This window comes from Crinia signifera, chromosome 4, assembly GCF_055691185.1.
Source record: "Crinia signifera chromosome 4, ASM5569118v1, whole genome shotgun sequence".
NCBI lineage: Eukaryota > Metazoa > Chordata > Amphibia > Anura > Myobatrachidae > Crinia > Crinia signifera.
The window spans coordinates 248975792-249515098 of NC_139220.1; the positions used below are offsets into that span (position 1 = coordinate 248975792).

General features: G+C 43.7%; 3 protein-coding genes across 4 annotated transcripts; all 3 read left to right on the forward strand.

The window, feature by feature from the left end:
- Positions 1–78196: 78196 nt before the first annotated feature.
- LOC146073054 (uncharacterized) lies at positions 78197–100228 on the forward strand. The gene is made up of 12 exons (XM_083180230.1): positions 78197–78751; positions 85766–85856; positions 86183–86212; positions 86319–86340; positions 86464–86482; positions 88032–88064; positions 89289–89321; positions 90886–90927; positions 97465–97512; positions 98212–98244; positions 99882–99914; positions 100135–100228. The coding sequence occupies exons 2-12, from the start codon at positions 85854–85856 to the stop codon at positions 100226–100228; spliced, it is 390 nt and encodes a 129-aa protein (XP_083036356.1). The 5' UTR covers positions 78197–78751; positions 85766–85853.
- A 120124-nt stretch (positions 100229–220352) lies between these two features.
- SLCO3A1 (solute carrier organic anion transporter family member 3A1) lies at positions 220353–486901 on the forward strand. Of its 2 annotated transcripts, none has more exons than XM_083184233.1 (10): positions 220353–220491; positions 263593–264058; positions 395390–395488; positions 397683–397946; positions 425397–425561; positions 426931–427129; positions 435922–436060; positions 440074–440249; positions 476296–476360; positions 486052–486901. In XM_083184233.1, the coding sequence occupies exons 2-10, from the start codon at positions 263758–263760 to the stop codon at positions 486429–486431; spliced, it is 1788 nt and encodes a 595-aa protein (XP_083040359.1). In that variant the 5' UTR covers positions 220353–220491; positions 263593–263757; the 3' UTR covers positions 486432–486901. The 2 variants fall into 2 exon arrangements, with proteins under 2 accessions (XP_083040359.1, XP_083040358.1); XM_083184232.1 differs by lacking the exon at positions 220353–220491 and adding an exon at positions 223072–223584.
- On the forward strand, positions 466148–473109 carry LOC146072174 (uncharacterized). The gene is made up of 3 exons (XM_083179505.1): positions 466148–466936; positions 469496–470195; positions 473022–473109. The coding sequence occupies exons 1-3, from the start codon at positions 466183–466185 to the stop codon at positions 473107–473109; spliced, it is 1542 nt and encodes a 513-aa protein (XP_083035631.1). The 5' UTR covers positions 466148–466182.
- Positions 486902–539307: the final 52406 nt, after the last annotated feature.

Sequence of the window (539307 nt, forward strand, 5' to 3'; positions counted from 1 at the left end):
ATTTTTTACAAAATCGCATGCGATTTGATCACATGCGTTTTTTAACAGAAAAGCATCCAAATGCATTTTAATTAGTATCAAACATGTTCAATGGCCCCCAAATGTCATTTTTGAGGCTGTACCACCCCCACTATCAACGCGAACCCGAAGCGTGGCGAGCGCAGCGGTACGCGTCCTACGACCTTTTCATACCCCCACTATCCACGTCGGCGTGGAGTTGAGAATAGCAGCGAGCCCCGAGAGGGGACGCGGACACCTGTAAAGCCCGCGAGGGGACGCGTATACCTGTGAAGGTATCCGTGTCCGCTCGCCACGCTTCGGGCTTGGTGGCTCGCTGCGCTCGCCACACTTTCTATTCTCAACTCCACGCTGATGTGGATAGTGGGGGTATGAAAAGGTCGTAGGACGCGTACCGCCGCCCCTTGCGGGCTCGCAGCGCTTCGGGTTCGCGTTGATAGTGGGGGTGGAACAGCCTCAAAAATGACATTTGGGGGCCATTGAACATGTTTCATACTAATTTCAATGCATTTGGATGGTTTTCTGTTAAAAATCGCATGCAATGCGATTTTTTTCTATGCGATGCACATCGTGGGAGCCGTGATAATCCACAAGTACCTCCCTTTCTTCCTCAGTAGTTTTTATTATAGTACCCTTGTGTTTTCCAGACCCAAGTGCGTGATTTAAAATTGTAAGCATTAAACTGTAGTTGCCAGGTATTTAACCATTCATCAAGTCTACCTAGATCATCAATTATTTATTTTACCCACTCCTGGTATTTCTACCCTCTCTTTGAGTCATATGCAAAAGGCATACTTCGGTACTAAAAAAGATATTAATGAGCCAGTACAAGTACATACAGTATTCCTGTGGTGCTCCACTGGTAACAGTTCCCTTCACATAGAATGCAATTTATCTACTACAACTCTCATTCTCCTACCCTGCAACCAGGCTCTTATTCATTCAACAAGCAGCTAATTGGCTGGTGCTTTATCGCCCTCCACTTTATCTCTCTGCAGTGTTTAGTACAGTACTGATTGTGTAATGTTTAGTATTTCTGCATAATTGTGTTGGTTCAATTCCCACCATGGCCCTAACTGTATGTAGTTGATATATACTCCCTGTAATTGCATGGGTTTCCTCCTACATTTAAAAAATATACTGGTATCCTCCCACACTCACAAAAATGTAACCCTAGTGTGTATATGTGTGAACATGGGCAGAAAAGATGGGCCAAGTGTTTTTAATCTGCTGTCAAATTCTATGCTTTTGTAGACCCCTCACAGTTTTAAATGGAAACTTTATTCAAATGAAATATGGGGCCCATGCTACAGACTGACATGCATCACTTTTGTGTAAATCAAACAATAAAAACCTCATTGGGGTAAATTTACTAAGGTAGATGTTGCGCATAACAACCAACCAGATTCTATAATCTTCTAGAAGATGCTTAATAAATATGTAGAATCTGATTGTTTTTTATAGGCAACATCCCATCTTTAATAGAACTCCCATCTTATTTATTTATTTATTTATTAACAGTTTCTTATATAGCGCATACATATTCCGCAGCGCTTTACAGAGTATAGTTGAACATTCACATCAGTCCCTGCCCCAGTGGAGCTTACAATCTATATTCCCTACCACATGCACACACACAGACATTATAGGGTTAATTTTGTTGGGAGCCAATTAACCTGCCAGTATATTTTTGGATTGTGGGAGGAAACCGGAGTACCCAGAGGAAACGCACGTAAGTACGGGGAGAATATACAAACTCTGAACAGTTGGGGCCATGGTGGGTATTGAACCCATGACCTCAGTGCTGTGAGGCAGAAATGTTAACCATTACACCATCCGTACTGCCCATCTTAGTAAATTTACCCCCTCGAGCTGCTCTGTGACTATGCGCACCAGTAGAGGGTGCTGTCATCAACTAGCATATGTACTCAGTGCTTTAAATACCTGGAAGTGGCAAAATTGTCATGTACTGTAAAAGGACCTCAGATTAGCCTCATCTTAATAACTATTCAAGGAACTGCCTGGGGTTCATACGAGTTATTAATGAAAATGATTTGTTGCAGGAAAAATGAGCATTCTAATTGCAGTCTAGTCCATTTTTCTCATTGTGGAGCTCAGCCATCTCCATGATACAGCCATTGAAGCAGCTTATTTGCCAGTTTATACTACAAGTGTTCTGGTTTCAAAGTGAAACTTTCCAGCTGAAGAAAATGTGACATTTCCATTGTGCATTGCGGGAAAGACAGCTTATTTCATGCCTCAACAGAGTGAAGAAGCACATAGATTTTTCTATTAAATTCTTAAGATCGCAGAACAGCTGATTAGTTTTACCTGTAATCCCCTTGGAAATAAATAGTTGGACTTCTTTAAAGCTGCATTGAGTCAATATAAAGCCACAGTTACTGTAGGGACATGAATAGATCACAATATTTTTGTTTAATTGCTTTTTATTCATCACGTAGTTTGAAAGGCATCTAATAATAGATTGTAAAATACTTCTTTCTCCTGTCCACATTTGGGGGCTAATTCAGGTTGGATCACATAAGCAATCCAACCCGTATTATTTCTGATGGTGTTGTTCTGCACTTGCATAGGATGAACCCATTCTGTGATTACAGTGCAGAACAGCAAATGCCTCTGCCTGATTGACAGAAGCGTATGGGTGATCAGCATTTTCAGAAACTGAGACAATTTGCCCATTTTCCTGGAGGCGCCGTTTCTTTGGCCTTACAGGCCAGCTTGTGGCTGCAAGGCAGAGTAAGGTTAGACCTGCTGTACTCAGGCTGCAGGAGGAAGAGGTGGAGCCCAGCCTATGGGCCAGTCCAACCCTCTGAACATTGGATCGCATAAGCAATTCCTGCAGAATTGTACTGCAGAAATTGCAGTACTGTATACAGTAAATGTACAGTGCCTATAGAAAATCATCATACCCTAACAGAACTGTATACAGTAAATGCACAGTATACTACTGTATAAAGTAGTCCTGTATACAGTAGATGTACAGTCGCTAGTTCTGTATACAGTAGATGTACAGTGCTGTTCATTGTAGTACTGTATACAGTAAAATACAGTATCTTTAGAAAATCATCATACCCTCCTTGAATCCTTAACTTAAGCAATGACCTTCCAGATCACCCAGCAGTCTAAACTGGCAATATATTGACATCACTTGTAGTGCAGTCTCTCAAAAATTGATGGCACAGCAGGTAGGATATTGAGCAGGGATGCTACCAAGAGGTCAGTGGCAACTTTAAATTACCTATAAGTCTATGGTGGAGATCGGTTGGTCTGGGAAATCTCACAATTTAGACAAAGCCAGCCTGTATTGAAGGGTAAAAGTATGTAACAGAGCACTAAATTAAATTAATAAAACAAACAAAATGGCATGAAATACTGATAAAAATAAACAAGCAAAGATGAATGTAACAGCTCTTTTTTGAATGAGTGTGGTAGCCGGGTGTTGCAAAGGGTGCACGTTAAACTTTCCCTTACTAGTATGGCGCCTCTGGGTCCTCAGTAGTCTACTGCTGGGCAAATCAGTCTCAGAGGATTGCTGTAACATAGAAACATAGATAAGAACCACTTGGCCCATCTAGTCTGCCCCTGTAGTGCCTCTGAGTTCTTTGGGTTCAGCTAGCGGGCGGTCAGCGGAAACTTCCGGTAATCAGTACTCAGTTACTCCGTACTTCTGGCTCTTCGCACTGTCTCTCCAACGTGTTTCATACCATAGCACTTAGTCATGAATAAGGCTGTTAGTTGGATTGCTCCTTTTTATTTTAAAAGTTTAAGTTCTCACCTGTTGAGCACTGCTTTGGATGGACTTCCATAGGTCCATCAATTCTTCTGCTGCAATTAACATCTTATATGACTTATACATTTGATGATTATTATTAATACTCCTTAGCGCCTGATTTTGGGTGTGGTATATGGTCCCAACAGTCTGGATCACGACAGTCATTAGCCCAACATCAGGATCCCGACTGCCCAGACTCAGACAGTGGGGTGAGTGCAACAAAGCCCCTTTGCATTTGCCACGCTGCGGGCACGGTGGAACGCCACGCTCGCCACCTATTCTATTCTCGCTCTATGGGGGTCGTGGACCCCCACGAGGGAGAATAGCTGGTGGCCGTCAGGACCCCGAGTGTCGGGGTTTTGACTGTCGGGATCCCGATGTCGGGGTAATGACTGTCAGGATCCCAACTGTTGGGAAACTGTCCGGCACCCCTGATTTTTTGGTTCATTTTAAGTTTGCTTTTTATTATAAAAACTTAAAAAAAACTTTATTTAGATTTCAGTTAAAAAAGGAACTTCTGTACCGGATATAGTCATATAATTTGGCAGCAACCATCTGCTTTTTTCTTTATCTTGTATTGAAAGCTGGCAAGAAAGACGCCTCTCCTGAAAAAGTGCAAAGCTTAAGGGGGAATTCAATTGGGTGTGAGGTTTTCTCACGTCCCATAAAATTCTGGTAGAAGGCTCCATGACTACTGGAAGATTCAGTTCTCCGATCTGCTGCCTCTGGGGTGATAACACTCACAATGGGGGGTTACACATACATACATACTCACAAACACCCACTTTTACACTAACAACTGCTGCAGGAGCCCATATCCTGAAGCTGGAGAAGACACGGAGGGTCAGATTTATTAAGCTTGGAGAAGAGATAAACTGGAGATAAAGCGGAGAAAAGGTAAAAGGAGATAAAGCACCAGCCAATCGGCTGTGTGTGAAAAACAGTCTGGAGTTGATTGGCTGGTGCTTTATCTCCTTTTACCTTTTCTCCGCTTTATCTCTTCTCCAAGCTTCATAAATCTGCCCCTGAGTGAGCAAGACTAATTAAGGTTAAATAGAAATTTAAATTGCCTAATTAGTGTTCATGGGGTGCCACAAGGATGCTACAGCATGTCTCAATGGGCCTTATTTTGGTTCATTCTTTCTGACAAAATCCTTCTTAGATGGACAAAACCATGTGCACTGCAGGGGGGGGCAGATGTAACATGTGCAGAGAGAATTAGATTTGGGTGAGTAATTTTGTTTCTGTGCAGGGTAAATACTGACTGCTTTATTTTTACACTGCAATATAGATCTCACTTTGAAGTAAAACCCCACCCAAATCTAATTCTCTCTGCACAAGTTACATCTGCCCCACCTGCAGTGCACATGGTTTTGTCCATCTAAGAAGGATTTTGTCAGAAAGAATGAACCAAAATAAGGCCCAATAATTTTTCCTTGCTCAGGGGGTGCAAGAATTAAAAGATGGTGCTTTATATAGAAATCACTGCATCTCATTTCTCTTCTCTAGCTGTATAGTAAAACTCCACAGCCATGGGAAAAAAACAGGTGCAAGGTGTTTATGGGCCCTATGAACTAGGGATGTGCACCGGCCACTTTTCGGGTTTTGGGTTCTGATTACCTTGAGGTTTTGGGTTCTAATGGGTTTTGGCAAAACATCTCCTAAGTGTTTTGTGTTTGGATTTTTTGGGTTCTGATTTTTTGATAAAAAAGCATAAAAACTGCTAAAATCGCAGATTTTTGGTTTTTATTTTTTTGCTCCTACGCTATATTAACATCAATAACATTCATTTCCACTCATTTCCAGTCTTTTCTGAACAGCTCACACCTTACAAAATTGTTTTTAGGGCAAAAGGTTGCACCGAGGTAGCTGGATAACTATGATAAGCCACATAAGTGTGCAGCACAAACACTAGACTGATATGGCACACTTAGCATCCCCTCTAGGCTGATCCTGCACACCTAGAATTACCCCTGGACTGATATGGCACAGGTAGCATCACCCCTGGACTGATACGCACATTTAGCATCACCCCTGGACTGATATGGCACGCTTAGCATCCCCCCTAGTCTGATACAGCACACCTAGCATCACCCCTGGACTGATATGGCACGCTTAGCATCACCCCTGGACTGATACAGCACACCTAGCATCACCCCTGGACTGATATGGCATGCTTAGCATCACCCCTGGACTAATACAGCACACTTGGCTCACCCCATGAATTATTTGGCAAACTTGGATCACCCCTGGACTGATATGGCACACTTAGCATCACCCCTGGACTAATACAGCACACTTGGCAGCACCCCATGAATTATACGGCAGACTTGGCTTACCCCAGGAATTATACGGCACAGATGGTGGCACCCCTGACCTGAAACAGCACACATGGAATTATACGGCACAGATGGCGGCACCCCTGGACTGATACGGCACACATGGTGGCAGGCATGGAATTATACGGCAGACAAATTCCTGCAGTAAAAATAAAAATTTGTATTCTTTTAATTATAAAAAAAGAGCAGCACACCTTACTTAGCAACACCCCATGAATTATACAGCACTCTTGGCTCACCCCTGAACTACAGCGCATTTAAGAGCCCTTGCAGGGAAAAAAAATAAAAAATTACACACACACACACACACACCTTATTTTTATTAAAAAAAAGGGCAGCTCCCCTGGACTGATATGGGACACATGGGGCACCCCTGGAATTATACGGCACACATGCGGGCACCCCTGGACTGATACAGCACACATGTGAGCACCCCTGGACAAATACAGCACACATGCGGGCACCCCTAGATGGATACAGTACACATGCGGGCACCCCTAGATGGATACAGTACAAATGCGGGCACCCTGGACTGATGCAGCACACATGCGGGCACCCTGGACTGATGCAGCACACATGCGGGCACCCTGGACTGATGCAGCACACATGCGGGCACCCTGGACTTATACTGTGCACTGGCAGCAGTCATTTTAAAAAATATATATTTTTTGCTTAATTAAAATAATGTAGCCCCCTCTGTAGCACTAGCAGCAGCCCCCTATGCATAAATCATCCCCCCCCAACATTTCATCCCCCCAGAATGTTTCCCCAGCAGACACCACGGACACTTCCGTGCTGTCTGAAATCACCAGCCTGTTTGAAAATGGCGCCGACCGCCGGGAACTATATATTCCCAGGTCTCGCGAGAATCCGACAGCGGGAAGATGACGTCCGGCCTCGTTTTGAACTCAGAAAAATGGCGGCAACCATCAAACTCCCTGGATCCGGCCTCGGATCAGGTAAGTTCGTGGGGGTTCGGATCTCTAGGATCCGAACCCGCTCATCTCTACTATGAACCACACATTAAGCTTACATTAAGCTGCTATATGAAGCAGAATAGGTTCAGGAAGAGTTAAAATGTGCTAGGTATATAATCAACATGTATCAACAGAGAAATCCTATAACGCTGCTCACCACAGCAGTTATAGCTGATATATCTGTGGGCCCCATTAGCTGCTGTGACTTGGTGGATACCTGGTTCAATAAGATTTTTTTACTGTCCTCGTGTCACATGTTCCATACCGATAACTGAGTATCAGCCACCTAAAAGATAAGGTAAGTGTGTGTAGGGGCACTTGCTGAGCTGGTGAGACAACAGGAAGGCTGGCTGGTGGGAGAACAAGGGGGATAATTGGTTAGACAACAGGGTGTCTGGATGCAAAAAGTGGCTGAAAAGTCAGGGACTTGCTTGAGACAGGGAAGAGTGCAGGCTGGGGAGACGTAGGACCATATGTACTAAGCTAGAAAAGTGATAAAACAGAGAATAACAATGCAACAGCCAATCAGCTTGTAGCTGCCATGTCACAGGCTGGGTTTGAAAAATGACAGGAAGGAGCGGATTGGTTGGTAGTTTATCACTTTTCATTTTATCACTTTTCAAGGCTTATTACATAGCACCCATAGACTGGCTGCAGAGAAAGAAGTATGCTTGCAGGGGAGAGAGGGACTGACTAGAGGGGATATGTTCAGCATACCGGTGTTCAAATGCTGGCAGTCGGAATAACGACATGGGAATCCTGGCACTGTTCAGAAGACCCGTGCCACAAATTTCAGCACCAATCACAGTGCTGATGCCTGATTCCCACTGAAGGGGGTGGTTACTGTTAGCCTGTGGCGGCGTGGGTTCGGTTAAGGTTGCACGGACAGAGGGTTAGGAATAGGGGAGTAGAAAGGGAGGGTTCTGCACTTCTACTAATGGTGTGTACACACGGTCACAGATATAGATATCGATGGCAGGGAGCAAGGGACGGTGTGGGGGGAGTGTTCCATCTATTTGCCCTCTGGGCACCTAGTATAAACTTTTGCCACTGCAAGGTCAAGAAGACTTTATTGAAGAGGGATCCCCATGTGATGTAATATCTTATTAGCTAAAATGGCTAATGTAATCAAAAGATGATGTTAGTTAATATGTGGCAAACTCACACATTTATGGGGATTGCATTTAGAATAAATCAGGGAGATAATTAATGCTAAAATCCTATGAAAACTGCAATTGTAGGAGGATTAACCATAAAAATAAGTTTAATAGCTAAGCCTCTAAGCATCATAGATCAAAGCATGTCTCTACCTCACTGTAAAACAAGTCATCGTGAAGATACTTGCAAAGTTGAAATACAGTACAAGGATATATATTTATTACATGCACATTTTAGTTGTGGATGTAAGGATTTGGTAGCTATTGGAAACCCATTTGAAATGCAATGGAACTAAAAAGTCAGCAGTATGTGAAAATGTTTTATGAAAGCTTTAGTAAAGGATAGATCTTTGTGAAACGCTTTAAAACACTTATTTGGGATTAAGAAAATAGGTAAATTAAGATAATTAAATTGAATGCGTAAATAAATATCAGCAATAAAGCTGGGCATCATAAAACTGTTTTATTATTTAAAAATGATCAGTTATTTTATTAATGATGCACCACAAGGGTTCCGTAGTGCTGATCAGAGGGGTTATAACTGACAATATGTTAAATGAAAACCTACTAGTACTAACAAGTTAACAGGTTCGCATAGACACATTGGGGTCTATGTAATAAGCGCTGAGGAGAGATAAAGTGAATGGAGATAAAGTGCTAGTCAATCAGCTCCTTATAGTCATTTTTCAAACATAGCTTGCAACAAAGATAAGAGCTGATGGATCAGTACTTTATCACTGTCCCCTCTATCTCTCTCCAATTGTTAGTATATAGACCCTATAATTACAGTATTCAATTAGCATAATTATGTAGTGAAAACAAAGGGGAGAGGGTCCTGCTCACAAAAGTTTACAATATAAAGGGGATACAGTTGGACACTATAGAAAAGAAAAGAGGTAGAGTGCAGGCTCAGTGTGGACCCCTCCTCTCCAGTGGTGCAGATGCCAAAAGCCCCTCCTGTGTCATTTCCCTGGTGATTTTATTTTGGAGCTGTACAGCCTGTGCCAGGCCAATGGAGCTGTAAGTATAATTAAATGTGACCCTTCTCCTTGGGCCATGGGGCTTGTTTGCTCTGCAGACCCTGCATCCATTACATATAACGACTACGGACATAGGTGGAAAGTGGGAAACTGCAATAACATATTGAATATTAAGAGCACGTTTGAAGGCTATGGATGGTGAAAGACTAAAAGAGTATTGGAGAGCATTCCAGTGGATGGGCGCGGCCAGGGAAAATCATGAATGCAAGATTGGGAAGTGAAAATCAGTGAGGAGATGAGGCAGTAGTCATTAGCAGAGCAAAGAGGATGCGAGGGAGAAAAACTTTGCAGTGCAATCCAGACTTTGGGTCAACATGCATTAAGATGACAGTCAGTAGGTCGACCACTATTGGTCGACATGGGCAGTAGATCCACACTGCCCATTATAAGGCATATTTATTTATAAAGTACCGCTACAAGTGATGCCTTATAAATCAAACACAATAATAATAATAATATGACTGCTTATGTTCTCAACTATGCCTGCATTTACGGATTTAATATTGATTGTAACTAAAATGTTTTTATATAAAAATACTTGAAGTATCTTGATTTAAAGAAAAAACGTACAGGTTTTCCCCTGTCCCCCTCGGTACAGTTTACCACTGCCGCTGTTGCTGGGGTCCTACCTGCACCTGCAGCAATTAAAATGTCCCTCCCAAAATGAAGACATTATTATGAAATCTAGAGTATTTGGCAGCCATTATCACTGCTGGAAGGTGCAACGGAACCCCATTGGCATTGGTGGACTGAGGCGGAACAGAGGCAGAAGGAGCTCCCACAGATCCCCAGCACCCACAAACAATCCAGCACCTCCAAGCCCACGCAGGGTCTGTGGGGGCTATTGTTACACCACTGATATAACCAGAACTACAGTATACTGTAGCAGGGTTGGTTAGTTCTCAGCACTACAAGGGAAATGGTCATAGATGTAAAGTAATAGATACATTCTATCAAAACATGTGGTCATAATCTTGAGGAGGATAAGTAGATTGGCCAATCCCAGGGTATTTTTTTCAATCACGGGATTTAAAAATGCTCAATCCTGGAATTCTTGAGATACCCGAGTCTGAGCATCCCCCTCCCCAAACTGCCCGCCATGCAGTTTTACATACCTAGGGCTGGACGGTGGTGGTAGGCAGCAACTGGATCTGGAGTAGTGCAGTGACCAGGAGAGGTGCAGAGTCGGGAGGAGAGGTGTAGCAGTGGAGTGCACAGTGTGGTGTGATGTCAGAGACAAAGAATTACGCAGCTGGGGGCAGAAGCAACCAGGCAGCATCTGAACGGGTGCTCAACACTGTTCAGCAATGGATTTGCACATACACAGGCTAATCCTGGAACTGGGAGCTCCAATTCTGGAAATTCAAATCCTGGTGGTTTTGGGCCCAAATCCCAGTATCCCACCAATCCTGGAATTAGCCACTCGAGTATAAAGGGTCAACAATGTCTAGGTCAACAGTTAATAGGTTGACACCAAAATGTCGACATGTGCAATATTCTTAAAAAAAGGAAAAAAGGTTTACACAAGCAAAACATTGACATGGGAAGTGGTTGGCACTTATAAAAATCAACATGAGTTTTCCAGGTGTTTTTGTTTGAAGATTTTACTAGGTGTACTCCACGCATGCCATGCTTCCGGCTTTGCCATTCCCTATCCATTTTATTGGTAAAGAATAAAAAAAGCCCCCCATAAAATTACAATAAAACTTAAGTCGACCTTTTCCTGTGTTGACCATTGTCATGTCGACCTTTTGTCTATGTGCATGTCAACCTAGATCCCTGTTGACCTATCGCGGGCCAACCTGATATGTGGGTCGATGTGGAGAGGATTATGAGGTAGAGATGGTCCTTATTAAGGGCCTTATTCTAGTTCACTCTTTTTTACAAATTCCTTCTTAGATGGACAAAACCATGTGCACTGCAGGGGGGCAGATGTAAAATGTGCAGAGAGAATTAGATTTGGGTGGGGTTTTGCTTCAAAGTGAGATCTATATTGCAGTGTAAAAATAAAACAGCCAGTATTTACCCTGCACAGAAACAAAATAACTCACCCAAATCTAATTATCTCTGCACATTTTACATCTGCCCCCCTGCAGTGCACATGGTTTTGTCCATCTAAGAAGGATTCTGTAACAAAGAGTGAACTAGAATAAGGCCCTATGTTCTCAGCTGTGTTCAGCTAGGCAGACCAGTTCCTCCTATCTAAAAACCATGAGAAGCCATTGAAGCACGATGGAAGAGGTTCACAGGGGTAGAACCCCATTAATAAAGTTCTGTGTGAGTCCCTTTCATAAAGAATTTATATAAATACCTGGAGTAGCCCTATAAATGTCACCAACTTGTATGATTAGTGTATATATGTTTATCCTTCACTGCAGGATCTATATACATGTCTGCAGGTTTAATTACTGAAGAGCTATTAAATCAGAACACTGGGCACAGAAGCGCAGGTTGTCTGATGCTATGCAATGCATCAATTTCATCTGTGCCTTTGTCCCAGGCAGAAATGTGTCTGCCTTTGTTTTATTGTGTCTGCAAATGAACAATTTCAGCTTTTCTGCTAAGCTATTCCCTAGAGACATCAAAATACATAGAAAATAAAATGCTTACTCCTTGGCAGAAATGGCACTGTACACTAGGCAGCCAGGAAGATATGATACACAAAAAGGTTCCCGAGGAATAACAGTATACATCTTGACCGGCATTGTTAATGAACTTCAATAGGGCCTGAGCGATAAATCAATTATGAACCATAAACACAATTACACAGGGTAATTGTCATGAAGCAGAGTCAATGAATCATTGATGGGGATTACAAATGGTAAACAACAATTTATATTGACATGAGGGGGGAAAATGCTGCTGCCTTTAATAGCGATGAGCGGTCGAGGTTAATCTGACACATACAAGTTCTACATATTAGAGTTGAGCATTAGATTGATAGGGGATTGCCTGAGCTCGTCATACAGTATTTAGTAGATACACAAAATGTAATGTTTTCATATGAATTGTAATAATGTAAATATAAATCAAAGTATGGTTCAAGCATGCAGATTAATCAAGATACTCTATAAGCTGCAAATAAGATACTCCATTCATCATCATCATCAATGTAAGGTCATTGGAACTGCAATTCCAGAAGCTCCAAAGAGCGTTACAATTGGATTTTTGTTAAGGTACATTAGTACGTTATTATAGTTAAAAAAAAAAAAAAAAATCATGTAAATAGACAGGTCTTAAAGTGGTTCTGGATAGGTAGTGGTTACCAAGTTCACCTTTCTGTGTCTCCTGAGCAGCCAGGGACGTGCAGTCAGGGGAGGAAGGGGAGGCAGAGCCTCCCCTGTCATAAATGATAAAAAAATGACAAAGATATTTAAAACACATATAGTATGCAATAAATATCTTATTGGTATTTTTTTTTTTATAATTTACATGGTGAGACACTGTGTGGGAGAGGCTGGGAGGCAGTGGATACTTTGCCTCCCGCTGACAAGTGGAAACTGTCAGCAGCGGGGGGCAGGGCTTACAGCGGGCACAAAAGGAGGCTGAAAAGCCCATTGAAAAACAATGGGGAAGCGGCACCTATACATTTGCCTCATTGACAGGAACGTGCCTTTAGCCCACATTAGAGCACGCCCCTGTCACTGAGACAAATGTGATAGGACAGCAGATCAGGCTGTCACGCACTGACAGCCTGTATCCATTGTCTAAGCCTGCCCTATCCAGGGGCATAGGCGAATCTAGGGGGTGGTCCGGGGGTGCACCGGACCACCCATTAGACCGCCACACACAATTTAAAGCAATGACAGCCGGGCAGAGAGAGCTGTGTTCTGCCCGGCTGTATATGTTGACGAGGTGCGCTGTGCACCTATCTCCCAGAGCGGCAATAGCAGGGGGTCGCGTGGATCAGGCGCATCAGCTGCAGCTTCCAATAACAAATATGCAGCAGCTTGGTGCATCGGCTCTTCATGTTCCTTGGCTCGCCTGGCCAATGCCTCCGTGCGGGTGACGTAATGACGCTGACGCCACGAGCGCTTCTGAAGTGAGGAGAAGAGCAGGCATGGGGTTGGGCAGAGATCAGGCTACTACTGGCAAGCCGCGACTCAGCAGAGGGGAGAACATGGAGCCGGGAGCCGCAGCAGCAAGCCGCAGCAGCAAGCATGAAGGCACTGGCAGCCGCAGCGTGGCAAAGGGGAGAGGCGGGAGCCGCAGCAGCACGGACCCTAGGTGCATTGTGACACTGAATAGTAAAGGCAGTGCGGTCAGTATTATGGATGATTACTGCATCCTACTTGGGGGGAAATCAGTGCCTGCAATCATGTGATATGTGTCCTCCTGTAGGACTGCAACCTTCAAATCCCAGGTTGATGCAGCCTACATTTTAATTTGAAGTGTTTTTTAAGTCAGAGCAGGGTGGGCAGTAAATTACCTTGTAGACCAGACGCCACGGTGCGGGTTCTGTGACTGCATGTATGTGCACGTAACTCCCCCTAAGCAACAAGCATGTAGGTACATAGCACTAATGTCATATAATGTGTAGTGGTCATTACGGCATCTGCCATAATGTGTAGTGGGCATTACAGTATGTGGGCGTTATGGCGTGTGGCATAATATATAATGGTCATAATGGTGTGTGGTATAATGTGTAATGGGCATTACAGTTTGTGGCATAATGTGTAAGATCATTATGGTGTTTGGCATAATGTGGTCATGCCCCTATTGTCATGTAGCCACTCATCTAGTTTAATATGACCACGTGCCACATGCCATGCCCGCTTTTGACTCGCGCACCGTATTTCCTCTAAGAGATCATTTCTACTTGTGCTACAGGGTACAGCATTCCTTTTGAAGCTATAACCATGTTTTTTTAGGCCATACACCCTTTTCTAGAACCTGCTTGCACAATGCAACTCCCCTTTATTAATTATGGTGTCCCCTGTCATTTTTTCCTGGATCCGCCCCTGCACAGGCAGCAAGGGGACATGGGATGGGATTTGGCCACACCACCACATACCTGGCCCTGACGACAAAGGAGAAGTGGGCAGTAACCAAGGTACAGTCCAATCCCACTTGGCAACGAGCAAGAAGCCCCTGGCATCAAGTAAGAACTCCCTAGCAATGAGCATGTAGGTAAGTAGCACTTATGTGTCAAATTTGTAATGGGCATCATGATTTATGTGTAATAGGTATAACAGAGTTTGCTAAAATGTGCATTATGGTGTGGTATAATGTGTAATACCACGCCTCTTTTTGTGATGCCATGCCTCCTTTAATGACACCATGCCCCCTTTTCGACGCGCAGCTTCACCGCGCAATGGGTCGTCCGTCCTAGGTGGTTGAGTCTGGGACCACCCATTACCATATTTCTAGATTCGCCTATGTCCAGGGGTGTAATGAGGGTGGCTCCGGTGGAGTGCAAGCTCTCGGAGCCAGGGTGGCTAAAGGACGCTCAGCCAGTGACCCCTCCACCACTGTGGCGCCTGAAAAATCCTCCACCGCTGTGCTGCCTGAAAAATCCTCCACCGATGCGCACCGCTAGTACTCATCCTGTGTGCCGGTGTCAGTACAGAGCTAATACTGTCAGTCTTGCTGAATCCAAGCCCTTTTCCACACTCGGTGCCAGGGTGCCTCGGCAGCTACAGTATAGTTGGGACTCGGCAGTTGGGGCTCCAGTCACCAATGCAACCCAATCAGCAGGCAGCGTGGTCTGGGGTTTTCCTCATTCATGCACTCACGGGCAACACCAACACTCACTGTGCTCTCTTGCAGTGTGGGTCTGCTGCCCTTTTGCTGCAAGCTGCAGACTTGTGACACAGAAGTAAGTAACTAGTATTTGTATAATAATTAAGCATCTTAGCGTGCATTCTGCAGTGAGAATATTATTTTATTGCATGAAAGCTTATTACACTGTCTATTTACTGTATATAACATTCACTTCTATTTTGTGTTTAATGATTCTTCAATTTAAAAAAATCCTTATGTCGTTAGAGTAAACCTAAGCAGCACACTCCCCCCTCCAGCCAGGACACAGCCCCACCCTCCTAGGTGGTACTGGCACTGGCTGTAATGGGCAGTAGCGGCAAGCATCGGAGGTGGCGATGGTAGCGGGCATTGGTGGTGGTAGCAAGTATCGGCGGCGGTAGTAGCAGGCGGCGACAGCGCTAGAGGCTTTCTGCGGTGGCAGTAGCGGAACTCTTTCCCATTTACAGAGCCTCACCAGTGACGGACCTCACTGCACGTCACTGTGAGCAGCAACACCAAGAGGGTAGGCAGAGTACAAAACTAATTACCTGGGCTTCCCCCTTGGGGACATGGGGTCCGCAACCCCCCCTTTTAACTATACCTATACTTAAGGCCTATCTTCACAGTGATATCTTCTGGAAGATGGAGTCTGCACATTGGAAGAAAAGTCTCTGACAATGTACCAGAATCCAGTGGCGAGCTGCACCCAGGAGTCACTTGCCAAGGGGTGACACCATAGTGCCGAGACCTGCTCAGTGGCAGGAGCTGGATGCTGTACTGCAGGTGTGGCCAACCGGTCAGAGGTAAAGAGCCGTAAAATATCGGTAGTCAAGCTAAAGAGCCATCATGCGCACGCCGAAGGTGCATGCACCAAAAAAAGGGGCGTAGTCTATTTTGACCCCATGGGTGGGTGTGATACAAATATGCCTCCAATAGTGCAGTGCCATATATTTATATGCCCACAATAGTGCCAGATACACATATGCCCCCCACACAGTGCCGGGTATGCCCCCACGGTGCCAAAAAGCTGGTATGCCCCCACAGTGCCAAAAAGCTGGTATGCCCCCACAGTGCCACAATCTGCTATGCCCCCACAGTGCCACAATCTGCTATGCCCCCACAGTGCCACAATCTGCTATGCCCCCACAGTGCAAATTTCCCAGCAGCAGCACTCACCGTTGTTGCTGCTGCTGCTGGGCGGGGAGAGGACAGTCTGGCGTCCCCCTGCAGTCCTGTCATGTCACCGATGGGAGTAGAGCACAGCACACTGCGCGTCTCCTTCCCCCTCACTTCCTTGTGACTGGGCCATCCACCAATCAAAGCTCGCTGGCCGGCTCCTGATTGGCTGCTGGCCCGCAAGCTCTGATTGGCGGACGGCCCAGTCACAAGGATGCACAGTAAGGGGTAGGAGAGATGCGCGATGCGCACTCTCCTCCACTCAGAAGGAGAAGGGATTCAGGGAACCGGCAGCAGGGGGGACTGGGACGGACGGTGGGCGGCAGGCAGCAGTGGGAGCAGGAGCCACACTTTACAAGGGGGAGAGCCGCATGAGGCTCAAGAGCCACGGGTTGGCCACCACTGCTGTACTGTATTCGCAGCTTTATGAGCCAACCTTAATTAGGACCTATATTCCTTTATGTTACCAAGTAGAATATTTCATATACATATTTATTTGTCTTGGGTTAACTACGTTTATAATAAGTTACTTGTAATTTATATGGCACAGGAAAATATAAAATGAAGTTGATACAGAGCTAGGGGGTATGTCCACAATCACCACTACACAATAAAGGCACATGGGCACATTCTTTCTCTCTTTTCTTAGTATTGCAGCCCCGCAAACAGATCAACAAATACTTGCGGCCAAAAAATGCCCTACTAACAAGGCATTACTTTGTTGTGTGCAGAATCAAACCACCCCCCTCCTTTATAGTTCCGCCTTTGAAACCGTAAGGTTTTTTGTCTATGGAATAACAATAAAAACTATTAACTGCCATTCCTTTCCTGTGAATTTCTGCAAAGGGAACAATTGGAACAGAGTTTGTCTCTATCACTTATTCACAATAAATGTCCAAGACTGAATTGCTGATTGAGGGGAATACATATATTGTACATATACTTTTAGGGTTTTACAGGTCATCTACCTACTGTTTATCAGGGCAGGATTCACAATAAGGCAACTTTCCTTGTCTGAGCGAAGGATGTAGTCCTACCAATACAATGATGTGGGACAACAGTCTCCCAACATTAACTTAGCTTTCCCTGTCTCTGCCTGAACTGTCTGACATCACTGAGCACTTGTTAAAGTTGAAGGTGTTTATATACTAGTGACAGGTTTTAGGTTTTGCTGAGGCAGAATTTGTAGCTTAAATGTAATTGCTGTGGTTCCCACTCCTGTAACTGTTTATAGTGCTAAAATACACTTGTCTCTCTTAATTGAGGATCCCTCACTGACAAACTCCTGGAGCACCACCTGCTTGGATTAAAGGCACCTCAACACTATCTCTTGGATGCAGTCTCTATAACTGAAAATCACTGTAATCCAGGGCTGGCTTTTCCATTAGTTGTTGGCATCTAGGAGGGGGGGTGGGGGGCACCACCAAGTTTCTCAAAATTATGGATGCCTATTAGGACATGCTTGTTGTACTTAACCCTTTGAGCAAAATATCCACTAGAAATGCCATCGTCAGTCATAGCGACTGTTCTTTTTTTGGGCGCAATGTTTAACAAAACTTTTATATTTTGCACATCACACACAGCATTGTTGGCACTTAACCCTTGGTTTGTGGTAGCCATGGAAGTTTAAGACGCCACCTTCACATTTTCCCCCTTAGGGGGGTATTCGATCCCGGGTCCCAAATGTTGGTATGTCCTGACAGTCGGAACCCTTTCCCATTTTTGTCGGCAGGCGGGATTCAATGTCCCGCCTGCCGATCAGCAAAAAGAGGGCGTGGCCGTGTAAATTGTCATGGATTGTCGTGATACAGCCATGATCTTGACAATCCATGGCCATTCTCTGCAAAACGGGCCAGACAGCTTTGAAAGTCGGGCCCGTTCTGTCGATCTGCCTCTTCAATGCTATTGGGAAAGACAGTATTGAATAGGCGCCCGCCAGGATTGAATACCCCCCTATATTGACTGGATAATGGGTGGGGTGGGGGTGAAGTAGGTTGAAGATTTGCCTAGAGTGCCAGTAAGCCTTACACCTGCGTTGCTGAAATCCAAAGTAATTTTTTGAAACTTACAGTATAATGTTCCTTATGAAATATCTGCAGCCACAGATTAGCCTTAGCATCTACAGTCTGAAACATGCATGTAAAATGAACAATTTAAGCATAATTTGATGTGTCAGCCAGATCAAAATGATGTACTAGCTCCACATCAGCCTGCTGAGATAAATGCTGCATTGTCTAACGTTTTGCTTCTTTCAGTCCCAAAGGCGATTTTAACAGCTCTAACACTGTGTTTATTGTCTAAGTGGGTTTGTAAACAGTTCCCGATGTAATATGCAGACTTTCCTTATCATCTTCTGCTTTGAATTACCAGTGTGACCTATACACAGATCTGCATGTTAGATATCATGTCTCTGCCCCTAAGTTGTAAATATCTTTATACTCTATTAAACAGACTAGGTAGACAACAGTAGACAATTTACTTTTCGCCTGTCCATACAATAAAATTACTGTATATTATATGTCACCAAGTACTTGACATACAGGGGCTGATTCAGAGCAAGGTAGACTCTTAAGATCTCTCATAAGGGCTAAGCAGGAAGTTTCTGTCTCCCACCATGTACACAGTATCACTCAGTAATGACAAGATAGCCCTTACACATGCTTTGCATTGTTGCTGTGGGTGGCTGTGTACCATAGCATTATACAGGTTGAGTATCCCATATCCAAAATGCTCGGGACCAGGAGAATTTTGGATAACGGATTATTCCGTATTTCGGAATATTTTAATATTTCAATTATGTATTTTGAAGTATCTTGCATGTATGCTGTATAAACACATAAAATACACACAAATATATTTTATTACCACACAAAATACACACAAATATATTTTATTTGTTCAAAAAACAAGGTTTCAAGACATGAAACAAAATTTGTGTACTATCTCAGATATTGAATTTGAATGCCAAGCAATCATTTTCTTGCACATATATAGTGCCAGTTACATATCATGTCACCAGTAGTGCTGTTACAAATGTCCCCAGTGAGTTTTTAGCAAAAAAAAATATTTTTTTTCACTTTCTGGAATGTATGGTTTTCGGAATAATTCGGATAACGGATACTCGGATACGGGATACTCAACCTGTATTGTGCAGCCTCCCACAGCCTTTCTTTACCCCATTTTCACTGTCTTCAGAAAGAGTGCGGGTATGGATGCTCCCACTCCTGGCACCGCTGCCCCCTCTATACAACCTGCACAGCTAACTAATAGCTAATAACCCCCCCCCCCCCCCCTTCACTTGTTGTTCTGTAGTGCCAGAGGGAGTATGTGTACACACAGAGCCGGCAATAGGTTTTTCAGTACCTTAGGCAAAACTTCGACCCCCCTACCTTAGGTCAATTCTCACTTTCCAACCCCCCTAGTGAAAGTGTTGAGGTGTAATCTTAGAAGTTCCACAGCTGCCACCTGCATCAAGTACAACAAGAATATTTTCCTTACAGACATCCCTAGATCTGGGCGTCCCAGGCAGTTGCCTAAAGCTGTGTAATGGTAGAGCTGGCCCTGGGTATGCACAATATGCTTTACTGCACCTTATAGTCTGCGATGGGTTCGCAATGCAGGCTATAAGGTGCAGCATAAAGTTATATATGCACACAGCTGTATCACGGTGGCCATTATGGAGTAGTGCATGAAGCCTCCGTAGAGAACAGGAAAACAAGTCTACACAGTAGCACACTCCACTTCCAACAAGTATCACAAACCCATTTACAAACAGTTGCCTATTTGCCTTTTGGTAATTGGAGCGGTCAGTGGAACTATTTGAGAGATTTAACCTCATTATCATCAGTTTTAATTTATATCTATTTGACATGAATACTGTATACCAGTGGTTCCCAAACTGTGTGCCGTGGCTCCCTGGGGTGCCTCAGGACACTTGCAGGGGTGCCTCAGGTTGGTGGTCCAGGAACAATTACAATTATTTATGGTCATTGTAAGAGGCAATGCCAGTGCTGGTGGCTGCCAATCATAAAATATGTATATAAACAGAAGCAAATATTGTCCATCGCCATGTAACGGACCACATAAGGATGACATTTAAACACAAGTTACTTCATTTAATATTTGTTTCAGAATTTTTCTAAAATAAATATTTGGCCTAGGGGTGCCCTGCCAAAATTTTGAAGCTCTAGAGTGCCGTGATTCAAAAAAGTTTGGGAACCCCTGCTGTATACAGTTTTGCATCTTTGTTCCATCGCTCGTGCCTGGGTTTTAATGCTGTTCAAAACAAGCAGGGGAAGCATATAGCTGCTATTGTGGTTTTATATATATATATATATATATATATATATATATATATATATATATATATATATATATATATATACACAGTTAGTACTACTGATATAGATATGTGTAGATTTATGGGACTATAATCAGCTGAAATGATTCAGTTTTTTTTTTTTGCAAATGATGATTGCTGTGCAGGTCTATGTGTAACAAGTAATGGGTTAAGAGAAGACTTATTAGCTTGCATACTTTATTTTTAGTCAAGGCCCATTCTAATGGGAGCTCAGAACATTCCATGGCTGTCTCTGTCTAGCAGCAAGTTCTTATCACAGATTTTGCTGAGAACAGGCCCCATGTGTAACTAGCCAAGAATTAGATCTCAGACTGTCTGAGATTAGAGGGAGCTCAAGTTTGAGATGAGAAGGAATTTTAGTTTTTAACTCATTATAAACCTATGGCAGTTTTAATTTGATTCCTTCAAAACACCAATACATTACACTACTCAATTATAAGGTTACTTTAATTGTTTTCCCAAATTTTTGATTTTGATTAGGTTTACGGTTTTGTGATATTTTCCGAGCCTTGAGTGACACGGGTGAAATATAATAGGATGAGAGATTCGGAAAGTGAGAGATTTGGTAAGAAATCTCCAGTTTTTTTACAGCAGCAATCATGTACACTTCAAAATCAATCTGGTTTTGCAGTATCTCTCACTTTACGAATCTCTCATCCTGGGTAAAATGTAATAGGATGAGAGATTCAGAAAGTGAGAGATTTGGGAAGAAATCTCCAGGTTTTTTTAAAGCGGCAATCATTTACACTGCAAAACCAGTTTGATTTTGAAGTTTACATGATTGCCGCTTTAAAAAAAACTGGAGGTTTCTTCCCAAAATCTCTCACTTTCTGATTCTCTCATCCTATCACATTTCACCCCCTATTAAATTTCCTCCATGTTCACCCACATTCATGCAATACAAGTCACTGATGCCAACGGGGTGCTTGATCTTGTGACCTAAGAAACAAAAGGAAGGGGTGGTGACTAAAACTTGTGCGCAAGGCAGCCTGGGCACACTTCTAAAAAATGTAACACCTTACATACAATACCATAAACCAAATAAATAGATTGTTCCTAGGCCGTGGCATAAGCACAGTGATCAGATGACAGACTGGATCAGATTACAAGCTGCCGCCCTCCCCGTATCACTGATTCCTGGATAGTTAATTACTAATTTATTTATTTATTTTTTGCTTCTTAAGCTCTGTACACACGGGAGGGTTTCAGCCAAAATTGCCGGGGATATGGTCGCTGAGTAACCATAGCCCCGCCGTATAGGATGATGGTTACGAGGAGCACAGTCCCGAGACCAGCCCTACAGTGGCTTCCCCCGGCAAAGTGTCTAATTGTCTAAAACAGGACATTTGGCCGCTGAGCAATTTTTTGCTGAGCGACTAATTGGTCCATGTGTACGGAGTGCAACTCTTTTTCACACAGTGATGAACCTGTGATCCATCAGCTACCCATGGTTGATCTCAGGTGCCAGACTCGAGCACTGACTTAATTTCCAGCATTATTATCACAGGGCTCCCACTGATATATTTTAACATTTTGTTTGGTTGGCAAATTTGGGTAGATTGCATTTATCATTACAAATATGGGAAGGGAGATCTCATTGGTAAAAACCATTATCCTCCAATTGCAATTTATTACATTTAGCCGTTACAAAAATAATGTGAAATATGTGTGAAACCAGTGGCGGCTCCTGCTATAGGGCTGCAGCCCCTCCATTTGAAATCAGACTATGTAAATCTCTTCTGCTTCCCCCACCCCCACAGAGACACTGACAGCCAGCACCAGAGCGTGCACCCCTTCATCCATTCACAGGGGGCGCATTCGTGCGCGGGGGGGCGCACTACCTTCGCAGCTCTGGTGCTGGCTGTCTGTGTCTCTTCCCTCACCAGGCTCCATGTGTCTTGTGTCTCTCTTTTTACCAGGCTCCATGTGTAAACTCTTCTCCTGTGGGGAGGAGTTCAGAATGTAGTAGCTTCCTATTGGAAGCTGCTACTGCTCATCATACATAGGACTGGAACCCCTATCTATCTAGGTGCAGGGTGCGGCACCCCAAAAACTATCATAAGCTAGGAAGCCCAGTGTGGCACGCCAGTGAGATACTATAGTGTTAATAAATATTAGTGATAGGAAGCCGAAGCTATATATATAGAGAGAGATCAAATAAAAAAATGAAATGTAATTAAAATGAGAGAGCTAGTGCTAGTGAGGGAAAAGTGTTAATAGAATGTAAGGGTGTGCAGCACTGAAGCCACCCAGCCCAACCAGTCCAGGGGCACCGCACCCCACACCACCGTTACCCTAAATTGGGTCTACGATTAACCAGCAAGGAGCCACATGATAATGGCTCCTTACTTGATATATCTGAACTAAGAGCTACCTACCTTGGAACAACCCCAGACTACTCCATGTGGCATATCAGGACCTGCATCTCCTCCTAATGCAAGCTCCTCACTGCCTCTCATAATACACATACAGATACTGGTAGATGCTCAAATTAGTTCAGTAATACCATTTAGGTGCATGCAAGGGAGGGGTTAATACTGAGTAAGTAAAGCAAGACCTTGGTTCCCCCAGCTCACTGAGTGGTATTAGTAACCAATCTTGAACACTACATGATAATAGTATTCAGAGATATTGGTTACATATACCTGCGCAGGTGTATGACATGCCCCCAAGCCGCGTCAAGGCTTCTCTGTATATTGGGGGTCCCTAGCGCTATATCTAGGTGCTTGATGTGGCTTGGAGGCATATCATACACCTGCGCAGGTATATGTAACCAATATCTCTGAATACTATCATCATGTAGTGTTCAAGATTGGTTACTAATACCATTCAGTGTGCTGGGGGGAAAATGTCTTGCTAATAACATGCTAATATATTATGACCGTTTGCAATGAGCAGTACCCAGAAAATTGCAGCCCTCCTTAAGTCTAAAGGCAGGAGCTGCCACTGGTGAAAACCCCTTTCCACATTATTTGACTCAAAATAATATTAATAAATACATTATGTGTAGTCATAGGTGTGTGCAGCCCATTTATTAAGGGGGTGCACTATTGGAGGGGCGTGTCCATCACCGCCTACTGGGCGTGTCCATCATCGACTATTATTACTCATAATGCAACACACTGCAATTCCCATTAGCCATAATGCCACACACAATAATGCCCATCACACATGCCACACACAGTAATGCCCATTCCACATAGGGGCAATAGGGACAGTGTGCGCCAAAGGCGCACACCAAAATTTTATACCGTAATGCATAATACACATAACACAGCCATTACATAGTATATCACATTCCATAATGCCCATTATATGTTATGACAAACACCTTAATTCTCATTACACGTTGTGCCTCACACTGTGATGCCCATTGCATGTTACGCCGTACAACATGATGCACCTTACACGCTATACCTCACACCGTGATGGCCATTACACATTACGCCTCAGATTATGCCATGTGGGGGAAGGGGTGTGAAATGTTAATTGCCAAGAGTCACATGCTCCTTACCATGGGTTTCATGCTCCCTAGGAAGGGGGTGGTTAAATCCTTGTTGACAGAGGAAGTTTCATGCTCATTGCTGCATGCCAGCGCTCCCGGAATCCACACTTCCAGGTAGCGCTGGGCGCTATTCTTGTCAGATACCCACCAGAGCCGCAGCCACCTTCCCTTTTAAACCGCTGGCCAAATCCTGCACGCCGCACACTGAAGCTACTTTACTTGTCAGCGGCAGGCAGCATCTGGCCAGCGGTTCAAAAGGAAAGGAGGCTGCGGCAGGTGGTGTTTCAGGTAAAGCAGCCCGTGCCCTCCCTTCTCTTCAGAGTGGCAGGGCCCAGGACACTTGCACACCTAGTACCCAAGAGCAAATGTAGGATTCTTGGGAGGGGGTTTCTGTTCATACATACACACACACACACACACATTTTAATACTGAAATAACATCATAACATGTTTCCAACAAAGCATACTACTCTTCCGGAAGGCAGGAACCAGGAATAGTACCCAATTTTTATGAGCCTCCCATCCATTCTGGCACTGTTAGCAAGTATGACAGTATACATACACACACACACACACACACAGTATACATACACTCAGCCAACACGCGCACACACATAGTATACACATACAGAGCCCCCCCTCCACACACGCATAGTATACCTATACACATACACAGCTTTGGTTATGTGATACTTATCTTGCCTGAAAGTTCTGCAGAGTGCCGCTCCCCCCTCTCCCTCTGGGACATCATTGTCTATTTCATGCCCATGTGCATGTGAGCGGTCACCGAGGCATTGTTTGGTGTTTGATTGGAGTGCTGGGTCAGTGTGGCTATTTATATATGTACGATCACACAATATACAATATATACACAGACCCTCTATGCATATACACACACGCACACACCACACAGTATACATACAGGCACAGCATGCACACACAATGTACTGTAGTATACACAGAGCCCCCCCCCCTCCCCACACACACCCACATACACAGCCCCACTATGCACACACACAGTATACATACAAAAAGCTGATGCACACACATACACCTTTTTGACAAAACAATAAAAAGCAGCCAGCATCATTAAAAAACAATATAATCACAATGTTTTCTACCTACCCCCTCCCCCTCTAAAACAAAGTCGTATGCTGTTAATAAAACATACAAACCCCCTGTTCCAGAACCTCCCGATAAGCAGCATACCTGGTCCACTAGTACATTTCAAACACCAGGAAGTCCTCCTCAGTCCTCACCCGGCCACTCGGCCAGCACTTCTCAGTAATGCCTGAGAGGAGCTGCTGAGCACTTCAGCTCCCCCTACAGGCAGCCAGGGTCCTCACTCACTATATAGTCTGTACTGTAGCCTGCTGCAGCTCTGACACGTCTATCACTGCAGCCGGCCCTGCTTCACTCCCGGAAAAAAAAAAAAAAGAGCTATTCAACTGCGGTCGGCCCTGGCTGCAATCGTGCGGGGGTGCCTGTCATTAGGAGGTGCCTGTGCACCCCTGGCACCCCCTGTGCACACGCCTATGTGTGTAGTATGATAAGTATCTAGTTCCAAATATAACAGTTATGTCAGTGGTGGCGGCTGTGCTTGGCCAAAGGGAGCACCACTGAAATTGCTCTATTCTGCACCATCTAGTTGTGGCTGATGCACAAAACTCTTGAATTCCCCCTATTGAGGTGAGAAGCAGCATCAGCCTTTTATTATTTTGGATGCTTGGTGATAGGTAGAAGTTTCCCTTCATGCTTCAAGTAACTGCGAAGGTTCTGGTAAAGGCACTGTACAAGGCCATGCGTACTCATGCAGTTCTGCACTCGTCACACCCCTTCCCTACTGAGTGAGGTTTAGGAGACTCTTACAATCAATTACCTCCTTTGAAAAGTTGTCTTGTGTCTTGTCTTTATTCTATTCAGTTCCGTTATCTGTATGTAGTGTCTTTGGCAACCCACCAAATGAATGGCTTACTTAAAGAAGATACTGTACCTGTTGAGTTTGTCAGACTCAGACTTGCTGTAAAGCAGGTAGACTACTATGATCATTAATTATAAAATATTTTTAATGATAAAATATTTTTGTTACTGGAGTCTTAGCCATAATCAATTAATTCTTGTCCATGTGTGTCAAGCCTAAACACTGTTCGACTCTGCTAGTGCTACAGTTTAGAAAAACATCCTCGTCATTTTCTTCTTCAAGCAACAAGTGATTTTATAATCTGACTGCACCAATCTGTTTAATACTGTTTTGGAATAGGAATTCCAAAACAAAAGGGTTACAGATGTCTCATTCAGTGCTGGGGCTCGCCAGACCACTGGGGGAATCAGTGTGTTGACATTCTCAGCTCCTCCCCTGGACGAGGAGTTAGCCCCGGCCACTAGCCAATCAGGAGCCAGGATTGGCTGGTGGGCGGGACTAACTACCAGTTTGGAGGAGGAGCCGAGAATGTCAACAAACACATTCTCGCTGCTGTCCCCGCTGGTGTGTACCGGCTACCAGCTAAATGTTTTATTTTTTGCTCCCACTGTGCCACCAACGATTGTTTATGGGGTGTGTGTGTGTGTGTGTGTGTGTGTGTGTGTGCTGGTTCATTCAATGTATGTCATGTCAGCAAATGCCCCTAGGTTAAGTGTATATATAGGAGCTCTGGAAACATACATTATTTATGTGGTGGATAGGAAATTATTGTCTATAGCATATAACATTATTTTTGTGATGAAGTGCAGTTTTTTATGTCACATCTCTGTGACAGAAGTGACAGATATGAAATCTCCCATGCTGAATCTCCTGTTATGAATCTCTGGCACAGATCTCTGCGTATGTAGGGCCCTTTAGTTAGCAAGAGATATTTAATCTCTTGGAGTATACACACAGAGAGATCTGTGCCTACTTTCTAAGCAATCTAGTCAGATTGCTTAGAAAATAGCACAAATTTGCTCCGTGTGTATGTCCCTTAAGAGGGGCATGTCCTGACTCGCATGTAAATAGTAGTGTGAAAAGCTGTCCAGTATTTGTTGCCTACATTCAAAAGCAGCTGCTATTAAGACCGCATGGAAAAAAAACCATAAATGTATTTGCACACCTTGCACTGTAACATCCAGGGTCGAATCAGGAACTAAAAGTGCACCTGGACATATTTGTAGAACATGGGCAGCAACAGAGGTGTAGTGTGCCATATATCCATGGTGACAGCTGCAATGCAGGCTGCAGCAATACAAAATACATAGAATAGTAGTCTATAAGTGTAATGAGGCTGTCTTTTAAGTAGGGGGCAGTTCTACATGTCAACAATCAAACCAGGTCTCAAAGACACATTGGCCCACTAGGAAGATTACCAATGACCCCTATGGCCAATCTGCCCTTTGTAACACAACTTGTTCAAATGCAAAGATACTCTTTTAATTTTTGGTTTACTCAGAACTCAGAACCAGCTCCATAGTTTCTGGCATACCTCTGATGAGTGTAGGGCAAATGGTAGAGGAGGAATTTCTCTTTTCTGTCAGAGGTCATCTATGCTACAGTACATTAGCTATAGTAACGCTTTCCGTGTTACAGTACTTTGGTCAAGGTGAGATACAGTAGGAAGCTTTTATTGTTAGTCATTTGATTTACACCCGCATTGTGTTAATCAGTCATAATACCTTAAGTTTTATTATTACTTTTTATGGCACTTTTGACTTTCTGTTGAGCATTTTTCTTCTTCGGCTGAATAGTTGTACTTTAGTTCAAACTTCAGGTGACCAGATTACTTGAAAATACAAAAATGATGTGTGTTATGTAGCTGACTACAATAATGTTCTCTGTATATTTTATTCATAATTATAATAATTGTATTTCTATAGCACTTTCTCCTGCATGCTTTCATCCATAAGATGAATTTCTAATGTGATATTACCCTCTGGATTAAGTGTTGTCACGAACATTTAATAGCTGTCTGGGAGACCACTAAGCATAACTCCCAACATCTTGTTCTGTAAAATCGGGACTCCCGTGTGGCCCCCGATAAGGTGCCATGGCCTAGGTAAAAGGGGGCATGCTTTTGCGTAAATGTCTGTGATTTTACTGCTTTGGAGGCATGGCCAGGGCGCTGAGTTGCTGCCCATGCCCCAAGTCCCTCTGTCTTCCTCCTTCTAGCCACCATCTTCACTGTAAAAAACATCCATGACCTGTAGATGTGGCTTGTCAGAAACAGAGCTATACTGAACTATTTTTGCTTCTGACTCCTGCGTTCAGCATTTATTTAAGAACAATGTAAGTCAAACAGGGGGCATGCCCAGCACTTTCCAGGCTTTCGGGCTGCCCCCAGGCTCACACCTACTGGTGTATCTACAATGGGTGCAAGGTGTGCGGTATACATGAGCCCCTGGGTCCAGGGGGCCCACACCTTGCACACATTTAATTATACTCACCTCTTTACTCTTTGCTATACTACAGCTGCACGACTGTAGAAATCAAGGGAAAAATACCGCCATGGCTCATGCACAAGAGAGGTATCCCCGGAACGTGACATGGGCGCCATGTTCCCGGAGACCTGCACATTGACAACATTCTGCTGTGCAAAGCACTGGCATTTATCTAAATATTAGATCTGGATGGTCAGAGGAACCTGAACAGGGGACATAGATGGTGAGTGCTTAGCAGAGTACAAAAAACAGTTCCTAGCGTAGTGTGCAAGAATCATTACGTTAATTAACAAAATATTTTGTTTAAAAAATGTGTTTGATATAAAGGTGTACACGGAAAAGAACTCCAGCACTTGAGAGAAGTTATCATGGCTTAATATCTTTTGTAAAACAGCTATTCCAGTTTAACCCAATACATCATACGTAGACTAAACATTGTAACTTTTTCCTCTGTATACCCTTCATTCTCCTATTGTACTAAAAGACATGTGAAATAATACAGTTAAACCAGAAATGAGGAAGGAGGAGTCTGGAGGCCTGAGCTCAAGGTACACAATGACCCTTATTCAGTATGACTCGCAAGTCTGCAAATTTCGCAGGCTTGCGAGTCCACCATTTGCTGCCCGTCGCACACATAGACGCCTCCCCCGTCCCCACATGGCGCTATTACCCACAAGCATACGAATGGATGATTGGCATACTCATCTATTCGCAGCCATGCGTGCGGGCACCAAATCATTTGATGATCGCGGAACATCAAATGCTTTTTTAAGTGCTCACAAATGTAAGACACCTCTTTGGTGTCTTACAGCTGTGAGTGCCTGTACGGGAAGCGGGCAGGCAGCTGACATCCGCTGATGTCAGATGCCCGCCCCCGTACCCGTGTCAATGGGGAATTACCATGAGAGCGCACCAGCGTTTTCATGGGAACGCCCATGAAATGCTGGGCGTTCCCATGGGCGACTCCCCTGGCATGCAAACCCACACCCCCTGCCCAGACTTATGTGTGCGAGCGCCAGCGAGTAATCTATTTGCCGTGGGTGCTCGCACACAGTGGCTGCATATGCGCATAACTGACTATGCACATGCGCAGTCTCAAAACATCGCTCCCCTGCGAATGAGCGAATGAATCTGAATAAGGGCCAATGTACGTATAGTGTACTTGATTGATTAGTTAGTACAATGGATAACACCTGAGGGAAAAAAATGCAAACAAAATGTATATTGTGTAATGAACTAAAAATATGGCCACAATGCCACATTCCTATGAGTCCATTCTTGAAATGAAAAAAGTGGTGGTGCTGCTGCAATACCAGAATTGTCTGCTTCGTGGTCTGGATAGCATGTTTTCTGGATTTTATTTATCATGTATTACACTGTGTTACATAGATACCATGGAGGAATTTAAATGTAATGTAGATGTTAGAATTAGTCTCCAAGGCAGCTCTCACATCCATTACTTATTAATATGTGCTGGACTTCCCAATAACATAACATAGCCGGTTGCCCTACAAAGTGCCCTGTATTGTTATCCAGACTGGTCACCTTCTCAAACTGCAACTGCAGTGCCATAACTACCATGGGTGCAGGGGGTGCGGCTGCTATGGGGCCCGAGAGGTTAGTGGGGCCCGCTGCTCCCCTGCCCCAAGTCACGCTTCTCCTGTGGAACACTAGCTGAAGCGGTGCTGACCGCGCTGCTGCGATGTCTCTGGGAGAAGCATGTACATCCCAGCACTGGCTGACAACACCGCAGCAGCGGATTGGTGGAGGACTGGACGGGAATGATCTGGCTTTTGCCCTATTGCCGATTTGCTAATCGTGTGCATCGGCGCAGACGGCTGCGCTCCGCTCCACTCCTGTCTTCTTGTGCTCAGAACATGCTGTCCAGCACCAACCTAATGTTGTTCTGTGCAGGCGGGGAAAAATGTTCAGGCTTGCTCGTGCAGGTGAGTGGAACCATTGGTATCTGACTTCTTATGCTCTGTGGATGGATATTTATGCTGACTTTCTAGTGCATGTGCTGGGCATGAGACAGCGGGTACTCGACTTGTGTGCAGGGGGAAGAAGGTTTAGAAATACTATGTACTGAGATAAGGGGTGTATTATGTTTGTTATCTATGCTGTGCCCTCCATATTATGTGTGTGTGTCTGTATGTGTACATATATGTGTGTGTGTGTGTGTGTGTGTGTGGTTTTCTTATTAAATGTCCTCCTATATTTTTCTGAATCTATACTGTACCCGCCTATGTACAAACCTAACCCATCCACACTCCCCGCCACCTCAACCCTCCACCTCACAGCATGGATGTTCCTACACTCTCTAGATCATCACTTTGTCCATTTCATCACTTTGTCCAGAGCACGCAGGTTGCTATTTAGATCACATGTTTTCCTGGAGGGCACCAGGGCTAGTATATTGAAGGATACAGTGAGTGACGTCTATTTGGAAATATATATACTACTGACACCTCACTTGGTAGTCCACTTCCCTCTTAGTCACCCTTTGGGGGGAGGGGGGGCCTTTTTCGAATTTTGCTATGGGGCCCACAGAGGTCTAGTTACGCCTCTGTGCAGCTGATTGGGTCTTTTGACCTTTTCATGCATAGAGGCCACTACAGTGGACAGCTGTTTATAAGTCCTTATCTCCTATAGAAACTCACTTCTGACATCACTAGTGAAGGGCATCCTCTTCTTCGGACCTCTACCAAACCAAGATGGTATAACACCTAGTGGCAGCATTTGATTCTGACCAAAGCAAAAAGGTAAAAATGAAATGGCTTGAAACTTACCAGTTTTTTATACAGCTTTACAATTAGAAATGGGGATAAAACAGACTGAATAGTTACAGGCAGTGAAATCAATTCAGGGTTTTTGATCAAATATCTCTACTTAAATATAGAAAGCAGGCAAAAAAAAAAAATTCAAGGAAAGTAATGTGATTAAAACAGTAAAATGTGAAAAAATTTAACTTTGTAGCTAATAAGCAAACTCAGATGTATATAAATATATTTTTAGTATCAATACTGAGGACATTTTTATTCTGTATTAATATATCCATAAATAAGCATAAAAATAAATTATTTTCAATGTTGAGGATTTAGTTTTTCTTGAGGGAAAAAAAGCAGTCTCAACCTCATAAGAACAAGGAGTGTATATGTATCAGCAGCAAAGGAAGTCACTGTTACTTTAAGAGGCCCAGCCTTGCTCAGTAAATGAATCGCTCATTGGCCCTTATTCTGATTGACTCAGATGGCTGCGTGTTCGGTCGGAGGGCCAATGTATTGTGTTTGCGCATGTGCAGAGGCGTATCTGCGCATGTGCGAACGTCCCGCATGTCCGAATACGGTGTGAATTCCGTACAGAAAACGATTGGTCGGAACATTCTGAGCAGGGGGTGGAGAGGGGCGTGAAAGGCTGTTTTGGCTCATTACCATATGCGTACGCCCTGAGTTTCATGAAAACGCTGGGTGTGGTAATCCGGCCATGATGCACGTATGGGGGGACGAGAGCTGACATAGCCGGATGCCAGCTGTCCTCCCATATCCCTGCTTTCGCACAGAGAAATGTCCGAGTGGTCTGGAGCACTCAGAGCTGTCTGACTGCTCGGTCCATCATTCGATGGTCGGCGACCATCGGAGGATGGGGGAGGTTCCCACAGATGTGGGAGTTGTTCACATGAAACAGCCACTTGCGGTCCGTTCACTTGGCGTCTTACCGCATTCGGACGGTGTGAGCGATCCGTAAGGTAGGCGGGGCTAAGAACACTCGGTTGCTGTCCGAAAATACGCATCCGTCCGAGTCAACTAGAATAAGGCCCATTGTGATAATTATATAATATATAAATTTATTAAAAAAGATTTCATAAAAAACATATGATGATTGAAGTGCACTTCAAGTATAGCTAATTAAAAGACAAACAGTACTAACAACATAAAACATATAGGCCCTTATTCAGATCTGTGCGGCCGGAGCCGCACACGGTGCTCCGGCCGCACAAACCAATCCCCGCCCACGATACGGATCGCCACGGCCGTCCGTACACGGACGGCTGGCGATCCGCAAGAAAATGGTGGGGCGTACGCCTCCACCATGGTGGGAGCTGCCCCCTGCATTCGATGGTCGGCGACCATCGAAGGCAGGGCCGCACGCCCCACCAGGTCCCGCAAGCTGAGACCACACGGACAATCGTCCGTGTGATAGCTTGTATGGGGGCTGAGAGCTGACATCCGGCGACGTCAGCTTCCCGCCCCCATCACTGGATGGAATGCAATCTAGTTCAAAACACTGGGCAGCATTATTCTACTTTGTCTCATTATTTCTTCCTGTCTTGAGAGCCTCTTTCCAGAATCATTTTTTGGTTTCTGCTGTGCACAAACTACTTTCTTCTGTGCTCTAATAAAAAATAAAAAAAAGAATTCATACCAGAACCTGTATTTATGTTAGACACCAGACCACCCTCCAGCATCTTTGTTAATGTTCCATGCATTCCTGACTCCACAATGACTAGCTTATGGAAAATGAGAATTCTAAAGCTAAACATTTCCTCAGCTGCTCTGTATAATATCTAGTATTCAAATGATAAATGTTACTTCAACGCTGATTGGTTGTCACAAACAACATTTTCACTGGCTCACTTAACCACTGCATCATACAGCCTGATAAACATCTGATTGGCTGGTGCTTTATAATGCTCAACTTTATCACTTTTTAATGCTTCGTGCATTTGGCATGTATTGTCCAAATCGAAGGCTTTTTAAATATATCTCTCTAATAAAATCTGCTTTTTGGGGGAGAGATTCAGCTTCCCTCGGAAGGGGCCAAGTTCAGCCCTGTTCCAATGTGGGGGGGGGGGGGTCTGTGCATGTGCATATATGCACACGTGGCGTTTCAGGGCCCGCTAGGCAGAAAATGACCGCTGCTTAGCGAGCCTTGCTGAATCAGGCTATTTGTCCTGTCAGACTCCTCATCATTACTAAATATATATTAAATATCCCATTTGTTATTCTGTTTTGATATTATTTTTTTTACCACTTATACCATATAGATCCATTTTTACTGAAGATATATATTATCACAAAGTTGATTTATGATAGCTGATTTGAAGCCAGACATTTTCTTTCAGATTTTAATATACAGTAGGCCTCAAATTCAAGGAAACCTATTTCAATCTAAATGCTGACTACACAAGATTTTACAGTAGATGATACAGCAAATCATTTAGTAGAATCCCAGATAATACCCCAAATCAATATGCTATATTGGACTCCCTAGTGCGTTATTATCGAGAGAGAAATACAAATGGGGAGATTTATAAAATCGTGGAGAGAGGTAAAATACCAACCATAATTGCCTACTTTTGAAAACTAGTATCAGGGAGATTCCAGGTGTTCTTTAAGGGAAAAGGGGATATGGGGATAGACCCCTGTAGTCTCACCAATTTTTATTTTTGGAAGTGACGTCACTCAAGAATGTGATATGTCAAGGTCTGCTTTAAGGGAAAAGGGGATATGGGGATAGACCAGTGCACAGGTGTGAATTAGGACAGTAAGGTTGATTATGTTCAAGTCCACAATACAGTAGGTACAGACACAAGTAAAAAAGCTTGTTACAATTTAAAGATGTGGAGGTGCTCCCTAGAGAGTAAACATAGGGTATTTGGAAAAAAGAGGGGAAAGACTCTCTTTTTGTCGGGACACTCTTTATACAGTAATTTGTACAATGATAAGAAAAAGTTTTTGGATAATTTGTTTAAGGGGGACTCAGTAGGTTCCTCAATTATACATGATCTGTATTGAACTAGTAGTACATTTTTGACATGTTCAGGGAATTCACCCTGATGTGAGTAATGTTTTGGCTAAAATTAACTCTTTATTATTATTTCTTTAAAATAAGCACTAGACATGGACACACAAACAAATAACATAAAAAAGATACATGTACCCCACAAGTTACAAATATTCGTGGGATAAGCTCCCTTTGATAGACATTCAGGGGATACGCTCCTTCTGACACATGTGAGTCTAATGATCACATTACCTTAAAGCAATCAGAAAAGTAGGTTGTATATATTGAGGACCTAAGAGGGGAAATGCTGTAGCTGAAATGTCTCTTGCTAAAGGCTGCACCGGTTACACCAATGGGCTACAATATCTGCCGTGCAGCTTTAAGACATTAAGTGCATAGTTGTTTGTAGTAATAGCAATGTTGCAGTCTCCCAAATTTAAGGTCAAGTTTATGTATCCATTTTAGCTGCATACAGTGATGTCCCTGGAGGCAGTGACAGATAACATATAGGTATTTAATCTACTTTTCCAATCTACTCAAGATTGATCAGATTTCCAGGTCAGAAAGAACAAATACAATATCAGTGTCTTTAAGTGTAGTAATTTTCACAGTCAGTAATTTTTATGAAGCTTAGCGAAAATATGAGTAGTTCTTATAAAAGTAAGTGCTATTGCCTCAAAGGCAAGAATATTTTTTGGGGTCTCCTCCCACAATTATAAAGAGAAAGAGAAGGGGGTAAAAGAGAGAGAGGATAGAAGCAGTAAACCAAACAAGTCTCCTAGGTGACAATTCACCGACTATATATACCTATAGTGTGGCAATGAACACGATTTTTCACAGCTAGGTCTCCCTAACTGTTACTGGTCATATTCCGCCATACCAGCTACCACTTGGTATTTTCAGTGGGCTTTTGAAGGTATTGTGGGAAGTCAACCTAAATTCCCTGTTTGTCCCCTTGAGGTGGCTGCTGCCCAGGTCTATATACCTGTGACAAAAGGAAAGGTGTGCCAGCGCTGGCTGTGATCAAATATACTAATACACGGTTCTCAAAAAGTATACAATTTATTAATACCAATAAACAAAATTATAATAAAAACAATTAATATTGGTTAAAATTACTACAATGAGTCGCTCTAGAACCAAAAAAAGTCCATAGTGCACATTTAGAAAAGTTATCCCAGGGGATATTTAGGATAGATTTAGATAGCTGTTAAGCTAGTATGATATTAAGATGAGTGTAGCTGTATATTACCATTCCAGATCTGTCTGGTCGATTGATTGCCAGATTCTGTGACTTTTGTGTCCTTAGGTTGTCCTATAATTTCAAGGACTCAGGATGTCCCAAAATAACGAATGTCCTCTGTAGTGGTTGCTGGATAATTAGGGAGCAGGCTATGTCCCATATATTCTTAGGTCCAGAGTAATTTTTGGAGGCTCATCGATGGGAGAGTGGACTTGTCACTTGGTGGATGGAAGGTAAAAGTTGTAACAGCATAAACTCAAGGCTCAACGCGTTTCCCCGGAATCTCCGGCTTCATCAGGAGCAGATATGTTTGTTTGTGGGTTCAGGCATGGTTTTTATACCTGGTGGTTAATTACCTAGGTGAATTCACCTGTGCGCTCATTGTATCTAAAAACATTCTATTTCATGAGAACCGTGTATAAATCATAATAATATTTTAGTTTATTCTATATAGGAGGCAATCCTACACAATAAATTACATTTTGATCAAAATAAATATGAAAAATAAATAAAGCATATGAATGAACTTGTTAACGTGGGTCACATGACCCGGAAGTGATTCTCCACCATTGGGGAAAATTATCCAGATATGAATTAACGTATCTACATTAAATTTGAGATAGCGGTTACCCAAGCCACACGCTCGTGACACCGGGTGCGCCCCACCGCTGATGGCCGATTGCCGGTATCGGCATTACCAGCGGCGGTACACAGCCCGTGTACTGCGTGTGTCTAACGCGTTGCCGGGCAACGGACGCAGTATGTAGTGTCACGTGACTCACGCCGTGCCCGGCAGCTGAGTGTACGCTCCCTGTATGATCCACCCGCCGGGGAATGACGTATATACGTCTCCATGTCACGTATCACGTGACAGGCCCCAGCTGGAAATGGACAACACAGGGAGACGCTCACTGCGTTGTCATAGCAACGCCCGAATGTCGAGTCTCCCTATCAGGAGACTAGATCCTGGCACCACAACAGTTATATGTTACATAACAAAGAAGGAAAAGCATAATATATAAGGTATTACATAAGTAATTACATAAATAAGCAGTTTAAACCAGAAAAATATTTCTGCAATAAATTGTCTCAAAAAAGAGAGAAAAAAAGAGAGAAAAACGGAGACCATTGGTTTCTTTATTACTTAATTTTGGGTAATAATTTCAAATAATATTCAATAGATACACATGGATTATAATAGTCACAATGGTTCTATTAAGATATCTGAACATTGGTATTAAGGAGGTATTTTATGTAGGAAAAAAGGGGGGAAGGATAGAGGAGATAAATCATATAGAATGTATATATATATATATATGTACAATTATATTGGACACGGGAAAAAGAATTATAATTATAGGACTGTATTGAGTTCAATTGTCTCATTTAATCCATCCGGATGTAATGAGTTAAATTTCAAGGTCCAATAAATTTCTCTTTTACACAATAAATTAAATCTGTCTCCACCTCGTGAAGTACACAGAATATGTTCCAAACCCACTATAGATAAACATGCTGGATTACAGTTGTGCGAAGTTTTATAATGTCTAGAAACGCTATGTTTCTCAAAACCTTTTAGGATATTTCGCCTATGTTCCATAAATCTAGTTCTCAAACATCTTGTTGTTCTCCCGATGTAGGGGAGGTTGCAACCGCATTTTAGGAGATAAATTATATATGAAGATTCGCAGTTCATGAAGGTTTTTGGTATATGGGGTACTTGTTCTAAAGGTGTTGTTGTAGGATTTTGTTTTTGGATGTGTTTGCACATCGTGCATTTATTTTTCCCACATTTAAAAAAGCCTTTTGGCTTCTCTGGAAGCCAGGCAAGATGATCATTGGGTTTCTTTTGTTCTTTTTGTATAGTGTCTTTTTTAGGTGGCTAGGTGCTAGAATAGTTTTGAGGGTCTTATTCTTTTTATATACAATCCTAGGTTTTTCTGGAATGATGTTTTTAAGAATTTTATCCTGATGTAAAACTCTATAGTTACGAGTCACTATGTTTTTTATTTCATTTGAACAGTTATTAAATTTACTGATAAATGTAAGATCTAGATCGATCTCTGAATTATTATTATTTTTTTTTTTTTTATCTTTTATGGTTTTCTGTTTAAGTAAAATTTCTCTATCCATTTTAAGTGTCTCCTGTAAGGCTTCTTCCAATAGAGGGCCGGATATTCTCTCTCCAAAAAGGACTCAGACATAGTCTTTGCTTGTGTCAAAAATTGTTCAGTTTCTGTGCAATTACGCCTAAGGCGCATAAATTGGTCCTTAGGGATATTTGTCTTCCAGGGCATATGATGTGCACTTTTAAAATGAACATAGGAATTTGTGTTTACCGGTTTGACATAATTTGATGATATAATTTTATTACCTTTAACTTCGAGAGTCACGTCCAAAAAATTGACAAAGGACTTACTATAAGTGTGAGTGAAGGTTAAATTATATTGATTACAGTTGAGTGAGTGAACAAATTGAGTGGCAGAAGAAGAATCCCCATCCCAAATTATAATAAGATCATCAATGTAACGGCCATAGTAGACCAGGCTCTGCGCCCAGTCGCTCCCCCACACATGGGTCTCCTCCACCTCACCCATGTATAGGTTCGCATAACTGGGCGCGAACCTGGTCCCCATGGCCGTCCCCATCACCTGTAAAAAGAATTCACCATGAAAAATGAAATAGTTGTGTGAAAGGATAAAAGAAATACTATTAAGGATGAAATCCCTATGTTCCGACTCCAGGTCATCATACATATTTAATTTTCTCCGTATCACCTCACTCCAACTGATGTCTTGGATTTTGATGAGTAAATCTCGGGTGTCTTTGATGTATGACCTAAGAGTCGGAACATAGGGTTGTAAAAAGAAATCAACGTAATGTGAAAGATTAGCAGTGATAGAACTAATACCAGATACTATAGGACGCCCGGGAGGTGAAGAAAGGGATTTGTGTATTTTCGGTAAAAAGTAAAAGGTGGGTGTGATTGGATATATGGGTAGAAGAAATTTGTACTCTTCCTTGGACGTGACTCCCGAAGAAAGGGCCTGTTCAAGCAATAATTTCAGTTCGTCCAAAAAACCATGAGTAGGGTCCTTCTTGAGTAGAGAGTAAAATTTAGTATCGTACAATTGTCTATAAGATTCTTCCAAGTAATATTGTTTATTCATAATGACAACCCCCCCCCCCCCCCCCTTGTCTGCCTCTTTAATAATTAATTGTTTATCTTGTTGTAAATTTTTTAGGGCATTTTTTTCTTTTTTCTTTAGATTCGAAATTTTAAATGGTTTGGCGTTTTCTTTGAGGCATAGTGTCTTAAAATCTTCTAGAGTGATTTTATAGAAGGACTCTATGCTAGAGCTCTTCGCACTAATCGGAAAAAATTCCGATTTATTTTTAAATTTTGGAGGGTTTGATCTTTGAAGATCAAAGATTTGTTGTATAGTGGGTTCTATGTGGTTCTGTTCCCACAATTCTTCTAATAACAATAAAGGCATTTCATCTGTCTTCTCTAAGATGATTGGAATTGAATCATCCCTCGTAATGTTCAGCGTTTTTTGTGCAAAGTAACGTTTTCTGCACAAGGTGCGTATAAACCTATTCAATTCCACAAATAAATCAAAAATATTGGGTGGACTGGTGGGACTAAATTTAAGCCCTTTGACAAGTTTAGGGGTTCAATGATTTCCTGCAGTGGGGTCACCCCCTCTGTGTATTAAAAAGGCTGAAGTTTTGTCAGCTTCCGTCAGCACAAAATTATGTTGTGGGGCTTCTAGGTATTGCGGGTGAGCGAACCTCAAATGGCCTAGGGGTCCGGGAGGGATTGGAGGGGATGTCTATCAAAGGGAGCTTATCCCACGAATATTTGTAACTTGTGGGGTACATGTATCTTTTTTATGTTATTTGTTTGTGTGTCCATGTCTAGTGCTTATTTTAAAGAAATAATAATAAAGAGTTAATTTTAGCCAAAACATTACTCACATCAGGGTGAATTCCCTGAACATGTCAAAAATTTAATACTAATTCAATACAGATCATGTATAATTGAGGAACCTACTGAGTCCCCCTTAAACAAATTATCCAAAAACTTTTTCTTATCATTGTACAAATTACTGTATAAAGAGTGCCCCGACAAAAAGAGAGTCTTTCCCCTCTTTTTTCCAGATTCCAGGTGTTAGCAGAATGCACCACACCCTGTGTTATGCTCCTCACAAAGGGTGTCTAGCTCCACCCATTTACTGACAGGGGTATATTTAATGGTTTCTGCCAGCTGTGACAGCGAGCAGTACTGACTGCTCACTGAAACAGCTCGCCGGTCAGTATTCAACTGACCCCCTGCACACGCCATTTCCCCCTCGCTAGGTTTTTGCAGCAACAGGGAAACGACGTGTGCGGCCTCTAAAACAGCAAGGCTCTTGGCTAAGTGCAGCGGGCTCCCTGCATTAGCCGAGAGCCTCGCTGTTTGGGGGAACCCTCATTGTCCTCTGACAGCGAGGGTTCCACCAGACCATAAAATAGGGTGAGCGGCCGGCGCATGGGTTAAATGGCGATCCCGTTTAGCGATGCCCGCCGTTTAACCCCCTTGCCGGCCGCATCATATACAGGCCTCAGAGTCGTATCCTGCGTATTAGGTGAATAGCAGGTGAAAACTATAGTGCTAAAAGCAGCAAAAAAAGAAAGTATACTAGGTTAATAATATACAGATAGAGCAGCTCTCAATGGAGCTGCTCCTGGCTATAGAATCACCATTCGCCACTGTGTGCCATCCAACAGAAGGGGGCATGCACGCACAAGACACTTACATGCCTGATGCTCCCCCGTCTCTCCCCATGTTACACCTAGTAAAAAAAACACCCCCTTCCGGCATACAGATGGCGGGGATGCAGGTGATGGCGACGCCATCGCCATCACCTGCAAAGATGAATCCCGATACATCTGTAGTTTTCAAAAGCAGGCAAGTATGGGCAAAAGTCGGGAGTAAGCAAGCCTGATGCCAACCAAACTGCTTCTGTTCTTTTTACAGCACAGTCTGGAGCTGATTGGTTGATACTTTACTTCACATTACTTTATCTATCGCCACACTTTGATAAATCTCCCCCCTGAATACTTTTTTTACACCTGTTACCAAATAATATTAGAACAAAATATGTAGAGGAAAAAGTCCTCTTTGGTTTTGTTAGTTTTGTTACTTTCAGTGGCAAACGCAGGATTTTTAGTGGGGGGTTTCCAAATGTAATCCAAAATTTCCAGGTGGAGTAAGTACGGGAGTCTGGGGGAGCGATAAGAGCCCCGAAAATTGGTCTTTTTATACAGTGCATACTGTATGGAATACAGTATTGATATTTAACAGTACAGATGGTCTATAGTATAGGCTCTTTCAAACATTGAAAAAAGATAAGTGGTATAAATAAATACACAAACATAATAGAACCAGTCCTGCACTTTCTAAGCTCACAATCTCCCACCTCATGGTAAGGCTCCTGTCTTTTCCTCCTGGCAGCTACTCTCTGGTCCATTGTGATGTTTGAGGGCTCAGATCCACATATACATTAAATGTGGTAGAAGAAGCTGGTACACTAGGTATGTGCAGCAGCTCTACTCTGTCCTTTACACTGCATGATGTGGTGGCAGCTCAGTTGGTCATATTATATACCAGCTATTGTTGTCACAATATAAGGCACCTGCCAAGAGGAGGGGGTTTGCCTATGACTTTACATGTTCTGGGGTTTCCGCTAAAGTGCTTTATTTAAGAAACAAGATGGCAGCATTTGTTTATGGCGGATTCAGCGGGAGGGAGGCATCAATGCCACACTGCTAGACTGCTACTTGTCAGTGCTCCTGGCAGCAGCTGCAGTCTATATTTCACAGCCAGTGCCGGCGATGAGTAGGGACAGAAGATAAATAGAGAGGGTGACAGGTGGGATCTCAATCCTGGGTCTGACCCGGGTCAGGCGCTTTAACATTAAACTGCCCATTGTAGATAGGGTGACCCGGGATTAACCCTTCTTATATCTCAGGTCAAATTGCTGGCTTGGTAGACCCAGGTTATTAAGTGTAGTGCTGTCACACCACACCTCGGCCTGGGTCGACGCGTCAACAAAGCATTATTTTCCCAGGTTATTTTGGCAATGTTAGAGGGGTTTATCTTGTCCCATCATCCTCTACCTGGGAAGAGGAGCTTGGATGTGACTGCTGAGGATAGTGGATGAAGACGGAGGAAGAATTAGCCAGCATGAGCTAGGAAGTGGGGGTAGCAGTAAAATATTACTAATAAATAAATCCTTTAGACGCTGCTTTCTCTAGTCTACACACAGTGATTCCTCCCAAAAGTACTACTTACATTTAGAAAAAAATAATTATAATGGAATTCTCATTAAAACTCTCACTGGTGCTCCTAAGCATATTTGTCAGAAATGTGATTTAGGCATAAAGAAACAGATAAATTGTCTATTTATTACAAATGGTTTTTTTTAACACATATCAACAAGGTTACATTTTCTGCCTGTGAAAGCATTTAGCATTACCATCATTTTTCAGCTTCTCAACAAATTCTCATTATTTTGCTTATTATCTGTACTTTAAATGTCATTTTTACAACCAAAATGTTACTGGGAAACAATAAACAGATTTACAAAGAGATGTAACACAGGCACTTTGTAAATTAATTTGTGTGTTAACTTTTTCACTGCAATAATTTCCATACACTCATTATATCCCGCATTGATTATTGCAATAGTCTCCTACTGTAACTGGTCTTCCCAAGAACAGACTCTCGCCACTGCAATCCATTTAAATGCTGCTGCTGCTAGGCTGATCTTTCTTGCAAGACGCTCATTGTCTGCTGATCTGCTCTACCAGTCCCTCCATTGGTTGCCTGTACATAGGTGCCGATTTATGTTTTTGCTGGTGGGGGCTCAAGCCAAAAATATAGTGGCTTCATGGGGAAGGGGTGTGGCCACAAAATAATACCAATTTATATTACGGAGCACAGTTGTCTTCAATATTCAAATTGCGGCAACAGAGTTCCACATCCATAAATGCCCCTACAGTGCAGGTACATAAATGCCCCCACAGTGCAGGTACTCTGCAGACTGAATACACTCTTCCCGGTATACTGTTTCCCAGGTGGCGGGTCCGGCAATGTGGGTGCTGTAGCTGCAAATTAGCAAGTTAATATGGCGCCCCAGCAGCGGGACCCGTGGGTGCTCAACAATTTCTGTGGGTGCTCGGGCCCTTGAGCACCCACAGAATCGGCACCTATGTGCCTGTATCTTACTGTATTCAATATAAAACACTTCTACTCGCATATACAGCTATTAACCATACTGCACCAGCTTATATCTCTTTACTTATCACAAAATATCTCCCATCTCGACCACTCCGCTCTCCATAAGATCTGCGTCTCTCTTCTGCACGGATCACTAGCTCCCATTCACCATTACAGGATTTGGTACTCTTTACCTAGAACGGCGCCCACGATTGAAATCGCGGGCATCGCGGGTAAAATCGCGGTAATCGCGGCATCGCGGGTAAATCGCGGGTAAATCGCGGGTACATCAAAATCGGGTACCCACGATTACCGCGATTTTCCCATAGAGAACAATGTTAAAAAGCCTGATTGACCGCGATTTTAGCGTTAAATGCCTCAATGCCCGCGATTTTCCCATAGGAATCAATGTTAAATGGGCTACAGAGCCCAAATAGCCTCAATTAACCCTTAAATGTCCCCCCAATTTTTGTACGCCACCCCACGATCCACGCCAACCCGAAGCGTGGCGAGCGCAGCGAGCCCGCGAGGGGCGGCGGTACGCGTCCTACGACCTTTTCATGCCCTACTATCCACGTCGGCGTGGAGTTGAGAATAGAATAGTGTGGCGAGCGCAGCGAGCCACCGAGCCCGAAGCGTGGCGAGCGCAGCGAGCCCCGCGAGGGGACGCGGATACCTTCACAGTTATACGCGTCCCCTCGCGGGCTTCACAGGTGTCCGCGTGGCCACGGACACCTGTGAAGCCCGCGAGGGGACGCGCTTACCTGTGAAGGTATCCGCGTCCCCTCGCGGGGCTCGCTGCGCTCGCCACGCTTCGGGCTCGGTGGCTCGCTGCGCTCGCCACACTATTCTATTCTCACACCACGCCGACGTGGATAGTAGGGCATGAAAAGGTCGGAGGACGCGTACCGCCGCCCCTCGCGGGCTCGCTGCGCTCGCCACGCTTCGGGTTGGCGTTGATCGTGGGGTGGCGTTAAAAATTTGGGGGGACATTTAAGGGTTAATGGGCTCTGTAGCCCATTTAACATTGATTCCTATGGCCAAATCGGGTGGATTGAGGCATTTAACACTAAAATCGGGTCCATCGCGGCTTTTAACATTGCTTCCTATGGGAAATCGGGAGCATCGCGTCGCGGGCATCGCGGGTACGTTTATGGCCGGCCGCGACGCGACCGACGCGATTTTTCAGGTTTAACATGGTTTTCAATGGGAAAATCGCGGGCATCGCGTCGGTCGCGTCGCGGGCAGGCATAAATGTACCCGCGATGCCCGCGACGGGCGCCGTTCTAGGTAAAGAGTACCCAGGATTTTAATCGGGCTGCTCCCATCCTATGGAATGTCCTTCCACAAACAATAAGACTCTCCACTAGCCTCCAAACATTCAAGCAAGCCTATCATATTTAAGTACCACACGCATAACCCTCTGAGGCACTTATGTATTATATAGCTTCCCTTCTGGACTTGTAACTTGGTGGGACTGCTATGCTATTACTGGTGCCTGTCCTTGTGTTTCCCTCCTATATCCCTAAAGATTGTAAGCTTGCAGCAGGGCTTCCCTATCTCCAAGTCTGTCTGTTGTTACCCAGTTTGTTTTATCACTGTCTACTATTGTAAAGCGCAACGGAATCTGCTGCACTATATAAGAAACTGTAAATAAATAAAAAATGAATTGCCGTAGAACCTTCTTTCTACAATTCCAGATATACTGTAGTGCCTAATTCAGACCTGATTTCAGGGCAAATTTGTTTTCAAAATGGGCAAAACCATGTGCAATGTGCGGCTCATATAATATGTGCAGAGAGAGTTAGGTTTGCGTGTGTTTAAATTTAAACTGAAATGCAAATTGCATTGTAAAAATAAAGCAGACAGTATTTACCCTGCACAGAAACAAAATAACCCACCCAAATGTAATTCTCTCTGCACGTTTGAGAACAAATTTGTCTTGCGATCAGGTATGAATTAGGCCCATAGTCTCTGTAGGCATACTTGAAATTGCAATAAAGATTAAAATGATAATAAAAAGTTTTAATGACTGAAAACTTTCAAATGTTGACATATTTAAAATAAATAAATAAATGTAATCTACATAGAACTGAGAGTCGATATTTCCACCTGGCGGATATTTCGGCTTTCAGTATTCAGTTCCAGCCAAAAAAGTCAGGGACTCATCTATGCTGATTCGAAACTGCACTGTGGAATACAGATCCTGGATTGTCAAATCCATGGGCAATTCCGACCATCGGCGGCTGTTTTTGCCAATGTACGGACATCCTGACTGTCGGAGTTAACATGGAAGAGGTCAATTGTAAATTTAACCTATTTTTGTCAAAAACGAGAGATTGAATATTTGAGTAAATGGATATAGAGTCAAATTAGCTTTTACGGATATAAAATAATTTTTTTTTACCAGTGCAATAAGTAGCTTGATGATAATATATAGCCTAAGAAACTATCGTTCCTATTATTGACAATTTGTTCCCATTTTCTCTGGTGCTGCAGATTACTGGATGCTGCAGAATGATTATCTGAGCTCTCTTATTTTCTACAAAAATATATATTTTTTTAATACCTAATTATTTGATTATAGAATATTGAACTATTCCTGTACTAAAAAGAAGAAAAAAAGACATGCAGATGTGTCTGCATATATCTTGCTCCACTTGGCCTAATTCAGAAGTGGTTGTAGTTTCTATCACGGCTATTTCCTTGCTGTATGCAGGGGAAGGTGTCTATTACAAGCAAACCTCTCCTGCTGCAGTAGTGATCCGAGCTACTATGAATCAACAAAGGATAACTCAGACATCATCGTGTGGGTCAATTAAGGACAATATTCCATGTGATGTTAGATGCCCGAGTGAGTTACCAGGTCTCGTGCAACTCTACTAGTGCCAGATGTCTTTTATGTGTCTTTATCAGGGCTGATGTTTGGGAAGCAAAGCTTATGCCATCATTTATGCTTTCAGTATTCATCGGACACTGATATCCAATTGAAATAGGCCTGCTGACCTCTTTTCTCATAGGGCAATCATCCTTCCTTTTCTTTTCTCTTTTCCAATAGTGCTAGTGCACTAGTGGTCTGCTGTGTCTCTCCCTCCCGTTGTCTCAAAGCGACTGTTATCTGACTACTACGTGTGTGACTCACTATGGCCCAAAGTGCCTTTAACCACTGGAGCCCTAGGGTGCAGGTAGCTGTGCTTCAGCATAAAATGTATGTAAGGCCCCTAGTCAGCCTAATGGATAATATGCCCTAGGTCTTAATAACCAAAAATTCGATATGATGCACCAGGAGACAGTTGATTAATTTGATACCTATGTGGCACTTATATAGGTGTGTGTGTGTGTTTGACTGAGTCTGTATGCGGAGCACAGTGGAACTTGGCATGGAAGAATGTTGCAGTAGGTGTATCAGAGTACAATACATTGTACACAGATAAAAAGACTCACACACACACATACACAAAATGGCAACACAAGCATGCATAGGACCTGGAACGCCAAGTGTTGGTTGGTTGGATTTCCCACTAGGCAACTAAGGCATTAGCCTACGGCTACCTAGGGGCTCATAGATGGGCCATAGTAAACCTGGCCATTATACAAGGTGTCCGCATCCCCAGAGATGCCTTGTGGATCCAGTGTGCATTGTGTCATGAGATAACATGGCACCGCAGACCCGCCCTCACTGCCTGCGCCAACATCACAGGCAGCGAGGGACTGCTGGAACCATGCCAGCCCCGGCAGACCATTGGCAGAGCAGGGAGGCACTGCACCAGAGACAGGCAGACGGCAGCCCTCTTTGCTCTCTCCCCTAACAACCTACCCGGGCCGGGGACCCCGAAAAGCACCTTCATCTCTCCAGCACATTTTCACTCATAAAAATGAATATTAAACAGTAGCCATCATTGGAAAGTGGAGGGCCCGGGCCCCACACTGTAGGGGGGGTTTAGAGGGGCATTGTCACAAATCTGCATATTCAAGTTACCTGACTTGTGATTGTGCTCTGACCTAAACTCTCAGCATGTTCACTTCTCTTTTGCCATACCAATACCCTGAGCTTAGCCACAGCACCGCTTCCCAGCCGAGGCACAGACTCCACCCACTGTCCACAGGAAAGGCTACCTAGGTAGCATTAGCTGGCTCTGCCAGAGGTGTATCGTCAAGAGCAGCCACTTAAAAGTGGGGGAGTCAGTCTTACAGAAAAGGTAAATGTAAACAAAGATGAAGTGGTGCTTGGGAAATTCTCAATACAAATATTTATTTAACACACTTGACAATTAATAATATTGATGATAATATAAATTATAACAATAATAATATTAAAAACAGGTGTAAGACAAAAATAATATTGGTAACTGAAAGATGCAGTGGACCTGGACCACTGGTTGTAGAAGATGGTAAGTCCTGTTTCTATTTTGGCACCTTTGGAGAATATTATGGTACCAAATAATGGTGTAGTTAGTTTTCAAAAGTTAACTTCAGAGAGATAATAATTACCACACTACCGCTGGAGGCTTGTAATCAGCATAGGATGGCATGTGCATCAGGTGTCCTCACTAGGAGCAAGATGCACTAAGCTTCAAAAGTGATAACATCGAGAGTGATAAACAACCAACCAATCAGCTCCTGACTGGCATTTTTTAAACAGTCTGTGACATGGCAGGTAGGAGCTGATTGGCTGGATGTTTATCACTCTCCATTTTATCACTTTTAAAGCTTAATGCATCTGGCCCAGAATCTGATTGGTTGCTACGGCCAAAATCCCATCTTCATAAATTTACACCAATTACTGTACCTTGATCAGCCGCTCGGCCAGGTGTCTGCCCAGCCAGTGAACTTGGCATACGTAATACAGGCACTTTCTATTACATGTAAAAATACGAATAGTAGCAAGTTGGGCATACCCAGAAATGTTATATTATTATCAGTGGTGGGCTTCATCCGGTTTGCACTGGTTCTGCAGAACCGATACCTAATGTGCAATCGCTTCTGCAAAACCCTTTGCTAGCACCGTCCGCTTCTTGTAATTTAGACAGCTGCCAGGCGCACACAATGTAAATCTGTGACAGCCTGGCAGAAAGCTGTGCTGTCCGGCTGTATGCACAAAGCAGGTCCGCAGCTAATTTGAAAGTACCCGCTGGAGTCCAAGCCAATGGGAGCTCGCAGTCCAGCAACCAATCAGGAGTGGCAGTGGTGGTTCCTGATTGGTTGCCAGGTCACAAGTTTCTATTGGCTTGCGGTCCAGCGGGAGAGTTCAAAATAGCGGTGGACCTGCTTTCAGTATACAGCCGGGCAGCCCAGCGCTCTCTGCACGGCTGTCACTGCTTTATATTGTGTGCAGCTGGCGGTGGTGTTACTTACAAACTTTGGCAACATTTCACTCCCCTTTGGCAAGGAGCAATTCACTCCCCCTTGGCAACCAGCATGTATTCCCCCTTGGCAATGAGCATGAAGCCCCATTGGCTTCCAGCATGAAGCCACTGGCATTGAGTATGGAGCTCCTGGCATTGAGCAAAACCCCCCTAGCAACCAGGGCAGCCGAGAGGAATGCTGGGCCCCGGTAAAATTGTGGGGGTGTGGTCTGTTTGGGAGGTGTGGCCACCTCCTGCACTTAGGCCCCACCCCCAAAATGTTTAGAGGGGGTGAAGGAAAGCTATAAACTCAGCAGCAGCAGCAGCACACACCTACAGCATGTGCTGTGCTGACAGCAGGCTCAGCATGAGCTTTCACACTGTCAGTGAGACACACATGCTGAGCCTGCTGTCAGCACAGCACATGCTGTGTGTGTGCTGCTGCTGATGCCGGGAGGGAGGGGGAAGGGGGGGAGTGTCAGACCAGGGCCTTATGGCGTGCGACTTTATGTGCTATGGGCATTAGGACATAGAAACTGTTGTTAATTTATTTGAATTCCACCACTGATTATTCTGCATTATATGCGTGCACATACAGTATAAAAATTATATTTTATACTACAGTTTGAAAACCTATTTTTACATTTTTATTTTATTTTTTTTTGAATAATTCCCAGTGAAGACATTAGCATTATCTTCTCATCCAAGAGTGACAAACTACAGTAATTACAATCCCATTATTATTAATTCAGTATGACCTAATAATGTCACAGCCTCTGTGTGCCACATTAATCATTGCAGGGTTACAAGGGGCGTACTAGAAAGTGGTAAGCTTTCCACTGATAAACGAAAACAAACCACATTGTTACTGTATATGCCAGTGGTCCTTACACAATCATATCTAATACAGTACACTTTATATGTGTGGATCAAGCTACAGAGTTTGAGATAAGTACAGTAGATAGTAAAATCATCAATGAATTTAAAGAACATTTTATTGCAGATAATATGAGTACAGTACATTTATGTGCTATGGTAAGTGGTTACTTTAAATGACAGTTAAACTACAATAAAGAGTGAAAATATGTTGCAGGAAACTGCTGATATAGCATTTGTTATATTTTGGAGTGACATTTTTATAATACTTTATTTGGATATAAATATATATATCAAATACAATATCCCTAGAGTTTGCGCTAGATTCAAGAGGTCGCTATTAACACAAAGTCCCCTACTAGAGAGACCAACCAATCCAATGCCACAAACAATAGTGTTAAAAAGCGCCCGAATGGTAAATGTCTTTCCCTTATTTATACAACCATGATCAACCAAGACTTTATCAGAAATAAAACACTTATTAAAACAATAACATTAAAACAAACTTATTGTTGGATTTAGAACGGTAGTATTTTCTTGAAAATATGTATAATAGAAAGTACCCAACGCATTTCGTCTCTTTATGAGACTTCATCAGGGGTGTAGTACTTTTTTTATGAATCTACAAGAGTAGAACATGATTAAATCAAATTCAAAATCATATATCTAGGAAGACATTTGCAATAATTGATTTAACACATAACTATAAGAAATTAATAAATAATGAAACAAAAAGGATGAAACAAAAAAGGGGGAACAGATGGATCAGGGATAAAGCAATACCACATTCTATTGACAATAGATGATTTAACTACCTTTTATAAGTTGATCAGTAATTTATGGATGATTTCTTAAGTACTATACCTTTAAAGACTCTGTAGGAATGTAACATGGGGCGGATATTCAATGTAATCTCAATCACAGTTGTCCAAAAAATATGAAATGTAACTGTAAATAGAAATATATCTTTATGAAACCATAAATATATGAATCCAAAATTGTTTTTAAATAAAACTTTTTTAATGGAATTTTTTTGAAAGATACCTGTAGACAGAGCCGGATTAACAATGGGGCTGATGGAGCTACAGCTCCAGGCCCATTCTCCAAATAGGCCCATTCTGTAGCTGAGGACCAGAGCTTTCCAACGAGCCCAGACCCGTGTCGGTAGCCCCTCGGGAACCGGAGATACCGACAGGCAAACCTGGAACGTTTTCCCCATAGGATAACATGGGACCCGCTAATTCCGACCTCCACCCGGTTCCAACGGCTGCCAGTTCCCCCTCCGGCATCACAGAAGCTTGAGGTTGATCTCAGTCGAACCCAAATTGCTGGGCCTTCAATCTGATACCTGGTCCATATGGGTTCAATGGTTCTAGAGATATTGCGGGTAAACCAATTTTTTTTTCATTTCTGAAATGTAATTTCATGGCTGTTCATGTTGTTTGACCGATTTCTCTGGAACCAAATGGCCCAGTTTCACGGGACCAACATCATTTGAAGCCTACATGTAAATGGGTCAGTTGGTTCCGAAGATGTAGCTGGTTGTTTAAAGGGGGGCGGGGGTTGTTTTCTCTCCCCCCACACAAAAAAATGCTGGGACTAGGCTGGTGTAAAACGGTCCAGTCCGGGAATGTCCCTGCATGATCTTGGGGCCATATTCCCGGGTAAATCCCTGCATTTTCTGGTGTGAAAGGGGTATTATTTCAAATAGCCGGGACATGCAGTGCCCAGCTGTCAATGGCTGTCATTTCTGCCTGGCGGCGGCTATCCCCCAGTTCTCGCAAGCATGTATTCCCCCTTGGCAATGAGCATGTAATCCCACATGGCAATGAGCATGGAACCCCTGGCAATAAGCATGGAACCCCTGGCAATGAACATGTTGGTTGGCAACACTTAAGTAGCATCATTTTTCATAGGCATTATGGTGTTTGGCATAATACGTAATGGAGAATATGGTGCTTGGCTTAACATGTAATGGGCATTATGGTGTAAATTTTTAATGCGCGCCTTCAGCGCGCAATGCCCCTATTTATGAAGCATATTGTGCATTATTGCTCAATCTGTTTGGTATAATAATGTGTATTTTGGCTCAATCCATGTGGCAAAATGTGTATTTTGCCTTAATCTGTGTGGCATAACGTGAATTTTGACTCAATCTGTGTGCCATAGTGTGAATTTTGGCTCAGTCAGTGTGAATTTTGGCTCATTCCATGTGGCACAATGTGTAAGAGGTAAGTACAGTATAAGGGGTTTACTATTGTGTTGCATGATTTGTATAAGTGGTATATGGTGTGGTAAATTTAGGTAGCCACATAAAAGGTGCTGAAATGTTGTCTACCAAGTTTCGGCTTTCAGTATTTTTTTTATGACTGGAATGCCGCCTTACCCTGCAAGTATCTTAGGACATCACCATCCTGCGGGTGCACCTTTGGAGGGCACCCGCCAATATATCTCCCTGCATTTTTCTTATGCCAGCCCCCTGCCTTTTCCAGGCATATATAATTAGTTGGAAGTATTTACACAAATACAGACACACCCATGAGCAGACCACCCAAACAGAACACTGGTCACGCCACCCCACATTATAAGGTGCTGGCCACAACCCCTATTATTGTGCATAATAGGCCATTGATAATTTTCAGCTCCAGGCCCATTTAGACCTTAATTTGGCTCTGCCTGTAGATCTTTTAGCATTAACTTGTAATCCACTAATAATAAATCAGTTAATCTTCTTGTATTGGTTGAAGGTGAGAACCTAAAGGAGGTTTAGATACCTTAGAAATCCCCCCAAAAAATGTATTATTTATTTGAAAATTCTCTTGTTAAAAATGATGGTATTATATTAACTCAAAAGTATACCTAAACGTACCATTTTAGATGAATAATGATTTTAACATTTTATTTGGAGGTGGTGTACCGCTAAAAAAAATACGTCCAAACCACATAAACGGGGAAACTTTTTAATGTAATTTTATCCTGTGGGTGAATGGATATTTTTAATATGTGCTATTTTAACGGTATACATCTTTAATAAAGTTAATAGAACTATGATTCCTCACATACCTCCAAAAAGTGAAGTCCATTTAACCTTTATGTAGCTTAAATCAGGGCAAAGGAGTCTCCTAATAAACAATATATAATATTAGGATAGAGGCCATTCTTTAGAAATACCCATTTGGGAGATGTGTGCTCTCCAGTGTCCAGATAGCAAGTGAACTACTAGAGCTCGTCCTGGCCGGCACTCCACGCATTACCAATTGTTTACCTGCCATCCCAGGTATAAGCATAACACATGTAATTTTGTTGTAGATGGCAGCACTCGAGAACTATAGCATACTATAGTTATAATAATAGTATGCTGTTGTTTTTGAAAAAAGTCTAAACGACTGAAACGTCGGACAACTGAGACCCACAGTCTGGTGTATTTTTTTCACTAAAGTCATCTACAACACATATATATATATATATATATATATATATATATATATATATATATATATATATAGAGAGAGAAAAGATAATCCGGCACTCCACTAAGGAAGTAAAAAGGCAGCTTGCTCCGGTGCCTTCCCAGAACCATGCAGGTCCAACACAGGTAAATCAGGCAACAGGCGTCACTCGGAGTCTTGAAGTAAATAAAGTGCTTTATTGCATATCAGGTAACCTGATATGCAATAAAGCACTTTATTTACTTCAAGACTCCGAGTGACGCCTGTTGCCTGATTTACCTATATATATATATATATATATATATATATATATATATATATATATATATATATATATATATATATATAAGAAAACTGTGTGACCACTGGGGCACAAATATGGCAGCACTCCGATTTAGGGATGAAAAAATCACTTCTAGTTTATTAGGCTTCAGGCCATCAGCATAGCAGGTAAAAACAGCATTAAAGAATAGTGGGACACTCAGTAATCACCCATCCATATTCCGACTGTATGTAGCTGTATGGCAGTTGTGGCAGTCAACGAATCCGTTTCGGCAACCTGTGCCTTCCTCCGGACTGACTCGGTATATATATATTATGAGAGAGAGATTTTTGAAATTCCGCACTCCCGGCCAACATTGGGAAATATATGAGGTGCTCCTTTAAGGCGACACAGTATGTCCCAAATATAGAGCAGGGTGGGATATGTTTAATCCAATAAGGGCACTCACCAAAGTCTCATCATGAAAGATTTATTCTTGGTACATTACCAGTCAGGATATCCTGACTCTTGTGCTATGAAGACATCTACTGCTGACCTGTCTTGAGAAAGGCCACATGGTGGCCGAAACGCGACCTACACTTTTTTGACTGGTACGGTACCAAGAAGAAATCTTTCATGATGAGACTTTGGTGAGTGCCCTTATTGGATTAACCATATCCTACCCTGCTCTATATATATATATATATGTGTAATGATGAGCGTCACTCCAGGGGACTTGATATGGAAATACTTTTTATCTCAAAAACTCAATCAGGATACATGTAAAGCAGGTCGACGTTTCAATACATAAATGTATTTTTCTCAAGACAACATGCTCCTATAAACTGAACAACCACTGCTGTGGTACAACAGATATATATATACATTTACTTACCGGACATGCTTTGTCCGTCCTGCGGCTGAGTGCAGACGTCTGCACTCAGCCGCAGGACAGACAAAGCATGTCCGGTAAGTATACCTTACTTATATTGTATACTTCTTATAAGTATAGAGGGCTGACGAAGTCTTGGATGACGAAACGCGTAAGGGGTGTGGCCTAGCATGGATGTGGACGTTGCTGAACGTTGCTGAAGGAGCAAGCACAGCTCCGACACCTACGAGGTTATATTTTATGCTGATGTACATTGCGGTTGTGTTAACCGCCTTTTAGGGTACGTGACCCATTGCTTTTAATGCTGGAAGAAAATCCTTGAAATAAATATTGTTTACTTTGATAATGCACTATGGAGCGCCCCTGTCTCTTTTTCTATATATATAAATATATATATATATATATATATATATATATATATATATATATATATACTGTACACACATATGATTAATTATTATTATTACTATTATTAGCAATCATTGTTAAGAAAAAATAAATAAATATAGCAAATGTATTCTACCTGTCCAAATCCTGATCACCTTTGTCATGCCCACTTCTAGTAACAACAGCCCCTTTTGTGTCTTTTGCTTCCAAACATTGGGACTGTCAGAGATTGTGTATTTAAATAATATTTGTCAGGTATGTTTGTGGAGAATATGTTTAGATTCCAGGTAGACACATTTCAGTCATTGTATGATAAGGATTAGGAAAATATTTTATATTAACCCCTTCAGTGGCAATCCCGAGAATTTTCCGGGCTGTGCCTCAATGCCCAGTCTGGCAAACCCGGAAAATTCTCGGGATTGCCACTGTTTAGAGCCAGCTCCCTCCCCTCCACCATACATCCTCCACCCTCCAACCCAGCTGTTCTATTACTGCCTACGCAGGGCCGGGCAGTGACTGATTGACAGTTCAGCGGCGCTGCCCGGACCCGGGGAGACAGTGGTGGGGGGGGGTTTTAGGGCGCGCTCCCCATTAAAAACTCATCCAGTGGGTAGCGCTCCCTGAAAAAAAAAACTCTGAAGGGGTTAATAATAGACAAAACAGTTTCAAAGCCAATACAAATATCTGTCTGACAAACTATCCATACCCAGTACAGGATATCCACTGAGACTGCAGGAAGACATCGGCATTATCATACGCAGGAGTTTCTCTGTAATACTACAGGCAGTTATCCATATGGCGCACAAACGACCTGGAACATATTTGTACCAGTAATGAACACTTTGTAGTACAGATATTGTCATATGAGTCATTATTGTAAGTAAGTACGTTTTATTTATATAACGCATTTTCTCCAGCAGTATAAACTAACAAGATTGAAACATAATTTAGCCCTTTATAGAGCAACAAAGTTAAACACAAAACACAATTGTACAATACTAAAATAAATTCACATAAGCATCTCTTTGAGAACGCAGGCGTGTGTACAGTCTTACCATCTGTAACCTTGCAATATCAGTCGTGCAAGTTTGACTTTTGCAACAGGACAGATCACAAACTACATTTAACTCTTTAAATCTGAGTTTGGAGGAAACCTTTGATCTGTAGCTGCAAGCTTGCAAATTCTAGTAATGGTGACTTAAATCCTCCATAATTTGCAAACATTACATTTCCTAAGTAACACTGTTGTTTAATAATCCTCAATTCGGCTACCATGCAATTCAAGCAACCATTCCTAAACCTTTATTCATTTTTAATCCCGCAGCTGTTGCCATGGAAATGATCTGATAAGATATAGCCCTTTAGGCAGATGGGCCTATGGAGGATCTTGGCCTATATAAATCAGTGAATATTTTTAGTATTTTCTGAAAAGATAGAAATATCTTTCAACTAATGAATAAACTGAACTGAACTCTATGAATATATAAAGATTTTTTTTTTACAAAATAATTTGCAATATCTGCTCCTAAGTATTAAAATCCTTGAAATGATCAGAAATGTAAGAGTAAAATTTGATGTTAAATTTAATGGGTATGGGTCATAGGCATACCTGCCGACTTTTGCAAAGTCCTCTCTGGGAGAAGCCCGGAGAGGAGTGAAAGGGGGGAGAAAAGAGCCTTCGTTTTGGGGGCAGGGCGAGGCGGACGTCACCAAGCCCCACCCCCATGAGACAGCCGCATCAATTTTCGGGTTCTTGGATGGGAGGAGGGGCTAAAATGCTGCAAAATTACACGAATCTCGTCATTTTAGCCCGCCCCCTCCCCTTGGACCCGCAAAATTCGTAGTTTTATACCACGGGGAAGGGGGGAGCAGGGCCTGTGGGGAAAATGCGGGAGACTTGCCCCCCTTCCCGGGGGGACGGAAGGGGGACCCGATTAGCGGGACCCTCCTGGTCATTCCGAGAGGGTAGGCAAGTATGGTCATAGGGCCGACAGTAGGAAGGTTGACAGCCAATCGGTCAACCACTATTGGTCGGCAGGCCATAAATTGTCACATGAAAAAGGTTGACATGCCTTAGGTTTTATAATCTAACTCTACATCCATTTGGATAGTAAACTATGAAAATCCACCAATTTTGGGGGAAAATTGGGAAAAACACTTTTCATCTCGACCTTTCCCGTGTCGATATATTGCACCTGTCGACCTTTTAACCATGTCGACCTAAGGTATGCGCACCTTTTTTATGTGTCGACCTATTGACTGTTGACCTTTTATCGTTGACCGCTTCCCAAATTTGACAGAACCAACCAGACAAAATGATTTTAACTTTTTGTAACTACAATGAAATTGTTTCACTGTTTGACATAGCAGGCTATCATTACTGCTTCACAGTAAGGAGGACAATTCCTGACCAAGGCACTATCTGTGTGGATGTTAAAAGGAATATATATTGCCACTCAAGAATCTGTCTGTCTGTCACACACACCATGGTCCAAGTGAAAGTGATTAAATAGCAATAGCTAAGTGACACGCTTTGTGTTATCTAAGCTTTATATAATATATCCAATTGTGTTATAGATTTGTAACTGAGGTAACTGAGGATGTCATCCTTTGGAGACACACTGTGAGACGCTGGAGACATGCTGGGAGACGATGACCACAAGCAGGCATCCCAGCAGCTGCTCTACAACGCTGACTGGGCACAGGCAGCCATCACAGCAGCTTTCCTCCAGCTGGCCACAAGCAGGGATCACAGCAGCTTCCCTCCAACGCTGACCACAACCAGGCATCGCCGCAGCTGCTCTCCAATAATGGAGATTTGGTTCATGAATTGATCAATGCATTTAAGCCTGCAGCCCCCTTCACGGGACCCCACTTTTCTGCAGGTCCTAACGCTAGCGCTGAAAATGGCTACAATACACATAGCTATCACATCAGTGTTTGATTCCAGGCATGCTATCTGGTCTGAAGCTCACAGCACACTTTGCTTTTATAGGTGAGCAGCTACCAACACACCTGTCACTAATCATCTAGGAAAATGGATAACATAAGCTATGGAATCTTAGTTAAAGCAGATGATTAGTGACAGGTGTGTTGGTAGCTGCTCACCTATAAAAGCAAAGTGTGCTGTGAGCTATGTGTATTGTAGCCATTTTCAGCGATAGCGTTAGGACCTGCAGAAAAGTGGGGTTCCATGAAGGGGGCTGCAGGCTTAAATGCATTGATCAATTCATGAACCAAATCTCCACTATTTATTATCAGTTAATTTAGTGTGTGCAGAGCCCCTACAATGTGTGTGTATATGTATGTGTGTATATGTATGTGTGTAATGACGTCAGCACATCTGCGGCGTACATTTGCTCCGTCCCCGTGAATTTGAGGATCTCATTGGGCACATCAACACACTTGATTGCACCATTAAATTCACCTTTGAAATAAGTCCTGTTACAGTACACTATCTAGATGTCATTTTGACACTAGATGGTGGTATGATTCGTACAGGCTTATTTAAAAAGCCTACAGATCGGAACACATTGCTCCATTGTTCCAGTCAGCATCCCATCAGCACTGTGAGAGGTCTCCCCTACTCACAATTCCTCCGGGCTAGACGCATTTGCGAAAACCCGGGGGAGGCGGAAGAGGAGATGGACCTCATGCTTAAGAAATTTCTGGTCAGGGGCTACAATTACAGTGATTTGCTTAAAGCCAAGACCAGAGCATCAACCACTCCCCGTAGTGTTACACTGGCCCCTAAAGCCAACAAGTCCCAATCAAGAGACTCGAAGATTCAGTTTGTTCAAAAATTTTCCAACATCAGTATTGATATAGTCAAAACAGCACGAGATCTCTGGCCCCTGGTGCAAAGGGACACAGGTCTCAAGACATTTAAAAACAGTTCATTGTTACCCAGCTTTCAAAGACAGCGGAATTTAAAGGATTGGCTGGTGAGGAACGATATTACAGGGTTTGACAAAGAGTGCAAAACCAATTTCTTGACCGAGAAATCAGGATGCTACAGGTGTGTAGGTTGTACCACCTGTGGCTACCTGGAGACATGTAATTTATTTCTGCATCCCCATTCAGGGGTCAAAATTCCCATTCGTCAGGTCCTTTCTTGTGCCAGTACCCATGTTGTTTATATCATCAGATGTCCTTGTGGTCTCCTCTGGTCTCCTTGTGGTCTCCTTTAAAGAACGCATGGGTACACATAGATCTACGATCAGGCAATCCCTTGAGGGAAAACCTGCGACTAATGAACAACCTGTCCCCAAACATTTTAGGGAATTGGGGCACAATTTGTCAACCCTTAGGTATAAGATCATTGACCAAATTCCTGCCAGCCAAAGAGGGGGAGACCGTGGTAAACTCCTCCTGCAATGTGAGACACGCTGGATCCACCGTTTGAATACGGTGTTTCCAGCGGGTCTTAACGAATACTGCAGCTTCCACTGCTTTTTGTAACATTTTTTATACTTTTTTGCATAGGTCGACATTTGTTTGATTGGGCCTTTTTTGATCACCGGGAGGCTCTTAGGTTCATTGACCCCTGCCCGGTCCCCTTCCTATTTGGACTTAATTCATGTTGCTTAATATAGGAGCTTTATGCTTCAATTTTCATATGGATTCAGAATGCCGATTGTTTTATTACTTATGTGTCAGCGCTGCTGTTGTTAATCATGGCGCTCTCATGTTCTGTGTGTTTTTATTGCTGTTCTCAAACACGTATTTTGTTGACAGGTTGCCGGGCAACCACCCGCCCAGCCTGGGGATGGAGCCAATGTGCGCCGCAGATGTGCTGACGTCATTGGGGATGGACCCGGAACTGGACAGGCGGCGTGCGCGGCAGCTGGGAGCACGGTGGAGGTAACGTGATTTAAACACTGCTTGTACATTGTATTCTTGTAAGCCTGACAAAAAGCAAGTAAATGCTTGAAACGTTGCATCACTACTGTTAGACCCTTGTGTTCAGTTTTTTTCCGTGGATTACAAAGCCCTACAAGTGCCTGCATCACTTCTGCTCTCTATACTACCTGGGAGACCAGAGCTCCAGTGCACCAAGGCCCTACCACCCACCTACTCAATTGAGTGCCAGTCCTCTCTCCCAATATGTGTGTGTGTGTGTATGTATGTGTGTGTGTGTGTGTGTATATATGTGTGTATATATATATGTGTGTGTGTGTGTGTATGTGTATATATATATATATATATATATAATCCAAAGTGCTTAATAAAAAGCGAGGGCACTCACTATAGCAGCAAAAAGTCAGCCAATTTTAATAGTCACACATAGTCGTCGACGTTTCGACCCGCATGGGGCCTTTGTCAAGACACAAAGTAGATCCAAAGGTACACCAGAGAAGGCAAAGTAACACTGACACATAATGCCAAGCTCACCTATATACACCCCCAGCCAAATTACATAGCACAGCTGTGTGAGGCAGCCTCTGATAGGTCAGCATTGCTGACACGCATAATGAGTACTGAAAAAAGCATAGGAATAGCGTGAACCACGTATATAAATCACATTATAAAACGGAAGGCACAATAAAGCATGCAGATAGGGCTCAATAGAATAATAAACACTTACTGTACAAGCAAACACACGCTGTCTAGCGTGGTGTATTCAAACCCGGAAGTCCGGGTGGTGACACGCACCCGATACCGGAAGTGCGTGTTGCGTCTCACAGTATTATGTGAATGGAACGCATACAATACCGTGGCTCAACAGGGGCCGGAGATTGCAGGGGCTGTACCCGGAGTACGGGATGACAGCACACACGTGATCACGGAAGTGCGCATTGCGTTCCAGTGCCTAAGCACAATGGAACGCAATCACAAAAAAAGATATGTAGACAAAATTTGTAAAACAAGCTGTGCAGAGCTAAGTGGCAGGGGGCTGTATAGCATGAGGCATATTAGGATAAAATACATATAAAGCACAGACAAACATTGAACATGTATATAGACAACGATGGTGGCACAGTATATCAGAAATCCTGTGTCACACAGATTAACCAGTGGCTATAGAGTGAAAAAAAATGTTTTTGAAAAAATATTGGGAAAAATATTCATAAAGATGTCAGTAGGGTTGTGACAGTCCGATGGTGAGAGGGCAGTCCAGAGAAAAAGACAAGGTATTATCCTAGTTTCAATGAAGAAAGATGTTAAGATGATTATATTCATTCAAACCTTTGGGGTCGATAGTGTTCAAGCGAGAGATCCATCTTGCCTCAAGTTTCTTAAGTTTCAACTCATGATTGCCACCCCTAGGGTCCTTGGGGACATGATCAATCAACATACAGCGTAGTGTTGAGATCTGATGCCCTATTTGCAAAAAGTGTCTGGCCACCGGTTTATCGGAACTGCCTGCGGCATAGGCAGCCCTGATTGAAGTACGGTGGTTGGCCATACGTTCACGAAAACATCTGGTAGTAAGACCGGTGTAGTATAAACCACACGGACACATCAAAATGTAAATGACAAAGTCCATCGTGCACAAAAGCTTCTTCCTTATTTTAATTTTCTCACCACTGTGCGGGTTTTTTTTTTTTTTTTTTTCACTCTATAGCCACTGGTTAATCTGTGTGACACAGGATTTCTGATATACTGTGCCACCATCGTTGTCTATATACATGTTCAATGTTTGTCTGTGCTTTATATGTTTTTTATCTTAATATGCCTCATGCTATACAGCCCCCTGCCACTTAGCTCTGCACAGCTTGTTTTACAAATTTTGTCTACATATCTTTTTTTGTGCTTGCGTTCCATTGTGCTTAGGCACTGGAACGCAATGCGCACTTCCGTGATCACGTGTGTGCTGTCATCCCGTACTCGGGGTACAGCCCCTGCAATCTTCGGCCCCTGTTGAGCCACGGTATTGTCTGCGTTCCATTCACATAATATTGTGAGACGCAACACGCACTTCCGGTATCGGGTGCGTGTCACCACCCGGACTTCCGGGTTTGAATACACCACGCTAGACAGCGTGTGTTTGCTTGTACAGTAAGTGTTTATTATTCTATTGAGCCCTATCTGCATGCTTTATTGTGCCTTCCATTTTATAATGTGATTTATATACGTGGTTCACGCTATTCCTATGCTTTTTTCAGTACTCATTATGCGTGTCAGCAATGCTGACCTATCAGAGGCTGCCTCACACAGCTGTGCTATGTAATTTGGCTGGGGGTGTATATAGGTGAGCTTGGCATTATGTGTCAGTGTTACTTTGCCTTCTCTGGTGTACCTTTGGATCTACTTTGTGTCTTGACAGAGGCCCCATGCGGGTCAAAACGTCGACTACTATGTGTGACTATTAAAATTGGCTGACTTTTGCTGCTATGGTGAGTGCCCTCGCTTTTTATTAAGCACTTTGGATTATAATTGGCTATCCGGACTGGATGACCTTTGCTGTGCACCCCGTATATGGTCCTGACTTTTGGATGTGAGTGCGGAGCCCCCTGGCTATATATATATATATATATATATATATATTATTGAAAAAGGTTTTATCTCTAGGCTAATTTTACTGTTACAGTATACTGGCAAGTTAGGACTCATACCTTAATAATGATTACATTAAAATGGGGGGGCGGCCAAAAATGTTGGGCCTAGGGGCGGCCTGACCCTAAATTCGCCCCTGCTGCTGGGCTCAATAGGCTTCCGGAACTTGGTGGTCTGTTTCATGAGAGCAGGGGACAGTAGTTCCAAAATATAGAAAAATGTAGCACGGGACATTCTGAAAAGTGCCATCCATTGCTTATCCTGGAAACTGAAAACTGTCTGCATGAAAGCCTCCCCATGTGTGCGATCTCTCATCCACATTCTTCTGGCTGATGCAGCTCTCATGTACATGGTTTTTGAAACACTGGCTGATAACAGCGCTCTCCTCCGCCTCAAATAATGGCGACGAGCACTCTCCCTCTCCGCAAAGAATTGGGACCTAATAGGTAGCAGAGTGTTCTAAGCTTCATCAAGCTGTCCATGGCAGAATAGTACAGCAAAATACTGCAAAATGTCTGCAACTCCAGCACAGACACAGCTACTCCATCAGACTCCATTGCTGCAATGCTGTAAGAAGTCCCCACCCACCACCACGCCTCCCCTTTGTCCCCTTTGTCTGTCCCCTTTGTGACTTCAATCTGATTTGGACTGGAAAAAGGCAATTTTTTGGTGACATTCATAGGTATTTACAAAGCTAACCCGGGTTTAGTGTAAATGGCTCAGTCACAGGTATAACACAGGTCTATGTGCAGTGGAAATTTTTTTTTTACCCGTGTTCAAAACCTATGTTCAACACGGGATTCAGATGGAAAAGGGGTATCAGAGATGAGCAGATCACAGGAGCCTTGACCTAGTACAGCACTTCTACCCTCCAGCCACTGCCAATCATGCCCCTATAATCATCACTCTCCTTGTAGTGGTAAGACAAAAATAGGGAATTAAAGTGATGTCATGGGTGCCAAAGATGATGCTGCAGAAGGTGAGAATGTGCTATGCATCTCTCTGTCCCCTCCCTACCGCCCTGTATCTCTCTGTCCCCTCCCTACCGCCCTACATCTCTGTCCCCTCCCTACCACACTCCATCTCTCTGTCCCCTCCCTACCGCCCTGTATCTCTCTCTGTCCCCTCCCTACCACCCTGCATCTCTCTGCCCCTCCCTACCACCCTGCATCTCTTTGTCCCCTTCCTACCGTCCTGTGTCTCTCGGTCAGTTAAGTTTGCATGCATTCGGCTTGTAGGATGCATGCAAGAGACCATCCTGCTATAAAGTACTTAACCGTTTTTTTTTGCTGTCTGTATGCAGGTTGACTGACATGAAGCTGGCGTGTGGGGGTAATAACGGTTTTCTGGGAGTGTCAGGGAAAACGCAGGCATGTTTATCATGTGACATCAGCTCCAGCCCCAATCAGACTGTTTCTATCACACCCAGTGAGTAAGCCCTGGGCAACGCACAGATTGAACACACTGGAAAAATCAAAAGATGGTGAGTGAGTTGCTAATTTATTTGCAGCTATACGGGCAGCAGGATATATAGTATGCTGTCCTTTTGAATACAATATATTGCACGCGATCCAGCGAAGCCTTGCTGCATATTGCTGCTGTAGTCACTCCGCCTCACAGGCATCCGGTGCGATGCACATGGAACCGTGCATGGCATCTTCTGTCAAATACATGCAATTTGGATGCTTTTATCCAATTTATCACGGCAATCGCATAAAAAAGTGTCCAAATTGTATTCACATATCGCCTAGTCTATGGGCATCTTTAGTACATTGATCCCAAAGTCACATACAGTCTCCAAGTAGTGAAATAAGATGTACCATAGTTGTCTACCGTCCCGCATTCTGCAGTAAACTCCCTGACATAGTCAGCAATCTCCCTGCTGAAAGTTGGTGCCAGAACAAGAAATGAATTATTCATATCCAGAATCAAGTGTGTAACATTGGTCTTTTGTAATCATTAGCAACTGTAACAAATATAAATATACATTTGGGTTTCAGACATTGCAAATATTTACATTGAAACCAATGAGAAAGCTAATGACTAGTATTTAATACTTGTCACTTATCAGGTTCTGGGGATCAGAAGACCGGCATGGCCGCCAGTTGGGTTTCCGGTGCTGGTAGTTTTGTCTCCGACATCCTGATTGCTGTCATGACGACTGCATCCCATGTTTAAATCATTTATAATATGGAGGCTCTGCACACTTTCCACCCGCATCAGGTCCCAATTCACACAAGGGAAAAGTTGGGAGGAATATAACAGGAAAGAAACTTAGTTGAAGGTCTGTTGTAGTGATACCAGCCATGATCAAAGTTTTGCAATAGTTTGAGAATTTTTTTCGGGTTCTCAGTTGGTATCCAGAAAGTTACGCAGCTTACTGTACATACTTGTTTAAAAACATTGCAGACACAACCACAAGCCTTTGTACCTCATGAGCTTGCATACATTTCACAGGAGCTTGCCTTCAACACAAGGACGGTTTGATGCATGAGATCTAAGGACTGAATATGTTTGTGTAGATTTTTTAGTTCTTTTCCCTAGTTTTAGAGTCTCTCTATGTCTTCAAGCCTGGCTTTTTTCTTTGTGGATGCTGGCCTCTGGCAACTGCCTTACAGGCTGTTCAAAGAAGCACTAAGTACGTATACTAAGCATTAAGTAAAAGACCTGTATGATCTGCTCAAAAGTAAACAAATGTGACACATTTTAATTACCGTACTAATAAAGCGATAGATATAAAATTAATTGTAAAAAAACATTCACAGAAATAAATATTTTGTAAAAAATAAGCAAAATTATAGCTTTTGATTGGGTAAAAAAGGGGGAGACACCTCTAATGTTCCTCTCTGTGGAGATCCTGTTTCTAGAGGTGGAACTGTACTTGTACCAAATGATTTGCGGCAGTTTTTACTTGTACCACTCATGATTTGTGGGAGAGATAGTCCTGCGCTGAATTGCAGTGATGGTAATGAACCCTTTGAAGTGGGGCCGACAGCTCTTTATCCTGTTTAGGGCACAATGCTCCTTGATGAAGGATGTACAGTCCTGGTTCAGGATTTCTTGATTTGTATTCACAGAAATTTGCAGAGTCGGAGATGTCAATAACTGACACATTTCGCTAGGAGGGTTCCCAACTTTTTCAAAGGTTCGTCAGTTTATTCTTCACTCCTCCCACTATCTGGATCAATGTTTGGTCTTAAGAGGTCTTCAAATATGGAACTTCTTGTCCTTCATGCAGGGCCGTACCTTTGTTTGGTTAGGGTTGTAGCAATGGCCTCGTTGTGGTCTGGGTAGGCCCAAAAGGTGTTTCAGGCTGGTTTAGCTGCCTTTAGAGATACAATTGTTTGTAAACCGATATATTCTATGCAGATGCGGTAAATTCCAGAAGCGATGTCTCCTTCTGGAGATGTGCTCTTGTGAACAGCTCTGCACGAATGGGTCAATGTGATTCTGAACTGGGGCTAAATTTGATTCAGACCCCTTTTGTGTATGTTTGTAATTCAGGAAAACTGAACAGCACATCTCTAGTCTTTATAGACTCAGGTCCTAATGTTATCAGCTGCAGCTCTGGTCCAAATACATTCCACTTGCGGCTAGGGCAGTGGTTCCCAAACTGTGCGCCTAGGCTCCCTGGGGTGCCTTGGAGCTCTTGCAGGGGTGCCTCAGGTTGGTGGTCCAGAACCAATTCAAGTTATTTATGGCCAATGAAATAGGCAAAATCAGTGCTTGTGGCTTCCAATTAAGAATATGTAGGTAAACAGAAGTGAATCATGTTTCTCACCACATAAGTGGACCTAAGGAAAACATTTAAATCACAACTAATTTAATATTTTTCCTGAAATTGGTAACTAACTTTTGGCCTAGGGGTGCCGTGAAAATTATTCTGATACTTTAGGGTGCCATGATTCAAAATGTTTGGGAACCACTGGGCTAGGGTGTGTAACCGCTTTACCTATGCAGCCCTCTCCTACCTGCCCTGCCAGTGACTGATGGCTTATAGTATGTCACTGGATAATGGGACTTAAGTATGGGGCAGAGCTTAAACCAAGCTTTGCCAGGTACTAGACATCCACTGTCAGAGATATGCCCGTGATAGTCATGCCAATAAAATGGACCACCTTCATGCTTTTGCATTGCCACCTCCCATCACCTCCCAGGAATTCCCAATACTTTTTTGAACATTTTTGTTTACTCAAATCATAACTACCGCTTTGCTGCTATGGAAACTGAATGCATGTGTAGCGCCCCTTAGACACAGGTGCAGAAGAAAATCAACACTCCAATGACATCGCATGTGTATGCAACCCTTACTGTGAAATCGTGTAGAGCGGTTGGTGTGGGGAAATAGGTCTCCAGATTCACTTTGCAGAAGAAATTTTTGCCCATTCCCGCCAACATTGCGGGTTGAAGACTTGAGGTGAGGCGCTGTGCAGTCATGAGAAAGAGATTAGTAAAACATAAATAAAATTCAGTTTACACCCCACCTTTGGAAATCCTTTTCCAGATGAAGTTATAAGTATACGTGTCTTGGCCCTTATTCTGGTTCACTCGCAAAGGCAAATTCCTTTTCAAATGGACAAAACCATGTGCACTGCAGGGGGGCATATGTAACTTGGGCAGAGAGAGTTAGATTTGGGTGAGTTATTTTGTTTCTGTGCAGGGTAAATACTGACTGCTTTATTTTGACACTGCAATATAGATCTCACTATGTAAAACTCCACCCAAATCTAATTCTCTCTGCACATGTTACACCTGCCCCCCCCCCCCCCCCCCCTGCAGTGCACATGGTTTTGTCCATTTGAGAAGGTATTTGCCTTTGCAAATGAACCAGAATAAGAGCCCTTGTGTATTCAGGATTTTTCTTAACATTTGATGTTCCAATATCCAAGCCCTTGCTGCAGGAGAGGTTTATGTATATTGCAAAGTTTGTGTCATCTATATAACTACTGTATTTCTAATAGACTACTATATATTCTGAGAGGGCAGGGTCTTTTTACTGCCTTCCACAAATTTGAGCTTCAAAAGGAATTTAATTTACAAATTAGTAGTAGCCCATGAGCTTGTAATGCCTCAGCCATTGTTATTTTGTGTGATACAGCTACATCTGAAAAACAAATTGGTGCTTTAACCTCTTTTGTTGCAGAATTACATAAAAAAAGCACGGAGCCCATCTCATTAAACTGAACATAATATATCATTTCTGAAGACAATAGGTAGTTGTGTCTCGCCAGTAATGGTGCTGTCAGTTCTGAAACATTTTAAAGCAGATCAGAAAAAAACACATTAGCTTTGGATTATAGTGATTTTTTTTTTCATTTGCAACTGTATAAGCCACCGTTTAGTGTTAAAGTAAGATTTTGTTTGTTAATAGTAGCGACTGACTTCTGAAGGCCCAGAAAACATCCAAGTGATTAAGGAGTGAAAACAGTGCCAAAGAATATTTTTATCCATCAACTTTTTATTCATTCAAAGTAATAGTCATTTGGAATAGTATTAGTTTGTTTCCGGACATGTTTTTTACATTATATCTAAAACACACTAAATACATTTATGAGAGATTTAAAAGGAGAACTCGGTATTCAACTATAGTTTTGCTTTCATGTTCTAAATGGACCATGAAAATGATTGATTTGATGTATCGTTTATTACAGTGCCTGTTTTGGTACGTCATATGATATATTCATAGATGACATTATCTTAAGATGAATGACTGTTTAAAAGAACATTTGATTCTTATAAATCATCATTGCTGCTTGTCAGCATAAATTCCACTTATCATTTGAAATGAGTCTTGGCATTGACACCTGACTTTGTTAATCATTATTGTCACTTGTCAAAATCAGCCCATTTTAGCTATTTTTTATGGTTTGCTCAGACTATACAGAATGCATTTTCTTTTTTTACTAACATTTATTTATGTAATACAAGCAGTAGTTCACAGTTGGGATGAGTGCGTTCGGACATCCGAGATCTGAGCACCACCAAACTTCTCGTTCCAGCCAAACTCGGATCCCGGAACATGGCAAAACGCCATCATCCCGATGTCGGATTCTCCAGTCCTGGAGAGGGTAGTGAGAGGACATGTCTCAGTAGTGTCTGTGGGAAGTGCATCAGTCCAGCCTAGTGGTGCAGTCCTGCTGTATCAGTCTGGGGGTGACCTGCTCTGCTGTATCCAGGCTAGTCCAGTCCAATGGTGCTGTCCTGTGCTGTATATTCAGTCACCAGTCCAAATAATTTTTACAGGGGCTGCCCTGTGTGGTTTAGGGATACGCTCTCCTGTGCTTCATATAACTCCAAATCAAAAGGGGTTATTTCTATTTATTTATTCATAATCCAGACCATTTTTACAGGGGCTGCCCTGTGTGGTGTAGGGGTACGCTCTCCTGTGCTGCATACAATAACTCCAAATAAAAAGGGGTTATTATTAATCCAAATACAATTTACAGGCGCTGTGTCAATTAAATAAAGGGCTCTGCCCTGTGTGTTCGCTCCATTTAATAAAAGGTTCTCCCATGAGCTGTAAAGGGGTCCTGTAGCAGATATTAAATTACAATGAACTGTGAAGACGCACACTGGACAATAATTTGGGCATTGTGGGAAAGGGGTGCTGCTGTACTGGGGTGCTGTTGCAGATATTAAATTGCAATGAAGGCACACTGGGGTAAAATAAAGCCAGTCTGTGCAAAATGAAGTATAGGAAGGCAGAAGTCTCCTGAGTACAACTTTTTATGATGAGCAAAAGTACAAATTACATTGACACTTGCCAACTTAGTAATGAAAATCACCATGTAAAGAGGTGTCCTCAAACAAATAACCGCAATACGCCATGCACCGATAGATGCCTGGTGGAAGTGGATCGGCAGTTCCCGGCAGCTTTGCTATTGTTGGCCTATGCATACAGTATGCAAAAGCTTTTTTTGCTGATTCAAATCATATGCAGCATTCCTATGTTCTGTGTGCGACTGTGGCTTTTTCTGCTTACAAAATGCTACGTTACAATGTTTTTCAGGAAAGTACTGTGATGTAGCATTGCATATGCAGATATAGCTGCAGTCAGGGGCTGGCTGGCAACTTCTAGCCTGGGGGGCAAGACCAGAGCACTGGCCCTGTATAATAACAACAACAACAACAGGACCCCACAGACTGCTCCTCTACTATAAGAAACCAGGACACCACAGGCTGCTCTCCGGCATAAAAAGAATAGGACACCACAGGCTGCTCCCCCTGCATAATAACAGTAGGACACTAAAGGCTGCTCTCCCTGCATAATAAGAGAACACCACTGGCTGTTCCCCCTGCATAATAAGAGAACACCACTGGCTGTTCCCACTGCATAATAACTGGAAACCACCGGCTGCTCCCCCCGCGTAATAACTGGACACCACAGGCTGCTCCCCCTGCGTAATAACTGGACACCACAGGCTGCTCCCCCTGCGTAATAACTGGACACCACGGGCTGCTCCCCCTGCATAATAACAGTAGGACACTAAAGGCTGCTCTCCCTGCATAATAAGAGAACACCACTGGCTGTTCCCCCTGCATAATAAGAGAACACCACTGGCTGTTCCCACTGCATAATAACTGGAAACCACCGGCTGCTCCCCAGCGTAATAACTGGACACCACAGGCTGCTCCCCCTGCGTAATAACTGGACACCACAGGCTGCTCCCCCTGCATAATAACAGGACACCAACGGCTGCTCCCCCTGCATAATAAGAGAACACCACTGGCTGTTCATCCTGCGTAATAACTGGAAACCACAGGCTGCTCCGCCTGCGTAATAACTGGACACCACAGGCTGCTCCCCCTGCGTAATAACTGGACACCACAGGCTGCTCCCCCTGCGTAATAACGACACCACAGGCTGCTCCCCCTTCATTATTACAGGACACCACAGGCTACTACCTCACAGGACACCACAGGCTACTACCCCTTCATAATAACAGGACACCACAGGATATTACCCCTGCATAATAACTGGACATCACAGGCTGCTGCCCCTGCATTATAACTGGACACCATAGGCTACTCCTCCTTCATAATAAAAGGACACCACATGCTACTCCCCCTGCATAATCATGACACCACAGGCTGCTGCGCCTGCATTATAACTGGACACCACAGGCTACTCCCCCTTCATAATAAAAGGACACCACAGGCTACTCCCCCTGCATAATAACGACACCACAGGCTGCTCCCCCTGCGTAATAACTGGACACCACAGGCTACTCCCCCTTCATAATAACAGGTGAGGAGTCAGGACATCACAGGCTTCTCCTCAGTCCTGTTCTCCCGGCCTGTACAGATGCTATTAACCTGAGTCTGGGCGCTGCACCACCGCCGGGCGGACACAGAGGCTCTGTTCAGGGGGAAGGTGGACGGCTGGACGGCGGCCGCATAGGCCGGCCGCCGGAAGTAGGGTGCCGCGTTATGCACTGCTGGCATCTCGTCCCGCCCACAGCCCGTCCTCTAGTGGCCTCCTGCACTGTCTGTGATATGTCCTCAGTGCAGGAGGCCGGCGGCCATGTTCTTAAAGCCGCGGACGGTGCTGCAGGGCTGAACAGAGGATGTAGCAATCCTCGGTGGACTACCAGGCGGCTGGCCCCTCAGTACTAATTGATGAAGCGGCCCGGGGGGCATATGGCATCCTGCCCCCCGGCCCAGCCCGCCACTGGCTGCAGTAACAGACAGTCACAGAACATAGGTATGCCAAATATCATTGTAATCAGCAAAGGCTGCTTGTGCTTCCTAGATGCATATGAAGATGCGCACAGCACGGTGTGACTAAAGGACTGTTTAACATGACTGCAGCAGGGATGTTTGATGACACATCTGTATGTGGCTGGTGTAGTAGCACATACTAGATAAAAGCATTTGTCCTTTGGTCCTAACCAATCTTTTCAGTTGTCTTGCAGGATTAGATGTTACAATGCTCCATGCTCAGACTTCTTCTGGAGGATTCAAAATGGCAGGAAATTTCAGAGATCTGTAAGTAATCTGTAAGTGATCTGTGCATTGTGGGACAATGGGCCCAGTTCACACCTGCTCGCTAGGCTCTATGTGTTCGGAGCCTAGCAAGCATGTTAACACCTCCCAGCTGAACGCAGGCCCTCCCCCCTGCTATCCAAGCACCTATTCAGGCTGCAAACGGATGTACATAGGTACATACCCGTTCGCTAGCACCCGCACAGAGGAGAAAACATTCTATGGTTACTTACCATTGAATGATTTCTCCTCATGTCTCTGGTGCTCACAGCTGCTGCATGACACAGGAGTCACTCAGCGGCTGCTGGGTTCTTAGTGAGATCAGGGCTGGCGCCGATGTTATCGGCGCATGCATTAGTGACTATGTGCATGTGCAGTTGCCCACCATCGGCCAGGGTGCGAATTCAGTCCTGCTGCAAGCACTTCTTTATCAGCTCCAATGTGCCCATCACCTATGCTAGCATTCTAAATTGTCACATGATGAAGTTGACAGGATTTTTGCAGCATTAGCTTCTCACAGAGAGGCAATTTTAAAAGTTGGTAAGTATCTGCCTGCCCTGCATTGCAGCATGGTTTTGCTCAGAAGCAAAGTTCCTTGCTCTTTGTTTCACCTCAGAATCACACTATGGGCCTTATTCAGGTTCAGATGGTGGTAATGCGCATGCCCTCGCAGGCAGGGGTGGACCCTAATTGGAGCGGTCATGGTGATTCCTGTGGATTGTGATCACAGCACAGGGCGGACCATCTCATGCTGTGCGGGTTTGCCCTGCGTTAGGTGGGCCCCAGCATGAAATAGCAGGCAATTGCAGTTTTGTGATTATAGCAATATTGCAACTGATGCTGAATAATACCCGAGCGTATGGTCACCAACCACACAGTACTGACAAGCATCCTGGGGCCAATCACATTATTATATCTTTGAGTCAGACATGATGAGATATTTTATGACCAGTTTGGCCAATCACACATCCGGTAGGAATGTGCCAAAAGGAATGGATCACTATGTGCATTGTTCTACTGCAGCTTATCCCTATTAACAAACATTCTCTTTGTAGTGGTGAATACGCTCTCGCAGAATACACAGAAGATAAAACTGTCACTATCAAATTATCAAAAGAGAAGCTTTGAAGAGAAAAGAGACTGATGGTGAATCGGACCCAGGACATCTATTAGCTCATTAATCCTGTGAAATATTCTTACACAATGAACCATTCCAGTAACATCTTCTCCAAAACGATACCTGGACAAGATTTGTGATTGGGCAGAAGATACAATTATCTATAAAAGCTATAATGTCTTTGCTCTTGATGAAGAGATTTTCTCTGTGCTGACAAAGAAACTTACAAACAGTTGAGAGGACTTTGCATCATTTATATTTTGTCACTTTTAAAGTGGAACTAAAACCTCTTATTTGTTTACTGGATATTTCCATATTTTACAGAAAATCCACGTCTCATCACCAGCATTGGATAAAAACTAAAACTGCCGTAATGTCAGAGCAACCAACATGACAAAGATTTGCTACACAGTTGAGTTTCCCTTATCCATATTCTAAAATCCTAAGTATTCAGAAAACCACATTTATAACCTATGACGGATGATGGGGATGTGGGCATGGCTTGGCAGCCATTCTGAGTGGCAGCAGACAATGGGCACTCCTCCACCCAACTCGATAAACAAGTGCCACTCATGGAACCATCCCACTGAACCTACTGGACTATACAGCAGTCTATCACCACCTGTGATCCCCTGGCTGAGCTGCCACCTACTTTGTCTTCCAAAAACCCCAAAAATCCTAATTGGTCCAAACATTTCAGTTATCGGAGGCTCAACTAGTAAAGGTAAACAGCTGTGGTAGTCAATTTAAGTTATTTAAATAGTTTGTCCACCCTCACTCTGCTTTATTGTACTCGCTTTTATTGTAATGGCTTGCACATGCGCTCCCCACACTGTGCAGTCGGGATTCCGACGTCTGACTAATGACTGTCTGAATCCCGACTGTCGGGCTAATATACCACACCCGGGGTTATTTACTTGCGCTTTGGTAAATTTTAATGTTATTGCGTCGATAAATCACATAAAAAGTGTCCAAAACATTAGAGATGGATAGCAGGTCTAATGCAGTGTTTATACATGTGAATGACAACAGTAATGTATGGAGAATGTATGAATGGGAGCGGCAGTGCATGTATGTATGAATGGGAGCAGCAGTGCATGTATGTATGAATGGGAGCAGCAGTGCATGTATGTATGAATGGGAACTGCAGGGCATGTACGAATGGGAGTGGCAGTGCATGTATGTATGTATGTATGTATGTATGTATGTATGTATGAAAGCAGCAGTGCCTTTATGTATGAATGGGAGCAGCAGTGCACGTATGTATGAATGGCAGTGGATGCGCATGTATGTATAAATGGGACCAGCAGTGCATGTATGTATGTATGAGAGCGGCAGTGCATGTATGTATAAATGGAAGCAGCAGTGCCTGTATGTATGAATGGGAGCGGCAGTGCATGTATGTATGAACGGGAGAGTCCGTGCATGTGTGTATGAATGGGAGTAGAAGTGCATGTATGTATATATGAGAGTGGCAGTGCATGTCTGTATGAATGGTAGAGGCAGTCCATGTATGTATGTATGAATGAGAGCAGCAATACATGTATGTATTGTACTCAAATCAGAAAAATACATAATATGTGAAATTTGTGGGATGGCCATGCCCCTCACATAGATGACCACACAGCTAGAGTTCCCTGGAGGGCCCTTAATGCTCTGTCCGACACTGGAATGGGTACATGCCAGCAGCTCACAGAGCGCTGGGCATGCCCCACAGTGATGAAAACCGGAGTGACTCACACTCACAGAATTAACATGAAGCCACACCCCTTTCTGTTGAGGACGCACACCCTTGTTGAGAGAACAACATGCGAGAGTCCCGCATCTCATTGCCTAAATGTTAGGAAGTATGCCATATAGCACCACAGAGTATTTCAGCAGGCAGCGTACAGTAACTACAGACTGCCCTACATACATGTCTCACGTGCCTCGTGTAACTCATTCCAATTAGTGTAATTATGTGTGAGATTTCAGTCTAGGAGGTTTGCCCCCTCCCCCCTACCATGGCTGCTGACACCTATAGTATTTATTTTATTCATTTTATATTTAAACGTCTACATTTAGGGGGTGATTCAGGTTGGTTTGCCGGGTCGACCTGGGTCACTGTGCGGTGTGAAAGGGCCTTTTGAAAAATACCAGGTCTAGCAACTCGGCAATCCGACCTGGGTTCAAAGAAGTGTTTTCACCTGGGTCGGACCTGGATTACTGGGCAGTGTGAACGGGAAACTCGGGTCAAGTGAATCGGCTCCCGTTCACTTCTATGAAGGAGGCAACAGCATTACTTTAGTGCTGCCTCCTCCCCCAACTGATGCACCGCTGCACTGCCCTGCCCCCGTACGACACCAGCGACCTGGGAATAAGCCAGGTCGCTGTGAACCAAATGCCCGGTCGCTCCCAGGACGTGTCCAAATCATTGTGTGCGACCCAGCATTTGCGATGTGAAAGCGGTATTACCAATAGATAGGCAGTTTTATAATAAAACTAATTTTCTTATAAATAGATCAACTAAAAGCTTTCAATACTAAGCATAACCAAAGCAATGACAAGTGAATGAGCTATTTCATTAACGCTCCTGAAGACTTAACACTGCTGGCCTGGCGGCATCAGAGAAACACAACAATACATGTCCAGTGGAGAATACACATTGTATAACTGTCCCCTGAGCCCCTGCAGCAGGTGGCGGTTGGCAGTGATGTCAGGAAGGAAGGCCACTATTCAATTAGCCCAGATGATTTTTCTTATAACTGGGGTAAATTACCACAGCAAACTGAATACTGGCCTAAGGGTCTCATTTATCAATGGTGAAACTTGTTGTGTATGATAACAGGTGCTCCAGCCAATCAGCTCCCAACTGCCATGCATTTGAAAAATAACAGTTGGTAGCTGACTGGCTGGCTCACTTCTCAATACGAGTTGCCAGGAGAAGGTAGGTTTTACTTGTGGCTCTAGTCCTACCCTTTATGATTTACTGTTATCTTCACATGTTATTCTCATTTTGGCCTATAGCTTCCCTACTTCCTCTTCCTAAAGACATTATCCTATTTCACAGCTATAACACACCCTCCAACATTTGCAGAAAAGAAATCGGTACACATTCAGCAAGGGGGTGTGGCCATAAACAAGGGGGCGTGTACATGGGGAAAAGGGGGTGTAACCACGCCCCCTTTCCGAATGTGTACTGTGCACCAACTACTGCATATCATGCAGCTCATGTCACATGGTGGCTTGGTGGGCTGCTGGCATATTAAATAAGTATGTTTAATATACTTATTTAATAAATAAGTATATTAAATACACTTATTTAATATGCCAGCAGCCCACCAAGCCACCATGTGACATGAGCTGCAGCCTGCAGCAGGTGCACATATGTCACACTACTGGTTAAGTGAGGAGATAATACATTTTATTATTCAAACTGCAGCTTGAGCCACCTACTTGCTGCATAAGACTCTTATGTGAAAGTGAACATCCCCCGTCACACGCGCCTGCCGCCGGGGCTAGCCACTGCGCTCCCTCTCAGCCCTCAGGCAGCGCAGATTCGCATACACAGTTACAGTCTGCGCATGTGGAGAGAGACTGAGGGCTGAGTCAATGTCCTTGGAGTGCACAGAGTGCGCGGTGCCGGCCCGTGACGTCATGAAGCACGGGGCCGGTCCGCACTGCACTCTTGGGAACGGGGGAGGGGGGAGAGGGGACAGCTGGCGCAGCTCAGACGGAGTTAGGAGGATTTTGAGATTGAGCACAGTAGGTAATAACTGATGACTGCGGGGAAAATCGGTACATTCGGTACCATTTGAATTTGCCGGTACAGACTGTTAAAAAACGGTACTGTACCGGCAAATTCGGTACAGTTGGAGGGTATGCTATAATTCTTTATTAATGTCAGCAAAACTATAGGTAAATTACCAGTTGGGTATTTGCCCCACATAGGGAGACCATGATATGATGGCTTGTTAGAGGAAACCGATGTATTATCTTCATTTCACTGACAAAATATCCTTGCACTCTTACAGTATGTATTATTTTATATAACTAACTATTTCACTGGTTTATGTCTAGCATTATGAATATCAGAGATTGGAAATCGTGACTGATATCTTATTTGTGTCTTGGAAATAGTAATTTTTTAGAAAAGTCAAATCTGATGCTGTATTTATGTCCTATTTGTAAATATCCCAGTTATATTATAGGAGATTGGCATCAGGTGGAGGGAGGGAGGGAGAGAGCGAGAGAGAGAGAGAGACACTACCAGCCAGCCAGCGCCTAACTGCCATTTTCCAAATGTAGCATGTGATGTGGCAGTTAGGTGTTGATTTGACTGCTACTTTATCTTTCAGTGTATCACTCTCCAAGGCTTAGTACATCTCCCCTAATTACTAAAGATAGATTTTCATGTTATTGAAATCAATGAAGGTTGATGTTGATCTACAGTATGCTGGATTCCCTGGGCTAAAACACACATTTACTTATAGATGATTTTTTATATATATTCATTTGTCAAATGTTAGAAAATGTTTATAGTAGCCTTGGAAACCCAACAAATATTCATATCAATGAAAATTGATGTAAATGTCTAAGATAAAATTACCCTGGCCAACCTGTGACTCCCCAGCTATTGGAGCAAGCTCTGCCACAGTTTTCAAACTAATAGCAAAAATGTGCCAGGTCATGCTGGTACATTTACTTCATACTTGTCTACTTTTCAAAACTAATTTCAGGGAGATTATAGTTGGTAATAGAATTTTGCACAGCGCCCCATTGAGGGGGCGTTTCATGCTCCACCCAACGGGCGTGTCTAGTTCCAAATATGGGCCCTTATTCTGATCGGTGCGGCCCGATCAGAATATGCGGCCGCAACCGTGCAGGCGAATCCCCGCCTTCCATACGGATCGCCACCTGCCGTCCGTACGCGGATATGTGGCGATCCGCATGAAATTGGACGGGGATACGCCTCCTCCGTCTTGGGAGCTGCCCCTGCATTCGATGGTCGCCGAACATCGAATGCAGGGCCGCACGCTCCACCAGGTCCCGCAACACAAGACCACACGGACACTTGTCCGTGTGAAATCATGTATGGGGGCGGGCAGCTGACATCCGGCGATGTCAGATGCCCGCCCCGTACCCACGCGTCACGGCCTCATTACCATGCATACGCCCCGCGTTTGCATGGGAACGCCCATGAAACGGGGGCCGTATGCATAGGGTAATGAGGCTAAGTAGCCCCTCACGCCCCTCTACGCCCCCTGTGCGGCGTATAAAGAATCCATGCGGCGAAATCGCCTGCACATGCGCAGAGTGACCTCTGCACATGCGCAGACGATAAACATCGGCGGCCCGTACGCAAGCGGGAATATCCGCACCGATCAGAATAAGGGCCCTGGTGAGATTGTGAAAAAAGATTGTGAACGTGTCACCTAGCAGCATGGGTGTGTACTGCTACATCTGAGAGGAATCTTATAAAATGACTTGTAAAATGACTTAGATCCAATGTAGATGAGCCCCAAAGCAGTTAGTAAGAGCTACTACATTATACTTGCTTAAGTGCTGGGAAATTACGATAATGATTCAATGTAAGTGTACAGTATCTGTCCCTCATTCCTTTTTTCCCCAAAAATGTAACAGTGTAATGTGGGCTAGGTGAAATGAGGGAGATTGCTAGACTAATGAGGGAGAGAGGGAGATTGCTGCTATTTCAGAGAGTCTCCTGCAGAATGCAGGAGGGTAGGCAACTATGATTTACTTGGAGAACCACAGGTGCTCTAGGCCTATCCTGCAGCATTAGCAGAAATTAATGTCCTTAATCTATATACCTGGAAATCGCATAAAATGGTAAGTATCTGCCTGCCCTGCATTGCAGCATGGTTTTGCTCAGAAGCAAAGTTCCTTGCTCTTTGTTTCACCTCAGAATCACACTATGGGCCTTATTCAGGTTCAGATGGTGGTAATGCGCATGCCCTCGCAGGCAGGGGTGGACCCTAATTGGAGCGGTCATGGTGATTCCTGTGGATTGTGATCACAGCACAGGGCGGACCATCTCATGCTGTGCGGGTTTGCCCTGCGTTAGGTGGGCCCCAGCATGAAATAGCAGGCAATTGCAGTTTTGTGATTATAGCAATATTGCAACTGATGCTGAATAATACCCGAGCGTATGGTCACCAACCACACAGTACTGACAAGCATCCTGGGGCCAATCACATTATTATATCTTTGAGTCAGACATGATGAGATATTTTATGACCAGTTTGGCCAATCACACATCCGGTAGGAATGTGCCAAAAGGAATGGATCACTATGTGCATTGTTCTACTGCAGCTTATCCCTATTAACAAACATTCTCTTTGTAGTGGTGAATACGCTCTCGCAGAATACACAGAAGATAAAACTGTCACTATCAAATTATCAAAAGAGAAGCTTTGAAGAGAAAAGAGACTGATGGTGAATCGGACCCAGGACATCTATTAGCTCATTAATCCTGTGAAATATTCTTACACAATGAACCATTCCAGTAACATCTTCTCCAAAACGATACCTGGACAAGATTTGTGATTGGGCAGAAGATACAATTATCTATAAAAGCTATAATGTCTTTGCTCTTGATGAAGAGATTTTCTCTGTGCTGACAAAGAAACTTACAAACAGTTGAGAGGACTTTGCATCATTTATATTTTGTCACTTTTAAAGTGGAACTAAAACCTCTTATTTGTTTACTGGATATTTCCATATTTTACAGAAAATCCACGTCTCATCACCAGCATTGGATAAAAACTAAAACTGCCGTAATGTCAGAGCAACCAACATGACAAAGATTTGCTACACAGTTGAGTTTCCCTTATCCATATTCTAAAATCCTAAGTATTCAGAAAACCACATTTATAACCTATGACGGATGATGGGGATGTGGGCATGGCTTGGCAGCCATTCTGAGTGGCAGCAGACAATGGGCACTCCTCCACCCAACTCGATAAACAAGTGCCACTCATGGAACCATCCCACTGAACCTACTGGACTATACAGCAGTCTATCACCACCTGTGATCCCCTGGCTGAGCTGCCACCTACTTTGTCTTCCAAAAACCCCAAAAATCCTAATTGGTCCAAACATTTCAGTTATCGGAGGCTCAACTAGTAAAGGTAAACAGCTGTGGTAGTCAATTTAAGTTATTTAAATAGTTTGTCCACCCTCACTCTGCTTTATTGTACTCGCTTTTATTGTAATGGCTTGCACATGCGCTCCCCACACTGTGCAGTCGGGATTCCGACGTCTGACTAATGACTGTCTGAATCCCGACTGTCGGGCTAATATACCACACCCGGGGTTATTTACTTGCGCTTTGGTAAATTTTAATGTTATTGCGTCGATAAATCACATAAAAAGTGTCCAAAACATTAGAGATGGATAGCAGGTCTAATGCAGTGTTTATACATGTGAATGACAACAGTAATGTATGGAGAATGTATGAATGGGAGCGGCAGTGCATGTATGTATGAATGGGAGCAGCAGTGCATGTATGTATGAATGGGAGCAGCAGTGCATGTATGTATGAATGGGAACTGCAGGGCATGTACGAATGGGAGTGGCAGTGCATGTATGTATGTATGTATGTATGTATGTATGTATGTATGAAAGCAGCAGTGCCTTTATGTATGAATGGGAGCAGCAGTGCACGTATGTATGAATGGCAGTGGATGCGCATGTATGTATAAATGGGACCAGCAGTGCATGTATGTATGTATGAGAGCGGCAGTGCATGTATGTATAAATGGAAGCAGCAGTGCCTGTATGTATGAATGGGAGCGGCAGTGCATGTATGTATGAACGGGAGAGTCCGTGCATGTGTGTATGAATGGGAGTAGAAGTGCATGTATGTATATATGAGAGTGGCAGTGCATGTCTGTATGAATGGTAGAGGCAGTCCATGTATGTATGTATGAATGAGAGCAGCAATACATGTATGTATTGTACTCAAATCAGAAAAATACATAATATGTGAAATTTGTGGGATGGCCATGCCCCTCACATAGATGACCACACAGCTAGAGTTCCCTGGAGGGCCCTTAATGCTCTGTCCGACACTGGAATGGGTACATGCCAGCAGCTCACAGAGCGCTGGGCATGCCCCACAGTGATGAAAACCGGAGTGACTCACACTCACAGAATTAACATGAAGCCACACCCCTTTCTGTTGAGGACGCACACCCTTGTTGAGAGAACAACATGCGAGAGTCCCGCATCTCATTGCCTAAATGTTAGGAAGTATGCCATATAGCACCACAGAGTATTTCAGCAGGCAGCGTACAGTAACTACAGACTGCCCTACATACATGTCTCACGTGCCTCGTGTAACTCATTCCAATTAGTGTAATTATGTGTGAGATTTCAGTCTAGGAGGTTTGCCCCCTCCCCCCTACCATGGCTGCTGACACCTATAGTATTTATTTTATTCATTTTATATTTAAACGTCTACATTTAGGGGGTGATTCAGGTTGGTTTGCCGGGTCGACCTGGGTCACTGTGCGGTGTGAAAGGGCCTTTTGAAAAATACCAGGTCTAGCAACTCGGCAATCCGACCTGGGTTCAAAGAAGTGTTTTCACCTGGGTCGGACCTGGATTACTGGGCAGTGTGAACGGGAAACTCGGGTCAAGTGAATCGGCTCCCGTTCACTTCTATGAAGGAGGCAACAGCATTACTTTAGTGCTGCCTCCTCCCCCAACTGATGCACCGCTGCACTGCCCTGCCCCCGTACGACACCAGCGACCTGGGAATAAGCCAGGTCGCTGTGAACCAAATGCCCGGTCGCTCCCAGGACGTGTCCAAATCATTGTGTGCGACCCAGCATTTGCGATGTGAAAGCGGTATTACCAATAGATAGGCAGTTTTATAATAAAACTAATTTTCTTATAAATAGATCAACTAAAAGCTTTCAATACTAAGCATAACCAAAGCAATGACAAGTGAATGAGCTATTTCATTAACGCTCCTGAAGACTTAACACTGCTGGCCTGGCGGCATCAGAGAAACACAACAATACATGTCCAGTGGAGAATACACATTGTATAACTGTCCCCTGAGCCCCTGCAGCAGGTGGCGGTTGGCAGTGATGTCAGGAAGGAAGGCCACTATTCAATTAGCCCAGATGATTTTTCTTATAACTGGGGTAAATTACCACAGCAAACTGAATACTGGCCTAAGGGTCTCATTTATCAATGGTGAAACTTGTTGTGTATGATAACAGGTGCTCCAGCCAATCAGCTCCCAACTGCCATGCATTTGAAAAATAACAGTTGGTAGCTGACTGGCTGGCTCACTTCTCAATACGAGTTGCCAGGAGAAGGTAGGTTTTACTTGTGGCTCTAGTCCTACCCTTTATGATTTACTGTTATCTTCACATGTTATTCTCATTTTGGCCTATAGCTTCCCTACTTCCTCTTCCTAAAGACATTATCCTATTTCACAGCTATAACACACCCTCCAACATTTGCAGAAAAGAAATCGGTACACATTCAGCAAGGGGGTGTGGCCATAAACAAGGGGGCGTGTACATGGGGAAAAGGGGGTGTAACCACGCCCCCTTTCCGAATGTGTACTGTGCACCAACTACTGCATATCATGCAGCTCATGTCACATGGTGGCTTGGTGGGCTGCTGGCATATTAAATAAGTATGTTTAATATACTTATTTAATAAATAAGTATATTAAATACACTTATTTAATATGCCAGCAGCCCACCAAGCCACCATGTGACATGAGCTGCAGCCTGCAGCAGGTGCACATATGTCACACTACTGGTTAAGTGAGGAGATAATACATTTTATTATTCAAACTGCAGCTTGAGCCACCTACTTGCTGCATAAGACTCTTATGTGAAAGTGAACATCCCCCGTCACACGCGCCTGCCGCCGGGGCTAGCCACTGCGCTCCCTCTCAGCCCTCAGGCAGCGCAGATTCGCATACACAGTTACAGTCTGCGCATGTGGAGAGAGACTGAGGGCTGAGTCAATGTCCTTGGAGTGCACAGAGTGCGCGGTGCCGGCCCGTGACGTCATGAAGCACGGGGCCGGTCCGCACTGCACTCTTGGGAACGGGGGAGGGGGGAGAGGGGACAGCTGGCGCAGCTCAGACGGAGTTAGGAGGATTTTGAGATTGAGCACAGTAGGTAATAACTGATGACTGCGGGGAAAATCGGTACATTCGGTACCATTTGAATTTGCCGGTACAGACTGTTAAAAAACGGTACTGTACCGGCAAATTCGGTACAGTTGGAGGGTATGCTATAATTCTTTATTAATGTCAGCAAAACTATAGGTAAATTACCAGTTGGGTATTTGCCCCACATAGGGAGACCATGATATGATGGCTTGTTAGAGGAAACCGATGTATTATCTTCATTTCACTGACAAAATATCCTTGCACTCTTACAGTATGTATTATTTTATATAACTAACTATTTCACTGGTTTATGTCTAGCATTATGAATATCAGAGATTGGAAATCGTGACTGATATCTTATTTGTGTCTTGGAAATAGTAATTTTTTAGAAAAGTCAAATCTGATGCTGTATTTATGTCCTATTTGTAAATATCCCAGTTATATTATAGGAGATTGGCATCAGGTGGAGGGAGGGAGGGAGAGAGCGAGAGAGAGAGAGAGACACTACCAGCCAGCCAGCGCCTAACTGCCATTTTCCAAATGTAGCATGTGATGTGGCAGTTAGGTGTTGATTTGACTGCTACTTTATCTTTCAGTGTATCACTCTCCAAGGCTTAGTACATCTCCCCTAATTACTAAAGATAGATTTTCATGTTATTGAAATCAATGAAGGTTGATGTTGATCTACAGTATGCTGGATTCCCTGGGCTAAAACACACATTTACTTATAGATGATTTTTTATATATATTCATTTGTCAAATGTTAGAAAATGTTTATAGTAGCCTTGGAAACCCAACAAATATTCATATCAATGAAAATTGATGTAAATGTCTAAGATAAAATTACCCTGGCCAACCTGTGACTCCCCAGCTATTGGAGCAAGCTCTGCCACAGTTTTCAAACTAATAGCAAAAATGTGCCAGGTCATGCTGGTACATTTACTTCATACTTGTCTACTTTTCAAAACTAATTTCAGGGAGATTATAGTTGGTAATAGAATTTTGCACAGCGCCCCATTGAGGGGGCGTTTCATGCTCCACCCAACGGGCGTGTCTAGTTCCAAATATGGGCCCTTATTCTGATCGGTGCGGCCCGATCAGAATATGCGGCCGCAACCGTGCAGGCGAATCCCCGCCTTCCATACGGATCGCCACCTGCCGTCCGTACGCGGATATGTGGCGATCCGCATGAAATTGGACGGGGATACGCCTCCTCCGTCTTGGGAGCTGCCCCTGCATTCGATGGTCGCCGAACATCGAATGCAGGGCCGCACGCTCCACCAGGTCCCGCAACACAAGACCACACGGACACTTGTCCGTGTGAAATCATGTATGGGGGCGGGCAGCTGACATCCGGCGATGTCAGATGCCCGCCCCGTACCCACGCGTCACGGCCTCATTACCATGCATACGCCCCGCGTTTGCATGGGAACGCCCATGAAACGGGGGCCGTATGCATAGGGTAATGAGGCTAAGTAGCCCCTCACGCCCCTCTACGCCCCCTGTGCGGCGTATAAAGAATCCATGCGGCGAAATCGCCTGCACATGCGCAGAGTGACCTCTGCACATGCGCAGACGATAAACATCGGCGGCCCGTACGCAAGCGGGAATATCCGCACCGATCAGAATAAGGGCCCTGGTGAGATTGTGAAAAAAGATTGTGAACGTGTCACCTAGCAGCATGGGTGTGTACTGCTACATCTGAGAGGAATCTTATAAAATGACTTGTAAAATGACTTAGATCCAATGTAGATGAGCCCCAAAGCAGTTAGTAAGAGCTACTACATTATACTTGCTTAAGTGCTGGGAAATTACGATAATGATTCAATGTAAGTGTACAGTATCTGTCCCTCATTCCTTTTTTCCCCAAAAATGTAACAGTGTAATGTGGGCTAGGTGAAATGAGGGAGATTGCTAGACTAATGAGGGAGAGAGGGAGATTGCTGCTATTTCAGAGAGTCTCCTGCAGAATGCAGGAGGGTAGGCAACTATGATTTACTTGGAGAACCACAGGTGCTCTAGGCCTATCCTGCAGCATTAGCAGAAATTAATGTCCTTAATCTATATACCTGGAAATCGCATAAAATGCATGTGTGTATGTATGTATGTATCTATGGATGCATGTATGTATGTATGTGTATATGTATGTGCCAGCATCACTCTGGAATGGCTAACGCAAATTACACCAAACTTGGTACACATACAGTATGACTTACAATCTGTGAACAAAGACTGTGGGGTAACACACCCCTACTACCCCTAGGGATGGGACAGCAGCACAGAGTATTCCAGCAGACAGCATACCTAAGGAATGCCTACAGCAATTTACACCAAATTTGGTATACATATGACTTACAATCTGGGAACAAACAATGTGGGGGTAAGACACTCCTAGCACCCCTAGGGGTGGAATGGCAGCACAGAGTATTTCAGCAAACATCATAACTCTGGACTGGCTGGAGCAATTTACACCAAACTTGGTACACATATCAATTACAGTCTGGGAACAAACTATGTGGAGGTAACACACCCCTAAGGGTTGGGACAGCAGCACAAAGTATTTCAGCAGACATCATAACTCTGGAATACCTGGATTAATTTACACCAAACTTGGTATACATATGATTTACAATCTGGGAACAAAAAATGTGGGGGTAGTACACCCCTAGCAGTGGGACAGTAGCACTGAGTATTTCAGCAGACAGCATAACTCCAGACTGGCTGGAGCAATTTACACCAAACTTGGTACACATATGACTTACAATTTGGCAACAAACACTGAGTGGGTGAGACACCCCTAGCACTGCTAAGGGTGATGCAGCAGCACAGAGGATCTCAGCAGACAGCATAAATATGGAATGCCTGCAGCAATTGACACCAAACCTGGTACACATATCAATTACAATCTGTGAACACAGACTGTGGGATAACACACCCCTAGTAGGGGTGGGACAGCAGCACAGAGTGTTTAGCAGACAGCATAACTCTGGAATGGCTGAGGCAATTTGCACCAAACTTGGTATACATATGACATACAATCTGGGAAGAAACAATATAGGGGTATCACACCCCTAGCACCCCTAAGGGTTGGAACAACAGCACAGAGTATTTCAGTAGACAGCATAACTTTGGAATAGCTGGAGCAATTTACACCAAACTTGGTATACATATGACATACAATCTGGGAACAAAAAAATGTTGGGGTAACACACCCCTAGCGGCGGGACAGCAGCACAGAGTATTTCAGTAGACAGCATAACTCTAGACTGTCTGGAGCAATGTACAGCAAACTTGGTACACATACGACTTACAATTTGGAAACAAACACTGAGGGGTTAAGACACCCCTAGCACTCCTAGGGGTGATGCAGCAGTACAGAGTATTTCAGCAGACAGCATAACTGTCCCATGTCACTGTATTTTCCATTAATACATTAATGGGTGTAGTATGGCGTCCCGACATTCGGGATACTGACTCACAGTTTTCTGAAATTGGAATCCCAACCGACAATAGTCCATCATGGGAGCTAGTGCAATGAAGCCACTTGCAGGCTCTGTGGCTCAATGCGCTCACCAATGGTACTATTTTCCATCTATTTGGGTCATGGACCCCCAAGAGAGAGAATAGCCCCTGTCAGTCGAGATCCTGACTGAAGGGCATGTAAACAGTTGGGATTCCGATGTCGGTGTACAGACCGTTAGGATCACAACTGTCAGCCTTCATCCGGCTCCCACATTCACACACTCATATCAGGCCAAAGCAAAATAGTACATGTATAGGAACCATCCATATGCGCAGCATTTTCTCCATAGGATTTTATCTACGTAGGTCTTGTACATAGGTGTATCTTGCTCATACCCACTGACAGAGATTAGCTATCTATGGGTGAAACACTGGAGCAGAACCCAAAGAGACTGTTCTTTATCTTTCAATAAACAGTAATGATTGCTTAGTTTTAGTCTAATAAACTGTTCAACTGTTTTCTTCCAACCTGTAGGAGTTTTGGAGAGTTTTTAAAGTCTTTAGAGTATTACAGATTAAAACATAAAAGACAGCGACACTATTGGCCTGAGTCTGCACCAGAAATGGTGAGTGATATTTCTTACATCAAACATTTATTTGAAGTCACCCCCCCCATCTTCAGGGACGCACACACTGTGTGGTAATCCCCAAATTAATGCCATAGATATTGGGGGGGGGGGGGGGGGGTGCTATACAGAGCCACTATGTATGTTAATATACATGCTTACTGTTTGTCACCTGGACCAATAAATAACCGGTCTCTTGGCAATGTGCGTCTCTCCTTACCCCAAGAGTACAGTGATGAGACTCAACACAAAATGCAGGGCGCACATATATGTTACATGATGTGTGCTTTCTGTATTTCTTACCATTTTATATTTTCGGTTTCTAGGAAATGTCTCAAGGCCAGACCAAAGGACCAGTAAGTTATTTACCAATATAATACAGTATGTAGGAATAATGAAATATTACATATTTGAAGGTGTAAATGTATTCTCTACTTACACATTCCTCATTTACCTTTACAGCCCGGGCTGACGCTCAGTAAAGGTAAGTCCTGAGCTGTAATGCTGATCTTGCCTTTGGTTACACCGGATAACATTGCTAATCACTTTTATTTTATCCAAATGGTTTAAAAAAATATTCTGAAGGTTTTTTTGTGTTTTTTTTCAGAGCCCTGGGCAGAAATCAGGTAGTTATATTATTTTACATTTTATACAATCCATGTCTGATAAAACCACATTAATATTAGACAGTTATACACTAGGCCAGTGGTTCCAAAACTTTGCGCCGTGGCACCCTGGGGACACTTGCAGGGGTGCCTTGGTTTGGTGGTACAGGACCAATTAATATTCTTTATATTTAATATAATAGGCAATATCAGTTCTGGTGGCTACCAATTATAAAATATGTAGAGAAACAGAAGTGAATCTAATCCCTCACAACATAATTGAATTTAAGTACAGTATTACATATAAACACAGTTTACTTAATTTAATATTTTACATATATATTTCTTAATAAGAATGTTTTGGCCTGGGGGTGCCGTGGAAACAATTCTGATACTCAAGGGTGCCGTGACTGAAAAATGTTTGGGAACGACTGCACTAGGCGTTTTTCTGGTATATTATTAGAAAAACCTTCATCATTTGTGATCATTTTACCTGAATAAACATTGAAAGCTCAGTGACAACTAAATGATGGACCTTATTATAGACTGTCTGATGCCCTCACCGACATATTGCACAGTAGTTAGCATTTCTGGGTCCTTGGGTATAATTCCAGCCTGGGCACAATCTTTGTGGTGCTTGTATGATGTCATTGTCCTCCTGCGAGACTCCACCAGGTTCTCTTATTTCCACCTGCAGTAGAAAAGACATATTGGTAGGATAATTAGATGCAGAAGACAGTGACCCAAGTTTCTATGAGAATATAGACTGTAAAGTCTGCCATGAAGCCACTGCTTCATAAATATACAGTACACCATACTTGCCGACTTTGTAAAACTCCTCTCCGTGAGAAGCCCGGAGAGGAGTGAAAGGAATGGCAGGGCAGGGCAAGGCTGCCGTCACCAAGCCCCGCTCCTTTGACCGGCAGCAGCATTTTGCGGGTCTGTGGACGGGTGGAGGGGCATTTTAGCCCCGCCCCTCCCCAAGGACCGGTGAAATTCTGAGTTTATTACCACGGGGAAGGGGGGGGGGGGCTCCTGTGAAAATACGGGAGACTTGCCCACCTTCCCGGGGGGCCAGGAGGGGGGCCAGGAGGGGGACCCGATTTGCGTGACCCTCCCGGCCATTCCGGGAGGGTAGGCAAGTATGATATACACCCTGGTGTGTTGGGTATGGGTCATTAGTTCAACAGTGTCTTGGTGGACAGTAAAAAGGTTGACACATCAAAAAGGTTGACATTCATTTGGTCAACATGGTCAGAAGGTCGTCACTAGCAAAACGGATGACATGGCAAAAGGCCAACAAGGAGTAAAGGTCGACATGGAAAAATGTTAACAAGTTATAAGTGTACCGCGTCCCGCGCTCGGCACACTATTCTATTCTCCCACTGGGATGGTAAAGTATGAACTAGGAAGTTCAAGGGAAAGCATGTCTGATGTATGCTTCAGACAAGTGTATGGGGCCTTTTGCAGTACAATATGCAGCAAGCTGTGTACAGTAAGTAACTTAAAGCAAACTGAATGTAGAAAAACGCTTTCATTTTTTTCTGTTTAACCTTTTATTTCCTAACAGTGATGGGAATTGTGATGCCATAGTCAAATACCAGTAAGTACTGTACATACATTCTTTTTTTACTTTTTTTTGGTAACAGATCAGTCACATATGGTTATGTAGCTCTACTTGTGCACCATTAATCAGTGATAATCAGGTATTCAATCCTGGATTCCCAATGTGTCGGAATGTTCTGACAGTAGGATTCCTGCCACATTTTCGGACACATTATCAGCAGTTGGAATTCATTGTTCCGCCAGTCGAGCGTCGAAAAGGGGGCAGGTCTGCAAAAACAGACATTAATTGTCAAGATCTCAACATGAACTCGACAATCCACGTCCATTTTTGGCAAAAATGGACCTGACTGGTTTTAACGTTGGATCTGTTATGTCAAGCTGGGTCTTCAATGCTGTCTGGAAATGACAGCATTGAATAGGCGCCCGCCACCATTTCCCCTGTTGGAAATAGTGGCGGGGATTGAATACTCCCCAATAGTATGCCCCTTATAGATTGATACAAATACACACCTATTGTACAGTATGTGCCAACACCTTAAGTTATATACATGGAAAAGTGAGGACCAGGTGCAACGTTTATCCCTGTGGGAAGTTTACCCAGGTTGCCCAGTGTGCCATGCACATTGAGGTACATGGCTCCATATACCAACCGGGGGCAGGGGTGCCAATTTACTTTTTGTTCGGCGGGTGCTCCCACAGACCCCCACCTGGATACACCCACTGCTCGCCATTGTGGGTCCTGGCAGCGGCAGCGCCGCAGCGGGGTCCCAGCAGCGGATATGCCGTCAGCGGGGGGGGGGGGGGGGTCCCTGCAAAAAATGGGAACTAGCAGCAGTATTAAAACCGCTACTAGTTCCCATCCGCCGCAGGGACCCCCCGCTGCTGACAGCATATCCGCTGTTGGGACCACGCTTCCGTGGCCCGTGGGTGCTCCTCACTTTCCGTGGGTGCTCGGGCCCCGGAGCACCCACGGTTTCGGCGCCTATGCCCGGGGGGGGGGGGGAGGGGGGGCTGGGCTGGTGGTGTACACCCTAAATCTGCATCTGTCCTGATCACAGGTTTGGCTTGTATGACAGAGCAGCAAAAATACCCAGCTCTGTCATGTGATATGTATGGGAACTACAGAATTAATGCAGGAAAACCAAGCAATGTGTGTTGTAAAAGATGCAGAAATGCATGTACAGTAAGTAACGTCTTAAGGCAAACAGAAAGTTGAAAACCCTTTTAATACTTTATTTTTAACATTTAATATTTCTAACAGTCTTGACAACTTTCTGCAAATGAGCAGTTTCCAGTAAGTACATACCGTCTTTACCACTTTTTGATTCTGTAGCTGCATTCACTAATGGACTATGTATATATCGAATTCATAGCATTAGACATTGGGTGATGTAATAAGCCTTGGAGAGTAATCAACTGTAGAAAGAGATAAAGCAGGGTTGCCTACTTTTAAAGTCTCCTCACACAGGGTGTGTTAAAGTTTATCTCTCCACTTTAGCACTCTCTTCATGGCTTAGTACATCTGCACCGGTACTTGTGGACTCTCACGGCTCCCATCGCATGACATATGTAGTGGCATTCGATGGTATGCGATTTTTGCCGTTTTTATGCATTTTTAAAAACGCATGCAATCGCATCGCATGCGATTTGATCGTATGCGATTTTTAACAGAAATGCATCCAAATGCATTGAAATTTGTATCAAACATGTTCAATGGCCCCCAAATGTCATTTTTCAGGCTGTACCACCCCCACTATCAACGCGAACCCGAAGCGTGGCGAGCACAGCGAGCCCGCGAGGGGTGGTGGTACGCGTCCTACGACCTTTTCATACCCCCACTATCCATGTTGGCGTTGAGCTGAGAATAGAAAGTGTCCGAAGCGTGGCGAGCGCAGCGAGCCCCGCGAGGGGACGCGGACACCTGTGAAGCCCGCGAGGGGACGCATATACCTGTGAAGGTATCCGTGTCCCTTCGCGGGACTCGCTGCGCTCGCCACGCTTCGGGCTCGGTGGCTCGCTGCGCTCGCCACACTTTTTATTCTCAACTCCACGCCGACGTGGATAGTGGGGGTATGAAAAGGTCGTAGGACACGTACCGCCGCCCCTCGCCGGCTCGCTGGGCTCGCCACGCTTCGGGTTTGCATTGATAGTGGGGGTGGTACAGCCTGAAAAATGACATTTGGGGGCCATTGAACATGTTTGATACAAATTTCAATGCATTTGGATGCATTTCTGTTAAAAATCGCGATCGCATGCGATTTTTTGCTATACGATGCACATCGTGGGTGCCATGATTGTCCACAAGTACCTCTGCACCATAGTCCTATGGCTGCATTGCCAGCTCTTCTAACATAGACAGTAGCCATGTGTTGCACAAGATTGTCACAGTGCAGCACCTGGGTCCTTTTCATTGAGGAGGAGCCAATATTTTGGTGTCACTCCGCACCCCACTTGTGATGCCCCTACCTTGAGTATAAGTCATGCTTTCTCCCAGGTTATTATAATATATAGTTGTAGGTTAATGTGATAAACATATTATACTGGAAGTTCCACTGTGGCAGGACAAGAAATTCATTAGGAAATATCCTATGTAAACTTCTATATATATAACGTTGCCATTATTTAACTATAGGTTATTAATAATAATTCAGAAATTAGTCATTTGCAGACAATTAAAATACATTATAACTAACCTTGAAGCTGTCACTTATTGTTCGGCATGTAATACATTCTTAGCAAACAAAACTGAACCTCATGAGGTTCAGAAAATATTTGGATGAATGCTATACATCTATATTGTAGGCATAATGTGCTTTTGTTTCTCATATTCTGTGTTTCTTTTATTCTATGTGTAATAGGACTGAAAACAAAGAGGAAGAAGAGAAGCAGATACCCTCGGCGTATGTATAATCATTATAAAGTGCTATAGAATCCATTAATAACTTGTGCTGTCACAGTAACCAATATACCTCTATTCAGCGCCCTATCTGTATTTCTTTATTTATTTATTTGCAGTTTCTTATATAGCGCAGCAGATTCCGTTGCACTTTACAATTGTACCATTCCCTTACAGGCCACCCCAAAAGTTCCCAATAAATTTAATAAATATTATCAATATATCTATATACCTCCCAACTTTAGGTGGTGTTAAATAGTGAATTGAAGCGCCGGAGACCTGCTGTGTCTGAAAAAGGGACAGGGGCTGGAGTAGAGGGGCAAAAATTGGGTGGAAGGGGAAGGGACGCACTGAGAGACCCCTGCTATCATTTTTGGGGCATGCACAGCACTTACTAAGCAGCTAGGTAGCCCCAGCACACCTCCCCACCTGCCTCTGCCGCCTACCCCAACTGCTGCAGAGGATCTGCCTGCTGGTCTGGGTAGGAGCTGGGGGTGCCGGGGGTTGTCAGCAGGTAGGGAGACTTGCACACTATTTGGGAGCCTTTCTGCTATTCCAGGAGAGTAGGCAAGTATGATTATTGGGGAGGGCACAAGATGCCCCTGGAGACCATAAGAGGACTTGAGGAGTGTATCCCTCAATGGGTCAGCGTACAGTTTACTCATATCTACCAATATGGCCAAATTCTCTGGAGCTGGACTTCCTTCTTAATTTGAAGACTGTTGTCATCTGTGTTGAATTAGTTAATAGATAAGAAAGGTATTTCAGCACAGCTGACAGCCATCTAAGATGGATGTCCAGGAAATGGAGCATTTTGTGCAGTCATCTTGGCGAAAAAAGGAGGCAGGTCTGGCAGGCATGATGCAATAGGGGGTGGAACTCGATGGTAGAGGTGGAGCAGAGAGTATGGCACTTGTGATTGTGTCATTGTGGCCACCTCTCTGCTGCATAAAAATTACCACCCCCCCGCCTTTAAACATTTAAATAAATGTATGTATATCGAGGAAGTTAACAGGCAACTGTATGACGGAATCACATACAAAAAACTTAGAACTGATCCGTCCACTTCTGTGTTCAAGAAATTCAAATCACTAATTGACAAATATTCTGATTTGAATACCATAGACAAAGATATCTCAGAATTTTTGGTAGTAGAAGATTTTTCAGTGCCCGTTATATATCTTTTGCCTAAAGTGCATAAAGATTCAACTAACCCCCCTGGACGGCCTATTATAGCGGGAACCAATTCAATCACGTCCAATCTCTCTTTTTTTATTGACCACCATCTCCAGCCATTAGTGTGCAATAATAGGTCGCATCTTAAAGATACGAAGGATGTTTTAAACAAAATTAAAGATGTTACATGGGATGACTCTCTGTTTTTAGTAACAGCGGATGTTACATCTTTATATACTATTATTAAACACGAAGATGGGTTAAGTGCAATAAAACAGACATTGGAAAACACTACGATGGAAGCCAATCTGCAAAATTTCATATGGGAAGGAATTCTTTTTATTTTAAATAATAACTATTTTAACTTCGATGGTTCCTTTTTCCTCCAACAGGTGGGTACCGCCATGGGGACCAGGTTCGCACCCAGTTATGCGAACATCTTCATGGCCAGATGGGAGGATACTATGGTATGGTCTGGCCATGAGTGGGGTGCGAACCTGGTCCAATGGTGGCGCTACATTGATGATATTTTATTTATTTGGCGTGGGGAGGAATCCCTTCTTAATGATTTTTGTGGTTTTTTAAATATTAATTTATTAAATATAAAACTCACTTTTGCTATCAGCAAATCCAATATAAATTTTTTGGATTTAAATATCTATGTCGAGAATAATACATTACAAACGTCGGTATATACCAAACCATCCGACTCAAACACCTATATCGACAGCAAAAGTAACCACTTGAGCCGATGGCTTACAAATGTCCCCAAAGGGCAGTTTATTAGGATGAAGCGTAACTGCTCCAAACCTGAAGAATACAAAAAAAGTGTTCAAACCCTCAAATCTAAATTCTTACATAAAGGGTATAAACCAGTTACATTAAATAAAGCCATTGAAGAAGTTGAGGCCATTCCAAGAGAAGACCTCCTTACGACTAAAGTAAAAGAGATTAAAGAGACCGGTGCCAATCTGGCTTTTATCTCAAACTATAGTAGCCACCACCGTCAGGTAGAAAGGATTTTTAATCAAAATTGGAACCTGCTTTTACGTGACCCCATTTTATCTGATATTTTACCTAGGAAACCCAAATTTGTTTACAAGAGAGCCCCAAGCATTAAAGATAAACTAGTTTCGAGTGCTTTTATAGAGAAACCGTTAGGTGGCATTATTAGGAACAAAGGGTTCCATAGGTGTGGGGATTGTGCAATGTGCAAATCTTGCACCAGCACTCCCAAAAAAACAGTTGAACTTATGCTCAATAATCAACAGTTCAAACTAAATCACTTTATGACCTGTAACTCGAAATTCGCCATTTATGTCATTATGTGCTCGTGTAACCGACTATATGTGGGAAAGACCACCAGGACCTTGAAGATCCGGTGGTCCGAACACATTAGGAATATAAAAAAGGGTAATCCGGATCACCCATTCTCACTGCACTTTAAGGAATCCCACCAATGTTCCCCAAACCATATTAAAGGATTTTGGGGCCTTGAACTTGTCAAGGATAATTGGCGACATAAGAACAAGGAACAGAATTTGGCCAAAAAAGAAATGAGGTGGATTTACGATTTAAACTCCTTGTCCCCTCATGGCCTCAATTCAGATTTCGAATTAAAATGGTTTTTATAATAATTTTTAACTTTTTTAATTATAACATCCTTTTAATTACCCCTTTTTATATATTCACTGTATTTTCTATATATCAACTGTATTTTTATATATTTGTTGTATATTCGTTATTGTAATACAATCTGTTTACATTGTAAAAGCCATATTTTACTCTATGCACATGTCACTTTAAATTATATTGCTGCATATGCAGCGTTAAATCAGGCCCCCTATGGACACATGTCACTTTAAATTCTATCGCTGTATATACAGCGCTGAATTAGGCCCCCTAAAGACGTAGTGCAATGGCCAGCTTCTAGATAGCTGACCAATGACGCTGTAGTCTATTATCAGTACGGCGCCGGACCGCGACATGCGGAAGTGACGTCTGCGGTCCAGCACTTTGAAGCGGTGCGTTCCACAGCGTCAGGAGACGGACGCTGTGATTACCCCGCTCCCGGAAATGATGTATACGCCGGAAGCCGCAATGCGTTCCACACGTTGTCTGTGTGCGTTCCATTGCGCCCGGAGATTTCACCGTAAGCCGTATTTCGTCCAGGTGAATACCCTCTAAATTCCCCAGCTTAAACAGCGGGCCACTATGCAGTATACGTTACATTCAGGCTCAATAATAAGGAGCCAATATACTCTAGTTTTGATCTATGTTTTTCTAATACAACTTCCGCTCGCTTAACGCTTCCGGCGGAAGTAAGTCTAATTGATTGCGATGTGCATAAGTATAAATATGGCCTCCTGATCACTCCTCTCCATGCCTTGAGAAAGACAGGTTCCCTGTCGAAACGCGTTGGCAGGAGAGGAGCGCACTTGCTGTGATACCACTGGGATTTTTTGTGCTTGCAGACGGTGTTAGACTGGGGTATAAGGCCAATACCCCAGCCTCAAGGTACCGTGTTCTGTTTCCATCTAGCATATCCCAGTATATTTTTATCTGTTCCAAATAAATTGTATCTACCTATAAAAGCGGGCTCTCTGTTTTTTCTATACCCGCATATGGAGTTGTGATATTCCCTGAGAGGACCACACTTTCCTTAAAAGATACCTAGATGTGCCTGTATTTATACTTTGTCGTGTGAGTACGGTACGCATCCCCCTATCCTTGATGTTGCACGCGTGGTGAACCTGTAAAGGAAAAGATACCTTTATGAGCACCCCTCTACTTTTCTAATAGTGAGTTGGGGTACGCATGTAGTTACCCACGGTGTGGAACCCATTTCATATTCCTAATACTTGACGACATCATTGCTGATACTTGCCTTCATTTTTTCATATATATATCTCCTGATCCTGAGAGACACACTACACTATCTATACCCGCATATGGAGTTGTGATATTTCCTGAGAGGACTACACTTTCCTCAAAAGATACCTAGATGTGCCTGTATTTATACTTTGTCGTGTGAGTACGGTACGCATCCCCCTATCTTTGATGTTGCACGCGTGGTGAACCTGTAAAGGAAAAGATACCTTTATGAGCACCCCTCTACTTTTCCAATAGTGAGTTGGGGTACGCATGTAGTTACCCACGGTGTGGAACCTATTTCATACTCCTAATACTTGACGACATCATTGCTGATACTTGCCTTCATTTTTTTTATATATATATCTCCTGATCCTGAGAGACACACCGGAGATTTGTGTATACTACCCTCCATCGCTCATTGGTCCATTTCTCCAGACAAGCTTCCTTACATTCTGGGTTGAGTGGTGACCCAGTTCTGTGGATCCGGCTGAAGGAGGGCTTTGCGCCTTGGGACTTATTTTTGTTTGTTTTTATAAAGTACCAAATAAAGCACATCATGTAACGCTAATAACTTATGCACCATGTATGTATGTATGTATGTATGTATGTATGTATGTATGTATGTATGTATGGGGTTATTCAGACCAGATCGCTAAGCTGCTTTTTTTCTCAAATGGACAAAACCATGTTGCACTGCAATTGGGGCAGATGTAACATGTGCAGAGAGAGTTAGATTTCAGGGAGTTATTTTGTTTCTGTGCAGGATAAATATTAGCTGCATTATTTTTACACTGCAATTTAGATTAAAGTTTCATCCCTGCCCACCTAAAATCTAACTCTTGCTACATGCTACATATTCCCCACCTGCATTGCAACACGGTTTTGTCCATTTGAGAAAAAGCAGCTTTGCAATCAGGTTGCTGTTACACTCCCTCATTTCCTGTTACATCTCTCACTGTGCAGCACTCACTGGTGGCAGCTTGGTGGCAGCTAGCTGAACCTGTGTGCTGCAGGTGAGCTCAGGTCCTGATATCTTACCCTTTCCCTCAGTGCAGAGCCCACGGGTGTCAGCTTGGTGGCAGCTAGCTTAACCCGTGTACTGCAAGCGAGGGGTACGGGTTTAGGATATTTTCCTATGGTCTTCTTCATCTCTGACCTAGGATTCTATAGGCCTCCCTCTGTAGTACCCTGTTGGGACTGGGGTTGCCTATAGCAACAAGTACATTCATGTGTTGAAGCATTACACCAAGCTCCACTATAGGTATCTCTCCTGTTACCAGAGAGATACTTATTCTCTGATACTGGGAGATGCTCTATCCATTGGGCTCTCATACTCCCAGCCCCTACCTGTGCCTGTGAGTTCCCCCAGTATCCTCTCTGTGTATTGTGTGTATGCTCCCAGTCTGTTTTAGTGTTAGTACTTGTTCACTACTGATGTTTGCACTGTTCCTATGTCTCTGTGAGTCTGCCTAGCACTGGCCCTGTGTCTCCATCCGTGGTTCTCTCCACGGTATCTAGTTTGTGCACTCCCAGGTGCATTCATACTGCCAAGTGGCATTTCAAGTGCATCCCCCAAAGAAACTTTTGGGGGTTGTGGCTGCTGGCGAGAATGGAGGGATCACAGCATATAGTGGAGATATCACAATTGTCTTTCCTAAATAAATTTATTGCATATGCCAAGTTCTAACATGATACACATGGAAAGGTTAGGACAGGGAATGGCTAGAAACATTTATCCCAGGGAAGAAGTGGCCCAGAGTGTCACCAGTCATGGAGGTGAAGTGTCTAGTAATAGACTGCACTCCAGCCCTTTCACTCTCTATTGTGCATAGAAATTCATTCTGTAGCAACTTTGGGGCATCCAGTTAAAAGAAGAAAGCAAATTGCATTTCCTAACTATCCCAGTAGTAGGAAAGGTCCTGGCGGTGAGGGACTGTCATCCAATATCTTATAGCAGCCGGACAATAAATCTAAAAGTATCTCTGTATGCAAGGCCTTCATAACTCCTGCCCACTCCTGTGATGGGCTACCTGTGATCACATGGGAAGGCTACCCTCAGCAGTACAGTGATAATTCATGTCCTTCAAAATTCAATTCCTGTCCATCTCTTAGGTTAAAACACTTAACAGCATGACCAAGTAATGGCCTTCAGTCCAGCACAGGTCATTGCTACCCCCTGCCTGTCCTGAACATATGCCAACTCCTATAATGTCTTCTCCAAGAAAATCCCAGAGAAGAGATGCAGATGGCAGCTGATGTGGGGGTCTACGCCGACCCCTCCTGAAACACACTCCATTCCTGACATTATAAGTAACAGAACAGCAGCACATTGCTGGGGCCCTGGGTTTTATTCCAACTGAACTATCTACCAGAAATGATCTGTGTGGAGTTTGAATGAAAATATTAGTAAATAACTATATTATACAGCTATAATAAAGGGATAATGTGATCTTAATTCTGACATTGTGTTTTTTTTTTTTATGTGTAATAGCATTGGAAGCTCAGACGATGAACCTGGTGGCGAGCCCGTCTACACCGAGTATGTATATTATTGTAAAGTGCTTTACTATGGTATAATAGATGGTACTGTAGGAGTCATTAATCATTATACATCCATCCTATCACCTCACAGTCTGTACTATTATCACATTCCCTTGCAGCTCACACCAAAATCTCTGAGAAGATTGAATTACATTGCCTCTGTCTATCTACAGAGACCCCATGAGGAACCATGTAGTGTGTGTGTGTGTGTGCTATGTAGCGATTTGAGAACACAATAACTTATACGCACACAGAGACAATACTATAGTCACCAACATTACAATGTTTGTATATTTGTCCCTGACAGTGTCCCTGTTTTATACAACACTGTATATAAAGATATATGTGTACATAAGCACATAAGATACGCTCTAGTTGTTAATTTTATGCCCCATAGGATTGTCTTACTTTAATTTTCCATGGTAGTGTCTAGTTCCTTTTATGCAGTAAGGTAGTGCCCCTAATCCATATTAGCCCACTCTGTGGTGCCACCATTTCCATTATTCCATATTGTGGTGCCACCAGTTCAAAGCTTTGCCGGATGATACAAAGATTTGACTCAACAATATAGAATAAATGCAGAAAACAAAGTAATATATGAAGTTATGGATGCAGACAGCTCTGCAAGTGACCTAAAGACAACTGAAGGTGTAAAACCCCTTTCATTTTTTTTCTTTTTAACATTTTTTTTTAACAGCATGGAGATATTCATAGAAATGTACAGCTACCAGTAAGTACATACCATATGTTTTTACTTCTTTTTTATAACAGATCAGTCTCATATGATCCTGTAGCACTATGCACTTATGTTCCAGGTATATAGGGGTTGTAATGGCACTCATAGGTCTTGTGGTAACCCCTGATAGGCCCCATTGCTGCTATTATCCCCTATGCCGCTTCGGCCGGAATCCAATTAGTGGACATTTTTATTGGCTAAAAATGGAGATGCGATTTGGCAAAACACATGGGATCGGGGTAAAGTCCATGACCCATATGATACCGCAGGTCCCGGCGGCTGCCTATCAGGGATTCTGCTACACGCACCTCAGGCACACAAAGCATAATAACTAATAACATCTATATCAGGATTAAGCAACGTCAACATTGGGGCTAATAGATCTCCTTATAGAATGATAGATACTAGCTAATTAGATAAACTGACTTGTAGGGTGATTAACATGGAAAATCAGGACCATGGATAGATGCTAGATGGCAACTTTGATCTCATTGGCCCAGTAAGCCCCCAGAAGCTGTGTGGCCCAGTTATGGAGGTGCTGTGCCTAGTACTTGAGTACACTCCAGACCCTTTTATCTCCATCTTCCCTGAAAATGCAGCATGTACCAGTGTTTGGGGTATCCATTACAGAAAGGAACGAAGCAGGCTGCATCTCCCAACTATCGCTGTAGCCAGGAAAGGTCCTGGCTGGGAGTGAATGCTGTACAATATCTGAAAGCAGCGGAATACTATATAGAAAATAACAATGGAATGTACCTCAGTATACAGAGCAGACACAGTGGACCACCCCTGCAATACGCTACCCAGAGATCACTTGTGATGACTGCTGCCTCAGCAGTACTGATTGCTGCAGCACCGTGTCAGATCATGTCCTTCCAAAATCAGTTCTTGTCTGTCTCTGAGGTAAAAACACAAGACCCCAAGACCAAGTAATAGACCCTCAGTCAAGGGCAGGTTATGGCTACCCCAAGTCACTGTATGTCCTAAACTCATACTAACCAAACTTTTACCATGTATAATTATAAAATGATCCGTGGCGTAACTATGGTCCTGCAGACCTCACCATGGCTTGGAGGAGCCAGCGCCGGGGGGGGCGCCGCTGCCATGATGTGAGATGGGTGCAGTCTGCGTAGCAGCAGGCACATCGATGGGGCTAGAGGGGCCGTGCTGGTGCCTATCTGCAGCATTGCGCTCTGGCTGCTCCAGTGGCTGCTCCCTCCCCGTCCTCACTCCTCACATCGCTGATTGACAGCTGAGCCCCCGTCGGTGGCCTGTAGCAGTACAGGGCACCCGAGTGACGGCTCAGTTGTCCAATAAGGCAGCCTGTGCCTCATTCACTGGCTGGGCACGCAGACTGTGTAGGAGGAGGGACACCTGACAGGCAGCGCAGTGCGTGTGGAGTGACTGGCAGAGAGGATCTCCAGTGCTACTGCTGGCTCCAAACAAGTAAGGCAGCCATCAGCCCGGCACTCACAGTCTTATATTCTGCCCGGGGTGCCTTCTGAGGATACACCGGAATTTTTTTTGGCTTGGGTTAGCAAAATTTATAGTTGTGCCACTGAAAATGATCTATATTGCTGCCATAATATGAATTTGATTCTCGTGCTCTGTTTTTGTTTTTTTATATATAGCCTCAGAGAGGATGGATATGAAGAGAGAATTGCGTATGTATCATTGCAATATACTATTGATAACAGCTTGTACTGTAGGTCTTTTCTCACAGTAATCATTATATCTCCATTCAGCACACTAACATGCATTCTGACACACTATCTAACATGTGTTCTTCTGACACGCTATCTTGTATGAGAATAACATAAACCTATTATACATCTAGGTATAATATGACTGACACTCACAATCTGTGTCTCTTATGTGTTATAGCTACGGGAGTGAGGATGAAGGCGATGTACGCAAGCCCGTCTGCATGGAGTATGTGTATTACACTAATGTGCTTTATTGTACAATCCAGTCTTAGGGCCTGATTTAACAGTGGACAGATTTGCAAAACCGCAACACAAGCAGCTTTGCAAATCCTCCCACTGAAAATGCAAAAGCAGCAGGGGGTGTCCGACATCTCCTTGCTGCAATGGTTTTGGCAATGGCACAGCCTTGCCACTCCCCAAAAATGGGGTGAGATGTCCCCATTTCCAGAAAAGCCCCCACATGCCTTTGCCTGCCTGTCCACTATGTTCTCGATAATCTGGAAACTGTGTGGACATTTGCAATGCAAACCATGCTGAACCAGACCCTTAGTTACCAAATCTCTAAAAGTAGCAGAAAAGAACTACAGTAGGAATAATGATATATAGTTATATTGTAGGTATAATGAGTCGACATGGTGAAAAACCCCATGTCGACCTTGTGAATGTCGACATAGACAATGTCGAACTAATGACCTTGTCGAACTAATGACCTGTCGAACTAATGACCTTTCGACCTAGAATCATGTCGACCTTTTCCCATGTCGACCTAGAGTCATGTCGACCTTTTAGCATGTCGACCTAATCGATTCGACCTAATGACTTTCTTTTTTTTTTCAAAGTATTTTTATTGGATTTTGAATTTTTCCATAGTACAATAACATAAAATATATAAAATAACATAAAATATATAAAATGTGTATCAAACAAATATGACACATCTCAGTTATTACAAGGTAGTACAAAGTATTTCAAACCTTATTTGAACTTGTCAACAAGATGTGCAATCAACACATAAATGCGTAGATAAGCATACAAAAAAAAAAAAACATACATACATCAATAGGGAAACATATAACGGCCAGTATTGCTGCAGTGAGGCACCCTTTCGGGACTCAGGGGGGGCGTGGTTTCACGTTTCTGTCTGCCAGCCTGCTGGCATACGCAACACTACAACCTTTTCCTTGGTCAGGTTATCTATGTCATCTTGACTTTAAGAGGTGACCAGGAGTTCTGATGTTTTATAAGTGTTCCAGTATTTATTTTGTAGGTCGAGTTATCGCGATGGTATGTCTTCACAGGTAGGTCTTCTACGTCTGGTGTAAGTATGGGAAGGTTTGAGGTATTTCTAGGGGGGGGGAGGGAGAGGGGTGGGGAGGGGGAGGGGGTGGGGAACTGAAAGCATTTGGTTTAAGTATCTGCATATATATGTATCAATCGTCTGAGAGTTGGCTGTGGGATAGTAGTGTGTGAGTCCTCTATGTCTAGATCTTCTGGGGGAGGAAGGGGGGGAGGTTTATGCTATCTGTAAATTCTTGCTGGTTATTTCAAGTGTGAGAGTAAGTCAAGGGATTCTAGAATTTTGTTCTGGGTGGCAATTGGGCTGATTTTGATGTAAGGTTTCCATTTTTTTAGGAAACTTTTTGTTAAGGATTGAGTGGCGTGGATATTGTTGTATCTATCATAAGTCATGTAACTGTTCAGCATCTCCTCCAAATCAGAGAGATTTGGTTTGCGTTGTGTAATCCATGACTTCAGTATAGTTTTCTTTGCCACCGTGAACAAAACTGTTAGGAAAGGTATTATATAAGTTTGATTGTCAGAGAGGCGCCACTCATCAAAGTTTAAAAAGAGTATTGGTGTGGGTAAAAGTTTTAGTTTTAGTGAGAAGTGTTTTTCTATGTAATGCAGTATTTTATACCAAAACTTCTTAATGTGTCCACAGGTCCAGAAGTTATGGAACAAAGTACCGGAGTGATAGCCACATTTCAGGCATCTTCCAGTTTCAGAGGGGTCAAAGTAGCTTCTTTGCTTCTGCGAAATAAAGGCTCTGTGAATTATTTTGTAATGTGTTTCTTGTAAGGCCGAAGCCTGGAGGATCTTCATTGTGGATTCGTAATATTTATATATATCAGTGGCCTGGATCAGGGGGATATCCTTCTCCCATGCTATCTTTGTTTTTTCTTGTGTTGTTAATAAAAGTTTTTCTTGTAATGCTTTGTATATGAGTTTTGATTTAAAGGAACCAGCTTGGAGTTTGCAGATCCATGAAGTTAATGTAGAGTGGGAAGAGGATATTATATTATGGGTAGAGAGGGATTGCACAAAGTGCTGGATTTGTATTATTGGGAATAGGGCATTAGAAGGGAGGCCATATTTATCTCTAAGGGTAGAGAAGGGTAGAGTTTTCCCTCCCGGATCAAACACTTGGGAGATTAGTTTTAGGCCTTTCCCTTCAAGTCTATTGAAGGCTGGATTGTTTACTCCGGGGGGGAAAAGAGGGTTTCCACAGATTGGCATCCATTCCGTATTTTGGGGGTCAATTCCTATTTCTCTGCATGTCTGGTGCCAGGCCTTATGGATGTCTTGGAACATTGGGTTTTTGTATATTTGTAAGGGAATTTTATTTTTTGGTGCATGAATGAGAGCTTTGGGTGAATAAGGGAAGAAAGCAGCCTTGTCCAGTTCATATAAGGAAAAGAAGTTAGAGTCCTGTAACCACCCTAGTGCCACGCGGGCTAAAAGGGAGCAGGAGTAAGCATTTATATCTGGTAGGCCAAGACCTCCTTCCGCCTTTAAAAGGCTGAGTTTGGCCCAAGCTATTTTTGGTTTCTTTCCATTCCATATAAACTTGGAGCAGGCTCGGTTTAAAATCTTGATATCTGTAGGTGCTATTTTTAAGGGTAGCATTTGCATGGGGTACATTATTCTGGGGAATATAACCGTTTTCACCACCTTGATCCTTCCCAAAAGGGAGAGGGGTAAAGAGGCCCAGTCTGTGAGGGTTTTCAGTATTTTTGGTATGATACAGGAGTAGTTTTTTTTGTATAAGTCTGTGAGTTTATTCGGAATCTGAATGCCCAAATATTTTATATGGGATTTTTGGATTTTAATGGAGTTTAGAATGTCATCTGGTGTGAATATGGGTGGGGGGCCTTTTAAAGGTAATAATTCGGATTTATCTATATTCACTTTATAGCCCGAGAAACTGCCAAACTTCTGTAGTATTTGGAAGATTTTCGGTATTGCATGCTGTGGGTGAGATAAGAATAAGAGCATGTCATCAGCAAATAATGAAACTCTAAGATCTATGCCGCGGATCTGGATTCCCTGGAATTCTGGGGATTCCCTTAGGTGGATGGCTAATGGCTCCAAGGCCAGGGCGAACAGCAGGGGCGATAGAGGGCAGCCCTGCCTCGTACCTCTCAGGATGGGGAATGGGTCTGATAACAAGCTATTACAAATGATTCGCGAGGATGCTCCCTCATATATCGTTGATAGGAAGTGGGTGAATGCTTCTGGAAAGGCAAATTTTCGAAGTGTATTATGCAAGTGCTCCCAGTGTACCATGTCGAAGGCTTTTTCGGCGTCGAGTGATAGTATTGCTTTTGGATCCTCCGACATAGCACACTGGGTAGCATAAATTGTCGAGAGGACTCTTCTAATGTTTATTGTGGAACTTCTTCCCATGACAAAGCCTGTCTGATCTATATGTACTATTTTGGGTAGAATTAATTTGAGACGTTCTGCCATTATTTTCATGAGTAGTTTATAGTCGATATTTAATAAAGAAATTGGTCTATAGGAACTGGGCAGAGCTAAATCTCTACCTGGCTTCGGGATCACTCTGAGAATAGCTGAATTAAAGTGGTTGGGCATCTCATTTGTCGTTAGAATTTTATTAAAGGCTTTGGTGAGAATTGGGACTAATTTAGGGGCTAGCAATTTGTAATAGTCTGGGGTAAGGCCATCTGGGCCAGGAGCTTTACCTGGTTTTAGATCTGAGAGGGCTTTTACGACTTCTTGTGGTGTGATGTCTTGAGTAAGAAGGTGTGAATCTTCCTCTGTTATTTGGGGGGTTGTGATGGTTTCCCAGAATTCTTGGGAGTTTGTGGATTCTGATTCAGGTGCAGAATATAGATTAGTGTAAAAATCACAAAGGACCTGAGCTGTCTGGGGGTTAGTTGTGGTGTAGGATTTGTCTGCTTTGCGAAGGGGGCGTATTGTTGCCGGGGGTCTCTGGCCTTGTAGGAGTGAGGAAAGTAGTTTGCTGGATTTATTTCCGAATCTATGGAATCTAGCTCGTTTAGCGAAGGAGTAAATAGATTCAGATTTTTCAATTGAGGCCTCAAAGGTCCTCTTTGCATTTATGTAAGTTTCTCTATTTGAGGGGGAGGGGGAGACCCTGTAACTCCGAAAGGCGTCTGTAAGCGCTAGTTGAGCTTGTAATTGCTCCCGCTTTGCTTTCTTTTTTATGAAAGCCATGTGGGAGATAATTTCTCCTCTGATTGTGGGTTTGGACGCCTGCCAGAACAACAGGGGATCCGTCTCCTCTGTCTCTCTGTTTTCTTTGGCATAGTTGTCCCACGCATTTGTTACTGCGTCTCTCAGGTGTACTGATGACGCTAAGGCAGGTGGGCATCTCCATATTGTTGTAGGGGTTTGACTATTGTTGAAGTGAATTTTAATGTGCACCACTGCGTGGTCCGAGAGAAGGATTGGGGCCATTTCTGCATATTCCACCTTGGGGAACAAGAAGTGAGAGAGCAGGATGTAATCTATCCTGGACATTCTATTGGTGGCTGCTGCTAGGCAGGAGAAGTTTTGTTCTGTGGGGTGTGAAACCCTCCAGGCGTCTATCAGTTGTAGGCGTTCACACAGTTTTGGGATGCCAAATTTGGGGAGTTTACGTGATGGGGTGTGATGTGCTTGCTTATCTAAGGCGTTAGAGGAGACAAGATTTAAGTCCCCACATAGTACCATTGGGAGGTGGTGAAAGGGGGATGATACCGAAATTATTTGTCTGAAAAAGGGGTTGGAATATTGATTGGGGGCATACACATTAAAACATACAAATTCCTGCTGCTCATATTTCAGGTGGCATAGTACAAAGCGGCCTTGTGGGTCTGCGACAGTTTTCAAAATTTCTAGATCTATGTTTTGCTTTGCTATGATCACCACACCTCTTGACTTCGAGTTATGAGAGGATGAGGCTAACACCTTCCACTTTAACATGTTTAATTTGACAACTTCTTGTGGTACCAAATGCGATTCTTGAATACAGACCAAGTCTAATTGTAGCTTATTTAAGTACACCAGTATTCTCTTCCTTTTCACTGGGGAGTTGATTCCTCCCACATTCCAGCTACCAATTTTAAGTGCCATACTTGGCGATCACTAGGTACATATTAGCGAAGGTTATTACATTCAGATTTGGGTTGCATCTGGGATGCACGAGATAAAATGCTTTCTTTCCCTGTGGGATTTGGGTGGGAGGTTGGGACAAACTGGGGGGTAGGGGGGGGGAGAAAATAAAATCAAAACTTAGTAGCCATAGTGGCCTGCTTCCTTTAACAATTGGGGGAGATGAGCCCATCTCTCCCTACGTCTGCGTTTTATAGGCTCCTATGCCTACCAGCTCACTTCTGTTAAGTAACTATGTAAAACTGTAAACAGGTTATAACATTTGTAACATTTGTCTGCTTAGCAATACACCCCAAAAAAGCTGATCCGGCTGTGGAGGATCTCAACTGCTTCCTTCTTCTGGAACGAGGGCCGGACAGTTCAATAAACTTGAGTGGGTGTGGGAGGCAGAAAACAATACCCGGCAGTATCTATGTGGACCGCCAGGGTTAACTGTGTTCAGGTGCCTTCTCTTGGTAAGTATGGTGGGGGGGGGGGTTAGTCACAGTCCGACATCTGGGGGTGCCCGTGGTCTCGGGTGTGTTCTTCTCTCAGAAAAAGCTCTGCATCACGTGCCGACATAAAGTCCTTATAATCAGTGCCATCGTAAATCCTTAGTCTCGCAGGATACATTAGGACAAATTTCCTTTCAAGTTTAATGAGACGTGAACAGATGGGAGAAAATTCCTTTCTCTGTTTCATTAATTCTGCTGTGTAGTCCTGGAATATAAGGATGCGGTTGCCCTCCCAGGTAAGATCTCTGTGCCTGCGTGACATTGTCCAAATAAGCTCTTTGTGGAGAAAATTAAGCGTCTTGAAGATGACTGCTCTGGGTCTGGCACCCTCCTGTGGGCGCAGTGGGCCCAGCCTGTGTGCGCGCTCCACCACCATGTCTGAGCACCTATCTTGAATGTGAAGCATTTCTGGCAGTTTATTTTTAATAAACTGGAAAAGGTCATCTCCCTTTAGTGTCTCTGGTAAGCCAATTATGCGTAAGTTCTGTCTCCTGGATCTATTTTCCAGGTCCTGCACTTTATTGTACAGATACATCAAGTCTGAGGAGTGCTGCTTCAACATGGGCTTTATTTCTGCTATGTCTTGAAAGCATTCCCCCATTCTGTGCTCAACCTCCGCAGCTCTTTGGTGCAGCTGTGCTAGTTGTGAGTTTATCTTATCGGTCTGGGCGTCTAGCAGGGGGGCCATTGCTGCCCTTATCGCTCCCACCATCTCCCCGTATGTGACTGGGTCGTCTGTGTGCGGGGTTACCTTTTTGCTTGCGCCTGGGGAGGCTGGCTGGGTATTCATTGTGCGGCTGATAGCTGAAGTAGGTGAGGGCGGCTTGGCTCTGGGAGGCAGAGGGGCTGCTTTCAATTCCTCCGTCCGCGTGTGATCTGCTGCGGTCGCCATCTTGGGGGTGGCAGAGGCTGGTGTTTTGGCTCTGGCTGTACGGGATCGGGAGCCTGGCATGTCCTCCAGGATTCTCTCCATGCGGGGCCGGGGGTCTCCGGACGCAGGTAGTGAGGCGATTGCAGGGTGTTTGGAGGCTTAAAAGCCTAGTAAAGGTGCTTGTGAGCCGGTCAGCAGCGGAGCACTTCTCACATGCGGCTGTTCATGCCGCTGCCGGAACCGGAAGTCCGACCTAATGACTTTCTACCATAATGCAATAGACCAAATGATCCTAACCCGCCCTGAGTATGTATATCATTACAGCCCTGAGTATGTATATCATTACAGCCCTGAGTATGTATATCTTTACAGCCCTGAGTATGTATATCATTACAAAGTGCTATAGGACGCTAGTTACAGTATTCATCAGTCATCCTATCCCCAGGCAGTCTGTACTCTATCTATCTATCTATCTATCTATCTATCTATCTATCTATCTATCTATCTAAAGGTGGACATACACACGCAGATTTATCTTCAGATCTGGCTTATTGGAACAAAAACCTGGTTATGGATGAGAGCGAATGACAGTTGACCATTTGCTTGGAAATGCTGGAAAACTGACAAACTGTCACTCATCCATAACCATGTTTTTGTTCCAACCAGCCAGATCTGAAGATAAATCTTACTAGTGTATGGGCCCCTTTAGATGCACTCAAAGATGCACTTTGTCAGACATCAGTCACACCAACAAACATTGTACCAGTCCTATGGAGGCACAGAATGTCAGTCTCATTGTGGCCCTAGAAATAAGTGCAACTTCGGAAACATTACTACTACCATATCTGGCTAGCCACCACCCTGTTTCCTACCAAGAATACCCACATCTAGCAAGTCACACCCACATCTGGCTAGCCACCCCGTGTTACCTACCAAAAATGTCCACATCTGGCTAGCCACCCCCCTGATACCTACCAGGAATGCTCTCATCTGGCTACCCACCCACTGTTACCTCCAAGACGCGCCCACATCTGGCTAGCCACCCCCCTTTTACCTTGCAGGATCGCTCACTGCAATTCCCTCTTGTGTACTCCAAAAGTTCAAAACATTTAGGGCACACAAACATATAGCAGGATCTCACTACTGCCTGCAGGTCATAGGCTATTGCATTTTCCCCTACTGTATATGTCTTGAACACAGGATAATCTGGAGGATGGTATTACAATTCCCATAGTGGTAGGTTACATAGAGATGTACTGTACCAATGAAACCCTGCATAAAGAGTTTATGCTCTGATTCTGAGTTAAGAGCAAAGCAAACACCATCACAGGTAACTCTGGGCCTATATCAGGGAGTGGCACAATTCTGAAATCTTCACAAATGGCCAATGGTTTTTATGCTTTGCATGCATCAAAGTCACACTGCACATGTCTTGCTATGGATTAGGATGCAGAGTGATTGGCAGACAGTGGGCATTTTGGGCACATAATGGGTAGTGGCAAATAAAACACTGGCATGATGTCATTGTTTCAGGGGGAATGTTGGAGCAGTAACTGCCCTTTGGATGCCATGTCACTGGCCCTGATGCCTTGTGCTCTAATATACTGCCACAATTTAAATATACATTAATAATAATTACCGAGAAATAAATCAGGAAGCCAAGCACTCTGCAGCTAGCTAGCATACATTTCCTGCCAACCTGAATGTCTTATGTCTCACTCATCAGGTGATAATGGTATAGGTATAATGTGGGTTTTATTCTCACATTCTGTCTGTTTAATTACTGTATATATAATAGGATCATCACTGAGGAGCAGGAGACAACTGAAGTAGTCATCTCCGAGTACGTAGATCATTGTAAAATGTTATATTAAGGAATAATATGTTGTACTCTAGGACATTTGTCACAGTAATTATAAGAGAGACAGAGTTGAGGAGGGAAGGGGAGGAATATACATGACAGAGAGTGACCGGATACATACATGACAGAGAGACTTGGGAGACGGATGATAGATAAAAGATACACACAAGGTAAAGAGAAAAGGGGTGAACGACACAGGGAGGCAGAGATGAGAGAAGTTGGAGAAAGATGGAAGAAAATTCCCTGCAACAACAGGCACGATAGGTAGCACCTTGGCTTGTAGTAGGTCCAACAAGTCCAAAATACATATAAAAAGTGTGTGTAGATATAAATATATGCTGAACAGATAGAATGCATCTCAGTATGCTGAGACCGTAAACAGGGGTGCCGAGAGAGGGGGGGAGCAGGTACAATTTATCCGGGCCCGGGCCTGTCAGGGGGGCCCTGGTCTGGACACACAGGGTTTTTTTTATTTGGTGGCAAGTACCCCCAACATGACCCATTCCATAGGTACAAAATGTTCTGTTCCTGGACTTCCCTGCCAGTGGTAGTTACAGAGGTTGGACTCCAGCACAGTCCAAAATTCAAAGAGGGGCAGTCACATCAACTGCCAGTGAGTCCAGGACAGTGATGCTTGGGGTGGCAGTATATATGACCCCCCCTTTTTGAATATTGGACTGTGCTGCAGGCTCACATCTGTAACTGCCACTGGCAGGGAAGTCTAGGAACAGAGTATTTTGTAACTAATGGAATGGGCCATGTTGGAAGGTATGTGTAAATCCTTTGCAAAGAGTATCTAACCCCTGGCAGAGCATGTTAACCCCTGGCAGAGCATGTAAATCAGGGCAGACAGGTTAATCCCTGGCAGATAATGCTAACCCCTGGCAGAGCATGTTAACCCCTTAATATGCAATGAGCATTACGGTGTGTGGCATAACGTGTAATGAGCATTATGGCATGTGGTATAATATGTAATGGGTGTGTGACATGTGTAATAGGCATTACAGTATAAATTGTTGTACATGTATCCACCTTGGAAGCAGTGGCGTAACAACAGGTCCGTAGAGTGTGCGGGAGCTCCGTCCGTGGGGGCCCCAGGAAGTTGTTGTACCGGGGCCCAGGATTTCTCTTGGCGGCCCTGACCGTAAAGCTTGCAGAGACAGCAGCCCACCCCTGTGAGGATCTACCCTGTGATCACATGGGACAAATACTTCCTCAGCAGTACTAATTCCCTCTGTGCAATGACAATTCATATACAGTACTTCCATAATCCGTTCTAGTTTATGTCCATAGTCCAATCTAAAGGTGCATACACACTGGGCGATTTGTGGCACCACTGATATCGTTAACTACTGTATACCGGCAGTGCTCCTGGGCAAATGATATAGCGCAACCCACTGAATAATAACACCCCGCATGAGTGCAGATCTTTCGTCATTCATATCATACATAATATGTTAAAAAATATTGCTGAGAAGGGCCAACATGAGCTGTATCATTTAAAATAAATAACCCAGTGTGCATGCACCCTTACATTCCCAATACCAATTCATGACCATCATTCTAGCACACACAGGTTCTCAAACTTGGTCCTCAGGGCCCCACACAGTGCATGATTTGCAGGTCTCCTCACAGAATTACTAGTGAAATAGTTATCGCCACTCCGTTTTTTGGATGCGCACCTTAGGTGTGCTCAGGTTCCCCGGTCCTTGATCACATAAATTGGACGGTATGTTCTAGTTCAGTTCACGGCTGCTCTGAACCGGAAAAGCCAAGAGAAGAATTGCAGGTGGCAGCTGATGCCAGGCCTGGCTATGTGCATAACTAGAAGTAGGGGTGTCGGCAAATGATGGCAATACCATAAACATTTTCTAGGAGCCATCTGTCAATGATGTAACATCTGCAGTCTAATGGCTGTATCTGAGTGACAATGCTGTTGTTCTATAGAATAAATGTTCATATTGGTGCAGAACCAAAACCATGCCACCCTGGTTTATAGCACGTGTTTTGTTTGTTGGTTTATGCAGGAAAAAGCCCCCAAAAACCTTTTTGCAATGGATTCAGTCCAAACTCTGCCGCAGTTCAAGGACGTAAGTAACTATACAGTACCTTACACTCCACTTATTGCTAAAATATGCATATGTCCATATTCCCAATACTGGTCACCAGTGGCTGATCTGGTATGAGGGGGAAGGGGGTAGGGGGTATCATCCAGGCCTGTCTCAGTAAATAGTTTCAACCTATTTTACCCCCTTTATTCCTTCTACTCCTACAGAGACATCAGGTAAACCTCTCCTTCTACCCATCACCCACTGCATCTCCTGTCACCCTCTTCTTGTTACCCAGTACCTCTGCCCATGATTCTCCACATTACACACTGCGGCCTTGCATCACCCACTTTTTACCGTTACCCATCCCTGGTGTCACCCCCTGCCTCTAATTGGCACCCTCTCCATCAGCCTCTGCATCTCCCACTATCCCCTCCCTGTCACCCACTGGATCACCATCTGCATCTCCCATGTGTCACCATATCCCCATACCCTCTCTCTCATGTCACCTCTGCCTTGCCAAAGTATCACCGTCTCCTCCTCACACGAATATATCATTCCATTTGAGGCCATGACCCTTGTGGCAAGATTACACCATAGTTTTGATGGCATCCCCACAGTTCTGGGAGCAGGAACATCTTCTGTGTGCTTAATATACACCCACACATATTCTCTTATCATGGTGTTGTCCATCACCCCCCCCCCCCCCCCCCCCCGTCATTTTTTTATGGATCTGCCCCTGCTGGTCATAATATACATCTTTATGCTATTTTAATCACCATTTAAACTAATTATTACAAAGTTGCATTGAGATGGCTAAAAGGCATTGCCTAGGTCAAATGTCAATAGGTCAACACCATATGGTCGACATGGACAAAATGTCAATATGAGTAAAAGGTTGACATGGCAATGATTAACAAATGAAAAGAGCGACTTGGTTTTTGACCTTCTTCCTACTTTTCCATCCACGCAGACTTTATTTGGTACGGCTAAGTCTACCGAGTGCAACGGATGCGGTACACTAATTGAGGGTCCACTTGCTCAGGTGTTGACATTGATATAAAAAAACGTATGTCGACCTTTTCACGTGTCAACCTTTTATGTGTTGACATTTTGCTTATGCCGACCTTTCTCCAGTGTTGACGTAATGCATGTTGACCTTTTGGTGTTGAGCTCATATACCACACTCACAAAACTGAACGTCACCAAGTAACAAAACATAACTAAGGATATTGTTATACTGCTACAGTATTTGTAGGTAGAACATGATTCAGATTTTCACATTCTGTTTTCTTACTCTATGTGTAACAGGGCACCTGAACATAAAGTAGTCAAGGCCGAGTAAGTATATCATTATAGAGTACTGTATTATTATATAATAGCTTGTACTGTAGGACTGTAGATTACAGGCATTGTGAGACTGGGGCGGGGCCACGGTGGTGCAGAGAGGTGACGGTTGGCCTATTCCAGGGGCCATTACTGGAGAGTAGGCAAATACTATGTACAGTAATAGTATGTTACACTGTAACGTACACACAGAGCATCCTTCCTTCTGTGTGTTCTATAGAAATTACATTTATATCGGTGCAGAACCAAAAGCTTGCCACATTTACCAACATAAGTTTTTTTTTTTTTTCAGGAAAAAGGCCAAAAAAAGCTTTAGCAAATGGATTCGCTCCTTGTGTGGCAGAAGATAGAAAAAGGAATTACACCTTACATTCCAGGTACAATAATAACCAATGCTTTTCTGTGGTTAAGTACAGTATTTTGCTAACATACCAATTTACCTGTAATTTGGGGTATGGGTCATTGGGTCGACCCACCAAAGGTCAACATGCATGGGGTCGACCGTTCAAGATCAACATGGCTTAAGTCGACACTTCAAATAAGTCAACATGCTCAATGTCGACATGGATCGAAGATTGACACAAGCATTAGGTTCAGAGTGTCTAGGTCGAAAGTCAAAAGGTCGACATGGGCTTTTAATTTTTTTTGTCCCGAATGTCAACATGGACACCGTATTGGTGCACCGCGTGCGCTCGGCACACTATTCTATTCTCCCTCCACTACCTAGTGGATGGTAGGGCAGGAAATACCACCTTTCGGCGGACGTCGGCTCAAAGAAAGTGAAAAACCCATGTTGACCTTTTGACTGTCGACATAGACACTGACGACCTAATGCTTGTGTTGACTTTCCATCCATGTCGACCTATTTGAGGTGTTGACCTTAAGTCGACAACCTAATGCATTTCGACCTATAAAGAAAAGATAAAGAAAGGAAAGCCGATGAGCTGTAAGCACATATGTAAGACCACCATCTTGATTTATTTTTATCTTTTTGTCATTTCAGATGCAAACCAAAGACAAAGGAACACCTGTTGGGGTTATGTAACACCGTGGTTTTGCGCCCCACTCCCCTTTTCCCCCTACCTCCAAGAACAAAAAAAATCTACATTTTGATCAACTTTTTATTTTTTTATTAAAACTTTTGATTCTCTTATAAATTGTCCTTTAGTGTTTCTTCACTAAATAATCCCTGACTGGCTATGTCTCCGCTCCTCATCACAGATAATGCAGGATGTACTAAGACGAAAAATGTACTAATACCCGGCCACCGCGTCATCACAGGGCAGGGTTTTGCCACCTTTGGGTGGCAATACCCTATAGAAGCCTATAGGCTTCTATCGCTTCCCACCATCCACCACAGACTTCTACCCCCCTCCCCTTCCTCCATGCTGCTCCTCCTCCCCCAGCTGCATGTTACAGCCGGGGATGTCCTTCCGGCTGCAGAAGGGAGGAAGAGACGTCTGGTACCACCTCAGAGCCCAGGAGGTGACGGAGACCCCATCACAGGTATTGCGGGGGCCTCCATCACTGCACCAGGATGCTAGCCGCATGTGTTAGTACCAGGGCCGGTGCAAGGCACCGGAGCGCCCCAGGCGAGTCGGGGTGGGGGCGCCCCGGTGCCGGGGGGAGGGGGTGGTGTGGTACCTGTTGAAAAAACTTGCGTCCCTGCAGTGCTGCTGGACCGGTCAGGGGTGTCCATGCCGCAGGGGTACCTGCGGCGCCGTCATGTGTATAAAGCTGGCTGCAGCCGGTGGGGTCCCTGTAGTGAATAGCAAATAACTAGCGCTTCCCGCGCGCATAGCGCTAGTTATTTTTTATTCACTACAGGGACCCCGCCGGCCGCAGCCAGCTTTATACACATGACGCCGCCGCAGGTACCCCTGCGGCATGGACACCCCTGACCGGTCCAGCAGCACTGCAGGGACGCCGGGGCACAAGTTTTTTCCACAGTTCGCTGGGGGTGAGGGGCGAACTGCCGCCCTCCAGGTGCCGGCGCCCTAGGCAAATGCCTAGAGCTGCCTAGTGGTGGCGCCGGCCCTGGTTAGTACATATGCGCTAGCATCACGGCGAGGGCGTGGCGAGGGACGGCGATGTATGTTAATACATCCTGCCTATAGTGAGAAAGGTCAGTGACAGGTAGGAGTGGTGTGAAGTGGAAATATATAGAGTACTGTATCTACAGTATATAAATAAAGCATTATCAGTAACACAAAAACTTACTATTAATAAACAAAGAGGTAAAAGGGTGCATATTGCAAACATTACAATCTACAGTATAGAAAATACAAACTTGAAAATGTTAATTTAGTACTGCAGTTTGAATATCCAATAAAATGTAAGGGAAAAAAAGGAATCCAGTTACACAGCAATATGGTATAGAACTGCATTTGTTCTTCACCTACACCATCCCCAAATTCCTATAAAGCACTATGGGAAAGATGTATCAAGCTTCAAAAAGATAAATGGTTAGTGATAAACATCCAACCAATCAGCTCCTACCTGTCACGTGAGCTGATTGGTTGATTTTTTATCACCAGTAATCAGTTATGAAGAGCTCTGGTATAGTTTTTCACGAGCATACAAACATATATTAGAGACAAGGGGCAGATGTATGAACCAGCGTTAAGTGCAAAAATGCACTTAACGCTGGTTAACTGGGGGGCTTACGATTTCCCTGCAATCCCCCCCAGGGATTAACGGCCGGGCGATGTATTAACAGCCTTCAAGGCGTTAATTCACCCCGGCCGCTTCGCCAGCTCAGGGCTAGCTTTGTCCTATCCCCCACTGTGGGGACAACGCTAGCCCTGCATCTGGCTTGGGCTGCGCCGGAGATCTCGCGGTTTTAGCGAGATCTCGCGCATGCCCAGAAAGCCGGCCAGGTGGGGGGACTGCAAGTGCGCATGTGCAGAGCGGCGAAGGAGCCGATAAGGAGAGCCGTTCACGCTGGGGATAACGGCTCTCCTTATCTGCTTAATACATCTGCCTATAACATTTGCCAGCTTCTTCACGTTATGCTGGAGAAGCGGGACTCGTTATTCGCCAAACGTTATAGGCAGATTAATACATCTGCCCCACGATGCCTAAACACGTCTAATGGTGCATAGTACAAACGGTCGATTAGGCTTGCTGTTCAATCTCGGATTTAAAATCGAGCGGCAAGCCCACCGACATGCATGCAATTTGGACAATATAGTGCAGATCTGCACTATATAGTCATTGCAGCCATGTCTATCTGGTTTTGATTTGTGCTGCCACGGGAGCGCACATCGGAATCGCAAGGTAAAAAACCTGTGCGATCTGCATGCAATCCCGATTTGATTTTGACTATATAGTCAAAATCTCATGCTGATTGTATCCATGTGTACACACCATTACATGTTTCCTGCTTCCAAAACATAAACTTTAAAGAACTAAGCGTTCACTTGCTGCCTAATATATCGCAATAGCATACTTACCAAATGTCCTGCTTTGGGGGACAGTCCTGTTTTTCCGGCACTGTCCTGCAGTCCTATCCATTGCCATTGTTATCCAGCGGTAAGGAGGGAACTCGGGGGTGGAGGGGACACATCCCAATGCTCTGAATAACATAACAATTGGTGAATAAATGCAGTGCACATTCATCGGTACTTGTGTAGTTTCACGGCGCTAGCATTCACTCACCCACTCTGCGGGCTCGGTGGCTCGCTACGCTCGCCACGCTATCTAAAATCAACTCCATGCCAACATGGATAGTGGGGGTATGAACTATCCATGTTGGCATGGAGTTAAGTTAGTTTATTTTAGATAGTTTGCCGAGCGTACAAACCGGAAGTAGCTGGCGCCGTGAAACTACACAAGTACCCATTCATCTAAACCACAGGTTCTCAGGACCCCACACAGGGCATGTTTTGCAGGTCTCAGAATCAAGTGAAATAATTAGCTCCACCTGTTCTTTAAAAATGTGTCAGTCGGTAATGAGTGCGCCTGTCAGGTGACCTGGAAAACGTGAACATTGTGGGGTCCAGAGGAGAACCATTGATCTAAACAGTACACAGAGAGTCTGTTAACACCCCCAGGGTGAAGAAATTGGGTGGTAGAATATGCCCTCTTCCTTGCTAGGCCACTCCTACTTTTCTGGAGGGTTGCAGAATACAAGGCTACAGATGTTTGGAAATATGTCCAATTGTCAAGCGCCGTTATAACAAGATATTTACATGTTTATCTGTTTTTGAATACCTTGTTACAATGGCACAAACTTGGTTTTAATGTTATGGCTGATCTATGTATATATTACATTAATGCATTAATTAGTCTTACACAGGAATAAATACGGGCATCATTAATGGGTCAGTTTCTTATCCCTACAGAAATGTCACTTTATTTATTTTAGGTGTTAATAAATTACTATTTTAAGCATTTATAATTACTTTATTTGAAATTCATTTTGTGCAAATACCAGCTTTAATGCAACACAGAGGGGAAGAGGAAATCACCCTACTGTGCAGGTGTACTGGCGGCAAGTAGGTGAAGATCATATCACAGATTTGGTTATAAAATGGAGCTTCATGATGCTCAAAAAAGTGGGCATGATGACCTTATGGATTACACCAAATCTGCAATGATGAAAACTGTGGCTTCAATTTGATCCTACTGCTCAAACATCAGTCCCAGGGCGTGCAACCAGTTCTGCTGCCAAAACATATTGCCAAGGTGGCACCTGAGCTCATCTCAGAGGATAATTTGGGGAATATTTACTAAGAAGCTCAATTACGTCCGATCCCGTGTACGAAGGGGTGCGACCGTGATCGGCCGTGTCATGTCTGAGGGGTGACTTTGTACTGAGGCTGGAGTGAAACGAAAGCTGGGTTCTTTAATTAGTTTGGACTTCTTATACAATGCTAACCAATGAAAGCAATGTAGAAGGGCTGAAGGCGTGATCGTTAAAGTCAATGGAGGACTGGAACCAGGAGGAGTCTGGTGAGTAATATACAGAACACAATGCTGGAGATATGAACTGTTCCTGACCAATGTTGACCATCGATAGTGGAGTAGAGACACTGCACGTAAGTATATGGCTCAAGTAGATACCACTAACACAGTCACTAAGAGGTCCACCGATGATGACTGCAATGATGGTGGTAATATCAATGTTGACACTCTGAGCAGGTGGCTGGTACATTGGGTGGTACTGGGTACACAAGCAGGTAGCAATGGAACTAAGCAGTGAAGGCAGAATGAGCGATGGTGTACGATGGTAAGAAGGAACTGATGGTGAAGCAGAGACTCTGGATAGAACCAAGGTCTGGACACTGGAGGGAGTCAGGCTGCAGCAAGGTGGTAAGCTGCAGATGCTACGGAAAGCAGGAAACACTCAGAGGTAACAAGTGACATCATTGTACTGAATGTTTGCTTGGCCCAGATTCAGCATACTTATAGGCAGAGGGTGCAGCAGATTGGTTGTAGCAGAGTGATGCCAGAATATCCAGTCCAGGATTGGCTGAGGAGCTCCTGTGAATTAAACCAATATGGCCACCCCCATGTTGGAGACTGAAATGATGTTTGCTGTGCACGTGGAAAGGCCTGATGCCTGTAACAGAGAAAAGGCCCAGTGCTGAGAGTTTTTGAACAACAAGGCCGCAGACTGTGTTCAGTGGTGCCCACTGAGATGGTATCGTGGTAGACACTGACCGGCGTCAGCCGGACACTGAAACACCACAGCGCAGATCTGGATGACAGTCTATGAGTAAGCCTGGAGAAACACCTGGAATGTAAGAGTTTCTCAGACCTTGAATCGTCTGAAAATTTGAATGGAGAATACAACAGTTTTACTAAGCTGCCGTATTCTCCTATTTGTATTTTGTAATGGTGCAGCAATTTGTATTTGACTGTTATATATGTACAGCCATCAGCATCGCACAGATCAGCCAGAATTTGGCTGAGAGTAAATGAACAAAAGCTAACTTACCATTGTCTTTTACATTGAATGGGTAAAAATATGTGTATTCGTACCCATTTGATCTTAGTAAATTCCTTTCTTTGAGTTGCACCAGGACCAACTTGGTGTTCTGAAGACATGTAAGGTTTTATGGGGCCTACACACAATGGGGCTTATTCTAGTTCACTCTTAGAGGCAAATTTCTTTTTAGCTGGACAAAACCATGTGCACTGCAGGTGGGGCAGATGTAACATGTGCAGAGAGAATTAGATTTGGGTGGGGTTTTTCTTCAAAGTGAGATCTATATTGCAGTGTAAAAATAATGCAGTCAGTATTTTCCCTGCACAGAAACAAAATAACTCACCCAAATCAAATTCTATCTGCACATGTTACATCGGATCTGCCCCACCTGCAGTCCCCCAGGGTTGCCCAGCTAAGAAGGAATTTGCCTCTAAGAGTGAACTAGAATAAGGCCCATAGGGGGAGATTCTCTAAACAAGAAATGCGGTAAAAACCCTGTTATCGGGGTTTTTACCGCATTTTGGGATGCTGTAAGCATCCCCCGCCAGGTTAACGCGGCGGGGGGCATCGCCAGAAAAATCTGGCGATGCCCCATAGAAGCCAATGGGCTTCTACCGCATCCCTCTGCCGCCCCGCGCCAACCCCCCGCCGCCCCGCATCGCCCCCTCACCTGTGTCCGGGCAGCACAGCGCTGTGCTGCCCGGACCTGTGACCTCCTCCCTGCACTGATTCTCTTCCGGGTGCAAGGAGGAGGAGAGCCCGGCGCAGCAGCAGCAGCGCCGGGTGTGTGAGGGAGGGGGGAGCCGCCCGGACCTGCTGGGACCTGGCGACTCTCACCGCAAAAGGACAGCTCTTAACGCAAGAGCTGTCCTTTGCCTTAATTATCGCATATGTTACAACATACAGTATGCGATAATTAAGTATGCGATGGGCGGCGAAGGTGAGTGGAGATTCTTAGAGAATCTCCCCCCCAGTGAGTGTGCAGACCAATCTAAGCGACGCTAGATCGCCATGTAGGATAATTTTCTAAGCAGTCTGGTCAGATCGCTTAGAAAATGGCTATATGTGTAGGCCCCATAACTCCAAGGCGAGATGTACAGAGGCTTAGGGGGATATTCAATCGCCGTCGAGCATCTCCCGTGGGGGAGATGCTCGACGGGCCCTATTCAATGCTGTCTTCCCCGACAGCATTGAACAGGGTTTCCTGGCAGAATGAGCCCGACATCTCTAGCTGTCGGGCTCCTTCTGCCGAGAACAGCCGGGAAGTGACGAGCAGCCGGCTGCATCTCGTCACTTCCCGGCCGCAACTCGCGGCCACGCCCCCTTCTCGTCCCGCTACAGGCGGGACATTGAATCCCGCCTGCATGTTCTCGGTCGAGCTGACCGAGAACGGGACTGGGTCACGGCAGGCGAGCAAGCTCGTCTGCCGTGACCCGAAGATTGAATACCCCCCTTAGAGAGTGATGAAGTGGAGAGAGATACAATTCCAACCAATAAGCTCCTAAATTCAATGGGGCAAATGTATTAAGTCTGTCAAAGAGATAAATTGGAGATAAAGTGGAAATAAAGTGGAAGAAGATAATGTACCAGCCAATCAAGTCCTGACTGTCATATTTCAAACACAGCTGATTGGTTGCTGAGTTATCTCCACTTTTCCTCCAGTTTATCTCTTTGCCAAGCTTAATACAACTGCCCCAATGTTACGTGCTGAGTATGAAAAATGACAGGAGTGTACTTTATCATTCTCCACTGAATCTCTCTTCAAAGCTTAGTACATCTGCCCCTAAATCAAGTTACTCCTGTTTGTGGATCTTTGCTCTCTGCTTTGCATGTAGCATCAGAAAACAAAACTAAGAAAAAAAAGGAATGAAGAAAAGAAAATATGGGAGGGGAGTAGAAAATTGGGAGGAGGGGGCTTCCACTTACTACATGTCCCAATTAATCCCACCACAGCCAATGTTACAGTAGCAAACAGGGGCAGGGCACGTGCAAGCCACCGGAGCGCCCCAGGCAAGTCGGGGTGGGGGCGCCCCGGTGTCTGCCGCCCGGGTACCTGTCCTGCGGAGCTGTAAAGCTGGTGGCAGCGGGGGGTCCCTGCAGTCTATAAGAAATAACGAGCGCTATCTGCCGGGCTATGCGGAAGCGCTTCTGTTTTGGAAACACTGGCCGCACGGCGCACGCTGATTGGCGGAATCTCAGCCAATCAGCGTGCGGCCACTGTTTCCAAAACAGAAGCGCTTCCGCATAGCCTGGCGGATAGCGCTCGTTATTTCTTATTGACTGCAGGGACCCCCCGCTGCCATCGCCGCCAGCTTTTATGCACATATACGCCACAGGACAGGTACCCGGGCGGCAAAGGGGGCGAAATACCGCCCTCCAGTGGCCGGCGCCCTAGGCAAATGCCTAGATTTGCCTAGTGGTGGCGCCGGCCCTGAACAGGGGTGATTCCCGCAGCTACCTGGGAGTGTAGCATTGTGTCTGCTATCCTTCATTGTACAATAAGACCTGGAAGAAATAATAAAACAAATGTTCATTATTTTAAGTTGGTTGGATAAGATTGCACCTTAAGCAGTTGGTTGTCACTGATCTCTTACTAAACCTTTTATCTGTGTACAACATTTTCTTTCTTACGTTTAAAATGTAATTATTCATCTAGTCCTACTGGACTTTCAATGTTAAATGCCTGTAATTGCATTTATATCTGCATTGCCTCAGCTAGAGAGCCTTTGTACAGTTCACTTCATGCACAGTATATTAGAGTTCTCTGTACAGTACATGGCTACTGATTTTTCATTTGAGATGATTTCGTAATTAAGTTTGAGCTTTACATAAAATGTACCCCATTGTCAAGGGCGCGCCGGGTCAGGGGGCAGGGTGCCATGTGCCCCTTGGGCTGCTCTACAGGTACTGTTGCGGGCCACCTGTTTTTTTTTTTTTTACCTCCTCCACCAGTAGCTTTCAAACCATGGCTTTCAAACCATGGCAGCGGCTACAGGAACATGGCCGCCGGCCTCCTGCATGAGGACATGTCCAGCCTCCAGGGATACATGGAGGAGAGCTCGGCCACCTGTTAGCCCATGGCCATTGAGAACTGACATGTTTTATTATTTTAATAATTATTTATATAAAAATAAAGTATTTATGATATAATCAACTCCAGGCCTAATATTTTTCTTATTAATACAATGTACATCTTTTTTAATGAAAACCTGAATTTAACAATGCGCTGTTACTTATGGGCCAGTGCTCTGGACTTTCCCCCCCAGGCTAAAATTTGCCAGCCAGCCCCTGCCCATTGTACATGTAAGTTTTGGGGGATATTTAAATAGCTGTGGTTAGGGCAGATAAGCACTGGTACCTAGTCAACCTATCAATTATTTATTATGCGGTACCTCAGGCTCATGAAATGTAATCCCCGATAAGCAGTTGTAACACATGGGATGCAGATACTTATTAAGGATCCAATGTGTTATAGCAGGAAAACAGGATATTTTTCTTCTGGGGGGAAAAAAGGGATTTTAATTGGATAGCCTGATAATGACCATCAGTATAAAATCACTCTACCAGCCTTTTATTTGGGGAGAGAAAATGATTGGGGCTAATTGAATACCCCTGTTTGAAAGACAACTAATCACTACCCACTGTGATTCTGCTGTTTCACTTTGTGTTTGCAAAAATGGTCAACGTTTAGCAGTTCTCTCATGTTTTCCTTACATTGATCGCTACAAAACTTTATTTAAAAAAAATATATACAGTAGGTAGTATTTTAATGTTGAATCTGTCTAAGACAAATTATAATGAAGTTAATTAGCAACAAAGTTTGCAAATATGAAATACTTCAATCATGCCTTGAGCTCAGAACTTTTCCCAATGGCATCGTAATTGCTAAAAAATTCATTACTAGATTTTGTGTTGCTCATAAATGTATGTCTTTTCTTCCCTTTTTTGCTGAAAGTGTTCACAAATCAATATTCATGAATCTGATAGATCTGACATGCTGCATCAGGCAGGACTAGGTCACATGACCAAACTTAAAGAAGAAAAAGTAAGAGAAATGTTTTCAATCTACTGAGCACGCCACACTTTTGCAGCCCAAAATTAAGCGTAAAATGAAAGCTGCAAAACTTCATCCTTACGCTTGTATTCCAGTTTGCAAATATCTTGGGATAAATACAAGTTAAAATTAGCAGTAAATATGTGGCAACATTAACAGATTATCTATGTGCATCTTCATGTACAAGTAGTTGGAGTAAAGAAACAACTTGATGATGATGATGATTATTGCAATATTAAAAATGATACAAACAGATGAATAAAAAAAATGTGTCAAATATGTCACCAACATTAATTATTTAGCTGGTGTAGTTATTATTAAAATGAACATGGAATCCCCGACAAAAGTAGCTAGTAGCGCGGCACTTGTGATGAATTGTACCAGGTGTTAGATGTCTGCTGATGTCACACTGTAGCATTTTAAGTCTCTTCCTATAGTTAAACTCCTCCCTAGCAGCCATAAATGATCAAAGTATTAGGAGTCACACATCTGACTACAGTATTCCTGATTAGAGATGCAATTATAAAACCAGCAGTCAGTATGCCATCTGATCGAATCCAGGAGCCGGAATCCTGACTGCCATCAAAACACATTGGCATGGATGCCTTACCACAGCATAGTTACATTCAGGATCCCGGCTGGTCATGTCTCATCTCTCTACTGTTTCTGAATTCAGCATATGACCCCTTCCTCTCTCTGACCACCACCAACTCTCCATCAGCATTATCCTTTCAACCACTCTATTAGTTTATTTCTAAAAGTACTCATACTACTGTAGGTAGAATCTTGACAACATGAGTTCTCAGTCTCTCCTCATTACTATTTTCATCTATACAGACCAAGCTGATTCCTTCTATAACCATTCCCCCACTACTTCTATTGACTCTGATGCCCCAGCTTTAATGTTAAACAGCCCTATCCTGAACTTTGGCTGATGTGGCATCTACAATAGTACTGTCACTTTGTTAAATTTCTCTGAAGGAAGTCTACTGTATTTCTCATGCCAAATTCCTCCATTTAAAATTGTTCTGCTTTCTCAATTCCTGACCAATACCACTTCAAAGCCCTCAGCTAATCCCTTCATGCCATTCCCTCCTCCATCAGCGCACTTGGTTTTGTCATCATGTCACTTTAAAAATAGAGTCCACCTGCTATGATATCTCAGACCCTCACTCCCCATCTTCCCCTGGGACTGCAGGGACTTCCTTCATACAAGTCTCCATATCAAGTGTGTGCCCTCCTCACCTGCAGAACCTCCTACTACACTGACCTCATTATCTATGACCTTTTTCTTACTTTCCCCATGAATCATGCCCCCACATTGCCTGGCTGGTCAACTTATCTCTCTCTTCTGACATCTTCTCATCATCCATTAAACATGCTCGTCTGCCCCATTATTAAGGAACCCGCTTTTGACCTTTTATCCCTCACTCTCTACTTTCCCACTTTTTTTTCCTCCTTTGCCTCCTTTTCTTATCCCTCTACACATATTTTCTTGGCAAGCTTATCAATATCTTTGAGCTTCAATATCACATCAATGCCAATGATACCCAAATGCACCTCTCTTTCCCAGACATATATCTCTCTCTCTCCCCTCCTAAGTTTCCTCTGAAGTTTCCCAATTTTCCTGGAACTCAAAATTTAATAAGCTGAACTTTCCATCAGGTCAAGACTATTTTACCTCCACTATCTCCCCCATTCCCCAAGTCCAATGTCTAAATGTCACATATGATTCTCCCCTCCCTCCCTCTCATCTGTATGACCTCATGAAGACTGAGCTTGAGCAAGTCATTGCATAGTCATGTGTCGTTTAGGGCTGCTCAAGCTGCGTGTGCCCTGCATTCTTTTGCAAGTGACTTTTTAAAGTAATTTTCTGGTAAAGTGCTACACAGATTTTCATGCTGCAGTGCCTATTCCAGTGTAGGAGACAGCAGTGCAGCTAAACAACAGTTGATGTGCATTCCAGGATCTTGGTGGATGCCGAGCATGCCCTTGATGAGATGAAAAGGCAGGCAGAGAGCATTTTTTTGCCGCACTGGTTGTCTGTGACCTCAGTGATGACTACCTTCCCAGAAGCTACAGATTTTACGGATAGTCTTCCACAGCTCCAGAAAGGTAAGTGGTTCTCCCACATCCCATACGCTTTTTACCATTTTATTCCCTTAATTGAGGGTAGCATTGCCAGGAAGCCCACTCCCACCACTTGGACAGGTGCCCCTGGTAAGTGCCATAGTAGCCAAGGGGTAGACACACCCCTACATGCCATTTAGCCACACCCCCTACCCATGAACCCTCACATTTTTGGGGCAGGGCCTATTACATGACAGAGGTCCTCACCTCATAAAGTGGCCTGTCATCATGTAAGGGTCATGGCAATTACTTTTTAAACATATCTAAGCCACCATCCAACCTTTTCCTTTTCAAATACATGGGTAATACTACATGAACATACAGTAACAACCTTAGGTCCACTCAGTTTCCCATTTACAGGTAGAACATCATGATGTGCTGAATACAGTACTTACCTATTAAGTTTGGTGATAACAAAAAGTCAATGTAATGTTCTCTGATCACTACAGAAAATTCTACATTTGGCTAAGTGTAATAGCCTCCACGTTCAAGAGGTGCAGGACACAACACATTTGTGAGTTAATGTATCTAAAGTAATATGCAGGAGTCTCAGCCGCAAGTCAAACCAGCAGCGACTAGAGACTGCTACAGTGCCCGGCTGTCCCCGCACTGAAAATCTACAGCGGCGGCGGCAGCAGCAAGATTCATCCCTGGTGGCGCTGACAGAAGCCTGTTTACCATCTTAGCTGTAGGTAGGGAAAGCATAGAGTATTGCAGTACCCAAATCCTCCATTAAGGAGCTGTATACATTTCTAAACTTTTCCTTCGACAGGTGTCACGTTAAATAAACCTTTAATTTATCATTTTTATTTTCAATATATATATTTTTTTACTTTTAATTTTTACTTTTATATTACATTTATTTTTCATTTGTATTTATTATTATTATTATTTTTTCTCATTTTTATTCCATCACAGGTACCCTCACTTCTTGCTTTTCTATACTTTACTGTATATCATCTAATATTTCCATTTCAGCGCTCAAAATAAACTTGCACTGTAAATTACGTCATTATTTAATTGCCTAAAGCTGTGTACACACGGTGCAATATCGCTGGCAATATGGTCGCTGAGTGATTTGTTTGTGCTGCAGCGATAAATCGCCGGGTGCACGCTCCTGTGTTCAGTAACCTAATGGTCGCTGCGATCAGCTGTTTCCCTCTGCGTCTCCCCGGCAGAGTCTCCTTTTCATCATAGACCATCTCTAGTCGCTGAAAACTGGACACTGAGCAATATATTGCACCGTGTGTACACAGCTTAACACTAACAGGATTACTCCTCTTTCTCCTCCTTTGCAGACATTTTTATTCATGCTTGTAGGAGTATAGCAGCCCATACACGCTGCGTTGCCGGGCTGTGCGTTCTGTGCTTTGAGGTGCGCGGTCCCGCGGGACCTCACCGCACAGTACAAAAAGTATGTGCTTGCACATACTTTTTGTACTTAGTTTTCATCACATTGCATCGCATTGCATGCACAACGTGTGCACAGGCAATGCAATGCAATGTGATCCCTGCTATTGAAGCCCACAACGCACGCCCGCATTGGGACGTGTATGGGCTGCTTTACTACTCACATCAACGTCTCTACTAATAAATATTAATATTGAGACCACAACCCTGAGTATTATTTTTACCTTTTTAGAAATTGAGTGTAACTTTATCATTGTCTTCATTTAATCAATGTTGTGGTGACCTTCAAAATTATAGGCTAAATAATGAAAAGGTTTCACACAAGACCTTCATGCTCCAATATTTTATTTCTTTAGGGTATATGATATTAGGTCTAACTAAATACTGGCCACATTAAACTAGCAATGTTACTGCTGATTCATCCATTATTACTAACTCTGTTGTCGGCTCTCTGCTGAATTCTATTATCCAATGTCATTACTGAAAGCAATTAGTGAATGCTGTATAATTCGGTTATTCATCAGCTAATTGCATACGCTAGAATACCAGTATTGTCTTATCACATTGTTTAGACTTCATGCTGCAGCTTAGTCAGAGTTACTTACAGATCTTTTCATTTTTTTCATCCAACACCTCCCTCTTTGACCCTATCCTCTTCTGCCTCCATAGGTCCCTCTGTCTTATTGCCCGTCAACAGGCATTTTTTACCTCTGCATTCAAGCATGACCTTGTCCCCCCCTTCTTGTTGCCAGAGTCATAATAAAACTGTATTGGCCCTTCTAGGAAGTGATAGGAAAGAAAAGTGGTAAGGTGGTTAAATGGAAAATTTGATCCTGGAGATGTGACCCAAACTTTTAAAGGTTGATGTCAAGATGAAGGGTTTGTACAGATATTTTGGAACTAATTCAAATGGATTCAAATTGTTTATTCCCTGTGATGAAACATGGATCTTCTAGTATGATCCTGAGACTTAAGCCAGTCCATGCACTTCATCATCTACTTGGTCACTATGGCCCTTATTCAGATCTGATCGAGTACAAGTTTGTTCTCAAAATGGGCAAAACCATGTGCACTGCAGGTGGGGCAGATGTAACATGTGTAGAGAGAGTTAGATTTGTGTTAGTTATAATGTTTCTGTGCAGGGTAAATACTGGCTGCATTATTTTTATACTGCTATTTAGATTTCAGTTTCAACACACCCCACCCAAATGTAACTCTCTCTGCACATGTTACATCTGCCTTACCTGCAGTGCACATGGTTTTGCCCATTTTAAGAACAAATTTGGGTACTAATGTAGTATCTGGGCGTCCGATTTTGTGATTGTATGCCTTACCTTAAGGCATACAATCAGATGCGATGCGATGCGATTCGATTTTGCATAGGATTCAATGTTAAGAAGGTCCTGTTCATTTCCCCACTATCCAAGTGGGCATAGAGTTGATTTTATATAGCGTGGCGAGCGCAGCGAGCCACCGATCCCGAAGCATGGCGAGCGGACGCATATTTCTTAAAAAGTATTCTGTGTCCCCTCGCGGGGCTCGCTACGCTCGCCACGCTTCGGGTGCGGTGGCTCGCTACGCTCGCCACAGGTTTATATCCAACTCCATGCCCACTTGGATAGTGGGGAAAGGAAAAGGACCCCTTTTTCTCATTGAATTCTATGTTAAAATGGACTCAGACCATTTTAACATTGAATCCTATGGAAAAATCTTGACCATCGCATCGCATACGATTTGGTTGCATGCGATGCGATGCGATGCGATTTCTAAATCGGACGCCCAGATACTACATAAGTACCCAAATTTGTACTGGGAACAGAATCTGAATAATGGCCTATGTCCCTCTACGATTTCAACCTTATTCAGGCTGCCTGTCACAGTCCGGCTTGCGAGGCCAAGGAAACTGCGCAGTCCTTGGCCTGGCCATACCACGCAGGGCCGGCATTGAGTGTCCAGTGGTGGTGGGGGGCACTTAGAAGTCCCCCATGCCTGGCGCTGCAGAGCACATTGTCTCGTCAGAGAGGCAGTGGCGTAGGTTTGTCCCATTCACCTTGGAGACAAGATAAATGTTGGTGCCCCATCCTATAGATATATAGACAGAACAGTGGGCCAGTCCTTACGGAAATATTAATAATTTGGCTAGCTGGCTTTGGTGCAAAAGCTCCTAAGAGCTACTGCTGTGTCCTTAGTATGTCTGTTCACTCCCAGCCAGGCAGCTGAACTGATTAACCACGTCACCCTTCGTATGTGAATTGGTGATGCCAGCTCCTCAGTTACCACAAGGTTAGCCTGCGAGAGTGGAGGTTAGGGGGTAGGTTAGGGTAAGGCTGCCAGGGGAAATGTTAGAGTATAGGCTAGGGCAGTGGCAGTGGCACCCTGGGGTGCCTCAGGCCACTTACAGGGTTGACTTATTTTGTTGATCCAGGACCAATTAAAATTATTTATGATCATTTTGATAGATAAAACCAATGCATGTTGTTGTCAATCATACAATATGTGGACAAACTGAAGTGAAATCTGTGTGTTAACACAACCTAAAGGTGACATACAAAACTCAATTTTCCTAATTGATTTTTTTATGCATTTTTCAAAAAAGAAACTCTTGACCCAGGGGCACTGTGAAAAAAATCCTGATACTCTAGGGCGCTGTAATTTAAAAATATTTGGCTCCCCTGGGTAAGGTGAGGGTAAGGCTGAGGGAGGGAAGGTTATGGGAGAGGTTAAGGTAAGGTAGCAGTAGGGAAACTTACTGGAGAGGTTATGCTAAGGCTGTGGGAGGAGAGGATATTGGGATGTAAAGCAGCCGCCATTCATTAAAAATTATTTTTTATTATTATAGCTTATTGCCCACCCCTGGGTTAGGGTAAGGCTGCATGAGTGGAGAGATTAGGGTAAATCTGCATCTCACTGACCTGTGTGAGCTTTAGGAAGTGATGAGGCTGGTAGCTGTTAACATTGTGGGTTCTCCTGTGCCTGCAGGTTTGCTGACTGCTAATGGCTGCAGGGGAATTCGCAAAGGCTGGGAAGTCTGAAGTCCCATCTCCTGCTGCTGCTTCTGCTGATCATCTCTTGAGGTCAGCTGAGCATGTGATGGGCTCTCCTCCAATCAGAACTCAGTACATGCTCCTCTGACCCCACTGCAGTGCCTACTGGTATTTTTTACCCAGTAGTGCACTGCAGATCACTGTGTGCTACCCTGACATCCCCAAGCCAAGGCTGCAGCAGCAGAGGTAATCGATAGAAGGGTCTAAGGTGGCCAATCCCGGGATCGGGATCAGTGGGATTTTGGGATTTGGCCCCAAAATGTCTGGATTTCAATACCGGGATTGGATAATCCAATCCCGGGATTTTGGGATTACACTGCACATGTACAGTAAGTAAGTTAATGTGGGGGACAGGGGCGTTTTTCTTTTAGGGATGCCAATCCTGGGAATCCCCCTAAAGAAACTGCTCCAGCACATGCACAGTTAATCACGGTAGCACTGTTCCAGAGCTGTCTATGCATGTGCAGTAATCTGAAATTATCCTCAGAATATTGGAGATGCGGTTAAAATATTGTAAATCAGGATCCTGACAGTCAGAAGATTGACTGCTGGATCCCAATGGCCAGAATCCCAACACATCCCAGAAGTAATTACAGGTGTTAAGGTTAGGCACTAGGGGGCGGTAGGGTTAGACAGCTGGAAGGGGAGGTTTTGGTAAGGCAGGGTATGTAGTGTGGGCCCCTTACACTGAAATCCCTGCACCCATTACAGAAATGCCACTGTATAAAGTGCAAAAGAAGATTTTGCTACCTATTGCTGTTCTACTTAGATTTGTGGAGGACAGTGTCATTAGCATTCCTTGTCACTTCCAACTGTGCTCCAGTTCCATTTTTAGAAACATATTGTCAAGCTGTTGTTTTTGGGACATGTGACATAAGTGTCTGGGCATGCAGGCCTCTGAATTTCCACATACACAACAATGCAGGGGCCAAAACCAAAATCAGCTCAACTATTTCTGACATTCTTGTTATTATAATGATGAAATAACATTTTTATGTAAATAATCTGGTTGTTAGCAAAATAGATCAAGTTACCAATTGCATTTGTCTTTTATATGGTTCTGTGAATGCCTCCTCTTTGTTTCTGTTGTAAAATCCATCTTTTTTTCAGAGAACTCTTTGATTGTGTGTGTGTAAGATACATACATAACACATATCTAGGTAAGTGCCTGGGTGCCTTCCTTTCTCCCCATGCAACCTTCATTTTTGCTACAACCCATGTATATTTATTTATTTATTTATTTATTTATTTATTTATTTACAGTTTCTTATATAGCGCAGCATATTCCGTTGCGCTTTACAATTGGCGGACCCCATGCCGTCTTGCATGGGGTGCCAGACGAGTTCCCGACAGTCGGGATCCCGACAGTCGTTTACCCGACGTCAGGATCCCGACTGTCAAAATGCAGTCAAAAATCCACGACCCCCATAGAGGGAGAATAGAATAGGTGGCTCGCGTAGCGAGCCACCGTGCCCGCAGCGTGGCGAGAGCAGTGAGCCAACCAGGGGCATTTTTGCACTCGCCATGCTGTCTGACTCTGGGCAGTAATTATCCCGACGTCGGTATAATGACTGTTGGCATCCCGACCGTCGGAGTCCCATACCACACCCCTTGCATGTGATACCTCGCCAACTGTCTGCTTCCCATTGGCTAGGATTGCATACAATACATTGTATCGTATGCAATACCATTCACTGCCCCAGTATACAATTTACCCTTGTAGCAGCCATGACGATCTCTGGATAAGATGCGCATGGGGCCGCGCATCTGATCGGAGATAAAGTACACTTTTGATACTACTTATCGGCCTGATGGGTCAAAATCATGTAAAAAAGGGGCTATATCATACTAGTGTATAGGGGCCTTAAGTCTCTGTCCTCTATTACCCAAATTATGCCCCTCTTTTTTTGTGTTTACCCATATTTCTCCCCTGGGCAGAGCTGTCCTTTGTGATAATAGTGCTTCCAAGTTTATGACCCAGAAGTTCTATCTGCACATGCATCAAATGAAACGCGCATCATAGAAGATACTGGGAGGGGTCCTATTTGATCCCCCTCAGTGAACTAATACTTGTCTACCCTCCCAGAATGGCCGGGAGGCTCCCGAAAATCGGGTCCACCTCCCAGCCCCCCAGGAAGGTGGGCTATTTCCCAAATCAACAATGCACCCCCCCCCCCCCCCCCCCTTCCCCGTTGCAGCAATAACCAGAATTTGCGGGTCCGCAGTGAGGCTAAAATGATGACAATTTCATAATTTAAGCCCCTCCCCCAATTTGCCGTGTTTGACCGGCATGGAGGGAGGGGCTTGGTAATGTCAGCCTCATCCTGCCCCCCTGACATGCAGTATCTGGTCTCCTCTCCAGGCTTCTCCCAGAGAGGAAAAAAAAAGTAGGAAAGTATGTAGCTACTATTAGTCAACAACATCTTCTTTTACCTAACATGTCGAAGTTTGGTGCATATAAAAAATGCTGCCAACTGCATTTTTAGCTGGATGCATCATGCCCCATGTGTGTCACAGTTGCCAACTTCGTGGCTGCACCCTCCGGGCTGGAGCAGCTGGGTCAGCCATATGGGGCACATGTTGCTGCCAAGTGAGAAGTGCAGGAGGCACCACCCAATCTATCACTCAAGGGCTGCTGGATTTTAAGCAAAATCAGGGCAGGCACTAACATCTTCGCCCGCCCCAAGCATGCAAAATAATTCTCTCAGCCACTCTTCACTCTTCTGCTTTGAAAAAGTCAGGGATCCACCACGGGACACCCCACGTCTGTCAATCAGGTTGTGAGTGCCTGGCCAAGGGAGAAATTGTCCAAAGGTGCTCGCAGTCGCGTCCTGCACATGCACATATTGGCAAAGGCACAGTGGCCAGACCATCGGCCAACCTCCGCATGCAGACCTGTCCGAACAGGTCTGCATTGGCCTCTATGTGCTGTAATATAATTGGCATGGCTCAGATTGTTATTTTTGCATAGATATAATTTATTAGAATGGATTGCTGCCCACAGAGATAGCTTTACTTTACTTTGGTCCCTGGATATAATAGTACTGGCATGCTTATTAACACATCACACAGGTTTTCTCTAACAATTGGTTAATAAAGCTAAAACGTAACAAATCATTCTGTTCTGTAAAGGAGTTTAGAATAGTTTGAACATGGATATTTTTGTTTTATGCGGTGTGTGCATTTGCTGGTGAGGTAATTGTATTTGCAAAGCCAGGAATTAAACACTTTACTTATAACTGACTTGGATGCTTCCCCGTTCTGCAGACTCATGTTGGCAATCTCCACTGCTTCCATAAATCACTTTCACAGCACACCAGTTGCTTCCTTATCCCTGCAATGCTTTATTTAAAGACAGCTATCACGTGTTTCCAAAATACAATTGATTATGTCTTTAAAAAAAAAAAATCTAAGGATGCAGGCAGTACTGTAGATCAAATAGTATATAGAGTATAATTTTATAAATACAGCTCCTACCATTATACAGTAATGGAATCATCAATGCTCAAGGTGAATAAAGGTCCATACACACTGGGCGATTTTGCCCAGCGTGTATGGACAGCGGTTGATTGCTATCATCAGTGCATACACACTGATCAGCTTTCCCCGATGTGGCACTGTCAGCGGGGGGCGGATGGCTTTGCATAGTGCAGCAATGCAATGCCGTCCACAAAGCCGCTCATGTGCTGGTAATACAAGCAGATAAGCGGCTTTCCCAGCAATGATGCGGGAGTTGGCATCACCGCTCATGGCTCGGCCATACACAATGGGCAGCATTGAGCTGAAAGCCGCTCAAAACACCAAGTTTTAGTGGCTTTCAGCTCAAAATCGTCCAGTGTATATGGGCCTTAAGAAAAGGAAAAAGCTTTCATTAGATTTGCCCAAATCCAAAATGGTCGCGGGAGGGCTGCTGCGCATGTGTGACAGTGCACAGCACCTCACATGGGCCTTTGCGGAGCTCGTGAGTGACAGCCCTATGAGAGAATATGAATATGTGGCACTATGGGGGGCATATCAGTATGTGGCACTATGGGGGAGCATTATGCATGTGGCATGTGTGTGGCACTACGGGGGCATAGGTGTATGTGGCACTATGGGGGCATATATATATATATATATATATATATATATATATATATGGCACTTTGGGGGTTTCTTTATACATGTGGCACTATGGGGAGAATTATGTGTTTGGCTCTATGGGGGGCATTATGCATGTGGCACTATGTGGAGCATTATGCGTGTGGCACTATGGGGACATTTTGTGTATAAATGGCACTACTGGGGACCCAGCAGCAGCAGTGAACTCGATCGGGATCCCATGAGCCTTGGCATACAAATATGGCATTGAGTTTGGGGCTACACACTTACTCTTCCCGTCCATTTTGTTCTGGATCCACCTCTGTAGTGGGGCAAGATGGGCTGCCTGGGAAACAGCAAGACGGAGGCCTATGTAGGTGTGTGAGATAGGTGTCAGTTCAGCCCAGGAGGGTGCTAATGCTGCATGAAAAGTATCCCAGGAACCAGAGGTCCCCACTGGAGGTATCTAGAGCCGGAGTGTGGAAAGGTAAATCGGACCGATGCATCTCCTTTAAAAAGCAGGCTCCTTTCAAACACAGGAATGCCAGGTTAGTAGCTACTACACCCCCCCCCATAGAGCCTAACATAATCCATATAAACACACCCATAGCCTAACCCTATCCATACACACCCACCCACACCTCTGTAGCCTTACCCTATCTATACACACCCACACACCTGTAGCCTAACCATATCCATTCCCCCCACCAACACACCTGTAGCCTAACCATATCCATTCCTCCCACCAACACACCTGTAGCCTTACTCTATCAATACACTCACCCAGCCACAGCCTAACCCTGTCCATGCACACCCACACACCCGCATACTAACCCGATCCATACACACACACACACCGTCACGTAGCCTAACCCTATCCATTCAAAGCCGCCTAACTTAAATTTTTCATACACCCTGGTCTGCAGCATAACTATGGTGTGGAAATCTCATGAGGGGTGTGGTCAGCCAGGAGGGGGGTTATATATGAGGTGTGAGAATCCCCTCCCCCTTGGCTGACCATATCCCCTCACGAGATCCCACCCTAATTAGGGCTGCTTTGAGAAATTTCCAGGGCTGGTTTAAAATCCCAATCCGCCCCTGGTAGGGACCACCGCTGGACTAATTCCATAGAGATAACACTTACTGCAGCACCAAAGTCCAGGAGGGAAGACATTTCTCTGAAGCTCTGATTGGCAAATATAGAAACTTTAAGAATACAGTCTGTACTTTGAGGAGAGGATTGAATTACTCCTAGCCGATCCTCTCCCTGATTGGCTAGGACACAGAGTTTCCCGAAAGCTTGGAACAAGTGTTCAATGAGTGTGAGGGGGCTGCACAACACAGACGTCTTTTGCGTTCTTCAGGAGATAGAGGGGGTTGATTAATTTGCATGGGTTCATCTGTATTAGGCGATACCTCATGAGAATGAACAACAACAGGTGACTTGGGTTGTGCAGACCTTCCTCTCTTTGTGCTCTTTCCAAAACAAGACTAAACCATCTAATGCAGGTGGTAGTCCTTGGTAACAATTTAATCTTTAATGCAATCAGACAAACCATTTCACAGAGCGGCATAGAACGCTTAATTGTTCCAGGACAGTTCAGATCAAATACTGTCCTATGTATCGGGATCCCTGTTGTAGCCGGAGTATGACAAAAGAAGCTGAACTCACCCTGGCTCATCAAAGATGCACTGGAAGGTGGCCACAAATTCTTTGTATGTAGATAGTAGCGGATCCAGTCTTTCCCACAAGCGAGATGCACACTCCAAGACTGACCCAAAAAGTATTGAGATATTAAATGCTACATTAGTATGATCATTGGGAAAGTTATTGGCTTGTAATTTAGAGTAGATCTCGCATTGGTTTTAGAAAAACCATGACAGCTCTTAGGGAATCCATCAAATTTTGCTGGGGTAGGAAGAAGAAGTTGAAATGGAGAGCTGGATATGGGTAGAGAAGCTCTTGCAGCTTGTGATGCCTCAGGGCCATGTAGGGTGGTTTGGATACCATCCGGCCAGGTAGACAGGTACTGTAGAAAGTGGATAACCTGGCCCTGTGCAGCCTCTTGATGGTCAAGTTGGGCTGCTAGCTGTTGAACCAGACTGGAATCTTTGGCCTGATTCATGCGGTCAGTGCAAACCGTCTGAGGCTTGGACTTGCTCTGAAGCATAGAGGAAGCTGTGGGGTTTGATAAACTGTGCCCACATATGTAGGTGGGCCTCATGGAGTGAGGTGGTATATTGAGCCCAAAGGCGCGGCTGAGAAGACAGAGTCCAGAAGAGGTAAATAAAATAGAATGTAGTTTATTGAAGTTAAGTACAGAATCTGTGAATCGGTAAACACTGAAGTAATACTGAGACCGGAATGAGTTCTTGGAATTGGCTGGAGATTAAATATAATAGAGACTCCAATAGGTAGGGACTGATGGCTGCTGGTTGTTAGGGTTGTCTGATGGTGCCCGTCGATGATAAAATGGAATGAAGATGAAAGGTAAAATACACTGCAGGTACTGTAAGTAACATTGCTCAGATCAGATACCAATAACACAGGCATTTGAGGAAGGTTCACCAATGATGGTTTCCGATGTTGGTTCACCAATGGTGATGGATATCGACAATTGGAGACTTGAGATGGTGTGGTACTGTGGAGATGGTACGGGAGAGATGAGCAGGTAGGCAGATTAAGTAAGCAGTGAATGCAGAAAGGTAATGGGGTTTGATGGTGTCGATGGTATAAGGACAAGTGGAGAGAACCCAGGGAGGTATTAGTAGCAATGCTGTGAATTGCCTGGAAGCAAAGGATACCAGTGGCGACCACTGGAGGGAGTCAGGCTGTGCAGCAGGATGGACACTTGCACAATGCTGTAGAAAGCAGGATATCATCAGGAGCAGTACTTGAGATACAGCTACTCTGGAGACATCATTGCACTGACAGATTGGGACTAGATTCCATAGCTAATAGGATGTGTCCCAGTGATGTCAGAGTAAGCTAACAGGATTGGCTGAGGGAAGTCATGTTACCTGATCCAAGTGCTGGAGGCATGGCTGCAGCCGGCAAACGTGGTTCACCTGCATACCACACACTGTACCACAGAGCAAGTTTAGGGAGAAACTTGAATTATAATGGCCACTGAAGATATCTTTTATGATTTTTTTTTGTCCAGGGAACTCCAGGACATTACTAATGACAGGGCCAGATTAACAATGGGGCAGATGGAGCTGCATCTCCAAGCCTCCAATTAAAAATAATCCCCACATCATGGCAGACACCAGCTGGCCAGGAGGGCCCTTCTGGGCAATATCTTTTAAAAAGTAATCTAGTGTGTTTGGGGCTTAACACTGCTTATTGCTAAATAGACCCCCAGGAGTTTTTATTATTATTATTATTATTATTATTATTAGTAGTAGTAGTAGTAGTAGTAGTAGTAGTAGTATTTAGTTTGCTTTGTAATATTTTTTTTTAGAGATGTGCAGACTCGGATTCCAGAGATCCGAGCCCCCACGAATGTCATCATTCTGAGCCCGGTTCCGAGCAGCGCTCAGAGATTCCCGCCTGACTCGGGTCCGTCCGCGTGGTCAGAACGTCATTTCGCGAGGCTTTAAATCGCGGCTGCTGCGCCCGCAATCTTCACTCCAGTCTAGTGGTGGGTTGGGAGAGGGTGTGTTTGTGCTGCTGCTGGGGCTTAAACTTGAGCTTGAGTTTGACCTTGAACGCAATATTTTTTATTCGCTGGGGCTGTCTCTCAGTGCTGCTGTGTAGTCTAACTGTGTACTTGTAGTACTACTGTCTCCTCTGTGCGGTCTACCTCTGGTGTGCTGTGCTGTAATTATTTTCTTTGCTGGGGCTGTCTCCCTCAGTGCTGCTGTGTACTCTGTTCTCCTCTCTGCTTAGGGTGGGCTCTCCCTAGCAAGGAGGACAGTCTAACTGTGTACCTGTAGTACTACTGTCTCCTCTGTGCTGGGGCCTACCTCTGGTGCTGTGCTGTAATATATATTATATGAATAATTAATTATATTATATATAGTCCACTGGTGCTGCCTGCACTGAATCTGCCAGTATTATTTAGTTACTCAGTCCACTGTTGCCACTGGCAGTGCTACTGTCTACCTAGTGTACCTACCTAGTACATACTAGGCTGCTACAGGTATATCTAATTCAGGGTTGCCGACCCTCCCGGAATTTCCGGGAGTCTCCCGAAATTTGGGTCCCCCTTCCGGGCCCCCGGAAGGGTGGGCAACCTTTCCGGATTCAGGGGAGACCCCCGCTTTCCCCCCCGGATCGCGGCATTAGAATGCCGCAATCCTCGGGTCTCAGAGGAGGGGGCGGAGCTGGTTGAATTGCTTATAGATTTGCGAGTGGATGAGCATTATTGATTCATTTGCAATTCTCTCACAATTTTGCATAGGGCAGTTACTCTTTCTGTCTGTGTGGTGACTTTCTCCTTGCAGTCCACTGCAGATTCTAACATTAGCAATCAACTCTGAATCAGGCACTATATGCAGGGCCACAAATAGGCGGGTGCCTCTGGAAGGACCCGGGCAGACCATTTTTCTCACCGCAACCCTGCTGCCGCCATCCTGAGTTAAAGAAGCCTGCGCTCCGGGACATCCGGGCTGCAGCTCAGTGGAAGAGGAGAGCCGGGCTACCGTAAGTCAAGTGAGATGGGGGGGCCCAGCCTGGAAATTAGTCCTGGGCCCCAAAATTCCTGATGGCAGCCCTGCCTTTATGTGTATGTTGACAGTGGGCACCTCAGTTCTTGCACATTTGGTTGTACACCAGGAAAGGGCTCGCATTGTCATAGAATAAAGATGAAGGCATGAGTAATTCCTACTCAGAACCAGCCCCTTTGTGTCTGACAATTGATTTAAATGTAGGAGTGTGAAATATGATTGCAGTAGTAAATCTAAGGGCCCATACACACTGGGTGACTTTGAGCTGAAAGCAGCTCAGTTTACTCGTTTGAGCTGCTTTCAGCTCGAAGGCCACTCATTGTGTATGGGCAGCAGTGATCGCTGATGAGCGCTCCCGCATCATCTCTGGCCCAGCTGCTCAGCTGCTGGTATTACCAGCAGTTGAGCAATGGAGTGGACGACTTTTAAAGCGTCATGCTATAGAAACCCGTCCACCTCCGTGAAAGTCGACAAAACGGGTGAAAAAGTCTCCATGTGCTGTATAGGCACTGAGCGTTTTCAGCCTAGTGATTTTCCTCATCATTGTTCTCCATACACGCTGGGCAAAAACACCCAGTGTGTATAGACCTTAACTTTCATACGGTAATGTCAGAAGTAAAAAGAAGCCTTATTAAATAATAAGTAGTGTGCTGTAAGCTGTAATCAGTGGAGAGATGTTAATTACATTACTTAGGACTTGTGTATCTGAAGCCGACAGTAAGAATTATTATAGTGTTTAAGTATATAATAAGAAGCAATCTCAGCTTTTACTTTCACACTGCAGGATCTATTTACAAAATTGGAACCTGACAAAAGACAGAGCACTGTGAGCTACTGTGCCGCATCAGCAGTTTCCAGGCAGATTTTACTGCCTCATTATTCTCTGCTCACAATGGTTTATACCCGGGCATATATACTGTGTGTCCTCTGGGTATTTTTATATATATATATCATCTGTTGACTATCAGGCCAAAATTTATATTCATAGATCTATCGTTCAAACTATTCCATCTCCACCTGCTAAGCTTCTATACTTTTTATGCTTAAATATAAGCTACTTCCCTGTACTGTTGGCCACCATGGTCATGTCTAGAGGTGCCCCTGATGTCTGCTGCAATCTCCCTGGATTGGCAACCGGTGCCCAGAACAGGAAACTGTGGGGGTTGCAGGCAGGGCCATCTTAATGGCATTGTGGACCCTAGGCAAAGCAATGCACTAGGGCCCCTACTTAAGTTAAAAAATCATAACTCCCCAAGGCGTCTCTTCAGCCATTCAGCAATGCTTACAGTCACTAACTGTGTGGCTGCAGCCCGGTAGAGAAAGTTTCCCAGCAGCTCTGATTTTATGTAATTCACAGCCAAAGGAGCCGGGGAGCAATCTCTACTAGCCTCACAAGAAACTCTGTAGGCACCAGCAAACACTTACTCCAAGGCCCCTAGAATTGTGGGGCCCTAGGGCAGCTGCCCAGTAAGCCCATGAGTTAAGATGTACCTGGCTGCAGGGAGAGGGGAAGTTGGTGGTGCTGGTGGGCTGCCTATTCTGGCAGTCACAGGCATCACAATTTTAATGGCAAAACGGAGAATCTTCTCTGGGGAAACTGACATGGCTGCAGCTTGAATTTTCATGCTCATTCCCAACTATAGGGTCACCTGATCACTGAGTCAGAGGTTTACAACAGAAGATGCGATTATGGGGTGGGATATAATTTGAAAAAAACTGGACCTTATTGTGACCACATGTATTGCTGTGAAATTTGCAGCATGTGGACTAAACGCCTCCCGTAGAGCCAGCCGCCCTTCCTTGCACCCACGATCCCCCCGCACAGCTGCAAATTGATGACTTGCATAATCATCCATTCGCAGCCTTGGGTGCAGGTGAGAAATCATTCGATGGTCGGCGACCTCTATGGTGTCTCTTATCTGTGAGTGCCCTGTGTGGGAAGCAGGCGGGCAGCTAACATCTAGTGACAATCCCCCCCCCCCTTCCCCGCACCTGCGTCACTGGGCGATTACCATGGGAACACCCAGCATTTTCATGGGAATGCCCATGAAATGCTGGGGTTCCCATGGGCTTTGCCCCCCCGCTACCGAGCCATGTCCCTTTTCTGCACTGCTAGCTGCGTGCGGGGCGGCAAACATGTAGTTCGCTGTGCCCGCTCACACCCTGCATCTGTACCGAAGAAATTAGAATAACCCCCGGTATGTTGATGTTGAAGGTGTTCCAAATCTGCAAACTGCATCATGTGACTGCAATAGCCATACTATGTACTCGTCACTTACCAAATTGTTACTATCAACCATTGGAGTGCCAACAGCGCTGTGAGAAATACACACATTTGTTATATGACTTCAAATAAAAAAAGGGTAAAAAAAGATTATGTTTCCTATAAAAGGTAGACATTACAGGACATTATAATGAATAAAAAGGTTTGCTTGCCAATTTTCACACCAATTTTGTCAAATTCACTTGGCACTCAAAGGGTTAATAACTAACTAATGCAATTAGTATACACCCCCTAAAATAATTAAAAAAGAGAGCTTTTCTCATTCTGTATTCTCCTATTCATGTCACATCCTTCAATCACTGTATCTAGAAACATAGAATTTGATGGCAGATAAGAACCACTAATCTGCCCCATTTTTAACCATATTGTTACCTCAAACCCTATTTGATCCTTATTCTCATATCTACCCCATGCATGCTTTAAGTGCTTTACCATCTCAGCCTCTACCACCTATAACGGGAGACTTTTCCACTTTTCCACTACCCTTGCTCTGAAGTAATTCTTCCAGAACATTCCCCTGAACCTACATCCCTCAGTGCAATTACTTTACAATTCTTTTTACTTTCTAGTCTCATATAAATGTACAAATCCTCCTTCATACAAACTACTGGTGTATAAGTAAAGGTGGGTTGTGTCCTAAAAGAGAATGTAAAGCAGCTAACCAGAAAAAGTTCAGTTTTGACATCCATGAGAATATCTTGTTGATGATACATACAGATGGCTAGTGTTTGGGATGCCGGCTTTCAGAATACATACTGGTTGAGAGAATCAAGATAGGAGTCAAGTATACTTACCCTCCCCCTACCACCCTGGCCCTAACCCTGCCTCCCTGAAACCTACCCCCCCCCCCCCAGATTAACCCGAACCCATCCTGCTAGTACCTAACCCTATGCCTCATACCCCACCACCTAAACTTAACTCCCCCACACCGCAGCCTAAACCTCCTTCTAAGTGCCTAACCCTCCTTCTAAGTGCATAACCCTTACCCCCCTTATAAGTGTCTAATCCTAACTCTGCCTCCCCACAGCCTAAGCCTAACCTTCCCCTCACCAGCCTATACTTAAATTCCCCCCCTCCCAGAGCCTAATCCAAAACCCCCCTTCTGGCACATTTATGTTCGTCATCCCAGAATTTGGAATTCTGGTACTGGCATCCTCACTGAAACTTGGATTCCAGTGCCAGTCTCCTGGCTATTGGGGCTGCCAGCATTGGTATTATAAATGTCGGAACAACCGCGTCCAATCTTGTTGTTAGGCTACAAATACTATACTGTAGTGTAAGTGTTTTCCTATCTACTCCAGCTATTTCTGGGGAGCGATACTTATAGAAGCGCACCTTTGATATACAGGCAAATTGTTAAAACATTCTGAACTCATAGTCGTTCCAGGTGAACATTTTTTCTAAGCCAGCTGAGTTTTCATTCCACCTGATATAAAACAGACACAAGATTTATAGCAGCGTTTAAGATTATGCTGTGTGTTTCATATTAAACACTTATTCATTGACTTGGCTGAAAGCTTTCCTGCTTTCAAATCTATTGAATAAGACTGTTCCAGTACTTTTTGATTCAGGACCTGTAACTAATTTATTTCACAATACACCGGCGTTTCAGCTATAACCTTGCAGTTAGAGAGTTCCTCAAATAGATTTTATGAATTCTCTCGGCATGACATGTAAGAATCATTGGTTTGATGTGTAAAGGAAATCTGTAACAGGCCATCTGCGGGGACATGAGACAGATTTATTTCACTTCCTGAGATTTATACCTTGATTTCTTATATCTAGTGACTCCTAAATGGTCAATAACCCCTTCTCGGGGCTACCACTTAATTCTATTGATGTGACTTTTTAATTATATTAAATTAGTTATGTGGCTGCCTCCTACATTAAAAATAAACAATGAAATAACTGCATACTTTTTTTTTTTTAGCAATGCGTTTAGATGTATTGAAGATTTAAAATCTAAGTTTTAAATGTAAATACTTGTGCGATGATTCCGTCTTTGGAGCCTATTCATTAATTAGCTCTACCAGTAAAATATGCAGAAAATAAATAGTTGTAGCCCTTAAAAATGCAAAATAGAAAGCAGGGACTATAATCAGAGATATCTCTCGGTCCACCAGTGTCTCCTCTTCTGTGGGCTGCAGGTGACCATCTTTGTGATATGTTTCAATAAGGCATACTTGACTACCCTTGTGGAATAGCCTGGAGACTCCGCAAAAATCCAGGGGTGTTCCTACCCCTCCACATCCATTCACAGCCATGCAAATATGTCCAAAACAGACCAGAGAGAAGACACTACAGGGCACTTTAGTAGGTAAGACGAAATGGCCCTACATTAGGCTCTTCCCCCCAACATAGGGAAACTCCTGCAATTTGCAGGTCCACAGTGAGGGGGATTAGCAAAATGATTCAATTAAGTCATTTAAGCCTCTTTCCCACTGCTACCATGACTGCTGGTGAGTAACATACAATCGTGCAGGAGAGCCACCAACTCTTACGGGGCTGTGGGAGACTAACCCAAAAATCGTGAACCACCTGCAGGGCAGGCAAGTATGCTGTACACTCTGGCATCAGAGGTTCCCTTGGCAATCTCCAAATACGCCCATCTGATCTGAAAATTTAAAATTATGATTCATTACTGCATAACATTCGCTGCCATTGTTCCCCGGTCCCCGTATTGCACTCTTTACACCATTGTAAGCGCTGGGCTGTATTCTTGTTTGTGATTAGAGGTTTATGAGCAGCTGCTCGCCACTAATATCCAAGTGCATTGGCCTCCCTACAATGTGTTCTTGTAAAAAAAAACCTGAAACATTAGTGGCCATTTTGAACTCGTGTTCAATGGTATGCATGGAATGACCCTTGTTGTTTCACAGCTCCCTGGTTAACACTTTGGTCTTTGGGCTGCAGTTTTGGGGGTCTTCAAGGGCGAGATGCAATGGCTATTTTTCTTTGATGATAAAAAACAGAGTGGGGGATCCCCTAAGATAGTCACCTTTTTACACTCGGTTAGCAAAGGATCTAATCGGTAGCCCACTATCCGTTTTATACCTTCACATACATAATGTCTGCAGCAGGAGCATACCATTTCACTTGCTTCCCTTTTGTCTACATACAGTAGTGTATGTTTTTATACCTTTGTGCTACATGCATTGAATAGTAATTTATATTTCAGTAGAAACTTTTATTTAACAGCTATAACATGACTAACCTAGTTATTTTGCATTTTGTTGAGTCAGCTGCATTGCAGACACTTATCTCTGTCACTATTAGAGCTTCTCTACAGTATTGAGCCAAGGTTAAATAAAGAGAATGACTAAAATAAAAGACCATACAATATTTCTCAGTGACTGACATATATTATATAACAGGTATTGTACCTGACAGTCTGCTGGCTTTTACTCCCAAAATATAACCACACAGATTTCTATAGCTAATTAGCACATGCTATTTTTGAACACAATAGATAACAAGTTGGGCTATATCAGTGTAAGCAAAAATAGGCAATAGTCTTGGTACAGTATCTGTAAATATTTATAGTAGTAATAATAAGTGGTTAAAGTGGGAATTTTTAAGTGGGGTAAGGAAAATGTAACAGGATTTAATGTTTACTTTAGGATGCACAGCTGCGCATGCTGAAGGCACATGAGCACCAGAAAACGGGAAAGTGGCCCTTTAAAAGTACCCCTTATACACAGAAAACACTGTCATCCCAGTTATGTCAATCATTGCCGTCTTGTGCAGCTAGTGTACAGGCATTTGGCAGATAGCCCCCACACACAGCACAGATATATCTTTAGATGTATTGGCCATCTGATGTGATATATCTGTAAACAACGTCGTTTGTAGACCATCCAGCCATATATAGGCATTTCCAGAGGCGGATTGGCCCACCGGGAAACCGGGCCATTTCCCGATGGGCCGGTCCAGATTCCCCTCTGGCAGGGCCGCCGACTGTGTTTCCGGGGCTGACGTCTTCCTAGATGCAAGCCTGGTCACAAACGGCAGCATAGCCCAAAACAAATATGGCCGCCGTATATATGCATATATTATATGCACATATGTGGTGGCCATATTTGTTTTGGGCTATGCTGCACTTTACAGTATGCCGTGACCAGGCTGCGGCCGCTGGTCGCTCTCGGATGACGTCACCACCGAGCGGACCGAAGCGTGGCGGTGCGGCGAACGAAGTAAGTAGTGTGTGTGTGTGTGTCCCGGGTTGTAGCATCAGCACCTGCCACCCCCCCAGGCTGTAGTGTCAGCAAACCCCCCCCCCCCCCCCCCCCACGGTCCCGGGCTGGATTTCGCTCCCAATCCGCCCCATGGCATTTCAATTGAACAGCTGATATATCGGCCAGTGTGTACTCAGCATTAGTCTTATCTAGAACTGTAGTGGTTTTTATTTGTTTGTTGTGTGCAATCTGTAAGCACTGAGGATGAGTGTAGGGAGCAATAAGAGTAAGTGTAGGGAAGAGTGAGGAAGGTTGTAAGGAGCACTGAGTGAGAGTTGGTGTATAGCACAGTAATGGACGGTAGGAGTAGAGAGTAATGAGTATGTGTGGAGAGGATGAGTGTAGGGAGCAGTTAGATAGGGTGGGAGATGAAATCAGTCATTGTGGATTGTGTCCTACACATCAGCCACATAAGATTTTGTCAGACAGGCACATCAGATCTTGTCAGATAAATTGACTCAAATTGGATCAAATCTCACAAAATCTGTCACAACGGGTTGTTGTGGATCCACGGATGGCGGTGGCTCTGATTTAGATGGGTGAGGCGGAGAAAGGATCGCCGGCTTGATATACTGTCTTCGCATGTGCGAAGTCCCCTAGGAGTTTGAAGGAAACTCCCAATCAGAGGCGCGGAGTCTAACTGAGTGGCGGTCTTCACCAGGGATCCCCGCAAGGGAATTTGGGCTTCGCTGCGTCCACCCAGCAGGTCGCGGCCCTCTAATGGAAGCCTCCTAGGGGAGCTGGAGCGCTGGCTGGAGCCGGATGGTATGGGCACTTGTAAGACGAGGACAGTAGGTACAGGAGCTGGGCACTGGGTACCCACGGCTGCGACGGAACTGCAGACGGAAGTTAGGCGGGACTTGAACACAAGGAATATAACGGAACTCAGGAAAGCACTTCTTGGCAATATAACGGAACTCAGGAAAGCACTTCTTGGCAATATAACGGAACTCAGGAAAGCACTTCTTGGCAATATAACGGAACTCAGGAAAGCACTTCTTGGCAATATAACGGAACTCAGGAAAGCACACTCTTGGTGGTTAATCTCTGAAGGTACAGGCTTTACTGGAGCACAGCAAGCTACTAGCAGACTGGAGTCACGGAGGGTCAGCTGAACACTGACCTAAGTCAGCAGAGGCATCAGCACAGAATTCCCCCTGGCCATGATGTCACAGGGCCCAACCTCCAACAGAGGTTATATCAAGCCCCGCCTTTGCAGCCCGAGGTGCCACATCCAAGATGGCGGCGCCCATCCCGGGAGCCGGCCACGGGGATCGCCGGACCCCCGGGGAGACAGCTGCCAACCCAGGAGCGACGCCGACAGCGGGGACACCAAGAGCCTGCGGGGGGACCCGGCAGCAGAGCCATGAGGACAGCGCCCGTCTCGGTGAGTATGAGACGCGGCGCAATGCTCTGCAGCCGCGGCAGACCCTGACAAAATCTCACAAGTGTAAGGGGCCCTTAAAATATGAGCTCACCGAAGGCAGGATGGAATGCAACTCAAAGGCAGGAGCACACACAGAGCTGGGATACTACAGAGAAAGTAAGTACTGTGCCTCTCTCTCTCTCTCTCTCTCTCTCTCTCTCTCTCGGTTTCTAACTATTAATCTAATTGCATGCTCCCGCTATCCATTAACAATTATGTGGGAGCTGCGACTGAGTATGACATATATTAAACGCCGCTATATGCAGCAACAACATATCAGTACATACAAAAACACACATATGGAAACCCTGGTTGGTGAGACAGCGTGACAGTGTCCAAATAGCGTGACTATCCTGCTGCAATTGGTACAGTTGGGAGGTACTGTATGGTACGTGAGATCCAATGGAGACAACAGTAAAAGGACTTATTTCTTTATGTCTTTTTTTTTGCTTGATGAACCTCTGCTCTCTCACACAATCTGTTCCAATTAACTGCTGTCTTTTCTAAGATCACTACTGAGAGCCTTCTCCATTTCCAAAGACAAATCTCACACTGTCAAATTCCATTCTCACATTCTCTGTCTCGTCACCTCCTGTCTAATGGCTCTTTCAAAACCCGAGTATTTCTCCCATGGTTTTCTGTAAACCTTGCCCTATATTAAAAGTTAATGTACAGTACCAGATAAATTCTCATTGTATTAAAAAGGAGATCATTTAAAGCACTGGGTCCATTAAATAGTAACTCTGCTGCCAGGATTTAGTAAGCCTCTGGGTGGGTATTCTGCGGATAATTCTAAAAAAATGGTATAAATATTTTTGACATGCAACAAGTAACATGCCTTTGCCTTTATTGTGGGAAATGTCCTGCGCTGCTGGGACCAGAATGACTGTTCACATTTCGCAATTCATTCACTGATAGATTTAGCCAGAAATAAAATTACCTCAATCTTCATAAACAAATTATATTTTTCTTTTAGGAAATCTAATGCTCGCTGGAACATAAATATCTTCTAATTTGACTGCAAAAATGGTTATGAAAAAAAATGTTTATGTTTTTTAATTCTTATTTTTCTCTTTCGTCCTATCCTGGTGACACGGCTAACCTTGGGATGTAGGAGGGTTCGCAGGAGCCAAGGCACCTATGCTGAAGTCTTTGGACACAGGCTCCTCCCTTCTGCATCCCATGATGTTTCAGTTCGTTTTAGATCCCCACAGGAGTGGGTGCTATGCTGATCGGCTGCTCCAGCAGCCGGTGTTTTTTGGACTATTTTTAACCAGTTAGTTAGGAATTTTTATTATTTTATTAACTTAGTGGTAGTACAGGTTTTCCAGTGTGCAGCTTCTATCAGAAGCGCGGCACACTGAGAGCGCGCCAGAGACTGACAGAAGCGCGTCCTGTCAGCTCTCTGGGTGCAGGGGAACGCTGTCTGCGCCCACTGCACATCGCTTAACCCTTTCTTTACAAGGGTTTGCCTGGGCCTGGGGGTGTCCTGAACCGGCTCCTTGCATAGAAGGGGATTGTGGGGATGGACAATGCCTGGCGCCATCTTGGAAGGCTTCCAGACTGAAATCCCACTAGGGAGGTGACGTCTGGTACAGGCTGTCCAGCGCAGCTGGATGACGCCAAATGATCCCAAAGAGAAGGGGAAGCATTGGAGGTAAGGAGAAACACTTGTGGGAGCGGCTAAAGGGGGAAAAGGCACCAATCTGGCTTCCTTACCCCGCTGAAGCAGAGACTTGGTCTCTTCCCACTCTGTGTATGGCGCCATTTCTCTCCTGGCTGCGGAACTGAAACAGGTTTTTTTGCTGCAGTATTACACAGTGGCAGTTTCTCCTGGAAGGCTCTTCCCCCGCTGACACTGAAGTCGCTGACAGCAGACAGTTAAGTACATGGTATATGTCTCTGTACTTTGCCTGACATTTTGCACCGTGTTTTATTATGACTGACGGTGGTGATATTGCTGCTGTGGGGGAGGAGGTGCAGGGCATTGTTACTGACTGCAAATTTTGCGGGGTAAAATTAACAAATGAACAGATAGATCAAGGGGATTTGTGCCCAGCTTGTGACTGAGTGGGCTTCTGCATTGCGGAGGTCTATGAACGCCCTGGATGAGGCTTTGAATAGACAGAAGGATAACTTTTTTTTTTTTTGTAAAACTTTTTTATTGAGACATTGCAAGAAGGATAACTTACTGAAGTCTCCTGATCATGTCCCCTCTTATCAATCTTCTATGGGCCCCATTTACTCCTCACAGGGGCACCCAGTGTTATGCAGATCATGCAGGATACTGCACAGGGAGTTCAAAAGATGAATTCCCTTATGGAGCAATTTACAAAGGATAGTCCTTCCTCCAAACGGCCTTCAGCTACCCCTCCTCTATTAAACATAGATTCTGATGATGATGGTGTCTGTGAAGAGGATTCAAGTTGGGAGCAGAGGGAAGAAGCTGATGCTTCTGTCCCAGGTATTGAGGATTTAATCCTTGCTGTTAGACAAGCATTAGATTTGTCTGATGAGGACAAAGTACAGGCACATTGTGTTTTTAAAAGAATCCGCAGGGATTCTGTGACATTCCCTTCGGATGAAGGTCTGGTTTCCATGTTAGGGGAAGCTTGGAAAGCTCCAGATAAAAGAGTGACTATGTCAAAGAGGTTTGCAAACATGTTTCCCATGCCAGAAGAGCATGTTAAGTTGTGGGAGAAAGTCCCTTTAGTGGATGCTCCTGTAGCAAGATTATCTAAGGCCACAGCCTTGCCGGTGCAGGGTGGTGCAGCCTTTAAGGATCCTGTCGACAAGAAGGTTGAAGGATGCCTAAAAGCAGTGTTTGAAGGAGTGGGTTATACACTCCATCCCATTATTGCTTCAGCATGGGAACCCAAAGCTATGACTAAGTGGGCTGAGACTTTGGTAGATCAGCTACAGCCTTATTCAGAGGCCTTTGCCTTAGCTGAGAAACTCATATGTGCAGCAGAATACATTACTGAGGCTGGGGAAGAAGGCGCAAAGATGGCGTCTAAGGTGTCCACAACATCTGTGTCTGCGAGAAGAGCCCTCTGGCTTAAGGCTTGTGAAGTTGACAGCGAGTCAAAGAAATACCTAGAGTCTCTGGCTTTTAAAGAGGAGTTACTTTTTGGTTCCGAATTGGAATCCATAATAAAACAAGCCACCAGGGGTAAAAGTATATTTTTTCCTACCACCGCAAAAGCTTCAAGTTCACAGTTTTGAGTGTTTAAACCCTCCTTTTGTTCCTCCTTTCGGGGAGGTTCCTCCAGTAAAGTACAAGCGGTAAGAGGTAGATTCCTAGCAAATAGAGGAAAATCCTCCAAATCCAGGTTTGGAGTTTTCAGCAAGAAGCAAGTGTCAAAAGGTGAGGATAAGTCCTCTGCATGACGGGATACAGACTCCTAGTTCTGGCCTAAACAAAGTGAGGGGTCTCCACCTATGGTTTCGGGACCAATGGAACATTCCAACTTCGGACCCTTGGGTGAATTCCATTGTTTCAAAGGGTTACCAGATAAATCTCAGGGACACTCCCCCACAGAGATTTCTTCCCACTCCGCTACCAAAAGAAGCCAGTCCTCGTTCTACTCTTCTGAGAGCAGCATTGGCTCTCAAGGAAAAGGGAGTGGTGGTCCCGGTTCCTCAGGAGGAGCGAAGGAAAGGATTTTATTCAATCCTCTTCTTGGTCCCCAAACCAGATGGTTCTGTCAGGCCGATTCTAAATTTAAAGTCTTTAAATCAACATCTTTGGGTGGATCATTTCCGTATGGAGTCCCTGAGATCAGTGCTTTGCAGCATAGAGCCAGGGGAATTTCTGGCATCAGTGGATATTCAGGATGCATACCTGCATATCCCCATATGCAAGGAACATCAGTCCCTACTTCGCTTTGCGATAGGGGAAACTCATCTGCAGTTCCAGGCCCTACACTTTGGGCTGGCTACGGCTCCACAAAAGTGATGGCTGTCATGGCAGCGACCCTCAGGATAAAAGGTGTAATAATTATACCCTACTTGGACGATCTGCTTTTCAAAGCATAATCAGCAGAGAGACTTCAAGAACATTTGACTGTGGCGACACAGTTCTTAAAGAAAATGGGATGGATGTGGAGGCGGATTTCCTCAGCAGAGAGGACCTGCTGGAGGGGGAGTGGTCATTACATCAAGAAGTATTCCAGGAGATTGTGAGTCCCTGGGGGCTCCCAGATGTGGACCTAATGGCGTCAGGTTCCGAGGTTTCGTTCTCGGACCAGAGACCCAACTGCTTGGGCAATTGATGCCATGACGATTCCGTGGCACTTTGTTAGGATCCGTAGAGTCCCCGCCAACCCTAACTCCGTTGCCTCCGGATAGAATTGACGGACACGTGCAAGGGCTAAGACTTCACCTATAATAGCCGCGTTCGACAGAGCCCGTTAGTCAGGCTCCGCCTCCGATGCCACCAGGTCTTACTTGTGACAACGCGCCCGTCAAGGCCAACGGAGGACAAGGGGAACTACTAACTACAACCACAGACGAGGACTCACTAGACTAGGAGATGATAGAACTTGCCACTTAAAGGCACTGGGAGTAACAATACTCCAGAGATGGTATTGAAGCAATAAACGATATGTGGAAGTAACAATACTCAAATGATGGTATAAGAACAATAACAGATGTACAGGAGTAACAATACTCAAAAGATGGTACTTAACACTAAATGGCATACAGGAGTAACAATACTCAAGGATGGTATGAAAATAATACTAGAATGAACAGGAACAAATGAGATGAGGATAACCCCCACTTATCTGAGAGAGGTAGATACGGAACGGGAAGGGTTAATCCTCAGCAGCAACGCAGGAACAGATACTGGAATGCTGGAAGCAGGACAGGAGCCAAGACCACCAGGAACCAGGGAACCGGGAGCACTCTGACCAAGCAAGGAAGAGTTTAAATAGGGCGCCAAAAAGGCATCCCCCGCAGCTGCTGCAAATCAGCTGCAGACTGTCCCCGCCTTCCCGCGGCCGCCTGGCGTCCCCCGCCGCCTAGGCAACCGTTGCGGCAGGGGAGGAAGGAGTTATGAGAACACCGCTGAGTGCGCGTCAACGTCCGGCGGAAGTGCGGGGCTGATGACGCGGCGGCGTCCCGGCTGCCTAGCAACAGCCGGGGCGCTTGGAGTCAGAAGTGCCGGAGCAGCACTACTTGCACCCGCATCCGGCGGAAGCACAGAGGGAATGACGCGACGGCGTCCTGGCCACCTAGCAACAGCCGGGGCGCGTCGCCCACGGATTACCGGAGCCGCGCAACCAAAGCTGCTCCTAACACACTTTCACCTGGTTTACATATTTCCCCCGTTTCCTATGATTCCACGGGTGCTGAGAAGAGTGAGGTCTCAATAAAGTGCAAGCAATTCTGATTGCACCAGATTGGCCCAAGAGGTCGTGGTACTCCGACAATCTGAGATTGTCAGCGGAGTCGTGGCCTCTTCCTCTTCTACAGGATCTTCTAAGTCAAGGACCATTTCTGCTCAGGACCTAGCCTGACTTATGAAGCCTCTTCTTTGAAGAAAAAAGGATTTTCAGATGACGTTATACAGACTATGCTCAGAGCTCGTAAACCGCTGTCTGCTGCAAATTATCATCAAGTCTGGAAAATTTACATCATGTGGTGTGAACGCCAGAAGGTTCACACCTCTAGATTTAAGGTGTCTAGACTACTAGACTTGGTACTTGTTTCCTAGCACGGCCACAATCGCGGCCATCGGGGGTAATTTTTAGGGGCCTGCGACGCGACCGACGCGATGCCCCCGATTTTTCCATTGAAATGCATTGAAAACAGTGAAAATCGGGTCGGTCGCGTCGTGTGCGGCTAAAAATGCTTAAATGGTCCACACGCGATGGCCGCGATTTACCCATAGGGAACAATGTTAAATGGGTAACTTTACCCGCGATGACCGCGATTTCCCATAGGAAACAATGTTAAATGGGTCAATTTACCCAAATCATCATAGGGAAGAATGGTAAATGGGCCAGAAACCCCCCCAAAAAACCCTGACCAGTGAAATGTCCCCCCAAAAGTAGTTTACGCCACCCCGCGATCAACGTGAACCCGAAGCGTGGCGAGCGGCGGCGGTACGCGTCCTCCGACCTTTTCATACCCCACTATCCACGTCGGCGTGGAGTTGAGAATAGAATAGTGTGGCGAGCGCAGCGAGCCACCGCGCCCGAAGCGTGGCGAGCGCAGCGCGCCCCGCGAGGGGACGCGGATAGATTCACAGGTAAACGCGTCCCTTCGCGGCCTTCACAGGTGTCCGCGTCGCCATGGACACCTGGGAAGCCCGCGAGGAGACGCGTATAACTGTGAAGGTATCTGCGTCCCCTCGCGGGGCTCGCTGCGCTCGCCACGCTTCGAGCTCGGTGGCTCGCTGCGCTCGCCACACTATTCTATTCTCAACTCCACGCCGACGTGGATAGTGGGGGTATGAAAAGGTCGGAGGATGCGTACCGCCGACCCTCGCGGGCTCGCTGCGCTCGCCACGCTTCGGGTTCACGTTGATCGCGGGGTGGCGTATAGTACTTTTGGGGGGACATTTTAATGTTATGGGGTGTTTTTGGGACATTTACCATTGTTCCCTATGATAATTTGGGTAAATTGATCCATTTCACATTGTTTCCTATGGGAAATCGTGGTCATCGTGGGTAAATTGAGGCATTTAACATTGTTCTCTATGGGGAAATCGCGGGCATCGCGTCTGGCCCATCGCACCCGATTTTTTAGTGCATGCGATGCCCGCGATGGCCCCGATTTTACCCCCAATGACCGCGATCATGATCGTTGTGGCCGTGCTAGGAAACAAGTACCCTAGACTTCCTCCAGGACGGTTTCTCAAAGGGTTTAGAATTACAGTCTTTAAAAAGTACAACTTTCTGCTCTGTCTATTTTCTTTCAGAAAAGGATAGCCTTTTTACCGGAGGTTCAAACCTTTTTGCAGGGTGTAACCAGGTTAAAACATGCCATATAGGCAGCCAGTGGTGCCTTGGGATTTATCGTTAGTTCTGTCTGTGTTACAGAATCCTCCTTTTGAACCGTTAAGGCTTGGAAGTTGGCTTTTTTGTTAGCCATTGCATCAGCTAGATGTGTTTCGGAGTTAGTAGCATTGTCCTGTAAGTCTCCGCATTTAATTTTTCATGAAGATAGGGCTGTGCTTCGAACAGTGCCCAAGTTTTTACCAAAAGTGGTTTCTTCCTTTCATTTAAACCAGGAGATTGTACTCCCGGAATTTTCCCTTCCAGAAGGGGCCAAAAATAGGGACAAATTAAGGAAGTTGTACATAGTTCGTGCTTTGTGAATTTACGTGGAAAAGGTAAAGGATATCCGCAGAACGGATCTGCTGTTGGTATTGTACGATGTACATAAAAGAGGGTGCCCTGCTTCTAAGCACACTATTGTCAGGTGGTTAAGGTCAGTGATTGCCTTTGCTTACACCAATGTAGGTAAATCTGTTCCTTCTCAGATAAATGCACATACCACCAGGTCAGTGGCTTCCTCCTGGGCTGTGCGTCATGGGGCTACAGCGGAGCAGTTGTGCAGGGCTGCCATTTGGTCCTCTGTTCATACCTTTACCAAATTATACAGGTTCCATGAGTTCGCGTCGGAGGACGCTTCATTTGGACAGGAAGTGATGAGAACTCTGAGTCTGAGCGTACTCTCCCAAAGGACCGGCTCGTGAACATCCCAAGGTCAGCCATGTCACAGGATAGGACGAAAGAGAAAAGGGGATTTTTGTAAGAACTTACCGTTCGAACCCCTTTCTCTGAGTCCATCCTGGTGACACGGCAATCCCTCCCTTACGCTCAGTAAGTCATACCGTTCATGTGTTGTCATGTTATGTTAATATGATGTGCATATAATATGTCGGCATTGTAATGAGTAGAGATGTGCGGCGGCCACTTTTTCGGGTTTTGGTTTTGGTTTTGGATCTGGATCTCCCTTCGTGTTTTGGATCTGGATTGGTTTTGGCAAAACCACCCTTGTGGGTTTTGGTTTTGGTTTTGGATCTGGATTTTTATGAAAAAATGCTAAAAATGGCTAAAATAACAGAATTTGGGCCTGTTTTTGCCCCTAAAGTATTATTAACCTCAATAACATTAGTTTCCACTCATTTCTAGTCAATTTTGATCACTTCACAGCTTACAAAATTGTTTTCATTTACTGTAGTTGGGCCAAAAGGGTATACCGAGGTAGCTGGATAACTAAGCTAAGCGATAGCAGTCGGCATCACATACATGTGGACCTTACACTTCCAACCTGGCAGAGCGGCACTGCAGGGGCAGACAGGGTGGCAGTTTAATAAACTATCCCAAAAAAAGAAAAATGCTCCAAACAGCAAATACAAAGAGGTAACGGCCTTGTCATGACTTGTGGTAGCAGCTTCAGCACTCCCACTATTTCCTCCTCCATCATCCTCCAAAAATGTGTTTTTATTTTATTTATTACTTTTATTTCTTTTTCTTACTTTACACTGGACACAGCCTGTCACACTGGACACAGCCCCTTGGACACTGGACACTGCCCCTGGACACAGCCCCTGGACACTGCCCCTGGACACTGGACACAGCCTGTCACCCTGGACACAGCCCCTGGACAATGGACACAGCCTTTGGACACAGCTCCTGTACACTGGACACAGCCGTCACACTGGACACAGCCCCTGGACAATGGACACAGCCGTCACACTGGACACAGCCTCTGGACACCGCCCCTGGACACAGCTCCTGTACACTGGACAATGGATATATGTCACGCTGGACACTGGACATATGCTGTCACACAATGGTTAGATGTCACACTGGTCACTGGATATATGTCGTCACACTGGACACAGGATATATGTTATCACACTGGACACTGGATATATGTCGTCACACTGGACACTGGATATATGTCGTCACACTGGACACTGGATATATGTCGTCACACTGGACAATGGATATATGTCACGCTGGACGCAGGATATATGCCGGCACACATTACATGTCACACTGGACACAGGATATATGTTGTGACTTGTGACACTGGACACAGGATATATTGTCGTCACACTGGCCACTGGATATATGTCGTCACACTGGACACAGGATATATGTAATCACACTGGACACAGGATATATGTCGTCACACTGGACACAGGATATATGTCGTCACACTGGACACAGGATATATGTCGTCACACTGGACACTGGATATATGTTGTCACACTGGACACTGGATATATGTCGTCACACTGGACAATGGATATATGTCACGCTGGACACAGGATATATGCCGGCACACATTACATGTCACACTGGACACAGGATATATGTTGTGACTTGTGACACTGGACACAGGATATATTGTCGTCACACTGGACACTGGATAGATGTCGTCACACTGTACACAGGATATATGTTGTCACACTGGACACAGGATATGTCGTCACACAGGACAGGACACAGGATATATGTCGTGAGTGACTCGTGACACTGGACAATGGATAAGATATAGGCCGTCACACTGGACACAGCCCCTTGTATTACTGCAGCCCCTGTACTACTCAGCAGCACTGCAGCCCCTGCGTGTGAGCACTGCAGCACTGAGTTAGTTAGTTAAATCACAAAAAACACAGGGTTCAGGGCTAAATAAATCACAACACAGGGCTTAGGGCTAAATAAATCACAACAGGGCACGGGCCACAGGACAGCCCCTGGACAGTGGACACTGCAGCCCCTGCGTGTGAGCACTGCAGCACCTAGTTCGTTAAATCACACTACAGGGCTCAGGCCTATAAACAGTCACTGACTCTCAATACAAGTCTACAACACAGGGCAGTGAGGGCACAGGGCAGGTCACGGAGCACAGCACAGGGCAGTGAGGGCACAGGGCAGGTCACGGAGCACAGCACAGCACGGAGCACATGGCACGGAGCACAGCACAGGGCAGTGAGGGCACAGGGCAGGTCACGGAGCACGGAGCACATGGCACGGAGCACAGCACAGGGCAGTGAGGGCACAGGGCAGGTCATGGAGCACAGCACAGAGCACATGGCACAGAGCACAGCACGGAGCACACGGAGCTTCCCAACCACCCTCTTCCCTCTCCAAGATTGGAGTGAAGATGGCAGGGCGCGCGTGCGTCTTTTATAAGATCCCGCTCCCGCGAGAATCCGACAGCGCGATGATGACGTTCGGCCTCGTCATTAGTCCGGAATTCAGGCGGGAACTCCTGAGCCGGCTTGGATCTGACCCGGATCCCCGATATTCGGATCTGTCGTATCTCGGGGATCCGGACCCGCTCATCTCTAGTAATGAGTTATGTATCCTAGTGTGCTTTAGAAAATGAACTGAAGCATCATGGGATGCAGAAGGGAGGAGCCTGTGTCCAAAGACTTCAGCATAGGTGCCTTGGCTCCTGCGGACCCTCCTACATCCCAAGGTTAGCCGTGTCACCAGGATGGAATCAGAGAAAGGGGTTCAAACGGTAAGTTCTTACAAAAATCCCCTTTTTTACTCTATTGCGATGTTCTGTAAAAAGTTACCAGATTATGGACAGGACCACAATGTTTTTGTATTTGTTAAATACAGCTTTTACATGAAGACTGTATAGTCACTTGCCTACTTAAAGGTTGTTCCCCCCCGGAGGGAGCAGAAATATAGCACAAGATGTGGCCTGGAGGAGGCGGTCTGGGGGCATCAATGCATTCACGCCATAATGTCCTGCCTCCCACTTTACAAAACCCATATTATTGGCACCAGTGGTGGCTCTAACCATGTTGGAGGAGGGGGGCTGCCATAATGCGGGCCGCCCCCCTGTGCATTCACTCTTTTTTTTGTTGTAAGCTAAGTAGCCTACCAGTATATTTTTGGCTTGTGGGAGGAAACCGGAGTAAACCCACGCAAACACAGGGATAATATGCAAACTCCGCACAGTTAGGGCCAGTTAGGGAATTGAACCCATGACCTCAGGGCTGTGAGGCAGTAATGCTAACCATTACACCATCCGTGCTGCCCCAATTTTAACTCTGGGCAGTGGCTAACTACTAGCAGTCATCTGGGAATTTGCAGTGAGCAATCAGGCCTGAATCAGACCCTATGTCTCTTGTAAATTAAATAGTTAATGAAGACCCAACAGGAGGCGAGAGACAGAATGTAATTCCACAGCTCAGCGTGTTTCATCTGTAGCTGCTTCTGCAGACTTTTTCAAGGAACAATGCTGTCACTGAAATAATTCTACAACTAAAGAAACTCCAGTCACTTGCTAAATGTAGACTTGCTTCTTCAAAGCAGATGTCTGACCTGTGTATTCAGCAGTTTAGATTTTAGACCAAAGCTAACAGAGACAGTAAGTATAAGTGAGCAGCAAGATCAGGCCAATCTCCGGGAATAATTCTGGAGTCGTAAAAGACTTACAGTATGTTCTATTTAATAAACTTTGAATGAGCTGATTCTGTATATTTCATATTATATAACTATTCCACAAGGAAGGGAGGGAAAGAAACCTGTACTGATGCCCTGGGTACAATCTAAATAGAATAATACAATGTAACCTTCATTGTTTATTTGATTTAAACCAATATTGGTGATGATCTACTACTAATGCTGCTACTCCTACTGCTACCACTACTACTACTACTACTGCTGCTGCTACTACTGCTACTACTACTACTACTACTACTACTGCTACTACTACTACGGCTACTGCTCCTACTACTACTGCTTCTGCTGCTGCTGCTACTACTATTACTACGGCTGCTGCTAATACTACTGCTGCTACTACTGCTGCTACCACTGCTGCTGCTACTACTACTACTACTACTACTACTACTACTGTTGCTACTACCATTACTGCTGCTACTACTGCTGCTGCTACTACTACTAGTACTACTAGTACTGCCACTACTACTACTGCTGCTACTACTATTAGTACTGCTACTACTGCTGCTAGTACTGCTACTACTACTGCTGCTGCTACTACTACTAGTAGTACGGCTGCTACTACTAGTACTGCTGCTACTACTAATAGTACTGCTACTACTACTACTGCTGCTACTACTACTACTACTGCTGCTACTACTAGTACTACTGCTGCTACTACTACTACTGCTACTAATACTACTGCTACTACTGCTGCTACTACTACTAATACTGCTGCTGCTACTACTACTACTGCTGCTACTACTACTAGTATTGCTCTGCCTCCTGAACAATGATCCCCTAGTCCCTACTACTGCTACTACTGCTGCTACTACTATTAGTACTGCTGCTATTACTGCTGCTGCTACTACTACTAGTACTGCTGCTACTACTACTAGTACTGCTACTACTAATAGTACTGCTGCTGCTACTACTACTACTACTGCTGCTACTACTAGTACTACTGCTACTACTGCTGCTACTACTAATACTACTGCTACTACTGCTGCTACTACTACTAATACTACTACTAGTACTACTACTGCTGCTACTACTACTAATACTACTACTAGTACTACTACTGCTGCTGCTGCTACTACTACTAATACTACTACTAGTACTACTACTACTGCTACTAATACTACTAGTATTGCTCTGCCTCCTGAACAATGATCCCCTAGTCCCCAGTATCATTTGGTAGGTGGGATTCTCTAGTTTTTAATTCCATTAAAAGCTAAGAAATCTAGTCCCAGGAACTGGAGATATCTGCAGTCAAGCAAGCTGTCCTCCCACCAGAAAATTATGAGTAATAAGCCCACTCCACTATACACCCCTCCTTTGCATATTAAACATCCTCTACCACCAAGGAAGTTCTGTATCAGGGCCCCTTCATTCAGCCCAATGCCCCCTTCTCCCACCTCCTCTCCCACCATCTGTGCAGTAAAGGGGTAATTAGTGGAAATTACTGATCCAGGCCCTACATGCTGAGCGGTTGATATAATACCCCCTACCACCCGCAGGACATCAAAGCTTCCCCCACACCAACCGCTGGAGGATCGGTAGGGGCCCCAATACATTGCTATGCCCAGGGTGTCTACACTGCTGTTATGTATGTATATATATATATATATATATATATATATATATATAAAATCCTGCATTTGCCACTGACAAAGTATCCTTTTACTCTTGTTACAGATATATTACATATGCAGAAAGCTTATTGAGAAGCTGTTACTGAGTTTTTCCCCCATCGTCTGTACCATCAAGGATACAAATAGGAGAATACACTCTTCCCAACTGAATTATTAATCATTTTGCACAAATTAACCCACTAGTTCACATGCAGGTCTGTAACAATTTAAATAGCTAGTATCATGCGGCATTAATCATATAATGATAATCCTCAGTACCACTTACTAATGTCAAGGCAGTGTTTTGCACAGATTAAGGAGCTATTTCACATGCAGATCTCATGTAGTTTAGATAGGTCATGTCATGTGGCATTAATCATATAATGACGATCCTCAATACCATTTACTAATGCGCGGACAGTTTGATAGCTGTCTCAATTGCAAATAAATACATCGATTATCGATCATAATATCAGGGCAAGCTGATCTCAGCTTTATAGTCACTTCAATTACAGTATATAGAAATCATGGGCTTTATAAAAGGAATATATTTCAATATTAATCCTCTAATTACATATTTTGTTATCAATATTATATTTAAAGCAGTGCTTGTGCCCAGTGCTGCTTGTGGTAGAAATACGGTTTCTCAAGGAGCATGACTGTATCACCAATCACTAATGGTGTAAGGGCTGATGCTCTTAGCTGGAGCTAGGGTGGCCAAACCCGGGACTGGTAGGATCCCGGGATTTGGCCCCAAAATGTCTGGGATTTCAATCCCGGGATTGGAGTATCCAATCCCGGGATTTTCGGGCTTAGACCACCCATGCACAGTGTAATGCCAGGCAGTGTCTGAGCACCCGCTCAGACGCTGCCCAGCTGTACGTGACCCCAGATGCGGCCTGCGGAATGTGACCTCTGACTATGACACTGCACAGGCCGCACTGTCACATCCCCGCTCCTGGCCGCACCTCCTGCCGTGCTGATGCTGCTGGCACCTGGAGGCACCGGACCCCAGCACCGCTGTTGTCTGCTCTGCTCCCGGCCACCCATGTAAATAAATCTATGGGGCTGCTGGGATGCCAATCCCGGGATCCTGGGATTGATCATTTTTCATTCCCTGATCCGGGATTGAAAAAATGCCCCGGGATTGACATCCCTAGCTTGAGCCCTCAGTGAACTAGCAGGACTCAGCCAGTGGATCAGGTTACTATCTCTTGCCACCACTTCTTTAAAGAAAGTTTAATCTCTAACAATTACTTATGCCCAAACACATACTGTAACCCTTTTCAAGATCTGAAAACTTTTATAGGAAGAAACCAAAGGTTTACCATTTGCCATATGCATCTATTTGAGCGAAATCTCTCCGCCTTGGTCTCACGTAAGGCCTGGCGGCATCGGGGGTTGAAGCCGGCACAACCAGCTCATTCAAACGCGGCTGTTAGAGGTGAAGCTTAGCACTGTAAGTGCCCACCGACCTCGGGGAGAGGCAATAGAATTTAGGGGTCAGGGTTGATGGTACCCTCCAGAGTCCTAAAGATATTACACAAAATCTGTAAAACAGCAAATAGCACAAGAAGAATAAACATACAAAGAGAAAACTCAACGTAGTATATACCTTATCTGACCATAGGTCAATATAATAGTGTCAAATGATGTGAGCACAATGAGGGTTTTCTGGTTGATTAGTACGAATACACATTCACACATATCTGAGCGAACGAATTGCACATGCACACGGGGAGTGAAGCTACGCCTACATTGGCAACGGTGGCATGTGTTCAGAATGACACAAAAAGGGGAGTGGCGTGCCAATGCACGTACGCTACCGGGCTCATACACTTCTTTGGCCGAGGGCTGGTAGTCTGAGCGAGCGAGCGGACGGACAGACGTCTGAACGTACGTACGGCCGGCCGAACAGGTTCTGCAGTGTTTTACACGCAATAGTACAAATTCGCTCGGAAGTAACTTCCAACCCATTAAGCAATTACCCTGAAATTATGTACTTTATTGGTATTCATTGAATAATTCAATTTCCTAATTTCAATATAAATTAACCCTTATTACATGTTAATTGTTTGTGTTGTGAATGTGTCACTTCTCACAATAACGGCCAATGTCTGTTTTTGTTTAAACTTTTTAAAGGTGTAATAAATGTTATTTAGTTAGTTATGTTTGTAGGTTTAAATGTTTAAATGTGTTGACCTCATGTTCTAAACTTATGCATTACTACACTTAATATAGTTTTATCACACTGTGTCCCATTAAAATTTTGACTGTAATTGTGCCAGTGGAAACAAGTATGTAAAATTGACCAGGAAATGTGGGGTTAAGGTGTGTGGCTTGTAGTTGCTTGTTCAATGGGAGCAAATTGAGCATTGCATGGGTTAGTATTGCATACAGATCAAAGTATTTTCGCTATGGTTAGTGCGGATTGTCTGAGCAAATGCGGACCAGCAGAGCTGGCTGGGCTGGGAGGAGTAATATCTGGTTTTTTTTTTGCAGAATGTTTGTGAGGTCTAGCACCCAAAACGCTCTCAGTCGAGCAAGGCCACTGCCCAGCACTTTTGGACACCACCCATGTATACGCCCCAGTTGCCGCCCAGTTTTGCCCACTTTTGTAACCGCGCCCTTCAATGCGCTAACATAACGCCCCTTCTGGTGGACCGTGCTCGGAGGGGAATTTGTGTTCGCTGTGTCCCGTGCGAGCGCATTGAGGCCCAGAAGTAATGACCCGAATTTATATTTCCTGTACTTTGTATATGTAAAATAATTGTATTCTATTGAGCAAGGTGTGTTCAGTGTGTGCCCTGGTTCTGTGAAATGTATCAAAATGGCTAACATGCTGTATGTGATCTGTTTGCAGGGCTGAAGAAGGGATACTGGGCGGGATGTATTAAAATACATCGCCGCCCTTCGCGCCCCCCCCCCACCGCAATGCCGCCGCATATGTACTAACATCGCGATGCGGTGACGGAGGCCCCCCGCAATACCCGTACTGTGGTCTGCGGGGGGTCTCCGTCACCTCCCAGCCAGCTTCTGCTGCTTTCACGCCGGGGACAGCTAAGAAGGCTGTCCCCGGCGCTTCCTCCTCCCCCTGCAGCCGGAAGGACGTCCGGCTGCGTTGATAGGGGGAGGAAGGGCTTACCTTCCGGGGTCCAGGAGGACCTGCAAGAAGGTAAGCCCAAGGGAGGGGGAGAGGGGGGGTCAGCGAGGCGGCGGGGTTGTGGCGACGCGGCGGGCAGCGAAAAGAAGCCCATAGGCTTCTATAGGGTATCGCCACCCAAAGGTGGCGGTACCCTTCAATGCGGTATCATTTTTGATACATTGGAAAATGTGGTAAAACCGGGGTTTTACTGCATTTTCCATTTGATACATCTCGCCCACTTTATGTGCCTTTTTGAGGGGTATATTTATTAAGCTTGGTGAAATGATAAAGTGTCTGGTTTTTATTACCGGCCAATCAGCTCCTACCTGTCATTTTTCAAACTAAGCCTGTAACTTAACAGTTAGGAGCTGATTGGCCGGTGACAAAGTACCAGCCACATTATCACTTTACCGAGCTTAATAACCCCCCCCCCCCCCTTTGAGAGCGCCATGCCGACTGTGCAGGTCGATGGAGGCTCCCGCACAGAAGCCCTGCAAATGCGCATATGAGAATATGCGCATGCACATCGGCTTACCATCGGTCCCCCATGTGGGCATCAGGGGAACGATGGAACCAGAATCAGGCCCATGATGTATCGCATGCGACCCCGTTCCCTGTCGTCGTGAGGGGGTTCCAAGTCAAAGGTCAGACCTGCTGGCAGGTCACATGTCCAGATCCCATCCGATGTGCACAGGATCGCGCATAAGATCGGATGTCATACACATACTATTTGGGTCAAATCGGCCCAAATCGGGGGGCCTTTATTATAACAGATAGTAAATATTACAATAATTCTTTAGTTACTGGATTTGAAGGTGCAATTTGCCAAAAAGCAATAAAATGTCATGGAAATGGAAAAATAAATTGTATTAACAAGTGAACCCTTTTAAATCTAACTTTAAACTATCCAATTAATTTAGAGCTAACCATTCAGAGCTAATCAAAGTAGTAGTATTAAAAATAGGAGTGTCGACTTATTTAAGCCCATTGTACAGCTTGGGAGTTTATACTGATCAGTTATTTCTTGCAGGTCCTGGTTTGCTTCTTCCAATTGATTTTTCATCTGCCGCAATCTAGCTTGAACTTGATGCTTGGCCTGAAGGTAACAAGCGTTTATAATCATAGATGACATGACGGAAATGAATGCACTAACATATGCCTGTTTCCAGGCCTTTTTATAAACAAAGTATAGCATGCAGCAAGGCTGAATATAGCACAAAATAACCAGTTGAGACAGACAGATCCGGATTTTATATCTATATATATAAAGAGAAAGAGAGAGAGGAAGAGGGGGGTGGGGGTGGCAGAGTGAGTACCATCCACGGCAGTGGGATGTCATCAAATTGAGAATTGTATATAGCAAATATAACATATATTTCAGCTACTGTCTTTCAGAATTCAGAGTAATAATAGCATAAATGATCTACAGTAGCTTAACTACTGTGTAACTGCCTAGCATATACTGACTCATTCATGAAGCCGAAGCTGTTGATTAGAAACAGCAAAAAAAAAATGTCCTACAAGCACTTCATCTACCAAGTAAGTAGCAGTTAGATCCTGTATTATGCACAGGAATCAATTATATTCCAATGAAAGACAGAGCCTGAGGGAAATTAAAGTGAATCTGAGGCTGTGTGAAGAACAAAAAATCTTTGAGTACCTCACGCCCAAATTTGGGTTTGTGTGGGTATGACCAGTCCCAATACCCAAGGTAATTATTTAAAAAAAAAAAGGTTGCAGAGTTTGCAGCACTGAAAATCTTGTGACGCAAATAATAATAAAAAAAGGATACTCACCCCTACAGTGGTTTCCGGTGATCTATTCAGCTTACAGTGGTCTCCCCTCCATCTTGCTCTGGGGAGGGGCTGTTGGGAGACCTGAGGGTGTTGGGAAACCCCTGGGGTGCTAGCAGATGTTGTACTCCCAGCTGATACCTCCAGAGGTGGGGGAATACACTATACAGGTGGGGGTCACACACACACACTCACTCACTCGTGCACACTTAGGGGGTTATTCTGGTTCATACGTTATTAACGTACGCCGGCGGATCTGTTTTTTTTTTATCTGCGCATGCGTACCTTCCGCAATGCGCAAGCGCGGCGACTTCACAACGCTCACGGACGGGTCTTTCCGTGCGAAAAAACCTGTCCGCAAGAGTACGGTCATTGTGGGCGGCATAGGGGCATGTTGAGGGGAGCGGCCAAAATAATGAGGGAAACTGGGCGTAAACATGGGCGTACACGGGAGTGTGCACAAAAAATGTACGGTGCTACTACCGCTCGATCTGTGAAAGCACCGTGCATTTCGGACACAAAACAGGCGGCCGCCACCGACACCTCCAGACCACCCCTACAGATACCGCATGAGAGTGGACGCCTGGGTCTGCTAATTAACACTGATTACTGGTCAAACACATACACCTGAATGTAATAAGCAATGCTGCAGTCTATTAATTCCAAACCATTATTTCACTACCTGCAAGCCACACACAGCCCTCAAACACATTGGAAGCTTATCTTTCTATACTTCTCTACATGTAAAGGTTTGTTTCATTTTAGCTAAGATTAATTTTAAGACCTGCTTATATATGCCAAGGTAGTTATTTTGTAACCATTTACACACATTCAGTAAGTGTTTTCATATACTTTAAACAGCAGCACACTCAATCTACACAAGACGACATGTGTCAACCTTTTCACTCTTATACAAACATAGTTTTTTAAATTATGATAAAAATACATAAACCACATCTAACAGCTACAAGGATGTTTCAGCAATGTTTTAAGGCCATGGCCACTATTTAGTTAAAATGTATTTTTATTAGGGTGTTCATTAAGGTAGACAATTGAGGTAATAGAAAACAATAATTGATGAACAATTAGAATAATTCATTTAATTGGTTTAATCATAGTTGAAAGGCTAGATTAGCAGGGCCATATATGTGAAGGGTATTCCAGCGTGCACGGACGTACGCTTACTCTCACGATCTGTGACATACACTGAGTTTTCCATTGAAAACAGGCGAGACCCGTCCGTGCAAGGTGGCGAACGCTCAGATAGCCGTAAGATGTTGGTGAGAAAACGGACAAGACCCGTCCGTATACGGTGGCGTACGCTCTGTTGTACGCAAGTTGTCGGTGTCTAAGAGGAGATCCGTCTGTGTACGGTGGCGTACGCTCAAGTGTACGCCACTCCCCTTTGTCTGTGTTTGTGACCGTCCGTATGCGGATGTTTTGTGGGTGGACTTTCGCTCAACGTCCGCGTACGGTAAACGTACGGTGATACGGAATGTACGAACGTTTGGCCAGTCGAACCAGAATAAGGTCCTCACACACTCACTAACAATCATACATACTTGCAAACATTCACACAAACACACACTCACATAGTCACTGCTTCCTCCCCTTGTCCGCCCCTTCCCTCACTGTATGAATGCCTTGGTATCTACCAACCATCCTGATTTTGGCAGGATAGCACCAATTCAGGGGACTGTCAGGGGTACAATCACATAGTCAGATAATTTGCACTGATCTAGAGAATATTTGGATATTTTGTATAAAGATATCTAAAAATTGATTGTTTGTTTATTTGTGTGTGTTTTGTACCAATGGTATGCCATAGCCACACTTCCCAATTTATCATTGCCAATGTTGGTACACTTTGGCATGAATCACTATACTTCAATGTAATAGCTAATGGGGGTTTGTCTACAGCTCATAGTTAAAGGTTATAGATTTCATATCATGATCTGTGGAAGATTGATTTTGAAATTGACCCTATCTACAATGAAGCTAACATTTTGTTGGCAAATAGTGAGATAACAGCATTTTCAGCAAAATTGTTGTGTAACTCTCAAATGGTTGCCTCCAGTGAGAGTGGACAACATGCACATTGTATCATACATTCACTACCACTCTGGGAGATGGAAGAACATTAAAACATAGAGAATATAAAAACATTTACCTCTTTAACCCTTTGAGTGCTAACATCTCTGTAAGAGATGCGTAACATATCCACAAAAAATGACAGTGTCGCTCCCATTTGTTATACAAATTCAAATAAAAAAATGTTGTATAACAAAAAAAACATTATATTTCCTATATAAGGTAAACATCACATGTCATTATGATGAATACAAAAGTTTGCTTTGCAACTTTTACACCTATTTTATTTTTGACAAACTCACTTGGCACCAAAAGGGCTAATGGATGGAATAATGTCAAAATCTTTCAGTAGAGGGCTTTTAAAAGTGCAGTAAACTCATCTCCTATAAAAAATTGAATATGGATTACCCAGGTAGCTAAGAGGTTGAGTGTGATTATATACATGCAGCGGGGAGTGGCGACATTGGGGAGTGGCTTTGGCCTGAAGTTAGCTCTGTGAGTAAAGTGTGTGTTTGCTATTAAGGAGGAATGACGGTGGCACTTTTGGATGCCTAGTTACATCTCCCTTGCACATCCGACATCCCCTTTCAGTGCCATTGTGTAAGAGATGGGCTCCAATTCAATACCAACAACACCTGCTAGTACTGTTAGGGTTTGTAATCCAACAACAACTAGATAGGAAAGGTTGTAAAAATGTATAATCACCTTATATAATCAGTGTTTGATGTTGTATCCATATGAATCTTATTAATGGCTGAAATTGGATGGCATAAGTTCAAAGCAAAAATATAATTTCTCTTCTGTACCGGTAAATCTTTACTACTGTGTAATCACTGAACACATTTTGAAAAACAGAACATGAGGTGAGCTGGAAGATATTATTGAAAGGACTATTCTAATTTTGTGCATGTTTATTTTTAGACCATGTGAAGTCATCCATCTTTACGGCTGAGGGTGCACAGAACATGAAATCATTATGCCTGGAAGTAATGGTTCCTTTATGAGCAATTTTCTTGGACAATGTAATGAGCTAACATGAAATTCACCAGGTATTGTACAGAGGTTCTGGATTCTAAAGCAAATGCAAATAACCATTTCATTGCTATTCTTCTTTATATAACACTCATAGGCCCATTTATTCTTCACTTAGTTTTTTTGGGCCTGATTCAGTACAGTGGTCTTTCGCTACATAGCAAGGGGCTTAACACCACCCACCATCCGACATAATGCCGCCCACCATTCGGCTTAACACCACCCGCCATCCGGCTTAACGCCGCCCAGCCGAACACCCGCCACAAATCCCCTTGGAACCATGCGAGGGAATGTACCCGAACACATCCCCTCGCATCATTCAATGGTCACCGACCATCATTTCTCTCCCCATTGGAAATAAAAGTCACTGACTTTTATTAGCTCTCCGCTGAAGACGGGGTGGCGGCTGGCGTCCTGTGATGTCAGCCGCCCAACCCGAGCAGGGAACACCACGCCAGCAGTCCCAGGGAAATGCCCAGGATTGCTCATGCACAGACCCCCCACCATCGGAACGGGGATGAGTTCTGCCCCGTTCCATCCAACCAGAATCATCCCCTTTGTCCTGCTATATTAGCATGACGGTGGTGATACTGGCACCAGAGATAGTTATCCAAATAGGACTAGGATTGTTAGAGACAGCATTAATATTTATAATCCTTCACATTGAGTCACAAATGTATTTATTTATTTATGAATTCTGATCATACTTATGGAAGAATATTAATAATGATGTAGGCATAATTTGTTTTCTATGAATAATAAACTTACTCATTTTTGTATTGTTAATTGGATTATTTCCCTATTATATGCCATACCTTCAGCTCTCAAAATATAATTGCTTTTCATAAACTTTGCTAATAAAAACGTTCCATTCAAAGTGTGTTATTATTTAGGTTCCTATTAAGGTTGGGTCAGTCTCTCCTTTCTCTTGACCAGGGACAGTGAAGATGACACAGGCATAGAGCACAAGAGCATTTTGGGACATGAGAAGGCCCATGTGCCTATGTTTGAGCCCCCAACAAAATAAGATAACTGTACAGAAATGATATGGCTCAGGCATAAAATATGATAAAGGCAACATTCCATGCATTCATCATAATTCTGGTGAAATCACAGGTGGCCGTTGGGCAAGGTGGGCGGTGTCAGATTCCCCCTTATTCAGGGGACCATGTGCACTGCATGTCATGCACCCATTATACAAAAGCCACTCACAGAGCAGCTATAACTAAACAAACCTCCGATGAGGGAACCCAGATAAACCTGATCTTGCAACATGTGAGCTGATACTAATTCTTATGGCCACACACGTAGCGATTTCAGGACATTTTCATTAGCGATCTCACAAGGGGCCAGATGCACTAAGCTTCAAAAGTGATAAAATGGAGAGTGACTAACAATTAACCAATCAGCTCCTGCTTGACATTTTTTAAACACAGTCTGTGGCAGGTAGGAGGTGATTGGCTGGCTGTTTATCACTCCCCATTTTATCTCTTTTGAAGCTTAATGCATCTGGCCCTATATCACTTAGAAAATGCCCCTACGTAGCTCCGTGTGTAGGCGTCATAGCGATATCGATGCGCGGCCCTAAGTGTCACACCGGAGAACACTCAACCATCACTGTGCAGCGTTGTGTGCTGAGCGATCTTATTGAGTGATCTGAGCGATCTACATTGCTCAGATCGCTCAGCAACCTTGTCCCGTGTGTATGCCCCTTAAGGCCTAGATGTCAGAGGCAAAATTGAACTCCTAGGTGGACCAACTGGATCCCTTATCTTACAGATGCCTGTTCATGTGGCTGGTAGTCTAATAGTGGTCACCTTTCAACATAAGCCCCATACACACTAGACGATATAGTAAAATATATCGCTCAGAATCTGAGAAATAAAAATTAAATTTGAACATAAATTTCCAATATAATTTTCCTGTAAGAAGAGAACCCCAACATACAGACTTTCTTTTTTTATTATTTGTATACTTAACCCACAGGTTGTTCAGAATGACTGGAAAAGAGATGTGTGTTAGCATTTTGGGTAGCATGTGTCCAGGGGACAATAGGAAGGAATATCCAGTGGGATGAAGATGTAGCAACAGGCTGCAGGGCCACAGGTCCCAGGCCCCTGTAACACTCTATCACAATTGCACAGGCTCTGAGACGTATATTGCCATTCTTGAGAATATAAGACATAGACTATCAAATTAAAACTAAATTTATATAAAATGCTTAGTTACAGAAATGATATTAAGAAAAATGGTTACAGTCAGCTTAACTAGACATACTTGTTTTGCATTATCAAAACAAAAAGGAAAGAAATTAAACGCGGAATCTCTCAAATGCCAAAACCATGTGCACTGCAGGTGGGGCAGATGTAACATGTGCAGAGAGTTCGATTTGAGTGTTAGTTTGTTTCTGTGCAGGGTAAATACCGCTTTATTTTTACACTATATTATAGATATCAGCAGTGCTATTTTTAAGCAGGAACTCAGTTCCTATACCTCTAATTAAATATGACATCAGGTCACCCGGCAGGTGCACAGATGCATTCATTACTCATTGACACATTTAAAAAGATCCACAGGTGGAGCTAATTATTTCACTTGTGATTCTGTGTGGAGACCTGCAAAACATGCACTGTGTGGGGTCCTGAGGCCCGAGTTTGAGAAACCTGTGTACTAGTAGATTATCTTTACAATGTGGCTAGTTGGAAAGAAAATCTGGATATTTCTGGGAACAAATTACAATCGCCGTTTACTTCCAAACGCTGGAAAATGGACAAAAGCAGTGATCTGCATAAAGGTCCATACACACTAGAAGATATTGCCATCAATATCGTTCAGAAAGGGGCTTCTGAATGATATTGATGGCAATATCTTCAAGTTTTTTGCCTAATATCGTTAATGTGAGCCCCCGCTCATTGTTAACGATATTGACATCTTCTGGACAGACATGCAGGTCAGCCTGCCAATATTGCTCATGCTGTTTGCACCCATCGTTCAGTGCGGATGGGTGACAAACAACATGAATGATATTCACCTGCTGCCTGGACCCTCCCACTCCCTGCTCCAGCCAAGTTACCATGCCTACCACTGCTCCAGTGCGCTGGACCCGGGGCTTGAAAATCTCGCCCGGCTGCCCTGGCCCCTGTGAAGAAATCAGCATCGGTAGGGGGTGGAGCTCCACAGCAGAGAGCGGCGAGGCTACACATCAGGGGGAGGGGCTAAATAGGACAAAGAGGCAGAACTGCACACGGCTGATTTAAGGAAGGAGAGGATGAGCTGCCATAATGAGATAAATGTATATGTAAGAGAATAATGTCAACAACTGTTAACTTGTGTGGGCGTTACGTGTACGCAGTGCTATTGCTGTAGGCAACTGGTGTGGGTATTACGTGTAAGCAGCACTACAACTGTCAGTAACTGGTGAGGGCTTTATGAGTACTTAGCACTGAAACTGCAGCAGAGCCGGGCTGAGGGAGAACTTCAACGGTGGCTGGGGACACCTGTAGCTGCGCCGGAAAGAACAAATTCAGTGGCGGACGGGAAGAGCACAACTGCAGCGGCGGTCGGTGTGGTAGAGACCTCTAGAGGCATCGTAAAGAGGGACATCCATGGAGGTACCTGGTGCTTGGAGATGGAGACTCAGAGAGGCACTGATGGGGGGAAGAAAGACAGTCACAGGAGAGCTGTGCATCGGTGAACTGGAGGCTACTGATGCTAGTAAAAAGAGACCTGCCTCCTCTCCCTAGCCTTTCCTCTTCCCCTTATGCACCATCACCTCACCCCCATCATATTACACAATCTCACCTCCCCCCTCTTATGCGCCGTCACCTACTCCCCTCTCATCAGTCGCCATCACCCACCCTATCGCCACTCCCCCTCTAACTACCGTCACCTCACCCCCATCACCACACTCCCCCTGTCATTACACCCACTTTCGCCCCCAGTCACCACACCCACTCTCACCTGACGTCACCTCACACCCTCACTTTTAGCCAATATCTTTCATATATTTCATAAAATCTTTCAGTTGTTTTTGCACAATATCTTTCATAATCAGCTCAAGGGAAATTGTTCACCAATATCTTTCGTCTTTCATATCTTTTAGTGTGTATGGGTCGTAAAATTGATTTAACCAATTTGTATGTATGACCAATTTGTGCCATGTTTAGTAGCAAATGGTCAATTGTAATTTGTTCTAAAAAATGTCCAGATTTTCATTCTAACCAGCCAGATTGGAAAGAAAATTCTAGTGTGTATGGGCCTTTAGTGTTGAAAAAGCATCCTCACATCATCTACAGCATGTGCAGACAAGGGTTTTTGTATATCCAACCTGTCCATATAATTGCATTTTCCTGCTAACTGGGTACTATAATTGAATATACATGTTAATTAAACTACAACAGGCCCCGCTGATTTCTTGAGTGTGAACAAGCTAATGAAAAATCTTCCACATGCTCTATGAACTTTTGATATTTGTAGTGGGTGCTAAAGTTCACAGTATTACAACAAAAGGCATGCCCTCAATGACCTCACATTTACATAACAGTTCAAATACACAGTTAGCATCTGAGCAATAGATGAATTATTATTAATTGAATACACTTTCATCTCTACAATGACTTTACATGCCTATAATCTCTATCTTCTATGAGTGTCTGGAGATTAACAATTTGAGTGCCAAGGGAATTGATCAAAATAGGTGTAAAAATTACCAAGAAAACCGATTTTTAAACCCTTTGAGTGCCAACGTTGCTGCGAGCGTTCCTCGAATGCTCACAGCAATGCCAGTGCCGCTCACAGCAACTGTACTTTTTTTTTAGTGCAATATTTAACTAAACTTCAATGAATTGACTTGGCTGTATTTGTATTTATTCATACTAAAAGAGCAGTCTCTGTGAGCGACGCTGGCATTTTTTAACATATATTTTGAACACTCGAAGGGTTAACAGCCTGAGGTTTTTCATTGTAATGTGGACCTAAGGGTTTTAATTGTTTAATTTTTACAAGAAAAAAAAAATGTTATATTTTTGCTTATATTTGCGCATCACATTTTCTCTTGTGGACATATTACCTCTGGTCCATGCTGCAATAATACATCTCCTCCTTAGTGACAATAGCACAAAACTGAAATATGAATGATTATGATTTACAAAAAATTAATGCAAATAGTTTTATATTGACTCTTCTGAATATAAATATCGAAAGTGTCACAATTACATTTAAATACTTTAAATTGTCATAACTTGGTCCAGTTTATTTTATCTGGGAGATATTTATCTTTCCTTAGCACTGAGATCCTGAATGGTCTCAGCTAATTAATTTATGTAAGCGGCTTATTTTCTTTAATCTAATTAATTTAGTCCAGGTGAATTCAGAGCAGGAGTTTCTGCTAACAGGAACAACATGCTCATTGTGTAATCCTGGCTGCGCATAATACCAACTTTCTTCCAACCACCCAACTAGTTGGTTAGTTGGACTGAAAATCTGGTACTGGATGGGGACAAATGCCAATAAGCAATTTGCTCACAAACTCAGGACAATGGACAAAAACATTCAGTGAAATTGTTTAAATCAAATAGGTCCAACTACAGTACATTGTCTGAGTGACAGTTGTCCATTTTCCGATTAGGGATACAAATGACTTAGGGGGTTATTCTAGTTCATTCTTTCAGACAAAATCCTTCTTAGATGGACAAAACCATGTGCACTGCGGGTGGGGCAGATGTAACTTGTGCAGAGAGAATTAGATTTGGGTGGGGTTTTTCTTCAAAGTGAGATCTATATTGCAGTGTAAAACCATGCAGTCAGTATTTTCCCTGCACAGAAACAAAAAAACTCACCCAAATCTAATTCTCTCTGCACATGTTACATCTGCCCCCCTGCAGTGCACATGGTTTTGTCCATCTAAGAAGGATTTTGTCAGAAAGAATGAACTAGAATAAACCCCTTAATTACAAATAACATTTGCTCCTATCATGTACCAGGTTTTTATTCCATCCAACCAACTAGTTGGATGGTTGGAGGAAAGGAACGCTTGCTTCAGTTTGAGATGGAACATGGAGTTGCATATTGCTGTATTGATTTAAAAATCTGTGGCCACCAATACAACCAGGTCATCTTGGAATGAATAAAACTAAAAAATGTTTTTATTAATTCCAAGATGACATACTAAGGGTGAGTGTTGAAAAACCTTTAAACCTTATTTAAACCTTATTTTTGTAATGGTGTAGTAATTATATGGACATGAGATTTGAACAAAAAAACATCCATCCGGCAATGTTTTAGCTCTTCTTATGATTAATTTATCCTGAATATACTTTGCCTGATGAGAAATAGCTACTGCAATTTTTTTTTTTTGCCAAGGGCATACAGTATGGATGCCAGAATTTTCTGTCCAGGAATATTAGGCTATGTTTCTCAAACTGGAGGAACAAAGCATTAGCCTTTGCATTTTTAAACCAGACATACATAAGTGACTAATACATTGAAATAAGTGACAAACAAGACCAGCATTGCTTGCCTAGCATTCAGGTACTGATGGATGTATCAAGTAGTGAAAGAAGTGTGGGTCAATGGGCAAGTTACCAATAGCAAGCAATCAGCTTCTACCTATCATTTTATAGAATGTATTTGATAAATGCTCAAAGCCAATTGGTTACAATGGGCAGCTTCTACACTCACCTACCTCTCTACTGTTTTCACTGCTTGATACATCAACTAACAAGCTCTTAGCAAACCTTAAGTATTCAAATTTTCTGTAATCTGTATAACCAGTTACTAGGGTACTTGAGCCTATAAACAAATGCCTTGACTCATTTTGCAATAAAATGATGGCAAGGGGTGCATGTAAAATGTGTATGATGTCAGATGTTTCTTAGGCATCCACTTCTAAAATAAAAGGATCATTAGCAATAGTCCAGTTTAGAAAACCTTCCTTAGTAGATCAAATGCTCTTTGTATTTGGAAATCACAGACAAAATGTACAATTTTCTTTTTAAGATTTGTTAGTGTTTGTTAAAGTTTGGAGTCATTTCCTAAAAAACTTATATAGGCAAAACCTGTAAAACATATGGCTTTAACAACCCTTGGTATAGACCACTCTTGAAATGTTGCTATCTTACCTGTATTCATCAATGCCCCTTTGGTGATACCCCATTACCCATGGGATTGATTTTATTAACCTTGAATATATACACTACACCAAGTTTGGATACAACCTATGTGTATGTAGACATCTTTTTAAATATATATTTTTTCTGTATATGCCTGGTCAGACTTTTTCAAAATTGGTACTGTTTATTCTTGTATAGGTCCAGATATGATGGGAGATGGATCCATCAATGGTCTCAAGAGGAACAGTGGCACTCTTGTCATCTTGTTAACTGTGGATATTGAAAATCATTGAACCAGAAATTGGCCAATGAAATTACCCGCAGAACCGTTCAGTAAAAGTTTCAGTGCAAAAATTAGATTTTTTGCAAGAGAGTGGAAGCAGTAGGGGGAAATCTACTAAGATTGGAGTTCTATTTTGCATGGAATGTTGCTATGGGCAACCAATCAGATACTATCTATTATCTTGCCCATAGCAACATCCCATGTGAAATAGAAATCCCACCCTAGTCAATTTCCCCCATAGAGTGAAATAACACTCTGTGGTGACTTATATTGCTTCACTTAGATCCAAATTATGTAGGATATACTGCATACTACTTCTGAAGTTAGGATATTGGTTTATGGTGTTGGGAGCTTCTGGTTTGCCAGATGGGGGATTTACATGGTGCTCCAGAGGCCAAGTATTGTTTTTCAAAAAAAATATTTTTTGTTTTGTACTCCACCACTCATTTAAATGAGAATCTATAGCAATGCAGCTATCCAAATGGGATGCAAAATACTGTATAGCGCTAATTTTGAATACATCATTATCTTCCTGGTTTCCTTGAAAGAAAATGTGTGGTGTTCACATAATGCTTGGATATGCCAGTGTACATAACAGTTTCTTGTTTTTGTTACCCGTCTGTACCATGGAAGTATCTGATCCTTATGTAGTGCAGTTAAGTCTGGTTCAGTGTTCTCTACATATCTGTTGCAATCATCAGGGCCGCTGGGAAAAAAAAGGACGTGGCCAATGGGAGGGGATGTGGCCACACCTCTGTAAAAAAAAAAATTGCAGCAGTGTGTGCTGAGTGGGGTAGAGATGCTGTGCTGCGGCAGCCTCTGCTCTCTACTCCCACTGTCTGGTTTCTGCAGCGGGGGAGGGGGACGAGGGACCCAGGCCTCACCAACAGACCCAGGTAAAAAACCCACCCCCCCTTTTGGCAATCACTGCGTATACATGCTGGCATTTAAACATACAGAATGAGAACAAAATATGCCTCACTCATACTCTCCCAAGCACTGAGTCAATGTTTTATATAACCTTTCTTTAAACAACCCACATATATACATTTGTTAGAGATATTCACATTGCAGTCAAATCTCATCACAGCAAACACACCCTTATATTCTACATCATGGCGAACAATGATATGAGAGACAGACATACCATTAAATATTGAAATTATAATTCATTTTATTCAATGCCATCATTTGGCTTAGACTGAAAAAAAAACATATCAATTCTTTAAACTCACATTATCACCAAGAGCAATGTGCTTCTATATGTTCCCTAAGCATGACAACAGCCGCTTAACTGCTGATTTCATCAGACATCCCATACAAATTTGACTTAAATTGCATGCATTTAACATAATCACAAATCTCTAATAATTCTAGTGTGTACGATATAAATCCCACCACTACTAGCATGTTTTAACTGTTCACCATAAATGTGCTTGGTGTTTATCAGCATTTAAATAATAATCCCAGAAATTAATGAAATTTGAGTATCCTGTCAGAAAGAGTTAATCCTTAGGGTCACTGGTAGATTAAATTGGAATCTACTGTATCGTCTTCATTATCACAGGAGTGATAAAGATCACAGGTATTTCACTGCATCACTGGTAGTCTCTATGATTTCTGGAGCATAAAGATTTTGTGTCTGCCCATAGGTGAACCAGTATTGCACTGACCAGCTTGTTGTGATTATGTTAGAGGACGCAACATGATTTTTAAAATATATATTTTGGTACTTATGTAGTAACTGGGCTGCCGATTTTGAAATCGGGTCCATCGCATCGCATCGCACCCGACCAAATCGCATGCGATGCGATGCGATGCGATGCGATGCGATGGACCCGATTTTTCCATAGGATTCAATGTTAAAATGGACTGAGTCCATTTTAACATGGAATTCAATGGGAAAAAGGGGTCCTTTTCATACCCCTACTATCCAAGTGGGCATGGAGTTGGATATAAACCTGTGGCGAGCGTAGCGAGCCACCGAGCCCGAAGCGTGGCGAGCGTAGCGAGCCCCGCGAGGGGACACAGAATACCGTCCCCTCGCGGGGCTCGCTTCGCTCGCCACGCTTCGGGCTCGGTGGCTCGCTACGCTCGCCACAGGTTTATATCCAACTCCATGCCCACTTGGATAGTAGGGGTATGAAAAGGACCCCTTTTTCCCATTGAATTCCATGTTAAAATGGACTCAGTCCATTTTAACATTGAATCCTATGGAAAAATCGGGTCATCGCATCGCATCGTATGCGATGCGATATCGCATCGCATCGCATCTGATTGTATGCCTTAACTTAAGGCATACAATCAAAAAATCGGCAGCCCAGATACTACATAAGTACCTATATTTTTATTGAAAACATACAAGAAAAGCATAGAAATAGTACATCATGTAATACGTAACACCAATGAGAAGATAAAAAACAATATACTAATACATCAATAACAAAACAGATGCCCAAAAAAAACCTCCAGACTTATATACAAAACATCCCAAAATATAATTCTAAATACAGACGATGACAATGCCATATGTTATAAATTAAAGTATATATAACATTATGAAGACTAGTTATAGTTATACTAGTTATAGACTAGTTGAAAAAACATCCATCAATGTGAAATGCGTTGGTTGAAGTGCAAGCCCCAGGAGTAAAAAATACCCCTTCCAACAGACACAGCTGCCGGAGATTCCCAGAGCACGGCAACCACAAGGCGCTGGCGGGGGGGGGACATCACTGAAGTCTGCTCAGGACAAACGCCGGAGACGCTGAACGCATAAGTTTGAACATAGGGAAAGTATTGGGAATAGACTCCAAGCAAAACACAAAGTTCCACCACTGGTGCGCTTCACTCAAAAGGTGCCAGTAAAGAGCTGTAAACAAACCCAAATTATTATATTATATATTTTATTATTTACTTTATTCTTTCCTCTCTTCATTCACTTTGCATTTATTTTCTAATGTATTTTGACCCCCTTTAATCCCTTAACGCTGTGTCATCCTTTGCTTAGCAAAGAATCTTCTTGATATTTTACAAAAAAAAAAAACCAGCAACTTCTCTCAGGGCAGTCATTGTTCTACCTTCTTAATTATAAAGACTAGTTATAGATGATATAAATGCTAATTTAAAAAAAAAAGGGGGGGGGGGGGTCCCCGCTAAGAAGTTCTAGGCTACACCAGGTAACTGATTTTACAGTATTCCATACAATATCCCTGGTTGTTGTGGAGAGACTGATCAAATAGGGAAGCCAGATGCGTTTGGCTCTGTATTCTGTATCTAGCAGGCATTCTACCCAGTCCATCTAATATAAATATGCTAAACGGGTAACATGAGTGTGATCGATATGGAGTCAGAGTATGGAGTCATCCATTGTGATTAAGTTGTTTTTTTGGAAGCAGCGGCTATACAAGCAATTAATAATTTGACACCTTTAAGGATTGGCGAAACCTAAGTAGATGAATCATAAGTATTCCATAATGCCTATAGTTACATAGTAAATAAGGCTGAATAAGGACTTGGGTCCATCGAGTTCAACCTAGGATTTAATAGCTTATCCCTTGTGAAAGACAAAATTTGATTCATTTTAAAGACAGAATATGATTCTTATTTGTACTCTTGGATGTTTTTAACCAAGATCCCAGATTGTTTTTAATTAGCTTGGAGTCCTACACTCAAGACTGCACACTCCAGCTTGGCAATATAATACTATAAATATATGCTGAGTGTTAGTCTCAAGACTGTGTTTGGGGCGTGGGGCTCTTTGGGCTGCTGTTGCTGGGCTGCCCCAGGGCATCATATCGTACACTTTCCATCACCCCCTTAGTTTGTTTAGTATATTTGTAGCACCCTTTACATTTATTATTACCTCTTCCTTAGGTAAGTCTTATCACACATAATTTCCCTTATCCCTTTTACTATCACTTTAATTTCACACCAATGTGATGCCATGGGGTGGTTCTGCTGGGCTGGCCTGGGGGGTCCTGTGCCCTGGACCTGTCTCAGAGTAGTGTTAGGTACTTGTCCTATTGAGATAACATGGAAGCGGTGGACAAGCCCATAATAATGGCCATCATTATGCTAAGAACCTCAGAAATGCAATATAGCAATGATATTAAAAGGTCTAGCATTTATATTTAGTGTGCACCTGCAAACTCCTCCTCCTGCTTGCTGCACTACAGGTCTCAGCTGGTAGCACCTCATATGTCCAAGGTGTGCAGTTTAGGGCTATGTTTTTTAACCAATAAATGTTTGTTCAACCTTATTTTAAATGTATTTATTGTGCCTGCCGACACTAATTCTCCCGGAAGAAAGTTCCACAGTTTGACTGCTCTGACTGTAAATATTTTTTTTCTTTTGAGGGAACAAAATCTTCTTTCTTCTAATCTAAACCCGTGTCCTAGATTCCTTTCTTGCAGTAAAAAGGGTGCAGGACAGTTCCTTACTGTATATTGGCCCTTGATATATTTGTACATGTTGAGCATGTCCCCCCTTAAACATTTCTTCTCTAGTCTAAATAGTCCCAAAGTGCTCAATCTCTCCTCGTAGTTTAAATTCTCCATTCCCCTGATAAGCTTTGTTGCTCTTCTTTGGGTTTTTCCAATTTTATGGTGTCCTTTTATAGTTTGGGGCCCAGAATTGTACTGCATATTCAAGGTGAGGTCTAACCAGTGCCTTGTACAGTGGCATAATTACTTTTGAGTCCCTAGTTTCCATGCCCCTTTTGATACATGCTAGAATTCTGTTGACCTTATTTGTTGCTATATTACATTGAGCACTACACCCCAGTTTGTTATCAATTTGGAATCCTAGATCCTTTTCAAGAATTGAAATGCCCAATGCCTCCCCGCTAAGGTTATAACTAGCACACTGGTTTTGTCTCCCGAGGTGCATAACCTTGCATTTATTTACATTGAACCTCATCATCCACTTTTTAGCCCACTCATTTACTGTAGATTGTTAAGATCATTTTGAACTGCAATGACATCTTCTGTCGATTTAATAACTCTACTCAATTTTGTGTCATCAGCAAAGATAGATACAATGCTGAGTAACCCCATCCCAATATCGTTAATATATATATTGAATAAGATGGGCCCTAGTACCGAACCCTGTGGCACCCCACTTAGTACTGATGTCATATTTGATACGGCACTATTCAATGAGAATAGTACAGGCATTAATATCCCCCCCCGGGAAGGCACCGACGGCAGCTGTTCACTCAAGGAGAGTGCCGGGCTGACATTGACTCTATATATATATATTTATATATTTATATATATATATATATATATATATATATATATATATATATATATATATAGCTTGGGTGGAGGACCGGCACTCCCAGCTTAATTAGATAGCTTGCACAGGTGCCTTCACAGCTTTACCAAGGTCAAGCAGGATACAGGAGAACGATGGTGCGGCACTCAGGTCTTACAGCAAATAAACGACAGTACAGTGTCTGGTGGTCAACGTTTCAGTGCTCTTTTATTGGCACTATCGTCAGGATAAAAAACAGGTAAGTGAGAAAACAATTTATAGCATTACAGGTGATCAAGAGGCGGGGGGAGTAACCGACGGTCACCAATCACAAGGGATTTCACGTCGGCTAACCACACCTACCAAGGCTGTACATTCTTCACACAAATAAAGTTTTGATACAAACTTACAAAAAAAGAAAAAAATACAAAAGTACATTTAAAGTGACAGGATACATATGCATGATAAAGATCACAGTATAACAGGCAAAAATAGTAAACATGTAACTTAGTTACAAAAGCACATAATTAATTTAAAAAGCAGCAAGTGACAAATACTCATTCAACCCTTTGGGTGCAATTACACCCAAACGGTGAATCCATTCGGCTTCTCTTCTAAGTAACATTCTGTTGCGATCACCGCCGCGGACAGGTCTGTCGACCTGATCTATCATGCGATATCGCAGGCTGGTGAGAGGATGTTTTAATTCGAAAAAATGCCGGGCTATCGGCTGGTCACTGATTCCACTTTTCAGTGCGGCTTTTATGGAGGACCTGTGGCCCGCCATTCTATCCTTAAATTTGCACTGTGTCTTACCTATATAGGCAAGCCCACAGGGACAAATTATCTGGTACACAACGAAAGAACTGTTACATGTTAAGTGTTGCCGTATACAAATCTTTTTCCCTGATTGTGGATGGTTAAAGCTGTCACCTGCCAGCATGTATTGACAGGTAACACAGGTGCATTTAAAGCACCCTGGTCGTTTGACCAAAAAATGACTGTCAGATTTCTGCTGAGAAATGTCTGACTTAACCAATAAATCACGTAGATTGGCACCTCTTGCATAGCAAGGCATAAGGGTGGTGTTAGTAAATGGCAGCTGTTTATCTGTTTGAATAATGGGCCATTGGTTTTTGACCGTTTGTTGCACTGCTTTAGACATGATATTAAATTTATTGACCCATGGTAATCTTACATGTTCATTAGCTGTATCCTTGGATTTTTTATTTAGTAAAGTATTGCGATCCATGCTCAGGACCCTTTCTTTAGTTTTTAAGAGAAAAGTACGCTCATATCCTCTCGCAATAAATCGCTCAATCTGGTCGTCCAATTGTTTATTGGCGACTTGTTGATCAGAATTGATCCTGAAAATACGGATCATCTGGGAATATGGCAATCCCATTTTTAATGGGATAGGGTGACAGCTATTAATGTGCAGGCCGGTGTTCCGGTCTGTGGGTTTATAAAATACAGAAGTTGCAAATTCAGAGTTATTTTTAGAAATGACGACATCAAGGAAGTCGATTTGATACAAATCCATACGTATGGTAAATTTTACCGGGCATTCAGTGATGTTATGTTTATTGACAATGTCACTAAATTCACTCTGGGTACCAGTCCATGTCAGGAAGACATCATCGATGTATCGAACATACGATGATATCTTCCTGGCAATCTCTGAATTGGCAAAGAATACCTGATCTTCAATAAAAAACATGTAAATATTTGCTAGCGCCGGGGCTACCGATGAGCCCATAGAGCAGCCCGTGCACTGCAAATAGAATAAACCATTAAACATGAAGAAATTTTTAGTTAAGATAAACTCAAGCAACTCAATGAAAAAGTCGACATATGCAGCAGAAAACAAATCACTTTCATTTAGAAATCTTTTAACGGCTTCACACCCATCTTTATGGGGGATGACAGTGTATAAACTGACCACGTCCGCACATATCAATACAGTCTCAGTAGTCAAATTAGAGAATACCTTGAGGCGATTCAAAAGGGCAGTAGTGTCCAATAGAAAGTTCTTATGTTGTTGTACCAGCGGCTGAAGAATGGAATCGAGGTAAATCGACGTGGGCTGCAATAGGGATCCTCTAGAAGATGTAATATATGGCATATATATAATGGCATGTGAGATACTAATGTCTCCCCGTCTCGGCGAACAACGCACTGAGATGGGTTGCTCTGGCACGATGGGGAACTGGATAGGCATGGCTCTTTCTGTACATAATTGTTTGATTTTTATAGATATACATTGATTTATTGTATTTGTATTAATTTCTCTATATTTTTATTGTTATGATTTAATTGATAAATCTTTGTATCTATTTATAATTGGAAAACTCAATAAAATTTCTTTAAAAAACAAACCCAAACTGACCAAGTTGATATGCAGCCAAATCGATGGATCTATATCTACACTGACAAAGCTATCGATGATTTTTTTAATTTGTTATTTACTACAGTAAGATTCATTTAGATTAGTACGTACAGTACTGCAGATGGGAGACCAAATTACAGTACCTGGTGCTCAGAGTTTGTACTTTACTGTTTCAGCCTTCCCACACTCATCACTTTCCACTTGAGGCCTGATAAGTCAGCAGTTTCTTTAAATGTGGTGATACTGAGGGTACAATATGTGGAATTTTTAATGTAAAAAAGAAGCATTAGTTTCTCATACTCATCTGGGAATATGGCAATCCCATTTTTAATGGGATAGGGTGACAGCTATTAATGTGCAGGCCGGTGTTCCGGTCTGTGGGTTTATAAAATACAGAAGTTGCAAATTCAGAGTTATTTTTAGAAATGACGACATCAAGGAAGTCGATTTGATACAAATCCATGCGTATGGTAAATTTTACCGGGCATTCAGTGATGTTATGTTTATTGACAATGTCACTAAATTCACTCTGGGTACCAGTCCATGTCAGGAAGACATCATCGATGTATCGAACATACGATGATATCTTCCTGGCAATCTCTGAATTGGCAAAGAATACCTGATCTTCAATAAAAAACATGTAAATATTTGCTAGCGCCGGGGCTACCGATGAGCCCATAGAGCAGCCCGTGCACTGCAAATAGAATAAACCATTAAACATGAAGAAATTTTTAGTTAAGATAAACTCAAGCAACTCAATGAAAAAGTCGACATATGCAGCAGAAAACAAATCACTTTCATTTAGAAATCTTTTAACGGCTTCACACCCATCTTTATGGGGGATGACAGTGTATAAACTGACCATGTCCGCACATATCAATACAGTCTCAGTAGTCAAATTAGAGAATACCTTGAGGCGATTCAAAAGGGCAGTAGTGTCCAATAGAAAGTTCTTATGTTGTTGTACCAGCGGCTGAAGAATGGAATCGAGGTAAATCGACGTGGGCTGCAATAGGGATCCTCTAGAAGATGTAATATATGGCATATATATAATGGCATGTGAGATACTAATGTCTCCCCGTCTCGGCGAACAACGCACTGAGCTGGGTTGCTCTGGCACGATGGGGAACTGGATAGGCATGGCTCTTTCTGTACATAATTGTTTGATTTTTATAGATATACATTGATTTATTGTATTTGTATTAATTTCTCTATATTTTTATTGTTATGATTTAATTGATAAATCTTTGTATCTATTTATAATTGGAAAACTCAATAAAATTTCTTTAAAAAACAAACCCAAACTGACCAAGTTGATATGCAGCCAAATCGATGGATCTATATCTACACAGACAAAGCTATCGATGATTTTTTTAATTTGTTATTTACTACAGTAAGATTCATTTAGATTAGTACGTACAGTACTGCAGATGGGAGACCAAATTACAGTACCTGGTGCTCAGAGTTTGTACTTTACTGTTTCAGCCTTCCCACACTCATCACTTTCCACTTGAGGCCTGATAAGTCAGCAGTTTCTTTAAATGTGGTGATACTGAGGGTACAATATGTGGAATTTTTAATGTAAAAAAGAAGCATTAGTTTCTCATACTCAGAAAAAAAACTGTTCAACTCGTCAACTTTACTGTATAAGTTAGCTTAATTTGGTAAAATGAAATATTCCTTTTCAAATTTTAAATGCTAAAATTTCTTTCGGTTGATAGTGGAATCTCAGCAGTTTTGTCTGCTTTGTGTTGCCAGCATCATTATTAATAGCAGATGTGCAGCTTTACTCTTACTGACTGATCATATTTGCTGGGTATGAATTTTACTCTCTGTGTAAAAGGCGCTATTATTTTAACTCCTTTCTTTCTTATAAACAGTACACTTCCCCAGCACCTGTATAACTGTGTCCTCAACATTGGTACTGATTCATTGATTTTTTTCCAACGTATGAGTGCAGGGGAGATTTACAGTGGCTATAAAAAGCATTACCCCCTTGTCCATTTAACATTTTATTTCTTACATCTCTGTCTTGGAATTCCAGAACAGGCCCAACACAAAATAAAATGTGAAAAAAAAAAAAACCTTTCAAATCGTGTGGCGCTTAGTAATATATGGGATAAAATGTAATGTCATACAAGAAAAAAGCTTTTACCTAATTACAAATAGAGACAGTCAAGTCAATAAAGCATTACATTAGTATTTCATGCTCTTTTTTTTTACTTGGTAGTAACATACTTGTAATTAGTATGTGGGAAATGATTCAGAACACTGCCCAGTCTCTACTGACCAGTGGCGTAACTATATCCCTGCAGCCCCCGCGGTGGGGGGCGCTTAGAAGGTGAGGGCACCGGTGGGGGCTGTGGGGCTATTGTTACCTACTGCGTCTGCCCGGGACCTGCCGCCGGCACATCAGTCTGCGGTCCTGGCTCTCCCGGCTCCCCCATACAGCAGACCGTTTTTAAGGATGCTAGAGGAGGCTGCTGCAAGAGCAAGAGGCATACAGCTCAGTGGGGCAGATGTACTAACCCCTCCCCCTCCTTAGCGCCTCTTAAATAACGGGTCCCGCTTCTCCTGCATAACGAGGAGAAGCGGGCACCCGTTATGAGGAGATGTATTCACCCCCCCAGCTGATAAGGAGAGCCGTTATGTTCAGCGTTTATGACTCTCCTTATCGGCTCCCCAGTGCACCGCGCATGCGCACTCTCCCTCTCTCCCCCGTCCGGCTCTAATGGGCATGTGCGAGATCTCACTAAAACCACTAGATCTCACTAAAACCACGAGATCTCCAGCGCAGCCCAAGCCAGGAGCAGGGCTAGCGTTGATCCCCCCCACTGGGGGATAGGACAACGCTAGCCCTGAGCTGGTGAATTGGCTGGGGTGAATTAACACCTGGGTGGCTGTTAATACATCGCCCCAGCCGCTCAACACTGGGGGGGGGGGTTTGCAGGGAACAGCCCCGCCGAGCGTAATTCAGCGGGCTGTCACTAGCGCACATTAGGTGCGCTAGTAATACATTAGGGAAATCTTAACACCCCCCGTTAACCAGCGTTAAGTGCATTTCTACACAAACTGATTCATACATCTGCCCCAATATATCTATTCAGAAATGAAGGGGTTATGGCATATTGAAAACAATATTTTAAAGGACTTGGGGCATATGTACTAAGCCTTAGATAAAGTGGAGAGAGAGAGAGATAAACTACCCACTAATCAACTCTTGTCATTTTTCAAACACATCTGTAGTATGGCAGTTAGAAGCTAGTTTGCTTGTACTGTATCTCTCTCCATTTTATCACTCTTTCTCATGATCTCAGCTCATTAATGATCAGGCTTTGTACCTGTTTTATTATTATTTTTTATTTAATAATAAAACGAGAAGGTCATGTTAAAGGAATAGTAACAAATACAGATTAGATTTGTTGTAAGTATTTCCTGCTTAGCCAACTATTTCAGATTGCTGTCACTTGAGGGAATTAACGTCATAGTCAAATCTCGTAAGTGTTAATAGACCTGGAAACTAAACAGATTATTGAATTTATCAGCCCCAGGACCCAGTGCTTCAATAATGTAAATTAATGTTTAGTGTTTGTTTAACATGTTTTTAATATGCATGTTTAATGATTACAGATGTTTGCATTAGAGCAATGTAATTTCTTTCTGCATCTCATTCCTGATAACTAGAAAGAATATATATTAATGCACTTTCAGGTCTTTTAAAATAACAACTTATATATTAATAAAGTAATGCAACATATTTTTCTTTCTTTCTTTCTTTCTTTCTTTCTTTCTTCCCTAAAATGATCCATGAACAGTGTAGGTATGCAGGAATGGTATTGGGATCACGACACTTGGGATGCAGATACTCAGAAGAACGTCAATGGCATCCTCATGGTCAGGATCCCAACACCTTTTAGGTACTCATCCTAACCAGGGGCACAACAGTACTATGGTGGACGGTAACTAAACTGCTTATTTATCTATTCAGTTATTACAAACATTGGTTCTTGTGTATTATAGCGGCACCCATCGCATCGCATACCATAAGGCATACGATGGTATGCGATGCGACGCTATATCGCGCGATATTGTACAATGTCATACAATTTTAAAATTGGATGACATTGTGTATGGCATACAATGCCATACAATGCGATGCGATTAAAAATTGTATAAGCACCCTAATGGCTGCTTACAATGTGAAATGCACCCCCACGCCACCCCCCCACTATAAATGTGAACCGTCCTCCGACCTTTTCATACCCCCACTATCCACGTCAGCGTGGAGTTGACAATAGAAAGTGTGGCGAGCGCAGCGAGCCACCGAGCCCGAAGCGCGGTGAGCGGACGCGGATACCTTCACAGGTATCCGCGTCCCCTCGCGGGGCTCGCTGCGCTCACCACGCTTCAGGCTTGGTGGCTCGCTGCGCTCGCCACACTTTCTATTCTCAACTCCACACCGACGTGGATAGTGGGGGTATGAAAAGGTCGGAGGACGCGTACCGCCGCCCCTCGTGGGTTTTCTGTGCTCGCCACGCTTCGGGTTCACGTTTATAGTGGGGGGGTGGCGTGGGGGTGCATTTAACATTGTAAGCACCCATTTGGGTGCTTATACAATGTTTCATTGCATAGGGGGCAAAAATCGCGTCGCATCGCATGCCATCGGGTGCATGGCATGCGATGCGATCAAAACATTGCGCGATGTACATCGGGGGCGTCGCTATAATACACAAGTACCCATCTGATCCTGCAGCCTAACCATCACCTCCCCTCCTACAGCTTAATCCTAACCATTCCCAGCACACTTGCACACTTAGGATCATAATGGTGCCCGACAGAGTTTTGGCGGCGGTAGTGTAAACATACAGTAGTCAAGATCCTTGTACAGGTCTTCTGACCAGTGCCTGTATTCCAAAATTAGTATTCTGACTGCCATCATCCCAACCGCTGGTAGGTTCCCAATATACATCCAGCCCAATGGGAAACACATGAAAATGCCACTTGCCAATTTGGTAGGAGTATACAGAACTTTTTGAACCACAATTTTTCACCCTCCACAGCTCCCAACAAATTTGCCATATTTGGATATTTTTTATTTGGGTTTTAAGGTGGCCACACACACACGCAGATTTATCTTCCGATCTGACTGGTTGGAACAAAAACATGGTTATGGATGAGAACAAATGACAGTTGACCATTTCCTTGGAAATGCTGGAAAACTCACTTACTCATAACCATGTTTTTGTTCCAACCAGCCAGATCTGAAGATAAATCTTACTAGTGTATGGGCACCTTTAGATGAGTTTCTCATGCACCCCCCACAACACTTCCAACCCCATTTATCTGTCTGTGACTGCTTGCTTTTGTGGTTTGATTGCTGTGGTTGTTTGCTTCGTTCTGTCATGTGCCTGATGAAACACTCTCTCAGGCAAGATGTCCACTATCTCCACATTGCCATCAGAGGAGTACCAAACTACCAAGCCTGTGAGTAAGTATAATGGACATTTGATAAAGTAAGTCATATTGAGGCAGATTTATTAAGCCTTAACAAGAGATAAATACAAGGGTGATAAAGAGAGATAAACATCCAGTCAATCAGCTCCTTACTGACTTTTTTTCAAACACAGACTGTAACATGGCAGTTAGGATGTGATTGGCTGGACGTTTATCTCTCCTTATCACCCTTGCATTTATCTCTTGTTAAGGCTTAATACATCTGCCCCAGTGTCACTAAGCAGCTGGCCATTTTGATGTATGGTTGTTTAGCATTACAGCCTCACAGCACCGCATTCATGGGTTTGATTCCCACCATGGATCTCACTGTGTGGAGTTTGTATATTATCCTCGCACCTGTGTTGGTTTCTACTGGGTACTTCGGCTTCCTCCCACAACACCCAACATACACTATACAGGTAGGTTAATTGGTATGGCTGGAAAAATGAACCCCAGTTTGTAAGTGTATGCATGTACATGGAGAGAATGGATGGGCCAAGTTATTCTTATCTGCTGTCAAATTCTATGATTCTGTGATTAAATAAAAGTTTGAACAATTTTAATGCAATTTACATTATCAGTGTTGTTATTTTAGATAAGTTTAGAATCATATTTGCAACGAACTGTTTTAATATGTATAGGTCTCAGTCTTACATCTGCTGATAGGGAGTTTATGAATAATACATAAATCTCCTAGTCTAAATTTCTTTGATATTGTGCATGCAACATTATTAGTTGATAGTATCACAGTATGCTACATTGTGTAATCTACTGTATATGGAGCATATTTTAAGCATTTGCTTCTACCAAGTTTCAGTGCCACTTCTGTATGTAAGTGTATGCAACCCTTTATGAACCTGAAACAATTTGTGCATAGGACCAGCTCTGTGATACTCCTTTCACAGAGCAATGCCGGGTCCAAGGTGCAGTGTGAAGAACAACGTAATGGCTAGATAGGCATGGAGAGGGTTAAACATGAGAGCGGGGTGGAACCTAGATGACATGTGACATGGAGAGCCAATAGGGCAAGGTTATGGCAGAGTTAGCTCTGTAGATAATCCCTGAGAGAGGAGGAGTCTCCCTCTTCTCCTCAGAGAAATTCCCCACCCTCCCTTCCCGTGATTTGTTATTTTGACAGGGTAGTGGGAGTCTTTAATAGCGTTAGCTGATAGGCGGGAAAGAACGGCAAGTTTAGAGTTTAATGAGTTATTGAGTTATGTCTATTGCGTAATTGGTGTTGTTCGGTGCGCTTGCCCCTCATTGGCTTAGGCCTCCGCTACATTACCCGACCGGGGATAGCGATCCCACCCGGCTGGGTGGGCAGTTGATGCAGGGGTGGAGCGGATACCGCTTTCTGTTGTTAGGCCAAAGTACGCAGACTAGTTTGGGGTGGAGATTAGCCGTAGCCGTTTCTTTCTGGGCCACCATTTAAATAATTTAAATAATTTAAATAATTTAAATAAATTAGGAAAAACTTAAACAAAATTTCAACAACCAAAATTAGCTTAAGAATCTATTTTAAATAAATCAGCTAACAAGATTCTGCCAAACCTAAGTCTCCGTGTCTTTATTTCTGATATAGAGTATAAGATTAAGTTGTGCAAGTAACATGCTTTTGGGTCACACATCCGCTCTTACAATGTTTAAGAGGTAGAAGCTAACAAAATTGTGCCTCCTTAAGTAGAGCAGTACATTAAAAATACTTGCAATCGCATCACAGCAATGCTGTGGGGCATCGCAGATCTGCAAGGCTCATATTTCTAGGGTTGCCCTCTGCCTGCGCAGCCTAGCTGCAAAGGCAGGTGCTGTGCCGCCATATTTTGTCTCACATATTTTGTCTTGCTGCATCGCCACCCCATCGCTGTAACCCGCCATCATTTCAATCACACGAGTCCCAGTTTAGGAAATATTCCTTATGATTCCTTGTTATTATTATTTTACTTCGTTGTACAGTACATTATCCATTCATGAACAAAGACCTGAAAAGAATTTGTTACGGTCAATGCTGTGCAATACAAAATTCAATCACTTTCATTCAATATGACCTTTTTTCAAACCACTACGATAGTTAAATTATATTTAAAAGTAAATATATTGATTAGAAGGTCCAAGATATATAAGCTGATCCATTTAATCACTCTCCAAGGATTAGTACATCCAGGGCTGGATTAAAGGGGAGGGCAAAGAGGGGTAATTTCCCCTGGCCCTCCTCTAGTTAGGGGCCCCCTGTGGTTGGCATGTATTTAAAATGTATTTATTTTTTTAGCTGTTGTGCATGGGAGTGGGGTAATGCTGCAGCTTCACCTATCTTCCAATGTGACAATGATTAATGGTGCTGAGCATCAGATGCCAAGGTACACTGACTGCGCAAGTGTGCAGTGCATTACTGGGAGTTGACTAAGTCCCATGACACTTTGCACAAGAGGGCAGAGACTGAAAGGCTTGTGCTGAGCTCTGATCGAAGGAGCTAATTACATGCTTACCCATTGACCAAGTTTATAATGCCTTTACTCTGTGTTTTGACAGTGTAATATTCTCCCATGCAGTTTGCAGCCAGTAATGACAAGTGCAAGGGGGTACCCCTGTCTAAAGTGCCCCGGGCCCCCCGAAGGCTTAATCTGGCACTAAGTACATCTCCCCCAGTCTTTGTGTTAACACACTATATATCGCTAATAAACACCTTAGCACATATTGTGATGTTAGTGTATTAGAATGCTTAATATTTGTAGACACTCCCTTACTAATATGTGTAATCCTGAATCTTCGGTGATGGTCCCTAGGACCAGGGGAATGCTGGGAAGTGGATGCTCCTGAGGCAGTGTGTCTGGAGTTGGATGGAATAAAACAGCACAGCAGTGAACTCACATGTCTCTGTGTCCTTATGACTGAAGTAACAAAAATATGAACAAAACACATATTACTGTCTGCATAATGTATGATATCCACTATACTGTACAAGAACAGTTAAAAAAACAGAGCAAATAAAAATATAAGCTTTTCTCTAAAATGTATGTGTACTTTATATTGTGTATTTTCTTTTTCTAGAGGAGACGTACATAGCCCAAGAAGGTCATTCAGAGACAGGTACTTTAAGATATCCTATTTCTTCTGCGCAATAAATTGAACATGTCTAGTGTCAAGCATGTGGAGCAAACATGACCTCACATGAATATAATTCTTCAGAGAGAGGAAAAACTACAGTACTTGTACCAGCTCGTAAGTAAATCACTGAGGGTGCTTACAGATCTTGGGATAAGTGCAGCTCAATAAAATGTGTTCCCATGCAGCTGCATGAAATAAAGTTAAAGTGTATTAAGATGATATTTATTTATTTATTTATTTATTTATTTACAGTTTCTTAAGGTGCCCACAGACGCTACAATTGTACTGTGCTATGCGTTTTTGACTGTACAATGGTTCTATACAATTTTTCTTCCAGCCTGCTATGAGATGTGCACTTGGATGCATGTGATGAACCCATGTTTGTAATGTTAAATTTCAGATGTAGTCTAAAAAGTACGTGCAGCACATACTTTTTTAGACATACAATATCGGGCTTATCGCATCGCACAAGCCCATAAACACCATCCAATAATTGTACATAAGATGCAATTTGTGCTTAAAAAGTACAAAACGCATTCGATAATTGATGCGTCTGTGGGCACCTTTATATAGCGCAGCAGATTCCTTCGCACTTTACAATAGTAGACAGTGATAAAACAAACTGGGTAACAACATATATATATATATATATATATATATATAATTTATTATTTGTTTATTTACAGTTTCTTATACTGTACAATTGTAAACAGAGATAAAACAAACTGGGTAACAACAGACAGACTTGGAGGTAAGAGGGCCCTGCTGCAAGCTTGCAATCTATAGGATATGTATCTATCCATATGCAGTCGGAATTGGAGGCATTAGCATACAGGCGCTCTCAGCATAGCAGACTTTGAAAACGCCGAAATGGTCCCTAGTCTAACCCACACAGCCCCCGGCCTATCACTTGGATAGGTATTCCACCAAGAGCAAGGTGACTCTGCCCTGGAAATCCTTATATCAGGATATCCCAGGTGTTGCGGATTACACACCTGGAATTCTGCTGCTGCTACCAAAACTTGGTCTGGATCCTCCACATTACTTTCATGTAGGGGAATGCTTAGTCTGCCACATTCCTCCCCCTTTAGCTTCAACCACCTTGGTGAAGCTACACAATATTTAGGTGAGCTCTCAGCCTCGCCCACACCTGTGCTTTCCCAGACACTCCCAGGCTGAAACAGCCGGGATCCACGTCCACTCCATGTAAATCACATTGCAATTGGCTTGCAAATAGAAATATTTGCTGAAACCGGTCACGAACAGGCTTTGCGTATGTGCAATATGGCCAATGCGCATGCACAGTACAGCGCCTCAATTTGGACCTGGCTAATCAAGTCCGAATCGGGCCCATAATTTGCAATTAAATATATGTATGCTATTACATCTAAAGAAACATTTTAATGCTATTAAAATCACGGAAATAAATATGGGAATGAATCCCATTAAATCAAATAATTTCTTAATTACTTTTGCAGTCAGGAGCATGTGTGGCATATTTTGGACTCTGTTTACATGCACAACAGCAAGTGAAAGGATTGGGGTCAATGAAGTGTCTTCTACTGACCCCAGACTCCCGCTGTTCCTGAAAGTGCAAGGGTTGGTTTATGCGCGGTGTCACTAGAGTTTTACTAATGCCAGTTGGTAACCAGCCTATGCATATCTTGGCATATTTCTAATTCATATTCAGTAAAATGAATTCTACTTGACCTTCTTCTTAATTGTCAAAGCAAAATACAACTGTGACATTTTTAATAAATCAAGCAGTAAATTAAGAGTGACAATAGGATAATGATAATTCAGAAATAGATATATTTAAGGGTTTTATTAAAACAAAACATATTTTTACAGTGTGCCTTATTCCCTTATATAATTAGGTGCCATGGATGAGGAAACAGAGCAAATAATGGTAATTAATCAATTTACAGCTGGGTAAACAGAGATTATTGGAGGCAAACTAGCTAATTGCTCACCTTCCAGCTGAATGAGCATAAAGGACTGGCTGCACAGTACTCGCCTAAGGTCACAGAGATGCCATAGGGATCTCGAAGGTTTGAGCCTGAAGGATTTTCATTTACAATACATTGTCATAAGCTACCATGTTGTATTTAATAAGTCATAAGAGCAGGCCCAATCACATTGGAGGGGGGAACGACTAAGAACACAGCTGTACTGTGCCCTGAGGTACTAAGGGGCCTGGTAGGATCCACAGAAAATCCTAGCTATCGCTGCCAGACAGTGGCCAGTGTATTAAAGCTTTATTTGTTTATTGTAACACATGCAATCTAAAGGTGCCCATACACTACACGATTTGGGCCCGATTTCACCCATATAGTGTAGTGTATGACATCTAATCTGATCTGATGCACGGTCACGTGCGCTTCGGATTGAAGTCTGAGGTCGAAAGATCTGCACATAACATAAAGCTAAGGACCTACAATTTATTGCATCCAATGCAGCAGGCAAGGAGCAGGGTCTGTGGAGCGGGGCCCGTGTGCGGCAGCAGGGGACTAGAGTGTGGGGTCCAGGGTAGCGGCAGGCAGCGATCTGTGGGAGAATTGAAAAAAATACCATTGAAAAAATTGGGCGGCCACTGATTGACTGACAGAGCTCTCTCAGCCAATCAGCAGTCACCCGAAAAGGAGGCTGCTGATTGGCTGACAGAACTCTCACAGCCAATCAGCAGCCGTCCAGTCTTTTGAATAGATTTTTTTTCAATTCTTCTGCCTGCAGCTCCCCAGGTTACATGTAATAAATTGCATCTGATTTATCACGTGCAAAAAATGGCATATCAAGCGTCAAATCTTATCGAGCTCTCCCAGGGAGCTGTTGGGGAAGCTCAGGAGTGGCTTGTGCTTAAAACAAGTCGGCCTAATGTATGGAGGCCTTAAGGCAGGGAACCGTGAGTGTGATGTTGGAACATAATGACATTAGGTGATTTTTATACCCCTGTAACCAGGGGAAAGATTGTGCGTGCGTATGGATCATAGTCGGCATGCGTGAGGCCGAACAGCGGAAAAAAAAAATCATTGATTACTCTAGGGTTCCAAAGGACTGGAGAATAGCAGAAGTAGTACCAATATTCATAAAAGGAAAAAGGGACAACCCAGCTAACTACAGACCTGTGAGTTTAACATCCATACTGGGGAAAATATTTGAGGGATTTTTAAGGGATGGTATCCAAAAATATTCAGATCTTCATAACTTAATTAGTATTAACCAACATGGGTTTGTGAAAAATCGATCATGACAAACAAATTTGCTAGGCTTCTATGAGGATGTCAGCAAAAACCTTGATAATGCAAATGCAGTAGATGTGGTCTTCTTGGATTTTCGCTAAGGCTTTGATACAGTGCCACATAAGAAGTTGATAAATAAAATGGAGGAACTTGGACTAGGGGTAACAATTTGTAGATGGGTAGGGAGCTGGCTGTGTAATAGAGAACAGAGAGTGGTTGTAAATGGCGCAGTATCAAATGACACCAGTTCTAAGCGGAATGCCACAGGGGTCGGTACTGGGGCCCATTTTGTTTAACATATATATTAATGATATTGGAGTGGGAATACTCAGCAATGTTTCCATCTTTGCAGATGACACAAAACTGAGCAGAGTAATTAGATCATCAGAGGATGTCTCTGCGCTTCAAAACAATCTCAATAAATTAGATGAGTGGGCAAAAAAGTGGAAACTGAGGTTCAATGTGGACAAATGCAAGGTTATGCATCTTGGGAGACATAACCAATGTGCTAGTTATAACCTAAGCGGGGAGGCATTGGGTAACTCCGAAACTGAAAAGGACCTAGGGGTCATAATTTATAGCAAACTGGGTGCAGTGCTCAATGTCACATAGCAACTAATAAGGCCAACCGGATACTGCCATGTATGAAAAGGGGTATGTAAACTAGGGACTCAAAAGTAATTATGCCACTGTACAAAGCATTGGTTAGACAGCATCTGGAATATGGAGTACAATTCTGGGCCCCTCACTATAAAAAGGACATAATAGAACTGGAAAGAATCCAAAGAAGAGCAACAAAACTAATAAAAGGAATGGAGAATTAAGCTATGAGGACAGGTTGAGAACAAATTGGGATTGTTTGCACTAGAGAAGAGACGCTTAACATGCTATGCTTAACATGTACAAATATATCAGGGGCCAATATAAGGAACTGTCAGAAGCCCTATTTACTGTAAGGAAGGACTCCAGGACACGTGAGCATGAGTTTAGTTTGGAGGAAAGAAGATTTCGCTCCATTAGAAGGAACCTTTTTTTTACGGTCAGGGCAGCAAAATTGTGGAACTCTCTTCTGGGTGAGGTGGTGTCGGTAGACAAAATAAATATGTTTAAAATAAGATTGGACAAACATCTATTGGTAAAAAAACATCCAGGGGTACTAACAATAATCATAATCTGTCTTTAAGGACATCAGAAAGCACTAAGTATAACTATGGGATAAGATAACAGATTATACTCACTAAAACCGAGGTTGAACTAGATGGACGCAAGTCTGTATTCAGCCTTAACTTCTATGTAACTATGTAACTCTAATCACAATCCCTTTACAACTTGACTGACAGGAAGCCAGTGTTTGTGGGTTGTAACCATTTTCAGGGCGTGTTAGGAAAACCGCAGGCATGCCCAGGTGTTTTCAGGGAGGGCGTGTGACGATCAGCGACTCAATCTATCTCGCAGAGTTGTGTATGGATTTGTAGCTGGCCTCTGATCAGCAATATGTTCGCAAGTCATTCGCAGACTTGCACAAACTGTGTTTTGATGGGGGGTTGTGGTGGTGGAGTGGCAGGTCCGGTGGTGTGGTGGGGGTTGTGGTGGCATGTGTGGGTGAGGTTTGGGTGCGAGGTTGATTGTGAGTGGTGTGGAAGTGGCGGGTGCGGGGATAGGGTGGTTGTTCTAATTGCAGGTGAGGGGGTGTCCCCTGTGGGTGGTGTGGGTGCACCAGTTGAGGGGCAGTTTTGGGGGTTCTGTGGGTGCGGGACCAATGGTGGTGTGGTGGTGGAGGTATGAGTGTGTGGGTACTGGGGGGGTTATGGGGGGGTGTCGTGGGTGGGTGCATTAGTACCGTGGGTGGGGGAGTAGTGGGTACTGTGTTGCCACAGGTGGGGATAGTGTGTCTGGTGGTGCTGTGGGTGTGGAAGGGGCGGGTGTGCTGCGGGTAGTGGAGTTGTAATTGCGAACCACCACCCACCACCACTATTTGGAGCCCTGCCTGCTGTCATATATGTAGTGGTGCTCTCCCTCCCCACAGCTCAACCTTACCCACTGCCTGACCCTAACCCGAGTACCCCATTGCCTAACCCTAGACCTCCCACCTTGTATGTAGCCTAACATACCCCCCTCTACTAAGTGCCTAACCTCAACCCTCCTGCCTCACATCCTAACCCTAACCTTCCCCCTCCCTCCCCCGCAGCCTTACCCTACATCCCTTCTAGTGCATAAACCTAATCCACCCCCCTTCCCAGCCTATAACTAACCCACATTTAGCATCCATGCAATCTGGATTTCAGTGCCTGCATCATCATTATTGTGAGGATTCCAGTATTGGACTCATGGCAGTAGTAGGGATGCCAGAATCGGTATTATGAATGCTGACATACTGATCCCTAGGATGCTGAACACAGTGGTGGAATTTGTGGGGGGTAAACCCAGGTACAAAAAATGTATTTGGGCTTGCCTCATCCACCCCAAACCCAAGTTCATAATATGAAACATGGCTGTGGGTGAAAGGAAGAGGTTGACAGGGGCAGCAGTGACAGTGTGTGACAGGAGGAGGTTGATGGTGGCAGCAGTGGGCCTCAGGGGCCCTGGTGCACTGCACCTGCTGCACCAATTGTAGTTCCGCCTCTGGCTGAACGCATCCCACTGTGCAGTATAATGTGAATTTGTACTGTTTTGTGACTATGGGCCTTATTCTAGTTCACTCTTTCTGACAAAATCCTTCTTATGGTCCCCATACATGATCTGTTTATCGGATCCGTTTTGTACTTATATAGCACGCATCGCATGCCTTGTGCATGCATTGTGCATGCAATGCGATGCGATGCAATGCGATGCAAAGCAAGTACAAAAAGTATGTGCAGCACATACTTTTCGTACTGTACGATGAGATGCTGCGGGAGCGCGCAACTCAAAGTACAAAACGGACCCGCCGCGAACGGACCGTGTATGGGCACCTATAGATGGACAAAACCATGTGCACTGCAGGTGGGGCAGATGTAACTTGTGCAGCGAGATTTATATTTGGGTGGGGTTTAACTTCAAAGTGAGATCTATATTGTAGTGTAAAAATAAAGCAGCCAGTATTTACCCTGCACAGAAACAAAATAACTCACCCAAATCTAATTCTCTCTGCACATTTTACAGCTGCCCCCCCCCCCCCCCCTGCAGTGCACATGGTTTTGTCCATCTAAGAAGGATTTTGTCAGAAAGAGTGAACTAGAATAAGGCCCTATGCCCCTTCTCTAATTTGCTTTGAATTCAGGGAGGGGCCAATTCTCTATCTGGCACAGTTGTTATGGCACTGATCTCTTTAAGTATTTACTGCTCTGGGGTCATCCTGACTTCTCCTCTGTACTCACTATCTCTTAAAGAGAAAGGCATCACTGTGATATTTTTGACTCAGGTGCAACCTTTATTCCTTTTAGCAGCTAAGATAAAAGTATGAAATTCCCCATTCACAAGTTTTTCTTTCTTTGCAGGCCAGGTATTATGCATACAGTAAATTGTCTCTGAATACATAGGGGGAAATTTACTAAAGGAAATTTGTAAAAAAATAGGTGTATTTGTATCCAGAAATACACTTATTTTTGACATTTACTATCCCGAAAATACGGCAATTCGTATTCGTATTGATAGCACATCAATATGAATACGAATTGCCGTATTTTCGGTATAGTAAATGTCAAAAATAAGTGTATTTCTGGATACAAATACACCTATTTTTTTACAAATTTCCTTTAGTAAATTTCCCCCATAATGTTTACCTCTGTGCTCTTTGTTTACACTATCTACTTTAAATCAATTTAAGTTACCCTTTATTTATGTATTAGAGATATACAGCTTTCTTCTGCATAAAGACTGGGGGAGATGTACTAAGCCGTGGAGAGTGATAAAGTGGAGAAAGATAAGTGCCAGCCAGTCTAGCGATAGCGTTGACCCATCTGAATGACCCTCATGATGCTTTTGTCAGGCCATCATTGATATGGCAGAAATCCTCTATGAGCCAAGTCAAAGATGCGTGGTTGCTGAGCAAATATGATTGATCTTTTGGTTTATGAGCTGTACCTGTAAATTATATATGTTAATGTAATTCTGTGGTTTAACTTCCATGGAATATACAGTAGGATATGTCTCCTGACTCCCATATTGCGACCCAACACAAATGCAGAGGGCTCATACAATAACACACAGCCATGAGGCAGGCCATTGAATTTACATTTTGTCTCTTGGAGACCCATTTAGGTGCTTTGAACAGTCTCCCTCATGTATGCACCAGATGCAAGACATTGAGAAGCATCATATTGTCCATGGGACAGGGAGTCTAGGTAGAATGTATTGGAGACATACAATATGTATTCACATTAATCACCTAGAACACGTAGCGGTAATGGTTCTGTCTGTCTGTCATATTTGTTTTAGATTTATGACCATGTTACTATATGTAAAAGTTGATGAATACCTTACTTAAAACAAGATGATTGATTATTTGTATTCTGGCATCGTGCATAAATCTGTAGTGCAGGGGTTGGGCAATAAGTGGCCCTCCAGCTGCTATAGAACTACACATTCCAGCATGCCCAGACACATACTAGGATGTGCAACAACAGCTAGAGGGTTACTTATTGCCCACCCCTGCTATAGTACAGATGTAGCCATGTTGGGGCGCCATGACATGGGTGCGACTTGATACACTGGGTTGCGACTAGCCCCCAGCCTATGCTTTCTTATGACGGTGCTATGCTTTCCATGGACACATTTGCTGTGCCAATTTTGCCGCAATTATGATGCTCGGCAGAACAGCTGAGTGTGGCTATATCTGTATATATTTTTTAAATGAGAAAATGAAAGATTTTTTTTTCCGTTCACAATTATTTTCTGAAAATCCTACATACAAATGACATTTGTGTCCTCTCCCTCTCTCCTCTATCTCTCTCACTCCTCTCTTCCCTCTCTCCTCTCTCTCTCTCCCCCTCTCCTCTCTCTTTCTCCTCCTCTCCCCCCTCTCTCTCTTCTCTCTCCTCTCTCACCTCTCTCCCCCTTTCTTTCTCTCTCCTCTCCCCTCCTCTCCACTCTCTCTCTCTCTCTCCTCTCCTCTCTCCTCTCTCTCTCTCTCTCTCAGTTGCCGACTCACTAATGCTTTTTCTTCTTCCTATTTGTTTCATGCTAGAAATACCCAACTAAAATGTGTAAATATATTTACGGGAACAACATCATTTTTGATTCATTTATACTGTCAAATAGCACCCAGTATGTATTTCATATGGTATGTGACGCATACATCCATCCTTGTAGAATTAATAAAGGCTGTATGTTGGACTATTTTTTTTTTCAACTAAATATATGATGGTGTTGCATACATCCATTAAATTGGTTTGCCAAAGCCACAACCCTGCTGTGCTACATCTAATATATATTACTTGTTTATTGATTCTTTTTTCTCTCTCTCTCAGGCATGTTCAGTGGAAGCAAACAGATCTGGCCTGTAAGAAAGATTGGAAATCCCCAAACTTTCATTTGTATTTTTTTATTTAAACATTGTGTATTTAAACAATATTTTGTCTTTTAGTCTATATAATTTTATTTTGTGTGTATCCACATACTAATGTGAGCAAATATAGTAATATTGTGGCCCCCAAACAGTAGTAATCATAACTTATTGCTTCCCGGATCCTGTGATTTATTCCAGTGGCGTAGCTAGAACTTTTTCTCCATCCTGCCCAAAAAATTTCCAGCGCCCCGTCCACCCCCCAAGAAGGGGCGAGGGCGATGGACTACGGGCGCCACTGGCTGAGCTGACAGGTGACCCAGGCAGCAGTGAGCTGGTCCCGTTCCGTGCATGTCTAATGAGCAGAGATCCAGCGCAGTGCATATTTATTGAGCGGGTCCCCGCACCGTGCATATTTACATATGAAAGGGACCAGCTTAAAGTTTGTCTGTCGCAATATGTCCTTCCCAGTAAGTGTTTTATTGACACAATGGGGATACGGTCCTAAAGAATCCTTTAGGACCGTAGTGGCGTAGCTACATATGTGGCAGACCCCCCTGGCGACACTCCCCCAAGCCGTCGCTGGGTCTGCCTTGCGCTAGCTAATATATCCAGCCCAAGTGGACAGGGAGCCATTATTGGACCAGCACAGCCATCTTGAAATTCAAAAATGGCACAATAACTGAGCCAATGTCAGCTCTAGGCACAATTTTTGAATAGCGCAGGTCAACCAATAAAGACACCCTCCATAAAAGTCCCACTAGCTTTCAAAGATAATCTGAACAATGGAAAGCAGAAGCTGGGACAACTGCCAGAAGGTACTCACACCCTCACTTCTTTGCTTATGTTACTGCTATAGACAAGGTCCCGCACCACCCACCCCTCCACCAATATACTGTAGTCAGGGTTCCCACATACCAACAACTCCACTGTATCCCATACACAGGACCCAAGACTCCCATCTCACTGCCACCACTGCTAATTCAAATTTACACCAGCTCCCAACCCCACCTCCATTGTTCTACAAAACAGTGGGGAGCCTTCTCTACCAAAATACCATAAAAAACGAGTCTCTATCTTCTGAGAAGCCCAACCCGCAATCTAGTTTAGTCCTATTGGAGAAATGGTTGTCCCAACAGCCAATCCTCCCCATACATTAGACAAATATCCCTCGATAAATAATGATTATCTTTTAAACAAAATAAAAAATCTGATTTGGTGATCCGATTGACCTTTTGATCAGGATAGCCAGTAGTGGGAGCCCATACATCAATGCTTTATTGTGACATCATCTCCAGAAACGAGATTTGACAAAATGTATTTGCCATAGAGTAATAATGTATATATTTCTATATTAACCTATATGCCCTCCATGGTACTGCACACTTAGGACTCCTTTGTGAATTCAAATCAATAGACAGAGCCATACTGTAATTGATAGCAACGTTTTGGGGGGTTTATTCTCCTGTCCTCAGGTTAAACAAAAATTGTTTGATTTGAATTCATAAAAGGAGTCCTAATTGTGCGTTACCTATGGAATGCCCTTCCACGCACAATAAGACTCTCCACTAGCCTCCAAACTTTCAAGCGTTCCCTGAAAACTCACCTCTTCAGGCAAGCCTATCATATTTAAGTTCTACACGCATAACCCTCTGAGGCACTTATGTATTATATAGCTTTCCTTCTGGACTTGTAACTTGGTAGGAATGCTATACTATTACTGGTGCCTGTCCTTGTGTTTCCCTCCTATATCCCTATAGATTGTAAGCTTGCTGCAGGGCCCTCCTACCTCCAAATCTGTCTGTTGTTACCCAGTTTGTTTTATCACTGTCTACTATTGTAAAGCGCAACGGAATCTGCTGCGCTATATAAGAAACTGTAAATAAATAAATAATAAATAAATGGAGAGCATATAGGTTAATATATAAATATACACATTATTACTCAATGGTAAAGGGACCCATACATATTGATATATTTTGTCAATTCTCCTTTCTGGAGCGCTTGTATGAAAAATATATACCAGCTACTGGGCAAATGCAATTGGAGGGTGGGTGCTGGCCGATTGCAATATATAATAACCTATGGCTATAAATATTATAAATACTGATGTTTGTTTCTATACATAATTACACCAATTTAATGGACCATGTGATTGTTTTTCTTGTTTAAACACAATACAGTAACGCTAGTTCCCATATAGCCACTAGATTATTATGTGACCTTTGGAAGGGACAGAAGGTAGTGCAGTGAGTGTGATAAAATATTGACTTTAAAGACGTAACCATGGATTACTGTAATAACATAAGTACAGAATTTACTTCAAATACATTTTCAACTTTATCTTAGAAAATATTATTTTAGAAAAATAAATAAGAAAAAGTAATTCAACAAAATTTTTTAAATGCAGGATGTTAGAAATATTTACAAAGCTCTGGCTCTCCAGGACATAGGCCACCCCGTCAAGTTCTCCAGCCAGTTGGTTTATGCCAGTAGCAGACAGTGTTGCTGTAAGGTAATCAGAGAATGAACCTTAGCTACTAATAAAAAAAAAAAAAATGAAATTGGCCTAACAGCAACAATATAAATACTTGTTGGAGGGCCAATTTCTTCCTCTAAGAAAAGGTCTTGTGGTCAGATGTCAAGTTGTTCAGAAGTGGAATAATGGCTGATGTGGCAATGGTAGCAAGAAACAAGAGACTTCATGGGGGAGTGAAATAATCAGGTGTGGGTGGGCTGGAGAGGTGAAAATGCGGGATTAGCTGCTTGGGCTAGGGAGGATAATAGGAGAAAGGGAACTGGACAGAGTAGGTCAAAGATTTTGGAAAGGGATTTACAATTGAATGGGGCAGGAGATGATGTGTGGGGAAGCGGCCAGTCCCAACTCTTAAACTGCTGATTCATATTTTCCCTCTGCAGATTGGGACTTCTCTCAGTTGGTTCTTGGCCCACCTCTACCTCCTGTCCAGGAACCTGACTCCTGTGAACACGTTGCTGTGTTACAGTAAAAATATGTTGTAAAGATGGGAGTTCTATTGAAGAAGAGATGTTGCCCATAGCAACCAATCAGATTCTACGTCTTAAGGTGCCCATACACGGTACAATTATTGTATACAATATCCCATCTCATCGCATCTCGGTTTTGCGATGAGATGATATCTAGTACAAAAAGTAAGTGGAGCACATACATTTTGTACTAGATCTCATCTCATCGCAAAACTGAGATGCGATGAGATGCGATATTGTATACAATAATTGTAACATGTATGGGCACCTTTATTATTTAGCACCTTTTAAAAGATAATAGATAAAATGCGATTGGTTGCTACAGTTAGGGCAACATCTCATCGGCAATAGATCTCCCATCTTAGTACATTTTCCCCTTGGTTTGTACAAGTAAACAAGTTTAGAACTTTGTTTATTGCCAATTCCTTAACATACACTAATATACACTGTAGATTAGAACATTATGTGAGCCAAAAAAAAAAACAACAACGAACTAAAATAAACATTTGAAGTGAACCTTTATTTAATGTATACATATTTACTGATAAATGGCACAGCCTGACCCAAATGATCACCCATTGTCAGGATGAGAAGTTTATTATGGGACCAATTCAAACCTGATCTCAGGAAAAATATGTTCTCAAAATGGGCAAAACCATGTGTACCGCAGGTGTGGCAAATGTAACACGTGCAAAGAGAGTTAGATTTGGGTGAGTTGTTTTGTTTCTGTGCAGGCTGAATACTGGCTGCTTTATTTTTACACTGCAATTTTAGTGTGAACACACCTCATCCAAATCTAACTCTCTCTCTGCACATGGTACATCAGCCCCACCTGCACATGGTTTTGCCTATTTTGAAAACAAATTTACCCTGTGATTAGGTTGCACGCAGCCGAAGGGGAGAGAAATCATTCAATGGTCGCCGACTATTGAATGATTTCTCTCCCTTTTGGAAACGAAAGTCAATCAAATAAAATCAAATAAAAGTCTGAACTGACTTTTATTCCATCTGTGTCCGCCAAAGATGGGGCGGGTGCGGAAGTCATGTGGCATCGGGCCGCCCGCGTTCTCAGGGGAAAATCCAGCATTTCCGGGGATGCCCATCAAACGCTGGGTGTTCCCCTGATGCCACCCCATCAGGTTCACACATGGGGGCTGCACATGCGCATAATCACGCATGCGCAGTCCCCAAAATATCGGAATGGGGCCAAATTCCCTTCATTGCGAATGAAACTGAATTAATCCCAAAAAGTGTATAAACATATGACCCACTGTTCCATTATTTATTATCAACTCATAAATGCACATAAATGCTTCAGAAAAGCAGGTACCCATGGTAGAATGTTGCTGACTACTGTGTATGTTAGAACAATCACCTGCACAAGTCATTAAGTGTTTTGACTGACTGCTAATTAAGTCATTTTTATTTCAAATTGATTGATAGTGTGCTAACATTACCGACATCACAGTTGTTGGGAATAGAATACCACCAATATATGTTTATGATTGTGTGATCACACCTACTGTACATGCAAATTAGAATTAGGCCCTCAGCCTTTTCTAATGGACTGGGGGTCTAATTCAGCAAGAATCACAAAAAAGCCTCTGCCCAGAAATAAAGAATAACCTCCCTTTGCAAAATTGTGAATTCATTACACATAGCAATGCATTTGCATTTGAAATATCAAACAGTTTTTCTATCTGAGTTAAGGTGGCCATACATCTACAGATCGATTGTCAGATTGGGCTGGTTGGAACAAAAACCTGGTAATATCTGAATGACAGTTTTTGGCAGTTTTCCAGCATTTCAAAGCAAATGTCAACTGTCATTTGCTCTCATCCATTACCAGGATTTTGTACCAGCCAGCCAGATCTGACAATCGATCTGTAGATGTATGGGTATTACAAACACACCCAGAAAACGCCATGATTTTGCCCCTTTCAGCAAATAAATATTTCATGTGAAACATAACATTTAATTTTTACATTACCATTCATATTAACCCCTTCCCGACATTTGACGTACATTTACGTCATGGCCGGGAGGTACTTCCCGACACATGGCATAAATGTACGTCATGAGTTTAAACTGTCACTGCGTCTCGAGACGCAGTGACAGAGGGACGATGTCTGCTGTCCCTGACAGCAGACATGTCCCTGCATGCCCAGGGGGGGCTGCGATGCCGCCCCCCCGTCGGCGATCGCTGTGATTGGCTGTTCAGTGTGTACAGCCATTCACAGCGTTTTCCTGTGTTACCAGCGTATCGGACGCTCGGTAACACAGGTGTCAATCACCGCCGGGCGTCAGGGGGCATGAGGGGGTCATCGGTGACGATGACACCTCACCCCACCCTCACCCCACCTGCCCCCAAGGCTGTGATTGGTCCGTGGGACCCACGGACCAATCACAGCCAAGGCGCGACATTTAAACTGACGGTGACTGCGCTGCAGACGCCATTCCGGTCTGGAATAGCGTGCAGAACGGTCACCGTGCCTGCCTGCCGTGAATACCGACCTGATCCTTGCTAATACTTACCTGATCCTTGCAAATACCTTACCTGATCACCTTATCACTGCTTGTAGCGTGCTGGACGCTTCCTGGATCTGACTTCCTGAGACTTCCTGCTGCTGCTGCAGTGTGATAGAGAGATAGAGAGATAGAGAGAGAGATAGAGAGAGATAGAGAGAGATAGAGAGATAGTGACAGAGAGAGCTATATTTTGTGTCTGCTACCCCCCCTTTTTGGGGGTGCAGGGGTTTTCTATATATAAATAACTGTCAGTGCTGCTGCTGCAGTGTCATACAGTGATAGATAGTGATAGATAGTGATAGATAGTGAGAGGTAGAGAGATAGAGAGATTTGTGTCTGCTACCCCCCCTTTTTGGGGGTGCAGGGGTTTTATTTTATATATATAACTGTCAGTGCTGCTGCTGCAGTGTCATAGAGTGATAGATAGTGATAGATAGTGAGAGATAGAGAGATAGAGAGAGATAGTGACAGAGAGTGATATAGAGTGTATATTTTGTGTCTGCTACCCCCCCTTTTTGGGGGTGCAGTTTTTTTTTATACATATAACTGTCAGTGCTGCTGCTGCAGTGTCCTAGAGTGATAGATAGTGAGAGATAGTGAGAGATAGAGAGATAGAGAGAGATAGTGACAGAGAGTGATAGAGAGTGTATATTTTGTGTCTGCTACCCCCCCTTTTGTGCTGATCAGTATATCTGTGCTGATCAGCAACTTTTTGGGGGCGCAGAGGTTTTTTTTTTATATATATACCTGTCAGTTGCTGCCAGTTGCACTGTCAGTTGCACCAAAGGTTGTGCACCTGCTGTCCCTCACTGGTAATCAGTGTCGCATCACTGATCACCTTTTTTTTTTTTTGTGAGTGCTGTGGGGTCTTTTTTTAATTTTTTTTTTACACACACTGATTTTGTGGGTGTCCTGTGGCCACTGTGCGCCGATCAGTGACGTACATCACTGATCAGCTTTTTCGGCACAGGGTTGATCTATTATTTTTTTTTTTTTATCAGATTCCTGTTGCCTTTGAGCGCTGTTCAGTGACAGACGTTACTGACCAACATCTGTGCTCAATTTTTGGCGCAGGACCTTTTTTTTTTTTTTTTAACCCCTTCAATTTTTTATTTTTAACCCCTTCATTTTTTTTTTTTTTTATTGGTATAAAGTATTTTTTTTTTCTGCACTACATACACACTACATACCCCCCGGGTTGAAATAAAGTTTGTACCCCCCCCTGCACTATACACGTGTTGAAACATTTCACTACCAGTAACACAAAAATAAAAATGGCATCCCAAATGTCCTCCCAAATGTCCTCCCAAATGTCCTCCCAAATGTCCTCCCAGTCATCCAGGAGAATGTATTCAGTGGAGGAGGCATATGCCATGCTTGCCTCTGACTCTGACACAGCCAGTGATGCAAGCGGGGAATTTGAAGGATTCGTCTTAAGCTCCTCTTCCTCCTCTGGTGATGAGGGACCCCCTCAAAGACGCCCCCGTAGATCAGCTGAGATTCCCCCCCCAATAATTGATCTAGTATGGACCCCACCACCAGACAATTTTGAGCCCCAGGTTCCTGAGTTTTTGGCCATGCCAGGAATCCAATTTGATTCCACAGGTCTCAGAGAAATTGACTTTTTCAAATTATTTTTCTCTGATGATTTTATAAATTTAATGGTGGACCAAACTAATTTATATGCCCAGCAGTTTATTGCTCAAAACCCCACGTCATCATTTGCTAGGTGGACCCCTGTAGATGCAGTAGAGATGATGACGTTTTGGGGTCTGGTGTTTCATATGGGCATAGTAAAAAAGCCAGAAATTAGGCAATATTGGAGTACAGATGTTCTGTACAGTACTCCATTTTACCGTATGGCCATGCCCCGGACTCGATTTGAGACAATTCTTAAATTTATACATTACACCGATAATGCACAGTGCCCACCCAGAGATGATCCCACCTTTGACCGGCTATTCAAAGTCAGGCCGGTCATTGATCATTTCAGTGCCAAATTTGAAGAGGTGTACATCCCTGAAAAATTTATTTGTATCGACGAGTCCCTTATACATTTTAAAGGAAGGGTTAAATTCCGCCAGTACCTTCCCAGTAAGAGGGCAAGGTATGGCATAAAAATGTATAAACTGTGTGAAAGCACCTCAGGGTACACCCACAGGTTTAGGGTTTATGAAGGGAAGGATTCAAGAATTCAACCACCAGAATGCCCCCCCTCCCTCGTAGGTGTTAGTGGGAAAATTGTCTGGGATTTAGTGCACCCCTTCCTGGATAAAGGTTATCACCTCTATGTGGATAACTTTTACACTAGCATCCCCCTGTTTAAGGCCCTTGGTTCAAGAGGTACAGCAGCTTGCGGTACTGTGCGCAAGAACCAAAGAGGCCTCCCAAAAACGCACATTGCCCAAGTAATGAGAAGGGGTGAAAGCAGGGGAATATGCAACGAAAATATGTTGTTGGTCAAATATAAGGACAAGAGGGATGTCCTTATACTGACAACAATTCACGGAGACAGTACCACCTCCGTCCCTGTACGAGGTACCAGTACCCACACCTCAAAACCTAATTGTATCCTGGATTACAATAGGTACATGGGCGGAGTGGATCTTTCAGATCAGGTACTGAAGCCGTACAGTGCCCTGCGGAAAACAAAAATCTGGTACAAGAAGGTGGCCGTGTATATCATCCAGATGGCACTGTATAACGCTTACGTGCTATTCCGTTCTACCGGCCAGAGGGGGACATTTATGCACTTTCAAGAGGAAGTCATAAAGGGCCTAATATTTGGGAACCAGCAGGCAGAGGGCCCCAGTACTTCTAGTACTGGCCCCCGTATTGTACCAGGGCAGCATTTTCCTGATGAAATCCCCTCCACTGGAAAAAAGGGCAGGACACAAAAAAGGTGCAAAGTTTGCTATAAAAAGGGAATAAGAAAGCAAACTATTTTCCAGTGTGACACTTGCCCCGACAAACCCGGCCTATGTATAAAGGAGTGTTTTAAAATATACCACACATCTATGGAATATTAGGTTCATAATTTCACCGTGCTTCGGGGGTCTTGCTAATGCCACATAGCACCCACCATTCATTCCACCAGAATCTGAGCCGCAAAATCCTAAAATCACTCCTTCCCTTCTGAGTCCTGCCATGCACCCAACTGGTATTTTTTGGTCACATGTGAGGCATTGCCGTACTCGGGAGAAATTGGGGCACAGATTTTGGGGTGCTTTGTCTCCTTCATTCCTTGTGAAAATGAAAAATTTTGAGCCAGAACTGCATTTTTGTGTAAAAAAATGTAATTTTTCATGTTCACTGCCCAGTTTTATCAAAATTGGTGAAACCCCTGGGGGTTTGAAATGTACACTATACCCCTAGATGAATTCCCTGAGGGGTGTAGTTTGCAAAATGGGGTCACTTGTGGGGGGGTTCCACTGTATTGGTGCTTTGGGGGTCTTGCTAATGCGACATAGCACCCACCATCATTCCACCAGAATTTGTGCTGCAAAATCCAAATATCACTCCTTCCCTTCTGAGTCCTGCCACTTTTTGGTCACACATGAGGCATTGCCGTACTCGGGAGAAATTGGGGCACAGATTTTGGGGTGCTTTGTCTCCTTCATTCCTTCTGAAAATGAAAAATTTTGAGCCAGAACTGCATTTTTGTGTAAAAAAATGTAATTTTTCATTTTCACTGCCCACTTGTATCAAAATTGGTGAAACCCCTGGGGGTTTGAAATGTACACTATACCCCTAGATGAATTCCCTGAGGGGTGTAGTTTGCAAAATGGGGTGACTTGTGGGGGGGTTCCACTGTATTGGTGCAACATAGCACCCACCATTCATTCCACCAGAATCTGTGCTGCAAAATCCAAAAATCACTCCTTCCCTTCTGAGTCCTGCCATGCACCCAACTGGTATTTTTTGGTCACATGTGAGGCATTGCCGTACTCGGGAGAAATTGGGGCACAGATTTTGGGGTGCTTTTTCTCCTTCATACCTTCTGAAAATGAAAAATTTTGAGCCAGAACTGCATTTTTGTGTAAAAAATGTAATTTTTCATTTTCACTGCCCACTTGTATCAAAATTGGTGAAACCCCTGGGGGTTTTAAATGTACACTATACCCCTAGATGAATTCCCTGAGGGGTGTAGTTTGCAAAATGGGGTCACTTGTGGGGGGGTTCCACTGTATTGGTGCTTGGGGGGTCTTGCTAATGCGACATAGCACCCACCAAAATTCCACCAGAATCTGAGCTGCAAAATCCAAAAATCACTCCTTCCCTTTTGAGTCCTGCCATGCACCCAACTGGTATTTTTTGGTCACATGTGAGGCATTGCCGTACTCGGGAGAAATTGGGGCACAGATTTTGGGGTGCTTTTTCTCCTTCATACCTTCTGAAAATGAAAAATTTTGAGCCAGAACTGCATTTTTGTGTAAAAAATGTAATTTTTCATGTTCACTGCCCACTTGTATCAAAATTGGTGAAACCCCTGGGGGTTTGAAATGTACACTATACCCCTAGATGAATTCCCTGAGGGGTGTAGTTTGCAAAATGGGGTCACTTGTGGGGGGGTTCCACTGTATTGGTGCTTGGGGGGTCTTGCTAATGCGACATAGCACCCACCAAAATTCCACCAGAATCTGAGCTGCAAAATCCAAAAATCACTCCTTCCCTTCTGAGTCCTGCCATGCACCCAAATGGTATTTTTTGGTCACATGTGAGGCATTGCCGTACTCGGGAGAAATTGGGGCACAGATTTTGGGGTGCTTTGTCTCCTTCATACCTTCTGAAAATGAAAAATTTTGAGCCAGAACTGCATTTTTGTGTAAAAAAATGTAATTTTTCATTTTCACTGCCCACTTGTATCAAAATTGGTGAAACCCCTGGGGGTTTGAAATGTACACTATACCCCTAGATGAATTCCCTGAGGGGTGTACTTTGCAAAATGGGGTGACTTGTGGGGGGGTTCCACTGTATTGGTGCAACATAGCACCCACCATTCATTCCACCAAAATCTGTGCTGCAAAATCCAAAAATCACTCCTTCCGTTCTGAGTCCTGCCATGCACCCAACTGGTATTTTTTGGTCACATGTGAGGCATTTCCGTACTCGGGAGAAATTGGGGCACAGATTTTGGGGTGCTTTTTCTCCTTCATACCTTCTGAAAATGAAAAATTTTGAGCCAGAACTGCATTTTTGTGTAAAAAAATGTAATTTTTCATTTTCACTGCCCACTTGTATCAAAATTGGTGAAACCCCTGGGGGTTTGAAATGTACACTATACCCCTAGATGAATTCCCTGAGGGGTGTAGTTTTCAAAATGGGGTGACTTGTGGGGGGGTTCCACTGTATTGGTGCTTGGGGGGTCTTGCTAATGCGACATAGCACCCACCAAAATTCCACCAGAATCTGAGCTGCAAAATCCAAAAATCACTCCTTCCGTTCTGAGTCCTGCCATGCACCCAACTGGTATTTTTTGGTCACATGTGAGGCATTGCCGTACTCGGGAGAAATTGGGGCACAGATTTTGGGGTGCTTTTTCTCCTTCATACCTTCTGAAAATGAAAAATTTCGAGCCAGAACTGCATTTTTGTGTAAAAAATGTAATTTTTCATTTTCACTGCCCACTTGTATCAAAATTGGTGAAACCCCTGGGGGTTTGAAATGTACACTATACCCCTAGATGAATTCCCTGAGGGGTGTAGTTTTCAAAATGGGGTGACTTGTGGGGGGGTTCCACTGTATTGGTGCTTGGGGGGTCTTGCTAATGCGACATAGCACCCACCAAAATTCCACCAGAATCTGAGCCGCAAAATCCAAAAATCACTCCTTCCGTTCTGAGTCCTGCCATGCACCCAACTGGTATTTTTTGGTCACATGTGAGGCATTTCCGTACTCGGGAGAAATTGGGGCACATATTTTGGGGTGCTTTTTCTCCTTCATACCTTCTGAAAATGAAAAATTTTGAGCTAGAACTGCATTTTTGTGTAAAAAAATGTAATTTTTCATTTTCACTGCCCAGTTGTATCAAAATTGGTGAAACCCCTGGGGGTTTGAAATGTACACTATACCCCTAGATGAATTCCCTGAGGGGTGTACTTTGCAAAATGGGGTGACTTGTGGGGGGGTTCCACTGTATTGGTGCAACATAGCACCCACCATTCATTCCACCAGAATCTGTGCTGCAAAATCCAAAAATCACTCCTTCCCTTCTGAGTCCTGCCATGCACCCAACTGGTATTTTTTGGTCACATGTGAGGCATTGCCGTACTCGGGAGAAATTGGGGCACAGATTTTGGGGTGCTTTTTCTCCTTCATACCTTCTGAAAATGAAAAATTTTGAGCCAGAACTGCATTTTTGTGTAAAAAAATGTAATTTTTCATTTTCACTGCCCACTTGTATCAAAATTGGTGAAACCCCTGGGGGTTTGAAATGTACACTATACCCCTAGATGAATTCCCTGAGGGGTGTACTTTGCAAAATGGGGTCACTTGTGGGGGGGTTCCACTGTATTGGTGCTTTGGGGGTCTTGCTAATGCGACATAGCACCCACCAAAATTCCACCAGAATCTGAGCTGCAAAATCCAAAAATCACTCCTTCCCTTCTGAGTCCTGCCATGCACCCAACTGGTATTTTTTGGTCACATGTGAGGCATTGCCGTACTCGGGAGAAATTGGGGCACAGATTTTGGGGTGCTTTGTCTCCTTCATACCTTCTGAAAATGACAAATTTGGAGCCAGAACTGTATTTTTGTGTAAAAAAAATAATTTTTCATTTTCACTGCCCAGTTGTACCACAATTGGTGAAACCCCTGGGGGTTTGAAATGTACACTATACCCCTAGATGAATTCCCTGAGGGGTGTAGTTTGCAAAATGGGGTCACTTGTGGGGGGGTTCCTAACTTTTAGCATCTTATGGTGCCTAGAAACCTACATGGTGCCTAAAAAATAATCTCATAAAAAGGAGGCTCCAAAATCAAGTAGGTGCTCCTTCTATTATGAAGCCTGTGGTTTGGTCACCGTGCACACTAGGGCCACATATAGGATATTTATGAAAACAAAAGAATTGGGGGAATCAATTTTCAGTCACATTTCTCTAGTAAAATGTACTGTGTTCCTTAGAAAAATGTATTAAAATTGCAAATCTGCAAAAAAAAAGAAATTTTGAAATTTCACCTACACTTTGTTTTAATTCCTGTGAAACACCTAAAGGGTTAACAAACTTCCAAAATGCTGTTTTGAATACTGTGAGGGGTGCAGTTTTTGAAATGGCATCATTTATGGGGGTGTCTCACATACAAGTCCCTCAAAGTCACATCAGAACTGAACTGGTCCCTAAAAAAATCAGTGTTTGAAATTTTCTTGAAAATTTGAGAATTTGCTATTCATATTGTAAGCCTCCTAGTGTCCCAAAAAATTAAAAGGAAGTTGAAATAATGATGTCAACATAAAGTAGACATATGGTCTATGTTAGTTATTCACTATTTTGAGTGGTAAGATTATTTGTCTCACAAGCAGAAAATTTAACATTTTGCAAATCGCTAAATTTTCCATTTTTTCACGATATTTTGGTATTTTTCACAAAAAAACACAGACTGTATCGACCCAAATTTACCACTAATTTGAAGTACAATGTGTCACGAAAAAACAATCTCAAAATCACTGGGATAAGTAAAAGCAAAAAAAAGTTATCCCCACTTAAGTGAGACATGTCAGATTTGAAAAAAAGGGCTCTGTCAGGAACGCAAAAACTGGCTCTGTCAGGAAGGGGTTAATACAATACTATCTGATACTGTGGGGCAGATTTATAAAGCTCGGTGAAGGGATAAAGTGTTTGTTTTTTATCACCGGCCAATCAGCTCCTAACTGTGAAGTTACATGCTTGGTTTGAAAAATGACAGGTAGGAGCTGATTGGCTGGTGATAAAAACCAAACAGTTTATCACTTCACCGAGCTTAATAAATCTATCCCTGTATGCCAACTTCAAAAGCACAAAGGTTTGCTGGGTGGAACATTTTACCCCTATTCTCTCCCTTAGTCAATAGATTTATATATTCTTTATTTTTTAGAAATAGAGATGTTGTCCATAGCAACCAATCAGATTCTACTTACTTATCTAACAACTTCTAGAACATAATAGTTCTTAAAAAACCCTTCTAATAACCTACACTTTAGTTTATATACTCTTAAAGGCCCATACACACTGGGCGACTTTGAGCTGAAAGTCGCTCAAAACAGCATGCTTGAGCGGCTTTCAGCTTAAAGCCGCCCAGTGTGTATGACCTGGCCATGAGCGAAGAGTGGTGGCTTTTAGGACGGCTTTGCATAGTGCTGCGCCGGGCAGGGGGAAAGCCGCGCAGTGTATGCACTAAGCGGCTTTCCCCCCAGCTATGACAGCGATCATCGCTGTCCATACACGCTGGGCATAGTTGCCCAGTGTGTATGGACCTTAAGTCGACAGCACTTTTTCTTGTACTATTCTAATGTGCTATGTAAGGTGCCGCAGATCCTTTGTAGCACCATATAAATATAGGATATTATTAGAAGACAGAAAAAGGGTGGGAGGCACTACACATCACATTTAGGATGCGAAACATCCCACTACTTATCAGGTATGTACCCATGTTACTAACGCCAATATGAACAAAGAAAATCACATAGGATAGATCTCCAGATAAGTGCAGTCCTTTGTGGTTTATGACCCTACAGTCCTTTTTCCATGTGCCAGAGGACATTGGAGTCTATGTACTAAGCCTTTGGAGAGGGATAAAGTGTAGATAGGTAAACTACAAAACATCCGGCCTCTGTCATTTTGCAAACACAGCCTGAAACATGGCAGTTAGGATCTAACTGGTAATTTATCTCTTTCCACTTTTTCACTCTCTAAAGGTGCCCCCACATGGATAGATTTTATGAACAAACCAATCTCTTACACAATTTTCCGCGAAATCCAGAACACTCCTGGCCAAACAATATCATGCACACACACAAAAAGATTAAGTATACGATCAGAGGGAAAAGGCCCCATTACACTAACTAGATTTGGGCCAAGACGGAACAGGCCGAGAAATCGTCCCAAATCGAGTCAGTGTGATGTCCCTACAGGTCGGATGCGTGATCCTCCGACCTCGGACCTCCCTCCTGGTGGTGGTCTGTTGCGGGGAACAGGGGTCGCATGCGATCCGTCACAAGTTAAAGGACAACTTGTGATGGATCACATTTGACCCTGCCGCCGGTGAAGGTCCCGGGCCGTTCGCGGGTGATATGCTGGGCATATACTGCTGTGAGAAATCGCAGTGCTTGCCCAGCTTTAGATGGGTCATTTAAGGACTGCAAATCATATAACACATCATTGCCATATAATACCATTACCTACACAGGGAACGATGCCTGCCAATTCATGCGACAGGTCATTCATCTTTTCTCATGTTAAAGATATTAGCGAGCTAGATGAATGACCAGCGGGTACGTGCATTGGATCACATGTGGAAAGTTTTTAAACAATTGTTTTTTTCCAATCAGCCATATTATTTAAGAAATCTTACCATGTGTGGGCAGCTTAAGACTTATGCTAGGTACACACCAGGAAGACAAGGGTCCGATCCCATCAATCTAGATCCAATTCCGACCAATTGGATGTAGATTGTGTGGTGATTGGGCCCTTTTCTGTCCTGGTGTGGACCGATACCGATCCGATGAGCGGTCTCGCGGGTCGGTCGTTCGTTATTCAGATCCTACCTGCAGCAGGTAGGATCTGGAAACGACCATACTCCCGGGTGCGGGTCGCCATCGATCGGACCCGCTCATGGTGCACATCGTGAGCGGGTTGTGCCCCCCGCGTCATCGTGAGCGGGTCGTCCTGGTGTGTACCCCGCTTGAGTTCTGTACACCTACCCCACCGTGAAAGATCCAATTGGATCTTTCTCAGTGTATATTGAGAAGAAAAGCCCAAGGCTACGAAGTCCAAACAGCTTGGTATATATGGAGGTGTTGGCAAAATGTTGAAAATTGCCGTTTTTGGAGTTTTGGCCACATTTCGCTTTCGGGACACCCACTTAAAGCATTAAATAATTCATACTTGTCAACACACACAACCTGGAAATCCCCAGTGTCGGCCAAAGTGCACACGTGCTTAAATGCACATGCGTGTCCTAGTCACGGGTGCACTCAGCGCACCAAGCTTAGCCTAAAAAAGACACTTGGCAGTATAGGTGAGCTTGGATACGGGTGTGGTATAACACACCGACAGTCCGGATTCCAACAGTGATTAGCCCGACGTCAGAATTCCGACTGCCCAGACTCAGACAGACGCAATGAAGCCCCTTGTGGCACAGTGGCTTGCTACGCTTGACACCTATTCCATTCTCCCTCTATGGGGGTCATGGACCCTCTTGAGGGAGAATAGCCACTGCCTGTCTGTCGGGGTTTTAGCAGTCGGTATTCCCACGTCAGTGTAATGACTGTTGGAATCCCGACTGCCGGTCAGTCATCTGACACCCCATGGATACATCTGTGTAAGAACCTTTTAGCTGCACAGTGAAGTGTATTTTAGGCTTTGCAACATAATAACCATCGCTGTGTTGCCAATTAAACTATTAAACAATGAAATAGACACTTGTGAACACAGAAGAGATTCAGGATATAGTTTTACCATGAATATCTAACACAGTGGACAAGGACTAGTAGTCATTGTTTGCATAAGGGTGAGAATTTGATTAAAATATATAAGATAATTTTGGCTATCAGCAATGACGATATCTGGCATACAGTAATCCAAAAATATACTCATAGATAAATTGGCTCCTGACAAAAAAAATACTAGAGTCTAAGTTCATGGGCAGCAGGGGTTAAAGCGAGGGGGGACGCAGTAGAACTGAGTTCCACCACCTCTAATAGTGAGGTGGAACATTTTAACCTCCACATTGGCCCTGCACAGTAATTCTCACAGAAAAGCATTCTAGTTTACAGGGGGATGCCAAAAAACCTACCACTGGCCCTGTCTCTGTATAATGGGGGAGGGGAGGGGGTATTATTAGGTGGCATAGAGAAATGAGTTCCCCCACCTCTGCATGACCACTTTATGCCCTGATGGGCAGACTAGATGGACTAAGTGGTTCTTATCTGCCATCACAATCTATGAGGGTGATTCAGCTTGGCTCGGCCACGCGTGAATTCGGGCCTGGCCAAGTGCGTATGGGTATCAGCGAAAATACACATGTGAGGGCTGCTGTGCGAATGCCTTTGGCGACTATCTCAGCCAAGGCTTTAGAGGGGGGTGCAGTGGGCAGACAGGGGGATAGTGCATGGGGCGCCCATGTGAACGCAGGCATGGCAAAGCCTGCACAGGGCGGGCGGCTGCACCAGCCCCCTGTTCAGCCATTTCCGGCTCAGATAGAAGTCAGATCAGACTTTGATGGTTGGTGAACACATACATTTGCATGCAAACGTGGCTATTTGCTTGGCGAAGGGGGGTGGACGTTTGCTCGCCCGGCGTTTAACTGCTTGGTATGCTGCTTATCGAGCCATGCTGATCACCCCCTATGTTTCTATGAGGAGTGTCCAGTCACAAGGTGAGTGTATGTGGATCTGTCTCAGCACCGGTAGCAACACGGCAATACGAACCAGGATAAAAGAAGGGTTCTTAACAGTTTGTTGCCATGTTTCTGTGCAGTGTGAACGGGTAAATCGGGTCGAGTGACCAGTTTGCTGTTCACACTATGGAGGAGGCAGCGCTTGAAGCTTTGCCAGCTCTCTCCCCCCCCCCCCCCCCCCACGATGAAGCTCCATGATATCAGTGAACTGGTAATATTGCCGGATCGCTGATGCGATCTGATCAGACCGCAAATTCTGGGTCGCACCGGGAATGAACCGTTTCAAAGTCCCGGTTTATTTGTGGTCTGAAAGCAGTATTAGGGATCACATAAATTAGCAATATTTTATGACTGCATACACCATCCATACACAAATGCCCTCTGGCAGCAATGTAATTTAGTTACCTAATGCCACTGCAGGATAGGTTGGGGATACCCCCGATGGAAAGTAGACACTCCCTTTAGGCCAGGTATGTCCAAACTACGGCCCTCCAGCTGTTGTGAAACTACACATCCCAGCATGCTTTGCCAGAATCTTAGCAATTCCTAATAGCAAAACTGTGGCAAGGCATGATGGGACTTGTAGTTTCACAACAGCTGGAAGGCCATAGTTTGGACATGCCTGCTTTAGGCAGAGCCCGACATGACCTCTCAGCGACGTTCCATGCAAACTCTCATACTATCCAGAATCTCCCTGAAACTCATTTCCAAAAGTAGGCAAGTATGACATCATTGGTGTAGAGTCCTGCAATGTAATTGTTTATAGGAAAAGAAAAAGTGCTTTAAAAAAAACCAACACATTTTATTAGTAAGAAACTCTGCTTTTGTACTGAAAATTAGATGAAAATAATCTCTGCGAAATGTCATAGGCAAAATAATAATAATGATGTCGACATGTTGATATGTACATTATGTCGACAGTCACCATGTCAACATTTAGTAAGACACTGTTGAAGGTTAACTATGGCATTATGTATGTTAACACCAGGGGCGGATTGGCCATTATAATTACCGGGAACTTTCCCGGGAGGCCGATGCTCCTGAGGCCGAATTTAAAGTTGCAGGCAGCAGGGGCAGCACTGAGCAGTTCCCTGAGGCTGGCCCCGCCCACCACACTGTGTGCTGCGTGCATCCAGCCCTGCTCTTCCTGGTCCAGCAGCAGCTCCTCTACGTGCTCTATGCTGCCTCCCCTACCAGAAGCATGCACAGACACTACAAAACGGATCATTGGGTGAGTGCATATTGGGTGTAATATTGATGCAGGGGCTGCGTGTAATGTACTGGGTGTAATTTGGTTGGGGGGGGGGGGGGGGGAGGGAGGCTGTGTATAATGTCCTGTGTGTAATTTGGTTTAGGGGGGCCTGTGTATAATGTTCTGTGTGTAACTTGGGGGAGGGGGGCTGTGTATAATGTCCTGTGTGTAACTTAGGGAGGGGGGCCTGTGTATAATGTCCTGTGTGTAATTTTGTTTAGGGGGGCCTGTGTATAATGTCTTGTGTGTAATTTGGTTGAGGGGGGCCTGTGTATAATGTCCTGTGTGTAATTTGGTTGAGGGGGGCCTGTGTATAATGTCCTGTGTGTAATTTGGTTGAGGGGGGCCTGTGTATAATGTCCTGTGTGTAATTTGGTTGAGGGGGGCCTGTGTATAATGTCCTGTGTGTAATTTGGTTGAGGGGGACTGTGTATAATGTCCTGTGTGTAATTTGGTTTAGGGGGGCCTGTGTATAATGTCCTGTGTGTAATTTGGTTGAGGGGGGGGGGGGGGGGCTGTGTATAATGTCCTGTGTGTAATTTGGTTTAGGGGGGCCTGTGTATAATGTCCTGTGTGTACTTTGGTTAAGGGGGGCTGTGTATAATGTCCTGTGTGTAATTTGGTTTAGGGGGGCCTGTGTATAATGTCCTGTGTGTACTTTGGTTAAGGGGGGCTGTGTATAATGTCCTGTGTGTAATTTGGTTGAGGGGGGCAGGGTGTATGCATGAGAGCGGCAGGGTGTATGTATGTATGTATGCATGAGAGCGGCAGGGTGTCTGTATGTATGTATGTATGAGAGCGGCAGGGTATATGTATGAGAGCGGCAGGGTGTATGTATGTACAGTTGGGGCAAGTCCCATCTTGGCAGGGGATGGCGATGGCGACGCCAGCCGCCATACCCCGCCAGCGCCATCTGCATAGCGAGAAGGGGACGCGCGCGCATGAGAGGCGCCCCTTCAGAGGGCGCTTCCAGCCGCTCCCTGCCCGCACCCCCCCCCTAACCCTGCCCCGTCGCCCCGCCGACGGAGATTGAGACGCGCGTGAGACGCACGCGCGTCTCAGTCAGATGGTGAGGCAGGCCGCTGGCGGATTCGCCAGCAAGAAAGAGGCCTGCCCCATCTGTAAGTATGTATGTATGAGAGCAGCAGGCTGTATGTATGAGAGCAGCAGGCTGTATATATGTAGAGTGAAGGTGTATGTATGTATGTATGTATGTTTGAGAGCGGCAGGGTGTATGTATGTATGAGAGCGGAAGGGTGGATGTATGTATGAGAGCGGAAGGGTGGATGTATGTATGAGAGCGGCAGGGTGTATCTATGTATGTATGAGAGTGGCAGGGTGTATGTGTATGTATGAGAGCGGCAGGGTGTATGTATGAGAGCGGCAGGGTATATGTATGAGAGCGGCAGGGTGTATGTATGTATGAGAGTGGCAGGGTGTATGTATGTATGAGAGCGGCAGGGTATATGTATGAGAGCGGCAGGGTGTATGTATGTATGAGAGCGGCAGGGTGTATGTATGTATGAGAGTGGCAGGGTGTATGTATGTATGAGAGTGGCAGGGTGTATGTATGTATGAGAGCGGCAGGGTGTATGTATGAGAGCGGCAGGGTATATGTATGAGAGCGGCAGGGTGTATGTATGTATGAGAGTGGCAGGGTGTATGTGTATGTATGAGAGCGGCAGGGTGTATGTATGAGAGCGGCAGGGTATATGTATGAGAGCGGCAGGGTGTATGTATGTATGAGAGTGGCAGGGTGTATGTATGTATGAGAGCGGCAGGGTATATGTATGAGAGCGGCAGGGTGTATGTATGTATGAGAGCGGCAGGGTGTATGTATGTATGAGAGTGGCAGGGTGTATGTATGTATGAGAGTGGCAGGGTGTATGTATGTATGAGAGCGGCAGGGTGTATGTATGTATGAGAGCGGCAGGGTGTATTTATGTATGTATGAGAGCGGCAGGGACAGGATGTATGTATGAGAGTGGCATGGTGTATGTATGTATTTATTACAGTGAAGGTGTATGTATGTATGAGAGTGGCAGGGTGTATGAATGTATGTATGAGAGCGGCAGGGTGTATGTATGTATGAGAGCTGCAGGGTGTATGTGTGTATGTATGAGAGCGGCAGGGTGTATGTATGTATGAGAGCGTCAGGGTGTATGTATGTATGTATGAGAGCGGCAGGGTGTATGTATGTATGAGAGCGGCAGGGTGTATGTATGTATGTATGAGAGTGGCAGGGTGTATGTATGTATGTATGTATGAGAGCGGCAGGGTGTATGTATGTATGAGAGCTGCAGGGTGTATGTGTGTATGTATGAGAGCGGCAGGGTGTATGTATGTATGTATGTATGTATGAGAGTGGCAGGGTGTATGTATGTATGAGAGCGGCAGGGTGTATGTATGTATGAGAGCGGCAGGGTGTGTGTGTATGTATGTATGTATGTATGTATGAGAGTGGCAGGCACCTAGGGTTACCACCCGTCCGGGATTACTCCGGACAGTCCGGTAATTCAGGCTAGTTACTTCCCATGCACTGGAGGGACCCCGCCGGCGACTTCCCATACCCTGTAGGGACCCACTGTGTGCCTGGGCTGCCGGACCCCAGGGTGATGCGACCGAGCCAGCCCAGACCGTACCTGTCTCTCCCGCGGCCCGCGCTAACCCCCGGTGCCGCCTCTTATCCGCAGACTCTCCTCCCATCACCCGGACAGCCCTGCCCCCTGACTAACTTTTCACCCACTATGACCCATTGACCACTATCTGTTTTTCACCCTCTCCATCACCCTCTATGCTCTCTACGGCAGAAATGCGGTAAAATACCCATTTTCAGGGATTTTACCCTATTTTTAAATGTAATAAAGCCCTACCAGCAGTAGCCTAATGTAGCGGTAATACCAACTATACATGGCATTACCCTGTAGAGGCACATCGGCTTCTTTCCGCAACACTGGGAGCATTGGTAAAGGGACTCCCGGATCACAGACCCGGAAGTCCAGGCAACAGAGTGCATCACAAAGGGCATCTTTTTGGGAGAGCGGTCCTTTGCATTACAAATCGCATATGTTAGTGTCTATGCGAAAAGTATTGGCACAATGGATGGTGGCATGTACCGCAAGTGGTTGGTACATCCTGCTCCCTGTCTCCCTCTGCCTTCTGTCACACTTTTACCTGTCCTTAGGTCTCCTCTATTGTATCACCTCACCAGTTTCTTTCTCCAGTGACTCCTGCTGCCTGTATGCTGACAAGTGTGTGTCCAGACTGCCGCTTGATGTTATGGGCGTGTAGAAGAAGCATTGAGGTACCTGTAACATTACCACCAGCTCTACAACACTCAGGGACACTGGTCATCACAGGAGCAGGTGAGCAGAACATAGTGACTGGGGAATATGTCCACCTCTCTCTCCCATATCTCTTCCCCACTCACTGACCCTGGTAAGAAAATGTATGAATGTTTCTGGATGCACCCACCTCATAGCAGTTACCCACTGCCTCCTTTGTCACCCTCTGATTCCTCTTTCCACCAATATCTCCCGGTCACCTCTGTCTGCCCTGACACCCACCAGTGACCTGGGAACATGCCCCCCTTTCTCTCCCCATGTCTGCCTCGCTCTCTGCCCCTGGTCTCTCTCTCTCTATTTATCTCTGTGTCCCTGGTCTCTCTCTCTTTCTCTGCCTCTCTGCACCTGGTCTCTCTCTCTCTCTCTGCCCCTGGTCTCTCTCGCTTTCTCTGCCTCTCTGTCCCTGATCTCTTTCTTTCTCTGCCTCTCTGCCCCTGGTCTCTCTCGCTTTCTCTGCCTCTCTGTCCCTGATCTCTCTCTTTCTCTGCCTCTCTGTCCCTGGTCTCTTTCTCTGCCTCTCTGCCCCTGGTCTCTCTCTCTCTCTCTCTCTCTCTCTCTCTCTTTCTCTGCCTCTCTGCCCCTGGTCTATCTCTCTCTCTGCCCCTGGCCTCTTTCTCTGCCTCTCTGCCCCTGGCCTCTCTCTCTTTTTCTGCCTCTCTGCCCCTGGTCTCTCTCTCTCTCTCTTTCTCTGCCTCTCTGCCACTGGTCTCTCTCTGCCCCTGGTCTCTCTCTCTTTCTCTGCCTCTCTGCCCCTGGTCTCTTTCTCTGCCTCTCTGCACCTGGTCTCTCTCTCTCTGCCCCTGGTCTCTCTCTCTGCCTCTCTGCCACTGGTCTCTCTCTCTCTCTCTCTGCCCCTGGTCCTTTCTCTGCCTCTCTGCCCCTGGTCTCTTTCTCTCTGCTCCTGGTCTCTCTTTTTCTCTGCCTCTCTGCCCCTGGTCTCTTTCTCTCTGCTCCTGGTCTCTCTTTTTCTCTGCCTCTCTGCACCTGGTCTCTCTCTCTCTGCCCCTGGTCTCTCTCTCTGCCACTGGTCTCTCTCTCTCTCTCTGCCCCTGGTCCTTTCTCTGCCTCTCTGCCCCTGGTCTCTCTCTGCCCCTGGTCTCTTTTTCTGCCTCTCTGCCCCTGGTCTCTCTCTCTCTTTCTCTGCCTCTCTGCCACTGGTCTCTCTCTCTCTGCCCCTGGTCTCTCTCTCTTTCTCTGCCTCTCTGCCCCTGGTCTCTCTCTCTTTCTCTGCCTCTCTGCCCCTGGTCTCTCTCTCTCTGCCCCTGGTCTCTCTCTCTGCCTCTCTGCCACTGGTCTCTCTCTCTCTCTCTGCCCCTGGTCTCTTTCTCTGCCTCTCTGCCCCTGGTCTCTCTCTGCCCCTGGTCTCTTTCTCTGCCTCTCTGCCCCTGGTCTCTCTCTCTTTCTCTGCCTCTCTGCCCCTGGTATATATAGTATAAAGCACATTCCCAGCAGCAGGCCCAGAAGTGTCCCAAATTTATAGTTTGCAGGGAGGCGCAAAAACACCCTAGCACCGGCCCTGCTCGGGGTGATGCTGCAGGGGGAGGTGATGATGATGATGTGCAGGGGGGGTGATGATGGTGCAGAGGGGGTCATATACATATATATATACAAATATACCTGCTATCTCCCTGTCACCCCAGGTTCCCCTGTTCTCCGCTATCTCCCTGTCACCATAGCCTCTCCAGTCACCCCAGCTTCCCCAGGCAGTCATCTGCTATCTGAGTCACCCCAGCTTCCCCAGTCACCCGCTATCTCAGTCACCCCAGCTTCCCCAGTCACCCGCTATCTGCGTCACCCCAGCTTCCCCAGTGACCCACTATCTGCGTCACCCCAGCTTCCCCAGTCACCTGCTATTTCCGTCACCCCAGCTTCCCCAGTGACCCACTATCTGCGTCTTCCTCAGTCACCCTCTATATCCTGGTCATTATTTAATTACTGCTCACGGCATATGGTATACTATGTAATGGGTGTGTGACGTGTAATCGGCATTACAATGAATTTTTTTGGCGCGCGCCTTCGGCGCGCACTGTCCTTGTTCACCCTCCTTTAGAAAAAAATTGAGTCCTGGCATCATAACGAGTATTGGTCACTGTGGTGTATGGTGTAACATGTAATGGGCATCACGGTGTGTGGCTTAAAGTGTAATGGGCATTACGGTGTGTCATGTAACTGGCATTGCAGTGTGCAACATCAAGAAGGGAATTGAAGCAAAGGTTAAAATAAATGATAGGGCGGGTCAAGGGGAGGGGTTTGGGCAGGTCAAGGAAAGGGGCTGGGTGGGCCTAGGGGCGTGTCCGGGAATCTCTCAACACTACAGGAACCAGGTGTATGTATGCATGAGAGCGGCCATTATTGATTTGTTGCCGCCCACATGAGGCCACTTCCAGAAATTTTCCAGGGCCACTTTTAGTCCCCAATCCGCCCCTGGTTAACACAGTGAACGTCCACATGCTGACTGAACCATCAGAGAGTGTATGAGCTCAGGGGTAAAGGTGCTTGCTATATAGAATGTCAATTTTAACATTTCAAACCATCACATCCACTAGAGGTCAGCTGTGAGTGCAATCAGTTAATAATAGGAGCAAGCAAGTGTGGCCTGCAGCCATTTGCCTGGGAATAGTGTGGATATGTTATCTGGAAGCTGAAAGATAGCTCTCCCCCTATCCGTGCCAGCTGCCGGCCCCTTCCCTGGATTTTTTGCTTGTAAGGAAGGGAAAGCTGCGGAAGAAGCAGGCACTGGGGTTGGCTCTTTCTAAGCTCTTGTGATTGCAAAGAGGGAGGAGGATCAGCAGCAGCAGCAGCAACAGCAGCAGCAGCAGCAGCAGCAGCAGCTCTAGACCATTTAAACCAAGGAGACACCAAAGGGTTGTGCTGCCTATTCTAAGACATTCTGACACAAGCAAATACAAATAATAAAGAAGAAGAGGTCACACCAGCAGGAAAATGCAGTGCAAAAAAAACAGGAGCTCTGGAGGAAGGAGTGGGGATGTCCAGGGGGACGAGGCACAGAGGAAAAAGAAGAAAAAGAAGACATCCTGCTTCTTAAACATCAAGATCTTCCTAGTGTCTGAGTGTGCCCTGATGCTGGCACAAGGCACTGTAGGAGCTTACCTGGTGAGTCCCATCTAAGTAGTGGTGCATTCAGAGAACCTGATGCATACAAGCCAGGTCAGGTCAGTGCATTGTGTGTGAGCATGGCTACAAGACACTCTGTATACTTAATACTCTGTCTTCAGGTTTCCAAGTGCTGCATAGAGAGAGGGTGACTTTCCTCTGTAGGCGGGCAAGGGGCAAGCAGCTTTTTAACTATTACTCTGTGTTAAACAGAGACGCATAATGTTGGGTTGGCTGCCAGCATCCACTGCAATAGGCAAGGGGAGTTACATTCAGTTTATATAGTACCTGCAGAGATGGCTATGCAGTGACTAAAACCTTGGAACACATTGACATGTCCTCATTGCTTGTCATTAACTGCTTGTCAAGCCTCAATGGGCATTTACTTATATATCGCCCGCATATTCCAGTGTGCCTTACAGTTAGGAAGGACTGTAATATCCTATTCATTATACAATGTATACAGGTTCATTTTATTTCTGCTGCAGTAGGTTTAATGCATATTGCTAGTATATCATGCATTTACATGCTATTTTTAGGTAAAGATGGTCATTGCAGTGTATTACATTCGTGTTCAATCCAGATATAGTCTTTTTTTTTTTTTTTTGCTTGTGGTGTGTGCAGGCTAGTACATTAGAGGGCATGGTGCAGTGGGGGAGAGCTGTCACTCAGCGGTCCACATAAAGTTGTCTGGTGCATACAAGTGCTCTATTCTAAGTTACTGCACACTTCTTCTACAGAGCAGATGATGCTGCTGCATTGGCAGCTGCTGCTGTAATTGAGGTGCACTGGTTCTCAGTTTTCCAGAGCTGATGTCTTGAAAGTACATATATATACTGTACAGCAATGTGTTCAGTGTGAGACATGAGACTGCATGTGTTCACTACTGTAGATTAACCACCAAAAGTGCTACAATGTATCACTTTGTGGTAAGCGGTCATCCATCTATCTATCTATCTATCTATCTATCTATCTATCTATCTATCTATCTATCTATCAATCTCGTTTATCTGTCCCTCTATTTATTCCCATGGTTTTATCTATATTACCGCACACTGCGCTTGACATCACATTATTCACCTGTGCGCCTCAGAGAGGGAGCCCTTGGTCATTGCAATAATTAACTTTTTTTCTCTTATGCTTTTTGGTATAATGTATAACCCATTTTATAACTTCCAGTCATACATTGTTATCCAGTATAGAAATAACCACACCTGAAAGTAAGAACTGAGCTGATTCATGTATGATCTGTGTTAAGCCTGACTATGGTATAAAAATCCCTCAATGACTATCTCTCCTTTATTTACCTACAAAGCCTCTGTCACTGTCACAGGCTGTATGGCTCACACTGATAAATGCTACTTCTTCTTTCATGAGGTTCTGCTTATCCTGTAACCCTTGTGGGAACCACAACAGGCATCACAACCACACTCACCTTAGTAAACGTTCTATAGTGAAAAGCACAATTTACTGTACTGGAAATGTATTTCCTCTTTATAATGTAAGTCTAACTTTAGATTCCAATTGTTCCAATCACTCTTTATCAGACACTATTAATGGCCGTTTATCTACAGTATATCCATATATGAGTGCGCAGTATCTACAGGGTTTAATTCTTAAATTGCTTGTGAAACATTTTTTGGGGTATGGGGGGGGGGGGGGGGGGGTGATAATTTCTTCTTTTTAGTTCTACAGCTACGCAATATCCTATGAAACTACATTATTTAGGTGCGATCCACTTGTGCAAACCATGCATTAAATATTATCAAGGAATAACAATGTTTTTTTTCCCCACAAAGATGAGGGTACTATGGATTTTAAAGAAGAGCTGTCTATAGTAAATGATAGACTACATAAACGTAAGAAGCACTATGGATTTGCACTAATGTCAGAGCAATTGGGCAAAGTACAGTATTGTGCACAATCAAGTTTGCAAGACTTTCACCTGATTCCTGTCTGCCACAGGCACCCTGATAGGTATCGCAGTAGCTGTAGGATATTCAAGGTGTTGAGTCCATTTTCCTTCCTGGCCTCTCACCTGAATGAATATTTGTAACCATCTTTTTTATGACTCTGTAGGAATAGGCTGAGAAGTGCAGCGGAGTATACTCTGTATATAATCCGAACCCAATCACTTGTCCTAGAGTAGTATCCATGAAAATCCGTGAATTTGTAATGTAGACTGCGTAACCATGAAGTACGCTGTAAAAAAAGTTGTTACAGTTACACTTCTTTATGTATAAATAATGAATGAAAACTTGTAAATATTTAATGCGCAAGTTCTTTCATTTCTATATATGTGTCTATTCATACTGTATATGATCTATATGATGGCTATCGGATGTCAGCCAGCATGACATTCTCTGTTGTATATGTGTCTGACAATGGATGAGAACACTGGGCAATTCTTCCTTAGTTTGGTTAGGGCACATGACTGTGTTACGGGCCACTAACCAGGAAGAGCCAATACAGAGGAACTAAATGCAGTCATTTGCTTGTATGCAGAGTTGTACTCTTATCTACATCGGGAAGCGATCTTTTGGTCTACAGCATGATGGTCGACAGTCATTAGGTCGACACCATTATGTCGACATGGGAAAAGGTCGACATGAGTCTATGTCGACATGGGAAAACGTCGACCCTCACTCAGTTATGCCTACTTGATCACATCCTAATATAGCCCTGTTACACCCCCAGGGGCAAACGCAGGCTTTTTAAAGGGGGTTTCCTGATGGGATGTGGCCAGGATGCCAGTTTTCATTATACCGATGCCGACATCCCCACTACCGTCAGAGATTAGAATGGCCATGCTGAAATACTGGCAGTCCTCATTCGGAGCATAGGTATGCTGGGGCGAGTTAGGGTCAGGCCAGGGGTCAGGTTTAGCCACTAATGGGGGATAGTTAGGCTGCACAGCAGCATGGGTTAGGCACAAACAATGTGGAGTTAGGGTTAGGCTGCTGAGGGAGGTGCGCTAGGTTTAGGTGGCAAGTTACAGGGGTTAGTTTTAAGCGCTAGCGGGCATAGGCACTGATTGCGTGGGTGCTCCCGGGCCTGAGCACCCACGGACGGTTTATTTATTTATTAACAGTTTCTTATATAGCGCACACATATTCCGCAGCGCTGTACAGAGAATATTTGAACATTCACATCAGTCCCTGTCCCAGTGGAGCTTACAATCTATATTCCCTACCACATGTACACGCACACACATTCTAGGGTTAATTTGTTGGGAGCCAAATAGCCTACCCGTATATTTTTGGATTGTGGGAGGAAACCAGAGTACCCGAGTATTGGAAGAATATACAAACGCCACACAGTTAGGGCCATGGTGGGAATCGGACCCATGACATCAGTGCTGTGAGGCAGTAATGCTGCCCAGTTCCAGCGGGTACCAAGGGGCCCATGAATATGCCCCAGAAAATCCATCCCTAGCCCTCACACAAAGAGGCCGCATTCCCAGAGGTGCATTGCAGGTGTGACGCGCCATGATGTCGCGCTACTCTGACCCGCCCTCACTCAGAGAACAGCCTGTCCAGACATGGCAGGCAGGGTTGGACAGCCATCCAGCCCCAGCAGCCCATTGGCCATGCACACAGCTGGGATGGACCACCAGCACGGCAGCAAAGACAGATAGGTGGCGGCTCTCTTTCCCCTAACAACCATCTCGGGACCCCGGCTGCACCCCGCCCCCTGGTAGTGGGGAGAGTTAGAGTCTGGCTGTGATGTGGGGGAGGAAGTGTTAGGCTTCTTCAGGGGCAAAGGGAAGGGTTAACTTACTTGCTGAGTCAGGATTTTCCATATTGGGTTGACATGATCGGTCTTTTGATCTCTGTCATCCTCACTGCTGGGATATCGTATGTATTGTATCCCTTCCAGATATGAGCTATATTTTATTTATGTGTGTGAGTGGCGACCTATGTACACATAATCAATATATATATATATATATATATATATATATATAATTGTTTTTATTACAGGAAAGAGGACATATTGACAGGAGTGACATGGTGTAGTCCTTGCGAATACATAAAGACATTCATGTTTTTTTGGGGGAGCTGGAATTCCCCCTGCCAGTCTATGTGGGGACAGAGCTCTGGCCATGCCCCCCAACAGTGACGGAAGTGGGGTGTGGCCTCATCGCAGCATAGACTTCACAAGTGTATGGATTGTGCATGCATGTGCAAGGCCATCCTGCAATAAAATCCTGCTCATGTTTTGATTGCTGGCCATACACAAGTTGAATGACAGAAAGCCGGTGTTTGGAAGTTGTAACTGGAAGTTTTCTGGGAGTGTTCTAAAAAAAGGCTGGGTTGCCCATGCATTTGAGGAAAAGTTGTGTGACATCAGCTCTGGCTCTGATCCGTCTGCTTCTATCGCACCCACCAAGTAAGTCTTGGGCTACGCACAGACTGCACACAGTGGAAAGTTAATTTGATGGTGAGCATCTTGCAAATGTTTGTGCATTTAATCGCAGATCCAGCTAATTTTCGCAAGCCATGCTTAGCAATTTCCAGGCTTGCATGGGGCAGGATTTCACACAGACTGGGCAGCAGTCGCAAGCAGATCACAGTGTACTGCTAAATCCGGCCACATCAATCAGGTCTAAGTAACCCCCAATGTAATATGTGGTGTACTCTTCATTGAAAGGCCATCTCAGTTGTTCTGTTATTAAGATAATCTGTAATTTGATGCTCTGATGTCCAGTAGCCATTCAGAACCACAGGCCTTAAGGCGTCCATACATTACGAAGGACAAGTCAGACCTAATTTCCCCTGAGCTCCCTCGGCAGCTGCCCGGGAGAGCTCACTACAATTTGAAACTTGATGTGCCATTTTTTACATGGGATAAATTGCATGCGATTTATCCCATGTAAAATTCCTGGGGAGCTGCACGGGCAAAAGAAAAAAAAATAGATTCAAAAGATAGGCCAACCACTGATTGGCTGAGAGCGCTCTGCCCGCCCCGCCGTGACCCTGCTACCCACAGCCACCGGGCATTTCGTGCTGCACACCCCCTTCACATAGGTGTGTGCTTCATCGCTGGCACACACCTACGGATCGGACCAACACATCGCGGGTACTTAAAAGCACCCGCAATGTGCAGCTGATGGGTCCCATCCAACAGATTGAACCTGCAGCAGTTTCAATCTCTAGGGCCCGACCCAATGTGCACGGGACCGATTTGGGCTGATTTCTCAGCCTGATCCGTTGGAATCTGGTGAAATCAGCCGAAATCGGATAAGTGTATGGGCACCTTTATACTTAGACACAAGTTTTTGTCTGTTGGTTCCCTCTTTGGACAAATGCCTTCAAATAAGTCACCACTGCAGCAGTTTTGCTAACAATCATTCCACCTGTAAAGAATGTCAGATTGCATTGTTTACCCATTATTTCATGAGTGATACAGTTCATTAGTTTTGGCATAGCTTCACCTCCTATATTCATACATAGATCTAGACATACAATGTCAGCATTATCTGCGGAATAACTACTTTGCATAAAATCACTTGGTGGTCATAATAATTTGCCCACTCAGTGTATATGTGTACTGTCTGTATTGACAATAGTTGTTTATGTGATGGAAACACTACCATTATTCTTGCTAAAGGAATTTTTTTTGCTGTAGACACCTGGCAAATCTTTTTGCTGAAGGTGACCCTTTGATAGATCTGTGTCCCTGTGTCCCACTTTTGCTATGTCTTTCATCTAGAACTTTCTGTAAACAACAAAATCATCAGTATGTTTGCAGCTAATTAGAACACAACGCGAAAAAAAAAAAAAAAGACAAAACATTAACTTTGTTTTGCCACGGTGTCTATATTTCAGTTGGCTATAAAATATGAGGGCTCCTTTTTTCCCTTACACTTTTAGTGTACACATTACACTTGATAAAAATTAAGCTCTAGGGGTAACTTTACTAATAGTCCTTTACATCGCACCTCGGACCCGGGTTAGTGCCGGATTTGTGACGTATGGACTTAGGTCAAGGTGCTGTGTGAAAGCACCACAGTTTATAACCCAGGATGACCAAACCAGCAATTTAACCCAAGTTATAGGATGGATTAAACTCTGGTCACCCTCTGTATAATAGGTGACCCAGATTTATAGCATCACTTGCAAAAGCAAATTCTCTCTCTAATGGACAAAACCATGTGCACTGCAGGTGGGGCAGATGTAACACATGCAGAGAGAGTTAGATTTGGATGGGGTTTGTACTTCAAACTGATCTCTATATTGCAGTGTTAAAATAAAGCAGCCAGTATATACCCTGTACAGAAACAAAATAACTCACCCAAATCTAATTCTCTCCACCTGCCCCACCTGCAGTGCACATGGTTTTGTCCATTAGATAGAGAGAATTTGCTTTTGCAAGTGACCCAGAATCAGGCCCTTAAAGTAAAAGTACCGGACGCGGGTGGAACCCGGAATTGCGATCCCAGGTCCGACCCAGCTTTATGATGTGAAAGGGTTTAAATGTCTGTTTTTCAGGGGTTCTGAAACCCCTACATATCACTAGGTAAGTGAAGCATCCATATTTACTATTTAGAGGTTTTTATGGGTTCTGTTATCCACAAAGTGCATCTGTTATACAGTATGTCAGTTTTTGGGGGTTATATCATCAGATAGCCTTCAAAAAACAAAGTAAAACTGACACATCTATCTGGTCCATCACAAGGAGGGGAATAACCATGGACTTATAATTTAGGCAGTTATTAAATATTGCAAAGCTGTTAATATATTAGCGTAAAAAATAATTGTTTCATGTTATTTAGAGAGCAATATTATTTATTACATATTTTATAGGGGAAATAAGAAGTAATTATTAATAGGTGTTTAAATCTGTATTTTAATTTCAGAAGTAGCATGTATTATTTTATGGCTATATAAATGGTACCTACATATAAAATAAATAATGCTTTCTCCATCATTAAAATCATTTTAAACACCAATTTATAAATAACTTGTCCTTTTGTATCTTTTTAAAATAAGTAATAAATAATATTGCTCTCTTAATTAAATAAAAAAAAAAAATCCACGAAAATATATAAATAAAAAATAGTATTTCCCAACCACTTCATTTATATGGGCAGGTTTGCCGGAATTTTTTTGACGTCTAATAAATACAGGGTTTCTATATTGTAGTGTTAAAAAACATCAATGATAATGTGGATGATAAATGCTGATGTTCTGTTCTACTTTAAAGTGTGGGTTTCTGTCGTTTCCCATTGGTTTAGGCTTAAGTAAATCCTCTGGTTGTAAAACTGCGTGAAAGCCAAAAAGCAAGGGGTATTCCATCTTGTCCGGGGTTTTTTGGCTAGCCAAAAAATCCGGACATCCCTTTTCTATGGTGCCATTTTAGTTAGAAAACAGCCGCATTTTCAAATAAAACATGTGGATCAGTAACCAATTCACCGAACCACATGTTTTCTGACCGTGACAATTTTTTCAATAGTTAGATTGAATAGGTTAAATGTAAATTAGACCAAAAATCGTCGAAAAAGTGCTGATTTTTTTACAACTGTCTGAAAAATTAGCATGGATTGAATACCCCTTTAGTAAATGTGTATGGCTCGTAAAAGAGGCTCTTCTTTTCTTATTGTTTACTTTTAATCTTAACCAAACAACTGGTGTAATTGAAGATTAAAAGAGTCACACAAGTGTCTTTGCGCAGTAGCTTTAATCGCTTCTGTGATTTTTAAAACGCTGACAACAGGAATTTGGCAAGTTCCCAAAGCTCAAAATAAAAATGCCCGGCAATTGAAAAACATTATTTTTGAAAAAACCATGCCACAAAGTATTTTATGCTTTTAGTATTTGCTCCAAATTCAAAAGCACCGCACTGTTCAAACGGAAATACAGGTACTATTCAATAATATTATGGATGCTTCTGAAGATGGAAAAGGGCTAGTGTGAAATGTGCCTGTCGAACCACCTTAATGTCCAATGTTGTTTTTCAGCTAAAGACTTGCAATTCAATATTGCCAAAATTACGGTAGATTTAAATTGCAAATATTCTTGCTCCCCTCAATGGGGTATATTCAATGCCAAAAGGTGAGCTATGATGGCGAGCAGTGCCGATAGCTCATCATCATATTTCGCCGGGTCAGTATTCGCTGTTTCCATCTCGCCTGTTCCCCGAGGCAAGGTGGAAACAGCGAGTGTGGCTGCAAAAACAATGAGGTTCACCAGAAAATTCATCCAGCTCGCTGCATTTGTGGCGAACCTCGCCAATTAGGGGAAACGGATTCCCCGGAACTTAGAATACAGTGAGCGACGGCGAGGAGGCCTGGGGCTTTTCCTCGCCATACAAACCCCCTTGTCACCGCTCAACAAGAGCATTGACTATACCCCTATACCCCTATGTGCTGCAGTTGAATGTCTGTGATGTAAGTTGGAACAGGAAATGTTCCCAACTCTAGGATCTTGCGGCCTTCACTTTAAATTTAAAATATTATACAGATAGGTATTAAAAGCAAGCCTTTCTTAACACACATACATAAAACCTTCTAAATGGCCTTTAATGCATATTTTAATATCAAATTGCGGTACTTGTGTATTTTGGCGGCGCCCCCGATGTCCGTCGTACGACGAACAGATCGCATTGCATGCCATGCACCCGATGGCATACGATGCGATGCGACACGATTTTGACCCCCTATACGACCAAAAATCGTATAAGCACCCTAAAGGGTGCTTTTCAGCACCCAAATGGGTGCTTACAATGTTAAATGCACCCCCACGCCACTCCCCCACTATAAGCGTGAACCCAAAGCGTGGCGAGCGCAGCGAGCCCGCGAGGGGCGGCGGTACGCGTCCTACGACCTTTTCATACCCCCACTATCCACGTCGGCGTGGAGTTGAGAATAGAATAGTGTGGCGAGCGCATCGAGCCACCGAGCCCGAAGCGTGGCGAGCGGACGCGGATACCTTCACAGGTAAACGCGTCCCTTCGCGGGCTTCACAGGTATCCGCGTCCCCTCGCGGGGCTCGCTGCGCTCGCCACGCTTCGGGCTCGGTGGCTCGCTGCGCTCGCCACACTATTCTGTTCTCAACTCCACGCCGACGTGGATAGTGGGGGTATGAAAAGGTCGTAGGACGCGTACCGCCGCCCCTCGCGGGCTCGCTGCGCTCGCCACGCTTCGGGTTCACGTTCACAGTGGGGGGGGGGGGGGGGGTGGCGTGGGGGTGCATTTAACATTGTAAGCACCCATTTGGGTGCTTAACATTGTATAAGCACCCATTAGGATGCTTATACAATGTTTAATCGCATCGCATCGTATGGCATTGTATGCCATGTACAATGGCATACAATTTCACAATTGTATGCCATCGTGCACTATCGTACGATATCGCGTCGCATCGCATACCATCGTATGCGTTATGGTATGCGATGCGATGGGCGCCGCCAATTACACAAGTACCCAAATTGCATTCTGATTAATATTAGTGTGATGGGGGACATACAATTAAGTGCCGTTTTTTTCACTAGCCGAAAAAACAGCACAAATTTGCCACCATGATATTCAAATGGCCGTTTTTGAGTACCTTTTCACTTTCTTTGGGGGGAGGGCAGCTAATTGGCATGGGCAAAAACAAACCCAAAATCGTTCAATAACACCCGAAAATTTGACTAAATGTGGTTGAAAACCCGTGGATTGGTGGTTCTTTTGCCGATGCACGTGGTTTTTGGCCCTTGACAGATTTTTCAACCAGTCAAAAAATCAGAATGAGCATTGAAAAGGGTGACTCTAATTCACTCTAAAAATGCCTTAAAATTGTAGATTTCGGTAAAAAAAACTCTGGCAATTATCGAATACCCTCTACATTCATTACACCTATCATGCATAGCTCATGCTCAAACTTTCGCTGACACCAAGCACATTAGGTGTAATATGCACAAGCATGCTATAGCAATAAGACAAAAGAGGAGAGGGTAATAAAACAGAATGTGAAAGGGTGGATGGGTGCAGGGCCGGATTATAATGGAGGCACAAGGGGTCAGTGCCCCTGGGCCCCCCACTAGCTAGGGGCCCCCTGTGGTTGGAATGTATTTTTCAAAAAAAAAAAAATTTTTTTTTTTTAGCTAAAGGTTTTGTGCATGGGAGTGGGGTAGTGCTGAAGCTTTACCTATCTGCCAATGTGACAATGAATAATGGTGCTGAGCATCGGGAGCCAAGGCACACTGATTACACAAGTGTGCAGTGCATTACTGGGAGTTAACTAAGTCCCATGACACTTTAAACCAGAGGGCAGAGGCTGAGAGGTTTGTGCTGAGCTCTAATTGGTGGAGCTCATTACATGCCCATGGAGAACAACAGCAGCAGCTTAGTTATGGGAGGGTTTTTAATCAAATGCAGCACTAGGACTGTGAGGTCTCCTACAGAGTTAGGTGCAGAGGGACAAACACAGGCTTTTCATATGGTATGTATTTATGTGTATGTGTGTGTGTGTGTGTGTGTGTGTGTGTGTCTGTAATATATATATATATATATATATATATATATAAATCCGGATGTTCGGCACTCTGGATGATAAAGCAGCTTGCCGGGGTGCCTTCCTAATACTTGATAAGTATCGGGTACCTTCTGGGTTTTTTAGGACCAGTAAGGAAAAGCGGCACTCCACGGGCTTAGAGTAAATAGGCTTTTAATCCATAAGGTGAATACTGCACATCAAGTCGACTTGATGTACAGTATTCACCTTATGGATTAAAAGCCTATTTAATCTAAGCCCGTGGAGTGCCGCTTTTCCTTACTGGTCCTAAAAAACCCAGAAGGTACCCGATACTTATATATATATATATATATATATATATATATATATATATATATATATACTGTATATATGCAGTTACCCATTGACCAAGTTTATACTGCCTTTACTCTGTGTTTTGACAGTGTAAATTCTCCCATGCAGTGTGCGGCCAGTAATGACAAGTGCAAGGGGGCCCCCCTGGCTAAAGTACCCCGGGCCCCCCGAAGGCTTAATCTGGCACTGAACGGGTGGCTGAGCAACAGAGCAGCCAAGGCTTCCATATTTACTAGTATAGTATGCAGACTTAAAGAACAGGCTAAGAACACGCTATTAAAACTGATATTATTTTTCAGCTTTACATTGTAAAAAAAAACTAAAACCCTTGCTACAACGGCATTAACTGGGAAGGGATACTGTGGCTCCCTTTCCCAGAAACTTTTGCTGTAAGTACAGTATCTCATGGGCTGAATTGGTAACCACTAATTAAAGCTACCAGGCCTTTGCATCAATGTCTTAAATATCAGTCCCCATATAAACTTATGGGAGTTATTGCTATTGTGATTAGAAATGGGATACAGGGTTTCTTCTTCGGAACACTATCATCTCTATATATGTCTAGTGTCTGTGTGACTCAGAAACACTGCCATCTGTTGGTAGTAAGTGAAACTACATCTACTACCCTTCGAAGCATTCGCTTCGAGCAAGCTTACTAGTTTTTTAATATGTGGGCATTGTCCATGTATTGCATCACTGAATGCAAATATTATTTTGTTTGAAAAGCTTCATAACAAATAAAAACATTGCTTTTAAATATCCCCTGTTGTGCTCATCCAGAATAACATGAAACAACAGGCGGAGGATCGGTGGACTACACACTTGCCGGTAGTTGGAGTGCACAGTGGTATGCTGCTAACCATATCCATAGTATTGACAATTAGAAACATTTATTACCTACAGAATCACCTGCAATTACCCAGAGGAACATAGGTCCCAGGATTAGGGTCCTATGGGTATAGGGATCCCTAAAGATATCCTAACACCGCATTTGGCAGGTCACCAATGTTGTGACGCTGCTCTGACCTTCTTGTCAAGATACAAGGTCATCTGAATAAAACAATAAATATTTATTTTATTCTCAACAACACATTTTGTTATACTCATTTACTGCTGACACACACACACAGACAAAAATAACCCTATGCAGCGCTGTACTACAACCACTGTAATATTTAACAAAAAGGCACCACACATCCAATCCCAGATGAGCGCAGTTATCTATATTTATTTATTACCAGTAATTTATATAGCGCACTCATATTCCGTAGCGCTTTACAGAGAATATTTGAACATTTAAATCAGTCCCTGCCCCAGTGGAGCTTACAATGGATTCAGTATGAAATCCCGGTAGTCGGGATCCCGGCGTTCAAAATCCCGACGCCGGAATCCCGACCGCCTAAATCCCGACAAGGGGGGGACGTGAATCGCCCCCCCTTGCGGGCTCGCTGCGCTCGCCACGCAGCAGGCCCGGTGCCTCGCTACGCTCGGCATGCTAATTTATTCTCCCTCCAGGGGTGTCGTGGACACCCACGGGGGGAGAAAGTGTCGGGATTCCGGCGTCGGTATTCTGAACGCCGGGATCCCGACCGCCGGGATTTTAACTGCATCCCCTTACAATCTATGGGCCAGATGTATTAAGCCTTAACAAAAGATAAATGCAAAGGTGATAAAGAGAGATAAACGTCCAGCCAATCAGCTACTTACTGACTTTTTTCAAACACAGCCTGTAACATGGCAGTTAGCAGGTGATTGGCTGGACGTTTATCTCTCTTTATCACCCTTGCATTTATCTCTTGTTAAGGCTTAATACATCTGCCCCTTTATTCCCTACCACATCTACACGCACACACCGACATTCTAGGGTTAATTTTTTTGGGAGCCAATTAACCTACCAGTATATTTTTGGATTGTGGGAGGAAACCGGAGTACCCGGAGGAAACCTATGCCAGACACTATCCAAACTCCTCACAGTTAGGGCCATGGTCGGAACCCATGACCTCAGTGCTGTGAGTAATGCTAACCATTCCACCATCCCTATATCAGGTGCCTTCTGGGTGCAGTTGGTATAATTTTGTCAGACAATAGTGGTAGTTAATGCTACAACCATTTCTGTCTTCTGACATTTCCCATCATTCCTGGGTCCACATATACCTGGAGGGGGAAGATAATAGTGTGGCCGTGCCCGAAGCGCGGTGAGCAATCCAGCTGCAATCAGATGAAACAACCTACGGAAATTATAGATAAAATAAAAAATGCTGTGAGGGCAATTACATCTCCCCCCCCCCCCCCCATACATCACATCATTGTAAAAGGATAGAAGTGCATCTAGACACAACCGTGGTGAATCTGAAATGGGTGCACATACAACAGGGTCCCCTGCACCCAAAATATTATGCCGAAGGTTCCTACTAACTTTTTTCAGTGATGCCAGCTTTTATATGATGTAGCTAATAGAAGTCTAGCCCCTCGTCTATACTTTGTGGGGGCGAATCCCTAACAAAATATGTTACAGAAGGTGGCACCATGGACAAAATGTGGTGATTGGGGGGGTTGGGTGCTGTACAGATGCCTCTGCAGGCATTAACATGCCTCTGAGAACACTGATTATGTTATATTTGCCAAATATGACTGTTTACATTCCATCCACAATAAATGTGTAATGTCCAATTGTCCGAAATAGTGTTGTGCTGACTTATTGTAGCAGCCAATGACTGATCATGCTGCTTCCTTCTACAGTCACAGAAGAAAAATGGCCTTTTTTGTGTGCTGGTGCTATAATGATGACAGATTTGAGCACACCACACATCTTGCATTTTCTAACACATTTGCTTTAAAAGCAATATCCAGTAAGGCGACATGCAGAACAAATTCTTGCTATTAACATGCTGTGCAACAGCGGATCACGTGCTCTTCTATGCTGAGTTATATGCCTTATGGGGGTTTGATTATATAAGATGCAGAAGCTCTCTCATTTCTGTAATATAAGAACTACAAGCACCCAATAAATTGCTGCATATATTACCTTTTAGTCTGTACCTGCAGCATGAAATGATTGTAGTCAACCTGCCATATTCTATGTCTATGTGAAGATAGCTGGTGGAGGGTTATCCCTACCTTGTGCGGAATATGTACATTAGGAAGAGGATGACATGAAGTAATAACCCTCCACCTGCCCTACTTGCAAAAAGAGGAGGGAAAAGTCTGTCTCGGTGTTGCCTGTAACACTGTTGGCTGCTGTGCTTTGTCAGGGACAGACTGCAAGTGAGGTAGCATGAGGTGACAGACTTCTAGTACATCACTGACACAGATGAACTGCAGATTATGGCAGCAGTGGGAGAGTTGTTTTTTTTTCTTTACATGAATATGCTGTTTACTTGTATTCTGCACAGACTTTTGTGTCATAAGCTCTCTGTAACATACAGCACAGTGCAAAAGTTTTAGGCAGGTGTGGGAAAAATGCTGCAAAGAAAGAATGCAAAACCATCAGAGAGGCATCTGATTGGCTCAAAATGTATTCTGCAGCAGAACAACAACCTTAAACATACAGCCAATGTCATTAAGTACAGTCTTCAGCATAAAGAATATCTCAGCATCATCTGTGAACCTAGAAGAATAGATGCTCTTTTAAAGGCAAAGTGTGGTCACACCAACTATTAATTTGACTTTTGTGTTCATTCACTCTGTATTGTGTAACTTCATAAAATAATATTAAAACTTCTAGTGTTGAAAGCATTGTTGCTTTACACACCTGTCTAAACCTTTTGCACATCACTGTATACAGTATCAAAGTATTGTCCCTAAAATTGTCCCAGTATTAATTGTGACAAATTAATCTTGCAAAAGGGGTGTGGTATTGCTACATTGTCATCACAATGCTTCTGATGCCATAGGCTGCCAACACCTTGCCTCTTCTCCACACCACAAAAATACCTTTGTAATGGCACCTGTATCAGTATAATTAGTTTCTCCACTATCCACGAATCAATCCATGTAACTAAATTGGACTGCACAGCCTTTCAGACACTTTGGGAGTTATTACCATCCACATTCTCAGATACAGTATATGCGATAATTGGCTACATTGCACGGATACATCAATTGCCGTACGAAGTGCAGGTGGGTAGCAAATTGTTGGGCCTCTAACAGATTGAAGATTGTCCTCTAACCACAGACCTCATGAATGACTCCCTAAGAGCATGTACAAGGATCAGTAACTTGTCCATGATCAATGAATGGGATATTTTTTGTAAATTTTTTGTAAATTCTGCGTGACCCAGTATTGATGAAATATTAACTTCTTTGAGGTCACTGTGCCCAATTATAGATGCCGATGTATATGTGAAATAATGTTTTAGTTTTCTCAAGGATTGAAGAGGTCTGTTTAAATGGTGAGATAAAGGGGCACAACTGGCAATCTCTTGTTGGACTGGAAGAATTAAGGTGGCGATACACTACTGCAATTTATTGCAGCAGTTTATGGCCATCCAACCCCCCGAGCAGGGCCATACATCACAGGATCTTTCACATGTGATGTATTGCGTGCAACCCCGTTCCCCACCACAGGAGGGGGGCCAAGTTGGAGGTCAGACTGGCAGCTAGTCTGGCCTCCGGCTCATGTCCACTGTGCAGGTGAGGGGTTTGATTTATCGGGGCCGGGTGACATCAGCTCAAATCAGACTGTTGTATGGGCACCTTTTAGTTTACATCTGTCTGATCACGAGAAAATTGGGGGTCCTTTCTCAAAGGAAGGGTGCTTATTGATTGGATGCTGTGCAAAGAGCTGCCAACACACAGGGAAGGTCAGTTCCCAAACCATTGATGGCAACAGAAGAAAAACAATTGTGTGGCGCTTACAAATTATTTGTAAATTAAAAATTAATCAATGGGGTATTAAAATATTAAAATATTTATTAATTCATATTTATCTGATTCATAGAGAAAAAAATAAAAAATTGATAGCATAAGATGCATATAAAATATTTGAAAATAAATGAACACTTGATATATACACTGTATGGACAAGGACAGTCATATACTTATGGTAAATTCCCATTTGTTCCTATATGGCTCCCTTGAGGTGGAAGATGATAATGCCCAATAATATCCTCTTAGAGCTGGTCCTCTTGGAATAGGAGGGGGGTGTCCATGAATCTGACTGGGTTATGAGGCCATGTAGAGAAGCTTATCTCCAGTTATTTGAAAGAAGTGGCACAGTCTCAAATTGTAGACCCAAAAATGTTGGTTTCAAAGGTTTGAAAAAGTTGTCATAGGACAATGAAACGCATCAGGTTACACCCATTTTCTGGACATTGGACTACATTGGAAAGGACTTCCCGTATTGAACCAGCTCCCTCACTGCTTTTGCCATCCAACAAAGAGCCCCTAAAAAACTTGGAATACAAATAATTGGGAAACCACCACCTGCTTATTTTTGGGTGTACCATTTGAGACTGTGCTACTACTTTCAAAAAACTGGAGATAAGCTTCTCTACATGGCCTCATAACTTCTTTTCCAAGAGGACCAGCTATAAGTGGATATTATTTTGAATTACCATCTTCCACCTCAAGGGAGCCATATAGGAACAAATGGGAATTCACCATAAGTATACGATGGTCCTTGTCCATATAATGTATATATCAAGTGTTAATTTATTTTTAAGGGTGCAAACCCTTCAATAACTGACCAAGTCCCTTAAGTGTATATTCTGGACTATCAGAGAAATATCATTCTGAACTGGTGACTTTTCTGAGGAAAATACAAATGGCAAATACTGTAAGTGGTATATATTTTGAATGCCAATTTTTATTGATTCAGAATAGATTTTGGCTCATTTATAGAGATGCTGAAATAGACCAGGGTAGACCTCTTTGACAGATTAATGTCATCAGCATGCCACTGTCCCATTCTGAATGTACAGTATCTGCAGCATAATGTCCACATATATTATACAGTGGACTGATGATGAATGTGAGCCATCACTGCTTTCCTTTAAATGTGAGAAAATGTAGGATGCTATAAACAAGAGAAAGGGTAAGTTGCTATTGAACTACAGGACTCTGAAACAGGCGGTTTCTACTGTAGAAATGCAAAACACACCTGTGTTTAGAATAAATGGAGAGCAAATGGAAAGCATCCTTTAGGTCTGTTTTCTAGAATAAACCATTTCTGGACAAAAGAAAAGTGATTATACTAGCCCTTATGTTTTTAGTCCTTTTTAGTCCTTCTTTTTTGAATGTGTGTATTCAGTTCCTTCACGTTTGGCAATGGTCTAAATTATCTGATTTTTATGGTACATGAATTACTTGTCGGAGCTTTTGGAGGATAAGTCTAGCTATACTAGCTGTCCCTGTTGCCTCCTCCTCCCCCCTGCTGCTTTGCTAGATGGAAGAGGGGTTTATGTTCTGGGGTCCAGGAGGACCCGCAGGAAGGTAATCTGGAGGGAGGGGGAGAGGGGGGGTCGGCGAGGCGGCAGGGTTGCGGCGGTGGCGAAAAGAAGCCCATAGGCTTCTATAGGGTATCGCCACCCAAAGGTAGCGATACCCTACTATGCGGTAACGGGGTGGCAGGGTATTAGTACATATGAAAATGTGGTAAAACAGGGGTGTTACTGCATTTTCCCCTTAGTACTGTATGTCTGCAACTGCAGCCACTTTCTGTGAGACACTTTCCCGCTCTTCTTACTGCACTGGTGAAGAATCTGCCAGAGGAGCGAGCCCCAGCAGAAGGGGCGGATTGCCCATAGACCTTAAAACAGCCATGTCCAAACTGTGGCCCTCCAGCTGTTATAAAACTACACATCCCAGCATGCCTTGACATAGTTTTAGCATTCCCTAATAGCAAAACTGTGGCAAGGCATGATGGGATTTGTAGTTTCCCAACAGCTGGAGGGCCATAGTTTGAACATGCCTGCCTTAAAGGGAAGATTCCCAGGAGACCGATGCACCTGTGAGGCCACTTATCAGCTTGTCATATATTATTATGACCTGGCCCTGCCCAGAGTAGTGTCCCCAACCCCGTCCTGTGTCCCAGATACACAACATTTGACAGTTCACAGAGCAGAGTTCCTACACTAATTCATCTAATTCCCCCATCTGTATCCATTGTGACATCTGTAAAAGGGACAGGAGTGGGTCCTATCTGGGGGTGTAACAATTTCTGGGGCGTTTATGGCCTCCACTGGGGGAGGGGTGGGGATAGTTGTGATATTTAGCAGATTATTGTATTAAGTTGTTTGTCTGCATGATGGGGGTTTTGGTGTTTTTGTTAATTTTTACGGGGAAAATTGGGGTATTATGTGAAATGTGGAGCTTTGTGGTTTGTTATAGTATCTTGGCAGTCTAGCACATTAAAAGCAACAGCTTCCACACAGGTGTAGTGATGTATTAATCACACATATTTTGGTGTTGGCTCAGCCTACATTTGATTTGGTGCTGTCTAAGTGAGGCCACTGCTAAAAAAAATTCCAGGGTCACTTTTTGTTCCCAATCCACCCTGCCCAGCAGACAGATGATTATCAGCTCAAAGCAAGTTCCACTGTAGGTGGGAGACTTGCTCACCACCAACTGTTTTTACACTAGGTTGCAAGCCTCCTGTCAAGTAACTCTGGTTGTAGAGTAGAAATGGGGGAGAGTGGAAGATATTAGTGGAGGTGCTCAGCATTGGCGCTTCAAGAGAGGCCCATGTGCAGGCTTCGAAAGGGCCCCCTCCACTCTGAAGGTGCATGCGCAGGTCTCTAGGAACATGGTATCAGCTCCGCGCTTATGAGGACACCTTAATTGTGAATGTGCAAGCTACTGGAAATTGTCTATGGCAGCCATTTTCCCAGTGATTTTTGCTGCTCTAACAGACAGACAAAGAGTTGAGTATTATTAAATGGATGCATGGTTTGCTGTGTGTGGGCCCCCTGGACCAAGGTACCCGTTTGTACTGCATACTGTACCTTGCACCCATTATAGATATGTCAGTGGTGCCATGGAGAAATTAATGGAGAGCAATGAATTGGGTGGGAGGGTGGGTAGGTAAGAGAAAAGGAATATCTATCATTTACTGGATGGGGCATAACTTGAATTGTGAGAGACTTGAAGTAACTTTAGAACATGAAGTAATTAGGCATAAGTACATTGGCATATACACGTAGGCACCAGGGTTTGCCAAGGCGCACAGAGCATAAAATGCCATCTGTGCATTCAAGTAACAGTACAGATGCCATGACATTCATATGGGATAGTGTCATTTAATGAGTCAATCAGTAACTCACAAGTACTGTAAAGGTGCCCACACACTAGAACGATTTTTGGGCCGATTGGCCGATTTTCGCTAAATCGGCCGATATATCGGCCGATATTTACAGATAATCGGTCTAAAATCGGTCAAAAATCGGCCGATGCTCGCTCCCGTGGATCTTTTGCTAAATCTTCTGATCTTACGTGCTGCACAAAAGATCAGAAGATTTAACAAAAGATCCATAGGAACGCACACGGGATCTTAAGAAAAATCTTTGGTAAAGATGTGCGCTTGCCTGAAATCTTTTGTCCAGATCGGACAAAAGATTTGAAGGCTAATTTATGCGCACATCTTATGATCGCAGATCTTTCTAGTGTGTGGGCACCTTTAGTCTTCACCTAACAATCTCCTGTTAGTTACCTTCTGTCTACTCCCTCTGCCCAGGCTTGGCTCCACCACCAGAAAGCTGTGGTTCATTTTAACCCCATGCTGGTGACCTTGCCAATGCAGGAGCTGCATCTAATGGGCCACACCTGACTGCATCTAATTTGCTGCATTTAATAACCCCCTGTGGAACAATTGGCTTTGGAGGAGCCATAATCAGTAATGTGCAGGAGAATAAATGTGCAAGAGAATGGCTGCTCACACTGACCAATGTCCCCCCATAATTGGATATTGTGATGTGTCATCACTCTGACTGTTGACATTCATAATGTTGATATTTTGAACGCATCAGCAGTTTATCAGTGTCGACGTTCTGAACTTGTACTTTCCCTAGAAGTGCCCCTTTTGACCACTGTACTGAGCTCCCCAGAAAGTGCAAATATTCTCTTCCACAACTCAATTTGCATGTGCAAACCGCAAGTAATAGTACTGTATTCCCCAGCAGATCTAAGGTCACCAAACAGCCAAGTACAGTTGTTTCCAAACTTGTACCCTAGATTATCCATTCTTTTCCCCCTTTGCGCCCTAGGCAAAATGGTTTCTAATTGATAATTGCAGAACATAATATTACATTTAGTAATATTTGTTTAAGATGTCAACCTTACCTTAAGTTACTGTAGGTGGTGGGGACAGAATTCACTTTTATTTGACCACATACTGTATTTTATGATAGGAATCACAAGCACTGGTTTGGCCTATTACATTGATCGTCAATAATTTTATTTGGTCCTGGACCACCAACCCAGGACAACCAGCCTTGCGGCACCAAAGGGTGCCATGGTGCACAGTTTGGGAACCAATGGCCACATACTCAACGAGTAGTGTGGTTTATTGGGCAGTACAATGTTTGTACCCACAATTACATACACTCAGGATCAGAATGGAGCGAAACATACCACCTGGTGATGTATGCGGGCAGCAGTGTATATACAAACAGATGCTGTAAAGTCACATGAAAACAATAAAAAATGGGTAAAAATACAAGTATTATGCACACTAAATACTAATACAAATATAACTACCAAGCAAAAGCATTATTACACCAGATAGTTGGATAAATGGTGTAGAATGCTGCATGTGGGATAAAAAAGGCAACCTTATGTTTTATTGTATTCCTAAATACAGTACATTGGATCTGGGCCAGTGAAAACAAATGTACAGTGTAATAAGGAACCCACGTATCCATCTGAACAAAGCAAACTAGAAGCAGACTTTAATACTGAAATTCTGGTATGCAAAGGTGTAATAGCTTTCTGCCAATGTAGTGTATGTGTACTAGGAATTATTGCTGGATGAATAACAGGAGGGAGGGATAACAGGATCAGACATAGGAGGAGGAAACTGATAAAAGATTACACACAACGGTTACATTTTGTCAGGAGCCAATTAGCCTACCAGTGTATTTTTGGAGTGTAGAAGGAAACCCAACAAGCATGGGGAGAACATACAACAGTTATGGCGAAAATTGATGTGAGGCAGTAATGCTAAATATTACACCACTCGTAATGATTGGTTGTTATGTGGAACATCATCGCTTTCATTTTAGAGACTGTGCCTCATACATGTTGGGGTTGGATGTACTATTTACCAGTAACCAACATCAGTAATGTCCAGATCTTAAAATTGCATAAATGCTTTATGCAGATAGATGACATAGTTCTAAATGAGGAATAACTAAGTATAGATAGCTGAGGGGATAGTGTTCTTCAGATCAGCTGGGTGCTCCACATATTCTTTATCTAGGGCACCCAGAGACAGATTATTTTGTAATATTTTGGTTTCTACAATAGTAAACTTAGTACATGGAGAATTTCCATCTCCTCTGGGACCGCAATGTTTGAGTCAGGTTTTCTCATGGTATGGATTATTAAGGACTTTTTCTGTATAAAGGATACAGAACTTGGGGGACGAATCTGGTTCACTCGATGTGAACTAAAATGGGCCCCTGTCTCCTGTTTTTCCTACATTGATGCTTTATTGCTATACAAGAATGTTGTTATTCGTATGATCTGGCTAATACATTTGTATATTTATTCTGCTTAACTGCGGTTTTTAGAAGTCGGTTTTCTGTAAATATATTGTATATTTGGATATAGTTATTAGTATAGCTGCAATATATATTATAACTGATATCTGGTTTTTCGCAGTGTTAGTCTGTAGGGAGAAAGAGTTACGGTGGTGTGTGTGTGTGTGTGTGTGTGTGTGTGGGGGGGTGTCGCAGGTACTGTAAGTATACTTAACGGACTCCTGTTGAGATTCCTTCCTTCAAGTTGCCGGCATCAGTGGTCTGTATGTATTCCATATAAAATGAATACATAATTCATACAACTTTTGCTTTCACAAATATATTGGTTTTATTCGTACTGGTCACTTGGCCTTTACGTCTAAGAAATATCAGTCACATAGGTAAAGGCCCATACACACTGGGCAACTTTGAGCTGAAAGCCGCTCAAAACAACATGTTTGAGCAGCTTTCAGCTCAAAGCCACCCAGTGTGTATGGCCCGGCGGTGAGCGCTACTGCGCGCTCCCACATCATCGCCAGAAAAGCCATTCATCTGCTGGTATTACCAGCAGATGATCAGCTTTGAGGACAGCTTTGCATAGGTCTGAGCTATGCAAAGCTGTCCTCTCCCACTGACGGCATTGGGCAGGGGGAAAGCTGCTCAGTGTATATGCACTGAGCGGCTTTCCCCGCAGCGATGATATCGTGTGTATGGACCTTAAATCTAGCCCAATAGAACCACTTTTTGCAGTGTCTGGTGTCTTCATCTCAAGAGCTGTTTAGACAAATGGCTCTCAGTAACTGTTTTTCTTGATTTCAGGTGACAAGACAGCAGGAGTAACTAATGGAAAACAGAGTGCTCTTATGAGGGTACAATTGTTATTATTGGTGCAGAGCAACGTGAGGATATATTACAAAGTGTCATATAAAAATCATTACATTTCTTCTTAAGGTCAGCTTCATTTAGAAGTTGTGATATAGAACAGATGTTTCATTCCACTTTGCTGTATGGTCTCATTACAAAGTGCTTCATCTATTTGCAATGGCATTGCCAGCAAGATCCCTGGAGGTCTTTAGAATCCTATGACATTAAATCCAATCTCTTTGTTAGCTTAATAAAGATCAAACAAACAGAAAACCACAATCAACGTGGCCGAGAAGGTCATATAACAAGTTATTTTCTTTTCTATAACTTTATTTAAAATGTTTGCATTTAGTTAGTGGTAATTATGGATATGATATGGTTCCGGTGCTAATTCAGAGACCACTTTATTCTCTGATGCAGTTACAGTAGTGAGAGAAAAAGGCATCAGAAGGCCTCTGTAGTAGAATATGGTTTGGGGGCCCCCGGTGCTGACAGCATCTGATCATTGAACACAAGTGAGGAATAATAGGCTTCTGTATCGCAACTAAAGCAATAAAGCACAAATCAGTGGCTAACATGAGAAACCTGAACTGTGGGGGTAATTCAGTCCTGCTCGCTAGGCTGTGTATATTTGCTGCTTAGCGATCAGGTAAACTCGGCCTTGCCGATCGCACACCCACCCCACTACCGTATCACCGATTGAAAAACTTACTGAAAGCTTCGCTCCAGGGGTTTGCACATGAGCAACTATCCAGACCCCCACCATCGGGGGCGGGGCCGAATTCGGACCTGTGAGAACAATTAAATTCTTTGGGGTGGTGGGGGATTCAAGTGTTTTGCATGTCAATAATATATTTACAATAATAATCAGCTGACAAAGAATAAATGACTGTGTATTTATTCTCCATAGACCCCTGTACCAGATACATGTTTCATCTGCCCCACCTGCAGTGCACATGATTTTGCCCATTTTAAGAACAAATTTGATCTGAATAAGGGCCTACTGTATGTACATTTGTCCATATGTCATTCATAGAGAATTACTGCTACATGCTTATGAATAATTTAGCAGCTCCTAGCTTGAATAAGAAAGGGCAGTACAACTGTTACATGTGTTGTTTTGTATTGTACAAATACACCTATTACACAGGCGGTATCATACAAGTACTATACACCTGTTTTATCGCAAGGCTACATAGTTCATTAATTGTATCACACTCAAGCACTTTGCTAAAGGAGAATTTAACATTTCTCAAGCTCCACAGGAAAATCTATAATCAGGAATTCACCAGTAACATTTATAAGTATAATGTGTCCTCCAAATGATGATGGATGATGATACAGGACTCAAGCTCCAGTTACCACTTGTGGTAATGCGCTCCAAAGCATGGAGTAAATCCCTGACACCTGCTGGTGTGTGGTAGCCCAGAGCTCCAGGTGGAATCTTCCTTGGTGGATCTATTACCTGCAAGGGCAGCTGATGGTGATATCTGGCTGCTAGCAATAGGTGAGAAATGCAGGGGGTTGGGTATGATATGTCAACAGTCCTAATGTAGACATTTGTTATGCAGACATGACAAGATGTCGATATTGACATCATCATGTCGGCAGCTGTTCAGATTTTATCACTGTTTGTGGAACATCGAGGACTCGTGCTCCCGACGGCTGCAGCAGATCCAGCGGTTGGACTGGCCCACAGGGGTACAGGGGAAACCCCCGGGGGCCCTACCTCCTCTTGGAGCAATTGGCATATTTTTACAGTGCAATGCCATTATTAATCTGGTACATTATTATGCATAAACTATAAGTATTTACTATATATTCATTGATATTGCACTCTCTAATGATTAGTCTAACCTCTTTGGCAGCTGGTCACACTCCTTTGGAGATTAGCAACACCCCTAAACAAGGGCCACTAACACTGCTTTCCATGGTGGGCCCTTCATGTCTCAGTCTGACACTGTCCAGCGTTGTCTTCCAGGTTGCAGCAGGCATGTGACCAGGGGAGACTCCAGTGTTGGGACTGTAGCACAGTTCAATATTCAAATAGGGGAGCCACACCAAATAGGGGAGCCAATCCCCATTTGAATTTTTCACTGTGCTGCAGTCCCTCCTCTGGAGCCGCCACTGTATGTGACCATTACTTCTGGGTCAGAGCAATGCTCCCTGGCCTTCTCATATTATTACTCTATACAACTCTCTCTAGTGACTAACTGTAACCCCCTTCACGCATAGTCTAACACGAACCTCCTTCCTCTGTGTACCCCTAATGTTGACAATCGACACCTTGTCCGTTAACCGTTTCGCAATGTTGCGATCATAACTGTTAACATTGTGGTGCTGACATTGAAAGATCAGATCCCGTAAAATGAAGCAAATTGGGTGTCAGCGGTGCTGACTGTTTAGCGGCGCCGGAGCAGAGTGCGGGTGCCCGGCTGGTCAGGGCATGCACAGCACTTCCACCCGGCGGTGCTAAGTCCTGCCATGTCACTTCCGCCCGGCCGGTGGGCGTCATGGCCCGGCCGGGCAATGTCACAACCGGCCCACTGCGTTTCCCTGCAGCCGCTCAGCGGTTGCCTGGCAAACAGGGGATGCCGGGGATCGCACGCTCGGCCACCTGAGTGTAATAATTAATTACAGTGCGCTGGTCTCACAGCGGGGGCTGATTGGCCAGAGTATCCCTTTTAAGGGATCTGTCCCAGCTCAGCCCCGCCGGTGATATTGCTTCTTGCAGTGAGTCCTGGCCTCGCTGCTGTCCTGGTCCTGTCCTGGTCAGCGTTCCAGTCATTCCCTGCCTGCACTTCTCCATCTTGTGCTGCTGGGTGTCGTGGTGTTGTCGCTGTGTCCGTTCAGGTCACGTAAGTGCTCCAATGGATCCTGGTTCTTTTTCTTTATTTACTGTATTTACTTTGGTCCGGCTCTCCCAGGTGCGGAGAGGCCCACGATTGTGGGTTTACTCCTGTTTTGGGGTACTGTAGGTTATTGTGTACTCAGTAGTTACTTTGGTGTGTTTTCGGTTGGTAGCACCCCGGGTCATCTGTATCTGGTATCTGTGACTGGGTCACACTCCATGTCCTTGGCCTGGTGCCATCAGGCAGGGTGTTCATCCCAGATAGCGCCGGCTAGCTAGATCTCCTCTTAGCACTACCTCTGATGATCGTGGTAGTTTTGTCACCACTTAAGACCTGGTTGCATCGGGGTTGGAGCTGGCCTAACTCGCTCCTTCGAACGCGACAACTAAAGGAGAAGCCTAGCTACCTGCAGACTACGGTCATCTGCCCGAGGAGTTCAACAGAGCCAGTGTAGGGTGCGGCCTGGCCGTCCTAAACAGCTGAGGGCCCTGCCCACCATCACACGCACGTACCTGATTACGTTACAATGGGGTAGTACTCCTTTCAAGAGGACATATCCAAATGTGGAAATATCCTTTAAATGGAAGGTATGGCCATTTTTTTTAACATGAAATATGTATATGCATTATGTACTGTATATTAGTGGATTTAGGGATGGGATTTGTGATGTCACAGCGGATTCGGTAACGGTCAAAATCCCAACATGGTCAAAATACTGACAATTAAAATTCCGAAAAAGTCAAAATCCCGACAAGGTCAAAATACCAACATTTAAAATCCAGACAAGGTCAAAATACCAACATTTAAAATCCTGACAAGGTCAAAATACCGACATAGAATGTAGACAGGTGAAAAAGTCAACATGACTTTCGGTCGCGAGGTCGACATGGGGTTTTGTTTTTTTACCCGAATGTCGACACAGTCGACATGGACACAGTTGGAAGTCAACCACAGCCCCTCACATCGCTCTCTTTGCTCGCAATGCTTCGGGCACGGTGCCTCGCTGCGCTCGGCACACTTTTTTATTCTCCCACCATGCCCTAGTGGATGGTAGGGCATGAAATACCGCCTGTCGGCACATGTCGGGTAAAAAAACCCAAGTCGACCTTGCGACCTGTCGACCGAAAGTCATGTAGACTTTTTCACCTGTGTACATTCTATATTTCGGTATTTTGACCATGTCGGTATTTTGACCTTGTCGGGATTTTGACCTCGTTGGGATTTTAAATGTCGGGATCTTGACCTTGTCGGGATTTTGATCTTGTCGGGATTTTGACTGTCGGTCAATAGTTGTCGATATTTTGACCATCGGGATTTTCACCGTCGGGATTTTGACTGCATCCCATCACAGCAGCACAAATGACTACACTCTTAAGAATAACTGCATTGGAACATTAGGTTAACACTCTACAGAAATATTATTGGGATTTGGTTTATCTTTAGATAAAAGTTTGATATCTCTTTAAATAATAGTTTGATATTGAAGTACTGGGTTGGGCTGACTCAAAGTGATGCCCCCCTCACTTCCTGGGGGCCCACCTCCCCTTCTAGGGATCAAGTTCTAGTCTGCACACTTAAATTATACATTATATGCTACCTTATACTGCACAGGACTATGGTTATTGCCGTTATTAATCTGGTACACTATCATGTATGCACTAGCAGTATATACTGTATTTTTTACTCTAATGGTTAGCTAAAACTGGCAGCTAGCCAGTAGATACCCCCTCTAGGGACTGGTCACACCCCTAAACATTTCCTGGTGGGCCCTTCATACCCCATTCTGACACTGTATGTAGGTATGTGATATTGGAATGAAGCACATCTCTGCCCGTATCCTAACCAAACCTGTGCTTAACCATTTCTCTAGTGCCAAACCACCCCTCCCATAGCCTAAACCCTCACTACAGTGCCTAATTCCACCCTCACCTCCCATAGCCTAACCCTCCCCATAGTGCCTAACCCTTATACTGCCCTCCAGTAGCCTAGCCAGCGCTTTTTGCTGCTGCTGCCTAAACCTGGGTACACACTAGATGACGCCAGTATCGCCTATGATTTCCCTTGAACTCCCAAAAAATGATATACTGTAGGGCCTGATTCAGAGTTGATCACTAATTAGAGAATTTGCAACTGGAGTGATTAATGATAGACTGCACATGCATACCGATCGCATTGTGCACGCGTGAGAGTAATTAGTGAAGGAAAATATGTATTGATCATAAACGCAATGTGGCTGGAGCTTGACTGACAGGAAGCCGGCATTTGGGGTTGGACACCTGCCATTTTCTCTGGGTGTGTTGGAAAAAAGTGGGCGTGCATAAGAAGTGTCTGTGACATCAGCACTGGCCATGGTGAGCCTGTCTCAATCACAGATTAGTGGAAGGGTCTGAACTACTTCAATTTGTACAGACTACAAAACCTTTCAATGGTTTGGGACTAGTGTATGGATTTGTGAGTTGATGTCTCTTAGGGTTCCACTTGCAAATCTACACAGGGTGGGTTTCTGGCTGTCTGGGCGGCGGCAATCATCCGCAACTTTGCAGTTTAACGATCAGGTCCGATAGTTTGTGCACAATGAGCGATTTCACAAATGATTCCATTAGTGGCTACGTCCAGTATAGCTGTCTTTGACTATATCCACAGACATAGCTGCAATACAAATGACAGAGGTCATCGCTAACGACCTGTAAGAGTGTGATTCGTTAACAAAAATGCCCTTATGACTTGTTTTTATCATCTAAAAAATAGTCTAGTGCAGTGGTTCCCAAACTGTGTGCCTAGGCACCCTGGGGTGCCCCAGGACACTTGCAGGGGTGCCTTGGGTTGGTGGACCAAGATCAATTCATATTATTTATGGTCAATGTACCAGGCAAAACCAGTGCTTGTGGCTGCCAATCATAATATATGTGCACAAACAGAAGCAAATCCTGTCCCTCACCAGATAACTGTGACATATACACACAATGCACTTAATTTAAATTTTTTTCTGAATTTCTCGATAAGAAGCATTTGGCCTAGGGGTGCCTTGAAAATATTTTGATGCTCTAGGGTGCCGTGATTCCAAAAAGTTTGGGAACCACTGGTCTAGTGTGTATCCACCTTAACCCTCTGGTCCCTGCTGTATGTTGACATTATGGGCCGTATTCAATGAGGGGGTTAAACGGCGTGGATCACCAAAAACAAGCAACTCTCGCCGTTTAACCCCCACGCCAGCTGCTCATGATATTCTACGTTCCGTGGGGAATCCTCGCTGTCAGATGAAGGCGAGGATTCCCCCAAACAGCGAGGCTCGCGACTAATGCAGGGACCCCACTGCATTTAGTTGCGAGCCTCACTGTTTTAACGGCCGCACACAGCGTTTCCAAGTCGCTGCAAAAACCTAGCGACGTGGAAATGGCGTGTGCAGGAGGATCAGTTGAATACCTTTGAGAAAGCTTGTTTTGAGCGAAACGCGTTAGTGGACACCAACCCTAGAAGCAGAAGCGGACTACTGGCTCCAGCAATCATTTGCCATTTCCAACTGCCCGAACCAGCCTGAAAGGACCGGATACTTTCCTACACCTGTTCCATCAGCACCAAGTGGCAAGCCCCACTCCTTGCATAAAGGACTTTCCATTCTAAAGGGACTTTGGACGTATAAAGGGAAATTTGCATTCCATCAGGATCCATTCTTCCCCTAATGCTATTCTTTTTAACACAATATATCATTTTATCATAAAATTGTGAAGTCAATCCAACTAGTATATTAGTTTTTATTCTACCAGCGCTGCAAAATTTGGTTTTCTTTTTCAGTTGAATACTGACCCTGCTAGCTGTGACAACGAGCAGTCAGCACTGCTTACTGTCACAGCTCGCAAAAAACATTGAATGCACCCCTATGACTGCATCCCCACCATGCAGTGCTACTGTACTGTAGATGGTTTTATACAAAATTGAATTTCTGCCTTCATTTCCTTTGAATAAAGACTGAATGCTTCTCATTGTTGGTAGTGTGGCCTGCGCAGACAGATGCGATCATGCTTGAGAACAGACAGATGCCCAGTTTTGTTCTGCACTTTCCATAGCAAATTCCCCTTAAGTGTTCTGTTTACCACTGTAAAGGGTTAGCTTCTCTGTAGTTCACACATAATTCAATATGTCAACCAATATATTCTGTTATCTGTTTCCTGTAAAGAACATTGAATTAGATATAAATTATGTGGACTTTGAACTTGACTCATTTGTGAACACAATGCTCCCATTCAGATAATATCAGCAAAGGGTTTGTGCACCTAAAGAGGAAGCACTCTCCTTCTGTGCATCTTTTGTACACTGGTCATAATATTTACTATGTAATTACCTATGCTGCTGATGTCATCGTCATAGTTACAGTGGGCAAGTGTCCATCCATAGAACACGAGGGAAATATATTAGTGTAGGCCACTGTATACCTATAATGAACTATTTCACTTGACAATAATGGCCAGTATTCAATGCCTCAGATTCGCCGGTTTTTTTCAGTGAATCTGGCAATTCGCTGGGTTAACGGCGAATTTTCTGTTAGAAAAAACAATTCGCCATATTCAATGGAGGCAATTCGCCACAAATGAACAGCGAATGTCTGCCGATTCGCCGTAAATGATTCTCCACAATTCGCCAGTGATTTTCAATGGGGTTTTTAGTGGAATTCGCCGACAGTGTATTCAATGCTCAAATGGAGAACTGCTTTCTCCATTGATTTTCGCCATGATTCTCCGTTTAGCATTCGTCATCTTTTTTAGGTGAACTGTGATGTGTACTTGTAAAATTATTGTTTTTTTTTTTTAATGTCATTAAAAAAACAGGTTTTAATTTTTTTTGAAGGTTCTTACTTTTTTCCCCGCTTTACAAGCACCTCTATTTTATTTAGATTTTTTTTCCCTCACCGAACTGACAGCCAGCTGAGCTGCGCCGGGGGGGAGGGGGGTTCGGGGAGGTATGCGGGTGCCGTCACATTGGAAGGCAACATATGGGGACGTGTAATGCAGACGGGAGCCTAGCTCCTGCAGCCCCAGCGTGGTGATAGAAGATGTCAGCGCCGGGGCTGTTGGAGCCGGAGGCAGAGTTTATTGATTTATTATAGTACAATGCACACAGAGCCCTACACACACAGCAATAGTACACAAGCTAGTATCAGTACCATCGCACCCTGTGCTGCTGCGGCTCCCGTCTCCTCCTTCCTGCGCTACGGCTGCCTGCCTGACTGCCTCGATCCCCACACTGCACCCGCCGGCTCTTCCCCACCACATCCAAAGCACAAGCGGGCAGCGTCAGCTTCAGGTAGTCCTTGCTGCCGGCTTCTGCTACGCCTGGCCCCAGGTCAGGGGGTCTTTTGCATAAAAGAAAAACTGTTCTTAACTACAGGGGGCAGGGGGCACATGCCTTGGAAAAGAGAGGAGGAGATGTTTTTCAAGCTGCTGTTCTGTCATACAGATACACTGGCAGCGCAGCCAGCAGCAATCACGGACATGCAGCAGGCTCTGAATTCCGTGGTTGCTGCTGGCTGTGCTGCATCTGTCAGTGTATCTGTATGACAGCACAGCAGCACTGGCAGCTGGAAAAGCATCTCCTCTCTTTCCACTGCCAGCGCCACCCCCGCTCACTCTTCCCCTCTGCCATCCGCGGGCGGCATCCAGAGGGTGGACCGGCAGACAGGGAGTGTGGTACCGGGCGCCCTGCTAATCTCTGGTGCCCGGAGCTACGCCACTGGCCGGAGGACTTCTACTGCTGCTGAAGCCATCCTCCGGCTGTGTGGGGGATCCAGACGGCATCATCGCGCTCCCCCGCCTGGACTCCCCAGTGTAGCTGCAGCATGGGAGAGAGCCGGGACACTGCCTGTGTGATGAGTAGGGAGACGGCTCCAGCAGCAGCAGCAGACCTCCGGCTTCGGCAGACCCTGCGCGGTGATTGCAGATGTCAGTTCCAGCGCTGCTGGAGCCGGAGGTCTGCTACTGCTGCTGGCCCGTTCCTGTCCTCGTGCACCCCCGCCGGGTCTCCAGCTTCATCCCCAGAGTGCTGACCCGTCCCCGTCCTCGGCTCCCAGCAGCATCGGCATGCACCCCCGCCGGGAATCCAGCTCCAAGTGTAGCCGCAGCAGCAGAGTGCTGACTGCAATTCGCCATAGGGGTTTATTTTCGCCGTCAGGGGCAGCGAGCCCCTGACGCATTGAATAGTGTGGGCTGGGAGCTGACGTCGAATAGTGGGGTGACAGTGAATGGCGGCGAGCGCACAGCGAATCCAAAACAGGATTCGCTGCCGTGCGCTCGCCAGAGCATTGAATACCCCCCAATAAAGTAAACAAAAGACGATGACTATCGTTCTCATTTTTATAACCATAGCTATTTACATTGTCATCTTTACTGTTTTTTATTTTTTATGGGGGGGGGGGGGGGGGCACTGCTTGGTACACAGTGGACTATATTTAATTAAAAAAATACACTTGGAATATTGAAAGGGTTCCTAAAAGAATCTGGGAATCAGCCAACCCCAGGTCTGTAGAATTATTTATGCCATAGCGGTTTCAGTGTTATGTTGTCACAATAAATGAACCTTCACTTAAAACCTGCTAATTTGTGACATACTGATGAATCAGCGATGTGACTACGGGGAAACCAGTGAGATGGATCAATCAATAGATCCTTAACTGCAATAATGATACCGGATCTGACATGCAGTTGTTGCTGCTTGCGGGTTGCTTTAGTTTCATCAAATCATGTGAAACATCCTAGTCCAGGCCTCCATAAGATATACACCCATCCATCTTCCACCATTACTGCAATATGACTCTCCTTCTATTGGAGATACAGTATAGTGAATCATGTACAGTTGGACAGATTCCCATTATTTGAGGTGCCAAATGCACATTTGCACATCGGGCGTGCACAGCATATATAGGAGAGGTGTAAACAAAATACAGTGTGTTATGCTATTGGCATACAGTAGTGTGACATAGTATGTAGCAGCGGAATAGCTGCATGTACAGGACAGTTCTTCAGTCTTACCAATATTCAATTGTTTTTCTCACTAACCCGGCTGAGCAATTCAATTGAATAACACATTTTGAAACTTTTGTATTTACAGTATTTACTTGTGTCAGACTGTCAGTCCAAACCTGGATGTAAAGTCTGTGGAACCCAATAGACCATCTTATCAGTGACCTGGGTAATTCCTTCCTGCTTCAGAGAAAAATGTATGACTGAATGTCACGTGGTAAGAATATTCTTACAGCTGCCATCCGGTATCGCTCGGGAGTTACTCAGTTATACTGTACCACTGAACTTTTTTAATAAAATTATTCAAAACAGATTTTTTTTGTTTATTAATTTATTTATGAATTCATTAATGCAGCATATTAGTGAATAGACCTGTTACATAAACAGTCAGACCTGTGTTGCGGAGCTGTATTATACACTGTATCTGAAATGATTAAAAGGGGTATTTCAATCCTCTGCAATGGCCTCACACACTGTAGAGGTGGGCATGAACATTGCTATTCAGTCTTGTGCCAAGGCCTCCCGCACCGTAGTGGTGCATGTGAATATTTCTATTCCATCTTGTGCAATGGCCTCACACGCTATAGAGGTGCACAGGAATATAGCAATTCAGTCCTGTGCAATGTATGGCCTCACATTGGGGCAGATGTATTATAGCGGCGCTCATTAGCGAGGCGAAGCAGGAGGGGAGGGCGACAAGATGTATTAACATCTTGTCTGCCAAACCGCTAACTCCCCCCTCCGGCGATGTCTCCTACTGGAGATAGCTCATCAGTTTACACTGATGCGCTGTGTCCTTTCCCCCAGCCGGCTTGACTGGGCATGTGCGGGATCTCACTACTCACGCGAGATCCCCAGCGTAGCCCAGAGCAAACAGCAGGGACAGCACTGTCCCTGCTGTTTAGATAGGGCTTCGCTAGCATGCTGCTGGTGAAGCCAAAACCAGCGTCATGCGGAACGGTCAGCGATGCTGACCATTCATACATTCGGCCTGCTATCATTTAGCTATGCGCCCCTGTCCTTTACCGCATGCTGGCTCCATTATACAACGGGGAAAAGCGGTATCAGTGCACATAACATGCGCTGATACCCCTTCTCCCCCATAACAAATGGTCATACATCTACCCCATAGTGTAGAGGTGTGCATGAATAATGCTGTTCAGTCCTGTGCAATGTATGGCCTCACACACTGTAGGTGTGTAATTATTGCTATTCAGTCCTGCACAATGGTGTCACATACTGTAGAGGACTGCATAAACATTGCCAATGTTGTGCTGCCATAAGCATTTCACAACCAAGCATCACACAGAATTGAATCAGGTGTTTGTACTTAACCATACATGCCCATCCTGCTTATCTTATCTGTGGAAGGTTTTTATGGTAGGACACAGATGCTTCACAGGCAGAATGACAGTGACAGACCTTCATAGCAAAAATGTACCGCATGAGCTAGAAGATTTATACAGAGGCGCAGGGCCGGTGGTGTCACAGCAGATCAAATGATTGCATTCTCAGCTTATCGACAATATCAAGTCCCATTAGAACACGGCTCTAGAGCTGTGGGAAGAGCATTGGTTGTCTGCAATGTAGTTGGGAGATGTAATACATTACAGCGCTGCAGGGGGGAGATCAGGTTATCACCGAACAAAAGTCCATTTCATAAAATGTAAATGGAGTTTAGAAGCCTATTTATGGACACTTTTGTGATGTTAGAATTAGATGTATGCAAAGGTTGACTGTAGACTTGGGTTGAGGACTTTGGGTGAAATAAATAAAATTTTATGTACTTCAGTGAAGTCATTTAATACATCAGTAGAACCGATGGGGAAAGGTTTAGGTACTGTAGCATATCACATTATTGCGCTGTTACCCACTTGCTTCCCTGCCAGGATCCCTGCTTTCTCTTCAGCGTGTAGACTTCTGTACACTGTACAGCTCTTTTCCTGTACAGTGTGCTGTGTGCAGTCCTCCCCAGTGTCACGTAATAATGAATAATGTAAGCAGGGGGAGCGCGCCATCATTTTCAGTGTAATGCTAGCAAATAAACAAGTGTGGCAGGAGATTTATGCTGAGGTTTCAACGCCCTGCTGAATTCACATAGCCCCTTTTTATCTGCTGTAATGACTAGATTTCCGAGCTATCATCGCTTTACATCCTCTAGATAGTTTATAAGCTGCACATTCTGGTATCTCATGTTTTCTGGTCCTGAAGCTGTGTCTGGAAATATTAGGGATTCGTTTTTTAGTTCAGCATAATTTTAGTTCATAGAAATTGCTTCCTATTCTACAACAGTATTTATCCACACTAGACAATATATCGTCAACTATGTGGACGATATCTCTATATCGTTGATGATATTACATACATATCAACAGTCAATATCGTTAATGATGCGCGCAGCCACGGGTCATTAACGACACCCCCCCCCCCCCCCCCCGTCATCTGTAAATGCAGCTCAATCTGACAATATTGTCAGCGAGTGCGGAGCGGGTGACGTCACTGGCTGATATCGTGGCCACTGTGTACAGTCAATATCTTTCTCCAGCAGCCACGCCAATATAGTTAGTGATAAATGAATGCTATTTACAGACTAGTAAATATATTGAAAAATAAAATAAAACATTCTATGGAAAACAAGGAATTTAGGCTTTTTTAAAAATCTTTTAATCTTCTTATAATGCATCATTGGATTTTGCATGTAGTTTTGACAATGTGGTAGAAAGTATTTTAACATAATCTGTTTCAGTTTAAAGTTCAGCTGACCCTACAAAAATGCTTTCAATCAAATTATTAGCATGTTGGTATCCTGAGTTTGACCTAACATTGACTCTGCATATCAAGTTTGACCGGGATTGGGTGAAAGCCGGAAAGGGCTGGACTCCAGAACGCCAGACCGCGTCAGCTTCCTGCAGTATACTAGGCGGCTGTGGAGCTCTTTGTGCATGTCCACATATATGACGCACAGCAAATGGTGCAGGGGGATGTACAGCTTCATCCCGGCTCGTAGTTGCTGCACTCGGGCAGAAAGAATGGGAGAAGTATGGCTGGAACGGTCCGGACTTCGCAATGCTGGACCAGTACCCTACACTGTGTAGCTTTCTGTGCCCATCCCTGTGTATGTGAAAGCTGACACATAGCAAGCAGTGCAGGGAGGTGTGCACAGAGAGCTCCACAGTGTCCAAGGTCGCTGCTGGTAACTGGGGCGTTCTGTAGTCCTGACTGTTCTGGCTTTAACCTAATACCTGGTTGACCTAACAGTGTCCCCGTTCTCAATGTCAGTATCTTGAATGTTGAAATAGAATCTAAGGGGGCAGGATGTATTAAGGGCTTGATTCAGACTTGTTTGGAAGGCTGCGAATATTCACAGCCCAGTGACCAGGTAAACGCTGCTTGCAACCCTGCCGAACCTCCGCGGCCCGAATCACTAGCATACAAGCAATCTGCTCACATGCAGTGGAAAGGGTCAAAAAAATAATTTGATGGTCTCACACCATCGAATGATTTTTCTCTCGTTCACTAATAAGTCATTCTGAAAATGGCTGAAAAGTCGGGGCAGGCACCGATGTCATGTGATGTCGGCCGCCTGCCACAAACCGTTATCAACACGCCATCATTTCTGTGGGTGCACTGGGTGGTCCCCTGTGTCCGGCCCCTGCCCGCCGCTCCTGGAGTGAACGCCCCGGAGAGTGCCAAACTCTTGAGAGTTTGCACATGATCAAAGCCCCGAAATCGAATGGGGGAGCGAATTCAGTGCGCTACAAGCGGGTCAAAATCAGCCCTTAAGTCTTTAAAAGTGATAAAGTGGAAAGAGGTAAAGGACCTGATTTTGATTTGCTTGGTAAGCTGCAGTTGTGGCACCGCCCCTCCGATCCCCGCAGAGGCTTACCATCAGTCAAAGTACTATCCAGTCATTTAACTGGATTGTGATAGGCTGTGCTTGAAAAAGTACAATTAGGAACTGATTGGTTAGTTGTTTCTCTCTCTCTCTCTCTCTCTCTCTCTCTCTGGGCGGGATGTATTAATATACATCGCTGCCCTTCGCCCCTGACAGCCACCACGATGCTGCCGCATATGTACTAACATATGCGGCTAGCATCGGGTTGTGGTGGCGGAGACCCCCGCGATACCTGTGATGTGGTCTACGGGGGTCTCCGTCACATCTCGGCGGCTGTAAGTGTCCCCCTGCGTCTTCTCCTCCCCCCTGCAGCCGGATGTCCTCCCGGCTGTGACATCTGCTGGGGGAGGTGGAGATCAAAGGAGGACGGGAGGGGGGGGGGGGGGCGCGGGCGGCCATAGAAGCCCACAGATTTCTATAGGGTATTGCCCCTGCCCAGCGGAGATGGGGCGGACGGCTAATGGTAAATAGGAAAATGCGGTAAAACCCCCTGTTTTACAGCATTTTCCCTTTAGTACATCCTGCCCTCTCTCCTTTAACACTCTCCAAGGCTTTTATGTATCTGCAATCAATCTATAATTTTGCAGATTTTTTTCTGTTTATTATGCCAAAAAATGAAACTACAAATATCGATGGGTCATTCATTTCGGCATTTCTAAAGTGTACTCATCTTCTACATAAATTGCCTGTGGCGTATTAATTCATAGGAAACAATAACACTACTGAGACAATTTAATAGCAGTTCAGCCCTCAAAGTGCTTGTTACCACTGTGTGAATGTAATGACTGCAATTTAAAGAGAACCACTGCGCTGTAAAGGAACAACAATAACAAAACACGCCTTTGCTTATATTTAGTGTTTTGTTTTGATGTTCCGCCTCTTTATTTTGTTTTGTGGAGAGCTTTTAACTAAAGTAATCTGCAGGATATAAAAGAATACAGACTAACCAAAATAGTAACGCTTTTAGTGCCAACATTGCTGTGTGCGATCCTCAAAATATCCGCAAAAGATGCCAGTGTCCCTCACAGTGACTGTTCTTTTTGTGGGTGCGATAACTAAACTCCAAATAATTCACTTGGCTGTATTGGTATTTATTTATACCAGTGGTGGCCAACCTGTGGCTCTTGAGCCTCATGCGGCTCTCCCCCTTGTAAAGTGTGGCTCCTGCTCCCACTGCTGCCCGCCACTGCCGGTTCCCTGAATTCCTTCTCCTTCTGAGGGGAGGAGAGTGCGCATCACGCATCTCTCCTACCCCTTACTGTGCATCCTTGTGACTGGGCGGTCTGCCAATTAGAGCTCGCGGGCCAGCAGCCAATCAGGAGCCGGCCAGGGAGCTTTGATTGGTGGACGGCCCAGTCACAGGGAAGTGAGGGGGAAGGAGACGAGCGGTGTGCTGTGCTCTCCTCCCCTCGGTGACATCACAGGACTGCAGGGGGACGCCAGACTGTCCTCTCCCCACCCGGCAGCAGCAGCAACAATGGTGAGTGCTGCTGCTAGGAAATTTGCACTGTGGGGGCATAGCAGTTTGTGGCACTGTGGGGGCATAGCAGTTTGTGGCACTGTGGGGGCATAGCAGTTTGTGGCACTGTGGGGGCATAGCAGTTTGTGGCACTGTGGGGGCATAGCAGTTTGTGGCACTTTGGGGGCATACCAGCTTTTTGGCACTGTGGGGGCATACCAGCTTTCTGGCCCCGTAGGGGCATACCTGGCACCGTGTGGGGGGCATATGTGTATCTGGCACTATTGGGGTCATATGTACTGTATATATGGCACTGCACTATTGGAGGCATATTTGTATCACACCCACCCAAGGGGTCAAAATAGACTACGCCTCTTTTTTTGTCGCATGCGCCTTCGGCGCGCGCATGATGTCGGCTCTTTAGCTTGACTACCGATATTTTTCGGCTCTTTACCTCTGACCGGTTGGCCACCCCTGATTTATACTAAAAGAACAGTCGCTGTGAGCGACACTGGCATTTTTACTGGATATTTTGAGGATCTCCCAACAAGGTTGGCACGCAAAGGGTTAAACAATAGTAATATCATAAGATGATAAATAGCAAAAATAATGATAATAAAATGAAGCATTTTTCCCTATTAAATTAAATACAGTATGTGCTTGTTAGCAAAATACAATTTTAATAAAATGACTAATAATATTTATCTTTGGCCCATGATATGTTTTTGCTGTCTGCAGATGGCATCTATGTCAGCCTGTGATGGATTGTAATAATGAAATTGTAGATGGAATGTATGTTCCCCGCATATAGGATTGTGACCTGTCCTATTTATTCCCAGTCAGGTTTTGTGATGTCTTGTCAGGTTACCTTCATTTTCTTATTATTGCAGTTACAAAATCAAGGGATTCTGGGAATTTAAGTGAAATCATTGACCAAAAACTCTTAACCTTCCTAGGGTGTTAACATTTCTAGGATGGGACTTGGGCATTGATATGGGTCAAAAATGACCCAAACACCCTAGGAAGGTTAAAGCAATTATTGACAAGAAAAGAGAGAACATTAGGTACAGTAAGTGGCCCCAGTAACATAATCGTGGTCTAGAAAAGGGGCATGTCCCTTAAAATACAGTGTAGAAAATGAGTAATTGTGGGGCTGAAAAGTGGCTAATGTAATCAGGGGAGGGGTCACCGGTCCGGCACCCTTCCTTGCGTGTGGGAAGCAAGTCCCTCCTCTTCGGGCAGCACCATCTTACCAGTGATGTTTGGGAAGCTGACTTATGTGCACCATAGAGCAAGGGGTAAATTATCTAGTGCCTTTTAGAGGATAATACCTAGAATCTGATACCTTGCTATGAGCAAAATCTCTCACTTCCAAAAACTCACACTTTAATAAATTTACCTCCAAGACTCTTGCACAGTGCCACAGTATTTTCGCTCAATCTATGGGCGACATCTTCCTGAAGATATCACTGGAAAGATGACTCTGGCCTTTACTTGTACGACTGTTTGTAAATCCTCTGCGAATGAAGCACAACATTGTTTTGCCAACTTGCAAAACTAGATGATATACTGTACTGATAAGAGACAGTAAAATACGAGGTTCAGCAGATGCAAACACTAGAGACAGGCACCCAAGGTTGCCACCTCATGCATCATCGATACCTGGAGTTCCACAGCCCCAATCCCACCCCCACCCCACCCCCCCACCCGGCAACAAACAATTTCATGTAAATAATACAGTGGATTTCCAGGTTTATGACCCAAGAGCCCAACTGCGCATACTCAGAGTGACGTGGGTGACCACAGGCGATGCTGGAAGGGATCCAGTCGGAATAGTGGATATATTTGACATAATGTGCTACATTTTAGACAGTTTAAACTCTCTTGCAATCTTCAAACTATTGGGGCATTACCTTAAAAGCAAAAAAATGGGCAGATTATTGCAGACAAATAAGTTTTATTTATTACTGACAACTTTTGCCTTATTCTGAATGTTATGATGTATATTCAATGGTGTCGACGAGCCTCTGGCAGCCAGCTATACGGCGAGCAGTGGCGAAAGCTCGCCATCAGAGTATTCAACGGCGTCCCCTTCACTCGCCATTTCCACCTCGCTGGTTCTTTTCAGCAAGGTGAAAATGGCGAGTGCAGCCGTCAAAATGGCCGGGGCTCACCACAACATGCAGTTGCTCACTGCATTTGTAGCCAACCTCGCCATTCTGGGGAATTTCCCCGGAACATTGAATACAGCAAGCGGCCAGTGAGGGTTTTTTTAAATTACCTGAAGCTTTGTATTTCTAGCACGGAAGCGAAAGTTGTCTTTTTTTTTTCATGTTGTAGACATTTGTGAATGACAGCTAAAGCTTGTCACGTTATTACCTAGACAGATGGTTTGTGTAGCAACAAGAGTACATACTAACACATTACTGTCTTTGTAGGTCAGTGTGCTGACAACCTTGGAACGAAGGTTTAACCTGCAGAGTGCCGATGTAGGAGTGATCGCCAGTAGCTTTGAGATTGGGAACTTGGCTCTTATACTGTTTGTGAGTTACTTTGGAGCACGTGGACACAGGCCTCGCTTGATTGGATGTGGAGGCATAGTTATGGCCCTAGGGGCCTTTCTTTCAGCCCTGCCTGAATTTCTCACACACCAATACGAATATGAATCTGGCGAGATCCGATGGGGAGCAGAAGGAAGAGACTTTTGCGTAGATAACAGTACCTCCAGTGAAGGCGTTTCTGATCCGGATATTATATGCAGGAATACCGCTACTACCAACATGATGTACCTGCTTCTTATCGGAGCACAGGTTCTCCTGGGAATTGGTGCTACACCTGTGCAGCCACTTGGAGTGGCCTACATCGATGACCATGTGCGACGAAAAGATTCCTCTCTTTATATAGGTACAGTTACATACTATCATGCAAATAATACAAATGCAATGTTTCATGCAACTTGCTGGTTTCATTTATAAGGTATCCCAATTAGTTTACGGCAAAACTGTTTTCCAAAGGCGAAGAGAGTTCACATGTTGGTTTTTGCATCTAGTTTTGTAACAGCAGAGTCCAGCTTCATGTTTTATATCATCTTACTAGGAACCATTGATATACAAAAACATGTCACTTAGTCCTGGTGAATTGATACAATTTATTGCCGTAAATATTGGTTTAGCCCAAACAGTAACAGTAACTACAGTACAGTATTGTTAACACACAAGGAATATCTGTATGATCTACTTCTGGAACCTGACTGACAACTGATTTTGAATACAGACATGATTTGGAGGGATGCGGTCATTTGGTCTACAGCATGATGGTCGACAGTCATTCGGTCGACACCAGTAGGTCTACATGGGAAATGTCGACCTGGGTCTAGGTCGACATAGGAAAATGTTGACATGGTTCTAGGGCAACAGGTCGTTAGTTCGACAGGTCGTTAGTTCGACAGGTCATTAGTTCGACAATGTCTAGGTCGACAGTCAAAAGGTCGACATGGGGTTTTTCACTGTTTTTGAGCCGACAGGTGGTATTTCATGCCCTACCATCCACTAGTTTGTGGCAGGAGAATAAAATAGTGTGCCGAGCGCAGCGAGGCACCGTGCCCGACGCATCGCGAGTGATGCGAGGGGATGCGGTGCACTTTAAACTGTGTCCATGTCGACGGTGTTGACATTCAGGTAAAAAAAACAGGGAAAATCCCATGTCGACCTTTTGACTGTCGACATAGATATTGTCGAACTAATGACCTGTCGAACTAATGACCTTTCGACCTAGAGCCATGTCGACCTAGACCCATGTCTACCTAATGGTGTCGACCATCATGCTGTAGACCAAATGATCCCAACCCGATTTGGAAGAGTCCGGTTTGTTTTAGCAAATGGGAATACAGGTTATTTCCTAGTGAACCATCATTCTAGGGATACAGCAATGGTATCTGGTCGATTGGTCGACAGGCAATAGGTTGACACATGATAAAAGGTTGACAGGCTTTAGATTGTCATTGACAAAAGGTCGATTCAAGCAAAATGTCGAAATGAAAATGGATGACACAAGAAAAGGTCGACATGAGTTTTTCATGATTTTATTTTTTTAAACAGACTTGTTCTTCACGATACAAGTGGGTATAAAGTTAGATCATAATAGTTTGCCGGAAGCATGCTGAGGGGACGTGGTACACTTATACGGGGTTCATGTTGGCAGATTTCGACATAAACACCAAGTGAAAAGCTCAAGTTGAACATTTCCTATGTTAACCATTTTCACGTCGACTTTTTGCTTGTGACGACTTTTTGTCTATAACGACCTAAAGTCTGTTGACCTTTTTCATGTTTTGATCTATTGCCTGTTGACCCAATAGTGGTCGACCTATTGCTTCTCAACCTAATGACTGTCAACCTTGTGATCTGTACCCCTAGCACTTGTCAGCTGTGTGTCCGCCTCGACTCTTTTACTGTGTGACACCATAGTGTAGTCCGGACTTTTATGGGGCAATGCAGCATGTCATCCGCTAGCTATTTCCTGTCGTCCCTGCCTGCAGGTCTGATAGAGGATGACATTATGCATACACACTGGGTGATATTTGGATTTTATCATTCCGACCCGTTGGAATCTGCAAAATCATAATGTTCTCATCCAGTGTGTACGCACCTTAAGAAGCAGTTCCCCTGGTGAATATTGTTCATGACTCATTCCAGTGGCGTCACTGCTTCCCATTCATTGTGTACAGTAGGATATGTAATATAAATTTAGTTCAGTCCACAAAGTAATGGGCCCCATACATCAGCAATCACAATTTATGGATTTACAGATACAGGGATTTTTTGGCCAGATAAATGGATTTTACAATCTATCTGACTTTGCCCACACATTACAGATTTATTTCAGTGATCGGCAGATTTTTCCATCTAAAGATTGCATCTTCATATCTGGAAATTGCCCCAATCGATTGCTGTTCATAATGTAAATAGATGAAGAAGACGAATTGGGAATGCCCACACATATAAAATAGATCTGCAGATAATACCAGATTATTAAGCATGTTTAAAAACCTGATTAAGCAATCGATTGGCGATTTTGATTGGGATTGCCAAAAGGGGGAGCCCACACATCTAAAATTAATTGTGGCAATCATCTCCATATCTGAAAATTGTCACAATTAATTGCTGATGTATGGGGCCCTTAACTTGCGCTACTATGTGGAGGTGACTCTTTGAAGCAGCCACGTGCTGTTAGGTTCTCCTAAATCCATTTTAAACAAAGCAATGGAAAGTGGTAACAGATATGTCACTATACACATTGTCAGACATTAATGATATATTGGGTCCAATTCAGACCTGCTCACTAGGTTGCGATGAACGACCCCCCCCCCCCCAACTACCGTACGAATCCCTGTGCAGGGATGTGAACGTATGTGCACACTTACACATCCATTCGCATGCAGCCACAGAGAGGAGAATTCAGTCAATAGTTACTTACCATTGAATGATTCCTCCTACTGTGCCCAGCGCTCACAGCTTCCACCGTGACCCAGGAGTCACTTGGCAGCTGCTTGTATCCACGTGATTTCAGGGTGGGTGCATGGCGTCAGCACAGGGGTAACCTGCGTTAGCAGGGGCCCGCCTAGCGTTTCTATTAACAAGCTCGCCTTTTTGAGGGAACGAGCATGAAATACCGGTGATCCACCCCGGGACACCCTTTACCTGTCAGTCACCCAGCGTACAGCCAGCAAAGGGAAGCCTTTGCACGGTCCGTACTCTAGGGGACCACGCGTACAGTGCACATGGGCGGTTTATCCATGTTCGAATGGGCTCTGAATTCACAGCCCCCCAAACAGATCTAATTTGGGCTCATCAGCTGGCTTTTTCAGAAATATTATTTGCGTCTGATTTCTACATTTTGTAAAAAAAAATTGTAGATGTCCATTTGTTAAGGGGTACCGGACGGCTCCCCGACAGTCGGGATTCCGACAGTTATTACTCCGACGTCGGAATCCCGACTGCTCCCTCGTGGGGGTCCACGACCCCCATAGAGGGAGAATAAAATAGGTGGTGAGCGCAGCTCGCCACCGTGCCCACAGCGTGGCAAGCGCAGCGAGCCCGCAAGGGACCTCATTGCGCTCCCCCCACTGTGCAGTCGGGATTCCGACGTCTGACTAATGACTGTTGGAATCCCGACTGTCGGGCAAACATACCACACCCTTGTTAAGTACAGTATGTTGCTTATCACTAACCATGATGAGTTATTTTATTGCAGTGTGATTTAAGGAGCTCTTTTACGCAGGGAATGTTTCTAAAAACCTCTGCAGCTGGTTGAGTGGTATTGATGTACTCTTATGTTATGTTGTGACCACATGTCCTGATCAATACAATCACGTTTATTGCTATCTGTTGCAAAACCTATGCTATGATAGATCCAGGAGAGAGGACTTACATAGCAAAAGGTCACTTTTCCCATAAGAGAGACGCAGGCACTGTGTAGACTTTATAATAAGGCTATTATGAAAGCTTCTTCAGCTTGTTCAGAGACAAAATGATTTAAGTGTTGATTCAGAAATCCTCTGTAGGCCTTAGGATCACCACCATTATGCAGAGCTGGATTAAGTGCCTTATGGGCCCAGGGATGAAATGTTAAAGGGCATATAATGAGAAGCAGAGTGGGTGTGGCCAGTGGTGAGTGGGTGTGGTAAGTGCCATATACACATGCAGACCCTGTTTCAATGTCTTCCTAACTAGGAATTGTTAAGCATACATGTATGGGTGCCAAGGGACTTGCCATTCATACTGCCCATGTGCATGTAATGTTATACAACCACCATTTATGAGCTAATGCTTGTGGCGTGTAAAGGAGACTTTGGCTTTAGGCTGACCAGCTGGTGTTGTAGCACAATGTACATAAAGTAATGGTTCTATCAGCAAGTTACATTGGCACAGACATCTGACCGTCACCTTAAGGACTTTATCACCTGTCCCACAGTACAATGGGACTGGTGATAGCTAACACACATGGAATAATTTAGGCCTTAATTTAATTATTTGGCTCCCCCCCCCCCCCCCCCCAAGCCCTGGTGCCCTAATCAGCCTATTGGTTAATCAGGTACTGCTCCAAGTACACCTCTACTCTTGCTTTTAATGGACCCTTCAGGTGAGGAGAGTACCTGTAAATAGCTTAGTTGTAATTGGCAACTTTGTTGAATGATGAGAGATTTAAAATACATGCAGCTTATTCATGGCTAGCTAGAGGAATGGAATTCTAACTGTATCCAGTTGATAAAAACATGGGGGCAGATTTATTAAGCTCGGTGAAGTGATAAAGTGTCTGTTTTTTATCACCGGCCAATCAGCTCCTAACTGTGAAGTTAGAGGCTTGGTTTGATTAATGACAGGTAGGAGCTGATTGGCTGGTGATAAAAAACAGACACTTTATCACTTCGCCGAGCTTAATAAATCTACCCCATGATTACAATTGATTAATGCCTTCGTGAAATTAATATTTATACATCATGCTGATTTCCTTTATACTATGCGAAAAAGAGGACAATTTAGATTAATTTGGGATTATTAATAAGAATTGCTCCCTATAGAATGAAACATTTAATATTACTGGGAAAGCTTTTGCAATTTAACAAGCTGCTGATCACAAAATAATGTCCAATTGGATGATACGCTCTTTTGGTGCTGTTATTTGTTAAATGTGAAAAGCAGAACATTATGTTTACTCTTAATCAGTTTCAAGATTGTTCAAATAATTCAATCAATTGTGAGATTTAGATTTTTAGATTTTTACATACAGTATTTGTTTTTCCTCTGAAAAAAAAAAAGAACTTTCTCTGAAAATATATTAGCGGATGTTGGATTTGAACAAACAAACACGGGTTTTGCAATGTTGGGTAATTTTCTTCCAATTAATTAGCTTGTAAAATTACAAAGGTACTGTATCTTGCATATGAAAGTAATATGATCATGCTCTGATATATGAATATTTACTTTGCAAATAGTTTTTTAGCATCACTGACTATTTACATTTAAATTTTTTTTTTGTAGCCATCAAGGTAGAGTATATCTTCTGCTATATAAATGTAAAAGAATAAAACTAAAGTAACATGGGGAAGTAGAATGTATTGGAATGGACGACAGTACTACAGTACAGTATATGGCACATGCAGTAGGAACTCTTTGGAGATTCTGATTGTAGGGTTATAAGGTACAGTACTGCACTCCTTCCTCTGCCAAACGTAGACATGGAAATAATACTCTACTGTACTATCATTATATTCATGTAGGGACAAGGCCATTGAAAGGGGTGTGCAACAAATGCCACAGGCCGTTGGCGTGGTACAGTCTCTGCCATGACCTCACCATGTTGCGAGGGGGGGGGGTGTATTTGCCGGGGCAGTTGGGCAGACTCTCTGGGACTCTGTAAGCTGAGAGCTTCAGAGATTACTGAGTCAAACAGAATGAGGGCCCAAGTTTAGAGCCGTGATGCAACACCCTGCCTTCCACATTAAAGCAATACAATATAAAAATAAAACTGTAAAATGTCATGAGACTGTGTAGACAAAAGTAAAGCTCACTTGTCAATCTGGGTTCTGCAATTATCCAGCAAGAAACCATAGTCTGTCCCAGATACTAGACTTGTGATCCTAGAAATGAGACACACATGAACAAATACATTCTTGTTAATGTTTGAAAAACAATACACTATACAGTATTGTGTGGATTGTTTCTGCTGGTCTGGGAAGGGAAGAGCGTGGAATTGTGTTGTAATATATTGCTGCTCCCAGAGGATGTAGTCACCAGGAGTACTGTTCTATTTATAGGTACATTGTTGTAGTTTCATATATGAAGTTGACCCTTGGAAGTAAACAGTTGTTCAACAGCTGTTGTCCAATGTCAACAGTCTCCAGGGTGATTTATCTGATGTTCAAACACTACACCAGTATAGTATATACTGGTGTCTGGCTGGGGCAGTGGCATGGTACCAGGTGAGGCCAGCCTCCCGAGGGGGTGTGGCCAGTCCCCACCGAGGTTTGGCTAACTAACAGAAAGTGCAATGACCGTTCCCCTGTCCGTGCATCTCTAAAACACTGCCATCTGTTGGCAGCAAGTTAAACTACATCTACTAGTTTTCGAAGCATTTGCTTTGAGCGGGCTTACTAGTTTGTCTATGTATTTGTATATATTCTGAGTGTGTGTGTGTGTGTGTGGTGGCACGCCGAGGAACCTTTTTTAAAAAAAAGTGTATTCTACAGCAAATATATGCAACACCAACATTTTGGGGTCTCAGCATCCCTTTGTCAAGGTGAAAGTGAATCCACTTTCACTTTGACAAAGGGGCACTGAGGCTCCGAAACATTTGTGTTGCATGTACAGTATTTGCTTAATACACTTTTTTGAAAGAAGTTTCTTGGAGTGACACCGTTTTTTCTCTCTAAATATCTAAATATATATATATATATATACGATTTTAAATTGTATAAGCACCCTAATGGGTGCTTTCAATCTTAAATGGCCCCCCTATAATATTATTAATTGTATAAGCACAGTAATGGGTTCTTACAATGTTAAAAGCACCCCGACGCCACCCCCACTATGAACGCCAACCCGAAGCGTGGCGAGCGGCGGCGGTATGCGTCCTCCGACCTTTTCATACCCCCACCATCCATGTCGGCATGGAGTTGAATTTAGATAGTGTTGCGAGCGCAGCGAGCCACCGAGCCCGAAACGTGGCGAGTGCAGCGAGCCACGCATGGGGACCGGGAATACATGTAAAGTAATACGCGTTCCCAACAGTGTTGCTTACTAGGTTGTGTATGTTGTGTAAGTCAGTTATATCAACATCACACGGTCTATTATACAGTTGGACTGTGATGTAATGCACTAATCGTTATAACTCATCTACTGGATTTATTTTAATACCCCTCTTACGTATACAATAACTGATATAATAATAGAAACTAAGCATTACATTTAATATATAGAATTATTTAAAATAGTGTTGTTTCCTGGGAAAAATCTTTCAATGCTGCATTTGTCCTTGGAAATAAAGGCCAGGAGACCATATGTACATTTCGCTATACATAGCTTTAGGTGCAGTTCTGTCAATAAACCTTTGCTGAGAAAATAAATTGCATTTACTATGAAACCTCCAAAGGGTTTCCATATAATCCAGTTGTATTCCGTATGCCATAGTCCTTCCTTTTTATGTCACTGTTCCTGGTGTTACATATTATTCTCTGTTAAACTGTAGAGAATTGATCACAAATAAATTAGAGATGAGCGGGTCCGGATCCCCGAGATCCGACAGATCCGAATATCGGGGATCCGGGTCAGATCCGAGCCGGCTCGGGAGTTCCCGCCTGAATTCCGGACCAATAACGAGGCCGAACGGATTCTCGCGGGAGCGGGATCTTATAAAAGACGCACGCGCGCCCCGCCATCTTCACTCTAATCTTGGAGAGGGAATAGGGTGGTTGGGAAGCTCTGTGTGCCCTGTGCTGTGCTCTGTGCCATGTGCTCTGTGCTGTGCTGTGCTCCATGACCTGCCCTGTGCTGTGCTCCGTGCCATGTGCTCCGTGCTGTGCTCCGTGACCTGCCCTGTGCCCTCACTGCCCTGTGCTGTGCTCCGTGACCTGCCCTGTGCCCTCACTGCCCTGTGTTGTAGACTTGTATTGAGAGTCAGTGACTGTTTATAGGCCTGAGCCCTGTAGTGTGATTTAACTAACTAGGTGCTGCAGTGCTCACACGCAGGGGCTGCAGTGTCCACTGTCCAGGGGCTGTCCTGTGGCCCGTGCCCTGTTGTGATTTATTTAGCCCTAAGCCCTGTGTTGTGATTTATTTAGCCCTGAACGCTGTGTTTTTTGTGATTTAACTAACTAACTCAGTGCTGCAGTGCTCACACGCAGGGGCTGCAGTGCTGCTGAGTAGTACACTGTGTACAGGGGCTGCAGTAATACAAGGGGCTGAGTCCAGTGTGACGGCCTATATCTTATCCATTGTCCAGTGTCACAAGTCACTCACGACATATATCCTGTGTCCTGTGTGACGACATATCCTGTGTCCAGTGTGACGACATATATCCTGTGTCCAGTGTGACGACATATATCCAGTGGCCAGTGTGACAACAATATATCCTGTGTCCAGTGTCACAAGTCCCAACATATATCCTGTGTCCAGTGTGACATGTAATGTGTGCCGGCATATATCCTGTGTCCAGCGTGACATATATCCAGTGTCCAGTGTGACGACATATATCCAGTGTCCAGTGTGACGACATATATCCAGTGTCCAGTGTGACGACATATATCCTGTGTCCACTGTGACGACATATATCCAGTGTCCACTGTGACGACATATATCCAGTGTCCACTGTGACGATATATATCCAGTGTCCACTGTGACGACATATATCCAGTGTCCAGTGTGACGACATATATCCTGTGTCCAGTGTGACGACATATATCCTGTATCCAGTGTCACGACATATATCCAGTGGCCAGTGTGACATCTAACCATTGTGTGACGGCATATGTCCAGTGTCCAGCGTGACATATATCCATTGTCCAGTGTACAGGAGCTGTGTCCATGGGCGGTGTCCAGAGGCTGTGTCCAGTGTGATGGCTGTGTCCATTGTCCAGGGGCTGTGTCCAGTGTGACGGCTGTGTCCAGTGTACAGGAGCTGTGTCCAGAGGCTGTGTCCATTGTCCAGGGGCTGTGTCCAGGGTGACAGGCTGTGTCCAGTGTCCAGGGGCAGTGTCCAGGGGCTGTGTCCAGGGGCAGTGTCCAGTGTCCAAGGGGCTGTGTCCAGTGTGACAGACTGTGTCCAGTGTAAAGTAAGAAAAATAAATAAAAGTAATAAATAAAATAAAAACACATTTTTGGAGGATGATGGAGGAGGAAATAGTGGGAGTGCTGAAGCTGCTACCACCAGCACCAAGGCCGATACCTCTTTGTATTTGCTGTTTGGAGCATTTCTCTTTTTTTGGGATAGTTTATTAAACTGCCACCCTGTCTGCCCCTGCAGTGCCGCTCTGCCAGGTTGGAAGTGTAAGGTCCACATGTATGTGATGCCGACTGCTGTCGCTTAGCTTAGTCATCCAGCTACCTCGGTATACCCTTTTGGCCCAACTACATTAAATGAAAACAATTTTGTAAGCTGTGAAGTGATCAAAATTGACTAGAAATGAGTGGAAACTAATGTTATTGAGGTTAATAATACTTTAGGGGCAAAAACAGGCCCAAATTCTGTTATTTTAGCCATTTTTAGCATTTTTTCATAAAAATCCAGATCCAAAACCAAAACCCACAAGGGTGGTTTTGACAAAACCAATCCAGATCCAAAACACGAAGGGGGATCCAGATCCAAAACCAAAACCCGAAAAAGTGGCCGCCGCACATCTCTAAAATAAATATTTTGTAAAGAAAAAACATTTGTTTCACTGGGGAGAATTTACTTGCCAACATGTATTATATTAATAGATGTTGTAGAAAAATCAAAATGTGTTGGGTCTCCGGAGATCTTACTCATACATTTTGCTGGTTAAGGAAATATTTACACTATAACACACATTACGTTCATGTGCTCACCCCCCCTCCCTAAATCATCATGTTGTTTTATAAGGCTAAAACCCCATACACACACTAGAGGAAAGTGTAAAAGATATCTCACGGAAAGGGCTTTCTGAGCGACAGATTTTACTATATCCTCTTGTGTACACTCAATGGGGAAAATGTACTAAGATTGAATGGGTACGAATGCCATTCGTACCCATTCAATGTGAAATACGTACGTAAATTAGCCATCTGAACTCATAGGATTTGCCTTTTGACCAACGGCAAGCTCATATGAATTTGGGTGTACGAATGAGTACGCCATAGATAGAACACTGACGTATGTGTCCTTATGGTGGTCTGCACATTTACTATCATTCGTATACATGAATTTATACAGCTCTAAATACGAATGAAAACTAGACCACCTATTCCCGGCGTGTTTTCCAGAAGGCGGCATTGATCAGTCAGATCCGTGCAGGCTTCCATGTGTAAAAATAAGAAAAATAAATAATAAAAAAATGTTGTGCAGTCCCCCCACCTGGCTATAACCTGCCCTGGGCTTATATACCTGATCTTACAGAAGATTCTGGCTCCATCCGTAATTGCAGAACTACAGGGGGGCAAAAAAGCTGGATTCCCCCTGCATTTCTATAAAGCACACCGGGCTCTGTGCCCAGCCCTGTTTCTCAAAATATGAGTAACAAAATAACTAGAGGTCCCCCCCCCTTCCCCCTCCCCGGATTTTGTCAACCAGCATTGGGCTCAAACAGCCAGCAGTGTCAAATCTGACTAGTGGATGTGGCCTTAAGTCTTGTTGTATGTGTATGGGGTGAAGAGGTGCCTAGAACCCCCAACCAGCCCTGTAAATGACAATCATCAGAAGAAAAACTCATTCATTATTGTTGAATAAGGGCGTAATTTGTCTTTTTTTCCTTATGGGCCGATAATTCAACTAGTACCACTGCTGATGAACAGTTGGATATAGTTATGTGAATAACTGTTGGCTTATTATTTTACACATGTGTAGATTAGTGATACATTTATTCTCATAAACTAAGGCCGCTGATGTAAGGGGGAATTTTATCTATCCAAGAGCACACAGATAATCATGCTCTCTAGAAAGTAATTAAAACAAAGTGGCTAATTAAAGCATGTTGCGGAGGTACCTCAATCTCCGTACATTATAGAGATAAATAATATGTTTCCTCCTGGTGCACTGGAATTGTGCATAGCAGAGAGGTAAATTATTTCCCCTTTCATCAGGAAAATTGCACACATTAGGAGCGTGGGAACGACACATGTGTATTAGCGCTAACATGGCCATAAGGGACCCAATCCTAATATCCTTGCCTGCAGATGGGCTTTCGTAAGATTAAATTGCACATAGCTCTGCAAGGATCTTCTGCTGTAACCCATCTTTGTTATGGTCTGTTGCTTTGATGCTAATAATGCGGTGTGCAACTTAGAAGGTAGAAATGGCTGGAATCCATAGTGATACATTCAGCAGCATCCGGATATTGGGCCTAATTCAGACTTGATCAAAAAGCTGCTTCTTTCCATTCTCCAATGTACAAATCTATGCTGCACAGCAGGTGGGGCAGATGTAACTAGTGCAGAGAGATTTAGATTTGGGTACCTTCATTTGTTTCTGTGCAGGGAAAATACTATACAAAAACAAAGGGTGAGAACTGTTGCGCTGTCCCATGGAAAATACTGTCTGCTTTATTTTTGCACTGCGATTTAGATTTCAGATGGAACATACCCCACCCAAATCTAATGGGGTCTACACATGTATCGTCAGTGATATACTGGCATTGTCTAGAAAATGCCCCTACATCTCTTTGTGTGTAGGGGCCATAGTGATGGCAGATTATTGGTAAATCGGGCCGATAATCACAGAGTTTGTAGATATCACAATCTGTTGGACATGGCAAAACATCTGGCATATCCAATAATTTGTGAGCTGCAAGATGGCCGCATTGGGCAATGTATGTTGAGCAATGTATGTTGAGCAAAAAGATTATTAAACAAATAGAATTATTTTCATTCATAATACAATGCAAAGTTAATTATTATTTTGATCATAATATATATATATATATATATATATATATATATATCAAAAACTATATTCTTTTTACACCATCCCTTCAAAAATATACATTTCTTTTAACCCTTTGAGTGCCAACGTTGCCAGGGTCGGAGTCGTGGAATATGAATTACTTTAGTTATTGCCAATTGATGTAAGTTTTTTTAAACATTGCGCCACAAAAATAACAGTCGCTGTGAGCAAAACTGGCACTTTTAGCAGATATTTCTCACATTTCTCACAGCAACGTTGGCACTCAAAGAGTTAAAGATACCGGAATATTTCTGATTTGGGTTTGTAACACAACATTTTATTCTACACAGTATTATCTTTAATTTGACTTTTAAGCTTCATTGATTCAGAAATTGAAAGTTCAACTTGACATTCATGTTTTTTTTTCCTGCATCTCTTCAACTTACGTAGGCAATAGAGTCGCTGCTGTAAGTGACATTTAAACATCGCAGGAATGCTATAATGAGGATAGTAATCTTCAATAAAAAGAACATTTTTTTTTCTAAAAGCCACAGTAAGATTTTTACATTTATTTTATTAATAGTTATTTATATACCAAACACATATTTCACAGCGCTTTACAGGGAATATTGAGATATTTGCATCAATCCCTAACCCACTAGAGCTTACAATCTGAGGAGTCAATTTACTAATGTGGCATATACACCAGCAGTGTATTGGCGCAATCCCCCAACCCAGGTCCGGCTCTACCATTAGGCAGCTTTAGGCAGCTGCCTAGGGCGCCAGGATATGGGGGGCGCCACCAAGTCTGCCTATCAAAAAATCAAGAAGTATAAGAGAATCCTTGTTGTACTTAATATAGGTGGCTGCTGTGGAACCTCTAAGACCTCAACTCTATACTTTCCATTGAGGGAAAGTACTTCCCCACATACTTCCCTATATTGCTGCCCTTTCTCCTTGTACTCTGTTGTGGGTGGCAAAGGGAGGCCTCCAGGGAAAGCAGGCCACCCGATTTTTGGTAGCCTCCCTGCCAATCTGGAATGTTAGGCAAGTAAGCCTAAAGGGGTTGAAAAGTGGGTATTAGTGACAGTAAGGGGAGGGGGACAGTAGGTTAAGGTTTTGCCAAGGGTGCTAAGAAGCCTTTAATTGGCCCTGCCATAACCCAGCATTCGTGCAGTCAGAGGGATCGGGTTGGATACCTCCCAGCATCCCCAGGGGCTGCCACATCTTTCTGAGCATGTGCAGATGGACTCCCAATCATAAACTTGTAAGTCCAAGAACCGGCACTGATTGCAAGGGGCATCTCTTATTAGGCCAATAGCACTAAGCTTCAAAAGTGATAAAATGGAGAGTGATAAACAGCCAACCAATCAACTCTTACCTGTGTTTGAAATATGACAGGTTTGAGCTGATTGGTTGGTTGTTTATCACTCTCCATTTTACCACTTTTGAAGCTTAGTGCATCTGGCCCATTGGGAGAGCTGCACTTTACCTTACTATACTAATCAATAAGTATTGGCGCAATATGTGACGGGATGAGAGGTCGGTACATCCTGCCAAGAAGGTTTTAAAAATCAAACGAGAGGCCTGCACCAATTAATTTACTGTGACAAAAATTACAGTTTAAAAATTGAATTTCTGCATAAAGTTTATTTAGCTATCTAAATTGTTGTATTTGGTTTGTGTTACAAACTGGAAAGCTGTATGATAAAATAAACGTCTGGGCTCTACAATGGAACAAAACTAAAATTAAGGTTTTTATTTTGCTGTCTATACATTATCTATTATTTTGGATTGAAATGTGAGTCTCCTGAAATAATAAAGGAACAGAACTTTCATCAGATACACTAGTTTTTATAATAACAAGGATCAGTTTGCCAGCTTTCCATTGGTTCTTATCTGAGCATAGAAGAGTTATTTGAAAGATAAACATGAATGGCAATGCCAAAAATGATCTAATCAACTTATGTCTGTGCTAATTACTCACATCTGCAGACTTGCTGAGCGCTCACAGAAATCGTATCTGTGGCAGAGAAGCATTCTGTACAGATGATTCCATTCAGTATGAGCCTTTCTCTTTATTTCTCTCAATATGTTTGTCTAGTCAATTGAAGTGTCCTGGCCAGTAAGTAGGCAATATGATTCACTGTGTGAGTGCAGGTTCTGACTTGTTTTCCTGCAAAACTCTTCTCTCTATCCTCATACTGTAGCAAGGCCCTTATATGGGATTAGCACAGTTTTTCCCAACCTGGAGTACGAGTACCCCTCAGGGTACACTGCACACTGGTTGGAGGCAGTGCCAGATTAAGCCTTCGGGGGCCCGGGGCACTTAAGACAGGGAGGCCCCCTTGCACTTGTCATTACTGGCCGCAAACTGCATGGGGGAATATTACACTGTCAAAACACAAAGGCAGTATAAACTTGGTCAATGGGTAACTTCAGGGGATATACAGTTTATATATACATATATATCTACCTTTTGTGTTATATATATATATATATATATATATATATATATACACATAGATACATACATACATACATACATACCACATGAAAAGCCTGTGTTTGTCCCTCTGCACCTTACTCTGTAGGAGACCTCACAGTCCCAGTGCTGCCTCTCATTAAAAACCCTCCTATGACCAGGCTGCTGCTGCTGCTGTTATCCATGGGCCTGAGAAGCATGTAATGACCTCCACCAATCAGAGCTCAGCACAAATGTCTCAGCCTCTGCCCTATGGTGCAAAGTGTCATGGGACTTAGTCAACTCCCAGTAATGCACTGCACACTTGGCTCCCAATGCTCAGCACCATTAATCATTGTCACATTGGCAAATAGGTGAAGCTACAGCACAACCCTACTCCCATGCACAAAACCTTTAGCTAAAAAAAAATATTATTTTTTAAAAAAAAATACATGCCGACCACAGGGGGCCCCTAGCTAGAGGGGGGCCCAGGGCACTGACCCCTTGTGCCCCCATTATAATCCGGCCCTGGTTGGAGGTACTTGAATATAATATTGGTAATGAAAGAAGAAGAAGTCTCCCGATGGTGGAAGAAGTCTACCATTACCATGGAGATGAACCACTGTCATTGTGTTCCATCTGCAGCATCCTCAGTGTCTCCTCGTGCTGTTGCCCGACCACCAATCCACTGGGAGCTTCCCTCAGACACCAGGAAGCTGCAGCAGTAATCTTAAAGGTGTTTGCAGGAACCCCAAAGACATTACACAAACAGTGGCCAGACACAGGGACCCAATTCCTGACCACACACTCCTCCTCCGCTACTCCTTAATATAAGGACACGCATACCGCTCACTTCCACTTCTCTCGTAATTACTGTGGCTAATCAAGGGGTACAAAAAAAAAAGTTTGGGAACCGCTGGTTAAGATGAAGAAGTAGAAATATATTGGGGGAAATATATTGAGATGTGTATTCTACTTCACATGTGATGTTGCTATGGTTAACCAATCAGCTCCTATCTACTATCTTCTAGATGGTGCTAAATTAATAAGAAGTAGATTCTGATTGGTTGCCCATAGCAACATCACATGTGAAGTAGAAAACACAGCTTAGTAAATTTCCCCCATTTAATCTAGCAGTAACTGGGACTGATACAGTCAGGTTTCTGCCTGCTGGCTGATGATGAGATCATGCCTCCCAACTTTGTCTCTGAGGTAATCAGGACACATTTAGAACTCAATACTCATTCTGGGCAAGAACTGTGTGGTGTCATTTGTATTTCTATGCACATTACTTTTACATTATATCCTCCTTGTCTACACCTTCCACTTCATCTTTCAGATAGGAGCTATAGAAAGTAGACCAGTAAAAGTTATGCTTGTTTGTCTTTTATACTTTATTTTGATAATTATGTATTGCAGTATATCAATTACTATGAATATATACTTAAGAGGACCCATCTATTCCTACATTGCAAAGTTATACATTTGTCCAGGTTAAGAAGGGGCACTTTTTGACAATTCCTAGTCGAATTTACATTCAATCTATTCAACCTCAATGCCGATTTTTGTACTGTCAGAAAACACGTGGATCAGCAAAAAATTTGCTAATCCATGTGTTTTACGCAAAAATGCTTCAGTTTTTGACCATTCATGCAAATACAGATTTGACTTTAAACAAAGTTGAATCTCTATCATAGGAAAAGCCAGTCGAAAATGTCCTCATTGAGTAGGCTTGTCCAGAAAATCCAGAAAATATTGAATATTCCAATTGTAAAGCGCAACGGAATATGCTGCGCTATATAAGAAACTGTAAATAATAATAATATTCCCCAGAGAATCTTTTATCCAAAACTCCACAATCTGAAATTTTTACAAAGAGGTTGTGTGTCACCATACCTCCCAACATGACCCTCTTCGGTAGCTACACGATGCTCCGATCCTGGACTTCCAATTTAAGATTGCCATCACCTTTTTTGAACAGATTAAGTGATACGAAAGGCGTTTCAACATAGATGATGACAATCAGATTAAGCTGTCCAGGAATAGAGAATTCTGTCCTTCCTGGAGAGCTTCATGTTGTGTAGTATGGTGTCACCCTGTTTTGTAGGCATGTCAAGGCCAGAGTCTAAGTCAGTGGTTCCCAATATTTCTTGACCAGGGCACAATAGAATATCAGCATTTAATTCAAGCCACCCTTAGTCAAGAAGTTTCTTATGGATAAATAAAAAAAATAAAGTAAATTGTGCTTAATTGTCACCCTCAGATTCAGTTATGTGGTGGGGAACATGGCTTTGGTTCTAGTTGTCCAGACATATTATGATTGGCAGCCACCAGCACTGGTTTTGGTCAAGGAATCCAGCGGTGGCGGGGAGAGCGTCCTTAACAATGTACTTCCCTCATCTGAACATGCAGGACGAGGGAGGGGGGTGTTAAGGATGCAAGAGAGTGCATATCATTCCATTCCCATCACAGCAGCATTAGCCTAAGTCCCCCAGTAGTGCCTAAACCTACTCCCATCCCCAGCCGCACACTAATCCAGCCCGCATACTTCCTGATTGGGATGCCGAGTGTCGGTACTCCAGCATCGTCATTCTGCTCAATGTTCCGGCACTGGTCTCCTGAAGGCAGTTAGGATGCCGACGTTGCAATACTAAACATTGGCATCCTAAACACTGGGATGCTACTACAATGTGTGCATCATACATAAGTCACGTTGGACTTGGTCTGTTTGCAGCAGTTGCAAAGCACTCTTGTTAATGTGATATGGAGACTAAGGGGGAAATTTACCAATATGAAAAACCTAGTTTTTCGTATTAGTATTTCCCCTACGACTGCATACGACTGTTTCAGTCGTATGCAAAGTCGTGTTCCGGAGGGGAATGTACAAAAGCAGTCAGACACGACTGCTTTGTAACCCTCCGATGGTGTAACCATTCGTATTAGCTGGCCATATATACGGCCGCTAATACGAATGTTTCTGGCAGTCTGCACGGATCAGTCAGATCCGTGCAGGCTGCAGTGTAAAAAAAAAATAGAAAAAAAAACCAGCGTGGGGTCCCCCCCACAGCCCTAACCAGCACCAGGCTGACGGAGCCGGGGCCGGTAATTAAAAATCAGGGAACCCGACAAATAGGGGTTCCCCGATTTTTAACAACCAGTCCCAGGCTCCAGGTCCGGGGCTGGTTCCCAAAATACGGGGGACAAAATTACTAGGGGTCCCCCGTATTTTAAGAACCAGCCCCAGGCCAAACCAGCCAGCAGGGTAATGTCACAGCCGGGGGACACTTATTATATAAGGTCCCGCGGCCAAAACATTAACCCTACTGACCAGTCAGCCTGGCCAGGGGCCCTGGGGGAGTGGGGACCCCCCCAATGAAGGGGTCCCCCCCCTCCAGGACTTACCTGACCAGGCTAAAGCCTGGTGCTGTCCCCGGTGACCCTGGGCTGTGGTCACCGGGCTGATCTTGGTGTAAAAAAAAAGAATAAACTATTGTCTAATACTGGTGAACTATGAGTCCCAGCAAGCCTCCCCCGCAAGCTGGGACTTGGAGAACCACAAGTCCCAGCCTGCGGGGCATTAAAGGGCCCGCTGGGTTTTGTAGTTCCACAGTATTACTAAAAATAGTAAAATAAAACACACTGACACACACTTAAAATAAAACTTTAATACATCCAAAGCCCTTACATACTAATACTTACCTATCTTCATCCTGTAGGTAGCCCTGGTCCTGATGTCCTGGTCTTCTGGTCCTGTGTCGTCTTCTGGCTCCATGTCGACCGTCGCTGTCGCCGTCCGGGTCCGACAAAATCCATGGTGGAAGCTGTGGAAGGAAACCATACTCACCTGTCCCAGGGCGACGTAGTCCAAGGGGGGCTTTGCAAAAAAACAAATCGAGCAGCCGAACCAGACGAACAGCTGAGCCGCACGGTACTCTGTGTACATCGTGCGGCTCCGCCCCCGAATGCCGCTATTGGCCGCCTTGCAAGGGGGCCAATAGCGGCATTCGGGAGGCGGAGCCGCGCGATGTACACAGAGTACCGTGCGGCTCAGCTTTTCGTCTGGTTCGGCTGCTCGGTTTGTTTTTTTGCAAAGCCCCCTTCTCTGGACTACGTCGCCCTGGGACAGGTGAGTATAGTTTCCTTCCACAGCTTCCTCTATGGATTTCGTCGGACCCGGATGGTGACAGCGACGGTCGACATGGAGCCAGAAGATGACCGGTCAGGGGGTTAATGTTTTGGCCGCGGGACCTTATATCATAAGTGTCCCCCGGCTGTGACATTACCCTGCTGGCTGGTTTGGCCTGGGGCTGGTTCTTAAAATACGGGGGACCCCTAGTCATTTTGTCCCCTGTATTTTGGGAACCAGCCCCGGACCTGGAGCCTGGGGCTGGTTGTTAAAAATCGGGGAACCCCTATTTGTCGGGTTCCCTGATTTTAAATTACCGGCCCCGGCTCTTTCAGCCTGGTGCTGGTTACAGCTGTGGGGGGGACCCCACTCTGTTTATTTTTTTTATTTATTTAATTTTTTTTACACTAAAGCCTGCACGGTTCTGACTGATCTGTGCAGGCTAAAGCCAAATACGACAGGAACATCAGGGTGTATTTTCCTGTCGTATTTTGGTGCCTGTTTTACACCAAGTAGCAGCCGTATTATCAATACGGCTGCTTAGTAAATCAGGAACACCATTCTTTTGAATGGTGATTTCTGTCGTATTCTATCGATGGTGTAGACATTCGTATTTGTAAATACAAATACGAATGTCCCATCATTAGGACTACGAATTGTTGTATTTTCGGGATTATAAATCCCGAAAATACAAATGTGTTAAAAATAGGTGTATTTCTGCCTACGAATACACCTATTTTTTTACGAATCCATTTTGGTAAATTTCCCCCTAAATCACATTTCCATTACAACATGTTTATTTGAATACATATTTAATTAAGTAAACTGAAGTTTGTTTCTGTAGGAAGTCTTTAACTGCGGCATCAATTCCCCAGTAGAGTAATGTTGCCAAGTAGAATGAAATAAAGTGCTTTGGTTTTCTCCATTAGTGAATTACAGCTTTCCTATTAATTCTGTGGGTGGAGTGTTCTCTTGCCTATCAATAAATGGGATCTATCATCTCTCTTTAGCTCTGCTCCAAATCATTAAAGATGCAGCAAAACCCTAATACACACACACACACACACACACATTATCACTGTGGTTACATCTGAGCTTTATAGAATACTATAGTACACAGAACCATGATACTGGCCGGCGTGTTAAGCAGAACTGCTGCAAATGATGGTTAATCAGAGTTTATTTATTTATTAACAGTTTCTTATATAGCGCATACATATTCTGCAGTGCTTTACAGAGGATATATGAACATTCACATCAGTCCCTGCCCCAGAGGAGCTTACAATCTATATTCCCTACCACATGTCAGAAAAATTATAACCAACTCCTAATCTGATGGCCATAGCTTTCTTGCTATCACATACCAGGGGCCATTAATAGCTATGTGTACTATTCCTTCTATCTCTAGCACTGTGGCCATATTAAGAAGGCTGGGCAGAAGATATACCCAGTAATTGTTATTGATGTACATTGCTAAATACAGTACAGTCTTTAGGTAGGGATGGCCAATGGTGCATTCATGATCAGTGGGGCACATGTGACCACCGATGGTCACTTATACTCTTTCACTCACTGGCCAATTGACAATCAGAACCTGGAAGCAGGGACTAGCTGTTGAGTCAGGGTGTGGAGCTATGCTCTGTTGCCTCACACCAATTAGGGGGCAAGATAACACCAGTGGGAAGTGGGTGGCCTGAACACGACACTAGTCTGTACCATTGTTCATGTAATACCTATGGGGGCAGATGTATTAAGCCTGGAGAAGAGATAAACTGGAGATAAAGTGGAGATAACTTGGAAGAGATAACGCACCGGCCAATCAGCTGTGTTTGAAATATGACAGTTGGGATCTGATTGGCTGGTGCGTTATCTCCTTCCACTTTATCTCCAGTTTATCTCTTCACGAGGCTTAATACATCTGCCCCATAGTTCTTTGCCATTTATGTAATATTGTTGTTAACATGTGCCGACATGTGCCGACAGGCGGTATTTCATGCATCCACTAGGGCGTGGTGGGAGAATAAAATAGTGTGCCCGACAGATTGCGAGCGCAGCGAGCGATGCAAGGGGATGCAGTGCACTTCAAACTGTGTCCATGTCAACTATGCTGACATTCAGGTAAAAAAACTGTGAAAAAACCCATGTCGACCTTTTGACTGTCAACATAGACATTGTCGAACTAATGACCTGTCAAACTAACGACCTGTCAAGCTAATGACCTTTTGACCTACAACCATGTCGACCTAGACCCATGTCGACCTTTTACCATATCGACCTAATGACTGTTGACCATCATGCTGTAGACCCAATGATCCCAACCCCATTGTACAGCTACATTGCTCTAAGCTACATATAAGATACAGACTATCCTGTAATAGGGTATTTTAATAAATATTTTCTCTGCTTAACTGGCTCTGATGTCATTGCAAGAAGAGCAGTACTGTATGTGTTGTTCCCACCACCAAGTTAAATAAGTTCTAAAGGTAGTAGCTACTGGCAATACCTCTGATCTTTTGGATGTTGACCTCCATTTGCCCCTATTGGGAAATGTAATAATATGAGAGATTATTATTTATTTTTTAAAGCTCCAATCATTTACACTGCAAAATCAGTTTGATTTTGCAGTGTAAATGATTGCCGCTTTAAAAAAACCCTGGAGATTTCTTACCAAATCTCTCACTTTCTCAATATTTCATCCTATTACATATTACCCAAAATGTTTCTTTTCCCATTTACAAATGATAAAATGTGAGATCTCGATGTGATATCCTGCTCCCTACAGAATGTCTGCATGACAGTTCCACACAGAAGTCATAGTGCATCTCCGCAGCAAACCTTGTTGTCACTTGTGTAATGTGATAATGCTATCATGGGACATATTTGTTTATTTTGTATGTGAGCAATGTATGTGCCATAAGTTACACCTGCCACCTGCTGTTTTCCCCTCTGGAGATTTCACTTTATTAATGATACAGAGGTCTCGGTTTTCCTGTGGCCTTCTTCTTTCTGAGCTAGTTTGCATCACTGCGTCAGCTACAGCGATAGAATGTTCTTCTCCTGCTGCTGCATACTACGGCAGCCGTTTCTTCAGAGGCAGATGAGTTAAGAAAGAGGATTAAGATCAGTTTAATGTGATAAGAAAATACCTGTACTTGTTAAATCTCCCTAGAAGATGTCTCTGCATAATAGCACCTCACTTGTCATTTAATTGTATAACTATGATAAGACTGGTTGGCTCTGAACATCTTGTCGTCCACAATAAAGAGTTTCCAGAAAAACCTAATCTAAGATAGGCAGAAATGAAAACATCAATCTAGTTGAGATATTTACTTTTTACCCAGCGTTATGTTATGAATATTAAGGGCGAGATGTATCAAATGGAAAATGCGGTAAAACCCCGGTTTTACCGCATTTTCCAATGTATCAAAAATGATACCACACTAAAGGGTATCGCCAGCTTTGGGTGGCGATACCCTATAGAAGCCTATGGGCTTCTTTTCGCCGCCCGCCGACGCAAACCCGCCGCCTCGCCGACCCCCCCTCTGGCTTACCTTCCTGAAGGGTCCTCCTGGACCCTGGAAGGTAAACCCCTCCTCCCCTAGTGACGCAGCCGGACATCCTTCCGGCTGCAGGGGGGAGGAGGAGGTGCCGGGGACAGCTTGCTTAGCTGTCCCCGGCTTGAGGGATGCCGGAGCCGGCTGGGAGTCGACGGAGACTCCCCGAACACCACATTCCAGGTATCACGGGGGCCTCCGTCACCACATCGCGATGCCAGCTGCATATGTTAGTACATATGCGGCGGCATCGCGGCGGGGGGGGGGGGGCGCGAAGGGCGGCGATGTATTTTAATACATCCCGCCCTAAGACTTCTTTTTTAATCATTTGTCATCTTTGCAATGCAGAGGTTGTAGTTTTTGTATATACTATCGCTTTGATATGGTATGCAAATTAGCAAGTTAATATGGCGTCCCAGCAGCGGGACTCAGGCCCGTGGGTGCTCAACAATTTCCGTGGGTGCTCGGGTCCTTGAGCATCCACAGAATCGGCACCTATGCCCCTCCCCACCGGGTATCACAATCTTAAAAATGTGCTAACATATGCGATTATTAAGGCAAAGGACAGCTCTTCCGATAAGAGCTGTCCTTTGCGATGTGGCTCCGGCGCTGGACTTCCTATATGAGACCCGGTAGTCCCTCTGTGCATGCGCAGAGTTACGGCTGGGCCGTGGCGCATGCTGGGAAGGATCTGTGATTGAATCCATCACTTAGCTCATAGGCTTCTATAGGATAGGCGATACCCTCTGCAGCGTTGCCCAGTCGGAGGGGCATTAGCGCTTACGGAAATGCGGTAAAAACCCAATAACGCATTTTAGTATTGGAGCATCCTGCCCTTAGCACTATTACCAATCCATCACTAAAGTATACATTTGACTGCTTTGGACTGTTATCGCTCAGTGTGTGGGCATGTACGAAAATCGCGCTCAGCCTATGAATTGTTGGAAAATGGCTTGGTTTACTAGATCCAACCTGTCCAAACCATCCAACCATGGCTCAGCCAACTTGACATGGTGATTGAAAATACATCGCCGCAGAGTTTGAAGACGCTACATATTATGGGGCTGTAATGCCTCTTGTCCCTATCAAGACTGTATTTCTGCTTGTTTTTTTTACCAACATAATATAAAAATAGGCCCTTTTACAGCATGGATCGTATATGCTCAGCATATGGAATTCTTAGTATCGGTCGCGATGTTCATCTTCGACTGCTAGTCTGGAAGTCTGGCGTTACACAGGTTTTCAGATGTAGGGGGTATTGCGCGGCCAATGAAACTGCATATGCAACTCAGTTCTTGGCCTCGCCATGTCCTGGAAACAACATAACCCCGTTTTCCCAGAACAGCAGCCACCTCCTCTCTCCGGTTCTATGATTTCGTCTCACAAACGCATTTCTGAGGTGTTTGCATTTGTGAGATATAATCACAGGACCCCGTTTTGCACATGTGCAGAATTTGTCCTGAGCGTACGTCGTTTCCTGATAATTATGCGTTCCAACCTGAATAGCCCCCACAGTTCAATGGTTTATCCTCAGGAGATAAATGGAATAGTTGAAATAAATAAAGGTCACCCTAAAAAGGTGGGTGGCTGGACTTTGTAGTCCGACTTCCAACATGTGTAATTTTAGAGCTACAAAACAAATAGTTTATTCCATATAAATTGTTCCTGCATATTTTGTGATGATCTTTACAACCTTTGCTGATTTGTGTGTTAGATCTATAATTGAAAAAGGAAAAAAAAAACCTCTTGCAGCTTCACAGCGGCAGCATCTCAGCATAAACCATGTGTTGTAGTGGGAGACAGGAAATGAAAGTTGTACTTCTCTTCTGCCGTGTCTTGGCTGTTATATTTACTGCACTTCTCAGCTTTTATTACTGTGGGATTGCTTATACTCCCACCACGTTTTACAACATACAGTCATCTCTGATCTGGGGCAGGATACGTTAAAGCAAAAATGCGGTAAACCCCCTGGATTCGTTTTTTTTTCTGCATTTTCAAATGCACTACCCGCATGCCGGGGTACTGCTGCAAGGGGGGGGGCATCTCTCCATAGCAATACAAAGAGTGGTGGAGCGCTAAAGGTTAATTGGTAATAATAACTGTAAATACAATATAGTATCACTATATAGTAATAATGGGATCAATTGGGTATTACAGGTTATATTTTATTTATTTTTGTCTCAGAAAAACTGCATAAAACTCAATAAAAATAAATATACAAATAAAGCTGCCCATACACGGAGCCGTTCGCCGGCATCCGTTCTGTACTGTGTGATGCGCGCTCCCGCACATCACATAGTACGGTACAAAAAGTATGTGCTGCACATACTTTTTGTACTACTGTAGGTACACATCGTATCGGATCGCAGTGCATGCACACTGCATGCACTAGGGATGCGATCCGATCCGATGTGTGCTGTTTAAGTCCCAAACGGATCCGTTAAACGGACCGTGTATGGGCAGCTTAATAATAATAATAATAATAATAGTAATGATAATAGTAAACAAGTGCACTTATTTATTTATTTACAGTTTCTTATATAGCGCAGCATATTTAGATATTAACACTTAAAACATATAAAAATTGGGACAAATACATACCCTCCAACATTTCCATCTAAAAAATCGGTACAGGGTTGTGGCCATTGACCGAGGGGCGTGGCCATGGGTAAAAGGGGGCGTGGCCTTAACCATTTTACTTTGGACTACATGTGCCAATTTCTTTATGAGTTCCATTTCAATATAAATTCTGCGCTGGCTGTCCCTACCTCGTCAGCTTAGCGGGGTCTGGCCATAAAATCGCCGACTGTCCCCGCTGTCAGGTTCTCCATGCTGCGGCACGTCCATGCTGTGGTGACGTCACGCAGCCCCGGAGGTGTCGGCTTGTGCTATTGCGGCCGGGACTTGTGGTCTCTGGACAGCCGACATCCTCCAACCACAGTCTCTCTCTGAGCAGCAGGGGGAGGCAAGCCTGTCACAGCCCTCCGCTGTGCACCCTGGGAGATGTAGTCCTGGCCGGCTGCTTCTCCATGCTCTCTGGGGAGCAGTCGGCAGTGTAATAAACTACATCTCCCAGAATCCCTCAGGCAGCTAAAGCTGATGTTAACAAAAACCGGTACATTCGGTACAGTTTATTTTAGCCGGTACAGACCGTTAAAAAACGGTACTGTACCGGCTAAAACGGTACAGTTGGAGGGTATGCAAATATAGAGGCATTAATACTTATTGGAGTCCTGATTGTTCCTATTGTGCATCCTAGATATACAGTACCTCTGAAGTCCAAATACTTGAAATGGCTGGTGCTTTCTAATGCGTTTTGTTGTCAACTGGCAACGTTATCAAAGGTCATTTGACACATCCAAAATAATAGGAATACATCATCCTCCAGTGGCTTTAAAATCCTGCAAGGTACATGCACACCCACAAAATTGGCTCCACTCCATAGCAGATCCTCTTTGGGGAATCAAGCTTCTTTTTGGCATCAAAGAGCACAATAGGAACAAGCGAGACTCCAATAAGTATTAATGCCTCTTTATTTGTCCTAATTTTTATATGTTTTAAGTGTTAATATCTAAGTGCACTTGTTTACATCCTCTACTATATATGTACTATATATAGATTGTATGAAGTTTACAATCTATATTCCTAACCACATGTACACACATTTACGCTAGGGTTAATTTATGTTGGGAGCCTATTAACTTATGAGTATATTTTTGTAGTAGGATATTGGCGTACTCAGTGGGAACCAACGCAAACATGGGAGACTATGCTAAGTACACACAGTTAGAGCTGTGCTGGGACTCTAACCCATGACCTCACTTCTATGATGCAATAATCGAACCATTAATTGGCCCTTGCTGCACGTATAGATCTTGAACTAACTATATATATATATATATATATATATATATGGAAAATGCACAGGTGTATCAATCCAGCGCTAGTTTGCGATCCTCACAGCCAGCTAGCAATGGGTTAAGGCCAACCCTTTTCAAAGGTACACTAAGTCCCAATCCGGACTGCAGCTCACTCCGCAAGATTCCAGGACCCCAGGAATCAAACAACAATCTGCAGAAACATAACAACAGAGGAGCGCTCCATAGTGTAAAACTGATTTTTTTTAATAAGCATAAAATTGCTCCGGTGCAGTCTAGGTGGACTCGTACCAGAAATAAAACAGGTGTGGGCTGGGTACCACAAGGCGTATAATAACAAAGACCAGGCTTATCTCCTACCACCTCCGGGGCGCTGCGGACACGATCGGTATCCCGTCGGGCTCACACAAAGTGGGACACGGCGTTCCGAGAGTCCTAGCAGGAACAGATGAGGCAGGGGAGACCCGGCGTACAAGCAGGCTAACGTCACCGAGCCCCGCCCTAACGCGTTTCGTATAGGAACTTCGTCAGAGGGCGTTTTTCGTGGGACCGTCTATTCAGTGTCGCAGAGGGGGAAAAAAAACAGGTGTGTGGCCTAATCGAGGCTTATTTGCATATGGCACACCCTAATTAGCATAGGCCACGCCCTTTTCAGACGCAAAGTCGGCACAACTGCGCGAGTGACCCTATTTAACATCTTCAGAAGTTGGGAGGTATATATATATATATATATATATATATATATATATATATATATATATAATTTGTTTATTTATTATCCATTATCTCTAAGTCACCACAAGGGTTTTTACAGTGCGTACGTACCATAAATGGTGCAAACAAATCAAGAGGAAATCTTTACAGTGCAATCCATTGCAGAACATGAGATCTCCTCTATAAATAGTTTATTTCTAAAAATGTATGAAAATGCAAATAATAATGCAAAAATAAATGAAGCACAAATAAGAAGAAACCACACACATGTACGGCCAGCTGGGTCACACACAGCATTGCTGCTGAAAGCCAGGGCAACAGATAAAATTGTACTCCACAGCTCACAATTCTTTTGACGGATGTCCTATTCCCAAAGCAAGATTTACAGCATCAGTGCCAGGATTAATACTTTTCTTTTCTATAGAAGCCAGATAGAAGCTGTATTATTGATCCATTTGTTTTATTTACCAGTGTACACTCGTGTAATCTGTCTGCTGTGCAAAAAGCCAGGTCAAGGATAATAATCCTCACCTAATCCACTGTCTAATTTCAGTTTAACTCCCGTTGCTTTTTTATCCCTTTCCCTAACCTTGGCAGTCATTTATCTGTGCTGATCAGGCTTTGTCATTTAGAAGCAGGAGATGTCACCATACCAAGCATTTCCTAGAAAGATATGTCTCCCAATATTCGCTTATATAAATTCCCTACCCATCTAGGCTGCATTCAGTTCACATCATTAAAGGTGTAATAGAATTTTTAGACTGGATGTTCCCCTTAAGTGAATGCTTTATATCCGGTTGGTGAGAACCTATTAAAAAAAAAATATATGTGGACCATTACTACGAGTTATAATACATTTTCTACTGTCTCTTTATATTATTAGAATTTATTCATTCATTGATTTGTTTTTTTTCATTCATTCTTCTGCTATATCATAGATTAACAAAATAAAGAATTGCAATCCATATGTTACATCTTGGGGCAATAGACCCAAAACATCCCAAAAATAACACTTTTGGGTACTTATGTAATATCTGGGCTCCTGTTTTTCTTATGAGACCGCGTCCCCTCGCGGGGCTCGCTGCGCTCGCCACGCTTCGGGCACGGTGGCTCGCTGCACTCGCCACACTACAGGTTGAGTATCCTTTATCCAAAATGCTCGGGACCAGGAGAATTTTGGATAACGGATTATTCCGTATTTTGGAATATTTTAATATTTCAATGATGTATTTTGAAGTATCTTGCATTTATGCTGTATAAACACATAATATACACACAAATATATTTTATTACCACATAAAATACACACAAATATATTTTATTTGTTCAAAAAACAAGGTTTCAAAACGTGAAACAAAATGTGTGTACTATCTCAGAAGTGAATTTGAATGCCAAGCAATCATTGTCTTGCAGTGATGCTGTTACAAATGTCCCCAGTGAGTTTTTAGCAAAAAAAATTTTTTTTTTTCACTTTCTGGAATGTCTGGTTTTCGGAATAATTTGGATAACGGATATTCGGATACGGGATACTCGACCTGTATATAAAATCAACTCCATGCGTAGTTGGATAGTAGGGGTATGAAAAAATGGGGTGCATTTAACATGGGAGCCCAGATAATACATAAGTACCCACTTTTGTAACAATAAGTGTCATTGCTGGGAAGTCTTGTGTCTATTCTCATCAAAATTAGATCCCGTTTCGATGAATCAGGATCGAGTCACACGGCAAGCAAAACGCATTGGATTTTGACTATATACTGTAGCACAGATCTGTACTATATAGTGTTGCCTGTACAGTTTATTTTTCTATTTGATATAGACTATAGCGGTGCGTGCATTGGGATCGAATCGGCATCAAATGCGGCTGAAAACCGTTCAATTTTGATTCCGTTTCAATTGAATTTTGCCTATACTGTATATGCAAAATCAAATAGAAAAATAGCCTAAATCAAACTGTGTGTACACCCTATTAGATTACCATACATTTACTATTATATCATGTTTTGTACTATCTGCATAATGTAGACAGTGTTTGTTGAAAATCACTATAAATAGTTTATAATAAAACTAACAAAAAAAAAAAATGATGGCTATTAAGAGGTATTTAACAAGGCCATTAAGGATTTATCCCTGAGGGCAATGTTTTATCTGAAGGTCTGTCATGTTGTTGGTGCCCTTTGTTCAGGGATTTAAGTCCATATGACCCTAGGGAGAATAATTTGTAAGACTATATGAAGCGTGCTGATTCCCGTATATACTGTACTGGAGGGTTACCAATATCCAGGGGAACTATCCAGTACATAAACTAATCTGTCCCACCCTGCACTAGATGGTCAGGGCTGCAGAGCTGCTGATCTTGATGGAATCATTTACCCTGTTCATCACACACAGCTCCCAATTTCTCCTTAAAAAAGAACACTTATGAAATGTAATTGGGTCTGAGATTGCCGGAGTGGCGGGATGTCTTTTTAAGGCAAAACCATGCCTTGTAAGTGATTGGCGCTGTAAACCTTCTTTCTACTGTCACTCTCTACTCTCCATAAAAGTTAACCTAAAAAGAACTTTTCATCCATGTTGCCGAAACTTTCTTGACTAGTGATTAGATCTCTATGGACATAGCTATAGTTGGTGCAGGGGGTGCCATTGCTATGGGGTCCAGAGTCTTAGGGGGTCCAAACCCAGATCATGTAGTGGTCTACTAAATTCTACTATCTAAGCAATTGGGGATGGTCCATTCTTGGCATAAAAAGGTTAACTAATCAGCATTCATATACAGTAGGTTGCAGACTTTTGGGGGGTATTCCCCCGTTGTAAATAGCGGTGGGTGCCTATTTAATGCTGTCTTTCCCAACAGCATTGAACAGACATCTCGGCAGAACGGACCCAACTTTAATAGCAGTCGGGCCCATTCTGCCGAGAACTGATGTGGATTGTCAAGCAAATGGCCATATCTCGACGATCCACGACAGTTTTTCGTGGACACGTCCCCTTTCCGGCACTTGGCAGCCGGGACATTGAATCCAGCCTGACGAATATTAGTCGAGCGGACCGAGAGCGGGACAGGGTCGCGACTGTTGGGACCTGGGATTGAATATCCCCCTTAATTCCCCCCCCCCCCCCCCCCTTAATGTAGGTGTCTTCAGGATTACAGCCGTGTGAAGTGAGCAACAGGGCCAGGATAGTTCTCCAAGATTAGCATTGTCCCAGAAAGGAAAAGTGTTTTGAAATTAATTAGATCTCTGCTGAAAGCAGAATATCACTCATTAGGAAATACCCCCCTTGGGTAGAAGCTGGTTGGTACCTCCCTCTCCTCCCCTGTTTTACACTCAATGGAAACTGCAATTTTCTCAGCTGCAGCAGACGTGGGGCTGCCGTGTACGATTCAATAGCTGCCTATAGGGATGGAGCATCACCATCAGCAAATACGGTGAGATAAGATAAGAATTCAATGGGATATAATCTCGTATCAGACTTCTATGTAGGATAAGGCTGCTTAATGGTGTGACATTCCATTTTCAGTGAGTAGCGTGTGTAGTATATTTCATAAAGGTGTAGCTGTGTGTTATGTACTGGTAAGACCTTAATGTTGCATAATCTGAACTGGGGTTGCTGTAATGTGACATAGGGCGAGATTCTCTATTACAGAAATGCGGTAAAAACCCGTTATCCGGGTTTTTACTGCATTTCTGTATTCTCTTACCTCCCTCCGCAGTGTCACCGCTGCGGAGGGAATCGCCAGCAAAAGCTGGCGGTTCCCTGCAGAAGCCTATGGGCTTCTTACCGCAGCGGTGTGTGAGGGATCCGTCACGGATCCCTCCCAGCATGCCCTGCGGCCGGCGCGTCAGTCTGTGCATGCGCAGACGGACTCCCGGGTCATAGACCCGGAAGTCCAGCAACGGCGCCGCATCGCAAGGGAGAGCTCTTACCGCAAGAGCTGTCCCTTGCGTTAATGACCGCATATTTTAGAGAATATGCGGTCATTAGAAATGCGGTGGCCGGCGAAGAGGGCTGCGGATTTTAGAGAATCCCGCCCCATAATGTGAGCTATAGGCAGAGTCATGTGGCATAAAACGAAAAAGGGCAATACTATAGGGCATACTGTAACATTGCTCGGTTAACACTAAGGCTCTATGATATTTTTATGGGAAAACCTCTGGTATTGGAATCATGTTACAGAATGTGGCCACTTGTCACCTGTCACCTTCTGCTGACTGCTCAAGTGTTGCGGGAGGTGGAACTGCACTGCTCCTGGTGGGTGTTTTAATTGTGTCATGTATTCGAGTTATCTGCCTCTGCGTCAGTGGCACTCAAATTCTTTCCCACAAATCCGAACATGGAGTAATCATCCCTCAAACTAGTTGGGATTCATAGTAGAATGCATATGAAAATGTAGTGATAAAAGGCAGTCAGTAAGAGGTTGATCTGAATGGGACCCTCAATGACCATCAATTAATTGTCTGCCTGACTCTTATGGTGTGCCCATGCGGCTGATCTGGCGGCTGCTGGGACTCGGCGAGATGCAGCATGGCCGCTCCACTCATTTCAAGAGAAATAGGCTGTGCTGCATGCCAGGTCAGCGATGCCGGTCACTCCGATGAATGCCCCCCCACCGCCAGCTTGCCCTTGCTGGCATGCAGGGGGATCTGCACAAGAACAAATCCCCTTGCATGCGGGGGAAGGGAGAGAAATCATTCAATGGTCGCCGACCATCAAATGATTCTCTCTCTAAACTGACTTTTACGGGTATTTCCTCTGCTGATCGCCAATAACGGGGAATCCGCTGAGGTCATGTGATGTCAGCCACCTGACCTGTGCAGGCATTGACCCGTGTGCGTTCCCACAACGCTGTGATAAATCCCTAACATTTTTCATATATTGGGGCAGTTGTATTAAGCCTGGAGAAGAGACTAAGTGGAGATAAAGTGAAAGGAGATAAAGCACCTGTCAATCAACTCCCAACTGTCATTTTCAAACACAGTTAATTGGCTGGTGCTTTATCTCCTTTCACGTTATCTCCACTTTATCTCCAGTTTATCTCTTCTTCAGGCTTAATACATCTGCCCCATTGTTTCTTGTATAGTATAGTGTTGAGCTATCATTTGGAGGTTCAGTAGCAGCAGGACTACTTTTTTAAGCGCTCAAGACTGATCAAAAAAAGGTTTTGTTCCCGGCGGAACGCCCAGCGTTTTTATGGTGATGCCCCATATGGACATTCTGCTGATGCTGCCCCCTGCCCATGCAAATGCCTCAGCGAGTGTGATACTCACCATCAGAGCCGGCCCTAGCCTAAATGATGCCCTAGGCAAGATTTTGGCTGGTGCCCCTTAGCAACGCCACTAGTTCCGCCTCTGACCCTGTTCCCCTTTCCCAGCACCCTCAACCCTCATCATAGCAGTCATCATTTTGGTGCTCCTACCCGCAATATTTTAAATAGAAACAGTGCACACATTCTGTGCGCAGCCCAAACAGGGGTGTGTTCTTGCTGGGAAGGGGCATGGCCACCCAATAGTACCCCCACACAGTAATGCCCCTTACACATGACACACATTATTAATGTCCTTATAACCATAATGCCCCTTACACATTATGCCAACCTTTATTAATGCCCTTCATACACATAATGACACACATAATGCCCCTTACACATATGTTGCACATTATTAATGCCCTTATACACATGACACACATAATGCCTGTTACACATATGTCGCACATTATTAATGCATTTATACATGACACACATAATGCCCCTTACACATATGCCGAACACTATTGCACAACCTACCCACCTGCAGACAGCACTCGCACAGCCGCTAACACTGTGACCTCTTCCTCTGCTCACTGTGACTTCTGCCTCTGCTTGGATACAGATGTTTCCTCATACATCTTGCAAAGACATTGACCAGAGAAGCAGCAACTGTTTTATTTGTAGAAAAAAAACATGCAAGTACAGTTTTATTCTAATGTGCTGTAGCTTTTAAGTGTAATTGTATTTATTCTGCCTTCCATTTTGTCCTGACTCCAAAACGACATACGAGTCTACCACCCTGCTAGTGATAGAGCAAGGTTGCCAAAAAAAGATAATAACATATTTTACACCCAGCAGGTGAGTAAGCTCAGCAGCTCTGAAAAGACAGGACCAATTAAGGTTAAAAGCCATCAATGCAACCAGGCAAAGGAGCATATTACAGCAAATAGCTTTTTTCCCAAACATGAGCTGAAACTCAAGTTGCCATCTAATAATGGGCTAGGAATGGGCTTAGAAAGAGAATTCTAAATATCTTCCCTTTATATAATGTATTTTTCCCCCCATTTTTTGGATTGTGTATATATTTTTATAATGAAATATTACATGTATTTAGGTATTTTTTTGTGCTAAAACACACATACTTAGTATCTCTCCATGAATAAAGCATCAGTTGGTGTTTTTAACGGGTGCCGGACGGAGTCCCGAAAGTCGGGATCCCGACAGTCATTTACTCGACATCGGGATCCCGACAGTCATTTACTCGACATCGGGATCCCGACAGTCATTTACTCGACATCGGGATCCCGACTGTTTAAACACCGGCGGACGGGTTCCCGTCCACGACCACCATGAGGGAGAATAGAATAGGTGGCGAGTGTAGCGAGCGCAGCGAGTCCGGCCAGTCGGGATCCCGACTTCGGGCTAATGACTGTCGGGATCCCGACTGTCAGAACCCTATACCACACCCGTTTTTAACTGCCAATAGTTTTTAGAGATGTGCACAGAGTCTTGTGTTTTGGTTTTAAATTTCATTATGTTTTGGATTTAAAATCCGAATCTGGTGTTTGGGATTTTTTGATAATGGAAATAAACAGCTAAAAACATGTCATTTTTGCAATCCAAAACCCAATATTCTGATTAATAATCCAAATTCTGAACTGAAAGAAGATCCAACCCAGTAGTTCTAATCGTAGTTGGGCAAAACAATGTTGCACTGCAGGTAGGGCAGATGTAAGGTGTATAAAGAGTTAGATTTGGGTGTGGTGTTGCTAGGCAAAAATTTAAATTACAGTGTAAAAATAAAGCAGGCCGTATTTACCCTGCACAGAAACAAAATAAATTTCTCTGCACACTGTTACATTTGCTCCACCTGCAGTGCACATGGTTTTGATAATTTGAGAAAAAATATGCTTTGCCATCAAGTCCTATATCCAAAGTTCAGCTAATTTGGGTGGTGAGAAGTCAATAACATACATGACTTGAGGACCCTTAGTTCAGGTGCTATAACCCTGGTGTAAAGGCCCAATACACATGCCTGCCATTTCTCCGATGTGACTGGAACAGCCTATTGGCAACCATTCCTGATTTGACAATGCCGACTGTTTTGGGGGAATTCAGATTTTGAATATTCCTGATTCCCCAACCCAGGTATCAGGGGGACAGGGAAATTGTGACATTGCATTACAGATGTGAGGTGCTTTTTTGTTCCACAATGATGATGATGACTGTGTCTGATTTGGAAACAAATGTTAAGAACCCATCTATGCAAATTCACTGAAACTGCTGTAACTGTATTTAAAAAGTCACTTTACAGCGCAGTACACACTTTACACAAATGAGAAATGCTGGGGAAGGTATCATATATATCATACATATATTTGCATAAGGATGTCGACACTCCAAATGTTGACATACTATTATTGATTGCATTTCACTATTCAATAGAAGTTCACAAATTCTAAATCCATACGAGTTTTATAATTTATTAAGGAAATATTATTCTAGCTACAAATATAAAATACCTATGAAAATAACGTTACGCCATAAAAAATGTGTTATTTTAACGAAAACTTTTAAATTAGATGATCATCCAACTTTTTGTTTGCTTTTATCAGATACGTAACCTTTATATGACTTTCATTTGTATTGTGTTTCATTTCATTTCAAATTCAGTACGTACTTTGCGTTATCTATTTGACTTTCTTTTTTCTCTCATACGTATATATTATCAGTGGAATTGTTTGTTTCCATGTACATGGAATATGATGACTTTGCTGTGTTTTCTGTATTTTTCCATTTGTAACAGAGAGACGTTTCCTTTCCCAGCCATGGACATAAATGCCAATGATATATAGGGGCAGATCTGCTAAGCTTTGGACAGTGATAAAGTGGTGGCAGGGTGGTATCAGCCCCCGAGACCGGTACTGCAGCAGATAGCCCTGCGCTTGCCTAGTAGAGCTTTACCGAGACAGGGGCATGCTGGGTTACTGCTCATGGTCCTGCCAGAGAAGGTGCTCTGCAATAATAGGGGCTTTCTTCCTATAGCTCTTTTGTAATCTAGAATTGGATAGCAAAGACATTGATTAACTTTCTTAGAGCTTTCTTCTTCTCTGTTACCTAGGAACAGATGCACCTAACTTCAAAAAGTGATCGCAGTGGAGAGTGACAAACAACCAGCTAATTTGCTCCTAACTGGCATTTTCATACATGCCAGTTAGCAGATGGTCTCTTTTTAAAGCTTGGGGCATCGGGTCCCTAGTGTTTATTCTAGCACCACGAATCTTCTGAAACCCATGCAGTTCCTCCTTCCTGCCTGGGGGTGTTGCTTTCTGCTGTGGTGCTTCTAGCACAGTGTGGTCTGTATTTCAGCACTGATGTGCAGGCCAGACCTGTGCTAGAAGCACCACAGCAGAGTTCGACACACCAGACAGGAAAGTGTAACTACACTTGTTTTAAAAGGTGTAGGGGACTAGAATAAACACCAGCTACAGTACCTTCCACATTAAGTGCAAGTGTTATACCGCCTCCTGATCCATTCTACGGATGGCCATCGACCACTGATGATTTGAAATCATTGATGGTTCATGGTCGATGTCGAATACTTTTGCCATCGATGGGGGAGAACTAGATAGTTTCCCTCCATCGATGGAATAGCAAAATTATGTTTTTCCTTTTTTTGCTCTGCCCCCCAACAACTGTGATGCCCCGCCCCGTGTTTTGATTGGCACACTGGCCAATCAATCAAAAACAATGGATGACCATCGATATGTAAAAATATCGATGGTCATCCATTGCATAGTTTAGTACTATCGATGGCCAGTTACAGAATTGCCATCAATGGAAATCGATGGCAATGGCAACGATGGCCATCCCTAATCCATTCTTTGCCCTCACCTCCAGCCTTTCCCTCTCCACCCCTTCCCTTCTTGCCTCTTTTGGAGACTTCTTTAAGGCCCATACACATTGGGAAATGAGATTTTCAGGAGGCGAAGGACTTTGCTGAAAATCTTTTGTATAGAAGGCTATTTACATAATGGGCTGGGTTTGAATCCCAAGGGTGTGAGCAGGGGCCACTTTAATCAGTGCATTTATGGTTTGGGGGCCTGATTCAGAACTGATCGCTGCGCTGCCTATATTCGTGTACACGCCACCTCACGACGCCCCGCAAGGGGGAGGAATCTCGCCCATGTGCACGGCTGCAATTTAATTTGTAGCCAAGCAAGTAGGGAAATCATCGAATGATTTTCAACTTGTTTGCAGCAGCAAGGAGGGCGCTAGGGACTCCCAAAGGCTGGGGAACGCCTGCATCTTCTGTTGAACTCCAAAAATACGACAGTGGAACCCCACAAAATGTATGCTGCTGTCAATCAGACAGCAAACGGGCAACAACCGATAACAAGAGTTCCGTATCTGTGATCACAAAAAGGGCTCAGTCCATGCATGCGCACGGTCTGCAGTACACATACAGCAGCAATGTATGCGTTATCACCATGATATACATTGGTGAGGCAGTGACAGCGGTAACGCATACATTGCTGGCCTGCGGCAGCGATGTGTGCGTGACCACCATAATATACATTGGTAAGCAGTGGTAGCGGTAACGTATACATTGCTGGCTTGCGCCTGCAATGCGCCTGCAATGTATGTGTTAATGCCGCCACTGCACAACGCATACATTGCAGTGGTGCTGAGATATATATATATATATATATATATATATATATACATATATAAAGAAAACAAAGTTACTTTTGAAAGTCTCCTGAGTGCCGCCTCCTTCCTGAATCTATCTATCTATCTATCGCCAGGCGGAATGAAAGCGGCACTCGGAGACTTAAGCAGAAATTTAAGAATGGGATTAACTTTAATCCATGTGCTCAAAAAACAATTAAATGCATGACTGTCCTGACGTCGGGGCCGCCGAGCCCCGAAACGTAGATTGTTTTTTGAGCGCATGGATTCAAGTTAATCCCATTCTTCAACTTCTTCTTAAATCTCCGAATGCCGCTTTCATTCCGCCTGGCTATACTAAGGAGGGTTCATGCCCTCAATTGAGGGGATGTCATTAGGTCGACACCATTAGGTCGACATGCATTTAGGTCGACATGAGTCTAGGTAGACATGCGAGGGGACGCGGTGCTACGTTTCAGTGTCCATATCGACTGTGTCGACATTCGGGACAAAAAATATGTGTAAAACCCCATGCGGACCTTTTGACTGTCAACCTACTCCCATGTCGACCAAATGACCCTGTCGCCCTAATCCATGTCAACCTAGATTCATGTCTTCCTGCATGTCGACCTAGACTCATGTTTACCTAAATGCATGTCGACCTAATGACTGTTTTTTTTTTGATTGAAAAGGCAAATCTTTATTGTACATAAAGAAAGCAAAAAACAGACGGTAACATTTAGACATATATACTGTGTCGCAGCACAGCCAAAACACAGCACACATGCAAAACTGTATAGTACATTTCATGAAATACAGTATAAGAAATCAAATACCATAAGACATGCTATGCACTATGCATTCTAACCTTAAACAATCATGGACTATGGATAAGACTATGGGTGGAGGGGAGGGGGATGAGGGAGGGGGAGTCACATTGCCCGAAGCTTTATTGAGCAGACACACACACACACATATAAGGGGAGGGCAATAAATAGACAGGACATCAATAAAACAACAGACATCGTGAAATGGGGGAGTGGGGCCACGTCACAGTTCTTATTACTCAGTTCAATGGGGAAAGGGCCAGAAGAAGGGGGGGTTAGTCCTCTTCTTCCTCAGGGCTATCCCGGATGGAGTAGTCTCTGAGCAGGCTGTGGATCAGCCTGCGGCAGTCCTGCACGGACATCCTCTCCCTCCTCAGGATGAGGCGATTCCTGGCAAACCACACAGCGTCCTTAAAACAGTTTATAAGGCGCCAGGCTTCCTGGGTCGCCCCAACAGTGTGTGTGCCGGGGAACAGTCCATAAAGCACTGAATAGTATGATAGGTGGCTCCTGGGCACACAGTCCTTAAACTGGGCATAGGTGCAGTCCCAGAAGAGGTGCATAGATGTTTCCTCGCGAACGAGGCACCAGGGACAATGTCTGTACCTACACAAGTTTCGGGAGTGCATGAATGACCGGTGAGGCAAGCCGCCCTGGATGGCCATCCATGACAAGTCTTTATGTCTATTAGTCAGTCTCCACATACTCCCAGACAAACTTAACAGTTGCCGCCGGGAGCCCTGGGATCGATTCCATAGTGTCTCTGGCTCTGATGAGCTTGTGGACAGTTTTTGGCTTCCACAAGTCGGGTTTCAATCCCTCCAGTTGGTGTTCCCTCACAAACTTGGACACGTCCAGGTCGAACCACGGAGTGGTCCAGTTGTAAGGGATGGAGCTGTCCCACTTGTCCCATTTAAGGGTCCTCCACAATGGTAGGAGGAAGAAGCGGGACATGGAGTTCCCCGCAGAGCCGGCACAATTGTCAATCAAAGTTCTGCGGATGCAAGTACATACAAAGAAGGCTCTCAGCATAGTTGGAATGTCTGGAATGCCTTTGCCACCTTTGAGGGGATCCTTGTACATAATGCTCCGCTTCACTCTGTCCATTTTGGAGCCCCAGATGAAGTGGAAAGTGGCCCGGGTAATGGCCTTGCAGACCGCAGTTGGCGGCGGCCAGGCCTGGGCTGTGTACTGCAGGATGGGAAGAATCTCGTTCCGCAGCACAAGGGCTTTCCCTTCGATGGAAAGGTCTCTGAGGCTCCACAGTCTAATGACTGTTGACCAACATGCTGTCGACCTAATGACTGTCGACCTAATGACTGTTGACCAACATGCTGGTGACCCAATACAGCAAACACTACTTTCACACGCTGAGCTCCTTTTACTGTATTTAATGAAACCATCTCCCAAGTTATGGTGAGCTCGGTACCGCTGTGCCTTTATGCTAATATTCTGAATAACACTTTTCTAGGGGAAAAAGGAATTAAACTCTATGTGCTGATAAAGTGATTTATTGCTAGATACCAGACATTATGCTCCACTAATTAAAAAAATGACGGCTGGCATGCTGAATCAGAATGAAGACAGTCACCATTATTAACTGATATGCAAATGCAGGATTGTAATGTGCTGCAGTGTAGAGACAATACCTATTAAAGCACAAGAACAATGACACAAATGATAGTACACAGTATTACTATTTAAAAGCCGAACACCCACTTTAGAATCTAAATTGTGAATATTTCTATTACAGACTGTATAATTCTTGATCACTATGATAAGCTCTCTGTTGTTCATTAACTAGTAAATTACCATTGCATTACTGCATTGTAAGCCACAACTAGTGTTGCTGTGGGTACCAGGGAATAAAAAGCGGTGGTGCATCTGTATCTCTGGTATTGATGTCAAAATGCTTAAATTACCGTAACTTTACATTTTTAGTACCTTTTTTTTGTGTGTATCTTATATACTCACAAATTCTAAATGATAGTGGGGGAGATTCTCTAACACAGAAATGCGGTAAAAACCCCGTTATCAGGGTTTTTACTGCATTTCTGTATGCTCTAACCCCCCTCCGCAGTGTTAGCGCTTCGAGGGAATCGCCAGCAAAAGCTGGCGGTTCCCTGCAGAAGCCTATGGGCTTCTTACTGCAGCACTGTGTGAGGGATCCGTCACGGATCCCTCCCAGCATGCCCTGCGGCAGACGCTCTGCGCATGCGCAGATGGACTCCCGGGTCATAGACCCTGAAGTCCAGCACCGGCAACGCATCACAAGGGACAGCTCTTATCGCAAGAGCTGTCCTTTGCGGTAATAACCGCATATGTTACAGCATATGCCGTTATTAATAATGCGATGCCTGGCGATAATGGGCAGCGGATGTTACAACATCCCACCCGAAGTTACAGTAGATCTCTTTAGGACTTGGATTCTAATTTCTAGGTCATAGGTGAACACAGGGGGTAGGGTCCAGTTGCCTGGAAACCTCTCTTACCCACATTCTGGCCAGCGGCCAGTTCATGTAGTCAGTAGCGTAACTATTAATTATGCGCCCCCCTGCCAAAAATTTTGCCAGTGCACCCCACCCCAGTAGCTACGAGAGAAAACCATCCTCTACTTCTAGGCCTGTGTCATACTCTAATGAAGTATTGTACAGTACTTTGTACTTCTTATTCTTTAACCATATAAAATCCCAGGCTGTACATTTGCTTTTTCTAGTTTTTGAGAAGCAAAAGCAAATGGGAAACATCTTGACATGTGGGACATAAATCAGCCAATAGTTTAGAATATCAAAACGTTGAAAGTCATAACCATAAAATTCAGTGGAACATTTCCAGTGCTCGAGGGTCCAAAATGAGTCAGTTTAACTTCTGGAAATTACCGTGAATTGTTCAAATGGGACCCACAGTTTTGTTGGCAATGGGAAATACGGTCTCATATCGTATACACATGCATGTTCTTCATTCTGCATTCTGTTCACTCATTTGAATGGGTTTTATATTTTGTTTCCTGGGTGTAGCTCATACCGTATAAATATATCGGGCACAAAAAGACACTGCCGTGCAAAGAGCGGTACCAATATATTATTGTAGGGAGACTATTTTTTTAAATAACCACAATATAAAGCTGGGATGGATTGTTCAGTAAAATATATTTTATCTTGTTCCTATTATGACCTTTGATTCAGGACAATGATAATTGAAGATGATGGATCCCAATATGCAATAAGTCCACTGCTATATTGAGTCTCTCAATTATATAAACTTGTGTCTGAGTGGTAGAGATCCCTGGAGTGTTTGATGCAAGTTAATGGAGTGGGATCCAATACTGTAGGTCACCTTGTGGTGAATAGTTCATAAGAGAATACGGTTCTGGTTCACTTGGTTCACTCGCAAAGGCAAATTCCTTCTCCAATGGACAAAACCATGTGCACTGCAGGGGGGGGGGGGGAATGTAACATATGCACATATGAAGAGAGATTTATACCAGTGCACATGGTTTTGTCCATTTGAGAAGGAATTTGCCATTCCGAGTGAACCAGAATAAGGGCCAGTGTGTAGGGTCCCATCACCTTCAATTATCATTGTCCTGAATCAAAGGTCATAATAGGAACTAGACTATATCAACTGATCCATCCATTCGTCCATCAAGAATGACCAGTTATGCTGCACATGGCATTATAATTTTCATGTGATTTTACCAGTTGTGTTATTCAATATTGTCAAGATAGTTTTAGCTATTAATTATGTCTTCTATTTAATAATTCATCCCAGCTTTATATTGCGGTTATTTTAACCTTTCCTCAAAAGAAACAAGCACAGTTTTTTTGATACTTAAACTTTGTTTCATCTGGACTGAATATCCCCCTTTTTTAAAAACATATGCTGGAAATGTTACTACATTGGTAGTGCCTGTTATACTTGGCCATTCGTTGACACAAATCTGCCTGGGAAATTATTAATGGCAAGCAATGAATCCTGGATCTACATTTTGACCTTCGTTCCGATGGACCTAGTAGGCGATGTGCTGATATAGATATAGACGTTCTGATGTTATAGCAATATGGGCAAGCTTTTTTGTTGTTGTCAAGACTGGACATGTAGCTGGGGACTGTTACACCAACCAATGCCCTACCGCAAGTGCTGGAAGCCATTTCCAAAAACTCACGCTCTCCATCATGGCAATGCACCTGCCAATCCTATAGAAATGTGCAGGATGCCAAAATATGGTGGCAGTCCTATGATTGTTGGTGGTAAGGACATTTTAATAAAGGAGGGGTCCATGAACAGTCTCTGTAGAACCTCTCCCTTACCCCTTAAGCTGGCAGAAATGCAGATTAACATGCCCATGTCTCTGGGAAAGGGTGTGGATGGAAATATAGACAGGTTTTCGGTCAACATTCAATAATTGACTGCTATAAGTCAACGATGAAAAGGTCAACACATGAAAAACTTTGAGACGGACTAGGTCAAGTTTGAATAAAGGTCAACACAGCAAAAGGTCATGTCCCCCACACAAAAACCCCAATTAGTCCCCCAATTAGTGTAACATGTACCCTCACATGGCTTGCTTTCTCACCATGCGTCAGGCACATTACTGTTTTCACTAGTTGTCAACCTGAATCGCGATGAATGATCATGTTGGTGAAAAAAACGTGAAAAATGAATGTCGACTTTTTTATATGGCGACTAGAAACATGTCAACCTTTTGCTTGTGTTACCCTTTTTTCCAATGTTGAACTAGTTCATGTCAACCTTTTGCATGTATCGATAGTGATCGACCTATTGACTGTTGATCTATCAAGTAGAACCTCCGGGAAAATGGTGGCTTCTACTTTTTCACATAAAATTCTGCAGCACCGGCAATGGACTTTGGAGAGAGAAGTATAATGAATGTGTGGATGGAGCGCAGTGTAGGCCCTATACCCAGAGGCCAGTGTGCGCTGCACTCACTGCACCTATTATAGGCCATCATTGGTGAATAGGTTGCTGGGGTACTCTGGTCCTACAGTATTTAACACAGTCTATGGCCTTCCTCTAGCTTAAAGTTCTCTCCTCATGCCATGATTCTAACCACTGGATCGACCAACCTGGAAATTCGACCTGGGTTATAAGAAGTGTTAAACCTGGGTTACCCTCTGTATAATGGGCGACCCGGACTTCATGTTAAAATGCTGGACCTGGGATCAAGATCCTGGGTCCGATCCAGCTTTGCGTTGTGAAAGGGGTATAAGAGAAGAAAGGACCCATACAGGAAAAGGGCCCTGCTCGTGAGATTTTACGTTACCACTTTCACATCACCAAAACAACATGGGTCATTCCCGAATTGTTGCCAAATTGACCCATATCGAAGTGAAGTGTGAAAGCACCAAAGAGAATAACCCAGCATATCAACTAGGTTAAAAAAAGGTCTAAACACGAATCAGACCCTGGTCGTTGTGCACTGAGAAAACTTTAGATACCCCTTTCATATCACAAATGCCGAGTGGCACCCAGGGTTTGGACACAGGTCCATCCCGGGACTGACCCGGCATTTGCAAGGTGCAGCTCCCCACATGTCCGGTCACTGAGGTCAGATGGGACAGGGCGGAGCGGCGGTGCATCATCAGGGTGCGGGGAAGGAGGCAGCTCTTGGAGCTGTCGCTGTCTCCAAGCATTGCCTCCTCCATAGTGTGAACGGGCCCTGGTTCACTCGATCAGGGTTACCTGTTCACACTGCACAGCAACCTGGTTTCTTTTAAGCTGAGACGGAATGTCGGTTTGCTGGACCTGGGAAATCTGAAAATGCCCTTTCACATCACAAAGAGACCCGTGTTGACCTGGGTTATTTTTGCTATGGGAAAGAGGTAATAGTTAAAGCACACTATACAATTTGTGGAGTTTCTTCCTTTGATTTACCAACGAAAATGGCAAACAGGAGGGATGAAGAGGTCAGGGAGCTGCTGAGGATCTGGCGAGAGGCAGAGATAACCTAGGAATAACCCGGTCAAACATGCACTATATAAAGATCTGAATTCCAAACCTGGCTCTGACCCAGGTTTGCAATGCGAAATGGTAAAGGGCAGCACCGGGGCGAGGTTAGACAGACAGAAACCAGGCCATAACAGGTTAAGAGGCCTACAGTATTCCTGCTGACATCAACCACTGCTATGTCCATGTGACAGGAGAATGGGTTTTCTGACTAGACCTGTACTGGTGATATATCAATGTTGAGATGGGGATTTTAAAAAGAACTAAAGCTTTAATATTAAATTAGCATTATTTTCATTTTCAATTGACTTTGTGATGCCAAGGAAGTGGGCTATCCTGTATAGTATCAGAATAATGTGCTAGCAATCAAAGCTTGAGGCTAGATATGACAAAAATAGAAAAAAAATCTAGCAAACCCTTTGAACTAGAAATCTTTTGAATGGGTGCAATTAGCCTTGTTTAATACAGTGGTCATGACTTTTATTTAGCGGTTAAAGAGAATTTTATGTGGTCACATTGCTTACTGTACGGGTCACTGCACTGACGTCTACAATAGAAGCCAGTAGCACCTGCGCCTCTTTATACTATGCAACGAAAACTGCAACATTCTATCCCTCCTTATGCCACACTACTTGTTATAATACAATCCTATTTAATTTTTAAGCAACAGCACAACTAAATAAATGAAATGGTAGAACTAATGAAGTATTTCATACCCCATTCCAGCTGTGCCTGAAAACGATACATTGTTCTGTGATACACTTACTCACTGTGATTGGTTACGCTACAGTATATGCAACAGTAAATTTCAGGTTGCACTTGAAGAAGGGTGGAAGTGCAATGTGATGCTGCTGGCACTTGTCTTTACAGATGGCTTCTGAAACAGCAATACTGTGTTAGCTGGAGTCACGCTCGGCACACTCTCCATCACGGCTCAGCGCGAAAGCGAAATACACAAAGTAGTGCCAGCTTGCATCTCCAAATCGAAAATAAAAATACCAGCAGGATCCTTTTTAATTTTTTATTCATGCTCTGGTAATTAGTAGCATTCATTTTCCCTTTAATGGACATTCGGGCACATGGGTGTATTTTAATGTATACAGAAAACAGTTATTTGCTAACTATAATTGATGTACACAATTATTAGTGGGGTTTATATAGTGCTAGCAATATTTGAAAATGCAAAACAGGAAATACATAGACCGTGATTGTCAGGGGTAAGTGACTAAAGCTTCTAAAAATGAAATGAAGTGATGGTACCCACAGTGTCCAATCGAATTTGGTCTATCATTTTCTACAATGCAACAGAGAAATGCTAGACAGAATCTGATTGTTTTTTGTGGGCAATATCATCTCTTTTCATTCTTAGAAGAGTAAGGGGTGAAATTTACTAAAGGCTTCTATACATTAGGACGACTTGTCCGAAGGACAAGTCAGACCTGATTTCCATGGAAGCTCCAGAGAAGCACCCATAATGTGCTGCTGATGGCGGAACATAAGATTTATCGGTACTCGTTTAGTTTCACGGCGGCAGCATGGCCGCACGCTACTTCCGGGTTCAGTGCTCGTCAAACTTTCTAAAATAAACTAAATTAACTTCATGCCAACGTGGATAGTTCAAACCCCCACTATCCACGTTGGCATGGAGTTGATTTTAGATAGCGTGGCGAGCGTAGCGTGGGCGAGCGAAGCGAGTCCCGCAAGGGGACTCAGACGCGCGGCCATGCTGCCGCCGTGAAACTAAACAACTACCGATTTATCTTGTGTGCAGCAGGTCCGCCTCCGGCTCAGGTCCAATGCACTTGGGGATCGCGCATTGGACCCAAGGAAGACATAAAACTCAGATTTGGCCGATTTCTCTGGTGAAATCGGCCCAAATCAGACATGTGTATGGGCACCTTAAGATACGAGTTCTATTTCACATGGGATGTTGCTATGGGCAACCAATCAGAATCTACTTATTTATTTAGCACCTACTAGAAGATAATAAATAGCATCTGATTGGTTGCCCATAGAAAGAACTCCCATTTTAGTACATTTTTACCTCAGACTCTTTTTGCTTCCTCTCCTCTATTCAGTATATCATGGATCGGTTTCATCGTCATGGTTATTGAGGAGCGGTATCAGGTGTGATTAGCTGCTGATAATGGTATTGAGAGTTTATTGGAGCAGGCTCCGAGAATTGACAGTCTGAAATACTGTGCAGGTTAATTAAAGCAATTCCTTCCAGTGTTGTCCTGTCTATATTAGCCATAACTTTGGACACTAATAAAAAGAGTAATCAAAGGATGTAGGGATTTATGGGTCGTAATGCATTAAGGAATGCCATCCATCATTTTTCCCTAGTGTCTGCGGATTGAGTGGTATTAATCTTTATTTAAAAATCTATTCCATATGTGAAATAAACTTCTCAGATGTGACACGTTTACAGTACTAGGAATTTTTTTCCTAAAGCGATATTATTTCAAGAAATGTCGATAAATATAGTTCAGCGCTAGAGCAGTGTTTAGCAGGTTTATTAATAAGGCGGCTTTACAGAACTACGTCCCAAGTAAGCCCTTAACATAATGTAATCCAACTGTGATCTTGGAGGATCAATGTGATATAATATGCCCCAAACGTACCTTAGGCAGCAAATCCTTACATACCAGAGGCAAATGACAGAGTTCTCCTGCAGAACGTCTGTCAGGGTCATTTTATTTTGATGGAAATGGCTCCCTGAACCCACTCTGTGGATTCATCACATGCCAGGAGCTGATCTAGCGCCTGCAGCTGCCCAGTCGATGAATGACATGCTTTCATTTCTTGCCTAGTCATAAATGCAGCTTGATGCGGTGCAGGGGTGGTATATAAATAATTGTCCTTTCAGCGACAGCCCCGACAGGGTGTTAGAACCGACAAGATTAGTGACTTTTTAACTGTTACACTTCTTCAGGCTGTCCTAGAACACTAGCCAGTACTGAAAGTAGGATTCTTCTCATCCGGATCCGAGGCAAGCCAGTAAATTGGCTCAGCTTCATCTCTCCCCTGAAGGCACCTATGGGTAATTTGTATCACATTCAGCATCCATGACATGTGACCCCCCCCCCCCCACCTAGTTGCAGCCCTGCCCTAGATAATGTGGATAGCTGAGTGGGCATGTGTGATTACGTCATGGGCATCAGAGGCTACCAGGTGGTGAAGGCAGAGTGCTTTGTCTGGATGTGTTTATCCCCAGAATAGTACTCTAATACACAGGTTCTCAAAGTCAGTCCTCAGGACCCCACACAGTGCATGTTTTGCTGGTCTCCTCACAGAGGCCCTTATTCTGATCGGTGCGGCCCGATCAGAAATATGCGGTGATGTCCGTCTTGGCGAATCCCCGCCTTCCATACGGATCGCCACCTCCGTCCGTATGCGGATATGTGGCGGTCCGCATGAATGTGGACGGGGATACGCCTCCTTCATGGTGGGAGCAGCCCCTGCATTCGATGGTCGCCGAACATCGAATGCAGGGCCGCACGCTCCACCAGGTCCCGCAACACAAGACCACACGGACACTTGTCCGTGTGAAATCTTGTATGGGGGCGGGCAGCTGACATCCGGCGATGTCAGATGCCCGCCCCGTACCCACGCGTCACTGCCTCATTACCATGCATACGCCCCACGTTTGCATGGGAACGCCCATGAAACGCGGGGCGTATGCATAGGGTAATGAGGATAAGTAGCCCCTCACGCCCCTCTACGCCCCCTGTGCGGCGTATAAAGAATCCATGCGGCGAAATCGCCTGCACATGCGCAGAGTGACCTCTGCACATGCGCAGACGATAAACATCGGCGGGCCGTACGCAAGCGGGAATATCCGCACCGATCAGAATAAGGGCCAGAATCAAGTGAAATAATTAGCTCCACCTGTGGATCTTTTAAAAATGTGTCAGTCAATAATGAGTGCACCTGTCGGGTGACCTGGAAAACGTGAACTGTGTGGGGTCCTGAGGAGTTTGAGAACCGCTGCTTTAATATAATAATAACAACCGGTGATACATCTAGAAACAGAACAAGCCTACTTAAGGTTTTGCTAATTGGTATTTTAAACACCATTATTGTTTTCCAATAAATGGTGTTTCAAATACTAATTAGCAAAACGTACTTATATACCTATAGTAAAGTTGTAATGCAAAAATGAAAGTCATTAACGATCCACAGAAGGGTGTAAGCTCTTGGGAGATTATTGTTATAGATGCAGTTACTGTGTATACAGTCCCTGTTGTTTGTGTCATTGTTATGTTTGTGTTACAGATCATTGATGTACCGGTATTTTATTTGTAACATAAACCATCCCTTATGTCTTGGAATTAAAAGTAGAATAATAATATACAGTAGTAAAGGAAAAAAAACATAACTAAGAGCCATAGGCCTCCAAATCAATAACAGATATTCTATGACTCTGTACAGGTTCACTTTTTTGCATGCAGTTGCTTAAACATTGCTGCAGTAATGTAAGAATAACTGTCATTTGTTCCTCTCATTGTTTTTTCTTATAGCTGTGTGGAATCAAAACCAAAAATGTACATTCATTGTCTTCATTCATTATACCCTTTTTACACTGCCCAAATAACCTAGGTTATTGCCGGGTAGATCCCACACACGCCCCTCAGTGTAATAGGGTCCCAGAGGAAATACCCAGGTTGACTGACCCGGCAATCCAACCCATGTAGTGAGCAGGATTGATCCCATGTAATGGGGCAGTGGTAATGGGTAACCCAGGGTCTTGATGAAGCTGCACAGCGATACGCGCGTCGACCTACACACTTAGTGTGTAAAAATCCCCCTTATCCCTTACCCTTGTAATAGGAAATGTATTTTGATCTGTGATATGCGCAAATAAGAGGTAGCACGAGAGATAGTATCAAGCGGGAGACGGGCTCCAAGCTCCTTGCTGCACGGCAGCCAGCTACACGCTGCAAAAGGAAGCCGGTACCCTAACTCTCTGTCCTACCTAGAAGCGTCCGCACGGATCGGAGGTGAACGCTGGCAGGGAAAGCCGCGGTGTGACGGCTTTACTGCAGCGTCTCTCCCTCCTGACTCTGATACATTGCGTACGCACTAATCTTCCTGGGCACTAATCCCTATATGAGCATAATGAGCCTGTGAATCATTGAAGTTCATTTCCAGATTAAAATATTTACGTCAATATTATACCTGTGTAAAAACATTCAGCTCATGTGGTCGCAAGTACCTATAAATTGATGAATTGCCACATGGATACACACCAAGCGATCTGAGCTGGTAATGCACTCATAAATCACTGTCCTCCAGACATGATCTAAAGCGGTCTGGACTGCAACCAGTTAATAAGGTTTCAGACAGTATAAATCCTTTACCAAATTAATTTTGCTTATTCATAGGGGTAAGATATTTTTATATACTTACCAACACAAGGTTTGCCATTCACTAATTGAATAATAACTAAGGCAACCCCACCTATGAAGCTTCAAGTGGACACACACCAGGCAATTCCAGCCCAAGATACGCCAGATACGGCGCTGTGTGCGCACTGATTTAGAGTTGCAAGGGACAGTACGTACGGATCCCGGCTCCTAAGCCTATAAGCAATATATGTTATTTGACCTATATTGGTATCTGTCTCACCTTACTTCACAAGACACAAGTACCCTGCTTATTCATAGGGGTAATAATTTTGTTATATACTTACCTCCAGATCGTCTGCCATCTGTCAATTGAGTAATTACCCAGGCAATCCCACTTGTGAAATTATAAGTGAATACACACCAGGCAATTTCAGCCTAATATACGCTAAACACGGCGTCATAGGTACACTAACTTAGGGTAGCGGGTGACAGTGCGCACAGATCCCGGCTCCTAAGCCTATAAGCAATATATGCAATTTTGACCTACACGTGTACCTGGCTTATCCCATCTTACAAGAAGCCTCCTCACATAAGTGTAAGAACTACATGGTGTGTCACAAATACATTGACATATCGCTAAATATACCCACCATCAATTTATTTGCTCACCTGGGTACACATTAAGCGATCTCCATCTCAGCACACAGTTGCATAATTTGATGTTAAAACACATGTGTAAATGTACCACATCAGTAGAGACAGTGGGTATTAGGGGTGTCCATACCAGGGTGCCTCCATTCGCTACCTTCCAATCATCTAACACCCACTGTGGACTCACTGATTCAGACAAGGCTCTGCACAGACCTATTGTGACAATATTCATTATCACCGTAAAGACCCACAAGGGTATTACCCATTTATTGCTCAATACTCTGGGCACACACCAGGAGATTTTTCAGTGAGACGCAGAAGAATAAAATATATGAGATCCAGTTACAAGGGGATCCACTGAACACATATATATTTTTTAGGAGCACTTAGTGCACAACATACCTACTCCATAGCGAGTTAATTTATATATAAAAAGAGATATGAAATGTGCCTAACTCCTATCAGTATCAATCACAGGAATTAAGGGACTAAGGGGTCCACTAAGCAGGAAAAACCTCTAGTTTTTTCCTTTTTATTCTTACCCCCATTTTCACCCATGTATGTTGTGTTTTATATGTCGCCATTTTAAGAATTAAAACATTAAAAGTTAATTTTTACGTTTAATTAATCTATCTTTCTTTTCCGAGTGCGCCACACACAAGACAGTCTTTTCTTTCCCCCAAGTATATAACCCAGGTCAATTAACCCAGGTCCAATTTATAGCATGGGGAGATCAAATTTCCAGAAGCTTGGAAATTACATCTCCAACCTTCAGTAGAAGAGTTCCACTGTACATGTGCACATTGTGAATGGCACTGACTCTTTAATGACCTGGGTCTGCTCTGTGGTGTGAAAAGAGTCTGACCTGGTTTGGAACCGTGTTCAAAATCCTGGGTCAGACACAGGACATTTGCATAAAAGGGTATTACTGACCATGGTGTACCTAGCACCAGGATTGCTGGTGAGCTGAAATGCTGTTGACGGAAGCCAAATGGAGTTACGGTTCAATAGCTCTGCTGCGCGGAATCTGCTGGCTACCTGCGTGCTTACATTTGATTTAACCCCCCTATTGTTCTATATATTGTAACCAATTTTGTCTTAATACAGTGGACCAGGTGCACTAAGCTTCATAAAGTGATAAAGTGGAGAGCGATAGACAATCAACCAATCAGCTCCTACTGTACCTGTCATCTTTCAACCCCAGCCTGTAATATGGCATATAGGAGCTGATTGGCTGGTAGTTTATAACTCTCCACTTTCCCTATGCCTTTTTGAAGCTTAGTGTATGTGTCTTATTGTAATACACTGGTGCCATATAAATAAATATTACTAAATATATTTCAGTGAATAGATAGAAAGTTAGGCAAATAAGTCTAGAGTTAATGTAAAAATACAGTGGAACCGTTGATTATTTAAGTGCACGTAATGATGAGCAGGAATTTGGATAATTGGAATCACTGTTAATCAGCGAGCATCTTAAGTGTAAGGATTAATAAAGAATGACTACCTTTTCATTGCTTATAATTAAGCAGAAAGCCTTGCTGCCTAATAATGTCATGGCTCCACTGTATAGTATAACAAAATCCATAAATTGAATACTTTGAGCAACAGCATAGAATAGAAAATAAATCTAAAATAGTCATTCATCAACACGTATCCTGTGCAAGTAAACATAGCAACTACATTCTGTTTAGATTGGTCTCTACATATGTGTCCTCATACTGTACATCTAGCCTCAATACACCACGCAGCGTGAGATGCCCGTTGAAAGTGAGCCTCCAGTTCCCTGTTAGCATTGGGTGTCTTCTATTAATTTGATATGCAGCACTTGTATATTGTGTATGACTGAGCATGTGTACGGAGCACAGCTGTATTGCCCTTCTCGCCCATGTAGCTAATGCACCCAAGGTGGATGGGTTACTTGATTTCACGTCAGGGTAGGATGGACAATGGGGTGTATCTGAGGGTGCCGGGTGAAGCTCCGACAGGGGGGATCCCGACTCACAGGGGCTATTCTCCCGTGTGGGGGTCCACGACCCCCATAGAGGGAGAATAGAACCTGTGGCGTGCGTAGCGAGCTACCAAGCCCGCAAGGGGCTTCTTTGCGTTTGCCCCCCTGTCGGAGCACCGGCAGTCAGGATCCCCCCTGTCAGAGCCTCATACTACACCCGTATCTGATGCCTCTGTAGAAGTCTTTCATTTCCATAGCTCCCAACTGTCCCACTTTAGGCTAGCACCTCCATAGCAGAAGCAGCAAAGTGACACATCCAGCGAAGGTGCAAGAAGTTTTCTTATAGCAGCTAGTGGGTAACTAAATCAGCCCCACTATATGATATGTGAGCACAATTATGTTGGGTGCACAATGGGTGATTTGCAGCACCGTCAATATTGTTAATTATATTGGCAGTGCCGTGGACGAACGATATAGCGCATACACATTTTCCCAATATTGTTAAGGATATTGGTCAGTGATGATATCAGTCAGTGACATCACTGGGGACCCTGCATACTGTACATCAATCTTTGACAATATAGTCAACAATGAGCTGCATGTACAGAAGATGTACATATTGACCATATAAACTAGCTGATATCCACTATATATGTCGTTAATAATATAGGGATATTCAATCACTCCCACTTTTTTTGGCAGATTATAAAAAACGGCTTCGCCCATTTTTGAGTACATCTTCTCGCATGCTGTTTTTGTTGGGATGAATCAGCATGGGCAAAAAAAAAAACAGACCCAAAAACAGGCAAAACTGCCTCAAATTCACCAAAACACATGGATCCATGGCAAACTCACTGATCCATTAGGTTTTTGTCCGCACTGAAAGAAATCAGCATGGAGATTGAATGTAGCCAATCTAATTCACCCTAGAAACGGGGGAAAAGTGCAGATTTTTCACCTGCGCAGACTGAATACCTCCCATGCATATCATGAATGATATATTGCCCTTTGTACCCATCATAAATGGGACTGAATTACGTTTTACATAGAGAACCGTACCATACTGTGACACATTTGTAAATGTAAATCAATTAAATAAACAGTTTGAATGCAAGCAAAGTCTGTGTGCGTGGATAAAATTAGCAAAGTTATTTAATCCTGATCCGAGTTTCTGCCAGGGAGTTTAATTTGTACTATCAATATGAATGAGTCATGTCTGCCAAAGTAAAGAGTCTGTGCCGCAAAATCTGTAGTAAGCAGATACATGTCTTAAACATACTTATACAAATTCTGCATCACTTAAGCTGGGTACATGTACACGCTAGGCCATGTGCCTGGTTTGTCAGTCCAGTCTGGTGTATCAGACAGCATATTGTCTATTCTCTACTCAGCATTAAATTATTCTTGATGTGTCCAGATGATTAATTATAAGGTATTAGACTCAATACATTTATTTGGGGTTTTAAAACCTCTATTTTTGGCAATAAAAATTATTTGTTGCTTGACAGAGACCGATTTGCAACAAGGCAATATGGGACCCGGAGTCCTGCTGCGTCAGAACGCCGTGATCGTTATGGTAACCCTGTTCGCAAAGGACGGCAGACAGGAAGTCTGTATGCAGGCAAAGGACTATGGGACTTGTAGGAATATCACTAATTAGAGTCCAGCCTGCATACGGAGGTTAGGTATAAAGAGAGTTCATTTGTCTACGATCAGGACACCTTGAAAAAGTCCTCTGACGAGGATGAAATGCGTTGGTGAGCGTGAGCTTGACAATTGATGTGGTGGCAGACGGAGAAGACCAGGGGACGCCTTGGTGAGGAAAAAACAGTGTCAACACCACTGTAGAATTGTGTTGCATGCGTTTATGGGACTGATTCAACACCAGTTCTCAACACACCCGGTAATTATTTGCCTGTGTCCTCCATAAGGAACCACCATTTTGAACTTAGCACTTTAAAAGTGTATCTCATTGGATGAATTGTTTTTAAGATTTATTGTGTTTTTATTGTGTATTGTGGATTCATGTCATGCTGTATTAAAAGGGAATATTTCATTTGGAACGTACTTCACCATTGTATTTCCACTTTATTTTTCTCTTGCATGTTATCCACCTTACGGGAGAAATTCCTGTGTTATCCGGAAGTTAAGCGCCTGATAGGTTGTGTTTCAATTTTTGATGTTCTGGTGTTGGTGAAGGGATTGTGAGGGACCCAAAAGGGACACGTACCAATTGGCAGCTCATCGCTGCGCCGCTCTACCATTTTGCCCACTTCTGTTGTTCCATAAAAAGCTCAACACTGTATGAACACACCTGACTGCTGATTGTCAAATCTTTCCAGTGTTCAAAAATAGAAATTAAACTTATTTAAAGTAATTTTGTTTTCTCCCCCTCCCCACCAATACACAATTCTCTCTCTCCATTAATCAGGGTTGCTGACTTTGTAGTCTCCTCTCCCAGAGAAGCCCTGCCCCCAGGATGGAAAATAACCCTATTTGCCGTAGAGGGGGCAGGGCTAAAATGACACTATTAATACCCTTTAGCCGCGCCCCCTCCTCGGAGATCGGCAGATCAGGTTATTTAAATGTTGCGGTCAGGGGGGAGGAAGCCGCGATCAGGGGGCAGAGCAGCGGTCCCCCAGAATCTGGGAGGGTTGCCCACATTTCCGGGAGGGGAGGGAATTTCGGGAGGGTACGCAACCCTGCCATTAATAGTTCCTTTCCATTTCATTTCTGCTCGTTTATCTTGGTATATAGCTTTTGTTTATTTAATAGCACTGTGTAAATGAAAATCTGTAATGGTAAAGTCATTTTTCTGCTTTCTCAGTTATTCAAAGCCAGGTTTGAAATAAGTAAAAATCCACCTCAATTCAAAGACATTTCTCTTCTAGTAAGTCAGAAGAGAACAGCTGCCACTGCTCTATTTGAAGGGTTTTATGGTCTTGTGGTGTGTAAAATTATTTTAGCAGATCATAGACTGAGTCATCTACAAAAGCATTTGAAAGAGTATAGCTCCTGATGCTGTGACAGTTATGTGGCCAAAGTCAGCTTTCTGCTCAGCGACCCTCAAATGTCACAACTGAGCAGATTAAAGAAGCCAGTCTTCAGATTTCACGCTCCGGTGAGCCAGCGGTTTACTGGATTATCTATCTACGGCACTGTAAGTATCAGCAGTTATGAACATCATTAGAATTCTAATAGTGGGGGGCACAGGCTGGTTTTGTCCGTGCTGTAAATGCAGTCTGATACCCTATGCTCTCAGCCTGAAGGGAGGAAGCGGTAGAGTATAACAGGATTTTCCTCCCGCTGTTCGGCTAATACTAAACAGCGCTGACATACAGTAAACAAACCATATATTACGCAACGGGTCTGGTCTCTTCCTCAAGAGCCTTTTTTCTACCTAACCATATCTGGAAGTTTATGCCACTATGTTTTAATAAAACCATTCGCTAAAAGCCGTGTTGACATTATCAATAGTATTAACAGTTATAAATTTCATGTGATTTAGAACTTTTGGTTGTCCTCAGTCCTGTGGCCCGTGCAGATTTAGAGCATTTCAGTGAGAATTTATTCTTTCAGGATCAATGAATATACAGTAAGAAACATTCGGGACTAAATGAAAACTGGAACCGGACCAGACCCTGGAACACCAGACCAGACAGGCTCCATTCATCAAACTCTGCATTCTGGAGCTTGTAGTGTCTGGTCCGGGGGGTGCCTGTCTGGGAGTGTCCCATCTGGGTGGGTGGGTGTCTGTAGTAGCTTTCACCTGGAAAATGGGGAAGAGGAGATTACAGCCTCCTCGTATGGTCCGGACCCTTCCGGTTTTTACTACATCCCCAGATCATACAGTGCAACCTTATTCTCCCCCTGCTCCTCTCCCTGGTGACAGGTGTTACAGGCAGCCCCACCGGATGGGTCACCCCCTTGATAGACACCAGCCGGACCAGACACTACAAGCTCCGGAATGACAGAGATTGATGAATAGAACCTGTCCGGTCCGACGTTCCGGGGTACTGTCTGATTCTGGTTTTTACATACATGTAGAATGTTTGCCACTTTCTGCATTTTAAACATGATTTTTTTAAAAATGCCTCATGGATGTAGCACAACGGAATGCTACAAATTTATAGTTGCCAATCAACTGCCCAGCACTACCTGCCAACTGTCCTGATTTATGTAAGAATAGCATGGATTTGATGGGAATGTTAAGCTTGTGGGGTGTGTGGAATAAACAGTATAAGGTGGATAAGTTGACAGTGTTTAGGTCGATAGACAATAGGGTGACCACTATTGGTTGACAGGCAATAGGTCGACACATGAAAAGGTCAACATGGTCTAGGTCAAACGGACGACACAAGCAAACTTTCGATATGTCAATGGTCACCACAGGAAAAGTAAACACAAGTTTTTTGTGGATTTTATTTTGTAAAATGAGTGGGCATAGAGGGTGTGATGTGCTAAACCAAAAATGCGATAAAAAACCCCAACAGTTTCCTGTTTTTTTACCACATTTTCTAATTCACCAAAAGGTTTTCTGAATACTTGGAAAAGATCCCCCAGCTTAATCACTCTGCTCCTGATGAAGCTGGGGGTTCTTTCCCAGAGAAACGTGTTGAGATTGAACCAGGTCTACCGACTACCCCTACAGAAAGCCTTGTGGACACTTATTCTCCACATTACTACTATAGCTACCTGGTAACATATAGGACCTCGCTGTTAATAGAGGAACAAAAGGAAGATAGAAAACAAAAGAGTATAGAAGTGCGCTCTATATGTAAATTCACCAAAATCTAAAGAATGAATATTTCATAAAAATACAGACAGGGTAAAGAATAATTTATTCCATTTTTCAACAAGTTCATAAAAATTGTGAGATTTACAGAGATTCCTGATCCGACATCTGATTGACTTCAATTAATGAAGAACACCCTATGCATTTTGTACAATCTCGGACTTCATCAGGGGTAATAGGAATATATTCGGACCTATAGAAGGAGATAGTATTCTCTCACAATCAGGAATGGTGGGTGATGGTCTTTAAAAGCAAAGTGTGGCGTATACTGTATATAAATAGAAGGAATTGCTCCTTATATCAGAATAATGAGTGTTTACCCAAATTATTATTGTCCTTTCGGCAAGGGGATTTCCTTCCAGACAAGGATCTATATATATATATGTATAGAGAGAGAGGAAGTGAAAAACCTGCAATCTCACCCAACCTTTCAGCAGTGGGGTGCCCATCTAACGTGCATAAGCAAATATGCACCAAACATAAGCCCTTATTCAGATCTGATTGCAGTACAAATTTGTTCGGAAAATGGGCAAAACCATGTGCACTGCAGGTAGGGCAGATGTAACATGTGCAGAGAGAGTTAAATTGGGGGGGGGGGGGGGGGGGTGTTGAAACTGAAATATTAATTGCAGTGTAAAAATAATGCAGCCAGTGTTTACCCTGCACAGAAACAAAATAAACACACAAATCTAACTCTCTCTATAGATGTTACATCTGTCCCACCTGCAGTGCACATGGTTTTGCCCATTTTTCAAACAAATTTGTACTGCGATTAGATCTAAATAAGGGCCTTAGTCTGTAGCCCACTCACCAACTGGTGGGGGTGATGGAACCCTCTCCAATTTGTCACAAGTCTTATAAAAAAACTATGTAGTTATATTCCAACTTTAGTAGTTTATTTACAATGGTATATTATCCATATATGCTCCGCTCAGGAGCATATATGGATTATATACCATTGTAAATAAACTACTTAAGTTGGAATATAACTACGGCGTTTCCTTATAAGACTTGTTACAAATTGGAGAGTGCTCCATCACCCCCACCAGTTGGTGAGAGGGCTACGGACTGTATATTTGGTTCTTGTGTAGTGTCACGGCGCCAGCAAGGGGACTCAGACGCACGGCGCCATGCTGGCGCTGTGAAACTACACAAGTACCGTATATTTATATATCTTTTTACATTTGTCTATTAAACTCTTATTTTTAATTAAGAAAGCGACCATCTTATATATTATTATTTGGTTATTTTAATGTATACATTTGTAGTACAGCCAGCACTGGTCCAATACTAATACTAATATGATTGAAATATTCTCTGTCAAGAGTAATGTCATATCTGTACTTGGTATAAAAAACTATTAATGAATGTGTAAACTCCACCAACATTGTACATAAAGCTGTTGCATAGTATCAAAAAATGTAAAAAGGCACTATTGCATTGCATTTGCGGTATGTACTTACTGTAATTGTGTACATCTGTAATGTTTCTGTATAATACTTTGGTTTTTAGTACTAAGGTGATGTCCTTACAAGTACTATGATTTACGTTGTATTTTTGTAGGGAAACAATGCTTTCAATTATTTTTCGGCCAGAGATGTGAAGACAGATAATTGTGCACAGCCTTTTAGGTCTTTGTACCGAGCTTCACATATTACAATCTTTATTAGACAGCAGAAAGCTGTGTTGAAACCTCCAGAGGAGCTTTGTGCAATGTAAATTAATGAAAGGTATTGACTAACATTTTGTAAATGCAAGAGGAGCTGTTGAGAGACGTCAATAAGTTCTACATAACCCAATGAAAATATTTTTTTATGTCAGCCTCTGCCTGTTCGGGGAATCTTAGCGTTCCTCTGGCTGTCGTGTTTTTAATGAAAACAGATGTGTAGCTGCTGTGTCGGGGATCATACACACTGGGGTTAAATTTATGCATTCAGCAAATGTTATTAAAGTCTGGTGAATAACATTGTTTAATAGTTTTAACACTGATTATCTAATATAAGTGACTGGGCCTGTACCCACACTAGCCGGCAAGTTTTCAACACGTGTTCGTTGCAACATTGCCTGTAGCATGTGGGTCATACTTACAGTACCTACTTTCCCGGATCCTGTGGGGGGACTCCACTGTACCCTTGAAAGAATGGCCTTGCCTCCTGCATTCTGCCTTCTTCCTAGTACAGTGGGCAGCAAGGGGAGCTTACAAGCAGTAAGGGGTGGGGCCTATTGACGCAATTCATGCTAATTGCATCATTTTAGCCCAACCTCTATGCAAATTTGGTCCAATTGTGGCATTCTCTAGGCATAGGGACGGGGCTTAATCAGAGTTGGATTAAGGCTCTGGAGGGTTTAGGGTACTTTTGACAGGAGGGTCCTGAGGTCTAAAATTAAAATCATATTACACATGTATGTGTGTGTGTTATTATATGTTATTGGCATATTTTAGATCCTGTGTGACCCATACATGTTGCTAATCTGCTGTTTGATAAATTTAAATTAATATAATTGTTTAATATCGATGCAGACATCCCAATCATAATTATGTGGGGCAGGTCAGCATTAGGGGGGGGGATTAGGTTTAGGCAATAGTGAGGGTCTTAGGGTTAGACTGTGAGGAGGAGGTTTCGGCCATTAGAAGGGGGTTGCGGTTAGGCCGTGGGGCATGAAGGTTAAGCACTAGCGAGGAGGGATAGGGTTAGGTTGTGGGGAAGGGACATAAATATGTACATATATACACTCAGGACATACACACACACATACACACCATAAATAGACACAGGACATACATGGACACATACCATACATACACACAGAACATACACGCACACATATCATACACACACACAGCATACACGCACACATAGCATATATAGAATGTATATATATACACACACACACATACTATACATACACACATGACATACATGGACACATACCATACCTAGACCCAGAGCCGAGGCGCTGTGCGCTGCAGCGCCACCTACATGCAGCTCTCAGCATTACAGCCACAGCTGCCTCCCTGCATTCCCCTCATCTCCGCTCTGTATAAATAAACAACTGTCAGCCGGTGTGAATGATTGTCAGGAAAGGGGGCCCTTTCAGAGAGGGGGGCCTGGGGATAAATACCCCCAGAACCTCCCCCTTAATCCAGCTCTGGGCTTAATGCCATGATCAGTTCAGTCCTGCCCCGTCCCCTCCCACCTACTTCTTCTCGCCAAGATTTGTCAAAGCTTGGTGAGAGATATAAGTGGAAAGATATAAAGTACCAAGCAGTCAGTGTCTGTCATTTTACAGGCTGTGTTTGACTAATGCCAGGAGCTGATTGGGTGGTACTTTATCTCTCCAATCTTTCATACATCTAGCCTTTAAATTCTGATTATTTTAACCTCATCACTGAGTATAATACCCCTTTCCCACCGGCCAACCGGCAATGACCCAGCATTTTTGAGTGCCGGGTCATTTTGCCATGTGCAGTCTGACCCCATTTCACACCACCTGCAAATTAACGGGTTAAAGCTTTTCAACCCGTGTGAAAGGGTCAACACGGGTCTTAAATTCCAGCTCACTGACCCTGGTCAAGAGCACGGTCTGAGTGTCGGGATTGAAGACCCGCTTTGACCCTTTCACACCAAAGAAAACCCGGGTTTTTCAGCAAATTCCTGAGTTAGAAGGATTAACCCAGCTAACTTGCTTCTGGTGTGAAAGGGGTATCACTGAGCTCTATAATACTGTATATCTGTATTTTTTGTACATAACTAAATAGTCAACAATACACAACTGCTACAGTATGTTTAGATCTACACGGAATAATTTTACTGTTTCCAAACCGGTATGATATCAGAGCTATGGACTGTACAGTGTGCTGCCTAACTAACATTGCATTTAGTGCAATTAGTTAATTGGTTACTATGGTTTCATTTAATTTGTGCACCTTCTCACATCACACATTTGGAGCAGTCTTTATTGAAGCACCTTGAGCGCCACTTAGCATCAATGAGAGAGAGAGAGCTTGTTATCACACATTGGTACTAAAATGAATGGCTGACATTGCAGTATGTGTCTTCTGCAACATGGTGCAATGCAGAATGTAAATTAAAATCTACTCCATCTGCACACTGTCCATAGAGTGCTTGATCACGTAATCGCTCTTGTGTGACAGGTGGAACACTGAATAAGCATTTCCTTGCATTAGAATGCCATATCCTGGAAGAGAATTGCTGCTTTCTAAAATGCCTTTGTGACATTGCCCTAGGGATAAAAAAACTTATCAGCTTTAATCAACCATTAGTCGTTACATTTGTTTCTGTCCCCTGCAGGCAATAACTGAAGCAGAACAAACATTGTACATTATATCTTTCCCAGCTGATCTAATCCTGATACATGGAGCGTATTTCTTTCATGAAAATGTCCCTGTGTATTGGGAGAGTGTGCATATAGAATTTACTGATTTATTAAAAATCCTATATAATAGGCCAATTTACTAATTCAGATTTACTGATGCAGACCTGGCGGTTAGTGAATTTAGCATCACACAGTATCTTTTGCACTTTGTAAATGACCTCCCGCCCTGATAATTGTATCACTCGGTCAATCTATGAATGTAGCTTTAACATGTAAAAAGAAATGAGTGAGACCTCCAGGACTTTCACACTGTCACCGTAATACTAACTAGGGGTGATTCATCCTGTGAATTCTGAACTCTGCCTCATTAATTCATGCCCCGCTAATGAACCTAGAGAATGGGAACTTGGTAGGGTCATCCATGAACTAGAGCAGGTCATTGACTGTGCTGACGATCAAAAGATTATTAACACCAAGGAAAGTATTCAGCAAAAAGTTGCTAAGAAATAAAAATCTATAAAGGATTTTAGCTGCCATGTTCGATCTTTAATATATTTTGTTGTGTGGCGTTAAAGTTAGAAAAATAGCCTTCTGTATGTGTATATATAAATATATACATATATATATATATATATATATATATATATATTTATTGATTGATTGATTGATTGCATATATGGCATTTCAGAAACTTAGTGGCACCTTAAATTTAAATATAATAATACATGCAGATAGTGTAGAGCAGTGTCATATAGATGGGCATCTGATCAGTTGTCAGCCAATTGTGTTTACGGTGTGCAATTCATTGGTGCTCATACTGTACATACTAATGATTGGACAGAGAATTTGGACATTTTAGCACCTAGGGGGTTATTCTAGTTCACTCCTGACAAATTCCTTCTCAAATGGACAAAACCATGTGCACTGCAGGGGGGGGGGGGGGGGAGGCAGATAAAACTTGTGCAGAGAGAGCTAGATTTGGATGGGATTTTACTACAAAGTGAGATCTATATTGCAGTGTAAAAATTGAGCAGTCAGTATTTTCCCTGCAGAGAAACAAAATAACTCACCCAAATCTAATTCTATCTGCACATTTTACATATGCCCCCCTGCAGTGCACATGGTTTTGCCCATTTGAGAAGGAATTTGCCAGAAGGAGTAAACCAGAATAACCCCCCTAATCTCAAACTAAATCAACTCAATGTGATGTTTAGCTCTGTGACATGTACTACAGCCAGTGACTAAGCAGTCCTGTAAATGCAGTCACTGATCACTGTCTTAAGGGTTTGAGTTTAAACTTCTACAAGTCCCTGCATCAGAATTTCTCTCTGTCTATTTGGTTGTATATTGGAACAGAAAAGACCTTTTGTAATTGTGAATATTTTCCTAAAGCAAAGGTTATCTTTGTTTTAAATGACTAGAATGCCCATTGACCACAGTATTTCTCCTTTGCATACTGTGACACATCATGGAATGGCTGACAGTATAGTAATAGCCTTAGAGAAAAAAATGAATTCTTTTTAGAACAAATTTAATTTCATGGACGCAATCTTCACTTTCACCATATGCAAATAGTACCTGATTTTGTAATAATTAGGATTCTGTACACTGTCATAGTGTTCATTCTAGCACCCGCTATTTTTGAAAACCCATGCAGTTCCTCTTCCCTGCCTGGGGTGTCGCTTTCTGCTGTGGTGCTTCTAGCACAGTGTGGTCTGTATATCAGCACTGATATGCAAACCAGACCTGTGCTAGAAACTCCACAGCAGACAGCGACACCCCAGGCAGGGAACAGGAACTGCATGGGTTTTCAAATATAGCGGGTGCTAGAATGAACACTACTGTCATGTAACTTACTAAATATAAATTTATCTCCAGTGGATCTATAATTAGCCTTGTCAGTCATTATGCCATGCACTGCCAAGATCTGACATATTTTCAACCCCAGATTATCACTTTAGTAAGAGAAAAGATAAAACACATAGTGATGTTTTGGCATCAGTGCCCAAGTAACACTTCAGTTAATCCAGCTATAAATTTAACCCCACTTTAATGCAAGAATGCCAGTCTCTAGCAATGTCAACAACGTCTCTTGCATTACATTGTTATTGAAGGATTGAAATAGAATTTTTGTTAATCAAAATTTTAGAACTTTCTTATTCACAATTGAAATCATTTGCTCTGCCTGTGGACCTTTAAATAGTATCAACTAGTAATGAATTCATGCAGTTTTATGAGTCCCTGTGGACTGGGTTTGGGAACTGCTAATCTACAGTATATGATTATTGTAGTATGAGGGAAGATTAAGTAAAATATTGACTTTTTTTATTACAAAAGATGTCTTCTGTTTAGCCTAACGAGTTAACTTTTTTTTCAAATAGTTTTTTTTTTTTTTTTTTGTGTAGACTTGCGAATCATTGTACTGTAAGGATAATATATGCAGAACATAAGCCCCATGGTATTCCTGATTGTATTACTCTGATGAATTTGTTATAGTATGCAATGAAATGCGTTCGTATTGTAATCATACTGTATACAGAAGACCCGCCGAGTTTTTTTTATGATTTTCTTTCATAAGACACAGCAGTAAAAGATCAAATTGTCCATACATTGCCTAAGGACACTCTTTTCTATGTAGACAGTTAGTGAGAAGACTCCTTTCTGCAAAGAACATTTTTTGCTAATCTTCTCTATTGGCATCTACACCTAGATAGTGAATTTATTTTTCTCTACAACAGTGCAGTCCGTTGAATTAGATTGTTCTCTTTTATTTCACCAGAAGGATTTATCTACTTTCAATGATGCTGTGTGGAACGTTCAACATTCTAATCTCACTTCACTAGACAGATTAGATATTTGGATCTTCAATAGAAGCTTCACTTTAACATTTGTACACAGTTTTAAGACCTCTAAAGATTGGTCTCGACTATCCTCAATATGTCTTTGGATTGTCTAAAAATGTTGCACCTTATTTAAGGTAATAAAATAAAATTGTTCAGAATACAACATTTTTATTGTTTATTTTTTTAACTGTTTTATAATAAGAGGTATAACGTGATTCACAAGATCATAATTTATTTTATTTTATATAAAGTATTACATTTGCCATCATGTTGGTTGAAAGAGAGCTGTTCTGGTGTTTTATTTACAGGCAAAGCCAGCTGGCAGCAGTAGGCTAGGCTGCCATCAGAAGGGGGGATTGCCAGGATTACAGTCCCGGACCAGGACAGCAAGGTGGCCCAGGGCAGGAGTCTATCAAGCATTTACATTTAATTTGTCATAAAGTTCACGTTTCCCTTGATGAATGTAGAGGCAGTCAGTGCTGGAGACATTAGAGGTCTCACCAGGCTCACAGGGGGTTTGAGAAGGGAGAATGGGCCCTACCTATTTTGTCAGTCCCGGGCCCCACAATTTTCGATGGTAGCCCTGGCAGTAAGACTGAATGTATACCTTCCTCAGGCTAGTGTGGTCCCAGTTGATAAATCTAGATTGTCTAGATAGACAATCAATAGTTCTACCCCTACATGCAATAGGTCACCAGGGTCAAAATGTCAACATGAAAAAGGCTGACATGCAATATGTCGATAGGATCAAAAGGTCAGCATGAAAATAGGTAGACACATGACAAGGTTGACATGGTTTTATCATGATTTTATTTATTTTTTAAACCGTTTTGTTCATACTTCCCCACCATTTCGGCATAGGGAGAATATAATAGTGTGTCTAGCGTAGCTGTTAGCCGCCGCCACCCGTCTGCCTTGCCCGGCACTGCTCTGTCTTCTGCGGTTGCCGGGAGGACAGGGGCTGGCAGTGGATGGCGATTTGTGGTGTTCACGGAGGGGAGGCATCGGGGATGTTGCCAGGCAACACCCCGAACTTCTACCCTGTAATTGACGGTGGGTTGGTGTTGGGGCTTTGATAGGCAATGCACGAACTTCCGCCCGGCAGTTCCGGGAGCTCACTGGGGGCGGCGGCAGACGTCACTGGCCACAGGGCGGCAGTTTTGAATATAAGGCTGGCATCTGCTGGGAACAGATGCCGGTTATAGTTCTGCCTGCATTGTATGCTGCCTCAGAATGTTTCTGGTTCCAGGCTCCTGTATACTGCGTCCTGTGTGTCTGCCTTGTGCTGTGCCTCAGTCTGCTTGCTCCATGTCCCTGCCTCAGCTTGTCAGCTTGCTCAACTCCTGTGCTTCCAGCGGGTTCCATCTTCCAGATAAGTCAGGGGTTGCTTGCATTTGTTTATATCTTTTTGTACTATCTTATTGCATTGTTGCATTTATTAATATTTTGGTATTTCTGTCCACGGTTCCATCTTGTGTATTGTTACACCAAGTATTTGGGTTTTACAGTGTCATCTTCCTGCATTGTTGCATTTATTTTTTTGTACTGTAGATGTGTGTTCTTCAGCCAGTTACTCGGTATCCCTGCCTCCTGTAGCAGCCTTGTCATCTGTAAGACCAGGCGGCACCAGGGTTGGGGTGGAAATACTCTACCCCTTCGAACGTGGCTGTTAGTGGTGAAGCCTCAGTTCGCAGGAGGCAAACAGGACAGCTAGGGCTCTGCAACGGAGGGCTTGTACATACACTGCATAACAGTAGCAGGGCACCACGCCTGAAGCATGGCTAGCGAAGCATGGGTACGTGACGACAGTTGTCGACCTTGACATCCACATTTAAATAAAAAAACACGGTTTTCTGAATATTTCGGTTGTTAGAATACATGGATAAGGTAGACCCGACCTTTAACTACTTGTAATACATGTATTATGTAATGATCTGCATCATATATGTTTGTGGGAAGTTATTGATATACAAAAAAAGGACTGGTTCACTTCACAATTATGCACCTGAGAAGCATAGTCAACTTCTGTTTGGGATACTGTCAGGTTGATCCTGTTTAACTCAACAATGAAAAGGTAAAAACACATGATTGACACCTATAAGGTTAATGCATACATTATATTGACAACAGCAAGATCGACAAAGATAATAGGTCAATATATATTACATCAATAGCAACAAAAACATATACACGAATCGTAATAGGTCAACAATTGTTTCATTGACGATACAAATGTATGAATGCTCAACTCGCAGAGCTGAATATCCTCCACATCAATTGAATAGACACATGAATAGGTTGACAAATGAACATATCAACAAGACAACATAGACAAATAAAAGATTGACATCTATTAGGCTGATGTTGCATTGATTGACTGCTAATAGATCTAACAAATGATTCACACCCGTTCTGTGTGTTGTCGGTTGGTATTCCTCCCTGAGAATCTTCTCTGGCTCGGTCTATTAAACACAGTCTGCCTAATAACAGTGGTCTATTGCCTGACATGATTCCTGTGTAATCCTTGAGAGGATGCTCTTGCTATAGTACTCGGTCTAGCCTGACCTTGACAAAAATTCTTTAAAATGGCATCTTTCTGTGTTATCTACAGGTAATGTCAGATGGTATTATAATGTATGGGGCCAATATGAATAAAGCATGTGTCCTATTTTGAAACAGTGTAAATTAATATTTGTATAGTTATTTTAAAATACATTCTGTTGCAAAAATCCTAAATGCTCACTGTTTAGACCTCTGCTTGGGGGGGTAATGACAATATCACTTCTGTCAGCATAGTGCTGCATTGTGTATTAGCTGCCAGTATGAACAGACTGGTGTCCATGATGACGCAATTCCCAGCAAGATGGCATACTGGGAATTTGAGATCCCACATCTTGGGAAGCAAACCTGCATCATGATGAGAAATTAGGTCATGTCCAGAATCCATTTATCCAATGTTGGGAGGAATGCAAGAGGGATTTTGTGAATGTCCTGAACATTCCATGAAAATACCTAAAACTAATCAATAGTAGCACTGCATCAATGTGAACCAGAAGCCTGATACAATAACATAATGTTATTTTTGTTTTGTTTGCTTTTGGGAGAGTTTTTCATTTTTTTTAAAGTGTCAATCAATTACTGTACATGGCAAAATCAACCTGGTGTATCAGTGTGTAAATGATTGCTTCTTTAAAAAAAAAATGGAAAAACTCTCCCGAAATCGCTCACTCTTTGAATCTCACACCCTATTACATAGAGCAGGGGAGGCCAAACCGGTCCTCGAGATCTACCAACGGTCCACGTTTTCCAGGTTACCTAGTTGCCAGGGCCATCTTAACAGCAGTGTGGGCCCCTGGGCAACGCAATGCACTGGGGCCCTTACCCATTCTCCCCTCCTAGGAGTGGGGGGTGCTATCAGCAGCAGCTTTAATGTCCCACGGGTGGCAGGGGGTGCTCTATCTTCCATTCAACATGTAGGACCTGGAGCAGTAACTTCTGCTAATTACTCCTTTACTGCAGAGGTGGTGGGAGGGAGAACACTAACGTGTGGAAGGGGGCACTGAGCTGAATGAAGGGTCCCTTGTAAATGACTTCCAGGGAGGTAGGGGGTGTTTTATACGCAGGGGAGGGTTGGATAATGGAGTGGACTTAATATTCGTTATTTTCTGGTGGAAGGGCAGCTTGTTTGACTGCAGATATCACCATTATCAGGAAATAGATTTCGGTACTTATGTAGTATCTGGGCATCCGATTTAGAAATCGGATCGCATCGCATCGCATGCGACCAAATCTTATGCGATGCGATGGTCAAGATTTTTCCATAGGATTCAATGTTAAAATGGTCTGAGTCTATTTTAACATAGAATTCAATGGAAAAAAGGGGTCCTTTTCCTTTCCCCACTATCCAAGTGGGCATGGAGTTGGATATAAATCTGTGGCGAGCGTAGCGAGCCACCGAGCCCGAAGCGTGGCGAGCGGACACAGAATACTTTTTAAGAAATATGCGTTCGCTCGCCACGCTTCGGGCTCGGTGGCTCGCTGCGCTTGCCACGCTATATAAAATCAACTCTATGCCCACTTGGATAGTGGGGAAATGAACAGGACCTTCTTAACATTGAATCCTATGCAAAATCGCATCGAATCGCATCGCATCGCATCTGATTGTATGCCTTAAGGTAAGGCATACAATCACAAAATCGGACGCCCAGATACTACATAAGTACCTAGATTTCTTAGCCTTCAATAGTATAAAAACCTAGAGTCCCAACTTTCAGGAGGTGCTGGGAACTTGGGGATCAGCGATCAGGAGCCAGAGCAAAAATAACAAAAATATAAAACTGCACACCAGACGTTTGGAGCTGGAGCAGGGACCAGCTGCTGGAAGGCTGATATCTCTGGTTCTGGGCATGACAGAGACAAGCCCCTAGTGTTGACAGAAAGGGGAGAGTCCCAGCTTTTGGAATATACTCTCAGAAAAACTCTAAGTCAGAGAGAATCTGAGAAATATGACTGGGAATTGCATTTAACAGGTCGGATGTGGACTGCTGCTTTGAAGTTGGATATCTCCAGTTCCCCAGGGCCGATTTTCAAAATTCTGGTATCCCTGGAAAAAGGGGATCCTCAGCTATCAGCATAGGGCCCGTTTAGACCTGGGGCCCCTGGGCAAGTGCCCATTAAGCCCATACGAAAAGACGGCCCTGCTAGTTGCTGCACAGCTGTAGTCATTACTAACTGTCACATTTTAAAACATGCTGCATTCATTCCTACTATAGATCCACAGGTTGCCTGGAAAACATGCACCGTTGGTAGATCTTGAGGACCAGCTTGGCCACCCCTGACATAGAGGGGGACATTTACCAAAATGGATTCGTAGAAAAAAGGTGTATTCGTAGGGAGAAATACACCTTTTTTTTACGAATTTGTATTTTCGGGATTTACATTCCCAAAAATACAACAATTCGTAGTCCTAAAGATGGAACATTCGTATTTGTATTTACAAATACGAATGTCCTACACCATCGATAGAATACGACAGAAATCACCATTCAAAAGAAGGGTGGTTCCTGATGTACTAAGCAGCCGTACTGATAATACGGCTGCTAAGTGGTGTGAAACACCCACGCAAATACGACAGGAAAATAGAACACCATTTTCCTGTTCTATTTGCTTTAAGCCTGCACGGATCAGTCAGATCCGTGCAGGCTTCAGTGTAAAAAAATAGAAAAATTAAATAAATAAAAAAAAAAAACGGCGTGGGGTCCCCCCCACAGCCGAAACCAGCACCAGGCTGAAGGAGCCGGGGCCGGTAATTAAAAATCAGGGAACCCGACAAATAGGGGTTCCCCGATTTTTAACAACCAGCCCCAGGCTCCAGGTCCGGGGCTGGTTCCCAAAATACGGGGGACAAAATGACTAGGGGTCCCCCGTATTTTATGAACCAGCCCCAGGCACAACCAGCCAGCAGGGTAATGTCACAGCCGGGGGACACTTATAATATAAGGTCCCGCGGCCAAAACATTAACCCCCTAACCGGTCAGCCTGGCCAGGGGCCCTGGGGGAGTGGGGACCCCCCCAATGAAGGGGTCCCCCCCCTCCAGGACTTACCTGACCAGGCTGAAGCCTGGTACTGTCCCCGATGCCCCTGGGCGGTGGGCATCGGGCTGATTATGGTGTAAAAAAATAGATGAAACTATTGTTTTTTTACTGTGGCACTACAAGTGTCAGCAAGCCTCCCCAGCAGGCTGGGACTTGGAGAACCACAAGTCCCAGCCTGCTGGGCATTAAAGGGCCCGCTGGCACTTGTAGTTCCACAGTTAAAAACATAGTACACAAAACACACTGACACACATTTAAAATAAAACTTTATTACATACAAAGCCCACACATACTAATACTTACCTATCTTCTTCCCGTAGGTAGCCCTGGTCCTGATGTCCTCCAGTCCTGTGTCGTCTTCGGGATCCATGTCGACGTCCTTCTTCATGTTGACGTCGCTGTCGGCGATGGCGTCCGGTGTCCGGGTCCCACGAAATCCATGGAGGAAGCTGTGGAAGGAAACTATACTCACCTGTCCCAGCGCAACGTAGTCCAGGTAAGTGTCTTGGCAAAAAAACAAACCGAACTCCCCGAAACCAGCCGAACAGCTGAGCCGCACGGTACTCTGTGTACATCGTGCGGCTCCGCCTCCCGAATGCCGCTATTGGCCGCCTTGCGGCCTAGCGGCTCCTGATTGGCCGCTAGGCCGCCTTGCGGCCAATAGCGGCATTCGGGAGGCGGAGCCGCACGATGTACACAGAGTACCGTGCGGCTCAGCTGTTCGGCTGGTTTCGGGGAGTTCGGTTTGTTTTTTTGCCAAGACACTTACCTGGACTACGTCGCGCTGGGACAGGTGAGTATAGTTTCCTTCCACAGCTTCCTCCATGGATTTCGTGGGACCCGGACACCGGACGCCATCGCCGACAGCGACGTCGAAATGAAGAAGGACGTCGACATGGATCCCGAAGACGACACAGGACTGGAGGACATCAGGACCAGGGCTACCTACGGGAAGAAGATAGGGTACTTATGTAGTATCTGGGCTGCCGATTTTTTGATTGTATGCCTTAAGTTAAGGCATACAATCAGATGCGATGCGATGCGATATCGCATCGCATCGCATCGCATCCGATATCGGATGCGATGACCCGATTTTTCCATAGGAATCAATGTTAAAATGATTCCTATGGAAAAATGGGTCCTTTTCATACCCCTACTATCCAAGTGGGCATGGAGTTGGATATAAACCTGTGGCGAGCGTAGCGAGCCACCGAGCCCGAAGCGTGGCGAGCGAAGCGAGCCCCGCGAGGGGACGGTATTCGTCCCCTCGCGGGGCTCGCTTCGCTCGCCACGCTTCGGGCTCGGTGGCTCGCTACGCTCGCCACAGGTTTATATCCAACTCCATGCCCACTTGGATAGTAGGGGTATGAAAAGGACCCATTTTTCCCATTGAATTCCATGTTAAAATGGACTCAGTCCATTTTAACATTGATTCCTATGGAAAAATCGGGTCATCGCATCGCATCGCATCGCATCGAATCGCATGGTCGCATGCGATGCGATGCGATCTCCCGATCCGACCCGATTTAGAAATCGGCAGCCCAGATACTACATAAGTACCGAAGATAGGTAAGTATTAGTATGTGTGGGCTTTGTATGTAATAAAGTTTTATTTTAAATGTGTGTCAGTGTGTTTTGTGTACTATTTTTTTAACTGTGGAACTACAAGTGCCAGCGGGCCCTTTAATGCCCAGCAGGCTGGGACTTGTGGTTCTCCAAGTCCCAGCCTGCTGGGGAGGCTTGCTGACACTTGTAGTGCCACAGTAAAAAAACAATAGTTTCATCTATTTTTTTACACCATAATCAGCCCGATGCCCACCGCCCAGGGGCATCGGGGACAGTACCAGGCTTCAGCCTGGTCAGGTAAGTCCTGGAGGGGGGGGACCCCTTCATTGGGGGGGGGTCCCCACTTCCCCAGGGCCCCTGGCCAGGCTGACCGGTCAGGGGGTTAATGTTTTGGCCGCGGGACCTTATATTATAAGTGTCCCCCGGCTGTGACATTACCCTGCTGGCTGGTTGTGCCTGGGGCTGGTTCTTAAAATATGGGGGACCCCTAGTCATTTTGTCCCCCGTATTTTGGGAACCAGCCCCGGACCTGGAGCCTGGGGCTGGTTGTTAAAAATCGGGGAACCCCTATTTGTCGGGTTCCCTGATTTTTAATTACCGGCCCTGACTCCTTCAGCCTGGTGCTGGTTACAGCTGTGGGGGGGACCCCACGCCGTTTTTTTTGTTTATTTATTTAATTTTTCTATTTTTTTTACACCTTGCAGCCTGCACGGATCTGACTGATCCGTGCAGACTGCCAGAAACATTCGTATTAGCGGCCGTATATATGGCCGCTAATACGAATGGTTACACCATCGGAGGGTTACAAAGCAGTCGTATCTGACTGCTTTGTAATTTCCCCTCCGGAACACGACTTTGCATACGTCTAAAACGTATGCAGCCGTAGGGGAAATACCAATACGAAAAACTAGGTTTTTCATATTGGTAAATATCCCCCAGAGTCTCAATTTAACTCTGAGGGGCCATTCTGATTCACTCGCTATATAGCGAGTTTGGTCCAGTCCTGATGTTTTGGGGACTCTGCATGCACATGGTCTATTCGACCTTGCAAATGGCTTTGTTGATGCCTGCCGGGGTGAGCGGCTGACATCACAGGACAGGCCAGGCACACGTGAATAAAGTCATTTTTCACTGACTTCTATATGCAAAGGCAGGAGAAATCATTTGATGGTTGGCGACCCTCGAATTATTTCTCCTTTAGCTGAGGCATGCGAGGGGATTTATTTTTGTTACACATCCCCTCGCATCTTACCGAGGGGCATCGGCGGCGGCAGGAGGGCGGGCGTTCAGACGGGTGGCGGGCAACATTTCAGGTGCTTGGTAAGCTGCGATGTTTACAGCTTACCGAACCAACCTGAATTGGCCCCTGAGTCTGAATGGATTTATATGACTTAAAATCAACATAAAATACTTCAGTGAGACTTGTTAAAGCAACTCCTACAGTATGTTAATGTTTTATATACATGAATGTATAGTTTAGGGAGAGGAGCTTTGTCCAGCAGAAAAGGCCAATTTCAGCAGGAAAGTAGATCTGGTTGTTCTGAGTCAGTGCATAGAAGGGAATCACACTACTACCCTAGTTGTTTCCAAACTGTGGCACCCTGGGGTGCTTTTGGGTACTTACTGGGATGCCTTGGATTGATGGTCCATGACCAACTTAATTATTTATGTCCAATATCCTCTCCGTTACCACATAACTGACCCCAAGGGTTATATATAAACACAATTTACTTAACTTAATATTTCTTTCCAACTTTCTTAATGAGAAATATTTGGCCTACAGGCAGGCCCGGTGATGGCCAGTCAAAGGGGACTCTGATGATCTGAGGGGCCCGGGAGTGCTCTGCCTCCCTCTATCCTGCCTGGCCACTCAGCTCAGCCGTACAGCCACGCAGCTCCCCCGTTCTGCTTCCTGGCCACTCAGCTCCACGCAGCTGGGTTTCTGAGTAATCAGGGATACCCGTCCCGGGCGACAATGAGGGGCCCAAGGCCAGCCCCTTGCTCAGCTGCCATCCCTCTTGTCACCTCTTGTGCACTGCTCACCCATCTGCTTAGATGCCAGCTCTACTGCCACTCCGCCCGAGACCCTACGCCACTTAGACACCCAGTCTCGCCTCCACCCAGAAGCCCATAGCCTCAGTGCTCAGACACCAAACCCCCAAGCGACTACTATCCCGCCACTCAGATGTCTGGTTGCTTTTGAAGTGAACCCTCAGCACCACTCTTCAGACAATGGGTGAGGGTGCAATAAAGAGGTAATCTTTGCTAGGCGCTGGGCTCAACAATTATGTGCACTATTCCATTCCTACCGCTTTGCATCAATACTCCAACTCTCCATCCCTGCGCCGAACCACTACTACCACCGTCCGTGCCCTGCACCAATACTCAAACCCACCACCCCATCTCCATACCACTTATCCCTCCCTGCTTTGCCCCACTAATGTGCTTGATGGGGAAGTAACCCCAGAGATATCAGTTTATGGGCCCCAAGATTTCCGTTTCCGGTCCTGCCTTCAGGTGCCATTAAAATAATTTCATATACTCCTGGGCACCGTGATTCAAACAGTTTGGGAATCACTGCTTTACCCTATGTTTTGTTTACTGAAAAACATAAATATTCTAATTGGGTAGCAGGTAATGCGTGTGGATTAGAGATGTGGATCTTGAGAAAAACAAAGAGGATGAGTTGGATGATATTTTAAAATAAGAGAAGAGATGTGCATTTGTGTAGTTTGGTTTATGGCCTTGTGTGTAAGTGCCCGTATTTTATATTGAATACAGTAAAATTCAATAAGTTTAAACTTTATCCACCCACTTTGAGTGAGGTTGTGGCTGGCAGAGGGTGAGCCAGTGGATAGAATTGTTATCTCACTGGGTCATGAGTTTAGTTCCAATCTGTTACTCATTTTGACTTGAAACGAGGCTTGATTGGGCTACTCTGCTGTCAGTTCTTGTCTGGTTCCTTGTTCCAGTACTGTGGAACACTGCCTATATAAATTGTAGCTAAGGAACAATTGTAGATAGGTAGGGTGTGTCACCTGCTAAAAAAATAGCATATGGTCTTTTTACATTTACGTAACAAAGGCTTGTCACCTATTAGCTGCAGGCTATGTTGCTATAAGAACAAAACAAACAAAACATGGAATTACATGCAATTTTTTTAAATGATCCATTAGGAATGTCAGTTGTAAAGCTGTACATGTTCCATCGCTCTGAGACTGTGTCAATAATAATAAACTGTACATTGTAATATGAATAGAATCTGATGAATGTGTTTAGCTTAAAGCCCATACACACTGGGCGATTTTGAGCTAAAAACCGCCCAGTGTGTACGGCCAGGCGATGAGCGGTGATGCGCGCTCTATCATGGAAGCCGGGAAAGCCGTTCATCTGCTGGTATTACTAGCAGATGAACAGCTTTGCATAGCACTGCATTATGCAAAGCCGGCTTTCCCCCTGCCAGGTGCTGTCAGCAGGGGGAAAGCCGCTCAGTGTGTATGCACTGAGCGGCCTCCCCTCCCGCAGCGATGACGCTGGTCAATACTGTCCATACATGCTGGACAAAATTGCTCAGTGTGTATGGACCTGTACTCTTTTTAAAGTCTCATGGAAACAACTTTAAAAAGTTTCATAGCATTCTCCGATAATGAACAAACGAAAAACACTACTGTATAACTTAGAACCTTTTTATTATAACTTTATCTTCTCAAAATTATAAAAAAAAAGAGACAGAATACAGAGGTTTTTATCTCCCGTACAGCGATGAGTCCAGTAAAATCGCTGCCAGAAACATTTGACAGTGATAAGTAGCTACTTTAATTCACAGTCACAGGGTTGTGAGAAATGAGTGCGGAATGAGCCGAAATATTATTACTATAACAATGTACAGGAAAGTTCTTTTCCCACTAACCAGTTTAAGCTTTTAATGAACCTCTTTCCACTTTGCCCCATTCTACTTCTTAACTCCCTTATGAATTACAATCACAAATGTTTCCTTTTGGAACTTTATATAGCTGAGTTGTCAGCATTATATACTATAGAAATTAAGGACACAAATGTGTTGGTGTTATTCCCCTGGTACAGCAAGGAGACCTGTCTAGTTATTAATATATTGTAATATTTTGCATGAAAGTGAAGTCAGCAGCTGATTTATTGTATGTATCAACTGCTGCTGTCAAACACTTAGGTTCTCCCAGATCATGAGCCCCAGAAAATGACATGATGGAGTGAATTACTAATTTCTCTACTCTCTCTAGTTTATCGCAGACATAATGCAAACATAGAACACAACATTAATGTTGCATGGTTTGGGCATTGGATAATCATAATCCAATAATATTACATTATATGAATCCCGTGAACACTACACATATCAGTTCGACCAATTTAAGAACATAAGAACTAGACATGACCAATATACAATTCCATGACCCAATATTACATCCAACCACTATGACATGTGTACTAGACTTGGATGAGCGTAATACAATCTAATTATGATATATAGATGGTGTGGCTCGGTTCTCCAGAAGCTGCCCAAATGTTGTGGATCCCATCCAAACAAAAAAACAGTCTGGAGATCCAATCTAAACAGTCCCAATTGGTATTTTCCAGCATTAAATTTGGATTTTGAAATGCAAAAAAACCCATGATTTTAGCTGTTTGCATTGACTTGTGTTAATAAGTGTTGTTTTTTGTTTTTTGTTTCTTTTAAAATCTATTTAAACCAAAAAATGAATCCAAACCAAAACACTTGAGTGTGGTTTTGCCAAAATCAAAACATGATGTTTATTAAAACCAAATCATTGTGGTTCTGCACACATCTCATGACAAAGTATAACTCTACGCCTAGCAACATGACCTTAACATTGAACATGATTATTGCAAAGTCTGTTACACTGTATGACAGTGTTTTCCAACCACTGTGCCGTGGCACACTAGTGTGCCTTGAGCTGTTCTCCAGTGTGGCCCCAGATCTAGAGATGCCCAAACCAGTTTACAGACACCACCAGTTTAACTGTTGTTTACTGGTCTCTTCTTTTCGTGTAAAGGGACAATATATCTTATATTTGTTACCTGTGGTGATCAATGTGATTGTTTTTTTTATATGGGGGCCAATAGGTGGTTTTTTTTTCCTTCAGGGGCCAATGTGTTTTGCCCCGTGGGGATCTCATGGTGTGCCTTGGCAATTTTAAAATCTTATTTAGTGTGCCACAAGGTAAAAAAGGTTGAACATCACTGCTGTATGACATAGGGGGAGAATTAATTAGCCACAGGGTTATCTGGAAAGGATACCTTGCTCCTTTTTTTTTTTGCAAGGTTTTCCATCCCCCTAATTGCCCACAGTGTGTATGGACACCCAGCCGCAGTGGTATTACTGCTCAGTAGGTGCCCATCACAGCTATGGTGGTGAAGTAGACATTGATAATAGAAGATGCTTCTGGAGAAATCTCTGACAATCTGTATTTTAATACCTTTTGGAAAAGAAGTAAAAACTAATTTTTTTGGTCTGTGAAAACTCAAGCAAAAGGGGTTATAACTGCTTCATACATTTGCCCTATATTTAATGGTAATCCTACATGTAAAGTACAGTACAATAAACTCCTATTTAGTGACAGATTTCCTATTATCTCCTTTTAACATAATGTAATATGCACAGCTTCTAACTGGCAACATTTGCTATTATCTCCGGCTTCCATAGTTTAATATCCACTGCTTCTAAGTGCAACATTCTAGTCAATCAACTCGTTTTCATGGAAGCATTTACTGTTCCTTTGCAGACTAATGACACTAGAGGGGAATGTTTTATGTGGACAGCATCTTAGCAGCAATTGAATCTCTCCGGCATTGCTCTGGCTGGCTGCCCGCTGCATTGTGCCTAAGCTTAGAGGTGGCACTTGTCAGGGAAGCTCTACATGGCCACTATTTCATGTCTGTGCAATTTCAGTGTAGAGTCTGTGGGCATATGGGTTAATTAACATTTTGGGAACATTTACAAATGATGATAGAGCACAATTTACTACCATGTCGTTGGGTTTCTTTCTTTCCATTGACAATCATAAACAGGCTACACAGCTGGACACTATAATTTTCTAGCACATTGTATTCCCAGTGCTCAGATTGCTCGGCATTTACAATACACTATTGTGTAGCAACTTCTAATCTCTTTTTTTTTATATCTCATTTTGCTGTGGTTCAGTCAATCTCCCTTTTTAGGTATCACAATAAATAACAAGGAAGAGCAGCAAAGTTCTGTGTGATGTTTCAAAGACGTCATCAAGGCACTAGCTAGTTGTCTCTGCATAATTAGTACAAGGAGCCCACGAGCTCTTCTTTCGTCACACCATAGCTACTGTTGTCACAGCACTAAATGAAAAAGAAGGACCACATCGGACAAACTACTGTATGCCCCAATTCTTTATGCATTTTAAAGGCATCTTTTATCCTTGTGTTTATGGGAATGTGGCATACACGTATGGACACAATTTAATGATATGTCTAAGCACAACCTTTTAAGTGACTCAAAATAGGCATGATGTATGATATCAGCAGACCGTGAAGAAGGAGCTGCTCCTGGCCATCGAATCGCCAACCGTTGCCATCCACTGGAAGGGGGCGCGCACACCATTCCTACGTAGCCCTCCGCCACCCTTTGCAGCTCCCCCGATGCCCCCCCCCAGCTGCCCCGATCCCTGCCTGTCTCTCTGAAGCGGAGACAGGCAGGGAAAGTGCTCCCTGCTGCCATGTTGACAGGAACTCGCGTGTGTGTGTGAGACTCTCAGATGGTGCACCTCTCCGCTGGCGATAGCATGTGATGCCACTAATTGTGTTGCACATCAAAACTAGTAACACCGCTAGCGAAAACGTGAGTGTTAATGACAGTCGGAATAGCGATCATTGCGTCCTTCATTAACATCACTTCAGTGTGTACCCAGCTTAAGTGTATCAATAGCACTCCCTCAGGACTGGAATGAGGCTATCTCTACCACCTTCCTGACTATTATTTATTTATGTTTCGAATAATATATATTGTACTGGCCGATCTTTAATGGACATGCTCACTACACAATTCTCACCTTTGTGACATCAATCAGCTTGAACACATATACTGTACCATGAGATATTCTTGTCTGTCATTCCGGTAGAGCAAGAATACATTCACCTCACTATGGGTGCTGGCCTTGCCAGTTCCATCCACCTTTTTACCTCACGTGGTGGGAGTAGCTGGCAAGTGGACATCTACTTTAACCCCTTCCTGACACAGCCAGTTTTTGCGTTCCTGACAGAGCCATTTTTTTCAAATCTGACATGTTTCACTTAAGTGGGGATAACTTTTTTTTGCTTTTACTTATCCCAGTGATTTTGAGATTGTTTTCTCGTGACACATTGTACTTCAAATTAGTGGTAAATTTGGGTCGATACAGTCTGTGTTTTTTTGTGAAAAATACCAAAATGTCGTGAAAAAATGGAAAATTTTGCAATTTGCAAAATGTCACATTTTCTGCTTGTGAGACAAATAAACATACCACTCAAAATAGTTAATAACTAACAAAGACCATATGTCTACTTTATGTTGCAATCATTATTTCAACCTCCTTTTCATTTTTTTGGACACTAGGAGGCTTCAAATATGAATAGCAAATTCTCAAATTTTCAAGAAAATTTCAAACACTGATTTTTTTAGGGACCAGTTCAGTTCTGATGTGACTTTGAGGGACTTGTATGTGAGACACCCCCATAAATGATGCCATTTCAAAAACTGCACCCCTCACAGTATTCAAAACAGCATTTTGGAAGTTTGTTAACCCTTTATGTGTTTCACAGGAATTAAAACAAAGTGTCTGTGAAATTTCAAAATTTCTTTTTTTTTTGCAGAGTTTCAATTTAATACATTTTTCTAACGATTACAGTAGATTTTACTAGAGAAATGTGACTAAAAATTGATTCCCCCAATTCTTTTGTTTTCATAAATATCCTATATGTGGCCCTAGTGTGCACGTTGACCAAACCACAGGCTTCATAATAGAAGGAGCACCTACTTGATTTTGGAGCCTCCTTTTTATGAGATTTTTTTTTAGGCACCATGTAGGTTTCTAGGCACCATAAGTGCTAAAAGTTAGGAACCTCCCCCACAAGTCACCCCATTTTGCAAACTACACCCTTCAGGGAATTCATTTAGGGGTATAGTGTACATTTCAAACCCCCAGGGGTTTCACCAATTTTGATACAACTAGGCTGTGAAAATGAAAAAATTTAATTTTTCATTTTCACAGCTCAGTTGTATCAAAATTGGTGAAACCCCTGGGGGTTTGAAATGTACACTATACCCCCTGATGAATTCCCTGAAGGGTGTAGTTTGCAAAATGGGGTCACTTGTGGGGGGGTTCCACTGTATGGGTGCTTCAGGGGTCATTCAACCAGAATCTGTGCTGCAAAATCCAAAAATCACTCCTTCCCTTCTGAGTCCTGCCATGCACCCAACTGGTATTTTTTGGTCACATGTGAGGCATTGCCATACTCGGGAGAAATTAGGGCACAGATTTTGGGGTGCTTTGTCTCCTTCATTCCTTGTGAAAATGAAAAATTTTGAGCCAGATCTGCATTTTTGTGTAAAAAAATGTAATTTTTTACACAAAAATGCAGATCTGGCTCAAAATTTTTCATTTTCACAAGGAATGAAGGAGACAAAGCACCCCAAAATCTGTGCCCCAATTTCTCCCGAGTATGGCAATGCCTCACATGTGACCAAAAAATACCAGTTGGGTGCATGGCAGGACTCAGAAGGGAAGGAGTGATATTTGGTGGTGGAATGAATGGTGGGTGCTATGTCGCATTAGCAAGACCCCCGAAGCACCAATACAGTGGAACCCCCCCACATGTGACCCCATTTTGGTCACCAGCTTTGGGAGGGGGGCTGGCGCTGCGGCTGGTTGGGGGGTGGAAGGGGTGCTGGCGCTGCGGCAGCCGGGTGGGTGGGAGGGAGGGGGGCTGCCGGGTGGGGGGGGGGGGGGGGGCTGGCGATCGGTGGTGATCGGTGCTGTACTTAACAGCACCGATCACCACCGATCACTGTGTTACCGAGCGGCTTAGCCGCCGGTAACACAGAAAACGCTGCAATTGGCTGTTCACATTTGAACAGCCAATAGCAGCGATCGCCGCGAGGGGGGGATGTCTGCTGTCAGGGACAGCAGACATCTCCAAACTGTCACCGCGTCTATAGACGCGGTGACAGTTTAAAACCATGACGTATATATACGTCTTCGGTCGGGAAGTACCTCCCGACCATGACGTATATATACGTCATATGTCGGGAATATCTTTCTATATATATGTGTGTGTGTGTGTGTGTGTGTGTGTGTGTATATATACACATACACACACATATATATATATATTTATATATATATATATTTCAGTACATTTTTTTTTTAACACATCTTATACATGCTGCTGCTGCTGCGGCTTGCGGGGGGGGGGGTGGGAGGGGGGAAGCGCTGCGTGCGCTGAGGCTGCCTACTGCTGCTGCTGCCGGGGGAGCTGGGGGAGCTGCCGGGTGAGTGCCGGGTGGGTGGGAGGGGGGTGCTGTTCATCGGTGGTGATCGGTGCTGTACTTAACAGCACCGATCACCACCGATCCCTGTGTTACCGAGCGGCTTAGCCGCCGGTAACACAGGAAACGCTGTGAATGGCTGTTCAGATTTGAACAGCCAATCACAGCGATCGCCGACCGGGGGGGCATCCCTGCCCCCCCTGGGCGGCGAGGGGGGATGTCTGCTGTCAGGGACAGCAGACATCTCCAAACTGTCACCGCGTCTATAGACGCGGTGACAGTTTAAATCCATGACGTACATTTATGCCATGTGTCGGGAAGTACTTCCCGACCATGACGTAAATGTACGTCAAATGTCGGGAAGGGGTTAAGACAAGATGACATTGATAAGTATAAAATTGCTTATATGTTTCGTTAAATTCCTATCTGCATCTCCTTTATCCTTCTAGCACTTTTATTTCACTTTATTTATATTGATTTTATTGTGTGTAACAAACAGAAAATAATGCAGGACGAGATCTCTCTTTTCATATTCAATTGGCGTGCTCACGTCAGTGAGGGAGAATGTACAGCATTGTGTACCATTTCTTCCCCAACACTTGCTCTGTCTCAAGCATTGCTCTGTCAGGAAACAATGGGGTGAAGGAAAACATATGGCTCATTATGCTATGGTAAACATTCTCATTCAAACTGACATTCAAGAGCTTTTATTAGAAATACCACAGTTACTGTAGTTTCTTTGTGTTGTTTTGTCTTACCTTGTTTCTTACCGATGACTTGTAATGATTCTTTTCTTTTGATACATACAGTATGTCGCCATTTATTTTATTACAGTTTTGGTATAAGTAGGTTAAATATGTATTTTCTTTATAATATACAGATGGAGCCTCCCTTGTCCAGACCGCCAGCTTCTCATTCCTGGCTGCTGGTGTGCCAGCGAACATGGATGCGTGAGTGTCTCACATGCTCACAAGTCCACATTCCTTGGCGGGCCTTGGCGAATGGTGCGCAGGGCCCGGCTGAATGAGAATGGCTACATATGTAGAATATGAAGTTTTTGATTGCATTTCTATATTAGCAAATCTGTATGTGTATATATATATATATATATATATATATATATATATATATATAGCCTTGGAAGTAGAATATACAACGGGGCGGCACTCAAACGGATTTCTCACGTAGAATAATTGCAGACCGACAACTGCTTAGGTCTGACGTTTCGGTAATTTAATACCTTTTTCAAAGACACAAATACATAAAAAAACACTTACTTATATAGAAGATATCACCAGTGACAAGTCCCGGCGTCTCCACGCCCGAGCCCACGCCGGCGCACGCATCTGACGTCACTGGACGGTGTCCTCAGTACAGGCAGCTGCACGGCTTGGGCCGTTGCTATGGTGACCACCGTAGACCTGTAATCAAAATAGAAACAATGTGTAAAAAAACGTGAGACACTTTAGCAGACAGTACATGTATACATTAGGTACGCATGTGGAAAAAGATAAAAGAGCAAAGCAGACAATATCAATAAAGATTGCAACAGATAATCAGTTGTAACACATCGCCATGTGTACTGCCAAAATGTATAAAGCTAATCAGCTGAGCTTTAGTGGGGAGGGGGAGAGAAGGGAGGCAAAAATATGAAAAACATTACATGGTCGACACGATTAGAACCATGTCGACTACAATGTCAACCCTCTAATATAAGGCTACAAGAAGCAATTGAGAGATGAATATTCATTAAGCCCAGCGGGGGCAACAGCATTCAATTTGAAAATCCATTTAGCTTCAAGCTGTAAGAGCTTCTTGTTGCGATCCCCTCCTCTCACACTCGCTTGAACCTGGTCTATCATCTTATATTTTAGAGTCGGCAGTGGATGTCGACAGTCTCTAAAATGTTTGGCCACTGGTTGATCAGAGGGAACACCGTCCAATGCACTTTTAATAGAGTGACGGTGCATGGCCATACGCTCCTTGAAGGTTCTGCTGGTTTTGCCGACATAAATGAGTCCACAAGGACAACGTATTATGTAGACCACGAATCGACTCGAGCATGTCAGCACTTTGTTAATCTTGTAACGGTGACCCGTATAAGGATGAGTGAAGGAGTCCCCTTGTTCAAGGTATCCACATGTCACGCATCCCGTACACTTATAATTACCAGGCTTCTTGGTAAGAAAGTGAGTTTTTTTGGTGCCACCCAGATGAGTAACATCAGTTTTAACTAATTTGTCACGTAAATTAGTCCCTCTCTTGTAGCAGGGCATTACCCCCATTTCTTTTAACGCTGGCAATTCAGGATCGTGACATACCAGCGGCCAGATGTTTTTCACAGTATTAGTCAACACGGAGCTAGCCGTCGAATACGTGTTGATAAAAGGCATACGTTTCAAGGAATCAGATTTCTGTTTAGCTCTCAATGTATCTTCCCTAGGGATAGATAATGCCTTCTCCTTAGCCTGTAGGAGGGAGTCGCGGTTGTATCCACGGCTTTCGAATTTTTGGACCATGAAATCCATCTGGGAAGCTGCAACTTCTCGATTGCTGCAGATCCTTCTTACCCTGAGCATTTGGGAGTATGGCAACCCCAATTTAGCTGATGGAGGGTGATGGCTTGATGCCTCAAGCAGGGTATTACGGTCAGTTGTTTTACGGTATACAGATGTCGACAATTTCCCAGATGCATTAGTAATTTCAACATCCAAATAATTGATACATGTCTCGCTATACGAGGCCGTGAATTTGATGTTGGGGTCTGTGCTGTTAGCATACAGAACAACTTCCTCCAAGGTTTGCTGTGAACCGGTCCAGACGATCAGAATATCGTCGATGAACCGTACATACAGGGCGATGTTAGCTGCTGAGAGGGGATGTGACAAAATAAGATCTTGTTCCATTTGGAACATGTAGGCATTGGCATACGTCGGGGCTACGCAAGAACCCATTGCGCAGCCCCGACGCTGCAGGTAGTAGCCCCCATCAAAAAAGAAATAGTTCCGGGTTAAGGTGAGCTCCAACAGACGCAGGTAGAACTCTACCTCCGGACCATGAAAGTTCAAATTATTGCTGATGAGATTTCTTGTAGCTGACAGGCCGTCACGGTGCGGGATATTAGTGTAAAGGCTTACCACATCCAGTGTACATAGTACCGTGGACTGTGGCAAGCCCCCTAAAGCCTCCAGTTTGAGAATAAGATCCGTGGTGTCCTTCAAAAAGGTTTTCTGAGACTGGACTACTGGCTGTAGATGAGCGTCCAGGTACTGCGAGATGGTGTAATATAGAGAACCGCCCCGTTGTATATTCTACTTCCAAGGCTATAGTTCCCAGGAAGGCACCACGGTCGTTGATACTATTTGTTGGGAGTGCCGGATCCCTGTCCCTTCTATATTTGGACGAGTGAAGTTGGCCGCAACCTCTCCACCAGTCTATCTTCAAGGCACCCACACACCCCAGCATTGAGAAGGACCATCACCCTTCACTCCCTTCACGGTATTGGAAAGTCACTGCCGCAGCGCAGCATGGAACAGCGCGAGACGGAGGGCTTTACAAGGGTAATTTTGCAGGATGGACGGGTCCATACCTTCTCGGACTCAGACGCTGACCAGATTCTGGCTCAAACAAGTTTGGCCGCAGCAGGCGGTGAAGAGCCGGTTGATCGCCTTTATGCCCAGCTGTTACGCTTAAAAAAGCGAGAGATTGATTTCCTTTTACACAGCATATCACTGTCAGATTATTTTAGGGATCGGAAAATCCCTAGGGGCTTCCGAATTAAAAATGCTCCCACGATAGGACGGCATAACATTGACTTTTGTCATAAATGGGCAGCTATCCTCAATAAAGCGTCTTTTGATCTCATGCTACTTGTTATACAAGAGGCCACTAGAGAAATGGAGTTGGCCAAAGAAAAAATTGTGGCATTCGATACAGTGCATAAGCAGACATTAATCGATGACAAGCCTACATGTTCCAAATGGAACAAGATCTTATTTTGTCACATCCCCTCTCAGCAGCTAACATCGCCCTGTATGTACGGTTCATCGACGATATTCTGATCGTCTGGACCGGTTCACAGCAAACCTTGGAGGAAGTTGTTCTGTATGCTAACAGCACAGACCCCAACATCAAATTCACGGCCTCGTATAGCGAGACATGTATCAATTATTTGGATGTTGAAATTACTAATGCATCTGGGAAATTGTCGACATCTGTATACCGTAAAACAACTGACCGTAATACCCTGCTTGAGGCATCAAGCCATCACCCTCCATCAGCTAAATTGGGGTTGCCATACTCCCAAATGCTCAGGGTAAGAAGGATCTGCAGCAATCGAGAAGTTGCAGCTTCCCAGATGGATTTCATGGTCCAAAAATTCGAAAGCCGTGGATACAACCGCGACTCCCTCCTACAGGCTAAGGAGAAGGCATTATCTATCCCTAGGGAAGATACATTGAGAGCTAAACAGAAATCTGATTCCTTGAAACGTATGCCTTTTATCAACACGTATTCGACGGCTAGCTCCGTGTTGACTAATACTGTGAAAAACATCTGGCCGCTGGTATGTCACGATCCTGAATTGCCAGCGTTAAAAGAAATGGGGGTAATGCCCTGCTACAAGAGAGGGACTAATTTACGTGACAAATTAGTTAAAACTGATGTTACTCATCTGGGTGGCACCAAAAAAACTCACTTTCTTACCAAGAAGCCTGGTAATTATAAGTGTACGGGATGCGTGACATGTGGATACCTTGAACAAGGGGACTCCTTCACTCATCCTTATACGGGTCACCGTTACAAGATTAACAAAGTGCTGACATGCTCGAGTCGATTCGTGGTCTACATAATACGTTGTCCTTGTGGACTCATTTATGTCGGCAAAACCAGCAGAACCTTCAAGGAGCGTATGGCCATGCACCGTCACTCTATTAAAAGTGCATTGGACGGTGTTCCCTCTGATCAACCAGTGGCCAAACATTTTAGAGACTGTCGACATCCACTGCCGACTCTAAAATATAAGATGATAGACCAGGTTCAAGCGAGTGTGAGAGGAGGGGATCGCAACAAGAAGCTCTTACAGCTTGAAGCTAAATGGATTTTCAAATTGAATGCTGTTGCCCCCGCTGGGCTTAATGAATATTCATCTCTCAATTGCTTCTTGTAGCCTTATATTAGAGGGTTGACATTGTAGTCGACATGGTTCTAATCGTGTCGACCATGTAATGTTTTTCATATTTTTGCCTCCCTTCTCTCCCCCTCCCCACTAAAGCTCAGCTGATTAGCTTTATACATTTTGGCAGTACACATGGCGATGTGTTACAACTGATTATCTGTTGCAATCTTTATTGATATTGTCTGCTTTGCTCTTTTATCTTTTTCCACATGCGTACCTAATGTATACATGTACTGTCTGCTAAAGTGTCTCACGTTTTTTTACACATTGTTTCTATTTTGATTACAGGTCTACGGTGGTCACCATAGCAACGGCCCAAGCCGTGCAGCTGCCTGTACTGAGGACACCGTCCAGTGACGTCAGATGCGTGCGCCGGCGTGGGCTCGGGCGTGGAGACGCCGGGACTTGTCACTGGTGATATCTTCTATATAAGTAAGTGTTTTTTTATGTATTTGTGTCTTTGAAAAAGGTATTAAATTACCGAAACGTCAGACCTAAGCAGTTGTCGGTCTGCAATTATTCTACGTGAGAAATCCGTTTGAGTGCCGCCCCGTTGTATATTCTACTTCCAAGGCTATAGTTCCCAGGAAGGCACCACGGTCGTTGATACTATTTGTTGGGAGTGCCGGATCCCTGTCCCTTCTATATATATATATATATATATATATATATATATATATATATAAATATATATATATAAAGAGAGGGAGGAGCCGGCACTCACAAACCACAAATTCATCTGCTGGGGTGCAAATCCCAGGCTATAGTCCAGCTAGAGGCTCGAAACGTTGACAGATTATTCTAAACCTGTGGTGATGTTTTAAACCTTTTTAAATTGCATCTTTAATTATAATCTGGTGAGTGCTCTCTATTGGACATTCTATATGTGTATATATATATATATATATATATATATATATATATATATATATATATATATATATATATATATATATATATATATATATATATATATATATAAGCAAAATGGATACAGAGAAGATGCACTCAGGAGGTCTTGGTAAAAAGATAGCAAATATTTAGTGTGGTAAAGCCGAAGTTTCGGGGTCTGCAAACCCCTTTGTCAAGGTATATATATATGCAGTGTGGGGGGTTGCAGCGGCACTCGAAGAAAAGACACAAGAGACCGTGCTTGGTCACCAACGATTCAAAGCCGCAAGGCTTTTTTATCAAGGTGGTGCGGCTTTGAAACGTTGGTGACCAAGCACGGTCTCACACCAGAAAATGCAGGGACTAGGCTGGTGTAAAAGGGGCCAGCTCAGGAATGTCCCTGCATGATCCTGGGACCATATTCCCGGGTAAGTCCCGACATTTTCTGGTGTGAAAGGGGTATTATTTCAAATAGCCCAGCCTCCTGCTCTCTGCCCAGCTGTCAATGGCTGTCATCTCTGCCCGGCGGCAGCTGTCCCCCAGTTCCCGCGAGCATGTATTCCCCCTTGGCAATGAGCATGTAATCCCACATGGCAATGAGCATGGAAACTCTGGCAATGAGCATGGAACCCCTGGCAATGAGCATGTAGGTAAGCAGCACTTATGTAGCATAATTTTTAATAGGCATTTATTTGACATAATACGTAATAGACATTATGGTGTGTGGCTTAATATGTAATGGGCATTATGGTGAAAAAATTTAATGCGCGCCTTTGGCGCGCAATGCCCCTGTTCATGCTCAATCTGTTTGGTATAGTGTGTATTTTGGCTCAATCCATGTGGCAAAATGTGAATTTTGCCTTAATATGTGTGGCATAATGTGAATTTTGACTCAATCCGTGTGCCATAGTGTGCATTTTGGCTCAGTCGGTGTGAATTTTGGCTCATTCCATGCAGAGGCGTAGTGAGCCCGGAGCCGGCGGAGCACAGGCTCCGGGCGCAGGAACATAGCATGGCGCCGGAGCTGTGCCGTCACCGCCAGCTCGCTCGCTCGGCCGCCCGCTGTGTGCGGGAGAGACGTCCGTGCTGCTATGTAAAATTCATTCATAGCTCCCGCTGGACCGCTAGTCAATAGGCGCTCGCGGTCCAGCAGCCACCAGTTGATTGGCTGCTAGACCGCAATCGCCCATTGGCTAGTGGTCCAGCGGAAGATATGAAGGAATTTTACATAGCAGCAGCACGTCTCTCTCCCGGGGGGGGAGCGGAGGCACAGCCACAGGACACATTACAGCAGCACAGGCAGGGGAGGGGACTCAGCACAGGCAGGGGGAGGTGGATCAGGACGCAGCACAGCAGCACAGGTGGGGGGGATTTAGGATGCTCGCAGCACAGGGAGGGGTGAGTAAGGTCAGGTGTACTCCCACCCTGCTGCACCCCACCCTTGCACCCACCCTGCTGCACACGAGTGCAAATCCACCCTGCTGCACATTATTGCAACCCACCCTGCTACACCAACCCTGCTGCACACTACTGCACCCACCCTGATGCACACTACAGCACTTACCCTCCCACACCCCACCCTGTTGCACCCTACTGCACCCACTCACCCTACTGCACACTACTGCACTCACCTACCCTGCTGCACACTACCGCTCCCACCCTCCCTCCCTGCTGCACACTACCGCTCCCACACTCCCTCCCTGCTGCACACCACCACTCCCACCCTCCTTCCCTGCTGCACACCACCGCTCCCACCCTCCCTCCCTGCTGCACACCACCGCTCCCACCCTCCCTCCCTGCTGCACACCACCGGCGGTGCATTGAATTGAAAATAGCGGCCGGGAGCAGGCCGCTGCACAGTTCTGTCCCCCTCGGCAATGAGCAAATTCAGTCCCCCTTGGCATCGAGCATGAAGCCCTTTGGCATCGAGCATGAAGCCCCTGGCATTGAGCATGTAGGTAAGTGACACTTATGTGTCAAATGTGTCATGGGCATTATGGTGTGTTATATAGTATGCAATGGGCATTGCGGTGTGTTATATAGTATGTCATGGGCATTGCGGTGAGTTATATAGTATGTCATGGGCATTGCAGTGTGTTATATAGTATGTCATGGGCATCATTTGTGGGCTTATGTGTAATTGGAATTACAAAGTTTACTAATGTGCAATGGGCATTACGGTGTGTGGTATAATGTTGGTCCGTGCCCACTTTTCACTGCGCAGGAGCCTCACCTACTACAAATTGGGGGGCGCAAAACATGCCCTTGCTCCGGGCGCCGTGGCACCTAGCTACACCACTGATTCCATGTGGCATAATGTGTTAGTGGCGAGTACAGTATAAGGGGGTTACTATTGTGTTGCATGATTTGTATAAGGGTTATATGTTGTGGTAAATTTAGGTGAACACCTAAAAGGTGCTGAAATGTTGTCTACCAAGTTTCAGCTTTCAGTATTTTTTTATGACTGGAGTGCCGGCTCACCCCGCAATTATTTTAGGACATTGGCATCCTGCGAGTGCACCTTTGGAGAGCACCCGCCAATATATCTCCCTGCATTTTTCCTATGCCAGCCCCTTGCCTTTTCCAGACATATATAATTAGTTGAAAGTACAGTATTTACACAAATAGAGACACACCCATGAGCAGTCCACACAACCAGAACACTGGTCACGCCTCCCACATTATTAGGTGCTGGCCACAACCCCTATTATTGCGCATAATAGGCCCTTGATCGTTTTCAGCTCCAAGCCCATTTAGACCTTAATCTGGCACCAGGGCCGGTGCAAGGCTTCTTTGCACCCTAGGCAAATTGTCTGCCTGACCCCCCCCCCAAAAAAAATAATGCTAGCTGAGGTGTGGTGTGTATCTTGTGGGGTTAATTGTGGGATTATGCTGGTTGCTAGGGGGAGGGGTGCAAGATACATACTGTGCAATATACATACAGTATGAACGAGTTGGTGTCTGGAAGCACTGGCGGGAGGTTGGCGGCTTCTCCTGCGCTGGGCTGGGTCAGGGCTGCTGCTTCTCTTCGGCGGCAGCACAGACGGGAAGGAGCCGACAGACATAGTAAATTGCGGCCGCATCGTCGTTCCAGGGTGGGGGTGGGGGGTTGCTCCGGTGCTTGACCGCTCCTTCGCTCCCCCGGGGGGAGGGGGTTCCGCTCAACACGGAGGGGGTGCCGCTCCACACAGGGGTTTTGCGGGCATTGCGGCGGCAGGCCGCAGCGTCATTCAAGTGGGGGTCTGCTCCGGTGCTCGCCCGCTCCCCAGGGGGAAGGGGTGCTGCCGCTCCACACGGGGGTTGCGGGTATTGCGACGGCAGGCCACAGCATCCTTCAAGGGGGGTTGCCAGGGGCGGGGGGTGTCGGGTGATGCGGTGGCGTGGGGGACCAGCTCCAAACTGCCGCCCTCCAGTGGGCGGTGCCCTAGGCAAATGCCTAGAGCTGCCTAGTGGTGGCGCCGGCCCTGTCTGGCACTGCCCCTTGGTATATTATAGTGGACAGTGATATGCATAGATTGCCTGAGAATTGTTTTACGCTCTCGATTGGGAGTGACCTAGTTATTTCAAACAGGGAGATGTATTGAAAAGTGTACAACTCTCCATTAATCATATTAACCTACTAATGATCTTTTGCTGACACATTTTATTTATCTAGACATTTTACTTTTGCTCCACATACTGTATATGTTTGTTGGTTTGCTTTTATTCATGCATTAATTAAACATGGCTGTAAGGGTACGCTGGAACTTTTTAACATTTTGAGAATTTTTATTCACACAAACGCTTTGATTGTCGGTAAAAAAAGTTGCTGCACTAATGTGGTTAATTCAGACTCAGTGGACATGCCCATGACATATTTATGGTTTATTCCTATTGATGGTAGCACCCTATTGAACACTGCAGGGTCTCTATAATAATTTATCTAGGCCTCCAGATTCACACGCTTTCAAGTAAAACTGTAGCAGCCAAATGTAATAGTCTTCAGTGCGGGATGCTGGCCCGAACGCTAAAGTTTTTTTAAAAGGGCCTTGTTAATGTTTGCCCCTTTAAATAAACCTCCAAGGCTATTACATTTGGCTGTATATGTTTAAATGGGATGAAGTGCTGCAAACACACTATGAATTTTTTGTGGATTACAGTGCAGCATTAAACAGGGGTAAGGGGGGGGGGGAGACTTTACATACATTACATTAAGACATTACATGCATTCCATTTCTAACTACGACTATGGTGGTCCGGTCGCCATGTAGGGTCATGTTGGCTGTTGATATTGGGATTGCATTCGCTTTGATTGGATTGTAACGTAACTAAAAAGTGCAGTCACTGACATGTGGTCATACGTTTTGAATTTTTTTCCTTATTTTGATTGTGTTCATTATTTTAATTTGTTCCATCACTGAAAGCAAAAGGCATAAAAATATGCCATGATTCATGTTCTGCTTCCTAAAACTTTTACTCCCATACACACTCTCTGGCCTCTGCTCAGGGAACAACATCAAATTAAGAGAAGTGGTGCCCATAGCAACCAATAAGATTATTGGTTGCATTACTGCTCACAGCACTGAGTTCATGGGTTTAATTCCCACCATGGCCCCCAACTGTGTGGAGTTTGTATATTTTTCCCGTACTTGCGTGGGTTTCCTCCGGGTACTCCGGTTTCCTCCAACAATCCCAAAAAATACAGTGGTAGGTTAATTGGGCCCTAAAAAATTTACCCTAGAATGAATGTGTGTGCGTGTACATGTGGTAGGGAATATAGAGTGTAAGCTCCACTGGGGCAGGGACTGATGTGAATGTTCAACTATTCTCTGTACAGCGCTGTGGAATATGTGTGCGCTATATAAAAACTGTTAATAAATAAATAATATTTCTGCCTATCATTTTCTAGGAGACAGTATAGAAATAATAGCTGTAATGTAAATGGTTGCTATGGGTAACATCACCACTTTTCATTTTGACAAGCTTTAGTACAGTAAATCTTCCACCCCAGTCTAAACTGTAGTTTTAACCATATTTGCTTACTCTCCCGGAATGGCTGGGAGGAGGTGGCGTATTTATAATGGATGCAGTGTACGTGGTGCACACAGGCCTCTACTTCCATGGGGGGCTCATAATGCACATGATGCACCCATTTTGTTAATACTTACCCTCCGGCGAACAGCGGTGGCAGCAGGAGCACTTCCAATCTCTGTAAAAATATCACAATGGGCATTTTCCAGTGATCTGCGCTTGTACAGTGGAGTCTGAATTATCTATTACTCACACAATGCTGTGCTGCTCCCGGCAGAGAGGAGTAGGCCCAGCCCGAGGAGGCTGGGCCCCCCAGGGCCAGCGATTCCATTAGGCAGCTGCCTACGGCGCCGGAACCTGAGGGGCGGTTTGCTGTCACTGCCTGGAAGAAAAAAGAAGAATGTGGCCGCCACAAGATACCTGCTGACTGCCTGGGCTACTAGCCTCTGTGCCCGCCGTCCCCTACTCTCCATTCGGCTGCCGATCCGTCTGCTATCGCTACCCTCCGCATCCGCCCGTCCGCTACCGCTACCCTCCCCAACCGCCCGCCCGCTACTGCTGCCTGGTACCAGCGGCGCCGCCTCTGGGATTCACAAAGGCAGTAAGTGGCTGCGGGCAGAAGTAGAGGTGACTGCCCAGAATCACCAGACACGGACAGGGGCATCTGGCAGTGGCTACCAGGAAAGCAGTAGAGCCGGCCAGCACCAGATCGAATCCCCACACTTTTATGAGAGGTAAGGGGGAGGCTGGGCAAGAGCAGCCACATCTATATATATAGAAGAAAGGGGGGTTTGTGACCCAATCCTGCGCTTATTGGGTGAGCAGCACAACTCTAGAGGCTCCGCCGCTAATGGGAGTCTAATGTGAAGAATGAAGAGAAAAGGTGTAGAGGTGCGCTTGAAGGTAGTTTCACCAATCCACAATTGGGAAAATATAAAACATTTATTACAAACAGTAATACAATTAAAAAGACTTTCATAAAAAGCTTCTCATTTGGAATACATTATACAATTTCATGGTGTGTCATTGTCATCCAATATCGTTTTGATCATAGGTGTTGAGAGATCACGCAGAACCCTACGCGTTTCGTCCACTAGGGACTTCCTCAGGGGTAATACACCAGGATCTATGGATATTATGTACCTTGGTTCGATACACACGAAATTATATTGGGTAGCTCTTTTGGGAGTTATTAAGGGAAATGTGGTCACTGTGGTTAATCCGGTGACCTTGTGATATTCCCCTTAATGGTAGGTATAATGGAATCGAATCAAGAAGCACAATAAAACACCTCTCCGACAGAAAAACCTATTATCCAACTGCACAGTCAATTCTGAAACTGTAAGCCTCAGTCTTACTCAGATGTATATATATATATATACACACACACACACATACACACACATAAATGTGTGTGTGTATATAATATAATATACACACACTGTATATATAAGGATAGTGCCTTTGTAATAAACAAATAGTCCATGTCGTCTCCAGGGTTAAGGGATGGGGGAGGCTGACAGTTTGCCTAGGGAGCTGTGGAACCTTGCACTGGCCCCGTGGGCCACCTCATACGGTCATACCCAACCATAGTGGAGGTGCAGATGACATGATTTGTGCTGAATTGCCTTATCATGGCCCCATGCTCCACTATGCTGGTAATCTTCTATTTTCCTTTATCACGCCCCTTGTGCCTCTCCACAGAGGTGGCAGCCAGATTATCAGCAAGTATAGTTTTAACTATACAGCTAAATAAAAGTTCAAACATAAAGGTTATGCTGGAATCACTACGCAAATCATATAACCCAGGAAATAAATCATGTCACAGGGGGTGTGGCCATGACATATTTCATTGGGAAAGTGGGCTGGCTATGCAAGGTCCACTGTTTCCATATTGTGAGTCTCTAGAAGAGTAGGCACATATGCCCTTATGACCATTTTGGTGGATTTTGTCTAGCAAAAACTGCCAACTGCCAGGACTGACTCACAGTGACAGTGACTCCCTATAGGAAGTACTCCCTGCTAATAACAGTGAGACAGGCAGACCAGAGTGATGTGTTTTCTCCTCCTGCAATAGTAGAAAGAGAAAGTAGAAAGAGCTTCCCATGGGAAGCCACTTCCCTGCCAAAACATCATGTCTTTCTGGCTTCTAAGGGCTTTAGCTAAAGCAGTCTATAGTAGCCAGGCTAGTTTCTAGCAGTGCCATGGTTAAGACACGCTTCTGAATTTAAGCCCCACCCCTGCTACCACCAAACATAAACACCGCTTTCGGGGAATAGGGAACCAGCAGACAGACCTCCTCAGTCTGAAAGGTAAGCAGCCGCCGCGAGCAAGATCCAACTTGGGTAAAAGACCAAATCAGTACATGATGTTAAAATAAAATTAATTTGTTAAATATTGTAAGTCTATTTAAATCATATTGGTGATTTAATAGTGCACTTTGTGTAGCAATAGAGCTTGTCATTCCAACCCGGAGCCCATTATCTACTATTTTGCATCATTATTCAAGTTCCCTGGCAGTTATATAATGTGTTTTCTAGCTGCAAATTTGTTTAATAGATCAGTAATAATAAAAAAGAGAAATTATGTAATATCTCAACAATCAATTAAATGACTAAACTAGAGCGCACGTTTGATTGATTCCCACTGTAGTTCAGTGATCTGTTTTCAAATTGCTCAACACAGCAGATAACAGTGTCATTGTTATTTACTCATTAATACAAGCGTGCTATTAGATAGCAAAGATTAATCTCCATCTTTGTATTAAAAACATTAAGATAAGCAGTGGATGAATTACTGCTGATTTTGATGCACTGCCAGCTGTCACATATGGTGTTTGTGGATGGATGCGGAATGCTGTATGGTGCCCAAGGTGGGTTACGTGGTGGGAAAAGCTGTTCTGTGCCTGAAATATAGAAGTAGTAAGAAAAAATGTGAAATACATTCAGCAACTATACTACATGCATGCTACTGTGTTTACATCACATCTCAACATATGCATGACAGAGCCAGCTGTGTGCTTATTCATATGCTTCATTGCCAATATCTTGGCAGTGGTTTGCCTGTCGAGGGCACAGGAAATAGGAATTTCCAATGCAAGGTGCAGTCCGCTTAGCCCATACCGGTCCCAGTTGTCACATTTAGGGGCTCAGTCCTTACTGTAATGGAGTGTCACACTGTATCACCAGTCAGGACTTCTGGTTCGGCTGTGCCATGCAGCACTTTTGGTTTGTAATCTGGGTGATTCAGGTTTATACACTACGTAGTGTATTTGGGGTCTGCGCAAGCATGTCGGTGAATATGCGCATGTGTGGGAATGCCAATGTGGGAATGCCTTCTGTGACTTTCACAGTCCATGAGGCGTTCGCACACAGCGGGGCTTTTAGGGGGCTGTCGCATTGGGGACACTGGGCGGGTGGTTGACATCACAAAACGTCCCCTTTTTCGGCCATATCCGGCCAAGATAAAAGTCAGATCAGACTGACTTTTATCTGCGAGCGGGCGAAAAATCTGCAACCAAAGAACGCTGCTTAGCGTGTGGGTCTGAACCAGGCCCATTGTGCATGCGCCAGTTCAGAAGCTGTTGGGCCCGTTCTGCCGATATCTGCCGTGGATTGTCGTTATCCGGGACGCAGATCGACAATCCATGGCCGTATTCCCATCGGCAGGAGGGACTTTGAATCCCTCCTGTCATTATGCGGTTGATCTGACTGCAAACGGGCCTGGATCACGGCTTTTATGATATGTGATCCCACATATCATACCCCCAAAGACTTCTTGAATGGTGACGCAGACAAAAAGCTGCCTCAGGTTGAATCACAGCCCTAAAATGTCACCAAATTGCAAATAAAGAATGTACAACTATAATAATGGAATGGATTTGATCTCAAGACGCTTGATAATCTACAGGAACAATATACAATATATACAATACAATATATACAATACATATATGTAATGTATACAATACATCCCCTTTGTTTGTCTACTTTTATTGGTCCCTGGTCTTGTTTTTTTTTATTTGTTATTTTCTTCTCCAAAATGTTAAATTATAAATTTTATCTCCTGGATCATGGAAAACATTATAAAATATAAGCAACCAATGTGGAATTGTTATTTAGCAGTGAATTTCCCCAGGCATAGCACCCCTAGTGGTGCTAGAGGGAGAAGGGGAAGGTGATGAAACTGTTGGCATACCCGAACTCATACATTTATAGATGGTGTTAATCCTATAAAGGTATCTTTGTGAGATATAGTGATACAGCTCTAATCCGTCACCTTCAATAGTAAATACCCACAACATTTAATGAATGAGCATACCCCACTCACTCTGTATGTGGATAGGTTAAGCATAAAAAGATATCTTTAGCCTCTAGGGTGGTTTTAGCATAAAATGAGCATACCCCACTCACCGTAAATAAAGTGATTTCAAGCACATCAAGGTTTCTTTTACTGATCCATTCTCAATGTTGTGATGTAATAAATAATTCCTCTTATATAAGCAGTTCATTCCTGAGCATTCATTTGAAAAATCCCAAAAGATTTATTTATACATATAGAAAACATTGTAGAAAAAAGTGCATCTAAAGTGCCGCCCACCAATGCGATCACAATTCAGTTGCAACCTGTCTGTGAAGGCAGACGCACTACCTCCATTTTATGTGTTGCAGTGGCTGCGTGTTTCTTCACCCAGCTGCCCAGAAAATGGTCAGGACATGTCTAGTTTGTCTGGACGCTTTCCCCCGAAAGCACTACGTCACCGATCCCCACTGCCCCACTGTGAGCTTCGTGCGTGCGCATATGCAGAACTGCAAAAATCACTTGATTGTGATTTTTGCAGTCCTTGGCACTAGCTGGATTAGCCCCAATGATTATAAAATGATAAAGTCCACCCAAATGATTTCATGAAGTCAGGGCCGGTGCAAGGCTTCTTAGCACCCTAGGCAAAACTTCAACCTACTCTCCCCCCCCCCCACCCCCCTTTTCCTGGAGGTCCTCTGCACCCACAACAGAGTACAAGGAGAAGGGGCAGCAATGTAGGAAGTATGACTCAAGGGAAAGTATAGAGGTGAGGTCTTAGAAGTTCCACAGCCGCCGCCTGCATTAAATACTACAAGGATCCTCATAGACATCCTTGATTTTTTGATTTGCAGACTTGGTGGCGCCCCCCAGATCCCGGCGCCCTAGGCAGATGCCTAAAGCTGCCTAGTGGTAGAGCCGGCCCTGCATGAAGTGTACCTTTGGAGTAATGAAATGTGCATAGTGTATATACTGTATCATGAGAGATCACTGTGACCTGTGTATCATACCTCCCAATACTGGACCAAAGAAACAAGGCACATGAAATTTTGGAGGTGTGTGGTAGCAGCAAGGGGCGTGGTCTATACTTGTGCAGCTCCCGCTGAACGACGCTTCCATTTTCCCAGCTGTGGGGGCATAGCTAGCGACACTGTGCGCATATTCACAGGTGACGGGGGGGCTCCCTACTGCCCACCGTGCCAGGGGACGCTGGAATGTCCCCCCAAAAAACGTGATGATCCTGGCGAAAAGCGGGACAGTTTGGAGGTATGTGTGTATCACAGCACTGTATATCAGGTGTGTGATATCAGTATGACTTGTGTGTTCATATGGTAATACAGAGGATGCATGTTAAATAAATATTCCCTTGTGTCGGCCTGGCTGCTATTTATTAGTTACGACCTACTAATAGCTATCGCTCATGAATAATTAAACTTTCCTCTTAATTTTAGTCTGTGGAAACCCTGGAGCTTAATGCACTGTTCCCCATAATGACTTAAACCAACTTTGTCTACGTGGGTAATAGATTAATAATTATTTCTGGAGCTACTATTAATATTCTTATATATATGTTTAGTAAATTTAATTACATTTTTTTTTTAAATCTTAATTTACAAAGTTTCACAAATAAAACCTCAGATTACAGGGAAGCAGCACCTCCCAGTGGCCAGGCTGTCGCGTAAGATGCTAAAATTCCTGCTTTACTTTCTACATACAAATAATCACTTGCTATTAATAATGCATCTTACTGTACATTAGTACATATATGGGAGGATCATTGTTTTATTCTGTAACATTAAGAGATTTCTCTGATGTATTTGCAAACTTGAGACTATTCTATAGACTATGGGCAGTATTCAATGAGAAAAATTCTCTCTCTCTCGCGTTGGACGGAGACTTTTGCTCTCAAAAAGCGAGCAACCCTATTCAATGTGCACTTCTCGCCGTCTTTCTAAGTGATCTTCGCCGTGTCTCTCTGTTTAGCAATTCTCCATCTTTTCATGGAGAAGTGAAATGTGAACTTTTAAAATAAAAGTTTTTTTGTTTTAATTTTGGTGTAAAAAAATCAGGAATTTTATTCTGTGAAAGGGCATGATATTTTTATTCATGTGCTTAGGGGGGCCGGGAGCCGAGCCGCTCATTAGATATTCATATATTCACTGCACCCGATCCTTACATATGCACGATGGGGTGCAGTGAATACACTGTCCTCTGTTGGCTCTCCCGGGGAGCAGCCCCCACATACGTTCTGGGACAGGCAGGGAGACTTCCATCTCCCTGCCTGCCGCCGTCCTCAGGCTCCCTGCAGCGTCACCTTATACGCTGGATTGGCTGAGACTCGCCGCGAGGGGTGGCGAGTCTCAGTCACATTGAATAGTGTATAAAGTGCCGTGACGGAGAGTCTTCAAACATGGAGAATCTCTGCAAAAACCCGGCGAGTGTATGGCGAGCGAAAAAAAACGCTCGCCATGCTCGGAGAATATTGTCATTGAATACTGCCCTATGCCACAGAATACTTTAACTGGCTGATCCTTCTGGAGCACTCCAGTAGGTATGACAGACCTGGCCACTTTTCGGCAATTCTCCTTGTATATTGGCTCATTTCCCCTGCACATTTCTGAAACAGTTGATGCATAGTGTGCCATAAAACACAAGTGTAAAATACTCCTAAATGAAAGTAAAGCACTTTGGACAGCTTGCAGAGTGTTAATTATCTCAATATGGGTTCAGCTCTGCAAGGCTAACAAGTTATTTTAGGCCGCCAGGGAAAAGTGGTGAAAACAATAGAATATACACTTTGTATAAGGGAATGCTGTTTGACATAGTTAGTAGTAAATGCTGAGTTAAAGTAAACTATATGCATATTACTTAAATGAATATACAATCATACCTCCCAACTTTTGGATCAGCCGGGTCGGGACAGGGCGATTTTTGGGGGGGCGTGGCCTATCATTTTTCTGCCGCTGTGGGGCATGCCCAGCAGCTCTATGAGCTGCTGGCCAGCCCCCCTGCCTGCAAGAATAGACGCTGTGCACAACGTCTATTCACGGACCACAGGGGGAGACTCCCAACTGCCCCCCGCTGCAGGACACTGCCGGCGGTGGGAGGGATGCGGGAATGTCCCAAAATATCGTGACGTTCCCAGGATAAGCAGGACAGTTGGGAGGTATGTACAATATACTATAGACTATGGGAATTTGCTTACAGTATGTGCCGAAGACTGATTGCAGGTATCCGCAAGAGATGCCTTATGTCATCTGTGCACCAATGGTCCAGCACCTGCAAGTGATTGGGTGCAGTATGCATATGTGACTGGTGAGAATGCAGCAAGGAGAATCCTAGATATGTTTCCTGGACATACCCATGGGAGACTTGTCAAACCTTTGTCATACTTGACCAAGTCATTTCTTGATAGAGCACTGCAGCATAAAAACCAGAACCAGACAAGACCCCGGAACGCCAGACTGGACACTACAAGCTCCGTAATGCAGAGTTTAATGTCCAGTCCGGTGTTACAGGTTCCTGTCCAGTTCCGGTTTTTACCCATACCCGCATTGTCCCTATTCTCAACATAATAAAGTTAGCTAAACAGGCGCACTAGAAGATATACTGAAATGGTTGAATACATAAAGGTGTTGGCTCAAATGTAAGTTGCATTTTGACGTAATGTCCGACTTGTGTAGCCATGCACAATTTCCTATGTATCCACACACCTGTAATGTTCCTGTAGGTGCAAATGAATTTCCTAGGCCCATAAAGGACGCTCATGGCCTTAAAATATCATACTAGCTTTGTGGACTAAACAGGAATACATACTGTACATTAGGGCCTAATTGTTGTCTTCCCCCAATGTATCTCCACTGAACTGAGCACTGAGCAATGCCAATACATAAGCTGGCTACACACATAGCTATGTGTATCAAGCCCGACATTGCTGCCGACAGGACCCAGTATACAGCAGGTACATACACACTTGCCTTTGCTAGGTCCAATTGCTAGTGACAGCCCCCATCGACCCTGCTAGCGACCTTAAGGAGCGCATATATATTATAGGTACAAACTAGACAATTAACCTGTTATGTCGCTCTGATCCATGGGATTGGGCAACAGAACATCTAGGGCGGGATGTTCTAACATCCGCAGCCCAGCTCCGCCCCCCTTTGCCGCCCATCGCATACATAATTATCGCAAATGCTCAAACATATGTCATAATTATGCTAACAGTAGTTGATGGTGGCGCTCAAACCTAAATTTGCCGGCTGCTAAGTCGAGTGGGTCCCAACTCAGAAAGTAATATATATTGCTTGGTGACCAGCGCTCAGGCACTAACATACATATGGTGTAGTATGCGTGTACTATGAACGTGCTGTGATAGACAAGTCTATGAGCCAGTGTATAAAACGAAATGATATTTATTCATGCGGAGTAAAAAAATGACTGCACTGTTAAGCTCTGTGTTGCAGCAGCTGTTGATAACCGGGGCAAGGCTAAAGGACACAGCGTGCTGTAGACACAGTTACCTGTATGGGAATGCACAGTCGGGTGGGGGAGGGGGGGGGTTTTGATGGGGGGGGGAAAGTGGGGGGTCAGGGAAGAACAGTTCGGTGGTACTGGGTGTGGGCTGTGCCCAGGTAGTCCCGGACTGCAAATGCAGGAGTTAGACAGCTGGATGCCCACAACGGGTGGAGTACAGTCCTGGGTCAAGGAAGGTGTCAAGGTGTCGTCGAAGGCTGGCGTCCCAAGCACCTCCGGCGGTGCACCGTGCACGTACCTGATACCCGCTTGGTCTTCTCCCGTCTGGAGGGTCCTCGGCGATGTCCACGGCTTGGAGACTGTACCGGCGTCTGCTGCAGGGGAGGACGCCGGCTGTCGATCCACGCCGCTTCTACAACAAACAGCCGCACTTCCGGGTTCTGCGGGGATCGCGTATTCGGAGGTGTGAGCTGATTGGTGGAGCAGGGTGGGCTCGACTCCTGGATAGGAGGAGACTTAGAAGCTTGTAGAATGGTGTTGTGTGGTTTGATCCAACGCGTTTCTGCCCTTGTGGGGCCTTTCTCAAGGATACATGGGGTTGCTGGTGAGCCTGGTTTATAGGGGTTGAGTAACAACCCCTATAAACCAGGCTCACCAGCAACCCCATGTATCCTTGAGAAAGGCCCCACAGGGGCAGAAACGCGTTGGATCAAACCACACAACACCATTCTACAAGCTTCTAAGTCTCCTCCTATCCAGGAGTCGAGCCCACCCTGCTCCACCAATCAGCTCACACCTCCGAATACGCGATCCCCGCAGAACCCGGAAGTGCGGCTGTTTGTTGTAGAAGCGGCGTGGATCGACAGCCGGCGTCCTCCCCTGCAGCAGACGCCGGTACAGTCTCCAAGCCGTGGACATCGCCGAGGACCCTCCAGACGGGAGAAGACCAAGCGGGTATCAGGTACGTGCACGGTGCACCGCCGGAGGTGCTTGGGACGCCAGCCTTCGACGACACCTTGACACCTTCCTTGACCCAGGACTGTACTCCACCCGTTGTGGGCATCCAGCTGTCTAACTCCTGCATTTGCAGTCCGGGACTACCTGGGCACAGCCCACACCCAGTACCACCGAACTGTTCTTCCCTGACCCCCCACTTTCCCCCCCCCATCAAAACCCCACCCTCCCCCACCCGACTGTGCATTCCCATACAGGTAACTGTGTCTACAGCACGCTGTGTCCTTTAGCCTTGCCCCGGTTATCAACAGCTGCTGCAACACAGAGCTTAACAGTGCAGTCATTTTTTTACTCCGCATGAATAAATATCATTTCGTTTTATACACTGGCTCATAGACTTGTCTATCACAGCACGTTCATAGTACACGCATACTACACCATATGTATGTTAGTGCCTGAGCGCTGGTCACCAAGCAATATATATGTCATAATTATAGCAAAGGACAGCTCTTGTGTTAAGAGCTGTCCTTTGCGTTGAGTCAGGGGGTCCCATCGGGTCCTGGCGGCTCCCCCCTCCTTCCCTTACCCGGCGCTGCTGCTGCAGCGCCGGGTTCTCCCCCTCCCTGCACCCGGAAGAGGATCATAGTGCAGGGAGGAGGAGGTCACAGGTCCGGGCAGCACAGCTCTGTGCTGCCCGAACACAGGTGAGGGGGGCGTCGGTGCGGGGCGGCGGTGGATGTGAGGTGGCATGGCCAATGCAGGGAGTCTCCTGGGTGCTGGAGGGTGCTGGTGGGTGCCGGCGGATGTGAATGTCCGTCTAACCCCTACTGATCCCGCAGTGGGAGAGCGCAGTGACTGCTTCTGCAGCTGCCTCACTCCCCAGTGCAGTGTTCTACAGCTGGGGATAGAGGCTGTTGCCGCAGCACTCACTGCTCTATCTACCCACTGTCTACAAAGGGCAAGGGGGGTGGCAGCGGGACACAAACCAACGTGGCCCCTCTAAGAGACCAGGTTAAGAGTCCCCCCCCCTCTCGGCATCACTGCACGGACAAATGCAGGATTTGTAAGGGGGTGGCTCCATTTATATGTGTCATTATATATCACACAAAATAGTAAACCATAGATACTAACCCTTTTATTAAAACATAATATTAACAATTGTGAAAAACAGTGCCCTATTCTTTTAATACAGAAATACATTTCGGAAAGCACTGTTTACTGTAGATGTGGTTGCTCATCGTGGCCGCATGGCCCGCGAGCGGTTATCACTTAGGTTACATTTCTAATTCACTTTGGAAGTGCTGTTTGTGAATCAGATGTCACAAAAAAAACCTTTAATGCACGCTTCAAGCATCTGCATGTCTGGCTAAGTGTCATAAAAGGCACTGAACATTAAAGTGAATCATTTCAATATTGCCCCTTTATTAATTAACAGCTGCGGGCTCTTTGAAACATCTGTCAGGGTTGCTTTAACTTTCTGTTTGCTCCAGTGACTTCAGTAAGGAAGCGTAAAAAAAAATCAATACGAGCCAGTGCTCCTGGTACACCTGAGTCAGTATATGTCAGTGTATGCTCTGGATCAAAGCTGAGATCTGTCATCTCTGATACATGACAATCAGGCATCTAGTATGCTCAGGCAGGGGAAGGCAGTACTTAAGTTGAAATACATAATAGTTGCAATTTTTAAGTTACGGTACGGAATTTACGTAGCATATGGCAAGCTGCAAGGGTTATATTCGGGGTCCACACCACCCTCCTGTGTCTACACCACCTTCTATTACCTTTAGTAATAGCTCAAAGCGAGCCCTCGAGGGGACAATCGGGATCCACATAGCGGCTAACGTAACTGGCTTAAACGGTGGCCGCAAAGTTGTGGAAGTACCTTTTATTTCGCTCTTAGATTTATTTGCATAGAATAATCTTGACTTTGAGTACATACCTTATTATAAAATACAGACCATAAACCGGTAAATCATGGGTCTTCAACCTATGGCCCTCCAGATGTTGTGAAACTACATGTTCCAACATGCATTGCCAAATTTCTTCCTATAACAGCATGCCAAAACTGTCAGGGCATGCTGGGACATGTAGTTCCACAACATCTGGAGGGCCACAGGTTGAAGACCTGTGCGGTAAATGCTAGTAAGAATTTAAATGTATCTATTGCTTTTGTGGCATTTACACTTTTTTTAAGCAGCACCCTGGCCAATTACAATTGTATAAACATAATTGCTTGCTGGCACAATGTGTTTTTCTAATTAAATTCACAGCACATGTTAAAACAGAAGTTCCTTTTAAAATAGAGATTCATAGAAACCAGTGATGTGCATTCATACTCCTGTACAGGCAGGTGTTCCCTCCCTCCTGGTTGCCTCTTTGGCTTCTATGGGCTGCAGTTAAAGCCGCCCATAGAACCTGGGGTATGCGCATGTGCAGTACCGACGTCGATACTGCTGTCCCGGTGCCCCACTGGGGCAGCGGTGGGGACTGGGAGCAGTGTGTGAGCAACAGCAGCTGGGGGAAGGTGCAGGAATTGAGGCCAGCTGCAGCCCCCCTCCTACAATCAGGTAGGAGCCGCTGCTCATTTTGGCTATAAAAATTCTAAACAAAAATACAAAGGATATTTATAAATTATATATTTGTGTTATGATGATCATTTGTACTGCCAAAGATCAATACCAAATCATGTGTGTGTAAATTTGTCTCTGATACTAGCCATTGCTCTCACTGCACCTCACTGACAGAAACATGTTTAAAAAAGCCTGTCACTGTTCAAAATCCATTGAAAACACAATAAAATCTAGCTGTGAAGGGAAGGTCATGGATGCAGCTTAAAACAAAATCCCTCCAGATGCTCTGTAGTTTGCAGTTTAAAACATGGATAAATACTGTAGTTAAACAGATCTATAGAAATACACACAAACATATATAAATATATATATATATATATATATATATATATATATATATTCTGCAGTCAATATTACAGGCAGTAGCATATAGGCACTCTTAGTATAGCAGACTTTTGAAAGGCTCTAATGATCCCTATGCTATCACACCCCCGGCCTATCACTCTGGTAGATAGTCCACCTTCGAGACCAAGGTGCAAGGTGACTCTGCCCTGGAAACCCTTATATCAGGTATGTGGGGGAATGCCGACTCTGCCACTATATATATATATATATATATATATATATATATATATATATATATATATATATATATATATATATATATATATATATTTATATTTATTTAAAGGCTATACACATAAATGAATGCTAAAACAGCAGATCTTATTGGGTATTATCATTATACATTGGTTAGTACTACTTGCAGCAGGATAATGGCCATTATTCTGGTTGGATCGGGCGGACGCGTGTGCGGTCTTGCCGGATCGTGCAGCTCTTCCGTTGAGCGTGAGTTCGCCCACAGAACATCCGCACACAGTCGGTGGAATAAGACAATTTTATTTTTCTGTAAAAATAGGTTCAGCAACTCTGAGTGTATTAACCCTGGAGCTATTAACAGATATTGTGGTTGCAGCATGTGTTTGGGTTAACACCCAAGATCTTCCAAAAACGTTCAATTCATAAAAATTGTTATGAAACAGGATTTTGGTTATTCGGGATGTCAAAGTTCTTGAATTAGTCTGATGGTGCCCCTCATGGCTGATATGCCGGCATAACAGATGGTCGTCATAACACTGAACAAAACATGACAAGCTCCACTACGTGTTAAATATATCTCTATAATCCCTCCACAGACACAAACAGACATGTAAAATCCTTCAGCCACTACACTAGCTAGAAATGTGGGACAAGCAAGGCTTTAAGATTATCCACACTGGTGCTGCGAGTTTCCTTATGGACCTTTACTTACTTCTTTCCTGGGGTTATTTAGCATTAACCACCTTTTTATACAGCATCTAATCCTCTGTTCTTTGGTCAAACACTTTCATTCCTAATTTAATATGTAATTATTCGGCTGCTGACCAATCTTGCATATGGTGCTGCAGGTCCTCTAAAATCACAGATACAAAACATAGCCAAAGTGAGGACTTTGGGAGCAGAGCATTTTGTTCTGGGTGGAAGGGGTCATGATGAACGATCTTGTGCTCTCATATGCACCATTTGCTCTGCTTTTTGTGTTAGTGATTTATCATTTGATGCGGACTGCTATTATACCTAATAGGTAATCTTATACAAAAAAATAGGTGTGCATATCTGCGAAATACAGTAATTGGTTTTATTATTGATTTCATAAGTTTGAAAGCAATTTACTGAATTCATTTTAAAATGTTTAAAATGTAATGTTAGAGTGCCCTCTAGTGGAAAAAAAGTATTATGGCAATTTCTAAAATGGAAAGTAAAAAAGAAAAATCGTTTCTCTTGTCTCCTGTTTAGAATCAGTGAATCGTTCAAAACTTTGTGAAATTACAAAAAAATGAACACTTTCCCAATGTGGCATTATGTATTCTCTGTTTTACACCAATATATAAGAATAACCTGATAGAAATTTCAGCTCCATATACTTTATACTATATTTTCTGCTCAAAGTGAATTTACAAATACAGGCACAGTCAGGGGCAAACACAACATTTTCAAATGTGGATTTCCATATGGTTGAGACCTACATGTATGTACTTTCCGATAATGGCACTCCGCTGGGTCCCTGCTATCACCAATTTCGGTGTTGGAAGGGATTGTATAATGTGTCTGGAACTTTAGGGGTAAATTTACTAAGATGGAAGTTCTATTGAAGATGGGATGTTGCCTGTAGTAACCAATCAGATTATACTTCTTTCTCCTCATTGGAAGGAGGCGTGTCATCATAAAAGGGGTGTGGTATTACACTTTAGACCATACACAGTAATGCCCATTACACATTTTGGTACTCTTTACCTAGAAGGGCTCCCATCGCGGGCATCGCATGTACTAAAAAATCGCATACGATGCGACCGACGTGATGACCGCGATTTCCCATAGGGAACAATGTTAAATGTCCCAATTGACCCGATTTTCCTGTTCAATGTCCCAATTGACCCAATTTTCCATAGGGAACAATGTTAAATGGCCCACAGAGGCCAAATAGGCACCCTGAAGTGTGAAATGGCCCCCCCAATTGTTAACGCCACCCCACGATCAACGTCAACCCGAAGCGTGGCGAGCGCAGCGGTACGCGTCCTACAACCTTTTCATACCCCCACTATCCACGTCGGCGTGGAGTTGAGAATAGAAAGTGTGGCGAGTGCAGCGAGCCACCGAGCCCGAAGCGTGGCGAGCGGACGCGGACACCTTCACAGGTATACGCGTCCGCTCGCGGGCTTCACAGCTGTCCGAGTCATCTCGCGGGGCTCGCTACGCTCGCCACGCTTCGGGCTCGGTGGCTCGCTGCGCTCGCCACACTTTCTATTCTCAACTCCACGCCGACGTGGATAGTGGGGGTATGAAAAGGTTGTAGGACGCGTTCGCCACGCTTCGGGTTGACGTTGATCGTGGGGTGGCGTTAACAATTGGGGGGGGGCCATTTCACACTTCAGGGTGCCTATTTGGCCTCTGTGGGCCATTTAACATTGTTCCCTATGGAAAATCGGGTCAATTGGGACATTGAACAGGAAAATTGGGTCAATTGGGACATTTAACATTGTTCCCTATGGGAAATCGTGGTCATCGCGTCGGTCGCATCGCATGCGATTTTTTGGTCGCATGCGATGTGACCGACGCGATTTTTTTCCGTAACGATGCCCACAATCAAAATCGTGAGCGCCCTTCTAGGTAAAGAGTACCCACATTTTAGCAAACTCCGTAATACCCATTACACATAAAGCCACACGCCGTAATGCCCATTACACATAAAGCCACACGCCGTAATGCCAATTACACATAAGGCCACACACCATAATGCCCATTACACATTATGCCACACATCATGATGCCCATTACATACTATATAACAAACCGTAATGCCCATTACATATTTGCCACATAAGTGCTGCTTACCTACGTGCTCATTGCTAGGGGGTTCTTGCTTGATGGCACTATAGTACCCATTACGCATGATGCCGCACACCATAGAACCCATTACACATGATGCCGCACACCATAGTACCCATTACACATGATGCCGCACACCATAGTACCCATTACACTTGATGCCGCGCACCATAGTACCCATTACATATGATGCCGCGCACCATAGTACCCATTACACATGATGCTGCACACATAATGTTCCTTACACATGATGCTGCACACATAATGCCCCTTACACATGATGCTGCACATCGTAATGCCCCTTACACATTAAGCCACACATTATGAGTAATGCCCCCACATACCGCCACTTGTAGTGTGCCTTAAGCAATGCCCCCAAAAGTGTCACTTACTGTAAATTTTTATAAGAGCCTTCGCTGTTGCTGCAGGGAGAGATGGAGAGCGGTGCAGCTGCTTCTATGGGGAGAGGAGCAGAGCGGAGCGCAGAGCACGCTCCCACTCCCCTCCTGATGTCCCCTCTAGCTGAGTGGACATTTGAAATATTGTGCGCACTGTTGTTGTGCGTGATGTCGGGGGGAGCATGCCGGACGCCGGCACCACATGATTAAAAGGGGGGCGGGCTGAGGTGAAAGCGGGGAGAAGAATTGGAGCGGAAGCTGCAGGGATGACAGTCATTGAAAGCTGGGCAGAGAGCAGGGGGCTGCCCGGCTGTATTCAGAGCACTGCAGGTCACGGCTGTTTGAAATAATACCCCTTTCACAACAGAAAATGCAGGGATTTACCCGGGAATATGGTCCCAGGATCATGCAGGGACATTCTCAGCCTGACCCCTTATACACCAGCCTAGTCCTTGCATTTTCTGGTGTGAGGGGGAGAGACAACCACTCCCCTCTCCCTACCCCCCTTTAACCAACCAGCTATATCTTCGGAACCAACTGACCCATTTACATGAGACCAGTATCATATTGAAGAACTTTTGAGTTGGCTTCGAATGATTTTGGTCCTGTGAAACTGGGCTGTTTGGTTCCAGAGAAATTTGCCCTCAAAGAACATAAACAGTCATGAAATTACATTTAAGAAATAAAAAAACGGTTTAACCTCAATATCCCTGGAACCAATTAACCCATATGGATCCAACCTGGTATCAGATTGAAGGCCCAGCGATTTGGGTTAGACTGAGATCAACCTCGAGCTTCAGTGATGCCGAAGGGGGAACTGGCAGCCGTTGAACTGGGTGGGGGTCGGAATTAGCGGGTCCCATGTTATGCTATAGGGAAAACGCCCCAGGTTTGCCTGGCAGTATCTCCGGTTCCCAGGGGGCTAGAGACACGGAGCTGGGCTCGTTGGAAAGCCCCATCCCTCAGCTACAAAATGGGCTAATGGGTCCTGTGCACCCCCTGACCACCCCCTAGATTCGCCTATGGAGATAATAGAATCTGATTGGCTGCCCATAGCCAGATCCCAACTTTGATAGATCTCTCCTCTTAGTAAATGTACCCCTTATTTACTGTGAATAACCTGACAGGTACAATGCAAGTGAAAAGCACAATGCTTTATCCAGGAGTAACAAAACTTTATACCAATTCTTTTGCTGTCAAAACCCCAAAATCCTGCTATCGAATAAAAACACAAAATTGAGGCAATAACTGGACCATAATAATTTATGTGATAGGCAAAACCAGATTTGGTACCTGCCCATCATATAATACATGCATAAATAGAAGCACAAGCCTGCCGACCACCACATAATTGAACCTATGGATGACATATCAACATAATTTACTTGCAGACAGTACAGTGACTTGGACGGGGGGGGGGGGGGATTCAATTGTTTTGGATGCTTCTACAATTAATGGACGCCTAATACCGTGTTCTCACTGCGAGTGAGAAATACACGGCTTTTACCCAGCATTGAAATGACGGGGACTGCAGGGACGGACCCCCGTTCTCACTGCAAGGCAAATTCCCGGGTGAAGAAGTTCTACCCGGTAATTTGCCTTTTAACATGGGTTTTTATGCAGTGAGAATGGGTCAACCCATGTCTGCATTCCCAGAACTCAAACATGGGTAAAAAGAAGGGTTTTACCCGTGTATGAGATCCGGTTATGCGACCCATTCACACTGCAAAAGAAACCCGTGTTAAAGGCAAATTTCTGGGTCGACATGCTAGACCCGGGAATTTGCCTGCAGTGAGAACATGGTATTAGAGAGCAATTTATTTGTTCCAGGTGCCCATTAATTACTGTGTTTTTAACCCAAAATGTAGCCACATATAGCCATCTCCATACAACAATTTAATTAATCTGTTTGGTGCAATCTAGTGGAAGCCACATGGGGAAACATTTACAGTAAATCACCCCCCAGTGATCAAAGCCACAAGCCAGACATAATCAGTAGTAGAGGTAAAGGCCCCCATACAATATGCGATTATGCCCGATTTCACCCGATTCCTGCAGATCGAGCCGAGAATCCGGGTGAAATCACATGGAAGTGCGCCCGATGTGTCTGATCAGACCCGATGCACAGTCCCATGCGCATCAGATAGGAGTCGGAAGTCAGATGGGCTGCACATAAGATAAAACTTATGTGCAGACATCAGCGGCAGATTGCAGATGCTAAGCACCAGCGATGTATTGCATCCGATACGTTGCAGTTAGTGGGATCCAGGGTGCGGTATGTTGGAAGGTAGGTGGGGAGAGGCAGACTTTTAATGGTGAGGTGGAACTAGTTAAACTTCCACCTTGGCCCTGTACAGTAATTCTAACAGAAAGCATTACAGTTTGCAGGGGGGTGGCAAAAACCCTTCCACTGGCCCTGGCTTTGCCTAATGGGGGGAGGGGGGTAATGAGATGGCATTAAGTAAGTTCCCCCACCTCTCCAGTCCAGGACCATGTTAATCCCTAATCAGTAGACCTTTACAAGATGCAGAGTCACTAAAGTAGAAGCATTGCTTGAGATGTTTGAGATCACATGACTGCCAATATATTGACAGTCAAAATGGGCTACACTCAGGGGCCAGTCATGTGACTGTAAGTGTAGAGAGTAACATGAACAATGTTAACTTTATATTTACAAATATGGGCATTATTATCGATCCAGCTGTCCCTTCATATCGAGTTTTTATTTCTAGATTGTTTTAAATAAGTCTGGCATCTTCTGGTCAATGGATATATGTACACCTGAATAGTTGTCGTTTCACTTCTACCTTGAAAGAGACGCTCTATGCGTTGTAACATGTCGGAGGAGTGATGTTTCAGGGGACCATCAATATGCACCCATCACGTTGGTTACACTAGAACAGTGGTTCCCAAACTTTTTTGAATCACGGCACCCTAGAGCATCAAAATATTTTCAAGGCACCCCTAGGCCAAATGCTTCTTATCGAGAAATTCTGAAAAAAAATATTAAATGAAGTGCATTGTGTTTATATGTCACAGTTATCTGGTGAGGGACAGGATTTGCTACTGTTTGTCCACATATGTTATGATTGGCAGCCACCAGCACTGGTTTTGCCTGGTACATTGACCATAAATAATATGAATTGATCTTGGTCCACTAACCCAAGGCACCCCTGCAAGTGTCCTGAGGCACCCCAGGGTGCCTAGGTACACAGTTTGGGAACCACTGCACTAGAAGATAACCTGGGTTTCATTCTGTGTGTTTGCTGTTTCCATCTGCATCCAATGCTTTTTGGTAAGAGGTGACCCTATGTTTTATACTTCTTGTTATAATAACGTTTTTTTTATTGGATGATCTGCACCATCAGGAGTGTTTCTTTGTATTGCATATTGCTATGGATTGTGAGTGAAAGGCCAAAAGAAACCTTTACAGTATATACATGCAGACAGCTATTTCAAGTAAAATTGAGTGTGAGCATCACCTCATCATTTTATATAGAAACAAAGGGCGGGATGTATTAAAATATATCGCCGCCCGCCCCGATTCGGTGGGCGGGCTGCCAGGTGGGCTGGCAGGCTGGCGGGTGGGCGGGCAGGCTGGCATTGCGGTGCGGTGACGGAGGCCCCCCGCGATACCTGTACTGTGGAGTGCGGGGGGTCTACGTCACCTTCCTGCCGCCTCCTGCTCCCCTCACGCCGGGGACAGCTAAGCAGGCTGTCCCCGGCGCCTCTTCCTCCCCACTGCAGCCAGAAGGACGTCCGGCTGCTTCACTAGTGGGAGGAGGGGTTTACCTTCCGGGGTCCAGGAGGACCTTTCAGGAAGGTAAGCTGGAGGGGGGGTCGTCGAGGCGGCGGGTTTGCATTGGAGGTGGCAGGCTGCGAAAAGAAGCCCATAGGCTTCTATAGGGTATCGCCACCCAAATTACCAGATCTTGTGGAGAACTCAAGATGGACTCAGTTCTCAAACAGGCAACGATTGCAGCTACACGCCGTTCCTGGAACTCTGCAGATAGTCCCCGGGCAGCGTCTTTTCCTCCTCATCTCCGTACTGGTGGTGGGTCTCTGTGGTCCTCTTAGCACAGGCCGACGCATTTCAGTTGTGAAACACTGTTGGTGCACATTCACCTATTGTATATTATTTTGAATTTGTTGATATTGCATGTAAGTGGTCAGTAGTGACATACATATATGCGTTAGTGCTGCCTTTACGGGAAAACTATGTAGTCTATTAGGTGGTTGCCAGGCTATTAACTAATCAGCCCCGTTCCAGCCACATAACACCCATTCTTTACTCCCTTCACTGGCTGCCTATAAGATGGTGAATAATTTTCAAGATTGGCTTACTGACTTTTAAAGCTGTACATAACCAGGGCCCAAGGTACCTGAAGCAGCTTCTAATCCCTTATTGTCCCACTCGATTACTGTGATCGGTTGATGAAGGACTACTAACAGTACCCAGAATTTCCCTGAATTCATCTGAGGGTCGAGCTTTTAGTGCTGTGGCTCCAACTCTATGGAACTCACTTCCCCGCTCAGTTCGAGAAGCTTCCACTCTGGAAACATTCAAAAATAGACTCAAGACTTTCCTGTTCACCCAAGCATTTCACTAATGTCCCTTGTTAAGTTCTTAAGTTTGTTTTGTATTTTGTGCTGTAAAAGGCTAATGCAAGCACTATGAGTCCTATTAGAAGAAAAGTGCTATATAAATAAAATTATTATTATTATTATTATTATCTTTTTCTTGCAACAGAAGCATTGCTTGTTTTTTAGACTGAAAAAATTAAAGGGATTATTAATAACCCCTTTATTGGAAAAATATGCAGCCTTCACAGGAGAGTAATGTACCCTGTCCCTTACACACACACACGCATGGCAGCAAAGACAGAAAAAATTAAAAGGATTAATAACTTGTTAACCCGTTTATTTGACAAATATATTATGCTGATGGCACAGGAGCATAGTGTACCCTTAAACCACACGCACACGGCAGAGACTGAAAAAAATTAAAGGGATTATATTACTAACCCCTTTATTGGAAAAATATTATGCGGCCTTCACAGGAGAGTAGTGTACCCTTACACACACACACAACCCTTACTCACGCACGGCAGAGACAGAAAAAATCAGAAAAATACATCTTTATTCTTTCTTTTTTTTTTTACAGTGTACAGCTGTCGGCTGTAGCACTGGACTTTAACATCAGTGTCACTGGACTTAATCAGCAATATATATCAATAGTGTACTTAATGGCTGTATGCACTTAAGCAGCAGCAGTGCAGTACTACCCAAATGGACTTTCAGTGCCACTGGACTGGACTACAGAACTGTACCTAGTAGTAAACTACTACAGGACAGGTATATAATCTATGAGGCACAGGCACAGACTGTCAGTGCCACTGGACTACAGAACACAGACCTATAAGGCACAGAAAGGAAGGAGCTGTAGTAGATAAAACTACTACAGCTAATAATAGTAATAATAAGCAGCTATGAGGCACAGGGCACGCAGGCAGCGGGCGGCAGAGTGAGCACGTGGGTGGGCAGGCAGATGGCCAGACTTGCTCCCTCTTCAATCTCCAAGGCTGGAGTGAAGTTGGCGCTCACCCCTATATAGGGTTCGGATGTCACGAGATCCGACAGCGTGGTCTCGCAAGCTCTGGAAAGGCATGCTCTGAGCCTGGGCGGGAAACCCCAAACAGGCTCAGAAGCACGTTCAGATTGGGGGTGTTTGGGGGTGCTCGGATTCCCCTAATACAAACGCGCTAATCTCTACTAGTAAGCTCGCTCAAAGCAAATGATTCGAAAGCTATTCTGCTACCTTGTGATTGCCTATGTGTTTTTGCATGTGAGAAAGAGATGTCGTTTCACTTGCTGCCAGCAGATGGCAGTGTTTCAGAGACACACAAACGAACACTATACATATATATAGATTATTTATTTGAATACAATGTCATTACAATCTTTGTTGGTGTAATGGTCAGGCATCTGAAATTTTTTGGCCAAATAGTGTATATATTTATTTATTTATTAACAGTTTCTTATATAGCGCATACATATTCCGCAGCGCTTTACAGAGTATAGTTATTAGCAAAAACACATAACAAATTACAGTACAAGACAGTTTAGGACAAGTACATGGTTAATATGGGTATATATACAGTATATTTAATGTTTGAAGGTTTTGAATTATTTTATATTAAATATATTTGTCCTTTTAAGTGGCTATGAAAGACAAAGGGTTAAAAGTCATAGGGCGGGATGTATTAATATACATCGCCGCCCTTCGCCTGACAGCCGCCGTGATGCTGCCACATATGTACTAACATATGCGGCTAGCATCGGGTTGCGGTGACGGAGACCCCCGCGATACCTTTGATGTGGTCTGCAGGGGTCTTCGGCACATCCCGGCGGCTGCCAGTGTCCCCCTGCGTCTCCTCCTCCCCCCTGCAGCCGGATGTCCTCCCGGCTGTGACACCTGCTGGGGGAGGAGGAGATCAGGAGGGGGGCGCGCGAACGGCGGGCGGCGATAGAAGCCCATAGGCTTCTATAGGGTATCGCCACCCTCTGGCTGGCGATACCCTGCCAGGCGAAAATGGGGCGGACGGGTAATGGTAAATAGGAAAATGCGGTAAAACCCCCGTTTTACCTTATTTTCCCTTTAGTACATCCCGCCCATAGGCTGTGAGAAGCTGGAGGGGTGGGAGAGAGGCGAGAATGCCTGTATTTTTAAAGCGGCAATCATTTAAAAGGCAAAACCAACATGCATTTGTCTTGTAAATGATTACCGTTTAAAAAAAAAAAAAAGACCTTCTCGCACAAAGTTCTGCACCTCCGACTTCTCACAGCCTATTACATAAGCCCAAAATCGGAATTTTTACTTCCACTGTGCATGCACAAGCGAACTAAATAATGAGGATATCTACAGAGATTGGCCGGCAAGGTAATCAATACAGATGCACAGTCATAGGAAATATTTAATCACCTATAAGTGGAACTATCACCTGTCTTATCAGCACTGGGCTGGATCCAAAAACATTGCTCTGCCCTGATAATAATGGTTGCCATATCTTTGGTATCAGAGAGATGGGAGTTCTATTGAAGATAGGATGTTGCCCATAGCAACCAATCAGAATCTACTTATTTATTTAGCATCTTCTAGAAGATAATAGATAGAATCTGGTTGCCATTAGCAACATCCCACCTTTGTAAATAAACCCCAAATAGAGAGAGAGGTGTGCTCAATATTTACATTTCATACCTGGCGTATTTTTTTTTTGTCAATTTCAATTCAGTACAATATTCTGTTTAGCCCGCAAATAATTCTTCTGAATCTCTTTAATGGTACATATTGTACATTATAAAAGTGCATTTTTAACGACCATCTAGAATTTAATTGGCATGTTAAAATAGGTTATGGGATTTTATGAGCAAATAAAAAATACCACATGCTGGGAAGAGTATATTAAAGTGAAAACAAAAGGCATCCACTGCCATTTAATACATTTAACTGCCTATTAGCTGCATTGTAAATGGAGGTTTAATATCACTTAAACATTTCATAGTGTATAAAAGGAAGCAAGGTTATGACACTAGGCGTATTTATTGAATATCCATGTACTGTATAGCATTGTAGAGGGCTTCCAATCACCAGCAGGTTTTGCGTAACTGTAATGTACAGTATCATTACAAGAAGAAATATTCACTAAGGTTCAGAATGTTAAGGTCCATACACACTGGGCAATTATGCCCAGTGTGTATGGTGCACGATGATGGGGAAAATAGCTGGCCTGAAAAATGCTCAGTGCATTTTTCCCCCTGCCCGGCCATTTTCCCCGGGGGTGGACAGCTTTCCATAGCAGAAACTATGGAAAGCCGTCCTCTCCGTCTCTCATCTGCTGGTAATACCAGCAGATGAGCGGCGACCGGTACCGATGATGTGGGAGCACACATAAGCGCTCACTCATCGCTGGCCCGTATACACTGGGCTCAGACGAGAAAACTGAGCAGCTTAAGTTAAATCCCTGAAGTGGAGATGGGCAGGGACCCGCAACGGCGTTGTCTGGAAACTGGGACTCGCGTGAGTTTGACCCAGTCAGATGGCGCGCCTCTGCGCCAGCGATCGCCAACGCAAGCATGCTGGCGCTCCCCGGGAAAGAGCCAGGGACGCTCCATCTGTAGGTCACTCCTCCTCAGGGAACACACATCAATTACATCAGCATACCTCCCAACTTCTGTCCGGAGGAAATAGGGACACTCGCGCTGTGAAGCCGCGCGAGCGTCCGAAAAGGGGGCGGGGCGTATGCAAATGAGGGCGCGGCTTATGCTAATTAGCCGCGACCTCATTTTCATACGAGAATAAACGCTGTGCGCATGCGCACAGCGTCTATTCTACTAGATTGGGGGGTCTCCCAACTGCCACCCCCCGCAGCGGGACAATGCCTGCCGCGGGTGGGACAGCGGGACAGGACCCGAAAATCGGGACTGTCCCTCTAAAATCGTGACAGTTGGGAGGTATGCATCAGTGAGCCACATGCTGTTTTCCTGGGAATTGTGACAAAACTGGACTGTCACATCAAGGGGGTTTATTTTCTAAGATGGGAGTTCTATTGAGGATGGGGGGGGGGGGGGGCAAATGTAATAGGGTGTAAGAATCAGAAGGTAAGAGATTTTGGGAGAGTTTTCCATTTTTTTAAAGCTCCAATTAATTACATGGCAAAATCTACCTGATTTTTCAGTTAAAAAAAAAAAAAAAGGGTAAAATCTCCCAAAATCTCTCAATTTCTCATTCTCACACCTTATTACATTTTTGAACTATACATACCATAATCCTGCTACAGTTTTGCTATTTGGCCATGCTAAACCTGTTGCAAGGCATGCTGGGATGTGTAGTTCAACAACAGCTGTAGGGCCAAAAGTTCCCCATGCCAGTTTTAGAAGATAATAGAATCTGATTGGTTGCTCATAACCACATCCCATTTTCAATAGAACCCCAATCTCTGTAAATAAACCCCGATGTGTGATAGCACACATTGAATGGCAAGAGTCAGGAATTGTGCTTTCATTAAAAAAAAAACGCACTGCTATTGATGTTACTATTGCTGTTCTTAATATTTCCTGGGTTTTGACAAGATTCCAAACATGAAACATCCACACAGTCATTATAATGGCTGTCATCTATCAAGTACTTCTATATTTCATTGATGCCGGTATACAGTATTCTGCTTTGTATCTATCTGGGGCCATTGCTCTGTCAAATATATCTTAATACACTGTGCTAGCAATGCTACTATTAATTGCCAAGTGTGTGATAATCTAAGTAATATTGTATCGTATGTCTTATCCCTGTGGCTCTGAGACAAATTTGTTGCCATTACTGTCCTCCCTGGATGAAGCGGCTCCAGGCGAATGCACTGTTGACACAGCCTTTTCTAGTTATGAATATGGATGAATTTAAATCAAAAGAGCTTAGTTTTATGATATTCTAATGATGCTGAAGAAATGGGATTCACAGAGAGGCTTGCATTTTAAATAGGATATTTGATGATTTTACTAATGAACATTGCACTCTTATTGTATGTGGGGCACTTGGATGTAATTCAGGGTCCAAATTTAATTTCCGGACTGCTTTTAATTAACTGTATTCTACTTCCTGGCATTGGAGATACTGCCGCCACAAGATTAATTTGACTTGACAATATCTGACCTGTTCCAAGAACTGAAGATTCAGCTATAATGAAAAAAGATATAGCTAATATTTATAAATGCTGTACTATGAGTGTGTAAGTATCTATGAGCTGCATATAATACAGATGGCAGCATTTAACCGTTTATAAAGTTAGACGCTTTTATACTGCAATCATTTCTGTCTGCTTATTAATATTGCTAAACAATATTTGGTCAATTAAAAAAAAAAAACAATTAGGGTCTGACCAGAGTAAAGGGGACATACTACACTTTGTAGACAAAAGTGATTGGACATCCCCACGCAAGCAGAATGGTGTTCTCCTGCAGCAGACACATGTTCATGAAAGTATAAAATGGGTAGAGGGGCACTAATTAGATAATATGCTAATGGAATGGTGTGCCAGAAGATGGTAACTGAAAAGGGGATCACCCTAGGCTGCTTGGTATGAGGGGATACGGTCATTGGGTCACCAGCATGTTGGTCAACAGTCATTAGGTCAACACCATTAGTTCGACATGCATTTAGGTCGACATGAGTCTCAGTCAACATGCAGGAAGGTCGTGCTTCGGGCACTATTTTATTCTCCCACCCTAGTGGATGGTCGGGCATGAAATACTGCCTGTCGGCACATGTCGGCTCAAAAAAATGTGAAAAACCCCATGTCAACCTTTTAACTGTCGACCTAACCCATGTTGACCTAATGCCCCTGTCGACCTAACCCATGTCAACCTTCCTGCATGTAGACCTAATGACTCGACCAACATTGTGGTGACCTAATGATCCATACCTGGTATGAGTGTGAGAAGCATTGGATATGTTAAAAAGGTCCCTAAATCCACTGTGTCTTTTGTCCTTAATGCATAGAAGAAGGGTCATTGCAGGCATGCACCTCATCCTGGAAGACCGCAATCCAGGGACTGGGGAGTGCTAACCAGGGAGCTGCAAAGTAACAGGAATCACCTCGTGCATATTATTGAACACAAGTTCAAAATGGCCGCTTACTGTATGTGTCAGTTTCGAGGCCCATGCACTTGTATATTATAAGCGAGCAGCTATTCATAAACCTCTAATCACAAAGAATAGAGCCCAGAACTCATAATAAGGTAAAGAGAGCAAAAATTATACAGGAACAATAACGGTGCTTGTTATGAAGTGTGGAATTATGTTGTACACTTCTGTGATCAGATGAACGTGTTTGGGTTTGGCAATTGCATGGAGACCATAGGATGCCAGAGTATACAGTCCCTACAGTAAGGTATTGAGGTGGTGGCATTATACTGAGGGGCTTTTTCAGCTGGTTTGGCATGGGTCCACTCATGCATGGTCACATTAACTCTGAGAAGTATATAGATGTTTTCAATAACTCTGTGTTCTTTACATTGTGGCAGTTCCACGGAAATGACAAATGCTTTTATTTTATTATGTCATGTTTGCCTGCCCCCAGCACCCACAAACAATCTGTTCGGTGTGGCCACACCCCCATGGCGAATTCACATGCGCAGATTTGCGTCCAACATCTGTCCCCGTGCGAACAAACGCCGGCTACTAACGGACCGGAATAAGGTCCTCAATCTTTATTTAAATCGATTCTTATCTATTAAAAATCAATAACGCTTAGGCTTTAATTGAAATACCCCATGATCTTTGGAACAGAAAATGTTACATATTTGTCTTTGTCTACGTCATTCCCTACTGCTAAAAACCTATTTTAAAAATACAGTGGGCTTTGATTATTTCTCTGATTGCATGCAGCGCTCAGATAACAAAATGTCCAAATGTGAAGCTGCACAAACACCATTTGGCAACACTCCACTTGCAGTTATCCCAGTTTCAAATAGTTAATTAATCATATAAGCTGGCCTGAGCGGAACAGACCGCATAGAGAACAGAAGATAAATAGGTTTGACTGCTTGATCCTGTAATTTTCTCATGCAGACTGATTTTCAAGGTGGTTTGTCCTTTCCAGCTGTTACTTCAAATATAAAAGCACAGCTAGAGTACATTGTGGGTGTGAGCCTTATCAGACGCTCAGTATTATAAGCATGTAGTTTATTTGTTCCCATGTACTGTACTCGGTATTACTGTGCTGAAAATAAACTCTGCTAATATGTTCTGTATAAAGACTATAGTGGATGTGTTGTATGGAAGTATGGCATATCCCATGGTTTCCTTCAGTGTGCCTGGATGACTACAAAAAACATAGGTACAACTCCCAAATATAATTTTTGTATTATTCTAATACTCCCCAACTCCCCACAGCCCCTGCTCCCACCTTCCCCGCAGTATAACACTACGATATTTGCAGGTCCACGGAGGGGGGGGGGCAGGTATGGATTACACAATCCATATATTGCATCATCGTAACCCCACCCTCACAATTCAATGCTGGTAATCTGGACATTGAATATTGGGGAGGGCACAAAAATGCAAACATGCCCCCATGCCCCCGCACCACCCATCCTATTATACCGACCTGGCTGCACACGCTCTTATGGGGCAGCAGGAAGTCAGTAAGTATACGTAGACTGTTGGTTGGTAAAATGTAAAACTTATTCGGAGAGCATTTGCAAGGGGGCCCCGAAGATTTCACAGGGTTTGTGGTGGGATGTATTAAAATACATAGCTGCCCGACCGCAGAGATGCTAGCGTATATGTATAAACATATGCGCCTAGCATTGCAGTGCGATGACAGAGGCCCCCCCCCCCCCCCGCAATACCGGAGGTGCAGTGTGCGGGGGATCTATGTCCCATCCCGGATCAGCGCAAATGTCCCCGGTACCTCATCCTCCCCCTGCAACCAGAAGGACATCTGGCTGTGACATATGCTAGGGGGAGGAGGAGTTTCATGGAGGATGGGGAGGGGGGTAGAAGTCTGTGGCGGGCGGCAATAGTAGCCCATAGACTTCTATAGGGTATCGCCACCCAAAGTTAGTGATGCCATGTGATGACGCGGCAGCCAGGTATTAGTACATTCGAAAATGCGGTAAACCCTCTGAAAACTGTTTTTTTTTACCGCATTTTCCTCTCAGTACATCCCGCCCTTAATCTGGCACTTTATATAATTATTGTCCAGAGTAAATGTGAATATGCTGTTGTGTCTAGCATGCTTTTTTTGTGCATTCAATGTGGACATTTTGTATGTGTCCAGAGTAAGAGCCACCATAGTCCCAGCATTCCCAACCTCAGTCCTCAAGGCACACTTATGCTGGGTACACACCAGGATGACAAGGGTCCGATCCCATCAATCTAGATCCAATTCCGACCGATTGGATGTAGATTGTATGGTGATTGGGCCCTTTTCTGCATCGTGAGCAGGTCGTCCTGGTGTGTACCCCACATAACTGTCCAGGTTATAGTTATAACTATTTCTGGGTATAGGTGACTAAAATGGAGCCTCAGTTATTTTGATTTATCTATCTGTGGTGAAGCATGGATATCGTTAAAATCTGCACTGTTAGTATGCCTTTAGGACCAGGGTTGGGGATGGATGCCATAGTGTATGTGCACTGTGGCCCTTATTCTGGTTAACTCACAAAGGAAAATTCTTCTCAAATGGACAAAACCATGTGCATTGCAGGTGGGGCAGATGTAACATGTGCAGAGAGAGTTGGATTTGGGTGAGGTATACGCCGGGGACCGAATACATTAAAATCGGCCCCTTTCAACATGGGCCTGATAGTGTTAGGGAAGGGGTGTAAGATCTAGTGCAAGGGTTCCCAATCTTTGTCGAATCACGGCTCCCTAGAGCAGGCATTCCCAACCAAGGTCCTCAAGGAACACCAACAGTGCAGGTTTTAGTGATATCCAGGCTTCAGCACAGATGGTTTAATCAGAATCCCTCAGATACTAATTAAGTCACCTGTGCTCAAGCCTGGATATCTACAAAACCTGCACTGTTGGTGTGCCTTACCGTAGTTGCAAATGCCTGCCCTAGAGTATCAGAAATTTTTTTGTTTCTGTGCAGGGAAAATACTGACTGCTTTATTTTTACACTGCAATATATATCTCACTTTGAAATAACACCCCGCCCAAATCTAACTCTCTCTGCACAAGTAACATCTATCCCACCTGCAGTGCACATGGGGCCTTATTTTGGTTCATTCTTTCTGACAAAATCCTTCTTAGATGGACAAAACCATATGCACTGCAGGGGGGGCAGATGTAAAATGTGCAGAGAGAATTAGATTTGGGTGAGTTATTTTGTTTCTGTGCAGGGTAAATACTGGCTGCTTTATTTTTACACTGCAATATAGATCTCACTTTGAAGTAAAACCCCACCCAAATCTAATTCTCTCTGCACATGTTACATCTGCCCCACCTGCAGTGCACATGGTTTTGCCCATCTAAGAAGGATTTTGTCAGAAAGAATGAACCAAAATAAGGCCCATGGTTTTGTCCATTTGAGAAGGAATTTGCCTTTGCAAGTGAAACAGAACAAGAGTCTCTGGGTGAGATTTAATAGGATGAGGGATTCAGAAAGTGAGAGATTTGGTAAGAAATCTCCAGTTTTTTTAAAGCGGCAATCATTTACACTGCACAATCAAACTGGTTTTGCAGTGTAAAGGATTGCCGCTTTAAAAAAACTGGAGATTTCTTACCAAATCTCTCACTTTCTGAATCTCTCACCCTATTACATTTCACCCTCTGTGTCTAGAACTGATTAAGAACTGATTAAATGTTTGCATTCTAAAAGTACTGTATGTTGGCTGGCCCCGTAGAATCCTCAAAATATCAGCTAAAAATGGCAGCATCGCTCACAGCAATAGTTCTTCTTTTGGGGCAATATTTAACTAAACTTCAAATCGATTGACTTGGCTGTATGTATTTATCCTGTGAGTGACATTGGCATTTATAGACAATATTTTGAGGATCTCTAACAGTGACATTGACACTTAAAGGGTTAAACACATCACGCGACTGTTGCTGAAAGCATTCGGGTAAAGGAATGTCACTCTTTCATATCATATGTGTGTATATATATATATATATATATATATATATATATATATATATATATATTTATCACTTTAAAATAGCCACATTTGGCGACTTGGCTAAAGCTAAAGAGATTGGCATTCCAAATGTCCCTGAATGCACCAGTGTATACCGTTGCCAAATACACAGCCAGTAGTGTATAAGTGGAGGGAGAAGTAGCCGCTTGCTGCAGTCAGTAGAGCACTTGCAGTTATTTTTCATCCTTTATTATGTTGATGACAATATTATCTTATCCGGAGTGCTTGTGAGTGAGCATTTCAGAACTGCAAGGAGTATTCTTGTGTCTGATTATCTCAGTGCTTCATGCTCATTCAAATCAATTTATATCAAATTGGATGTAGAATCAATATATTCTGTTGGTTAAAATGGCTTTTTTTGTGACTATAAATAAGAACTTAATGACAAGAAAAAAGGAAATAAGTGGCGCCAGTCCTGCCAACATCGAGCTGGAAAATGCAGGCAAGTGCCTCTCCGTCTATGCGTGATGTATGTAATTGTGAAATCTGGCAGGAGATATGTAGTGCTAGTATGATACAGTCATTCTATATCGTTTGTATGATTATAATAGATGGCTGGAAGCTGGTTATAGAAAAATAGATGTGAATAACACACTAGAGGCCTCATTCAGCACTGTATGGTAAAGGCTTCTTTATTAAGAAAAATGCGACCGCACTGTAAGGGATGACGGACGGTGCAGCAACGTGGCGTTGCGGAAGCAACCTGGGTGGTGACATGCAACCTGAAACATGGCCGTCCGGCGACAGGCTTTGCAGCTTAGCTGCGCTGCCAGGGGGCTGCCCTTAGCATTCAAGCACTTTGCTGGGTGGGATCTGGAATGCTCGGCAGCCTTGCCCTGTGCTGGTCGGGACCCCACATGCTGCTACCGGGAGTTGTAGTTTTGTGAGTAATTGCAAAACTACAACTCAAGCTGAATTAGGCCCACTGTATATTCTAAATAAGTAAAAAGTCTGTGAATTATTGCACGTAGAGTAAGTTTCATATGTGCCAAGAAAATAGGTTATGAGAACACATCTGTAAATCAGGGATTGTATTTTTCAGTGATGTATAATTGTAAATTGGTATTATTTGTATACCACATTTATCACACACTAATGCATCTATACATTTCTATGCAAAATATGGGCGGGATGTACTAAAGGGAAAATGCGTCAAAACAGGGGTTTTACCGCATTTTCCTATGTACCATTAGCCGTCCGCCCCGTCTCCGCCTGGCAGGGTATCGCCACCCTCTGGGTGGGGATACCCTATAGAAGCCTATGGGCTTCTATCGCCGCCCGCCGTCCGTGCGACCCCCCCTCCAGTCCTCCCTCGATCTCCTCCTCCCCCAGCAGGTGTCACAGCCGGGAGGACATCCGGCTGCAGGGGGGAGGAGGAGACGCAGGGGGACACTGACAGCCGCCGGGATGTGACAGAGACCCCCGCACACCACATTACAGGTATCGCGGGGGTCTCCGTCACCGCAATGTTAGTACATATGCGGTAGCATCGTGGCGGCTGGCAGGCAAAGGGCGGCGATGTATATTAATACATCCCGCCCTTTATCTGGACATGAGTGATGACTGCATGAATATAAATGATAAACCTGGTCTCTGAAATGCTGCCCAACTACAGCCGTGGCATATTAATTCTGCAATGTACAGTAGATGGGCCCTCAATCCCAGGAAGTTCCCTGTGTCACCACCCTGTACCCAACATTTTCCACAGCTGCTGGGAGTACAAACACTGATATCTGCATGACTTTTGGCTCCACCAATGATGCTGCAACTCTACTCCCCCTGGTTGTCCAGTGCAGCACTGTAACAGGGCTTAACTGCTACTTGTGCGCTGGCCATGTCCCTTAAGCATTTGATGTTATTATGTCACACAATGGTGGCATGACCACCAGCGCCAGGAATGACAGCACTGATCAAAGCTTTCTGATGATGCACCATGGAGCTGTAAGAGCTGCAGTATACGTCTGGAGCATCCGGAGGACACCTGACATGGCTATAAAGCAGTGATTCTTTCTGTAGGGGCCATGATTGGGCTGCAGTGCTGCCCACAGGGATCACTGGGTACTTGTGTATTTTGGCGGCGCCCCCGATGTCCGTCGTACGACGAACAGATCGCATCGCATCGCATGCCATGCACCCGATGGCATGCGATGCGATGCGACGCGATTTTGACCCCCTATACGACCAAAAATCGTATAAGCACCCTAAAGGGTGCTTTTGAGCACCCAAATGGGTGCTTACAATGTTAAATGCACCCCCACGCCACCCCCCACTATAAACGTGAACCCGAAGCGTGGCGAGCGCAGCGAGCCCGCGAGGGGCGGCGGTACGCGTCCTACGACCTTTTCATACCCCCACTATCCACGTCGGCGTGGAGTTGAGAATAGAATAGTGTGGCGAGCGCAGCGAGCCACCGAGCCCGAAGCGTGGCGAGCGCAGCGAGCCCCGCGAGGGGACGCGGATACCTTCACAGTTATACGCGTCCCCTCGCGGGCTTCACAGGTGTCCGTGGCGACGTGGACACCTGTGAAGCCCGCGAGGGGACGCGTTTACCTGTGAAGGTATCCGCGTCCGCTCGCCACGCTTCGGGCTCGGTGGCTCGCTGCGCTCGCCACACTATTCTATTCTCAACTCCACGCCGACGTGGATAGTGGGGGTATGAAAAGGTCGTAGGACGCGTACCGCCGCCCCTCGCGGGCTCGCTGCGCTCGCCACGCTTCGGGTTCACGTTTATAGTGGGGGGTGGCGTGGGGGTGCATTTAACATTGTAAGCACCCATTTGGGTGCTTAACATAGTATAAGCACCCATTAGGGTGCTTATACAATGTTTAATCGCATCGCATCGCATCGTATGGCATCGTATGCCATGTACAATGGCATACAATTTCAAAATTGTATGCCATCGTGCTCTATCGTACGATATCGCGTCGCATCGCATACCATCGTATGTGTTATGGTATGCGATGCGATGGGCGCCGCCAAAATACACAAGTACCGATCACTGTTCTCCGGATGCCCCTAGTTACAGCCCTAATCTAGTGCTAATAGTTTGTTACAACAGCGTAAGGAACTACTTTCATAGGCTGATGCCAAGCTGTTGTTTGTTCATAGTCAATAGCAGCTGGACATTTAGGGGGAAATTTACTAAGATGTGTATTCTACTTCACATGTGATGTTGCTATGGGCAACCAATCAGATCCTGTCTACTATCTTCTAGACCAGGCATTCCCAACCAAGGTCCTCAAGGCACACCAGCAGAGCAGGTTTTAGTGATATCCAGGCTTCAGCACAGATGGTTTAATCAGAATCCCTCATATACTAATTATGTCACCTGTGCTCAAGCCTGAATATCTACAAAACCTGCACTGTTGGTGTGCCTTGAGGACCGTGGTTGGGAAATGCCTGTTCTAGAGGGTACTAAATAAATAAGAAGTAGATTCTGATTGGTTGCCCATAGCAATGGGCAAAGCATCACCTGTGAAGTAGAATACACATCTTAGTAATTTCCCCCCTTAGTGTCAACGATGAACAGTGCTGGTATCTGAATGTAGCCAAGCATTAAGAATAATTTAAGGTAATGCCAACAATTTAAACGGTTGTGGTATATTCATCATGTTGACATAAGAATGTCGACTTGTACTAATTCTTACAGGCTCACATTGTCCGCATTGACCCGGTCGGCAATGATGAAGTGTCAACTTGATTAGAATGTCCACAAAACGTCTCTGGTGATTTAGTGATGACTTACCAGGTACAGTGGGTTTCAATGGCTCCAGTGACGTACTCTGGTTTCATTGGTCAGCTGGCGAATTACAGGTGCTTGCGGTAGTGAGTATCGCTAACCTCAACCCACCACCTAGTGCCTAACTCTGCCACTCGGCATTTCACATGTTGGCATTGTGAACTTGGCAATACTGTAGACATGTTAACATTCTGCAAGTGTCAACATGATCAGTGTCAACATTTTATATAGAAATTTTGACTACATCACAAATTATTTCTGGTTAAAACCAAGTGATTGAAGATAACCTAATTATTAGTAATGAAATGTATGATGCCCATTTAGTGTTTTTCTGCTTTTTCATTAAAATTCTGTATTAATGGGGAACAGCTTCTGGTTGCTGCTTGTGTGTAACAAGTGGGGCCTAATAAAAGTCGGTAATTGTGTTAAATGAGGGGCCACTCCATACGCTAAACTGTCAAAGGTCACAAACAAAATGATGGGGAAGATGAAGTGGTAAATTGGAAGGTGATAACACAGCAGCCAATCAGCTCCTTACTCATTTTTCAAACCCAGTCTGTAACTCGATTGGCTGTTATCACCTAGCCACTTTATCACTTCATCAGGCTTAACACCTTAGTACATCTGCCTCTCTATTTGTTGTAATGGGGCCTACAGAAATAGTGATTTAGGGAATGCCCCTACATCACTCCTTGTAGGGGCCATAGCAATAGCGATGCACGGCCCCATGCATCGCTATTGCCTTGTGATTAATATCCAACATTAATATTAATGAATAGGTTAATATGTACAAAGTTGCTCTAAAACAAGTAAGAAAGAAATCTCTGGGTAAAAGTTACCAGGTTTTCGCACAGACATTGGTGGTCTAACATGAGACTGTGCCTGCCTTACATTTATGTACTGTAAGAAGTCATTCAATTTACTTTCTTACATAGCTGAATGTAAATGCATGTACTGTTTCTAACCACTATCTTATAACAGATGTATATCTAATTAAGTAAGAGTTACTATGGCCCTTATTCTGATCTGTGCGGAAATTCCCGCATTCTTACGGAGCGGTCCGCACGCCACGGTGTTTTTCCGCATGCGGCCATCGTCCGTAGAAACGCCCACGTGTCCTCCGCATTCGGACGGACTCACTCTTTAAGAACAGGGCGTGTTTACGGACGACATACAAATCATGCGTGTGCGGGAGAAACACTCCGATTCGGCACGGTATTACAGAGTATTACAGAGTATGCTCGGGAATACCGCATCCGAACGGGAGCCAAGCGGTGCTACCGCACGTAAGCGGAGGATTTCCGCCAAACAACCCACTATGAAGTATCTTCTGCAATACATCACATGACCCACTTATTCAATTACCTTCCCTCATAAAAAACAGCTTATTTGTAATTGGAATCAATTAGATTCCAATATATCCTTACAAGCATGCCTAACACATGCATAGCACACATTAACCCTTACAGCAATGTAAGTGCAATGGTTTCTATTAAAGCACTGACAAGCGGACTATTAGTGAGTAATGAGTAAAGGAGTAGATTCTATTGGGTTCAGGTGTTAATGGTTGTAGTCATTAGGCGTACGTTCGCCTACCGCATGAACGAGTGGTGTCCGCAAAGCAATAGTACACTTGTGGACACCGCACATTTCTGCCCTTTTTGATCGCGTGCATTCGGAGTGGTTTCCGAATGTACGCCCCCCAACATAAGTGTACTCCCCCGTGTCCGCCCATGTTTCCGCCCCGTTTTGCCCACTTTGAAACTACGCCCATGTGTCATTCCGCATGACGCCCATAATACGCCCCTATTTCCCGAATGATAGCGGTGAACAGTTCTGGACGGTCTTTGTCCGAACTGGTACCGAGTCAAGGCGTGGCACATGCGCGTAGCGTTCTCCACGCATGCGCAGACGCCGTAAAGACGCAATCCGTAAGAACGCGGTAAAGTCCGCATCAATCAGAATAAGGGCCTATGTGCGGTGGTATGGTGCTTTTCACTATTGCTTTGCTGTGCTGGGTTTGTGGGATTGATTAGATGAAAGGGCTGCATGCTGTATTTCCAGTGAGGTTTCGTTGTATTCTCATTCATAGAAACATAGAATTTGACGGCAGATAAGAACCACTTGACCCATCTAGTCTGCCCCTTTTTTAAACATGTTGCCTCAAACAATATTTGATCCTTATTTTTTGTAAGGATATCAATATGCCTATCCCAAGCATGTTTGAATTGTTCTACTGTATTTGCCTCTACCACCTCTGATGGGAGGCTATTCCACTTATCCACTACTCTTTCTGTGAAGTTGCTCTTCATATATTTGAAAGTTTAATTCATGTCCCCCCTTTCCGTTCTCTGCTCTAAACTAAACATATTATACATACATACCCTCCAACTGTACCGATTTAGCCGGTACAGTACCGTTTTTTAACGGTCTGTACCGGCTAAATCAAAGTGTACCGAATGTACCGTTTTTTGGTAAACTGCTCCTCCGACTCTGGGATTTGTAGTTTTTTTCACAGCCGGCTGCTCTTCGGGGAGGTTGAGAGGGATAGCCGGCCAAACTACATCTCCCAGGGGGCTTAGGGTGCTAGTAAGCGAGTTCCGCTTCTCCAATCACACCCCGTTTTGTTGTCAACCCATGCGTCCAGGCAGAGGCGGGCTGGGCCGGGGGACATTCCCATTCTCAGCACTGTGGGCCGGCTGCTGGGCTTTCAGAGCTGCAGCATGGCCTGCCCTGCGCTATTGGCAGTGACAGAACCAGGCAGCAGGAAAAGTGTGAGTCGGCATGTGAGTCAGCTGAGTGAAGAGGCTGTCGACGGCTGCTACAGTCAGCAGTGAAGTATGCCCGCATCTCTGGCAGATTCCCCAACCCTACAGGTGCGTGTCCCTACCTCCCTACCCCTTCTCTCTGCCGCCAGCGAGTATGTGTCTGCCGTGCCACTCGCCAGAACAGTGTTCTCGCTGTATCCAATGTCCTACTCACACTTCTTCCTGTCCCGGCTATACACCTATAAATCTCAACACGCTGCCTCATCCTATGTCCACTTACTATATATATATTCCCAGTACACATTCGGAAAGTGGGGGTGACCACGCCCCCTTTTTACAATTGACCACGCCCCTTTCCGACTGTGTACCGATTTCTGACCCTCGAATGTTGGAGGGTATGTACATATAGAATCAATAAGCATATGCAGATTAACTGGCTCCTGAGTATGTCAGTCTGTGGTAGGGACACGTTGGGAAATAGCTGTACTTGTTCAGCAAAATTGCAGTAATAATGTTTTTGTTCAGGGTGGTGTAATATGCTAATAACGCTATACAAATGTATTGGGAGATATTGGAATAATAACAATGCAATATTATTCCCAGCAGGTCCCATAAAAATATACTGGCCGAAAAAAAAATTCCACAGTAGAATTGTGCGACTACCACATGACATATGTAGCGGACCTGCCTGCAAAACCCTTTGATATTCTTTGATAGGATAAAAAAATATTTGGACACAACATAAACTTAAATATATGACCAAATGGCTGACATTCTGTATTGTTAAGCATCTCACAGAATGAACCTGTTATACAATAAGTGCAGTAAACAGTGTAACTTTTCTCTTACTGGCAATTTGCATTTAGAACAGTAGGTGGCAGCAAAGATCTCATAAAATTAATCTGAATTGGAGTTAGAATGGAATTGTCATGTTGTAAGACTTAACCTTGCAATATTTCTGTACCGTGTGTGTAGATGTGTATTTATTTTGTGTCTTGGCCTAATCTTCTTTTTTTTAAAGATGGTAAACAAGTACAGGTACTTATGTAGTATCTGGGCTGCCGATTTTGTGATTGTATGCCTTACCTTAAGGCATACAATCAGATGCGATGCGATTCGATGCGATTTTGCATAGGATTCAATGTTAAGAAGGTCCTGTTCATTTCCCCACTATCCAAGTGGGCATAGAGTTGATTTTATATAGCGTGGCGAGCGCAGAGAGCCACCGAGCCCGAAGCGTGGCGAGCGAACGCATATTTCTTAAAAAGTATTCTGTGTCCCCTCGCGGGGCTCGCCACGCTTCGGGCTCGGTGGCTCGCTACGCTCGCCACAGGTTTATATCCAACTCCATGCCCACTTGTATAGTGGGGAAAGGAAAAGGACCCCTTTTTCCCATTGAATTCTATGTTAAAATGGACTCAGACCATTTTAACATTGAATCCTATGGAAAAATCTTGACCATCGCATCGCATACGATTTGGTCGCATGCGATGCGATGCAATGCGATCCGATCCGATCCCTAAATCGGACGCCCAGATACTACATAAGTACCCAAGTACATTATAAAATTATGTCTGTGGATGTTATATGCAGTTCTTGTCATTTCTTTTTGTTCTCTGAGCTTCATGGGTTAATTAAAGAGGAGTATTTATAAAAATTAAATAAAAATAATATGTAGTACTGTAAGTATGATACAGTATGATGCCATTGTAGTTGTAAATGATCTACTAAGACAGCCTTGTACATATGTACCAACACAGCAACCCTGGAAACTAATTAAAATGTTGATATCTATCTTTGTATATTATGTGCCTGATTCAGAGATGTACGCTAACTTGATGCAGCAGTCCACCTGCGAGTCCGCTCGCAGATTCCCGAGGCTGCAGGATGATTAACATGCTGTGTCATTGTGGGGGGTGTCTTCCAGGAGGGACAAGGCCAGGATCTGCTAGGCTGCACATGATTTTCTTGCCCTTGCAAGCTACCAGAAACCAGTCAGGCTAAATAAGCCTTCGCTTATGCAGCCTGGCCCAAACTAAACCGTCGCAATGATGATCTGAGGCACCGTCTACGGACTCAGCACTAGGTTCCCAAATGCAATGCTGCTTTGCATTTTGATAGATGAAACTGCAATGCCCACAAAACCCCCAAGGAAATAGCAGCACTGTACCTTTAAAAATTAACTAATTAGCTATTGGATGATCTTTATAATACATTTTATATTTATAATGACACAGATAAAACATATTAAAAACAAGGTAAAGTAACAGGTGATCCCACTTCCACACTAGCAGCAATGTAAGGAGAGTCCGTTCCTAGTATGCCTAAGCAGTTATGCAATAGTTACCACTCCTGGCTGGGTAGTCACATGAAATGATGGTATATTCCATAGGTCCAAGTGGTCGGCCCAAATCTTGGCACAAATTACCAGCCCACTGGATGAGAGTCAGGGAAACTTTTGCTGATTACGTCCCAGGTGGCCAGTAAGAGTGGTAGCTGATAGATGTAGAGTGAGAAGATGTAGATGCCCCTTAGATGGAGTGCGGGGTCGCTGATAAAAGGCTGGCCCGGACTGCAATCCTAGTTTGTGTTGGTGGAGGGTGGGCTAGCACTGGCTGGCGCGTTTCGCTGCACTTGGCAGCTTTATCACAGGTATATAATAAAGCCAATAATGTGCAACTCTGCTATTCCATCCATCCCTGAATCAGACCCTTTGTCAGAAGTGTGTGATTTTTTTATTATATCAGATGTGTGTAAGGTGAACTGCTTCTGTGCAATCATTATAAAACACTGGCTCTTTGCACAGCAGCAGGATAAATGGAGCGTAAGACAAAAGCTAATTTCCCAGAATGACTGCATACAGATTTTCTCATTTTTTTCACCCCTATTTTACTCATATGTATCTTGGTGTCTTTTATACAGGAATAGTAAATTAGCATTTTCGCTAGAGGATGTCTGCTAATCACTTGTATTTTTCCTAATTTGAAACACCTCAGTAGTTTTCCTACACTCAGAAGCGCTGTAGATTGTCGAGAACTATCGCAGCATGTGCTCACAGCATCTTTGTTCTTTGTGAAACGATTATTCTTACAATTTGTTTTAATTACTGTAACAACCATTTTGTTTGTTTTGCAGGTATACTGTTCACCATGTTGGTATTCGGACCAGCCTGTGGGTTTATCTTGGGGTCTTTCTGTACCAAGATTTACGTTGATGCTTTACTTGCCGACACCAGTAAGTGTTTCCATGTATTCTGCCTACTAATGATTATTAGCAGAAAATAGATGCTTTTTGCCTCAATTAATTATATCTTAATACAAGACCAGTTTTCCTCTGTATATAAAGCCCAGTGGCATATGGGTAAAGGTGCCCAAACACTTATACAATTTAGGCACCTTTCACCCGATTCTGACAGAACCAGATGATGAATCGGGTATAAACTGCTCAAATTGTATGTGCCTTACCTCCGATTCCGATCTGATGCGCAGTCCCGTGCACATCGGATCGGAGCCGGAGGTCCTAAGGGCTGCAGGTAGGAATTGTCGGATCCCACAGCCCTTGCTGGGATCGCAAAAGATACATTGTACGCAAACATCCTGCTGCCCGAGAAGCCCGGAAGTTCCCCGGTGGGCAGTAGCAGAGGCATCACATGCAAGATACCTTGGCTTAGTGTATGGGCACCTTAAGAGCTCATGTACACATGGGAAATATTAAGGGCACATTTTATCATAAAGAAAGCAACACAAGAAATTATAAACTTAAAAGTTATAAACGTGGATACTGTAAGTGATGTGGTGTGAGGCAAAGTCAGGTCCTCTCTTACGTCGCGGACTTACAGTCTGCTTATTATCGGCAGGTTATACCTAGTAGTAAGATATAGACCTTGGATAAGTGTTAGGTCTATCTAAACAGTATAAAACGTTAGTGGGAAGTACTATAATGCTTATACTATATTATAATAATGCTTCGTATGGGATGCTATTAACTGCACCAGAATACGACGTATCCTTGTGGTGGCCAAGACAATCTCCAGGTCAGATGCGTACGGTACCATAGATCGCATTGGAATCGGAAGTAAATGACATAGGATATTATTATAGTTATTACGTTTCTTATATAGGGCACACATATTCCGCAGCGCTTTACAGAGAATATTTAAACATCCACATTAGTTCCTGCCCCAGTGGAGCTTACAATCTATATTCCCTCTTGGGGTAATTTGTTGGAATCCAATTAAGCTACCAGTATATTTTTTGATTGTGGGAGGAAACCGGAGTACCCGGAGGAAGCACACGCATGCACGGGGAGAATGTACAAACTCTGGACAGTTAGAGCCATGGTGGGTATCGAACCTATGACCTCAGCGCTGTGAGGCAGTATTGCTAATCATAACACCATCCATGCTGCCCCTTTTCACTCAATTTATTAGCCCTTTGTCTTCATAATTACATTAAGATAATAATTGGAGTCTCCCCTATCTAGGATGTGTAGTAATGGGTCCCATTACTTGGTGGGCCCTTGGTAGTTAACACTTTTGTACCTCTACATATCCTGTCACGCAGAAGCTTTAATGCTCAGAAAACATTGCATCAGTGTTGGCAATCAACTATCCATGCTGATTATGTTTTTCCCATGCAAGGTGGCAAATGATAAAAGGTGTCCTGATACTACCAAGCATCCTTTGTGAGAGCCTCAGAGAACAATCCTAAACTCTATACAGCTTCTTCAGAGTTTAGTAATGTCCATGTGACAGAGGTAGGCACAGGACCACCAAAAACTTGCTCATGCCCCTGTATGAAGGGGGGGGGGGGGGGGGCTGGCATTGCACCATTGGGTTCATTTTGAAGATGCTATGTGCAGAACCGAATGGACAACATGTGCTAAATATGGAGTTGCTGATCCATCTTGTGTAGCACGGTTAAGGTCAGTGGCGGCTCCAGAGGTTGGGCTGAAGCACAGTCCAAATTTCAAATAGGGGGGTCACCCCAACTGCCATTCCAAGTGTTGCCCAACATTGCTGGCAAAGACTTACTGGCAGTTGGCATGCCTTCCCTTTTTGAATTTTGAACTGCACTGCAGAACCCCCTCTGGAGCTGCCACTGGTTAAGGTGCCTTTGTAATTGTAGGGTTATCCCCTACTCCTTCCCCAATTGGAAAATCTGGCTGAGCATTGTCCTTCACCTTCATCAATGGAGATTGGCTTGAATGCTATAACTCTCCATTACAGCTGGTAAAGTACTAGCATCCATCTAGCACCACCATACGGTGAAGCAATGCTTCTGCCATGTTTCCCAACAAGCCCAAAGACTGAGTGAATTGCAAAAAGAGTACAAATGGAGAAAATAATTTAAAATAGGTAATTTAATTTTTGCCATAGTTTTTCCTGTCTTTTCTTTAATATATATATTCCATTTATTTTGTGTTCTAGGTAAACTGGAGATCACTCCAGAAGACCCACGATGGATCGGTGCATGGTGGGCAGGGTTTCTGCTTTGTGGTGCCTTACTCTTCTTCTCGTCCCTCCTGATGTTTGGATTCCCACAGTCTCTCTCGACTCACATGGATGACTCTGAGGAGAGCGAGCAGACCATGCTACCTGACCGAGAGTACGAGCAACCGAAACCAAGTAATGGTGTCCTGAGGCATTCCACTGAGTCGGGGGATGGAACATCCTGCTTTCAACAGCTCAAAGGTAACTTCATATAATCTACAGTAAGAGCACACCCCATCTAATATAACTCAGAGGTAACTATATATAATCTACAGTAAGCTTACATCCCATCTATTACAGATCACAGGAAATTCAGGTAAATGCAAATAAAGTCTAATAATCTACCTCTGAGCTCTATTGCATTCCATCTAAGGCTTGAGCTACACATAGCGGCCAAGTTCCGTTCAGCGGGACCCACATAGCCGCAAGCAGGCTGTGTAGGGTCACACACAGAATTGTGGCCAGATCTTGCTAAATAGGAACCTTTGTAAAGGCTCCTTCTGGCCAAGCGGGACCCACTTGGCCGCTATGTGTGTTCCCAGCCTAATACAGCTCAAAGGTAACTGCATATACAGATCTGGCCAAACTTATTTTACATGCATCACAAATGCAATCAGCCATGCCTGCAGGCAACCTGTTCATGGGAGTGTACACACCATGCAATCCTGTGGACTGTTTGTGCATAAATTCCCAGGAAAACTGGTTGCGATATACAAACCACGATTACAAGAAATCCTGGGTAAAATGAGGTTGGAAATATCTGTAATCTACAATGAGATTGCAGCTCACATAATACTGATCAGAGATAACTGCATATACAGATACCACAGTAAAATTACAGCCCATCAAATACAGCTCAGAGATAACAACATACAGTATAATACAGCTCAAAGATACAGTAACTGGATGCATATAACCAGTACAAGGGAGAGAGAGAGATTGCATATCTCCCAAAATGACCCATGCCAGGAGGGACAAACTGCTCTGCCCCTTGACTGTCCTCTTAGCAGCAAGCGTATGCTGCACTTAACGCTAGTTAAGTGGGGGGATTACGTTCTTTGACATGTATTATCAGTGCACCTAACGTGCGCTAGGGACAGCCCGCCGAGTAACGGTAGGCGGGATTGTCCCCTGTAATCCCCCCAGCGAGCCCCAATACCATATGGGAATGCCCAGCATTTCATGAGCATTCCCATAAGAATGCTGGGCTTTCTCAGGCTAATGAGGCCATGACGGACATGCGGGGGGCGGGCACAGGGCGCCTGCAGTTTAGAGTCACTATATAGGTGTCTCTGAACTGCAAGCGCTGGAGAAATCATTCGATGGTCGCCATCAAATGATCCCTCCCCCCCCCCCATGCTAATGGATGATTATGTAAATTATCAATTCGCAGCTGTGCGGGGGGTTGTGCGAGCGAGTGGGGGGGCAGCCGGCACTGCATGCAACGGGTGGCGTCTGATGGTCTTCAAGGCTCGGGGGCCCTGGTCAACAAACTTGTGGAGGCCCCTATCGATAAAAGTGCTTCTGAGAAGAGGTGATTCGTACAGCCTCCTTCACTAAGCCATACCCGCCAGCTCAACAGTGAACATGTCAAAGAAAAAATGGTGGGCACACTCAGTGAGTAAACCATTAAAATCTGTTTACTATATAAATAAATTCTAGCTAGATGCCCTGACAGCACTTTGTCCCTGAGTGCGGGAGGTTCAACCAGCGGCAGTTTATCACAGTGCGCCATATGGAGGCAGAGCAGCGGAATCGTAAGGTTCAGGTCATTTTCTGAGATGTATGTGAGCTTTGAGACGGTGGTTGGCCTCTAATGTGTTGGGGCCACAAAACGACCACCCCTGTCACTCCTCCTTGGATCCGACCATGAAATTATGGCTGACCAGCCATGCTCTATAGTAACCCGTGGACTCCAGGGTCGCTCACAGTGAGGATTCATTGACAAAGTGATTGACAGGAAGGACCATTCGAGGTAACAGGGAGTTTTGGCTAAAACACAGACATGTGGAGGCAGTTTTCAGGGCATGGCATTGCCTGGGTCTGCAATCCCATATGCATTAAAGATGGCTCCAGCGTCTCAGTGTAACGCGAACATCCTGCATGATTGTAGGGTTACTCCGAAGGCCAATTATCAAAGGATTGTCTGTGTGCAGTTTCTCAGATTAGCAAACACCAGTCGGCACCTCAACACAAATCCTGCCGGCTGACACAGTTGCATATTTGCGCACATTATTCGCGTACTGCGTTGCAGCTGTCAATCCAATAGAGTACAATTATGAATCAGGCCCATAATCTATAGTAAATATAGGTGGAAGCTACAGACACACCTCTATTGCTGTCTGGAAAAGCAGGTGTCTCACTAACAAGTAAACTGCTAAAAATGAGTGTTAAAAGATCAGTTTAAACAGCATAATTGTGAAAGGTCCCTTAGTTTTGCCTCTCACACGTTCACACCTACAGGTCATTGGTGTCAGTCCCCATTTTACACTACTCAATATTTTTTTGCATACAAGCAGGACAGTCTGCATCCTGTTTTCTGTTAATCTCCGCAGCTCTTAGACCTGTGCCGTCTCTATGGGATCAAAGGTGACCAGGATAACATTTGTGGTATCTCAGGCAGAGAGGTGACTTGGGGTCATTGACTACAAAACTTTGAGGACAGTTGAGTTTAAATCAGGACACATTTTTTAAAGTTTAAAAAAATGCCCTGGAGCAATCAACTCAAATTACAAAGCAGCAATTGAAAACCAAGGTCTAAGTTGTCTAAATAAGTTCATTTCAGTACATTGTGCAACCTGTTTCTTTCTCTCTCTCGGTTCAGTGTAAATACGACCATTTGGGCATTACAGTAAAACCACATGTATTTACAGTTGACATATATGATAACTTTATACAGCTTAGGGAATACATATAGTTGGCCGGCGAACAGGCTGGCGATGGTCAAAATACCGCCACTGGCATACCAGTGGAGGGAATCCCAACAAGGGTCCGGTATGTATACCCACCTTCATCCTGCCCCCTCCTAACCCTTCCTATCTGCAGCATAACCATAACCCACCCTGTTAGTGCCTATCTCTATCCTTTCTTCCCCAGCCTAAACCTAACCATTTCTCCCCACATGCCTAAACGTAATCCACCCTCAATCATTGTCGGGATTTCAGCACCGGTCTTCTGGCCTTGAGTCAAGATTCCAGCATCGCTATTCTGACTGCTGGCATCCCGACAGCTGGTATTTTAACCGCATTCCCAGTTTATTGGGAGTGCAGCTATTCCTCAGCATTAGTTATATGACCCACAAACAGTGCCTTCAATGGCCACCTTATGCACATCATTTATTGAGATCAATCCTATTATCTGCGAGGATCTTGTGGTTGCGAGTCACCGGGGCATGGCTGCACTTTACGGAGGTCCGAATTCGCAAAAAAATGCTCCCTGACCCATACATCTGAAATGTTTGTGGAACGTCAGACTGACTTCAGCCACAAAGGAAGCGAGTATGTACTGTATGCTGTTGTCAGCGTTGAAACGCCACAGCAATTTCTCATCACACCCTTCTCAAACAATTTGACTGATCACAAAGTCTGTTTCCTGTCAAGTTACTAGTAATCTTTTCTGTGTTAAAAGCATTTCAGTAATGCATGCCATATGCTACTTCCGCACCTGTCTACTTATTGGCATCAGAACTTATCTGCATTATATACAGTATGAAATGAATTGCATGAGCTCAAACTAAAGACAGTTTAGTGTATGAAGGAAAGGATGATGCTGATTGGATTACAGTACAAAATGAATGACTTTACTATAAAACACATTTTTGGAGCATTAATAGTATTGGAAAACAATGAGGATAAAATAGCTGTTTACAGATCCCCTGTTAGCACACCAGGGGTGAAATGTAATAGGATGAGAGATTCAGAAAGTGAGAGATTTGGTAAGAAATCTCCAGGTTTTTTTAAAGCGGCAATCATTTACACTGAAAAAACAGTTTGATTTTGAAGTGTAAATGATTGCCGCTTTAAAAAACTGGAGATTATTTACCAAATCTCTCACTTTCTGAAGCTCACCCTAGTTCGCATGAGAATATTCTAGTGTTGGGTGTTATTTTTGCATATATTTTTTTTTCCCAAAAATGCGTCTTATTCGCAATACAGTTCATTTGATATACAGTATGACATTTGTAAATCTGTGTCTGGCTGAGGCCTTGGATGTGTACATAAAAATGCTACAGTGTAACAGCTGCAGCTTTTTTCCTATACAAGTTCTGTTCTGCTCCAAGGGCCTAAATCAGCGGCAATTGCAGGTTTGCAAAAATAGAAAAATTGTAACATTTTTTCTTTCATGCTGGGGGCCGCCTAGCACAGAGTAAGGCCATCCTGCATGTGAAGTCCTTTTCTACAATGCGACAGTCACAAAAATCACTGTGGTCTGGGCGATAAGAGAAGCCCTCTGCCTTCACACAGTTGCAGAGCCGCCATTTTTTAGCTCCCAGCAGCTACGTGTGATGTCACGCCTGCATTGTTGGTACCACGACCATTAATTGCCACATCGCCACTGTCCATCAAACTCTTATTGCATCCTTCCAAGATACAATTGCACTTTGAGCTTTGCGCATGTGCAGAAGTGTGAAAATCGGCTGCGTGGTCTACTGAATCAGGCCCCATATACAGACTCAGTCACACACAATATACAAGTGTCATATATAAAATAAAACAGCACAGTCTCTTAGTCACATTGCATTGCAAAGAATTATGAATTTTCAGCAAAAAAAGATGCCTGAAATTAGCAGAGTTGCACAGGACTTGACTGCTCACTCATATCAGGCATCTCACACTGCCTGGGGTATTGAGGCTGGATGTATGAGGACACATTTTTATATAAATCAAACTAATATTTCAGGTTAGCCATAATGTAACTAATATTCTGCTACATCCTAGCAGGAGATGGTGTTTTTAACTTTATTGCTAATATCCTATTTTAGTGTTCCTGTTATGGTTTTTGCCTGGGCTCTGGGTGATACGACAGCTGGCAGGAGGAAAAAGGTCAGGCGTGAGCCCGCAGCTGGGACCGCTGTTTAGAACGGCCACAGCGAAACCTACACTGACTCTGTTGAGTCCCCCGGGCAGATGGAATACCCCTGCAAGTGCTAGGCTTCGCCTGTAGCCGCCGCGTTCGACAGAGCCAGTTAGGCCGGCTCTGACCCCGATGCAGCCAGGTGTTAGGTAAAGACAAGGGGTGAGCGATCGCCAGGGGGTATCTCAAAAGGACCGTCTAACTACAGGGCCTAGCTGGGAAGAGACCCCTAACTACCGGCACCTGGCCAAGAACGGGGAACGGCGACCCAGTCGCAGACACAAACAAGGAAATAGGGAATCTCGGAACAGGGACACCCCGAGACTGCGATTCCCCAAAACAAGGAGTAGCTAGAAGGGAAATACCCCTGCCTACCCAACGCTAAGGTGACAGACAATAACCAAAGAGGAAGGACAACAGAAATGATACCGCAAAGTAACAGCGGACCCACGGAGGGGGTACAGCCACGGCGGGCCAAAGATGGTATAAGGAATAACCAGCAGGCTCCAACGGAGCACTTACGTGACCCACAGGCAAATAGGTAACGGGGACAGGTGCAGGCTCTGGCCCAGGACAGGATGATGATCCAAGCAGGCTGGGAGACAAGAGAGCAGGAGTATACACCAGGACACTTCAAAGACTGGAGCAACAATGCTCCGGGGACCAGGTAATCAGGCTTATGCTATTACTATCAAGGAGCTGAGCTGCAGAGGATATATCCTGGGATCCAAACAGGAGACTGGAAGAAGGGACCAGGAAGCGTGGCTAGGAGCAAACAGAAGTTCCCTGCAAATGCAGCAGGAACTTAAACAGAAAGCTATCACTGGCAGAATACTGCAGGTGAGCCTGCCCTATAAAGGGCTCAGGTGATTAATTACACCTGAAGATTCAGGGAGCTCCCAGGCTAGTGCTTGATTAGCTTAATATCTCACAGCCTAGTGAATAAACTAAGCTCCCAGAACACAAAGCTGTAATGGCAACAGACCTGCCACTGGAGGTCACCAGTGAGTCAAAATGCCAAACAGAAACTGACAGAAAACAAAACAGACTGGTTCCTGACAGTTCCTTCTAGAAACTGGGCAGGGCAGTGCTGCACTGGGGCAGCATAAGGGGGTCGGACCATTGTGGGCAGGCCCGGGCCCCCACCATCACAAAAAGAAGGCGGGCCCAGCCACCACCATCACGAAAAGGGGGTGGGCCTGGCCCCGCTGAAGTCACTGCTGGGGAAGCGCTGGGCATCTACGCCAGCATTGGGCTTCCCTGTGCACACCGGCGGGGACAGGTAGAAGCTTTAGCAGGGCGCTACTAGAGGGACAGGGCGCATATGGCCCTTTAAAAATCAGGCAGCGCCCGACTAAAACAGCCTAGCCTTAAAACTACTATTTCATCTGGCTTTGGCTTAGAGAGTATTATCCTAGCCATTTTCCGAGGGTACAAGAAATCCAGTACATGTTCAGGCCAGATAAGCAGCCTACTTGGAAACTGTAGCCATGCACTGATAGACAGCGAAGAAAAGCTGGTCATACGTGATTGTATGCAGGTCATAGAGTGGTTTAATGAGCCATGGTATGTGCTTAAAAAGCATATACAATCTGCTTAAGGCCGCAAAGAAAACCGACAGATCAGACGTGCAGCATGTTTGATCTGAGGGCCGACCTCTTGATGTGCACACGATCCGTCACACGACCCATCAAGATTGTGCGTTTCGGCCCAATCTGATCAGTGTCCCTGCAAAAATTGCTTTTGCTTTCTGTTATGGCATCTTTTAGCACACAAATGAGTATTTTGGTTCATTGACTGTCCTCTAGTGGTGAGTGGTGGGACTTCACCTCATAGAAGTGTGGAGTACTGGTGCCTTTTATGTATATAGATGACTTTGATAAATATGTTATATTACATCTACAAGCATTGTGCAATAGCTATATGCATGGAAAATCTTTCCCTTTGTTTTACGCTCAGTTTACTTGAAAACTAGTATATTGGGGAGGATTCATTATATTTGCATGCTGTGGGAACACTCTTTCACAGGAGGTACAGACATAGAACCACTTCAGGAAATTGCATTAAAAAAAGCCTCCTTGCTAGATAACTATTTCAATAAAGGCATACAAGGGACATTACCAGCCTGTAAATATGAATGGGACATCATTAAGTTGGAGACACAGCTGGACGCCCTGATTCTTTGGTGCAATCCATAAAACATTATCAGGGTGGATCTTGTACCCAAAATAAAAGTCTGTTCCTTTATAGTGACTACTGCAGTACTCCATGTTACGTGGTTATCTTCAGATGATTTTATTTTCTGTTGCGTATTTCACTAGAAGTATTTTCGCAGATTATTATTGTGGTTGGGATAATAGTTCTCCCTTTATTTTCTGAAATTTGAGTCTGCAAGATATTGAAAGATAGCTGCAAGAATTCTTTTCACCATTAACAAAAACTGTGCCTATGATAAGTCTTGCAGAAAACAAGACAATTATTTTTCCATGCAATTACTGTACTACCCTTCGCAAACAGCCATCGAAATGCTATTTCGAATTTGACAGCAGCATTCACAACCTCCTGCTTGAAGACAAACATTTTGCCTGAAGATTCCAGCATCCTTGATGTTTTATTTATATTCTCATTTCTTATTGTGTTGAAGGCGGCTACAGTGCAAGAATGAGGGACTATTGTCTGTGTGTCCACTTCTCACTGTGCCTCAGTGCTCCTTATGTGCAGCAAGAAGTGTATGTTTAACTCCCACTGGGGTTTAAACTTTGCAGTGTGAATGCACAATGAACTCAGCAACAGTACGTCTCCAGAGAATAATAATAATACAAAGCAATAACACACAGAAAAACAGATATTTGAAGCGACAGTGCTTGCACTTAATGCTTAAGTATAAAATCACTTGTACTTCAAAAGTCAAACTGACTTTCTAAAAAGGAAAATATACTTCATGTATATACAGTACATTATGTGGCTGATATAGAGATATGTTTATTCTTTTGCACAAATTTTACCTTTCAAATTGTAACCCTTTAATGAGAAATTATTAGAGGTTTAGGTACTTGTGGAGTATCACGGCTCCCACGATGGGCATCGCACATGAAAAAATCGCATTGCATCGCATGCGATTTTTAACAGAAAAGCATCCAAATGCATTGTAATCTGTATGAAACATGTTCAATGGCCCCCAAATGGCATTTTTGAGGCTGTACCACTCCCACTATCAACGCGAACCCGAAGTGTGGCGAGTGCAGCGAGCCCGCGAGGGGCGTCGGTACGCGTCCTACGACCTTTTCATACCCCCACTATCCACGTCGGCGTGGAGTTGAGAATAGAAAGTGTGGCGAGCGCAGCGAGCCACCGAGCCCGAAGCATGGTGAGGGGACGCGGATACCTTCACAGGTATCCGCGTCCCCTCGCGGGCTTCACAGGTGTCCACGTCCCCTCGCCACACTTTCTATTCTCAACTCCACGCCGACGTGGATAGTGGGGATATGAAAAGGTCATAGGACGCGTACCGCCGCCCCTCGCGGGCTCGCTGCGCTTGCCACGCTTCGGGTTCGCGTTGATAGTGGAGGTGGTACATACTAAAAAATGCCATTTGGGGGCCATTGAACATGTTTCATACTAATTTCAATGCATTTGGATGCTTTTCTGTTAAAAATCGCATGCGATCAAATCGCATGCGATGCGATTGCATGCTATTTTGTAAAAAAAAACGTTAAAAACGGCAAAAATCGCATACCATCGCATGCCACTATATATGGCATGCGATGGGAGCCGTGATAATCCACAAGTACCGAGGTTTATAAGGGAGAAGGTGATTTCATTATGTACAGTACTAAGATCTTTTCTCAGTGTTTGCACTGGGTAGTGGCAATAAAAGTCTTTTATGCTATTATTGTCTTTTTTAATGTATTAGGCTGTTTTATATTATTTGGCCAATTATGCTGGAAACCATAAAATCTTCACTGAACATCTATTTCCCAAATTTGTGACATTTTCAGTAATTAAGGGGTTAATAAAGAAGGTTGATCTGACTAGCTGACACCTCTTGTGACATAACAAGCATGAACATCCCTCCTGTGGTCCTCTAAAATGTCTTTCCTTGTCCTCCAGCTAATTTCTTGTTTAATATTCACAGGAACTTGCACATCATACAATAAAGCTAGTTCATTTTGAAGGGCAGTCAGCAGGGGATCACCTAATGACATTGGGTGCCAGCAGGTTATCACTGGGACTAATGAGGGTCTAGCCATGTTTTGAATGGATTTTTTTCTCATGTCCGTATGACCAGAGTATAAAGATGTTTGTGTCCTCATTATAATAACCCCCATATCACAAAAGGAACATTATTTCATAAAGATGCACTTTAAATAGTTTGCACTGGTCACACCACAGTCCTGAAGCAATCATAGGAGAAGCTGAATAAAGAGCTATTAGAATTGTATATTTCTGGAAGTTGCTCGTTCAGTCTCAGCATGAAGCCCACCACTGCAATTAAACTACTTCATACTCATAATCCATATTAATAAAGAAATACTTCTGTCACACAAAGACACTCTTGTCGCAGGATTAAAATGAAATGCTGGCACAATATATATGTAATGTAAATATAGTTTACTACACTGATGCAGTTGTTATTGTAACTTTTTTTATATTAGTGATGGAAAATTTCTGCTGTGCAGCATTGTGCACTGTTGTCAATAAAGTATTACGATACGTTTGTTACCAACCAAAGACACAGAGGTTGTCCAAGGGGCCTGGTGGGGGCGTACGCCGGCTTTTTAGAAGGACAAATTGCCCACACCTCAGCATCTGCCATCATTTTTTGATGGCATGCATACCCTTTTTTTAATGATTTTTCCCAGAATGGGAGTGGCCATATCCAGGAGGTGGGGCAAAGTCCCCACTCTCCATGCTGGCTGTATTGAATGTCTAGGCAGCTGTGTTACCAACACATGCTAGTAATAACCATTACTGTATATGGACTTTTGTAATATTCATGAACATGCAAAAGATGAAGTATCACATATTTCTTAACATTCCTGAAAGAAACATTGAGATAAAATTGGCCATGCCGTGGGACAACCTAGATCAGTGGTTCTCAACCTCGGTCCTCTAGTTCACCTGTGATTCTGTGTGGAGACCTGGAAAACGTGCACTGTTGGGGGTCCTTGAGGGGCGAAGTTGAGAACCATTGACCTAGATCAATGGTTCTCAAACTGTGGGTCGCGACCATCTCAGCATAGGGTCACGACTCCATATTGCTGACCATCAGGCTGATGACTTCTCTAATCTCTCAGCCAGTGATCCAAGTAGTTTGAAAAATCAGTTGAATTGTCTGTTACTTCAGAATCCTTGCATCATTTTGTACCTCCACAATGCTGCCATGCATGTGCAGTTTTCTGACCGCACATTTGTGATGACTGCTCTATGGTAACTTGCTGGGGTCCTGTAATAATTTTTATTGTCTGACGGGGTCCCGAAGCAAAATAGTTTGAGAACCGCTGACCTAGATGATGTTTAAAAGTGCAACCGCCAAAGTGAACTATTTCACAGCACCTCAGGGAAAGCCAACTGAATTGCAATACAAAATGGCAGATTGTGTTATAAAGTATATGTTTTTGCCAAATGGTAGGTGTAGTAATAAACTAAATCATGATCTACTGTATTATTTACAGTAATCAGATACATAGGTCATCTACCATAGTTGCAGGAAGGGCTGAAGGAAGGCAATGACTCCCCACCACCACTCCCTGCTCACATTGGCTGCCTGATGCAAAGACACACAAGGGTATATTTACTAAAGGCTGATTTTGGTTGGTGTTTGGTCGATAGATATACTGTATATACACACACACACACACACATTCCTCTCCTCCTCAGCAGTCATTAACAGAGATTAGTACACCACCATTTGCATAAAATTCAACAAGTGTATTTTGAAAAATAGTAACAACAAGCCATTGCTTTAAAAAATTGCAGCAGGGTAAACAGCAGAATACTTATTGCTTTCCAATGGAGCTGCTGCCACAACAGCTTATCCCTGACTAGGTACGACAGCTGTTTTGGTGCACCCGCACCTTCCTCAAGGGCACTTAAGGAAGGTGCGGGTGCACTGAAACAGTTGTCTAGAGTCAAGCTGTTGTAGTGGCAGTTTTTTTAAATAATAATAATGATATTTATATAGCACTTTTCTCCCAATAGGACTCAAAGTACTTTACCATTGTTTTTACAGCTCAAAATACAAAAACAAGCTTAACAGTAGATGTCAGTGAAATGCTTGAGTAAATAGGAATGTCTTTAGTCTATTTTTAAAGGATTCTACAGTGGTGGCTTCTCACACTGTGCAAGGAAGAGAGGTCCATAGAGTTGGAGCAACAAAGTTGAAAGCTCGACCCCCAGATGAATTCAGGGAGATTCTGGGTACTATTAGTAGTCCTTCTTCAATGGATCATTGTAATCGAGTAGGACAGTAAGGAATCAGAAGCTACTGCACGTACCCTGGGTCCTGGTCATGTAGGGCCTTGAATTGAGTAAGCCAATCTTGAAAATTATTCACCATTTTACAGGTAGCCAGTGAAGGGAGTAGAAGAGAATGGAAGTTATGTGGCAGGATACATTTGTTGAAATTCATGCAAATGGTGGAGTGCTAGTCTATGTTCCTGACTGCTGTGGAGGAAAGGAATATGTATCTGTATAATTATTGTATTTTTATTTATTGTTTTCACAATGTTGCTTGATTTGAACTAGATCGTAATCAATGTTGGACTTCCAGTGCTAGAACACACATTTTGCTAATATTATTACATCGAAATGAAATACAGTAGACCAACACCACCAAAACTCGGCCAACATCTACCAATATTTACATTTACTGTAGTAACTATACCCCTACACTCTCTCTTATCCCACCTGTCATCACAATTCAGATGTTCGCTCTAGTCAGCACCCAAGGCTAGCCTTGGAAAATAGATTGACTGGAAACATTTACATTTTTGTAAAAGCTTTTGAGCTGGGAATGTTTTCCATGACTTTGGAAACAACAGAGATATGTCTACAGTTTTCAGCTTTCTATGTTTTAGAAGCCAAATGAAGTGACTATAGTGTGGTGGTGGTAATAAGCTTAGCAATGACAGTTTGATTAACGGGCAGATTTTTTGACTGGAAAAGGTGTTTCATTTGAGCGGGTCATCATGTGGGATCATAGGTAAACTCTGTACATTCTGGATAGTGTGCAAATTCAGGGGTGTTTTCTGGAGAGGGTGAATAGGTGCACATCTAAGGATGCGTTAATTGTATGAGCAATGGCTGTGTTAGGCAACATCACATATCATTTATTATTTATTAATTTATTTACAGTTTCTTATATAGCGCACACATATTACGCAGCGCTTTACAAAGCATAATTATGAGCAAAAACACAACGAATTACAGCACAAGACAGTTTAGGACAAGTACATGGTTAATATGGATAGTTGCATCAGGGGACAGGACACTGAAGCAAGCATCAGGGTGGCAGATGTTTATATATTCTAAGAAAGGCACATGAGGAGAGAGGGCCCTGCCCGTGAGAGCTTACATTCTAAAGATCAATATTTTATGACACTAGTAGGCTCCTGAAATCAAGACATCAAGAAAATTATTAGAATCCTTCCTGAATTTTGATTAAAAAGAGGCTGATTGAACTCCGATTAGTTTTATTTGAAGATACTAAAGAAGAAAATACAACAAAAAGTGAAAAGTGGTATAAAATAATATTAGCATTGTTATGGTGGCTATTATTACCAAAAAGGTTGGTGCATGGTACATGGACTATGGGGCCATGGATATTATACTAATAATAATAGTCTCTTCACTCATTTTGATGTTACAATACACATCGCCAGTAAATAATGTAGGATACTGTATGTACCTAGGCTTGAAAGCAACTTGTTCTCAGGAATGAAACTCCCAAAGCTTAGCGGTATTACGACATTCATGCATAACAACTTTACTGCATCATCATAAAAATCATGATCTTAACGAAGCAAATGTCCGTGATGAATTGAACCATTTGAAGTGCGAAGAAATTGATCAACACCTTGAGCCAGACCAAAATCTCAACTGCCGTTGTGTGACGCCATTGCCTAAGATAAAGGAATTCTTAACCAAGGAAGCGTGCTAAATAGCAGCTTGCTAACGGTATTACAATGGATTAGTGCAGGGAGAGGATGAAATGCACTTGTGGCTTAAAAGGCAAAGATGTGAAATGATCTTGGTACACACTGATGTCTGTGGATCAATGAGCATTCGGGCCCCAGGAGAAAGTATTTTCTCATGTCAGTTAATGATCAGTCAAAATACAAGTTTTGGTACTCTTTACCTAGAACGGCGCCCGCGATCAGAATCGCGGGCGTCGGGGGTAAAAAATCGCGGTAATCGCGGGCATCGCGGGTAAATCGCGGGTACATCAAAATCGGGTACCCGCGATTACCGCGATTTTCCCATAGGGAACAATGTTAAAAAGCCTGATTGACCGCGATTTTACTGTAAAATGCCTCAATGCCCGCGATTTTCCCATAGGAATCAATGTTAAATGGGCTACAGAGCCCAAATAGCCCCAATTAACCCTTAAATGTCCCCCCAATTTTTGTACGCCACCCCACGATCCACGCCAACCCGAAGCGTGGCGAGCGCAGCGAGCCCGCGAGGGGCGGCGGTACGCGTCCTCCGACCTTTTCATGCCCTACTATCCACGTCGGCGTGGAGTTGAGAATAGAATAGTGTGGCGAGCGCAGCGAGCCACCGAGCCCGAAGCGTGGCGAGCGCAGCGAGCCCCGCGAGGGGACGCGGATACCTTCACAGGTAAACGCGTCCCTTCGCGGGCTTCACAGGTGTCCGCGTCGCCACGGACACCTGTGAAGTCCGCGAGGGGACGCGTATAACTGTGAAGGTATCCGCGTCCCCTCGCGGGGCTCGCTGCGCTCGCCACGCTTTGGGCTCGGTGGCTCGCTGCGCTCGCCACACTATTCTATTCTCAACTCCACGCCGACGTGGATAGTAGGGCATGAAAAGGTCGGAGGACGCGTACCGCCGCCCCTCGCGGGCTCGCTGCGCTCGCCACGCTTCGGGTTGGCGTGGATCGTGGGGTGGCGTAAAAAAATTGGGGTGACATTTAAGGGTTAATTGAGCCTATTTGGGCTCTGTAGCCCATTTAACATTGATTCCTATGGTAAAATCGCGGGCATTGAGGCATTGAATGCAAAATCGCGATCAATCTGACTTTTTAACATTGTTCCCTATGGGAAAATCGCGGTGATCGCGGGCATCGCGTCGCGGCCGTTTATGTGCTGCCCGCGATGTCGCGATCACCGCGATGGGCGCCGTTCTAGGTAAAGAGTACCCAAGTTTTTACTTGACAGCAAGGAAACAAACTCAACAATGATATTGTTCAAGTAAACAACAGCTTTTTCCGGACGCCAGATAAAATAATAACAGATAATGGGATTGCATACAAAGTGCTAAGACACAATCATTTACTTGTCATTTTATCTTTGAAAAAAGAATGGAATTTACTTTAGGCAACTGTACTACTGTATATAACCCCCAAATAGAATTAAAAAAGTAGATAGAAGGGACCAGAGATAGTAATTGAACTATGATTTTTGGTGCATTTATGCCACAAACATAGTGTTACATAGTAGATAAGGCTGACTAAAGACTTGCATCCATCTAGTTCAACCTATGTTTTAATAGTTTATACCTTGTTATATAGTATGTACTGAAATTTATAAAGACAGATTTTGTTTCTTGTACCCATGGATGTTTTTAACCAATAAATGTTTATCCAACCTTATTTTAAATGTATTTATTGTGTCTGCCGACACCACCTCTCCAGGAAGAGAGTTCCAACGTTTGACTGCTCTGACCGTAAAGAATATTTTTCTTCCAAGGGAACAAAATCTTTTTTTCTTCTAATCTAAACTCATGCCCTCATGTCCTATATTCCTGTTTAGCACTAAACAGGGTGTTTGAGAGTTCCTTATATTGGCCCCTGATATATTTGTACATGTTGAGCATGTCCCCCCTTAAGCGTCTCTTCTCTAGTGTAAATAGTCCCAATTTGCTTAATCTCTCCTGGTATCTTAAATTCTCCATTCCCCTAATTAGATTTGCTGCTCTTCTTTGGATTTTTTCTAATTCTATGATGTCCTTTTTATAGTGTGGGGCCCAGAATTGTACTCCATATTCAAGGTGAGGTCTAACCAATGCTTTGTACAGTGGCATAATTACTTTTGAGTCCTAATTTCCATGCCCCTTTTAATACATGCTAGAATTTTGTTGGCCTTTTTTGTTGCTATATGGCATTGAGCACTACACCCCAGTTTGTTACCTATTTGGACTCCTAGATCCTTTTCAAGTACTGAATTACCCAATGGCTCCCCCCTTAGGTTATAACTAGCACACTGGTTATTTCTCCCAAGGTGCATAACCTTGCATTTATCCACATTGAACCTAATTTTCCACTTTTTTGCCCATTCATCTATATTGTCAATATCATTTTGAAGCGTGGTGACATCCTCTGTTGATTTAATAACTGTGCTCAATTTTGTGTTGTCAGCAAAGATGGATATATTGCTGACTAACCCCATCCCGATATCGTTAATAATAATGTTAAATAAGATGGGCCCTAGAACCAAACCCTGTGGCACTCCCCTTAGTACTGGTATCATATTTGATACGGCACTGTTCACAACCACTCTTTGTTCTCTATTACACAGCCAGTTCCCTACCGATCTACAGATATTTGGCCCTAATCCCAGGTCCTCCATTTTATTTATCAACCTCTTGTGTTTTACTGTATCAAAAGCTTTAACAAAATCTAGGAAGATCACATCTACTGCATTTCCATTATCAAGGTTTTTGCTAACCTCCTCATAGAATCCTAGTTTGTTTGTTTGGCATGAATGATTTTCACAAACCCATGCTGGTCAATACTCAGTAAACTATGAAGGTCTAAGTATTCCAGGATACCATCCCTTAAAAATCCTTTAAATATTTTACTCACTATTGTTGTTAAGCTGACAGGTCTGTAGTTAGCTGGGTCATCCCTTTTTCCTTTTTTTAATATTGGCACTACCTCTGCTATTCTCCAGTCTATTGGTACCTTACAAATTGCTAGTGAATTATAAAAAATGTAATGTAGAGGGGTCGCTAGTTCCTCCCTTAATTCCATTAGTACCCTAGGATGAAACCCATCTGGCCCTGGTGATTTGTTTGTTTTGATTTTAATGAGCCTCAATATTATTTCCTCGGTCGTGAAATCAATATTGAGATGCGGCTTGTTCTCCCCTTTTGTGGTACATATGTGTTCCACTGTCTGTTCTCCCATAATAAACACTGATGAGAAGAACCCATTTAACAGTTCTGCTTTTCCCTTATCCTCTGTAAACCTTTTACCATTGATAATTGTTAATGGGCCAAAGTTCTCTTTAATTATTTGTTTACTATTTATGTACTTTTTGGGGTTGGTTTTGCTTTCAGTGGCTATGCGCTCTTCATTTTCCCTTTTAGCTGCTTTCATTACCCATTTACAAGTTTTGTTTGATTCTTTGTACTTGTTGAACGCCTCCTCATTTACGTTGTTTTTATAGAATTTAAATGCTCTTGTTTTATTGTTGATTGCTGTCCTTACTTTTTTGTCTAACCATGATGGCTTTTTTTTAATTGCATTTACCCTTATTGATTTTTGGAATGTATTTAATAGTTAATGAATCAAGCACATTTTTTAGTGTATCCCACATTTCCTCTGCATTTTTCCCCTCAAAAACCATTTACCACTCAATTCCTTTTAGGGCTTCCTTGAATAATTCGAAGTTAGCTTTTCTGAAGTTTAGTATTTTTGCCGGTCCTCTATGTTGTAGTTTACAGAGGTTGATTTCCAGTGAAACCATATTGTTGTCACTGTTCCCAAGATGTTCAATTACTTTGATGTTTGGAACTAAATCTATGTTATTTGTTAATACTAAATCCAAAAGTGCCTCATTGCGAGTTGGAATTTCTACCATTTGTGTGATGAACTGATCTTTGAGTAAGCTTAGGAACCCACTGCTTTTTGCTGTTTTACATGTTTCGTTTTTCCAATCAATGTCCGGTAAATTAAAATCACCCATAATTAATACCTGCCCCTGATCTGAAGAATGTTTGATTTGGTTTAACAGTAGAGACTCGTCCCTATCGTTCACATTCGGTGGTCTGTAGCATACCCTTATTAACATTTTATTTTTAGTTTTTATTATCAGTTATCTCTGCCAACATGGTCTCTGTGTTCTCTTCTTTTGTGCCTGTGCTAATTTCTTTCTCACACATTTTTTACATAAAAGCACCCCCCCGCCCCTTCTAATTTCCCTGTCTTTTCTGTAGAGTGCATATCCCTCCATGCTTAATGCCCAGTTGTGCGACTCGTTACACTATGTTTCTGTGATACCAATAATGTCATAGTCGTCCCTAGTGACCACAGTTTCTAGTTCCCCGATGTTTCCTGCTAAGCTTCTTGCATTGGACAATAAGCATTTTAGTTTATGTTTATTTTTAGTTGCGTCCCTAACATTAGATTTATTTGTATTCCTTACTAACTTCCTCGTACCCACCTCCCCCTCAACAGACTCTCTACAGCCCTCCACACCATGTCCACTGCCTGACCTAGCTATAGTTATGAAACCTCTTCCTATATCATTCGTGCCTTCCCATACTCTAAGATCATCTGTACGAGCTGTAATTAGGTAACATAACTGTTGTTACATAATATTCCTGAAGCACCCTGGGTATTACCCACAAAATGGCCCTTATTAGTACCCCGGACATTGGCTGTACCTATTTCCAACCCCCCTGCTCCACCCCCCATTTGATCCTTACCCCCATTCCTACTATTCTCACTACAGGTCCCATAGTATCTAGCTCCCCCCCCCCCCCCACCGTTGCCTTGTGATATGAAGCAATAATGACAACCTGAAATCCAAACTTGTTTACATAATATAGCTAGAGAAAACACTGTATACTGACAAAGGACATTTGAAAAAGCTGCATTTGATGCAGTGAAACGCGTCAATGACTACACCCAGTAGAATCTATTACTGGCCAAACTGTGCTTCATTGTAACCAGACCAGCCCTGGACTCAACTGGCTTTTGAGATTGCCATCATGGGCCTTAAAACGCCACTGCCAAAATACCAACAATATAACACAACTGAGAAGTGATGATTGACCTAAAAACTCAGTTACAGCCTAAACAATAAAATCAGTCATAAACATAGAATTATTTAGTGATATTAGAGAATTTGCCTACTTTTGAAAAAGCATTTCTTCTACCTAATAGAAGTCTATGGGCTTCTTATCGAGACCCGCCGCCACCCCGCACGGACCCCCGCTGCCCCAACCCCCGCTGCCCCAACCCTCACCTGCTGTTCTGCCCAGACTAGTGACCTGCTTCTCCCTAGCCCCTACTTCCCCTTCCAGGTGAAGGGAGGAGGAGGTGGAGCCTTGCTGCAGCAGCCGGGCAAAAGGAGGGGGAGAGCAGCCGGGGACCCGCTCACCCCCCCCAGACTGTTTCTGTCACACAGGTAGAGTATGTTCTGGGTTACGCACAGACTGTACTGGCTGGGAAAATCATTAGATGGTGATTGAGTTGCTTATGGATTTGCAGCTAGCTGCCAGTCGTGTAATTTCCGCAAGCCTGTCGCAGACTTGCACAGAGCGGGTGTTCACTCTAACGGATCAGCAGCTATATGATCGCAGGGCTCTGAAATTTTGCAGAGCAGTGTTCAGGTCTAAATAACCCCCAAAAGCCACTGAAATCTTTAAACTACAGACAGACCAGGCCCAAATGAGAATGAATTTTCAAAAAGGGGCCTACTTTTACTCAAAAATAGTGGACTTTTGTATAGGGATTGTATGGGTGTCTGGCATATTTTTATCATTTTTTATTATGTTCCTTTCATGGCAATTCCATCCAATTTTTGGTTTCTATGAATCGTTCTTAAACACATTTGGAAATAAAACGTTCCTTGCATTGCTGCGGAATCTTTTCTTGTCTCTCTTGCCAAAGCATAAAAATGAGCTTCGAGTATCTGGCGAAGCTTTAAGACTGCACTGGCACTGCAGCAAAACTATTAGGCTGGTCACCAGCTGTCATTAGGAAAACGCTGACACACTGCAAACGTGACACTCCATAAACCCCATTGTATTCGTTTGGCGTGTACTGTATGCAAGTAGACTGAACATGCAGCAAGTAAAATATGATTGCTCTCTACTCTGCAGGTTAAAGGGCCAGATTCTCTAAGCTTCAAAAGTGATAAAAGGGAGAGTGATAACCAGCCAGCCAACAAACACAGTCTGTGACATGGCAGGAAGGAGCTGATTGGCTGGCTGTTTATCACTCTCCATTTTATAACTTTTGAAGCTCAGAGAATCTGGCCCAAAGTACCTATGGGGGTCATCAGGTCATAGTTTGAATCCTTAAACCTAGGCACACAGTTTACTAGAATTTAAAAACCCTTGAAATGGCATTTCAGTTTAAAAGGCTAAGGGGGGTATTTATTACGTTTGCAGCCCGACCGATGGTCAGTTTGTGTGCATTTCTGTGCATGCGCTTGTTGCGAGTGGCCGCGGCGAACATATTGTTCGCCCGCAGCATGCAAACAACCTTGCGGGCGTGAGAACGCTGGTTGTTCTCATACTAATGAGGCATGACGGACAGGTGGGGGGTGGGCAGCAATCATCAGATGTCAGCTGCCCGCCTACTTCCCCCTGAGCAAACACGCATCTGTAAGGTTGTGCGTGAGCCTTCGCCATCATTCGATAGTCGGTGACCATCGAATGATGGGGGTGAATCCCACCGGGCTGCGAATGAATGTTACTGTGTAGCATCCATCTGCATGTCCTGTGTGCGTGAATTTGCCTTGTGAATGGGCGGCGGCCAGCCACCATTCGCAAGGCGGGTTTGGTGGACCTCCAAGACTGCGAATTCACAGCCTTGCGAATCACCCAGAATAACCCCCAGAGTGTGAAAGCTGTGCAGATCTACTTCAGACTGCTGAACGTTCAAAATCGTCCATTGCAATAAAAATATCTTCCCCTGTGATAAATAAGCATAATGTATGGGAGAAGCACTTCACTCGGTCACATATCTTAAGCACATTCGCTCTCTTCTGATCTCGAGCTTGTCGGACATTGCAAGTAATAGACCTTTCCTTCATATCAATTTTAACTGCAGCGACTGTATTAAGGAAATCTATTACATTGAACTTTTTAACATGCAGCATGAATGCTAGGACGGCCTCACTGTCACTTCACTGAAATAAATGTTAAACAGATTATCACATTTAATTCTGTGCGAAATTAGTCACTACTTATTAAGACAAAGGAGTGCTGGCATACATTAAGATGACTTTCAGATCAAGCTGTGTTATCATTAAAATAATTAAGATGTTTACTGATGTAGAAAATGTTCTGTTGGATCCATTAGCCAAATTTCCCATTTCAAAGTAATCGTTTAGAAATTGATGTGCTTAAACAGACTCTGCTGTTTAAAAGGGGTTAATATACACAGTGGAAACCAATCATTGTTCCTTAGAAAAACACCAGCTCTGTACAGTAGAATGGGTTGTACAAAGTCGGAGAATTAAAGGACCATGTTCCGCATAATACATGTTTCTGTATAGAAGCAAGCTACTATTTCCATTGACTAACATGCAGTTTTTACCTATGGGCTGCAGCCCCCCCCGCCCGGTAGAATTCACCATCGTGTGAAGCCAGATGTAGTCAGTGTGACTGCACTATTGGAAGTCCGACCTGCCAGTCCCCAAGGCAGTCCCATTGGGAGGTGTTGCCTCCCTCCGGGATGCCCCTTTATGCGCAATATATGACACAGGTAAGGGGGGGTGCGTCGCAAATCGGCGGGGGGGGGGGGGCGCGCGGGGCGGTGGGGGGCGCGAAGGGAAGCCCATAGGCTTCCATGGGGTTACGCCATCTAGCACTGGCGTAACCCCCCGCAGCGAAGCCCCGGCGGCGGGGCTTTGCTGCATATGAAAATGTGGTAAAAACCACGAAAACGGGGTATTTACGGCATTTTTAGTTTAGTGAATCTCGCCCCAAATGAGTTATGTGCAGTAATAAAACAGAACCAACTGCAAAAGACGTAGTCCCAGTGTCCCTGCAATATCACTCTTGTCACTTATTTGATCTACAAAACTGAGCATTATTTTAGGAGAAACATGGACTACATTCAGTGGAAATGGATGGGAATACAGGGTTAAGAGGTTGGTCTTTTAACTTTCATCCTTTGTACTGTATGGTGCAATTCCTAAACATTTTTCACCAGGTGGCGTAATAATTTGCTAGTTTCCCAGCTGTCATTATTTCAGTGGCCCTGTCCCAAATTCAGTGGTCTATCCCAGTGGTTCTCAACTCCGGTCCTCAAGTACCCCCAACAGTTCACATTTTTCAGGTCTCCACACAGAATTGCAGGTGAAATAATCAGCTCCACCTGTGATCTTTTAATATGTGTCAGTGAATAATGAGTGCACCTGTGCACCTGCCAGGTGACCTGGAAAACCTGCACTGTTGGGGATACTTGAGTACCGAGGTTTAGAACCACTTGTCTAACCCATGCTCTGCATTTTCGTCATGACTCAGAAGATGGCAGGCATGTTTCTGCTTACCATGGTTATCAATTTCCTCAATCAGGGCTAGATTAAGCCTTTGGGGGGCTTGGGGCATATAAGACCAGGGGTTAAAGTGAGGGGGAACAGGGTGAACTGAGTTCCACCACCTCTAATGGTGAGGTGGAACATTTTAACTTCCACATTGGCCCTGTACAGTAATTCTTACAGAAAAGCATTCTAGTTTGCAGGGGGTGCCAAAAACCCTACCACTGGCCCTGTCTCTGCCTAATTGGGTGAGGGGAGGTGGGAGGGGGGGGTAATTAGGTGGCATAGAGAAATGAGTTCCCCACCTCTGCATGACCACTTTAAGCCCTGTTTAAGGCCCACTCCCTAATTCCCTGGTGCTACCCCTCTTGCCAGCAATAACCAACTACCTATTCTGCCCATTTTGTAGCATTAATGCTGGTGTGGTCACTTAAGGACAGCAGTTTTGGGTAGAAGGCATCTGAGCTTTTCTCACAGGTGCTAGTGGGTCCCACAGGATTTGGCTGGTGACACTGTGGGTGGGATGTATTAATATACATCGCCGCCCTTCGCATGGCAGCCGCCGCGATGCTGCCGCATATGTACTAACATATGCGGCTAGCATCGGGTTGCGGTGACGGAGACCCCCGCGATACCTTTGATGTGGTCTGCGGGGTCTCCGTCACATCCCGGCGGCTGCCAGTGTCCCCCTGCGTCTCCTCCTCCCCCCTGCAGCCGGATGTCCTGCCGGCTGTGACACCTGCTGGGAGAGGAGGAGATCAGGAGGATGGGGGGGGGGGGCGTGCGGACGTCGGGCGGCGATAGAAGCCCATAGGCTGCCTGCTATGCGAAACGGGGTGGACGGGTAATGGTAAATAGGAAAATGCGGTAAAACCCCCGTTTTACCACATTTTCCCTTTAGTACATCCCGCCCTTTGACTGCAACAGTGACAGGGCACCATCACTGTGCTGCAGCATGAGATCAGCGTATACTGTACAACAAGAATCCTTAGCAGCTGATATTGGGGCAGATGTATTAAGCCTTAACGAGAGATAAATGTAAGGGTGATAAAGAGAGATAAACGTCCAGCCAATCACCTGCTAACTGCCATGTTACAGGCTGTGTTTGAAAAAAGTCAGTAAGGAGCTGATTGGCTGGATGTTTATCTCTCTTTATCACCCTTGCATTTATCTCTTGTTAAGGCTTAATACATCTGCCCCCTTGTAACTTGTGGGCATTGGATAGGAGTTCTACTGCTTGGCTACTGCTGGGCAGTACAGCACCATACACACCAGAAGAAAATGTAAAATATATCGCTCATAAGGGCCTTTTACAGTGATATCTTTTACTATCTTTTGTGTTCACTCAACATCACTACCACGCATCATTAACGACCCCCTTCCTTGTCTGTACAGTTAATGAGGGCCCTGCTGCAACATGCCTCCGCTACCCCCATCGCTTCCCACATTATCGCTTTCTCACCGCCATTAGCGGCAAGAGCATGAGTACTTGCCGATGCCGGCACCCTGCTTGGTTCCCGTTAGTGTACAATATCGCCAGGTTCACATATCGAGTGGTGTGTACCCGGCTTATCAAAGGTAGCGAAGAGCGCTTCACAACACTACACAGTGCAGCAGAGTACTGCTTCTACCAGGGGGCCTCTTTTTGTTTAGTGACCCTGTGTCTCCCCTACTATCCACTTAATCTGGCTCTGGCCTCACGCATTAGAGACAGAGGTGCCAGAAGCATATCAAGGGTGTTTTATTGTAATGGTGGATGAGAGAAATTGGATGTGACAAATATCTTAAAGTCTAAAGAATGTCAGGTTGGAAAATAATAGTACACTTGTACTTATCTGATTTTAATAGGAAACTGATTTTACTAAACAAATGTTTTCAGATAACTGAGATAAATGAGGTCTTCTCAGTTAAAATTAAAAAAATTGTCCATTCATTAATGGCATAATTACACCTCATTATCTCCAAGGATTTTTAAGGAGACATTGAGAAGTCTTTCTTGCATCAGATTATCTATTCTTTGCGAGTATATAACTTTTGTCTTTGGAGATTTAAAATATAGGGATGTGGGAAGCAGCTGCAAAACTTATTCTTGGAGGAATCTATTTACACAATTGAAAGTGATAAGTTGGTAATATGTACTGACATCTGTTCTACAATCTCTGGCTTAGCTGTCTAGCAGGGCCTGTGTCATGGCATTGTTCCTGACAATGCGCAGTATTGTCTTGTGTATGCCAAGAGTCAAGTTCTCTTTCTTTAATAATGTGAAATGCAATTGATTAAAGTAGTTGTAGTGCTCACTGCAGCTAACAGGGTACTTTACTTTTTATTAATCTAAATTAGTGTTTCAAAGATATTGCTGTGGGCAAGGTTACTTAAATGTTGTTTTCTGAGTAGACGGAGCTGTTTTAACAGCGGAGAAAGAAAGTTGTTGTGCCTTTTTATTGAAAAGAAACATAATGTGTGGCTATATTCAGAGGCATAACTCTGGGAGGCAATGGAGTCATCTGTCGCCGGGCTCCTGCTCCCAAGGAGGCACCTCTCCTCCCTTGCATGTTTGAATCAGTTAATTGAAAGCAATCAATATCGCTTCTGTGGCTGACTCTCCTAGCAGGACTATAGACGACACACTTTCTTTATTTTTAACATAATCTACATATTATATGAGGTGGTTTGTTTGTGTGGAGGAGGGGGTCACCACTATTTATCTTGCCTCCAGGCAACTAGGATGAACTTACTCCAAGAAATAATGGCACTCCAGAGGCAAAACGGTTCAACAAGACGAAAGGTGTGTATTAGGCTTTCGTCTTGTTGAACCGTTTTGCCTCTGGAGTGCCATTGTTTCTTGGAGTATTGCATTAACTATGTTTGGGCACCGGGGCCAGCTGCGAGGTACTTGTGACTTATCTGGGCGCCCGATTTTCTTCATCGCACCTAAAAATCGCGTTAAATCGCATCGCATACAATCAGATTGCATGCGATTCGATTTGACGTGATTTGACGCGATTTGCCGCGATTTTATTATGTGAAGGCACCCAGATGCCTGTTTCATATGTGAAATGGCCTCCCAGACCCCATTTTTAATTGTATACCCACCCTGATGGCTAAATGCCCCCCATTGTTAACGCCACCCCACTATCAACGCCAACCCGAAGCGTGGCGAGCGCAGCGAGGGACGGCGGTACGCGTCCTCCGACCTTTTCATACCCCCACTATCCACGTCGGTGTGGAGTTGATTTTATATAGTGTGGCGAGCGGACGCGGATACCTGTGAAGCCCGCGAGGGGATGCGTATAGCTGTGAAGGTATCCACGTCGGCTCGCCACGCTTCAGGCTCGGTGGCTCGCTACGCTCGCCACACTATATAAAATCAACTCCACGCTGACGTGGATAGTGGGGGTATGAAACGGTCGGAGGACGCGTACCGCCGCCCCTCGCGGGCTCGCAGCGCTCGCCACGCTTCAGGTTGGCGTTGATAGTGGGGTGGCTTTAACAATGGGAGTCATTTAGCCATCAGGGTGGGTATACAATTAAAAATGGGGTCTGGGGGGCCATTTCACATATGAAACAGGCATCTGGGTGCCTGTACATATTAAAATCGCATCAAATCGCATCACATGCAATACAATTTTCTCTTCAAGGGAATTTCTAGGGAAATCGCGTCAAATCGCATCAAATCGCATGCTTAGGGTACTGGCATACAATTTCAACATCGGGCGCCCAGATAAGTCACAAGTACCAGCTGCGATTTTTGTTGGAGTGCCGGCAGGATTGGACTATTTTATATATATATATATATATATATATATATATATATATATATATATATATATATATATATATATATATAGATAGCAGTTGTAAGTTGGCACCCTTGTGTAGACCTTTAGTTATTGGGTCTCTATGGGCCTTTGACAAGATTCAAAACAAATTAGAGTAAAAGTAAAGTCCAAAATTTATAAACATTTATTAAAAAGTCTCTTTTTCCACAGGACAGTGGTGGATATTCCAGACCATAAAAAGTTTAGTGGTACATTTTCAAATATTCCAAGTTAGCAAGCCGAGTCTGCTATAAATATATTATCCAAACTTATCATACTAATCAATATTCGCTTTGATTTAATATTTTATTGACAAAATCTATACAGGGAGGTAATTGATGTTAAGGGTTCTGTACTGCTGTATGGCTTCGGTATTTTCTGTTGACAATCACAATGTCAACAGGCTTTATATAGAATTCACTATGTTGACATGTTCAGAATGCCAACAATATCAATGTCAACACTGATATTGAAATGTTCATTTTGATTGGTATATAATGTCAACCTGTTTTAAGCATACCCCCCAATCCCTAAACTTTAATATGTATTGTGGCAGGGACAGCATACTTCCACATGAAGGTAATGTGGAGGATCCGGTCCAGGTTTTAGAGCAGCAGCAGGAAAACTGATGCGATCAGGGTTGGTGATATAAGTGGTTCCAGGGCAGAGGGTCAATGTTCCTGATGGTGAAATAGCAGGCCGAAAGTTTGGGCTATGGTAGGGACCACTGGAACATTGGGGGTTATTCTAGTTCACTCTTTCTGACAAAATTCTTCTTAGATGGACAAAACCATGTGCACTGCAGGTGGGGCAGATGTTACTTGTGCAGAGAGAATTAGATTTGGGTGGGGTTTTACTTCAAAGTGAGATCTATATTACAGTATAAAAATAAAGCAGCCAGTATTTACCCTGCACAGAAACAAAATAACTCACCCAAATGTAACTCTTTCTGCACATTTTACATCTGCCCCCCTGCAGTGCACATGGTTTTGTCCATCTAAGAAGGATTTTGTCAGAAAGAGTGAACTAGAATAAGGCCCATTGTGAGGAGTTTGAACTATGCTGTGACATCTGAATGTTGCAATGTTTTAACCGTGTTTGCCTAAGTGGTTTACCTGGTATGCTGTTAACCTGCTACAAAATAAAGACCAAGACTTTATCTTATCCAGTGTATATGATTCATTGTCACAGAATATTATTGACATTTAGCTGTTTCCGACATAACATAATTTTAACTCTATCAATATTTCATGTGTCAGTTTGTCGACAACATGAGTACATCCTGTACTCAGCAATATTTGGGCATGTTTCAAGCCCTGTTTGTAATACCCCTTTTTGGACCCTGCTTCAACCTGGGTACGGCCCGGCGTTTTTGTTACCTTTTACAACATCATCCATCCCAGCAGTCTTTACTGCCCCCCCAGGTTCTTGAGCCGGCGCTTGGAGATGGCATCATCTTCGAGCGCCAGGACCCCCGCAACGTCATCACTGAGCTGGTGGCACCCCAAGGTAAGCTGCTGGGCTGCCCCTAGCCTCTATGCACACCCTAGCCCCCTCAGGTGAATGGATGCTGCACACAGGCATCCATTTACCTCCTCTCTGCCTCCGCCGCTGTCTGCACAGTACAGCAGACAGCAGCAGAGGCTGTGCGTGCCCCCTGCCCAACCTCACTGCTGCTGCGGTCGGGAGGTTGGGCTCCCCCATTGGTGTAAACAGGAGCCAGGTCGGATGACTCAGCATACCTGTTTACACTGCCCACCACCTGGCTCCTCCCTGTGTTCCACCCTGGTCAGGTCCGGGTAGGATTAGCAGGGAAATGAGCCCGTGTTTTTTTTTAGTACCCCTTTTACACCGACGCTGACTCGTGTCAAGGAGGAAAAAACCCGGGTTTTTGCCTCGGTGTAAAAGGGGTATTAATGATATAATGCGTTCATCCTTTGAGAGATCATCCTCTACTTCTGTACGATGCATCAAAATATAAATGTAAACGGAAAAAATAAACAGTTTTGAGTTGAAAAACAAACTGAATGTAGCTGCATTGGGAGTGTGTGACCTAAATATTTTTTTTTTCCTTACAGTCATTCCAAAAGTCACAAAGCACCTGCTATCCAACCCCGTATTCACCTGCATCGTCCTTGCAGCCTGCATGGAGATAGCCGTGGTCGCTGGCTTTGCAGCATTCCTGGGAAAATACCTAGAGCAACAATTTAACTTGACAACCTCATCTGCCAATCAGCTGCTAGGTGAGAGGAAGAACGCCAGAAATAGAAATGTCTCTTACTTGCACTGTACAGCCAGCCCTTATGCCTTCAGTTACCTGAAGGGCAATTTGTCATTGATCCATAATTGTAAAACATTACATTTAATGACCCGGCGACATAACGCAATGTTGTTGAAGTTTATGGCTTTGCTAGAACAAAACTATATTAGCTGCGTCATGTAGTAATTCAGATGATTGACCCTTCATCTTGAAACTGATACATATTTTAAGACAGTGAGATGAAGCATATCTCGGGAACCTGAAGGCTACTTGACCTTGCCTTTGTTAGCTACGTGCTGCTTAATCTAGCAAGAACATTTTTAATATATGCATAGTATATTTCAGTGACACAGAGTTTTCAATATAATATTCATCTATTGATTTGCTTTTACACTAAGGCCTATATAGGAACACAGCCCATATGCTTTACAAAATCCCCTTCCTGCACAGCACACGTCAAGTAGATTCCCAAGCATTGTGGATATCTGCTAGGTGAATGGAGTTGTATAAAGTGCCAGATTAAACCCCGTGGAGGCCCCTAGGCAGTCAAAATCTTGGCAAATACACCAATTCTAATCAGTGGTGTATTTATAAAGGATGCAGTGTGTTTGCTGCACAGCAAACTTACCTACTTTTAAGGTTCCCTCTCCGGGAGAAGCTTCGGGAGGTGGGGCCAGGCATCTGACATCATCAAGCCCTGCCCCCACTATGACAAAATGCCACCATTTTTCCAGACTCCCCCCCTTTGATGGCAGCAGCACTGTGAAAATCACCAGAAATAGGGCTACTGTGCCATTTTCAGAGATCTGCGCTTTAGAGTCTTAGCCCTCTAGCCCTTACGTCAGTGATTTTCATCCTTTTTACCTTGTGGCACACTAAATAAGATTTTAAAATTACCAAGGCACCCACTGAGATGGGCCTCCATATAAAAAACAATCACACTGGTCTCCACAGGTAACCAAAATAAAATACATTGGCCCTTTACATAAAAAGAAGAGACAGTGAATAACAGTTGGACTGCTGGTGGCTGTAAACTGTTTGGGCATCTCTAGATCTGGGGGCACACTTGAGAATAGCTCAAGGCACACTAGTGTGCCACGGCACAGTGGTTGAAAAACACTGCCTTAAGTACTCATGAATATAACTAAAATACTTGTTTACTCAGTCACAGAGCTTCATACAGCAGTGTTTATACAGAGTGAGATATGGATGGGTATATGGTATCCATTCAACATATTAACCAACTATTTCACAATAAGTTTCTGGCAACCACCAAACTCTCAGATATGTTTTTACAGAAAGTGATGCCTGCTTTTTCTATCCCATAATAACTGTGCTGTGGCTTCTCCTAGGAATGACGGCAATACCATGTGCCTGCCTGGGCATTTTCTTGGGCGGGCTTCTTGTGAAGAAACTAAGCTTGTCTGCTCTGGGGGCAATCAGAATGGCCATGTTGGTAAACCTGGTGTCCACTGCTTGTTATGTATCCTTCCTCTTCCTTGGCTGTGATACAGGTCCTGTAGCTGGGGTGACTGTTCCCTATGGAAACATGTAAGTACCATTACTATTGTTACAAAGCATGTTTAGTACTTTCAAATACATTGGCTGCTCAGTGATGCAGTTCTGTAGAGCTGCATCTGTTATACTAACATACCCTCCAACTGTACCGATTTAGCCAGTACAGTACCATTTTTTAATGGTCTGTGCCGGCTAAATACCCCAGTACCGTTTGTAACAATTTTTAACTGTGAACTGTGATCAGTCTCCCATGTGTTCTGGAAGTCGTCACAGGACAGTTGCAGTCAATCGCCAATAAGATGTGTCCCAATGCAATGAGGAGCCCAAAGGGCCTTATTCTGGTGACTGAACGCCACGCACGGCCGACATTCTAAGAACACACGTCCATAGGTCGTCCGCATCCGTTTGGACGGACTCGCTAAGAAGAGGGAGTGTCTTCAGACTGCATCCAAACATGCGTGTGCGGTGGGAACTCAAAGATTCTGCACGGTCTTACTGCGTCCGAACGGACGGGAAGCTGACCGTACACACCGAGTTGGTGTATTTCCACAAACCTCACTAATCTATTCAGAAGTCATGCTTCTGAAACATGACACACTAATCCAATTAGCCTACCTCATAACACATAGATTATTTTTAAATGTAATCAATTACTTCCTAATTGATACTTAAACACATTACTTGCACTTTAGATTAACCCTTACAACATGTTAAGTGTTATTACTTCATTGTTGCCCCTTTACCTGTCTTAGTGGTTCTCATTGAACCTGTGAAAAGAGTGTAATTAATCACTAATGACTTGAGGAGTGGATTGTATTGTGGTCAGCTGTGAGTGTTTAAGGTGCGGGCATACTAATTGGGAGATCCGAATGCCTAGCGCATGAACCAGTGCTCTCCGAGAACTGAAACTTGCTTATGGACTCCGCAGATTTCTGCCATGTTGGTTCGCTTGCACTCGGTGTCCGGTCCGAATTCACGCCTACCACTGTTCGTGTACTCCCACGTGTATGCCCAGTATTACGCCCAGTTTTGCCCACTTTGAAACCACGCCCTTGTGTACGCCCACATGACGCCCATATGTCCCGAGGGAGTTCGGTGCACATTTGTAGACGGTATTGGTGAGAATGAGTGCGCAGACACTACGTTGCACATGCGCATTGCGTTGCCTACGCATGCGCAGATAGCTAAAAAGCGCCTTCTAAAATAATTCAGAACGGACTGCTCCAAACAGAATAAGGCCCATAGTGAGGTTTGGAACACTTCAGCTCCGTTTCCAGTTAGGTATCTCTGTCTGGGGACTTTTGATAACCATGTCTGACTGCCGCTCCGCTGCCCCACCGGTCTAGCACACACACATGGCCGTATTCAGTACATCTAGCTTCCCCGCACCCCAGCGCCACAGTACCTGCATGGAGAGGAAGGGAAAAAAATGCCCATTACACATTCAGAAAGGGGACATGGTCATACTCCTTTACCGGTGGCCATGCCCCATTTACCCATGGTCAAGCCCTCTTTCCGAATTTGTATCGGTTTTTGCCCTTTAGATGTTGGAGGGTATGTACTAAGGTCGGCAGGTTCACCTATTGTACAGTATAGTAACTTTGTAGAGAAAACATGTCACTAAACCGTTTTATAGCGATTGATAGATATGCAGTCAGCTGACGTGTTAGGATATCTATTGTATACAGATGGGGCAGGCCTCTTCCTTGCTGGCGAATCGCCAGAACGTCAGTGCTGGTGATCCGCCAGCAGCCTGCCTCACCATCTGACTGAGACGCGCGTGCGTCTCACGCGCACGCGCGTCTCAATCTCCGTTGGCGGGGCGACGGGAACCCTGTCCGTCTCCGCCTCAGGGAACGGACAGGGTTAGGGGGGGGGGGGTGCGGGCAGGCGGCGGGGACCCCGGGTTACCGCCGACAAGCCGGCGGTGACCCGGGGGGAGCGCCATCGCCATCCCCTGCCAAGATGGGACCTGCCCCATCTGTAGAAGCAGGGCTAAAAATAACAAGATTTTCCTTCTTATTCCTATACTTAAATAAATCTCTTCCTTCCCGCAGCCTGAACGGGCCGCGTTTCCCCGTCTAAAATGATGTAGATTTATTTTTCTGCTGAAGAATCAGATAAACAACCCGTGAAACAAACAAAAGACGGCCACATTTATCCTCTTTATATTCCATTTTATTAGACGCCAAAATGATGTTTATGATAAATATAAAAAGTTTCTTTTCTCTGTTTCAGCACAGAAACATTGAAAGTTGACAGGCGATAATGATTAAGTTGCTCATATAGTCTGCAGACTTTATATACAAACTGTTTATTCTCATATTATGGTGTCATTCTGTGTTGTTGTTGATTTATTATTAAACAGACAAGAAAGACATGTATTAATTTTCACTACTGAGAAAGTTATTAGTGGGTGTCTGTTTTCATTTATGGAGTGCAGTGTCTTCTCGCAGCCTGCAGAGGGCAGTCTAAACTGTCCTGGACAGCAAGAGTGTTAATAAAAATTAGCATCTGCAAATCAACACTTAGAACACCGTTACAGCTACAGTATATGATGTTACACAAGTGAAAAATAATATAATACATGTAAATATAATTTAATGCATTTGTTATTATTTTGTATATTATTTAATCATCACAAATTATTGGCTATATTGATGTCAATAAGATGACAATATTTAGCCTGTTGCTGAAATATTTCTCTCTGATAAAATATTTTAAAATACTCAGGTCTAGGTAAGGAATAACCTCACCCAGGCTTAAAGGCAAAGGCATTACTACCATAGGTGCGGGGGGTGCAGCTCATAGTTGCCAACCCTCCTGCATTCTGCAGGAGACTCCCTGAAATAACAGCAATCTCCCTCTCTCCCTCATTCGTCTGTCAATCTCCCTCATTTCACCTAGCCCACATTACAGTGTTACATTTTTTTGGGGAAAAAGGAATGAGAGGCAGATACATTTACATTGCATCATCTGCACCATTTCCCAGCACTTTAGCAAGTACAGTAGCTCTTACTGACTGCTTTGGGGCTCATCTACGATTGTATATAAGTCATTTTAAAAGATTCCTCTCAGATGTAGCAGTACACATCCACCCTTCTAGGTGCCACAGTCACAATCTCTTTTCACAATCTTTCCATATATGGAACTAGAATCTACCTTTAGTTGGAGCATGACACACCCCCTCAATGGGGCACTTTGCAAAATTGTACTACCAACTATAATCTCCCTGAAACCAGTTTTCAAAAGTCGGCAAGTATGGTGCAGCTGCTATGGGGCCCAGAGCTGAGAGGGGCTAACTTTGCCTGTCAAAGTTACATATGCTGTATACATTTTTCAGCATTAGGTGATAAATGGGGGCCCTTACAAACTTTTGCTATGGGTCCCACATGTATCTAGTTACGCCACTGCTTAAAGGGTTGGAAAATCTCAGCCACAATGCTTAATAATTCATATTTATATATAGGCCAGAAGACTCAGACCCAATATTATGCCAGGTGTGCAGTGCTACTAGCAATCCCTGTGGGCTAATTGCAATAAATATTGCAGGATAACTGGGGGTATCAGGTTTTAACAGTAGCATTTCTGCCTCTAGCTTGCATAAATGTCAGTGTTTCATGTCCAGATCCCTGCATTACATGACATACTTAGTGCCTCAGGGATATTGATTGTACTAGATGCACAAATGCTTAAACTGTGAACAGCTCTGTATATAAATGTAATGATTATTGCTCCCATGGGACTGGCGGTCTGGGTGGTCTACGATGGCGGTTTTTACCTATAGGCTGCAGGACTGCAGCACCCCAGGTAAAATCTGCCACTGCTCAGCCCAAGTGAAGCCAGATGAAATCTGTGAGACTGCACTGGCTGCACGGTGACTGGCAGTGACTTCCTATTGGAAGTCCGACCTGCCAGTCACCCGAGGCAGTCATATTGGGAGGTATTCCTTTCTCCGGGGCTACCTCTTTGACTTCTATGGGCTGCAGCCGTAGCAGCCACTAGAAACAGGGGCATGTGCAAGCACCGGAGCGCCTAGGCACTGTTGCTTGCGATGTGGACGCCTGCCCGCCCGGCCGCCATGCTGCTCCGGGGGAGTGGGGTGGATTATGGGGAGTGTGATGTCACCGGCGCACTGCTCGTGGGGGTTGGGGGGTCTGCGTTGTGCCCGCCGTGCTGCTCACTCACCACCGAGATGCAACTTCCTTCCTCTGGGCGGCTCTCCTCTGCTGCTGCTGCTGGCCTGCAGCTCACTACCGCCCTCCAGTGGCTGGCGCCCTAGGCAAATACCTAAACCTGCCTAGTGGTGGCGCCGGCCCTGTGTGCAATCACATGCGCAGTACCTAGGTCCGTAGTGCACATGTGCCAGTCCTGGTGCCTGTACCTTGATTTAACTTCTATGGGTTGCTAGAAGGGTACTGGTAGGTATCTTAAGTACAGTTAGGAATAGGGAATGCGGATAATGTATCCTTATAAGGGTTGTTCTCTTTTAAATGTAAAAAGAAAAAGCCTTGTAGCATATACAGTGGTTTGCAAAAGTCAACAGATTTGTCTGTATTACATATGACACTTAAACAGATTGTTCCAGATACTGTAGTATTTTTATTGCGAATCAGTGGGATTTTTTAAAAAGGAATCAGCAGACAAATCATGAATCATAAATTTACTTTACGAGCCTACGGGTTTTCAATAAAAATCCTGTCTAGAACAATCTGTGTAAGTGTCATTTGTAATACATACAAATCTGTTGAATTTTTAGTGGGTTAAATCACTTTGCAAGTCACTGCACTGTAAGTATATTTCCAAACGATTGCTCCTATAACTTCAGAATTATTTTTAGAAGTTAATTATTGGTTTCTGTATCCTTTATTTATATCTTCCCTTACTATGGGCCCGATTCAGAACTGATCTCTGGTCTGTGAATCTTCGGAGAAGAAATCAGTTAGCTACCGCCCTGCTCTAGTGAAATTCCACCCCTGTGCACAGCTGCAAATGCCTTTGCAGACATGTGAATATTAGCTAATCCATGTGTTCAGCGGCTGAGGGGCAGATTTATTAAGCTCGGTGAAGTGATAAAGTGTCTGGTTTTTATCACCGGCCAATCAGCTCCTACCTGGGAAGTTACAGGCTTGGTTTGAAACAGGACAGGAGCTGATTGGCTGGTGATAAAAACCAGACACTTTATCACTTCACCAAGCTTAATAAATCTACCCCTGAGTAACCTGTGACTTAAGGTGCTTATACATGGTGCGATGATCGCATCCGTTATGGGCTGGATCGCAACGCATTCAATTTGCGTGCGATCCAAGGGCAGTACAAAAAGTATGTGCAGCACATACTTTTTGTACTGTGCGATGAGATGCCCATGGGCACCTTTACTCAGCGTTGCGATCCTGCGAAGGATGGCTCGATCGGGGCGGGAGCTAACATTAAAAGTCCTTCCTTGAAATCACCCAGTGTACGGCCTGCATGAAAAGATCATCGCTGGATTTGTTCACACTGGGACCTCGCACCTGCGCACTACGTTCGTTCGATAATTGGCAGGGCTGCCAATTTGTACAGGTCTTATTCTGGCCTTATGACCAGATAGTAGATACAATCAGCGCCTTTACATTGGGATTTATAAATACCATGTTACCAGAGAAACTGCTACTAATAAAATACATCAATATCTCAAATGGCCACGGATGTTGGAAACCCTGCAACATATTTCAGGCAGCCCCAGAGTTTATTGTTGTTTAAACCAGTCACCGGTGTTTAAAGAGCACTTTTACCACCTTTAAGCAGCAATAAATGTCATACCTGCCATTTTACAATCTTTTACAGTACATGAACTTGCTTTTGCTACAATGATTGTTATAATGGAACTCAGTAAAGTGACAGACCATATGTAATGAACTCCTGGCCTCATAGATTACAGCTGACACATGAAAAATGATCCTTCGGGTTAAAAAACAAACGTCAATATTTTAGCTCTTCTATAAACTCACCACAAGAACAAAAAGCTTCAGAGTGAGAAATACCCAGCTGGTACCAACAAGCTTCCCCAAAAATAGAACACGGTTGTTCAAGGTATGGTGTTGTGGGACATCAAGGGCCAAATGTAATGCCGCCCTAGTTTGGGCTGTGCGGGATGCTGGAGGAAGTCGGATGTTTTCTAAAGAGGCAATCACTCACAAGGTAAAACCGTGCCATGTAAGTAATTGCCCCTTTAAAAAAACATCCGAGTCCGGCCAAATGTTAGTGCGCTGTTGTCATAGGACCAAACTGCAAATTTTCTTCTCTAACCCCAAATGTCAGTGTGCCATTTGTTGTGTTACCTAAACCAAACAATTACACATTTCCTTTTACCTGTACACTCCTTTTGTATGTCTGTCCACACTTCATTTTTTTTGTGCTTCTACCTCTGCTACACAACTTTGTGTTTTCTTCCAGCCACTGTGTCACCCACCACCCCTGTGTTTTCTCTCAGCCACTGTGTCACACCCACCGTGCTGTGTCCCAGCCACTGTGTTACCCCTTACCTGTGTTTTCTGTCAGCCACTGCATTCAGGGCAGGCGACAGGGGGGGTCAAGGGGGACACCTGTACAGGGCCCCAAGCTTGTGAGGGGCCCCAAGGTTCTGAGGGGCTCAGGGTCTGTAAGCATGTCTGCAGCAGTGAAGTACCTAGCAATGGATAATAAAGGCACCTGTCTGGATTCCTGTAGGGTACTTGCCTGGAACCGGCCCCTCCGGTATTAGTGAATATTAATTATGTTTCTTTTGTAACAATAAAAAAAAACGTTCAATATGAAGTGTACTAAAAATGTTCTGCACAAGGGGGCGGGGTATTGGGCCCCCCAGATATATCAGTGTACCGGGCCCCAAGATTTCTGTTGCCAGCCCTGACTGCATTATACCTTACCCTTGTTCTCTCCATGCCACTGAGATAATCCCTACCCCTGTGTTCTCTATCAGCCACTAAGCCATCTTCTAGCCCTTTATTTTCTGTCAGCCAATGTGTCATCCCGCTACCCGTGTTGTCTCCCAGCCACTCTTTCACCTCCTACCCCTGTGTTCCTTGTCAGCCACTTTGTGACCCCTCCACCCCAGTGCTCACTTCCAGTCACTGTGTCAACCAGAGTTCACTTCCAGTCAGTACCATCCAAACTCCCCCTTTCATAATTCTCCACTGCCTGTTGATGCAGCTTCCCCATAAATCTGATCTGCTTACCTGATCATTAGACCAGCAGTGACCCTTCAGTGTCTGTAGCGTCCCTGCTAGCACCTCTAGCTTTCCCTCTGATTATCACTGAGCAGCATGGATATAGGCACCCTGCCCCTTACCCTCTGCATTGCCCAGGTCAGCCTTCCTCTCAATGCTCAGACTGCTTCGCTCCCAGTCTTAACATCTTTCCTGATGATATTGGTGGCCGAATATCCGGATCCCTCCTCCTAGAGCAGGACCAGGTGGCGCTACATCAACTCAAGTCAGTACTGAGTGGGCACTTGGATCACTTGTGCTCATCAGGGTTACAAACCTGGGATGGAGAGAACCTCTCCAGCTCAGCACCTCCCTGTTTTGAATACTCTGCTAAACTGGAAACACCAATCCGGCTTGAAGTTATAAATCAGTCCTTCTAACAATATTTCTCCCACATAGGTAAGGCTGTGCTATACAGTATGCAGAGAAAAGGGGGAAGTAACCCTGAAGAGAGTTAAGGGGGAGGTATTCCCCTGCAGAAAATGGATGGGGTCCTTAATGTTTGGAGAAATGTGTTATGCCATGTGTTATAGGTAGCATGGCCTACAGTAAAAAAAATGCTGGAGGGACTGGTACTTGGGAGGAGAGAGCATAAGATGAAAGGACGAGACACAGTAGGTGATTTAGCCACTTCTCTGGCAGGTATTCAATGCTGTGGGCGAGCGGTGACAGCGAGCAGAGCTTCCTGCTCGCTGTCACCACTCACCCTGTCAGTATCCAACGCAGCCCCCTCATACGCCAATTCTCCCTCGCTCCATTTTTTGAGAGAGGGGGAATTGGCGTATGCTGCTCCTGAACCAGCGAGACTCGTGCCTAAATACAGCGAGTTTCCTGCATTAGCCGCAGGTCTTGCTGTTTTGGGGAATTCTCGCCGTCCTGTAACGGCGAGGATTTCCCCGGAATGTTGAATAGAGCGGCTGGTGCGGGGGTTAAACAGCGAGGATCGCTGGTTTTCGGCAATCCTCGCTGTTTAACCCCCTCGCTGGCCGCTCGCTGTGACATTGAATACACCCCATGATGTCATTCGGTCAGCCATGGTATCCTCTAATGAGTCACTCTGACTCGTTATAGTACTGTTCTAATAATGGCCCCCGGATCCCCTTTTGCACTAAGAGAGCAGAGCAGTGGTGTTAACCTGTCCCCTCACCCGCGGGACACTGCCACCTGTGGGTGGGACAGTGGGATTGTCTCACTGTAATCGGAACAGCTGGGAGATATAATGTAGAACAGAGACCACAATTCTATTAATTGGATACCTGAAGCATCAAATTAGTCAACTGAAACCAATAGACTTCCATGTGATTCTTGTTTCCCATAACAAAGAACAAAGAGTAGATTACAGAAAATGGTTGCTACTGGCAACATGACAGTTTTCTTTGTGCACTAGTTTTAATACTTACCATACAGTTTTAATACTTGTCCCCAATTAAAGTCTATATTTAATTGGCCTCTCGAGACCTGCTTTGTAGTCTCTAATTAATGTCAGTGTTGGCATCTCCCAAAGATCTCACCCTTGCAGCTTTCACTGCCTATGCCTACACTATGTATTGTGACATTTTTGATATTGTTCTTTTCCCTCAGGTCTTCTTCAGGGTCTTCACTGAATCGCTCCCCTCCCTGCAATAATGGCTGTGAGTGTCATAATGACTCGTTCAGCCCTGTTTGTGGAGCTGATGGAATCACCTACATGTCTGCCTGCCTTGCTGGCTGCACAAAATCTGTAAGTTCATAAGCAATGGTTATATATCATAAATTAACATACAGATTCATTGTATAATTTGCATCTTCATACAGTTCCCAGACTGCAACTTTAATCTCCATACTTCAAATTGTGTTTATTCTTATAATGTTTGATAAGTACCACAGTACAGATATCTCATTTTAAACACAGCATTAACCCCAGGAAGCAATTTCCTGCTACCCAGGTCTCCATCTTATTGAGACAATTACAGACTAGGAATAAAATGCGTGCTGATTCATTGATAATTTTCTCATCTTCTATTCATTAACAAGAGACTATTTGCCTTCAACGGAGCACACACGTTCTCTGCACTAATGCAGTTACAATGTATTGTCTGCACATTACCTCTTTAACAGAATCATTGGAAGGGGCGTTGGGAATTTTTTGACTCTATTGTAGAGAATCTGACATACAGATTGTATTACTGCCAAAGATGGACGCCGAGCCTTTTTACTAACAGATCAGAGCAGGTTTATCCTCTCATAATGGAGTGGGCGGCTGCTGTAAATGAGAGGTTCCAGCATAATATTCTACAACATTTACATAAATAAATGATTTGGCTAATGTACCTAAATAAATGATTTGCATAGATATATAATTTTTTTTTTTTAAATACAGCCAATAATATGTCATGTTTATTTTAAAATATCTTCAAAACACTTTAAAACACACACACACACACACACATTCACATAAAAACTACTTCTCTTGCGGTGCTCTAAAATACAGTATTACCACCCAAGTAGCAACTTAATTGTATCAAATAACACTAGCAATTTATGGGTGGTATTCAATATTTGTCGATATTTCCCGACGGGAAATATCGGCACTCACCTATTCAATGCCGCCATTAACCACAACATGGAAGGCTGCCAAATCTGACCTTTTTTTTTAAGTCGGATCTGTTTTTTCGAATACACAGCCGTTTTCCAACAATCCACAGCTGTTTTCACCAAGGGGACGCAGTGCTACGTCCGTGTCCATGTCAACGGTGTCAACATTTGGGTAAAAAAAAAAGCCCATGCCGACCTTTTGACTGTGGACCTTTCCCATGATGACCCAATGCTTGTGCCAACCTAATGACCTGTCGACCTAACCCCATGTCGACCTTCAGTTACATTTATCTACTGTACATCAGTGGTTGCTAACCTTGACACTTCAGCTGTGTTGAACTACACATCCCAGGATGCCCTGCTACAGTTTTACTATTTGGCCATGCTAAAACTGATTGCAGGGCATGCTGGGATGTGTAGTTCGACAACAGCTGGAGTGTCAAGGTTAGCCATCACTGATCTATGTAACCCATGATGGGTTTAGATATTCTTTGTAAATTCTTTTCCCAATGGAGCCTTCAATTGCCTGATTTTTCTACATTTTTATATTTATATTTTTGGTACTTGTGAGTTATCTGGGCGCCCGATTTTTTGATTGTATGCCTTAAGTTAAGGCATACAATCAGATGCGATGCGATGCGATATCGCATCGCATCGCATGCGACCATCGGATGCGATGACCTGATTTTTCCATAGGAATCAATGTTAAAATGATTCCTATGGAAAAAGGGGTCCTTTTCATACCCCTACTATCCAAGTGGGCATGGAGTTGGATATAAACCTGTGGCGAGCGTAGCGAGCCACCGAGCCCGAAGCGTGGCGAGCGTAGCGAGCCCCGCGAGGGGACGGTATTCTGTGTCCCCTCGCGGGGCTCGCTACGCTCGCCACGCTTCGGGCTCGGTGGCTCGCTACGCTCGCCACAGGTTTATATCCAACTCCATGCCCACTTGGATAGTAGGGGTATGAAAAGAACCCCTTTTTCCCATTGAATTCCATGTTAAAATGGACTCAGTCCATTTTAACATTGATTCCTATGGAAAAATCGGGTCATCGCATCGCATCGCATCCGATGGTCGCATGCGATGCGATGCGATGTGCCCGATCCGACCCGATTTAGAAATCGGGCGCCCAGATAACTCACAAGTACCATATTTTTTATATAATAATAATAATAATAATTAAAAAAAAAAGTGCTTCTTTCATCTGGAGCAAGTGCTGCCAGTACATGGGCACTGCCATCTTGCCATATTAGCTGACTGCTGTTCTACCATTCCTAGACTCTTTCCTTATCTCTTGCACATGGATTCAGTTACCTATCAGCGGCCAAGGTGTCCTATAGAAGGCTTTCCCTGGTGACGACTCATTGCTACAACAACTTCTGCTGTAACTTGCTTGCTAATTTCCTATATGTCGGAGAGGAGGGGTTTGAGAGCCGCACAAGGTTCTCCCCGCCAGGTGTGAATTGGGTCAAAGAGGACCCCTTTCACCACTCTGGTGGGGTTCGGCCTGTGTTGCCTGGGACCAACTTTGTAGACGTAATGTCCCTTACGGGATAGGGGGTCTGTGTGTGTTGGTGGTGCTCCCATTTCCCCTCTCCCCCATTTTAATATCCTATATGTACAGTAGTTTCCAGAATTTGGTTTCACAGTTCTCTGTAGTGTATTGCTAATTGTGCTCTTATTCTCGAAGCTGTACTTGATGTTGCTAAACACTATCCACAATCATCTGTGTGTTCCCGAGTTCCTCCAAATTCAAGCCAATAGTTCTGAGTTGTACTACAGTCTCCATGGGTTCTCATGTGTTTCTGTGATGTTGTAATCAAACTGCTAGTCATCATTACTGACTACTGCGCACATTCTCCAGTGTGTTCCTGATGTGCGCTAAGTATCAGTCATTACCAGTGAGCATTTTATACAGTCTACACGAGTGACATTCCAAGGACGAGTAGTTCAATTGCCTGCTTCCTACAGTTTCCAGTATACTATCAGGCACATTCTACACTGTGCTAGACCTAAGCTAGGTCCTGTATACTATCTGCTGCTGGTCCACTATTATACAGAATGTCATCTGAATTCCTCTTGTGCTACAATTGACTTTTACTAGCCACAGTCTTTACTGGGCAATCTTCAAAATTCCCTGTTAAGATCTTATTACCAACCCTTGCCGGTAATCAGTGACTGTTCATTGTGTCCTATTAGATAAAGGTCCGCTCTAGCAGTTTAATAAGTGGAAACCTTAGAAGACTTCCTAATTTTCATCATATAGTCTTCAGCAATATACGCTCTGGTCGGATAACAGACAATTGCAATGTCAAGGGATTTCTGTCTTTTGGCAGCAGGTGCTGGATATCTCTAAATACATTTCATGTCCAAACAGTGGTGTCTCTATAACTATATCCCCCCCCCCCCCATTTAGAACAAAGAAGGGGGATGGCCTCACTGCAAGGGTCAAGGCCTTGTAGAAAAAAAAGACTACCTTATACGCCAGTTTTGCAACCTGCACCCCCAGACATTGCCTACCACAGGGAAAAAGAATCCTGATTCATGCCCCTGACATTATTTGGGCATCCGCCTCCTGTCCGCCCATCCTGGAGCGAATGCCCCGGCCAATATGAAACTTGCAGAAGTCGTTCGCTCCTGGTGTTTGCACATACGCATATTCGTGCATGCACAAAACCCCAAACATTGGACAGGAGAGGTCATTCGGCCTGCACCGAACGGGTTTGAATAGCCCTTTTAGAGACGCCACTCCAGCCTACACTGGAAGACGTAAGCCAAAATGATATCTTTCGCTATTAATAATCAAGATATGTCCTTTGTTATTCATGAGATTTACTGTAGAACTGTATTGGGAAAACTATGCCCATTGGCTGGCCAAAGACAGCTGTAGTTACACATCTCAGCAGTGATCCCCTGTTTATAGTACAAGTATTTTTCACCTTTACAATGTAACCTGTAAAATGATGAATGTTCCAAAGTACTCCCTAGAATATACTGTCATTGAGAGTTTAAAGTAGGGCCGGTTTATAAGTAATGCTTAGAATAATTGTAAGATTACTGTGCGCTGCTTCTTGGCAGCTCTTTTTGATCGAATGCCCATGAAGCCACACAAGAAGGATACTGCCTTTCGCTTTACCTCTGTTCTGTGTTTTTCATCTAGAATCTGACTGGCTGCTCATGTATCACATCTGTCCCAGCGGAGAACACCACCGTAGTTCCTGGAAAATGTCCCAGCCCTGGATGTCAGGAGGCTTTTCTCACATTCCTGTGTGTGATGTGTGTCTGCAGCATGATTGGAGCAATGGCCCAGACTCCGTCTGTTATCATCCTTATCAGGTGAGATGTAAATTGTACAGGAGGGTCCACTATACTCCTGACCCAAGAGATAAAATATCTTGTGCTTCTACTTTAAACATAGCAAGAGTACAACAAGGAATCCAGAAATAAGTATTGCAGTCTTCCCAAAATAAATGTAAATGCAGCCGCTCATGACTGAGTCAACTATTCGAACCAGCTTATAATTTAAAGTAAGATGTACTTGATGAATGCTGCCACAATGCTTTTTGGTTGCCATGGGCAACTTTTCCCTTGCTCCACTTCTCCAGTCTTTTCACTGCCTGATACATTCCCCTCATAGTGCAGCCTGAGCATAGTTGAGAAGTCCCCCAGAGATCTGCACATATGCAGAAGCCATAATCTACTGCACTCAGCAAGCTGCCAGAATGAAGAGGGTCCACATGGAGCCTGCATATGCGTCCTCTCCTCTCTTAAACTACCCTGCAGAGGGGCAACTGCCAATAGATGCTGCTGCGGAGAATTAAACCCTTGATGTCTGTAAGTGGAATAACAAATGTTGCGTTGGACTGATCATTTTTAATTAAAGGTTGCCTCTAACTCTAAAAATGCAATTCAATTAATGTTCCAACCATTTCTCCAGCATCTTGTGACCACCCCATAGAATTAGTGTATATCTGCAGTGTTGGTACCGTGTTTCCCCGATAATTAGACCTACCCCGATAATAAGCCCTACCCCAGATTTTGGACGCTGGTCCAAAATAAGCCCTCCCCCGAAATTAAGCCCTATCAAATTTCCCATGTATTTTTTTTTTTTTGTAACTGTAGCCCCCGCTCAGCCCCGCTGACCCCCGCTGACCTCCGCTGCCCTCCGCTCACCTCCTCTCACGCCCGCTCACCTCGCCTGCAACACCGCGGCTCCCGTTCCCAGGGATGCATTGCGGTAGGCGCGGCGTGACGTCACGCCGCGCACATCACCGCTCAGCTCAGCGCATACAGACGGAGAGGAGTCCCTGCACAATAAGGTTTATACATGGCTTCAGGGAAACACTATAATGCTAATTACACCAAATAGCAGTCTTTCCTGGGAAAACCTGAGACTAGAACCAGGGGGGGGGGGGGGGGGGGGGGGGCAGGTGTGGGCGAAGCTCTTGGCTCATGGGAAGGCAGGACTTGTCTGGGTCTTTCTTACTGAGAAGTTCATAAAAGGGAGATACCTGGTCCCAGTCACTAACTGGTCATCAGGAAGGTGTCAGCAGTAGCAGGTATTGCACAGTAGTTATCTGTTTTAGGTGTAGTACTGCATCTGTATGTGGGACATTTTTTTTAAAGGCGAAGTGGGGCATGTTTTAAATAAGCCCTCCCCCGAAAATAAGACCTATGGTCTTTTTTGAGTGAAAAAAAAAAAATAAGACAGTGTCTTATTATCGGGGAAACACGGTATATCAATACATTAATACAGTAAGTGGTGATGTGTGAATCCTGAGTCCCAACTGTCAGTATGTTCCGACAGTCGGGACCCTGGCCCGTTTTCATTCTGCCAGTTTATAGGCAGACTATTCAGATTCAAAGTTTTGCCTACCAATTGGTGAAAAGGGGAGCGTGTCAATGAAAACGGCCTTGGATTGTCGAGATCCAGCTGTGTTCTGGACAATCCATGGTGGTTTTTGGCAAAATGGGCTTGACTGCTTTTAAAGTAAGGCCGTTCTGTCGATCTGCCTCTTTAATGCTGTCTGGAACGACAGCATTAAAGAGGCGCCCGTCGCTATTTCCCCCATCGGAAATAGCGGTGGGGATTGAATACTCCCTTAAAGGGCCCCTTACACTTGTGAGATTTTGTCAGATTTGACCCAATTCAGGTGGATTGGGTCAATTTATCTGACAAAGGAGCAGATGTAACGAGAGAAGAATCCAAGGGTGATAAGGAGAGATAAATGTCCAGCCAATCACCTGCTAACTGCCATGTTGCAGCCTGTGTTTGAAAAAAGTCAGTAAGGAGCTGATTGGCTGGACGATTATCTCTCCTTAACACCCTTGCATTTATCTCTTGTTAAGGCTTAATATATCTGCCCCATTATCTGATGTGAATGTCTGACAAAATCTTATATGCCTGATGTGTAGGACCCAATGCACAATCCCGTGCCATTGGGTATAACCAAGAAATCCTCCTGCACATAGGATAAATCTCAAGTCAATCAGGTCCAACTTGTTGGACATTAGGTTGGACAAGTGTAAGGGGGCCTTAAGATTCTAGCTAAATAAAAGTTTTTTGACATAGCCATTGTGACTGTCTTAAGCAATTCTACCAGCTTTATGCATGCAAACACAGATATTACTAGAGAACAATAATGCTACTCTGTATATGACTTGACTCGGAGGTGATCCAGTGATGCATGTCCCTATTGCTTGTCACCATTGCTAGGAATAGCTAATGCTGGCTTAGCTAATGGTAAAAAAAAAAAAACAGAAAGTGAGAGATTTTGGGAGAGATTTCCCATTTTTTTTAAGTGGCAATCATTTACATGGCACAATGAACCTGGTTTTGCTATGTAATTGGTTGTCACTTTCATAAAATAGGAAAACTCACACCTTATTACATTTGGCCCATATTTTTTATTCTTCTGCAATTTACCTTACTAAATTGCACAAAGCCGATGTGAGCCCTTACTCGCACTTAAACCATGCTTAGTGGAAGTTGTTAGTACACTGACACCATAAGCATCGGGATTTTGCTCCATTAATACTCCATACTTAGTCCATTCTTTCTGACAAAATCCTTCTTAGATGGACAAAACCATGTGCGCTGCGGGTGGGGCAGATGTAACTTGTGCAGAGAGAATTAGATTTGGGTGGGGTTTTTCTTCAAAGTGAGATCTATATTGAAGTGTAAAATCATGCAGTCAGTATTTTCCCTGCACAGAAACAAAATAACTCACCCTAATCTAATTCTCTCTGCACATGTTACATCTGCCCCCATGCAGTGCACATGGTTTTGTCCATCTAAGAAGGATTTTGGAGGTTATTCTGATCGGAGCGGCCAAACGTGCGTACGTTCGCCATTAACGTACGCTATTCGTACGCGGCCGTTAGGGTTAGGTCCACCCACAAATCAGCCGCTTACGTACGGGCAGAAATACCGTAGAAGGGGAGTGGCGTACAAATGAGCGTACGGCAACGTACGCGGACGGCCCAGCCCTTGCACTCCGACAACAGGCGTACAACTGAGCGTACGGCGCCGTTTACGGACGTCTTTCCTCCGTCTCCCCACCGACTTCTTGCGGAGATCTGAGCGTACGCCAGTTTGCACGGACGGGTTCCTATTGTTTTCAATGGAAAACACAGGTTATGTCACCGCTCGTGAGAGTGAGCGTACGTCCGTGTACGCTGCCATACCCTTCACATATATGGACCTGCAAATCTTGCCTCTCAACTACTAATCTGACAATTGATTAATTAATCTATTTGTTATTCAATTATTGTTTTCTATTAACTCAATTGTCTACCTTAATAAAGACCTAATAAAACTACATTTGAACCCTCATTACATGTATATTTGTTATGTTCTAATGTGGCATTTTAATCACTATCTATGTGTCCCCATATTGCTGTTACTTTTACATCAAGTTATGTTGGTGTTTCTGTATATGTACTAAATTATGTCCATAATTACTTTGTCCACAATGTGTAACATGTATACCTACCCTGATGTTATGTGTGATGTTTTAATCTAACAACATTAAACATGCATGCATTTTCACTATGTGTTATTTTACTCAAAAACACACACATTCACACATCAATCATTACCCCTCACCTCAAATTACAAGTATAACGTACAGTACACATCTGTATGTACCTACCCTTACAAGCCCTCTAACATATTTATTAGTAAAAACACAGGCAATTTCGAACTGTACATAAACGTTTATTTTGGGCAAAAATAATAAGGGGGGGGGATAAAAAAAAATTAAATCGGGGCCTCCAACAGTCCAAACAGTATCTGGAGGTACAGGAGGGTCATTACTATCTCCCTCATTAGGGCTGCCACCTCCTCCTGCTGCTGTTCAGTGTCTGTAGTGAAGGGATAAAAAAAAAAAAGGTACTTGTTTCCTAGCACGGCCACAATCTTAAGTAATTGTGTCCCTTAATTAAGGGACACGATTACCCCGATGGACCCGATTTCTTTCGAAATCAGGTCCATTTTGCCGGCTAGGAAACAAAAATCGGGGGCATCGCGTCGGTCGGGACCATTAACATTGGTCCCGACGCGACCGACGCGATGCCCCCGATATTTGCATTGACTTCAATGTTAAAAAATTTTTTAACATTGAAATCTTGTCGGGAACGGTAAAATATCGGGGGCATCGCGTCGGTCGGGACCATTAACATTGGTCCCGACGCGATGCGACGCGATGCACCCGATTTTTACATAGGATTCAATGTTAAAAAAAAATTTAACATTGAAATGGTGTAAAAATGTAAAAAAATGTGAAATGGGTCAATATGACCCATTTCACATTATAAATGTCCCCGTCGTCGCCCCACGATAGACGCCAACCCGAAGCGTGGCGAGCGCAGCGAGCCCGCGAGGGGCGGCGGTACGCGTCCTCCGACCTTTTCATGCCCTACTATCCACTAGGGCGTGGAGTGAGAATAGAATAGTGTGGCGAGCGCAGCGAGCCACCGAGCCCGAAGCGTGGCGAGCGCAGCGAGCCCCGCGAGGGGACGCGGATACCTTCACAGGTAAACGCGTCCCTTCGCGGGCTTCACAGGTGTCCGTGGCGACGCAGACACCTGTGAAGCCCGCGAAGGGACGCGATTACCTGTGAAGGTATCCGCGTCCCCTCGCGGGGCTCGCTGCGCTCGCCACGCTTCGGGCTCGGTGGCTCGCTGCGCTCGCCACACTATTCTATTCTCACTCCACGCCCTAGTGGATAGTAGGGCATGAAAAGGTCGGAGGACGCGTACCGCCGCCCCTCGCGGGCTCGCTGCGCTCGCCACGCTTCGGGTTGCCGTCTATCGTGGGGCGCTGTGTACGCGCTTCAATTTGGGGGGGTTTGGAATTTTTTTCATTCAATCCAATGTAAAATTGGGTCCCAGGGACCCAATTTACATTGGATTTAATGAAAAAATCGGGTAAAAAATCGGTCGGTCGCGTCGATCGCATCGCATGCGACCAAATCGCATGCGATGCGATCGACCCGATTTTTTTCAGCACGACCACCCCGATCTTAATCGGTGTGGCCGTGCTAGGAAACAAGTACCAAAAAAAATTAATATATAACATACACAAATGTTTGTTGTATTTGTACATAATAAAAAGTTCAGAGTTATGTGTGAAGGCCACATACATTTTTAAACTACATTGAAGATGGGTCTGCTGTCAACACAGTACTAAAAAATAATATGTTAACACACACATACTGTACATAGTAAATAACATTAATTCAATTACTCCTTCATGGATGAATGTATGCTGTATCCCAATTGGTACTTTGGTTTTGGGGGACTGTCCTCTAACCTCACAATTAGCCTGTGCTATTTAAGGGTTATGAGATTGTTGTGGCTTAAGCACTCCTTACTATTTTAAATTTAGGACATTGCTGTACAAATTATAGGCCTACAGCTATGTTTGTAAAGCATGCATCCGCATGGCCTCACACACTATTACCCAAACAATCTCTACATTTATGTTGCACCAGTGCCAGATTAAGCCTTTGGGGGGCCCGGGGTACTTTAGACCGGGGGGCCCCCTTGCACTTGTCATTACTGGCCGCACACTGCATGGGAGAAAATTATACTGTCAAAACACAGAGTAAACTTGGTTAATGGTTAACTGCAGGGGATATATATATATATATATATATATATATATATATATATATACACACACACACACACACACACCACATGAAAAGCCTGTGTTTGTCCCTCTGCCCCTTACTCTGGAGGAGACCTCACAGTCCTATTGCTGCCTCTGATTAAAAACCCTCCCATGACTAAGCTGCTGCTGCTGTTCTCCATGGACCTGAGAAGCATGTAATGAGCTCCACCAATCAGAGCTCAGCACAAACTTCTCAGCCTCTGTCCTCTGGTGCAAAGTGTCAGGGGACTTAGTCAAGTCCCAGAAATGCACTGCACACTTGTGCAATCAGTGTGCCTTGGCTCCCGATGTTCAGCACCATAAATCATTGTCACATTGGCAGATAGGTGAAGCTGCAGCACTACCCCACCCATGGACAAAACCTTTAGCTAAAATCAAAAAATACAAAACAAATCAATTATTTTTTTTTTAAATACATGCCAACCACAGGGGGCCCCTAACTAGAGGGGGGCCCAGGGGCACTGACCCCTTGTGCCTCCATTATAATCCGGCCCTGTGTTGCACATCATGCTGGGAACTGGAGTTACCCAACACCTGGAGCCACATAACTACCACACCACTAATGTCGGATATCTCATTGGATGTACTGTTACAGTATGTCAATTATTCAAGGGGTGAGGCATGGCCACACTCAAAAATATCACCAAGGGGACCCTTGTTCCTGGAGAAGGACAGGACACACCTTATGGTCGGCCTGCAGTGATATGTTGCAACTAATGTTGATGTTGGATACACATATGTGGTTGTTGTGATTTTTGATGTGTAGAAATGTGTAGGTCAACATTATACACATTATTTACTTACGGCTACTTGAGCCATCCTGGTCCCCGCTGGTTGGCTGTTCGGTGTTTGGGGTGGTCATGAGCAAGGGGGAGGGGGTGGGGGTGGGGGTTGAGGAGGGGGTGGGGGTGGGGGGTGGGGGTTGGGGAGGGGGTGGGGGTTGGGGAGGGGGAAGGGGATGGAGAAATGGTGTGGGCCCCAGCTACAGCCAGTGTCTCCAGTGTTGGGGAGGGGGAGGGGGTGGGGGTGGGGGTTGAGGAGGGGGTGGGGGTGGGGGTTGGGGAGGGGGTGGGGGTTGGGGAGGGGGAAGGGGATGGAGAAATGGTGTGGGCCCCAGCTACAGCCAGTGTCTCCAGTGTTGGGGAGGGGGAGAGGGTGGGGGTGGGGGTGGGGGTTGGGGAGGGGGTGGGGGTGGGGGTTGGGGAGGGGGAAGGGGATGGAGAAATGGTGTGGGCCCCAGCTACAGCCAGTGTCTCCTCTTCTTCCTCCTCCTCTTCTTCCTCCTTCTCTTCTTCCTCCTCCTCTTCCTTCTCCTCTTCCTTCTCCTCTTCCTCCTCTTCTTCCTCCTCCTCTTCCTCCTCCTCCTCTTCCTTCTCCTCTTCCTCCTCCTCTTCCTCCTCCTCTTCCTTCTCCTCTTCCTCCTCCTCCTCCTCTTCCTTCTCCTCTTCCTCCTCCTCTTCCTTCTCCTCTTCCTCCTCCTCTTCCTCCTCCTCTTCCGGCTGCTCCTGGGCTGCCTGGTCCCGGCGTGCCTGCTCCCGGGCTTCTCTGCGGGCTCTTGCCCGTGCTGAAATGTTCATGTTGATGGCATAGAAATCGAAGATTGGGTTTCATAAAAAAGGGGGAAAGAAAAATTCACATTAGTCATGCTCATAACCTTCAAAATTATCATTGCTGTGATATTTCAGACATTTATCATGCAAACTAATTGATATCCTACACCCAAAAACTGAGCAACTACTTAAACCCCCCCTATACACCCCCTATACACCCATATACCCCCCATATCCCCCCCATATACCCCCATATACACCCCATATACCCCCATATACACCCCATATACCCCCCATATACCCCCATATACACCCATATACCCCCCATATACCCCCCATATACACCCATATACACCCCCATATACCCCCCATATACCCCCATATACACCCCCATACTCAGGAACATATTTATAAAAAGTACACAAAACATTGCTAAAAAACGCTGACATACTAGTAATCAAAACTTACATCGGGCAATATGGCGGCGAAGGCTGCTGAGAAAAACGGGCTGCCGCCAGCGCAGGTCTGACCAGCGCCGCTCAACCTGCCCCAGGCTTCTGCGGACGCCGGTCGTCGAGAATATCAGGCGGCGGGCAGCAGTATACGCCCGCCGCTTGTCCGCATTGCTAACATATGGGCCCCTGGGCCCCAGGTGACGGTCCATTACGTCAACCTGGGCCAACAGCTCAGGGGTGGAAAACGGCCTAGCTCTGTTACACGTCATATTGGCTATGGCGCAGTTAATAATTGCAGGTACATATATCACTTTTGGTGCTTGCTGATTGGTCGAAAAAATTGTTTGTTTGGTATTAACTTTATTAATCCCTCTTACATTAACAAACTGGATGCGAATAGAAACTTACGCGGACCGTTCCGATATACACACACCACAACCAACAGCATGCATTCAATGAAGAGAGTACTGTATTTACAGTGTGCGGAAAATAATACACGCAACCCTCTACTTATAACTACGCTGCTTAAAGGGGGCACGATACACCGATATCCGTGGAGAGGAGTACTGTATTTACAGTGTGCGGAAAATAATACACGCAACCCTCTACTTATAACTACGCTGCTTAAAGGGGGCTCAATACACCGATTTCCATGAAAAGAGAAATACTGTATATACAGTAGGCGGAAAATAATACACGCAACCATCAACTTATAACTACGCTGCCTAAAGGGCCACAATGCAACATGTTGCTGTATGACAATTTCATACACATTACATATGTAAGGAAAGCATTATAACGTGATGTTTTGAAATGTGACTCACAAAGCATACACGAACTCCAACAGATACCAGCTGACAACACTCGTCATTGGAATGACAGGTGCCCACATTTCACGATGTAGCACACAATGCTCCACAACCTGTGTATGTGCATATACAGGTGTTTGATCAGGTGCGTTGAGACCTGCGTAATTTAAGCGGGAATTATCGGCGGGAAATATCGGCGTAAATTTGCATCTACATTGCGTGGAAAAATATACGCCCCCTTGTTCATGGCGGGAAATTAACATATAAATATTCAGTCAGATGCAGCCCACAATTGCTGCAAACATGTCTGACTCAGACGATTCCGCAGCTGAGGACGCTCTGCAGAGAGCTACAGCACAATCCCTGCTTGATGCACTGAACAAGAGGGAACAGGAGCGGAGAAGGAGGGCCCAAGTGAGGAGTAGCCTGCAAGACCAAGCGGGCCCCTCAGTAACAGGCCCTGTTGAACCTCCACCAGCTCCACAAGGGCCAAGCAACCAGCCAGAACAAGAGGTTGCATCTCTCCAAACAGGTGTGACCCAGCAGGTGCATGGTGAGAGAACTGGGGCCACCAGAAAACGAGCTGCAACATCGAGGGTGAGGACTGAGCAGGATACCACCACCAAAAAGAGAAACCCTGCATTTGTAGAGGCCGAAATGCGAATTCTAGTGCCCAGGGCACGCGAATGGATTGAATTGGCAACCAGGAAGCCTAGTGCCAGTGCAAGGAGAAACCTTTGGGAGAAGATCACAGAGGAAGTGAACCAGGTGGCACCAGTGGTCAGAAAATGGGACGCGGTGAAGAAAAGGTTAGTGTGTTTGTCAGGGCTATTTTTAAGCAGTCTCCAGCAGGAACTGAGGCCCTTATTCTAGTTCACTCTTTCTGGCCAAATATTTCTTAGATGGACAAAACCATGTGCACTGCAGGTGAGGCAGGTGTTACTTGTGCAGAGATAATCAGATTTGGGTGGGGTTTTACACCTGCCTCACCTGCAGTGCACATGGTTTTGTCCATCAAATAAATATTTGGGCAGAAACAGTGAACTAGAATAAGGGCCTCAGTTCCTGCTGGAGACTGCTGAAAAATTGCCCTGGTCTTTGTCCCCCTGATGTCATATGTGTGTACATATGTTACATGTATGTTTTGAGACTAATAGAAAGGTGTGTTTGTAGATAGTGCTACACTTCAATGTCACATGTGAACACAACCATGTCTAATAACCCACATTGATATATGAAACATGCACCATTGGTGTGATGTGAGGTTATGGGCACAGTTCTGCTCATGTGAAGTATGTGATGGGACAAGAGAAAGTGTGTTTTTGAAAGAGTTGTTGTAACATGTTCCATATGATGCTACTGAAACAACAATGACCAAACTGTGCACATGTAGCTGCTGAGAAACTACACATCCCAGTATGCCATTCCATAGTTAAATTACTCCATAATAACCACATTGTCAAGCTATGGTGGAATGTGTAGTTTCACACCAGGTGGAGGTGCATAATTTGGCCATGGATGATGTCATTTCTGCATAGTGATGTATGTATGTGCAGTTAGTGGCCTAATGAATGAGATGAAACACTGAAATGCCTCCTAATTAAGACATGAATGTGTGTGTGGGACACATATGGCCAAAAAACATTAGATCACCCACACTAGGAAATGTCACGTAGCTAGGGGTACCACATAGTCCCTTTAATTCCGGACACATATTAATTACACAGGTTCTGTGGCTGGCTGACTTCAAGACTCCACTTCACCTAATTTTAAACTGCCACAGAACCTGTGTAATTAACATGTGTCCGGAATTTAATAGACTAGGTGGTAACCCTACACGTAGCACAGTGGTGCACATATCTCATGGTGATATTTGTATTTTTAAACTTGTAGGTGGACTGACTTCAAAACGGCAATGAAGAGGAAGATGACTGACCGGTACAACCACAGCATGTCCACCGGGAGAGGTCCTATGCCTGACCATTTGGAGTATACCCCCCTGGAGCAGGACTCCTTGGACGTGATTGATGTGGGGGAGGTCAGGGGGATCTCCAATATGGACAGTGAGCTCCCGGCGGAGGTCTTTGCTGCTGCTTTTGATGGTAAGTCACAGTAATGCATTGTATTTAGAAAGATATTTTTTATTGCGTATGTGATGGTGACATTGTTTTCAATTCTTATCCTAGAAGAAGCAGAAACCCAGGATGTACCGGCAGCATCTTCCTCTGCAGAGCCACAGGTGGAGCAAGTGGTCCAGCCTCCACCAAGAAGACACCCCCAGCCCCAGCCACAGGAGACATGGGAAGAGAGCATGATGGTGACGCTGGAGAGGATCGAGCAGCAAGGGGTGGATGCTGCGATCCGTCAGCAGCAGGTGGCGGAATTTCTGGCGGAGTGGAAGGCCACAAACAGGCTGCAGTGTGAGGCCTTGACCCGCATTAACGACACTCTGGCGGCTGGCATAGTAAGCATTGGCCAACACCTCAGCCGCCAGAATGAACTTCTTGCGGAGCAGCTGTCCACCGCCAGGTCCCTAAGGGACAATCCCCCATCTGCTGCCCCACCCCAAGCTGCTCCCCAACCTTCCACCTCTGCTGACCCTCCTGTGTCGACTAGGGGAAGACGCCGCAAGGCAGCTGACCCAAAGGCCCCTGTCCCCAAGGCCCCATCTAAAAGGGGGAAAAAAGGGCCCAAATAATGAGACCTGGTTCACTTCCTCTGTGGTTGGACCCCAAATGTTTAAATTGCACTGGACATCCGCTTCCTGAGTTGGCCATCTATCCATTTGCGTGCCATGGGCATGAAAGTTCGTATTTTGACCTCTACAAATGCAGGATCAATTTGTGGTGGTGTGTATCTTGCTTAGTATTCACCCTGGTTGTTGCAGTACGTATTCTGGTGTCCCCATTTCTTTCACCATTGCATTTGCAGGGTAACACATGTTTGGAGATATGCAACCTCTTGTTCTGGCTGTTTTATTATTTGTGTGTCTATTTTATTTGTTTATTTGATTTCTCACATTAAAGTGTGAAATAAGCTGTGATGCTGAACAGCAAATAAATTTATTTTACAAATTAAATCAAAATTGTGGTATGTGTCATTTCTTGTGTGAAACAAATACTAGATTTATGTGTACTTACTGACCAGGGTATTTTTGAACATTTGTGGAAGTGTGGTAGAAGTTTCCCATGTGTAACCCTCTCCATGGCCATTCCCATGTTCCTATCCAACTTTTCCCTGCTAATTAGTTTGTGTCAGCACATGTGCAGAGCAACTTAATAGGTGAGAAAGCAGTTTTTTGTGTGCAGGTGAGGTAGCTCCTACAGTAGTAGGTAAAAGCAGGTCCAGAACAATGCTTTCCTTATGGAGTGGGTGAGGCAGACAAACAAGGGTGAAAAGGTACATTTGTGTAGGAATGCATATGTGTCCTCCCTAAAAAAAGATGTGTGAATGGGCCAAACATGATAAATTAGCTTGTGAACAAACATGCATAACTTTTTAAATATATATGATTTTACAGTGTCATAAGCAGATGTAGGAATCCTTTGTTAGAGAGATGAGAGTGCAATAATGTGATTGGTGGCATCTTACATCCAGAGTGTAGTCAAATCCAAATCATAGCAGATGAGATAGTGATACAGGTCATTATTTTGGGTACTATACAAAGATTGTGTGCAAAATAGTGGTCATGGGCTTCAAACATTGCTGAAACATCCTTTGTAGGTGTTAGATGTGGTTTATGTTATTGTATCCTAAATACAAAACCTATGTTAGTATTAGAGTGAACACGTTGACACATGTCGACTTGTGTAGATTGAGTGTGCTACTGCGTAAAGTCTATGAAAGCACGTAGTGAATGTGTCTAACTGTTTAGCAAATACCTACCTTAGCGTATATAAGCAGGTCTTAAAAAGATTCTTACCTTAAATTAAACAAACCTTTAAATGTGGAGAAGTATAGAAACATAAGCTTCCAATGTGTTTGCGTGCTGTGTGTGTGGCTTGCAGGCAGTGAAATAATGGTTTGTACTTAATAGACTGCAGCATTGCTTATTACATTCAGGTGTATGTGTTTGAGTAGTAATCAGCGTTAATTAGCAAACTCAGCCGCACGCTGGCATGCGGTATCTGTAGGGGTGGTCTGAGCTGGCGGTTGGCGGGCGCTTGTCTGGTGTCTGAAATGAACAGTGCTTTAGTCGATCGTGCGGTAGTAGCACCGCTCATTTTTGGTGCACACCCCCTTGTACGCCCATATTTACGCCCATTTTCCCTCATTATTTCGGCCGCTCCCCTCAACACGCCCCTATGCCGCCCCCAATGCCCGTACACTTGCGTACAGGTTTTTTCGCACGTTGAGACCCGTCCATAAGCGTTGTTCAGTGGTCGCGCCTGCGCATTAGCGAATCTGCACATGCGCAGATCATGAAAACCCCCGGAACGTACGCGTACGGCCCGGCCGCACCAACCAGAATAAGGCCCTTTGTCAAAAAGAATGAACTAGAATAAACCCCTTAATGTGCTGAAATACTGAAAATTATTTAAGCAATATTTTAATGAATTATTTTGGGGAAATATTTTATTTTTATCAGTATAATTATTGTTGCTCTGTTTATTGTTGTTGAATAAAAAAGAAAGGTTGATACATTTATGTTAAATGTAGTAATGACCAATAGTCAATTAAGCACTGATTCTTTTACAATAGCTCCACAGTTGTATGATAGGGTTTTTGCACAAGCGTTACAACCAGCAAGGTAATATGTCCTTTTGTAACAATGCCTACTGTGGCCCACAAACACCATTATGGGGGCTATGCTCTAAGGCGTCCATCCACTAGCGCGAGGTATCGCATACTACAGTACAGATGATCCATCATTACAGGGGCTGGCGGTGGATGCGCCATGAGCCAGCCCTACTCCAGATTTCGCTAAGTGACGCACACGCGTCCCCTTACAACGGAGCTCCTCCCGCCACCGGTCTCCGCATCGTTCCCCCACCTCCCTGCTCTCCCCCCTAACCCTGCCCATCTCCCTGAAGCAGAGATGGGCAGGGTTCCCGTCCCCCACCGACGGTAAACTGGGACGCATGTGCGTGTGGGACACTCGTGCATCCTATTCAGATCTAGCGTCCGTTCTCCAGCAGGGGCGGTCTGGCGTGTGCTGGCGCTGGACGAGCGGCGCTACATCTGTTTAGAGAGAGAAATTGAAACTGGATAACATACCAGCCAATCAACTCCTATCATTTTTAAAACGCAGCCTGTAACATGGCAGTTAGCAGCACATTGGTTAGTACTTTATCGGTCTCCATTTTTTTTATTTCTAGGCTTCCAGAATTCTCCCCTATTTCTCTTACTCAAAGACTGTAGGCGGGGAGGGGAATGACAGAGAAAGTGAGGACCATGCTGCAGACATTTCTTGTAAATGTACAAAGAAAGCTGTATATGGGAGTGTGTAATATAAAAAGACAAGATTGATATTATCTATCGAGAATTCTCATGGTGGGCCAAAAATAGAATAAAATGGGGAATGTCTAAAAAACAATCTGGATAGGTAATGCTCCAGTGGATATAGTCAAAGTGGCAGTTCAATGCACCAATGTGATTAGATAGTTACCAGATGGAGGTTGAATGCTCCGTCTCCTATATCAATTGAGAATTTATAGTGGTCCCGGAAGATTGCCCAGCATTATGGATCCAGATTAACTCATTGAATAAGCAGGGTGTTACAAGTTGATGATATCAATGTACCCAAATGCATCTTTCTGTCCAGAACGGAGACTGTGGAATCCTTGTACGTTTTTCAAGCCGGTCCGCGTGGTCTGGTAGTAGGTGCAATTAGAGCTGCAAAACAAACGGTAGCTCAACGCGTTTCGACGTGTTAACACGTCTTTTTTAGGAGCAGTGATGACTGGTATGTCCAAGGGGAGCTCTATATATACCATAAATTGATTGGTGCAATGTGTCCCAGGTGTGATGGGACAAGGGAGTGGGTCGTTAACATTAACAATGTGCGGGAGCATTAACGATATTGCGTGTACACATTAGATAAAAGATACTGTTCAGAAGGGGGGTCCTTCTGATCGATATCTTTTACTGTCTTGTCTAGCGTGTATGTATCTTTAAAATACATCCAGTGCCATTTTTGGTTATGTCTGCTTGTCAACTATTGAACTAATTAAAATGAACTGAAGAGAGGAGACAAATGAACGCTGCGACAGCAGAGTGCCAGACAGCTGTGCATGTTGCTGTAAAATGCTTAGAAAGAATTACTTGTCCAATAAAAACCGTAGAAAATAAACTCTACAGTTTCTATACCTCTACACCACAGTGACACAAATGGGAATCCTTGATATGTGGACTGCAACAATTTATAAAAGTAATCAATCGTAGGATTCCGTAAAAGGTTAGAGTTCCACTGGGGAATTTGTCACTCTGGTTTGAAGCCTTTATTCCAAGAGTAGCTTTGATTTTATTGTTCCTAAGATGAAGCAGTTGTCAAATCATAAAAACAAACAAGAACAGAGTAGAATGGGGCAGCCTGGGATAGATGTTTCAAAATTGAAGGAAAGAGTTTAAAAACATAAGTTGTTTGGATGCCATTAAGGAGCATTATGAACTATAAAATTCTGATGTTATAGAGTACAGTACGTAGAATTTTTCTACGTAGAATCCCCCCCCCAAAAAAATAATCATAAAGTGCCTTTTCCAGGGGCAAACAGCAGAGTTCACCCCCATCACCCCCAACCACCGCAAAAAGACCATTAGACATCTTACCGCAACTTGGCCTGTGCTTCCAGTGATAACTGTTATTATTTAAGTGACTTTTCAACTACACATGCTGTGCTGAGTCACATGAAAGGCTTCTGGACCTTTTTTTTTACTACTCTTAAGGCCTCCATACACTAGGTCGACGTCCTATTGACAAGTCGGGCCCAATTTCCCCTGAGCTCCCCCAGCAGTTCCCCGGAAGTGCGCACTAAAGATTTGGCACTTGATGTGCCATTTTTTACATGGGATAAATTGCATGCGATTTATTCCATGTAAATTCCCAGGGAGCTGCGGAAGCTGCTAGGGTAGGCAGGACTACTCTAGACAATAATGCTTTTTCACATCAAGGTACTGTGAGTATAATATGGATTCCCAATAGACAAACTTTACATTTTAGCAGACCTGCATTTGTTTCCACCTGGGACACCATCATATACCCCTATAAGGGAGGCTACAGACTGTTTAAATGGACATTAAATGTAAACATTTGCAAAACAACAGCTATACCGTATCTGATACCCTCCCTACCATATTGGTTTTAAAACATATTCCAGTTGTCTGACCTTATTCTGGTTTACATGCAGCACTGCAAGGTGTATCCCTATATTTATATACTCCACGAATGACCCAGCACTCCAATTTACACAAGTTCCGTGCCCTTTCAGCTACCATATACATAGATGTCCCGACAGGATCTTGACAAAGGTTTATTAAAACCGAAACGTTGATCGTTCATTTCTCTGGTTATTGATTTGTATCGGAAGACCAGTGAGTGCCACCCCCCCCCCAGTATATATACTGATACTAATAAAGAGTTAAAGAGGGAGATACACTGTGGTATCTCCATAAATTTAGGCTTGATGCAGATACCAAAGGCTTTAAGATCGACAACGTTTCAGAGCCCTTTTGTTAATGCAGCACTTTCGTCAAGGCATAGTAATATACAAATACAGCTTACCTTAAGTAGTGAGTGCGCCAAGTGAAACACCATTCGTATCCGGATGCGGGGCTGCATGCCCGGCTGGGGGACATAGGTTGGATGACATCACTATCTGCATGTCTCCTGTGTGTGTTACCCATCACCTAGGCAACAGGTGTACCCAAATAAACAACATATAAACGAACAATTGCTACACAATATACCATATCATTAAAAAGCGGTAGATATAATGATTTCCTGTATACTGTGGACCTCATATAAATATAAATATATATATATATATATTATTTGAATTTTTTTTTTTATGTGTATGTATCTGAATTATGATATCATATTTGATTCGATATACAGTAGAGAAAAATAATAAAAAAATATTATTTTAAATCATGCATTGACTCATTGTATGGAGGCAAGCAAAGTTGTTCTAAACAAATACATTATTATGTAAGAAACTAATACCCCTTTCACATCACACTTTTAAAACGGTATATTGCTGTTTTTTTTCCATTTTAAAACGTTTAAGGCTGCAATGTGAAAGTGCCAGAGTTGATTTACCGGTTAAAGTTAACCGGTCTTTCAACACGGTTAAAAAGCAGAGTCCTACACGGTTCAAAGCCGTTTTTTTGGCAGTTTGAACAGCTCTATTTCAATGGCTTGAAACGTGTCCCTTGGGGGTTAAACGGGTTGAATGTTTGAATGGTATTAAATGATTTTTAAAACGGTTTTCACCTGCAATGTGAAAGGTCTCAAGGCTCAGACCCGTTTTAAAGTCCCATTTAAGAATACCGTGTCATTACCCATTTCTGTAATGTGAAAGCAGTATAAAAAGAAATTAACTAATTGAGCCAAGTCTCAGTGATCATATTTTTGTTCTGTTTTTGTTCTGTCTCCTGTTATTGAAAGACTGTCTGAATCCTTCTTGCAGCGGGAAATTATACCATGTACTTTATTCATATATTGACTATATAAACTTTTATTTTTATTTATCACTAAATGATTGGATTTATAAACTAACGAGAGAAATAAGGTAGTGTACAGGACACTACACACTCTTTAGCCTAAAGCTAATCCTAAAATAAGCAAACTATATGTCAAATGTCTGGTATCAACGATTTTAATGTTCTCATGAAGAATATGTCAACATTTTAACCATGTCAGTAGTTTAGCATTTCAGCATGTTGGTAAGTCCATGTTAACATTTTCACTGTTCGCATTGCTCATGCACCTACTCATATTGGCGAATAAATATCCATATGCATAGCAGTCTCAGTTTGCTTGACAGGAAGACAGCATTTATGGGCGGAAACATAGCATTGTGAAAATGAAAACGTGCCAAGGTATTTTTTGGGGTGGGTCTCTGATGTTAGCAATGACCACAGATTAGTAGAAGCCCTAGACTTACTTAGATAGAAAACACTCGGATGTTTTGGATTTTGCAAATGGATCTGCGAATGCATCGCTATTTGCGATGCATTCGCCATTTTGCGTGACCATTTATACTTTCTTTCTGGCGGTGACTTTTTGATCTCAGACAACAGCAATCCATGCTAAATGATGTCCTTTGTCTAGACAGTTCAATATCTTAAAAATAAAAAAGAAACTATAACCTTGCATGTAGTCATTTGTAGCTTGGTCAGGTGGGCTCACATAAGGCATGGGTAAGGCATGGGAAGTGGACTCCCTAGTTTTGAAGATTGGCTGAATCATCTGTAGAACTGCAAAATCATTCTGGCATGCGATCTCTTAATTTCCAATGTAGCCTAATATTTTAAACATGCTTATTTTGTGGTTCCCTTGGTGTTATAATTCATGGGGTCTTTATCTCTCAGTGACAGTGATTTCACTACACTGCCTATAAACTGGGCACAAAATGATGTTTTAATTGGTATCTGCTTCATACTGTAACACCGGGAATGTTTCCTTTGGTTTCTACGGTAGCACAAAACTATGTATCTTCCTTTATAGTTCAGTGTAATGTAATGCAAGTCGGCTACATCTCTATCATTAACTAAGGTCTAGACTGATTTGCTTCCTAGTCTCTAGGGAAGAAGGATGATTACATGGGCGTTGAGATATGACACACTCCCCCGTTCGGAATGAAAGGCTCTGCAAATCTCCTCTTATGAAGAATAGTGTATACCTGCCCACACCATATTTCAAACTACATTAACTGTGCTGATTCAAGAGAGATTTCCGATGACAAATCCGTGTCAGGGCTACAAAGCTCTCCCATGCTGACATTTAACTCAGTATTTCAATGACTTGCATTGGATTCACTGCAAGCTATTGTTGTTATTATTATGGGACTTATCAACTTAACACTGGAAAGTTTTAAGCGACACAGAGGTGAGAGAGCATGCATTAGAGCTCTTAGTAAATCCTTACGGTATTACGAGTATACTAACAGGAAACGGGCCGACCTAAGACTATTCAAACACTATTTGATATAAGTGCAAAAATCCTTTCCCTTCTGCTGGGCTTCAAGTATAATACGCTATTGTTACACATTTGTTACCACAGTACACTTTTTCATTAGAACAAACCTATTAATCAATATGTAAATCAAAGAGAGGTAGTAAACACATGTGCAGAATGTATGTGGATCTCAATGGACACAAGTTTTGTGATCTAATCTACTGTAGGCCATAAATCACTTTATTTAGTACAGACTAATATTTTTTATGTATATTCTCCTGGAAATATGGATGTAAAAAATGGATACAGTATTCTAGATAGAGCCGTACCAGTGACATATACAGTGGCATTATTACTTATTTCTGCTACTTACAGTATTTCTCTCCCCATGCAACCAAACATCTGATTTGCCTTTCTCATTGCATTGTTAGATTGCTTATCTACCTTTAAGTCCTAGAACCCGGGAGTCACAAAATATAATAAGATGTGTTTGGCATGATCTCCCCCAGTAAATCCCAGATGTTTGGGATCCTGTTGTTGGATTTTAAATTTTCTAATTTTCCTACTACTAATGTAAGGCCCACCGGTCGGTATTTACTTGCCTCTTCCTTGCTTCCACTTTTGTGCAGTGGAATAACATTTGCTCTTTTCCAGTCATCTGGAATTTAGAGACTAGGTGAATAATTATGTTAACTATGCTACCAGCACCACCTTAACTTTTTTTTTATATCTGTGGATGTACCCCATCTGGCCTCATTGATTTAATCACTTTCAGTTTTAAGAGTTCTGTTAGGACATTCTCCTCTGTAAATGTATTTGTATGTAAATATTTTTTGTCAATATACTTGCAACTTACTGTGGCCACTTTCCCTCTGTTTTAGTAATGAGTTCTGAGCAAAACACATTAGTAAGATGACTCGCTATACATTGTCTCCATCTGTCTTTTAACTCTCATTATTCCTCCTTTTGTTTTTTTCTTTCTTTAACTAATATACCTGAAAAAAAAAGTTTTGCCCCATTTGCCCACTGATAGCTGATTTTCTTCTTACTGTAGCTTGTGCACTTGCACGTCTTGTAATTTGCTAGTTTCTACCTAACAAGACAAACATCACCTGATTGTCAATCACTTTGTTTAAATGTAAACACTGCAAGCACATCTCTATTACACTTTGCTGCATGCGCAGCATATGCATGTGCAATATACCATTAATCACTCAAAAACATCAGCAATGCATACGTTATCTCTACTTTTATATTTATCATAATGAAGATTTTATCTACAGAATGTATTTTAGAATTGAAAAGTTGCTGTCATTTATTAGTGTATTGTTTGGTTGATTTTGTAGCCTATTTTTGGATGAATTTACAAATAAACTGTTTGCAAATCTCCAATTGACAGCAACGGGCAGATCACTTCTGTTTCCTTGGCAGCAGTGATTTTGCCATATTATAATGCAGCATGAGGTGTCTATTACAAGCAGAATATTTCTTAGACAAAGGGGGATATTTACTAAAGGGAGGATTGTGTGGTGATCTCTAAACTGCTAGATGTGTTTATTCAGAAATTGGGAGTCTGCATGGAGTTTAGAAATGGTGTAAGTGCTCTGCTGTCACACAAACCGCCTTAAGACTGCTAGAAATTCAGCCCAATAGGAGGCACCATAGATTTATTAGTTGGCCAATCATTGCTTTGAATAAGGTGGGGGAAAAAACCCTTTTTAACAATCTTATAGGAACAACATTATTTGTTGAAAATAGTAGGGGCCAAATGATGGCAAATTACATCAATGACAAATTACATCAATATACCAAGAGTATTTATTTATGTTGGGTCTGGGTTATTTGCTAACGTTGCCATATTATTATTTATTTATTAACAGTTTTACAATAGGAGACAGTGATACAACAAAATGGGTATTTACAGACAGTCAAAAGTATGAGGGCCCTGCTCTCGCAAACTTACAATCTATAGGCAAACAATTAGATTCTATCTATTATCTTCCAGTGGGTGCTAAATAAATTAGATGTCGATGATGAATGGTTGCTATGGGCAACCTTCTATGTTCAATAGAACCCCATCTTAGAAAATAAACCCCTTTGTATCTGCAACAAACTATGTTGCTATGCAAGAGGTTCAAATACATTTATATTGTTTTGTGCAGAGTACATACAGGCTGCTTTTGCATGTAGCCTACAAGTGTTAAGGCCCATACACACAAAACAGCCTGTTTGAGCGGCTTTCAGCTCAAAGCCACCCAGTGTGTATGCCCCAGCGATGAGCGGTGAGCGCTGCTGCACGATCCCGCATCATCGCCGGGAATGCCGAGCATCTGATGGTTATACCAGCAAATGAGTGCCTTTCAGGACGGCTTTGCATAGCGCTCCGCTATGCAACATCTTCCTCCCCCCTCCGTCGGCGCCGGGCAGGGGGAAAGTCGCTCACTGTGTATCCATGTATCCATCACGGATCCCTCCCAGCATGCCCTGCGGTTGGCGCTTTGCTCTGCACATGCGCAGATGGACTCTCGGGTCTCAGACCCCGGAAGTCCAGCACCGGCGCCGCATCGCAAGGGACAGCTCTTATCGCAAGAGCTGTCCCTTGCGTTAATGATCGCATATGTTAGAGCATATGCGATCATTATGAATGCGGTGGCCGGCGAAAAGGGGCTAAACAGGGCTTCGGATGTTAGAACATCCCGCCCCTGATCACAAAGCTGTTTTTTCTAAAATGGACAATGCCATGTGCACTGCAGGTGGGGCAAATGTAACATATGTAGAGACAGTTAGATTTAGGTGGGGTGTGGTCAAATTGAAATCTAAATTACAGTGCAAACATAGAGCAGCCAGTATTTACCCTGCACAGAAACAAAATAACTCACCCAAATCTAACTCTTTCTGCACATGTTATATCTGCCCCACTTGCAGTGCAGTATGGTTTTGTCCATTTGAGAAAAGGTCTGAACAAGTCCTATTGCCCCAATGTCACAACCATTAGTGTGAAAGATTGGAAGTGTATCTCCCACAAGCTGCACTGCATGGTAAATAAGCAGTAATTGGTTGCCCTATTATTCAGGGGGTCAAGAGGCAGCTGGGCATCTTGATAAGCACTAGGAATACCCCCAGCATAACAAAAACACACACCACAGCCCTGTACTGCCAGGCCACACCTTTTTGTGAATGCACTGAATATCCTACTAGCAGTGGCACAACAATCGCACTGCAGCGCAAGTGGTGGTATCGATTAGCCGGTGCTCCAGATTTCAATGTCCCTCCAAAAATGGCTGCCGCTTTGGTGAAGAGAGATGCTGGGGGTCCTAGTACTGGACAGATGTATAGATGCTAGAGGTCCTACTGGGTAATGTATATCGCTACCTGAAAGTTACAGAATAGCAATATATATTTATTGCTCCTGGAAAAGGGAATATATATATATATATATATATATATATATATATATATATAAAGCCAACAAGGGTGTAGCACTCGTAGCATCGATGCTATGAGTGCTACACCCTTGTTTGCTTTGTATTTCAACTCTTGTGAAGGCACCGGCTCTTACAGAACCATTACAGGGAGTGCCTAACCCCTGTTGTGTATATATGTATATATATATATATATATATATGTATATGTATATATATATATATTGTCCCTGTGAATAAGCATGTGAACCCCATGGCAATGAGCATGTAAATTCCTGGCAAAGAGCATGTAACACACTGATAACAAGCAAAAAAAAAAACACTAGCAATAAGAAATGAAAATGAGCATGAAACCCCTACGCCACTGCCTACTGGGAAGCAAGGGAAGGAAACCCAGGTAGAAAATGCAATTTGCAGCATTGTACAGGGGCAGACTGGTCCAAATGAATGTGTTTCTCTAAAATTTGTGCAATTGAATATCACCCACTTCCCCGAGTAGATTGGTATATACAGGTGACTAGAATCTGGGAGTGCTCCCCAAAAACAAGGGAAATTCAGGGAGCGTACACATGCATACATCTATTAGTATTCAGATTGTGTATTGTACAATGTGTGACAAAAGCCAAAGTAGACTCAAATGCTTGCAATATGAATCTAAGCAGTTATTGAATACATTTTATAACTAGATCTACATTTGTATCTGCCTTTATCACTGGCTGACTTATACAACCCTTCATTGCTCAGTAACGCAAAGCATCCACAGTTCCCAAACATAATGACTAATTTTTTATTTCCCAGTGACACCATTAGCTGGCATTAGCAGTGCAGCTAAATTCCAGAACTTATTATGCAGCTCCAGATGTAATTATCTCTGAGACGTGGAGAAGCCGCTTCTAAAACCCTAGTAATGATTTCTGAAGAGGTTACAGCACCATCTGATTGGCAGAAAAGTGTTACGGAAGGGTCCATAAGTCAAAGTATTGCAATAGTAATCAATGATCCTACTGTATGCTGTTTTGTACTGTTTGTCAGCTCTCTGCTGAAATATTAACTTGATAGATAGACAGATATGACAATAAAAAGGGAAGGCATGGGCACTAGTTGAGAAGGGATACACCGATGATCTTATTATATGAAACACCGCAAAATCAAGGTTTTAAAATTGAGGAGTAAGATTATTTTATCAACAGGTGGAGATGTTTTCCAGGCCGTTCCTACTCAGTGTAAGGATAACAATATAAAAAAATATATCAGCTGGGCGCTCCGATATGTGTAAACTAGAGATGAGCAGGTCCGGATTTACTCGGACCTCAAAGCTGGATCTTATTCGCTATCGGCTGTAGAATGTTTTTGCTCCAAACCATGGGCCTTATTTTAGTTCACTCTTTCTGACAAAATCCTTCTTAGATGGACAAAACCATGTGCACTGCAGGGGGACAGATGTAAAATGTGCAGAAAGAATTAGATTTGGGTGAGTTATTTTGTTTCTGTGCAGGGTAAATACTGGCTGCTTTATTTTTACACTGCAATATAGATCTCACTTTGAAGTAAAACCCCACCCAAATCTAATTCTCTTTGCACAAGTTACATCTGCCCCACCTGCAGTGCACATGGTTTTGTCCATCTAAGAAGAAATTTGTCAGAAAGAGTGAACCAAAATAAGGCCCCATGTGACTGCCAGGTAGCCAATAAGATCCTGCTTACCCGAGTATATCAGGATAAATCTGAACCTGCACATCTCTAGTGTAAAATATATGAAGCTGCTGCTACAAAAATATGGCAGTCATTCCCAATAGATTGCATAGAAAAAAAAGGGGGTGGGGTGGCTGAGCCTGCGGCTGTGCTACACTATAGTAGTATCAATATTAATAATTTTAATGTGAAAGAATAAGAATATATTTAATGCCCCTCAAATAAATATACATAAAACAGTAACTGATAAAAATTATATTCACCCAGGTGGTACAATTACCAATGGAAATAATGCATATAGTGCATAGCACACCACGTCTGTTCCACGTTCTGCCCTTGTGATAAGTCTTTGTCTTTGGATGTCCTTACAGCATAATTCTGTTGTAAATCCAGATACTGCTAGAGGTTAGGGCCACTCAGTACTCAGGTGGCCCTACACTAGATAAGAATAGCCCAAGGATGGATACATCGGAGGTGATAGCAGCAGTCACCTCTACCTGCATGATGTGTGGCTGCACTGCTATACAGCAGCCAATGGGTAGTGCACAGATGAGAAGTGTTACAGGAAAGGGGGTAATGAAAGTGATCACAAGTACTCTGAAACTGATCACAAGGCCCTTCACTCTTGGGTCTGTCACTATAATAGACCCACATAAGTAAGGCTTGGCATGGGTTCGTCAAAAATAGATCACGTCAGCCTAATTTAATTTGCTTCTATGGGGAAGTCAGTAGGGGGCTGGACTTAGGAAAATCTGTTGATGTACAGTAATACTGCTTGATTTCGCTAAAGATTTTGATACGGTGCCTCATAAAAGGTTATTAATAAAACTAGGTAATTTAGGGTTAGGAGATAAAATTTGTAATTGGATTAAAAACTGGTTGCACAGTAATAGTGAGTAAAATTGCAATATTTGTGGACGACATGAAATTGAGTAAGGAAATGAAAGGAGAGATTGTGGATACACTGCAAAATGACTTAAACTGGCAAGTTGGGCGGAAAGGTTTAAAATGCAGTTTAACGTTGATAAATGTAAAGTAATTAATTATGGGAACAAAATAAACAAGCTACTTATAGGCTAAATAGAGTTATTATAGGGAATTTTGTTGTAGAGAAGCACTTGGTGGTCATCATAGAAGAACATTTGGGTAATAGTGCACACTGCGCAAGTGCAGCAGCAAAAGCAAACCGGACACTGGCATGCATTAAAAACAACGCAGTGGCTAGAATAGACATGTAGTGACTTAAACTGGATAGCTGGGTGGGACCAGGATGTAGCATGTGACATGGTCAGCCAATGGCTAGGGCTTGGAGTTTGTTAGCTGGTTAGGTTAATACAGCAGGAGTGGGGAGGAGTCTCCCTCTTCTCCTGGGAAATTCGGTGAGGACACATCTCTGTCTCCTCCATTGCAGTGCAGATTTTAGCAGTTTCAGGTGAATTGTGAGTAAAAAGTTTACCTGAAGTTATGCCCCGTGCTGCTGCCAGGCGCCCCAGGCGGGTTGTGAGACCACCCGCCCGTTTTGCCGATGGTGAGGGAGCTGAAGGGGCTGAGGCCTCAGCGGAGGTTAGTGGACGTGCCCCGGCCTCTGCCGGTGGCTCGGGTGTGAGGCGCGGGGCTGCTGCTGCTTCTGCGGCTGCGGCTCCGGAGTGCTCTAATCCCAGCCGCAGGGCAGGGCTGAGGGGGTCCACAGGAGGCGGGCGCGCGTCCGTTCGCGTCCAGCCCGGCGCGAGGGTGCCCAGCCCGCAGCAACCGGAGGCGCCTGTACTCGGACGGGGGCTCACTGCTGCCCGCCCCGGGCTCCGGAGCAGAGGCCGTGCGGCTGCGGCCGTGTCCCGGCGGGGGCTTGATGATGTCAGCACCCCGCCGCGCGGTCGCGGCAGCGCGCGCGGCAGGGGTACTGCACGCGGCGGGCGCCGGTCGGCTGACAGCGCCCGTCGCGTCGCGGCAGCAGAGGCTTATCAGGAGGACCCTCCTGAAGCCCCTGCTAGCAGCCACAGAGGTCGCGCTCGGCGGCCATTAGACGCCGCTGCCGGCGCGAGACCCAAGATGGCGGCCGGTCCCAGCCGTTCTCGCGGACGGCGGGGATCGGGCTCAAGGGGCAGTAGGCCTCAAGCGCCAGTGCCTGTGGCTCCCTATTATGATCCGGGGACTGACCCTGCTTATCAGGAGTATGATGACGATTTTTATGAGGAGGAGGCTGGACCCGCCCCTGACCCGGAAACCCCTTTCTACGGCTATAGGCCGTCTTGGGAGGGGGGTAGTGGATATCAGAGGGCTGAGCCGGCTGGCACCCCGGTTAGGGGCGCGCGCAGGGGGGCGGCTCAGGGCCGCAGTAGCCAATCGGGTGCCCCATCAGGGCAGGGAAGGGGCAGCAGGGTTAGGCAAGTTCCCGGGACTTTTGACCCGGCCTTGCTGTCCGCTGCCCTCTCCTCAGTGGCAGGGGCACTAGCCCCACTAGTTGAGGAGGAGCCTGAGGTTCCCTCGGGGTCTCACTCAGGCAGGCGGGGATCCGCAATCAAAGGACAGCAGATCCCAGGCTGTGCGGAATTTGTCCGGGCTTTTGGGGGGGTCAACACCCCGGCCCCAGGTGGCCGCCGGGTACCCCCCAGGGACCCCGGCGTTCAGAGTGCACATAACAGGCGCCATAGGGCGGGTGTCCCACGCGAGTGGCCCTCCCGGCCCGTGTTTACTGTTTCCTCAGATGCTGACGAGGCGGAAGGCGACGAAGCCGGCAAGGGCAGAGCCGAGGAAGACACAGATGAGGACGATGCCACATGGGCTGCGCAGCCAGAGGACACAGGTGATGAATCTACTGATGGGGAAAAAGCTGACTCTTTGGTGGGCTCTTCAACAGTGGGGTCAGGCTCTACTCGCCATTCATCCTCCTCTTCTTCATCCTCGGCAGGAGGCTCTGAGGGGGGTAGCGCGAAGAAGGCGCGTAAGCGCGCGGCCAAATATGCGAAAAAAGAGGCGGGCCGTCAAGCCCTTAGTGGCAAGCGTAAGCGCAGCGCAGCCTTATCTAGGAGGGAACGAAAGCGCAGGAACCTTCCTGGGGTGGTACACTGCGACTACACGGCTGTGGTCAGGGGTCTGCGCGAGAGTTGCAGGGCCAAAATTCAAAAAGGGGAATTTGTAGACCTGTTTAGCCTTACGGATGAGTCTAAGAAGGCCTTCAAGGCAGCCAAAGCAAAAGGTGGCATAGGGGCTGAAGCATTCCGCTCATATGACAACTGGCTAGCAGGTTTTTGCGTATTCGCGGCCTGCTACCTCGAGGATAGGCCCGACGAGCATATGAATATAATTCGCTATATTCATATGGTCCATGATATGTATAGGACGAACGGGGGCGTTGCTTGGAGGACGTATGATGAACAGTTCCGGCGCAAGCAGGACTGTTTGCATACTATGGATTTTGGCTGCAAGGATGTAGAAGTGTGGATGGGCTTGACTAGGGCCTATGCTGAGTCGGTGGAGGCGGCTCGCCCGGCTACCACTGTACCCGCTGTTCCCGCAGCTCAGCATCGGCCAGCGGGTGAAGTCGTCCCTCACAAGCGCCCCGCTACAGGGGGGGGCAGGCCATTCAATCCCGCAGCGGCAAAAGGGAAGTGCTATGCTTTCAACAATTCCTTTTGCAGCCAGGGACAGCGATGCCGGTACAGGCACATATGCATTACTTGTTCCGGAAACCATTCCGCCTCCCATTGCTTTCGAGGTGGCCGCCCCTCTAGAGGGGCAGGTGCTTCAGCAACATCCAGGCCCGCGGCATCCGCAAATGCTAGATAGAGCGGCCACTCCGGTGCGGGTGCAAGCCATGGTTCCTTGGCTTAACCGGTACCCGGATAAGGAGTCAGCCAGCTTTATTAAAGAGGGTTTTACTCATGGTTTCCGTCTTCCCATTTCGGGGGAAGTTTTGGGGGGTACGTTTAGGAACCTCCAGTCAGCCCGTTCGCTGGCGTCTGTATTGCGAGAGAAAGTGGACAAGGAGCTACAATTGGGTCGCATGGCCGGGCCTTTTTCGGCCCCTCCCCTACCAAACTTGGTGATTTCACCGGTGGGGGTGGTGCCGAAGAAGACCCCCGGAAAATATAGGCTCATACAGCACTTGTCTTATCCGGTTGGTTCCTCAGTTAATGACTCCATACCTCCAGAATCTTGTTCAGTGGTGTATCAATCATTCGACGAAGCCCTTACCATGGTCCGAGGGTTCGGTTTCGGGGCGCTGCTAGCCAAAATCGACGTGGAGTCTGCGTTCAGGCTTCTCCCCCTGCACCCCGATGCATTTAGGTACATGGGTTTCCGCATCGGGGACGAGTACTTCATCGACAAATGCTTGCCGATGGGGTGCTCCGTCTCCTGCGCCTTTTTTGAGAGGTTCAGTACCTTCTTGCATTGGTGCGTTGAGAGGTCGGCCAGAGTGAGAGGAATCGCTCACTACCTGGACGATTTCTTATGCGTGGGCCCTGCTGGGTCCAACCAGTGCTCTGCTTTATTACACCACGCCCGTTCTGTCTTCCAGCTATTCGGAGTGCCCATTGCGGAAGACAAAACGGAAGGACCTACTACCACGTTGTCATTCTTAGGTATTGAAATTGATACCATAAGGGGTCATTGCTGCCTACCTCCGGATAAGGTTAAAAAGCTGAAGGAGACCGTTGCTGACTGCTGCGCGTCAAGGAAGATCACGTTGCGCCAGGCGCAGTCCCTCTTAGGTCAGCTTAATTTTGCATGCAGGGTTATTCCAATGGGCCGCCTGTTCTGCCGCAAGCTGGAGAGGGCAACAACCGGGGTACTACGGGCGCACCACTTCGTGCGTTTGTCAGCCGAAATCAGACGGGACCTGTGGGTCTGGTCCGATTTTCTAGAAGAGTTTAACGGTATTCGCATTTGGCTGACCCCGGTGCTTGACAACTCCAGGTTGCAGCTCTACACCGACGCCGCAGGTTCTACCGGCTTTGGGTGTTTCCTGGAAGGTAGTTGGTGCACGCAGGCTTGGCCGACAGCATGGTTTGAGGAGGGACTTACAAAGGACATGCTGCTGCTTGAGCTGTTTCCAATCATGGTAGCCATGGAGATATGGGGCGAGCGATTAGCGAACCACAGCGTACTCTTTTGGTCCGACAATTTCAGCACTGTGCATGCAATTAATAATCAGAAAGCGAAATCCTTGTTAGTATTGAGAGTCCTTGCGCAGCTTTTCCTTCAATGTCTCCGCTACAACATTCTGTTCAAAGCCAAGCACGTGCCAGGTACGCAGAATGAGGTAGCGGATGCGCTATCACGCTTTCAATGGGATCGGTTTAGGGAACTTGCTCCAGATGCTGACGCTGTCGGGGTCTCGTGCCCACTTTATGTTTGGCAGGTCATCAGGCCGGATTGGAGGGCCTAGCTGAGCTATCCGTGGCGCCTGCTACCCTCAGAACATACCAACAAGCGTGGTCGGAATGGGAGGCTTTTGCTGGAAGCGCTGGGCAGCAAGGTAGGCGCGGGCAAAAGCTGTTGCTTTCTTTTGTATGGCGGCTTAATAATGCAGGTAAATCCAGAGCAGTGGCTGCGCGCTACCTTGCTGGGATATCTTTCTTTGCACAACTGAAAGGCGCGCAGGACTTTACCAAGTGCTTCCTGGTGCGTAGGGCCTTGAAGGGCTGGTCGCGTCTGGCGCCAGCCGCCCCTGATTCTAGACGACCCATCCATTTTTCTCTGTTATTATCCCTTTTAAGTAAGGTTGAAGTAGTTGCCGAGTCTGCGTTTGAGACACTGTTATTTACCCTGGCGTTTGCTGTGGCGTTCCACGGAGCCTTTCGGGTATTAGAGTTAGTTTCCCCCGCTAAGGACAAAGTTGCTTCGCTGCTAGCTTCGGACATACGCATAGAAAAGGAGGTTCTGTGGTGTAGGGTTAGAAAGTCAAAAACTGACCAGACAGCTAAAGGAGTGTGGGTGCAGCTACGCGCGGTGATACCTACATCGGCATGCCCAGTTGCGCTGGCAGAGCGTTATGCTTTGGTGAGGCCCAGCATAGGGGAGTCTTGGCTGGTGCACTATGACGGCTCTCCGCTCACTAGGTATCAATTTAGTTGGATGATGCGCAAATGCCTGGCTGAGCTGGGTTTGCGTCCCGAGGAGTTTGGCACCCACTCCTTTAGAATCGGCGCCGCAACCACAGCTGCGGGCTCTGGTTGGTCGGTTAGGGATATTAAATTGCTAGGGCGTTGGCGCTCCGCGACCTACCGCAAGTATATTCGCCCCAACCTCATGGTCTAATGTCTGTGCGTATGGAGTGAAAGCGGAGTGGCTGTATCCTGTGTTACCCATACCCAACTTATTCCTACTCGGGGATTAGCTACGCTCTGTTGTTGGGCCAGCGTCCGGAGTTTTCACGCTTTTTTACCTGACCTGACGGACTGAATTCGGCTATTCCAATTCGGCTAATTCGGCACCAATTAAGAGTCCCTCAGCAGGTCTTGACGTTTTTTCTCCGGCCGAGTAATTCCCTGTTTTCCTTTACCCATCCACTATCCTTACCTACCAATGTATGTCTCTTACCCTCTGTATCCGGAGTGACTTCAATTAGAATTGAAGTAGTGCTACGCACCAAATTTGTGCAACAACCCAAATTTTTTTTCTTTTGGCAGACCCTCCTAAAATGTACCTGTGAGTTGTTTAAACCTGTTTAAATTAAGTAGAGCATTACCTAATCACCCCTTTAAATAATTTTCCTCATAGGTTTGGGCAACGACGAATTCAAAATATGGATAGTGGGCCATTCCTTCGTGTTCTGGGCGGCCAGACTGGTGTCAACGGGCAGTGGGCCCATCTTTAGGTGCTCCAACATGATAAGGTGGTTGGGTGAGAGAGGAATGTCCTGGCGCAAGCTAAGGACCTTCCTCCTGACGAAGGTGAGACGGTTTGGATTGCCCGAAATATTGGTGGTACATTTGGGCGGAAACGATCTTGGGAAAATGTCCCAGTTGGAGCTGAGAGCATTGATGTTGTGTGACCTGGCTGCCATAAAGGAAGCATGGCCCTCTTGCCTGATAATCTGGTCCTTCGTTATCCCTAGGTTGTGTTGGAGGGGTGCCAGGGATTGTAAGGCCATAGACGAATCCAGAAAGAAATTGAACTCCGCCGTAGCAAAGTGGGTGCTGGGGATAGGGGGCGCTATCGTCCCGCACGAACGCAATAGGTTTAGATATCACCAACTCTACAGGCCCGATGGAGTTCATTTAGTTAAGGAGGGTCTGGTTATGTTCATCGAGGATATTTTGACGGTTTTGGATTCTGTTGTTTAGTTTGGTGGCGGGGCGGGTTCACCGGGAGCGGTGCCCCCGCTTTGGCGGGAAAGAACGGCAAGTTAGGAGTTGGTAGGCGTTTGTTGTTTGAAGTTTATGACGTATTTGGTATCTTGTGGTGCGCTTGCCCCTCATTGGCTTAGGCCTTTGCTAGATTACCCGACCGGGGATAGCAAGCCCACCCGGCTGGGTGGGCGGCCAATGTGTGGGTTGAGTGGAGACCGTTTTTCTTTGTTAGGCCAAATTACGTATGTTTGGTTTGGGGGTAGAGATTAATAATAGCCGTTCTTTCTTGGCCACCATTTAAAATAAAATCAAAATAAAATAAAAAACTTTAAAAATAAAAATTATAAAAATAAAATAAAAACAAAACAAAAATCTTTAAAATAATAAAATTCAGTTTTAAAAAATTATTTCTTCAATAAATTTCAGCTAACAAATTTCTGCCAAACCATGTCTCCGTGTCTTCATTTCTTTATAAAGTGCTAAGATTACATATGTCAACAATAACATGCAAGGGTCACACATCCGCTATTGCAAGGTTTAAAACAACGCAGTGGCTAGAATAGACATGTAGTGACTTAAACTGGATAGCTGGGTGGGACCAGGATGTAGCATGTGACATGGTCAGCCAATGGCTAGGGCTTGGAGTTTGTTAGCTGGTTAGGTTAATACAGCAGGAGTGGGGAGGAGTCTCCCTCTTCTCCTGGGAAATTCCCCACCCTCCCGTCCCTCTTAGTTCTGGGGTTTGAGGATAGTGGGAGTATTTTAATCGCGTTAGCTGTTAGGCGGGAAAGAACGGCAAGTTAGGAGTTGGTAGGCGTTTGTTGTTTGAAGTTTATGACGTATTTGGTATCTTGTGGTGCGCTTGCCCCTCATTGGCTTAGGCCTTTGCTAGATTACCCGACCGGGGATAGCAAGCCCACCCGGCTGGGTGGGCGGCCAATGTGTGGGTTGAGTGGAGACCGTTTTTCTTTGTTAGGCCAAATTACGTATGTTTGGTTTGGGGGTAGAGATTAATAATAGCCGTTCTTTCTTGGCCACCATTTAAAATAAAATCAAAATAAAATAAAAAACTTTAAAAATAAAAATTATAAAAATAAAATAAAAACAAAACAAAAATCTTTAAAATAATAAAATTCAGTTTAAAAAAATTATTTCTTCAATAAATTTCAGCTAACAAATTTCTGCCAAACCATGTCTCCGTGTCTTCATTTCTTTATAAAGTGCTAAGATTACATATGTCAACAATAACATGCAAGGGTCACACATCCGCTATTGCAAGGTTTAAAGGGGAATGGATTCAAGGGATGCCAATGTAATAGTGCCTCTTTACAAGGCATTGGTGAGACAACACTTGGAATACTGTGTTCAGTTCTGGGCACTGCACCTTAGAAAGGACATAAATGAATTGGAACAGGTACAGAAAAGAGCGATTTAGCTAGTAAAAGGTCTCAAATCACTAGAATACAAAGATAGGTTAACCAGGCTGAATATGTTTTCACTGGAGAAAAGGAGGTTGAGAGGTGATATGATTAGTATGTTCAAATACAGGATTGGTAATCATATGGAACTGGGAGATGATTTGTTCACTAACAGGCCTATACTTAGGACACTTGGGCATGTACTGAGGGTCGAGGAAAAACTATTCCATACTGAAGAGGATTCTTCAACATTTGAGCAGTAAAATTCTGGATCTCATTGCTGGTGGGGGTGGTTACAGCAACTACTGTTAATGAATTTAAATCAAAACTGGATACATTTTTGGCCACTAAGGTAATCCTATAGATATGACTTACTCAAGTCAGTAGTTACAAGTCAAATAGGTTGAACTCAATGGACTAACGTCTTTTTTCAGCCTTACTGTTACTATGGGCCTTATTTTGGTTCATTCTTTCTGACAAAATCCTTCTTAGATGGACAAAACCATGAGCACTGCAGGGGGGGCAGATATGACATGTGCAGAGAGAATTAGATTTGGGTGAGTAATTTTGTTTCTGTGCAGGGAAAATACTGACTGCTTTATTTTTACACTGCAATATAGATCTCACTTTGTAGTAAAACCCCACCCAAATCTAATTCTCTCTGCACAAGTAACACCTGCCCCACCTGCAGTGCACATGGTTTTGCCCATCTAAGAAAGATTTTGTCAGAAAGAATGAACCAAAATAAGGCCCTATGTTACTTTGGGCCCTATATTTATGTGTTTCTAAAATGAGAGATAACTTACTTTACTTCAAGTTTCTCTAATATGGCAATACAAGGATCAGCATTTCCCCAGCTACTGATCCCATACATGCCTCTCAGAACACTAATACAAAGAATGGAAGTTGCTCAGATTTAATTTACTGTAGTAATATTATCCTATCACATGTGCGTGTAATTGAGGGGTTAATCTAGACAAAGATAACAAGACAATTTACGTTTTATTCACCATTCTGCAATGGGCCATTAAAAGAGACTGGTGTCCTACATAATAATACACTGCAAAACACCTGGTTATACGCATTCGCAAACAGATGACAAAGCTCCAGCCACTTCAAGGCATCTCTAACCAGCCGCTACATAGTATAATGCTTTAGGTCATAAATTCAAGTGTTTCTAAATTAAGACCCATTATTCAGCGATTTCCACACCTCTGCACATGTGCGAGCTCTAAATCTGCAATCACGGATGGTGTAAGTACAAGGCAGTACGGATGGTGTAATGGTTAGCATTACTGCCTCACAGCGCTGAGGGCATTGGTTCGATTCCCACCATGGCCCTAACTCTGCAGAGTTTGTATATTCTCCCCGTACTTGCGTGGGTTTACTCCAGGTACTCCGGTTTCCTCCCACAATCCAAAAATGGTATGCTAATTGGCTCTCTACAAATTACCCCTAGAATGTATGTGTGTGCGTGTACATGTGGTAGGGAATATAGATTGTAAGCTCCACTGGGGCCACTGTTCAAATATTCTCTGCAAAGCGCTGCGGAATATGTGTGCGCTATATAAGAATAATAATAATAATCATCATCACAGGAGATTGCAGTTTCAGTGCTGGCTGGGGGCCGCCACAAGGGACGGGTGTGGGGATGTGGTGTTTTGTGGGAGCAGTCCAGACATACGACCCCGAACATGGCCAGCATGTGCCAGTTTGCAGCACTTCACCGTGTGCTTGCAAATTTTAAAGGCACATAGCGTGGCAAGACCCAGTGTGTGGGGCAGCCTTGCCCTCTGCTGGTCCCCTCCGGGCTAGTTCCGGCAGTTGTAGTTTAGCGCTCCGTACTGAACTACAGTTGGGTCTGAACAATGTCCTTACCTAGAGAGAATACTGATGCTTGTATTGCCTGGAGGATCTTGGATCAGACAGATGCAGTGAAATGATTTCATTTCTTTCTCATGATTTATGTATTTTTGGACCTGTTTTTTAAATGTTATTAAATACTGTAGTTGTTTTAAGAGCCCATTAATCTAATAAATAAAGAAAATCATTGAATTAACAAATAATTATTCTTACTTGCGAATTGCAGGCCGGATTTAATGTTGGGGTAAAAGGTTGTTTAATCATTGATATTTTACATACTGGCCCTTATTTAGATCTGAGCGCAGTACAATTTTTTTTCTCAAAATGGGCAAAACCATGTGCACTGCAGGTGGGGCAGATGTAATGTGTGCAGAGAGAGTTAAATTTGGGTGGGGTGTGTTGAAACTTAAAACTAAATTGCAGGGTAAAAATAATGCAGCCATTATTTACTGTACCATGCACAGAAACAAAATAACTCACACAAATCTAACTCTCTCTATGGGCCAGATGTACTAAGCTTCAAAAGTGATAAAATGGACATTGATAAATAGCCAGCCAATCAGCTCCTACCTCACATTTTTCAAACACAGTCTGTGACATGGCAGGTAGGAGCTGATTGGCTGGCTGTTTATCACTCTCCATTTTATCACTTTTGAAGCTTAGTACATCTGGCCCTATACATGTTACATCTGCCCCACCTGCAGTGCACATGGTTTTGCCCATATTGAGAACAAATTAGTACTGCGATCAGATCTGAATAAGGCCCACTGACACTACTGTACCTAAAACAGTCCTATATTTTTTAGCTCACATTTATGCCGCAAAAAAAGCAATAGAGTTGCCGCTGTGCAAATTCACAAGTCGCTCAATTATCAAACCACTGCGCATGTGTCTGAGTCACAGAATCAGCAACTTTTTTACTTGCAACCCAGCCACAGTTTGCCCAGGTGTGGAAGGGGCAGAGTTACGCACTTGTACAGACTGTTAAAACCAGGGTTGCTGACTTTAATTTTCTCCTCTCTGGGAGAAGCCCGGAGAGGAGAGTTTCAGCATCTGCTCGGGGGGCGGGGCTTGAGCGTGACATCGCCCCCCCCCCCCATGATGTTAAACATGGAAATTCGCCAATCTCCGTGGAGGGGACGGGCTAAAATGACGCGATTTTGCCATTTTAGCTCCGCCCCCTCCTCTGAGACCCTCGGATTCCGGCATTTAAATGCTTTCTGTTTGCAAGTCGTTGCAGTTTTGCACAGCAGAGATCAGATCTGATAAACCCCCTCGCCAGAGAGGGGCAGAATGCTGGATTTGCATTTTTAATCTGAAGCCATTTACCAGGCAAGGTTTTGCATAGTACAGTTAATGATTTCCGCTTAAAAAATAAATGTCCAAGTCCGGCTGGCATCCCTCTTCTCTGGCGAATTCAGACCCTATTTCTGAATATGTCGCCGGCAGGTGATCTGATTTACTGCCATAATCAATGTTAATAATGTGTGTTATTTAGTCAGCAAGCTCCACTGGAACTTAAGTTAGCACTATATAACGATCAATTATAATAATAATTCACCCTTGCTCTTCCTTCCCCTGTGCAGGGCTGTAAGTCCAGAACTGAAGTCATATGCGCTAGGAGTTCTGTTCCTTCTGCTGCGTTTGATTGGTAAGTCTCAGAAAAAAAATACATTTTTCATATAGCACAGACTGAAAGCTTACATCATTTTGAAAAAAATTCACTCTTTCCAGGTCTCTCCCCCTGCCTCTCTCTTCCTCTCTCGCCACCTTCATCTCTCATTTGCACGTGGCATATCTGTCGGATCCAAAGTTTAATACGCCTTATACAAAACAATGGAGCAGTTATTCCTTTGCCCTTTGTCACTGTGTTGCTACAGGTAGCTTAATATATTTTAGTCGTTATTATTTATTATACATTTTACTGCTGAAATGTACTTAAATTAAACAAATGTGCACCAAATAGACAAATTAGAACATTTGGGCTTTTCTGGTACACCCAGCATGCTTTTCTCAGCAAGAAATATGTTTTTCTTCACCTCAGAAAATGGTAAGCCTGTTTAACAAGGCCTGTGGCTCTATAGATGTTGTAAACCTATAAGTTCCGTCTGTCTGTATTATTGAGAACATTACAGTTTACTGTATTGACAGATGGAGCCGCTGTCAGCCAGCCTGCCAGATCTCATGTGCTGACGCAGGCTGGTGGATGGCGGGCCGGCTGACAAGAACTCGGGAGCGGCTCATTCGCTCGTGCGTCCACGTACGCAATGCAGCGTGGAGCGAAGGCTTCCCTGCCCGTCTCCTCTTCAGGGAGATGGGCAGGGAGCGGGGGGAGGTTGAGGTGGAGCGGGGAGATGGGCTGCTACAGCCTCCGACAGAACATGACGCTCGAGCATCTCGTGCACACGCGCACCATTCTGTCTCTTTGTTAGACACCAATAAACCTGCTTGTATTATGTAGGAAGAATTTGGACCACCTGGTGAATTCCACCACAAACACTTGAAGGACATACAAATCCACACAGATAGAGCCACAGTTGTCATCAAACCTATAACCCCATTGATGTGTAGCAGCAATGTCAACCATTGAGTCACCATTTTGTCCATGACTCTGAAAGTAAAGAGCAGGCAGAATTATGCTAATTTTTTTAGTCACATTTCATGGACTTTTTAAGACTGACATTTTAACTTGTGTAATCTAGACAAAATAAGCTGTGTCCAATCAGCCCAAATAGTCTCAGATACTTCCACCACTGAATGAATCTCTGGACTCACTCAGGAGTCATAAATCAGGACAATGCCAATATGAATAGAAGTTGAAAGGTACGGTGAAGACCACTGAGACACTCAGAGCCTTCAAATTCCTGCACTGGGGCGTAGTTAGCCGTATCTTCTTATTGACCAGTGGCGGCTCCAGGGGTGGGGCTGCAGCACGGTATAAAAATTAAAATAGGGGAGAAACACCAAATGCCAGTCAGTCAAGTTGGTGTGGCTCCCCTATTTGAATTTTAAACTGTACTGCTGTCCCTCCTCTGGAGCCGCCACTGCGATTGACCAACATTCAATTAAAATAATAAAGGACTATAAATGAAACTTTATGGTTGTACCACCTTCATTTCTTGATATGTTGCTGCAGGTAGTCTATTATACTTTAGCCATTATTAAAAACATACATTTAACATAATGTGGTTAGTATACTTTAGGCAGTAGTTTCAAAAATAAAACCTTGTCGCCAAATGGGATAATTATATAATTCAGCTGTTTCAGAAGTTTGCTTTTTACCAACAAGACACATTTTTCTTCAGTTGAATGTACCTTAAGCGGATCCGGCACTTTAAATACTTTGCTGAATTTATAGAGTAGTGCTGAATTTATAGAGTAGTATTTTCCCATGCATCCCAAAGCAGATTAGTTTTAGCTAACAAATGAAAAACAAAACAGAAACTAACAATGAGGCTGTTAAGAGATCACAAGGTTTTAATTTATGATTTAGAATCCATCTATGCTGCACTGTAGGTGATGTTGGCAATTATAATAATTGAGCAATAATTTTATATGTGTTACTAAGAGCAAATAGGGAACATAATGATAAACAGTAATACAGTAGCTGTACAAGCTTCAAACCCTTTAATATTACTTTTCCAACAGCAGGATTGAAAGTAAATTATTGTTCAGTCTGTTATTACCCATTACAATTACACTAATGATTCCTTGCGATGTAAATATACAATTACATGTGAACTCATTTTGTTGCTGGGCAATAATTACATTTAAAGGTTTAAAAGGACCTAAGCTGTCAGCAGAAGTGAACATTATAAATTTAGAATGGGGTAATCACAGCTACAGTATCCCGTACTCTGCAAAACTTGATGTGCTCTGAGTATCTGTGCAAATCAATCATATCGCTCAGCTGGCCCAATTTTGATGACAGTCCCATCTTGCAGATTACATAACAGACGGAGACGCGCATGCGTGTGAGACGCTCACGCGTCCCATCAGATGGAACTCCTCCCTGCCAGCCTGAGCCAGCTAAGGGAATCTAGCGATTCCCAGCTCTGACTGAGAGCCGCTCCATCTATACCAGCAGATGAACGGCGGCCGCCAGCATTGGTGATGCGGGAGTGCACATTAGCGATCACCGCTCACCGCCTGGCCATACACGCTGGGCGCATACTTGCTGACTTTTTGAAACTCCCATCGGGAGAAGCCGGAGAGGAGTGAAAGGTGGGCGGGAAGAGGCTTCGTTTTGGGGGCGGGGCGCGGCTGATGTCACCAAGCCCTGCCCCATGACGGGCTGCAGCATCAATTTGCGGGTCTGTGGATGGGGGGGGGGGCTAAAATGACGCAAAATGTCCCCTCCCTGCGGACCCACGAAATTCGTAGTTTTAGACCGATTTGCGGGACCCTCCTGGCCATTCCAGGAGGGTAGGCAAGTATTGCTGGGCGACTTTGGAGCTCAAAGCTGATCTGCTTTCAGCTCAAAATTTCCCAGTGTATATGGGTCTTAGCCATGAAAACATCTGCTTTTTACAGGAATTCAGTACTGCTCAAATACTGTATATTCAGTTCAGATATTCTCCTACTATATAAGTTGTTTTCAACAGATTGCAGTCATCCTTTTTGGAAGTTTAGGTTGATATACAGTATTCTCAGTTGATTGGTAAGGTAACCGCAGAGGGACGCCTTAAATCTGTGTTCTTGTCCAAATACAACTTTGTGTAATTCATAGAATAATGAGAGAGACTTTCTCAAACTGATTTATGCATCCAAAAATCTATTTGTGTGAGATTTTAAGGGTTTGTGCATCATAGTGGGAAAGTGCCGCATTAATATGTTATCTCGGTATGAATGTTGAAGGTAGAAATTAGTGAGACTGAAGCTAAATCACAAAGACTTGCTGAATAATAATGAGACTTGGCAGGCAGGACACCACGACTAGCTACCGTATCTGGCAGTTATGACAACTAGGTCACCTACTTCCAGCTTCACAAATGTACTCCGGGGATGCTCCGATGTTTAGCAGATTATGAACTGAATTTAGTTCCTTCATGACCAAAGGAATTCAATCATTTTTCTTACCCACGAATATCTTTCTTACGGAGCTCCCGGCGGTTATCGGTGTTACATGCTGAATCACTGACAAAGTAATATATATACTTTCAAAGCTAAAGGCAAAATTTGTTCTGTTAATAAAAAACATGGAAACAATGTTTTTACAATTTCTGAGTGTATAGTTAAGAGAACAATACCCTTCATTTTAAAGGGTGATCTTTATATACTGTATAATGATTATACAGATAATACAGTGGATTCAACTGCATATAGTCCTTACCAGCTTTCTCATGGATTACAATGCGGAAACACAGGCAGAATAGCTTTTGTAAAAATATAAAGCTGTACTTATATAGAGTATGCATATGAGCAGTAATGGCAAAGGCTTCTGGGAAGTTAACCTGTTTCCTGCTTTCCCTGTACAACTGAATATGTCAATAATGTAAAATTACATTTATTGAGGTAGTTAAAAACCCCATTATCAGTAAGGATAAGTATGGACACATGGGAGGACGTTTGTAACTTCATTTTTTTCTAGTGCTGCCCTTTAGCCCTGACCACAATTATGGCATCATTTTACAAGTCTAGTTAGTTATGTCTTCATTATCAATGTTGAGACTATTGGGAATTTACTGTTACTGCTCCTAATTAAGCATGGATCACTTAGTTGAGAAAACGAAATATGGTCGACTATGGAACTACTGTGTGTGCGCAGTTTTTACACTGATGTTATTGCACAACACATCCAAGCTCAGCAATTTATCGCATTCCTGGGCTTAATGCTTATGTGGCATGCGACCAATTCTCCGAAAAGGGAACTTGGTCTCTCGCCAAAGCTTAGAACATAGACTTCTTAGTTTAATATAGAACATGCTAAGACATTATGGGCCACATTTAACAACAAGCTATTATCTGTTTAGCACTTGCTGAAGATGTTATTTCCTCCTTTCAGTAAGTAAGCTAACCACTATTTGTCATGGTACCACTTTCACCATTTATGGATGGTAAATGGGACAGTTCAGACTTTCCAGCTTCATTAAAGCCCTCCAGGCATTGCCAAGTTCCTGCCTGGTAAAAGTTTATTGTACATGCAAAGACTGGCCTTCACACTTGTGCGACACAACCGCCAATAGCTTGAAGCTGTAGACTCCAGAAACAGCTATGCTGCCAAGTATGGGTGAGGCATTACTGGAATTCACTGGAGGATTAAGTATGCCAATGTCATATTAATTATTATATCTATTACTTAACAAATGATGGCCCTGATAATAAGGATCATTGTTAAATGGAGCATTATATTCAAAGATTAACTACTTCAGAAAATTACTGAAAGTTATTACAGAAAAGTGGAAATTTTGAACATTTTTATTTTAACTACTTTATGCTCACTTTAAATTGTGTTTTATTTTAATGTGAAAGACAGCTGTTATGAGCTGTAAAAAAAAAACAAAGCAAGAACTGATTGATTGGCCCATCAGGGTAGTGGGCAATATTACCACTGGGCTTGTACATCCCCATACAATACCACCCTCTAGTGAGCTGGCTCTTCCTACTAGTCCAAGCTGCCTAATGTAACTGCCAGGCGGTAGCATCACCTCAGCTAATTTGCGTTAGAAATGCAAGCAATAAATGTTCTTACCTTCTGCGGCTTGCCATTAATGGGAGCACGGAATTGCGTTGGTGCACCTGCCCCTGGCTGTTATTGTTAGGAATGTGGCTGGCACCAGGAGTGAGCTCTCTGGGACAGGGAATGGGGAAGGGAGAAAGGAGCAGTCTGTAGGCAAAAGACCCTGGAGAGGGCTGTAACAGTTGGGCTGCTGCTGAATGTGTGAATATTGTTTGTGATGGAAGCTGTACAGGGCTACTGTGCAGCCATACTGTGTCCGTTTATGTTGGAAGTTGTAACTGTGCAGTGACATATACTGTAATACGTAGTGGTGGAAGGGATACTGACATTTCAAAATCATGGCAGGGCATTGTATCAAGGTAGTTATGCTACATAAACATAATAAAAAGAGCTTCCACAGTCTTCTAATGTTGGTGGTTTCACTATTCTTTATTTTTTCACAAAACATTGATGTAAGATGTAACATAAAAGTTCTGTGCGCCTCTTTTGCAAAGAGTAGCTCCTAATCGCCAATGTAATGCTTAGGTGACTTCTGTGGGCAGAAATGTATAATAATAGAAACAGGAATAACAGCGGCACTCACAAAACTCCAATTGCAGGTAAAAGCAAAAACTTTAATCCAACATGTTTCGGGAGTATACCCCCGTCATCAGGGAATATATATATATATATATAATTGGGGGTTTGGATTCTGTATTGCGCTAAATCCTAATGCAGCACCTCCAAAATTCCTCCTGTTAGTGAGGAATAACAAGAAATACAAGGAAAAAAGGGTGATTGGAGTGCGCAACCTAATTGTCTCTATGGTCACGTGTATGACATGTACCACCCAGTTTGTCCAATCAGTATTCAGAAGTCCTTTCTGAAGGTATTTTCTGTGTGTCCAATATTGGATTTGTTTGCAGTAATCATGCGATTTTCTTTTTTGAAAAAAACTTTTTATTTCAGGGTTGCTTTTCGAAATAAAAAGTTTTTTTCAAAAAAGAAAATCGCATGATTACTGCAAACAAATCCAATATTGGACACACAGAAAATACCTTCAGAAAGGACTTCTGAATACTGATTGGACAAACTGGGTGGTACATGTCATACACGTGACCATAGAGACAATTAGGTTGCGCACTCCAATCACCCTTTTTTCCATATATATATATATATATATATATATATATATATATATAAACAAAGAGGCGGCACTCAGAGACTTAAACAGTAGTAACGTGCATTAAAATGGCATCAATGTTTCGGGAGAGTTTCTTCTTCGTCAGGATAATCCGATGAAGCGAAAACTCTTCCCGAAACCTTGATGTCGTGCTTCCCCAGGCCGTGTCACAGGAAGCCGCCGGCATCCTCCAGACCATTACCATCCCCTCTTCCACCAGAAGTGCTGTACCGCGACTCCAGTCACGTCACCAAGAAGACGCTATGGGGCAGGAGGTTTACCCTGGCAGCAAGGAAATATAAACATACATAGTAATAAAATCGTGCTTAACAAACAAACATATTGCCACAGTGAATGGTGCATATGAGGCACTGTAGGCCAAATTACAAATAATTATGTGATTTTGCATACATAATACTGTATGTGCATAAGACAGCAACTACCGACACAGTCGGGTGCTGATTAAAATTTTTGGTACTCTTTACCTAGCACGGCACCCATCGCGGGCATCGCGGGTACATTTATGTCTGCCCGCGACGCGACCGACGCGATGCCCACGATTTCCCATTGAAACCCATGTTAAACATGGAAATCGCGTCGGTCGCGTCGCGGCCGGCTATAAATGTGCACACGATGGCCCCGACGCGATGCCCACGATTTGCCATAGGAATTAATGTTAAAAGACCCGATGGACACGATTTTCATATTAAATGCCTCAATGGACCCGATTTTAGCATAGGAAACAATGTTAAATGGGCCTTAGAGCCCAAATACTTACCCTGAACTCTGAAATGGCCCCCCCAATTTTTTACGCCACCCCACGATCAACGTGAACCCGAAGCGTGGCGAGCGCAGCGAGCCCGCGAGGGGCGGCGGTACGCGTCCTCCGACCTTTTCATACCCCCACTATCCACGTCGGCGTGGAGTTGAGAATAGAATAGTGTGGCGAGCGCAGCGAGCCACCGAGCCCGAAGCGTGGCGAGCGCAGCGAGCCCCGCGAGGGGACGCGGATACCTTCACAGGTAAACGCGTCCCCTCGCGGGCTTCACAGGTGTCCGCGTCGCCACGGACACCTGTGAAGCCCGCGAGGGGACGCGTCTAGCTGTGAAGGTATCCGCGTCCCCTCGCGGGGCTCGCTGCGCTCGCCACGCTTCGGGCTCGGTGGCTCGCTGCGCTCGCCACACTATTCTATTCTCAACTCCACGCCGACGTGGATAGTGGGGGTATGAAAAGGTCGGAGGACGCGTACCGCCGCCCCTCGCGGGCTCGCTGCGCTCGCCACGCTTCGGGTTCACGTTGATCGTGGGGTGGCGTAAAAAATTGGGGGGGCCATTTCAGAGTTTGGGCTCTAAGGCCCATTTAACATTGTTTCCTATGCTAAAATCGGGTCCATTGAGGCATTTAACATGAAAATCGTGTCCATCGGGTCTTTTAACATTAATTCCTATGGCAAATCGTGGGCATTGCGTCGCGGCCATCGTGTGCACATTTATAGCCGGCCGCGACGCGACCGACACGATGTCCATGTTTAACATGGTTTTCAATGGGAAATCGTGGACATCGCGTCGCGTGCGGGCACCTTTAGCCCGCATACGACGCGACCGACACGATTTTTTACCTCACGATGCCCACGATCAAGATCGTGGGCGCCGTGCTAGGTAAAGAGTACCTCATTTTTTTTTACTAAGCAAACTGTTATTTGGAGCTATTGCTGTATACATCAAAATTATTGTCATATATATAATCTCTAAATATATACAAATGATGAAAAGCAGCAAACTAAGCATGTTTATGCAACTCCTGGTTTAAAAAAAAAACCTAAACCTCTTACATAATAAGCTAAGGTCAAATAAACTTTGATTAGAATAACTACTAAATTCAGTGGTAAATTTACAAAAAAAGTATTAGACCCAAGTTGTCACTGAGACCCCCCCCCGTTAAAAAAATAGGTGTGAAATTTGCCAGTGGTTCACGGTCAGACGAACAAGATTCAGTCATCTGCAGCATGAATCAGCATTCACCAGTGGGTCCCATCTCACAGTCCAGTAGAAGGGTGCACAGTTTCTTGCTGCGCAGGCAGACCTGTGCTGTCCCCTATTGCAGGTGTAAGCAGAACTCCTGGGACAGAACTGAGTAACCCTTCGAGTGTCAAATTAATTTATCAAAATTGGTGTGAAAATTTCCAACCAAACTTCTTTTATTCATCATAATGACTTGTAATATTTACTCTCTCCACCTTATCACTCTTTTAGGCTTAGATCATCTGGCCCAGTATCTAGGGCCGGCTCTACCATTAGGCAACTCTAGGCAGCTGCCTAGGGTGACGGGATCTGGGGGAAGGGGCGCGCCACCAAGACTGCCTATCAAAAAAAATCAATGATGTCTATGAGGATATGTGTAGTACTTAATGCAGGTGGCTGCTGTCAATCTTCAAAGATCTCACCTCCATACATTCTCTTGAGGCATACTTCCCTACTTTTCTGCCCCTCGTCCTTGTACTCTGTTGTGGGTGGCAAAAGGAGACCTCCAGGGAAAAGAGGGGTCTTGCCCACCTTCCCTGAGGGCTGGGAGGACTACCCATTATTTTTGGGAGCCTCCCTGCCATACTGGAATGTTAGGCAAGTATGCCTTAATGGGTTGGAAAGTGGGTATTGGTGGCATGGTGGTAGTATTGGGGGGGAAGGGGGGGTCAGTAGGTTGAAGTTTTGCCTAGGGTACTTAAAAGCCTTACATGGGCCCTGCCAGTATATTTCTGCACAGCATGATAGCAAACCTGATATATATTCCAAAATGTACTAAGATGGGAATTTTATTTTACATGCGATGTTGCTATGGGCAACCAATCAGAATCGACTTCCTTTTTATTTAGCTCCTTTAGAATATAATAGCAACATCCCATGTGAAATGGAACTTCCATCTTAGTAAGTTTCCTCCAAAGACTTTGTTTTTGATATACTGTAAGTACAGTAGGCTGACAAAACATTGCAGTCTACAGAAAATATACATATTTGGTGTGAATATTACACAATGAATAATAGTGCCACATGTGGGATCATAGATTGCATGAGATCTTGAATAAAGCACACATTGTCAAGACTGCACTAGTTAATTAATAACCAACAAGTATTTAATGTTTTAATAATTTTGCCTTATTTTCCTTTAAGTACAAAGTATAAAACCTAAAGATATTTGGTTCAGTATTCTACCAAAAGAAGCCATACCTGGCTAAGCGAGGTATCCAATTTCTGACTACGGTAATTGGTTTGCGGAAAATTATCCAATTATTCCCAATGGATATGCGATATCATGATACGCACATTTATCGGGGATCTCTAATTGGATACCACGTTAATGACCATCGATCATAAATCAAAATATCCGCCCATTTTTAATGGCCAAAATTGCTTTGGGGATAATTGTATATTCCCCTAAATTGAGTACAATCTATCCTGTGATAGAAAGAAGAAATGGATAAATTAACTTATTTTATTTTTCTTACAGGCTTCATCCCTCCACCGTTGATATTTGGAGCTGGGATCGACTCCACCTGTCTGTTCTGGAGCACATTTTGCGGGGAGCAGGGAGCCTGCGCACTGTATGATAATGTTGCCTACAGATACCTTTATGTCAGCATTGCTATAACTCTGAAGTCATTAGCGTTTATCCTTTATACTACAACATGGCAATGTCTGAGGAAAAACTATAAGAGATACATAAAAAACCACGAGGGAGGGCTCAGTACAAGTGAATATTTTGCCTCAACATTGACCTTAGATAACCTTGGCCGAGACTCTATCTCTCAAAATAAACCTAACAGGACAAAATTCATCTATAACCTTGAAGACCACGAATGGTGTGAAAATATGGAATCTGTTTTATAGTAAAAGATGGCTGGCCTGACTCCACAAGAGATATTATTTATTTTTTAAAGGGAAAAATAATATATAATTTTATTTCTTTCGGTCAGACCCTGGACAGTACTTGGTTTACTGAACTACGGGATGGTCATTGGAAGGAATGAAATAGATGCAGCTGTTCATTCTCAGGCATGATCTGATCTTCCGGCAGGATGGATACTGCGGCAAGCTGCACGGCTTGTTTTTAATGTAGAGCACTACAGACTCACAACAGTGGTTGAGAAGCTAAAGAGAGCTGGCAAGGTACCAGCGTAGAATTTAGTGACACCACGCAATGCTATGTTTTGATTGATACAAGCGCAACCCATTTGCTGGGTAATAGCTGACAGCACACTATGAATGCACTTCAAAATCAGCCCTCCTATCGCTGTGAATGGCAGAAAGATCTAGGCTTTAATAAATCCTAATCAACATAATGGCTTTCAAGACATGAACAGATCAAGTTTGTTCTTTCGTTAATTTCCTTTTTCTTTTTTTTTTGCCAGACCACTGATTGAAATGTAACCCTGTATTGTCATTAAGGCTTGTATCCCATTAATAATCTTGGTAACGGTTCATGGCTCTCTTTTCAGTAGAGTGTGATACTGACCTGCCTTTGTCCTGGAAGATTTGAGACTTTCGAAAGTATAATTAATAGAAAGGAAATCTTCCCAACAAAGGAGACCTTCAAGCCTTACTGAGGAGCTTCCTTTAATACTCTGTATGAATGTACAGTTTTTGAGCTGATGCTCTCAGAACGTACACACAGCCATTTGATGTATTGTACATCAAAGCACTTTTTCCTATTAAGTAACTTAGGGTTATATATCATATGTGTATGTATTTCCTGTTTCTGGGGCATTTGACTGACAACTGATCCTCTAATGACAAAGATGTGGGGCATTTATAAAAATAATCAGATTCTAAATGTATTTTTTCTGATGCAGTTTAGAACATGAAAGCCATCATCTTATTTGAAATTGTGGGTTGTAGCCACTTTATTGCATACTACCTGTGCACCAGTTTTCTATTGAATAGGACTGGGAAACGTCATGCCTACAAATAGTTTTTTTTCCATCCACCATTGCTATTAAAGGACACATTTGCAATATTTTATGCATACATTACCTCCCACCAGTGGCAGCTGCAGAGGAGGGGCAGCAGCACAGTTCAAAATTCAAATAGGAGAATCACAGCAACTGCCATTCCAATCTGAGTCACTGGCAGTTGGTGTAGCTCCCCTATTTGAATTTTGAACTGTGCTGCAGCCCCAGCTCTGGAGCCGCCAATGCCTTGCACCATTGTTGCGGTGTAACTTGGGTCTCAGTACATGCCTAGTGGGAAGTTGGTGTAGCTTGCTCCACCCGCTGTTTCCATCACTGTGAGGGCATGTCCAGTGCACTCTGAGATAATGAGCTGCCCCCAGCCTCTTCCTGCACAGTGAATAGATGCTGTGCACATTGCAACCCATCTATTCACTTTCTGCACTGCATGCACAGTTCTCCTTCCAAGCCAACTCCACCACCAACACGGGACAATGCAGCTCATGGGCGAGACATCTGGCAAGTACCCAAAAGAACAGGACTTTGACTTTTTTCTGGACTATCAATTAGATGACAGTCAATACAGCTAGAGCTGCTCTCATTGGAGCGGCTCCCAGCGCACCAATCGCCAGCCAGCGAATGTGGCACGCTTACATCGGAGACATTCATGCGCCCCATTATCGGCAATGGACGCACAAGCATGTGAGACACTCTCCCGCGTCCACCTGCTTCAGCCGCCAGGAATGCATTGCTGGCAAGCTAAATAAGAAAAAGGCTCCATCTGAAGGTCAACCACATATGGCCAACATGCATTAGTTTGATAGGTGTTGTATATAAAGTTGATATGATCAAAAAGTCAACAGGTCCAAATTGTCAACATGACACTGTCCAACACAAGTTTTATTTTCTCCTACTTTTTCTGCTTTATCAACCACAAGAACTATGAATGTGAATAGTAAACCGTGCCGACTGCAGTGGTAACAAAGCAAGGTACCTTGCCTGAAACATGGCAAGCAAAACGAGCCAGCGAGGGTACGTGATTCTAATAATTTGGCTTTTGCATGGCTCAACATATAAAATTACACCCAAAAATAAAAAAAACCTGTGTTGACCATTTTTATGTTGAAGTTTTCACTTTGTTGCCCTTTTTGTACATCAACCTTTTAAGATATCTATCTTTAACATGTTGACCCTGTCGACAATGTTCATGTCAACCATATTGGGTCAACCTGGAGGCTTTCGAGCCAAAGCTGGTCCACTTAATGATCCACACCCATGCGGAACAGTTGGGAGGCATGTTAGTGTTTGCCTACTTTCCCAGAATGTCTGTGAGACTTTGGCGTTTTGAAAAGGGTACATCAGTCTTCCATATCCACCCATATCCACAGAGAAAGGGATGGTCTGTGGCTATATTGATGCAGTGACTTGTGGCATCACACCTCCCTGCACTGCACAATTCTGTGAACCAACAGCACTGTACAGCAGTTGAGTGGGTCCATAATTATGTGATTCATGCCAACACAAACCTCCCATGTAGACGCCCTCTTCGGCATCTGCTTAGCAATAAAATAGAGCAAATGATTGCAGCCATTTTACTTAACTGTGTAACTACTGTAGGTAAAGATAATATGGTGTAAACGGCCCTGTTTAAGCGCTGGTTTAGAACTTCTAACATAGGAGGGTGAATGTTGATATATATATATATATATATATATATATATATCTTGTTCTTTGCCGGAAGGATTCACCATTCCCGATTTGGTAGCTATTATTAGGGCTAGTCTAGTTAGAAGCCTTGGTGATCATTCAATGTAGCCTAAATGTTCATTTATCCAGCCTTCGGTTATTAGAAGAAAAAAACAGTACTGATGGCAATGTGAGTTGCTACCAAAACACAGAGGCTCCATGTGTCACATTGCTGCATCATGCATTCATTTGCACCTGTTTTTAATTGACTATGTTCAAAGTCTTAGAGTGTGATAAAGTGGAGAAAGATAAACTACGACCAATTAGCTCCTGTAATTTAAAAAAACACAATCTGGTTGACATATACTTTATCTCCCTACTTTATCACTCTTCACGACTTAGTACATCTCCCCAATAGTCTGTTTCTATGCATTTGTATAACAACATGATGTTTGTGAGGACGGCTAAAAGAAAGATCAAAGCAATTTATAAATCACTGTGTAGTCAATTAAATACAGCACAATGATCTCTTTTCCTCATGTCGTTAGAGATGAATGAGGCTACATTTAAATAAAGAAATGCTTCAAAAGTAATATAAGGCATTATAGGATTGCATCCCCATCACACCCTCGCAATGTAAAGCATTTCCAGTGCTATTGTACCTTTATGTATATCTGCATTTAAGTGAAATGGCTGCACTTGGACGTTTTGCTTTGGTGATTGGCAATATATACAGCATAAATCAAGAAAGAATGGCATTGGTGGCATGAGAAATTGAGAATTGAAAGTTTATTTTCCTGGGCTCTCCCCACAGTGATTACCATTGACGTTGCAGATTAGTAGATGATTATACTCTATTCCTTAACAATAATCAAGAAATAGAAATTAAGAGGCTGTTTTGTTGCCTCTTCATTTATCTAAATGGTACCTCCACTCATTTGGTAAATTCAGAAAGAATTTGATTGGTTAGCCATGCACAGAAATATTTTAGCAGAGTATTGAAATTTGCTTATACTATGTATGGTGCATTCAAAAAGTCCTTCTACAATGAGTGCGACAGCACACTCCAGCGGCTTCTAACTGCTGCTTCTGCTGGTGCCACTGCCTGCTTGGAGTGGCATGGACTAGACTCCACACCTGCTCTGCTGACCATCCTCTGCAGGAACTCCTTGAACACACCAGTGGCCGTGTGCAGTACCAATCATGCTGGGTCTCTGGGGGCTCTGTTGCAGTGGCGTCCCACTCTTGTTGAGGCGTCTTTGGCAGCTCTGAGATTCCACACTTGCTTTCTCCCTCTTTTGCAGAGGATATCTGCTGTCAGAGAAAGTGCTCACTGCGGAGGGACTTTTTTGAAGGCACTGTCTTTTTTAAAGTTGTTATAAATGTATGAATGGGCTCAGAGAGAGATTCTTCTGTGAAACCAGCAATAATTCATACAGTATGAATCATACAGTATATGATTTTTTTGTTCTCAGATGTGGTTGGTAAAGTTTGTTAATTGTGTGCTTGTTATGATGAGGCATTGCAGAGACGACTGATATCAATTTATTTATTTTTTTGTCTTTTGTTTTTGCAAATTGACTGATTCAAATAATAATTTTTGCACCCAGAAATGATCTATATATATACAGGAAAATTACATGTGATTGTAGATGTTCCATGATGTAATTAATTGGCACATTTCTGTGTGAACTAGAGCGTTCATCTAAACTCAGGTTTGTAGTCTCTCCTGTATCCTGAAAACCTGGACTTTTCAGGAGACGGTAGTCAGCTCCCCAACAATATAGGGATCTGATTTACCGGTGTAACAAAAAAAAATCACTGCTTATTTTTTCTATTGTTTGACTTGACACTTTTATTTGCTAAATGTTTTCTATATTTTACAATTACATATTTGTTTGGTATTCATTGCACATGACTTCATCCAAAAGAGCAAACATTTTAAATTTTCTTGCAGATTCACAGGTGGCAAAAGCAATACAAGTATTTTCTGTCATTATGGTATCAATTGTTTACATTGCATTATTTTATATAATACAGTTGAAAAAAAAAAACACATAGCTTCTGCAGAGTGATTCAAATATCTAGGTGTGTTTCACTCTGACTAACTGTAATACATTCCATTGTTGCATCATTGAACCATTGGCAAAAGTCATCCCTTGAGTGTGCGTTTCTTGCTTGAGGACATATATTCAGATTGACGGACTGCAAGCACACTGGGTGATTCTTGTTTTCACAAAACATGCTGGGAAAAGGAACCGCCAACCTCTGTAAAGCTAGGTAGTATAAGAGTTGCCAAATGATAGTAACAAGAAGACCCAATTTGAGTTTTTGACAGACTAAAATGATCCCAAAAACAGACCGCACACACATCATACACACTACACTACTAAACAGTGTTTTACTTTTAACCCTTTGAGTGCCAACATCTGTGAGCGATGTGCAAAATATCCACTAAAAAGGCCAGGGTCACTCACATTTGTTATATAAATTGAAATAAAAAAAGTTGTGTAAATAAAAAAAAAAAAAAGATTATATTTCCTATATACTGTAAGGTAAACATTACAGGTAATTATTATGATGAATAAAATGTTTGCTTGGCAATTTTCACACTTATATTGACAAATTCACTTGGCACTCAAAGGGTTAAACAATCTTTACAACTATCAGCAAAAAATGGTTTGAGTTCCATACACATTGCATTATCCGTACAATTCCAAAATAACATTAACGACGGCGTGTGCAGCACATGCAGTTAGAAGATTCTATACATTGGACTTTGGTGCAGCCCACACACTAAACAAATATTGGGACAATGATACCTGCTAGGTTGGCGTGAAAATTGTGTAGTGTATACATAGCTTTAGATAGAACCATATCTATACACTTGGATCTGTTATATGAGATACATTTATTACTGTCCCAAATTGGTACAATTTTCAGTATAAAAATATCATGGGGTATTGAACCATTAGCTAAATAGAATGACACAGAATATGTACTTACATTTACAACTTTCATGGTGGACACAGTTGCATCTTAAATTAAATAACAGCCTTAAATGAACTCATAAAAAATCTGAGACAAAGGCTCATATGAGTTTATAGCTTTGGAGAACTCTGTCCTACGCTCTCTGTACTGGCACCATATCTCCCATCCAGACGCTGGAAGACAGTTAAAATTAGTATAAATATATAACGTAAGGCTTCTGTCATGTCTAAAGCACATTTAAAGCGACTGTCTACATTTTAATAGCAGAATAAACGGGAATACTCTTCATACTTGAAAACTGAAAATTTAATGCTACATCTTATGGTACCGCCCTTATGGTGCAATATCTGAAAACATTTGCTTTATAATGACACATATGACAGAATTCAGCGGTAAAATTATGTTTCAGAGACTTAAAAAAAAAAAAACATTCCTGCGATTTATCACATGAAATGTCAGTATAGTTAATTTAGAGTATAAAGAAATTATGATAGCATAACAAAAAACTGTAATGTGTGCGGTTATGTTTCTTTTCTATTGGAAAGCAATATTATGGACACTTTAAAAAGCGGGGATAGGCAATGTGTAGCTCTCCAGCTGCTGCTGAACCGCTGCCGGCAACATCTACCACCAACTTGTTGCTTGGAGATGGGGTTCAGCTGGAGAGCCGCAGACTATCCTTGAATGCACAAAGCATCTAACTCAGGGTTAATGGATTTGTCCTTGTGCATATCCTACCTACTACTTGCTTAGAAGTGCACTTTATTCATAACATGTAAAAATGTTGTGTACTGTCATTACTTCCCCTCTCATGCATCTGTCAGTTAGTAATATCTACTTTGTCCAAACTCCTTGTGTAAAAAGCATCTAAATGGGCCTTGATTTGGAAAGAACACTATGGGGTAAATGTATTACGATGGGAGTCCTATGGAAGATGGGCCCATAGCAACCAGTCATAGTATATCTATTATCTTCTAGAAGGTGCTAAATATTTAAGAAGTAGAATCTGATTGGTTGCTATGGGCAACATCCCATATTCAATAGAACTACCATGTAAATATATGTACCCCTATGTTTGTGTATTTGCATTTATTTGAAAGAGAAGAGATGTGGTGTAGTGTAGGACGCGGTTATTGTTTAAATTGGTAATGACCCCTTCCTACAGAACAATCACAGCTAGTTTCTCTTTTGAGTTTCTGTCATAAACATCTACTTTTGTACTGTTGGCATGTGCAACAGAGTTTTAATCTTGTTTAGGTGCCCTATGCATTGACTATGCCATTTACAGCACCACACAGCATGGTCATAACTAGGGATGTGTGAGCGGTTCAGTCTTCCAGGCTGAGTGAGGCGTCCTATGGCCCTTGCATTTGGCTAGCAGAACTGGCATCTTGCAGTCAGCTTTGTTGTTGTACAGCCACCTGGAACATGTGCAGTCATCCTGAACCTAATTAGCCCAACCGGTAGGCATCATAATGTGACATGTTCAGGGTGGGGCTGTTACAAGGCACAGTGCCACCCAGCTCTGGCATTGCCACACATCTCTCAGTGCCACATCTCACCTGTGAAAACAAGAATGGCCCTCAAGGCAACATCCTTCCTGTCACCCCTTGCCATCCCTGTCTTTTAGGACTGCCATATAAAGTATCCAAACAAATGCATTCTAGCTATTGCCAGGAAAGCAGAGGGCACAAAGTAACCAACGTATTTGGTTATAGGTATTTAACACAAACTCTTCAATGTATTTATTGGCAACCTCTTGATATATTATATAATAGTTTTTTATTGATAATGTCATGTTTAATTTAAGTTAGGCTTCCATTATACTATAATGGGCACACATATTCCATGGGGTTATTTATTGAAACTGTATAGAATAGATGGTGTTGCTCTATGCAAAGAATCCAAAATTTGCTTACATATCCTTATCTGTTTATACAGATTACAGTGTCTGATTGATTGCTTTGAACATCTTATTTTTATCACACTCATGAAATCACTTTTTCTCTAAGGCTAAATACCACAAAACAGAAAATACAGGTTGAGTATCCCTTATCCAAATATCCGTTATCCAAATTATTCCGAAAACCATACATTCCAGAAAGTGGATAAAAAAAAAACTTGCTAAAAGCACTGCTGGGGACATCTGTAACAGCACTACTGGGGATATGATATGTAACTGACACTAAGGGTGGTATTCAATCACCCGCAGCCATGTCCCGACAGTGGAGATGGCTGCTGGGCCCTATTCATTGCTGTCTTCCCCAACAGCATTGAACAGAGTATCTCGGCAGAACGAGCCCGACTTCACAAGCAGGCGGGGTCGTTCTGCCGAGAATGGCCGGGAATTGACGAGCTCCCGGCTGCAGTTCGGATCTTCCCAGCCGCAGCTCGCTCATCCCGCTGCAGGCGGGACATTGAATCCCACCTGCAAATTATTGGTTGAGCAGACCGAGAACAGGACATTGTAGTTCTTAATAGCTTTCACAGTATATTGCTGATTTTAGATGTGCAAAATATATATAAGCTGATTTTTTTGTAGTTTTTTTTTATAGAACACTTCTAAATCCGACATGCAATGTTAAAAAGCCCTGTCCCTTCCATACAGCCCCCTATACCCGTCCCACATATTAGAAACTATTATTCTGCACTTTTCAGAATTTCACCCCAATCATGATGTATTCATTGCCCAAATTAAAATATTTAAAAACTTCTGATTGCCTAATTAATCTTGAACTTGCAATAATTTGGCGATAAGAACTGAGCAAATCCAAACCTGCACTCTAGAAAACACTAGAGTGCAACTAACATTCTTGCAGCTTATTATTATTATTATTAACAGTTTCTTATATAGCGCACACATATTTCGCAGCGCTTTTACAGAGACTATTTGAACACTCACATCAGTCCCTGCCCCAGTGGAGCTTACAATCTATATTACCTACCACATATATATGCACACAGACATCTAGGGTTAATGTAGCCTACCAGTATATTTTTGGATTGTGGGAGGAAACTGGAGTACCCGGAGGAAACCCACGCAAGCACGGGGAGAATATACAAACTCTGCACAGTAAGAGCCATGCAGGGAATCAAACCCATGACCTCAGCGCTGTAATGCCCATGGTGAAGTGATAAATGTGTCTGGTGATAATGCACCATCCAATCAGCTCCTGTCATGCTTTAGGCTGGATTTGAAAAATTACAGTGCCTGGTGCATTATAACCGGTCACTTTGGGCCAGATTCTCCAAGCTTCAAAAGTGATAAAATAAAGAGTGATAAACAGCCAGCCAATCAGCTCCTGCCTGACATTTTTCAAACACAGTCTGTGACATGGCAGGTAGGAGCTGATTGGCTGGCTGTTTATCACTCTCCATTTTATCACCTTTGAAGCTTAGAGAATCTAACTTCACCAGGCTTAATAAATCAACCCCAATATAAGAAAACCCTTGTGGACTGTATTATTTATTTATTTATTTACAGTTTCTTATATAGCGCAGCATATTCCGTTTAGTTTTATATGCCTAGTGAGAAACAATGATCACGTCCAATTCAGTATGTCCCGAAATTTTTACATATTGTTATTCAAAAAGGTAAATTCAAAACAACTAGCTTAGGTAAGCATATTAGATTTGAATTGACAGTTTTGTGGTATATACAGTAGCTTTAAAGTTAGAAAAGTGTCAGGTTGATTAATTGGATAAGAGGAAACCATACGTTTAAGAGCACCGCTGTCTCTAGTGATATAAAGGGGACTTAAAGCATATACATCTTATTATTCAACACTTTTTCCTAAACATCTACCTATAAATCAATCTTTATGAGCAAACTCCACACACAATGTGGACTATTTGTAAGATGACATTTGTAATAGAACAAACAGCAGTTCAAATTGCTCACATTAATTAGGATTTACAAAGAATGTGCACACATAAACAAGTTATTTTAAAATAAAGAGACAAAAATATGAATTCACAAAAAACACAGCAAAACATTAAACAAGCCTCTCTTTACAGCCAGTCATGGCTATACTTAAAGAAAGAGGTTTAAAAGGATATCTATAGCTAACTAGGGGGCAGATTTATTAAGCTCAGTGAAGTGATAAAGTGTCAGCTCCTACCTGTCATTTTTCATACCAAGCCTGTAACTTCACAGTTAGGAGCTGATTGGCCGGTGATTTAAAACCAGACACTTTATCACTTCACTGAGCTTAATAAATTTGCCCCTAAATAGCTTAGTAAATTGGGTACTTGTGTAGTTTCACGGCGCCAGCCCACGCTGCGGGCTCGGTGGCTCGCTACGCTCGCCACGCTATTTAAAATCAACTCCATGCCAACATGGATAGTGGCCGTGAAACTACACAAGTACCGAAAATTGTAATATCGATGCGCGGCCACGTGCGTTGCTATCAGCAGGAGATTAATATCCAGCTTGGTGGTTGAATCTCTAGTTAATCGCTGGTCATGGCCAGTTTTCTCACCAGAGAACACTGCCACTGACAGATCGCTCAGCACACAGCACTTTTAAACATTTTATATTTGACACTAAATAATAAATAATATTATTTATTTATAGTTTCTTATATAGCTCAGCATATCACACATTTAATCTTCTTAAGACTCTTCTCAAGATATGTGCTCGTAGATTTTAAAGGTGCACATACACTATGGCGATTTCATGGCAATTTGGTTACTTTTCATCTGATTTTGGAGATAAATCAGATGAAATGTATCCATGTTTTTTACATCAGGTCAAATGCGATTCAGGGTCCCTTGAGCATTGCATCGGACTCTAAAGATGACACGAGCTGTACTATATATTTATCGCATCACCAAGCCACCAGCAGGCTTGGCTGGAACTTCAAATGATACATTGTATGCAAAAGGACTGCATACAGTGTATCGTATGCAGTCCCTGTTCAAGGGGGATCATGGCGACTTCTCCCATGAGAAAAGTTGCCCTAGTGTAGAGGCACCTTAAGGAAAGACAGAATATTCACTATTGTGTTTTATAGATTCATGTATTAATCAAATATTTGGACTTTGTGCACCAAATGAAAAACTATATTTCCTACCACATGTTCAGAAACATATACACCTTTGTCAAAATCCAATTAGCCGACCAATACCTGTTAGGAGTTTGGGAAGAAAATGGAGTAGCTGCAGGAAACGCGTGCAAAAATGTGAACAACGTCCAAACTCTGCATTAAGGGATAAAATCCAAGACTTCAGCCCTATGACAATCTAAATTACCCTACAGGGCGGGATGTGACCCGGGAGTCCCTCTGTGACACTGGCGGACGCAGGGCATTCTGTGAGGGATCTGATCAGATCCTTCACACAGTGTGATGTGGAAAGAAGCATATAGGCTTCTTTATGGTAATGCCAGCTATTCCCTTCTCATTGGCGCCTTAGCATTGTGGCTTTAGTACATTTGAAAATTCGAAAACTTCGATTTTACGGCATTTCTGGTTCAGTACATCCCACCCATGCAATGATTATATTAATTCAGAGCATTGCAGGAAGATTTACATTAATGTACACCTATTTTATTAATGTTCTTGGCAACACATTTATATTTTGTCTTTCAGCCTAATAAACAATTCCCATATCAATGAGCGGTAATGTCACTAATACAGAGGGCAATACAAAAATAATAATTTGGATGCTGTTCCAACCTGCCAGATTGTAATTTAATGATTTAACAAAAAGTACACATTCTTTGTAAGTTAATAATATCATATGATAATGGGGTCATCATATTGTCTACTGTGTACTGTCAACTGAAATCTGATCAAATTTTGACCATTTGGGAACATTTTGTTTTTGTGAGTTCTAGAACCATCATTTCAGCTCTAAGGCAAAATGGATTCTCCTTGCAGCCACATACTGTACTGAAAATACATATTATAAGTACTAATAGCTATTGTGCATTGGTTGTTTTGACATGGTGAGGCTCAGAGCTATTAAAATAAAATGTATACCCCTTTCAGATAAAAAGTACGGGTCCCAGGGTTTTGTACCTAGGCCCAACCCATATGTAACCCCTTTTAGAATGACAGCTGCACCTGGCTAATTGCTAGGGAGGCAGTGTCACCGCGCACATGTGCAGTGTTGGCGTTTGGAGACAAGCGGATCTGAAGTGCCAAATCTTCTTTTGCTATAAACATTTCCTCATTGACCCAGGTTATCCATTTTTACTAACTGCGACCTGCTTAGATTCCGGGAACTACCCGGATTTGTCTAAGGACCCTTTCAGACTGAGCAAAATCCTAGGTTGCTCTATGCTGTATAAGGATATTGCTGCTCGTATGAAAGCAGTATAAGTTAGTTACATGTATTCAAGGTATTTTTTTCCATTAAATACTTTTTTTTTAAGTGAGTTTTCTTTAACACGATGCAGAGATAATCTTAAAAAATCAAATGTTAGCTTTGGAATAGAACTCTTTAGGAAATATTCAGACTGTTTGCTGTTGTCCGTGCAGAAAAACATCAAAAGCTGTTCAATCAGGAAGCTTCTTGGTGGTCATGTGATAGTAGAGAAACCCGCTCAGCTCATTAAATCATAGGGCTGCATTTTCCATAGTAAAAACACGACAGAAAAAAAACTTACTTTAGGTGATTAGTGGACAAGTGAAAAAGCAAGGTAGTATTTACCAAGTACAATGTTTAAAATAGCAAGTAGAAGGCTACTGGTTGCCCATGGCAACTTCTCCAATAAGAAACAATAAACAACTTGATGTGTCTTTATACGTTATTACTAAGAACAAACTAAAAGCACAGCTCGTTTTGAGATTTTAGTTTCTTTGAGAGGATTGGATGTTTAAATAATTAGCGTTACCTACTTTCACCCCTCTTTAGTAGAAAATCATTAACCCAATACATGAAAAGTGCAGGTGATTAACAGATGAACCGTCCCTCGGTTCATCTGCCTTGTGCCAAATTTTAATAAGTTAGATCTTTATCTTTGTTTTGTACCCAGGATGCAGCTATTAGCAATTCTAACTCAGAAGAGGAAGGAAGGTACAAACAGCCTTGTTATTTTCTGATAAGTAATGATTTGTAAGACATAACACTTGAATATTCCATTAGCTGAGCGCTGGAAAATAGCATCCACAAACTAATGCATTTTAATTAAAAACAGAGCAGTTAAACATAAGAGTAAGGAATAATTGTGCAATTCTCAATTACGGAAAATTGAAAGCTTTAGTCCGCTCATTTGTTTTCTGCTCATGTCTTTGGAAATATTCTGTATATCTTGCCCTGCAAACAGTAAGCCATCATAAAGTGTTTGGAACTTGGAAAAGGCTAGATTCCTGCTCACCTCCTGTTACTGATCTGCAAGATTATTTTTATGAGATTTTTATTTCCTTAGTGGAAATGAAAAGATAAGATGCCACTGGAAAGTCAGTAAGTCTGTGTCTGAAATTATTATTATGGATAAAATGTCTATATAAGAAATGTACCAGCTTTCATCTTGTACCTACCTATATAGTTGTGTCATTTTGTTACAAGAGGAGCCAAAAATCCCACTTTGTGCCATCAAGCTTTAAAGGAATTATGGTGTCAAATTGTTACCCCCTCTGTACAAAGCTAAGTGAATGAAACAACAGAAAAGCTTAACATGCTTTGTTATAAAGCAATAAATATGAAATTTAATTGACAGACTTGTGTTGTTTTTGTAGCTGCAGAAAAAAATGTATTTTATCGATTCTATGGATGTGAATTGTGTCAGTGTTGTGTGAATTCTTGTTTATGTATGACCGTATTGTGTACACTCATCAGCTAAACAATATACAGATGGAGCGCTGCTCATTCAGGCAGGGGATGGTGGAAGATTCGCCAGCCGCCATCCACCACCAGCCGCCGGAAGGCTCCCCTGCCGCCTTCCTGCCGGTCCCCGCTGCATTCCCCCCACCTCCCCGCTCCCCCCATAACCCTGCCTGTCTCCCTGAAGCAGCCCGCCCTGTAATTGGGATGCGCATACATCCCAGTCAGTTGGAGCCCCGGCTCGCCAGCAGGGCGGTCTAGCGCAGCTGAGCAACAGGCGCTCCATCTGTATGGGTCCATATATCCAGCTATCCAAAATGCTTGGGCCCAGAAGTATTTTGCCTATTTTAAAATACACTATAATGAGGTATCTTGGGTAGGAGACCCAAGCTTAAACACCAGATGCATTTATGTTTATCATATATATCGTACACACACGTGGAAGGTAACTTTATAAATTATTTTGTGCCAGAAACAAAGTTTGTGTACACTGAACCATAAGAACCATAGGAGTCACAGAAGTATATTCAATGTGTCGAAACTGCCGTGTTGCCGAAAAGACTGCAGTTTTCAACATGAATAGATTGGAAGGGGTTCCGATCTATTTAATGCTATCTGTTATTTTTTGGCAGGTTGAAATGTTTCGACCTGCCGAAAAGCAGGTGGATTGACGGAATAGCCGCTAATCCGCCTGCTTTTGACAGAAACACAGCCAAATCCGAAAGGCTTTGGTTGTGTTTCGGTCAATCTCCATCCAGCTTAAAAAGATGCCAGATTTCAGGCAGGGAGGACGGCGCCGGGTGAGCAGCAGCAGCAGCATCTTACACTACGCCATCCTCCTGTCCGCCACTGCCCACACCCTCCCACCGCTGCTGTTGCATTGAATAATGGATGCCGGATCCATTCCGGCAAAAAAATTTCAGAATGGATCCGGCATCAATTGAATATATACCACTATCTCAGAACCAAATAATACATCTTATTTTTGTCTGGGGATGATAGCCTAGTGCTTTGGTATATGGGGAGAGTGGTGATGGTACTAATGGTGTAATGTTTAGGTGGTAGTAGTGCAATTAGAGGGAGAGTGTGGGTATGGTAGTGGATAAATGCGTGAGGAGAGAGTTCTGAGGGGTTGGAATTAGCACATATAAACCTACATGTTAAGATGAATGTAATATATGACTAGGCTGTGAGGTGAGCCCAGAGGCTGCCGCCGCCACTTCTCGTAGTCATCAGCAGAAGGTACATTCTCAAAGGGTATATCAACTACAGCTGTCATTCAACATGCTACAAATACACAAAGATTTTAATCATGTTCCAACACTGAAAAATAAAAATACAATATATCGACCACACTTAGATACAGTAAGGTGAATGGACTTTATTGCAAATCAGGAATGTAGACCATGAAAATCTGCTAAGAATCTGACTACTGCCATGCTACGTTTCATGTCCATAGTGTTTCCCATTAGAGCAGCTGCTGGCAGTACACGTAATACAGTAAATCTCCCTAGTACGGGCCTGCCCAGTGCACAGAGATCCCAGAACATTAGCCTGCTCTCTTCCTCCATGGTTCAGCTTTTAAAATAAAAGCATTATTGCACCAATTAAAAAGCACAAATTACCTTAATTGTAGTACAGTAAGCCATGGTTTATATTATTGCCCAGGAGAACATTTTTTATAGAAAATAATTTCTTCCTAATCTAACAATGCATTTCAGGAGGGAAATAATAGGCACTGGCCGAATTGTGCAGCCTTTATGTGTGCGCTTAATAATGAAACTAATAAGGCTGGGGATGCTGCTAGATGAGATTGTCATACTGTAATAGCCTGGGACATTGCTCTAGTCGCATTACGTACTGTACATCAGCAGCATTACTGTATCTGGAAGGAGATAGCGGTAAGTGGTTGGGCTGTGTTTGTCCTGTAAAAGCCATTTGTGCAATTATTCATCTGACCTAATAGCAACAATAAAATCTTACCGGTATTGATGCTGAATCCTTTATGTGGAAATATCTAAACCTATTTAATATGGTAATATGATTTCATTTTTAATAACATTCATATTAGAGACGAAAACTGATGTGTCTTTGCTACACACAGGTATCATTGTAAGCAGATCAGGAATGCACATTTCCTCTCCAACAGGGAATACAGTGCTTAATATAGTGTGTCTGATTATCTATCTATCTATCTATAATGGAATATATGCTGGCACTCCATCGATCTGTAAACAATAATGGCACCTGGTGCCCGTGCCCTCCCTGGATGAACCCAAACAGAGTTTCCAATGCACAGGTATGTAAATGGGTGGCACTCCAGCGACTTGAATAAAGACCACAGGCTGTGGTCTCCCTTCTTCAAGTTGCCGGAGTGCCGCCCATCTACATACCTATATATAGGTATGTACTGTGACAAGGTGTGCTCTGGGCTCCTCTGACTGATTGCTGTCACAGAAGAAAGATGGAAAGCTGACCTTTGGATTCTGTCAAGAATTGCGCACTCAGTACTTCAGTATGGTGATGCGATTCAGCCATGGACATGGGGTACCACTGGAGAAGTCAGGAGTCCACGGTAACCTGCTCTATGAATAACATAAGACCTAGAAGAGCCCTATTTAACGCAAACAGGGTTTTTGGCCCTTGTTCTGGTTGACTGGAAAGGCTGCAGAATTTGTAGCTTTGCGAGTCCACCAGTTGCCGGCTGCCGCCCGCACAGCCGCCAGCCCCCCCTCGCATGGCGCAATTACCTGCAGACATGGGAATGGGTGATTTGGGCAATCATCCATTCGCAGCCTTGCGTGTGGGCACAAAATCATTTGATGGTCGCTGACCATCTAATGATTTTTCAAGTGCTCACAAATCTAAGACACCTCTTTGGTGTCTTACATCTGCGGGAGCCTGTACGGGAATGGGGAGGGCAGTTGACATCCGCTGACATCAGCTGACCGCCCCCCCGCACCCACGTCATCAGGGATTTACCATGAGAAGAACGCCCAGCGTTCCCATGGCTGAATTCCCCGGCCCGCAGCCCCACGCCCACACTGTTGTATGCGGGCGCCGAGCGAATAATCTATTCGCAGTGGCCAGTTGCACACAGCAGCTGCACATGTGCATAATTGACTGTGCTCATGCGCAGTGGAAAAACATCACTCCCCTGTGTGAACATGCAGAGGAGCGTGTCAACCAAAATAAGGCCCCCAGTCTGCTCCATGAATAGACCCCCTCATAGTAAATTCTAATGGTTCTGTAGCTATCAATAGATTCAAGGCAAACTGCAGCCATTTTGTAGCTGTCTATGGTGCTGACTGCTCATCTACTCTAATACACTGCACTTGCCCCTGTATTCATACAGTGCAGATCCTGTAAGGAAAGCAGCATGAAACAGAAGAAAATTTGTAATGCCCAGTTGATAAAAATGTGTCTCATACCTGTGTAGAGTAAATAAAATATTTTTTTGCTGGCAAAGTAGAACAATATATGAAATATTAAAAGGCTTGCTGTACTATTATGTGATGATTTTTCCGGATTTCTCTGTAGGTTCAAATGAATGCTTCACTAGCTCAAGAACTGTGCGATTTAATTATATATAGTAAAAGTGCATATGTGGGAGTACTGTAAGGGTTAATCATGTATCTTAAGCTTTTAACTTGCAGGAAGAGCTGCTAAAAATATACAGTACCGTGTTTGAATAGTTTAAAAGTCATAAACTGAAACACAAATCAAAAGTTAATCAAGAGTTAATTCACCCTGTGCATCATTATATGTAATTAACATCTAGCGTATGAGAAATATTTATATACATTCCATGTGAGTTAATGCTAATTTAATTTATGTACTAAGTAAGTCTAATTAAAGTTACATATTGTGTACTGAGTGCACAATCTAGAAAGAAGTAATAATTAAAAATAAGATGCAGTATTGATTTAGAGAGATAATTAGCTCGGACTGATTTAATGAACTTGTGTATCAGTGAAGAATGATAAAACCATAAAACCTACTAAAAGCAGTAGAAAGGGTTTAAATAGAACTATTATAATGATAACAGTATAGGTGTAAAGTTTTCAAGTACCGGTACATCTGGAACACTGTTAATCTTGCTGCTTGGCTAAGGCCACCAGTTGCTGTAATTATAAGATGGGTATGTTTTGTGGTGCCACCTACAGTAGATGTCATGTGCAGCAGTAAAAATGGAGAGGATTACTTAAATTGCAACAATCTGTTCACCCATGGGCCATAGTTTTCAATTAGTGTAACAGGTATCCGCAGAATGCATTTAGGAGAGGTATTACTACAGCACAGGTTCTCAAACTCAGCCCTCCTCACAGAATCACAATTGAAATTATTAGCTCCACCTGTGGATCTTTCAAAATGTGTCAGTGTGTAATGAATGCACCTGTGCACCTGCCAGATGACCTAGAAAACGTGAACTGTGTGGGGTCCTGGGGACCAAGTTTGAGAACCCCTGTCCTACAGCATATATCAGTATGAAACAACTACAGCAGCTCTGCCTGGACCGGGCTCTCCCATACACTTAGGGGTTTGAATTTTAAGCTAACTTGTGTTAAATGAGCGGCGGAGATCATTGGCTGCAACAGAAGATCTGTTAACAATCTCCCCCCAAAACAAATATTTATTGGAAGGTTACTAAGAAAAAGCCAAGGTATAATAAAAAACAAAACCATTAAAAAAAAAAGTTGTTGTGAAAATGCCAGCAAGAAGATACTGAAGAGATGTGGGATAAAGTCTTCAAATTATGGATTCATGGACCAAGTATTTATTATTATTATTATTATTTTTATTATTATTATTAATAGGGCACCAAAAGATATCCAATGTCAACTATTTGTATAATTATCAGTTTGTCATGTTTTCATTGAAAAATGTTTTTGTAATGAAAACAAAATCACATACAGTATTTACTGCAAAAATACAAAATAAAATAAAGAATGATTGGGACAATAGGGAGAAGTCTCACTGAGGCTTGAAGCACACAGTAATGGTTTACAGGGCAGAGCAGGGAGCAAGCAGAAATCATTGAGCCTGTACCCACAAGTAGTCAGATATTCACATCAGGTCAATGGAGGTCACATCGGTGACATCAATAGCACTGGGAGAAGAGAACAAGGGAATAGGGTCCTTCTATTGAGGGCTTACATTATCCTAGGGAGGGGAGTAACCAGAAGGGTACATGAGAGAATGGGGAGATGAACAGACAGGGGTACTTAGCAGAGAGTTATGGTTTTTGATTAGTTTGTGTGAAGTATAGAGTCCTCATTCACAGGTGTGGAGGCTGCTCAAGGGTCTGATTTAGTGAGGGAATGAGTTCCAGACAAATGGGGCATCACATGAGAAATCCTGGATACAGAAGTGAGACAAGGTGGTCAGAGTGGAGATGAGAAGGCAGTCCTTTGAGGAGTGCTGATGATGGCGGCGAGCCGGACAGGAAAGAGCTCAGAAATGTAGGAGGGAGCGGAGCACGTGAGGGCTGAGGAGTTTATACAGAATTCTGTGTCGGATGGTGAGCTTGTGATTTAATTTGCAAAGAGGTTAAGCCTATACAGAACAGTGAGAAAGAGGGCAGCAGTTATGATAGACCGAAAAGTAACAAGGTGATGTTAAAACTAAAGGTAAAGTCAGGGCTTAGATTGATGTTTCACAGCAGTGAAAACTGCATAAATATATACAAGGGAGTGTCCTATTAGAACAGTTCATTTTAGCAGAATGGTGAGTAGCTGGCTATCTTCCTTAAAGCCCAATTTTTATGGCCTTAAATTCTTGTTTCCAGACCCATGAGCTACAGTATCAACCGTAGTCATACCTGTCAGCATAATGAGTTCAAAAGTAGCACAACAGGCTATAATAATGTAATAAGGTAGGTATTGCGGCGTCTAATGCAGAACCCAGTGGGCGATCAACCTGAACACTTAGTTACCACCAACCCACTAAAAGTCAATGCTAACATGAACTGAGAGGTTTGACAGGCACAAGTGGAATAATTACAGAAAGCTGAAAATACATTACTATTATGCTATGCTATGTCTGAAATTATCTACAAAATCTTTGTGCTTTATGGAGAGGCAACACAATACAAAGTAAAATAAATGCTAATACAATCTAGCCCATATACTGCACTGTCGTTGCTGGTGAACTACAAATCACATGACTCAGCCATACTGTAAACCCATTATGAAAAGCTTAAAACCACTAACAAAGTTGCCATGGTTATTTCAACCAGTTCCGAAATCCTCTTACCTTCCAATTGTTTTTCTGGTTCATGCTCAGGAGCCATCCTGCATAACAGTATGTATGGTGCTATTGTCAGCAGGAATGTGCAGGAACACTCTTAACAATGCCATGTCCAGACCTGGCATTCCAGAACCTATTCTTCCAGAAAATGTCCTTTATTTGCTCCATTCTCTGACGTCACATCAAGATAATACAAACCTCAGTTTTGTTCTAAGTCACTAAGCTATACAATAGTGAAAACGCCATCCAAATCCACATAGTAGATTTAGCATGATGCAGAATAAAAAAACAGACAAAAATTCTGAAATTTCTTTTTTAATTTTCAGAGTTCATAAACAGTACCTAGAAGCATATTTTTTTATAAAAAATGTATGCACTGACATACAGTAAGCCTCTGTTTTATAATATGTATACAGTAGATGTACGGTATGTTTTCTAATCCAACAGAAAGTCTAAATGAAATGTATTTAACATGAATGCAATGTTTTTGTTTCCTGCATTCTTACTTAATTGTTACTGAAATATTTTAAATGGAACATCCAACTACCAACCTGCTTTTTGCCTTTTATTGCCTATTTGTCACAATATAGACATTCTCCAGCTGACTCTGTTGCTGCCTATACCATAGGTGCCGATTCTGTGGGTGCTCAAGGGCCCGAGCACCCACGGAAACTGATGAGCACCCACGGGCCCGAGTCCTGCTGCTGGGCCGCCATGTTAACTTGCTAATTTGAGGCTGCAGCACCAACATTGCTGGAGCCGCCACCTGGGAAACAGTATGCCGGGAAGAGTGTATTCTGTCCGCGGAGTACCTGCACTGTGGGGGCATTTATGTATATGGAACTCTGTTGCCGTAATTTGAATATTGGAGACAACTGTGCTCCGTAATATAAATTGGTATTATTTTGTGGCCACACCCCTTCCCCATGAAGCCCCTCCTCTATATTTTTGGCTTGAGCACCCACCAGCAAAAACATAAATCAGCACCTATGGCCTATACCTCTATTGTCCTCCCACTATATATACACATGTACGAGGGTGGATCAATAAGCACCAGTTTTAAGAATGAAGACTACAATTTTTCACAAAACATTTTTATTTATTTTTCAACATACAATACACTAGCCAATCTGTGATTTTGCAATCGTGTGATATAGTTAGACACACGATGCAAATCACAGATGGGACAAAATCAGGCGCACAATAAACCCAAAGTCAATGATACTATCTATAAAAAGAACCACAAGGGGATAAATTTTAAATTTATAAAAATTTTGCTGCTCCTAAGAGTGATTCTGTAACACTCAAATTTAAAGCACAAATAATTTTTTAGGAGAAAAGGAGCGCAATTGTCATAAAAATCAAAACATTTATTAATACAGTAAAAAATATATATAAAAATGTAAATTTCTGAATAGAAATAAAAATAAAGATTATCACAATGACATATGTGGGACACTTCTGCAAGTGCATTTATCAATAGTTTCAACAGAGTTTTTAACCATAAATTGCAGCACTGTCCATAGGTACACACATGGGGAGACTTTCCAATTTCCGTATAAATGGGCTCCGATTTTATAGAGCGAGAATAATGTAAAGTTCCAGTATAAAAAAAAGCCGGCAATGCCAGATAGTTGATGTTGGGGTCGGTACTCTAAAGTAAGGAGAATTGGTGTTAATGTCAACACTCTCAATCGACAGAGGTTGTGTCGACACCGATAAGACTGTACTTGGGTCAAACAGTTACTGGAGTGGAATAAGAGCTCACCAGTTGTTGAGACACTGTCTCCGGGGCTATTAGGAGACCGCACTGCGGCAGTTTTTCAGGCTCCTGCCCTGCTGACAGCTCCTGGACCTGGATCAGCTGCACACTCCGTGTGCAATGTGTGGGGCGTCTGTCGACAATCCTCAGGTGCAGGGACCGCTTTTAATCTGCTTCCAGGCAACAACAACGCTGCCGTTTGTACACTCCCGGCTTTGAGCAGATGGATAGCTGTGCCCGTCCAGCGTTAACCTGGGTAGTAAGTGATCTGCCTGGGACGTTTTCCCAAAGTAGGAATGAAGTGTCCCACACTTCAACAATTCATAGCGCAATTCATACAATTTGGCAGCAACAATTCCAGATGAGGGAGCTGGTGCATTGTCGTGGTGAAAAAAAAAACAAAAAAAACGAACCTATGAATCAATCTGAAATTTGGTATGGCGCTGTTTGAAAGCTTGTCGTACACGATAGTAATACCAACTTTCCTCAGCAACGCCACCTGTCTTCAAACACTGGTACTTATTGATCCACCCTCGTATATATGAAAAAATATTGTTGGGATTACAAAATACGGTACTTATGTAATATCTGGGCTCCCGTTTTTCTTATGAGATCGCGTGCGCTCGCCACGCTTCGGGCACGGTGGCTCGCTGCGCTCGCCACACTATATAAAATCAACTCCATGCATAGTTGGATAGTAAAAAAAAAGGGGGGTATTTAACATGGGAGCCCAGATAATACATAAGTACCCAAAATACAGTAAATATAAATATGCATGTAACTAGCATTGTCTAGACTTCCAATCTTCCATCTTCCAATAAAAAAAAAATGATATCATCTAAGAATCTGAACAAGTTCTCCGATATTCTAAACCAATACATTTATGGTAGCACAGGAAACCACTTAATGCAGACATTAATACCAAGGCCAGCACTATACATAGTGCATTACCAGTCCACTATTCACTTAATTGTGGTCAGATGTGTAAAAAAAAAATGTAATTTCCATTCTGATGGAATATAATAGCTGTAGGTTTTTGTTGCAATAAATATTAACCCCTTCCTGACAGAGCTAGTTTTTGCGTTCCTGACAGAGCCCTTTTTTTCAAATCTGACATGTCTCACTTAAGTGGGGATAACTTTTTTTTGCTTTTACTTATCCCAGTGATTTTGAGATTGTTTTTTCGTGACACATTGTACTTCAAATTAGTGGTAAATTTGGGTCGATACAGTCTGTGTTTTTTTGTGAAAAATACCAAAATGTCGTGAAAAAATGGAAAATTTAGCGATTTGCAAAATGTTAAATTTTCTGCTTGTGAGACAAATAATCATACCACTCAAAATAGTTAATAACTAACATAGACCATATGTCTACTTTATGTTTCCATCATTATTTCAACTTCCTTTTAATTTTTTTGGACACTAGGAGGCTTACAATATGAATAGCAAATTCTCAAATTTTCAAGAAAATTTCAAACACTGATTTTTTTAGGGACCAGTTCAGTTCTGATATGACTTTGAGGGACTTGTATGTGAGACACCCCCATAAATGATGCCATTTCAAAAACTGCACCCCTCACAGTATTCAAAACAGCATTTTGGAAGTTTGTTAACCCTTTAGGTGTTTCACAGGAATTAAAACAAAGTGTAGGTGAAATTTCAAAATTTCATTTTTTTTGCAGATTTGCAATTTTAATACATTTTTCTAAGGAACACAGTACATTTTACTAGAGAAATGTGACTAAAAATTGATTCCCCCAATTCTTTTGTTTTCAAAAATATCCTATATGTGGCCCTAGTGTGCACGTTGACCAAACCACAGGCTTCATAATAGAAGGAGCACCTACTTGATTTTGGAGCCTCCTTTTTATGAGATTATTTTTTAGGCACCATGTAGGTTTCTAGGCACCATAAGATGCTAAAATTTAGGAACCCCCCCACAAGTTACCCCATTTTGCAAACTACACCCCTCAGGGAATTCATCTAGGGGTATAGTGTACATTTCAAACCCCCAGGGGTTTCACCAATTTTGATACAACTGGGCAGTGAAAATGAAAAATTAAATTTTTTTACACAAAAATGCAGTTCTGGCTCAAAATTTTTCATTTTCACAAGGAATGAAGGAGACAAAGCACCCCAAAATCTGTGCCCCAATTTCTCCCGAGTACCGCAATGCCTCACATGTGACCAAAAAATACCAGTTGGGTGCATGGCAGGACTCAGAAGGGAAGGAGTGATTTTTGGATTTTGCAGCTCAGATTCTGGTGGAATTTTGGTGGGTGCTATGTCGCATTAGCAAGACCCCCCAAGCACCAATACAGTGGAACCCCCCCACAAGTGACCCCATTTTGCAAACTACACCCCTCAGGGAATTCATCTAGGGGTATAGTGTACATTTCAAACCCCCAGGGGTTTCACCAATTTTGATACAAGTGGGCAGTGAAAATGAAAAATTACATTTTTTTACACAAAAATGCAGTTCTGGCTCAAAATTTTTCATTTTCAGAAGGTATGAAGGAGAAAAAGCACCCCAAAATCTGTGCCCCAATTTCTCCCGAGTACGGCAATGCCTCACATGTGAACAAAAAATACCAGTTGGGTGCATGGCAGGACTCAGAAGGGAAGGAGTGATTTTTGGATTTTGCAGCACAGATTTTGGTGGAATGAATGGTGGGTGCTATGTTGCACCAATACAGTGGAACCCCCCCACAAGTCACCCCATTTTGCAAAGTACACCCCTCAGGGAATTCATCTAGGGGTATAGTGTACATTTCAAACCCCCAGGGGTTTCACCAATTTTGATACAAGTGGGCAGTGAAAATGAAAAATTACATTTTTTTACACAAAAATGCAGTTCTGGCTCAAAATTTTTCATTTTCAGAAGGTATGAAGGAGAAAAAGCACCCCAAAATCTGTGCCCCAATTTCTCCCGAGTACGGCAATGCCTCACATGTGACCAAAAAATACCAGTTGGGTGCATGGCAGGACTCAGAAGGGAAGGAGTGATTTTTGGATTTTGCAGCTCAGATTCTGGTGGAATTTTGGTGGGTGCTATGTCGCATTAGCAAGACCCCCAAAGCACCAATACAGTGGAACCCCCCCACAAGTGACCCCATTTTGCAAACTACACCCCTCAGGGAATTCATCTAGGAGTATAGTGTACATTTCAAACCCCCAGGGGTTTCACCAATTTTGATACAAGTGAGCAGTGAACATGAAAAATTACATTTTTTTACACAAAAATGCAGTTCTGGCTCAAAATTTTTCATTTTCAGAAGGTATGAAGGAGAAAAAGCACCCCAAAATCTGTGCCCCAATTTCTCCCGAGTACGGCAATGCCTCACATGTGAACAAAAAATACCAGTTGGGTGCATGGCAGGACTCAGAAGGGAAGGAGTGATTTTTGGATTTTGCAGCTCAGATTCTGGTGGAATTTTGGTGGGTGCTATGTCGCATTAGCAAGACCCCCCAAGCACCAAGACAGTGGAACCCCCCCACAAGTGACCCCATTTTGCAAACTACACCCCTCAGGGAATTCATCTAGGGGTATAGTGTACATTTCAAACCCCCAGGGGTTTCACCAATTTTGATACAAGTGGGCAGTGAACATGAAAAATTACATTTTTTTACACAAAAATGCAGTTCTGGCTCAAAATTTTTTATTTTCAGAAGGTATGAAGGAGAAAAAGCACCCCAAAATCTGTGCCCCAATTTCTCCCGAGTACGGCAATGCCTCACATGTGACCAAAAAATACCAGTTGGGTGCATGGCAGGACTCAGAAGGGAAGGAGTGATTTTTGGATTTTGCAGCTCAGATTCTGTTGGAATTTTGGTGGGTGCTATGTCGCATTAGCAAGACCCCCCAAGCACCAAGACAGTGGAACCCCCCCACAAGTGACCCCATTTTGCAAACTACACCCCTCAGGGAATTCATCTAGGAGTATAGTGTACATTTCAAACCCCCAGGGGTTTCACCAATTTTGATACAAGTGAGCAGTGAACATGAAAAATTACATTTTTTTACACAAAAATGCAGTTCTGGCTCAAAATTTTTCATTTTCAGAAGGTATGAAGGAGAAAAAGCACCCCAAAATCTGTGCCCCAATTTCTCCCGAGTACGGCAATGCCTCACATGTGAACAAAAAATACCAGTTGGGTGCATGGCAGGACTCAGAAGGGAAGGAGTGATTTTTGGATTTTGCAGCTCAGATTCTGGTGGAATTTTGGTGGGTGCTATGTCGCATTAGCAAGACCCCCCAAGCACCAAGACAGTGGAACCCCCCCACAAGTGACCCCATTTTGCAAACTACACCCCTCAGGGAATTCATCTAGGGGTATAGTGTACATTTCAAACCCCCAGGGGTTTCACCAATTTTGATACAAGTGGGCAGTGAACATGAAAAATTACATTTTTTTACACAAAAATGCAGTTCTGGCTCAAAATTTTTCATTTTCAGAAGGTATGAAGGAGAAAAAGCACCCCAAAATCTGTGCCCCAATTTCTCCCGAGTACGGCAATGCCTCACATGTGACCAAAAAATACCAGTTGGGTGCATGGCAGGACTCAGAAGGGAAGGAGTGATTTTTGGATTTTGCAGCTCAGATTCTGTTGGAATTTTGGTGGGTGCTATGTCGCATTAGCAAGACCCCCCAAGCACCAAGACAGTGGAACCCCCCCACAAGTGACCCCATTTTGCAAACTACACCCCTCAGGGAATTCATCTAGGGGTATAGTGTACATTTCAAACCCCCAGGGGTTTCACCAATTTTGATACAAGTGGGCAGTGAACATGAAAAATTACATTTTTTTACACAAAAATGCAGTTCTGGCTCAAAATTTTTCATTTTCAGAAGGTATGAAGGAGAAAAAGCACCCCAAAATCTGTGCCCCAATTTCTCCCGAGTACGGCAATGCCTCACATGTGACCAAAAAATACCAGTTGGGTGCATGGCAGGACTCAGAAGGGAAGGAGTGATTTTTGGATTTTGCAGCTCAGATTCTGGTGGAATTTTGGTGGGTGCTATGTCGCATTAGCAAGACCCCCAAAGCACCAATACAGTGGAACCCCCCCACAAGTGACCCCATTTTGCAAACTACACCCCTCAGGGAGTTCATCTAGGGGTATAGTGTACATTTCAAACCCCCAGGGGTTTCACCAATTTTGATACAAATGGGCAGTGAACATGAAAAATTACATTTTTTTACACAAAAATGCAGTTCTGGCTCAAAATTTTTCATTTTCAGAAGGTATGAAGGAGAAAAAGCACCCCAAAATCTGTGCCCCAATTTCTCCAGAGTACGGCAATGCCTCACATGTGAACAAAAAATACCAGTTGGGTGCATGGCAGGACTCAGAAGGGAAGGAGTGATTTTTGGATTTTGCAGCACAGATTTTGGTGGAATGAATGGTGGGTGCTATGTTGCACCAATACAGTGGAACCCCCCCACAAGTCACCCCATTTTGCAAAGTACACCCCTCAGGGAATTCATCTAGGGGTATAGTGTACATTTCAAACCCCCAGGGGTTTCACCAATTTTGATACAACTGGGCAGTGAAAATGAAAAATTACATTTTTTACACAAAAATGCAGTTCTGGCTCAAAATTTTTCATTTTCACAAGGAATGAAGGAGACAAAGCACCCCAAAATCTGTGCCCCAATTTCTCCCGAGTACCGCAATGCCTCACATGTGACCAAAAAATACCAGTTGGGTGCATGGCAGGACTCAGAAGGGAAGGAGTGATTTTTGGATTTTGCAGCTCAGATTCTGGTGGAATTTTGGTGGGTGCTATGTCGCATTAGCAAGACCCCCCAAGCACCAATACAGTGGAACCCCCCCACAAGTGACCCCATTTTGCAAACTACACCCCTCAGGGAATTCATCTAGGGGTATAGTGTACATTTCAAACCCCCAGGGGTTTCACCAATTTTGATACAAGTGGGCAGTGAAAATGAAAAATTACATTTTTTTACACAAAAATGCAGTTCTGGCTCAAAATTTTTCATTTTCAGAAGGTATGAAGGAGAAAAAGCACCCCAAAATCTGTGCCCCAATTTCTCCCGAGTACGGCAATGCCTCACATGTGAACAAAAAATACCAGTTGGGTGCATGGCAGGACTCAGAAGGGAAGGAGTGATTTTTGGATTTTGCAGCACAGATTTTGGTGGAATGAATGGTGGGTGCTATGTTGCACCAATACAGTGGAACCCCCCCACAAGTCACCCCATTTTGCAAAGTACACCCCTCAGGGAATTCATCTAGGGGTATAGTGTACATTTCAAACCCCCAGGGGTTTCACCAATTTTGATACAAGTGGGCAGTGAAAATGAAAAATTACATTTTTTTACACAAAAATGCAGTTCTGGCTCAAAATTTTTCATTTTCAGAAGGTATGAAGGAGAAAAAGCACCCCAAAATCTGTGCCCCAATTTCTCCCGAGTACGGCAATGCCTCACATGTGACCAAAAAATACCAGTTGGGTGCATGGCAGGACTCAGAAGGGAAGGAGTGATTTTTGGATTTTGCAGCTCAGATTCTGGTGGAATTTTGGTGGGTGCTATGTCGCATTAGCAAGACCCCCAAAGCACCAATACAGTGGAACCCCCCCACAAGTGACCCCATTTTGCAAACTACACCCCTCAGGGAATTCATCTAGGAGTATAGTGTACATTTCAAACCCCCAGGGGTTTCACCAATTTTGATACAAGTGAGCAGTGAACATGAAAAATTACATTTTTTTACACAAAAATGCAGTTCTGGCTCAAAATTTTTCATTTTCAGAAGGTATGAAGGAGAAAAAGCACCCCAAAATCTGTGCCCCAATTTCTCCCGAGTACGGCAATGCCTCACATGTGAACAAAAAATACCAGTTGGGTGCATGGCAGGACTCAGAAGGGAAGGAGTGATTTTTGGATTTTGCAGCTCAGATTCTGGTGGAATTTTGGTGGGTGCTATGTCGCATTAGCAAGACCCCCCAAGCACCAAGACAGTGGAACCCCCCCACAAGTGACCCCATTTTGCAAACTACACCCCTCAGGGAATTCATCTAGGGGTATAGTGTACATTTCAAACCCCCAGGGGTTTCACCAATTTTGATACAAGTGGGCAGTGAACATGAAAAATTACATTTTTTTACACAAAAATGCAGTTCTGGCTCAAAATTTTTCATTTTCAGAAGGTATGAAGGAGAAAAAGCACCCCAAAATCTGTGCCCCAATTTCTCCCGAGTACGGCAATGCCTCACATGTGACCAAAAAATACCAGTTGGGTGCATGGCAGGACTCAGAAGGGAAGGAGTGATTTTTGGATTTTGCAGCTCAGATTCTGTTGGAATTTTGGTGGGTGCTATGTCGCATTAGCAAGACCCCCCAAGCACCAAGACAGTGGAACCCCCCCACAAGTGACCCCATTTTGCAAACTACACCCCTCAGGGAATTCATCTAGGAGTATAGTGTACATTTCAAACCCCCAGGGGTTTCACCAATTTTGATACAAGTGAGCAGTGAACATGAAAAATTACATTTTTTTACACAAAAATGCAGTTCTGGCTCAAAATTTTTCATTTTCAGAAGGTATGAAGGAGAAAAAGCACCCCAAAATCTGTGCCCCAATTTCTCCCGAGTACGGCAATGCCTCACATGTGAACAAAAAATACCAGTTGGGTGCATGGCAGGACTCAGAAGGGAAGGAGTGATTTTTGGATTTTGCAGCTCAGATTCTGGTGGAATTTTGGTGGGTGCTATGTCGCATTAGCAAGACCCCCCAAGCACCAAGACAGTGGAACCCCCCCACAAGTGACCCCATTTTGCAAACTACACCCCTCAGGGAATTCATCTAGGGGTATAGTGTACATTTCAAACCCCCAGGGGTTTCACCAATTTTGATACAAGTGGGCAGTGAACATGAAAAATTACATTTTTTTACACAAAAATGCAGTTCTGGCTCAAAATTTTTCATTTTCAGAAGGTATGAAGGAGAAAAAGCACCCCAAAATCTGTGCCCCAATTTCTCCCGAGTACGGCAATGCCTCACATGTGACCAAAAAATACCAGTTGGGTGCATGGCAGGACTCAGAAGGGAAGGAGTGATTTTTGGATTTTGCAGCTCAGATTCTGTTGGAATTTTGGTGGGTGCTATGTCGCATTAGCAAGACCCCCCAAGCACCAAGACAGTGGAACCCCCCCACAAGTGACCCCATTTTGCAAACTACACCCCTCAGGGAATTCATCTAGGGGTATAGTGTACATTTCAAACCCCCAGGGGTTTCACCAATTTTGATACAAGTGGGCAGTGAACATGAAAAATTACATTTTTTTACACAAAAATGCAGTTCTGGCTCAAAATTTTTTATTTTCAGAAGGTATGAAGGAGAAAAAGCACCCCAAAATCTGTGCCCCAATTTCTCCCGAGTACGGCAATGCCTCACATGTGACCAAAAAATACCAGTTGGGTGCATGGCAGGACTCAGAAGGGAAGGAGTGATTTTTGGATTTTGCAGCTCAGATTCTGGTGGAATTTTGGTGGGTGCTATGTCGCATTAGCAAGACCCCCAAAGCACCAATACAGTGGAACCCCCCCACAAGTGACCCCATTTTGCAAACTACACCCCTCAGGGAGTTCATCTAGGGGTATAGTGTACATTTCAAACCCCCAGGGGTTTCACCAATTTTGATACAAATGGGCAGTGAACATGAAAAATTACATTTTTTTACACAAAAATGCAGTTCTGGCTCAAAATTTTTCATTTTCAGAAGGTATGAAGGAGAAAAAGCACCCCAAAATCTGTGCCCCAATTTCTCCAGAGTACGGCAATGCCTCACATGTGAACACAAAATACCAGTTGGGTGCATGGCAGGACTCAGAAGGGAAGGAGTGATTTTTGGATTTTGCAGCACAGATTTTGGTGGAATGAATGGTGGGTGCTATGTTGCACCAATACAGTGGAACCCCCCCACAAGTCACCCCATTTTGCAAAGTACACCCCTCAGGGAATTCATCTAGGGGTATAGTGTACATTTCAAACCCCCAGGGGTTTCACCAATTTTGATACAACTGGGCAGTGAAAATGAAAAATTACATTTTTTACACAAAAATGCAGTTCTGGCTCAAAATTTTTCATTTTCACAAGGAATGAAGGAGACAAAGCACCCCAAAATCTGTGCCCCAATTTCTCCCGAGTACCGCAATGCCTCACATGTGACCAAAAAATACCAGTTGGGTGCATGGCAGGATTTAGAAGGGAAGGAGTGATTTTTGGATTTTGCAGCTCAGATTCTGGTGGAATTTTGGTGGGTGCTATGTCGCATTAGCAAGACCCCCCAAGCACCAATACAGTGGAACCCCCCCACAAGTGACCCCATTTTGCAAACTACACCCCTCAGGGAATTCATCTAGGGGTATAGTGTACATTTCAAACCCCCAGGGGTTTCACCAATTTTGATACAAGTGGGCAGTGAAAATGAAAAATTACATTTTTTTACACAAAAATGCAGTTCTGGCTCAAAATTTTTCATTTTCAGAAGGTATGAAGGAGAAAAAGCACCCCAAAATCTGTGCCCCAATTTCTCCCGAGTACGGCAATGCCTCACATGTGAACAAAAAATACCAGTTGGGTGCATGGCAGGACTCAGAAGGGAAGGAGTGATTTTTGGATTTTGCAGCACAGATTTTGGTGGAATGAATGGTGGGTGCTATGTTGCACCAATACAGTAGAACCCCCCCACAAGTCACCCCATTTTGCAAAGTACACCCCTCAGGGAATTCATCTAGGGGTATAGTGTACATTTCAAACCCCCAGGGGTTTCACCAATTTTGATACAAGTGGGCAGTGAAAATGAAAAATTACATTTTTTTACACAAAAATGCAGTTCTGGCTCAAAATTTTTCATTTTCAGAAGGTATGAAGGAGAAAAAGCACCCCAAAATCTGTGCCCCAATTTCTCCCGAGTACGGCAATGCCTCACATGTGAACAAAAAATACCAGTTGGGTGCATGGCAGGACTCAGAAGGGAAGGAGTGATTTTTGGATTTTGCAGCTCAGATTCTGTTGGAATTTTGGTGGGTGCTATGTCGCATTAGCAAGACCCCCCAAGCACCAAGACAGTGGAACCCCCCCACAAGTGACCCCATTTTGCAAACTACACCCCTCAGGGAATTCATCTAGGGGTATAGTGTACATTTCAAACCCCCAGGGGTTTCACCAATTTTGATACAAGTGGGCAGTGAACATGAAAAATTACATTTTTTTACACAAAAATGCAGTTCTGGCTCAAAATTTTTCATTTTCAGAAGGTATGAAGGAGAAAAAGCACCCCAAAATCTGTGCCCCAATTTCTCCCGAGTACGGCAATGCCTCACATGTGACCAAAAAATACCAGTTGGGTGCATGGCAGGACTCAGAAGGGAAGGAGTGATTTTTGGATTTTGCAGCTCAGATTCTGTTGGAATTTTGGTGGGTGCTATGTCGCATTAGCAAGACCCCCCAAGCACCAAGACAGTGGAACCCCCCCACAAGTGACCCCATTTTGCAAACTACACCCCTCAGGGAATTCATCTAGGAGTATAGTGTACATTTCAAACCCCCAGGGGTTTCACCAATTTTGATACAAGTGAGCAGTGAACATGAAAAATTACATTTTTTTACACAAAAATGCAGTTCTGGCTCAAAATTTTTCATTTTCAGAAGGTATGAAGGAGAAAAAGCACCCCAAAATCTGTGCCCCAATTTCTCCCGAGTACGGCAATGCCTCACATGTGAACAAAAAATACCAGTTGGGTGCATGGCAGGACTCAGAAGGGAAGGAGTGATTTTTGGATTTTGCAGCTCAGATTCTGGTGGAATTTTGGTGGGTGCTATGTCGCATTAGCAAGACCCCCCAAGCACCAAGACAGTGGAACCCCCCCACAAGTGACCCCATTTTGCAAACTACACCCCTCAGGGAATTCATCTAGGGGTATAGTGTACATTTCAAACCCCCAGGGGTTTCACCAATTTTGATACAAGTGGGCAGTGAACATGAAAAATTACATTTTTTTACACAAAAATGCAGTTCTGGCTCAAAATTTTTCATTTTCAGAAGGTATGAAGGAGAAAAAGCACCCCAAAATCTGTGCCCCAATTTCTCCCGAGTACGGCAATGCCTCACATGTGACCAAAAAATACCAGTTGGGTGCATGGCAGGACTCAGAAGGGAAGGAGTGATTTTTGGATTTTGCAGCTCAGATTCTGTTGGAATTTTGGTGGGTGCTATGTCGCATTAGCAAGACCCCCCAAGCACCAAGACAGTGGAACCCCCCCACAAGTGACCCCATTTTGCAAACTACACCCCTCAGGGAATTCATCTAGGGGTATAGTGTACATTTCAAACCCCCAGGGGTTTCACCAATTTTGATACAAGTGGGCAGTGAACATGAAAAATTACATTTTTTTACACAAAAATGCAGTTCTGGCTCAAAATTTTTCATTTTCAGAAGGTATGAAGGAGAAAAAGCACCCCAAAATCTGTGCCCCAATTTCTCCCGAGTACGGCAATGCCTCACATGTGACCAAAAAATACCAGTTGGGTGCATGGCAGGACTCAGAAGGGAAGGAGTGATTTTTGGATTTTGCAGCTCAGATTCTGGTGGAATTTTGGTGGGTGCTATGTCGCATTAGCAAGACCCCCAAAGCACCAATACAGTGGAACCCCCCCACAAGTGACCCCATTTTGCAAACTACACCCCTCAGGGAGTTCATCTAGGGGTATAGTGTACATTTCAAACCCCCAGGGGTTTCACCAATTTTGATACAAATGGGCAGTGAACATGAAAAATTACATTTTTTTACACAAAAATGCAGTTCTGGCTCAAAATTTTTCATTTTCAGAAGGTATGAAGGAGAAAAAGCACCCCAAAATCTGTGCCCCAATTTCTCCAGAGTACGGCAATGCCTCACATGTGAACAAAAAATACCAGTTGGGTGCATGGCAGGACTCAGAAGGGAAGGAGTGATTTTTGGATTTTGCAGCACAGATTTTGGTGGAATGAATGGTGGGTGCTATGTTGCACCAATACAGTGGAACCCCCCCACAAGTCACCCCATTTTGCAAAGTACACCCCTCAGGGAATTCATCTAGGGGTATAGTGTACATTTCAAACCCCCAGGGGTTTCACCAATTTTGATACAACTGGGCAGTGAAAATGAAAAATTACATTTTTTACACAAAAATGCAGTTCTGGCTCAAAATTTTTCATTTTCACAAGGAATGAAGGAGACAAAGCACCCCAAAATCTGTGCCCCAATTTCTCCCGAGTACCGCAATGCCTCACATGTGACCAAAAAATACCAGTTGGGTGCATGGCAGGACTCAGAAGGGAAGGAGTGATTTTTGGATTTTGCAGCTCAGATTCTGGTGGAATTTTGGTGGGTGCTATGTCGCATTAGCAAGACCCCCCAAGCACCAATACAGTGGAACCCCCCCACAAGTGACCCCATTTTGCAAACTACACCCCTCAGGGAATTCATCTAGGGGTATAGTGTACATTTCAAACCCCCAGGGGTTTCACCAATTTTGATACAAGTGGGCAGTGAAAATGAAAAATTACATTTTTTTACACAAAAATGCAGTTCTGGCTCAAAATTTTTCATTTTCAGAAGGTATGAAGGAGAAAAAGCACCCCAAAATCTGTGCCCCAATTTCTCCCGAGTACGGCAATGCCTCACATGTGAACAAAAAATACCAGTTGGGTGCATGGCAGGACTCAGAAGGGAAGGAGTGATTTTTGGATTTTGCAGCACAGATTTTGGTGGAATGAATGGTGGGTGCTATGTTGCACCAATACAGTAGAACCCCCCCACAAGTCACCCCATTTTGCAAAGTACACCCCTCAGGGAATTCATCTAGGGGTATAGTGTACATTTCAAACCCCCAGGGGTTTCACCAATTTTGATACAAGTGGGCAGTGAAAATGAAAAATTACATTTTTTTACACAAAAATGCAGTTCTGGCTCAAAATTTTTCATTTTCAGAAGGTATGAAGGAGAAAAAGCACCCCAAAATCTGTGCCCCAATTTCTCCCGAGTACGGCAATGCCTCACATGTGAACAAAAAATACCAGTTGGGTGCATGGCAGGACTCAGAAGGGAAGGAGTGATTTTTGGATTTTGCAGCTCAGATTCTGTTGGAATTTTGGTGGGTGCTATGTCGCATTAGCAAGACCCCCCAAGCACCAAGACAGTGGAACCCCCCCACAAGTGACCCCATTTTGCAAACTACACCCCTCAGGGAATTCATCTAGGGGTATAGTGTACATTTCAAACCCCCAGGGGTTTCACCAATTTTGATACAAGTGGGCAGTGAACATGAAAAATTACATTTTTTTACACAAAAATGCAGTTCTGGCTCAAAATTTTTCATTTTCAGAAGGTATGAAGGAGAAAAAGCACCCCAAAATCTGTGCCCCAATTTCTCCCGAGTACGGCAATGCCTCACATGTGACCAAAAAATACCAGTTGGGTGCATGGCAGGACTCAGAAGGGAAGGAGTGATTTTTGGATTTTGCAGCTCAGATTCTGGTGGAATTTTGGTGGGTGCTATGTCGCATTAGCAAGACCCCCCAAGCACCAAGACAGTGGAACCCCCCCACAAGTGACCCCATTTTGCAAACTACACCCCTCAGGGAATTCATCTAGTGGTATAGTGTACATTTCAAACCCCCAGGGGTTTCACCAATTTTGATACAAGTGGGCAGTGAACATGAAAAATTACATTTTTTTACACAAAAATGCAGTTCTGGCTCAAAATTTTTCATTTTCAGAAGGTATGAAGGAGAAAAAGCACCCCAAAATCTGTGCCCCAATTTCTCCCGAGTACGGCAATGCCTCACATGTGACCAAAAAATACCAGTTGGGTGCATGGCAGGACTCAGAAGGGAAGGAGTGATTTTTGGATTTTGCAGCTCAGATTCTGGTGGAATTTTGGTGGGTGCTATGTCGCATTAGCAAGACCCCCAAAGCACCAATACAGTGGAACCCCCCCACAAGTGACCCCATTTTGCAAACTACACCCCTCAGGGAATTCATCTAGGGGTATAGTGTACATTTCAAACCCCCAGGGGTTTCACCAATTTTGATACAAATGGGCAGTGAACATGAAAAATTACATTTTTTTACACAAAAATGCAGTTCTGGCTCAAAATTTTTCATTTTCAGAAGGTATGAAGGAGAAAAAGCACCCCAAAATCTGTGCCCCAATTTCTCCAGAGTACGGCAATGCCTCACATGTGAACAAAAAATACCAGTTGGGTGCATGGCAGGACTCAGAAGGGAAGGAGTGATTTTTGGATTTTGCAGCACAGATTTTGGTGGAATGAATGGTGGGTGCTATGTTGCACCAATACAGTGGAACCCCCCCACAAGTCACCCCATTTTGCGAAGTACACCCCTCAGGGAATTCATCTAGGGGTATAGTGTACATTTCAAACCCCCAGGGGTTTCACCAATTTTGATACACGTGGGCAGTGAAAATGAAAAATTACATTTTTTTACACAAAAATGCAGTTCTGGCTCAAAATGTTTCATTTTCAGAAGGAATGAAGGAGACAAAGCACCCCAAAATCTGTGCCCCAATTTCTCCCGAGTACGGCAATGCCTCATGTGTGACCAAAAAGTGGCAGGACTCAGAAGGGAAGGAGTGATATTTGGAGTTTGCAGCACAAATTCTGGTGGAATGATGGTGGGTGCTATGTCGCATTAGCAAGACCCCCAAAGCACCAATACAGTGGAACCCCCCCACAAGTGACCCCATTTTGCAAACTACACCCCTCAGGGAATTCATCTAGGGGTATAGTGTACATTTCAAACCCCCAGGGGTTTCACCAATTTTGATAAAACTGGGCAGTGAACATGAAAAATTACATTTTTTTACACAAAAATGCAGTTCTGGCTCAAAATTTTTCATTTTCACAAGGAATGAAGGAGAAAAAGCACCCCAAAATCTGTGCCCCAATATCTCCCAAGTACGGCAATGCCTCACATGTGACCAAAAAATACCAGTTGGGTGCATGGCAGGACTCAGAAGGGAAGGAGTGATTTTTGGATTTTGCGGCTCAGATTCTGGTGGAATGAATGGTGGGTGCTATGTGGCATTAGCAAGACCCCCGAAGCACGGTGAAATTATGAACCTAATATTCCATAGATGTGTGGTATATTTTAAAACACTCCTTTATACATAGGCCGGGTTTGTCGGGGCAAGTGTCACACTGAAAAATAGTTTGCTTTCTTATTCCCTTTTTATAGCAAACTTTGCACCTTTTTTGTGTCCTGCCCTTTTTTCCAGTGGAGGGGATTTCATCAGGAAAATGCTGCCCTGGTACAATACGGGGGCCAGTACTAGAAGTACTGGGGCCCTCTGCCTGCTGGTTCCCAAATATTAGGCCCTTTATGACTTCCTCTTGAAAGTGCATAAATGTCCCCCTCTGGCCGGTAGAACGGAATAGCACGTAAGCGTTATACAGTGCCATCTGGATGATATACACGGCCACCTTCTTGTACCAGATTTTTGTTTTCTGCAGGGCACTGTACGGCTTCAGTACCTGATCTGAAAGATCCACTCCGCCCATGTACCTATTGTAATCCAGGATACAATTAGGTTTTGAGGTGTGGGTACTGGTACCTCGTACAGGGACGGAGGTGGTACTGTCTCCGTGAATTGTTGTCAGTATAAGGACATCCCTCTTGTCCTTATATTTGACCAACAACATATTTTCGTTGCATATTCCCCTGCTTTCACCCCTTCTCATTACTTGGGCAATGTGCGTTTTTGGGAGGCCTCTTTGGTTCTTGCGCACAGTACCGCAAGCTGCTGTACCTCTTGAACCAAGGGCCTTAAACAGGGGGATGCTAGTGTAAAAGTTATCCACATAGAGGTGATAACCTTTATCCAGGAAGGGGTGCACTAAATCCCAGACAATTTTCCCACTAACACCTACGAGGGAGGGGGGGCATTCTGGCGGTTCAATTCTTGAATCCTTCCCTTCATAAACCCTAAACCTGTGGGTGTACCCTGAGGTGCTTTCACACAGTTTATACATTTTTATGCCATACCTTGCCCTCTTACTGGGAAGGTACTGGCGGAATTTAACCCTTCCTTTAAAATGTATAAGGGACTCGTCGATACAAATAAATTTTTCAGGGATGTACACCTCTTCAAATTTGGCACTGAAATGATCAATGACCGGCCTGACTTTGAATAGCCGGTCAAAGGTGGGATCATCTCTGGGTGGGCACTGTGCATTATCGGTGTAATGTATAAATTTAAGAATTGTCTCAAATCGAGTCCGGGTCATGGCCATACGGTAAAATGGAGTACTGTACAGAACATCTGTACTCCAATATTGCCTAATTTCTGGCTTTTTTACTATGCCCATATGAAACACCAGACCCCAAAACGTCATCATCTCTACTGCATCTACAGGGGTCCACCTAGCAAATGATGACGTGGGGTTTTGAGCAATAAACTGCTGGGCATATAAATTAGTTTGGTCCACCATTAAATTTATAAAATCATCAGAGAAAAATAATTTGAAAAAGTCAATTTCTCTGAGACCTGTGGAATCAAATTGGATTCCTGGCATGGCCAAAAACTCAGGAACCTGGGGCTCAAAATTGTCTGGTGGTGGGGTCCATACGAGATCAATTGTTGGGGGGGGGTCTCAGCTGCTCTACGGCGGCGTCTTTGAGGGGGTCCCTCATCACCAGAGGAGGAAGAGGAGCTTAAGACGAATCCTTCAAATTCCCCGCTTGCATCACTGGCTGTGTCAGAGTCAGAGGCAAGCATGGCATATGCCTCCTCCACTGAATACATTCTCCTGGATGACTGGGAGGACATTTGGGAGGACATTTGGGAGGACATTTGGGATGCCATTTTTATTTTTGTGTTACTGGTAGTGAAATGTTTCAACACGTGTATAGTGTAGGGGGGGGTACAAACTTTATTTCAACCCGGGGGGTATGTAGTGTGTAGTGTGTATGTAGTGCAGAAAAAAAAAAAATACTTTATACCAATAAAAAAAAAAAAAAAATGAAGGGGTTAAAAATAAAAAATTGAAGGGGTTAAAAAAAAAAAAAAAAAAAAGGTCCTGCGCCAAAAATTGAGCACAGATGTTGGTCAGTAACGTCTGTCACTGAACAGCGCTCAAAGGCAACAGGAATTTGATCAAAAAAAAAAAATAGATCAACCCTGTGCCGAAAAAGCTGATCAGTGATGTACGTCACTGATCAGCGCACAGTGGCCACAGGACACCCACAAAATCACAGTGTGTGTAAAAAAAAAATTAAAAAAAGACCCCACAGCACTCACAAAAAAAAAAAAGGTGATCAGTGATGCGACACTGATTACCAGTGAGGTGCAGCAGGTGCACAACCTTTGGTGCAACTGACAGTGCAACTGACAGGTATATATAAAAAAAAAAAAACCTCTGTACCCCCAAAAAAGTTGCTGATCACCTCAGATATAGTGATCAGCACAAAAGGCGGGGGCAGCAGACACAAAATTTAGCACTCTCTATCACTCTCTGTCACTATCTCTCTCTATCTCTCTATCTCTCACTATCTATCACTCTATGACACTGCAGCAGCAGCACTGACAGGTATATCTATATATAAAAAAAAACCTGCGCCCCCAAAAAGTTGCTGATCAGTTAATTTATACTGATCAGCACAAAAGGAGGGGGCAGCAGTCAGTTATATAAAAAATATATAGCACAATCTGTCACTATCTCTCTCTATCTCTCTCTCTCTATCTCTCTCTATCTCTCTATAACTATCACACTGCAGCAGCACAAAATATAGCACTCTGTCACTAGGCCTCTCTATCTATCTCTCTCTCTCTATCTCTCTCTATCTCTCTATCTCTCTCTCTCTATCTATAACTATATCACACTGCAGCAGCACAAAATATAGCACTCTCTGACACTATCTCTCTCTCTATTTCTCTCTATCTCTCTCTATCTCTCTATCTCTCTCTATCTATCTCTCTATCTAGCTATTACACTGCAGCAGCACAATTTCACAGCACAGGAAGGCACAAGTAGCAACAGGATCCAGGAAGCATCCAGCACACTACAAGCACAGATCAAGCAGTGATCAAGCAGTGATGAAGCAGTGATCAGGTAAGTATGGAGCAAGGTTCTGGTCAGTATATGGCGGCAGGTGGGCACAGTGACCGCACTGCACGCTATTCCAGACCGGAATGGCGTCTGCAGTGCAGTCACCGTTAGTTTAAACCCCCCTCCATGGCTGTGATTGGTCCGTCGGTCCGACGGACCAATCACGGCCTTTGGGGGCGGGCGGGGTGAGGTGGGGTGACACCAGTGTCACCCTTACACCCCGCGGTGATTGGTGCTGTACTTTACAGCACCAATCACCTCCGATCCCGTGTCACCGGCGAACGTTATTCGCCGGTGACACAGGAAAACGCTGTGAATGGCTGTTCACACTGAACAGCCAATCACAGCGATCGCCGACGGGGGGGCGGCATCGCAGCCCCCCCTGGGCATGCACGGACATGTCTGCTGTCAGGGACAGCAGACATGTTGAAACTGTCACCGCGTCTATAGACGCGGTGACAGTTTAAATCCATGACGTACATTTACGCCATGTGTCGGGAAGTGCTTCCCGACCATGACGTAAATGTACGTCAAATGTCGGGAAGGGGTTAAAATGACCTAATTTGTAACCGTCTCTCCTTGATAGCTCTCCAGAGATTTTGTGATGGGATTTCTGGCTACTGAGCGCTTTAGCGCTTTGACAGACCACTAACTTATACTGCAAGAGGTATGTCTGAATGCGGACCTTCAATCAGCTACAAACAAGGCTGTATTAGAGGTGAACAGCAAAATAGGGAATATGTAATTAGATTCATTCATGTATTTTAACAGATATAAATGGTAAGCAGCCTTGTTACTTGGTTGCAAACCATCCATCAAAGTTGATCATTGGAGCCTGTTTATAAAAGCGTTTTAGCTATATATGATAAATGGTGGTCTGGCCAGTCAGCTCCTAACTGTCATGCATTTGAAAAATGACAATTGGTAATTGTTAGCAAGTTTTTAATAGCTAAAACTCATTGATAAATGGGCCCATTTATGATTACACAGATTTTGTTTTAAAAGAGCACAGTTGAATTTATTCTTTTAATTTGAATGCATGAAACAATTTAATAAAATAAAATTGGCTGCAATAGCCTCAAGATGTCTGAGGTCCAACCATATGTACGGCACTTTGTTGTCACCAACATCACAGATTTCCCGTTACCCCACAGAGTTGGTTTAATACCCAGCAGCTTATCACAACTGCACATTGCCGCTAATACCCCTTTGACATCGCAAATGCCGGGTCGCACCTCAGAACGTACACGGGTCTGTCCCGGGATAGAGACCCTGCATTTGCAATAATTAGCCCCCACAGCGCCGCAGCAATAAGCATGATCATAAATTGAGTTAGAAGATGACCATAGAAAACCTCTATGGTGACCTTCCAACTGTACTTGTCCTATCTGAAGACCAATGTAATTGACTGTCATATGAATAGTCTGCTTTAATTCCAAGTTACAGGATTGATTTGCTTGTGAACGTTTCTTTTTCTGTACTTGTGTTATGAGGGTACTGTAGTGTAAATGGAAAAAGGTCTTATTCTACTAGAGGCAAAGACAAAGGCGCCAAAAAATAGGAGCTGGTTTTCAGAGAAAAGCTGTTGCTCAATTTTAGGGGTAGTCAATCCCTAACAAATAAAACCAACGGAAAATAATAACGATAATTCTCTCATGTAAATATGGAGACAAGAAAAAACGTGTATAAATAATAAATCGGGTACAACCAAATGGGGGGTGAGTGGACCCAAAAAAATGAAGTCGTACCACGACTCACACTTTGCGTGCGGTTACAGGTGTGTAACGGTTTCTTTAAGGTCCACCAACGTGTGAGACAGAAGGTAATACCAAAAGACAGGTGAAATCAAGGGTGCATACCGTACTCAACTGTATTAACAGGAGTTGGAAACATATAAAGGTTTCTTTAATCTCAAGGATCACACAAATAATGTGGCAATGAAGGTACTTCGTACCATACTCACAAGAAGTACTGGTACTATAAACACATAAAGGTATCTTGCGGAGGGGCTGGTGGGTGGCAAATCTCCACTGATTGGTCCCCACGTAGCAGCAGGTATACCCAAAAATAAAGGGATACCAGTCTCAGTACCAAGATGATTTATTAAAAAAAACTGTGATCGTGACCCATTGGCCAAGGGCACGATACAGATTATAAAATCAAGTAAAGCAGAATAAACATAAAAAATGGCATAAGAACTCACTTGACATCCAACATGTTTCGGCGGGCTCTGCCGCCTTTTTCAAGGATAATCAGTGAGTGAAGCATACAGAGTTCTTATAGCAATATGGAGGAACCGTTTCCGGGTCATAGTGCATTTCTCTAAAGTGGTGTAAATAACATTTTTAGAGTCTAGTGGATGACCTGCATTAACTATTCGCTAGGTAGAGTGATGAAATAATATAGTATAAATTATATAACAACTGCGTTTAAGCGGTTGAATGGAAATAGCCTGTAAACGGGCGATGGTTTCCGGCTATTGGAACGCATCCCCGGAAGTGCTGGAACGCATATCCGGCTGGTGCGCCGGGTTATGCGTACGTGCATAAATAGCATGGGAGATTGCTTCCCATCATATGAAGTATAGATGGGGGCGTGCACAGAAAGTGTCTGATCATTAAGACCCATATCAGGTGGCCGGACACAGGCGCGCAACCACGTAGATGGTTGAAGTTACTTCCTGGAACGCAAAATATGACGTCTGCGCTCCACAGTATAGGAAGTAAAGTGACATATTTAGTATATAGTGGGGCGAACAGATGATATATACGTTCACCTGAAAGTGCAATAAGTGTAATAGAAAATAAAGTGCAAATGTGCATGAATTGAAAACGGGACAGGTTCCTCCATTTACAATATATAAATAAATACATAACAACAAAATGATTTTTTTTAAAAAAAAAACACATATGAAAAATATAAAAAATGTACATATATTAACATAAATACATAAAAGCTAGAGCATCATAAAAACCATTTTAACTCGAATTCATGGTTTAGACCCAAAGGAGAGAGAGTGGATAAATTAAATATCCACCTCATCTCCGTTTGTGCCAGTCTAACATCTCTGTTATTATTTCTCCAGTCGCCCTTCACTGCCTCCAACCCCCAAAAACCTGTGATAAATTTCACAGAACTCTCATGAATTTCTGAGAAATGAAGGGAGAAAGGGTGATCTTTAAAGCCTTTTTTAATGTTACGCACATGTTTGGCTAGTCGGACCTTTAAATTCCTTTTAGTTTTGCCGATATACAGCTTATCACATGAACATCGGATCGCGTAAATAACGTAATTCGTGTTGCATGTGATAAACTGTTTGGGCTTCACAGTGATATTGTTTAATTTAATCTCTGTGAATTTTCTAACTGTAGAGGGGTGGGATTTGCACATTGAACAATCTCCACATCGGTGGAACCCATTATTTCGTGTAGACATGGTCCCTCTTTCCATAAATGCGCTACTGACTAGTTGGTCTTTCAAGCTAGCCGCCCTTCTATAAATGAATTTGGGGTTCTGCGGTAAAATCCTAACGAGGGCCGGATCTTCTAGTAACACTCTCCAATTTTTCTTAATGATATGCTCAATAGATCTATGGTAAGCATTATACTGTGTACAAAAGGCTATAGTATATTCATTAATGGTGGTAGTAGTAGTAGGTTTATTCTTAAGCAGATCTGCTCTAGGGAGCAATCTAGTTTCCTCCAGAGCCCCCTCAACAAGAGTTGTGTTATACCCTTTATTAATGAATTTATCCTTCATTAAAGCGGCACTCTCCTCAAAGTCCATAACATTAGAGCAGTTCCGTTTCAGGCGTACGAACTGCCCTTTGGGAATATTGGAAATCCATTTCTTGTGGTGGTTGCTAGAGGGATTGATGTATGAATTCGAGTCTGAAGGTTTATGGTAAACAGATGTTTCAATCTTATTATTTTTTATATAGATCCTGAGATCAAGAAAGTTTACCTCGTTTTTACTAATATTAAAAGTAAGATGGATATTAAATGGGTTTGTATTCAGGTAATCACAGAACTTTTTAAGTTCTGTCTCCGGACCTCTCCATATAAACACTACATCATCTATATATCTCCACCACTGGACCAGATTTGCCTCCCAGTCATGCCCATGCCACACCATCAGGTTTTCCCATCTGGCCATGAACATGTTGGCATAACTGGGGGCAAACCTGGTCCCCATGGCTGTACCAACCTCCTGGTTATAGAAGGTACCGTTAAAATTAAAATAGTTATTCGTGAGAATAAACTCTATACCTTGTATAAGTAAATTTTGTAGCTCAGGGTTGATATTAGTTCCCTGTAGGGACAGTTTTACCGCTTGTATACCATCAACATGCCTAATTATCGTGTATAGGGATGTTACATCCGCGGTAATTAAAAAACACTCCTCATCCCATTCAACTGCTCCAATTTTATTAAGTACGTCCTTGGTATCTTTTAAATGGGACCTATTTGTAAGGACAATAGGTTGGAGGTGGTGATCAATAAAGTAAGATAGATTGGCCGTGATACTATTAGTACCCGCAACGATAGGTCGCCCTGGGGGGTTATGAGCATTCTTATGAATCTTTGGCAAAAGATATAAAACAGGGATAGAATAATCTTCCTTTACCAAAAATTCAGCAGTTTCGTTATTCAAAGTACCAGAATTGACAAAATTATCAATCAAACTTTTTAAATTGGCGAGAATTTTATAGGAGGGATCTGTCTTTAATTTTTTATAAGTGATCCCGTCATTAAGTTGGCGGGCTACTTCAGCTGTATACATGGACTTATTAAGAACAACTACAGCCCCGCCTTTATCGGCGGGCTTAATAATTATGTTCAAATTCCCTTTCAGGCTATCAACGGCATTTCTTTCTTCCATGGTCAGATTATGTTTTAATGACGGCAGGTTATCTTTTAATATTTTAAGTTCATTGTTGACCATTTTTTGAAATGATTCAATAAAACAACCTCTGACATGCTGAGGGTTAAACGTAGAAGGTTTTTTAAAAGGATTAATGGTCCGATCAGTCGTTTCCAAATTTTTTTCCTGAAAAAAATTTTTTAAAGTAATTTTCCTAATGAATTTATTAACATCAAGGTATAAATCAAAAAAATTAATTGAGTTACTGGGTGCGTATTTTAAACCTTTTTGCAATATTTTGGTTTCGCCCTCAGATAAAGTGTGGTCACTTAGATTATAGATTTTGGTCACATGGTCCTCTGAATTCGGGGGGGGAGATTTTAATGGAACCTCTTTTCCTTCTAGTTCGTTTTCTTGTACCTCCTCTTTTACCCCTTTTGATCCTCCTATATATAGTTGGAATCCCTGGGGTGGGTGTGGCTAGTTGATTCTCCATGTTTGATGATTCCTGTCTAAAAAATCCTCATTGTGATGATTAGGAGATCTAATGGGTGGATGCTCCAGATTATCAAATCTATTTTGGGATGTAAAACGATCAACCCAATTAGACGGGCCTTCTCTTTCATGGAATCTTCTCCTGCTGGGAGGTTGTTCAGGGAAAACTGAGTCGTTCTTCCTATCTACCCAAGGTCTAAAATTCTTTTTAAACGGTACCCTTTTCCATCCTCTTTGGTTATGATTTCTGGGGGTCCTAGGGGGTAATGGTGTTCTCCCATGATCAGGGTTAGACCTTAAAATTTCACTATATAGGGGTTTGGGTCTGGAGGGTGATTGGTAACTCTGAGGTTTCTTTTTGAGGTCCCTTTTTGGGACAGTAATCCCGGAGGCGGGTCGGCCGTGTGCCCCTGGTGGCCCTGGACCGGGCCTCCCAGGTAATGCAACCTCTTTGGTCCCGTCAGCGGAATTCCTGTCTCTCTGAAACTTTTTTTGTTTCCTCCTCATAAGTTCTCTTTCATTTTTTTGGAGTTTTAATTTGATTTTATTTTCAAATTCTTTATACTCCAGTTGATCCTTAAATGGGTCAGTCAGAGTTTCTAGTTTTTTTAGAGTGGATTCAACCTCCTTCATATCTCTTTTCCTCTCTTGAATGATTAACTCCATCAATGATATGGAGCATGTATTGAGGATTTGTTCCCATCTTTCTAAAAACATATCTGACGGTTTGTTAAATGACGCCTTTTTAATAATCTGAAGTCCCCTGGGGATAAGCTTCACTGAGAGATATTTCTCTAGTGTAGTGACCTCCCACCAGAGACGACTTTCTTTTAACAAAGTGGTCTCTAGTTTGGACATCACATTTTCCAACGTGTCATCCACAATTTCAATGTCACCTATAGTATCTAAAGAAAATACTGTATCAATATGCTGATGACGTATACTACGATGAACATACATGGTTGCAGCCTAGAACAATATTTCAAAGTGGATGAACAAACTGACAACAAAAAAGAACGAAAAGTCCCAAGGCGCTACCAGTCCTTGCAGCCGAAATTCCGAAACGAGAACCACTCAGTAATCCTCCTGTACGAATCTTCCAAAACAAATGGGAATTCCTGGCGCTGGACTTGTATGTTCAAGATATCGATAATTCTCTCATGTAAATATGGAGACAAGAAAAAACGTGTATAAATAATAAATCGGGTACAACCAAATGGGGGGTGAGTGGACCCAAAAAAATGAAGTCGTACCACGACTCACACTTTGCGTGCGGTTACAGGTGTGTAACGGTTTCTTTAAGGTCCACCAACGTGTGAGACAGAAGGTAATACCAAAAGACAGGTGAAATCAAGGGTGCATACCGTACTCAACTGTATTAACAGGAGTTGGAAACATATAAAGGTTTCTTTAATCTCAAGGATCACACAAATAATGTGGCAATGAAGGTACTTCGTACCATACTCACAAGAAGTACTGGTACTATAAACACATAAAGGTATCTTGCGAAGGGGCTGGTGGGTGGCAAATCTCCACTGATTGGTCCCCACGTAGCAGCAGGTATACCCAAAAATAAAGGGATACCAGTCTCAGTACCAAGATGATTTATTAAAAAAAACTGTGATCGTGACCCATTGGCCAAGGGCACGATACAGATTATAAAATCAAGTAAAGCAGAATAAACATAAAAAATGGCATAAGAACTCACTTGACATCCAACATGTTTCGGCGGGCTCTGCCGCCTTTTTCAAGGATAATCAGTGAGTGAAGCATACAGAGTTCTTATAGCAATATGGAGGAACCGTTTCCGGGTCATAGTGCATTTCTCTAAAGTGGTGTAAATAACATTTTTAGAGTCTAGTGGATGACCTGCATTAACTATTCGCTAGGTAGAGTGATGAAATAATATAGTATAAATTATATAACAACTGCGTTTAAGCGGTTGAATGGAAATAGCCTGTAAACGGGCGATGGTTTCCGGCTATTGGAACGCATCCCCGGAAGTGCTGGAACGCATATCCGGCTGGTGCGCCGGGTTATGCGTACGTGCATAAATAGCATGGGAGATTGCTTCCCATCATATGAAGTATAGATGGGGGCGTGCACAGAAAGTGTCTGATCATTAAGACCCATATCAGGTGGCCGGACACAGGCGCGCAACCACGTAGATGGTTGAAGTTACTTCCTGGAACGCAAAATATGACGTCTGCGCTCCACAGTATAGGAAGTAAAGTGACATATTTAGTATATAGTGGGGCGAACAGATGATATATACGTTCACCTGAAAGTGCAATAAGTGTAATAGAAAATAAAGTGCAAATGTGCATGAATTGAAAACGGGACAGGTTCCTCCATTTACAATATATAAATAAATACATAACAACAAAATGAATTTTTTTAAAAAAAAACACATATGAAAAATATAAAAAATGTACATATATTAACATAAATACATAAAAGCTAGAGCATCATAAAAACCATTTTAACTCGAATTCATGGTTTAGACCCAACGGAGAGAGAGTGGATAAATTAAATATCCACCTCATCTCCGTTTGTGCCAGTCTAACATCTCTGTTATTATTTCTCCAGTCGCCCTTCACTGCCTCCAACCCCCAAAAACCTGTGATAAATTTCACAGAACTCTCATGAATTTCTGAGAAATGAAGGGAGAAAGGGTGATCTTTAAAGCCTTTTTTAATGTTACGCACATGTTCGGCTAGTCGGACCTTTAAATTCCTTTTAGTTTTGCCGATATACAGCTTATCACATGAACATCGGATCGCGTAAATAACGTAATTCGTGTTGCATGTGATAAACTGTTTGGGCTTCACAGTGATATTGTTTAATTTAATCTCTGTGAATTTTCTAACTGTAGAGGGGTGGGATTTGCACATTGAACAATCTCCACATCGGTGGAACCCATTATTTCGTGTAGACATGGTCCCTCTTTCCATAAATGCGCTACTGACTAGTTGGTCTTTCAAGCTAGCCGCCCTTCTATAAATGAATTTGGGGTTCTGCGGTAAAATCCTAACGAGGGCCGGATCTTCTAGTAACACTCTCCAATTTTTCTTAATGATATGCTCAATAGATCTATGGTAAGCATTATACTGTGTACTAAAGGCTATAGTATATTCATTAATGGTGGTAGTAGTAGTAGGTTTATTCTTAAGCAGATCTGCTCTAGGGAGCAATCTAGTTTCCTCCAGAGCCCCCTCAACAAGAGTTGTGTTATACCCTTTATTAATGAATTTATCCTTCATTAAAGCGGCACTCTCCTCAAAGTCCATAACATTAGAGCAGTTCCGTTTCAGGCGTACGAACTGCCCTTTGGGAATATTGGAAATCCATTTCTTGTGGTGGTTGCTAGAGGGATTGATGTATGAATTCGAGTCTGAAGGTTTATAGTAAACAGATGTTTCAATCTTATTATTTTTTATATAGATCCTGAGATCAAGAAAGTTTACCTCGTTTTTACTAATATTAAAAGTAAGATGGATATTAAATGGGTTTGTATTCAGGTAATCACAGAACTTTTTAAGTTCTGTCTCCGGACCTCTCCATATAAACACTACATCATCTATATATCTCCACCACTGGACCAGATTTGCCTCCCAGTCATGCCCATGCCACACCATCAGGTTTTCCCATCTGGCCATGAACATGTTGGCATAACTGGGGGCAAACCTGGTCCCCATGGCTGTACCAACCTCCTGGTTATAGAAGGTACCATTAAAATTAAAATAGTTATTCGTGAGAATAAACTCTATACCTTGTATAAGTAAATTTTGTAGCTCAGGGTTGATATTAGTTCCCTGTAGGGACAGTTTTACCGCTTGTATACCATCAACATGCCTAATTATCGTGTATAGGGATGTTACATCCGCGGTAATTAAAAAACACTCCTCATCCCATTCAACTGCTCCAATTTTATTAAGTACGTCCTTGGTATCTTTTAAATGGGACCTATTTGTAAGGACAATAGGTTGGAGGTGGTGATCAATAAAGTAAGATAGATTGGCCGTGATACTATTAGTACCCGCAACGATAGGTCGCCCTGGGGGGTTATGAGCATTCTTATGAATCTTTGGCAAAAGATATAAAACAGGGATAGAATAATCTTCCCTTACCAAAAATTCAGCAGTTTCGTTATTCAAAGTACCAGAATTGACAAAATTATCAATCAAACTTTTTAAATTGGCGAGAATTTTATAGGAGGGATCTGTCTTTAATTTTTTATAAGTGATCCCGTCATTAACTTGGCGGGCTACTTCAGCTGTATACATGGACTTATTAAGAACAACTACAGCCCCGCCTTTATCGGCGGGCTTAATAATTATGTTCAAATTCCCTTTCAGGCTATCAACGGCATTTCTTTCTTCCATGGTCAGATTATGTTTTAATGACGGCAGGTTATCTTTTAATATTTTAAGTTCATTGTTGACCATTTTTTGAAATGATTCAATAAAACAACCTCTGACATGCTGAGGGTTAAACGTAGAAGGTTTTTTAAAAGGATTAATGGTCCGATCAGTCGTTTCCAAATTTTTTTCCTGAAAAAATTTTTTTTAAGTAATTTTCCTAATGAATTTATTAACATCAAGGTATAAATCAAAAAAATTAATTGAGTTACTGGGTGCGTATTTTAAACCTTTTTGCAATATTTTGGTTTCGCCCTCAGATAAAGTGTGGTCACTTAGATTATAGATTTTGGTCACATGGTCCTCTGAATTCGGGGGGGAGATTTTAATGGAACCTCTTTTCCTTCTAGTTCGTTTTCTTGTACCTCCTCTTTTACCCCTTTTGATCCTCCTATATATAGTTGGAATCCCTGGGGTGGGTGTGGCTAGTTGATTCTCCATGTTTGATGATTCCTGTCTAAAAAATCCTCATTGTGATGATTAGGAGATCTAATGGGTGGAATAACGAAACTGCTGAATTTTTGGTAAGGGAAGATTATTCTATCCCTGTTTTATATCTTTTGCCAAAGATTCATAAGAATGCTCATAACCCCCCAGGGCGACCTATCGTTGCGGGTACTAATAGTATCACGGCCAATCTATCTTACTTTATTGATCACCACCTCCAACCTATTGTCCTTACAAATAGGTCCCATTTAAAAGATACCAAGGACGTACTTAATAAAATTGGAGCAGTTGAATGGGATGAGGAGTGTTTTTTAATTACCGCCGATGTAACATCCCTATACACGATAATTAGGCATGTTGATGGTATACAAGCGGTAAAACTGTCCCTACAGGGAACTAATATCAACCCTGAGCTACAAAATTTACTTATACAAGGTATAGAGTTTATTCTCACGAATAACTATTTTAATTTTAACGGTACCTTCTATAACCAGGAGGTTGGTACAGCCATGGGGACCAGGTTTGCCCCCAGTTATGCCAACATGTTCATGGCCAGATGGGAAAACCTGATGGTGTGGCATGGGCATGACTGTGAGGCAAATCTGGTCCAGTGGTGGAGATATATAGATGATGTAGTGTTTATATGGAGAGGTCCGGAGACAGAACTTAAAAAGTTCTGTGATTACCTGAATACAAACCCATTTAATATCCATCTTACTTTTAATATTAGTAAAAACGAGGTAAACTTTCTTGATCTCAGGATCTATATAAAAAATAATAAGATTGAAACATCTGTTTACTATAAACCTTCAGACTCGAATTCATACATCAATCCCTCTAGCAACCACCACAAGAAATGGATTTCCAATATTCCCAAAGGGCAGTTCGTACGCCTGAAATGGAACTGCTCTAATGTTATGGACTTTGAGGAGAGTGCCGCTTTAATGAAGGATAAATTCATTAATAAAGGGTATAACACAACTCTTGTTGAGGGGGCTCTGGAGGAAACTAGATTGCTCCCTAGAGCAGATCTGCTTAAGAATAAACCTACTACTACTACCACCATTAATGAATATACTATAGCCTTTAGTACACAGTATAATGCTTACCATAGATCTATTGAGCATATCATTAAGAAAAATTGGAGAGTGTTACTAGAAGATCCGGCCCTCGTTAGGATTTTACCGCAGAACCCCAAATTCATTTATAGAAGGGCGGCTAGCTTGAAAGACCAACTAGTCAGTAGCGCATTTATGGAAAGAGGGACCATGTCTACACGAAATAATGGGTTCCACCGATGTGGAGATTGTTCAATGTGCAAATCCCACCCCTCTACAGTTAGAAAATTCACAGAGATTAAATTAAACAATATCACTGTGAAGCCCAAACAGTTTATCACATGCAACACGAATTACGTTATTTACGCGATCCGATGTTCATGTGATAAGCTGTATATCGGCAAAACTAAAAGGAATTTAAAGGTCCGACTAGCCGAACATGTGCGTAGCATTAAAAAAGGCTTTAAAGATCACCCTTTCTCCCTTCATTTCTCAGAAATTCATGAGAGTTCTGTGAAATTTATCACAGGTTTTTGGGGGTTGGAGGCAGTGAAGGGCGACTGGAGAAATAATAACAGAGATGTTAGACTGGCACAAACGGAGATGAGGTGGATATTTAATTTATCCACTCTATCTCCGTTGGGTCTAAACCATGAATTCGAGTTAAAATGGTTTTTATGATGCTCTAGCTTTTATGTATTTATGTTAATATATGTACATTTTTTATATTTTTCATATGTGTTTTTAAAAAAAAAAATTCATTTTGTTGTTATGTATTTATTTATATATTGTAAATGGAGGAACCTGTCCCGTTTTCAATTCATGCACATTTGCACTTTATTTTCTATTACACTTATTGCACTTTCAGGTGAACGTATATATCATCTGTTCGCCCCACTATATACTAAATATGTCACTTTACTTCCTATACTGTGGAGCGCAGACGTCATATTTTGCGTTCCAGGAAGTAACTTCAACCATCTACGTGGTTGCGCGCCTGTGTCCGGCCACCTGATATGGGTCTTAATGATCAGACACTTTCTGTGCACGCCCCCATCTATACTTCATATGATGGGAAGCAATCTCCCATGCTATTTATGCACGTACGCATAACCCGGCGCACCAGCCGGATATGCGTTCCAGCACTTCCGGGGATGCGTTCCAATAGCCGGAAACCATCGCCCGTTTACAGGCTATTTCCATTCAACCGCTTAAACGCAGTTGTTATATAATTTATACTATATTATTTCATCACTCTACCTAGCGAATAGTTAATGCAGGTCATCCACTAGACTCTAAAAATGTTATTTACACCACTTTAGAGAAATGCACTATGACCCGGAAACGGTTCCTCCATATTGCTATAAGAACTCTGTATGCTTCACTCACTGATTATCCTTGAAAAAGGCGGCAGAGCCCGCCGAAACATGTTGGATGTCAAGTGAGTTCTTATGCCATTTTTTATGTTTATTCTGCTTTACTTGATTTTATAATCTGTATCGTGCCCTTGGCCAATGGGTCACGATCACAGTTTTTTTTAATAAATCATCTTGGTACTGAGACTGGTATCCCTTTATTTTTGGGTATACCTGCTGCTACGTGGGGACCAATCAGTGGAGATTTGCCACCCACCAGCCCCTCCGCAAGATACCTTTATGTGTTTATAGTACCAGTACTTCTTGTGAGTATGGTACGAAGTACCTTCATTGCCTTATTATTTGTGTGATCCTTGAGATTAAAGAAACCTTTATATGTTTCCAACTCCTGTTAATACAGTTGAGTACGGTATGCACCCTTGATTTCACCTGTCTTTTGGTATTACCTTCTGTCTCACACGTTGGTGGACCTTAAAGAAACCGTTACACACCTGTAACCGCACGCAAAGTGTGAGTCGTGGTACGACTTCATTTTTTTGGGTCCACTCAACCCCA

What these genes read in the sequence shown, in the direction of transcription:
- LOC146073054 (XM_083180230.1), top strand. An exon ending in GATGCCATAGTCAAATACCA is followed by an intron (nt 88,065 to 89,288) that starts GTAAGTACTGTA and finishes TATTTCTAACAG; the next exon opens with TCTTGACAACTTTCTGCAAA. An exon ending in CTGCAAATGAGCAGTTTCCA is followed by an intron (nt 89,322 to 90,885) that starts GTAAGTACATAC and finishes TATGTGTAATAG; the next exon opens with GACTGAAAACAAAGAGGAAG.
- SLCO3A1 (XM_083184232.1), top strand. Translation starts at nt 223,414, where the DNA reads ATGCAGTGCAAAAAAAACAGGAGCTCTGGAGGAAGGAGTGGGGATGTC. An exon ending in AGATTCCTCTCTTTATATAG is followed by an intron (nt 264,059 to 395,389) that starts GTACAGTTACAT and finishes TTTGTTTTGCAG; the next exon opens with GTATACTGTTCACCATGTTG. An exon ending in CCTTCTGCTGCGTTTGATTG is followed by an intron (nt 476,361 to 486,051) that starts GTAAGTCTCAGA and finishes TTTTTCTTACAG; the next exon opens with GCTTCATCCCTCCACCGTTG.
- LOC146072174 (XM_083179505.1), top strand. Translation starts at nt 466,183, where the DNA reads ATGGCGGCCGGTCCCAGCCGTTCTCGCGGACGGCGGGGATCGGGCTCA. An exon ending in TGCGCAGCCAGAGGACACAG is followed by an intron (nt 466,937 to 469,495) that starts GTGATGAATCTA and finishes TATGTTTGGCAG; the next exon opens with GTCATCAGGCCGGATTGGAG. An exon ending in GACGGCTCTCCGCTCACTAG is followed by an intron (nt 470,196 to 473,021) that starts GTATCAATTTAG and finishes GTTCACTAACAG; the next exon opens with GCCTATACTTAGGACACTTG.